The sequence below is a fragment of the Martes martes genome, assembly GCF_963455335.1.
Source record: "Martes martes genome assembly, chromosome: 2".
NCBI lineage: Eukaryota > Metazoa > Chordata > Mammalia > Carnivora > Mustelidae > Martes > Martes martes.
Window position 1 is genome coordinate 66,163,247 of NC_137889.1, and position 576,716 is coordinate 66,739,962.

The window sequence follows — 576,716 nt, forward strand, 5'->3', positions numbered from 1 at the left end:
ATCACTTTACACTTTTTCCGATCTTTCCTGTGAACTAGCAGATTGATTTTTAAGCTTATCCTGTTGACATTTTTAGTTCCTAGGAAGTAAGACATTTGTTTTTCTCTAAGCTTTGTCCCTGTGGATAACTCTACCCTGATGGCACCCATCTTTTAGGGATTTCAACAATCCCCCAAATAAACCTAAGCCCATCTGCTAAAGGGCCTAAAAAGAGTCAGCAGTGTGATTAAAGGAAATTGAAGCTTTTGGTCTCACCTCTGCCTCTGGATTTTCTTTTTGTTTGGTTTTCTTGAAACTTCAAATTTACCAGGGAACGAATACTGTTTCCTTCGGGTTAATGCATGTGTTCCCAATAATATGAGAAATAGGGGGGGAAGTGTTGAATAGAGAAAGTTATTACCGGAAAATATGGGAGGATTAGCTATAGTGAAGGAGTAAAGACACTTCAGCCTAAATAATTTTTTAAATTAATTTGATTTTATTTCTTTTTTGTGCTCCAAAATTCATTGTTTATGCACCTCACCCAGTGCTCCATGCTCCGTGCCCTCCTTAATACACACCACCAGGCTCACCCAAGCCCTATTCCCCTCCCCTCCAAAACCCTGTTTGTTTCTCAGAGTCCACAGGTTCTCATGGTTTGTCTCCCCCTCTGATTTCCCCCAACTCACTTCTCCTCTCTTCACTCTTATGCAGTAATGTGTGAAGAATCCCATTTTCCATGTGGGAAGACAACTTGACAAAAATTTAGGCACGGATTAGGCTCAGATTTAGGAAATCCTCTACTGGCTCAGCCTGGACTTATTATATGGTCTGGGCCTCAGTTGGTTACTTCACAATATCAAGACGATAATAATATATTCATAGGGTAATTTTGAGAACAAAGAACACCTACCTACAAGGATCTAATACATGGTAAGTACTCAACATTACTATTATTTTATCTTTCCAATATTCCTCTTTGTTCAGAGTCTCTAACCTTTGAGAAGAGGAATGTCTGATATACCCCAGCACAGAAACTTTATCAAAAAGTTCTAATTACCTAAACTCTGATTTGTCAAGTTTTTTTTTTTTTGTTTTGTTTTGTTTTGTTCTTATTTAGTGGTTGTTCTTTCTTTTCTCACAGTTCTCTGATATAGAACAAGGTACAAGATTTCTGTTGTTATTTTTCAAACTAAGTCTTCTTACATGCAAATATTTTAAAGAGAAAATGTTTCCATTATAGAAATAAATCTTAGCCATTCATTTGTGTGTTGGAGTCAAGATAGCACTGCAAGTCCATATTATTAACTACCCCATCTAATCAAACCACACAAAAATGATAGAATATGTGAAAAACAGATTAACATCTCCCTGTACCAGCAACTGAATACCAACTCAGAAAAATAAAGGGCTGAAGTTATAGGCTTGCTGGGCTCTAAGCCCTGAAGCACACAGAGATCACTAAAAGTTGACTCTTGAGGGGTGGAGGAGCTGGAGTAGGGTCATCAAGCCTGTAATGAGAGACTGAAAGGCTTCAGGAGTCACCTGAGGCTATAGGTTGTATAGAGCTGCATACTGTGTTGGAGGAAGAGACACACACATATCCAATAACCTGTACTAGAGCTAACCAAGCATCAGGTAAACAGCTGGATCTGTGATAGCTCCAGGATCATTTATATTTGCTGTCACTGTTAGTCCAAATTCTGTCCCTGTGAAATGGGGGTCAGGGTGGGCAACCAGAAAATAACCAATTAAGTAAGAATGACTAAAGAATGACTAAAGAAAGAGGGAGAAAAAGAAAAAGGAATGATAAATAGAAACAATTCTTACTAAGAAGGGTCTGCATGACACAATATACAGGAATGTATAGAAAGCTAATACCATGTAACAATCCACAAACTCAGTAATAAGGAGGTGGATTAACTAGTAGTAAAAAGTTTTTAATGATTGTAAATGAGATAAAAAGAAAAAATAGTAAACATATTTTTAAAAATACATTATGAAACAAATCATGAATTACGAATAAATGGGGAAAAAGAATAAATTCTTTTTCTTTTATATATTTAGTAGTATATAAAATATATTATTTTATGTATTATTTATATATTTAGTAATATATAGAATATATAAAAGAAATGGTTGTGGAAATTTGCAGTTAAAATATGTTTATTAACATTTCTTAAAAATTCCATGGACAAAATAATACTCTAGAATGGAGGGACAATTAAAAAGAGAATTCCTGGGCTGCCTAGGTGGCTCAGTGGATTGAGCCTCTGCCTTCGGCTCAGGTCATGATCTCAGGGTCGTGGGATCAAATCCCATGTCGGGCTTTCTGCTCTGCAGGGAGCCTGCTTCCTCTTCTCTCTCTGCCTGCCTCTCTGCCTACTTGTGATCTCTCTCTCTGTCAAATAAATAAATAGATAAAATCTTTAAAAAAAAAGAGAGAGAGAGAATTCCTGGGGCACCTGGGTGGCTCAGTGGGTTAAAGCCTCTGCCTTCGGCCCAGGTCATGATCTCAGGATGTTGGGATCAAGCCCCCGCATTGGGCTCTCTGCTCGGCGGGGAGCCTGCTTCCTCCTCTCTCTCTGCCTGCCTCTCTGCCTACTTATGATCTCTGTCTGTCAAATAAATAAATAAAATCTTTAAAAAAGAGAGAGAGAGAGAGAGAATTCCTGCTGTGCCTAGGTGGCTCAGTGGGTTGAGTGCCTTACTTCAACTTGGGTCATGATCTCAAAGTCCTGGGATCAAGCCCCACCTTGGAATCTCTGCTTAGCAGGGAATCTGCTTGTCCCTCTCCCTCTGCCTCTGCCCTTTCCCCGACTTGTACTCTCTCTCTATCTCTATCTCAAGTAATTAAAACCTTTGAAAGAAAGAGAGAGAGAGAGAGAGAGAGAGAGAGAGAAACAAGGAAAGAAAGAGAAAAAGGAATAGAAAGAAAGAAGGATGGAGGGAGGAAGGAATCAAGGGAGGGAGAGAGGGAGGAAGAAAGAAAGAGAAAAAGAAGGAAAAGAAAGAAGGAAAGAAAGAGGAAGAAAGAAAGAAAGACTAAATTGGAATCTAAATCTGAGGAATTCTTTTAGAATACAACCTTGGGAGATTTAAAAAAAAAAAAAAAACAACTGTGTAAGCACAACAGAGAAAGAAACGGACATGAAAGATACAATAAGACATCGATAAATTGAGGTCTCCTAATTTTCCCAAAGTTGAGAATAGAGGAGATGACGGAGAGACAGTATCTATTTAATGTGGCTGAGAATTTTTCCACCTTTGAAGAAAGAGGAAAAATGTACATATAAAACCAAGCTAGAATAATGAAAATAATTACTCCAAAAACACATCCTAGTGAAGTTGAGAAATACCAAGAACAAATAGAGAATCTTATAAGCCTTTGAGAAAAATAAAAATATTACCTATAAAGGAATGACAGATCTAGAACAGTGATCTCATAAGCAAGAATAAAAGGTAGAAGACAGAATAAAATCTTCTAAATACTGAAGGAAAATAACTTCCAATTTCACATTCTAGATTAAGCTGAAATACCACTCAAAGGAGAGAGAAGTGAAGATATTTTCAGATATTCAACACATAACAGAATTTACTACCCATAGGACCTTATTGGAGAAACTATTAATGGGTACAATTTAGCAAGAGTAAAAGTTAATCCAGAAAGAAAAATACCACAAACATTAACAAAATATTTTCGATAAAAATTATTATTTTTTAGGTCAGAATATGTACAAATCTAGAATTCTAAAAGTAAATTCTAGACAATGAAGAGTTAAACTTACTAAATGTTATTTCTCATGCAGGGGAATAGAAGTAATGAAAACTTTAGACTCTGATAGAAAAATGTATCCGAGTATATATGTTAATATTTGTAAAGGCAATAAGCCAGTAATAAAACAAATTGATCAATCTAACAGAAGGCAGATAGGAGAAAAATCAGCAAAGGAAAAGCATAATAAATGGAAAACACAAAATGTTAGAGATAATTCCAAATTCAACAGTCTAAAATGTGAAGTGAGTTGTTAAAAATCACATCATAGCTTTGAATTACTATAATAATTTAAATTCACTAAGTTAAAGATTAAAAATTAAAATTACAAAATATTTACAATGAATACCATAGAAATATTACATATCAAACCCAATAGATAGAGCTAAAGTATTTGTTAGATAGAAATTTTAGACAAATGCAATTATTCTAAAAACAAGAGGTATTAAAAACAAATTAGCTACAGAAGCTATTAAAAGAAAAACAGATTATACGTAAGAAGGCAGAAATAAGGAAATAAAAGAGACAAGGGCAGACAATAATGAAATAAAAAATATATATATAATCACAAAAGTAATAGAATGTTTCTTAAAAAGACTAATAACCTCTAGCAAGGTTGATGTGGACACTTTACATTGCTTTAATTTGTTTAATCCTCACAGGAACCCTATGTGGTAGGTATTACTAAGAGTTGGTACAGATAAACATTAATATAGAAAGGAAAGGAAGAATATGGCCATAAATGCAATAGATATTTTACAAATAGTGACAAATTCTAAAGACAACTTTTTGCCAGTACATTGCAAATTTGTCAATGTCAATTACCAAAAGTAACTTACAAACAAAAAAAAAAAAAACAAACACCCCACCTAATACCTATTTTAAAAAATGACATGGGCAGTCTACAATTTCTCCCTCAAAAAAGCTATTAGTAAGCTGAGGCTATTTTATTTTACTATTTTATGTTATTTTATTGAGTGAGAGAGACAGAGAGAGCACAGCTGGAGGGAAGGGCAGAGGGAGAAGGAAAAGCAGGTTCCCTACTGAGCAGAGAGCCAGATGCCTGTAGGAATCCCAGGACCCCAGCATCATGACCCAAGCCAAAGGTAGATGCCCAAGGAACCGAGCCACCCAGGTGCCCCTTGAGGCAATTTTATAAAATCATTTTATTAATTTAAAATCCTATCTCATATAAAAAGTTTCACATAATAGAATTAGGGGGTGGTTAACAAATTAATGTCAGGAAGCTAATGCAACTTTGAAAATAAGACCTGATGGAGAATTCAAGAAAATCCAAAATTACAAATAGTCACATGCGGTAACATAGATGAAAAATTCCTAAATACAATTTTTATAAATCAAATCCAGCAGTGTTTAATAAGTACCTTATAACCAAGGAGGATTTCTCGTAGGAACTCAAGAATGATTTAACATCAGAAACTAATGCAGGGGTGTCTGGGTTGCTCCGTCAGTTGAATGCCCCATTCTTGATTTCCACTCAGGTGATGATCTCAGGGTCATGAGATTGAGCTCTATGTCATGCTCTGCATTGGCCATGGATCCTGCTTGGGATTCTCTCTCACTCTCCCTCTGCCCCTTCCCCCTCTTGTGTACGTGCATGATCTCTGTCTAAAAAAAGAGGGGGGAAAAAAATAAAAATTAAAATTAAAAAAAAATAAAAAAAGAGGGGGGAAGGAAATACAGCAATGTAATTCACATAGCAACATTAACATGACAAATGAAAAACTACTTAAGGAAAAAAATACATATATAGAGTAAATCTTAAGAAATAAGCTTATTCATCATGAATAAAGTAGTGTGGTCCACTCTCAGTCATCATTCATCATTATTCATCATTGTACTAAAGTTTCTAGCCAAGGAAAGGCTGGCAGAAAAATAAATAAATGCATAAAGACTGGTAAAGAATAAATAAAACAAGGATGCCTGGGTGGCTCAGTCAGTTAAGCATCTGCCCTCAGCTCAGGTCATGATCTCAGGAGTCCTGCATCGGGCTCCTTGCTCAGTTAGGAGTCTTCTCTCTCTCCTTCTGCCTGCCACATCCCCTGCTTGTGCTCTCTCTCTCTCCGGCAAATAAATAAACAAAACCTTAAAAACAACAACAAAAAGAATAAATAAAACAATTATTTGTATAGAGCACATTTATCAATAAAAAGGGATTGTATGATAATTTCTTTTTTTTTAAAGATTTTATTTATTTATTTGACAGACAGAGATCACAAGTAGGCAGAGAGGCAGGCAGAGAGAGAGAGAGAGGAGGAAGCAGGCTCCCCACTGAGCAGAAAGCCCGATGTGGGGCTCAATTCCAGGACCCTGGGATCATGACCTGAGCCGAAGGCAGAGGCTTAACCCACTGAGCCACCCAGGTGCCCATGTATGATAATTTCTAAACAAACATTTAGAGCTCACAATAAGGTTCAGCAAGGTTGTTAGATAGGTTAATATATAAAAAATCAAAAAGTGTGCATGTTTTACTATATTCAATATATAAAGTAAATACAAATAACCAATGAAATGATAGTGATTATAATAGCAACAAAATTATAAGGTGCCTAGGAAAACACCTAACAAAAATATGTAGGCTCGTATTATTTCCTACAGCCACCTTAACAAAGTAACATAAACTACGTGGCTCAAAAGAACAGAAACTCTCAAGGATCTAGAGGTCTGAAATCATGCTATTAGCAGGGCCATACATACTCTCTTTAAACTCTCAAAGGGAGGATTCTTTGCTTCTTCCAGCTTCTGGTCGCCTGGGATGTTCTGTGTGTGCTGCATACCTCCAATCTCTGCCTCCATTTACACATGGTGCTTCCCCTACATATCTGTGTCTTCACATGGCTGTCTTCTTATAAGAACAATCATACTGAATTACTGTCCCACTCTATTCCTTTATGACTTTAACTAATGACATCTGTAATGACCCTATTTCCAGGTAAGATCACATTTTGGGTGCTTTGAAAATAAGAAGTTAAGGGATGTCTGATTGGCTCAGTTGGTTAAGCATCTGACTCTTGATTTCACCCTGGGTCATGATATTTTGGGTTGTGAGCTTGAGCCCCACATTGGGCTCAGTGCTTAGCAGAGGGTCTGCTTAAAGATTTCACTCCCTCTGACCCTCCACCCACCTCAAATAAATAAATGTATCTTTTTAAAAAGGAAAATAAGAAGTTAAGATTAAGGGGGTTAAGATTTCAACAAATATTTGCAGGGGACACAATTCAACTCATAACAATCCCCAAATTCAAACTATTTCTTTAAAGATTTATTTATTTACTTGAGAGATAGAGAGCGATGGGAGGAGCAGAGGAAGAGACAGTATCTTCGAGCACACTCCCCACTGAGCAGGGATCCCAATGTGGGGCTGGATCCCAGGATCCTGAGATCATCACCTGAGCAGAAATCAAGTGTCAACTGCTTAACTGACTGAGCCACTCAGGTGCCCCTCAAGCCATTTTTTAAGGACATAGAAGACCTACATCTAAGACACAAATACAAAGACCATTAGAACTACCTGGCTTCAAATGGACTGTCGATTCTCCTGATTACTTAGCTCAGCAAGTAAAACTGCGTGCCATGGGGAGCAGTGAGAAGAGGATGTAAACTGGGGCTTTTGACAGGATTTAGGCTTATGTTGATGATTTGGGAGAGAGCTTAAGGACCTGAGGGTTTGGTCTGGACTGGATGATGTCAGAAAGTAGAGCTAATTACTTGGGGATTGTGGGTTACTGGAGATCTTAACTTTATCTAAGAGGTATGAGAAACAAAGAAATAATTTTATAACCGGCAAATAAGCGACATTCACAGGTTATCTGGGAAGGGTATGTTAGGTCATCTTTATGGTTTGTATGGTGTCCTTATTTTTGTCTGTGTCATTAGGTAATTGCCTTGTTTTAGTCTTGCTCTATCACAAGCTCAGTGACTTCATGTGATGAGGTTCTGTGACTTATTTGTCACCATCCAGCTGCCACGAGGCAGTCACCAGCTGACAGTTATTTTAAGGGTCTTTCCTCCATCTCACCTGAACTAGTACCATGATTATGAATGAGAATATTATAAAGATGTCAATTCTACTCAAATAATTGATGAAATCACTTTGTAGAGTAAATAGACACAGTAAGGAGGACTGTGGCAAATTGAAAAGTGCATGCTCTTGGCTAAAAGCATTGGCATTTTTCAAAAGGACAAACAATTCATCCTTGGAACTGATTCAGTCTCCATTTTATAATTAAGATGACCACACATTCTAGTTTGCTCAAAACAGTGCTAACTGACACCTATTGTTTCAGCTTCCAATCCAGTTAGCATTTTCCCCAGATTTTTCATTTTTTACTGAAGTATTCATTTTAATAATTACATTAAAAGTAAACCAGAATTAGTTTAGTAAAACTCCCCTGTGCACTTTCAACTTCTGTCATAGTAATCATCTAGCAGTATGTGATGTTTACGAGCAGCCAATAGTCTTATTCAGTATGAAGTTAATTCGGGAAATCAGTCTTCAATGACCCATCTCTCTTTTCCAAACCTTTTTCATAAATAATACAATTTACATCTTCCCTTCAAGGACAAAATGCAGAGTATTCCCTGATAAAGCAAAGTGTGTGCTAACAATAGCAGCAAGAGACAACAACTTCTTTTGGTATGCAGTTACAGTAGAGAAAGGGGTTTTTTTTTTTGGTGGGGGAGGGGGATTGAGTATATTTTTAAATATATATTTATATTTATATATATTTAATATATATTTAATATATATTTTAAGGATGCTCATAAGGGTGGAAGCTGTTACAATTGGTCTTGGAAATAGAAATGTAAATTAAACTCGCTCGATTAGTTTTAGCAATATCCTGGCTTCTAGTAGTATTTTCTCAGCCTTATTGAGGTATAATTGACAAATAGAATTGTAATGTATTTAAAGTGTACAATGTGATGATTTGACATATGCACACATTGTGAAAGGTTTCTTGCAATTGGGCAGGGGATGTATTTGATGCCACCGTGCTGGCTGGTTACGGCGTAGTATGCCAGACAGTTGTGCTCTAGCCCCCATCAGGGTTTCCAAGATGCACTGAATTTCCAGACCTTGAGTTGGTGGAGTCAGGAAGAAATATGGAAAATTATAGGTTAGGTGTATGTGAAATGCATATAGGAAATGGAGACTGAGCAGTCAACAATAAAGAGCAAAGAGTGGCTTTATAATTTATGCTTATTTTGGTAGCATATATTTTCTCCCATTTATTTATTCAGTCATTTATGTATTATTATGGACTCACAGAGTTTTTTTTTAACCTTAGGGTTAAAATTCAATATTATTATTAGAGCTTATTCTAGAATTTAAAATTTTTTATTCTAAAACATTACACTTTGCTTATTTGTAACTTCTCAGAAAGTGAGAAACTTAACTCATTATCTACAATGTATTTACTTCTTTGTTCATGCCTAGTATACCTGTAAAGTAGTTGTTAACCCATATCTTATATGGTAACATTTTGCAACAAATATTTTTTAATAGCCATCAACTCAAGAAATCTTTAATATCCCATTAAAAATTAAGGACTGAGGGGCGCCTGGGTGGCTCAGTCAGTTAGGCATCTGTATTCAGCTCAGGTCATGATTCCAATGTCCTGGGATCAAGTCATGAATCAGGCTTCTTGCTCAGTAGGGCGCCTGCTTCTCCCTCTCCCTCTGCACTCCCCTTGCTTGTGCTCTCTCTCTCACTATCTTTCTCTCACTCTCCCTCTCTCTGTCGGTCAAATAGATGACTCCAAAGACAAAGGAAACAAAAGCAAAAATGAACTTTTGGGGCTTCATCAAGATCAAAAGCTTCTGCACACAAAGGAAACAGTCAACAAAACAAAGAGGCAACCAACGGAATGGGAGAAGATGTTCGCAAATGACAATACAGACAAAGGGCTGATACCCAAGATCTAGAAAGAAGTCCTCAAATTCAACACACACAAAACAGATAATCGCATCAGAAAATGGGTAGAAGACATGAACAGACACTTCTCCAAAGAAGACATACAAATGGCTAATAGACCCATGAAAAAATGTTCATCATCACTAGCCATCAGGGAGATTCAAATCAAAACCACATTGAGATACCACCATATACCAGTTAGAATGGCCAAAATTAACAGTAAACAACATGTGTTGGAGAGGATGTGGAGAAAGGGGAACCCCCTTCCACTGTTGGTGGGAATGCAAGTTGGTGCAACCACTTTGGAAAACAGTGTGGAGATTCCTCAAGAAATTAAAAATAGAGCTACCCTATGGCCCTGCAATTGCACTACTGGGTATTTACCCCAAAGATACAGATGTAGTGAAAAGAAGGGCCATCTGTACCCCAATGTTCATAGCAGCAATAGCCACAGTTGCCAAACTGTGGAAAGAACCAAGATGCCCTTCAAATGACGAAAGGATAAAGAAGATATGGTCCATATAAGCGATGGAGTATTCTGCTTCCATCAGAAAGGATGAATACACAAATTTGTATCAAGATGGACAGGACTGCAAAAGATTATGCTGAGTGAAATAAGTCAAGCAGAGAGAGTCAGCTATCATATGGTTTCACTTACTGGTGGAGCATAAGGAATAATATGGAGGACACTGGGGAGATGAAGTGGAGAAGTGAGTTGGGGGAAATTGGAGGGGGAGACAAACCATGAGAGACTGTGGACTCTGAGAGACAAACTGAGGGTTTTGGAGGGGAGAGGGTGGGGGTTGGGTAAGCCTGGTTGTGAGTACTATGGAGGGCATGTATTGCATGGAACGCTGGGTGTGGTGCATAAACAATAAATTTTGGAACACTGAAAAGAAATAAAATAAAATAAAATGAAAATAATTAGGGATGGAGTTTCTCAAAAAATTTTCCAGTAGTTATTTTAAGAAGACTATGCCCAAAGATGATGACTTAACGTGTACAGACTCAGATGATGCCTTTAACCATAACACCATGAAGTAGAACATTCATTTAGATTCATTACTAAATGGAATTTTGCTTACTTTCAAATCCAAGTTTTCTTTTACATGATCTCCAAGTTAAATTATATCTATTAATGTGTTAACTCTATTAGCAGAAAGAGACTATATACAAAGTATATTATGTTAATATCATCAGATCTTATAAAGGGAAATATCAGGTAACATAATTGCAAAAAATAGTATGATTTTTTATATGTTTCATAGAATTAAACCTTTTTTGGTATTTCGTTCTCTCAAAAGTGAGGCATTTGCTATTTTTTGAAGTGCTTTTGTAAATTAAGTTATAAAGTTCAACATGGAAAATAGAGCTTTGCTTTTGCAGGGATAATATCAATATGCATTTTGTGAAGAACGGGATAATGGTAAAAAAAAAAATGCCCTTACAAAATTAAGAAATATTTGGGGCAGAAGTATTCTTGGAATTGGTTGTAGTACACCCATAATTCAAACTGCAAACACAGAAGCTGCAGTATTCTGAAATAGAAGCTGTAGTTGTGGAATTTCACACACACACACAAATGCACACACACACACTGGTGACCTGAGTTAGAATAACCATATTACAAAGTTTGTGGGATGAAGACAAGATTGAAACTGAAGCCATATTTCAGCATAGCCCTATGTATTTTCTCTCACTGCTGCCCATCATCAATCTGATTTCAGAAATGTTTTGTTTTTAAAGAACCACTTTGTAAATCAACACTTGTGAGTCCTCTAGATTTTCTTCATTTACTTCAAAATTAATATGAAATCTTTACTAAAAATATTCAACAAAGAGGGTTGTCAAAAATGCTATCTTTGAAAGATTTTATTGATTTGCATTCTATCAGAAAACAGGAAGACACTGACATTTACTCATATAAAAGCAAGAGTAACTTAAATGATATATAAGATTTAATTCTGAAATTGTAGAGTTTTGCTTTGGAGTATCTTGACTGGTAGGAACACCATGTTATTGGAGTTCTAAAATTTAATTGAATAAGTTATGCTCTGGGATGCAATGAAACTGACAAAATGCCTATAATTTTATACCATCTAAAATTGATAAAACATTCAAAAAATCATCTTAACATATTTGATACACTTTTTCATGCAAAAATATTAAAGAATGGACTCTAACTGGAGGCTAACTATGAATATCTGTGAAAATATTGGGGGTTGAAATATTTATATATGCTAATACAAAAATTTTATGCTTGAGAATGTTCTCCATTTAGCAGAATTTGCTCTGAGCTCACCAGATACCTTGGCATTTTTAGTGCTCTTTCAATTAAAAATAAGGAGGGGGAGACAAACCGTGAGAGACTGTGGACTCTGAGGAACTGAATGAGGGTTTTGGAAGGGGAGGGAGGTGGGAGGGTGGGTGAGCCTGGTGGTGGGTATTATGGAGGGCAAGTATTGATCGCATGGAGCACTGGGTGTGGTGCATAAACAATGAATTCTGGAACACTGAAAAGAAATTTAAAAAATAAATAAAAATTTAAAAAATTTAAAAAAAAAACTAGTATAATCTACAGAGAAGATTCAATAGAAGGTGTCCATTTTAAATTTGTTAACCATAAAATTCAACTTAGAAGTCTATATCAGGCAGTTTCATGAAATGAGACCATATTTGAGAGAAATACCAGTGGTATTGTATTAAAGAGCTACTGCTAATTCCTAAAAGTATGTGATTTAAAAATGTGAGTTAATACTGGTTGAGGATCCAGTATTGTCCCAACTGACACCATTTTACCTTCAACCTGACTTACTCTTCTTAATTGCTTTGTTTTTCCCTCCACCTTACCTGTTAACTCAGGAAAGGGACCCAGAGGACAAAACATCCAGTGATGGGAACTGAAACTATCCCCTCAAGAAATTACAGCTGCCCTAATGCCAACAAGACCCTGTGTGATTGACCCCAAGACAATGATCAACCTAACCTTTGCTGCTCAGCTGCCTATACCCATCCATCTTTGTTCCCTGTTTTTTTCTGTATAAATTTAGCCATAGTCATAGCACCTTGGAGATAGTTCTTGGGACACTAGTCTTCTGTCCCAGTGTGGGTCTCACTGGATTAAATTCCTTTCTTCTTTCATCACCACTGGTGTTTCTGCCTTTATAGATTTTGTCAGTGGCAAGTGGTCAAACCTGGTCTGTTTGGGACCCCTGGTGCCAGGTGCTCCCATACCCTAAGGCTCTGCTAACAATACCAAGAACAGTTATGCTGCATATCTTCTTTTTAATGTTCAAATAATCAATAAAAGGATGCTTTTGTATATTGCATTAAGGCATGTAGATGTATGCTATTTTTAAGTAAGAATTTTATTTTTGAGAATAGTTTTTAATAGAATTATTTTATAGCTCCAATATAATAAAATTAGAAATTTCGTGGGAAAAAATAATTTTAGTTATTTTTGGTGCCCCTTTTACTCTCACAATTGTCTCAGCTTAGATAAAACATTTTTTCATCAGCCTTTGTGTGACCTGCTACCGTCTATACACTTGCCAGTGTTTGGTGCAGGATCAAAGCGTGAAGTGTTTCACGTCTCAGTGTGTTCAGTTTGATTGGGCAGTCTGGTATAAATCCTCTTCATTCAATGAACATTTCTCAAAAACTTGTGTTAGGTTTAGGGATATGGTATAATCTTTGCTCTCAGGAGCCTTTTTATTTTTTTTTTCTTTTTCTGGTGAGTTAAAAGTTATGCACATGAAACAACTCATTGAGACCAGTATATATCAGTGCAAAATAACATTATCAAGAACAGAAGTAAATGGTGCAGACAAATTCATGCTGGCAGAAGGGCATAAACGCACTAAAGATGACCGTTTTCTAGGAAAGTTCTGAAAAGGTAGCTCTAGGACTGGTTATCTAGATGACTGGCTAAATTTCAAGCAGACAAGGAGCAAATGGGAGAGGTGAACTAATGGAGGAGGCTTTCTTTGGGTGGTCAGCAGACAAGGCAAGAAGGCAGTGTACTGCAAGGAGCTCTGAACATAGGGGTAAAGACCTGAACTTCAGCTGAAGGTCTAGAAAGTCATGAACAAGGATGTATAAGACATCTGAGGGGCGCCTGGGTGGCTCAGTGGGTTAAAGCCTCTGCCTTCGGCTCAGGTCATGATCTCAGGGTCCTGGGATCGAGCCCCACATGGGGCTCTCTGCTCAGCAGGGAGCCTGCTTCCCTTCCTCTCTCTCTGCCTGCCTCTCTCCTTACTTGTGTCTCTGTCTGTCAAATCAATAAATTAAAAAAAAAAAAAGACATCTGAGTAGAAGGCCCATGCATTGCTAGGTGGATTGGAGAATGGGACACTGTTATTGGAGACAATTTAGAGACATATTAAGAAGTCTAGATTCAAAGGGATAAGGTCCTGGACTAGCAAAATGAATGTGAAAGTGAAAAAGAAAGGGGCAAATCCAGGGAATGTCTTGAAGAGAAAGGAACTGGTTAACTATCTTACACAAGAAACATGACTTTTTTAAGAAATCTAATTCTTTGGACTTTAGCTCCAGGAATTTGTATCGGCTAGCCTGGGAGTCAAGATTCAACAACGACTTTCCATTTATAGAACCTGAAATAATATGTCATATTGATACAATCATTGGGTCACAAGATGTGTTCTAGGAGGGCAGCTCACTTAGTATTGGTCATAACAAACACACAAAATAAAATTTCCAACAGGGATTTTTTGTGTGTTCAGTGAAGGTAGTGGTAAATCGTGACTTAAATGTTACCAGGATGCCCCTCAACTGGTTTGCACAAAGTCGGAAGCTCCCAGCATTAGTCAGTCACAGGCAGTTGACAGGCTTGTTAAAATGCAAACAAGGTAATACATGAAGCCATTAGGCTCCATTAACACCTTGAACCAATTTAATTGATCAAATTAGCTAACCTATTCTAAAGTGTGAGGAAAAGAAGGATGCTAGCAAGGACAGCAGGGAGATTTTTTTATGTGGGAGAAGGGAGATCAGAGAAGTCAGAAGGAGGCATCTGTCACACAGGGCACCTATAGTTTGTGATGTTGCCTGGTTCCGGCCTGCATTGTGGATACTTCTTTCTAGAAGAATTATCCTCATTTTTTCTTCTGGGAGGTAAGAAGGAAATGGATAAAGAAGACTGGCCTGGAATCACAAGATCCTATGCCAATCCCGGCTCAGACACTAAATTGCTGTATGCCCTCACTTCACCCTCCACTTAAGAGGGCTTTGGACCATTTAAGTAATGTCTGCTCCAGTGACTCAATTCTATAAAAGAGTTACATTTTTATTTTCACAGGGTTTTTTGTTTGTTTGTTTTGGTTATGGTATTTTTCTTTTAGTATAAGGGAGTGTTATAAATAAACTCACACTTTTATCAAGAATATCACCTATTTAAGATTCTGAAGTACCAATGATGATTCAAAGACATATTTTCAGACTCTTTTACACATTAGCCTGATATCTTGGTTTATGATGAAAATATGTAGGACCTATATTTTCATAAGACAATCTCAGTTTTTCTTAAAGCCATATTTCACATATTACAGAGTCCCAAAATGTCTGTTCCATTAGTCATCTAACTATATGAGGGATTCTACTTCCAGACTAAGCATTATATCATCATTGAAACAGTACTACATATACAAATAGTTTAGTCTTTAATATACATGTCAAAATGCAGAAAGATTAAATTGATAAATCTCAACCTATTCCATCCCTTTCATTTTTGTGGATTATAAGCAACTGTCAAGCTTCTGGAGTTTCATCAAATTATCATCCTTCTATCAAAAAATAAAGTTACTTTTCTGATATCCTTGGCTTTTCTTCCATAGAGAATTACTTATAGGAATACCATTTAAGATATCAAATATGATTTCAATGAGGATGAAGCTACAGTTATAGGCAGGGGAAATGTGGAACTGGGATTGCTTAGGACAAGGTGACATGTTAGGAGATTGCATATCTGGCATTTATGCCTAGGTAGTACATCCAGAATGTTCAATTTGAAAAATACATCTGAACTCTTAAATACCTTTATATTGGTAGAATCTTTATTGACTAGCATTAGTAAGTAATGAGAAATGGAAGAAAGGAAGACTGGAAGGAAAAAAGGAAGGAAGGAAAATATATGGGTCAGGTTCTCAGTTTCAGATGACAGGGCAACAGGAACTATACTTACCAGAAAGATTTATTAAGAGAGATAGACAACTGAACAAATTGTTGGCATTGCAGAAGGAACAGATTGCAAGAGTTTCATGAGTCACTCTTTGTATCACCTCAGTAACAGGCTTGCCCAAATCAGGAAGCTCTGAATCAGGAAGCTACCGTACAGCCACTAACCTTAGAACACCCAGGCCAGCTCACTGCTGTGAGGTAGTCTAGCAAGATAAGTGCTTTGCACTTGCTCGTCACCCTTGCCCAACTCATTGCCAAAGCAAAATTTTGTATGGGGAGGCTGAAAATAGTGTTTTGGCATTATTATTGTTGTTGTTATTACTATTAATTATTATTACTATTAATTACTATTATATTGGAAAAGTGTATTTAACAATGTAAAATACTAGCCAAATGTGTAGGGACTGCTCAAAAAAAAAAAATTTGGAGGAGACGCAAATTAGAGAGTCTAATGTGAAATATGCTTAATAACCCCAAAACTTGAATGTTTCAGTATTAATTCCAGAAAGAGATAGCAATTTTGAAGGGAGGAGGCTTCAGCTAGCACATTTGCTCAACTTCCAGCAAACTTATTTAGAATTTTGGTTCTTCACATTTCATGTTTGTCTTTTCTCTTAGTTGTTTAAAAATCTTTTAGAATGAGAATTTTTGCTTTTTTTTCCCCCCTTTCTTTTAGAGAGAGAGAGACAAAGAGTGAGAAGAGGGATGGTGGGAGGGACAGAGAGAGAGAGACAACCCTAGGCAGGCTCCAGGTCCAGTGCAGGGCCTAGAGTGGGCCCATCCCTGGATCTGAGATTATGACCTGAGCCAAAATCAAGAGTTGGACACCCAACCAACTGAGCCACCCAGGCACCCCAGAAAATAAATTTTTAATTCTTCAATATTGTTCCCATTGGAATAAAATGAATAATTATTTCTGAAATGACAAGTCAGTCCCACACCATTTTACTGTATTTCTTGATTATTTTTAGAGAAAGGTTTGGAGATGGTACAATTCTGTGTCTCCCTCCATTGTTCTGCATGTATTCATTTCTGGTAGCCTATTTCTCCAGCCTGGAAATGAGTGGGCTTCTATGTAAGAAGAATGGCTCCTATCAACATATTACTGAAAATTACTTGACGTGATTTTTATTTGAATAACAAAACCAAAAAAAAAATAAAACCCAAAGTTCTTTAATTATAGGAAAGAAAAAACACATACCTGAGAAATGGAAAAAAAAAAGTTTTTCCCTTTAAATTGATGGTAGATATTTGCAGGATTCTTGATGAATTTATGAGGGATTAACATCACAGTACTGAAAATTAAAAACATGTAGATTATTTGGATACTTTCATAGATAGAAAGTTAAACCAGAATGATGACCATCCAAGTTAAGGCATTTGAAATTTTTCTTGTTCCCTCAAATAACGAGGAATGTAATTTAATCCCTTTAGCAGCAAGGGGGCATATTCTCTTTTTGGATATCAAATAGACTGCATTTCCTAATGCCCTTGAATTTCAGTGGGACCAGGTAACAAGTTGTCTCCGACAGAATGTGAGCAGAGGAGATGTGTTCCAAGTTCAGACTGAAGCGGTTAAGAAGTGGCTATGCTTTCTCCACACTCTCTTTTTGTCTACTGCCTGGATGTGAAGACTGCAGTAGTGGCCTAAAAAGTGGCAAGGCTATTAAGATGGAAGAAGCCTGACTCTCTGGAACACTGCATGGGGCAGAGTCCCTGCTGCCTTAGGCTGGCCGGTGAAGTAAGCAAAAAAGATATTATTACTTTAAGCCAATGGGATTTTTAATATTGCTTTACAAAGCTGTTAACCAATCCTGACTGATACACTTCTTTAACATAGTGTGCTTTGGAAGAAAGTAGTTAATATAAAAGTTTGGTCTACCTACTGTCAAAAGAAATTTCTAGGCCCAAGATGGAGCTGCTCTTGCCTGGGCTGCCAAGTCAGCAACCTGGGACTTAGATAGCTTTTGTGTCCCTGTAAATGCTCCACCAGACCAGAGAAACAGTGTATGTATGCAGTCAGCCAATCCCCAAATGACAAGCCAAGTCTGGGCTCATACTTATTTCCTTATTCCTTTCCAACCCCAACAAGGTTGACAATGTAGCCCCAGCTAATATCTCCTATTTTTCTCTTCTTTGTTCTTTATTCTTTATCCTGGAAAAGCCTCTCGCCTTCCACCCCATTTTGTAGTTCTCTGGAACTGATTCACTTCCTGAAGTGTTAAAGTTTGTGTCACCTGCATTGTCTTCTCTAATCGTTTTTTCACATTGATAGAGTTTCCATCATTCATATTTATGCAAAAGTATGCTGCAAATACCAAAACATTTTTCAAATTTAATATATGATTCTTATTAACAGCATTAATAAGAATATTCATAGTTACAGAGAATTCAAGTATTGCAGTTGTGTGTTTTGGAATGAAAGTTGGGAAAAGGAATGGATAGACAAAGAAGAATTCCCTGAAATCTGGCTTTTCGGAGAGGTAGTCCATGTTGTGGGATCATAGTAGCATGATTATTTTAATAGCTGGACTTATTAAGAAAAATATAGACTCCTAAGAAAGCTAAAACATAAGACAGAGATGACTTAAAAGAGGCAACAAAACTGAATCTTGACTTTTCCCTGTTTCTGGATTTTTTTTCTTAATGCACTTTTATTTAATTTGGTTTAGCTATTTTAAAGATTGTATTACTCTAGTCAGAAGCAGTGTTTTAGAACTCAGCTGGGTCACAGGGACTTTCTCACCATTCCATCCTAATTTGCAGTTTTGCTATAATAAAAGTCCTAAATATATTGCTACTGTCTAGACGTTTTATCTGAAACAAGTGTCCTTTGTAGTCTCAGAGGACTTTTCTATTTTATTTCCAGTAAATCAAAGTCTGTGAAGAGCTTTGGTTCTTATTAAGACATACCCTTCACAGTCCAGTGACTGCCAACAGTGGCAAGCCATTGACAGTTCATTTACATATAAGTGATGACTTCCATCAGGTAGTTGGCTCAAAAACACAATGGACATTTAGAGCATATCCAATATTTCTTGTTCTTTGATGAGCACCAAGTGCCAACTTTTATATAGAAACTGACTATTGAGAAGTGAAGGCTTCTTTTCCCTGACCTTACCCTGTCTTCTGCGGCCCTAGAGTCACTTATTGTCACTGAACTTTAATGCAGGATCACACCTCGAAAAGACGTTCAGTGGCCCTCAGTTTGCTGAAAACCAAGAACAATAGCCAAATGTTGGAAATAGGAGACAAGAATAATCATCACACTGTTAAAGGAAAAATAAACTATTTCCTGTCCCTAATTGTCATAATCATAACTTAATTTTTATATTTTACTTTTATAATGTAATGTTGATATTTTTATATTCATTGCTTTCTCTTATAAATATATTTGCCATTTGAATTAGTGAAACTCATTATGCAACACTCATTAGGAATTCCTGTATTTTATTTTGTAGCTACCTTTCATTATAATTCCATACTTTTACTCCCAAATTTTTTTTTTGAATAGTGGTAGCAGAAATCTAGCTAAAGTTTTATCCCAATAATGTTATAAAAAGGAGAAGGCTGGGGCTCAGTGGGTTAAAGCCTCTGCCTTGGGCTCAGGTCATGATCCCAGGATCCTGAGATGGAGCCCCACATCAGGCTCTCTGCTCAGCAGGGAGCCTGCTTCCTCCTCTCTCTCTCTCTGCCTGACTCTCTGCCTACTTGTGATCTGTCAAATAAATAAATAAAATCTTAAAAAAAAAAAAAAAGGAGCAGGCTGATAATCTGTTATCATACTGGAACTCAACTCATGTGATTTTTTTTCTTTTTTTTTTTTTTTTTTTTTTTTTTAGTGTGCACTTTCCAGTTTTCAATATTGAAAGTTTTGAAAGGAAGAAAAGATTTTTCTTTCAAATGAAACCCTCTGAATTACCAAAAGAAAATATGGATAATTTAATTTCATAAATAAACTAATGTCTACATTTTAGCTCGTCATCACTTTCCACCACCACCCCCCCCTTCAAATGTTTTACTGCAAATATTTTCTGGCTAGAGGATCAGCATGTTTTTTAATCCAGCTTGGTTCTGGTTTTGGTGAGACCATTACTTAATGTGATTCTTGTAACTGGCTTTTCTAAAGATTTTATTATAATAACTTTCATATGGATTCTACAGTAAACTCCCTTGCATGAGGTAGCCTGAGAGAGATTTTAGTCTTAAACCAGAGTCAATTATAGAAGTAATAGAGCAGAGGTAAGAACTGAAAAAATGAAACACACATAGTTCCTGCCTCTATTCATATCTAGTCTCCATGTTAGGTACAGGGTCTGTTCCTTCAACTATCCTTCACTTCTCCAACCCCATTCATAGAAGTAGGGGATGGGAGAGAGAGGGATTGATGGATAGATAAAATTAAACTCAAGAGATGGGGTTGCTGGGTGATGGACATTGGGGAGGGTATGTGCTATGGTGAGTGCTGTGAATTGCTTAAGACTGATGATCCACAGAACTATACCTCTGAAACAAGTAATACATTATTTGTTAATAAAAAAATTAAACTCAAGATTCTTAAGGAACTAGTGTTAGCCACTGTGTTTCAAATCCTTTCTGAACTAAGGCAGGTAATTCAGGAACACTGCAGACTGACATCCAGTTTTTCACTAGAGTGAGGAATGAAAATAGGGAAAAATAATATATGACTACACTAATAAAATCATATCGTTTAAAACACATTTTTAGAAACCTTTTCCAAAAACGTTAAGTGCATTTTTAGAAATAAAAGTCTTGAAGTTTCTTCATGGCATTTATTGGTAATGGAACACAAGAAATTAAAGTCCATTGAAAGGAATACTTGATGCTAGGTGATTTCAACTTCAGTATGATAAAACAGTAGCTTTTAATGAAGAAGATCCAATGAATGGTTCATCCAAAGATATTTAGAAATTATGAACTGATTTGTTGAAATCTTTTCCTTGATGTCCAGAGATGCTTGTCATTTTTTTTCCTGGTGATACACAATTAATCCATGGCCAATGTTAACATAATCTCTTTGGGTAGAAAGGTTCAACTCTTAAGATAATAAAATTGTATTGAAACATTATTCTACTTCTCGTGATAAATGTCTCATTTTCCTTTCTCTTATAGATCTGGATACTAACTTTCCAACAATTCGGATGTCAGCTCTCTTGAGTATTGGATGTCCATTTACTGTAAGACAAATATATAATTACATTAGTAAATTTTTAATTAATATAACAACACGTCATGCTTTTGAAACCATAAAAAATCACAGGAAATAAATTACAGTTGTGCTAGAACATTCAAAGGATTTGACTTGGACACATTTCTTTCAGGTGTATCGCACTACATTATATATCATGCCAAGAGACTCAGCAAGAGTTACTGTGAGACCAAACAGCTGAGAGAAAGGATGGCAGAACCTGGATTCCATCAATATACAGCACGCTTGAAATAAATTAGATGCAACGTATGTTTGACCATAAGAGCAACAGTATTGATTTTTTTTGGCAATACAATAGACTCAGCTCTGATACTGATATTCCAATCAATATAAACCACCACTATTCATATAGATTGCTTATACTAGATTCATCTTTAGGTATAAAACGACTTTCCAAATGAGAAATAAAAGCCATAGATTTACTGTGTCCACCATTATGCACAGCACTAATTTACAGATAGGGCATGTACTTTTGCCTTTTAAGACCTATTGTTGTTATGAAACAAAAACATAATTGAAAAATAGTTTAAGTTATGAAAAGAACAATGCACATTACTTAAAGGAATTTAATGACGATGTGTTGTAAAAGAAGAATCAGGGCATTGTTGCTGTTTTTATGTTTATCTGTATTGCCATTAGACATACAGCAAGGCTTATAATAACAAAACTAAATTATACTACATTCATAGTATTTATAAAATAATTAGTAATTATCATTGCAACTGTGATCATTGACAACTACCAGCTGGTGTTCTAATCTAGTACTCATGCAAGATAAGCATGTTAGTTCTAAAGATCAGATCTTAGGGAAAAATGATTTCCTATTGTGATCTTTTTAAAAACTATATACAATACCAACCATACATTTCATCGGACAGAAGATATTTAAAACATAGGATTTCTCAAAGTAGGTAAAATAGAAAAAAGTGAATATAATGGCCCAAGCTCTTGTTCTTATACATTTTTCAGTCAATTCAGATTTAATATTCAACCTTAGTTTCCTTATTTTTGAAATGGGGATAATATCTATCTTCTCTGGTTGTTGAAAGGATCGAAAAAGATATATGTGTAATCATAATGTATTAATAATGACTCAACAATTATAACAATATACCATACTAACGCAGGGTGTTAATAATAGGGAATGGGGGAAGTGGGTTGTAAGTGAAGGGGGATATGGGAACATGCTCTACTTTCCACCATTATTTCTGAAAACTTAACTCCTCAAAAAAATAAAGTCTATTAGTTTAAAAAAAGATATGTCTGACACTTCTTAAGTATTTAAGATATAGTTGCTGTATTATTATTATTACTATTATTATTTATATCATGATGTTATACAGGCTTTATAAAGGTATTTCACTAATAATCATGTGAGATAATAGAAATATATATATCTGTATATATATACACAGATATATATATTTATCTCCCTAATTTTTGGCACAGAACTTCTTAATTTTCTAAGTGACAAGAGCACCAGGAGCATCTCTTGGTCTAATATTTGGTCTTTGACCCCATCTCTGACACAAAACCCCTGAAACCCTTCTAAGTTCTCAAGTGATAAGAGCACTAGAAGCATCTTTTGTTCTCATGAGGTGACTCTAGATGAGCTCCTGAAGAGAGGTAGTCACCGGAAAGAATAAGCCATGATTAGACACTTGGAACTTTCAGTACCCCCCTCTGAGAGAAGGAAAGAAGAGGAGCTGAAAATGGAGTTAATGATGGATCGTGCTTACTTCAGGAAGCCTCCATAGAAATCCCAATAGTAGGCCATTCTGAAAGATTCTAGGCTGATGATCACATCTATACCAGAGAGTGACTATACTCCAACTCCACAGGGACAGAAGCTCCTACACTCAGAATCCTCCCAGACCTTGTCCCATGTATCTCTTCATCTGGCTGTTTAGCTGTGCTCCTTATCAATCCTTTAATAAACCAGTAAACATAAGTGTCCCACTGAGTCCTGTGAGCTGCTCTAGTACATTAATCAAACCTAAGGAAAGGGTTGTGGGAAACTCCAATTTCTAGCCAAATTGAACATAAGTTGTGGGTCTGGGAGCTTACTACTTGCAATGTGCATCTGAAGTATGGGGCAGGCTCTTGGGATTGACCCCTTAACTGTGGGATATGATGCTCTGTCCAGATAGATGTTGTCAGAATTGAATTAATAGGACATCCAGCAGGTATCCAAGAATTACCTACTGATGTGGGGGAAAGAAAACCTCACGCACTGATGACTAGATAATCTTGGTGATCCGAAGTGGGATTGGGAGCAGAATCCTAAATTATATAATCCATGATTTCACAAATATTTAAGTTAAATAAAGAATCATTTAATTTTAGAAAGAATAAAAATATACGTGATATATTTTTAATCTTTCAAAGTAAGTATTCTTGACCTTCATTTTTGTCATATGGCAGAGAACAATCTTTTTGATCAAAAAAGTCAAATCTTGAATGAATTATTATATATATTTTAGCTGCATTGCTAAGCTGGCAGAGAAGGAAGAAAATGCAGAGGCCAAAACAAAGTAAAATCAGTAAACTTAGTGGATATTTAAGAGCCAAAAACCAGTTTTGTTCTGTTTTGGTTTAGTTTGGTTTGGTTTGGTTCTTTTGGTCTGAGGTTTTCTGCAGAACCCCAGATACCTGAACTTCATTCAACCTTGTGAGGGAAATGGGAACAGGAGATAGAGCACAGGGTCCACCCAAAATGAAGAGTTCAGCAGGATACCACAGTGGAGGGTTTGGGCCACAGAGGGGTATGGTATCAGAGTAGGCAGGATGAGGTTAAGAGAGAGAGAGAGAGAGAGAGAGAGAGGAGGGAAGGGAAGAGAAGGGAAGGGAAAGGAAGGGAAGGGATGGGAGGGGAGGGGAGGGGAGGGGAGGGGGGTGGAGTGGGGAGGGCAGAACAGGGTATGGAAAGAAAAGGAAGTGAAGGGGAGGGGAAGAAAGGGGAAGACAAAGCAGAGCAGGGTAGTGAAAGAAAGTGGAGGGCTAGGCAGAGGGAGAATGGGGAAGGGAAGGAAAGGAGAGGAAGAGAAGGGAAGGGAAGGGAAAGTGAGGGGAGGGGAGGAGAGTGTTGGGGAGGTGAAGGGAAGAAAAAGGAAAAGAACACTTCAAAGAAAAACAGCAAGGAAACTTTCTTATCTCTATGAGACTGGGTAAATAGAGCAGAACCCCAAACCTGGCTCTGGTTTGATGTTCCAGTTCATATCACCTGTGTGTCCAAAAATATTTCAATAAATTTAGAGTTTGTTGGGCTCCAAGAACAAATAAAAACCTCTATGGAAGAAAGCAACTTCAACCAAGGCTTTTAAAATATGTCACAAAAACATATTTATTAAATACCTACATGTTACAATGTTGTTTTAAAAGGAAAAGCAGATTATAAAGTAGTATCTACAATATGATCCCAGGTTTTTAAAAAAAATATATGCAAAGGAAAACACCCATAATATTAAATAGCAGAATATTAATAGCGAGTGGAATTATAACCTAGCTTTAGTTCTTTTATCCATATTCTCAACAGTAGATACTACCTATGTAAAAACAACAATTTTAGAGATTTTTCAAGTTTCTAGATTGGAATATATGGTAGAAAGTCATTTTTACTATAGCTAATGAATAAATAATCAGAAGTTAAATATATTTGTTTATACTTCAATAATGTAAAGAAATTATTTTAAATTGAAAAAGTATCCAAATTAAAAAGCTAATATGCTAAAAATATGCATTTCGTAGGCTGCATTTTTCAGAAAAGAATACTAAAATTTTCTCAAATATTCAAAATATGTTTTGTCCTCTTTTTTTGTTGTTGTTGTTGTTTAACCACCTCCAGATTCTCACACTCACAAGTCTATTCCATTATTTCTCACACAGCCTCTCTGACCTTTTCAAGGTTATGTATTATTCTACACTATTGGCTACTTCTTGTGAATGCTTCAAAATGAATCTTTGTAAAGCAACTTGGAAAGAAATGAATGCGGATTGTGTAAAAAGTAAAATATACATTTAGGTCATTGAGTATCCATGGAGCCCCATTTGCACAGGGTCACACAAAGTGCTAGGAGGTGATGTAGAGGGCACCAGCTAAGACCTTTCTGAGTCTCCATTTCCTAAGCCACAAACAAACCAAAAACAATAAACAAACAAAACTACTCTGCAATCATTATGTTACTCAAAGAGATTTAGTTAGGAAAAACAAACAAACAAACAAACAAAAAGGCAACTACGTTGGTATACCAACTAAGTTGGTATCATGGTCCTGTCCGCCAGAAGATTATTGTAGTCAATATATAGCAAAAATATCATCCTAGATGACAAATAATTAAGGACATATTTAAGTAGTTACATTTGATGCTAGTATATAGCAGGGGTCCAAGTGTGAAACTATATTTTGTGCACCTTGGGATTTCAAACAGGAGTATGTCCAAAAGACTGGCAGAACAAATCCTCTATGGTCAGCTTTGCAAAGAAAGACCAAGAAATCCTCTTGGGGAAAAACTCTTAATAAGAGAGTTAGCTGAGTGTTTTCATCTTGATGGAATAAGACAGTGGCAACTGCCTGGGATGGGTGTATTTACATAATCTGAATTGCCTCTTGCTAAGATGATTTTGCTTTGACTCTCCACTCTCCTGGTCCCTCTCCTGCTCCCACCCCCACTGCATGGGGAGATTCTCATCAATAACTTTTGTGAGAAAGGCTCCAGTGAGAAAATGGCAGAGCTGAAAAACTGGTTTTCTTACACCATGTCCTGGGGTGCTGTGAGCATAAGGCACTCACTAGTGCTGAGAAGGAGGAAACAGTGGTAGAAAGTTCAGGAGAGAAGCTTTCTCCTTCAGCCTGTTGGAATCACTGCAGCATGGTTTATGTAGGTGCTGATGGCAAGGGCAGCAGCAGGACACCTTCAGCAGGCTTCTGGCACTGCAGACTGACCACAGAATGGGGAACGCTGTGTTGCATTCCACCTAGGATGGCATATGTATGAGCAAATGTGAGATATCCTCAAAATAACCACAGTTATGGGGAACGTCTTCAAAGAAACTAGAGGTTGCATAAGAATAGGTAGATAATTCTGTGTGTTAATACTTTTGTACATAGTATTTTGTAGATGGTACCTACATATACATACGTGTGCCTATACATAGTTGGATATTACTTTGAAATAGTAAAGGTTTGCTTCCGACTCTTCACCACTCCTGGCTCTGCCACTACAGGCAATAGTGATGGCTTCCTTGAGGGTGACTGAAAATAAATCACCTCGTTTCTGACACGTATCAATTTTGAAACAAGGAAAAAATTATAAATAGCTACTAAACATTCCATTCTTGAGTTTTTGAACAGTCAGCTTCCTCTTTGTAATCTCTAAGGATGGAAAACATATTAATATAGTTACTATTTACTATTAACATAGTAAATAGCTATTTACTAAGCATATCTATTTAAAACAAGGTGAGTAATTTCGCAACATTCTACACATGCACTGCCTAATAGCAGAAACATCCTAGAACAAAGAGGACAATGACATTTCAAGAAGGAGATTTTAAAGGAAAAAGCAAAAACAATACTTTCAAAAGCAAGGCTTCCACTTAGAAGCCTTTGCTCAAAATATATAGCTTTGGGGAGATCCAAGACACCAGAATGTGAAGAACTTAGCACATGGAACCTTTTCCAACTTACAGAGAACAGGAATGCACTAACAAACAGATGGAAACAACAAAAATTGATGCTCTTGTGTGAAAGGCTCAGACACCCTAACCCCTTGCACCTTGCCCTGGGGAAATCTCAAAGGGAAATCTCAAAGACCAAAATCACATACAGTTTGTGGAAAGATTTAGAGTAAAGGAGTTTTATTGAAGGGGCTGCAATCCTTTTAAAAAAATCAAGTGGCCAATATGGCGCTGTCAACGGGAGCTCTGGGGAGGGTTTAGACAATGGTAGAGCAGCCTTACAGAACTGCAGCCCAATGTGAAAAGCTATGAGATTGCTGAGATTCCCACATGGGCATGGGACTTTTGAGAAGACTGGTTGGCTGAAGGAGGTAGAGGTCAGGATAAGGAGGGAACCGAGTATAAGTACTTCTCTCCTGGAGTTATGGCAGAGACTAAGGCCAGGTAACACTGAATTGATTCCCAAGGTCCAGATGGCAGGAGTTAGACTTCAGAAGGCCAGCAAAGAGAAGAGATCACACTGAGGATGTCTCTCACAAGATGAAAGGAAATGGAGAGCAGCCCTGTTATAAGTGGGGGCTGGCACAGAAGAAGTAAGAATCAAGGACACAATTCGATGGTATATATAAGCAATAAGAGCAACATAAAAACATGAAAGTTAGAGATGTAGCTTATAGAATACTAAGATGAAATCAGTCTGATTACTAACAGGGAAATCTTTTCTATGTGGAAGACTTGAGTATGAAACTCTACTTACTGTGCAATCAGAAAATATGAGTTTCATCAAAATCGGTATCAACTCACTGAATGGGGAGAGGGAAAAGGAGCTGACCTAAGTAACTTGAGAAAACAATGTTTTGACTGGAAACTGAAGGCTAATGACAAAATGCAAATGGATAGATGTAGACGGATACATACAGTAATATTATAACTATGTTTACAAACTTGACTTAGTATTCACACCCCGTTTCCTAGAACTGTCTACTGAGGGATCCTGGAAACCGTAGCAACAATGAACATATCCAGTGCCCAGCTTTTGGTTTCTAAGACTATTCTCCAATAAAAGGAACTAAGAGTTGAGGTGCCTAGGTGACTCAGTTGGTTAAGCATCCGACTCTTGATTTCAGCTCAGGTGATGATCTCACTATTGTGAGATGGAGCCCTGTGTCGGGCTCCGAGCTCGGTGTGGAAACTGCTTAAGATTCTCTTTCTCTCCCTCTGTCCCTCCCTGTTCCCTCTCCACCCCCCACCCCCCCACACCAAAATAAAGGAACCAAGAGTTCTTGGAGAATGGCTATTTCTGGGGCCAGGGCAGGAATGATACAAAATGAGTCTGTAGAATCTTGTAATGCCAGAAAGTAAGGAAGAGCTGAGAAAACGAAAATATGGGGGTATTTCAAAGGGACACAGGAACCAATATGAAAAACCACTTTATGTCTAAAACTGGAACAATTTGAAAAAAAGAACAACAACAAAAGAATGTTTATTAGACTATAACTCGAAGTATAAAAGAAATATACATGAGTACATGTAAATAAATGATTGAATAAATAGATGGGGGAGAAAAAATCTTTGTTACATAACAATTTTTCATAAGTTATGTAGATATCCCTACTTTCCAGAGGAAATGTTTCATTCCCCACCACCCCTCCTTGACTGTGAGCTGGATTTAGTTATGGGATTTCAGAAAATAGATTGCAGAAAGTGGGTGGAATGTACGTAACTAATAGTGACTGAAGAAACCTGGCAAACACTACCTTGGCCAGTTGATCAAGGTTTACATCACCAGGTTAAAAAGTCATATTGGTCCCATGTTCCTGCTAATATGATGTGATGAGAAGGGCACTTCACCTCTGTGATATTCTTTCAAAAACGTATAGCCTCAGCATTTAAAAAACAATAATAATGACAATGAGAATCATAGCTTCCATTTAATGTACAATTATTCTTTTCCAGGCACTGTTTTGAGTGCTTTACTTATATTGCCTCTGTTTATCTTTCAACCAATACCAGATGTTATCACTATTATTATAAGAAATTAAGACTCATAATACTAGCATGTCTTATTGGGCTATGGGTAATTTTTGATCCACATATGAATTGCAGAACCTTTTATAACTCACTGGAAACCATAGCATTATTTAAATCACTTATTTTTTTTAAAGCAGGTCTATGTTACATTTTATTATTGTTTGTCTTTTTTTTAAAAATATTTTATTTATTTGTTTGACAGAGATAGAGAGAGAGATCACAAGTAGGCAGAGAGGCAGGCAGGGCGGGGGGGCGGGGGAAGCAGGCTCCCCACTGAGCAGAGAGCCGGATGTGGGGCTTGATCCCAGGACCCTGAGATCATGACCTGAGCTGAAGGCAGAGGCTTAACCTACTGACCCATCCAGGCACCCTATTGTTTGTCTTTTTTTAAAAGATTTATTTACTTATTTATTTAGTGGGCAGAGGGGGACAGAATCCTAACCAGACTCTGCACTGACCACAAGAGCTGGATATGGGGCTTGATCTCATGATCATGAGATTATGACCTGGGCAGAAACCAGGAGTTGGATGCTTAACCAACTGCACCACCCAGGCACCCCTGTTGCCTGCCTTTTTATGTGTTTGTCCTATATCTTCAAAATATCAGTAATTCAGTTCTTTGTGTCACTGTATTAATCTCCTAAGAGAGGTCTTGTAGACTAACTAGCATTCAGTAATTTTGATAATGCTTATTTTTGTTTTACAAAAATGACATCATATTATGCATATTTTGCTTTCTTCACTAAAGAAAAATTCATGGAAATCTCTCCAACCTAACTAGTATAGCTCTAATTCATTATTTTAAGTTGTGCATAGTATTCTGTAGTAAGAATTTACCAAAACATTGCTTTATGGATTAGTGTTTACTTTATTCCTCAGTTTTCCCAAATAAAAAATGCTTAAAATAAGCATGTTTGTTTATTTAGCCGTGCTTTCATTTCCATGTGATAGATTCACCAAGATATAATGCACTCAAAAGTATAAATATTTTTAAATTTTTTTAAAGATTTTATTTACTTGAAGGAGAGAGAGCATGAAAGGGGAGAGGGTCAGAGGGAGAAGCAGGCCTCGAGTCCTCGAAGCAGAACTCGATCCCAGGACTCCAGGATCATGACCTGAGCTGAAGGCAGTTGCTTAACCAACTGAGCCACCCAGGTACCCTAAATATTTTTAATTTTAATTCCTATTGCCCACATGCTTTCTAAAATGTTACGGAATTCATTTCTACCAGCAACATGTGACATTACTTCTTTGCTCACAACCTAGCCAGCAACAGCAGTTATTGTTTTATTTCACTTTAACTGTGGACAGTCTAAAAGCTGCTAATCCACCTAGTCTCTTCATTTACTAGCGACTTTGAGCAACTTTGCATATATTCAATGGCTGTTGGATTTTTCATGAATTGTTTCTCTACATCTTTTGTCTATTTTGCTCTTAGATTATCTTCTTTTTATGATTTACTTATTAATTTGAGAGAAAGAGTGCGCACACAGGCTTCTCCATACATGTCGGGGGAGGGGCAGATGGAGAGACTCTTGAAGCGAACTCCACACTGAGCACAGAGCCCGACCCAGGGGCTCAATCCCATGATCCATGCGATCACCACCCCAGTCAAAACCAAGAGTTAGCTTCTCAATCTACAGAACCACCCAAGCACCCAAGATTATCCTCTTATGCTCGATTTTAAATAGCTCATCATAATAAACCTCTTCTAAAATGCAATCCCACTCCAAATGAATAGTTTAAATAGATTTGTTTATGGTATTTTTTCATAGAAATTTTTGAAATTAAAAAAAACAAACAAACTTATTTTCCTTCTGCTTTATATTTTTCATTGAATATCTTTCCTGCTCCTAGATTGAATATGTAGTTTTCCAGATTTCCTTGAAGTTTGGTTAATTGACTAATTGATTTATTTAGACTGGTTGTTAAATTTTCTCAAGTATCTCTTTTAGTATCTATTGATAATATCATACAATCTTTTACCTAAAAGTATTTATGTAATCAACTATGGGAATAGAATTCTGAATTCTTAATATGGTGTCATCCTTATAGTTGGAACAGAATGTGTTTGGACTTAGTGTATTATCCTTTAAGAGATGACTGGGACAACTTCCTTTTCTCCAAGTACTCAGTGCTGATAACTACTAAGACAAAGTATGCCAACCACTTCCACCTTCAGAAACATTCTTTGGATCTTTCAGGCCCAATTATAAGAAATCCACTCTCAGTAAGAGCCCTTCAGCCAGGTTCATACAATAGTGGTCAGGACTGTTTCCATTACCTGGATCTCATCCTCTGCCCAGTGGCGACGTGATATAGCTTTGAAGCAAAGACATGAGAGATGAAAATATAAAAGCAATTTTAGAGTTTTCAATTGGAAATTCTTTGTCATATTTTCTCGAGGTGATAGAAAAAGACAAAGTAATAAAAGCCAAAGACTACACAATCTTGTAAAAGACACAAATAACAAATTTCTCTGAACCAGGGTAGAACGTTTTTTCCACAGGAGTCATGGTAGGGAATCAAGGCAAGAACTTAATATTCTAAATAACATGAGATTAGCATAAGGAAGAGTCCTATCTAGAAAACATGTTTTAAAACCTAGAAAAAAATGTGTGCAAATGCATTTTACCCTAGATATTTTCCATAACTTGACCATCATTTGTTTTCCATCTCGTTATCAAAAGGAGTGTCCCCATCCTGAGTGGTCAACACCAGCCACCAGTCTTTAGGAGGTTGCAAGGCTCCTCAGAGTCCCTCCCCTCCTGTCCTGGCTGCAGCAAGTAGAAGGAGGTGGGTTCTTTTATATCAAAACAGCAAAACACCAAAAAAGAAGTTAGGAGAACCCCACTTTTTACTAACCAAGCCACACACAAGCCTTTCTGACATCCTGTAACCATGCCCTTGCACCAAGTAGAAAATAAACTCCAACCAGCCAGCAAAACAAAACAAAACAAAACAAACAAAAAACAAACAAACAAAAAACAAAAGTGGTATGGTATTACTATAATAATAGATGAGAAAATATTCAAAGTGTTTCATTATTCATTTTAGTCTACATTGGGACAATAGCAGAGTGAAGATTCAAATCGCCAAACTGCCTCTGAGAAGAAACAATTACAATAAAATTAAAGTTTCCCAATATCTGTGCACAATGGAAAAGAGCAAAGAAGTTTCAAACCATGTGTGTTATAATCTATTGCACTCTAATTGAAATCCAATTGATCTTAACAGGATTTAGATAAGGACATTTAATGGACAAACTTTTCAAAGCAGGATGGTCAATATCTCACCTAGAAGTAATAAAAATTCTTGTGACATTTTTAGTACAGAGGTAAGAGCATGAACTTTGGGATCAGAAAGACTAAAATTCAAATACTGGCACTTTTAACTTAGCACTTTGTGATCTTAAGAAAGATGAGTTTGCATTTCTTCATCTGTAAAATGGAGATAACAGTACCTACTTCAAAGAAATAGTATAGGAATTTAATAAGAAAATACACACAAACACTTAAGATTTGAATGTATCATAATTTCTTAAATTGTATCTGTTAGTATCCCCTTCTCTTTTTTGTCCTCCTCCACTGAGATGGAGATTAGTTTATCACCATCTGCCCTACTATCTATCTATCTATCTATGTATTTATTTATTGGTTATTTTGTCATTGTTTTTAATAGTGTGCATGTTATGTGAATGCCACTTCCAGACAAACTAGCAACCCTTTTCCGATGGACTACCATACTGTTTCCTCTAACCTCTTCCTATAGACATATTCTGTATTTACTACTGATGTGCCTAAATTCTGATGTGAAAACCATGGAAAATATAATTCTTCCTCCCTTCCTAATTGGTTTTCAACACACAATGCTACCTCTTCCACCCACATACCTCATCCAATTAAATACTGAGGAATATAAATTCTTCATTTTGTTCAGTCTTCTTAGATAAATAAGATAAACCTATCTGGTGTTTCAAGAGGTCTACCAAAACAATCAAATCTTCTTGCCCCTCCACCTCTCCCTTCTAATATGGGCATGACACTGGAAATCTTAAGACTCCATCTGATGGAGTGCTTCAAATTTCCTTCTCCCAGACCTTGAAGATAGGCAATGACACGTTCTGAGTAAGCATATTTACTGACAATAAAATCCCTTTCCATACAGGAACTGTATCTGTGAAAAGGCTTAGAATTGGGTATGTTCACAGAATAAATATGCTCACAGTTATATTTTACCACTAGATGTCACTCTGTCACATCGAAGCAAATGTGGGGCCACTTCCCACTACCAAAATGCACTGCAGTCTAGGCACTTGTCCCTCGCCTGAGAAATAGCTAATTGTAACATTGACTTTGCCGCACTAGAAGCAAATAATAAAAATTAATCTCCAGTGTAAGACCAAGGTGGGCTCTAAGTATCCTCTGATGAGAACACCCTTATCTCCATCAACCACAACCTCATTGTATAAGTCTTCACTTCCAAAGGGCTAAGGCACACCTGCAGTATTTCTGTCTCCAAGAGAATTCAGCTTTCCAAGCTCCATCATGTCAGGGGTTGATGGAACCACTTCTTGTATTCCCTTGTATTGTATTGGTATCACTAGCAACAACTCATATGGGTCTCCAATTTTATAATGAAAACCAAGATTAGTCAATATATCCTTACCATACAAAGCTGCTATGCAAACATGATCCAACTGTCCTCATTCTCTAAGATTCATTCTACTGTTGCTGACAAACCACGGAAACTAATTTTCAGCCTGAGATTCCAACAACTATTCCTCAGTAAGTCCACCCCAGAAAGAATTTTGTGGAACTGAACTGGAAAAACCCCAATTCTAATCCTTCTAGATTCACACTTAGCATTTCTGCTTCCAAAGATGGCCATGCCCAGAGATTTAACATGTTCTACGCATGACCAGTCTTTTTCTCCATTTGTTACTTCTCATGAATTTCTCAAGGTTTTTTTTTTAATTATAGTTAGCCTGAACAAAGACCCCTGAACATAAGAATTTTTTTTTGAAAATAAGAATTTTTAAGTCTTTCAGAAACTAAGTTTCCATTGAGATTTGGTTAAAACTCATGTCCCATCGGAAAGTTAATAAAGTACTTCTTCCTAAATTTAGGAAATTTATATGGTGTTGAATAGATTTGCTTTCAGGAATATCTTGTCTTCTAAACAGGGCATTCTAAACAAAATTGTAATTGGCAAATTTCAGTTTTCTTGATATCCCTTTCCTTTATGCTATCTTTTTATCAGAAAAATAAAAATGGTGAAAGGTATTCTTGTCTCAAGTACAAAGTAATTTTAATGCTGAGCAACAAGTTGGATTTAAAATTCTGAGTTATAGATCCCACAGTGTAACTCAAATATAAGTCAGGCATCGGCATGATTCCACATCTGGCATAATCTAAGGTAATGATGGAGAATTCCATTTTACTCAGTCTCATAATAAAATGCCCCAAATGTAGGTTCTTAAAATTATTTTAAAGTAATCTTTAGACATCTTTTTTGACAGTCAACACTTTTACACATCCATCTGAAACTCCCTTTAAAAATATTCTCTCTTGGGGTGCCTGGGTGGCTCAGTCAGTTGAGTGTTCAACTCTTGGTTTTGGCTCAGGTCATGATCCCAGGTACTGGGATTGAGCCTCACATCAGGCTCTGCACTAAGTGCAGAGTCTGCTTGTTCTGCTCCTTTCCCCTCTGCTCCTACCCCACTCTCACTGACGCATGTATGTGCCCACTCTTTCTTTCTCTCTCTCAAATAAATAAATGAATTATTAAAAACCTACTCTCTCTTTGTTTGTTTCTCTACTCATCAGTGCTCCCCAACACCAATCCTATGAATCTTTTTGGTCACTATCCTCAAAATGTAACTACATATGGCAACTGCTAAAAAATCTATCCTTTGGGGGTGCCTGGGTAGCTCAGTGGGTTAAACATCTGCCTTCGGCTCAGGTCATGATCCCAGGGTCCTGGGATCGAGCCCCACATCGGGCTCTCTGCTCAGCAGGGAGCCTGCTTCCTCCTCTCTCTCTGCCTGACTCTCTGCCTACTTGTGATCACTCTGTCAAATAAATAAATAAAATCTTTTAAAAAAAATCTATCCTTTGTCTCTCTTTTATCCAAACTTCAATAAGTGTCCCCATGGTTATGATCTTTCCCTGTTTCTCTTCTTCTATTCCCATGCTGTTAATGTGTCTATGCTCCTGAAATGCTGTCCGTACCTTACAACTCTACCTTCTTCATGTATGTCTCTGGAAAGGCATTTTTATTCTACTATGTTTGATTTTTTAGACAATAATCAGCCTATTCTCACCCCCTTCAATTCCAGAGAATAAATACTCTAACACTACAACTGCTAATATTTTAATGGTTGTATAGATAAGGAAACACAGGCTTAGAGGGACTAAGTAATTACCCAATTAAGAGGTGGACTGTGAATGAATATTCAAGTCAACATTACTCTAGATTTTCATTTAGACAGGCAGCATTAAATGGTGGTTATGAAGACCAATTCTGGGTCAAAATGTCTGGGCTGGAATCATCAATCAGCAACTTACCTGTGGTCTTGAAAGAACTCTATATGCCTCCTTTTTTACATTTTTTAAAATAGGGATAATGACCAGATTGCTATTTATAGTTGTTGTGATGATTAAATGAGTAAATACATGAGCAAAACACACATAGTAAATGAGTTAAATGAGTAAAAATCATAGTAAATACTAAATTATTATTATTAACCACTATACTGTATTGTTTTTCAAATTCAAAATAAATAAATGTAAATTTGTTAGTCAAAATGATATAAATGACTAGTCTACAACTCGGGTTATAAATAGGGAGAAAACTTGGCTTATTTACCAAAGGAATAATTCACTAACTTGACTCTCCATGTCAGATACTTTAGTAGTTAAACCCACGATCCAAGTTTGAAATATGTAACAGATGCTTAATGATGATAATGATGATGATGATAGCAATAATTGTTAATGTTTATTGAGAATTTTTGGGCACTGGGTGCTTATTTGACACTACGGTAAGTACTTTAATCATCCTTATTCACAAATGTGGAAGTTGAAGTTAACAGTTTGAGTAACTTGTTCAAGATCAAGAAGGTAATATCAAAGTTTGGGCTTCAACCCATTAAAGTCATTACAGAGTTTACAGAGCCTAAAGCTCACAATCAAAATAAAATTGAAGACTACAAAAATTTTCAAATAAATATGTTTCAATTATTTGTAAGTCTAATTGTATTTCTTTGGTTTATTTTTACATTGCATTACATTTGATTTTCCAATCTGAAGTTGTACTGTTGGCTACAGAGTCATATAATCTGTTACTGATAATGAGCTTTGGGTACAAAAAATTATTTAATATAAAATGTTCTCTGAATCTTAGAGTAAAAAGAACCCCAGATGATGTACCTACTAAACCTATAGGCATGGGGAATATGTATAAATTTCAATGAACTTTTACCAAGAACTCTTTAGGTGGCCCCCGTCTAGAATGAAAAAGCCATAACCCAGAAAGGTTAGTAAGTCACGCAGACAGTAAATGGCAGAATGGAGATTTGAATGCAGGTTGGTTTTTCTGATCACAAAGTAATTTCCCTGGAACCGAATAATCTTCCAAAGTAGGTATTGTGGCTTAAATTAGCCAGTTATGATTTCAATTTTTTATAAACAAACCTAACTTTAATAAAATCAATCTGTAATAATACCCTCAAATGCATCTTTTTTCTTGATTTATTCTATTGTCACAGTTCCCTGTTTTGAGAGACAAAATTAGTAAATTTTATAACTACTAGAATTAAGAATTTTTTGTAATTCAGCATCTACTGTATTGGTAGTAAAAAAAATTACACATGTCATCCATCAGATCATATCTGGATAGCATATGAATATTGTGTACCAGTCTAGACAGTTTCATGCCTGAGACTATAATGCAATCTGTGCCTGTAAGATACAATAAGCAGAATAGGTTTATTATGTTTCTTTTTAGAAGGGCTACAAAAACAAAGACCTTGTGTTAAACCTTCAGAAAGAAAATGTTGACTAGACTGATAATGTGAAAACAAATTCAATAATTAAATGTAAGATGTTTTCAAAGATACCCTGGATCTTATTTTGTGTCAGACACTAAGCACTTTTGTGTACTGTGTAATTTATTTCTTATCACAACTCTATGGGATAGGTATCATTATAATCTCAATCTTACACAGGAGGAAACTGAGGCACAGAAATCTTAAGTAAATTTCCCAGTCACGGGTTAGTAAGTCTTATTTCTGTACTTCAAACCCAAGCAGTGGAAGTGAGGTGACTGACTCCAATACACAAGAACAACAGCATCAGTAGTAACAACAATGGCGCCCCTTCAAACAGGGGCGCCTCGGTGGCTCAGTTGGTTAAGTGACTGCTTCGGCTTGGGTCATGATCCCAGGGTCCTGGGATCAAGCTCCAAATTGGGCTTCCTGCTCACTGAGGAGCCTGCTTCTCCCTCTCCCTCTGCTGCTCTGCCTGCTTGTGCTCTCTTGCTCTCTCTGGTCAAATGAATAAAAAAAATAAAAGATTTTAGATGTAGAGCAACTTGAAATAAAAATCTTATTTCTGACATGTCCTTGAAACAAGACTCTGGGTGTTATCTTCTACCAATCAGCTAAACTTTCACAGGATTTAGAAGGAAAAAGAGATACGGAGATTTTTCACCTTTCTTCTAGCAGATTAAAAAAAAAAAAAAAAAGTGGCTTCATTCCACTGCAGTATTCCAAAGACTATTATTTAGATTCCTGAGAAACTAGAAGAATCTGGAACAGCAACAGCAATCCCCCTAATTGCACATCCTGATTTCTGGACCAGCTATTGGGTGTTTCTGAATTCATAACTCCAGCAGCAACTGCCCAGGTGGTAGCTTCCACAGTGGGTCAGGTCTTTGTTGCTCTGAGAGGCAATCTTAGAAATCCAAACTAAAATCCATCCCTTTACTCTCCAAAGGTTTTTGTTAAGTACTTAATTTATTGTATCAAATCCATTTCTTCTTAAAATATCTAGTGTGCTTTTCATTCCCTCTGCTGAGGCTTGACTGACAGAGTAGTCATTGTATACAGCATTCATTGAACTGTATGATTGCTCTCTGGAGCAGTTCTTAGAACTGTGGTGCTATGCCCCTTACACTGTGGTCTTTTCATGCATTCGTGTCCTTCCCCCTCACCCCATCCCCCCTTCCTTCATAACCCTGTCCGTTCACTACTTCTAAATCATTTACAAAAACTCTTTGATAGTCAGACCTAATATATTCTTTGCTTCCAGTTCAGGAATATTAATATCATTTTGAAAGAAAAAGAAAATTCAGAAAATAGAACATTCAAAATCAAATAGATTTTTATTTGTTTTAAGCCACTTAAAACAATGATGTTTCTGGGGTGCCTGGGCGGCACAGTCAGTTTAATGTCTGACTCTTGGTTTTCTGCTCAAGTGGTGATATAGGGGTCATGAGATCCATGTGTCCATGCAGCTCCATGCTAAGTGCAGAGTCTGCTTGGGACTCTCTCACCTTTCCCCCTCTGCCTCCCCACCTCCCTCCCCTCTCACCATCAAATAAATAAATCAATGTTTTTTAAAAACACCATGATGTTTCTGATGAAAGGAATTTTTGTTGTTGTTGTTTACAGGTTTGTTTTCTCTCCTCTGGTATATTTAAACTGGGAAATATGTCCTGGTACCTAGCTCCCATCTCCTGCCACTTTTCATCATTGGTACAACACCCTTTGTTGCTGCAATTGTTACTGCTTCACCCTTGTCCTGAAAATTGTTTCAAAAAAGATTGTAGAGGGACCCCTGGGTGGTTCAGTTAGTTAAGCATCTGCCTTTGGCTCAGGTCATGGTCCCAGAGCCCTGAGATCAATCCTTCAGCTAGGCTTCCTGCTCAGTAGGGAGCTGCTTCTCCTTCTCTCTTGCCTCTCCCTATTGCTCCTGCATGCTCTCTCTCTCCCAAATAAAATCTTAAAAAAAAAAAAAAATTGTAGGTACTGTACTTGATGCTCGGTGTTTGCCACAAATAAAAATGTCTTCAAAACCAGAGATCAAAATCATGCCAAGTCCCTTGCCTCTGCTACAGTTTTATACATAATCATTTGGCAAAACCAGTTTTGAAAGTCTAGTCAGTTTTTTTCTAGGATACTCTTTATTAGCAATAAAGGTTAGCCAAGAGTTTAGCCTAAGAGTAGTCATTAAGAAAGTCTCAAATCCATTCAGTTAAAAAGCTCAATAAATTAATATCAAAAAAGAAATACTGGTACCAGAGCACCTTGCTGAATTTGTACTCAGCTGCACACTAAAATAAATACCATACATATTTATACGTGATGGTTGTTCGGAAGAATATCAGGAGGGTAAACAACATTTGGGAAAACCAACAGCCATTTGTTTCTTTGTACCTGACCAAAAATATGTTCAGCTGGTATTTGTGCTACTACATAGATGGGCGCCTACAACCCATCTGATACTTCTGCTCTCATCCTCCTTCCCTGCAGAGGGGAAGGAGCAGACAGATCAGAAACTATGCCTAAGTCCCAAAATGCCGCAACCAAACCAGAAAAGTATCCTAATGGAAGAGAAAGTCCCTGTTACTGGGAACCGGATTAGCTCCGACTTTTTATTTCTGGTTGGCAAATGCGAAATGTTTTGTAGGAAAATACAAGGACTAAGTAAAATACAATTCCCACTCTCAATTGTTTTAAACCCTAGTTTGAAAGTTAATCAGGTTAGTGCACTTCTGTGGGAAGAACTGGGACTTTTTGAACTCTGATTTCTTTCCAGATCTTTTACAAAAATAGAAATAAAATTTCCATTACTATTTTCTTGCTATTCCATTGTGTTTTTCCTTCATATTGTAATTCATTGATTTTTTTTTCCTCCCAGTTTATGTTTCTTTAAATTCAGATTGGAGGCAGGGAAATTCCTTAGCAAATAGTATTTGATGCCACAAGACTATTTTAATTTAAATTTATTATAAATAATAATTCAATGAAACAAACAAATGTCTATTGCATTTTCAATGATAGGGACAGCAGGGGAATATTTCAGTATTTTGTTTCCAGTGATTTATTACTGAACATTCGCAAACATACTACAAATGTGGAAGAATTATAGAATTGAAGCCAGTTAGAGTCTTCAATTAATATTTTACTATATTTTCTTCACTATGCATCTCTAGTTATCTGCCCTGTTTGGGGATTATGTAATCAGATAATAAGAAGAATCAGCTAAAAAACATTTAGAAAGGGCATAACTGAATAGAAATCTCCCCACCCTTAATAATGTTTTCAACATTTTGACTTTGCTTTTTCCTTTCTAAAATTACTATAAAAATGTGGATAACGTTTGAAGTGAACACTGGGATTATGACTCATATCTCAAATGTTTTCTGCAGGTTTTCTCATGTTTTTCAATAAAGTAGGATTTGTTGAGCAGTAGAGGACAAAGGGTTATCATTGAGTATCAGACTAATATATAAAGCTCCTTACATGCCATCACACTGCCCTCGATTTTTAAATAATGGGATTTTATAAAAAGACTGAATAAAGGACTCTAAAGCGATAAACTGCAGAGAGATACAAGACGCTATTGCCAAAAACAGATAGCACTCAATTAGTTTTTTTAAAGGCATTCTTATCACATCTTCTCCTAATATTAGCTTTCTCAATAAACAATAGCCTGCTGCAATATTGCCAGGGTTGCCCAGCTGAGATGACAATGTGCAATGACAGATGATCAGGACCATCGAATTGTTGATGTTATTCACAAATGGCACTCACTGGCCCTTCGGTTTTTAACATTATTCTATGACTCTAACATGAAACCAGATTAATATTTATGTGGTAAGAGAGATGAGAAATGCATTTTCCTGCAACAAAAAAGGAACTAAAAATATTTTGTGGGTCCATTTTCAGCTACTAACTTTAATCTAATTGAGTTTGAGATGTACATAAAAAGCAACAAACACAAATCTTTCTGCGTTTTAAATAGGCTTTAAATCTTGTATGATATTCAAGAATTTAGTTAAGGTTTTCAGATTGTATTTGCTATAAACAAAGGAAAAAGACAGAGAGGGAGAATATCTCCATAATTTTAGTGTACTAATGTCACCATTCACACTAGGTTATGCCAGTCTCTGTTTTTTAAACATGTTAATTAGTACATTAAACTACTAGTCAAATTAAAGTTTAAAGTATTATATAATCTGTTCTTTTTATCTAGAATATAGAAAATTTCTAGTTTTCAAACTAAAAAAAAAGTTGGTATTTTAAACCATCTAACTAAAAACTACTTTCACGATATTTGGGTATATTGGCCGATTTGACAGTGTTGAATCATTTGACTTTCTGGAAGGAAATTTAAATTTTATTTAGATTCTAGAAGAAAAGTAGGACATGTCAAAATCTTTGTAACATTAAAATATCTGTGATCAAGACAGAAAGCAAGTATTAGCTCATGATAAATAAAAAATTTCTTAACATTATCTGTAATGCCCTGAAAATTGTGTCCCCTTCCTATGTTCCCAATATCTTCTGGAATGATGTTCACAGGGTTTCCAGATGAGTCAACTGCTGTCTAGTTTTCTCCAACCTTAATGAACTGCCTCTTTTTAGAAATTTTAGGATTCCCCCTCCTTCTCTCTAACTTGGTATCATATTCTGTGCCTTGAACACTCATCTATCTTCACCCTTTGATGTCCTTATCCAATTCCCTGTCTTTAAAGATCATAAATTTATTAATGGTGATCAAATTTATATTGCCAGCTTCAGTAGCTCCTTAAACTCCAGATTTGGTAGGAAAGTGGGCTCCAGAATTCACTACATATCAAGGGAAAAGAAATGAACAATTTCAGTGATGTGCTAGACTAATAAGAACAGATTATACACATCTCTTCCCAATTCTGAATTCAGTGTTATCTGATAAGTAGCCTGAAATTGGCCACATTGGGACTATTTCACCATGAAAACCAGCAAATGGTACAAATCCTTACCCCTCCAGAACTAACATAACAGTACACAAGTGCCTGTGATAGTCTGGAAAGGCCCAAGAAAATGAGGGCCAAGAAAATGCTGAGTAATTAAAATGCCCTTTTGTGTGTGTGTCAGGGGCAGGGTGAGGGGGAGATTGTTTTGGTTATTCCTTGAAGATCGTTTTCTAAATCTATTGCTTCATTTTATTTAAAATATCTCTATACACACAAAGTTCCAAATCCTGATCAGCAGCTAGATTTTGTGGTCTTGGGATATTTAACCTATTCATTCAGAAGGAATAACAAGGCTGGAGCAATCTATGAAGATGGAGGAAACAAATTTAATTTCTTTAAGGATGATTTTACTTATAGTTAATATCTAGATTAGGATCCGATGGTACTGCTACCTCTAACTCCCTCCCAGGGCAGATACTTAGATCCAGGAGGGGACACTTAACACAAACTGGCCAATCATTTTTTTTTTCCCCTTCTGGAATTTGTGGGCCAGTTAGTTCTTGACAGCCAAGTTGGAAAACCATATTTATGTATTCCATCTGACATTATTGCTGTGAAGAGCAATGTACTATAGAACAGGGGAAATCACAAAGCAACAGGGAGAATAAGACAAATATGCAAAGAGAAATAGTGCCAAGAGATCTCGTGGTCTCGGAAAGAGACAGCAACTTGCCATTTCAAAACCCATAATCCCATGTAGCATGGCTATTCTCCCTGCAGTTGGGTTTCACGAGCTTCCATTCTATTCTTTAAATAAACACTCTTTTAGCTTAGAAGTTCTTATTAAAACTGCCATTTAAGATTTAGTTGAGAAAAAAAAAAAACAGTTAACATCCAGATATGGTATTACATTGACCTCTTGCAATTACCATTTAAGTGTGTAATAATCATCTCAAAATTCACATGTAAAAGTGAACCCCTGAATTTCATTCGAAGCCACTTTATTCACATTTCATCTTCTTCAGCTCAGTAAATGTCTCCATCTTTTTTTAGTTGTTCAAGCTAAAACCATTATATATTGACTTTTTTCTCTCACATAACTGTATCCAATCCCATAGAACGTCCTGCTGAATATATTCAAAGTCTGAGTACTTCTCATCATCTCCATTATCACCAAGGTCTTCCAAGCCATTACTCTCTCCTGCCTGGATTATTGCAATAGCTCTTAATAGTCCTTGCTTCTGCCTCTCTCAACCTCCAAGTCTATTTTCTACAAAGCCACCAGAGTAAATCATCCCACTCTTCAGACCAACACTACATTAAGCTTCCCATTTCCCTCAGGCTAAAAGCCAAAAAAAAACATATAATGACCCCACCACCCTTTTAGCTCTGTAACCTCACCTCCAACAATTCACCTCCTTATTTATTTCCTTCCAACCATATGTTCTCCCCCCGCTTTCTTGAAATACTCTAGCCACCCTTCTTTTCAGGCTCTTTGCCTTTGCTGTTCCACTTGCTTCTTAGAATTTCTCCTCAATTGTCTGCTCAGCTCAATTCCTCAACACCTTCAGGTGTTTGCTCAAATGTCACCTTATGAATGAGATATTCTTGGCCATTTGATTTAAACTGAAGTACCACCTTCCCCTTGGGGCATCTTAGTCCCTTTCTAGCCCCTTTCAGCCATATAATTTATAAGCATATAACACAGTATATATTTAATTCATTTTGTTTCCTTCTCTCCACTAAAATATAAACTCTCTGCTGGCAGAAATTTTTTACTATTTAGATCACAACTGCATCTCTCTGTGCCTAGAAAGGTGCCTTGCATATAGTAAATGCTCAATAAACCCTTGAATAAATGAATGAGTAAATTCAGATGAGAAATAAAAATACTTGTGGGGGTGAAGTTGGAAGAATAGCTGAATTACACAAACTATTTGCCTCCACTGCCCTAATTCATTGGAATATTGCCAGCTCTTTGTTTTGTTCTATTTAGATTCTGCATCTGTGTAGATTTCGTTTCCAAAATTTGTGGATGTATAGTAATTTAGTCAGGAAAAAAGTTGTTTCCATGGATGCCTGGTAAACTGATTACAATGAAACTGGCACTGAGTTCTATAATATGACACCATGGTATATTATAATTCTAATTTACACTATAAAGTTTTTCTAGTGGCAGAATGAGTACTTTCCCAGGTCTTTTTTTTTTTTTTTAACAGAACTTAGATAAAAAGCCTATGTTGTATCTGGCATCTGATCACTCATAGCAATCTTCTCAGATAAAAACACAATGTCAGTGAGAAGAAAGGAAAAATATCCTGCAGAATAGAAGGGAATAATCCCTTGCAAAACTGTCTCTGGATGCTAATGAACCAACAATAAAGGCCCTATTATAAAATTGTTTTGAGTGATATTATTCACATTAAGTTTCAGTGATGCCAAAGGCAGAATCACCCTGAGGCTTGGATACATCAGTTAGGATGACACATATTTAAGATCATCGATTTTAATAATGGTTGGTGCATCTAGTTTATATCAGAATGAAAAATTGGAAACTTGAGTTTTATTTTTAGTCTTATTTTGACATTATTGATCATATTCTTGAGCAGGAAAATTATATTGAGGCATCAATACCCTAAAATACACACAAACATATATCCTAATGAGTCAATACCAGCATTTAAAGTACGTGGAGTCCCCCTACCCATCTCCAGGCTGAAAGAGTAATATGTGTTTATTTTGAATTTCTCGTGTCCTCATACTCTAAGATTTCGAAGTCTGGTTAGATTGGTAATTGCTTCCATTGCCATATGTAGACACTTTAAATAATGATGTAGGTGATAGGAACTGGAGACAAAAAGCATAGTCAATGTATTTTGACTTGCTCATAAATCTAGGAAATTTAGAAAATCTCTGGTCATTAAGTAATGTTTGAAATCATATGTAGATAATGAATTCCTCTATGGCCCTCCAAGGATAATACAGACTCCAAATAAGACACTAGAATTTTATACTACACGAATGTGATACTGAGATCAGATGGTCAGTGTTTTGGCATATTTGATAAACCACCATGACAAAATTCTGTTTTTTAAATGTACAATTAAAGTTATGTCACAAACTGAGTAGCTGATTTCAGAAATTCTTAAGTGTTCAGCTATAAAACTGAATATTAAATTTGAACAATCAGATCTTTTTGGCCAACTCTATGGAAGGGCTAAACGTCATGGGCTAAATTCCTCCATGATTAATCCTCATTCTTTGTAGAACATTCTGGAATATGTCCTATATTAAAAATTCTTACAAAGTTACAGTTTCTATTAATGTGAAGATCATATAGGACAGATGATGAAAAGTATGTCTTCTAATAAAATCTGAGACCTCAGAAGAACACTTGTGATTAACTTTGCTCAATTTTTTTTTAAATTTTACAGATAAGAAGTTCAAATCCAGAAAAGCAAAGTAATATGGAGCCATATTAGTAGTTATAATTGCATAATGTGACTAAAGGGGATCTGAATATGCTATCCCAAAATATGTCAACCTGGAAAAAGGATGATTTTGAGCTGAAGACAACTCAAAAGCAACAAATGCAAGAAGTCTCTGCTCTCCCCCTTTCTTCCTAAAAACAGGCATGAGTTCTCTTTGGTAAATGTTCTCCTCTCCTCTCCTGTAATAGGAAGAAGAGAATGACTCTCAAATAAATCCAAGTTTTTTCAAGTTTCTCTATGTCTACTGTAATTCAAAGTGCAATCATCAACCACATCTACTATTGCATTACTTGAGCACTTAGAAGCACACTTGACACACACTAAATTCTCAATAAATATATTTGAATAAATAAATGATTGACAGAACTGGATTCCTCTCATTCCTTTTGCTTATCCTCTAATTCATTTTCTAAGGGACACAGTGATCTTCTCAGTTCTCTGAAATTATCATGTCATTCTCCTTTTTAAAACCCTTATTGGCTTTCCATTACTTTTTGAAAAAAAAATTAATAAGCCTTAAAAGGTCCTGCATGAATGGATTGGTTAATGCTCTATCTTGTACAAAACAAGATGAGAAATGTGAGTCTGTGCACTTGTAATTTATTACCACCATATAGGATTTGCACTATGATGTCAACCCCAACATTGAATAATTGGGGAACAGTTGAGTGTGCCATACTTCAGTGGATGCAAGAAGAGAGAATATTGGGGGAAAGGTGATCCCAGATGACACAGAGTTTTTAAAATAAAATTTGGGGTTATAAATATTTTCAGATGCAAAAGGAATCTATAAGTCCATATACTTATCACATAGATCTAACAATTATAAATATTTTATTTTGCATTCCTTTTTTTATAGCTAAAAGTATTTTAGGGGAAATGTTAAACTTTATGTCACTTCATTTCACACTTTTAATGGGTACCTTAACAATATGCACACTTGCTTGTAAACTATAATGTCACTATCATATCTAACCAAAAAAAAAAGTTGAGTTCCTTGGCATTATCTGATTTAAAAGTCATATTAAAAAATTCACAGTTTTTCAAAAAATGTCCTTTTTTGCATATGAATTACTAGAACCAGGATCCAAACAAGATCCCTACATTGCTTTTGGTTATGTCTCCCAAATCTCTTAATGGGAAGCAGTCCTCTTTCCCAACTTTTAAAATCTTATCCTATTGACTTGAAGACTTGTTGTCTTATAGAATCTCCTGTATTCTAGATGTTTCAGTTTGATTCAATTGTCATCTCATTTAATTTGTTACCACAAAATTTTCTATAAATTGAAAGTTATCCAAAAAATTTGAATAAGTTCAGATTTAATGTCCTCCTGTAATTCTTCCCACCAAAAACAATGAAATGATGCTATGTATTTCACATAACATTACAGAAGAGGCACATAATATCTAATTATCTCCCTCTTAGTGATACTAAAATAAACATCAGTTCAAGTGGTGACAGACTGACCCCTCCATTACAATATTACCAATCACACTTTTACCCCGTAGCTTCATTCTTTGCTGATCTTCGTCTAAATTAGTTTTTAAGGGTTTGCAAAATGATAATTTTCTAATTCTATCAATTCTTCCATAATTATTTGTTGGACTATCTCTGTAAAAACAACAACAACAAACTTTCCCTTGTCAACTAAGATCATTTGTTTACCCTAAAATATGGCTCATATAGAAAGCAGAAGTATTCCTGTCTTCCCTTAACTGACAATAGCTGCTGGTCCAGGGCCTAGTCTGTGTATGTGTGTGTATGTTTCTGCAGCTTCGTTGAGATATTTCATGTACTATAAATTCACAATACACAGTTCAATGGTTTTCGTTTACAGAGTTGTGCACTCATCATCAAAATCAAATTTCAGAACATTTTCAAAACTCTTAAAAAACGCCTGCTCATGCAGTCAGTTCCTATTATCCCCACTCCCTAGTCTTAAGGAACCACTAAGCTGTCCCTATCGACTTGGCTGTTCTGGCTATTTCACATAAATGGAATCATGTAATGTGTCACTCTTTGTGACTAGTGTCTTTCACTTAGCATAACATTTTCAAGGTTTATTTATATTGGGCCATGTATCAGCAATTCATTCTTTTTATTGCTGAATAATATTCTATTGGATTGATAAAACATTTTTTGTTTATCCATTGGGTTCTATTATCAATAATATTGCTAAGAACATCTGTATATGAGTTTTTATATGGTACGAGTTTTTATATGGTAACAAACTTAATTTCTTTAAGGATGATTTTACTTATAATTACTATCTAGATTGGGATCCGATGGTACTGCTACCTTTATATGGTAAGCCCATATAAAAATCTATCTATCTTGGATAGATATCTAAAAGTGGAATTGCTGGGTCATATTGAAATTCCATGTTTATCTTTTTGAGTAACTGTCAGCCTGTTCTCCAAAGTGGCTGTATAATTTTACATCCCCTCCAGCAATATATGAGTGTTTTGATTTCTCTGTCTTTTCAACAACACTCATTATTGTCTGTCTTTTTATTTTAGCCATCCTAGTGGGTATGGAGAAGATTTTAATTATGCTTTTGATTTTCACTTTCCTAATTACTAGAATTGCTGAGGATATTGAATATGCTTACTCACTAATTGTGTATCTTCTTTGGAGAAAATTTTATTCAATTCTTTGCCTATGTTTTATTTTGCTACAATTCCAGGGGATTACAATTCACAGTTACAACGTTATTTAACCTTAGTTACTACTAACAATCTTATCTGTATCTACATTCACACTGGGGGTTAGTGCTTCAGCATATGAATTTGGAAGGAACACAGTTCAATCCATAGCAATCATGCTGTCTTGATTGCATTTAAGTTTTCAAATCATGAATTCTCCAGTTCCAGCAAGAGCTCCATTGTTTTTCTATTTGTTTCATTATTTCCTCTCTAACCTGTTGTTTTGTTTTGTTTTTTTCCCTTCTGTTTCTAGATTCTCAGAGTGGAAAGGTAGATTGTTGATTTGAGATCTGTCTTCTTTTTAATATAGAGCATTTGAAGCTATACAGTTCCCTCTTAATACCACTTTAGTTGTACATCAGTTTCAGTAGGTTGTTTTCATTTTCAGTCATCTCAAAGCATTTTCTAAAATTTCACTTGTGATTTCTTCTTTGATACATTGGTTGTTTAGGAGGGTGTTGTTTATTTTCCACACACTGTGAATTTCCCAAATTTTCTCAACATTGATTTCTAATTTAATTACATTGTGGTCAAAGAACATATTTTGTATGATTTTAATATTTATAAATTTATTGAGTCTTATTTTATGGCCTAGCACTTTATCTATCCTGGAGAATGTTCTCATTGCCCCTGAGAAGAATGAGTGCTGTTAAGAGTTTTGTTCTACAGATGTCTGTAAAGTCTAGTCGGTTTTCAGCCTTAAGTTTTCCATTTCCATGTTGATCTGCCTAGTTGTTCTATCCATTATACAAAGTGGAGAATTGAAGTCTCCAATTATTATTGCTAAATCATCTATTTCTCCCTTCAGTTCTGACACTTTTTGCTTCATGAAGTTTGGGGCTCTGTTAGCAGGTGAATTCATGTTATAGATATTTGGCCGATGTTCTTGACAACATCATATTAGCTATCAGCTTGTTTTGCTAACTTAAAAGCAATGATTATATTAATATTTCCTGTTGAGGGGTGCCTGGGTTGTACAGTTGGTTAAGCATACAACTCTTGGCTTCAGATCAGGTCACGATCTCAGGATTTTGAGATTGGGCCCCATGTCTGGCTCCATGCTCAGCTTACAGTCTGCTTGAGATTTTCTCTCCCATTCCCTGCACCCTTCCTGCTCGTGCTCTCTCTCTAAAATAAATAAATATGTGAAAATATATATATACTTCCTGCTGATCCTGATAACTGCTTTATTCCCAATTAATAAAAATTAGAGGGATTTTATCATATGTGTAAACTTCCTATACCCCAATACAATATTTTCCATTAGGAAATGTGTAAAATAAGCCAATTTCTGACATATATGATGCTATAGCTCAAATCAACCTTTCTCTTACAAAACAGATTCTTTAAAATAATACAGTTGACTTGTAAATATAAAACACCACCATGATATACATTTTTTAAGGATTATGCTGTGAAATGAATAAAGGTTATCAAATCTAAATATTAAAATGGCAAAAACCATGCAAAAATTAAATGCAGTCAAGAAGTGATCACAAATGAGGGATGGATCAGCTTTAAGAGAAGTTCATGACTGATAACTGATGCATAAGCCCTAGAACACTTTGCAAGTATGTTCTATTAAGACACTGGAATTGAGGAGAAGGGGAGAGGGGAAATAGAAAACTCAGGTCCCATGCAACCCGGAGATTCTATGACCCCTTATAAAAATAATGAAAATGCATACGGGGCAAATATCAATAGGGAGATATAAACAAGATCGAAAGGCTGAAAACAAAGCTACAGCTACTAAAAGGTAATTTGTTAGTTCCTGTCATCTATAACCAATATCCACAGCTGTGCACAGAAGACGGGAGACAAGCTTTGACTCGCATAAGGTGAAGAGCTGGAATTATCTCCATATAATGTACTATATATATTATCTCCATATATAGTTCAACCTCAGTGAAAATCTGTCCATGGGGAAAATGGGGAAAAGGAAAAGACATAAAAATGTGTCTGATATAACCTGGATCCTAGGCAGAAGAAAAAAAAAAAACCTTCATTGAGAATTTATAACTACAGTTCTTTTCTCATGGGTTTAGGATTATAATTTATGCTAACTATATGGTTCCAGAAACTCCAAACTCAGAAATGAATTTGTAGTTGTTCCATGATAAGGGTGTCCCAGAAATCTGGAAAGAAGCCATGGCAAATCTTTCTAAGGGATTTATAAACTCATAATCCAAAATTTACATAATGCCCCAGGAAATATGCAGCCATCAGAGAATGCAGAACACCACATTGCTGATTTTGACTCCCCAAAAGTTCAAATTTTACAAATATATGTGATATAATGGAAGTTAATTATAGTTTAAAGAACTAAGATTGAGCTGAAAAGATAAACAAATAATAAATACTATTAAAATATCAAGTGATGTGGAAAAGAGCTAAGTGGATTGCTAGAGATGAAGAATATAATAATTTCAATTATAAACTTCCTTGTTGGTTACATTGCAAAAGTAGACATTGTTGAAGAAGAACAAGTAAACTAGAAGAAATTGAGAAACATAACAAAACTTTATGAAAGATAAGTTATGAGATGTGAAGAAAAGAATGAGAAGTACCAATGTAAACTTAAAGGAGCTTTAAAAGGAAAGTGTATAACAGAAAAGATGAAATGTTCTTAAGAACAGTGTGTGATAATTTTTAAGAATATAACAAAATATAGAAATTTAAGATTCTGGCATCCAAGCAAGACAAATAATTTTTCTACATTGAAATACCTCTTAGTGAAGTTGTAAGAAATCAAAGACCAGGGAAAGACTTTAAAAAAATGAGAAGACAACATACTTACATAAAAATGAATGGCAATATAAATGGCAGCAGGGAATGGCTGAGATACTGAGAGAAAGTCAGTATAGACCAAGAATAAAATATAGGGCTTAGCTATCTATCATCCATGACCAAAATAGAAATAAAAATAATTTCAGATAAATAAAAATGAGAATATTTACCATCAACATAGGTTCTAAAGGACATTCTAAAGGATATATTTCTGGAGAAAGAAGATTGCCAGAAGGAAGTCGGAGATGCAAGAAGGGTTGATGAACAAGAGAAACTGGGAAAAACAAAAAATCTAAACAAATAATAGTGTATAAAACAACAAACAGGTGAAAATAAAAATACTGAATAATAGTTTCCAAATCAGGACATTCAATTTCCATTACATTCTCCCTTCTTATTGTATTGTTCTTGGCATGCCCAATGTTATTTTTATTCAAATTGATTTTAATATAACCTTTTTTTGTTATTCTTCTCTTTGTAAACTTATGGATAATTTAACATAATCTTAATGGGTATCTTACTGCATTTATTTTGATGGGTACATTGAGGGCTTATTTAATTTGTTCTTATCTTAAATGTTTAGAAATTTTTCTTCCATTGTTTCTTTCATAATATTATACCTTCATTTTTTCCCATCTTTTTGAAATTCTAAAATTTCGATTTTGACTGATCCTCTAATTTTACATTTTGTCCCCATATTTATTTTTTCTTATTTTTGTGTACTTCATCCTTTTCTTTTGAAAGAGATTATCTTGCAATAGTTCTTGTTGTTGTTTAATGTTTATTATATTATTGGTTTCCAAACAATGTTTTTGTTCTTTGTTGTTCTTGGTTTCATTTATGTACTTCCTCAAGTTTGTTCAGTCACTTCTTCTGGGCCCTTAACTACTTATTTTATGAAATGCTCTGGTGGCTCATCTCTCTTTCCTAGAACAAACAGATATCTTGGCATCTCTTGCACTGAGGTCTCAGGTTCCATGACCTCCAGGGTGCCTGCCAAGGTGGGAGTCCCTGCAGATTGGATGTCCAGGTCCCATTCAACTAAATCCAGTCCCATTACTTGCAAACTAGCCTGAAGCTCATTGCATCTGGCTTCCACAGATGTATGTAGCAAATACATTACAGCATCTAAAGGATGAATTTGAAATATCTAAATAGTTTTGTATATATAAACTCCTCATCTTGAGAAAGGATTAATTTGAATATTTTTACCTAGTTATTCATTAAGTCATGTCAAAGAAAGGGACTTAAATCTCTCTTCTAGAGAATTTGCAATTACATTAACTTGAGGTCCATATCACCGTTTCCAGACAAGATTTTTTTTGTTTTTTGCCTACAATTTAACAGACACAGAAAATCTTAGAAATAAATCCCACCAAATAAAACCTAGCTAAGAGAACGAAAAGAGCACATGTCCACAAATAGATATCTAAAGCTGCCCCAGTGAAATTTAAGAATATAATTAGAGGCCAATTCAAATGGGAAAGATGTCACAAAGCAAAACATATAAACATATCTATAGCTAACATTTGTTTTGATCACACGTTCCTCTGGGAAACACATGGCAACCAGGAAGAAAATCCTATTTTCACTGCCAGCAGCTAAAGGACTAACCTGCCTTGGAATCCAAAGTATTAGGGGTGTTGTATGTGTTTTAAAACTCAGCAAGTGCCACTTTACAGGAATGGTAGAGATTCACTTTTGCAGTAATGATAACTATTTCTATTATAGAAATATCATTTGCTGAATATAGCTTTCAGGCAAAAAGACCAGTATGTGAGTTAATAGACTTCAGGTTCTAATTAAGTGCTGCTCTTTGGAAAATGGTTTACATATGTGTACCCTGGATTTAATGTTTTATTTAAGCATAGCTTGTTTTGTATAACAAAGGATGGAAAATATAAAAGTATAAACTGAAAGGTATCTCAAGGGGTTATACATTGCTTCTCTTTAACCACTGGAGAATTGTACAACACACCTGTCATGGGGTTGTCTGTTCTTTGCCAAAGAGTGAGGGTGAATCTTAAATTATTCCAAGTAGCTCATACGATTTCCTACAACCATTTCTATCAGGAGACAGAAAAGTATTTTGGGAACAATAAAGTGCTATGCAAATGCAAGTTTTTATAATTAGTATTAAGACCTGTTCTCTATTCCCAGAAGGGAAAAATGACTAGACATTTTGCATCTTATAAAAATTCCTGCAATCCTGAAAACACTAATATATTATTCTTCAGCTTTTTCTATACAAATAAAACTCACATTTTACTTTTCCCTAATTAGCCTTACTTCACAGTCTGATTTCATTCTCCCTGTTGGACAATTGCCAAACTTGCCATGCCAGAAATATAAAACAAGTAGTAAACTAGCAGAAACTGGGGATATTTTTGTTATATTTTTTATATTTTCAAGAGATAAAGGTCAACATCTAAATTGGGTCAATCATATCTAATATTTGCATTTTAAGTTTTTACAACTTCTAATTATAAATATTTTTAACATGAAAAATGAAAGAATACTATAAGGAATGCCTACATCACCAGGTGGTCAACTTGATTCAATAATTACTAGTTTTTCTTATGGTTAATTATCTTTCAAACACTCACATGTGCACACACACAATTACCCAATTGTTTTAAAGTAAGTTACAGATACTACATACTATTAATAATACAATTATGTCACCAAAAAACCCCAAAATTTCATGCAAAGTCTGGTCCATGATCAAATTGCAATAGTTGTCCTGCAAATACCTTACCCACAATCTATATTTTATAGTTAATTAGTTTCTGGTTTAGCTCCCTAATTTTTTATTCATTTCAGTACAGTTGATACACAATGTTACATTAGTTTCAGGTGTACAGCTAAGTGATTCCACAAGTTTATATATTACGTTATGCTCACCACAAGCGTAGCTACCATCTGTCACCACACAACTCTATTACTATACCATTGACAATATATATAATATATAATTTATAATATATAATAATGTATAATGTTTAACATATAACATATATATTATAATGTGAAAAGAAGCATTCTGTATGCAATTCTACACATTCTTTTGTTCATTTAAATTGTATTCTTGTGATGTCTGCATATCAGTGTATACTGGTCATCTTCATTTCTCTAACCTCGTGGGGTTACTGTGACTGTTGCTTACTATATGCAAAGTGCTTAGAACAATGCTTATAAAATAGCAAGCTCTCCATAAATGATAACTGCTGTCCTTTTAGAGAGATTATATAAGAATCCCGGAATTAGTGGAGAAAAACACCGTGTTGTTTTAAGGGAAAAGTGTATATAAACATACACACATATATGTAAACTTATTCTAAGATACTTGTTAATGTAATGAAATATGACTGCAGAGATTGGACTATCAAAAAGCAATAGCAACACCTTTGTTGTTTATCATCTTTAACTTCAGAGACTGAAAACCTTTACTACTCAACTCTCTGGCCTCCACTGCAGCTAGTGATGTCAGGAAACATTAGTATGGTCAGTGAGAGCAGATGAGCATCCCAGAGCTTCTAATCCTGTAATGAAGCAAAGTGCCACTGGGAAACTTTCAGAAATAAGGTTTTTTGTTTGTGTTTATTTGTTCGTTTTGCTTCTTCCTTCATCTTTCTGCCTACAACTCAACTCTGTAGTCTCATGGTACATGAGCTATCTTAAGACCTTAAGACAGGAAGCTTGAAGACAAAGTCTCACAAGTTAAAGATGGAAGAATGGAAAATAGAAAAAAAGAAGAAATGAACAAAGAACAAAACCTGAGTCCCCCATGGCACTGCAGAGTTGCTGTCTAACTCTATATTGTCTACAGATTTCATGTTATAAGAGACAAATTTATATGTTTTGGAAGCTGCTTTTTGTCTAGTTTCTGCTTTTTTCCAGCCAAATGCATTCTTTTTTTTTTTTAAGATTTTATTTATTTATTTGACAGAAAGAGATCAGTAGGCAGAGAGGCAAGCAGAGAGAGAGGAGGAAGAGGTCACAAGCAGGCAGAGAAGCAGGCAGAGAGAGAGGAGGAAGCAGGCAGAGACCCCGATGCGGGTCTCAATCCCAGGACCCTGGGATCATGACCTGAGCCGAAGGCAGAGGCTTTAACCCACTGAGACACCCAGGTGCCCCAGCCAAATGCATTCTTAATGGATACAGACAGAAATCAAAATGAAAATCTTAAAAGAATTTTTTCAGAAAACATAATGTTCTTATTTTAAATTCCATTTTTGATCATTTGTAGTTGAGAATATCAAAGAACACTCAGAAAAAGAACGAGGCAAAACACTAATACTACTGCCAGCCTTTCTGTATATTAAAATACATTTGAAATAAAAATAACTAAATTAGGGACACCTGAGTGACTCGGTTAAACATCTGACTCTTGATTTTAGCTCAGATCATGATCTCGCAGTGTTGGAATTGAGTCTGTGTCAGACCCTGTGCTCAGTGCAGAGTCTGCTTCAGGTTCTTTCACCCTCTCCCTTTGCCCCTCCTCTGCTCTCATGCTCTCTCTCTCTCGAAAATGAATAAATAAAATCTTTTTAAAAATAACAATTAGTGTATCATTGGGTGACATATAAAGGATACATCAATGGAAGAGTATTGAAAGTAATAAATATCTAAAAGTATAATGCATGATAAATTAGGCATGGCCAAATGAAGAAGAAGGAAAGGTGCATCCAATAATTTTTAAAAAGTCATCAATTAGAAAATAATGAGATTTTCCCACAAATCTTCTCACGTACAGCTTTACAGATTAATTCTTGTGGTATACCACGTTTACAGAGAGAAACCAGCCTGCCCTGTTCTGTGCTATTGCCATAAACTTCGATCTAGCAATTTTAACATATGTTGGGAAGTGTTGACTGGTTTGCCTTTTAACACCACCTCCTAAAATACCACCTGTGGGTTCCATAAATGAACAATAAATAATTGAATGCCTACCTACTTAGGTGTTTCTGGTTACGTTAAATTTATATGACTAAGACACACCCACCCTTAGAAACCTTGCAACCGATAGAGATATGATAACATAACCCTCAAAAAAAAAAAAACTACAAGTAGAATATGATAAATATGTTGTGGTGGATGCAAACAAAATATTCTGTGAATGTACAGTATTCAAATGAAACCAAGAAAGGCAGAGGGAAATGTTTGTTTTTGTCAAATATGTGGATGGATATAATTTTAAAACTCATATATGTGATACAGAATAGTTTTTGTCTTTTGCCAGGTGATGGGCTACTTTGAGATCTAACCCCTACCACTGCTATACACATAGACCAAAATTTTGCACACAATTTCAGGAGATTTAGGGATTCCTTTGAAGTTTGACCATGAGCAGTTAAGTAAGAACCCTTGATCCAGATATTTGTAGCTAAGATTTTATCACCATTTGCATAATAAGTTATCTGGTTGTGTCCTCAGATAAACTAGCAAACATCATATAGAAATATTTTTAATAGGACAGAAGCAATGCTGCAGATCTATGATACAATAAATGTTATGTATTAAATACAGGTTTTAAACATCATATTTCAATGGTTAGGTAAGCATTTTGCTCACAAAACAGGTTAATAGAGCATGATACTTTTACAGTGATAAAATTATTTCTAAATGATTACTTTTCAGCACTGCTAATGAAAATGACAACTTTTTCAACGATTACATCATGAAAACACAGCATAATTTAAAGGTTACTTTTGTAAGGGTTGATAGTTTCCAGGAAATTAAAACATTGTGTCCATGTGATTTTGATTGAACATTAATTATATTTTAATGCAAAATTATAAATGTTGAATTAGATCATGTGGAAATGGACTTAAAAGACTTCTGTGGAAGAGGGAGGTTGCTGCATTAACATAATTTGTGATTTTTCATGATGACTATAGAGATAATTTGGGCTGAATAATCATCTGTTTGTTGTTGCTGTGACTGCTGACAGATACACGTATGAGAGCACAGAAAGAACAGCAATATATCTTTGGAAATTCAGGACTCAGTGAATGTCGTTAAGGCACAAACCAATATTTAGGTCCATGGGTCCCTCTTCTCTCAACAAATTTCCTTTTTCTATATTACCTAGCAGGAAAAGACCATTCTTACTGTGGGTTCTATGAGAACAGTTATTCCTCAGGATCCTCCACCTATACCTTTGCAGCAATTCAAGGCAGAAGAAGCAGAAAGAGAGGTCTCCAGGTGCAAAATATATAAGGGAGTTTATGGTCAGATGTGTTCAATTGAAAGTACAGTGCGTCTCAGAAATTCACATTTGCAGGTTCTATACATCCTTTGGGTAGATGTCTGTTGGTTCTGAAAACGCTTCCTTAAACATATATCCAATATTAAACTCTGGGCTGTCACATACTCCTTCCTCTATGAGGGCAAGGGAGGAGAGTCTTGGCTTACAGAGCAGTGAGCCACCACCCAGCGGTAGTTCCTCAAGTTCAAGTTCCTCAAGTTTTTTCTAAATGCCAATGGGCATTTAGATACCATACATGAAAATTAGAAACTAACAGTCCTTTAATCAAAACTTGGAACTATGTGACTATAACATATTTCTCAGCTACTTATTAGGATCTTTCTCTATTCGGAGCATCCCATGTCACACAATTTAAAATAATTATGCCTCTATCTGTATGGTGACTCACAACTACAAGGCATTTTCACAAACATGGTTTTCTGTAAACTTCTTAACTTTTGAGTAGTTCTCTCCATTTTATAATGAGGAAAGCTAGGTTTTCCAATGACAAATACCTAGTAACTGGCCAAGCTAGGACGTTTATCAAGGTCTTTCAACTCTCTTCGCGCACTATTTCCATTTCAACACGGTTACTTGCGTTTTGTGATACATAAAATGTACTGCTGTTTTCATTTTTCATTATGAAATAATTTATCATAATTCTCAGAGGACTTTTTTATTTGAAAATTCATAAAAAATATATCTAGTATAAGCATTTTTAAGTGAATGGAATATTTTGATTACTTTATGCATTTTATTTCTTGAGACCGAATTTAGTTGGTGTTTAGTTCTCCTTAAGAGATATATTTATAGATCAAAACTACCTTTCCAGACTGCTGGTTTCTTTCCAAACAAAATTTCTTTTTACTTTCTTTCCTCTGGCACAAGCTTCTGCATGTAACAGCAGGAATACAAATTATGTCCAAAGCACTTACGTAGTTGGCAGAAGTATTTTCTCTTCTGCTATAAATTTATCAAACATTTTTCAAAACAGTAAATCCCTGAAAACAAGGGCTGAATTCCAAATAGGATCATCACAGTTATGCCATTTACAATGTTTTAGTTAAGAGAATCTTCAATTATCTATTGTAAAATCCTAAGTTTGAGAGCAATAACAATTTGCTGTGGATCTGAACTGGCAGACTAATTTTCAGCTTCAGCAACTCTATTTTTTTCTTGAAACTTTAGGCCAATTTTTCACTATGGGAAATGCATTGCTAATTAGTGATTGGTTCCTGCATGGGTCTTTTTACACAATGTAAGAATATGCATGGCATTGCAGACAGTAGCATCATCATCAAATCGGGAGTATAATGGGACAGATGGAGGAGAAAGAAAAAGCTTTCGGGAGTCAGAAGACAAAATTGAGTGCGTACGACATCATTTATAATGTCCTTATGTGTGCAAATTCAATTAGAGGTAAAATATTGATTAGGTAGTTGATGTCACAGATAATACATTATGGAAAAGTAATTAAACATTTTCAATTTTTTCATTTTTTAAATAGTCACAACACTAGAGAAGAATTCAAGATGAATTAGTTAGGAAGTAAATGGTGCTGATATGAAAAATGAGTCAAATATGGACAAACAGCCAAATGAGTATTTTTTAACTGCAAAGTATTCAGCAAGCATTTGTTAGCTGCCTAATATTTCTCAGGCATTTTGTCAAGCAAAATAGATACAATGATGAACACGGAATAAGACATAGTTCCTTCCCACAAAGAACTTTCACCTCTTCACAGCAGTGAACAGACTAGTTCTTTGAAACACTTTGCACCATTGCTCAAATTCACCCGGGATTTATCTGGACTTATGGAGATATAACTGGGTATGCTAAGGCAACTCCAGCTGCCACATCTCTACTGACCAACCAACACACAAACTTGTTAGGATAGTAGCACAGATGACCACCATCAAAGCAAGGATTTTTTTTAGGACCTTTCCAGACTCCACATATTTGGTCTTTGTCCTGTATTTCTAAGCTGTGCTTGAAACTATTAACCAGATGGAACCTTAGAGAAGAGTTTCTGGGCTCTTGACTGCTTATCGAATGAAAAGAACTCAAATATAAGTTTGGATAATCTTAAATACTGCAATACTTAAATACCCAAAGCACTGAAATACAAAGGAGGTGGAGATGTTATAGGAAGTTCCCATTTATGAACATAGAGGTGGAAGAAAATATAAGAAATGCATATAGAGAAGTGTGTTTATTTCTTAGGGTACAAAATGAAGTCTAGCAGTTGGGGGAATCTCAAGGAAAAAATCGAATCAGATATGGAATAAAAATCAGTACAATTAGCAACCATAGATGGGAAAGTGTTTGGAGAATATAAAAAGAAATAAAAGAATACAGTCTCCAAGGATAAGGAGAAAGAATGGCACAGAAAATATGTACACAAACATAGAGCTTTTCATAGCAGATTTTTATGGAAAAGGATGAATTAACCAGTTAACAACAATGTGTTCTTCTGTAGAAAAAGCAGAGAAATTTATTTAACACAAAGATATGAACATAAATCTATACTTCATGTAGAAGAAAAATCTGAATAACCCAACAAATTGAAATTCTTTGCTAATGTTTCCTATTATGAAGAAGCAATAATTCAGGAAACATATAAATACAATCTACCTTGAGACAGGAAAGTATGTTTTGGGATAAAAGGACACATCACTCCCTTAGGGGTTTCTGTCCAGAAGACCTATGTGTTCAGAAGTGAAGGAACATTAGGCTATATAAGTAAAGAGAGGAGAAGAGGGGAGTAGGAGACTTCTAAGCAGCCAAAAAAAATAGGAAGATTGCATAAAATCACATTTCCCAATACAGTGCCTGACACATTTATTGATCAGTGAATGAATCAAAAAGGAACTTTCTGGGCCCTCATTCTACAGTCACTTAACTTTTATTTTAAACACTTTCCTAGCTTTGCCATCTGTTTTCTTAGCCCACAAGAGATTAAGAGATGGAGATAAGTAACCTGATAGAAATAAGAAATGGCTGACCTCCAGACACTGAAGGAAAAAATAGGAAATAGGGAAAAGAGACACTTGAATTGAAATCTGAAAGATGGGTAGGATTATCTAGTGAAGAAGGAAAGGAAAAGCATCCACAGTAGAGAGAAGAATATGTACTGAGATTCTATGGTGAAAAAGAGTATGGGAAGAGCAAGAGATTTAAAAAGACCAGGATGGATAGAGCAATGAGAACATCTGAGAACATAATGTACAATGAGGTTGGCAAAGGAGGGAGGGAGGTTACAGGCCATATTAAGACTTTTAGTCTCCATTCTAAGAGCAAGTTGAAGAAAAAAAAAAAAAAAAAAAAAAGAATGGCCTTAAGCAGAAGCAGAATCTGTAACATAATCAGATCACAGTAATCACACATATACAAACTGAATTATGTTCAAAGTGTTTGGTTTATGAATGCCTGGAATTATGGAAGTTATTACATTTTCAGTGTTTTCCATTAAAATGACTGTGATTTAAAAATTGATGTTTCTATGGCAGATTTTAATTACCTAGGAAGTCAGACTGCAGATAAACGTTAATTCTCAACAAAACCAGGATAAGCAGGTATTTTTCTATTTAAAATCTGACCAACTCATTGTGACATATGGAGTAAAAAAGAAAATGAATAATGAATGTGTGCAATAGATGATTATTATGTTTAAAGTATGACAAGTAGAATGGATACAAAGTAATTGATGAATAATAAATGCTGATAAGAGGCATGAGACATGTCCTCCTGAAACTCTAAGAACCTCCCCTATGCCATCCCTACTTAAATAAACAACAGAACTGCATCTCTTACCTTTGAATGTACTTGTTTCCTATCATATAAGAAATTCCCATTAGGGGCACCTGGGTGGCTCAGTGGGTTAAAAGCATCTGCCTTCGGCTCAGGTCATGATCCCGGGGTCCTGGGATAGAGCCCCACTTTGGGCTCCCTGCTCAGCAGGGAACGTGCTTCTCCCTCTCCATTCCCGCCGCCTCCCGCCCCCCCGCCCGCCCACTGCTCATGGACTCCTCTCTCACAAATAAATAAATACAATCTTAAGAAAAAAAAAAAGAATTCCCATTAGAAACCACAGCATTTTAAGAAATGACTTTAACAGTCATTCAAATCCTATTCTTTTGTGCTATAACAACAGGAAGGGAGTCTTAAAGAGCTAAGAAATTTGTATAAACTTAAGGTTCCATTAAGTTCCAAATACATTTTGATTACTATCCTCAGTATGCTTGTATTTGTCCGTGTGTGTGCATATAACATTGAATATTAGTTTGTAAAAAATAAAAAATTATCCTTTGAGGCTTTTCTACATTTTAATTTTATTTTTTAAGATAATACCATAGTAGAAAAATGCAACTGTTGTTACTTAAGAGCAGACTGTGCCTCAACTGATGTTCTCAGGCTGACCAGGAAGTATGTAATGTGAAAAAACAGCAAAGTGGTCTAAAAGGTTTTTGTTGTTGTTGTTTCTTTGTTTTCTTTTTATGCTGTTTTAGAAAAACCTCACTTTGCTCAACCTAGCTAGTCAACACTTTGGTCTGATACATGCACGCAACACAACCTTTGACAAAATCACTTTCTATGTTGCTTTTATTTTCCAAATGAGGCAGTTATATAAAGTGATCAACAACATTTCACAACCCTCCTGAAATGACAAAAATACTGCTCCATGCCATTCTGGGATACAAGGATGTGCTCCCATACCAACAGAGGCCCTGAGCCAATCCCAGGGCCCTTGGAAACTGTCCAGTTGGGTGACAAGCCAGGTCAGAAAATTCTTACCAAGATCCACAAAAGGTCCATCAAGATGGGGCCTCAGAGGACATTACAAATGACTCTAGGATGAGTCCAAGGAGTCGTGTGTGAATTGAAGTACTGAAAGGCCTCACAGGGGTCAGACTGTTGCCCATGCCAGTCATCCCACAGCCCAGAAATTCGTGGTCTACACCAGAACGAGTCCACTCAGACATTCTGGCACAGCCTACGGCTGCACACTGAGTCATAGGATGTGGCAAATAGTCTAGCAATTATCATTCTGGCATCTCACAAAGCAAAACTCATGGGTTGCTTTTGTTCTATTTTGTGAAGGCCAAGCTGACAAACAACAAAACAAAAGATGGCAGGAAACTTTTAAAAAGTTTCTTCACCAAATCCCTCTTTGAAGTCAATTAGAAATTTGTGTGGTGGCATCCAGTTTAACTATTTTTTTTTTTTTAATAAATAAAGGAAAGGGTAGTGTGTTAAAAGGCTTGTGAGCAGTCTAAGTTTGCTTAATGATCTGCGATCCTGAAAATGTTCCCTTCCTTCCCTGAAGACTTTCCTCCCCCATTTGTGAAGACCCTCCACCCCTTTTCTAAAGGAGAGGTAACATGCAGAGGGGACATGCACCTCCCCTGCTGGTCAGCCCTATTCACAATGCATCCTGTAGCACACCTAGGCACTCCATCAGGACCAGCTCAACTGCCTTAAGGCACCAGAATGCTCACATTTGCCCCCTAGCAGTTCTTGAAATCACAATGTTAACCATCACAGTTTATAGTACTATATTTATATAGCATGAAATGTGGTCCTAAATTATTAAAATAAGCTTTCCCTCCTGTGGAGAAATTGTTCTGCAAATACAGAGCTGACTAGATGATAGAGATAATATTTTCGGACATATTTTTCAGATATACTATTTCCATGTTATATTTCATAGCATATGATATATATCATAATGTGTGAAAATTGAATTTACCTATGTAATATTTTCATTTTTTAATTAATAAACACCTGGTTGATGACAAAAAATTTGTACTTTTATATACTGGAATTCCAGACCGAGAAGATTAGCAGTAGCATTCATATTATCATACATTTTTTTTTCTTTAGTAGGAAAATTGCTCAGGTATCTCTGCCTTAATAAGACCTATTTTCAATGAGACTAAGGCTAAAATTAGCAAAAATCAGACTTCTATCTTTATCTGGTAATGTCTGGTGAAGGTGAAATTTTGTGGCTTTAATTAACTCTCTTAAGGAAGCTATCTTACCTGCCAGTAGCCTCTGTAGACCAAGGACCTATTCCCAGGCCCTCGATATGGCAGTCTTTACTGATTTCACCTCACTAGACTTAGATTTCTATATTGGAACTGTGTGTAATATCCTGATGAACAAATGAGCAAAACTCTCCTTTATTATTGTTTTAGAGTATGGGGAAAAAAGAATTAATGAAAACTTAATTAATTATCTCTATATTGTTCAAAAAGCTAAAAGGTATCCTCCCCATTACCATGGATATGGGCATCCTGTTTATAATAATGATCTTTTCAAAGAAATTGAAGCTCATTAAAATCACCAATTACACAGTAGCACTTCTATTGCAATGTCCCATTAAATTTATAAAATTTATGTACCCTCAATATTTTGCTTTCAATAGTCTTTTGTAGCTTTTTTTTCCTACAATATGTTTTTCAACTGTCATTTTTAAATGATTAATATTTTAGTGTATTTTTAAACAAGATACAGATTCTATTCATTACAGTTCTGTTGGAGAAAACATAATTGTTTAACAGTTTAAAATATGTTTTTATTTTTACACATATTGTGTTCATGGAAAATAGGTTAAAATCTGTCAGTAAAAAAAAAAGTCAGTTGTAGCTAACATTTTTTTGAGTGCTCAGTGTGTGTCAAGCCTTCTTTTAGGTGATCTGTATGTACTAACTAATCTGTATTTTGGGATTAGATTTGTTTGGCAGCCTTAACAGAGGCTGAAATAAGTAATATTATTTTGACTAGGTAGAAAAATAAAATTTATTGATTAAATGTTCCACCCAGAGTAAGAGAATAAAAAGGAAAGGAATTACTGAGATGTTTTTCTACTAGGTTAGAATACTTCTAGTTCACCTAAGACACATTTTATTAAGGTAATTCTATTTTTAATTTTTTTTTTTTAGAAAACCTCTGTACAGTTTTCCACAGTGGCTGTACCAGTTTGCCTTCCCACCAAGGGCAAGAGGGGAAGGGATGGAGGATGGGTGAAATAGGTGATGGGGATTCGGGAGTGCCCTTGTCATGATGAGCACCAGGTGTTGTACAGAGGTGTTGAATGGCTATATTGTTCACCTGAAACTAACTGGAATTAAAATTTTCTAAAAATCCACTTTATGAAGTTAAAAAAGTAGTGATGTTTACTCGGAAGTCCAGTAAGGAAAGCCGTCAACAATTACCAGGTATTTTTTTTTCAAGCACTATGCTACTTTTTTTTTTTTTGTATAATACTTTTGCATTATTCAATCCACAGTTTTTTAAATTTTTATCTTATGGATAAGGAAACTGGTGCTGAGGGAAGTAAATAATATTTCCCAAGATACACAACTAAGAGTGACAGAGGTGAGACTGACCTTAAATTATTCTACTCTGCTACTCCAGAACCCACAGTCTTAACTAACTAAATTATCTGTTTTTATTATTATATCCAATAATATAAACAACATAGACTTCCTTTATAGATAACTTCATATATATTTTTATATTTATATATATCACATATATATCTTAATACATATAATACTTAGAATATATATAACACACATATATATACATATATGTGTGTGTGTGTGTGTGTGTATATATATAATTTTTTTCTGTCTCTCACTCTGCAACAAATCTTGGGAAATAGAATATGGACACAATGAAGGTGACCACAGTGGATATCATAGTCTAGAAGTCATGTCTTTGGGTTCTATGGCAAAAAGGAAAATGTGAGCCTAGGTCACCCCAGGCCTAAAAAATTCCTCAAGGCTTAAAAATAACAAGACAGAATTTTCCTTCACTAGAGCATTTAAATTATGTTTTTATGTTTTGAGCATGGAAAATCCAACTAGATACCTAGATCCCTCTCAAAGGAACCGAACTCATATTTGCATTCTGTCATCTTCTTGGAGTCAAGGTACAGTGGCTAAACTTAAAGCTATATATTGATTTCCTTTAGCATCGCTTGTAAGTAGTAGTAGTATCTCTATAATACAGACCTGCAATTCTAATCCTTCATCCAGAAGTATTTCTCAAGTACCTGCCACAGTGTGCAAGTACTATGGATCCAAACATTAGTGAGGAACGGTTCCCACCTCATGTCGCTCAAAGTAGAATTTGGGAGACACATATGTACAGATCTAAATTATGATGTATTGTGTTAGGTGTTTTCAAAATGTCTGAAAAAGGGCTATGGGAACTTGGGGGATGGAGTGATTGTAGAAATTTTAATGTTTCATACCCTAGTGCCAATGGATTTAGTTAATGCATGTGAAAGCAATTTCCAAACAAGAAAGCAAGGCTTTTCTGTGCAAGGGAAAGCAATTTCCAAACAAGAAAGCAAGGCTTTTATGTGCAAGGGAACCAGTGCTGAGGCAGGTCCAGGGAGAGTTAAAAGGGTCAGGGTGCCAAGGAGGTAGGAGACCAGCAGGTAATAGGGTGGAGAGAAATGTATCTTGGCCAAACTGTGAAAGAGCTTAAATTTTGTTCACCAAGCCAGTGGTCTCTAAAATCTTCTATTGTGCACCTCTATTATAGTACAAATCCCTGAAGATATGCATATTTACCTATGTAATGATGAGCTTACTTATGTTATTGTAAGGTACACTTTAAATAAGTACAAATGCCAGAAGATATAAAAAATAAAATCAAAAGGAAATGAAATTTTTTTCTCTCACCCTAACAGCTCGTTCTTTGTCTATGCACCTCAATTTAGAAAGACTCCTTTAGAGAACGAACATTCAGGAGAGACTTAGAAACAGGGGAATGATACTATCATGATACCATCATCAGCTTTGCATTTTGGGGAGACCAACTCACGGAGAAATGTGAAAAATGGACTGACAAAGATCAGGGGCCGCCTACAGGGATGGTGCCAGAGAGCTGGTGGGAACCTGAGTTGAACTGTGGCACAGCAAAGGGTGTGACTAATTAGCCCCCCTGCGCAAAGAGGGGAAGATGGGGGTTGGGAGTGCCAGGACCATGCTGAGGGTCTAGCAATCTATCTGCCAGGGCTACTCAGAACCATTTACACAGTTCCTCAGGGAATTCTTCTTCCACATGCTTTTTGACCTGACCTTGTTAAGGAAAAATAAAGAAATAGAAAAAATAAAGGGAAGTGTATAAACAAAATTTTAAAAATTCTCTCTGGATATGGGGAGCCTGGGTGGGGCTGTTGATTAAGGGGTTGGCTCTTGATTTTAGCTCAGGTTGTGATCTTAGGGATGAGACAGAGCCCACCTTGAACTCTACATTCAGTGCAGAGTCTGCTTGAGACCCTCTCTCCCTCTCCCTCTGCCCCTCCACCGCCTCGCTAAAATAAATAAATAAGTAAATTTAAAAAAAAATTCTATCTGGATAGTGAATAGGGGAGTGCTCATTATATTAGTTTCTGTATTTCTGTATGTTTTTGAATACTTTTAAATAAAAATACAACTTATTTACATGCTTACATTTTTAAATCAACTTCATTAAGTAAAAGAATTTTGATTTCTATGATTATTAAACATTAAATTCTCCTCAGAGAAATGAAGCTTTTTTATTAAATTCAGTGAAATGTTGACATGTGAGAATTTCTTACCTTAAAATGACTAAACATTTCATATATCCACAGATAGGTGCAAAATTGCCATCAACTCCCCTCTTCTGTTACAAAATTAATGAGTGTTCAGTAAAGCCATAACAAAGAATTTTCCTCTAGGCATATTATAAAAACATTTCTAGTTCTAGTATGAAGGCAAAAAAATCTTGACTGAAATCCAGTGATTTAAAATATGCACATTTTTGAAGATGATGAATGCCACATAAAGTAATTCTTTTGATTTTTCTTATATTTAAAATCTCTGTCCTACCTTATCAAGTCCTATCTTATAATGAATGTTTTCCTGAGGGAGGACTGAGGAACAATTAATGATTAAATTCAGAGTATTCTCACTTCTTCCTACTACATAAGGATATGGAGCTCCAACAAATTCTGAGTATCACTAAAGGATTCAATTGATACCACTATACTTTCTTCACAAAGGATGATTTTGTTCAAAACTGATACCTCAAATTATTTGAGGAATAAGGGTTTTGCTTTCCAATGATAGTTTCTAGGTTATATAATAATGCTGGGATCTGAATCTTAGCCTCTGATTCATGGTACTTTCATTTTAGTCTCAATATAAGAGAATAATAGTGTTGAAAAATGAGATACAAGTCTGTGAAGTGCATAGAGTCATACATTCATGAATTACATAATAATAGAGTACCCATGAGTATTTTCTATATATTTTCCACATTGTATAGATACTTCTTAATTATGTAATGAACGTTTGTCACTAATCTTTATAAGTGAAAAAATAACAGTTGAAAAATATTAACTGAGGACTTCTTCTACCCATCAGTAGTCTTTTTTTTTTTTCATTTGACAGGGAGAGGTTCAGTGAGAGAGGGAACACAAGCAGTGGGAGAGGGAAAGGGAGAAGCAGGCTTCCCGAGGAGCAGGGAGCCCAATTCAGGGCTCGATCCCAGGACCCCAGGATCATGACCTGAGCGGAAGGCAGATGCTTAACCGACTAAGCCACCCAGGTAACCCCCATCAATAGTCTTATCGAGGAATTTCCCTCTCACATTTATAGAAGAACAGCCTGAGATTTCAAACGTAAAATTTAATAAAATAAATTAAAAATGGTAACGGATTCTCACAAGAAAGTAAGTCACATAGGGGGAAAAATGCAACTATCAGCATTATTAAAGCAAGAAAAACCTTCAGGCTGGTAGATTCAGGGAGAAAATTATATGCATAAGATCTAATAAAATATATTTTATAACATGGATTCAACTATATGTATGCTTTCTTTCATATTTCTTATTTTTCCACTTATATTTCATACTATTTATATCTGGTTGAAAATAAACTCATTTTATACAACTTCTAAAACTGCCAATTATGTTGGAAAAAGAAATGGATACTTCGATTAAAAAGCCATCATGCCACATTTTCATCATACTTTAAAATGCATGCAGAAAAGGATAGCCTTGAACACTTGAAGTTTTGAGGTTACCTAGAAAAATTATACTGCAGTCATTGGTTTGTGAAGAAAGCTCAATCACCCTATCTTGCTCATCATTCTTTGTAATTGATGATACTGCTATATGAAAAGGAGGCTACCATAAACTGACTAGAATCTTGGACATGATTCCTTAAACCTTAGTTTTCTGCTCTGCAAAATGAAAAAAAACTCCTTATCTGTCTATCTATCTACTATCTATTTATTACCTGCCTCAGTAATATTGAAGTGATCAGAGTCAGCAGTGTGTTTTATAATGTTCTCTGTGAATCACAGGACAACTGCAAATATCCACAAAGACAGCAGGAGCATGAGGTCTGTCCTTGCCAGAATATGGAATGGCTGTTACCCTGCTTTATGGCTCCTGATTTGTTTTTAAACAGCTGAAGATCTTTTTTACATTTCCCAACTTAATCGCAAAGTTCATCCGACATCTATTGACCTATTGCAACCAGGCCAGGAACAAGAGGGGTCAGGAAAGGGACTGGTGCTAGCAGGTTCCATTCTGGAATGTATAAGGCCATAACAAAAATAGTAGCAAATCATGCAAGGGTAGCTTCTCACAAACTCTTCTATCAGGATTCAGAGAGCTGAGTAGTAAGATTGCTGGCCTAGGTAAGAACCTACTAATAATATTAGTTTAGAAGCCTCCTAGTCAGATGATTGGCCAGGTCTTACCCATAAACAATCGGTTAGCTCTAGCACCAGACAGATATTTCCTCATCTAGGGATGAAAAAATAGGAAACATGATCACTCTCTCTGTCTCTGTCTACCAATAAATACTGCAAAACTAAAATCCTGAATTCCTGGAGGAAAATATACTCCTGATAAATTATCTACTGCTGTGTTCAAAATAAAATTCTTGGATATTTTGGTATATGGTATCTATAAAGTAGGAGCTGAGTCTTCACTGGTTTAAATTGGAGGTTATTCAGTATCTTATACGTGCCAGATGTTTTGATAAGGTAGTGATTCTCAATTTCTTGTATGCATTAGAATCACCTGGAAGGTCTGAATAAAACAAGTGATGCCTGGGCCCCATTCCAGACTGTACTATTCAGTGCTGCCCAAGTGATTCTAACGAGCAGCCAGAGCTAACCACTTGGCTAGAAGTGTAGGCTAGGACTGTGAACATAGGGACAAGGTTCCAGCTGTCATGGAACCATAGTTCTGGAGGTCAGAGTTGTGTCATAAACAGAGAAGTAATATAATATTAGATAGTGATAAAATCCATGATGAAAACAAAGCAACTCACACCTGAGAGAGACTGGAGGGCATGAAGACGGACATTTTTAATTGGGTGGTTAGGGAGACTTTCTTAAAGAGGTGACATCTGAATGGAGACTTAATTATTAAGAAAAACCAGGCAAATAACATTGGGGACATGGGGAGATGGAGAGGAGAAGGGAGTTGAGGGAAATTGGAAGGGGAGGTGAACCATGAGAGACTATGGACTCTGAAAAACAACCTGAGGGTTTTGAAGGGGCGGGGGGGTGGGTGGTCGGGGGAGTCAGGTGGTGGGTATTAAGGAGGGCATGTATTGCATGGAGCACTGGGTGTGGTGCAAAAACAATGAATACTGTTATGCTGAAAAGAAATTTAAAAAAAGACAAAAGAAAAAAGAAAAAAAAAGAAAAACCAGGCTTGCAAAGATCTGGGGACAGAGCTTCACAGGAGGAGGAAACAGGTAGTGTAAAGCCTTAAAGTGGTATGAATTTGAGGAGCTGGACAAAAGCAAGGAGGCTGGTGAGCCTGGGATGAGTGGTATGATAGATATGAGAGAAGCCAGCCAGGGACAGATCAGAAAAGCCTCTTAGGCCTTGATAAGCGCCCTGGATTCTTTTTTAATTTACAGAGAAGGCACAGGAGATTTTAGGCAGGTGAATAGTATGATCTGATTTAAACAATTATAGATCATTTTGACTTTGTGTGAAAAATCCACTGTTGGGTGGGCAAGAGGAAGATTATTAAGAGACTTTCAGTGGTCCAGACTAGAAAGAACGTAACTTGAACAAGAATGAAGGAAGTGGAGAGAGAGCAAGGAGCGTTCTGAAACACTGCAAAGATCCTGGTAAGTGATGAAGATGGGATGTGATGAGGTTCACTACGCAATTCTCTCCATAACCGTATATGTAAAAAATTTCTGGAATAAAAAGTTGTCTAAATGTATATGATAACTGAGGGATTGCTGTATGCTTTTGCAGGAAAAGATTTTGACCTAGGTGTTTCATTATGTATCCTAGTTTTATGACAGGGACAGAAAGACTTTCACAGGTTATTTGAGGACTTAAAGAATTTTCAAATTATTTCAGACAGATTTTAGCAGATGGAAAGAGTAATCAAAACTAAACTCAAGACTGGAAAAGTTGTATATTATAGGTTTTTCCTTATTGAGTTCTGAGCCCAAAGTCAACGGTCCTTTTGGATAACATATTGTCAGAACACTCACGGAGCCTGATCTGACTTTTTCCCCAGCAGTGTTCCTGGTTTGCTGCTTCCCGTCTTAGGAAATATGCTTCTGATGCCACATCCTTTAAAATGCAATTTAGTTGGAATTTCTCATCAGGTTGATGATTGCTAAGATTGTCTAGGTTTCTCCCTAAAAGGTAGAGCTACACTCCCTGCATAACTAAGAGCTCCTCTCCCTGCACCTGGCATTCATCGTGCCAACTCAGGATCTGCTGCAATGCCTATATATCTGTGGGACTCTGCACCAGCCACCTCCTTGTCTGGGCACTTCAGTTCTACTGGAACTTGTCCTACCTGATGATATTTCTGGGCGCTGCTGATTCTGTTACCTTCAGTCCACTGGAATTTAATTTAAAAATCTTCTAATGTAACTAAATTAGAAACATAATTCATCATACATCACAATGGATACTTTTGATGGGTGTGTCACAGATTGGTACATAAAACCTGTTAGGCTCAACATCCACAATCTAAAACTTAAACTTACACAGTTGAGTCATCCCATCTCTGCTCTAGGAGAGAGACACACTTTACAGTCTCCTTTCTGGTGACCCCTCTTTTAGGCCAGACATGTTCAGATGCCAAATGCTAAGAAAGCATTCCCTATTTCCTTTTTTACTTTGCTTTTTATTGAAGGTACATGGAAGTTTGTGGAAATAGATACTTTAAGACTGTGGAAGTATATCAATAGTAATTTGGGTTCATGGGGTAAATGAGGGTCATCACCTATAGACACTTGAGCTTTGCATAGGCAATGAGGAGTTCTTGTAGCTTCTAAAGCTTCACCAAATGGCTAAACTATTTACACAGTTGGGTACTCTGCTGTATTACTAATTTTTTTCCTTGAACATAAGCAGAGGAGCATAAAGAAACAGACTGGCCATTTTCTTTATAGAGAATTGTGACTGATGTTCTCCTGCCTCTTTTAGATTATGCTGAATGACTCAGATCACTCAATTATTCAATCAAGAAAGCTTAGTACACTGTCTCATAGCTAACTACATCTTTCCATTGCTTTCTTCATTATCCTTTTCCATTCAGATATATGAGTATTCCTGGCTTAACTATGATAAAAAAGTCAACATATATAGATATGTTTAACCTTATTACCATGCGCAGTTAGTAAAATGTCTTCTAAGTCATTATACAATTAATAAAAATACACAAAAATTGACAGTATTTTTAATTATTTCTAAATGCATTTTCTACATTTTCCACAATGAGAAGGCATGATTTTTATAACCCGAAAAACTGATTTTAAAAGTCCTGTATGTATAATTTATATATACCCTATTATTAAAATTACAGTAGTCACCCCTAATCAGCAGGTTCATTTTGTGCAGTTTCAGTTAACTGTGATCTGGAAGCAGATGATCCCACTGATGTATCAGAGAAAGTCAAAAGTAGCTTAACACTATGTCACAATGTCTACATCATTCACCTCACCTCATCTCATCAGTTACACATTTTCACATCTCACACCACACAAGGCATAGAGTACAGTAAGTTATTTTGAGAGCAACAGAAACAGACCACATTCACATTGCTTTTATTATAGTATATTGTTACTCTATTTTGTTATTAGTTACTATTAATTTTATTTTTTAAATTTTATTGTTAATTTTAGTTATTAATTTTATTGTTAATATTGTTAATTAATATTGTTAATATTGTTAAACCTACTATGTCTAACTTATTAATTAAACTTCATCACAGATACATATGTAAGAAAAAAACATAATATATATAGGGGTTAGTACTATCTGCAGTTTCAGGCATCCACTGGGGATCTTGGAATGTATTCCCCATGGATAAAGGGGGACTAAGTATATTTTTTAAAAAAGAAAAACAGAAAATATAGTCAAAAATTTATAACAGTTATCTCTTGGTGGCATATTTTATAGGTGATCTTAAGGATTTAATAAATATTTGTTGAGTAAAAGAGTAACTTGTCCTCTTTATCCTTTCTAATTTTAAACAGTTTCTGGTAATGAACAAATATTGCATTCTTCTTTAAAAAAAATCAATAAAATGTAACTTTGTCTTTGGCATTGGCCCATAAGAACTAATTTTGTCCCCTCATCAAAAAATATTTTTTTTCTATCACCGAGATTTAACACTGCCAATAAAAATATTATATCTATTCACAATATATAAGGATTGCCATCCAAATAATTGTGCATTGGCCTTGTTTGTATTTATCTGTATCTTTATTTATTTGAGAGGGGGAGAGCACACATGATGGGGGAGGCTGGGTAGGGGAAGAGGGAGAGAAAATTCCAAGCAGACTCTGTGCTTCAGAGCACAGAGCCCAATATAGGGCTTGATCCCAGACTCTGAGATCAAGATCTGAGCCACACAAGAGCTGGACACTGAACAGCATCCTTACCCTACCCTGGTGCCCCTTGGCTTTGTTTTTAAGCTACTATGTGAATCTTTTATTCTTTTTTTTTTCCTTTGGTTGTATGTTTAATATCCTACATCACTTTAAGTGTTTTGCCACCAAGGACTAAAGAGTCAGGAATCATGAGCTGGGTTCATGTCAAAACTCTATCACTTCCTAGTTGTACATTTTAGGTAAATTATCTCTCTAAATTATTGTTCTTAGGCATGTGGTCCATTGGATTTCCATGAGAATTAAATGATATTGCTTACATAAATTTAGGTAAATCATTTAGCACAGTGCTTTGCATATAGGAAACATTCAGTACATGTGAAATATAATTATTTTTCTTTTTACCTTCTAAAAATATAGTGTAGAGAGTACAGATGTTGATTTGTTTTGAAGAATTCTGATTAATCTCAGAATTCTTAAGTTTGATTAACCTCAAACTTAAAGCCAGAGACCGAAATCACAAATACCATGTTATTCTTCAACAGTGAATGTGGATGAACACATTTGAGAATACTCTGTCATGTGGCAGACTGTTTCACTACTGACATATGTAGGTTATATGTTAAATAAGCACTTTTTTAAAGACAGAAATAGTTCTCTTAATTTCTGCCCATACCTATGACAATGTACAGAGATGTATTTGCAAATAACTAGGTACCAGCATCTACCATAAAATTCCTCTCCTACCCATCTCCTCCACACTTTTCCCTCTTCCGTCTTTAAATTTTACTCTTAAAATCTCTTATAATTGTCCATTAGACAGACTGTAAGGAGGAGGTTAGTATATGTAATCATGAAAAGCACAAATGTTTTATGATGCCAAAACATGATGTACTTTGCATATCTTTTAGTTCAGAGGTCCTAAGAGTCCACATACATATTGGCTAGAAAGAAATCCACTCAGTGTTCAGCCTGTTATGAAGATTCTTCATTGTTACAGGTTCCTAGTACATAGTACCATAGCATGCACTTCAGAATATTCATTGAATGAACAAATAAATGAAGTTTTGAGGCTTTCCTTTAAATAAGGTAAGTTGGTATCATTCTTTTTTTTTTTTTTTTGCATAGACATCTGTCCAACTTACTCTGAAAAAAAGGAAGCAGACCAGACTATCAAAAAATGGACAGTACATAATTGTTATGTGAATGTTTAAAGGCATATATGTGGTACTCATGGTCACTGAGTCCTTCCCATGCATGAATAAAGGAAGTACAGCTAAAAGTGTTGAAAGACCTCTATTATTTACAACATACCACAATGATTGTTTTTTTAAATAAAATTATAAGTGTTTTGTATAAGTAGATGTCAGTGTATTTATTAAATAACTCCAGTATGCAGGTGTTTGCATATCAAATGAAGCCTTGGAGCCTCTACATTTTTTGAAATTCATCACTCACTACTTTCCCACAATATGCAGTTATAAGCTAAATAAATTGTATTCATCAGTTGATTTTAAATCTAAATCATCTATATCTATGTAGAAATATCTGCTTCAAATTTTAAAGACTTTAAGAAGGAAAGACAACAATAGTTTCAGTACATGATTTACATACTTGTTTAAACTAATATTAACATTAAAGCATTTAAAATGTTCCAGGGTAAGCTTATTTAATGGGTTAATTTATTCTAATATTATATAATCAAAACAGGGTTCAGGCAAACTATATTTGAACTGAGATTAACATAATGACATACCTTTAATAGAAAGTCTTATCAGCTCCCTACAATTATCAAATGTTCTAATTTAACTGACAGTCAAACAATACAGAGGACAATTATAAAAATTCCAAAGTATTGTTGGAAAACATTTTTAACTCATTATACTTCAGTCTTGGGGGGAAAAGTCATTACCCTATCCTAGGCATATGAAATAATTTTCAGCTTAGACAAAGTTTACATCTAATAACGATCAGTTTCTGTTTCATGTGAGATTTCATGATGAAGTACTATTTCCTACTATTTAATATGTGTAGTTGGAAAAGGAAAGGAACAGAGCTAAAAATAGTCATGCACAACAAGATGACAGGCCAAAACTGCATGGTCAGAGCCTTTCAGAAAGATTGGAGCCCAACGTGTCCACAGGCAACAAGAGCTTTTGCAGTGCCAGGTTTCCCTACCCCCAGGCCTTTGTCTCACCTCCTTTCTGAAGACAGACAGAGCAGAAAGGGGAATGAGGGATATTGCTTTCAGTTTTTGCTTTAGAAAATATTCAAAGGACAAAACTAGCAGCCAGTTTTCAAGCTTGAGGAAAACAGGGAGAAAATTAAAGACTAGTACAAAGACAGTTGTGTTAATACTTACTTTGTCTAAAAAAAGTACTTTTCATAAAAAGCCAGGATGATCTGTGGAGCATGTGTATGTGGTGCGGGAGGGTGGACAGCAATGGGCCTGATGAGACTCTGAACCTGAATCATCATCACAGTTATAATTAAGGTCATGACCTTGAACAAGCCACTTAGCCTCTGTGCTCTCTGCTCAGTTCAAATGATTCTTTTCCAATACCTTCTAACTGGCTCCCTGTAAAAATGAAAGAGGAATTGGCAAAATGACATGTAATGTCCCTTCCGGGGCTTAAATATTCTAGTTATAAGTGGTTTTACAAAATACTGGAAGAAAATATGCCAAAATAATTATGACTCTCAGTCGTGTTTTCCTTTTCCACAATTTTGCAAGTTATCTGTAATTCACCTTTATATTAATTCATACATAAAAATATCAATGTCTAGGGCACTATGGTTGATCACTAATGTAATGGAGTGATGCTTACTCCTTAGTAAAAACAAGTGCACTATTGTAGATTATTTTGGAAGGGCCAGTTAAGCATACTATCAGTGCTTTATTTGAGGGCACTCTTTTCCGGAGAGCATGGAATAACTTAAAAGACATCCTGACAGTTCTCTCAAGATATCCCATGTCTCTGTTTCAGGGCTTATGCTCCTCTCTTGCAAAACCCTTACTATGTCCAACCTCTCGAGACTGCTTAGCAGAGCAAGTGGGAACACATAAGCACTTGTTTTACATCTCTCATCACTTCATATCTTCTACTGTAGTTAATTATGTATTGGTATCACTTCCCAAGCCTAAATCATAAACACAGGACAAAGGCTGTTTTATTTACTTTTGAATTCTCCTCATGTCTATCACACAGTACTGAACACAAGGCACTCAAAAAAGATTTGTGGAGTGACTGAACATGCTCTTACTACCTTGGATTTTTGCCTCCATTATGGTTAAATTATATTTTATTTATTAATAAAAATTTTAAATATTAACTGTGCCACACTATAGTATAGACATATCATGTTAATCTTTTAAGGAATCTGGAAATAAAGAAGTTTTAATATACTGATGGGAAAAAAGTATTCACCTTTAACATGAAAAACAAGAGCTTAAATGCTACTGTAATAGTTTATATATGATTCATGTAACAAAAAGTTAATGCATAAACGCCTACTATGTGCTAAGCATTCTCGTGTGGGAATAGGATAATTATAGAGTATGTTCTCAAAACCTTATGAACTATCAGAGGAAGAGATATTTCAAATAGGTATTATATTTTCACACCTGAAATGTAGTTTTAAATGCAAAACCAATTTAAATGGTTTTGTAAAATAAAATTAGAAAATGGTTTCATTCATTTCTCCATTATTTCAAATGCTGTATTTTTATTTTTATATGATAAGTATTCTTTTCACTATAGTTCAATACAGCAAAATAAAAAAAATTAAAGATAAATTTATCAGTGAAAAACAATGTAAACAGAGACCAATTTTTTAATTTTTTTAAAATTTTTAATGTATTATGTTAGTCACCAAAAAATACATCATTAGTTTTTGATGCAGTGTTCTAAGATTCATTGTTTATGTATAACACCCAGTGCTCCATGCAATAAGTGCCCTCCTTAATACCCGCCACCAGGCTCACCCATCCCCCACCTCTTTCCCTTTAAAAACCTCAGTTTGTTTCTCAGACACCACAGTCTTTCATGGTTCATCTCCCCTTCCGATTCCCCCCATTCACTTTTCCTTTCCTTCTCCTAATGTCCTTTATGTTATTCCTTATGTTCCACAAATAAGTGAAACCATATGGTAATTGACTCTCTCTACTTGACTTATTTCACTCAGCATAATCTCCTCCAGTTCCATCCATGTTGATGCAAAAGTTGGGTATTCATCCTTTCTGATGGCTGAGTAATATTCCATTGTGTATATGAACCACATCATCTTTATCCATTCATCTGTTGAAGGGCATCTCAGCTCTTTCCACAGTTTGGCTATTGTGGAGATGGCTGCTATGAACACTGGGGTACATATGGCCCTTCTTTTTACTATATCTGTATCTTTGGGGTAAATAACCAGTAGTGCAATTGCTGGGTCATAGGGTAGCTCTATTTTTAATTTGTTTTTAATTTAAAAAATTTTAATTTTTAAATTATTAGAAAGCCTTAGGAAGTTGCGAAGATAGTATGGAGGTCTCATAAAGACTATAGCTTACATATGGAAATTCAAAATGAAATTTTCCAAGTCCCTAACAATTTTTTTATTATTATTAAAACAAGAAATGTAGAGTAAAACTTGTAAAACGTACAGAAAAATTAGAAAAATCAGGCATATTAGAATAGTTAAAGTCTACTGGATTAACACAATATAAGATTAAACTTTGCATATTCTTATATTCAATTGATGCAACCATGTGAATATACACATCATTCCATTATAAAAATGTATTTTTATTTACCTATAAGTAAATACCCAGTAACATAATTTTAATGGTTATATAGAACTCCATTTTATTCATGCACCACAGTATATTTAACCATTTCCCTATTACTGGGACTTTACATTGTTTCAACATGTGCAGTAATTACAAGATTGTAATTACTATCATACATACATCTATACACATGATTTCTTTAAGATAAATTATTATACACCTGAATTCTGAAAAAATGATAATTTAATATTTTCTTGATGATTCAAAATAATCACATTTATGACAGTATATAGTAAGGTAGCAAGTACTTGCTTTAGGTTTAGAATGTCTGAGCTGAAATGCTGGTGGCATTCTCCAGTAGCTGAATGATTTAAGGCAAACTTATTTAGCCTTTCTAAGAAATGTTTCCTGTGTAAAATGAGTTTAATAATAACAACCATTAAATAGATTATGAAGATGAAATGAGAAAATTACATAAAACGTATAGTTCTTAGTCTTATTTAAACAGTACAAAATGGGGACACCTGGGTGGTTCAGTCAGCTAAGTGTCTAACTCTTGGTTTTGGCTCAGGTAGTGATTTTAGGGTCGTAAAATTGAGCCCCACAACACGCTCTCTGCTCAGCATGAAGTCTGCTTGAGATTTTCCCCCTCCCTCTCCCCCTACCTCTCCCCACCCCATGTTCTATCTTTCTAAGATAAATGACTAAGTCTTTAAAAGAAATGAAGAGTACGAAATAAATAAATGTGTTACATTAAATGTAATTTTACCATCATAACAATCAGTACCACAAACTGCTAAGCTCTTCAACCCATTTACCCCTCACTCAACAAACTAAAATTATAATTAGTTTTCAGCTTTCAGATATAATATATAGATTTCTTTTATAAATTACATATAACAAGAGCTGAGTGTCTGCATATATATGTGTGTGTATACACACACACAAATACATATAATTATTTATATATTTATTTTTAGCACACAGGATCTTACCAAGTATGAAACCTCTCTTAGGGAATATTTTGGAACTTTGAGGATGTGGTATTGGTTATCATAATTATTGGGAGGAGATAAAATGACTTGTATTGGGTAGGAACACAGGATACATTACTCCCTTCAACAAATAACCCAGTATGTACAACCAAAAAATGTCCAATGCCCTGCACAAATTTTAAATATTCTCCTATAACCTTATATAAGAAAATCACATTTATTTTTTACTGGTTTTATTGAGAAATAATTGACATGTATCACATATAAGTTCAAGGCATACAGCATGAGGGACTGATTTACATATACTGTGAAATGATTACCATAATAGGTTTAGCTAACATCCATCTTCTGATATAAACACAGTAAAAGATAGAAGAAAAGGAAAACAATTTCCTCCTTGTAATGAGAACTCTAAGGATTTACTCTCTTAACAAATTTCCTATATATCACGTACCTGTATTAGCTATAGTCATCATGTTGTACCTTACATCCCCAGTAGTTATTTATCTTCTAATTGGAAGCTTGTGCCTTTTGATCACCTTCTTCCAACTCCCCCTTCCCCCACCCCTTGCCTCTGGTGACAAGAAGTCAGATCTCTTTTTCCTTGACTTTTGTTGTTTTAGATTCCACATACAAGTGAGGTCATACAGTATTTCTTTTTCTCTGTATGTTTTTCTTTTAACATAATGTTTCAAGATCCATCAAGGTTCATCCAAGTTGTCACAAACAGTAGAACTTGCTTTTTACAGATACACACACATATATATATATGTACACACACACACATATACGTATATACATATATATATGTGTGTATATATCTCCTAACTTCTTTACCCATTTGTCCATCCATAGACGCTTGGGTTGTTTGTATGTGGAGTAATTCTATGTTAAATTTTTTGAGGAAACTCCATACTATTTTCCATAGTGGCTGTACCAGTTTGCATTCCCACCAACAGTGCATAAGGGTTTTCTTTTCCTTTTCTCCACAACGTCACCAATACTTACTTTTTTGTCTCTTTGATAATAGCCAACCTGTCAAGTATAATTTGATATCTCATTGTGGTTTCTCATTTGCATTTTTGATGATTAGTGAGCATCTTTTGATGTTGAGCATCTTTTCACGTGCCTATTGGCCAGCTGTATGTCTTTTTTGGAAAAATGTCTATTCAAGTCTTCTGTCTAGTTTTTAATCAGGTTATTTATTTTGTTTTTCATATAAAGTTGTGTAAATTTTTTATATATTTTGGATATTAACCCTAATCAGACATAATTTGCAAATATCTTCTGCTATTAAGCAGGTTTCCTTTCATCTTGCTGATGGCTTCCTTTGCTGTGAAAAAGTTTTTTAGTTTGATGTAATCCCATTTGTTTATTTTAGCTTTTGTTGCCTTGCCTAAAGAGACTGGTCCAAAAAAATATTGCTAAACCAACGTCAATGAGCTTACTTCCTATATTTCCTTTGTTCTTCCTTTTTTTTTTTTTTTTAGTTTTTATTTAAATTCCAGTTAGTTAATATTGTACATTATTTTATTTTTTCAGGTATACAATGTAGTGATTCAGCACTTCCATATAACACCCAGTGCTCATCACAAGTGTACTCCTTAATCCCCATCACCTATTTAACTTAGCCTCCCATGCACCTCCCCTCTGGCTATTTTCTTTTAGGAGTTTTATGGCTTCAGGTTCCACATTCAAGTTTTCAATTCATTTTGATTTAATTTTTGTATTTGGTGTAAGATAGTGTCCAGTTTCATTCTTTTACATGTAGCTGTCCAGTTTTCCCAACATAGTTTATTGAAGTGACTGTCTTTTCTCCATTGTATATTCTTGCCATTATTGTCATAGGTTAATTGACCATTAATGCATCGGTTTATTTCTGAACCCTCTATTCTATTCCATTGATGTATGCATCTGTTTTCATGCCAGAACCATTCCATTTTGATTAAGATAGATTTGTAGTGCTGTTTGAAATTCAGGAGTGTTTTGCCTTGAGCTTTGTTTTTCTTTCTCAACATTGCTTTGTCTATTTGGGGTCTTTTGTAGTTCCATACAAATTTTGGTATTCTCTGCTCTAGTGCTGTAAAAATTGCACTGGTATTTGACGGAGGTTGCATTGAATCTGAAGATTTCTTTGGGTAGTATGAACATTTTATCACTATTAATTCTTCCAATCCATAAGCATTGAATATCTTTCTATTTATTTATGTTGTCTTTGATTTCTTTCATCAACAATTTGGAGTTTTCTGAGTGCAGGTCTTTCACCTCCTTGGTTAAATTTACTCCTACGTATTTTATTCTTTTGGATGCAGTTATAAATGGAATTGTTTTCTTAATTTCCTTCTCTGGTAGTTTATTATTAGTGTATAGAAATGCAACTGATTTTTAACTTTATTTTTTAAAATATTTTATTTATTTATTTGACAGATATCACAAGTACGTAGAGAGGTAGGCAGAGATAGAGAGAGGGGGAAGCAAGCTTCCTGCTGAGCAGAGAGTCTGATGCAGGGCTAGATCCCAGGACCTTGAGATCATGACCTGAGTCAAAGGCAGAGATTCAACCCACCGAGCCACCCAGGTGCTTCTGATTTTTAACTTAAAATAAGTTAAAATATATTTCCTATGTTAACATTGTGTCTTGCAACTTTAGTGCATTCATTTATTAATCAAATAGTTTTCTGGTGGAGTCTTTACATTTTCTATATATCATAACATCATCTGCAAATAGTGAGTTTTACTTCTTCTTTTCCAATTTGGGTCCCTTAAATTTCTTTTTCTTGTCTACTTGCTCTGGCAAGGACTTCTAATATTGTGCTGAATATAAATGGCAAGTGTAGGCATCTGTGTGAAGTTCCTGATCTCAGGGGAAAAGCTTTAAGCTTTTTACTATCGAATATTATGTTACCTATGAGTCTGTCCTGTATGACCTTCTTATGTTATTTTCCTTCTTTACATGCTATGACAGTTTTTATCTTACATGTGTTTTGAATTTTGCAAAATGCTTATTCTGCATCTATTGAGACAATATGATTTTCACTTCTTGTTTTTTTTAAAGATTTTATTAATTTATTCATCAGAGAAAGAGAGAGAGAGAGAGAGACTGCACAAGCAGGGGGCATGGCAAGCAGAGGGAGAAGCAGGCTCTTCACTGAGCAAGGAGCCTGACACAGGACTCGATCTCTGGACACTGGAGTCACAACCCGAGCCGAAGGTAGATGCTTAACAGACTGAGCCACCCATTGTTTTGTTAATGTAGTGTATCACATTGATTGATCTGTGGAAGTTGAACCATCCCTGTATCCCTAGAATAAATCCCACTTGAGCATGGTGAATGATCCATTTAATCTATTGTTTAATTTGGTTTGCTAATATTTCACTGAGGATTTTTTCATCTGTTTTCTTCAGGGATATTGGTCTGTAATTTTTTTCTTTATTCTTCTCTCTCTCTCTCATCTCCCCTCTCCTTTTTGTGGTGTCTTTGTTTAGTTTTGTTATCAGGTTAATGCTGGCCTCATAAAATGAGTTTGGAAATATTCCTCTTCAATAATTTGAGGGTAGTTACTAACTTTTCTTTAAATGTTTGGAATAATTCATCTATGAAGCCATCTGGTCCTGGTCTTTTGTTTTTATGAGCTTTTACATTACTGATTTAATTGAATTACTTGTAATCAGTCTATTCAGATTTTCTATTTGTGATTCAGTCTTACAAAGTTGTGTCTTTCTAAGAATTTATCCATTTCTTCCAGGTTTTCTATTTTTGTTTTGTTTTGCTTTGAATTTTTAAGCTGAAGTTTTAATTGAATTATACACCACTATTACCATATTACAGAATCTAAATATGACTATATGTTTACCATTACCACTGAGATTTACCCTACCATTTTATGATTTTTTATGTTAATTATCATTCTTTTACTTCCACTCAAAGAATTCCCTTTAGCATTTCTTACAAGTCCGGTTTGGTGGTAATGAACTCCCTCAGGTTTTGCTTCTTTGGGAAAGTCTTTATCCCTCTTTTGTTTCTGAAGTACTGCTTTATCAAGTATAGAGTTCTTGATTGACAGATATTTTTCTTTCAATATTTTGAATCATTCCATTCTCTCTCAGCCTAAAAAGTTTCTGTTAAGAAACCTACAAATAATCTTGTGAGGAGAAGGGCAAGAAACTTCTTTTGTGCAAATTCTCTCTTTTCTCTGTTGTTCTTAACCCTTTTTAATTTTGTCTTTGACTTATGACAATTTAATTATTGTCTTAGTGTGTACTCCTCTTGAGGTTCAACCTATATGGCATCTAATGAAGGTCTAACAAAGCTGAGATCTATTATTCTGGGAGAAATTCTCATGAACGAGAATATGGTTTCTCTCGTGTCTGAAGTAAGAGTAAATGGGCATTGAGTGAGTCTCTCTCCTGTGAGCTTTAATATATTCCTTTTGTTATATCAATTTTGACTATCTAGAGACACTTTTATGCAAACTTTCAAATTCTTTATTGAATTTTGAAGTTGAATTTATTACCTAAAACACTCTTTAACATATAAGAAGTTACTCTAATCTGTAATTTTACATATTACTTATATATTTAAAATAGGTATTACCTAAAATAATCATTAACATATGAGGAGAGATTAAAGCGTGTGTGTATAATGTAGTTATAAACTATGTTAATAAGATCTGAACAGTGTAAGGGCATATAATTCCAAATGATTATTTTGTTATACCTGGCATTGTATAGTATGTCACCAATTTATCAAACTTTATAAAACCACTGTCTTAAAGAGTCTTGTGTTAGGTTGTAACACAAGGAGTATTTTTAAAAGGGGGAGGGAATTTCTTTTTCTTTTTAATTTAAACTCAATTAGTCAATACCTCATTAGTTTCAGATGTAGAATTCAATAATGCATCAGTTGCATATAACACCCAGTGCTCATGACATCATGTGCCCTCCTCAATGCCCATCAACCAGTTATCCCATCCCTCCACCTTTCCGCTCTAGCAACCTTCAGTTTATTTACTATAGTTAAGAGTCTTTCATGGTTTTTCTCCCTCTCTGATGACTTTCCATTCAGTAAAGGTGGAGCGGGGGGACTACCTAGAACAAAGTTAGTTCCCACAACTTTCCACAACATGGAGGTCACATGCTCTTCCCATTGACTATAGCACTATCTTCTCCTCTTTATTTAGTAACTGTAATCCATGCTGTAAGAACAACTCATATGTCATCTTCTTTATAAAATCATCTTTCATACTGCCAGATGTAGTCATTTCCTTTTCTTAGGCTCACAATTATACTTAATTGCTTGTATCAATTAGCAAGAAATCTTGAATTTTTTCTTTATGTGCTTATTTACTGGGAATAACATTTCTTCATACTCTTAAGAAAAGCTTAAGAGTTCTACAGCTATAGTAATAAATTAAAACTACAACTTACTTTTTAAGCCTCTTTAACCAATCAATTATAATTGTGATAAATAATGCCCAGAACAAGTTTTAAACCTGTTTAATCAACCAGTGGTAGCTCAATTCCGGAAACATACTTCTGAAAACCAACCAACAGGTGAAAGATCTTACTTTTGAAAGCTAATTAATGAACAAAAGTCTCTCTATTAACACATTTGAAGGCTAGTCAATCAACAGCTTGTTTTTTCCTGAGGAACCATACCCTAAATCTTATGTCATTTCACTTCCACTGCTAAAAGCCACTAATCACTAACTTGCATGTTATGTAACAGATTATCCCAAATTAAAAGCCTAAAACAGTATTTTTCTCACATAGTTTCTGAGACTCAGGAATTGGAATGGATTTTCTAGGTGGGTTAGGCCACGATCTCTCATGGGGTTGCCATCCTCTGAAAGACTCATGTAGAGACTCCTCTTACATGTTTCATTACTCATACAGACCTCAACTCTTTTTTTTTTTTTTAATAGACCTCAACTCTTTACTGGTTGTAGGCAGATACCTTCAACTTATTAGCACAAAGACCTCTCAACAGTTCTTTGAGTTCTTTGTGTGTGTGTGTGTGTTGTATTTTCTCATTTTTAAAAAAAATTCTTGTTTATTTTCAGCATTCCAAGATTCATTGTTTATGCACCATACCTAGTGCTCCTTGCAATACATGCCCTCCTTAATACCCACCACCAGGATAACACATCCCCCCACAACACTCCCTTCCCAAACCCTCAGTTTGTTTCTCAGAGTCCATAGTCTCTCATGCTTTGTCTCCCCCTCTGATTTACCTCATTTCACTATTCCTTTCCTTCTAATGTCCTCATGTTATTCCTTATGCTCCACAAGTAAGTGAAACCATATGATAATTGACTTGACTTACTTCAACAGTTCTGCTGAGACCTCTATCACATGACTTACCTCTATCCACTTGACTTACTTCAACAGTTCTGCTGAGACCTCTATCACATGGCAGCTGGTTTTCCTCAGAGAAGTTTATCTAAGAGGGAGCAAGGCTGGAGCCACAAAATCTTCCACAAAAGCTTCTGTGACCTAGCCTCAGAGGTAAAACACTGTAATTTTGCTTGTATTCTGTTGATAACAAAGACCAACCCTGATACAGTATGTATATTTCCACAAAAGCATGGATCATTGGGTCCATCTTGGGGGCTAGCTACCTCTCTTCCCCAAAACCCTCATTATAGCAATAGTCTGCTTTGCCCAGAATGACTGTTTAACCAGCATAACTCTCCTTTACTTAGATGGACAACAAACTGAGCTTGCAGTTTTTATTTCAGATATTGAGTGTTGCTGTCATCCTTTGTCATTTTTGAGGTGTTCTCCCAAGACTTTTTTTTTTCTTTTGGAAGATTTTTATTTGGTAGCTATTTGTTTGTCCCATAGACCAATTAAAATGCTCACTGAGACTGACTGAGCCAAAACTCTGATAGTGCTTTGGATTTGCTAGAGTGTGAACACTTCTAGGGGAGGGATTAGGCTTAAGTTATTTTTCAAGCTGTATTGTCAAGAACATAGTTGATACTCAGTTAATGCTTGTTGAATAAATAGATGCAGAATTCAGATATAGAAACATAATCCTAAAATTTTCATTTTAAAAGGTTGAGAAGTATTGAGTGGTAGATTATTGTAAATATGCAACTCACATTTCCTTTAGCTTATAGATCAGATGCCACATCTTAATTTCTTTCTCAAATGCTTCCAACCTGCTTGATGAAACTGGATGGATGAGAGATATATCTCTGATTTGTCAATGAAGTCCAAGAAAAAATGGAATTCACATAGAATACATTCATTCCATTAAATGAGCAAGACCTAATACATCATTCTAAAGTATTTGTAATAACTTGCCCACAGTTGAAGAACTTTCACCAGATACAATATAGCATTCATTTTTATCTTTCTGTGAATAATTTCTGTAAGTATATTAAATGATGAAAGTTTTAACAAATGGAGCCATCATCTAAAAATAAAATACTATTTTATTTTTCCACCAGCAATTACCCTTATGAAAGTAGAGTCACATAATTTGCTCTTAACAAAGAAAAACAAAGGGACACTAAATAACATAATGTGGAGATGCTGGCAGTTTAGAGTTGGTAAAAAGGGAGATCAATGGGTATATACCCAGACAACTTTTTAAGCCCAACTGAATATAATATATAGATTTTAGTGATATTATTCTCCTCAAGCAAGCAGGTAATCCATAGGTTAATCAAGGCATTGAACTAACCAGAGTACATTTAAACTTATCCAAACCATAATAGACCATTTCCTCCACTTGCACATATATAAGTCATATAAAGTATATGAAGCTTGCTTAAAATCAGGATTTATTTGAGTTTTTCATTTTTCAATAATTAATCTTATAGAATATCCCTAAAGAACAGGTTCAAAAATTAGTGTCTATATCCCAAATAAGTTAAGGATAATCAGGAATAATCAAGATACCAAATTTAAGAAGGCAAAATAAATTCTACCCATATCAATAATTAAAGGAAATATGGCCCCCCAAAAAGGAAAAATTAATGATGGACAGAAATACAAATACTGATATGTGTATTTTAAAGATTATTTATTTGAGGGGGAGAGAGAAAGTGGGGTGGGGGGGACAGAGGGAGAGAATCTTCAAGGAGACTCCCTGCTGAGAGTGGAGCCCTACACAGGGCTTGATCCGAGGACCCATGAGATCATGACCTGAGCCAAAACCAAGAGCTGGATGCTTAACTGACTAAGCCATCCAGGTGCCCCCAACACGTGTATTTTAAAAGCAGAACATGTAGAAGCTGGATTATATTCACAATAAATTAGATATATTGGATTATCATATCTTCTGAGTTCCATCACTTAAAAGAAAGGAGAAAATTTGGGAAATGTTTAGAGAGAAGTGTCAGAAGACATTAAGGATTAGAAAGAGGACTTCTGAGGGTTAATATTTTTAAAAGCCTATTATTGAAATAGATTCTTATTAATCTATACATAGCCTTAACTTTGTGGATAGTGAAAAAGTTACAACTGCAATGAAGAATGTGTAAGAAAAGAGTCTTATGTTGCAGAGTAGAAAGTTCTGAGAGAGATAATCTTAAAAAAAAATCAGACCTGACTGTCAAGGACAATTATGTAATTGTCAGAGTCTTTAAAGATGGCATTATCATTTGGTTAATGTACATCAGATCTTGCCTGAAGGCAGTGGAATAAACTGAATAGCATAAAAGATATCTTGTAATTTTATAATGGGTAACAAAACAGTGATTAGAACAGGAAATCAGTTCCAGTATTAATTACATAACTTAAATAACCATATGTTATAAGAGTAAGAAAAATTTACTATATGAAGGGCTGGAAATGATACATGGAAAAGAAGTAGTAGAACTAGAGGTCTTTGCTCATTATTCAGGATCTGAACTAATTAGAAACCTTATATTAATATAATAATATGGTTCCAGTTAAGAATGCACCATTGGATTGAGAAAGTAATTTAATCATTCATTTGTATTCTCTAAATGATTTTCTTGAAAGATAATGGCTAACCTACTCCTTTCAAGGTATTCCCATTAGAATTCCAGGAGTTCCTTAATATAATCTACAGCTTCCAGGTTGAAAATCCACCAAAGTCACAAAAACTTAATGAAGGTGAGAAACAAGTTCAGTGTATCTGTGACAGTCTTTAAGACCAGGGAACTGAAGGACAGACAACTCCTAAGAAAAGGTAACAAAAGATACAAGCCGTCTAAAAGGCTTGTTAAACTTATTTTCTGAAAATAAGTTTGTCAAAACATATGTTCCTAGAGGAAAATGTAAAGCTTTTTTTTTTTTTTTACTTCATTGATCTAAAATTATAAAATTATGATTCAGAAGAAATACTTGGTATATATTAACCAATTTGAATACATGACTTGTGCTTCATTCCAGTGAGATTCAAACCACTGTAATATGAATTATGGGGTGTAAAAACATGGATATAATGAATATTTTTAGAATATGTATGGTCCTAATACTACGTAATTTGTTAGCAACTCATGTCATTTATAGAGCATTCAGTAATTCTATTAACTACTCCTCAGTTCTTGCTGATGATACTTCTCTAAATCTACAGAGTGAAATCAATAAACAGGAGTGCTTACATTGTGGAGTATTATTAATGTTGGGACACGTAATAAATTCTCAGAGCTATCTTCCCTAAAATGTTTCTAGTGGGGCAGATACTGAGTTTCAGAAAGCACTCCTGTAATAGACTAATCTTTCTCAAGGCAAATGCTGCAAAATATTTTGTCTATCAATTTAATAACAACTGTAATTCACAAAGATGCAAGACCTTGGTCACTTACGAAAAAGAGAAAAGATAAGCATAAAACCTCAGAAGATGGAATCTTTAACTTACAACAGTGCCTCTTGCATATTTCCTTTATGTTTGTTTTATTTGTACCAAGTGTTCACAAATGGGCTATAAACAATGAACACAAATCTTTTAGAATGATATGGGTCACACTGTGGTAAATGTTCAGGTGGAAAATAGCAAAGAGTAGATAGATCGCAACCAGGGTCTTGATTCATCTTATAGAGCCTAAAACTCTCAATTATCTTTTTCATAATTTTCCTTCTCTTTCCCTCCTCTTCTTCCTCTATGCTTCCTATCAGAAAACAGCACTTAAGTATATGCCATTATATGCACTAACCCCATGAGACTACAGTAAATCTGTGGCTTTCTTTAGATAAGTTCTAAACTGCTGGTTTTAAAACTTAAAGAGAAATCATTTCTCAAAAATATTACCAAAATACAAATTTCACTATCTTGGTTCTTTAAATTTATGTTTTCAAGTTTACTTTTATAGCTTCATTGAAGTATAAATGAAAACTGCACATATTTAAAGTGTACAATTTGATGAATTTTGGCATAGACTTACTTACATGAAAACATCAGCACAGTGACAATAATAAACTTTTCTATCACCCCAAAATTTCATAACCCACATTTCACTTCCGCTCCCCCCATCTCAGGTATACATAGATTTGCTTCTGTCATAAGATTTAGCTTGCATTTTCTAGACTTTTATATAAATGGAATCATACTCTTGACCTCTTTTTTTTTTTTGTCTGATTTCTTTCATTCAGCATATTCTTTTGAGATTCAGCCATGTTGTTAACTGTTTCAATACTGTCAATACTTTGTTCTTTTATATTGCTGAGTAAGAAGTATTCTGCAAGGGTATATCACAATTTGTTTATGATTTCACCTGTAGATAGGCATTTGGGTTGTTTCTAGTTTGAATCTTTTATTTAAAAATGGATCTATGAATATTCACAGACAAGTCTTTATATGGATTTATACTTTCTTTTGCCTTGGTTAAATATCTAGGAGTGGTATGGTGGGATCATAAAAGAGATATATATTTAATTTTTTAAGAAAATATCTAACTGGGTGTGGCGCATAAACAATAAATTCTGGTACACTGAATAGAAATTTAAAAAATTAAAAATTAAAAGAATTCCATTGTTACAAAGTTACTTTGACAAATTTCCTCCTTTCTCTCACTATATCTCATTTCTCTCTGTATATGTGAGGTATACCTGGAACTTGGTACATTTGTGTTTAGGTGTGTATAGTGATTTGTTGCTCTTTTTCTTCATATTTTTCTGTATCGATTTATTTCAAATTATGGAATTTGTATCATTTCAGTAAACTATAAATTCATTATTATTTAAAAAAAAGAAAATATCAAACTATTTTGCAAAACGTTTCGACCATTTTACATTTGCACTGGCAGAATATTAGTGTTAAAGTTGCCACCCATCCCTGTCAGCACTTGGTGTGTTGAGTTTTTAATTTTAGCCATTATAGTAAGTGCTTATTCCATTGTGTTTAATTTACATTCCCCTAATGAGTATTAATGATGCAATCTTATCTGGACTTGTTTGCCATTCATATAAATTATTTTCTCTTGTGTTTATTTCTTAAATAATTCTTGTGTTTATTTCTAAAATCTTACTTACAGTAAAATTCACTCTACATTCATTCATTCATTCTACAGTTCATTTCAACTAATTTTTAGAGTCATATAACCACTATCATGATCAAGAAACAGAATAATTCCATCACTCTATGAAGTCCCTCATGCTGCCTTTTTATAACCAAACCCTCCTACATCTATAAGCCCTGCTTATAGCTTGTAGGACTGATCTGTCCTTATAGTTTTGCTTTTTCCAAAATGTCATTTAAATAGAATCTATATATAACCTACAAATTAGCTTCTTTCACTTAACATGACACATCTGAAATTCATGTTGTTGTGTGTGTCAAAAGTTCAATCCATTTTATAGCTGGAAATACTTCACTGTGTACATGTAACAAATTTTGTTTATCTACTCACCAGTTGAAGAATATTTATGTTGTTTCCAGCTTTTGGCAATTAACCCTTTATTTTACTAGAGATTTTATTTATCTATTTGACAGACAGAGATCACAAGTAGGCAGAGAAGCAGGTGGAGAGACCAGGAGAGGCAGGTTCCCTGCTGAGCAGAGAGCCTGATGCGGGCTGATCCCACGACCCTGGGATCATGACCTGAGCTGAAGGCAGAGGCTTTAACTCGCTGAGCCACCCAGGCACCCCCCAGCTTTTGGCAATTAGAACTAAAGCAACTATATACACTTATAAGTTTTTGGTCAACAAACAATTTCATTTCTCTTGGGTAATTACTCGGAGTAAGGTGGCTGGGTCTACGGTTAGAGTAACTTAACTTTATAAGAAAGCACCAAAATATTTAGAAATTGATTGCATCATTTTGCATTTCCACCAGTAATGAATGAGTTTTTAGTTGCTCTACATCCTTGCCAGACTTGGTGTTGTCATATTTTCAAATTTTATTTTAGTCTTTCTAATAGGTGAATATTCCCATTGTAGCTTTAATTTATATTTCCCTAATGACTAATGATGTTGATCCTCTTTTCATGTGCTTATTCACCATCTGTTTACCTTCTTAGTCTATTTGGTTTTGCCAAAATACAAAGTTAACTCATAGAAGGAGAGTCTTTTGAACAAATAGCACTAGCACATCTGGATATCAACATACTAAATTAAAAAAACAAAAACAAAAACAATACAAAAACCAAGTACAAAAAACAAAAACAAAACAAAAAGGCAAGTAAAAAGAATAACTCAGGATAGATTTTATACTGATATATAAAACCTAAAAGTATAAAATTTCTAGAAGAAAACCTTGTGACTAGAAGTCTGACCAATATATCTTGGCTATCACAATAAAAACATAAAGAATACAAGGGTATTTCCCTGATGCTGAGTGATGTTGAGCACTTTTTCATGTGTCTCTTGGCCATTTGGATGTCTTTTTTGTAGAAATGTCTGTTCATGTCTTCTGCCCATTTCTTGATTGGATTATTTGTTCTTTGGGTGTTGAGTGTGATAAGTTCTTTATAGATTTTGGATGCTAGCCCTTTATCTGATATGTCATTTGCAAATATCTTTTCTCATTCTATTTTTTTTTTTATTTTGTTGACTGTTTCCTTTGCTGCACAACAGCTTTCTATCAGGAAAATACAAACCAAAACCACAGTGAGATATCACCACACACCAGTTAATTTTAGCCAGTCGGAAATGATAGGTGTTGGTGAGGATGCAGAGAAAGGGAACCCTCCTGCACTGTTGGTGGGAATGCAGGCTAGTGCAGCCACTCTGGAAAACAGCATGGAGGTTCCTCAAAAAGGAACTTTCAAAAAGTTGAAAATAGAGCTGTCCTACAACCTAGCAATCGACTACTGGGTATACCCTAAAGATATAAATGTAGTGATCTGAAGGGGCATGTGCACCTCAATGTTCATGGCAGCAATGTCCACAATAGCCAAACTATGGAAAGAATCTAGATGTCCATCAATAGATGAATGGATAAAGAAGGTGTGGTATATATATACAATGGAATACTATGAAGCTATCAAAAAAATAACACAAATCTTGCCATTTGCAATGATGTGGATAGAATTAGAGGGTATTATGCTAAGTAAAAAAGTCAATCAGAGAAAGACAATTATTATATGGTCTCTCATATATGAGGAATTTGAGAGGCAGAGCAGGGGTGGGGGGAAGGGAGGGAAAAATCAAACAAGATGGGACTGGGGAGGGAGACAAACCATAAGAGACTCTTAATCTCAGGAAACAAACTGAAGGTTGCTGGAGGGGGGTGGGAGGGATAGGGTGGTTCAGTGATGGACACTGGGGAGCGTATATGCTATGGTGAGTGCTGTGAACTGTGTAAGACTGATGATTCATTGACCTGTACCCCTGAAACAAATAATACATTATATATTAATAAATTTTAAAATATGAGGGTAAACTAGACTTCATCAAAATTAAAAACCTCTCTTCAAAAGGCATTATAAAAAGAGAGAAAAAACAAGACACAAACTAGGAGAAAGTATTTTCAAAGAATATATGTTAAAGGATTTCTATTCAGAATATCTAACAGACTTTTTAACACTGACAAATAAAAAATATATATTAAAAAACGGTCAAGATTTGAACAGATACTTCACCAGCAATGACATACAATGACAAATACATGAAAACATCATCTACTAGAAAAATGTAAATGAAAACCACAATGGAATACCAATACATATCTATTAGAAAGACTAAAATTAGAAAAACTGATTAAACCAAGTACTTATGTAGCTGTGGAGTGAATGCAGCTCTCAGATCTCTGCTGATGGGCAATATGAAATAACTGAACTACTTTGGAAAACAGGTTAGTTAAGACAAATGCAAGCATTTGTCTAGACACAGACCTGTGCAGGAATGTTCATGGGAACTTTCCTTATATTACCATGTTTTTGAAAGTAACACAAATGTCCATAATCAGGTGAATGAAAAAACACAGTATGTTTCCACTATTCTCAAGGAGGCACCAAAGTGTAAAATAACCACTTTTTAAGTTGCAGGCATAATACTTAACAACTGAAATGAATATTCTATAGGGCCTATGTATTACCCTATAGTATCTAAGTGACAAATGAGAGTTCTAAAAAGGATCATTTCTTCTTTTTTTTTAAGTTTTTTTAATTAACATATAATGTATTATTTGTTTCAGAGGTGCAGGTCTGTGATTCATCAGTCTTACACAATTCACAGCACTCACCATAGCATATACCCTCCCCAATGTCCATAACCCAGCCACCCTATCCCTCCCACCCCCAACCCCTCCAGCAACCCTTAGTCTGTTTCCTAAGATTAAGGGCCATTTCTTCTATATTATAAAAAGAAATAATAAGATTCAGCATCTTACCTATATATCTGTATCCTTCTTCCCCATTTACTATGGGTCTCAGCCAAGTTGACCTAAGTCGTATATTATTATGCACGTGGGCACCTTGAGGAGGATAGAGCGTAAATAACATTTCAATTGCATTGTACTTCTTGATGAGTTCAGAATATTTCTCATGGTCTGTAAAAAAAAAGGAATATTAAAAAATTTTTAAATTTTAGACATTTTTGTCTAATATGTTTCTTGTAAGTGAAGTAATTTAAAACTATTTACTAATTCAAATGCTAATGGCTATGTTGATAGTGTGGGGGGTTTTTTAGCCCAAGGTACTTCATCAACAATCTTACTTTCCAGATAATTCCTAGCAAAAATTAAGGAGTAAGGATTTTACAAATATCATCTTCAAACACTGTAAGTTTAAAGAAGTATAGTTAATAGGTACAGTAAAAAGTAGGGTAGCCAATGAATAGCACCCATATTATACATAACATGACCATATATATTTTTTAACTGCCATTAAACAATGAAATCAGATTAATCTGACAAAAATGTTGACTAAACATAGAGTTCCCCAAAGCGGAATGACTGAATTAATATTTCTAGGTTATGATCTGTAGGAAAATATAATGGTATGTATACAAATACTTATATACCACTCAATATATACAAGGAATTTTTCCAAGGGCTTTTAAACAGTAATTGTTAATTTTCATAGAACATCTATAAGGCATATCCTATTATTACTTCCATTTTATATAAAGAATTTGAGGCCCAGAGAAATTAAAGAACTTGCCTAAATCTTGAAGTCTATAAATGATGCAATTAGGCTTTGGATTATCTAAGAAAACTCTGATTTGTTAAAAAAAAAATTGTCAACCAAACATAAAGTGCATTAACTAGTAAATGAAGAAACTAGAATTCAAAAGTGATTTGAACTGCAGAATGAAAAATCTTTGGTTATGGACCCTGGGCCTCCACTTTGCAACTTCAGTTTTTGGTTGATAAGCAATTGTCCAAAATTTAATAAGACAATCTCCTGAGCAAAGAATTCAAAGAGACTCTACCTAGAAACTTTTCAAAGAAAAAAGAAATACTGATGTAAATCTTCATTTATAACCCTGTTACATTTTTGTTCTTTCCTTCCTGATTTCCTTCCTTTCTTCTTATATTCCTTTATTTTGTTAAATAGTATATTTTGGGTACAGTAAGTATAAAGCAGTATGACATAATGCTTAAATGATTAAGAAAGGAGATTTGTTGGTGGGCTGTGTGCCAGGTATCAATCTATTACCTCACTCCTCATCCACCTTTTACCGTCCTGCTTGTAAGACTAGAACACTTCTTCGCCATAAGGCACAATTTTAAGCATCTTCCATAGAAAACCACAAAGTGAACTAGACGATGAAAGGGCTCTTCCTCTTTTTGGGTAGTTCTCTCTGTTAGCTCTCACAGTGCACAGTACCCAGCAGGGTAGGGCAATTTCTGGGGGTGTCTCCTGGAACCACCCCCCACCACACTCACACTGGGAGCTTCCCACCAAGTTTATGGTGCAGCACTTTCCACACTGTGACACCTCCCTATGGATAGTTCCCCAAGAACCCCAGAAAGTGACTTTCTTATGAGTTCCTCTAGCCTGCTATCTCAGTGAACTTCTCTGCTATTCACTGGGCCAGAGCTATGCCCTCTCCAAGATGTGCTTCCATGGAGGGGGGGGTGGGGTGGGGGTAGAAGGTCTTCTTTAAAATTTGTTCTTTCCAGGACACCTGGGTGGCTCAGTCAGTTAAGTGTCTGCCCTCAGCTCAGGTCATGATCCCAGGGTCCTGCGATCAAGTTCTACATCAGGCTCCCTGCTCAGTGAAGAGCCTGCTACTCCCTCTGCCTACTCTGCCTGCCACTCTCCCGCCTGAGCGCTTGCTTGCTCTCTCTCTCTCTCTCTCTCTCTGACAAATAAATATATAAATAAAAATCTTTAAAAAAATGTTTTTTATTCTTTTCCTTGTGTGCTCTGCCTCAGACCTAGGAGTACCTGCCACTACCTATACGTGTACTTCTCAATTTTTTAGAGTTATTTTTACCCCTTACTAGTAGATCATAATTAATAATTCTTTACATTAAATTCTTCCTGCTCAAGTTACTGTGTAGTTTCTATTTCCTAATTGGACCCCAGCTGATATAGACAGACCTGGGCCTTAATGTTCAAATCACCATTAACAAGGTGTAAAATATTAGACAAATCAGTTTATCTTCAGGTGATAATATTTGTCTCATAAAATTGTTGCTAGGATAATCCTAACATTTAGGTGATATAAGATATATAAAGCATTTATATGGCATCATATCTTTATGTACTAGATGAATGTGTTATCAATTTTCATCTAGTACTATTTCAATAATAACAGAAATGATGAGAGAGTCAGAAAATAATAAATAATATGTACTGTGTCTTTCAGTTATACACATATTAGGGACTTTTCTGCCTCCTTTTAAAAGGGAGAGTTCAAAATTCCTCTGTGGAGCACCTATTTTATATGCGTGCTATCTGTGTCAACACCCACAAACATCATCTGTCAAGAGCATAGAGGAAGCTGGAACTATTATAAAGCAGTGCTGAAGAGTGAACATGCTCTATTTTTTTTGTTCAGTCGTACTTCTTCCAGAAGTTGAGAGGGGAGCTCCTCAGGCAGGGTGTGACCTCCCGAGTTGTAAAGGAGGCTAGGATACAGCATTGTATCATGAGAAATCACACGGCAAATAAAATACAATGCTGAAGTTTTTCATGATGGACAAGATAAGGAAACCAGGTAGATCAGAGTTTCTTTCTTTGAAATCATAAAGAAAATTAAAGTAAGAAAAACTAGCAATAATTGCAGCTATTTAGCGTGAAAAGATAGAATTACACTTGAGGTTTCTCCCCTCCCCAACATTTGTATCTTTCTAACCCCTTTAGTTTCAAAAAGGATGTTTAGTAATGTTATTTGATAGGATTATGCTTACTAGTTTCAATACTGTATTATGCATAAAAACAAATGTTTCCAATTTCAGGCAAAATAAATGTCTTAAACTAAAATCTCTATGGCAGTGAACGTAGAACTGCCACTTTTTCTTACTGGTATATCCTGATTAATACTAAGCAGAAACACATGAAGTCGGTGGAATGTTGCCCTTGCTAGGATAGTAAGACATGGTGCTAATTCTAACAGCAGACTCACATTGAAGGTTTCTAGCTCAGAGTCCTGCTAATGTCACCATTTGCCATCAGGTAACACAAATGGAGGCGTGGATCTTATACAAACAAGGCATTATGATTTTTGAATAATTGTACCTTCCTTCATAATATTGAAGATGATTACAGATAAACACTTCAAATTTTAGAAAACATATAGCTTATAAAACATGTTCTCTTTCTATTTTATTACATATGTCATCCCAAGATAAAAATAGGAATTTAACTTCTGTTGCTGATATTGATAATTTTTGTTATTTATGGAGCAACTTCCTTTCACTGCCATATTGGATTCAGATGTAGTAATACTTTTCTCAGAACTCACAATAAGAGTTCTTATTCACCTCTTCCTCCCCAAGCTGTATGTGCAGTAAAAATCTGAAGATCTTCCATGTATGTATCCTAGGTCTGGTTCTGTGGCAAAAGCCCACACGAAATTTCTCTATTGCTCCCAGGTCACCAAGTAGTTAACTGTCTTCATTAGAGATAGCAGTGGTTTATAGTGGTTATAGTGGTTCATACAGAGATAGCAGAGGCTGTGGAGCTGAACTGCCTGGGTATGAATCTGGATCTGCCATTTATGAGCTGTGTGACCTGAAGCAAGTTATCTAACCTCATTCCAGTTCAGTATCATAATAAAACTGTCCACATTATAGTGTTGTTATGAAGACTACAAGGGTTAATGTAAGTAAAGTTTTTAGAAGAGTATCTAGTCTTTAGAAGAACACCCAGTCAATAGCCAGTATTATTTAAGCATTAGTTATTACTATTATTATGATGACCTTCATTTAAAAGATGCTGGTACAGCCTCTATCCTATTTAGATAATGATAGCAGTTCCTGTCTCTTCCTCCATCTTGCTTGCTTGTGGGTGGATGGAAGAAAGGTCAGTTGTCTTGAAGCCTTTGCCTTTTCGGATCACTCCTACATTATTCTGGATGCTCTATGGGTCAGTGGTTCCCACTGGATGGTGATCAGAAGTTTTTGTTAATTGGTCATTTGTGGGCTACTAATTGGTGTTATGGTGTTCTTCCTTGTCATTATTATTAACAACATTTTGTTGGATCTAAGATTTACAGATATTGAAGGCCCCATCAATTTACATAGCCTAAGAAATATAAAGGACTAGAAATTTAACTATGGCATACCATTGATTATAAGACATAGGTTAATTTCGGCAACACTAAAATATGAAAGTATGCATCTAGAGTTAACAAAATGTGGCAAAATCAAGCAACCTAGCTACTTACTTTAGAACTCCACTTAGGTAACAAATAAGCATCTCAAAGTTCTATATGCCAAAACATGTCCTGTGCCAGGGTTTTTTGTCTCAGTAAATAACATTTATCTCTTTTTTTCCTTTCATGTAGATAAAAGTGTTTTCTTTTTAAGTATATAGCTTAATGTGTTTAGCAAATGTTAATATAAAGCAAATATCAAGATATAGAGCATTGTCATCACCCCAGAAAGATTCCTGATACCATTTCTAGTTAACCTCCCACCCCTTCAAAGGCAACTGTCATTCTCCCATCTATCTTTATAGTTTTATTCTTTTTTTAAATTCAATTAGCCAACACATACCACATTATTAGTTTCAGAGGTAGTGTTCAACAATTCATCAGTTGGATATAACACCCAGTGATCATCTCATCATGTGCCTTCCTTAAAGCCCATCACCCAGTTACTGCATCCCCTCACACACCATCCTTTTAGCAACCCTCAGTTTGTTTCCCATAGTTAAGAGTCTTTCATGCTTTGTCTTCCTCTCTGATTTCTTCCCATTCAGTTTTCCCTCCCTTTCGTTATGGTCCTCTTTACTGTTTCTCATATTCCACATATGAGTAAAACCATATGATAATTGTCTTTCTTTGATTGACTTATTTCACTTAGCATAATACCCTCCAGTTCCATCCACATCAATGTAAAGTGTAAGTATTCATCATTTCTGATGGCTGAGTAATATTCCATTGTATGTATATATACCACATCTTCTTTATCCATTCATCTGTCAATGGACATCTGGGCTCCTTCCACAGTTTGGCTATTGTGGAACTAGCGTCCATCTAATGATAGACTCTAGAAAAAAATTATCACCTATACTGACACAAACAACTTAGTCTCCTAAATAGTCTTCTTGCCCTTCCAGTCTTATCTCTAAACAGCAGCCATAATAATATTTTTAAAATGTATTTTTATACATTTTCTTATTCAATGGTTTCCTGATGCTCTTAAAATAATGTCAGCTCTTTACTGTGTCCTAAAAGATTCTGAACATTCTGGCTCTGCCACTTCCTCCACCTCTAACAACCTTGGCTTTCTTTCAGTTTCATAAATACACCTTGCTTCCTCCTGTTTCAGAACCTCTGCACAAGATGTTCTACCTGCCTGGCATGTTCCCCTCTCCTTCCCTCCATTACCTCAGCAATTTCTATACCTCCTTCATGTCTCTCCCAAGAGTCTCCTGTGACCATCACCAAACTAGATCAATATAAGATCCCAGAGTTATTGTTCTCTGCATGTTTTTTCCATTATGCTTACTGAAGTTCGTAATTACATCATTTGTATTATTATTTGATTAAAATAAGACTTTTAGCTCGAGACAGGCAAGGTCCATGACTGTTTGCTGACCCACTCACTGTATCTCCTATCACTAGGAGTGTCTCACACTTACAAAGGATCAATAAAAGTTTTCTAAATTAAATAAATAAAACAATAACTGATAGTATTTTGAGGGAGCTTAGTATGTGGATGGTGGCATACTAATAAACAAGTTATATGCATTCGCTAATTTCATCCTAAAAGCACATATATTTAAATTGCTTACAATCCTGTGAGTTTCATATCATCATACTTATATCACATCTTCAGTTACTGAGGCAGAGGGAGGGTGCAGAGCATTTTCATGGCCTCTCAGCTAGTTAATAGTGAAGCCAGGATCTACTCTTCATTGTCTCACTTCAAAGCCTACCCTTTTAATGGGGATGCCAGACTGCTTTACACACAGGGTTCTTGGTATCATGAGGCTGTTAGTGGCTTCATGAGTTGCTAGTCACCTGGTGGCCTCTCCCCTTGAAGTTTTCTTCTCATCTTTCCAACTCTTAAGCTGTCCTAGCATAGTCTGCTCATCAGCACTATGACTTCTCTCTCAGAACCAATAGTTCATAGCTCTTTCCAGGCAGTTTTCTAATGTTCTTCTCACAAGAACTTGCTTTGTAGAGGCTACTGATGATCTCTCAGGTCAACGCTGTATTCATCAACTAATTAAAACCCTTTTAGTTTGCTAAGGATGTAAACTAGCATACAATCCCAGTGTGACCTCCATAGCCTCCTCCAGTATTCTCCTGCCTCTCAAATAAGTGAGGTTCCTTATGTTAAATATTTATACTGGACGGTGAATTTTCAGAGAACTCCAAGATGCTCCTCCCTTCCTCTCCCAAACAGGGCACTGTGTTATTGAGAGCTCACTGCTTCCCTCTTGCAGAGCTTGAATCTGAATAGTTAAGGTGGTTGTGCCCAGATTTGTACACAGTAATTTAGTAAAGTATTTAGTAAGATATAAATGGGATCTTACTAATTGAATTTATTTGTGTTTGGCAAATATTCTGGTTTCATGGTTATTTTAACATTAATTCATGGTCTTAAAAACATCATGTATTCATGATAGGAAACACTGGAAATACAAAAAAGCGTAGGGAATAATTAATTATTACTTTCAGTATTTGCCAGCTCTAATCCTATGGGCATAGTTTTTATTCTCTCACAACCCCAAAGACACCACAATAGAGCATAAGTAGTTAGTAGGATGCTTAGTGGCAGATCACTCCTAGATCAAATAAATATTAAAATATTTCTATTAAAAATAATAAGCTTAGCAGACTTTAAAAAATAAAATATTAAATTTTAAATTGGTAAAAGGCAAACTATTTAAGTAATCTGAAGAGAAACCAAAGCATAGCCCAAATATCCATTAAGTGATGAATGGATAAAGAGGTTGTGGTATGTACACACACACACACACACACACAATGGACTTTTACTCAACCATCAAAAAGAATGAAACCTTGCCATTTGCAATGACATGGATAGAACTAGAGGGTATTATCCTAAGTGTACTAAGTCAATCAGAGAAAGACAACTACCATGTGATTTCAGTCATACGTAAAATTTAAGAAACAAAACAGGTGAACATAGGGGAAGGGAAGGAAAAATAAAATAAGATGAAATACTGAAAAAGTCAAACCATTACAGACTCTTTTTTTTTTCCAAAGATTTTATTTATTTACTTGACAGACAGAGATCACAAGTAGGCAGAGAGGCAGACAGAGAGAGAGGAGGGAGCAGGCCCCCCGCCGAGCAGAGAGCCCGATGTGCTCGATCCCAGAACCCTGGGATCATGACCCGAGCTGAAGGCAGAGGCTTTAACCCACTGAGCCACCCAGGTGCCCCTACAGACTGTTAACTATAGGAAATAGAGGGTTGCTGAAGGGAAGATGGCTGGGGGAGGGGGCATTAAGGAGGACTTCTGAAGTAATGAGCACAGGGTGTTATATGCATCTGATGAATCACTAAATTCTACCTCTGAAAGTAATAATATAGTATATGTTAATATTTTTTTAAATATTTTATTTATTCATTTGACAGAGAGAGAGCACAAGTAGGCAGAGCGGCAGGCAGAGAGAGAGAGAAGCAGGCTCTCTGCTGAGCAGGAAGCCTGATGCGGGGCTCAATTCCTGGACCCTGGGATCATGACCTGAGCTGAAAGCAGCCATTTAACTAACTGAGCCACCCAGGTGCTCTATGTTAATATTTTTTTAAGAAGTAAGAATGATAAAAAGAAAGACCATCTATTATCATAATTTTCTCTTTCTGGAATTATTATTAAAGGATATTTTAGCACTAAAAATGCAAAAGCAACACAATCTCAGATGAAACAACAGTATTTACACTGAATGATGAGAACCTTGAGCTTCTAGGATTTTTGAAGGTGTCAATTTTTTCCTAATGGGCCTGTCCTCAATACAAATCCCAGTACAGACTCAATACTTAAATAGGACATGTGTGTAAATTGTTAGTTCAAGACCAGTCTTAAGTGTATCAGGGAGAGTTAGGGAGCTAACAAAGCTTCACTAGTGACCCTCAGTTATTAAACCAGATGGCAGACCTGGGTATTGGAGTCAATTATTAACATGTATTTACAAGTATGGGTAGAAATAGCTTATCCTTTACCTTTGCCCAGTAGCTACACTACTATGTAACTCAATTTATTACCAAGGTAAAAATATACTTTAAATCCTTCCTTCAAACACAAAGTTCATAAGCTAAAAGCAATGGTGATAGTGGAGGTTTTCTTCCATTGTGAACATTACGCTCTCATTAAAATGCTAATTTAGGATGCCTGGGTGGCTCAGTGGGTTAAAGCCTCTGCCTTCGGCTCAGGTCATGATCCCAGGGTCCTGGGATCGAGCCCCGCATTGGGCTCACTGCTCAGCAGGGAGCCTGCTTCCTCCTCTCTCTCTGCCTGCCTCTCTGCCTACTTGTGATCTCTGTCTGTCAAATAAATCAATAAATCTTAAAATGCTAATTTATCTCTCACGTGCCACTGACAAATTATGGGAAGCTTCAGTATGGGGTTATCAAATAAGAGTTTAAACTAGTGGTGGAATCACCTACAACCCACTGTAAGTGACCAACTGCTAAACGTTGTACATTTAATATTCTGTCACTGCCACAGCACTTCTGTTGCTTTCATTTTCTTTGACTTGAAATAAAAGAATGTCATACTTTTCTGCCATGCCATTTTTATCTAAGCTTTTCTATTTATTAGTAAATCTAAGAGAAGGATACCAACTTATCAGTGGAAAAATTGTCTTGAACAGGGAAATGAATCTAAAGTATCCCCATTCTTAAATTAATGAAACTTTTCTAAATTTAACTTCCTTTAAGAAAGACAAGATCTTAATGATTGTTAATGAAGGAGCAAAACATTAAGATTCAAAACCAAAGGGCAAAATGGTTTAAGGCAGTTACACAATATGCCACTGGATGATATAACCAGTAAATATAAATGCAAAGGCAGTTGATTTTTCATATCATAGTTAAATACTTGGCATGTATCAATTAAAAATGTGTTAAAGTCTAGGCAAATATTAATTTAAAAATTGCTAAAATATAACAAGTATTACTTTTAAATCTTTTTAAATTTACTTTTAAATCTCCTCTGTTCATGAAAACAGGTGTATATTGTCAATTTGCCAGAATGTTCTTTACTATATAATTTAAAGGTTAAATATAAGAAAACTGTGTCCTTGATATATATATCTTTATGAATCCAATAAAATTTCTACTATAGAATAGAAAATTAGGGAATTGCAGCCATTGGATTACTCAATAATTAAAGTAGAATTATTTCAAAAGGTTCACTTCCACAGCGGAACATAGAAAGTTCCTAAGGAAATATCCTAACATTTTAATTTTATTTCCATTGTATTTTTACGTTTTAGACTTAAAAGCAAATTCAATATATTTTCAAATATTTGATAAAGAAAGCTAAAAGACTTTCTTCTTTTTCTGTCTTCATGAAATTTAGATTGAAAACACAGATCCTATTAGCATACATAAATTATATAGCTACATAAAACAATACACAACTTCAGTTAATAATTCCAATAGAAATATAAGACTTCCTTATGAGGGACATTTTATTTCTTCTAAAACTCTATGTAAAAAAAAAAAAAAAAGGTATGTTAAAACCTAAAATAAATTGCTAAAGAAAAGCTCAATGATAAATTTGTGCTTAAAAAAAAAAAAGCATTGTTGTTATTAAACAACAAAGAGTAAGGTAACTTCACATCTAAAAACCTGAAAAAAATAATAACATACAAAAACAATAGCATATTTAAATACTAATACCTAAGGAGGAACAAACATTTTTTTAAAGATTTATTTATTTATTTATTTGAGAAAGAGAGAGGGAGACAGATTATGAGCAGGTGGAGGGGCAGAGGGACAAGCAGACTCCCTGCTGAGCAGGGAGCCCTATGCATGGCTCAATCTGAGACCCTGAGATCCTGACCTGTGCTGAAGTCAAATGCTTAACCAACTGAGCCACCCAGGTTCCCCAAGGAGGAGTAAAGATTTAAGTTGGGATTGGTATAGATCAAGTAAAATGTAAATTATTTTAATAGATGTTGAAAAGGTACTTAATACAACTAAAAAATAATGCTCTTCATAAAAACATCTAGTAAATTTGGAAGAAAATACTTAAAACAAGCATTAGCAGTACATAATAACAAAATTAATGAAAAAACAAAAATGTCCATCATTATCATTATTATCTAATGTCTTGAAAGTTCTAGCCAATGCAGAAGAAAAAGATATCATAAAGTCACATCCTAAATGACAGATGCATAATAGTGAAAAGTATCATTATTTTCAGGGGGGCAATTACATAGTCATAAAACTCAACAAGATCAGGTAAAATCTATTATAATCTTCAGAAAATATGGCTATAGGTTATAAAATAAACATACAATAATTAATAGTCATAAGAAAAACTTGCTAGGATACATAATAGACAAAGGATATGATTCAACAGTTTTTAAAAATGACAAAACAGCTGGAAAAAAAAACCATGTGTGTGTCCTTGTGGGTGACTGTCTATATACTAGAAGTCATGCAAACATTGTCTCTATATGATTGGGGTATTCTTGTTAATTTTAAGTATTCCATTCTAAAAATATGCCTTTAGGGCACCTGGGAGGCTCAGTGGGTTAAGCCGCTGCCTTCGGCTCAGGTCATCATCCCAGGGTCCTGGGATCCAGCCCTGCATCGGGCTCTCTGCTCAGCAGGGAGCCTGCTTCCGCTCTCTCTCTGCCTGCCTCTCTGCCTACTTGTGATCTCTCTCTCTCAAATAAATAAAAATCTTTTAAAAAAATTAAAATAGCCTTTAATTTTTCTCTGAAGGTTTGACTCTCAGGATGACCAGATTAAATCCATTAACATTACTCTATTCTGACAAAAGACAAATACTCCTCTCACTTTAATCTGAATACTCTTACTCTGAAAGAACACAATAGCACAAAAAACTCTTAAAACTTAAGAGCACAGTAGCAGTTTTTATTGAACTCATCATACACAATTCAAAATATTTCTTTTCACTTTCTTGAGAAGAATATTTTAATAAAAAATTTAACTCCTGGGGCACCTGGGTGGCTCAGTGGGTTAAAGCCTCTGCCTTTGGCTCAGGCCATGATCCCGGGGTCCTGGGATCGAGACCCGCATCAGGCTCTCTGCTCAGCGGGGAGCCTGCTTCCTCCTCTCTCTCTGCCTGCCTCTCTGCCTACGTGTAATCTCTGTCTGTCAAATAAATAAATAATCTTAAAAAAAAAATTAACTCCTAAGTTGGAAGCATAGAAACGCCAAATAAGTATGTCACCTTAAATTGTTAAATTAAAAAATTAATTAATAATTAACTAAATTAAATATTAATTACCCAGCCCTCTTCTTCTTTCTTTTTTAAAAGATTTATTTGAGAGAGCATGCATGTGTGTGTGCATGTGCAGAGGGGAGGAGCAAAGGGAGAGGGAGAGAATCTCCAGCAGACTCCCTACTGAGCAGGGAACCTGATTTGGAGCTCAATCTCACCATCCTGAGATCATGACCTGAGTCAAAATCAAGAGTTGGACACTTAATCAACTGAGCTACCTAGGCATCCCAAAGAATCACGGTCTTCCATGACATTTTGAGGGAGTGACAAGACTTATCTGTGTAGATGAACATAGGAGAAGCAGAAAAAGTAACAGAGATACCCAGTTAAATTCCACACCTAGAATGATGCAGAGGTGGGACCAAAGGAAGAAAGATTAATGTCTGTCTTACGTGCACAGTTCATTCATCCCATCCCAATGCCCCTTGGGTCATAATCACTGATAGCATCAAGTCAAGATCCAAAAATCTTATCAGCTCAAAAGTCCCAAGTCTTATCATCAAAACCATCTAAATTTGGTATGGGTGATACTCAGTATAATCCATCTTGGGAATAATTCCTCTCTATGTATAGACCTCTGAAATTTAAGAACAAATTGTCTGCCCATAAACTACGATGGTAAAGCAAGCACAAGGTAACAGCTAAGACATTTCCATTCTAAAGAGAGAAAATGGGAAGATAAAAACAGGTATTTTTGAAATCCAGCTGGATAAATTCCATTAGATTTCAAGGGCTGGGAATAATCCTCTGTGGTTTTCACCTCTGCCCTCTGAATCATCTTTCCTTTTTCATGAAGAGTACCATGGATTTGTAGCTGAGTAGTTTTATCAGTCTGTTCCTTGCCTATAAACTTCTGGGCATCCAGTAGCCTTCTTTCATTTCATACTATCTCTGTCCTTTTTGGTCCAAAGTGACCAGGTTCCGCTGGTATAAAGTTCTCAAGAATCTTGCCATTCTCCCATGTATATTACAGAGATTCACCCCATTAGACAATAGGCTTCTCCACAAATCTTCCCTGGAAAATCTCACCCTGATTTGTGACTTCTGCCTATACCCAACAGAGTTTCTATGAATCACACATTTGTTTTTCTCTTCAAAGTACCCTTTGGTACTGAATTATGCTTTATATCTTTCTGAGGTATTAGCAAAAGGTTGCCCAACCACACTCTTAGCTTTTCCTTTAGAGCATGTTTTCCTGATAGTGAACATCTTAGTTTCAACATCTTTCACAATTTGAACGACTTGAGAATTTCCCAAATCACCTATTTTTGGTTCCTTTCTGTTTAACAGTTTTCTTTCAAATTATCCCCTTGCATTTTACCATAAGCTGCAAAAACTAACCAGGTTGCGCTTTGAATTCTTTGCTTGGAAATCTCCTCAGCTGAATGTTCAAGTCATAGCATACAAACTCTACTCTCTACATAACTTTAGGACATAATTCCACTGAGTTTTTTGCCACTATATAACAAGGATCTCCTTTCCCTTAATTTCTAATAATGTGTTCCTTATTTCCTTTTGAGTCCTCAGTTAGCAGTATTTTTAAGTTCTATATTTCCACCCATAGTCTGTGATTCAGATATACTCTCAGGTGATGTAGATTTTCTCTACCATGCTCCTCACTTTCTTCTGAGTCCTTATTAGCAGAAACAATAACCTCCATAGTTCTATTATCTGTCTATTCAAGGCAATCTAGATTTTCATTATCAGAGTCTTCAATATTCTCTAGCCTCCATCAACTTCACAATTCCACATTTTTAGAAAGTCTTTATCAGTCAGTGTTCAACTAGAGAGGCAGAACTAGGAGGAGAGATACATTAAGAGATGTGTTGCTTATACACTTGTGGTGACTGCGTAGACAAGTCCTAAATCCACAGAGCAGGATATTGACAAGGGAAGGCTGGAATTCGTGGGCATGGTGGAAGACACTATACACAGGTACAGTTTCTTCTTCAGGGAGGTCTCAGCTGTGTTTTAAAGGCCTGCCAACTGATTGTATCGGGCCTGCCCAGATTACCTAGGATAATCTCCCTTACTTAGAGTCAACAAATTATGTACTTCAATCATATCTACAAAGTACCTTTGTAGCAATACTTACATTAGTGTTTGATTGAACAAGTGGTAACTATAGCCTAGTCAAGCTTGCACATCAAAAAGACAATCATGGCACACTTAATGAACTTAAGGATATAAAAGTAGCCTTTTGCAACCCAAATCACTTCCAACAGGTGGTAATAGATGGCTTCAGTTTTTCCAAAACAAAAGTCAACAAAGAAAGAAAAAAAAAAAACTTAAAAGGTCTGAGAGAAGGTGTAATCCAAGAGTTTTAAATGAAGGCAAGTATAAAGATAACAGAAACATTCTCAGGAAATACGGCCCCCACAACCTCTTCCTGGAATAAAACAAAACAATAAAATACCACATTTTATTAAAATAGAGCCAAATAAAATTGAATCAAAACAAAGAACTAAAGAATGAAGAAGCTCATGGTAAAACATTAAGGAAGGGAAGAAGGGAGAGAAATACTGTATGTAGAACCACAGGCTAACCAATTGTAGGACTTACAGAAAATGTGTATTTGTTAGAAACATTGAAAATATTTTAAAAAATTATAAGAAACATTTTTAAGATTGGGAGATGTTTGAGATAAGTAAAAGGAAACTTAATTTTCTCATTTTATTGGTAGGATGTCAATAGATGGTTTTGCTAAATTAGGAAATACCTTAAGTATTTAAATTTGTTAAATTATTCTTTAAAGGACCAAAACCAATGCAGAATTATCTCTGATAAAGCTAAACTCCCAAAGGATAACATACATGTATTTTACCCAGACACACTATTGCCTCTAACAATTTAGAAGTTTGGTTACCAATGAAAAGGGGAAAGACCACACATCTATATATTTAACTGTCTTTCCCCATTCTCCAAATTAATTAAAGGCATTTGGAAAGAAACTCTCATGAGATACTTTTCCTGTAGATACTTAAATAGCACACTTTTTCTATCATTTAGACATATCATTTTATTCTGTTTTCTAGATCAGAGTAAACATTTATCAATCAGGTTATCTAATAAATTGTATTTAGAAGAAAAACTCTACGATGTTTAGATATTTTTTCTGACATTTGAAATAGGAAAGGCAGCAAAATTCCAGTGTTTTGTTCATCTTGTTTCTTGGAAATATAAGACAACTTGAGTTATTTCCCCTTGGGTTTTTCCAAAAGAGCAAAATTAATTGCTTGAATAAAGATAAGCATATTACATAATTTATAAATGTGTATGCAATTCACTGTCCTGTATTTAATTTCTTTCGTAGGATAACAAGCTTAAAGGATAGAGTAAATTAGAGACCTGCTATCTTTCTATTTTAATGGGGCTTTAAAGAAGACTTTGTAAAAAAAAATATGAAAACTAAAGAAAAACAGATTAGATCAAATGGATTGGCAGAAATAATAAACAGATTGTTTTTAGTGGTCCATGGCAAATTGACAAGACATATTAGTTAAATTGATAACAAGTATGAGCCTAACATACTGTATTATCTTGAAGAAAAGGGGAAAAAGTTAATGTAACATAGTTCAGAAAATGCACTGGAATAATCTTCAGAATAATACAAAGTAAAGAAGAAAAGATAGATGAATTTGACTACATTAAAATTAAGAACTACGGTTTATCAAAAGACCACTTTTCCCCTTAACATCCACTCCCTTTTGGGTTGGAAATACCCTTTGTAAGTAACACTAAGTATACTAATGTGGTTCATCATACACTGCAATTAGATCACATTCACAATGTTCATTTCTTTTTTTTTTTTTTTTTTTTTTTTTAAAGATTTTATTTATTTATTTGACAGAGATCACAAGTAGGCAGAGAGGCAGGCAGAGAGAGAGAGAGGGGAGCAGGCTCCCTGCTGAGCAGAGAGCCCGATGCGGGACTCGATCCCAGGATCCTGAGATCATGACCTGAGCCGAAGGCAGCGGCTTAACCCACTGAGCCACCCAGGCGCCCCACAATGTTCATTTCTTACCTTTAACCTTAAAGTACAGTCAAGAGACAGTTTGTTGAGAACTATGAATAATAAAACCTGGAAACAGACCTTCAGGAGCACTTTTTTCCTACTCTTCAATGAAGTTTTCTTCTTAGCTCAAAAATTAGTATTAATTAGATATAAGTGACTGAGACAATAGTGGCTGAAAATTCACCACGGCTGTCAAGGTAGGGTAAAATCCGCATTCCTGAAAAAGCTCATGTAGCTATGTGTATGTTTGTGTTTAAATATGTGTATTCAAATAAATCTCTGAGTCTTAGACTTCTCAACAGAGGATCTAGAGTATGTAATAGTTATTTCTAATATACATTATCAAACTTTTTAGTTGATATATATTTGATACTCCAGGTATCCAATTTCAAGATCAGAACTGAAAACAGTATTTTAAACCAGGCATCTGGTGGTTAAAAATATGATCCTAATAAAAGAAAGCAATAAGATAAAATATATAGCCTTACTCTTGGGCCAAAATGATAAATTACAGGGACCGAATTTAATAGTCCTGCTAAATGCTATCTATGCTTAAGGTAATTGTTACCATCATTGGGTAGTCACACAAGATGTTTTTCTGAGTTCAGCATTTTTATCATACTACTATTCTCTGCATCCCTTTCATAACAGGCTAACAGTGGTATCTCTGATGATTTATCCTAAAATTTTGGAGTTTGATTCAGATTTTTATTTTTTATTTTTTTAAAGATTTTATTTATTTATTTGACAGAGAAAAATCACAAGTAGGAAGAGAGGCAGGCAGAGAGAGAGGGGGAAGCAGGCTCCCTGCTGAGCAGAGAGCCCAGCGTGGGGCTCGACCCCAGGACCCTGGGATCATGACGAAAGCAGAGGCTTTAACCCACTGAGCCACCCAGGCGCCCGATTCAGATTTTTAAAGGAAGGTTTATGTTTCAAGCATCATCAACATGTTTTACAATGTTGGGAACAGTAACAAAGTATCTTTTCTTTCTGAGCAATACAACTGCCCATCATTTAGGTTGTCACATAATCTGTGACTGATCTGGATTTAAAAAAATGTTTTTCCTCTAAATGGACCCATGAAAAGATGCTCAACATCACTAATCATCAGGGAAATGCAAATCAAAACTACAATGAGATATCATCTCACACCTGTCAGAATGGCTAAAATCAAGGACACAAGAAACAACAAATGTTGGCAAGGACGTGGAGAAAAAGAAACCATTGTGCACTGTTAGTGGGAATGCAAACTGATACAGCTACTGTGGAAAACAGTATAGAAGTTCCTCAAAAAATTAAAAATAGAGCTACCATATGATCCAGTAATTCCACTACCAGGCATTTACCTAAAGAATACAAAGACACTAATTCGAAAAGATACATGCACCTCTATGTTTATTGCAGCATTATTTATAATAGCCAAGATATGGAAGCAGCCCAACTGTCCATCAATAGAGGAGTGGATAAAGAAGATGTGAGACAGATATATATATATATCATGGATGGATCTAGAGGGTCTATTTCACTTAGCAAGTGAAATAAGTAAGCCAGAGAAAGGCAAATACCTTATGACTTCACTCATATGTGGAACTGAGAAACAAAACAAAGAGAAAAGAGACAAATAGAAAAACAGATTCTTAAATATAGAGAACTGATTGATGGTTACTAGAGGAGAGGTGGTTGGGAGGGATAGGTGAAATAGGTGAAAGGGATTAAGACTACACTTATCATGATGAGCAATGAGTAATATATAAAGTTGTTGAATTACTTTGTTATAAAAACGAACAAAAAAGAATCATACATATTTTTTTAAAAAGATTAAATGAAATAATCCTTGTGAAACACTTAAAATACCACCTGCTACCTATGTAGTAAGCACTCAAAAATGTTAGTTTTAGTACCATGTTCTCATATCTATGTTTATCTGGAAAATAGATTTGAAATTACTTTTTTCTTGAATTTCTTCCAATATAAAAAACAAGCCTAAGGGTCTCTAATTTCCAAAAAGCATAGTACTTCCTTGTAAATAAAAGCATGCAAAAAGTACCCCCACCAAAAAAAAAAAAAAAAAAAAAAAGACAGAAAGAAAAAGTTCCCCCATACTCCTATGAGATTTAGATCATTGTTGCAAACTAAAGAGTATTTTCTATTTATTCCTCAGGAGTCTTGGCATGTATGCATTTTCACCAAAAATCTTTGGATATTATCACATCTTTCAGAGAAACCACCAAGAACTAAAAACAAATGTGATAAATATTGTATTCTGACATGTAATATTTTGGATGTAATTATCATATCACTGACTTAACATACTAAAAATACAGTTCAATGATTTTTTTTCTTTTATTATTTGTCATAAGAAATTTGGAATGAGCCATTTACATTCTCTTATTTGGTGAGTCTTAAAATCCCTGAGATGTATTTATAAGAAAACTGTCTTTAGAAAGGAATTCATTCTTGGGGCGCCTGGGTGGCTCAGTGGGTTAAGCTGCTGCCTTCGGCTCGGGTCATGATCTCAGGGTCCTGGGATCAAGCCCCACATCGGGCTCCTTGCTCAGTGGGGAGCCTGCTTCCTCCTCTCTCTCTGCCTGCCTCTCTGCCTGCTTGTGCTCTCTGTCTCTCTCTCTGTCAAATAAATAATAAATAAAATCTTTAAAAAAATAATAATAAAAAAATAAAAAAAAATTTAAAAAAAAGAAAGGAATTCATTCTTGTGCAATGAAACAGAATGGATTCTTTGTGTCAAGCTGATTGGCCCATGAAATAATTACCTTTCTAATATGCTCTGTTCAAAAGAACTAGCTGGCTCAAATATGAATAATACTTAAACTTCTGAATAATAATAGAGATCTGTATCGATGATAGATTTGTTTTTTGCAAAGTTTTTAAGATGCAAAGTGTCATTAATATTGGACAGTAAATTGTACAGGAATGGAGAAAAATTTTTGTAATTTTTATAGCAAACTGAAACATGGAAATTTTACATAGTACCAAGACCTTAATTTTAATAATCTCCGGAACTGGTTGGAGGAAATAATGAGTCGAACACTTACTTATCTAGTTATAAATTTCATGTTAAAAATTCAAATGAAAGACATCATACATTCTTCCAAATTGTACATATAAATATATTTCTATGAACCATACATTTTAGTAGAATATTTCACAGAGAAATTCGGGGAAAATATAGTGTTTTAAATTTCCTTAAAATAAAGTCAGGCTAATCAGTAAAATCTTCATAGAATTATAATTAGAAAGCACAAAGATGGTTTATATTTTACATTTATTAGAGTGAAATTTGAATGTGGCCAAGAAAGTTAATGCCCCAAAGCAAAACATTAATACATAATGTTAAGATAGCAGAAATCTGGGGTGCCTGGGTGGCTCAGTGAATTAAGCATCTGACTCTTGGTTATGGCTCAGGCCATGAGCTCAGGGTCATGAGATCCAGCCCCACATCAGGCTCTGCACTAAAGCGCTGAGTTGGCTTGGGATTCTCTTTCTCCCTCTCCCCACCCCCATCCCTTCCCTCACTCACACTTGCTGTCTCTCTCTCAAATAAATAAATAAATAAATAAAATCTTTATAAATAAATATAAAATAGAAAACTAAAATTGCTCATTTTTAATGTGACAAAAAATAATATGGTGGATGGTGGAAGAATTAACCACATCAGCTAGGTTTATAAAATAATACTTTTACAAAGACTGAAAGCACAATAATATTTATAGGAATAAAAGCATCAAACAGCAATAAGGTAAAATCCAAAATGTCTAGCATGCAATAAAAATTTAAAATTACCAGACATGCAAGAAAAAGAATAGTACAAACTATACTGAGGGGAGAAAGTTAATTGATCTAACAGACACAGAAATAACACAGACTATAGAATCAATAGACATTAAAATGATTCTTATAACCATATTCCATATGTTTAAGAAGTTAAAAGAAAGATTAAACATGCAAAGTAGCAAATGAATGATATAATAAGAACTAGAATCAAATATCTACAGATGAAAACTACAATGTCTAAAATGAAAATATACTTGATGGGAATAGTAGCAGATTATGCATTCTATAAGAACAGTATTTAAAATTGAAAACCTAGTTACAGAAACTATGTAAAATGGAATAGGGAAAGAATGAAAAATATACACAGAGAATCAGCTAGCTGTGGGACCAACTTTAAGCAGTCTAATATATGCATAACTCAAGTCCCCTAAGGAGAAGAGCCCAATAGGGAGAGAGAACAGAGTATTTGAAGACATAAGAGCCAGCTTTCTAAATTTAATGAATACTGTAAATTCACAGGTCTCAGAAGCTCAATGAACCCACAGTATAAGAAACATGAAGGAAATTATAGCAACATGTGCACATCAAATGGATGTGGAGAAAGGGGAACCTCTTATACTGCTGGTGGGAATGCAAATTGATGTGGTCCCTGTGGAAAAGAGTATGGAGGATCCTCAAAAAGTTAAAAATACAATTACCTTATGACCCAGCAATTGCACTACTAGGTATTTACCAAAGGATACAAAAATACTGATTTGAAGGGACAGATGCACTCCGATGTTAACAGCACCATTATCAACAATAGCAAAATCATGGAAAGAGCCTAAATATCCATCCACTGATGAATGGATAAAGAAGATGGGATATATATAGATAGATATCCATATATATATAGATACGGATATCTATCTATCTGTATAGAGAGAGAGAGAGAAAGAGAGAAATCTCACATGTATAATGGAATATTACTCAGCCATCAAAAAGAATGAAATCTTGCCACTTGCAACAACATGGACGGAACTAGAGTGTATTAGGTTAAGCAGAATAAGTCAGTCAGAGAAAGACAACTACTTTACGGTTTCACTTATCTGTGGAATTTAAGAAACAAAAGTATGAATAGGGGAAGGTAAGGAAAAAACAAAAAGTATGAATCAGGGAAGGTAAGAAAAAATAAAATAAGATAAAAACAGAGAGGGAGGCAAACCATAAGAGACTCTTAACTACAGAGAACAAACTGAGGCGTGCTGGAGGGGAGATGGGGTAACAGGTGATGGGCATTAAGGAGGGCACTTGTAATGAGCAATGGGTGTTATATGTAAATGATGAACCACTAAAGTCTACTCCTGAACCAATACTACACTGTATGTTAACTTGAATTTAAATAAAAACCTGGAAGAAAAAAAATGTTCTAAAATTAGGTTATGCTGACAGTTGCACAGCTCTATAGATATGCTAGAAACCACTGAATTGTACACTTTAAAAAGATGAACTTTAACAAGGGAAACAAAAGGAAAAATTAACATCAAGATTAAAAGCTTTTGAATAACAAAGAAAATAGTCAACAAAACTGAAAGTTAACCTACAGAACAGGAACAGATATTTGCAAATGACATATCAGATAAGGGGCTAATACCCAAGATCTGTAAAGAATTTATCAATCTCAACACCCAAAAAACAAATAATCCATTCAAGAAATGGGCAGAAGACATGAACAGACATTTCTCCAAAGAAGACAAACAAATGGCCAAGACACCATGAGAAAATGCTCTACATCACTTGGCTTCAGGGAAATACAAATTAAAACCTCAAGGGGATACCATACCAGTCAGTTTGGCTAAAATTAACAAGTCAGAAACAACAAATGTTGACAAGGATGCAGAGAAAGGGGAACCCTCTTACACTTTTGGTAGGAATGCAAGCTGGTATAGCCAACCACTCTGGAAAACAGTATGGAGGTTCCTCAAGATGCTAAAAATAGAGCTACTCCATGACCCAGAAACTGCACTACTAGTTATTTACCCTAAAGATACAAATGTAGTGATCTGAAGGGGCACCTGCACCCAAGTGTTTAGAGCAGTGATGTCCACAATAGCCAAACTATGGAAGGAGCTGAGAGGTCCATAGACAGAAGAATGGATAAAGAAGATGCACACACACACACACACACACACACACACTCTTGAATATTACTCAGTCATCAGAAAGCATGAAATCTTAACTATTACATCAACATGGCTGGAACTGTAGTGTATTATGCTGAGTGAAATAAGTCAATCAGAGAAAGACAATTATCATATGGTTTCATTCATATGAGGAATATAAGAAACAACACAGAGGATCATAGGGGAAGGGAGGGGAAAATGGAATGGGAAGAAATCAGAAAAGGAAACAAACCATGAGAGACTTTTAACTATGGGAAAGAAACTGAGGGTTGCTGGAGGGGAGGTCAGTGGAGGGATGGGGTACCTGCGTGATCGGCATTAAGGAGGGCACATGATGGGATGAGCCCTGTGTGTATATGCAACTGGAGAATTGCTGAACTCTACATCTAAAACCAATGATGTCCTATATGTTGATTAATTGAATTTAAATAAAAAAAATTAAAAAGATGAACTTTATGGTATGTAAATTACATCCCAATAAAGCCATTCCTTAATTTTATGTATGTGTGTATGTATAAGAGAATTATGAAATTACTCAAATATTTAGACTAAGAAATGCATGGTCCTGTTGTCCTAGAGTCCTCTTCACAGCCATCTTCAAGTTACAATGCCGAGTTGATAAGAAAATAGAGACCGCACCCATCTTCCTCTACTTTGTATGTTTAATGCCAAATTCAGATTTGGATTTGATAAATATTTGTTGAATGTCTCAATGAGTAAATGATTATAGTTTTATTAAAGCTATGAGTTTAAAAAAAAAAGTAAAGAAGCGGAATAATAGTTAACGTTTCCTATGAGCCAACAGCACCCTAGGAATTGCCATACAGGAGATCTCATCAATCACAAAGATCTTATATTTTTGTGGCTGTTTTGTTGTTATTTCTATTTAAAGATTTTTAAAAGGCTCAGTAGGGTCAAATTTACAGAATGTAACGCAACTCTAAATGAGGTAGCTCTGGTTGCAAACTCAGATTTGTCTGATTCTAATTTTTTCTCTGTGCCGCAATAAAAAGAATACCAATCAGTTTTCTTCCCCTTAGAATTGATACAATTCTTCCCTATCTCACTTGGTTATAACTGGTTACCACAAAACACTGAGAAGCTTTCTCTGCTCTTGGATTGCATTATAATTAGGACTTTCTAGAAAAGAAGTACAGCATCGAATGGATATACACTGGCCTTGAAAAGCTCTTCTGTGATTATCTTCTCCAGCCTGCTGTTAGTTACTCTGGTCACTATTGTTAAAAGAAAAAAGGCAGGATGATATAAATGTGCCCTGCAATAGAAAGGCTAAACTGAACAGTGTGCTGCTCTCTTCACATATGTTATTTCCAGAACAGACTTTAGCAAAGGCTCATTCACCTCAACATCATTGATTTTTTAAGTTTATAACAAATCTGAAGAAACCAAAAACAAGGCCATGGAAAACATTACCTGTTTTTTGCTATTAGCTTGATAAAAGAAAAACAAAACAAAACAAAACATGTATCAGAGTTTGGCTGGCTGAAGGAAAAAAAATACAAAAGTGTTATCAAAATTGTGTAACAGAAATTTATGGAAAAAGAGTACCATGATGCTAATACTGTTTTTTTAGAAATTGAGCTAGGAATAAATTTTCAAATTCTACCTTTTTCTATAACTTTAACGTTTCCTATTGTAATCATGCTTCTCTTTAATAACTAAGAGAAATTCTTGCATGTATGTTAAGAGGAAGAATGAAAAATCAGAAATTCATTTTGACTTGGCACTTTATTTCCCTTTCCTTATAAATCCAAGTTAAGTTAGTTGGTTCAGGAAATGTAAATTAAGTGATCTCACATGCACATCAGCATGGGCCATCCCAGGGAGAGGAAGGGAAGGAGTACAAAGATGAACATAACATAAAGAAATGTAAAATAGCATAGAGGACTGATGTTACACAAACAACTAATACAAAATTCAAATGTTGTAAGTACCACAGAAGACTAAAAATCTCATTGGGAAAACAAAAATGGAGTATTGGAAAATGTTTAATTTTGTGCTTGAAAGTGCTTAACTGTTCAGGCATTGTGGTTAATCACTTAAATTATCCTGGCCATCTGAGAAATAATGTGATTTCATAAGACTAAAATAAAACCAACAAAGAATGTAAAAGAAACTTCCCTAAGCAGTAAACAGTTTATTATGTTTAGTAAGTAAATTTGAATACATAAACAAAATAAATTCAGGAAAAGAGATGACAAAACCTCTTATCTAAAATTTATTAACATATATATCCAATGAGTAAATTTAGGGGCCAAGATTAATGAAAGGCAATGGGAAATCAATGAAAATATTGAGAGCATTTAAATACTAGAGTATAAAATTATTCTCTAATTTTAGTGTCTTTTGGCTTTTCTTAAATGCCAATCTTTTAAAATTAAGTAACCCTGCTGTGTGGTAAATTTTAATTTGTTAATTTCTAGTTTGCAAGAGAGAAAAATAATTTAGAAGGTAATTTTCTTACAGAAATGTTAGAAAAGAGAAATTAAAATTATTTTATCCAATGTTCTTACAGACAAATTAGTTTGATGTCAAACATTTTGAAAGCTAATTCATAATTTAATGTTTTTGGTGCAAATTCTTTTCTACAAGTGGCTGGGAATAGAGAAATTTAGTAACTGATTTATAGGTTTCAAATAATCAAATTCAACCTATAAAAACTGGTTTCCATGGTCCTCCACAAAGTACTAGGTTTGGGATTATGCTTTACCACAGATTAAATAGTTTATTGTTTGGGTGCCCTAAACAGCCATCCAGTCAAGTAAATGGCTAACATAAGTCATGATAATAAAGCTGGATAGAGGGTTTCTGTTATTGTTACTTCACTTCCAGCACCACTAGATTATAGTGCAGTGGGAGTGTGAATCCCTGCCTGATGTCTTGAAAATATTTTTATATGTTTCATAGAGCAGCTCTGGCTATACTGAAACAAAAGATCTAAATAGTTCAAGAAATTAAACTCCCTATTCTAATGACTATCATATGATCAAATATTCAAGATTAATGTAAAACAACTGTTCATTCTCTTCCTTCAATGGGATAAAACAGACCCAGAATGAAAGCAAAGAATGCTCTGTGTTGAGATTATTTATCATACCATATCCCCTTAAAGTCTGATAGAGCATTCTCAGTCATTTACTTCCATCAGGCCAATGCCTGGCACTTAGTAGGTACTCAGTAAATGCTGGGTGTTGGATTAACTGAAAAGAAAACTATGAAGAAGTACTCATAAAATCAAATTAATGTCTTCCCATTTTCTCTCCTAATTTCACAATTTAATTTTAACTTAGTTTCAAGGTTTTAGAAATGACTGCACACACACAAAGCATTTTTTTATCTGTATAAAATGTCTACTTTAGATTACCAAATAAATGTTTGAATTACCCCATGTAATATAATTGTATTTCCTCAGGTTAAAAAGATCTCCGGGATTGGGGTGCCTGGTGGCTCAGTGGGTTAAAGCCTCTGCCTTCGGCTCAGGTCATGGTCCCAGGGTCTGGGATCAAGCCCCATCTGGCTCTCTACTCAGCGGGGAGCCTGCTTCCTCCTCTCTGTCTGCCTGCCTCTCTGCCTACTTGTGATCTCTGCCTGTCAAATAAATAAATAAAATCTTAAAAAAAAAAAAAAGATCTCTGGGATCAAAGATAACATTTTTTGGTACCAGATAGCATGTCATCTAAGAGGATCAATAGCAATATAATAAAAGAAGGAAGAAAGTGGAAAATAGAAGGAAGGAAGGAAGAAGGGAAGTAAGATCAAATGATGGAGTGTAAAAATTAAACTAGCGGATACAGAAAGCTGTAATGCATTTTATTTTATTTATTATTATTATTTTAGAGAAAGAGAGAGAGAGCACATGAGCCAAGTCAGGTGAGAGGGAGAAGCAAGCTCCCCACTGAGCAGGGATCATGATTCCTGGGCTCAATCCCAGGACATGATATCACGACCTGAGCTGAAGGCAGACACTTAACCAACTGAGCCACTCAGGAGTCCCTGTAAAGCATTTAATACTCACCATTGCCAAATAGGCCAAAATATACTGATAGTCATCAGAAAATCTTTATTTCATTAAAAAATAATCAAATATGATTTTCAAAATTCCTGCTACACCCCTCGGCGTACTACCATTATACTACTTTGAAAATTAACTCTGTTTAAAAAAAAAAAAAAAAGATCAATGTCAAAATATGTTAATAAAGTAGTGCTTCACTCCAAACAGGTAAAGGTTTACATGGAATGCTACTGTTGATGATAAGGTAACATCTAATGAGCACTTTTACTATGTTATGACATCAAGAATTGTATCTCCTTGGGGCGCCTGGGTAGCTCAGTGGGTTAAGCCGCTGCCTTCGGCTCAGGTCATGATCCCAGGGTCCTGAGATCAAGTCCCGCATCAGGGTCTCTGCTCAGTGGGGAGCCTGCTTTTCCCCCTCTCTCTCTGCCTGCCTCTCCGCCTACGTGTGATCTCTGTCTGTCAAATAAATAAATAAAATCTTTTTTTAAAAATTGTATCTCCTTTATAAGGAAAAAAAAAAGAAAAAATTGTTTATGAACATGTCTTTTTTTTTTCCATTTTACATCAGCCTAGGTTAGAAAATGCCAAGAAAAAGAAACATGAAGAAAATATAACACCTTTGATTTCATTTCCAATTTTGTAATTGATTGGAAAAAAAGAAGAAAGATTCTAGTGTGGCAAGCTTCTTATAAATGGCAATATGAAATCAATAAAACTGAAGGGACAACTTACACATATCCATCTTGAGGCTATCCTTGGCCTTGTGGATCATTTTTAAGAGAGGAAATTTCCATTAAAAGGACTGAATTTTAGGGGTGCCTGTGTGACACAGTTGGTTAAGCATCTGCCCTAGGCTCAGGTCATGATCCCAGAGTCCTGGGATCAAGCATGCAGCAGCATCTGGCTCCTTGCTCAGTGGGGGGCCTACTTCTTATTCTCTGTCCCCCTCCACTCCTGCTCTGTCTCTTGCTTTCTCTCTGTCAAATAAATAATTTTTTAAAAGGTCTTAAAAAAAAAAAAAAGGAAAAGAAAGACTGAATTTTATCAAAACTTAGATTCATCCCAATGGAAATGTCTTATATCATCCTATAAGGCTGCTTATTACATTGTCAAAGAAAAAAAGTGATGAATGACTAAATACTGATGATATACTGGAGAAACCACATGCCCAGAATAAAAATGGTCAAATGGCTGTGGTGTGGATGAAGATAAATATGAGTTCCCTTAGAAATACTTGGAGAAACTCAAATCTAAACTCAAATTTATTCCTTCCTAAGGGAAGGAATAGAAGCTTGAGAACTGTTGAGAAGCATGCTTGTATCCCTCAAGAACCTTCTTTTTAAAGTATTAGAAAATGAGAAAGATCCCACACTGTAAAAATCAGTTGCTTTTACAGACTTTATCTATTAATATATACTTTGTACCTCTCTAGATAAATTGTGCCTAAGAGATATGTAATATTTATTAAGTCATCTATGAATTCTTTGGAGATCTTGTTAATGTTCTGTTACATGTGTTACCCACATGCACATCATGATTAGTAGGGCTGGGATGGAGCTTGAGATTCTGCATTTCTAACAACAGCTAAAGTGACACCAGCATAGCTGAGATCAGTGAATATTGAGTGAAAATGTTCTCACAGGCTGCCTAGCTAATGCAGGGGAAGGGTCTTTTTCAGGAATAGACCGTAATCAGAATAATGACACTTCTTCTGAAAGAAAATAACTCAGCCAAAATAATGACAAACAACAGTACAGAATGACAGGCCAGTCTGTTGTCTCACTGCCCATGTGTTTAATTGACTACTCTAAAGACAGGGGAAAGAAAAGAAGGAACATTAGAGGGATAGATGAAAAACTACTCATCTCTTTCCATCTCCAAAACAGCACCTACCACCTACAGGCAGTACACTGAAGTTAATTTTCAATAAAACAACAGAACTGTTTCCTACTGTTTGAATTTCTTTTATTTTCTTGTTTATCTTCCATGTGTCTTTTTCTCCATTTTCCACTAAAACTCATTAGTTATCATGGAAACAATGACTCTGGTGTGCATGAGGAATAGAGACAAGTATTTTCAAGTGAGGCAAAGTGCCACAAATTACATTCAATTCTTAGAGCTGGGTTTATACCACAGTTGGACAGCAGCAAAATTAAATCAGAAATTAGACTGCTGAATTATTCTGGACTCAACTCTAGAAGGCAGACTGCTAGTCTCTGCAGGAGAACATATGAATTTGAGCTGCAGAGAATGATTGGGCAATGTACGACACACTGGGACAAAATGGATTTGTAGGAGGAAGGGATAAATAAAAGTTCTCCATCTCTTTTCTACAAATTTCAAAATATCCCTTTGGTGTCAGGAGTTGGAAATGCCACATTTAAAAACCTGCTAATAAGAACTTAGAAAAATAGCATGAGAACAATCATTTAGAGAACAGCATTTGGTTAAGGAAAATAATAAAGACATTCACATTACATAAAAATTCTATTTATGTATGCAGGCAAGGTAAAGACTACTAAACTGGAGGTGTCCAATGAAAATCTGAACCTGACTCATTAAGTCATGAAGACAAATGAAAATTTAAAAAAGCACTTTAAAATTAATTGCCATAAACAACAGGAATACACCTTACCCCTGCTATTAGCCATAATTGGGTTTTGGAAGGAAACAGAAGCTGAATGCAATATAGGTAATTAAAGAACAAGCTTTTGTTAACACTAGCAATCATGGGGTTGTGATTTTACAGACTTGGAACCTATTAGGGTGCCCTGAAACTAGTCTATTTTTAAATAGGTGTGTATTTCTCCTTCTTAGAACACTAAAGTATAATCCTAGCTAACAGACAGGCCATTTTCTATTCGAACTATTTACTACCCATTTAGGGCAAAGATGAGCATTTTTAGAATCCAAAATTACCATGGAAACCATATTCTTAATCCCTGAGGGCTGGGGAACAATTGGTTATGAAATCATGATGGCTAAATTACAAGTCCCTAAATAGTGCATTATTGTAACTACTATCTAAATACTAAGCATATGGGTTTTTATTTTGTTTCCCTTTAAAATGAACTCATTTTTTATAAGATGGCTATAACATATTAATTAGGTAACTTAAAGTAAATATGGCATTTCAAAATATGATGGCTGAGAATCAAAATTAAAATCATAATTAATATAAAAGAATGATTGCAATTGTCATGCCAGATGTTCAGCATTTTGGGAGAAATAACGTAGACTTAGCTTTAAAAAAAAAAAAAAAGTTCATAAGTAAAACATGACAATAACACTAGTAGACCCAAGAAGTATGAACCTTTTTGAAAAGTTCCTAACTATGCTACTTCGAAAGAAAATTTGAGTCTCAAAAGAGTAGCTCTTCAGATAAGAAATTAGAATACACTGCACATTTCTTTCTACATTGGGCACAAAAGTAGAATTATAAAGCCTTGTGGTATTCATCTTTTTGCTCTTTTATTATATATGTAATAGTGCTATTCAGCTAATTATAATGAACTGTTGGTCTCAGACTTTCATCACCTACCATCCCACAGAAAAGACACTTAACCCCACGTTAACATTCTGCTCTGTCTCATATTCTTAATCAGGGGCTGTTTAATTGTTAAATCAGCCTTATTCTGAGATTATAATCTAATTCTACTAAATGGATTCTAGACAAGGTCCTCATGAATAAACCTCAGTCTTCATCTAAAAGCTTTCTAGACTAGATGCCCAGCCCCTAGATTCTCTCTTGCCAAATTTGTCTGATTTCCCTGATTATTGCCTGCTATCATATCCTAAGACAGTATACCTTGCTTACCTATGGCAAACCACTGGGTTTTTCTCATACAAACTTTACTTACCTAATTGTACTTCCAATGATTGTTTTTGTTGGAACCTTTTGAGATTGCTTTGCCTGACTTGGGAGATCTACATTGTCTGTAGGTTTCAGTTCTACATGACCAGAGCTACTTAACAGAACTGCCTGAGATGATGCAAATGGTCTATTATCTGTGCTATTATCTATTATGGTAGCCATTAGCATCATGTAGCTATTGTGTACTTGAAATGCAGTTAGTGTGACTAAGGTACTGAATTTTTAGTTTTTTTAAATTTTTAACTAACTGGTTACCATTTTGGATATGTCAGGTCCAAGTCCTCCCCCAACTTCTTAGTAGTTGACAAGTAAACTTCATAATATAATGTTAAATAGGAATTGTTATGAAGTCTAGATGTAGGGTGTAATATAGATACAGATAGAAGAAAACCATGACATTATTATTTTGTTTTTGTCCTTCCCCCATTTCATAATATCTGTGATACTAACCAGCCTATGTAAGTACCCAAACCATTAATATGACAATTAACAACATATTAAAGATGACATTTAAGAAAAAGGAGAAAAGATATTTGAATGCTAATTTTTATGCACTTTTCTATATTCCATTTGATATAAATAAGAATAACATTCAATGAAGAAATAGTTTCACATGTGATTTTTTTATTTTATTTTTTAAGATTTTACTTATTTATTTGAGAGAGAATGAGGGAGAGAGAGAGAGAGCACAAGCCAGGGTGGAGTGGGAGGGACAGAGGGAGATGGAGAAACAGACTCCCAGCTGAGCTGGGTGCCCAATGCAGGGCTCCATCCCAGGACCCCGGGATCACGACCTGACCTGAAGGCAGATGCTTAACTGACTAAGCCATCCAGATGCCCTACATTTGATTTTTCAATCAATTACCTAACAAAAGGTGTGAAATAAGTAGTTTGACAAGCACAGTTTATAAAGGTAATAAACAAGCTTTTAATTGGTCTTCAAGCTCCATATAAACTCTTGTGACATAGTCACTAAAAATATGGTGTTTCTGTATATAATGGGATCCTATTAAGAGCCAAAGGGCAAAATTGGAAAATAAGATTCACAAATGAGTAGAAACAAGAAGCTGATGTACTGCATTCTAAGTCTAGAAAGCTACAAGCTGTTGAGGCTTGCTCAGAGATGTATGCTGTGGAACCAGCTCTAATTCTCCTCAATGCTCACTTCATGTTACAACTGCCAGCACCACAGGGAAAAAGAAGGTGCTTTGAGGGAAGGCTACTGAAGGAAAAATTTTCCCTCTCTTTACCTCCTTGTGGGAACCTCCCCAAAGTTAAATGAGAAAGATTCTGAAGAACTGGTTGTAAATAATGGAGGTCCCTTCAAGAAGGGGAAACTGGCTTTTTGATTCCTAGTTGGCCACCTATTAGGCACTATTTTTTTTGTTATTGTTGCCATTTCTGCTAGTTTATTTTTTATTATTACATTCAGTTAGCCAACATACAGTACATTATTAGTTTTTGATGTAGTGTTCAACAATTCATCAGTTTCATATAAAACCCAGGGCTCATCAGAAATACACCAGTTCAATACATACACCAGTTCAATCAGAAGCATGCCCAACCTGCCTCTATACTACTGGAGCAAAGGTAAGAACAATGAGGAAAGATGAAAAGCTACTAGGTAGAGAACTGCCAAGGGCAAAAGAAAGGCTGCCTTCTTATATCCTCAGTTTACTTGAGATCAAGACACACAGACAGATTCAGGAAATGAGGGGGCAGGATGGATATGTTACCTGGTTTCGTCCCAAACCTTCAAACTAATCATGACCATGGAGTTGAGCATTAGAGGAATATATTAAGACACTAACAATTGAGAGATATTCAGAAAGTATAGTCTAGCCTAGGAAAGGGCCATCAATGCCTATGTGGACTACTTGGGTGTGAGCCCTTCTGTATTGAGTCCTTTTGAAGCTCTCACCATAGATAATGAGTCTATATACAGTAAGTTAGAACAGCAGACACACAGACCAAACCTGACACAGGCAAACAAATAAGGATATCACTGTTTTCCCTAGCCAGACTCCTGCCCAACATGAGGATTGTAACTACCCAGAAAAATGAATGGAGAAGTGAGAATACATTGCAAGCCACTGGAGCCATTATCAAAACTCTCTGCAAGAAAAGCAAGGTCTTAGTTTCTGTGATTGAAAGTATAAAATTAGTCAGTCAGTGTCTTACCAAACCAGAATGAGGTGGTTTATGAACTGGAAGTGACAGAAACATTACTGTATTATACTGAGACATAATTAATATAAAGAGATTTCCAGCATAGAAAGGGATGCAAGTGGTTGATATCAGAGAGCTGGAGGCTCTTATTAATATAAGATTATTTCAGTCTACTCCCAAATAAGAGTGTATTAATCACTAGAGCTAAATCAGAAACATACATAGAGGTATGGGTGTGTGTGTGTGTGTCTGTATCAAGAAACTATGTGCCCAAACACCAAAACAAGTAAAAAAAAAAAAAAAAAATTCCCAGAAAAGTATGTAGGGTCATTTGGGGAAAATGCAGCCATGTAGCACATATGTCATGAAGCTCAGAAGAAAAGAAGAGAGAGAATGAGATGAAATTAATAAATTTTCCAAAAGTTATGAAAAAAATCAAACCAGAAATTCAGGAAGCACCAGGAAACCCACACAATAAAAATTCAAAGAAAATCATAGCTAACCATAGATAATGAATTTTCTAAAGGACAAAACCAAGATGTAAAAAATAAAAAAATAAAAAAATAAAAACACACACACAGAAAATGAATATTGACTGTATAAAAATGTTAAATGAGGATTTTAGAATTTAAAAAATTGCCACTCTAGACCACAAGACAGATCAGAAGTGTTCTAACACATTACACTCTGAGAAGTGTTGAAAGAGTCAATTGACATTAAACATTAACAAGATAATATTCATGTTTTAATCTCTAAAATAACAAGAGAGAAAATGGAAAACACAGTATAACTAACAAAGGACAGAGAATAAAACTGAAAAAAAGTAAAAACAATCACAAATGATTCAAGATAGAGATAAAAATGAATGTAGAACAAGTGGAACAGACAGAAGATGAGTAATGAGAAGGGAGATTAAGATACAAACATATGGCAAGATATATGAAATAGAAATAGCATAAATCATGCAGCTAACCAAGATTGCCAGACTGGATAAAAACAAAACCAAATTTCAAACCATGTCCAAAAGCCACCTTGTAAATATCAAGACATGCAAAGCTTAAAAGAAAATACATGGAAAGAGATATGACTTTCAGCAATAAACAAAAATAAAAGGTACATCTGTAAATACTGTAATTACAATAATTTTTTTAATAATTTGTATATTGTAATTACAATAATATGAAACAAAATAAATTTTAGGCAAGGAGCATGACAGAGATATGGTGAAAAAATTCATAATGATAAAAAGTATCAATCCATAGTATGGTACACTTCAAAATTTATTTGCTATTACTAAGATATATAAAGTAAAAATATTGACAAAACCCAAAGAGAAACAGACAAATCCATAACCATAAGATTAAAAATAAGATTAAAAAATATCTACCTCAATAATCAATAGAATATTTATAAAAAACATTGGTAAGACTATGGAAGATCTAAAAAACACAATTAACATAATTAACAAATTTGGTCTAAAATACACATTCTTTTAAAATTTTGCATAGCACATTTACCAAAAGTGACCATTCTAGGCCATAAGGCAAATATCAACACATGTTAAAGTGATAAAATAATTCAAAGGATATTTTCTGACCACAGTGAAATTAAGCTAGAAATCAATATTTTTTTTTAAAAATATAACCAGTAAATCCACAAATGTTTGGGAATTAAACAATGTACTTCCAAAAGACCCATCAGTAAAACAGGTAAATGAACTATTGACAGATAGATCTCAATAGAAATTGGAATGTTAGAGAGGGAGGAGCAAGATGGAGGAGGAGTAGGATACCTAAATTTTATCTGGTCCAAGGAATTCAGCTAGATAATTATCAAACCATTCTGAACACCTACAGACTCAACAAGAGATTGAAGGGAAGAATAGCAACAATTCTTTTCTTTTTTAAAGCTTTTTTTTTTTAAAGATTTTATTTATTTGACAGAGATCACAAGTAGGCAGAGAGGCAGGCAGAGAGAGAGAGGAAGGGAAGCAGGCTCCCTGCTGAGCAGAGAGCCCGGCACGGGGCTTGATCCCAGGACCCTGAGATCATGACCTGAACCAAAAGCAGAGGCTTTAACCCACTGAGCCACCTAGGCGCCCCAATAGCAGCAATTCTATGAAGAGAAAAGTGACCACTTTCTGGAAGGTAAGACACGCAAAGAAGTGAATTCAAGGCAATATACAGAAAGATAGACTGAGGGGGTTGGGAGCCCCCATCAGTTGGCTGTCAGCAAATGAGAGAGAAGCAGAGCACAAAATCAGAACTTTTAAAAGTCTGCTCTGTGGAGGGACATTGCTCCAGTGGCTAAGTGGGGGAGAATGGAATCCTTACTGGGTCAGTATGGTCTCTGGACCCTGGAGGGTCAGAAAGATTAGGGGTGCCTGCCCTTGCAGTGTGGTGTAATTCTGCCTCGGGCAGAATTTGAGATAAAGGACATTTGAGACTCACTACAATAGGCCCCTCCCCCAGAAGATAAGCAAGAACATCCAGCCAAGACCAAGGTTACAGATCAATAAGAACTGCAAATCATCAGTGCTAGGTGAATACAGCACATAGAATTCATGGCTTTTTCCCCATGATTTTTTAGTCTTTTGAAATTACATTTTTTAAGTTTTCTTTCTTTTCTTTTTCTATTTTTCTTTTGAATTTTTCCTTATTCCTATTTTAACCAACATCTTATCAATAACTATATATATATATTCATATATATATATATACTCATATATTCATATATGTATATATATGAATACACCAAATACACCCAAAATACACCCAAAATCAAGTGTATGGCTCTGTTCTATTCAGCCTAATCATATTTTTTTTTCCCTTTCTTCTCACCCTGGTTTTGGGTCTCTTCTGATGTGGTTAGTGAATATTTTTCTGGGGTCATTGTTACCCTTTTAGCATTTTGTTCTCTCATTCATCTATTCTTCTCTGGACAAATGACAAGGCAGAAAAATTCATCTCAAAACAAAAACAACAACAACAAACCAAGAGGCAGTATTGACTGCTAGGGACCTAATCAAAACAGACATTAGTAAGATGTCAGAATTAGAGTTCTGAATGATGATTATAAAGATACCAGCTGGGCTTGAATAAGGCATAGAAGATACCAGAGAATCCCTTTCTGGAGAAATAAAAGAACTAAAATCTAACCATGTTGAAATTTAAAAAAAGATATTAATGAGGTACAATAAAAAATGGAGGCTCTTAGAATAAATGAGGCAGAAGAGAGAATTAGCTATACAGAAGACCAAATGATGGAGAATAAAGAAGCTGAGAAAAAGAGAGACAAACTACTACTGGACCACAAGGAGAGAATTCGAGAGATAAGTGATATCAGAAGATGAAACAATATTAGAATAATCAGGATCCCAGAAGAAGAAAAAAGAGAGAGAGGGGTAGATGGTATTTTGGAGCAAAATATAGCAGATAATTTCCCTAATTTGGCAAAGAGAAACAAGCATCAAAATCCAGGAGGCACAGAGAATGCCCTCAAAATCAATAAAAATGGGTCCATACCCCATCACCTAATAGTAAAACTTACAAGTCTCAGTGACAAAGAGAAAATCCTGAAAGCACCTTGGGACAAGAGGTCTGTAACCTACAATGGTAGAAATATTAGATGGGCAGCAGACCTATCCACAGAGAGCTGGCAGGCCAAAGGACTGGCATGATATATTCAGAGCACAAAATGAGAAAAATATGCAACCAAGAATACTATATCCAGCTAGGCTGTCACTGAAAATAGAAGGAGAGAGGGGCACCTAGGTGGCTCAGTGGGTTAAAGCCTCTGCCTCTGACTCAGGTCATGATCCCGGGGTCCTGGGATCGAGCCCCACATCCGGCTCTCTGCTCAGCAGGGAGCCTGCTTCCCCTTTTCTCTCTCTGCCTGCCTCTGCCTACTTGTGATCTCTATCAGTCAAATAAATAAATAAAATCTTAAAAGAAAAAAAAAAGAAAATAGAAGGAGAGGTAAAAAGCTTCCAGGACAAACAAAAACTAAAAGAATTTGCAAATACCAAACCAGCTAAACAGGAAATATTGAAAGTGGTCCTCTAAGCAAAGAGAGAACCTAAGTATAACAGACCAGAAAGGAACAGAGATATTATACAGTCACAGCCACCTTACAGGCAATACAATGGCACTAAATTTATATCCTTCAATAGTTACCTGAATGTAAATGGGCTAAATGCCCCAATCAAAAGACACAAGGTATCTGAATGGATAAAAAAGCAGGACCCATCAATATGCTGTAAGCAAGAAACTTATGTTAGACCCAAAGACACCTCCAGATTTAAAGTGAGGGGGTGGAAAACAATTTACTATGCTAATGGACATCAAAAGAAAGCTGAGGTGGCAATCCTTACATCAGATAAATTAGATTTTAAGCCAAAAACTATAAGAAATGAGGAAGGACACTATATCATACTTAAAAGTTCTGTCCTACAAGAAGATCTAAAAGTTTTAAATATCTATGCCCCTAACATGAGAGCAGCCAACTACATAAACCAATTAATAACAAAATCAAAGAAACACATCGACAATAATACAATAATAGTAGGGGGACTTTAACCCCCCCTCTCTGAAATATACAGATAATCTAAGCAAAAGATCAACAAGGAAATAAAGGCTTTAATTGACACACTGGACCAGATGGACATTTTAGATATATTCAAAACACTCCAATCCAAAGCAACAAAATACACATTCTTCTCTAAATACACATTCTTCTCTATTCTCCAGAATAGATCACATCCTAGATCACAAATCAGGTCTCAAATGGTACCAAAAGAATGGGATCATTCCCTGCATATTTTCAGACCACAATGCTTTGAATATAGAACTCAACCACAAGAGGAAATTTGGAAAGAACTCAAAATACATGGAGGCTTCAGAGGATCCTACTAAAGAATGAATGGGTCAACCAGGATATTAAAATTCATGGAAACAAATGAAAATGAAAATACAACTGTTCAAAATCTTTGGGATACAGCATAGGTGGTCCTGAAAGGAAAGGATATACCAATACATGCCTTTCTCAAGAAACAAGAAAGGTCTCAAATACACAACCTAACTCTACACTTAAAGGACCTGGAGAAAGAACAGCAAAGAAAGCTTAAACACAGCAGGAGAAGAGAAACAATAAAGGTCAGAGCAGAAATCAATGAAATAGAAATCCAAAGAACAATAGAACAGATCAATGAAACTAGGAGCTGGTTCTTTGAAAGAACTAATAAGATTGATAAACCCCTGGCCAGACTTATCAAAAGGAAAAGAGAAAGGACCCAAATTAATAAAATCATGAATGAAAGAGGAGAGATCACAACCAACACCAAAAAAAAATACAAACAATTATAAGAACATATTATGAGCAACTATATGCAAGCAAATTTGACAATCTGGAAGAAATGGATGGATTCCTAGAGACAAATAAGCTATCAAAACTGAACCAGGAAGAAATGGAAAACCTGAACAGACCCATTACCAGTAAGGAGATTAAAAAGTCTTCAAAAATCCCCCAACAAACAAAAGCCCTGAGCCAGATGGCTCCCGGGGGAATTCTACCAAACTTTTAAAGAAGAATTAATATCTATTCTCCTGAAATTTTTCCAAAAAATAGAAATGGAAGGAAAACTTCCAAACTCATTTTATGAAGCCAGCATGACCTTCATCCCTAAAGCAGAAAAAGACGCCATCAAAAAGAATTACAGACCAATATCCCTGATGAACATGGATGCAAAAATTCTCACCAAAATACTAGCGAATAGGATCCAACAATACATTAAAGTGATTATTCATCATGACCAAGTGGGATTTATTCCTGGGCTGCAAGGTTGGTTCAACACCCACAAATCAATGTGATACAATACATTAATAAAAGAAAGAACAAGATCCATATAATACTCTCAATACTAGAGTATTCATGAAAGAAACTGAGGAAGACACAAAGAAATGGAAAAACGTTCCATGTACATGGATTAGAAGAACAAATATTGTGAAAATGTCTATGTTACCTAGAACAATCTACACATTTAATGCAATCCCTATCAAAATACCATTAACTTTTTTCAAAGAAATGGAACAAATCCTAAAATTTATATGGGATCAGAAAAGACCCTGAATAACCAGAGGAATGTTGAAAAAGAAATCCAAAGATGGAGGCATCACAATCCCATACTTCAAGTTCTATTACAAAGCTGTAATCATCATGACAGTATGGTACTGGCACAAAAACAGACACATAGATCATCGGAACAGAATAGAGAGCCCAGAAATGGGCCCTCAACTCTATGGTCAACTAATCTTCGACAAAGCAGGAAAGAATGTCCAATGGAAAAAAGACAGTCTCTTCAACAAATGGTGTTGGGAAAATTGGACAGCCACATGCAGAAGAATGAAACTAGACCATTTCCTTATACCACACACAAAAATAGACTCAAAATGGATGAAAGACCTCAATGTGAGACAGGAATCCATCAAAATCCTTGAGGAGAACACAGGCAGCAACCTCTTTGACCTTAGCCACAGTAACTTCTTCCAAGAAACATCACCAAAGGCAAGGGAAGCAAGGCCAAAAAATGAACTATTGGAACTTCATCAAGATCAAAAGCTTTTATACGCAAAGGAAACAGTCAACAAAACCAAAAGACAACTGACAGAATGGGAGAAGATATTTGTAAATGACATATCAGACAAATATCCAAAATCTATAAAGAACTTACCAAACTCAACACCCAAAGAACAAATAATCCAATCAAGAAATGTGCAGAAGACATGAACAAACATTTCTCCAAAGAAGACGTCCAAATGGCCAAAAGACACATGAAAAAGTGCTCCACATCACTCGGCATCAGGGAAATACAAATCAAAACCACAGTGAGATACCACCTCACACCAGTCAGAATGTCTAAAATTAACCAGTCAGGAAATGACAGGTGTTGGCAAGGATACAGAGAAAGGGGAACCCTTTTACAATATTGGTGGGAGTACAAGCTGGTGTAGCCATTCTGGAAAACTGTGGAGTTTCCTCAAAAATTTGAAAAGAGCTACCGTACGACCCAGCAATTGCCCTACAGGGTATTTACACTAAAGATATAAATGTAGTGATGCGAAGGAGCATGTGCACCCCAATATTTATAGCATCAATGTCCACAATAGCCAAACTATGGAAAGAGCCTAGATGTTTATCAACAGATGAATGGATAAAGAAGATGTGGTATATATATATATATTTACACATACATATACAATGGAATATTGTGCAGTCATCAAAAAATGAAATCTTGACATTTGCAATGACATGGATGGAACTAGAGGGTATTACGCTAAGCAAAATAAGTCAATCAGAGGAAGACAATTATCATATGATCTCACTTATATGAGGAATTTGAGAAAGAAGACAGAGGACCATAGGGGACGGGAGGGAAAAATTAAACAGGAGGAAACCAGAGAGGGAGACAAACCATAAGAGACTCTTAATATGGAGCACCTGGGTGGCTCAGTGGGTAAAGCCTCTGCCTTCAGCTCAGATCATGATCTCCATGTCCTGGGATCAAGACCCCCATCAGGCTCTCTGTTCAACGGGGAGCCTACTTCCCCCCACCCCCCGCCTGCCTCTCTGCCTACCTGTGATCTCTGTCTGTTAAATAAATTTAAAAAGAGACAGAGAGAGAGAGAGAGAGAGACTCTTAATCTAAGGAAACAAACTGAGGAATGTTGGAGTGGAGGGAGATGGGAGGGAGGGGGTAACTGTGTGATGGACATTGGGGAAGGTATGTGCTATGGTGAGTGCTATGAATTCTGTAAGACTGATGAATCACAGACCTGTGATTCAATACATTATACGTTAATAAAAAAAAAGAATTAGAATATCTTTTGAATTGAACAATAATGAAAATACAGCATATCAAATGATACACAAATAGTAAAAAGAAAATATTTGCAAGGTATGTAACAAAGGGCTAGTCTATAGAAGTTATACTTAGAGTTCTAATGAATCAATAAAAGACAATTTAAAAATAGGAAAGAGTAAAAAAATTACCAAGATATTAACTGAAGAACTACAAGTGGTTAATGAATATTTGAATACTCAACTTCATTTACAGAAAAGCACACATTGAAACAACTGAAATACAGTTTTGCTCATCAGCTTTTCAAAAAAGTAAACCAGTTGATAATATTGAATAAACTGGAATTAAAACCTAGGCCACCACAAACATTGCTTCCGTGAATCAATCCTTTGAGGTAGCTGTGAACAATGTCATATGCACATTTCTATCCTACCAGCTAGGACACAGTATCACCTTTGCTGTTTCTTTGCCAGCTCCCTCCTACTAGATGGCCAGCCCCCTGAGTGAAAGAATTGTGTGGTATGTATCATACAACCTGAGAGCAATCCTTCCTTGGCTCATAACGGGTATAATAACAACAGGGGCACTTGGGTGGTACAGTCAGTTAAGCTCAGATCAAGATCTCAGGGTTGTGAGACCAAGCCCCACAGTGAGCACAGAGTCTGCTTGAGATTCTCTCTCCCTCTGCCTCTGCTCCTCTCTTCATTAGTGCTCTCTCTCTCACTCAAATAAATAAAAAAATCTTAAATAAAATAACAACAATAACAATGTTCAATTAATTAGTGTTTAGTTTACACTAACAAAAGTACAATAATGTGATTAAAGGAGATGCCTGTTTTGTTTATTTCTGTTTGGGTTGAAATGATATATTCAATTCTATGCATTACACTTTTTGTGGCATTTTTAACAAGAGGAACATGACCAAAGGAGAGCTTCACAGAATATTGTAGACTGATATTGAAAAAGAGCCAGGGATGCTTACCTTCATGCAGAGTAAAAACACAGAGCACCATATTAGCTATCTACACATGTTAACAAGAGTACCAGAGGGAAGGATAGATAGGTAAGAGACTTGACCCTGTAACTCCATAAGGTTGAATTATGAGAAAAAGACATGAGCTTCAGAGAGAGAGAACAAAATGACATATTATTTAATAATTAGTGATGTTTGAAAATGAAAACATTTTCACAGGAATATTGTGCTCTCACAAGCTATGTGGTCAGACAACCACCTTTCAGGAATGTTGACTAAGAGAGTAAATGTCCACAAAAATTTCTTCCAACATTGATATCCTATGACCTTAAATTTGGGAGAATATCTAAATAAGAGTATTGAGAACCACATTATTAGAATAGGAGAAAAAGCATGATAATAATCCTTAATTCATTTGCATATTCATACTAACAAAAATACATACTAAGCATATTCTATGTGCTGGGCACTGCTTTAAATTTTAGGGATGCATTAGTGAACAAAACAGAGAAAGATCACTGTTGTAGGATATAGACAATAAGTAACATGATAAATAAGTATATTAGTATGTTTTTCAGTTAGGATCTCAGATAGGAACTAGACGACATTCTTAGTAAAAAGTTTAATAAAAAAGACTTTAAAAATGTAAGGTCAAGGTTTAAGGAAACCAACAATGGATAATACATAATCCCAGGGCTAACAACTTCAGGGAGGGGTTATATCAGTAGGACTGAGGAAACAAATAAAGGTCAGAGTTATCAAAACTCATAAAGGGCCATATGACAGGAGTTACAGATTTCAGTAAAGCAAAGCTGTCAATGGATAGAGACACAGCAGGAAGGGATGTGGGGACATAAATACCCCAGCCTCATGGCCCTTTGGCCATCTGACCTAGTGCTTCTACCTCCTGTTGATTACACACAACTGAAATCCAAAGGACCAGAAGGCTGTTGAGGCAGTTCATACATTTCATCATCCCAGGGCACAGAGCAGGATGGAGAATGGCTCTTGTGGAGGCTGAGAAAAATCAAGGCCATCTCACCTCAGGTTTAGCCTTAGCATAAGTACAGCCATCTTAGCTCTGGAAGCCATCTCAGACCCCTGTGCCCAAGGGCTGAACTTTCCCACACCCTGCTTTAGTAAGCGCCACCCTGCTTTGGTTCCAGAGACCCCCACCCTGCTTTGGTTCCAGGAATCCCCACCCTGTTTAGTAACAGGAACCCATAAATACCCTTAACTAAGCTTGGGGTCCAAGTCCCTACTCCACTGCATCGGGTATACTTGGGCCCAAGCTTAAGCTTGTCGAATAAACCCTCGTGTGATTGCATCGGTGTTGGCTCCTTGGTGGTCTCTCGGACGCGAAAACTCAGGCATAACAGCTCTGAGGGAGCAAATGAAAAATAGCCAGTATGGCAAGATAGAAGAAAGCAAGTATGGAAAGTCGTAATAAGAATTACAGAGTAGGGAAAGGAGGATAAGGGGTACAGAGATCAGGAGAGGGTGTTGCCTAGTAAAGTGGTCAGAGTAGACAGAATTGAGAAGGTATCGTTTGAACGAAGACTTGAAGGAGATAGGGAAGTTAGCCAAGCAAATAGAAGGTGTTCCAGGAAGAAGAAATGGTTGGTGCATGGCTGCTCTGTTCAAGAAAAACAAGGCAGCCAGTGTGAAGGGAGTGAGGAGGAAAATAGTAAGAGATGGAGACAGAGTATTTGGTGCGAGGGAGAGATAAACCATGGTTTTGATGGCTTTTGAAAGGGTTTTGGTCTTTACTGAGCAGAGTCCGGAAACTAATGAAGAGTTTTGGCCAGAGTAAAGACATAACCTGACAAATTTTTCACAATTCATTCTGATTGCTGTGCTGGAAACAGACTGTGACAGGGAGAGGAAGTATGCAAAGATGGTACTGCAGTTATCCAAGTGAGATGAAGCGTGGACTAGGCTCTGGTACCAGAGATCAGTAGTAGTCACATATAATTGAAGGTACAGCCAAAAGAATTTTCTGACAATTTAGATGTGATCGTGAGAGAAAGAGGAGTCAAGGATGTCCCCCCAAATTCAGAGCTTTAGAGCAAGGAGAAGATGCAATTATCGTTAATAAAGATGGGAAGAATGTAGGTAAGGCCAATTTGAACTAGAAGATGAGTTTATTTTGGATATACTACATGTAGAGAATCCATTACAATATCTCTGAGTGGAGATATTGACTAGGTGGATACATAAACAAGCCTAGAATTGGGAGAAGGGTCAGGACTAGATATAGAAGTTTGGGAGTGGTTAGCACACATGTGATATTTAAAGCCATGAAATGAAAGAGATCACAAAGACAGTTAAGTATAAACAGAGGATGGAAGAGGACTAAGGACTGAGGCTTGGGGAGTTGCAACAGTAATGTGGTAGGGAGAAGATAGCAAATCAGCAAAGGAGACTGGTAAGAAAAAAATAGAGAGAGGAGGGAAACCAAGAGATGTTTTTGAACAACCACAACAGTAAGTCTATCAAGGAGAAGGGAGTGACCAGCTCCTGGAAACGTTGCTGGTAGACCAAGTAAGATGATAACTGGATTTAGCAAAATGGAGGTTTTGATTGGCTTTGACAAGAACAGTTTGGGTGGAGGAATGGGAGAAGTTATATGTGAAAGCCTGACAACGGATTAAAAAGAGAATAAGGGGAGAGGAATCAAAGATAGTAAGTATAAATAACTCAAGAAATTTTGCTGCAAAAGTAGGAACCGACAAAGAAAGAATGTTTTTTTATTTGTTTGGGTTTTGTTTGTTTGTTTGTATACTGATGGAAAATACCCAGTAAAAAGAGGAAGACTGGTGATTCAGAGAGAGATATGAGAATTACTGGAGCAACGTCATGAAGAAAATGAGATGGGGCTGGATATGGGGCACAACTGAATGGAGCAACTTCAGACTGGAACATGAAGCAAGCTGTGCATCTATGAGAGTAAGAGGAGGGCAGGGTAACAGATGGAAGTAACAGAGGCATAGACATTTCTTACGAGGAATGATGCATTAGCCTATTTGCTTGACATTAAAAAAAAAAAATTCCAAATCAGTCCGTTTCCTTACTTAAGCTCCCCAGTATGGCAGGAGGCACACAGGTTCTCTACTAAGAGTGAGGATTTATATTACAATGTGAAATTAGATTAATTTATGAGTAAACTGACTTTATCACGAAGTCAGAAAGTGATCAAAACATTACTAACTCTTTTTTTTTATTTTAAGATTTTATTTATTTATTTGACAGAGAGAGATCACAAGTAGACAGAGAGGCAGGCAGTGGGGTGGGGAAGCAGGCTCCCTGCTGAGCAGAGAGCCCGATGCGGGACTCGATCCCAGGACCCTGAGATCATGACCTGAGCCGAAGGCAGCAGCTTAACCCACTGAGCCACCCAGGTGCCCCAAAACATTACTAACTCTTAAGTGACCAGCGGTAAAACTACGCAGTGTGAATTTCAGCGTAGTCATTCTGAGTCCACTCAAAGGCAGGAAGAGTGTGGGGACTACAAGTGGGTATCACTGCATTCTTTCTAACCTGAAAAAAGAATAAACTGCTAATTGTCTTGAAAGGTCCGAAAAGTCAGATTCCAGGTATCTTCTGCTAGACTAGATTAAGTCTAAGCTGCACAAAGAGAAATTTCCTTTTTTTTTTTTTTTTTTTTTTTGCTTTAAATCAGTTACAAGAAACCTTATAAGCCAGAGAGGGGAAAAAAGCAAACTGAGGGTGAGCCTTCCTGCCCAGCAGACACTCTGATGGGTCTGAGCGGGTCCGTCTCATATCAGTGGTACTGAGTCCTACTGCTCTTTAATTATATTCCTATTAGTATAATAACAGTGACCTTTCACTTGAATAGCCTTTTACAATTTAAAAGGCCTTTTACTACATTAAATAAAATTTAAGTTGAGAGGAGACTCACAGTAGAGGAAAGACAGAAACCTGGCCTTTGGGAAGACAGCTGGCTTCATCGAAGCTTCTATGCCATCAGAACTGCCCTATCCACTTCCTTTCAATTAGTCACATTCCAATGACAAGAATTACAGGGGAAAATAAACAGTAATACATTGTACCCCTATCAAAAGACATTGTTTTTGTGAAATATGCCTATGTTCATAAAGTGGAAAAAAGGGTCTGAATGTCCTTCCTGGTATCTTTGATAAATCAATTGATGAAGTTCACTTGGTGCGTACCTTAGACCACTATTTTTTGGATTAGATTATTTTCTGCTGAGGCTTTTTATTCATGTCTCAACCAAACCTGAGCCAAAACTGACCTTTAGGCATTTTCTGATGAACTGGAAGACTGTTATCTCCCCGGGGCCTATTAACAAGAGCTGACTGGCACATGAATAAGAGAGCCTATAAAGAATAAATCCCTCTCTGCTGAGAAGGAAGAAATGCGAATAACCAGGAGGTGGATATTTACTGAGTACCATACACTGTGCTGGGAACTTAGGATATATAAAGAAGCGAAATGGACATAAGTGTGAGCAGCATGGTCAAATGACACAGACCTCTGAAAGCAAAATCTTTTATAAGAAGGATTTATGGTCTGCAAACAAAAGTGGGATGTCAGAAACATTACAATCCCCTATCTTATTCTGACTCTTTTGGCTCTTAAGAAAACAAAGAGCCGATACCTGAAAAGCCTACCAGAGAACTGACATCTTTAGCGAGGGAGCCACATTTATATGACAGCCAGGGTTGGATGGCTGGGGACCAGCGGGTCCAAGGGCACAGTGGAATAATTTAGGCCATCAGAAAGTGAGAGGAGATGGATCAGGGAAAGGGAAGTAAAACATTACCAGAATGAGACCTTATGCTTTGGATGTTGATAGATGAAAAGACGGATTTATTCATTTACTTAACATTTTAGCAAATATTAAGTATCCATAGGTTCTAAGCCTTGGGGATCTTTAAGGTGAAGCCTTAAAGAAGCAGGTCCGTCTCTTCACTGAAGAGTAGAAGTTGCGTGGTTAGTAGCATAGACTCTGGAGCCCAGCTGCATGAGTTTTAATCCTGGCTACAAGAACTATTAGCTGTCTGACCTTGAGCGAGTTACTTGACACTTCTAAGCTTTGACTGTCTTATCCGTAAAATATAATACACCTTCCTAATAAGCTTGAAGACTGTGTGAGTTAGTCTATGTGAAGCATTTAGGACATCTGCTAGAACATAAGAAGTACCATACACAAGAAACAACCACAACAAAAATGGTAAACTTGATAATTCCAGATAGCAGAGATCCTATGGAAGGATTAAAGAGAGACAAAGTTAGCCATGCAGAAAGCTATGGGCCCCTTACTGAGATATCAAAGAATGGAGGGCTCTGGTATCTCATTGCCTGGGCTCAGGTCCTGACCCTGCACCTTCAAATGTGTGACCAGAGGCATATTTCTTAAGCTGTATGTCTCCATTTATTAATCTTTAAAATGAGAAAAATGATAACACTTATCTCTTGGGGTTGTTTTGGGAATTAGACAAGTAAATACCTGTAAGTAACTTAGAAAAGTACCAAGAATGGAATTAGTGTACAGTAAGTATTGGCCATGATTATTATGATTTTAGATAAACGGAGAAGCATGAGAAAGCCTGACACACATTCACAGCACAGAGAGGAGGCCACTGTGACTGGAGGTTAGGGAGTAAGAGATTCAGCAGCCTTTGAGGAGAGATGGGCAGCAGCCCTCGTGGCCAGAAAACTCTGGATACCGGCAGGTGCAAGACCATATATACTCAACTTGCTGGATGTAGACCCTGAGGACTCCTGCATTCTGACAGTCTACATCTATTTTCCAGCCTGGAACCAGAGTTGGTGGACCTCTCTACAGAGCATTATGATACACGGGCCAAAAACCCTGAAGCCTAAGTACCAGCTCACAAGAATGTCATGATACATAATTAGCAAGAAGGACAGTCTTCTCGTTAAGGTACAAAATACAAAGTTCTGGCTCAGACAATACAGCATGTTTGGTACCTCTTGAGTTTTGTAGCTTTAGACCACCAGGAGACACACTCATGTGCAATTTCATAGAGAATACAGCAGCAAGGAATGGCATAAAAGAGCCTGAGCCTTCCTCAAGGAAGTTAAGAATGAAAGAAGACAAATGCTCATATATGTGAGGGTCTATTAAGTCCTTCTAGGGCTTTCCAGGAAAATACTGGGTAAGATTTCTTGAAAGTATGGAACTCCTTGGAATCAGTTCAGGTTACAATTAGGGGAAATTTGTGTATAACAATATGATTTCATTTGTACTTACAGGTTAATGATGACTAGGAATATTTGGAACATATATGCCTGTTTATTTTTTCCAGGTACAATGTAACCTCCTAGAGTGCAGGGACTCTGTCCCCTAACTCCTAATAAAAAAACCTAATAAAACTCCTAATAAAAAAGTTTATATATATTTGTTGATGATGATCAAGGTGAGTCTTAGTTTCAACAGAATCAGGTGAGGCAAGAATTAGAAGTGAAGAATAATGCAGTTTCACTTTGCCTCAAAATATGGACAAGTGTTGCTGGAGAGAAACTATCACAGCAAGAATAGAAAACTCTCTAGAGTACAACAGGAGTAATTAATATTTGAATGATTCAGTGTCGATTACTGGTCACACTGACACTATTAGCTGAAGTATGAGGTAGAAATGTCACACGATGAACTGTACTTTTTCTAAGTGTTCATCCCAAATGGTATGGTATATAGAGGAAAAAGCACTCTCCAGGGGTACATGCCATGCTTCAGGTCTTGATGCTGCCACATGGCCTAAATTATGGCATTTCAGGCATGTCACTTAAATTTTTAAATAATAATGATGAATATAATTATAAGCTTCTATCATCTGGGAGAATTTGCTATATGCTAGTCACTGTTCTAAATGGCTTAACACCTACCTATCAAAGTCATTTGATCTTACTAGCAACTCTGAGAGACATTCATTACTTCCATTTAAGGAAGAAGATCCTGGGAAACAGATGGGTAAAGTAACATTCACAGGTCACACTGATGTTAAGTGGTGGAGCCAAGTGATGACTATAGGGAGTCCCTGCTTCTTTTTCTTCTTTTCCTTTCCTAAAGCAATGAGGTGAAAATGAGCATGGTAGGCATTCACACCAGGCAGGGGGAGCCACAGTGCTCAGGCCTATCATGGGGTGATGGAGTGAAAACTCTGGGCAGAACCAGGATCATGTCCTCACAGGGAAACCTGATGCAGGAAGGCAGCCACGTGCAGGGAGCCCCAGATAATGCCCATGAGATTGTGCCAAAAGCTGATCTCAAATAGCGCTTAAATCTTCTGGAAAAATTGCAACCGATGAAACAAGATGATACCCACATACAGAAACATTAGATAATGTATAAAGTACAAACACCAATAGAGCTGCAATTAAAGGCCACTTTTAGATATTAAAGGATGATCTTTCTATGATTATTAAAACGGAGAAGTGTTTTGTTCAACCCTCATAAGCATTGTTAATATGCCATTGGTGGATGACCTTTAATCACTGTGATTTAAAAAGTGATCTTAATGGCTGTCTGGATGGCTCAGTCGGTTAATCATCTGCCTTGGGCTGAGGTCATGATCCAGGAGTCCTGGGATAGAGTCCCATTTTAGGCTCCCTGCTTAGCAGTGAGCCTGTTTCTCCCTCTGACCCTCCCTTCCTCAAGTGCTCTCTGTCTGTCTCTCATTCTTTCTCTCTCAAATAAATAAATAAAATCTTTAAATAAATAATTAAGTAAATAGAAACAGTGTTCTTAAGGGCCATCTGGGTGGTTCAGTTGGTTAAGCGTTTGCCTTCGGATCAGGTCATGATCCCAGAGCCCCTCTGCCATTCTCCCTGCTCTATCTCTTTATCTCTGTCAAATCTATAAATAAAATCATTAAAAATAAAAATAAAAAGTGTTCTTGGAAGATACATAGATGAAGGGGCATCTGGGTGGCTCAGTTATTAAGCCTCTGCCTTTGGCTCAGGTCATGATCTCAGAGTCCTGGGATCGAGCTTCACATTGGGCTCCCTAGTCGGTGGGAAGTCTGCTTCTCCCTCTCCCACTCCTCCTACTTGTGTTCTCTCTCGCTGTGTCTCTCTCTGTCAAATAAGTAAATAAAATCTTTTTTTAAAAAGATACATCCATAAAGATTTTTTAAAGATTTTTTTCCTTGGTACTTAATTCTTTTATTTATTTATTTTCCTGATGGGAGTGGATTTTATAACTGCAGCATAAGCAATGTGAGGTCTTTAAAGTAAGCTCTCAATGGTGAGGTGATTTTCTGAAGAGGGCTGAAGCATCCTAAACTCCCAGAGGTCCGGGCTGAGGTGTAAGGTGTATGGGGTTAGTCACAGTGCTGGAGATTCCTGTAGGTATTGTTGCATGGTTAGGTAGGGCCAGAGGCTTAAGTGGGCTTTTTTGGTGGACTTTGTTTCTTGGTATACAGTGGCAGTCCCTTTTTACTCTTTCCTGATTCTGCAGAGGGAGAAACTATAGGAGCAAATCCTTGAAACACTCATGCTTCTAGAAACACAGTCTTTAGCAGGGTGGACTGTCCTTGCCACAGCAGAAGTGAGGTGGCTGTGATGGGAACACAGGAGGCAGGCCAGATACTTGATTCATTTAACATATAAGATTCTCTGTAAGAGATTATCAGTATTGCTATAATGTTAATTACTTCAATGCCTGTATTGACGTGTGAAATATACATGGTTACCATGCAATCTTTATCTACTATGAAGAAAGGCATTCAGAAATGCCAGAACAAGTAATTTGCCTCACAAATATTTACCCATAACCCAGGACCAAAAGAAATATCCCGGTTGTAAAACAGGCATTAAAGAAATGAGGGTTATGCTAAAATGAGCAAACTAATTTCAAGATGATAGAAGTTCTGTCTACAAGACTTTTAACTTCTCAAAAATACATTTGGGATAGACTAAGAAGTGGAAACAACAAAATTCTGAAATCTCTCAATTCATTTTCATATAAGTGGCATTTCCAGTCAAGAACATAAATGACTACATTATGAGAAGTTGTTAACACAATCTTTCCAGATACATCATGGCCATAATAAACAAAGTTTATACTACTATTTCTGAGGTTGTGCCTTAATATATAGTCTACATAGATTATCTTAGAGAGCATAAAGAGAAAGGTGACAACATTCTCCATAGGTTCTGAAAAGAGGCAGCTGTGACCCAAAAGGGCTCCATTCTATGGTTTACTTTGTGGTGTTTTATGAACTATGTGAAGGCTAGACAAAAACAGAGGAGGCAGAGTAAGTAGTCTAACGGAGTTTCCAAGAAGAGAAAAGGCAATGGGAATCACTTTGTCTCAAAAGGTAACATCAGCTGATAATGAATGTGGAAACCTGAAAACGTGGGTAGTATTTTTCTATAGGACAGTGAGAAGGTGGTACTTTGGATGGCATGAATGGCTATGTTAAAACAGAGCAGTAATTTGATATATTTTTACTAAAATATAAATCAAACAAATTCTAATGATTTATAATGAATGGCTCAAGATTTCATCCAGCTAAAAGACTTGGATGATCTAACCCTCTCCAAATACATTTGGAATGGAGATTTAATTGGATGTTCTATTTAGAGTCTGTGCTATTGAAAAAGGCTTTTATCAACATCAAATGGGCATAGTAACATAATTCAACAAGCAAGCAAGTAATGGAATGAAATTAAACAAAGGAAAACATACACCCACAAAGGTGAACTAAGCGTTGGAGGGCTTCAACTACATTTTTTTTTTTAATGCTGAATTAAACACAAAATGTCCAACATAGTCTTCCCAGCAAGTACATTATTTGTTGGAAGCCAGAATGCTGCTTCAATGCATTCTGATTCCTTATTTTGTTACATAATAATATGCTTAAAAAGCAACACATTGTGAGCTTGGGAGCTGTTAGGCATTTATTTACCATGGTGGGTTAATCTCATTCAGTGAGGTATAGAAACTCAATAATGAGTGCTACAGTATATAAGCTAATTGCTAGGATAAAACCAAATGAATAATTACTTAACTCCAGAATGAGGCCTGCGGGAATTTTTCTTTAATAAAGGTTTAATTCACCAGTGATAATGAATGCAATCTCACATACTACTGAATAACACCATTAGCATAATGGCTGCGATACAAAAACTATAATTAGAACTAAACAGAAACGTTAATTACAACCACCAAGGTACTGAATGAAATACTGTTGTTTAAGAAATTGACCTGCTTTGCTGTCATGCTTTATGGGTTCAAGGATATCTCTGTAATTAAATATATATATAAATAAATATATATGTGCATATATATAACCATCAAATAGAGTTTTTTTTAAATCATCCTACTGGAATCCTTTTAAGTGTAATAAACACATTAATGAGAAATTGTCTAGAATTTGAAGTACAAGCTAAACATAAAAATGATTAAAACCTTTGTTTTTTACCTTGATTAAATGCAAACATCAATATTTGTGTTAAAAAAAAATCCAATATGAGAGAGAGTAGGAGTCTCCAATTTTGCATTTTACTGGTGTTAGCTCTATAAATGTTAGAAAAGCAGTTGTTAAAAATGTACAGATTAATAAAATGTGAAATATTACTATAATAAGTTAGAAAAATAAGTTGCATAATCAATGAAAAAAGTCAAAGTACTAAACTAATGGTTCTAAATAGCTGTGATTCTTAATATGTATATAACATTCAAGTGCACATATAATAAAGGATTTCTGTATCTAGATAGATATATGTTTTTAAGTATTTTGAAATGAAATATATTCTTGTCTCCATTAAACATCAAAAACAGTAACAATAACCATAACAACCTTTTATTATTATATAAATGGGAATGCTTAGAAATACTATGGGAAATGCTTAGAAATACTATCAAAAAGAGAAGTCTATGTCTCAAATACATTTTATTGCCTCCTCTGAGATATTAATTTTTCATAATCTTTATTTTTAAGATAGAACTTCAAAAGAAAATAAAAATATAATAGGAACCAAATCAGTGAGACTGGAAAAATGTATCCCTGGCTACTCTATTCCTTTCCCCCATTACTCACTTTTAACAGAATGAATGAATCTCTCACTATTTCCCTATCAATCCCTTCCCTCCATTACAGTGCATTTTCCAATAGTCCAACACAATTTTTGAGGTCATACTTGTAGCATCTCCAGTAATGCAACTGGAAAGTGCTTCTCTTCTCACTATCATCCAACCCATAAAAACTCCATTCTTTAATGAAATATTATCTGGTAATAATTCATACAACAGATGTATTTATCCTTACAATTTTCTGAGGCCTGGATGATTGCTCACCACAGGTGGATTCCTAACCATAGCATTCACCCTGACAATAGTCCATGAGGGAATAGAAGCGAGAAAGTATTAGCTGAGATGTATCCTTTCCCCACACTGTTTCATATCCTCTTATATTAATAAACTGTATGAGTAGAACCAATGGTTTTTGCAAGTTTCTCTTTTGCCAACTACCATCCTGTGGAAATGTGTCTAAAACAATTAATCCTGGTTGGCCAGCTTTGACTTTTAAACTCCGGACTCATGTTGGGGATTCTAATAAGTGACCATAACTCCTGAGTAAGTCTTTGACCAAAGAAAGCTTCTCTTATACCAGGTAATGTCATCTTCTTGCACACTTTTGGATGGGTTATAGAATGTAGGGTAGAAAGGGAGGAAAAGACCATGATATAGCAAATTAGATGAGTCAAATAAACTCTGGCCCCAACAGGATGAGTGATCGCCCTCATTACTTAGATATTTATCTAAATACCTGATGGGTTGTTCCAACATAATGATTTACAAACCACTCCCTGCTTGGTTTTGGTCTGTACACATCTTCTTCCTCCTATTCCCTACCTCAGTTAATAGTAACACTACACTATCAGCTACTAATACTATCAACCACCCAAACAGGAAATCCAGAAATTTTTCTTTACATTGTTAAATACAATTAAGTAACAACCTTAATCAACCTTTGTCATGCTTAATAACTCTCTCATTTTTTTCCCTTTAAGAAGGGAAGGGTAAAGAAGAGAATAATAGTTTTCTTCCAAAAAACTTGAGTGAGTTTTAATTTACCTTGAATTAAAAGAACTCTTTTTAGATCCATGAAAACCCAACATTAGGATTTTAAAAATAAGCATGATATTATCATTTTTAGAAAATGTGTCACCAACTGATGATCACAAATGTGGATTAAGTTCTAACAGTCCATCCAAGCATGCATAGAAATGCTCGTTATCACATTTTAACTCCCCAAAACATACATGTTGAAATTCCCTCTAAATGTTTACAGTAAGAGAGATCTCAGGTTTCTTGCAATAACCAAGCCTACAATTTGCCTGTCTTTCTAAAGGAAGAGAAAGAAGAGGATCCTAATGCTTCCAGCAATCAGTACTTTTACCCTTGGGTGATCTCTGCAGTTTGAGAATGCATGCACAGTCTGAAAACATTCACCTTGCTATGGACCTTGAACCATTCTGCAAATACATAAAAAAATAAATTAAGTTAATTCAAGTGCTGTTGCTGCTGCTAACACCATCCTTCAAGAGGAGGAAAAAAAAAAAAAGGTGGGTGCGGGTAAGGAGTAGGACTATAGAGAAGGAAATTCGGAAATGGCACAAAAATCTACATTCTGCCTAGAGCTTACTGACATATAAATTTCTTAAAAGGAGAATCATAATCAAACACAAACCATCTGTTTTGTTGTATAAAAATCAGCAACCATGGTTCCAGCATGTGGCTCTATCCAGATACAATGCTTTTCTTCTTTTTTAATTTCTTGCATTTTCCACTTCATAATATATAAAAACTTCTGTCCAAACAGAGCCTGATACTACACCCACAATAAGATTCAGCCTCCTCTGTATTTTTAATTAACTTGGGCCCAGCAGTCGTTTTTAACAGCTAACATTTTCTGTGAGTTACAGTGTGCACACTGCTGAGACATAAATGCAAAGTAATCACTCTAATAAGTAGATATAAACATTGACAATAATTGCAACAAGTCTCCGCAACAAATAAGTGGATAGGAAGAAAAATAACCAGTGGTAAGCCAGGAAATAGGTTTCAATACAACTGCATGAGTACAAATGTCATTCAAAGCTCTGGTCTTTTGTTGCATTTAGTCATTTCAATACCCCAAAGTCACTAATGAACTTGTAATTTCAATGCCAAAAAATGAGTACCCGGGTTAAGAAATAAAAACAAAAACCAAGACTTCATTTTTTATGTTTGCGCCAAAGATACCAACAGAGAACTTGAGGCACTTGGGTGACTACATCACTTCTATAACACAGAGAAATTACAACACCTTGGTCCAGAACAGAACAGGGCAAGTCTTCAGCACTCCTTCTGCGAAGAATAGGCTGTAAGGTGGGAGGAAGCTGGGCAGATGGGAAGAGCAGAGAAAATGCCAAAGGAGCAAGATGAGGTTGGAGAAGCAGGCAGTGATTAGGGTGTGGAAAGTCTGATAGGGAAGGATAAGAGGAACAGGTATTATGCTAAGCACAATGAAAACATGAGAGGATTTTAAGCAAGGTAGCACCGGGACCTTACTTATGTGTCTAAAAGTTTACGGTGACAGCAGAATGGGCCAAGAGTAAACCAAGAAAACCACCTATGGGCTATCACAGTAGATGTTTGGTCTTCAGGAAAGACTGTAGATAGGAATAAGCAGAAAGAACAAGTAGATAGAGGACAGGTATTAGAAGAGAAAATAAAGGAAAAGAATAGACAAAGAATGAAAGCAGTTTGGGACTTGGGCATAGGAGAGAATAAGGATGCCATTCACAAAGACAAGGAATACAGGGACTAGGGAAAGAAAGTTCACACAGAACTGAAGCCAACAATTTTCAGGTGTCTGATCTATACCAAGCACTGTCTACTACATACCATAGATATTGCCATTGCCTTTTAATTAATAGCTTGTAATCTGCTATAACACAGAGAGACAATATATTGTGGTCATTGGAAAAGAATAGCTAACACATAAAATGTATTACGTGTGCACTAAGCACTAATATAAGTGCTTTTATTCATATAAATCCCATACAAATTCACTTTACAGGTGAGTAAACTGGGGCCCAGAGAAGTAAAGTAGCAAGACCACAGTCATTTATCACCAGCTGATAAATGTTAGAGCCAGGATTCAAACTGAGGCAATTTGCTTCCAAAATCTATGCCCTTAAATTTTTAATCCACACAGCTTTCAAAACATAGGCTCATATAGGTTTGTGTACACACACACACACACACACACATACACACACTGAAAGTTCTATGGTAAAGGTATAATAGAATAAAAATTGATGTCAACTCTAAGCATCTGGAAATGCAGAAAAGCTACTCCAAGGAGGGCAGTGCACCACAAGCCCTGATGGCTAGCTAAGTTTTTTTGTTTTTGTTTTTTATACAGAAAGGAAGAGCAGCGTGTGGTGTTAGGTATGTAAATGATTAAGATAAAGGCACCTTAGCTAGAGGATCCAAAGAAATCTTGAGAAATTACTTCCCTCAGATATAATTTTGTCTAGATCAAGATTTGCCTAAAAACAATTGACACTGAAAGTGAATGTCTATTCTAAGTTGGTAGAGAAGTTTGTCTAACAGTGGTGAGATTTTGATAGCTCATTACTTACATGATCCGTGAGCAGTGAGTGTTCTACTACCTCGAAGGAGGAGAAGATATTTAGCTGCATGAGATTAAGCAAATAGAACAGAAATGCAGTTTCCCTCTACAGGCTTTTGTACAGAGAAGTGGAAATACCTTTAAAGAATGGCCAGCAAGAGTTTTCTAAAAGGATAGTCACACGGGGAGGATAGAGGAACTGTGTGTGTGTGTTGGGGGGAGGGGGATGACCACATCTTTTTGTCAAAGGTTATTTAGTTTGTTCCAATCCCTTCGTGATTGGTGATTGTGAGTAATGCTATAATGAACATGAGGGTGCAGGTATCTCTTTGATATGCTAATTTCATTTCCTTCAGATACGGAAGGAGTGGGATTGCTGGATAATATAATAGTTCTATTTTTAATTTTTTGAGGGAGCTCCATACTGTCTTCCATGTGGCTATAACAACTTACACTCCCACCAACAGCGTGTGTAGAGAAAAGGGTTCCCTTTTCTCTACATCCTCACCAACTTTTACTATCACTTGGTTTTCTGATAATACCCATCCCAACAGGTATGAGGTGATATTTCCTTGTGGTTTTGACTTATATTTCCCTGATAGTGATGTTGAACACTTTTCACGTGCCCATTGACCACTTCTATGTCTTCTTAAAAAAAAAAAAAAAAAAGCCTATTCAGGCCAATTAAATCAGGGTTTTGTTTTCTTGCTATTGAGTTGAGTTCCTTACATATTTTGGACATTAACCCCTTTCTTAGACATATAGTTGGCAAATACTTTTTGCCATTCCATAGACTGTTTCTTCACATTATTGACTCTTTACTTTGCTATGCAGAATTTGCTTGTTTGTTTTTTGATACACTTCCTTTGTCCAATTTTGCTTTTGTTGCCTGTGCTTTAGGGGTCATGTCCAATAAATCACTGCCCAGACTGATATCAAGAAATTATTTCCTTCTGTTATCTTCTAGTAGTTTTATAGCTTCAAGTCTTATATTTAAGTCTCTAATCCATTTGGGATCGATTTTTGTATATGATGTGAGGTGAGTTCAATTTCATCCTTCTGCATGTAGATATCCAGTTTTTCCAACATCATTTATTAAAAAGACTATCTTTTCTCCCATTGTGTGCTTTTAGCACCTTTGCTGAAGATACATGGACTGTAAATGTGTGGATTTGTTTCTGGGCACTCTCTTCTGTACATCCCATTCTCCAGTGAATCTTTCAGAGAATGGAATGCCAAGGGAGTAAATGAGTGATGATGGCTACTACCTCCTAGGCTGTGTGCTGAGCTTCCTGGAAGGAGATGGAGGAACCTCAAGGAGGGCCTGGGCCTCAGAAGGATGAACAACAAAGAAACCCTGGATCTTTATGCTCAGGAACACCCAGCAAAACTAATCCTTCATTTCCTTCCCAGAAGGCAAGAGATTAGGGCAAAAATGTCACATTTCCCTGAACGCTTATCAAGGTAAAAAATAATGCTAAAATTTTATTTTACCTTTAAAAAGAAAACTACCCCCCAAAAATCTCTATTTTACTATCATTTGCAAGTTTGTTTGTATATTTTAATTTATAACTTTTCTTTTGATTTTCTTCTTTTTGGTTCACAAGTTGTTCTGTTATTTCCATGTAATACTGAATGGCTTTTGTTCTACTATCACCAAATGGAGGCCAATTACCCAAAGTTTAATATCACAGATGCAATAAAACAGCACATTCTAAAGACAATTCCAGGCATATCCTTGGGAAACTTCCCAAAAGAAGTTAGAACTAGCCCACTATCTCATCCCCACTCCATATCTACCATGTTTAAACAGAACACTATTTAAATAGACTATGAGGGATGTGAAGTAGAATATCAGTCATAGTGAGTCACTAGTCTAGGGTAATTTGTTTTTCCTCTCCTCTCTCCACAAGGGAAGGGAGGCATATGCTCCTTCCACCCAAAGCCAAATGATGAACCATAAAAACTGGGCGAAGTTGCAAGAAAGAGACAACATCATCCTATCTCTGATTATGTAGCAAAATTGCTCAGTGCTCAGTGACTATTGGATCATAGAAAAAGGAATTGGGTAAGTAGCAGGAAAAGAGGCAAGAGGCAATGGTGGGAACTGCCACTGTCCATTTCCACATATTTGGTGTGGCAAGGATTTCACATTTCTGGCAGATCACATTTACCACAGAATGTAGCCATACTGGGTCTGCTTTGCAGGGATTTCAAATTGGAAGCCTACCTCCTGGAAATGGGGATCTTAGCAGCCAGAGCCTCTGAGCTGTACCACAGGGTAAGGCAGAAATGAAGACGAGGCCATTCTGTAATCAGTGCCCCATCAAGAAACTGAAACAGGATGACCTCACTGGGTGCTGTGAAGGCCACACACATCTCATAAGAGAACTGGTAATGAGAAGACAATTAAGTAAAAAATATCTTCATGCATGCCTTTTATTTAGTCCTCCCACTAGTTCACCCCACCCCCTACTGTGTGCTCCAACTCTGGTGGGTCCAGAAGAGAAAGAGAAGGGGCCACACCTAGCAGCATGAAGGAATGCGCAGGCCATCCTCTTGCTCACCCAGGTTTCCAGCCAACACCTGTCCGCCCATGTTGGAAAGAGACAGTATATGGGGAAGAAACAAAACTAGAGGTGCCTAGATGGTTCAGTCAGGTAAGTCTCTGACCCTTGATTTTGGCTCAGGTCATGATCTCAGGTTTGTGAGATCAACCCCACCTTGGCTCTGCACTGGGTGTTGAGCCTGCTTAAGAGACTCTCTCTGCCTTTCCCTCTGCCCCTCCCCCCACCTCATGCCTGTACACACGCACACACACGTGGCGTGAGAGCACTTCCTCTCTCAAAAAAAAAAAAAAAACCTATAAATTTTCACTGGAATAAATGGTAGTGGATTCTTTTTATATGTGAGAGAACAAGAAGACTATAGATCTGCTTGAGAAATTATTAAGAGATAGAAAGAAGGCATACTTGAAGGTGATAAAGGAAGAAATAAAAATAGATGTTTCCCCACAAACTGTTCAATAACTGGTATTTATCAGCATGGTTGGATATTTAGAGAGGAACTGTTACAAGTTATATCTGGCTAGAAATAAAGTTGAAGACATGATTGATCCCCTTCAAATGAGCAGAGAAAAACACATATTCAATTCTCTCAAAGTTCCTAAAGCACAAACTCAATTTCTGGCTCCTGGGAAGCAGAGTAGGGCAAGCAAAGAATGTTATACAGAGAACAGAACATGTTAGGTTCAAATGTTTATCTGACCATCATAACTGTCAGTTAAATACGCACACATGTATATAGATACCTCCTACTCTTTTTTTGGAAACAAAACAGGACAATTGCCACAGTTTTACTTAGCTCCTTTAATTTTCTCCAAAAAACAATACTTTTTCATCAAAATATTAGGAAAGAAATAATTTGCCTTAGTAAAGGAGAATGCAAACATAGTAACACTAATTTGGAAAGATACTGAACCTATATTTATTGGCTAATCAAACATATTGTAAAACCAGAAAGACACAGCAGTATTTAAAATCTAGCCAATTACCCTTTGGAGGCAGAGGACTAACAGCTTACCTCAGCAAAGCAAAAATTGCTACCAGAGATTTTTTTTTTTAATAGAAATGGTCCTTATTTATTGCCAAAGTAACAGCTGTATACCCCATAGGCAAGAAATGAAGGCTCTTAAAGGCATGATTTTTAAAAAATCCAAACTTTATATTACAGTAATATGATGCTAATTAAAGTGGTGTCTTGAAAATAAATTCAAGATGTCTACTTCATAATCCACAGTAATGAAGAAAGGAAATGTAGATTGGCCAAAATAGTGGACAGAGAGTCAGTTGTATTTACTTTGGGATATAATCTTTATTTGAATATTCTAGCCAAGGGAATAAAAAACATTGCCTCAGAAATTGCCTGAAGACTATGCAAGTTCTGTCTGACCCTTCCTTGCTCAACAACTTCTTGTAACTCAGTCCATTCTGAGAACACACTGCTCTTTCCCAGCTGACCAAAAGCAACAGACAGCCTAAGCTTAGGAGACCTGGCAAACCCTCTCTGGGGAAAAGTAGTTTAAATGTACAGCCAATTAATAAGCTTCTATTTTGTCCAAATCCAATTTGGTTAAGAAATTTTGTTTCAGTGACCTTTCTTTTGGTATTTCAGAGGTAAAGAATCCAAGATAACAGTAAAGAATGATTAAATGAGAAAGGTCTCAACTATCAATAAAGAGAGATATCCCTGCAGAGTGAATGCTTTACATTTGGCCCTTGTAGAAGTCTGCATGATTATGTATGACTTAAGCCAGCAAAGTGCCAAATGACTTGCAGGTGTAAGTTGGTATCTTTTAGGTAATATACATATTCTCTCTAAGAAGGAAAGAATATAATCTTCTGTTAGATGTAGTAAATTGAAACTTAAGATAACTGAGAAAAAGTTAAAAGAACATTTAAGAGTGGTAGATGACCGAATCAGAGACAGCTGAAAGCATTTTCAGATACAAATACACCTTAAATGAACTTTTAGAAACCATACAAACTTGAAAAGGTATGAAAAGAATAAGGCAGAAAGTATCTTGTCCTTTTTGTTTTAAGGATGGGTCCTAGGAACCACAGAAATGTTAACATAAATCTCAAGAGAAAAACTGAGGACAGGTTTTTAGACAGATGGCTTGTATATATTTAGGAAAAAGAGGCTGAAATCAAGAGTCCAACTAGGATCAGTAAGAAAATTCAAATCCAGTCAATGGTCATTCCTTTTTTGATACCATTTCTCTATCAAAAGAGTAGAAGAATACTCCAGACATAAAAGAACCTGATTTCATTAAAATACTCAATAAAAGTCACATGATATCATTGAATATAATGTAGAAAGATACTAAACAATGAAATGATATCAACTTGGAGCGCTATGCTATCCTATGACACTGGGGTCTTTCCTTTGGCAATGTTTTTTCTCAGTAACTTCAAAGACATGGAAGTCATGGTCACCACTTTTAAAAGTCAAAAATCTACTTAGATTTATTAACATGAAACACTTTCTGTTCTTTCAGTTGCATCCTTTGTGCTTCTGCACAAACTGTAACTTTTGCAATGACTTTCCCCTGCCCTTCCTGGTTTGTTCAGCAGAACAGCTCGTATATTTTCATCAAATCTGTTTGACTTCAAATTATATCCTCTAGGATGCCTTCCCCCAAAAGCTGCTGAAATATTTTCCCATGCCTGAGTGACTGAACTCATCATTTTGTGTGGTAAACTAGTTCTTTACTTGATGTTTAGCCATCTAGATTGTGACTATCCTACAGAAAAGACATTATTCATCCTGGTATCCTCAGTGTCTGAAACGTAACAGATATTCAATACTTGATGAATAAAACCAACTTGCATGATTCTAGAAAAAGTTAATGAAGATGGTGAGAATCTTCTATCTGAAATTGCTGATGAAACCACAACTACCCAGTTGTTAGTAAAGAAAATTCCTGGTAACACAAAAGGCATTTACCTGTTCATTGTTTCAGATTCCTACTGAAATGACACAGAGATTGTAAAAATTAATCAGTTAATTAATTAAAATAGAAGGAAATCTGGTCAACATGAGAGGAGAACACCAACATGACTTTTTAAAGTAAATTATACAAAAAATAGTATGATGGGATCACATTGAAAATAGAAAATAAGAAGTGGTTCCCAGGGGCACCTGGGTGGCTCAATAGGTTAAGTGCCTGCCTTTAGCTCAGGTCATGATCCTGGAGTCCTGGGATCCAGCCCCAGCATTAGGCTCCCTGTTCAGCAGGGAGTCTGTTTCTTCCCCTGCCCCTCCCCCTCTTATGCTCTCTCTCACTCACTCGCTCACTCTCTCTCAAATAAATAAAATCTTTTTTAAAAAAGTGATTCCCAAACACTCTTGCTGAGATGTTCCAAATCAGGATGAAGGAAGAAAATCTATGCAGAAACCCACTGATACCATTTAACTTTGAAGAGTAAATACTGAGTTCATGGACAGTGCAGGGTCCATATGGAGTACCCTTTTCATTTCCTGTCTGCCACTAGGAAGTCAGTGGCTCTGGGGGGTAGTATTTGGGCTACAATGTCAGCAGGTAAGTGGAGCAATAGCAGTATAATAAGTAAGGTGACCTGGGTATGAAGCTGAGCCAAAAGAAGACACATCATCCAAAAGCCAGTTCCCAACATAGCAGGTTGGGTTTTTTTGTTTTTTGTTTTTTGTTTTTTAAAAAAGAAAAGATTTCTCTATAAGGAAGTTCCCCTGTTAGTTATAGGGGTAAATCCTTATAATAAAGTTATAGAATTTCCCACAACTTTAGTTCCTTTCCACTTCACCTTAGGCTGCTAGATCACTGGTTACAGAAACTTAGTCCAACAGTCTAAATTTTCAAGATATGATAAAGGATTTTTTACAGCTCAGTTTAGACAATAAGAACACATCAAACCATTGATGGGCAATTACTAACACTGAATAGACTTCCCTTATTCAATGAATATTTTTAAAAAGATTTTTATTTATTTGAGAGAAAGAGCAAGAGAGAGAGAGAGAGAGAGAGAGAGAAAGCACAAGGCAGGTGAGGGGTAGAGAAAGAAGCAGACTCCACACTGAGAAGGGAGCCTGATAGGGGCTGGATCCTGGGATTGTAGGATCAAGACCTGAGCCCAAGGCAGACACTTAACAGACTGGGCCACCCAGGTACCCACCAATGAATATTTTTTAAAAGCATGTAAATATATAAAGATATATAGATACAGATATAGAGAGATATAGAGAGACCAAAATAACTTACTGTTGAAAACAAAAGCAAAGTTTGTAAATGTATCAAATTTGTAATCATAATAAACTTCAAGGGAAATATGGATTCTGAAACTAGAGATAAAAAATAAAATGGTAAAGCAATAAACTGAAAAAAGAGCCCACAAGATAAGGGAAATTGAAAAAAAATGCAATTGCAGAATTGAAATATGCATCAGGAGCAATGAAAAGTAAAATTGGCACTACAGTAAATTTGAATTCATTATGTAGGGAACAAAAAGAAGAAATTTTCCAAGCAAGCAAAAAGACTAAAAAATCAGTATCCAATAGACATATTTTTGTTTCTAAGAAGATACCAGAGAAATTCTGAACAAAAATAAAAATTTAAAATTAAATTAAAAATAATTTTTCTGAAATGCCTGAATCTGCATATCTAAAGGGCTTATTAAAAAACAAGAAAATTAATGCAGGAAAAAAATACATGACTATATGGCAATGGGATTTTAAATTTCAAAGACTCCCTAACTACTTCGGTTGAAGTAGTTTGAGGAGAGAGGGAAATCAAGGTGGCTTTAGAATTTTCCACCAAATATTAAATGCTAAAATGAAATGTTGTCTACAGAGTTTTTAGAGAAAATAACTGTAACCGAAGATTTTGATGTGCACCTATAATGTAGATCACATGTAAATGAAAAAGAAAGATTCCCTAATGGGCACCTGCATGGCTCAGTCGGTTAAGTGTCTGCCTTCAGCTCAGGTCATGATCCTGGGGTCCTGAGATCCAGCCCCATTCAAGCCCTGAGTTGGGCCCCTGCTCAGTGGAGAGCCTGCTTCTCCCTCTCCCATTCTCCCTGCCTGTGATCTCTCTCTCTGTCAAATAAATAAATGAAACCAGAAAGAAAGAAAGAAAGAAAGAAAGAAAGAAAGAAAGAAAGAAAGAAAGAAAGAGAGAAAGAAAAAGAAATATACCTTAAAAGCTAGAGCTCAGAATCTAGAATAGTGGGTATTTTTTTCTATAAATATTATTGAAGACTACTGCCAGCCAACCAAGAAGTGAACAGGAAAAAAAAAATAAAAAACTGAAATGACCAACAAAATATCAAAATATAACAAAGAATCTGTATCAGACCAGAAACACTGAGGAATTACAAAATATCATATAGACTTCAGGGAACTGAGGGGCATGTTTATTCCAAAACACTAACACTTTCTAAAAAATATACTATTTAAATTAAAAGATAAACTTTGCGTTGGGAAATAGTTACATCTGGAATTTTTGACAATAAGAACTGTGGTGTATAAAGAACACTTCCAAAGTATTAAGAAAAAGACAGCCACATCAATTAAGCAAATTAGCAAATGACCCAAATGGATCATTAACAAAAGAATTTCAAATGGAGTGTAAGCTTATGAGAAAAGATTCACTTTTACCAGCAACTGCATAAGACAACTAAAAACAACACTATGAAATAATTTTTCATCTATCAGATTAATGAAAAAGTACATTACCCCAAGATGGCCAGGATGAGAAGAAATGAACGTTCTCCTATAAAACTGGCAGTCATATATGAAGTATTAATCTTTTTAAGAGACACCTGACAGTCTGACTCAAAAGCCTAAAAACAATTTACTCTGTAATTCAGCATTTCCACATTAAAAATTACCAATCAAAATGAATGCACAATTGAATATAAGAATGACATAGGAAAATTATTATCTACTTATCCAACAAGCATTTATGGGTTACCTATCATACTACTCCATATGGGGACCAATAGTAATAAACATGGCAGCTCAGGTCCCTAATCTCATGGAGTTTACTTTATAATGGGGAAAAAGGGGACAATAAGTACATCACTGAATTTTTTTAAATATATTAACCTTAAAGGTACATAGGAAAAAAACAAATTTCTGAAGTCATAGAATACCAATGATTTACATATAATTTTAAAATAATCTTTCTTTGACACATCTATTGAGATAATATTTCCCAAAGATATACCATACTTAAAAAAGGGGAATTCTACAGTCACATTGTACTGGCAAAGACTCTTGGGGATTCCCAATATATATTACCAAACTGAAGGTTCTAAAGAGTTTTGAAAGTACAATATTGGTTTTATTTTCAAGTTTTCCAGAACTTGTATTTTTTAAAATGTAGCTGTAAAGGTTTTTAGCAGATCATATAAAAATACATTTGAAATACTATCATAAAGAATAGTATAAAAAAGCACATATAAATCCTCCAAAATCACCCTATTCTGAGGTAACCACCATATGCATTGTGCAATCGATCTTCCTTTCTTTCATATCTCCATGTCTATGTAATCATACAGTCAAAATACAACCCTCAACTTTATGGTCAACTAATCTTCGCCGAATCAGGAAAGAATATCCAATGGAAAAAAGACAGTCTCTTTAATAAGTGGTGCTGGGAAAATTGGACAGCCACCTGCAGAAGAATAAAACTGGATCATTCTCTTACACCGTATGCAAAGATAAATTCAAAATGGATGAAAGACCTCAAGACAGGAATCCATCAAAATCCTTGAAGAGAATACAGGCAGTAACCTCTTTGAGATCAGCCACAGCAACTTCTTTCAAGGCACATCTCCAAAGACAAGGGAGACAAAAGCAAAAATGAACTTCTGGGATTTCATAAAGATAAAAAGTTTCTTCATAGCAAAGGAAACAGTCAACAAAACAATGAGGCAACCTATGGAATGGGAGAAGATATTCGCAAATGACATTACAGATAAAGGTATCCAAGACCTGGTATCTAAGATCTATAAGGAATTTCTCAAACTCAATACCCAAAAAACAAATAATCAAGTCAAAAATGGGCAGAAGACATGAACAGACACTTCTCCAAAGAAGACATGCAAATGGCTAACTGACACATGAAAAAATGTTCACTATCACTAGCCATCAGGGCAATACAAATCAAAACCCCAATGAGATACCACCTTACACCAATTAGAACGGCAAAAATTAACAAAACAGGAAACAATAAATATTAGCAAGGATGTGGAGAAAGGAGAACCCTCTTACACTGTTGGTGGGAATGCAAGCTGGTATAGCCACTCTGGAAAAACAGTATGGAGATTCCTCAAGATATTAAAAACAAAGCTACCCTGTGACCCTATAATTATACTAGTCGGTACTTAACCCAAAGATACAAATGTAGTGAAAAGAAGGGGCACAGCATCCCAATGTTCACAGCAGCAATGTCCACAATAGCCAAACTGTGGAAGAGCCAAGATACCCTTCAACAGATGAATGGATAAAGAAGATGTGGTCCACATGTACAATGGAATATTATTCAGCCATCAGAAAGGATGAATAGCCACCATTTGCATCAACAAGGATGGAACTGGAGGGGATTACGCTAAGGGAAATAAGTCAAGCAGAGAAAGGCAATTATCATAGGGTTTCACTCATATGTGGAATGTAAGGAATACCATGGAGGACTATAGGGAAAGAGAGGGAAAACTGAAGGTGGAGAAATCAGAGAGGGAGAGGAACCATGAGAGACTAAGGACTCTGGGGGAAAAAAACTGAGGGTTTCAGAGGGGAGGATATTGGGGGGATAGGGTGGCTAGGTCATGGGTATTAAGGAGGATATGTGTTGTGATGTACACTGGGTGTTATATGCAACTAATGAATCATTGAACACTACATCAAAAACTAATGTACTCTACAGTGGCTAACTGAACAAAATTTAAAATAAAATAAAATAAAATATGGTCTTAGATATATACCAAATATAGATTGATAGATAGATAGAGATAGAAATAGATCTATATCTATCAAGATTGCTCTAAAATGCTGTCCTTATTGTGGAATTTCTCTTACCCCTACATCTTCCATCCTGAAAATCAATATTAAGAATCTAGTTGTTTCTATATTCATATAATTATGTACAATTTTTTTAATGTAGTAAGATGTTAGATGGGATTGACTCTGGACTCTAAGAGTGTGTGGAAGCCCTAAGCAGAAGATGCAGAATAACCAATGTCAAAACATTCTAAAGATTCTGAAGAGAGGCCCTGGACACATTTCTATATGACTTACTCAGAAGAGGTACAAAATTGGGCCTGTGAATCTTACTTATCCCTCCACTTGAGCCTACATATGAGTATTTATTTATATAAATATACATTGATTTAACAGAGCGTGAGACTTCATTTCCTCTTCCTGATAGAAGAGGGGATGTTATCTTCCCACTTACTAAGCCAAGTGCAGGAATGGGAAGTGGGGAAGGCAGCAACAAAATCCTTGGGAAGATGACAGCAGGCTTGCCTAAGACTTAGCCATGTTATTTTCTGATTTAGTTCTTTTTTTTTTTAAGATTTTATTTATTTATTTGAGAGAGAGAGTGAGAGAATTAGAGAGTATGAGAGGAGAAAGGTCAGCAGGAGAAGCAGACTCCCTGCCAAGCAGGGAGCCCGATGTGGGACTCGATCCTGGGACTCCAGGATCATGACCTGAGCTGAAGGCATTTCCTCAACCAACTCAGCCAGCCAGGCACCCTCTGACTGAATTTTTATTGATCTAAGGAAACACATCAACCCAACCAGTACTACATCTCCATTACAAAAGAGTTCTCTGAGAATATGCTAGAGTGCTAAAAGAGTTTGGTAGAATATATCATAAAAACAGAAGGTGCTGGAATTCTTCTGACATCAGAAAGAGGAGGGAAAATTGCAACAGGAGTAAAGTATATTTCCATGGATGTAGGGCAAAAGAGTAAGTTTTCCACAAGCCAAGTGATAACATAAATGCAATTAGGTTAAGGCTGCCTTGAAAGGGTCCCTTGTTCAGGTCACCGAAAATATATGTTCTTTGCAAAGGAGCTAAAAAAAAATTATGAAAAGATAGACCAAAGTGCATTACTCAAATTAGGATAAGGCCAAATACTTAAAAATATATACAATAAAATTATTAAATACTAAAAATGCCACAGCACCAGGGTACCTGGGTGACTCAGTCAGCTGAGGATCCGACTCTTGATTTAGGCTCAGGTCATGATCTCTGGGTCCTGAGATCAAGCCCCATATCACTGGGCGTGGAGCCTGCTTAAGAGTCTCTCTCTCTCCCCATCTCTCTGCTCCCTCCCCATCCAGCACACACACTCTCTTGATCTCTCTCTAAAAATAAATACATAAAAAAATAAGTAAAGTCACTTTAAAAAAACCCACAACTCCAGAATAGACAAATGCATTCCTATGAGAAGAAGCTGGCAGCAGTAAGACATAAGTCATAACAGACAACATACAGAAGCCAAGAAAGAACTCCAAACAGCATCAGCTTCTGCCTGATTGCCACTCATCTCTCCTCCCTCCACTGACACTGGAAGAATAAGCTGCAGCAAGAAAGTGAGGAAAAGACAGAATAGTGAACACATAGATGATACTGTGTCATGACTGACCACTGCCCCTTTCGTCTTCCTCACAGCTTGTCTTGCACAAGCAAAGATCCAGCCTGAATTAGGGGAAAGGGATAAGATTTGAATTGGTACAGAGACTGAAGTTTTGATATTGTTAGGTTGGATTTTTAATCTGGAAAAAAAAAAAAAGACTGGAAAGTCAAGAGATTTGAGATCAAGATACATTCCAGGGACAAAGAAGGGATACCTGACAAAGTCTGTTTGATCATTAGTAAAGAAAAGTGAAAGTTATTTCCTTATTGCATTCTCTCAGACTATCACACTTAATAAATATATTAAAAAAATAAATAAATAAATATATAAAAACATTTATATATTTATATGTATATATGTATTTATATAAATCTTGTGTGCGTCATTATATCATTATTAAATTTATAAAATGTATTAATTTTTATATGTTATATGTTTCGTCACATCTTCCTCTTATTATTTAATAATGCACTCTGGAAAGCCTCCCAAATTTAGTTCTAATTCATTCATAATGGTTACTTTTGAGTCCTTGGTAGTGATGTACCCACTTTTTCATCATTCCCATACTATAGACTTACATTTCTATATATTTTTTCCTGCTCTAAAAACCCTTGAAATATGCTTCCTTATTTTATACCAGCTTTGATTTTTATGAGATTATTTTCCAGGAGTCTTCTTGCTAGGAAAATACATGCATATTATATTCTAATATATTGGCAAAATGAATTCCATGAAGAATTAAACAAAATTTCCACGAGCAATATATAAGACTGCCATACTCTTGGAATCTCCACTAACAGATATTACCACTCTTTTTAATTTTTAACAACTTAATAGATGAAAAGAGCCATTTTGGTGTTTTATTTTATTTTATTTATTTAATTTTTAGTGGGGTTGACCATGTTTATTGGTCATGTGAAGTTGCTCTTCTGGCAAATTCCTTATAATACCATTTGCTTATTTTTCTACTCAGCTATTTGTCCTTTTTCTTATCAATAAAAAGACTCTATGTATTGCATAGAGTTTAAATATTTATATCCAAAGTATTACAAGTATTACTTACAAAGCAATTATATCTTAACTATACATTATTTTTTCACTCTCTTAAAATAATCTTTTTAATTTTGGAATAATTTTAGATTTATAGAAAAGTTACAAAAATAATACTGAATGCCCCTCACCTAGTTTTGGTTTCCTGTGGTACCATCTTCTGAGATCATGGTATATTTGTCAAATCTAAGAAACCAATATTGGTATATTACCAATAACTAAATTTTACATTTTATTTGAATTTCATATCTCTCCATTAATGTCCTCCTCCTGTTCCAGGATCTAATCCAGGATATCACATTGCATTTGCTTTTTGAAATCCTTAGTTCTATCTTCTGATTTGTGAGTTTCTCAATCTTTTTCTTGTTTTTCATGACCTTGACTGTTTAATGAGTATTGGTTAAACAGTTTACAGGATAACTCTTAATTTGGATCTTTTTTCTCATGATTAAACTGAGATAATGGGTTTCTGGAAACAGTACCATGGAGGTGCTCTTCTCTTCACATGGTATCATGCAGCACCTGGTACCATGTGACATTGCTGGTGACAGAAACTCCATCACTTGGGTACCATGGTGTTTGCCAGGTTTCTCTACTATGAAGTTCCATTTTTCTCCTTCCGTACTCTATTCTTTGGAAGCAAGCCATTAAAATCAGATATTTTTTATAATGAAAACATACTTTTCACTTAAACTTCTGGGTTTCCTACCTAACCATTTCATCATAGCTCATGGAATAAAGCTCAGCCTCCACAACATAACCTGTAAGTCTGTGGTGGATGACCCTAGCTGTCTGCCTCAGCCTCATTCACATGCTTATTCCATTCTTTTTTCCTCCCCCTCACCTCTGGTTTCACTGAGATAAATCCCATTCTTTCCTCAGATACCAACTTATATATCACTTTTTTCACAATGTTATTTCATGAAATCTCTAGTTTGAGTCTGGTGATGCATTTCTGTGCTCCCATGGCACACTATCCTCCCCTGTAATGGACTTTATTGTTGTGTGCTATAATCTTCTATATCCTGCAATAGATTATATATCACAATAGAACAGTAAGAGTGTCTTTCTTCTTTCCTTTATGTGTCCAGGGTCTAGAATTGTGTCTGATACATAATGTGTATTTGATAAATGCTTGATGAATAAATAAATAAGTTCTGTTTCAGAATACCATGGTCTCAGCTATAGTAGTCTTCAAAAGTATGTGTTCATTGCTCTTAATTTTCATTCATTCATTTAGCCAATATTTATGACACGCGTTCTTTGTGTCAAATACATGCTAAGTGCCAGAGAATAAGACAGACTATGACCTCTGCTCTTATGATGTTACAAATGTGTATTGCATGAAATCATAAAACTTTTTTAAAAACTAAGGCCATTTCCAAAAATCAGTCATGGGCTACACTTTGTGATTGTCAACACCGACAACTGTCAACAACTCTTTAGTTTCTGGGAGAACATGAGCTCTACTCAACAGAAACCGTAAATTAAACCATTTTATTCCAGTTGACCAACTGCCCCTAGAAAGAACACATAAATAGTTTATGAGGGTTGGAAAGGTTGGATTGGACTGGGGAGTAAAAATGTGGAAGGAGGAGGAGGGTAAATGTTTTAGAAATTGGGAGATTTCTGCAGTATTTGCAGCAATATCATGCAAAACCCTGATCTGCAAGTTTTATTTCAAGCTAAGGAATTTGGTAATAGAAATGGCAGTGGCATTTTTACACCTTTCATTATAGGTATTTATTTGGCTAAACCTGAGAGAATTAACAAATATAAATTTTGATGGAGAGCTTTTGACCTTTCATATTAGGTTTAGTTTATTTCTTTTTTAAGTTGTTTGAGTATTTTCATTTGATTCTCTGTTGTCAGTTGAATTATTCTACTAAGTCAGAGGTAAAGCTTACAATTATGAAATCCAAGCATACTTGTGACTTATGACCCAACCACCTCACATTACTGCTGACTGGGTGAACCACGGACCTTCTAAAATATTAATTGTATAATTTCCGCTGAGGCCCTTGCTATTTCTCATAAATATGTTTCCAAAAAAATGAAGTCACTACAGTCATCCAGTGTTCTGAATAACTCTGTCTCATAAAGCTGAACTGAAGTGCTTTTAATAAAGATACCCTTAGCTTCCTACAATATGATTGCTGGGATTGCTACGTGAATATAGCCAAGATGGATTTTTTAAAAAAATTTTATTTGACAGAGAGAGAGAGATCACAAGTAGGCAGAGAGGCAGGCAGAGAGAGAGGTGGAAGCAGGCTTCCCACTGAGCAGAGAGCCCGATGTGGGGCTCGATCCCAGGACCCTGAGATCATGACCTGAGCTGAAGGCATAGGCTCAACCCACTGAGCCACCCAAGTACCCCAGGCTAGAGGGATTTAATCTAAGTTTAAAATAGCTTGTTTAGGTTTTTATTTCCTAGCCTTTAAAATGCCTCCAGTTCTTCTGTTATATAAATAATGCAGCCATGTCCTGGATGCCATTCTCAAGTACAGAGCTAATGTACAGTAATGAACTACGTGTATGCCAAACCCACTCTAGCTAACCCCAATCCCACTCTAGCTAACCCATAGACCATAAGCCTAAAGTTAGTAGAAAAGGTAAATCTGGTCTCTTTATTCCAGAGGGAATCTTTGAAAGATTTACAATTTCCCATATTATATTTTGCATCTAAAGGTATGGAATAATTTAAAACTTGGACAACATACTAGGTGAGGAGAGGAAGTTGATTATTTCTTAGTATAATGAGCCAATTCATGAAGGTGAATAAGAGTTCTGCAGTTAGTGCACTGCTCTTATTTATAGTCCCCAAGTTATACTTATGTTTTTGTCAATATAGCTTTAAGAACTACTACTCACACCCTTAACACAAATATGCAAAACAAATATTCCCTCCTAAAGAATAAGGGTGAAATGAAAAGAAAGAAAAGAGGGGTCACATTTATCCATTTAGTTGTAAGAAATAATGCAAGCTTTCCAAATGGAAGTACTGGAATAATTAAACTAATTTTCCAAAATTATTCTAGTGTATTCAATTATGGATTTTAATTATTTTAGAGAAGCAACTTGCAGTGTTAATGAACAAGACAGTAGTAAAAATCATGGTGGAGTTAGGCTTCATGTTTCTGCATTCTATAAGCTTTATTAGATAATGTTAATCAAATATTTGATGAATACTAAGAGCCTTTTGGGATAGTAAAATGAATATTACCATCATGACTCTGAGAGCTAGGTTGAAGTAAAATCACAGTCAGTTAAGGTAAGTGGATTTCACTGCCAAAGGGAACATTGGTTGAAAAGAGGTCTCTAGAGAACTGTTCGGTATTAAATAGAAATAATACTAAAATAAAAATTAAAGCTTTCTGGGTTTATCATGCAAACTACAGGAAACCAAAAATAATAAGATAATGTTGCTCTTCAATCTTCAACTCATAATAGATAAGATGATTCAGTAGAGCATACAAGAATAGAATAGAATCCTTATCATTTCATTTTCTATATCATATTTGGTTTAGGTGTCACCCAAATACATCTTATACTTTGTATGGCATCTTAAAAAAGAAAAAGAGAAAAGAATAAGGGATTAAAAATAACAACAAATGAAACCAATGTTTATTGAACTACATGCATCACAACTACCTAGGAGTGATAGTTGAAAATTCAAATTCCTAGAAGTCACTCAAAACTAATGAATTTATTGCTAGAACTAAAGACAGAGATTTTCTCTTTAAATAATCTATGCAAGTTGATTCTTAATCACTTTAAGGTTTAAGATCTGCTGAATTAGACTGTTGGGTGAAAAGACAAGTTAAATGTCTATTTTGATTTCCCCCTTTTCCTCCAATCTTGACAATCTTTATAAAGTATATGAATTTTACCACCCTTAATAAATATCACATACTGAAATACTTTGCTTATTTGAAGTTAAAAAAATCTTCTGGAAACTTGTATTAGAGAACTATTGCTATGAAACAAACAGCATAGAATGTGAGGGACATAAAATGATAAGCTTTTATTTACCTCTCATCCTTATAAGTGTCAATGATGGATGTTCAGTTGGCTCAGATGAATCAGCTGGAAGTCCCCTGAACTAAGTGAGGCTCATCCAGGCAGCTATAAGCTGAAGGTTGGTTTTAGTCTGTTTCATATCTCTTATCATCCTTGGACCAGAAGGCTAGTTGGGCTATATCATTCTCATAGCAATGACATAGGCACAAGAAGACTAACCACCCAAGCGCATGTCAAGTGTGCTCATGTCACATTCACTAACATCCAATTGGCTAAAGCAAGTCACATGGCTGAGCCCAAAGCCAATTGGTAATAACGCACATTCCACCCACCATGAGGCTTAAGCTAGTCATGGCCAAATCCAATATCAAGAGTGTAGGTAAGTATACAACTACCATGGAGGTTGTAGGAACAATTTACCTTAATAAAATTTGATCTCTCCTAACCTACTGCTAACTGGGTAGATGAGGGACACCAGGAAAGGGGTTTTCTACTACTATCATCTGTCTCAAATGTCACTACTAAATTTATTCCTTTTTTTTTTTTTTAATTTACTCCTTTGAGTTAAGTCTCTATGATATGTACAAATCTTCTGGTATAACTCAAGTTTTCCAGAAAGGTGGCAATAAATTTTGAACAAAGAAATAAATTTTTATGTCTTTTTTTTTAAAATAAAAGAACATTTAGGGTAATGCCTCAGGAGCATATTCACAAGTTATATGGGTCAGATATAAAGTAGAAACCAGGAAAACAGAAAGGAAGGAAAGGAAGTCAGAGATACCATGAAAAGAAGAATCAAGAGAACACAAGTGATTGGATGGTGTGAAACAAGTGGAAAGAATAACAATAGGTTTTAGGTTCCAGGGGGTATGGAAATGGAAATGATCCATAGAGTACTGGAAACATGAGAAGAGAGCTCAGCCAAGAAGTCAGACAAGAGAGGAAGAGGAAGGAAGGGAGAGGGGGATGGAGGGAGAGTGGGGAGGGGGAGAGAGAGAGAGAGAGAGAGAGGTGCAAGTCTTAAACATAGAAATGACAGTGAAACTTGAGAAAGTTAATGAGGTCACCTAAGGAAAGCACTGTGGAAAAGTATAGGAAGTAATTAAAGAAACAGTCTTGGAGAATTCCTACATTTAGGGGAAAATTAGGAAAGAAAACAGAGAATATCTGAATTAAGCTTCCTTGTCCAGGACACATCAACCATACAGTAAATAATGGATCTCATCATGTGATCTAGAGAAGCTAGCAGAGAGATGATATTAAAACCCTATTTGTGATTTCTTGTCAAACAGTGCAAGAGACCATTTACCAGGCATCACTGTTCTTTTGCTAGGTAGAAATCACCTTCCTCAATCCAGTAAAAATAAATAAGAGCAATTTGATGTTATCTATAACATACAGAAAGTATTATGCAAACTTGTGATTAGTTTTCTACTAGTATTTGGTGACCGTTTGTCGTTTTGGAAAATTGGAAAATATATTCTAATTCCTTTGCACGCAAAGATAATGACATTTGCTTTTCTTTGAGTCAGACCATACAACTGAATAGTGCTTTCTTAAAAATGTGCCATTTAATATATGCGTCAGGATTTTAAAACACTGTCATATTTGATACTTGTTAAACAATTTTAAGTAGACATGGTTAAGACATTCCCATCAAATGGTGATGGTATGGTAACAATGGTTAACATCTGTGAAGCATTTAACTACTTATGTAAATGCCACGTAGTGCCAAAGTGCTTTCTGTAAATTAAGTAGTTTAATCCACCCAACAACCTTATGAGGTGGATACCTTTATCATCTTCTTTGGCACATCAGAAAAGCAGAGCAAAGGGTGTTTGAGGAATGCACAGGCTCTCATAAATGGCAAATGCAGAACTTCAACCCACACAATCTGGCTCCAGGGCTCAGCTGACAACACATCCCTCATTACCCAGAAGATTCACAGTTTTTCCTGTTGTCCCAATTTAATTAATAATAGCATGCCATTTAATTCTCAAGGTATCCCATTTGGATTGATAAATTATATGGTTAGCCTACCTACAGCCCAAATCCTCATCAACTACACAGTGCTGCCTCTCTGGCAGAAAGCTGGCAGTGCTGAGGAAGAAAAAAGAAAAATGAAGAAAATGCTGCTCAAAGCAGTAGGCAGATTAGTTAAATCTCAAGAGGCTAGAGAATATATCAGGTTTCTTTTCCATAAGGAAAATGTATAGAATATAATTTGAATATTCCAGGTGTCACCAACCTAATGGCATAAATAGTTTCATTCACTTTAGTGCACAAATCCTAATTGTTCTTAACCCCATCTATGATTTCCACAGACTCCCTCAGTTAAATATATCACATGCCTATAGGTACAATGTATTCACGCTCTTCCAGCTTGCTTCCTCTTTGGAAGTCTGATGTCCATCAGCTACTTAGCAAGGGACATCTCTCCTATATCATATCCCCCCAAAAACACCACTTTCTCAAGTGTCCCAACCTTTCTTGTTGCTATACTGAACATTGCAACTCTGCTAATCTAGCAAATACATGGCTGCAGGGTCTCAAGCTTCCCTTTGCTCTGTGAGGAAGCAGGGCCAAGGGCAGAAAGACTCACTAACCCAGTCTGGGCTCTTGCTTCTCTTTACATGGGCCTATAAGAGTTGGTTCTGAAACCAAGTGTCACCAGGTTAACCATGAAAAATTTTTTTCATTATGCACATTTTGCATAACCCCTCCTTACACAAGGCCTCAAATCAACCTATTAGTCGGAAAGCAAGAGGTGCCAGGGAATAATCTGTCATCTTAGCTGTCCTCCTTCCCATCTTCCTTAGTACCTACCTACTAAAAAGATGAGGAAGAGAAGAATGAGGCAGAGAACAAGAAATGGAAGGAAGGAGGGAAGGAAGGTAGGAAGGAAGAAAGGAAGGAAAGAAAAAAAAAAGAAAAGAAAAAAATCCTTTCCCTCATCTTTCCACCATGAAAATAACTACCTCACAATGCTCACAATTTCCATAAAGAATAATTCCGTTTCTATCTCAGAGACAGAAAGAAAAATTATCCTGCTTTTGTAATTGTTTAATTCTGTTTAAATATATGAATCTTATAACCTCCTTCAGAAAGAGTCAGAGGTTTTAGGTCAAAATGCATTCATATGTCATTGAGTTGCAGAGTCTCCAAGTCAGTTGACCCTTTAGACAGTGATTTCACTAAAGTCTTTAAAAATAGCTATTATTTAAATATCTTTAACAACAACATAAAAGGCTTCACTGGATTAACTGGGTGTGACTCAAACAAACACTGAATTTCAGTACCTCTCTTTTCCAATTTGGGAGATTAGGGTAATACTTGAATCCATCAATCCGGTTATATTGGCCCTTTGGACTCATACTTGCACCCTCCTCTGCCACTCCAGTCCAACTGATTGGAGCACTTGCTCTACTCCCCAGGCTGGAGGGACTAGGAGAGTCAGAGGGATGCCAGGTTTCCCTGGGTTCCTCTGGGCTGAAAAAGAGATTGGAGGCTAGGGTAGAGAGTCCTGGGACACGGATCAGAATACCACCCTTACTCTGAGAGATAGGACCATAAGTGATAAGACCTTTTGAAACAAAGGACTTCCTATTCCAGAGAGCAAATACTAGTCTCATTTCACTGAAAGTCTTCCAGGGGTTAGGGAGGGAAGTGAGCCAAGAGCTTCTGACATTAGATGCTAAGGGAGCCTTTACTGTTAAGATCACCAGGGAGCAGTCAGGGTTCTTCGAGTTCTTTCTGGTGCCTTGCCAACTATTGACAATTTGCCAGCCAGTCCTTGCCAAATTATAGGGCAGACAGCTGCTCCCCTCAACACTATCCAGACTCTTACAACCTCAGGTAACCAGCACTTAGCCCTGGCCACCAAGACTGACATGTATGCAAAGGAAAATAACTTTACACTCCAGGAACCCAAGAGCCAGACAGAAGAAAAAGAAACAGACACCCAGAATAGATGGCTCCTAATAGAATTGCTGATGTAAACAGAAAACTACTTAAGTAAAATAAGCAAATGCAAGTATAATTAAAAGTTAAAAAAAAAAGACTTTCTATAACAACAACAACAACAAAAACCAATTCTCTACTTTAATAATTCCATTTATAAATTGAAAAAGAGTATAATCACTACTAAAACCTGACTTAGTAGCCTAGAAGATAATGGATGAAATAAATTCAAGACTTAGCAAGGAGGGGTGGGGAAGAACTCAGTATCTCCAGAGAAAAGATAAACAACATGTCAACAGACCCAAGAGGTAAAATATGCAAATAGAGGTTTTATAAGAAAAAAGGAGGGAGAGGAGAGGGAAAGGTAATCAATCAAGTCATAGTAAAAAATTTTCCTTGAATTAATCTAGATTTGACTCTACAGGTTGAAAAGGCTTATCAAGTTCCAGAATTCCAATTAGGACTGTAAGGAGAAAAAAAAGATAAAAACAGGTATACCCTGGTAAAATTCCTAAACTCCAGAGATAAAGAAACAAACACACAAAAATCTTATGTGATTACAGACTGAAAATGCAATTACTTAAAAAAGCAAAAGAATCAGGCAGGCATTGGACTTCTCATCAACATAGAAAAGTTTTAAAAACTACCACAAAACCTGCTAACTGCCAAAAGAAAGGAATGTAATTCAATACATTTATACATAGAGGATGGTTCAGATGTAAGAAAAAACTATAATTTGAAAGTGCAAGAATTTTGATACCACATTCCTCATGTATCCCACCTGAGGATAATAACCAACAAAAAATTAATTAGAAGAAAAACCACAAGACAGAAGAAGATGAAGAGAAGAGAATGGTGAGAAATAACCCTGAATATCTACATTACTATTGATAAATGAATGGCTATTAAATCAAAATGGACAATAAGAGACTGAGATTATGCATAAAATAAGTACTAAATAAGAATCCTGGAAAAAAGAATATTAATACTGTTGGGGAAAATCAAATAATCTGGAAGTAAAAATACTTATGTATCTCTGCAAAGCAAAAGAGTTGGGCTAAGACAGCAGAGTAAAAGCATTCCAGACTGAAAAGAGTGGATAGAAATAGTACACTGTTCATACACAGTTGAAGACAAATATAGGTTGGATTATGATTAAATAGAAAAGAGTCATTAAAATTGATTGAATGAAACATTGAAGTAAAAGTTTTCATGAGGAGATAAAAAGAAAAAATGACTTGACTGAACTGCAAATAATACTGAAACAGAAAAAAGAAACATTGAAGATATATAATAAACATGATCTAGTTGAATGAAAATACAAAATCTAGTTATATGTAATTTATTTTAAAAAATGGAATTTAAAAAGTGATAGAGAAATACTGAAAATAAAATTTTGGACAAAGAGATACCAAGCAAACAAAAAGAAAAATCTGGAGTGGCAATACTAATTCTCGAGATGGTGACACTTAAGGTTAAACCCACTAAACAGAATAAATGGGGACAGAATGGAATAGGAAAGGGCAAGATACAATTATCATAAGTGTCTATGGATCAGACAATATGGCAGCTAAAGATAAGGCAAGCTCCATTAGAATTATAGAATAATTAATTGAAAACAAAGGGCAGAATCAGACCTATACTTTCAGAAACTATACACTTTCAGAACCAGGTGGATCCAACAGACAAAAATAAGTGCCAAAGGCATAAAAAAATTGTATATTAAAAAATTTAAACAACTTGGATATAAATTTTGCCCTATTTCCAAAAAAACCTTTTATATTTTACAAAAATTTTATATTTTTATATTCCAAAAAATATTTTATATTCCAAAAAATATTTTTATATTCCAAAATTTTTTTATATTTTATATATCTTCTGAATATAATCCAATTACATTGGAAATTAAAAATATAAAGATGAATTAAAATACTTAATGATTTGAAAATTAATAATAAATTCTTTTTTTTAATAAACATATAAAGTATTTTTTATAAAGTCAATCAGATTTTTTTTTTAAGATTTCATTTATTTATTTGACAGTCAGAAATCACAAGTAGGCAGAGAAGCAGGCAGAGAGAGAGAGAGAGGAGGAAGCAGGCTCCCCGCTGAGCAGAGAGCCCGACATGGGGCTCGATCCCAAGACCCTGGGATCAACCCCGAGCCGAAGGCAGAGGCTTTAACCCGCTGAGCCACCCAGGCGCCCCAATAAACATATAAAGTATTTTTATGCCCAGGGGTACAGGTCTGTGAATCGCCAGGTTTACACATTTCACAGCACTCATCATAGCACACCCTCCCCAATGTCCATTTCCCCACCACCCTCTCCCGTCCCCTCTCCCCCCAGCAACCCTCAGTCTGTTTTTTGAGATTGAGTCTTTTATGGTTTGTCTCCCCCCCCAATCCCATCTTTTCATTTTTTCTTTTCCTACCTCCCCCCAACCCCCCTGCATTGCATCTCCATTTCCTCATATCAAAGAGATCATATGATAGTTGTCTTTCTCCGATTGACTTATTTCGCTAAGCATAATATGCTCTAGTTCCATCGATGTCGTCGCAAAAGGCAAGATTTCATGTCTTTTGATGGCTGCATAGTATTCCATTGTGTATCTATACCACATTTTCTTTATCCATTCATCTGTTGATGGACATCTAGGCTCTTTCCACAGTTTGGCTATTATGGACATTGCTGCTATAAACATTCGGGTGCACGTGCCCCTTCAGAGCACCATGTTTGTATCTTTAGGATATATACCCAGTAGTGCAATTGCTGGGTCATAGGGTAGCGCTATTTGCAGTTTTTTGAGGAACCTCCACACTGTTTTCCACAGTGGTTGCACCAGCTTGCATTCCCACCCGCAGTGTAGGAGGGTTCCCCTCTCTCCGCATCCTCGCCAGCATCTGTCATTTCTTGACTTGTTCATTTTAGCCATTCTGACTGGTGTGAGGTGGTATCTCATTGTGGTTTTGATTTGTATTTCCCTGATGCCGAGTGATGTGGAGCATTTTTGCATGTGTCTGTTGGCCATCTGGATGTCTTCTTTGCAGAAATGTCTGTTCATGTCCTCTGCCCATTTCTTGACTGGAATATTTGTTCTTTGGGTATTGAGTTTGATAAGCTCTTTATAGATTTTGGATACTAGCCCTTTATCTGATATGTCGTTTGCAAATATCTTCTCCCATTCTGTCAGTTGTCTTTTGGTTTTGTTAACTGTTTCCTTTGCTGTGCAAAAGCTTTTGATCTTGAGGAAATCCCAATAGTTCATTTTTGCCCTTGCTTCTGTTGCCTTTGGCGATGTTCCTAGGAAGAAGTTGCTGCGGTTGAGGTCAAAGAGGTTGCTGCCTGCATTCTCCTCAAGGATTTTGATAGATTCCTTTCTCATATTGAGGTCCTTTATCCATTTTGAGTCTATTTTCCTGTGTGGTGTAAGGAAATAGTCCAATTTCATTTTTCTGCATGTGGCTGTCCAATTTTCCAGCACCATTTGTTGAAGCGGCTGTCTTTTTTCCATTGGATATTCTTTCCTGCTTTGTCGAAGATTAGTTGACCATAGAGTTGAGGGTCTATTTCTGGGCTCTCTATTCTGTTCCATTGGTCTATATGTCTGTTTTTGTGCCAGAACCACACTGTCTTGATGACGACACCTTTGTAATAGAGCTTGAAATCTGGAATTGTGATGCCACTGACTTTGGCTTTCTTTTTCAATATTCCTTTGGCTATTCGAGGTCTTCTCTGGTTCCATATAAATTTTAGGATTATTTGTTCTATTTCTTTAAAAAAAATGGATGGGATTTTGATAGGGATTGCAATAAATGTGTAGATTGCTTTAGGTAGAATAGACATTTTCACAATATTTGTTCTTCCAATCCATGAGCATGGAATATTTTTCCATTTCTTTGTGTCTTCCTCAATTTCCTTCATGAGTGCTTTATAGTTTTCTGAATATAGATTCTTTGCCTCTTTGGTTAGATTTATCCTAGGTATCTTATGGTTTTGGGTGCGATTGTAAATGGGACTGACTCTTCAATTTCTCTTTCTTCTGTCTTGTTGTTAGTGTAAAGAAATGTGACTGATTTCTGTGCGTTGACTTTATATCCTGACACTTTACAGAATTCCTGTATAAGTTCTAGCAGTTTTGGAGTGGAGCCTTTTGGGTTTTCCACATATAGTATCATATCATCTGCAAAGAGGGATAGTTTGACTTCTTCTTTGCCAATCTGGATGCCTTTAATTTCTTTTTGTTGTCTGATTGCTGAGGCTAGGACTTCTAGTACTATGTTGAACAGCAGTGGTGATAACGGACATCCCTGCGGTGTTCCTGACCTTAGCGGAAAAGCTTTCAGTTTTTCTCCACTGAAAATGATATTTGCGGTGGGTTTTTCATAGATGGCTTTGATAATATTGAGGTATGTGCCTTCTATCCCTACACTTTGAAGAGTTTTAATCAGGAAGGGATGCTGCACTTGTCAAATGCTTTTCCAGCATCTATTGAGAGTATCATATGGTTCTTACTCTTTCTTTTATTAATGTATTGTATCACATTGATGGATTTGCAGATGTTGAACCAACCTTGCAGCCCTGGAATAAATCCCACTTGGTCGTGGTGAATAATCCTTTTAATGTACTGTTGGATCCTATTGGCCAGTAGTTTGGTGAGAATTTTCGCATCTGTGTTCATCAAGGATATTGGTCTGTAATTCTCTTTTTTGGTGGGATCCTTGTCTGGTTTTGGGATCAAGTTGATGCTGGCCTCATAGAATGAGTTTGGAAGTTTTCCTTCCATTTCAATTTTTTGGAACAGTTTCAGGAGAATAGGAATTAATTCTTCTTTAAATGTTTGGTAGAATTCCCCTGGGAAGCCGTCTGGCCCTGGACTTTTGTTTGTTTGGAGATTTTTGATGACTGTTTCAATCTCCTTACTCGTTATGGGTCTGTTCAGGTTTTCTATTTCTTCCTGGTTCAGTTGTGGTAGTTTATATGTCCCTAGAAATGTATCCATTTCTTCCAGATTGTCAAATTTGTTGGCGTACAGTTGCTCGTAGTATGTTCTTATAATTGTTTATATTTCTTTGGTGTTGGTTGTGATCTCTCCTCTTTCATTCATGATTTTATTTATTTTTTTTATTTTTTTTTAATTTTATTTTATTATTTTATTTTTATTTATTTATTTTATTTTGCGTCCTTTCTCTTTTCTTTTTGATAAGTCTGGCCAGGGGTTTGTCAATCATATTAATTCTTTCAAAGAACCAGCTCCTAGTTTCGTTGATTTGTTCTATTGTTTTTTTAGTTTCTATTTCATTGATTTCTGCTCTGATCTTTATGACTTCTCTTCTCCTGCTGGGTTTAGGCTTTCTTTGTTGTTCTCTCTCCAGCTCCCTTAGGTGTAGGGTTAGGTTGTGTATTTGAGACCTTTCTTGTTTCTTGAGAAAGGCTTGTACCACTATATATTTTCCTCTCAGGACTGCCTTTGCTGTGTCCCACAGATTTTGAACCATTGTGTTTTCATTATCATTTGTTTCCATGAATTTTTTCAATTCTTCTTTAATTTCCTGGTTGACCCATTCATTTTTTAGAAGGATGCTATTTAGTCTCCATGTATTTGCGTTCTTTCCAAATTTCCTCTTGTGATTGAGTTCTAGCTTCGGAGCATTGTGGTCTGAAAATATGCAGGGAATGATCTCAATCTTTTGGTACCGACTGAGACCTGATTTATGACCCAGGATGTGGTCTATTCTGGAGAATGTTCCACGTGCACTAGAGAAGAATGTATATTCTGTTGCTTTGGGATGGAATGTTCTAAAGATATCTGTGATGTCCATCTGGTCCAGTGTGTCATTTAAGGCCTTTATTTCCTTATTGATCTTTTGCTTAGATGATCTGTCCATTTCAGTGAGGGGAGTGTTAAAGTCCCCTACTATTATTGTATTACTGTTGATGTATTTCTTTGATTTTGTTATTAATTGGTTTATATAGTTGGCTGCTCCCATGTTAGGGGCATAGATATTTAAGATTGTTAGGTCTTCTTGTTGGACAGACCCTTTGAGTATGATATAGTGTCCTTCCTCATCTCTTATTATAGTCTTTGGCTTAAAATCTAATTGATCTGATATAAGGATTGCCACCCCAGCTTTCTTCTGATGTCCATTAGCATGGTACATTGTTTTCCACCCCCTCACTTTAAATCTGGAGGTGTCTTCGGGTCTAAAATGAGTTTCTTGTAGGCAGCATATGGATGGGTTTTGTTTTTTTATCCATTCTGATACCCTGTGTCTTTTGATTGGGGCATTTAGCCCATTAACATTCAGGGTAACTATTGAGAGATATGAATTGAGTGCCATTGTATTGCCTGTAAGGTGACTGTTACTGTATATTGTCTCTGTTTCTTTCTGATCTAATACTTTTAGGGTCTCTCTTTGCTTAGAGGACCCCTTTCAATATTTCCTGTAAAACTGGTTTGGTGTTTGCAAATTCTTTCAGCTTTTGTTTGTCCTGGAAACTCTTTATCTCTCCTTCTATTTTCAATGATAGCCTAGCTGGATATAGTATTCTTGGCTGCATGTTTTTCTCATTTAGTGCTCTGAATATATCATGCCAGTTCTTTCTGGCCTGCCAGGTCTCTGTGGATAGGTCCGCTGCCAATCTAATGTTTTTACCCTTGTATGTTACAGACTTCTTTTCCCGGGCTGCTTTCAGGATTTTCTCTTTGTCACTAAGACTTGTAAATTTTACTATCAGGTGACAAGGTGTTGACCTATGTTTATTGATTTTGAGGGGTGTTCTTAGCATCTCCTGGATTTTGATGTTTGTTCCCTTTGCCATAGTAGGGAAATTCTCTCCAATAATTGTCTCCAATATACCTTCTGCTCCCCTCTCTCTTTCTTCTTTTTCTGGAATCCCAATTATTCTAATGTTGTGTCGTCTTATGCTGACGCTTATCTCTCGAATTCTCTCCTCGTGGTCCAGTATTTGTTTGTCTCTCTTTTGCTCAGCTTCTTTATTCTCTGTCATTTGGGCTTCTATGTCACTAATTCTTTCTTCTGCCTCATTTATCCTAGCAGTGAGAGCTTCCATTTTTGATTGCACCTCATTAATAGCTTTTTTGATTTCAACTTGGTTAGATTTTAGTTCTTTTATTTCTCCAGAAAGGGCTTTTATCTCTCCAGAGAGGGTTTCTCTAATATCTTCTATGCCTTTTTCGAGCCCAGCTAGAACCTTGAGAAGCGTCATTCTGAATTCTAGATCTGTCATGTTACCAATGTCCATATTGATTAGGTCCCCAGCCTTTGGTACTGCCTCTTGTTCTTTTTTTTGAGGTGAGTTTTTCTGCCTTGTCATTTTGTCCAGGTAAGATTTGCTTTCACCTCCTGTGGAATTCCGCTGTTCTTGGTGAGGGAAGTTCATTTGGCTGGGTTTCTTGTTGATCTTCTGGGGGAGGGGCCTGTTGTAGTGATTCTCAAGTGTCTTTGCCGCAGGCAGAATTGCACTGCCCTTGCCAGGGGTCAGGCTAAGTAATCCGCTTGAGTTTGCTTTTGGGAGCTTTTGTTCCCTGAGCGCTTTCCATAGAGTTCCGGAGGATGGGAATGGAGATGGCGGCCTCCCAATCTCCGGCCGGAGGAGCCGAGAGCTTGGGGTTCCACTCCTCAGTGCGCCCTCAGAGAAAAGCGCCCAACTGCCCCGCCTCCCTGGCCTGCGGTCCCGCCTTGAGGAAAGCAGTCAATTGCTGGAACCTGGAGAAAAGCGCCCGGTCGCTTCAGTCTCCGTGGCCTCCGGCCGCGCTCCGAGCCCACCCAGCCTGCAACCGGCACAAGGTAACCCCGGGCTGAGAGCTCACTCCTCGGCTTTGTCGCTGTAGCCGGCTTCCCCGCTCTAATACCTGCGAGCTCTGCGACACTCAGACACTCCCGGTCCTTCTGTGACCCCGCGGGACCTGGGGTTATGCTGACCCTGCCTGGGTTTCCCCCCGGTTTAGCCTCTGGAGTGATGTCTCCCAGTGGAGCAGACTTTTAAAAGTCCCAATCTTGTGCTTCCTTGCTCCGCCGCTTGCCGGGAGCCGGCCCCTCGCCCTGCGGTCTATCTTCCCATCGCTTTGGACTCACTTCTCCGCAGTTCCTACCTTTCAGAAAGTGATCGATTTTCTGTTTCTAGAATCGTTGCTCTTCTTCTCTTCGATTTCCCGTTGGATTTGTAGGTGTTCACAATGGTTAGATAAGCTATCTAGCTGATATCCTGCTACCTGATGTCGTCTCAGCCTGCTACTTCTCTGCCATCTTGACTCCTCTCCCCTCATGTATCTTAATAATAAATTCTAAAGTAATTTTTGAATCAATCCAGTTATTCCATTCCTGAAGTATATATGCTAAAGAAATAAATGTGTATGCTTGTATCTAAGATATGAACAATCTAAGATATGTGCATATCTAAGAAATATGTACATGTTTATAACAGTTTGCATATAATCACCTTAAGCAGGAGATAAACCCAACTGGCATCTATAAAAGAACGAATAAACAAATCATGACATATTCATACAATGGAATTCCAAACAACAACAGAAAAGAATGAACTATAGTTACACAGGACATAGAAGACTCCTGTAGATATTAAAAGCGAAGAAAGTCAAACACAATGATGGATATGTTCCATTTATACAGACATAAAACTTGTCTCTGGTGATGCAAATCAATCCAGTGGTTATCTCTTAGAATGGTTATATTGATATGAATGGGCAAAAGAGAACTTTCTGGGGTCATGTAAATGTTCTATATGTTTATATAGATAGGTGGTTCCACAGGTACATGATATATAAAATTAATCTAGAATTATACTTCAGATTTGTGCACTTTAGAGTGTATGAGTTACACCTGGTTAAAGAAATATTTAAAATAAAGAGATGGAAATATCCCAATGCCTACAAAAAATTTAAAGGGAGAACTTCAAACAAAAAAAATTGGGACAAGATCAAATTTATAACTTTATATTCCTTCATTGTTAAGAGAAAATAACTACAAATAAAGGAATTTAATCCTGATCTTTGAATGTTTTAGAATTATAAATAAGTAAAAGAAAATTATTAGAAGTAAAAGTTGATAATGAAAAAAATAAACAAGTAAAAGTATAAATCCAAACTTTGGTGGTTTGCAATGACTAACAATACAGAAACCCTTGCAAGCTTTCAAAGTAAAGGGGCAGCAAAAATATGAGGTAACCATTCGAGAGAAAAGAGACATAAACATTTCTAGTAAAAATATTAAAAGAAATTATAGGATAACATTAAAAACAATTTGACTGCAATATCCTTGTAAATCTAAAGAAATCAATATTTTCCTAAAACTAATATAAATCACCACTATTAGCCCCCAAGAAAAGGAAATTTTGAATAAAGCAATTAAAGTAGATTAAAATTGTGATTAATGATCTGTTAAAGAGGCACCTGGACCAAGTATTCCATATCTTAGCTTTACCTAACATTTAAAGAACAAATATTTGAAATATTTTAATTAAACTTTCTTGAACCATAGAACATGATAGAAAAAAAATCTCCATTTAATAAAGCCAACAAGATATTAACCTCAAAACTTGATGAAGCTATTCTAAAATATCTACAGTTTAGTTATTTTTTAATTAAAATAGCTGAAATAGTTTAAATAAAATATTATCAAATAGAGCCAGCAGGATCCCACCATTAAAAAGTATGATTATTCTAGAAAAGTAACTATAATATCATATGCTCTATCAATAAAATATGTTGAATTAAAATATTAAAACAAAAAATGTAATCAATAGATGTTGAATCAGAAATAGACTGAATCAAGCAGTCATTCCTAACAAAAACTTTAATATGATAGGCACATAAATCAATACAATAGCCTAAAAGTTCTTTCATTAGATCTAAGTATATATAGGTATTTAATATATAGAAAAGTATTTTCATTTAGTAGCCAACAGATAATTAACTTAGTAAATGATGTTTATACAAGTGGATACCCATTTGGAAGAAAGTTTGACACATACTCAAATCATATCTAAATGTTAATTCCAGATAATTAAATGTATGTAAAATATGAAAATTTTAGAAGAAAATTTTAGTAGGTTTTATGTGTGGCTTAAAGTTTAAAATACTTTATTAACCAAGAAAGGTAAACCAAAAGTATAAAAATACACATTGATTAGAGGGGGGCACCTGGCTAGCTTAATTAGTACAACATGTGACTTTTGATCTCAGGGTCATGAGTTTGAGCCCCATGTTGGGTGTAGAGATAGAAATATAAAGTTTTTGTATTGCAAAAATATAACTTAAACAAAGCTCAGAATTAATTGACTGGAAAATGATTGCAAAATATATGGTAAGTGAAAATTTTATATATACAATAGAGTAAAAAGCACATTAAAATCAGACAAAGAGAAACAACCAAAATGGATTAAAAACCACGAGTATGTATATCAGAGAAGAGTACCCAAATATGAAGAGCAATTAAATATCATAGAAAAATGTAAATTAAACTAAGTTTAAATCATTTCCCCCTCACCAAATTGACAAGTACACTTGCCACCAGGAATTGGGATAAAAAGGATATACTCAAACTTTGCTGGTGTAAATCTAAATTGTTACAGACTTTCTTGAAATGCATTCTGTAAAATCAACCAAAACTTAAAATATTTATATTCTTTGATCCAACAAGTTCACTTTTGGGAATCAAAAACACCAACACAGAAAGATGTTTGTAATGGTTCCAAGCTATAAACAAAGTAAATTCTCATCAACACGGGAATGACTGCATAAACTGGTGTGCATCCATATCATAAAATATGATAAAGACATTAAAAAGAGATAGAGGATACTCATGAAAGAAATTGAGGAAGACACACAGAAATGGAAAAACGTTCCATGCTCATGAATTGGAAGAACAAGTATTGTGAAAATGTCTATGCTACCTAAAGCAATCTATACATTTAATGCAATCCCGATCAAAATACCATCAAATTTTTTCAAAGTAATGGAACAAATAATCCTAAAATTTATATGGAACCAGTAAAGACCCCGAATAGCCAGAGGAATGTTGAAAAAGAAAACCAAAGCTGGAGACATCACAATTCCATACTTTAAGCTCTATTACAAAGCTGTAATCATCAGATAGTATGGTGTTGGTACAAAAACAGATACACAGATGAGTGAAACAGAATATGGAGCCCAGAAATGGACCTTCAACTCTATGGTCAACTAACCTTCAACAAAGCAGGAAAGAATGTCCAATGGAAAAAAGACAGTCTCTTCAACAAATGGTGCTGGGAAAATTGGACAGCCACATACAGAAGAATAGAACTGGACCATTTCCTTACACCACACACAAAAATAGACTCAAAATGGATAAAAGACCCCAACGTGAGACAGTAATCCATCAAAATCCTTGAGGAGAACACAGGCAGCAACCTCTTCGACCTCAGCCACAGCAACATCTTCTGAGAAACATCACCAAAGGCAAGGGAAGCAAAGGCAAAAATGAACTATTGGGGCTTCATCAAGATCAAAAGCTTTTGCACAGCAAAGGAAACAGTCAACAAAACCAAAAGACAACTGACAGAATGGGAGAAGATATTTGCAAATGACATATCAGATAAAGGGCTAGTATCCAAAATCTATAAAGAACTTACCAAACTCAACACCCAAAGAACAAATAATCCAATCAAGAAATGGGCAGAAGACATGAACAGGCACTTCTCCAAAGAAGAAATCCAAATGGCCAACAGACACATGAAAAAGTGCTCCACATCACGTGGCATCAAGGAAATACAAATCAAAATCACAGTGAGATACCAGCTCACACCTGTCAAAATGGCTAATATTAACCAGCCAAGAAACATCAGGTGTTGGTGAGGATGGGGAGAGAGGGGAACCCTCCTGCACTGTTGGTGGGAATGCAAGCTGGTGCAGCCATTCTGAAAAACTGTAAGGTGGTTCCTCAAAAAGTAGAAAATAGAGCTACTGTATGACCCAGCAATTGCACTACAGGGTGTTTACACTAAAGATACAAATGTAGTGATGTGAGGGGGCACATGCACCCCAATATCTATAGCAACAATGTCCACAATAGTCAAACTATGGAAAGAGCCTAGATGTCCATCAACAGATGAATGGATAAAGAAGATGTGGTATGTATATACAATGGAATATTATGCAGCCATCAAAAAATGAAATCTTGCCATTTGCAATGACATTCATGAACTAGAGGGTATTATGTTAGGTGAAATAAGTCAATCAGAGAAAGACAATTATCTGTGATCTCACTGATATGAGGAATTTGAGAAATAAGACAGGATCACAGGGGAAGGGAGGGAAAAATGAAGCAGGATGAAACCAGAGAGGAAGACAAACCATAAGAGACTCTGAATCTTGGGAAACAAACTGAGGGTTGCTGGAGGGGAGGGGAGTAAGAGGGATGGTGTGGTTGGATGATGGACATTAGGGAGGGTATGTGCTATGGTGAGTGCTGTGAATTGTGTAAGACTGATGAATCACAGACCTGTACCCCTGAAACAAATAATACATTATACGTCAATTAAAAATTAATTAATTGGGGTGCCTGGGTGGCTCAGTGGGTTAAAGCCTCTGCCTTTGGCTCAGGTCATGATCCCAGGGTCCTGAGATCGGGCTCTCTGCTCAGCGGGGAGCCTGCTTCCTCCTCCCTCTCTGCCTGCCTCTCTGCCTACTTGTGATCTCCATCTGTCAAATAAATAAATCTTTAAAAAAAATTTTAATTAATTAATTAATTTTTAAAAAAGAGACAGAGGGTTCTCATGATGTATTGCTAGTGAAAAAAGACTGAGAAATGCATATAATATGATTCTAGTCTGTAAAATGAATAGTATCCATAAACATATATCTTCATATCCATATATAAGCAAGACGAGCAATGAAGAAACTTCCTAAATTCCACAAGAATATATTATATCAAAAAAATTTTCTTCACTCTGAAGAAATTCAAAGAGCTATACCAATGTGAAAAAGTGACTCCTCCTCAAATACTCTGCAGCTTGTTTCTATTACACCGATGAAAATAGAATCCACACAAAATGAAAGCTATTTCTCTGTAATGAGAGATGAATCCAAGTTTAATTCATAAATAATTAAATAATACTCTGATGACAAAATGTTCTAATGACTTTAACAGTTTGATATTGTTTTTGACATTTTACACATTTGTAAACATTAGAACTCGGAAATTCTATGAAAATACATTTTTATGGTAATGTCTTAAATATATAAACTGTGAATATGAAGAATTAAAATTCAGAACAAGAAAATAAACATTCAGGCATATTTTTGTTTACTTTTTTGTTATTTCTCTTTTTAAAGATTTTATTTATTTATTTGAGAAAGAGAGAGGATGAGAGAACAAGGGGTGTCAGAGGGAAAAGCAGACTCCCCAATGAGCAGGGAGCCTGATGTGGGACTCTGATCTCAGGACCCTGAGGATCATGACCTGAGCTGAAGGTACACACTTAATGAACTGAGCCATTCAGGTGCCCCACTTTTTTCTTATTTTGATACATTTTGTTTACTGATGACCGATAAATCCATTTTAGGGAAATCAGTTACTAGAATTTACAAATAACCAATTTTTTTTAAGAACTTCTCAGAAAAAGTAATTACACATAAGTTAGGTTGCAGGACATTTACAGAGCAGCAAAGCAAGAACTCTACTTCCATACCAAAGTTCTTTCCTATATGAACTATGAATTACGATCTCAACAAGAACTAAATTATAATAGAGATACCAAACTGAGAAGGGAATCACCAGATTCCCTAAGCTTACTGTAAATAGATCATGATTATCACTCCCATTAAGTAGGAAGCCCTATACTAAGCATGAGTTGGCCACAGAAACCAAAGTAGGTTTAATAGTTGAGCCCTTTCTCCAGAACAGAAAGAAAGGAGGCAAAGTGACTAAAATTTATGAACATGTAGATGTGTTGCTTTACATATAATATATATTATTCTATTATTAGAGACTGAATGTATGCCCCCAATTTCTTATGTTGAAGCCCTAGACCCCAGTGTTCTAGTATTAGAACGTGGGGCCTTTGGGAGGTAATTAGGTTTAGATGAGATCATGAGGGTAGAGCTTCCATGACAGAATTAGTGCCCTTATAAGAGGCACCAGAGATCACTCTTATTGCCATGTGAGGATACAGTGAGAAGACAGCCATCTTAAAGCCAGGAAGAGGGTCCTCATGAAGAATTGAATCTGTTAGCACTTTGATCTTGGGCTTCCCAGCCTCTAGGATCATGATAAAATAAATGTCTGTTGTTTAAGCCACCCAGTCTATGGTATATACTTATGGCAGCCTAAACTGATTAGGACATGAGATATATTGGGGAAATAAATCTGTATTTTTAATTTCAATACATTTGTCTTCAGAAATGGCTACAAATAATAATTTCTTGGACATAAGCTGGTAGCCACCAGGTTTTAAAATTCATTACATGCAGCATCAACAAAACTAGGCTTCACAAAGGAGACTGCATAGTAGTTATCATTCTTATTTTTATTTTAACAATAAGAATAATGCTCCCTTTTAATATTTAAACATTTGCTCTGATTAAACAGTCCATTTCTGCTGACTCGTAACAGACACTGGCCTGGTACTGTTTATTAACTTTCCTATGAACATATTGTTTATAGCAGGTGTCTGATTAACATAACTGGTCACTGAAGGCTCATTGTTGGCCACAGAAGAGAGTAGCTTTGCCTGGCAGCAGAACCAGCTCCTTTATCACCTCATGTATTTGAATCCTAATCAGATTTAATCCCCTCCTAACTTTCCCTTCTGTGGAGTGACTCATACTTGGCTGACTACGCAAGTGTGTCCTAAGTTCACCAGATCATTGCAAAAACCAATTTGCGTATGTCTCAATAAATATGGCCTTGGGATACATTAAATGATTTCACCTTACAAACCATAAAAACAACAAACAAACTAAATAAATACAATAGCGACAAGATGTCCTTTTGGAGCCTGGTAAACTAAGCTGATGCTAGTATGACATCAAACCATCGTACATTTCTACAAAGTGACACATTTGCAATAGATCTACAAGAGATGTCCCATTCTTCAAATCATATCCCCCAAGCCAAACAGGATAATCATGAATAAGAAATTATTACCTGGGCAAGCCTGTATGATCTCCACATTCTGGCCTTCTGAGAGGAGCAGACTTTTTCTGAAGGGTAACATTCCTGCTTGGTCCCAAGACATGAGATAAGATAAGGCGACCAAATAGTCTTACTTTGTATCATCTCTAGAACTTTATAGGCAGATGATACTTTTTTTCATTTTTTCCTACTCTATTAACTTTAGAGGAAAGCAGGAAAGATTTTCCTTTCATATCTCTTCCTTTAGTACTGGCATGAATTCCTTCATTCTGATTTGGCTGATGACATCTCTCCCCTTCTTTCTGTCTAACTACGAGGGTCTACACTATGAACTGGGTCATAGCAGTGAACAAGAAAGATAAGATCTCTGTCATATTGAAAATCAACAGGCAGATAGAGGAAATACACAGTTAACAAATATATGCTTAAATATAAATACATTAAATATGTCAAAAATAAATACCAAAGAAATGGAGGAGAATAGAAGGTTATGAACACTGTAAATATAGTAATGTTAATGAATTGAATGTCCCCATGAGCTGCAGATTTATCAAAGGAGGAGAAGAGCCAGAAAGATGTCAGAGGTGGCCAGAGACTTGAAAAACAGATGTTGGGGGCTTACAGTTACTGGGAATGCCAAAATCCAGTTATAACCAAGAAAGTAAGTCACTATAGGAATATGACCATTAGAAATGAAGATTAAAGGAAATATAAGCCTGGGTTGTACATGAAGCGGCTATGTGTAAGCACCTCCAGAACGCAGACAACTGGATGTAAACATAACAAAAGTCCCCAAGTTACTATAAATGCCTCAGTCCTGCAAATGGTACAGTTAGGGATCCCATTATGATCTGCAGAATAACAAGTTTGGAATATGGTAGTTGGTCATTGGCCTCTTTCTCTCTCACTTCAACGAAGAACATCATGGAGAACATGTATTAGGAGTGTTTCTAACACTGATTGGTTCTAAGCAGTTACAGAAAACAAAAATATGGCACGAGTGAGAGATTTGCAATAGTTACACGAGCAGTCATCTCATCCCTGAAAAGCAGCGCTACTATTTACACTACAATAATCAGAATTGTTTCTCAAGGGCAGAGTAAGTAGATTAACACTGACCTACTAGAAATTAGCCAGCTCATATGGGCCATTAATACAAGACAGGGGTTCTGATTCCATTTCTGGCTACAACCACCCAGGGGGTAGTTCACCTGCAGGGCACACACAAGGGCTGCCCTCTGGTGAGGCTCCCAGCAGCCGAGCCACAGCTCCATCCTTTCTCACTCAACAAAATCTTTAGAATTCCAGGGAGTTAGAGTGGTATGACATGGATTATTTTTAATCCACTCAAATTTCTTTCTCATTTTAAAAATTGGGGTACATTAACTTTCTTAGAATCAAATTATTTGGAACTCACTTTACAACTTATTTAAATGCCTGAATATGTTATGAGACCTTGGTTAAGAGCTATTAGTTTAAGTAATTGTTTAATGTTAAAGGAAAATCTCAATCCTAGAAAATACACACCATAAATTGTAGGTGTAAAGTCAATTTTGTCTTCTCTGATTAGTACTCTGAATTAAACTCCATAAAGAATAAAGTGAATGAGAAATTTCTGATACCTGCTTTTTGGAGCAATTAGTGCTGATGGGAGTTACTAACTAGAACACATACACTCTGCAAATGTATTTATATATGTATACTTGTTTTTACCTCAAAAGATGGCAAATGTATATAAGGACACAAATAAAAATCAAGTCCACTATATCTAAACCACTAAGGATCATCAGCTGAAAGGATGTTTGGTTGCTCATCATGCCAAAATAATATAAAATCATTGGTATGTAAAAAAGCATTGGAAGGAACATTTCCAAAGACTAGAAACCCAACATCTTTATAGTAGAAACATGATGTATTTATGTTTAAATGTCTGAAAAACTATGCCCTAAAAGAAGCACACTCTATAAACAACCTCCTGTATAAAAGATCCACATGACTCAGAAAAAAAAGTGCATCTACAAAACAGTATAACCTATGGATTTCAATGTGGAAACAGTCACAGAATTTTCATTTGTGGAAACTAAAATACTAAAATGAAACTAATGAGCTTATCATGACTCTAGCTCTAGACTTTAGGGAAACTAACCTTTACATTAGCAATTGGCTTCCATGATGCCAAATTGGCAGTCCCTCCCCCCTCCCCCCCAAAATGTGGTTTTACAGATCTGAATAATTAACCTACATTTATTTCAGTTCCATTGATAATTTATATAGAGCATGACGGAGACTTTATTCACATCCTGGGAACATCATGGTGCCTTATTGAGCACAGCATAATTTTTTTTAAGTTCTCATTTAAATTCCAGTTAACATACAGTGTAATGTTAGTTTCAAGTGTACAATATGGTGATTCAACACTATTTTTTTTTTTAAAGTCTCGAATCAGAAATTCTAGAAAATGTGCATTCCTGAAGGTGACTTAAAAAGTGGACTGGGTAAGAGCTGCAAAACTCCTTTAACTGTTAAGAGCTGAAAATTACTTTAATTCCTTTGGAAGTTTCACTTTACTGGGGGAATTAATGGGACTCTGGATCAAGTGGAATGCCAGAAAAAAACAAAGCTCTTTAATGCTTTGATTATGACATTGAAATAATTATACTATATCATAAAAAATTTTCATTTCATAAGAATTTCTGAAATATTTTATGTTAATGTTTCATTTATCAGAAATTTGCCAGCAAAGTTGTTCTCAATAGGGAGTTCATGTTCCTGATATTATAGTAATTTAATCATAAAAAACAAAGACTTGCTAGTGGATCTCTGCATGTTAACAGTATCGGGTATATAATCCTAATAAACAGTGATCTAACAAAAGGAGCCTAAAGCCTTGCCCTCTAATAGACTTATGAAAGTAATTATACCTTTATTGAAGTTACACTACTCTCAAACTCCTGCTGTTCCCACTGTTTCTTGAAGATGGTTATTTTCTACTTAACAAAAACAGACAGGCTTTAGAAGAATAGCTAGCGTTAAGTAATATTACAAAATTTAATCAGATTCTCTATGTAGCTTATATAACAGTGGTACAACTATTTCAACCCACACAATAAGAGACTCAAAGGTTTTAAGAAAAAAATCCCAGAATGGCTAATAAGAGTAACTTACTAATTGGAATAACAACTCACATGACTGCAGGAAGACAGGAAAAAGGGGGAAGTCTTTCAACTGGCCCTGATCATTCCCAGGGCCTATCATTAGCATAGGCTTTCCCAGGCTTTGCACAGCCATAGCTGGAGGAAAGAAGGCATTAACAGAGTTCAATAATGAAAGATGAGACAAAATGTCAGGAACCATCTTTAAAAAGAGAGAGGGAGAAAGCAGGAAAAATTGTAGGAGCAGCTGCTTGGGTTAGGTAGCTGAAGCAAGGTGATGATGAACAGATCTTTCAGGGTTGCTCTTTGCCCCTAGGGTTCAGTCTCTAGTTTATACAGGGGTATTCAAGCTCCAGGGGAAAATGTTTAAACAGCTCCTACTGACACAAAACTGATTTATATCCAAAACCTAATTTGCATTATGTACTTGAAAACATCCATTTCCAATAGGCAGATAATAGGAGACTTAAGGATTCAAAACAAGAATTCTACAATGAAAAGCCACCACTGTCAACTAAATCTCAATGAATGATCTGGCATCTTTTAGTTAGATGTTTTAGCAATATCGCCCCCTCTCCAGTTACCCACCAGCAGACACAGATTTGTCCTATTCACTGTTAACCAACTGACCTAAAAATTCTAGTTTGTTTTGTACACAACCTCTCTTTTATGTATGAAACCTCTGCCTTTCTTTTATGATCCAGTTAACTCATCCTACAATTATTGACTCATCTTCAACATTCTCTATAACCTTCTCTGATTTCCAAACTTAAAACATAGTATTTGTATCAGCTTAGGGTTCCATACTATTGCTCTATAAATATTTATAGCACTATATTTATCTAGTTATATGTGTGCATGTCCCTCCAATTATTATATGGATTTTGAGATCTTTGAACTACAATGTATTTCACAGCACATATAAAGTGCTCAAAATGTATTTGTTGAATATTTTTGCAACAACAATTTTATCAAAAAAGATTCTAGATTGCCACAACCAAGGAAGGCATCCATTTAGTATGCTCTAATGCATTTCTTTTCATTTTATGACTTATTCCTAAAATCATCAATCAGGAAAGAGAATGTGTTTTTACCTTCCACACAGCTGAAAGCATCAGCGAATATCTACTAAAATACCAGGGAGGGTAATTGGCTTCCTGCTATTCAAGGGCTATGGAAACCACTTATAAAACCTTTATATCTTTGTCACACATGGGAAGAGTCTATAGATTCATAGGAGCTTTGCAGTAGAGCCATCAGAGCAGGTAGGACAAACATCAAACACTTCTAAAGTGATCCAATATTCTGGATCCTGTTAAAGATCTTCATGGCAAATCAATTCAGGGACTATTTTCACTAGTGAGTGGGGGTGATAGTAGAAGAAACATTCTCATTATATAGCCATTAGGGTAGGTGCCAAGCTTTCCTAACACAGACCACACACCTGAATCATACTTACTGTGTCATTTCAGATAATCTGATTTTGTGCTAAGAATTCTACTCATTTACTTGGCTCCATATTTTTTGAGCATTCTGTCCTTCTCCAGTGAACAAAGGTAGGCCAGTAGGTCATAGGCTTTACTGAACTAGATCATGGCAAGAGCATGAAGACCTGAACCAATATCAATATGTCTAATATGAAGATTATTACCTTCCCCCAATAACCAGACACCAACCAGGCAGGAAGCTAAATTCATATGAAGAGGTAAGAAAAACTCCACACCCATTGCCATTGACAGTAGATGTAACACACTTGATAAGAAATAAATGGAGAGAAGCTGCAGCTCTGCTAGCCTGAATTCAATCTCAGTTGGTGCAGCCACAGGCAAGCCATAAATTTAATAGGCAGATTTGGAAATGAGAAAGCATTAGAATGGCTTGATAACTATTACACACATCTCAAGCCTCCTGGAAAACAATAGGAATGAACAGGAAAGACCCAAGAGTACCAGTGGAAGGTAAAATGTGAGGCAGATATAAAATATGAGCACATCTGAACCCTGACTGTGTTCCCAACCCACACACAGACCCATAGGCAAAGGGTGGAAACATTAAGGTCTCAAGGCATTTGAATAAACACTCTATCCAATCATAGGATGATAACTAAATCATACAGAATCAGAGAGAATCTTTTGAAAAGCTACTTTTAAAAAATTAAAACAATAACTGAGCAGAGAAATGAATAGCCAAACACCTGGCAGGGGAATACAGATCAAATTCCAGATATTAAGTCCAGACAAGTTACTAAGTAAATAAACCCTTGGAGTGGGGAAGCCAGTATCCATAGTTATGTCTTTCTTTTATGATCCAGTTAACTCATCCTACAATTATTGACTCATCTTCAACATTCTCTACAACCTTCTCTGATTTCCAAACTTAAAACATAATATTTGTATCAGCTTGGGTTCCATACTATTGCTGTATAAATATTTACAGCACTGTATTTATCTAGTTATATGTGTGCATTTCCCTCCAACTATTATATGGATTCTGAGATCTTTGAACTACAATGTAGATATTCTCTGATGCTTTCAGCTGTGTGGAAGGTAAAAACACATTCTCTTTCCTGATTGATGATTTTAGGAATAAGTCATAAAATGAAAAGAAATGCATTAGAGCATACTAAATGGATGCCTTCCTTGGTTGTGGCAATCTAGAATCTTTTTTGATAAAATTGTTGTTGCAAAAATATTCAACAAATACATTTTGAGCATTTTATATGTGCTGTGAAACATGATACCCAAAATGTCTAGTATTCAACAAAAATAACAACAGAAATATCCAAATAAGTAGTAAGGTGTAACCCACACTCAGGGAAAAAAGCAGCCAACAAGAACTCACTCTGAGTGGACTTAGATATAAGATTTATCAAAGACCTCAAAGATGTCATAAATATACTCAAATAATTGAAATAAATTATATTTAAAGAATTAAATGAAAATATGACAGTCAAAAATGGGGCATTATCAAGAGAAACAGAATCTAAAAAAGTAACTCCATGGATTCTAGAGTTGAAAAATATAACAAAATGGGGTTCCTGGGTGGCTCAGTCGGTTAAACGCCTGTCTTCGGTTCAGGTCATGATCCCAGGGTCCTGGGATAGGACCCCACATCCGGCTCCACGCTTGGTGGGAAACCTGCTTCTCCCTCTCCCACTTCTCCCGCTTGTGTTCCCTCTCTCACTGTGCCTCTCTCTGCCAAATAAATAAAATCTTTAAAAAGAGGAAAAGAAAAATATAACAAAATGAGAAATTTACAAAATGAGTTAGCAACAGATTTGAGAAAGTTGAAAGGAAAAAGTAAACTTAAAGATAGATCAGTAGATATTGTCCACTTTGAAGAACAAAAATTGAAAAAATGGTAAACACCAGCCTCAGAGACCTCTGGGACACATTAAATGTATTCATTCAAGTGTAAAAAGAGTCCTAGAAGGAAAGGAGAGGAAAATCTATAGAGAAAAAAAATGGCTGAAAAATTAACAAATTTTACGAAAAACCTTAGTCTACAGATCAAAGAAGTTCAATGAACCCCAAGTAGGATAAACACAAAGTGATCTATGATACAAACCCATATCTGTGGTATTTTGTTATGCCAGTCCCAGCAATCGAATACACCAAGAAATGCCTATGTCAAAAGGTGATACTGCAGAGCAGGGAGATACTCCATGTGTTTGCTATTCACTAGATAAATGCCCTCTATCTTTATTTAGCCACAGTCTCAGAAAAAAAAGAATGAAAAGACTGATTGAAATTCAATTTTCTAGAGGATAGAAATAAAAATTAACCTGTTAAGGAAAAATAGTGAATTCCTGGAATGAGATTTGTACCAGCAACATAAGTATATAGTGTGATGAAATTTCTATTTAAAAAAAAAAGATATATTTTTTTTTAAAAAAAAAAAGATATTCTCCCCAAATGTTAATGATGGCACTAGGAGATCTATATAAGACCTGACTACCTAGTCTAGCTGACCCTTAGTCACTAGCTTCTTGGCATTCTGGAATATAAAATTGCCAGTATTTTTCATTTCATCTCTTGTTTTTAATGTATGTTTTCAAAATGTTTTATAATAAATATGTGCTAAATTTTTTAGAAGCTATTTAAGATAAGGTTGTTGTAGCGTGTTACAATACTTCTGCATTTTTTTTTTACTTCTGCAATTTTTTACCACCAGAATTTCCTGGTGTCTCATATTTCTTTACGCTAGAATTTTCTATCTCTATAAATCCTCCTTAATCACCTTCCTACATAATTTAAAATTTTATTGATAGAGTGTCTGTTCATATGAAAAAAATTTTGAGGGAAAATCATTATATGTTTCCCATTTAATAAATTGTTTTCTTTGAAAACGGGGAAAAAATGCAGTGTTGTCTGTTTATGGTGGACAAAGCTGTGTCCCAAGGAGCAGGAGGCACAGGATTCAATTACAGTTTGCCACTAACTAGTCAGGGAGCCTAAACACAGTTTCTTCAGATGTATAAAATATGTAAGGTTAAATAACATACAAGTATCTTCTATGTTTCTGATTTTAAGATTTTTGTCTAGTGCTCCATAGTGAAAAGAGACTTCTTCAATGTTGTTTTCTGTTCATTTCAACTGCAGAAAATAAACTATAAGTTCTATTTAAATACTGGGAAAATACTGGAAAACTTTCAAAGTTTGAATTTCTAAAACATTAGGCAGATACAAGAATAGATGGTATAGAACCACAGTGTATTATTTTCCTTACTTTCAGATATGCCATTCTTTAGTTATTTGTTTCATTGGTTGAGACTTAAATGAGTATCAAACAATAGCATGTTTGCATAGTCTTCAGCTTTTAAGATCAGCACATACATGTAGCCTAAAGTTGCTTCATTTCCCCAAAGGAAGAATTTCAGACAAAAATCATGTCCTCAGTCACAAAATTTTTGTTACCATAGTGATGAGAAAAAAGAATGGGGGGGGGGAGCTAAAAATACCTGAACAAATACAGACAGCTTTAGGAATCTGACCTACTTGGTGTCATACACTGAAAAAGTTAATCAATTGAATTAACTACATATGCGTTAGGTGAAATAGTCTACTGGTTAAAAAATGCGTAGGTTGCACATCTGGAGCTATTATCCATAATCAAAGAAGTCAGTATGAATGAAGATGACTGACAATCTAAAATGCATAAGACCAGATTCTTTTAAAAATGGAATATATACCCGAAGCAAGTAGAAAACCATTAATTGAGCTTCATTTCCCATAAATTTTCTGTTTTTCTTCCATTAGTTAGGATATTTCCATTTCAAATGAAAGCTTCTTATGCACCAAAAGAATTTTTTTAACTGGATAGAGTAACATAATTGGACATATATTTAAAATTATGATAGAGTGGCTCCTTTACATAAAAGAAAGCTCCCCAATTTTAGGCATTATAATAAAAACAATATGTTTTTAAACTAAGTTTTCTTCTGAAAATTCTAGTTTTAACAAGAAATTTAATAAACTCGGTCATTTGCAGAAAGCCTACTTCATTGCAAGGCATTAGGCTAGCCTGTGAAAGATCAATAAAAGGCAGTACTTGCTGTCAAGAGCATTTTAATCATCTGTCCGATTATGTTTTCATAACACAGACTTTTAAAGTATCTCTACATAGTAAGATGGGAACAACACTTAGCCTGACTTGAAGAAACCAGGAATAAAGTTCCAACTCTACTAATGAGTTTAGAAAAGTCTTGTTCTAAGTCTCAGTCCTCTCATCTGTAAAATGACCATAAGGGAGTATCTCACGACCTCTAGCACACAGGTCCTTAAGATAATCAAAAGAGAGGGTGGAAACCAACAGAGAACATTCAATAAATAAGCTCTATAAAATGAACTAGTATTCAAAATAGTTAAACATTTAAACATTTTCAAAATAAAAAATTATAAAAATAACTAAATATACTTAAGAATTACTTAAGAACAATAATAGCAATCTTTACTGAGCACTTATATTGGGATACATATTTTAAATATATTATTTCATTTAAACTTCACAACAGTCCAATGACTTAGATAGTATTATCATCCTTTTATGGTTGAGAAAAATAAGGCACAGCAGAGATAAATTATCTAAAGACATACAGCTAGGGTGGTGAAGCCAGGAATTAAACCCAGCAAAGCTAATTCCAGACCTATGCTCTCAATATGTCTTTATGATGTACTCCAAAATAATCAGTAGAGGGAAATATCTCTATGAAACTATTAATTTGTAAAAAGTTAGATTTTAAATTATTAACACTAATCAGTATAAGTTTCTGAAATGTTTAATTAATGTTATTTTGTTGTTTAACTTTTTCATTATTACTATAAAGAAAAATGAAAGCAATTTAAAGGTACAACAGTAACTCATAGAATCTCTGTATGACAGATTATTATTCAGTTCTTAATAATGTTGTGGTATGATATGGCTGAGAATCTTGTTAGAATGAATAAGCAAAAAAAGCGCAGATTTTCAAACACGTAGAAAATCTCAATTTTCATAAAAATAATGTCATGTACAGAAAAAAAACTGGAAAGATAGACATCAAATGTTTACAATTGCGGCTTCTTAGACGTTTTTCATATTTCTAGGCTCCCAAATTTTCTATAATAAACATTCAAGGTTTTTGTCATCAGGAAAAAAATGACTTAACCAATATAGTCATGTTTAGTAAAGCTCAAAGTGATTTTGGTGCTTCTTTCAGTCAATGAACAAATAGTTATTGAGAGTCTAGAAAACTGTTGTAGGTACTAAGGATACAGCAGTGCCAAAGCAAAGTCCACAGGTAATAGATTAGATAAATTTAAACTAAGAACTAAGAAAGAGAACTTCAACCTATAAGGAAACTTCAGCCTTATCACTCTGACCTTAATCATATCTTTCTACTGGCATGTGAGCCCTTTTCTTGTATTTATTTATTTATTTGAGAGAGCATAAGCAGAGGGGGAGGAAAAGGACAGAGTAAGAGGGAGAAGCAGGGTTCTCACCAAGCAGGGAGCCCCACGTGGGGCTCGATCTTGATCCCAGGACCCTGGGAACATAACCTGAGCGGAAGGCAGATGCTTAAATTATCGAGGTTCCTCCCTTTTGTTGTATTTAGAAGGGGTCCTGAAGTGTTTTATCTTCTTTTCTCAATTAAATTGTAGATACATCATCCATCATCTTTAGACCTAACAGCAAGCTATAGCATTAGTATGGTCACAGAAACATTGAGAAGAACCTTAAGGAATTAAGGTAATTTGATGAGACTTCCCCCCATCTTGGTGCCTAGTCTTTAGAGAAGGGAAGGGTGTTGTTCTATTTAAATTATTAAATATTCTCAAACAATACTATCCTTTCACCTACTTACTGTTCAGAAAAGAAATGATTTTCTAACTGTAAGATTCTATTTTATTGAAATAGTTTATAATGTTTAAACATTTAAACAATTACGTTCTTCAGTACCCAATCTAACTATCCAGGAGAAAGCTTTTTAAAATATAGTAGCTTAAAATAAACTGAGTTAGATGTAATTTTTTTATATCAAAAAATATATTAGAATCTTAAAAACTTAAAACCGGGGCACCTAGGTGGCTCAGTGGGTTAAACCTCTGCCTTTGGGTCCTGGGATTGAGCCCCGAATCGGGCTCTCTGCTCAGCAGGGAGCCTGTTTCCCTTCCTCTCTCTCTGCCTGCTTCTCTGCCTACTTGTGATCTCGGTCTGTCAAATAAATAAATAAAATCCTAAAAAAAAAACAAAAACAAAAAAAAAAAAAACCTTAAAACCATCTCCTCCACCCCTCTTAAAAAAAAAAAAAAAAAAAAGGCAGTATTGTATTAACTTCTTCTGACCTGTCCTTTAAATCTCTTCTTTCATATACATTAAAATAAGATTTTAAAATTTTAGGAAATGGATTTAAGGATAAGCTTAATGGAAAAAGAAAATGGAACAAAAATGGAACAATTTAAATTATATTTAATTAAATTAAAGGAGGAAGGAAAAAACAAGGGAACAAAGAAAGAGGGAAAGGGAACAGCAAAGAAAGGGAAAAGAAGACAAGAAATGGGAAAACCACTCACCTCTATGGACCAGGTCCCAAACCTCATCAATTTGCTGCTGGGTTGGGAAATGACCACAGTCATTGAAGAACTTGAGGAGCTCACTTCTTTCTAATCCTTGCCAATCTTCCCTCTTAGCAAACATTGTTTCATAGACTAAAAGAAAGAGACAAAAGAAAATATTTTTCTTATAAATAAAATGTCAATAACAAACTACCAGAAAGCTTCATCTATATTCAAAGAAGCTTTCCCTCCAGTTTTATTTGTATGTCTAGTGATTAGACTAGCTCTGTGTCAGCCTCCTGGGGAAGGTTAGAAGGAAATGGGACATGCTCCTCCCTCCCACATCCCCTACTAGTCAGATTTAGATCTGTTTCCCCAAAGAGAACACTGGCAGCCGCTGGCCTGGTTTACATAAAAACTGCCCATGGACCATGCATACATCAAGGCTCAAGCTACATACAACACAAGACATAGCTTTAATGTCAGGGCTTCTGGGGGCCTGACTTCTACTGACCCATCTCAGTGCTCAGTGCTCATTTTTATTCAGTTCCCCTAATTTTTTCATCTCTTTTTGGCTTCTATCTACACTCTAGCCACTTTTATCAGTGACCGTCCTTTGGACTGCTTATTCTTCTTCTGATTTTGTCCCTAAATGGAATGATGTTTCCTTTTGCTCCCTGACTTCCTGTATTTCTGCTTCCTAATTTAAGGTGACTGGACTTGAGTGACCACAGAAAGTGATCTTTCCACTCCTGGCTCAAGGTTTCCACAGAAAACCACTCAGCAGGGCCATCCTTTACCTATGTCCGTACTTGACAGTAACAGGGCTTAGATAATTAGCAAGAAAATGGATGCAAACATTTTATAAGTGTAGTTCTCCATAAACTTTTTAGTTTTTCTTTTCAAAAAGGTAATACTGAGTCTCTGCTCTTAAGTATGATGGATTGCCCCCATGAAGGTGATTGTCAATCAGCATTTACAGGATGACAAAGTCTGCCTCAGTACAGGCTTAGCTCTGAAGTATGGGCTCCAAATGACAAAGGGCAATAGAGTGGTTTCTAACAGGAGTCAGTGTATGATCCTGACACTCAGCCACATGGACTTTCAATTTTCTGTTTATTCACTTATTCATTCAGTTGAAGTGGACAGTTGTGAGACATTAATAAAGTCAAGAAATATTGAGTGATTGCCTAAATATAAGCCACTATTCCAGATCTGGAAACAAAGCAGCAAAATAAATTTATATTTAGAATATCTATGGCTTTTCTCTCTTTTCAAATAAGCAATCTAGAGCATTTGCTGTTGGTACCCCATCCATACTGCCTTGTCCCTTACAATTCTACACTTGCTACCTTGACTTTCACTCATCAGCATCCCATTTCATCGCCTCAGGGCTCCCTCTGGCTGCAGGACTCCATTCTGCCCACCTGTGCAGCAAGCCAGAGTGCCAGAAAATTAAAGCCCCCAGTGCAGTGGTCCTTAACCCCAGACCTCCCTCAACTAGGAGTTGATGGATAAAGACCCAGCACTTAAGAAAAGTTGTCTACATTGGAGAAGTGTCTATTTGTATACAAATGGCTATCAGACACATGAAAAAATGTTCATCATCACTAGCCATTAGGGAGATTCAAATTAAAACCACATTGAGATACCACCTTACACCAGTTAGAATGGCCAAAATTAGCAAGACAGGAAACAACAGGTGTTGGAGAGGATGTGGAGAAAGGGGAACCCTCTTACACTGTTGGTGGGAATGCAAGTTGGTGCAGCCACTTTGGAGAACAGTGTGGAGATTCCTCAAGAAATTAAAAATAGAGCTACCCTATGGCCCTGCAATTGCACTACTGGGTATTTACCCCAAAGATACAGATGCAGTGAAAAGAAGGGCCATCTGTACCCCAATGTTTATAGCAGCAATGGCCACGGTCGCCAAACTGTGGAAAGAACCAAGATGCCCTTCAATGGACGAATGGATAAGGAAGATGTGGTCCATATACACTATGGAGTATTATGTCTCCATCAGAAAGGATGAATACCCAACTTTTGTAGCAACATGGACGGGACTGGAAGAGATTATGCTGAGTGAAATAAGTCAAGCAGAGAGAGTCAATTATCATATGGTTTCACTTACTTGTGGATCATAAGGAATAACATGGAGGACATTGGGAGATGGAGAGGAGAAGGGAGTTGAGGGAAATTGGAAGGGGAGCTGAACCATGAGAGACTATGGACTCTGAAAAACAACCTGAAGGTTTTGAAGGGGTGGGGGTTGGGAGGTTGGGGGAGCCAGGTGGTGGGTATTAAGCAGGGCACATATTGCATGGAGCACTGGGTGTGGTGCAAAAACAATGAATACTGTAACGCTGAAAAGAAAAAAAAAAAAGTTGTCTACACTGTTCCTTAGAGGGATTGAACTCCAGTTGATGGTAATCGGTCTGATAATGCATTCTTTTTTTACTTCCATCCCTTCCCTATCTTAACTTCATTCCATTAACAATATTTCCTGAGATCTACTTGCATATTAGTTGTACTTAAATTCTTGTCTCAGGGTCTGATTCTGGAGAAATCCAAACTAGCACACAAAGAAAGTCACTTTTTATTTTCTGGTTAAGGAAATATATTTCTCCTTGAAAAAGTAGATTTACCTTTATTAGTTTTTCATTTAATCAGTTTTAGATACTTCTCACTAGATCAAACTAACACACATATTAATATTATGGCCATGTAACTGTATTAATAGACAATAATGCACTTAACCTATATACTATGCTTGAAAAGCAAATGTTCTGCCACACACTAGCAGAATTAATATTCCAGACAGGTTTAATCAGGGTCAATATAAAGCTTAAATCATGAAAATTAAATGAAATTTTCTGGTCATTTAAAGATTCTTAAAAATGTGTATAGAGATAGGTATCTGCCAAATATCACCCAATCAGTAATCCACATATGGAAGGAATAGAGAGTTTTCTGAGGAATATAAAGGCAAATAAGAACTTGCAAATTCTGTGGACTCTAGAGTTACTTTAACCCTTAGCGCAATTCCATGATGTGTATAAAATCTCTCTGACTTCTTTCCTTAACCTCTAGCCACAGAAAAGGAGTCATTCTAACTCAAAGGATTCTGATTATCTGTAAATATCTTTTGGCATATAATTTTAGCATAAGTAATAAACTTAATGAAAACTATCGACAAATATTTCTGAGCCCTTTGATAAGCCAGGCATTCGTTAATAGTGGTTATTCATTAATGAAGGTTAATAGATACAGTCCCTGTCTTCATGGAACTTATAGTCTGCTGTGAAATACACATTTCATGATTAGATGAAACTCTCCCAAAAATGTAGCACTTTTACATTATAAAGCAGAAAGATGCTGATTTCAATTAAATAAATTTACTTGCATAATTTTGTTGTTTTTTATTATTTTTAAAGACAATTTTAAGAGTAGTTTTATTTTTTAAGGTTTTATGTATTTATCTATTTGTCAGAGAGAGAGGGAGAGAGAAAGAGAGAAGAGAGCATGAGCAAGCACAAACAGGAGGAGCAATAGGCAGAGGGAGAAGCAGGCTCCCTACCAAGCAAGGAGCCCTATCCAGGACTCAATCCCAGGATTGAGCAAAAGGCAGACGCTTAACTGACTGAGCCACCCAGCCATCCCTATGAGTGGTTTGAAATTCACATCAAAATTAAGAAGGTGCAGAGATTTCTCACATACCCACTACAACCACATAAGCATAGTCTTCTTTCATTATCAACATCACTCACAGTTATACATTTGTTACTAAGGATTACACAACATAGTCACTAAGTTCCACAGTTTATTTCAGAGTTCACTGTTGGTGTTGCACATTCTATGGGTTTAGACAAATATATCATGACACGTATTCATCATTACAGTATTGTATAGAATAGTTTTACTGCCTTAAAAATCCTCTATATTCTATCAATTCATCCCTCCCCCTAACTTGCCCCCAGGTAAATATAAATTTTTTAATTTTCTCCACAGTTTTGTATTTTCTAGAATGTCATATGGTTGGAAGCCTATAGTGTATAGGCTTTTCAGATTGGCTTTTTCACTTAGTAATATGCATTTAAGACTCCTCTGTCTTTTCATAGCTTGATAGCTCATTTATTCTTAGCTCTAAATATACTCCCTTGTTCACATGTACCACAGTTTATTGATCTGTTCATCTACTGAAGGACATCTTGGTTGTTACTAAGCTTTGGCAATTATGAAAAACCCATGTGTATACCCATGTGTACGTTTTGTGTGGATATAAGTTTTTGATGCCTGTGGGTAAATACCAAGGAGCATGATTGCTGTTTCATATGGTAACAGTATGATTAGTTTTATAAGAAACCACTACAATGTTTTCAAAAAGGGTTCTATCATTGGCATTCTCATTAATAATGAACGATCGTTCCTGTTGCTCCACATCCTTACCAGGATATGATATTGACAATGTTCTGGATTTTGGCCATTCTAATAGGTGTGTAGTGTATCTCACTGTGTTAATTTGCATTTACCTAATAACATATGATATGGAACATCCTTCCAAGTGCTTATCATCTGTATATCTTCTTTGGCGAGGTCTTTGGCCCATTTTTTATTCAAGTTGTTTGTTTTATTATTCCTAAATTGTTCTTCGTATATGTTCAATAATAGCAGTCCTTATAAATGCATCTTTTGCAAATATTTTTCCCAGCCTGTGGATTGTAATCTCATTCTATAAACATCCTCTTTTGCAAAGTAGAAGTTTTTAATTATAATGTAATCCAGATCTTCCATTATTTCTTTAATGGATCATGTCTTTAGTGTTGTATCTAAAAAGGCACTGTATCAAATATCATCTATGTTTTCTCCTATGTTACCTTATAGAATTTTTATTTTTTTGCACTTAGGTCTATGATCCATTTTGGTTAATTTTTGTGAAGGATGTAAGGTCTGTCTTTAGTTTTTTTTTTTTTTTTTGCATATGGATAGTTAGTTGTCCCAGCACCATTTTTGAAAAGACTATCTTTCTGTTATTGTATTTTTTTTGCTCCTTTTTTAAAGACCACTTGGCTATATTTTAGGGTCCTGTTTCTAGGTTCTCTATTCTGTTCCACTGATATATTTGTCTATTCTTCACCAATACCACACTGTTTTAATAACTGTAGCTTTAGAGTAAGTCTTGAAGCTATGTATCATCAGTCCTTCAACTTTGTTCTCCTTCAATATTGTGTTGGCTAGTCTTGTCTTTTGCCTCTCCATATAAACTTCAGAATTAGTTTGTCAAAATCTACAAAGTAACTTAATAGGATTTTGAATGGGACTGCACTGAATCTACACATCAAATTAAGAAGAACTGACTTCCTGACAATATTGAGTCTTCCTACCCATGAACATGGAATATCTAGCCATTTATTTAGTTCTTTGATTTTGTTTATCAGAGTTTTATAGTTTTCTTCATAGAGACCTTGTACATATTTTGTTACATTTAAACCTAAATATTTCATTCTGGGGGTATTAATGTAAATGCTGTTGTTTAATTTCAAGTCCACTTGTTCATTGTTGGAATTTAAAAGAAAAAAACAACTAACTTTGGGATATTAATCTCGTATCCTGCAATGTTGCTGTAATCACATCTCAGTTCCAGAAGATCTTTTAATCAATTCTTTAAGATTTTCCACACATATCAATCATGTGAATAAAGATAGTTTTATTTCTTCCTTCCCAATCTGTATGTCTTCTATGTCCTTTTTTTTTTTTTTTTTTTTTTTTGTCTTATTGCATTATCAAGGACTTTAGTATGGTGTGGAAAGGAGTGGTGAGAGGAGACATCCTTGTACCTGATCTTAATGGGAAAGTTTAAAATTACTTACCATCAAGTATGATATTAGGTGTAGGGTTGTTGTGGATAGTCTATTAAGTTGAGAAAGTTCTTCCCTATTCCTGGTTTACTGAGATTTTATATTACAAATGGATATTGGATTTTGTCAAATGTTTTTCTGTATCTATTGATATGACCATGTAATTTTTCATTTTTAGCCTGTTGATATGATGGATTACATTAACTGATTTTCAAATACTTAGCCAGTCTTGCATACCTGGGATAAATTCCATTTGGTGGTGGTATATAATACTTTTTATACTTTTTTGGATTTGATTTGCTACTATTTTATTGAGGATTTTGCATCTATATTCAGAGGAATTCTGTTCTGTAGTTTTCTTATAAGGTCTTTGCCTATTTTTGGTGTTAGGTTTATACTGGCCACATAGGATGAGTTAGGAAGTATTCCCTCTGCTTCTAACCACTGAAAAAGATTATAGGGAATTGGGGCACCTGGGTGTCTAAGTCAGTTAAGTGTCCAACTCTTGAATTTGGTTGAGATCATGATATCAGGGTCGAGAGATAGAGCCCCATGTCAGGCTCTACAATGGGCATGGAGCCTGAGAAGTTTCTCTCTCTGCCCCTCCCCTCCTGCTCACATGTTTTCTCTCTCTCCCTCTCAAAACATAAATAAAATTTTAAGTGTTTAGTAGAATTCACCGGTGAAGCCATCTGGGCCTGGTGCTTTCTGTTTGGAAGGTTATTAATTACCAACTCAATTTATTTAATAGACATAGGCCTATTCAGATTGTCTCTTTCTTCTTGTTTGAGTTTTAGCAGATTGTGTCTTTCAAGGAATTGGTCCACTTTATTTAGGATATCAATTTTGTAAATTAAAGTTGTTCATAGTATTCCTTTATTTTCCTTTTAGTGTCCAAAGTATGCATGGAAATATCCTCTTTTTCTAATATTAATAATGTGTGTCCTTGTTCTTTTCTTCTTAGGCAGGTTTGTTTGTTTTTTTCTCCCATCACTTTAGGTTTAGGTTTTTTGTTTTTTGTTGGGTTTGTTCTTTTTTTTCCTCTCCCACCAGTTTAAATATTTCACTCCCTTCTTGTTTGTATGGTTTCTAATAGATTGCATGTAATTTTTATCTTTCTTCCGCTATAGGCTAGGTGCTTTTTACATCCGGTTTCTTTCAGGATTTTTTATCTTTGATTTGCTGTAGTTTGAAGATGATAATGCCTATACCAAAATAACTGTAATTTTTGGAATTTATTCTGCTTGGTGTTCTCTAAGATTCTTGAATCTGTGGCTTGGTGTCCAAGAATAATTTGGGGAAATTCTCAGTCATTATTTTTAAATATCTGTTCTGTTATTTTCTCTTTTTCTTCTCCTTCTAGTATTCCCATTATCCTTATGTTACTCTTTCTGTAATTGTCCTATAGCTCCTGGGTATTTTGTTCAGGTTTTCTTCTTTTTTTCTTTTTAGTCTTTGCTCTCTTGCTTTTTCAGTTTTCAAGGATTCTACTGATTTATCCTCTAGCTCAGGGAGTTTTTCCTCAGCCATGTCTAATCTACTAATAAGATCATCAAAGGCATTCCTCATCTCTATTACAGTGTTATCTCTAGCATTTTTTTTTTTTTTTTGGTTCTTTCTTAGGATTTCCATCTCTCTGCTTACATCACCCACTTGTTTTTGCATGCTGTCTACTTTATCCATTAGAGCCTGTAGTGTGTTAATCATAGTTGCTTTAAATCTCTGATCTGATAATTCCAACATCGCTGCCATTTCTGGTTCTGATGCTTTGTCTATTCAAACTGTGCTTTTTTGCTTTTTTGTATAGCTTTAATTTTTTCTTGATAGCCAGACGTGATGTATCAAGTAAAAGGAACTGTTGCAAATAGACCTTTAGTAATGTGGTAGTAAGGCATGGAAGGAAGTGTTCTACAGACCTATGATTAGGTTGCAGTCTCTTAATGACCCTGTGTCTCTGGACTGTAAATTATACAAGTGTTTCTCGTTTTTTTTCTCTCCCCCTATAGGTGGGACAGGATGGCCAAAGTGGACTGAAATTGGGTATTTCTCTTCACCACATCAGTTAAGTTCAGAAAATAACCCAGCAGGCTAGGCTCCGGTTAACTAACTTCCCCTGAATGTAGACCTTCTTAAAAAAAGTGTGCTCGGGGCACCTGGGTGGCTCAGTGGGTTAAGCCTCTGCCTTCAGTTCAGGTCGTGATCTCAGGGTCCTGGGATTGAGCCCCACATCGGGCTCTCTGTTCGGCAGGGAGCCTGCTTCCCCCACTCTCTCTCTGCCTGCCTCTCTGCCTACTTGTGGTCTTTCTCTCTCTCTCCGTCAAATAAATAAATAAAATCTTTAAAAAAAAAAAAAAGAAAAGAAAATTGTGCTCTAGCAAATTTCAAAATAGTTCCCTTTTTCTTACATTTACTGTGGGAATCTGGTCAAGCTTCTAGAGGTAATTATAATGATACTGTGGGGGTCTTATGACTGAGTCCTTCTGAAGTTTTTAACTCTCAGAATTGTTCACATTGAGCTTCCAGCTATTTGCCAACGATGGTTCAATTTTCCTACCTGGCACTCGTTCTTACATCAAATTCTTTTTTTTTTTAATTTTAATTCCAGTGTAATTAACATACAATGTTACATTTGTTTCAGATGTACAATATAGTGATTCAATAATTCTCTACATTACTCAGTGCTCATCATAGATAAGTGTACTCTTGATCCTCTTCACCCATTTCACACATCCCCCTACCACTTTCCCTCCGGTAACCACCAATTTGTTCTCTAAAGAGTCTGGTCTTGGTTTTTCTCTTTTCTCTTTATTCATTTGTTTATTAAATTCCACACGTGAGTAAAATCATATGGTATTTGTCTTTCTCTGACTTATTTTACTTGGCATTTACTCTAGATCCAACCATGTTGTTACAAATAGCAAGATGCAATTCCTTTTTTTTACGGCTGAGTAATGTTCCATAGTGTATATATACCACTTCTTCTTTATCCATTCATTTATCAGTGGTCACTTGCACTTGCATTGCTTCTATAATTTGGCTATTGTACATAATGCTACAATAAATATATGGATGCATATATCATCTTGAATTAGTGTTTTTGTATTCTTTGGGTAAATACACAGTGGTGTGATTTACTGGATTGTAGGGTATTTCTATTTTTAGGTTTCTGAGGAACCTCCATGCTATTTTCCACAGTGGCTGCACCAGTTTGCATTCCCACCAATAGTGCATAAACGTTCCTTTTTCTCCACATCCTTGCCAACACTTGTTTCCTCCCACATTCATTTCTACTTATGAGTCTCTGCTCTGGGAAACTGCAACTCACTGTATGTCAGTCTCTTTAATCTTGGTGGCAGTGTTTTGATCCGTGTCTTCTCTTCTCTTATAGACCCATGAAAAGAGTAAATTTTTTAGTCTATTCAGCTTTTTCCCTTGTTGTTAAGATGGAGTGGAGATGTATAAGCTCCTTACATGTAGAACCAAAAACAAGAAGTCCTCATTTATTATTTTTTTAATCAAGACACTGGTTATAATGTCCATCCTAATCCTAAGCAATGTAAATTCATTAAATATAATAGGAATGAGGCTCTCTGAAAGCTAAGATATATATTAGGGAAAGCATTCTGTGGACAAAATATCAACACTAACAAGTAACACATAATAGATATCTATTTAGTCTACTTGGTGTCCATTAGCTATTCTTATGTTAGCAATACGTAGTTTTCCTTTGGGGAGCTATTCTTCCCCCAGTGGATAGAGCTTCTGTGCAACTCTCAAGCAAAGGACTCTGCCCTCCCATGGAAGAGTACTGGACTCATGATTCAAATTAAACCAATCAGGTGCTCTTTCCTTGGAATTTGAACTTAAAGCATAGAAACAAAAAAGTCTTAAAAGTGATAATAGCTTATCTATCTCCCAAAGTCAAAAAGAAATTTTTCCTTACGTTTTGCTCTCTAAATCTCTGAAGTAGCTCTGTTTTTTGTGTGTTTTCTTTGTTTGTTTTGTTTTAAGATTTTATTTATTTATTTGAGAGAGAGAGAGAGAGAGAGCATGAGCAAGGGGAAGGAGCAGAGGAAAATGAGAAGCAGACTCCCCGCTGAGCAGAGAGACCCACTTGGGGCTCAATCCCAGGACCCTGGGATCATGACCTGGGCAGAAGACAGACACTTATCCAACTGAACCACACAGGAGCCCTGAAAAAAGTTCTGTGTTGAGTTCTGTATGAAATCTGACTCTTAAGTTACATTTCCTGTATTTTTCTTTTAAATTTCCTTTTTGCTTTGGTTAACTAGACTGGGTTTTCTGTTGCTTATAAACACAGGATCCTAATAAGTTAAATGGAACATACATCACTTTAAAATGCAAATAGCCTCCAGATATTGTATGGAAGTACTGACTCAAAATATTGTAGACCTGAAACTAATACTACATTGCATGTTAACTAAGTGGAATTTAAATAAAACTTTTTAAAAATATTTTAAAAAAATAAAATGCAGATAGATTTCAGGATTATAAAATAGTTTTACCTTCAGTGTCTATGGATAATTACATGTAAATTATATATAAAATTCCAATGGTTAAATGAATTCCAAATTTAAAATCAAACCAGGAATGACTGTATCACTTACACTTTTTTCTGTCCATCCATTCCTCTAGCTCTGCAAAGTTTATAATTTGTCTTGTCCTCCAAAGACCAAGTCGATATTTAACACGATGGATCTGTCTACGATACATCTTTATAACTGCTCTCAAATTTGGTCCATGAGACAAAGCCTATAAAACAGCAATATAGACAGTAAAGCCCCATATTTACATATTTCTTCTATATATATTTAATCTGATTTTGCCCTTTTCATTTCATCTATTTCACCCAGTTTCTTAAATTTTGGATGTATTTATTAATGTTTATTGTGTAGGTTGCCTAAAACACATGCACTATAAAATACTATAATCTTGAAGCTCAGAGAGCCTCAATATGAAAAACTTTGTCATCAGATACCCATGGTTCCCATAGCATAGAATTTTCAAAGATGGCTACCTTCATGGAAGCTTCCTAGGCTGGGCATCCTGATTTCTATAATATGTAACCCACTTGGCCAGGAAAAAAAAAAAAGAAGTTTTATTAAGGCATTATTCTGCAATGGTGATTCTTGCCTAGGCTGTTCACTAGGGGTGCTCAAATCCATATTTACTTTCTTTCTTTTGAAAATTTTATATTACTATCTTTAACTTAAATTTTCCTGGACTTTTCAGGTTTTTCATGTTGATTTCTAAAACTCTTTAATCCTTTTCAGCGAAGGTATAAACTTTGCTTTATAAGTTTGCCTTTTAACTGTGACTATATATTTATATAAATACATTTTCCACATTCTATTGCAATAGGCTTTAAAAATTAAATTGTAAAAATTAATTTATTTCAGGTTTTTTTTCTAAATAGTTCTATTTTATTTATCAATTCAATTATTTTTACATTTTACATTTACTAGCTCATTAATTTCTCTACTTATCTTTATGAATTCCTTTTTAAAGAATTATTTTCCTATTCTTGACTTTTTGAATTGAAGACTTAATTCATCCATTTTCATTTTTTTAAGAATGTATTTAAGTCCGTGAATTTTTTCTCTAATAATTACAAAAATAATATTAGAATTTAAAAGACTTATAAATTAGTAATTATAATTTTTAATCCATGTTGACTTAAAGGGTAAATGTACCATACTTACCACACATCAATGTTTAAAAATTTTTCTAGTATGCACTTTTAGTCTGCCTTATGGTTGATATGGTCATGTCTTATTTCAAAAAAGTAATGAATGGATTGCTTGTTTGGAGAATTTCACTACCTTATGACACTTAGTTGGGCTTAATTTCTTAGATAGCTTAGATAGCTAGAGTCCTCTGTTTTCATATTTATTTGCCACTTGTGCTTCTTCTACAGTAAAGTACTAGTTCATGTCTTCTACCTATTTCTTTTATTGTTATGATAGTGTGTTTCTTATTAGTTTATAAGAGATTTTTACATGTTGAGTTTTTTTAACACTGGGGCAGTATCAAGTGTTATCCACAGTTCAACTTTTTAACTTTTAAAAAATGATGTTAGACATATAAGTAGATAACTTGCCCATATATATGAACTGAAGTCTAACCTTGTCTAAACACTTGCATATGACATTATCAAAAAGGGTCTTTATACAAAAACCGTATTAAAAACAAAGCAGGATTCCTGTCTCACGTTGAGGTCTTTTATCCATTTTGAGTTTATCTTTGTGTACGGTGTAAGAGAATGGTCAAGTTTCATTCTTCTACATATAGCTGTCCAGTTTTCCCAGCACCATTTATTGAAGAGACTGTCTTTTTTCCACTGGATATTTTTTCCTGTTTTGTCAAAGATTATTTGATCATAGAGTTGAGGGTCCATATCTGGGCTCTCTACTCTGTTCCACTGGTCCATGTGTCTGTTTTTATGCCAGTACCATGCTGTCTTGGTGATCACAGCTTTGTAGTAAAGCTTGAAATCAGGTAACGTGATGCCACCAGTTTTATTTTTGTTTTTCAACATTTCCTTAGCAACTCGGGGTCTCTTCTGATTCCATACAAATTTTAGTATTATTTGCTCCAGCTCTTTGAAAAATACTGGTGGAATTTTGATCGGAATGGCATTAAAAGTATAGATTGCTCTGGGCAGTATAGACATTTTAACGATGTTTATTCTTCCCATCCAAGAGCATGGAATGGTCTTCCATCTTTTTGTGTCTTCTTCAATTTCTTTTAGGAGTGTTCTGTAGTTCCTCGAGTACAGATCTTTAACCTCTTTGGTTAGGTTTATTCCGAGGTATCTTATGGTTTTTGGTGCTATAGTAAATGGAATCGATTCTCTAATTTGCCTTTCTGTATTTTCATTGTTAGTGTATAAGAAAGCCACTGATTTCTGGACATTGACTTTGTATCCTGCTACATTACTGAATTGCTGTATGAGTTCTAGTAGTTTGGGGGTGGAGTCTTTCGGGTTTTCCATATAAAGAATCATGTCATCTGCGAAGAGAGAGAGTTTGACTTCTTCCTTGCCAATTTGGATACCTTTTATTTCTCTTTGTTGTCTGATTGCTGTTGCTAGGACTTCTAATACTATGTTGAACAAGAGTGGTGAGAGTGGGCATCCTTGTCGTGTTCCTGATCTCAATGGGAAGGCTGCAAGCTTTTTCCCATTGAGGATGATATTTACTGTGGGTTTTTCATAGATAGATTTGATGAAGTTCAGGAATGTTCCCTCTATCCCTATACTTTGAAGCGTTTTAATCAGGAACGGATGCTGGATTTTGTCAAAAGCTTTTTCTGCATCAATTGAGAGGATCATGTGGTTCTTCTCTCTTCTCTTATTGATTTGTTCTATCACATTGATTGATTTGCGAATGTTGAACCATCCTTGTAACCCAGGGATGAATCCCACCTGGTCATGGTGGATAATCTTTTTAATGTGCTGTTGGATCCTGTTTGCTAGGATCTTGTTGAGAATCTTAGCAAAAGACCTCAACGTGAGACAGGAATCCATCAGAATCCTCGAGGAGAACATAGGGAGTAACCTCTTTGATATCAGCCACAGCAACTTCTTTCAAGATATGTCTCCAAAGGCAAAGGAAACAAAGGCAAAGATGAACTTTTGGGACTTCATCAAGATCAAAAGCTTCTGCATAGCAAAAGAAACAGTCATCAAAACAAAGAGGCAACCCACGGAATGGGAGAAGATATTTGCAAATGACAGTACAGATAAAAGGTTGATATCCAAGATCTATAAAGAACTCCTCAAACTCAACACACACAAAACAGATAATCATATTAAAAAATGGGCAGAAGATATGAACAGACACTTCTCCAATGAAGACATACAAATGGCTACCAGACACATGAAAAAATGTTCATCATCACTAGCCATCAGGGAGATTCAAATCAAAACCACATTGAGATACCACCTTACCACCAGTTAGAATGGCCAAAATTAGCAAGACAGGAAACAACGTGTGTTGGAGAGGATGTGGAGAAAGGGGAACCCTCTTACACTGTTGGTGGGAATGCAAGCTGGTGCAGCCACTTTGGAGGACAGTGTGGAGATTCCTCAGGAAATTAAAAATAGAGCTTCCCTATGACCCTGCAATTGCACTGCTGGGTATTTACCCCAAAGATACAGATGCAGTGAAAAGAAGGGCCATCTGTACCCCAATGTTTATAGCAGCAATGGCCACAGTCGCCAAACTGTGGAAAGAACCAAGATGCCCTTCAACGGATGAATGGATAAGGAAGATGTGGTCCATATACACTATGGAGTATTATGCCTCCATCAGAAAGGACGAATACCCAACTTTTGTAGCAACATGGACAGGACTGGAAGAGATTATGCTGAGTGAAATAAGTCAAACAGAGAAAGTCAAGTATCATATGGTTTCACTTATTGGTGGAGCATAACAAATAATATAGAGGACAAGGGTAGAGGGAGAGGAGAAGGGAGTTGAGGGAAAGTGGAAGGGGAGGTGAACCATGAGAGACTATGGACTCTGAAAAACAACCTGAGGGTTTTGAAGGGGTGGGGTGGGAGGGTGGGGGAACCAGGTGGTGGGTATTAGGGAGGGCACAGATTGCATGGAGCACTGGGTGTGGTGAAAAAACAATGAATACTGTTACGCTGAAAATAAATAAAAAATTTAATTAAAAAAAAAAACAAAGCAGGAAAAGGTTTTTAAATTTAAAACAGGTTTTTAAACCTAGTTTAGCCTTTTAAACCTAAACTAAAACCCAATGAAATAAGGATTGAATATTCTGAATTGTTATCTTACACACACATACATAAACACACTTACAAGTATATAAGCCACACATAATGTTAAATGTGATTTTTGTATTCACTTCCCCACGCACTAAAGAATTAGTGAAGCCCTTAGCCACACACGTGTGTAAAGAAAATGTCTTTCTCCTAGGTTGGATCCTACTCTCTTCAGGCCTCTTTTCTGTGTCAGCTGCCACTCACTTTGATCTTGGTCAGAATGATTATAACATACCTGAAGCACATGCTTAATTTTTCTATCTCTAATTGCTTAGTATAAAGACTGTGAGTACACATTCTTGGTCAATGGTATCACTGAATCTTGTCTTCCTCTCATGTATCTCTGCAAAATTTAAGTAGCAACTTCTAGTTGCCACACAATTGGTGCTCCTTTATATCAATACAGCTCAGGCTCTCCGAATCATCTCTCCGATGTGACCACATACCAATTGGCTCTACATCAGAAGGGAGTTTTAATCTAATCTTGGCTTTTGGCAGGACACTCCAATGTCTATGTTGAGCCTGGCCTAAGAAAAGATTCCACTATTTTGCAATGATCATTGAATACTATTGTTACCAGAATGGTCTAATGTTTTAAAGTGTCTAGAACTAGGCAGACTTAGGTTTGATACTCAAAATTCAGCTATGCCATTGGATGGATCTCTAACTTTAGACAAGTTTTGTTAACTCTCTATGCCTTACTTTTCATAGCTAGTAAAGATAATTATATAACTTAGAGGAATGGTATCACTTCAAATCTTCATCACCAACTCCTCTGGGTTCTCAAAGTGGCATCAAAATTCACCTATGTTTTTCTGGGCATCTCTCTTTTTGTCATTTGCATTCAAACTCACCTTCTAAATGCTCACTCTCAGCAAATGACCTTGTCACCCACTTCACCAAGGGAAAAACATTAGATTATTGTTATCTCAATTTCCTATCATCAATCTAAACACTCAGCAACATCCTCTGGTCCTACAACAGAGAAATATGTCTCTTTTACCTAAGGCTAATCCTGTCAGGTGTCTTATAAACACAACCCCCTCCAATATTCTTAGCCTTCTAATATGGAATATCCTCACCTCTCTTATATCATCAAACTTCCCCTCTTATTGGTTTTTGCAATAAACATTTAAATGTACTTAATTATTTTCCATTGTAAACTATTTTTCGCTATACCTCATAGTGTCTCTTAGATGTTTTTACTTCCTTGCTTTCCACATCACTCCAATGAAATTTGTAAAGTTCATCCATGAACTAACTGTTGTAAAGACAGAAAATTCTGTCTAGACCTTTATTCCTAGCAGTATTGGAGATTAGTGACTCCACCTTCTTAATACAATATTCCCCGGGCTCCAGTCAGTATCACTAATAATGATCTCAAATATACAGATCTCAAATATGCAGAGTACCGGAAGCTATCCTTGGTCAGGGAGCTGAACCAAAATATTTAGAAAAAAATTTTCAAATGTCACATCCTCTCATCCAAATAAGCTATTATACATCCTCCATCATGTTGAAAATTACTTATTTTAATTTACATACTTTATGTAATTTAGCTAATTAATTAGGAGCCTATTATGTAACAGGGTATTCTACACTTTGTGAATAGATTAATGAATACAGAAGGCAAAATTCTTGTCTCAGGGAGTTACATTGTAATGGAAGAAACAGTAATCCAATAAACAAATATCTATGTGCTAGTTGGCAGTAAGTGGTTTGAAGTCTTTTAAATAGAACAAGGAGTGACCAGACTGGATGTTACCTCTTTACAAGGCAGTGTGGAGCAGATTTTTGATAATTAACAATGAGCACAGACCTGAATGAAGGGAGCCATGCAGCCACCTAGGTAAAGAACTTTCTCAGAAATAACATGAGAATCACTGCTAAATGGGGTTACTTTAATGAGTGGGAAGGTTTTATTGTCTTCCTCAAGTGTGTTAAGGTAGAAAAGAATTCAAAAACTACTGAAGAAGTCTAAATGTTTCCTTATGGCCCAATCTTCCTTCTGAGTTTTGGACCCAAACAGTCAACTGCCTCCCAGACATCTCAAAGATTTCCCACAGGTAATTCAAAGCCAGTGTTGGAAACTGGACTCTAATTCTTTTTCTTTCCTTCCCTCTCCTACCTGCTCTTCTTCTTAAATTCTGTATTTCACAACCATCCACCAGGATGCCCAAGACAAGAAGCACAAAAATTGAGGAATTGTTCTTGACTCCTCTCTCTCCCTTATCTTCAAATCCACTCAAACCCAGTGTCCTTTCTCTTCCATCTCTCCAGCCCTAACTCAAATCTCTATTATCACACACCAAATTACTGAAAAAGCATACTCGTTGTCCACCTTCTAATCTGTCATCCTCATCCCCCAATTCACTGCCCAGAGTCAGTAATCTTTCTAAAAGGCAAATCAATTAATGTCACTGATTGGCTTTAAAATCATCCATTCCCATATACTAAGTAAAAGCAAACTCCTTAGCATGATTTTTAAGAACATGCTTAATCAGGACATCTGGGTGGCTCAATTGGTTAAGCGTCTGCCTTCAGCTCAGGTCATGATGCCAGGGTGTTGGGACCCAGCTCCACATGGGGCTCCCTACTTAGCAGAGAGTCTGCTTCTCCCTCTTCCTCTGCAGTTCCCCCTGCTTGCACACTCTTGCTCTCTCTCTCTCGCTCTCTCTTTTCTGTCAAAAAAAAAAAAAAATCTTAAAAAAAAAAAAGAAAAAGAACAACAACATGCTTAATCTGACTGCTATCTCAGCTTCCTCTACTGCCAATATCCTCCCAAACAGTTCTTGGCCCCTCAATGTTCTAGCTCACCTACGGTCATTGATTGTCTTTTACTGTTCCTACAACTCTCTCAGCCTATCAGTCTTCCTGACAAAATATAACTACCCCTCATTTTCTGGATCTCAATGTATTGGCACTATCCAACCCCCTCACCAGACACAATCTTTTGGATTAAATGTCTTCCTAAGTTCTCTAATAGTACCTAAGACTTCTTTTAATTATCTGCATGTCTCTCTAGACTATATGCTCTATGAGATCACACACCAGACAAGAAACTGGATCCAATACATAGTAACTGTTATAAAAAAAAAAAAATAACTTTTCTGTTCAGTGTCACCTGTGCCATGGGGACCGAGATTGGGCTCCAGGATTTTCTTATTTTATGTGTGTGTGTTTTGAGATAATGGGAGGAAATCCATACTTTATCAAATTTTCAAAGTGTTCTGTGACCTCCAAAAGGTTAAAGACCACTGGCTTATGCATAGTCTATTGCTATGGTAATCTTAATACTCGGATTTTTTAGAACTATTCCAAGTTTATTTATTCAACAAATATTTATTCAAAGATGATTGATTTTCAACACTTTCTTGTTGCAACCATGAGCTCTTCAAATGCCCTAGAATTTCAGTATTTTGGGCAAATAGCAAATGAATATATTAATTTAAGACTGAAATTTAAAATTTTTAATTATAAATATTCAAAGAAAAATACTGAAATTATGTAAAAGCTCAGAGGAATCACAATGAGAAAAAAATACTATTTTTGTACGTTAACTGTTTGGTTTTTTTTTTTTTTATATCACTATTACTTATTCCCAAATACATGCAAACAAACAGCACAGAGTTTTTAAAAGGAAAAGGACACTTCGAATGGTGGAAATAAATAACACTGACAGTCAAATGCAATGACATTTGTGGTACCCATATGACTGATGTGATAGTTCAGTGGCGCTTCATTATTTCTAAATAAACCCAAACTGGAGTATTTCACAGGAAATTATGGAAATTGTATGGTCTCTTGAGGTAATTCAAAGAGACTTTCTAGTAGACACTGTCCACAACTACCAGCTCTGAAGTGGCAGCCAAACAATATGACCATGGAAGTTTTCTAGCAGAGGGATTGCCATGGCGCTGACAATTACCCAGTGATTTGCTGTGCAGCTGCTAGAGCAGAAAGTCTATCAAGAATTCCCCAAAAAACAATCCTGCACATAGGCACAGTCCTGGAACCTGACAATGTATGCATTACAAGCCTCCTGCACTAGCTGTTCAATGGCAGACAAAACAACATTAACCATACAAACAAAGCAGCCATTCAACATAAAAAGCACCATACCTGGGGCGCCTGGGTGGCTCAGGGTTAAAGCCTCTGCCTTCCGCTCAGGTCATAATCTCAGGGTCCTGGGATCAAGCCCCACATCCGGCTCTCTGCTCAGCAGGGAGCCTGCTTCCCCCTCTTTCTCTACCTGCCCCTCTGCCTACTTGTGATCTGTCAAATAAATAAATAAAATCTTTAAAAAAAAAAAAAAAAGCACCATACCAGTGATAGAATAAAAAAGCAAAGCAACGATCATAACAAATTTTATAACCAAATCAAAGTCAATAATCTAGTTTATATTGGTCCCAACTCTGAACATGCTTCCCATTCTTTTCATTTAAAATTCTACCTCTACATAGAAATTCAACATTTCCTTGTCAGTATCTCCTTTTCACCATGATTTTGGGCCCATTCTTGGTCTCTAAGTTTACTAGGCTTGTTTTTCTCCCAGAGGTGATTGATGACTCTACAATTCTCTTCATTAGCGGAAAATGATATAATTAAATTAAATCATAATATAAATGCACACTCATACATATATCATATACATGTGATACATAATATATATTATATGATATATATTCTGTATCATATACTTAAATACATACATCCACATTATTTCTCTTTATATATAAAAGAGAATCATTAGAGTACCCTGATAAATTTCTATAACTATATTTTGTTGAATTAATTCATCCATTCAGTAGATATTTGTTGAATACTTACCATGTACCAAGCACTATTCTAGCCTTTTGAACACAGTAGCAAACAAAACAGAAACCATGTAAACGTGAAGAAATAACTAAGTAAAAAGAAAAAAAGCAGAAAAAAGTGCAAATAGTTAAAATAATAGGACCGTATATTGTGTGTCAAAAAGCAATGTGGTGTGAAAAATTTGAAGATAACAAGCATGTACTCCCAAATAGGTCACTTATTGGTATTGCTTATGACAGACATGTAAATAAAAGATCATAATATAGATAACATGAGCACAATAATGACCAAAAGAATAGAGAAATCATTTCTGCTTGATGGACCAGGGACAATGTCTTAGCACATATAATTTTAAAAAGATCTTGAAAGATGAGTTGGAGTTTATCCAAAGATTAGGGAGGAAGAGTATTCTAGCTTAAGAGAATAGCATTAAAACATAAAATATAATAGGAAAAAATAAAGAATTTGGGCTTTGTTAGAGCACAGGGCATTAGTGAGAAAGTATCAAGGGATGAAGATGGACAGTGGGCAAGTGCCAGACCAGGGAGGTCATGTGTACTATGTTAGAGAATTCATACTTTCTCCTATAAGCAATATAGGGCCATTAAAAGAGTATAAGAAATGGAATAAGGCAATCAGTGAAATTTTCTTAACTGCATATATAACAGATTAGGGGGTAGGCAGCAAGGAGAATAATTAGGAGACAAGTGTAGTTCTCCACGTGAAGGCTGATAAATAGAACCTCTGGCAAGAAACAAAGAGAGGAAGAGCAACACAGAAATGTTATGGTGACAATCAACTGAATAAGAAAGTGAGGAATTTGAAAAAGTCTAAGAAAACTCCAGGTGTAATTTGGACAATGAGTGGTGGAATAATTAATCAATATAGGTAGTGCGGAGGGGTGGTCCAAGATGTTGGCATAGGAAGATCCTGATCTTACCTCTTCCTACAAACGCACCAAACCTATAGCTACATGTGGACAATTTCCTCTGAAAAAGAAAACTAGCAGAACTGTTCCTCACAACAAAGGATAAAAAGACCATATAGAGATGGGTAGGAAAACCAACAGGGCTTACATTCAAAGGAGACAAAGGCTGTAGGGAACTGAGGTTCTCCTTTTAAAAGGCTTGGCTATAGTCTCACTAATCCCAGGACCCAGCACAAAAGTAAGTTTGAAAAGCACCTGGACTACATGTGAAGGGAATTCATTTGCTAGTCTTAAGACAAGGGGCAGGGGACAGCTGGGACTCTCTTCAGAGATGGACACACTAGCAAATGCCATTTCTGCACTCTCGCCAACCTGGCTAGCACAGCAGGTATGTGCAGATTTAGTGCTAACCTGTTGCCTTGCTAAGGCTGGCAGGGGTGAACAGTGGTGACACTGGCTGGGGCCCATGTGTGTGAGCAGTCACAACATTCTCCCAGTCCCTTGCTAAAGCCTGTGACCTGGCTGGGGCCAGCAAGTGCAAGTGATCATGACATTCTCCCACTCTCTTGCTAAAGCTAACAGGCACACACTAACAAAATGTTCTCCTACTACATCTCTAAGGCCACAGGCATATGCAAATAAAAAATTTTCCCACAGCCTTGCTGAAGCCAGTGAGTGTGCCCTGCCCCCTACACTCTTCACGTGCCTTGCTAAAGTCAGAGGGTATGCACAATCCACACAGATGATGCCTGTTGGTTGCCTGGCCCTAGTGGTCAAGAGGGTGCACGTTCTTAGGCTGCACAGTACTTCCATTGGAAAGAGCTCTTGGCAAACTACCTCCCACAGAACCATAGTCAGCATATTGAAATACACCCCCAGTTTTCCTGTAAAAATGGGACTCTGTGACTTACTCATCACAGAGCTTCAGTCTAAAGGATAGGCTTCAGGTTTGCAACACCCATCTAGAGTCTACAGAAGCACTCTCAGGGAATGTAAGCTGGGTGACATCAGCCTTGCACACTTCTCTGGCCTCACTATTCTTCAACAATAATTCCCAGCAAAGAAGATTATATATTTATTCACCTGGAGCCCCAAATTTTGCAACTATCACTCAGAGGAATCTTCTAGATTTTCTGATCTGGAGGTCAGTAGGATTTACAGTTGTAGCCCCATAGGACTGTATAATTGAATATTTTTAAAGCTACTGTCTGGGGGTCTGGCTTCCAGTCAGCCTGAAACCTGGTACTAAATGAGGTCCCTCTCATTGGGACACTGGCAGGACTTGGCACACCTCAGTAACAGGGACCTATCAAAAATTAATCAGGCTGCTTACACAATCACAAAGGTTCAAGAAACAACTAAGGGCTAAAGCAAGGTTGAATGAGAAGTTTTATCACCTACACAAGGCTAAAGGTAACTGTTTCACTCAATACACAGAAACAAACAGAGAGTCAAGTAAAATGAGGAAACAGATGAATATGTTCCAAATAAAAGCACAAAATAAAACCTCATAAAAAGACCTAAATGAAACAGTTAAGGCATGGTCCCTCTATACCCATTTTATTGAGAGTTTTATCATAAGTGAACATTGAATTTCATCAAATTCTTCTACATCTACTGAAATAATCATATGATTTTTACCTTCATTTTGTTAATGTGGTGCTTCCTGTTTACTGATTTATGGATGTTGAAACATTCTTGCATCCCTGGAATAAAGTTCACTTTGTCATGGTATATGATCACCTTAATGTACTATTGAATTCAGTTTCCTAATATTTTGTTGAGGATTATGGTATCTGTGTTCCTCAGGGACACTGGCCTGTGATTCTTTTCTTTTTTTTTTCCTTCTCTTCTCTCTTTTTTTCTTTTCTTTTCCTCTTTCTTTCTTTCTTTCTTTCTTTTGGTGAAGTCCTTCTATGACTTTGGTTATCAGTATCAGGGTAGTACTGGCCTCATAAAATGAGTTTAGAAGTGTTCATTCTTTCAATTTTTTGGAAGCACTTGAGAAACACTATTACTGTATATTTAATACCTATACTTCTCAAACTCTTACCAAAAAATGGAAAGAATGAACACTTCCAAACTCATTTTATGAGGCCAGTACTACCCTGATACCAAAGTCAGAGAAGGAGAAAGAAGGAAGGAAGGAAGGAAGGAAGGAAGGAAGGAAGGAGGAAGGAAGGGGGGAAGGGGGAGAAGGGAAGAGAGAAGAGGAGAGGAGAGGAGAGGAGAGGAGAGGAGAGGAGAGGAGAGGGAAAGAAAAGAGAAAGAAAAAAAGGAAAGGAAAGAAAAGAAAAAAAGGAAAGAAAATATATCACAGGCCAGAGTCCCCGATGAACACAGATACCATAATCCTCAACAAAGTATTAGGAACCTGAATTCAACAGTACATTAAGATGTTCATATACCATGATCAAGTGAACTTTATTCCAGGGATGCAAGAATGTTCAAACATCCATAAATCAATCAACATGATGCACCACATTAAGAAAATAAAGGTAAAGATCACATGATCATTTCAGTAGATGTAGAAGAAGAATTTGATAAAATTCAACATTCACTTATGATAAAAACTCTCAATAAAATGGGTATAGAGGGACCATAACTCAACTAATAAAAAGGCCATATATAATATACTTAGAGCTAACATCATACTCAGTAATGAAAAGTCAAAACCTTTTCCTCTAAGATCAGGAACAAAACAAAGATGCCCACTCTCACCACTTTTATTCAACATTGTACTGGAAGTCCTAGACACAGTAATTAGGTGGGGGGAGGAAATAAAAGGCTCTTAGATTGGAAAAGAAGAAATAAAATCATCACTATTTTCAGATGACATGATACTATATATAAAAAAACAGACTCCACCAAAATACTATTAGATTTAATAAATGAATTCAGTAAAGTTGTAGGCTATAGAATAAAAGTGGTCCCAGAACTACTGGGTTAAGCACACACTGAGCCTTTTGTTCAGATTCTCTGGTTTGACCAAATCTGAAACTGTCAGCAGAGTAGAAAATTCGTAACATTTTCTCTATGAAAAGAATTTAGTCAGAACTTTATCATAGATACATTGACCAGATTATTATTCAAAACTTGATTAATTTATATCTACATAAGAAAATTTGTGCACATTATATTTAACACATGCTTTACCTTGATCATTATTCTCTGCAATCTTTTGCGTTCAAGCCATCCTCTGACATAGGCTTGCATGATGGTGATCATTCTAACTACTCTTTTGTTATTTATGAGTTTGGTCCTTTCCCGGAACACTTGGAAAATTTCTATGTGTGGTCCAATCCTTTTAACTTTATTGTCCAGTTTGCCACTTTTACTTAGAATAGACTTTAGCCTAAAAATAAAATATAAAAGTTTCATATTATAGTTAATAAGAAAATAATCACTTGTGAAAAGTCTTAAATTCATTTTAATCATAAATGTATTAAAATAGGAAATGTATTATAATTTGTACATAGATTTCAATACATCACCTGGACATGTCAATAGGACTCTCCAAAGAAGTTTGAATATGCCAGAATCAATATAACATATATAAAATGAAACTTGTGAAGAAAGGAAATCCAAAAGGAAGCAAATTTGTCAAAGCTTATCTGTGACTATTCAGAAGTCAGATATAATATTTAAGGAACAAAATATTTTCATATGACAAAGCAGGTTAGTCAAAATAACTTTCCTATCTCAGAAGCTATTTTAAACTGAAAACTACATCAAAATAATTTGACACTGGTACTCTGCTTACCAATCATCTGAAAAATGATCTTAACAAAGGCTCTCAATTGAAATGCATGGTGATATGTTGTTAAGGTCATGGACTACAGGATCACAGGAGCAGGCAACTATAATGGAAACCATGACAAGCCCTGACATACTGATATGGATGGCCCTTGAAGTGATGATAAATATGTGAGAATACTACAGACTTTCTACTACAGACAGACAGACTGCAATCTTGGTAATATTGTGTCTGCTTTTTTCATTTATACATGTTTTATTTTTTAACATGGTAGTCAGTTTTTTCTAAGCCATCCAAAGGTCAAAGGCTAGTTTCCTTGCAACTTTTAGCATATAAAACATTCTTTTTTTCTTCTTAATTTCTTTTGTTTCTGTAAGTTTCACAGCTGAAATTCCAAGGAGATGCCCAGATCTATTCAAACACCAGAACTGGGTGTTGCCCTAAAAAAGTGACTGTATATAGATCTCTGGATCCTAGGCCCAACTTTCTTGATTCTCAGAGTGAGAATCATGGCTCTATTTCTGCATTTTTCCCCCTCTGAGTTTACTCTGATGTCTGAAGTAAGCTGGTTCTCAAGGAGTCCTGTTCTACTTTGTACAAACGACATTATTTTTCTTTCCTTGGTGACTGAAATATTGGGAGTCTGATTTTGATTATTTCACCAGCCACCTATTCTCTGTTTGGTGGTAGATGGTGGATGACAGAGAATCGCATCTCAGTCTTTTTCATTTGTCTTTATTGTGAGTCTTGAAGCTTATGATATGCCTTGTATTACATGTTGTTTGAACTCCAGTAAAGCCAAAAATACTTGAGACAATTTTGTTCCCACTGGAATGAAGACCAGCTCCATACCAAGAGACTTTCATAACAAGTATTCCTTAGAGAACTTTTTCCTACTCCCAAGTAACCACAACTGAGGAGAGAAATTTGCTCAGGCACAGAAAACTGTGGTCCACATTTATTTTTAACCTATAGCTAAAGATGTAGAACTAAGGCTATTCATTCTCTTTGAGCTTGTGTGTATAAATGAAAAAAAGTCCTTACTCTCCTTGCAAAGGAAAAGTTAACTTTGTATAATGTTCTTGTAACTGTAGCTCTTTTCTATCTATGACTGGTTCTTTCTCTCATCCTCTCTCCTGAGAAAACTTTTTTAGATTGAGTCAAAACTATGTAATTTTGTATTCTGGAGAAATATTCTATTTAGACAAAGCTGCCAGAAAAGGCAAAGAAAATGATGGAAGGGGCGCCTGGGTGGCTCAGTGGGTTAAGCCACTGCCTTCAGCTCAGTTCATGGTCTCAGGGTCCTGGGATCGAGTCCCACATCGGGCTCCTTGCTCAGCGGGGAGCCTGCTTCCTCCTCTCTCTCTGCCTGTCTCTCTGCCTGCTTGTGCTCTCTCTCTCTCTGTCAAATAAATAAATAAATAAAATCTTTTTAAAAAATGATGGAAAACATTCAGTTTGTTTAAATTAAAATTGATTTTGAATAGCTTAGAAGAGAGCTCTGCCTTCTAAGAGGATTCTTGTTTGGTTAATATATCAATTTTTATGAATGGGTCTTGATGTATGAAATAAACTGGCAATGAATATAAAATGTTCATGATTACTTCTGGCTGTCCGGAGTTTCAAGACCTATAGTGAAATATAACAAATTTTGAGTTCCTGACTTTTTTCTCCCTTCTCTCAGAAGAATAAGAGAACTGTTGTAGAAATACCCAAGTCAGCCAAGTTTATACCTTAAGTTCCATGTTCTAACAAGAAGAGAGAAACAAATCTTAAAGAGCTATGTATAACTGTAAAGTGATGTGTGATGTAATTATTGAAGCACGAGAGCTCTGCTTGTCTCTTAAGTTGCCTTGAATGTAACAGAGTCCTTAGCCAAAGTATGTGAAAAGTGAAAGAGGGGTGTGTGTGTGTGTGTGTGTGTGTGAGAGAGAGAGAGAGAGAGAGAGAAAGAGAATTGAAATTGGTTATTTTGGTTAAAACCTATAGTTAATATGAGTAATTAGAACTGTATTAAGTAAAAGAATAATGAAGAAATGCAAACATGTTTATAAAATGATGGATGTGTATTGTCTGTTTTTTTAATCAACTTAAAAAGAAAAAAGTTTTATCTTAAGCCTCAGACATATGGACTCTGATCAATAGTATCTCTCTAAATAATTAGAATGCTAAGAATAACAGAAAGGGAAATTTGAGATTGAAGAATACTTTATAGAAGGCTTGATGTAAAGTGAATTATATTTACAAATAATGGATTTGAAAAAAAGCTTTAAAATATATCAAATTTTGATCAAGTCAAGTCAATTTTGATGAGCTTAATCATAAAATAGAGAAATGTTCATCAGTCTTTGACTACAAAATGTTATTTAAGTGGTATGCAAAAAAAGTAAGATTAGAATTTGATTTACTTTCTGTTAAACTGACAGACTGAGTTTTGAATCCACAGTCTGCTCTTAATTTAACAAAGGGAAAATCATTTAGTGCCTTCAATATAGCTGTCCCGGACAATAGAAGTTACCTATGTGACAAAAATATTCCCTTTATCATAATTATCTTTTTTTTCTTTCTAGTTTTCTTCTTGTGAAATCTGGTATTCCTAATATTTAATGTTACTGAGGCTGTGTTATATTTCTTTGTACTCTAAAGGCACCTATGACTTTTGCTTATACTTTGGCTCCTCTAACAATTCTTTCCATATTGTTTTCTCCAAGTTCAAACCCCAAACTTAAAAACAAACTATTATGACATGTTTTAAACTATTTTTTGGGTGTTCTAGATGTCTGTAAGACCACATCAAAGACTTTCTTCTTCACTATATAAAAGGAGGGATGCTAAAAATGGTGAAGTATGTCTAACATAGTTATAGAAATGAACCAAAGATGATTCCTGCACATTGGCCCCTATGTTGTTTACTTCTTACATCAGGCTAGCACTTGAAAGCCTGTTGGCTCCAAACCTAAAATTCTTAGACATCCAGTTGTTTCAAATATCTCCCAAAAAAGTATAGTTTCAGCCATTTAGAGTCTACCTGCTTTGCATATCACACAAAACAGCAACCAACATCTGCTAGCCATAGATAAGATAAACCTTAGGGCTATAAAAGACCCCAACCAACTACAGATCAGAACTCTCTGACCCAGAGACTCCCCATCTTGCTGCTGAGTGACCTACCCAGATATGTAACCCTTCTCTTTGACTTCCCTTTCCTGTGGGAGTTCCCTTACCCTTTTTCCCTCCTGGGTGGTAGTTCTATGTCATTATCTCTGGAAGGTTTTCTGCTATGAGAGACATCCTCTCTCATGCAAACCAGTCCATATGATGCCCAAATATAGCTTGCTATGTGCTAATACCACCTCATAGGCATACCTTTTCCTTGATTAGCCCCAAGATTCTTGAACTCACTACAATTATCCATAGTTTTATTTAAGTGAGTACTATTTTGAGACCTGTCCTATTTATCAAAGTTCAAAATATGAAAAGAGGTAACATTTAAAAAAAAAAAGTTCCGCCACCTTAAATTAAATATATGGCAACCCAAACATTTATTAATATAAATGTATCAGAAGCACCCTGTGCTAAGTTGCTTGCATTGATGGTCAATTAATGCTTCCTTATATCCCTATCTTCACAATGTGATTTTTACAGCCCCACGCATCAAGAGGTAGAATCTTTTTACCCACCTATGAATGTGGGTTGGCCTTGTGAATTGCTTTGGCCAAAAGAACCCAATGGAAGTGATGTTCTAGTTTTCAGCATGTGCTTGGCAAGCCTTGAACAGTTTCATTCTCTGAACCCTACATCTACTGAAGAACAAACCAGCAAGCCTCTTAAGGATGAGAGACCACACGGAGAATAGACAAGTTGTACCCATTCAAGTGAACCTGGGTAGCATCATCTGAGTCTAGACTAGATTATCAGAATTGCCTCATGAAAAATAGTATTTGTTGTTTTAAGCCACTAAGTCTTATGATATTATTATAACAATAGATAACACATATTTATGATACACATATTTATGTTTTTACCCAAAAGTTAATGCAATAATTATCAAATTCATTTTTATTCTTTTAAAGATTGTATTTATTTATTTAACACAGAGAGAAGGAGGGGGAGAGAGCAAACACAAGTCAGGAGAGCGGCAGGCAGAGGGAGAAGCAGGCTTCCTGCTGAGTGGGGAGCCCAATGAGGGGCTCTATCCCAGGATCCTGAGATGATGACCTGAACTGAAGGCAGCCACTTAACTGACTGAGCCACCCAGATGCCCCTCAAATTGATTTTTAAGGAGATGTATTTCAGAGATAAATTATCTCCATCAAGTAGTAATACTCATGATGAACATTTTATGGATAAATTTTTTAAAAACTTAAAGTTTATCAGTGCCCTCACTGTAAATAATATTTTTATTATTCTTATTTCAAGGTGATCAATGACTAAATCCTTACGGAATTAATATGTATGTCCTCAATAAAAGATTCCATTCCTCTCCACTCTGATATTGTTGGTTGTTACATAAAATATATACTAAGTATACCTCTTTTAGTCATATCTTCAACAGGTGGCTTCTGCCTTTCTCTCATACTTGCCCAAAGACCCTAATACAAATTGTAGCTCAAAAATTATGTCTTCTGAAAGAAATATCAAAAGAGTGATAGTCTTATAAAAATGCATTTTCCTAACAATTTCTAGTAGAAAGAAAAGACTTATGATTACAGGCTTCTCAATTTAAAGTGGTATCATAAATATGAACCTACAGCGTGGCTCTTTTCATCTATAAACAGACAATTTTGGGGAGTAGCCTACTTAATCCAAGATGAACCTTCAGCAGCTACCACCCTGATTAGTCAGCAGCCATCAACAATGAGGTGAACCACTCCATTAGCAAAGAGTACAACTTACCAAAACCTCAGATGATGGTTAGCAATTTTTAAGCATTAAGTTATTTTTAAATAAAGGTATGCATTTTTTTTTTTTAGACATAATGCTATGGTATACTTAATAGACAACACTATAGTGTAAATAAAAGTTTTATATGCACTGGGAAATCAATCAAAATCATTTGACTCACTTCATTGAAATATTCAATTTTGGTATTCACTGTACTGTGGTGGTCTTGAGTTGAACCTACCAACATCTCCAAAATATGCCTGTACATGTGTTTGTTTATCATAGGATAAAAGAAGCTTTTCTTTTCCTGACAGGTAATACGTGTGCAGTGGCTTATGATTGTGGGGAAGATGAGTTTCAAGTTTGCATCTCAACCTTGTTTTGTGGATTTAACGTAATTCCTAAGGGTCCTAAGATTTTTGGAATGGTAAGTGAATATCGTCTTCAACTTAAACTTACCAGTTACATTCAGCCCTAACGAGAGTGTCAGTCTGTGCTTTGAAGTTTTGAAGCCAGACGTTGACTTCTCCTCTCTAGCTATGAAAGTCTGAGATGACATGTTTTTCCTGTATAAGGCTATTCCATATACAATGAAAATCTATTGTTCATTGCAGCCGCCTTCAAGAATTTTCTTAGCTGGACCTTCTGGATAATGCTGCAGCTTCTCCAACAGCATGTGCTACTTTATCATGCACTTTTCTGTTACGGAGATGGCTTCTTTCCTTAAGCCTCATGAACTAGCTTCCAACTTTTCTTCTAGAGCTTCTTCACCTCTCTCAGTCTTCACAGAACTGAGGAAACTTAGGACTTTCCCTGGCTGGATTACGCTTTGGCTTAATGGAACGTTGTGGCTGATCTTCTATCCAGACCACTCTAACTCTCTTCATATCAGCAATAGGACTGTTTCACTTCCTTATCATCATGTGTTCACTGGAGTAGCACTTTTACTTTCCTTCAAGAACATTTCCTTTGCTCTCATAACTTGGCTGTTTGGCACAAGAGGCCTACCTTTCAGCTTATCTGGGCTTCTGACATGCCTTCCTCACTAAGCTTAATCATTTCTGGCTTTTGGCTTGAAGTGAGGAACGTGTAACCCTTCCTTTCACTTGAACACTTAGAGGCCATTGCAGGATTATTAATGCACCCAACTTCAATTCTATTGTGACCCAGGGAATACAGAGGCCTGAGGAGAGGAGACAGATGGGGGAATAGCCAGTTGGTGGAGCAGTCAGAACATACACATTTATGCATTATGCTTGTCATCCTTTATGGGTATGGTTTGTGGTGTCCCAAAACAATTACAATATTAACAAAAATCACTGATTACAGAACCATAACAAATATAATAATGATGAAAAAGTTTGAAGTGTTGTGAAAATTACCCAAATATGACACAGACACACAAAATGAGCAAATGCTGTTAGAAAAATGTTGCCACTGGTCTTGTTCAACACAGGGTTGCCACAAACCTTCATTTTGAAGAAAAAAAAAAACAAACTACTATCTGTAAAGTGAAATAAAGTGAAACACAGCAAAATAAAGTATGTCTGTAATTCTCTCTAGACTAATTTCTGAAAGAAACAGAATTTAGAAAAGCTGTATGTATGAAAATATCGATCATAATTTCCTTTATAATGGGAGAAATCCAGAAACAAATACCTAAGTAAATTGTGTTATATGCAATCAATAAATTATGAGGTCAAAAAAGTGATTTTTATGAAGATTATGTAATAACTTAAGAAAATGCTTACAATTCCAAAAAATGATATTAAGAGAATGAAGACATTAAATTACATGCATTATATGATTGCAACATTATTTTTAAGTGACATATATTAAGTAAGTCCAGAAAGAAACCTGCCAAAATATTATTAGTGACTGTATTAATGCAGTGGTTCTGAATCAAGGGTGGCATCTAAGAAATATTTTCAAGGAACTCCTACTTAGGGCCTGTCCTCATAGATTCTGATTCATCTCCTCCAATAAAACACAAATCCATGGTTAAAAACAAGGTTGTAAAGAAAACTTTAGGTTTAAAGAAAAATGATTACAGTTGGCCACTGAATAACATGGGTTTGAACCGTGCAGGTCCACTTATACATGGATTTTTTAATGATACTGTACAGTACTGTATTTGTATTTTTCTTATGATTTTCTTAATATTTTCTTTTCTCCAGGTGAGTTTATTCTAAGAATATGGTATATAATAGATATATAAAATATGTGTCAGTTGACTTTTTATTATCAGTAAGGCTTCTGATCAACACTGAACTATTAGTAGTTAAGTTCTGAGGGAGTTAAGTTATATGCAAATTTTTTATTGTGTGAGAGGTTGACATGCCTAACCCCCATGTTGTCCAACAGTCAACTGTATTTGTTTCTTATTTTCTGTTTCGTTCAGATTTTCTGAAATAGACTGATGTGCACTGTCAACATAAAAGAAACATATAATAACTAAATCTAATAATGGCAATAGTACCTGCAATTTTTAATTAAACATTTGATTCAGATATACTTTCTTTTTTAATCATCAAAATAATTTTATTGGATAAATGTTAGTATCCTGATTTTATACATTGATGCAAAAGAAATTAGGTTACTGCCAAAGATCATGAAGCTATAATTAGCAGTCAGAATTCAAAGCCCTTCTTGCCTTGTATGTGATAAAACCAAAAGAGAACAAAATCGTCATGACTTCAGAAAGGCTGGCCTTGGAAATCCCCAATCCCCAATTGGTTAGGATGATTTCGGTGACCGGCTTTAGATTTTTCTTCTTTTGTGTGTTTCAGCAGTACTGAAAAGATACAGCCATATCACATATATGGAGATGGGGGAAGTGCATTGTGACTGTCAAATATATGGAGGTCAAGTAACCTCTGATGAAAGAATCAATAGGAACTATCTTTTGCTTACCTTCTAAGTATAATTTAAAAATTCACTTTCTTTCACAATGTCTTAACACAATCCTGATAGGGAGAGAATTCTCATTTTTAAAGATTCTTAGCCACTAAAGAGTCTCTATAAAACTCTTAGAGAAAATCTCTATGAAGATAAAAATGTGAGTCATTAGACGCTGGATATAAAGCCAGTTTTCAGCACTGAAGAGACCACCTGCTTGGTCCTCAGGCCACCACCTCCCACTAAAGTCACCCAAAGAAAGCTTGAGAGAAAGACCAGGGCTGACTGCATAACTGAATTTTACTTTTTCACTTGAAGTTTGACAAATCTATGATCAAGGTATGAAATCAAATAGTTTTCAGTGAGGGAAGAAATCATTAAGCAAGATTACATGTGAGAAAAGATACAGTAAGTTAATTAGTAAGTTAATCATGTCTGAATATTAGACACTGAGCTTGGCAAACATTTGAACAGGGAATTTCCTTTCAACTGCTAATGCTTATAGGGTAATATATATTAAACACCAAATCAGTTTTAGAGTTTGGTTCAGAAATTGCTACTAATTAGTTTTGGCTGATATTGAAGTATTTTGTATGCTCCATTTATAAAAGCACTGCTTCCCCATCTGTTCATAGGTTGAAAGTGATTAAAGGATACTTATTTTGGCTGTTGTAAAAGCCACTTTTTAAGCTGCAAATATGTGACAAAACCAGTTAAGGTTGCCAAGTTCAGAAATATATTAAGAGAGATTTGTGATGCTTCCCTCCCCCAATTCCTCTTCCAACCTGCATTATCGAAAAGTAAATATCACTGTTCTCCTGATTAGACTAGCATGCCTCTTTGTCTAAATGCTTTGCAATTTCGTTATAATTTTCACAATTTACCCTGATTTGGATCCTCTGCTACCAAGCTGTGTTGGGGGCTTTCGTTTCCTGTATGTGCAGCCTTGAAGTAGAAACATGTGATGTCCTCATGCTTTGAATGCCAGATTTGAAAGCAATGTGGGTAATGAGTGAAATAAGTTTGCAGCCTACTTTAATCCCCGACATAAGTTCTGTTCAGATTGAAAATAATGCATTAAGTTCAGCACGGAGTTTGTTTGTTTGTTTTTTTAAAGAAAGGAAAAAAAAAGTAAGATTTTTAAGGACAGAGATGGGCTACATTTCCATGAATAATATAATCTTAATGTTATTTAATACTCCATTCCCAAATCTTCCCAAGGGGTTAGTACTTCATGCTAACAAAACCTGTACACTTCGAAAATCAGAGTGGGGCTCCCAAGACTTTTGAAAATAAGATGCAATGTCCTGAAGTAGAGGATAATACCACCTTAATTCAGGCAAAAAGTTTAGTTTCAACATGAGCGAAATGCATTTCCTTCTGTTATTTATACACTCCTTTTGAATCTTGATCATTCCTTATGATGTCAGCCTGCCTGATCCCCCCAAAACCAAGTGGCCTCCTATTTTTGGCTGCTCCCAGTTCCACAGCAACCTCTTTAACTAGATCATATTAAAGCGTGGAGGTTGATATTTTACTGAAAGCTTCTATGGCTATTTGCTTTAAACAGTTTACTACCTGAAGTTCTCTAACTAGTACCTATCCAGAAACGCAAGTGATATAAGGGACTGGGAGGATTTCCTCTCCCTGTCCCCATCACACCTATTTTCCCCTAAAAGAAATCTCCCAGCCTATTATATCATCTCCATAGAAAGATGGGTTTTGTTATTACTGTTATTATTTTGTTATTACTACAATTTATCAATAGTTTTTCCTCAAAACAATTTAGAAATATCTAAATTCCAAGTGCAGTTCAAAAAACACAATTATTATCTCCCTCACATATAAACACTTTGGAGGAGCACTATTTATTTTGAACTAAAATGACATTGTCATTTTACATAGTAGAATAACAAAAGTAGAAAGGAAATGCTATTTTTGTTCAAATTGAATTGATTCTGATTTTATGGTCAAGGTAATCGGTGGTGCACTTTCAGGGAATTCTCTTTAATAGAAACATTTAAAATTCGTTTTTACTATGCCTACATGTTTTATCTGTTCAACACTGAAAGAAGTTACCCTGAAGATGCCTGAAATGGCTAGGATGTTCATTGCAAATGTTTAAGAGGAACAGATTTTTCTGTGGCACAGTGACCAGTGTTGTCCATTTTTCATGACCGTGTCTACAAAATAGGGAACATGGGTTTGTCTACCCTTCCTCCCAATTCAGTAATTTGCTTATTCCTCTCAGGGAGGCCCTTGACTCCTCATCTAAACTTTAGTCAGTCATGGAGGAGAGCTGGCTCTACCCACTGCCATCTGTCTCCTTCACCTATGCTCATAAAGGGAGGCAATGAAGGCTGGTGCCTGTTCACAGATTCCTTGTCCCTGGAAGAGAATTCAGGTGACTCTAAAAACATTTTCTGAGATTATTCTCAATATTTCAGTACCAACATGTATGTTTTAGGGAGTGTCATGGCCAGGAACTCATACAGACACACAAAGTGTGATGGTCGGACAGTGGTAGCTCAAATTCTATGAAAAAAGTGGACAGTCCTCAGAGCAACCTGGAAGAGAGAAAGGAAGGACTTTATAGCCCCCTCTCCCCATGCTTCTGCCTCTATTCTCCCCCAGTGAGTTCTTCCATGGAAAAGTAACTGAAAATCTGATTTTCCCTGCTGAAGACATTTGTTCATCTTCATTTTACTTGTGGGCAGGATTACTGTGATTTACAGATGAAGATTTATGTGTGTTTCTCCTCCCAGGATTCTGCTTGTTGCTCCTCAGACATTTTCATTCTGGTTCTAAAGGGATCTTTCCCTTTAATCAAGCCCAGCCATTCTTTTTCCCAGGTACAGATTCTATGTAGTCAGTTTCTTCCTCACTCACTGCTGCATCCCTCAGCAGACACCAATGGAATTATTAATATTCCATGCATGTGAAAGGCGAAGTAAACTCAAGACTTTATTCTAGAGTTTCAGCCATCTCTATTCCAGAGAAGAAAGCAGAAGTCCCAGTTCAGCCTGTAGCTTGAGCTAGCATGATCCAACTCTGTTTTACCAGAGAACCCAGCTATCAGAACTATTTTGCTTCATATCTTCTTTGGCCTGCCCATTGGTGTGGTGTTTTTCCATCTAGTTGGGCAAGATTGAAAAAAAACAGATGCTGCTAACCTAATGATCTTTGGTGACTCTCACTGATGCTGGATTCTGGACAAGTTCAGAGACCTAGGCTGCCAATAGTCCAGCACCAGCCTTGCTCCTGCTTGGGTGTACAGCTTTCCTGAGAAGAACCCTTACACAGAAGTATTAGTAATATAAGGAAGAGACCAAAGCTCCACAATTAACAACTAAGAGAAAGTTTCAAAATTCTTGGCAAGTCATAAGCAAGGGACCAATAGCTCCTGAAGGTTCAGTCAAGTAGACATTCTAAAAGCCAGGGAAATAGTCATAAGGCAGGAAAGTCAGGGTAGGTAGAGAATCAGCAAAAAGGACAAACCAAGCACCACCAAATGATATCAGGGAAAAGAAATGGAGAATTGAGGCAATTATCTGACCTAGACTTAGCTACCTTTATCCTCTTCTGACACTACTAAGGAACAATCCTGAGGAAGGCAGGCCTGGAATACTGAACATGCAGTTAAATGATAATACTTGACTTCGAGGTGTGTGAGTTTGGAGATGGTAGCATTTCCCAGGACATGCAGTTCTCTGGTAGCTGTTTTGTTTTTTTTTTTAAGATTTTATTTATTTATTTGACAGACAAGAGATCACAAGTAGGCAGGCAGGCAGAGAGAGAGGAGAAAGCAGTCTCCCTGCTGAGCAGAGAGCCCGATGTGGGACTCGATCCCAGGACCCTGGGATCATGACCTGAGCCGAAAGCAGAGGCTTTAACCCACTGAGCCACCCAGGTTCCCCTCTGGTAGCTGTTTTTCCAGATTTCTTCTCAACACAAGTATATGGAACTGGAGCACCATGAAGGTGATTCACCATAGCTCTCTCTATAAACTCAATAACCCTAGCAGAAAGCAACTATGTCATCCTTGGCATCAACCGAGCTGGGAGTCAAGGGGAACCTAGACATAGTCAAATATGCCTCTTAGCTTGCTACTCCAAAATGTGGTCTGAGGGCCAGTGGCATCACATCACTTGGTATTTACTGGAACTGCAGTATCTCAGACTGTACTGATTCTATGTTGCTCAGGAAGAATGACCCTCAAACTGAAAAGGATAGAACAGGTACTCACAGGAGAAAACTGAAGCTCAAACCAAGGAAAGATCTCACAAACAAAACTGAAGCTGCTCTTAGTTAGTTAAATTTTCTGTGCTCAGGAAAGTAATTTCCCAGATTCATCTGTTCATCTGCTGTCTTTGAGAAACTGGACAATGAATGTGATATGAGAATTCTGGAGAATGGTAAATATCTTCACTTTCAAAGAGGAAAAAGCCAAAAAAATTACAAAGTATGGACAAGTAAGTATGGACCATGTTTTATCAGTTATCAACTAGTTGGTAGGTAATTAAAGTAGTAAAGGTGCCAAGAGCCAGCATGTGCATAAAAACAATGTCAAGCCACCTTGAATTTATTTCCTTTATTTAATTTTAGTTTTATTATTATTGTTTTGTTTTTACTAGTTTGATATACCAGGGAATGACTTGTGATGTCTCTAAATGTGAGGAAGGCAATTTTCAAGGTTCTTATAAAAACTTGTAAATCAGGTAGAGAACTAGAAAGCTGATTGGGTGGTTTTAGATGATAGGGTGAATAGTATAATTTCTAGCTAAGATAGGGAATAAAGGAGAGAAAATTTGGAGAGGGAAATACAGAATTATTTCAGTTTTAAGAGATGGCTATGGGATATTCTAGTAAAGATACCAATAAGCAGTAGAAAATTTGAAATAGAAGCTACAAATGGCTAGAAAGGGAAGAAAATTCATTAGAAGACAGAGAAAAGATAAAAAAATGTAATTCATGCATTGAACAAATATTTGTTCATTCATTCAGTGTAAGATGCTCTTCTAGCAGTGAGAATACACTAGAGTAAATAAAACAGAAAATCCCCTGCCCACATTGGGCTTATATTCTAATGGGAAAGACAAACAGTAATCACAGTAAACAATGTAACTACACAGTATGTTAGAAGGCAATATGTGTTATAAATAAAAAAATAAATAAATCAGGGAAGGGAGGGAGTGCTGCAAGGGGTGGAGGATATAATTTTAAATGCATATCGTGGTAGGTGTGGGATTCTTGAAAAGGTAATATGTGAACGAATTATCTTAGGTAAACGTGACAAGCAGCTAAATCCAATGTTGGAATGTCATAGCTTTACTGGCAAAGCTCTGCAATTGGTTAATATATATGGTTGTACAAATAATTCCTTTCAGACCTATGAAAATGGTTATGTATCTATCACTGCAATTGCCACATTACTTTATCATTATCTCTGGGTCTATCACCCCTCTATACTCTGAATTCCCCAAGAGTGACAACTTTTTTGTTTGTTTGTTTGGCAATATGTAGTGAAGAAAAGAGGGGTAGGGAAAGAGAAGAAAGGAGGGACGAAAGAACAAAATGGAGATACATTCAAATATTTGGAGTCTTAGGGTTTGCTTGTTTAGGGTTTTGTTTTGTGTTTGTTTGTTTGTTTGTTTTCAGAATTTAAATCAATGTGAGTATTGCCCTTAAGAAACTGCCCACCAAAACTGACATAATGCGCTTGATGCATTGATCCACAGTGTTGACAGTTTGGTCCCACTCTAGATTCCATAGATAGAACTACATCTGAAATACTGTGTTTTTTCCTAAGCAACATACTGTGAAAGGGATACTTTTGAGTATGGTGGGTACTTGTTCCTTTCCTCTGTTTTAGACCACCTTCTCTTTGTAGAACTGGACTTCTTCCACTTGTGTGAATCCTACATGATTTATCCAGGGCTGATCATATCATCCATGTTGGAAGGTCAGCCAGAATAATCCAGGGTGGGGGCGGGGGTCGCTGTATAATAAGAGACCTTTCCTTTTGGTAAAAGCAGGAAGTAAGTCCATTGCAAATAGCTGGAAGTCAACCATTTTTCTTAACATATGGAGAAAAAAGTCCTTAATAAGAGGTATTAAAGCCAAGCAGGAGAAAGCAGAGATTTTAAATAAATGAAAACAGAGTACATCTTAAAGACATTACATTTGGCCTTTCAACAGCATGGGGGTTAGAGGCACTGACCCCTTGTGCAATAAAAAAACTGCATATAACTTTTGATTCCTGAAAAACTTAACTACTAAGAGCCTACTGTTGACTGAAAGCCTTACTGATCACATCCACAGTCAATTAACACATATTTTATTTTATATGTATATATATATACATATATATACTATATATATACATATATAGTATATGTGTATATATGTATATATACATATATAGTGTATATGTATATATACTATATATAGTATATATATACACACATATATATATTTTTTCTTAGTAACATTTTTTCTAGCTTAGTTCATTGTAAGAGTATAGTATATCATGTATAGTATATCATATATATATGATATACTATACTCTTACAATGAACTAAGCTAGAAAAAATGTTACTAAGAAAATCATAAAGAAGAGAAAATAATTTATAGTACTTTCATAGTACTATACTATAAAAAAATTCTCATGTAAGTAGACTCTTGCAGTCCAAACCCATGATATTCAAGGGCCAACTGTACTTGAGTCTGTCGAACCAACTGAGCCTGAGATGTTAAACAGATACAAAGAACAGATGCCCACCATACCCTACTCTTTTGGAATCTCTCCATTTATGTTAGCATACAGGTTCAAGTATCATTTTGCTTAAACTAAGTTAAATTACCATTCTAATGAAGATTTGTAAAACCATTTTATAAATATAAACTGAAGGGCTTAATCTAAAAAGAGAAGGTGGATAACTAGGGTGGTGGCTTCAAGAAGACAAAATCAGGACCAATGGATTACCAGCTCAAGGGATATAGGGGATGAGCTTCACACAGAGAAGTGCCCGAAAATCAGAGCAGTCCTTAGAATTAAATGGGATGCCACTTGAACAGAAGCATTATGAATCTCTGGAGTTTTCAAGTAAAGGCTATGTAGGTACCATGTTATAAAGATGAACCCCATTGCTCTATGAATTAAAGATCTGTCAACTGTTCTGTTCTATACTTACAAATCAGTCCATTATTTTTAAAAACAATTATGTGCTTTAGAAATTCAACAAAAGAAAAATTTATCACTGAGTTCATATGAATCTTCAAGGGATTAACAGCTCACCACAGAAAGACATCAAAAGAAAGTATGTGTCTTATTCATGGAATACAATAGGTTATCTGAAAGAAAAAGAAGATACTTGCTATATGGTTAGAGGTACTAAACAAATTCAGGTAGACCTCAAAGAAGACTGTTTATATAAAGAAAATCTCACAGAAAATAAAAGTATAATGTCATCATAATAGTACAATAGATTACAATTGATACAGCTCCTGGCTCACAATTTTCACTTAGATTCTGAGAATGGACTCTGTATATACTGATGCATTATTTTCCTTTACCTAATAATACAAACTGCATTTGATACTTTACATTAAAAATACCATATAAAAATAAGAGAAAATAGGGATGCCTGGATGGCTCAATCAGTTGAGCATCTGCCTGCAGCTCAGGTCATGATATCAGGGTCCTGGGATGGAGCCCCACATGGGGCTCCCTGCTCAGCAGAGAGCCAGCTTCTCCCTCTCCATCTGCCAACTCCCTTTGCTTGTTCTTGCTCTCTATCTCTCAAATAAGTAAATAAAATCCTTTTTTTAGAGAAAATAGGTTAAGCATCAAGAAGTTAATGAGTTGTTGTTTTTTTTTAAATGATGGTAGGGAAAGACAAGATCTTACTTACTTCATAGCAAAATACCATTCGATCTTTACCTTTATTGAGTTAAATATATATATATATACATAATTCATGTACAAATTACATTTTTGAACTAAAAATTAATAACTATACCTATTTGTCTTAATTCTTTCTAATTTAGGAATCTTATATTAGGTATGTTACTTTAAAAAAACAATAAAATCCACAAAAATATTCCTTTGTCAGTTCTAACTGAACTGACAATTCTAACTGAATTTGCTTGACTTTCTTTGAAATGATTAACTCAACCTTCCCTTAATAATGGTTTCAGGTTTTCGCAACCATAGTTTAATCTTATGGATTTCTACTGATCTTCTAAAACTTAAGAGAGTTTCTATAATCTCAAAATTTATTATTTAAGTTGAAATAATAAAGAAATAGAAACTATTCAGGATTCAAACAATTTTATAAATGTTCACCTATGAATATTATATTCTATAAATATTGGGCAAGGGTGTCTATGAAATCAATACTTACAGTAGAATTAGAAAATCAAGGCAATAAGATCATCTCTTTCTCATAAAAATACACAAATACATATATTTAAGAACCCAAAAATAAAATCAAGTAGCCACTTTTTGGCAACTACAACCTACTAAATTCAACCTAAATGTACTAGATTTGAGGATTACAGTTCCTTGTTTAATAATAACACTAATGAAAAGTCTTATGTACATCTGTACACATATTTGTATAGGCAAATGTACCATGCCATCTTTTCTTCTACTAAATTTTGAGATCTTCACAGTTGAAAAAGCAGGGAGGTAAGACCAAAAAACAATAAAAATAAAAATAAAAATAAAGAAAGAAAGAAAAAAAACTTGGAAGTTTGTCTTTTAGGCATATGATCATTGAAGATTAGGACAGAAATGATCATGACTCCGCCTTAGGAACCATCATTTATCTATGAGGCAACAAGTTCCATTCCTCTGAGAACAGGAGCAGGTGCACAAATCTACCATGACTCCAAATCCAGTGCAGCAGCAGTAGTTTTAGTTAGCTTAACTTCCTTGCCCCACCTTTTAACAGACAAGGGAGTGTCTCCTTAAAAAATACTGCTGAGTAGGTGCATAAACCAGTCCTATATGCCAAATGTAGAGGGTTCCTGCAAAGATTGTGGGTATCTGTGAATGGATTCCGTCATTTTTTTTTAATATAACTAAGAAGAGAAGGGGAAAGAACAAACTCTCTTGTACTTACTGTAGCCTGACAGTGGTAATATATGGGTGACATATTCTTACCCTTGAAATGCAAAAGTACTTTAGAAATTGGCCAGTACCTTATTGAAGTTGACTGATGACTGATGGAAGGTTACATAATACACTCTGCTTCATGCAGACTGTAAGGAAACCTCTAGCTGAAAATATATGGGAAATTCTTCTCTAACAAGAAAGTTCCTTCCAGCCAAGCTGATAGGGTCCCAACATTTGCATTTTAAAAAGTTACATGGAATTTCTATGATAGAAATGGTGCAAGATTTCAAATAAACAAGAAAATATTAACAATGTTTCACTTAGATATTTGCAATGAAATTGTCTGTGTGTGATGTACTTACAGCTTTATATAGTTCACCATTTTGCTTTGTTTTCACATTGTTTCCCTCTCCATGGGATTTTATTCTAGTGATCACTAGAGCCCTCTAAGATTTGCTAACTCATGAAGTAAGGTTTCAGTCTACTTAAGTAATCATCAGAAAGGTTGTTAACAATTAATAGACAAATGGCATAAAGCAGCATGATTGGTAAGAATACTGAGAATTAACGGTTGGATCCTAGTTAACAGTCCTGTTTGTTGATTTTGTTGTTGTTGTTTTTACTTTTGTGTCCTTGAAAAGGTCACTTGATCTTTTTGAATCTCAATTTTCTAAAGTAGAAATTAAAAGGATTGAATCAAAAGACCTCTAAACTTCTCTTCAGCCATTATTTGCTAAAATGCTTAAGATATCCTGCAAAAATTAGTTGGATATCCCTGCAAAACTTTGCCATAGCTCTTTATGCCGGCAACAGATGGTAGACCATACAGGAAAATGTTTAGCATTCAGATTAGCTGGCTGGCTCCCGTAAAATAACTATAATAAACACTCATTTTCAGACTGTACAGCTTTTTAATCATTGAAAGGGCTGGACTAGATTGTAATTTAGTGACACCTGTGAGGAAAAAAGACCTCCCAATCAAGTTAACCAGGTAAGGAATATTAATAGGAAAAAGACAGATCAGCTGGTTTTAACACCATTAAATAGTTATAAAAAAACAGCCTTCTTTCTTTAAACCAAGTCTTTTTGTGGAAAGGTTTTTGATAACAAATTCAATCTTTAATAGACATGGATCATCCAATTTTCTATTTATTCTTCTGTCAGTTTTGTATGTTATCTTTTTTCAAAGAATTTGTCCACTTCATCTTAGTTGTTGCATGTGGCAGGCATGAAGTTATTCACATCTCCTTTATTTTTAATACCAGACTTTGTGTTGTATCTCTTCTTTTTCCTGATCAGTTTTATTATGACCTTACTAATTTTATTAATCTCTTCAAAGAACCAATTTTTGGCTTTGTTAATTTGCCATATTGTTTCTCTGGTATTTCATAGCTTTCTTATCTCTATAATGAATGTTACATGTACACTGAGAAAGAATGTATATTCTACTGTTGTTGGCCATAGTCGTCTATAAATGTCAATTAGGTCAAGTAAACTTGGTGGCTTGTTCAAATCTGCAATATCACTCTTTATTCTTTTTACTAATTTTCCTATTACTAAAAGAGGTATGGGAAATTTTTCCAGCCGTAATTATGGGGTTGTCATCCATTTTGCTCTTTAATCCTGTCAAGTTTTGCTTTATTTATGTTGACTCTCTATTTGTAAGGTATACACATTTAGGATTATCAGTTAATTCTGATTAATTGGCCCTTTTACAATTAGGAAATTTCTGCCCTCTTTGATGCTGAAAAAGTCCTCAAAGTCTGCCTTGATGTTAATATGGCCACTCTAGCATTCTTCTGCTAGCTTTTTTTCATTGTTTATCTTTGATTATCCTTTTACTTCCAATTAATTCATCTTTTACAAAGAACAGAGAGTTAGGTCTTGCTTTTTTACCCAGCCTGATGAGCTCTTGTTTTTAAGTATACTGTTTATTCTTTATATTTACTATAAATGTTGCTACAGTTGGGCTAAAGTCTACCATTTTTTATTTCTTGTTTATTCACTCAATATGTTCCACTTTCCTGTCTCCTTTTGGGTTAACTGAACAGTTTTTGGTATTCTATTTTAGTTTATGTACTTTTAGGTTTGCCTTTTTGTATTTGTGGTTACTCAGGAAACTGTAATATGCATTCTTAACTTACCACACTCTATTTAGGATTAATACTGCTACACATAAAATTGTAACTTGCAAGAGAATAACTCTATTTCTTTTATTGTCACATATATTTGCATCTCCCTAGCTTATAAGTAACATAATAATGTTATAATTTTGCCTTAAATGGTCAATTTTAAAGAATTTTTTAAAAATATATTCTTTTGTACTGATCAGTACATATTTTCTATTTTCAATCTTCTTTATTTCTTCTAGTAGATTGAAATTCTCATCAGGTATCATTTCCTTTCAGCATGAAGAACTTTCTTTAACATTTATGAAGCGCAGATCAGTTGGCAATAAATTCTCATTTCTTTAACTGAAAATTGTTTTTTTTATCCTCAATGCTGTGAGATAGTTTCATTAGATACAGAATTGTCAGTTGATAATTTTTTTATTTCAGCCCTTTAAAGATATAATTTTACTACCTTCTGTCCTCCATCATTTCTGATGCAAAGACATCCATCATTCTGAGAATTGTAACCCTCTGAATAATGTGTATTTCCCCGTCTGGTTATTTCCAAAGTTTTTTCTTTGCCTTTGATTCTCAACTCTGACTAGGTTCTGCCTACATGGGGTTTTTCTTGTATTTATCTTGCTTAGATATGATGATCTTAGATATGTAATGTTTTTCATTAAATTTAGGAAAATTTCAGCTGTTGTATCTTCAACTATTTTTTCTGCCTCTTTTCTATTTCTCTTATCCTTTTGAGACTCCAATTCATATATGGTAGTCCACTTGATATTAAATGATAGGTCAGTCAGGCCTTGTTCATTTTTATTCTAATTATGGTTTACTGTGCCTCAGACATGTCTCTGTAGATCTACAAGTTTACTGACCTTTTCTTTCTTTCCCAATATGTGTTCAACCCATCCAATGACATTTTCATATCAGATACTGTATTTCTCAGTTCCTGAATTTTTATTTGATTATTTTTTATAGTTTCTATTTCTAAACTGTCATTCTCTGTTATTATGAACTTTTCCTCTAGGTCCTTAAACATTTATAATAGCTGCTTTAAAGCTCTTACCTGATAATTCAAATGTCTGGGATACCTTTTTCTTTGATGTGAGCCAGATTTTCCTGTTTCTTCATGTCTAATATTTTATTTATTATATATAAACATTGTACATTGTAGAGATTCTGGATTCTGTTTTTGTTCTCAGAGGAATGTCAATTTTTTTTTTTTAAATTCTAGGTGGTGGTTGAGTTCCTTGTTTATCATTTTTAACTTGTGAAGGCTTGTTTTCATGCTTTTATTAGGGCAAATCAATTTGTTTTGTCCTTAGTACTAAGGTGAATCTCTTACTCCTATGAATAATCACCACTCCTTAGGTGTTGGCCTTCTAAGACTTCCATGGAAAGACTGAGGTGTTCATTAAGTCCCCATCACTTGGTAGGACTTAAACTCCAATTTCTGCCTCCTTGCATGATGAATAGCAATCTGCCTAGGCTTTAAGTGCCATAGATAACAAAGATTTTATTGTGTTCACTCTGTCCTTAGCACCTAAAATAGCAGGTGCTTGATATTCATTATTGACTGAGTAAACTATCAGTACTAAAATAATATTTGGTGGATTAATGAATGGATGTATTACCAGTGAATAAGAAAACACAAGTATGAAACCTGTCCTTCTAAGAAACTTTGGGGTTACCCTTCCACAATCCCTTCTCTCCATCTCACTGTATAATCTATCTCACAAAATCAATAGTTTTTCATAAAAGTTTGTCAACAAATTTGCTACATGTAGTAGCACGGCAATCTAAAGAATCCCTCACAGATTCATTGAAAGGCATGTTTTTAGCGTAGTGAATTGTAGTATCCTGTTTCTAACACAAAAAACAGCTGAAGCATTATATTACAGTATTGTTACACTACTTTTCCCAGCTACTACATAGTAAGTTCCAGCCTGGTCTACTGAATGATCATTAATATACTCAAAAAAAATTTTTTTCTCCTTGCCTTAGTCAGAGTAAATGGAAATACTGAAAATGATATGGTAAAATCTTGAGCTTTCAACCATGTGCATTTCTTTAAACCTAGATACTTAAGTCAAGATAAAACCCAAAATAAGCACATTAATTTATACTTTTCTGCTATCATATAAAAGATACACCTGGGGAAAAAAAAGATATACCCAGGTCCTGGCTTTGGTCCTGGCTTTGGTTTGATAGGCTGTTGCTCCTTCTTCTTTAAGATTTTCTAGAACAAAAGAAAGAAGAATCAACTTAAGTAGGAAAACAACTTCACTGTGTATAAAATTTTAATTTCATTAAGGTTCTGTTATCAAAGGGAGAAAGAACTATTCCATTTTAATATATATTACAAACCTAAACACTGATGTAAATTGGTTAATTGTACCATGAACAGAAACATCCAAATGGAGTCAGGAATGTCAAGGGCCCTAAGATGTCAGGAGCCAGGAGACCACTGGAGAAATGCATGACCACACTTGAACAGAACATGAATTTTAGGTTGTGCCAACCACAAATGGCTACATTCTGTTGCAGTCCTTAGAATGAGGCTCACATCACAGAAATGCAACTTCGCATTTCTGGTATAGTAACCTATACCAGTATAGGTTAGTATACCAGCTATACTATAGGTTACTATACCAGGTATAGTAACCTAAACCTGGTATAGTAACCTATCCTAAATAGACCAACATTAATTATTTTTACCCACACCAGTCAGAGTTCTTGCAAAACAAATTATATAAGCCTGCAGTTTTGCCTTTATATGCTCTGTCATTTTCCTCCCACCTTAGAACATATTTTAGTTTCCTCCTGAGTCTGTGTCTCCTGGGTTGGAATTCCTGAAGACCCCAAATAAACTTTTGGTTTGCTCTGCAGTCTAAGTACTTGACTGCTTGACAATACTCAGAGGTGTATGACCATTGAACCCCCTCCAGCACCTTTTGGCACTTCCAGTGAGCAATAGACATACAAATCTATTATAGAAGAGAATTTATTTATTTGCTTATGTGTCCTCTGTCTTATAAAAAAGATTCAAGGTGCCTTATGAAAAATACAGTACATATGAAAAAGAAAAAACAAGAAAATCAGGTTAAAGGTAAAATATGGATAGAAAAATATTGTCAAGTATTTTCTGATACTACTTGATGTGGCACACAGATTTGGCTCCCAAATCCATAGTAACAAAATGTTATGGACAGAATTGTGTTCCCCCACAATTCATATATTGAAGCCCTAATCCCCAATATAACTACATTTGGAAGTAAGGTCTTGAGGTTAAATGAGGTCATAAGGGTGAAGTCCTAATCCAATAGAACTTGTGGTCTTATAAGAAGAGGAAGAGATGCCAGGACACATGTGCACAGAGAAAAGGCCAGGCCATGTGAGGACAACCAAGAAGCAGCCATGTATAAAACAAGGACAGAGGACTCAAGATAAACCAACTCTGCCAGAATCTTGATCTTAGATTTCCAGGCTCCAGAATTGTGAAAAACCTAATTTCTGTTCTACAAGCTACCCAATCTGTGGTATTTGATTATGGCAGGACTGGCAAACTAATACACAAAGTAACAAAGAAAACACAGTAGTTCTAACATTCATAATGTCTATAAGACAAGCAAACTTGTGAAAATTTCTTCCAGGAGTCCCTCAAAAGAAGCCCAGTATAATGTGATGGTCAGCTTCAACAGCATCTATTCAACAATTACATCAGAGTGTTTAATGTGGATTTTTTTTTTTAAACAATCTTTCAATATCAGTCAACAGTAAAAAGAACTCAGGAAGATAATTCAGAATAACTGGTGATTCCCTCTCTGGTCAATCAGCATGATCCAAAGGTTAAACTGATACCTAGAGGCATTGATGAATTGCATATCTACTTTATAACCCTCAATGACAATGATTTTGCACAAAATGGGTTTTGAAAATAATGGTCTCAGATAAGAGGAATTTGAGGTAATCTTGATAAATGAGTAAAAGGTTAATGGATTTTGGATTATTGGTTTTGTCTTCTTTCTCCCACTCTATAAGAAGTCAGGAAAAGCAAACATCTTGGTTATTGTTATATGGTATGCTCATGATACCACAAGGAAAATGCTTATTTTAGTTTAGCTTTTTAAGTTTCAAATATGTGTTTAACCACTATTTGACAAGGGAAGCAAAAGAAGTCTCTTATATTAAATCTCAAAATACATAAAGAATAAATTTAAGATGAAATGTGGAAGACAGTGTGTCTGTACTACAAAAACAGTATTAGGACATAAGAATAATGGTTTTTAAATATTTTAAAGAAATTATAACTCTCTCTTTTAAAGTTAAATTCATTCTGTCTCATACTGCTCTCTCAAATACAATCTAACTTGTATATGTTAATTTGTATTTTATGCCATTCATTTTTTAAGATTGAAGATTAACTTTCCTTCTATAATTATGTTAGAATGCCACAATAATCTTGAGAATTAGTTTGTAACATCTCTCAACTACTTGTTACTTTTAGAATTCCCTAGTGATGTTTTCATTTTCAAAATAAACAATCATCCTCAAGAATAATACTGTACTTTAAAAAATTTATGTGCAACATGTAGGTGATAATAAAACATGAAACAGGACCTATATATTTTAATATATATTAAATATATATACATATACATATATACACACACACATATATATATATGTGTGTGTACATATATATATATATCAAGATGTTCCAAGACATGCATTCATGGCTACAAAAATACTAATGACTACAAAATTAACTTTAACCAATATATTCCATACTTTAGCACAAAACAGTGTGCTTGGCCTGGAACACACTGTCCATATGTGATACTACTATTTATGCTTGCCAACTTAATATTTTTTTAACTGTTTCCTTCTTGGCCAAACTAACTGAAATGGCATGTTCTCCATAATGAAGGGTGTCAAATGTGAAGGCTGCTAGGTAAAATATTCTCAGACAAACATTCCTGAGGATTCTCATTACTAAGATATTCTCTGATTTTTTTCCAGTTACTCTCTTGCAACTTGATTGAATTCACAACCTCCATTGTGTCCTCTCATCATATCTAACAGAATTAGAAACTGGTTTTTTGTTTTGGATTTTTCTGGGGGGGAGAGGGGAGAGTGGTCTCTTTTTTGCGAAATTAGCAACAGTCCTTTTATTTAAGAAGTTCTGTGGGATTTTTTATAAGTCTTAGTTTTCTACATATTAATATATTAAATTTAAAGTCCATTTTGCCTTAATGTTTCAACTCAATTCTCTCTCAAAATCTTTTCTCTTTTCACAGGTACTACCTGCTTCTTTAAACTACTTGAAGCTCTTAGTCACTTGATGACAATGCGTCTGGAATGACACATTCTAAATACTTGATGTAAAATGTAAATTATTTATTAAGCCCTCAGATCAAAATTTCAAAATTGTGTAACAACCTGTGTGTTATCTATTCCAAACTACTTTTCAGACTCCTTTGCCCCACATATTTTCTCAAATCCCACAATTTAACTGGTACCAAGCTTACTTCTAATAATTTACACAATATTATTACACTTTCAGCTTCTTTTTAGAAGTAGCTGTCTAATCCTTCAATTATCATCTTCTTTCCACATTTCACCTTGATTTTTTTCCTTTTAACAATGCTATTAATTTCTCTCACAGTATAATAATTAAATTCTTGATTAACCACAGATGAAATATGGAAGAAAGCCTTTCACTTTGGATATTAACTCTAAGAAATATTTCTACATTACTTGTATCAGTGTGGAATTCTAAAAAATGTTTGCTATGAAAAGGTAATCTATAATTGGCATATTACACCCCCAATACCTACCCCAAATATGGTTAAAGGCTATTTACTGAGTAGCAAAGAATTTTCATAGTTTTTTTTTGTTGTTTTTTTTTTTAAAGATTTTATTTATTTATTTGTCAGAGAGAGTGAGCACAGGCAAACAGAGAGGCAGGCAGAGGCAGAGGGAGAAGCAGGCTCCCCGCTGAGCAAGGAGCCCGATGTGGGACTCGATCCCAGGACGCTGGGATCATGACCTGAGCCGAAGGCAGCCGCTTAACCAACTGAGCCACCCAGGCGTCCCTCATAGTTTTTTTTTTTAAGATTTTATTTATTTATTTGAGAGAGAGAGAGAGCCTGAGAAGTAGGATGGTCAGAGGGAGAAGCAGACTCCCTGCCGAACAGGGAGCCTGATGCGGGACTCAATCCCAGGACTCCAGGATCATGACCTGAGCCGAAGGCAGTCGCTTAACCAACTGAACCACCCAGGCATCCAGAATTTTCATAGTTTTAAACAGCTTTGTGACCCTACTAGAAGTATATATAAACACATCATTAAAGGTAAAATGAAAGGTTTGTTTAAAAGTAGGTAACCGTTTTCCAGAGTGGTTGCACCAGCTTGCATTCCCACCAGCAGTGTAGGAGGGTTCCCCTCTCTCCGCATCCTCGCCAGCATCTGTCAACAGTGTGGAGGTTCCTCAAAAAACTGAAAATAGAGCTACCCTATGACCCAGCAATTGCACTACTGGGTATATATACTAAAGATACAAACGTGGTACTCCGAAGGGGCACGTGCACCCAAATGTTTATAGCAGCAATGTCCACAATAGCCAAACTGTGGAAAGAGCCTAGATGTCCATCAACAGATGAATGGATAAAATAGATGTGGTATATATACACAATGGAATACTATGCAGCCATCAAAAGACATGAAATCTTGCCTTTTGCGACGACGTGGATGGAACTAGAGGGTATCATGCTTAGCGAAATAAGTCAATCGGAGAAAGACAACTATCATATGATCTCTTTGATATGAGGAAGTGGAGATGCAAGGCGGGGCGGGGGTTGGGGGGAGGTAGGAAAAGAAAAAATGAAAAGATGGGATTGGGAGGGAGACAAACCATAAAAGACTCAATCTCAAGAAACAGACTGAGGGTTGCTGGGAGGAGGGGGGACGGGAGAGGGTGGTGGGGAAATGGACATTGGGGAGGGTATGTGCTATGATGAGTGCTGTGAAATGTGTAAACCTGGCGATTCACAGACCTGTACCCCTGAGGATAAAAATACATTATATGTTTATTAAAATAAAAAAATTATTAAAAAAAAAAAAAGAAAAGAAACCTGAAAAAAAAAAAAGTAGGTAACCGTGAAGAGAAAATCATTGATGGCATATACTTATAAAATTACACTTACACATTAAAACATGTGAAATAAACTGAAAATCTTTTTCTGCCAGGCTTGACTATTAACACTTGTATTTCCCCAGCAGAAGTCAGTCATGTCACTAGCACCTTCTGTGAAATAGTAGTGAGCCTTCTTCCTTACAGTGCTCCTGCTTCTTGTATAAAAAGTAGTTTAAAGAGAAAAATGTCCATACCCTTGCACCCATTCAGAACCAGAAGGCACCAAACGCATCATTCTTGGATTTTTCACAAGTCAATATCTTTACATTATTAAATTTTAGAGCTTTCCCAAACACATACAAACCACAAGAGGGTTTTCAAGCCATAGAACCATCTGTAGAAAGTTATGATAGCCCAGGAAACACACACAGATTCCCAAAAATCTTCTCACGGAGCCAGGAGCCTCCATTTTGGAAGATGTTTTTAAATGTAGTATTTTCTTCACATTTCATAAAAGAAAATGGAGGGATCCCAAAGATAATGCTGGCCACTCTGTAGTGGACATGGCTTCAAAAAGCTACTCAACTTTCAGATTAGGGAATACTGAAGAAGGTTACCCAGCAAAACACAGGTCATTTATTTACCAGTCACTAGACAAAGTTTCTTAAACCTCTAAGAGAAATTAAAACCATAAGAATTATTCTTTTAGGGGCGCATGGGTGGCTCAGTGGGTAAAGCCTCTGCCTTCAGCTCAGTTCATGATCCCAGAGTCCTGGGATTGAGCCCCGCATCAAGCTCTCTGCTCACAGGGAGCCTGCTTCCCCCTCTCTCTCTGCCTGCCTCTCTGCCTACTTGTGATCTCTCTCTCTCTCTCTCAAATAAATAAATAAAAATCTTTAAAAAAAAAAAAAGAATTATTCTTTTGTTTGTAGGAATCTAAGTATAACAGAGTAGATAACAAAAAGACTGATGAGAAGGAGGGAGCTAGATGGAGTAGTTTACATCCTAATACAAGTCCCTCTGAGGGTTGAAATCTATTTATTGAAGATAAAATAGGACCTCTGTTTCTAAGAATATGTTTATAATAACAAATCGCAGCATAATACTATAATAAATTCTAAAAACAAAAAATAAGATATTTTAAATGCATAGTTGAACTCACGGGAAATTAGCAAAATTCCTTTCTGGTCAAAAATAACAAGAAATGTTGAATTTACTGTTGTATTACATCTGGAGCCTATATTTACCTTGAGGATAGCATAGCAATTCCTGACAATCTAGAGCCTGGTTTTAATGAGTTACATTACAACTGCAGGACTGCAGTTGGAAGTCATATACTAGAGCCAGAGAATGAAAGAATGTCAGAGTTGAAGAAACTCCTCAAAAAACCTTAGAGTATAAACCAGGATAAAAAGATTTCCCTATAGAGAGAAAAAAATAGAAAGATAAAGAAATACTATGAGACCACCTGTCTGTCACGACCTTGGCCCTGGGTGATCTTGGGCTCCAGAACACCCCCATCCCTCAAAAAAATGAAAGGCAAAAGTTTAGAATGAAGTGGTCTCAGGTTGGTAGAGCTCCAAAGCAGCAGGTAAAAGCAAACATTAATCATTTTTAAAAGAAAACAATTTAAACACAGGTTTCAAAGGATTCTTACAATAAAATATCAAGAAAATGAGCTCAAAATCAGAAAGGTCATTAAACATAAGAAAAAAAGCAATCAAGGAGTCAGAAGGAAAAACAAACTGCATATTCAGACTCAAAAGACTCAAAGACTGCAAAACTATAAAGCTATATGGAACATAAAATAAGAATGAGCTTTTATTTCTACATGTATAGAAAAATAGATTAAAAGGAACCAAAATTTATCAAAATTGACAAAGCTGATTTGGGAAATAACAAGTAAACATTCTAAAAATGAAAAATATAACAACTAAAATTGGTAACAATAAAAAGTGAAGTAATAATCTAAGAGAAATCAGGGGATAAAAGATGACCTGGGATGCAGCAATGAGAGACAGAGATGGCAAGTATAAAAAAGAAAAAAGGCAAAGAATGAAATTGAGTGAAAGAAGGGAAGACAAAAAGCATTTAAAGAGATAATGGCAGAGTTTTTTTTTTTCAGAATGCTGAAAAACATTGATTTTCGTATTTAGGAAGCCTAACAAGCAGAATAAATGAAAACAAAACCACACTTAAATATCACACAATAAAATAGCAGAGCAATAACAAAAAGTAATCCTTAGAAGCAGACAGAGACAGAGGAAGATTACTTATAAAGGAAAGATAACGGGGTGCCTGGGTGGCTCAGTGGGTTAAAGCCTTTGCCTTTGGCTCAGGTCATGATCCCAGAGTCCTGGGATCAAGCCCCACATTGGGCTCTCTGCTCAGCAGGGAGCCTACTTCCCTTCCTCTCTCTCTGCCTGACTCTTTGCCTGCTTGTGATCTCTGTCAAATAAATAAATAAAATCTTTAAAAAAACAAAAACAAAAACAAAGGAAAGACAACTGAAAAAACATCTGAGTTTTCAAAAACAACTGCAACAGCCAGAAAATAGGAATGATAACATCAAAATGCTGAGAATGTACGGTTGAGGAAGAAAAAATAAATATACTATAAGTTGAAGTTTTCCGTACACTGACCCATACTAAATGTATGTCTAAAGGATGTAGTTCAAGAAGGAAAATCATCCTATAGGTCTGAAATGTTAGATACAATGACAATAAAAAAAGAAAGGGGTGGAGCATGTAGATAAACCTAAACAATTAGTACAAAACAAAATAATTGTGTGTAATTTATGAGGTTAAAAAAAGAGAGAGAGAGAGGAAAAGTACTGGGGGAGATGGCAGCATAGGAAGACCCTAAGTTCACCGCATCCCACATTTAGGTAGGTATCATCCACATCCAAGTCAATAAACTGGAGAGTGATCGAAGAGAGGCAGAACAAACTCCAAAACTAAATATAGAGAAGAAATTTCATCTGGAAGTTAATCAGAAAGGCAGGGGGAGGCTGCCCATGGGAGGGAGGGAACTTAATGCATGAGAGGGCAGGAACCTTGGGACGACTAATCCCCATGTTTGATTTTGAAAGCCAGATGGGTTGAATTCCATGAGTTTGTAAAACTAGTGGGACATGTAGCCTGGAACTTTAAAGGTCTCCTGAATCAGCAGTGGCCAAGTGGGAAGGGAGAGTGATAGCTGGGTTGCTACCCTTAAAAAGACAGCTGCCTACATAGAGAAGCAACATGAAAACAGCAGTTTATACAACACCAGAGGCAAATGGGAGACAGATCTGTTCATACCGCTTTTGGAGTGTGTTGAGGGACTTCTCTAAAAATGAGGGAGCTGGCAGATGCCATTTTCCTCCACCACCCTCCAGTGTAAACACAGAGCCACCTACAGGAGGCAGGGCCACATACATACACACTTGCTACTTAAAGACCTGCTATCAGTGTGCCTCCCCCATGAGATCTCATGAAGACTCCCACATTCCAAGCCTGCTAGCATCAGCTCCCTGGGCTTAGCACAAGTTTTGTTAAAGCTGTGCATCCCACCCAGCTGCCCCAGGGCACAGCTGCCTCAGTGAGCCCTGCTGAGACACCCTGAAGAGCCCAGCCAGGCAAACCCCCAGCTACTGTAGTGTGCCAGGCCCAGCTATACCCAGCCAAGGTCATGTGCCATGCATCCCTGGCCACAGCACACAGCAGCCACACTATTCCGGGGAATCTGGCATATTTTGCTAACACCACTGTCCTGTTCCCAAGTTCACTGGTGGGCACACTGCCTCAGAGCTGGCCTCCCCGAGTCCTACTAACACCACAGAGAGCAAGTAGAGCCACAATAGGCAGTCAGTGCAAACAACTATGCTGAAAGCAAAAGTGAATCAGATACAATTGCAGCCATCAGCAACAGACAGGATATTCTCCTGGAGTGTCAAGTTCTGGTGAATAGGAGACACTGCATTGCAGGGGACTACAGGACTTCTTTTCCATAAAGTCACTACTTTCAAGAACAGAAGACATAGCTGACTTTCTCAATACACAGAAACAGAGAGGCAGACAAAATGAGACAGAAAAATTTATCCCAAATGAAAGAACAGGACAAAACACAGCTAGAGATCTAAGCAAAACAGATAAAAGTAACATGCCTGAGAGAATTTAAAGCAATGATCATAAGGATACTCACTGGACTTGAGAAAAGAGTGGAAGACGTGAGTGAGACCCTTAACACCAAGTTAAGGAATAATGTAGCAGAGATACAGAGCTGAATAAATGAAATGAGAAACGTACTTGAAAGGATAAATAGCAGGATCAAAGAAGCAGAGGAATGAATTAGTGACACAGGAGATAGAATAATGGAAAGTAATCAAGCTGAACCAAAAAACAGAAGAAAGAATTACACAAAATAAGAATAGTCTTAGGGGACTCAATGACTCCATCAAATATAGTAAGATTCATATTACAGGAGTCCCAAAAGAAGAAAGACAAAAGGGAATAGAAAATTTATTTCAAGAAATAATAACTGAAAACTTCCCTAATCTGGGAAGGAAAAGGATACCCAGTTCCAAGAGGCAAAGAGAACTCCCATCAAAATCAACAAAAGCAGGTCTACGTCAAAACATATTGTAATTAAGTTAGCAAAACATAGTGATAAAAAATTTTTAAACAGCAAGACAAAAGAAGTCAGTAAATCACAAGAGAAAACCCATAAGGCTAATAGGAAATTTCTCAACAGAAACTTGGCAAGCCAGAAAGGAGTGGCATGATATATTCAACAAGCTGAATGCGGAAAAAGTCTGCAGCCAAGAAATACTCTATCTGGCAAGGCGATCATTCAGAATAGAAAAAGAGATAAAGAGCTTCCCAGACAAACAAACACTAAAGGAGTTCATGACCTCTAAACCAGCCCTGCAAGAAATACTAAAGGAGACTCTTTGAGTGAAAAGAACAGACCAAAAGTGACACTATAAAAGTAGGAAACACAAAAGCAGTAAAAATGAATATTTCTATTTAAAAAAAATGAGTCAAGGAGCTCACCAAAAAAAGAATATAAAATATAATAACATATACCTAAGATGTGGGAAGGAGGAGAGAAAAGAATGGGTTCAAACTTAAGCAACCATCAACTTAATAGAGACTGCTATATGCAGAAGATATTAAATACAAACCCAATGGTAAACATGTATCAAAAACCATTAATAAACATGCAAGGAATAAGAAAGAAATCCAAATATATCACTAAAGAAAATCAGCAAAACATGAAAGATAATAAGACAAGAAAGGATCAGAAAACATCTTCAGAAACAACCACAACACAAGTAATAAAATGGCAATAAATATAGACCTATCAATAATGACTCTGAACGTAAATGAACTAAATGCTCCAATCTAAAGACACAGGGTAGCAGAATGGATAAAAAACAAGTTCCATCAATATATTGCCTACATGAGACTCATTTTAGACCCAAAGACACCTGCAGATTGAAAGTGAGGGGTTCGAAAAATATCTATCATGCAAATGGATGTCAAAAGAAAATTGGAGCAGCAATTGTTACATCAGATAACACAGACTTTAAAACAAAGACTGTAACAAGAGACAAAGAACGACACTACATAATAATAAAGAACCCAAAAGATGTAACAATTATAACTATTTATAACACAGGAGCACCCAAAAATATAACACATTTAGTAACAAAAATAAGGGAAGTAATCAGTAATAATACAATCATACTCAGGGACTTGAACACCCTGCTTACATCAGTGAACAGATCATCTAAACAGAAAATCAACAAGGAAACAATAACTTTGAATGACATACCAGAGTACGTTAATTTTACAGATATATACATCAGCCCATCCCAGGCACCTGGGTGGCTCAGTCAGTTAAGTGTTGCCTTTGGCTCAGGTCATGATCTTGGTCCTGGGACTGAGCCACATGTCAAGCTCCCTGCTCAGTGGTGAATCTGCTTCTCCCTTTCCCTCTACCTGTCACTCCCCCTGCTTGCACTCTCTCTGTCAAATAAATAAATTAAATCTTAAAAAAAAAAATTCCATCCTAAAACAGCAGAATACACATTCTTTTCAAGTGCACATGGAATATTCTCCCATAAAACCAGCATCATCAAATACAAGAAGATCAAAGTCATACCATGCATGTTTTCTAACCACAATGCTATGAAAGTAGAAGATAAGCACAAGAAAAAAATCTGGAAATATCAAAAATACATGGAGGTTTAAATAATATGCTGTTAAATAATCAGAGGGTGAATCAAGAAATCAAAGAAGAAATTAAAAAGTACATGTAAACAAACGAAAATGAAAAACACAATAGTCCAAACCCTCGGGAATGCAGCAAAAGCTCTTCTGAGAAGGAACTATAATAATACAGGTCTACCTCAAGAAACTAGAAAAATCTCAAATAAACAACTTGACCTTATGCTAAGGAAGTAGAAAAAGAACAACAAAAAAAAACCTAAAACCACCAAAAGGAAGGAAATAATATAGATTAGAGCAGAAATAGCGGCGCCTGGGTGGCTCAATCATTTAAGCATCTGACTCTTGATTTTGGCTCAGTTCATTATCTCAGGATCATGAGACTGAGTCCTGCACCAGGCTCCACACTGAGCATGGAGCCTTCTTAAGATACTCTCCCTCCCTCTCCTCCTGCCACACCTCCCCAAAACAAACAAACAAAATGTAACGTTCGGTGAAACCAGGAGCTGATCCTGTGAAAAAGCCATCAATAAAAATGATAAACCTCTTGCCAAATGTATAAAAAAAAAAAGGAGAAAAGACTCAAAAAAATAAAATCACAAACGAGAGAGGAGAAATAATAACCAATACCACAGAAATACAAATAACTTTAAGAGAATATTATGAAAAATTATATGGCAATAAAGTAGACAACCTAAAAGAAATGGATAAATTCCTAGAAACATATGAACTACCAAAACTGAAACAGGCAGAAATAAAAAATTTGAATAGACTGATAAACAGCATGAAATTGAATCAGAAATCAAAAAATTGCCAGCAAACAGAATTCCAGGACTAGATGGCTTCACAGGGGAATTCTATCAAACATTTAAAGAAGAGATAATATCTAGTCCTCTCAAATATTCCAAAAAAATAGAAAAGAAAGGAAAACTTCCAAATTCATTCTATGAGGCCAGGATTATCCTAATACCAAAACAGGATAAAGACACCACTAAAAAAAGAGAAATACTGGCCAATATCCCTGTTGAATATAGATATAAAAATCCTCAATAAAATACTAGCAAACTGAATGCAACAATACATTTTTTTAAATCATTCACCATAATCAAGTAGGATTTACTCCTACTTGACAGGTAGAGGGTTTCAAAAATGGTTCAATATTTGCAAATCAATCAACATGATACATTTCATCAATAAGAGAAGGATAAGAACCATATGAACATCTCAATAGAGAAAAAAAGGATTTGACAAAGGTCAATATCCATTCATGATAAAAAGCCTCAACAAAGTAGGTTTAGAAAGAACATACCTCACAGGCCATACATGAAAAATCCACAGCTAACATCAAATTCAATGAGGAAAAACTGAGAGCTTTTCCCCCTAAGATCAGGAAGAAAATAAGGATGTCCACTCTTACCACTTCTTCAACATAGTAATGGTAATGGAATCAGAGCCACAGCAATCAGACAACAAAAAGAAATAAAAGGCATCCAAATCAGTAAGAAAGAAGTAAAACTTACACTATTTGCAGATGACATGATACTATATATAGAAAACCCGAGAGACTCCATCAAAAAACTGATAGAACTGTTACATTAATTCAGTAAAGTCACAAGATACAAAATCAATGTACAGAAATCTGTTGCATTTCTATACACCAATAATGAAATAGCAGAAAAGGGAATTAAGAAAACAATCCCATTTGCAATTGCACCAAAAATAGTAAGATACCTAGGAATAAACCTAACCAAAGAGGTGAAAGACCTATACTCTGGAAACTATAAAACACTGATAAAAGAAATTGAAGATGACACAGAAATGGAAAGACTTTCCATGCTAATGGATTAGAAGAACAAATATTATTAAAATGTCTATACTACCCAAAGCCACATTTAATGCAACCCCTATCAAAATACCAATAGCATTTTTCACAGAACTAGAACAAATTTATAATTCATATGGAACCACAAAAGATCCTGACCTTGAAAAAGAAAAGCAAAGCTGGAAACATCACAGTTTCAGACTTCAAGTTATATTATGAGCCTATACAATCAAAACAGTAGGGGCGCCTGAGTGGTTCAGTCAGTTAAGCATCTGCCTTCAACTCAGATCATCATTTCAGGTTCCTAGGATCAAGCTCCAGATGGGGCTGCATGCTCAGCAGAGAGTCTACTTCTCCTTACTCTCCTCTGTGTTCTCTCTCTCTCTCAAATAAATAAATAAAATTTGAAAAACAAAACAAACAAAAAACCAGTATGATACTGACACAAAAATAAACACATAAACCAATGTAACAGAATAGGAAACACAGGGATAAATTCATAACCATATGCTCAATTAATGTTCAACAAAGCAGGAAAGATTATCCAATGGGAAAAGGATAGTCTCTTCAACAAATGGTATTGGGAAAACTGGACAGCAACATGTACAAGAAAGAAACAGGACCACTCCTTTAAACCACACACAAAAATAAATTCAAAATGGTTGAAAGCCCCAAATGTGAAAAAGGAAACCATCAAAATCGTAGAAGAGAACATAGGCAGTGAACTCTTTGACATCGGCCATAACAACTTTTTCTAGATATGTCTCCTAATTTAAAAGAAACAAAAGCAAAAATAAACTACTGGGATTACACCAAAATAAAACCTTCTGCACTGCGAAGGAAACAATCAACAACACTAAAAGGCAACTCACAGAATGAGAATGATATTTCCAAATAAAGGGTCAGTAACCAAAATATACATAGAACTTAAAAATCTCAACACCCAAAAAACATAATCCAATTAAAAATGAGCAGAAGAAATGAACATTTCTCCAAAGCAGACATACAGATGGCCAACAGACACATGAAAAGATGTTCATCACCACTTATGATCAGGGACATGCAGATAAAAACTACAGGGAGATATCACCTCACAGCTGTCACAATGGCTAAAATGAACTACACACAAAAAAACAGGCGTCGGCAAGGATGTGGAGAAAAAGGAACACTCATGCACTATAGGTGGGAATGCAAACTGGTGCAGTCGCTGTGGAAAACAGTATGAAGTTTCCTCAAAAAGTTAAAAATAGAATTATCCTATGATGCAGTAATTGTACTACTGGGAATTTACCCAAAGAATACAAAAACACCAATTCAGAGGGACACATGCACCTCTATGTTTATAGCAGCAGTATTTACAACAGCCAAGATATGGAAGCAGCCCAAGTATCCATCAACTGATGAATGGATAAAGAAGAGGTGGTATATCTATAATGGGAAATTATTTGGCCATAAAAAAAATGAAATCTTCAGTGACATGGATGAAGCTAGAGAGTATTATGCTAAGTGAAATAAGTCAGTCAGAAAAAGACAAAATGGATCCAGGGAGGGAGAGAAACCATAAAAGACTCTTAAACTCAGGAAACAAACTGAGGGTTGCTGCAGGGGTAGGTAGGGATAAGGTGGCTGAGTGACGGACATTGAGGAGTGTATGTGCTATGGTGCGTGCTGTGAATTGTGTAATACTGATGAATCACAGACCTGTACCCCTGGGGCAAATAATACATTATATGTTAATAAATAAAAAAAGACAAATACCATATGATTTCACTCATATGTGGAATTTAAAAAAAAAATTTAAAAATGAGCAAAGGGAAAAAAAGAGAGAGAGGGACAAACAAAGAAAAAGATTCTTGGGGTGTCTGGGTGGCTCAGTTGGTTAAGCGACTACCTTCAACTCAGGTCATGATCCCGGAGTCCCAGAACTGAGTCCCACATCAGGCTCCCTGCTCTGCAGGGAGTCTGCTTCTCCCTCTGACCTTCCTCCCTCTCATGCTCTCTTTCACTCTCTCTCTCTCTCAAATAAATAAAATCTAAAAAAAAAAAAAAAGAAAGAAAGAAAGAAAGAAACGGATTCTTAACTATAGAAACACACTAATGGTTACCATTACCTCCAAGGGAGGTAGGGGGTGGAGGAAATAGGTGATGGGGATTAAGGAGTGCACTTGTCCGTGATGAGTTCCAGGTGATGTATGGAATTGTTGAATCACTATATTGTACACCTGACACTAATATTACACTGTATGTTAACTGTACTGGAATTAAAATAAAAACTTAAAAAAAAAAGCGACAACTACACTTTGGTAGTTAAGGCAATCTAAGATTTCTGTATGAGATGGGAAGAGGGTAAAGATACTTTAAGTTAAATTTGTATATTAAAATCTATAGGTTAACCACTTGTAAAGGTAAAAACAAGAATAAAAATGTCAAACTAGTATAAGGAAAACTAGTACAATGCAAAACTAGTTCTAGGAAAAATGTAACAAGAAGGAAAACATGTCAATCAATTTCCAAAAAAGACAACAAAGGGGTGGGAAAAAAGAGAAAAATGGAAAGAATAAAGAGCACAAAATAAAAAGGGTAGAATTGCATCTAAATACATTTTTTAAATTACAATAGTATGACATTTACAAAGAAGAAATAATGGTGGCCTACAAATATGTGAAAAATTCTCAGGCTTATCTGTCATTAGGAAAAAGCAGATTAAAATCACAAAGGAATATTTCATGCCTGCCAAATTGGCAAAGGTTAAAATTTTGACATATAAGTGTTGCCAAGTGTATGAAGCAATGAGGACTCTCATAAGCTGCTGTTGAGAGAACAGTGTTTGCTAGTGCCTGGTAAAACTAAACATACGCCCATTGGCCACCACAGACATTCAATGAGAGGCGATCAGTTATGCATGTAGTCAATAATCAGTTATTGAGCTCCCACTGCCAAAGACACATAGTTCTATCAAGTTCTGTAAGTGTTTGCTTTAGTATTATTCTTTAAGATACATAGACATAGATAGATAAGTATAATGTGCTTTTGTGTATAATTGACATATAAAACAATAGATAATTTTTAAATAATATGGTAGAAAAATTCCTTGAGCTTATGATGAACATCTTTCCCCTTGAGAAAGAAAGGAATGAAAAGACCTTGGGAACCCATAGTTTTTTCATACCACTTCCTAGGACATGGTATGGTTCCAAATATCTCCTGTGGTTTGCGTGTATTCTTAGAAACTCTAAAATTTAAGAATGCTGAAGAACAGAATAGCTGCTGCTAGGTATGAGGTGTTTGATTCTGAAGCCTAAACTGTATGAATCTGTAAATGCATGTGACTGGTTTTTTTTTTGGTAAGCTAGAATTAAAAGGACAAATTGAGGAAATGAGTTTCCATTTTACCATCGGGGGATTCTAATATGCTTGTGTTCATCCTAATGTTGAAGTTGATGCTGAAATAGATAGAAGGTTCTTATTTGATTTGAAATATGTTTCCCCTTAGGATTTAAACTAACCTTCCACGTTAATCTATTACTAAGCAACTCAGTTACAAATTGAAGTGTTTTAAATTTTTGAATTCAATCCTTTTCATTTGTATATTTGTTTGAGATTTATTGGAATGTGAAACCACTGTAAACCTGAGTTTGGTCATCATCATGAGATTTAGTAATCTATGGTAGATCTGGAACTGTTCACAGAACAAGTAAGTTCTTATAACCAGTAATTAGAACCTATTATGTGCCTTATGTACATTTTCTTCAATCTTCACCAAGACTCAGCAAAATAGATAATTTAATTCCCTTTTGCTAAGTTGAGAATTTACTATCTTCACCTTGATTACACAAGTAGGAAATGCCTTGGATTCAGACTCAATATACTACTCTCTTCAAAAGATGAAACTGGTGACACAAGCAGATTTTTAATCACCGCAGTCAGAATATAGCACTGGAGTTTGTTAGGTTTTTAATTGATTGACACTCAGCAATTTTGTTTTCCACTTTTATTTCTTTTAGTAAAGAAAACATGATTTTGTAGGGAGTCAATAGGTCTTATTCAGAATAGGGTGGTTTTTCTTTTTTTTAAGATTTTATTTATTTATTTTAGAGAGAGGGAGAACTAGAGAAAAAAGAGAGAGAGAACACATAGAGGGAGAGGGAGAGAGAGAAGCAGACTCCCCGTTGAGCAGGGAGCTCAATGCGGGGCTGGATCCCAGGACCCTGAGATCATGACCTGAGCTGAAAGCAGATGCTTAACTGACTGAGCCACCCAAGCACCCCCATAATGGGATTTAGAACTGCAATCAAATGCATAGAGGTCAGAGGTCCCAGCCCCTTAACTACAACTTGATTACCACTCCTTATTTGCAGGACTTTTATAGGAAATTATATAAAACAGTCCTTCTAAAACTTTAATGTGCTCATAAATCACAAAGATCTAATTCCTAGAGACTCAGGATACACTTGGACAGATATATCAGCTTATTGAAACTGTCCAGATTAATCCACTTGGGTGAAAGCTCTAATTATCAAAATATCTGGCATATTTTCCCAGACCAATTTTGACATTCAGTGTAGTTCTATTTCATTATTTGAGAATGTGTTTCTAATATTTCTGATTGGTTATAATTTCACTCCTCAACTTTCACAAGAAAATACACCCGTCCCACCACGTGACTTTAAGTTTAGCACAGCATAGCTCCACTTCAAGTATTTGTCAAGAAAAAAAAAATTACTCTATATACACTGTCACGACTTACCAAAGCTCACTTAGAAGGCAGAATATCATGGAGAATGATCTAAAGCAGTGTTTCTAAAACAATAATATGCTTATAAATCACTATTGATTCTGATTCAACAGATCTGGGGTGGGGTCCTGAGATTCTACATTTGTAACAAATTCCTAGATGATAACAATGCTATTGAGCAATGGAGTGGGAAGGACCAAAGTGATATCCCCCCACTCCTCAAGATACCCTAAAATCTACCTCTGATTTAAACTAGTCCTGCAGAGAACTGGATACCATGTTACCTAGTAACCTAGGTTACCTGGAGGGTCTTCTAATGAGTGTTCAAGGAGGTTAGAAAAAAGAAAAAGAGAAACCAGAAGAGAACTGACTGACAAAATTAAAATGATTCCAGAAAAGAGGAATGAGGGTACAGTCCATTACAGAACAAAAAATCAACAATTGTACAACTCCTTTTGGTCAACACGGAAAATATAATAATAATTACAGTAAGATTGATGCAATATATTTAATTCATTTTTTTTCTTTTCCCTCTCCCTAATAATATCATGGCTATGTTTTTTACTGCCTTGGGAACTTGGATTTCTTTTGTGTTCCTTTTAGAGAAAATTTCAAACAACCTGTTATTCATTTATTTTGCAAATATTTTCTGAACGTCTACCTTATGACAGGTACTACTCCAGGCAATGGGGTTGCATCAGTGACCTTAAAATTCCTCAGCCTTGTGGAGCCTACATTTTAGAGAGGAAGGCCAGGAGTAATCCAATAAAGAGATACACAATATACCATCAGGTCAGAATACCTTGTAGGATTAAAATAAAGTAGGGATGCTCTTTTAGGTGGGGGTCAGCAAAGGACTCTTACAGGAGGTTGCATCTATCAGCAAGATAAAATCACATCTGCCTAATTCTGCCATTAGGAATCATACAAACATGGGCATTCCAAAATTTAATTCCAGGATATCTTGCACCAAGAATCAAAAACAATGAATATATGATCATGATATTTTCCTTAACAATATGTGTAGATGTTTTCATGTAAGTGTGTATATTGTCCCTTTATCTTTCCTATCTACCTTTTACTATGACTACAGATCTATGATTCTTTATCTCAGACTCAAAAATCCAAAAAGCTTTAAAAACTAGCAAATTTTTCAGAACTCATATAGAAGAAAATTCAACTGACATTTGGTAGTAAAACCAACCTGAACCAACTTAAAAAGGCCTAGATAGTGGCCTCTCTCTCTCTCACTTAATGAAAACATTCATATGCTGTATTGCAAACTATTAGTATGTTTTCATTACAGATTTCACTGCAGATCCACTTATCTTCTTACCTTTCTAAAGTTTGAAATTTTCTAAAATTACTAAGTATATCTGGCCCCAAGAGTTTTGAATAAATAATTATAGATCTGTGCAATTACTACAAGGTCCAACTATTAACTACTGTTTCTGCATGTGCTACTTTACCTTTGAGTAGCCCTGTATTTGTTATTCGAAATCATTCCATCTCATTACCTGAAGCCTGAAGAGACAACTTTGCACCTAATCCACCTGTTGCTTAATGAATACACTTGACTTTCAAACCTTTCTTCACTAATCATTTAAAAAAGTAAGTTACACCAAATCTGACTCAATGTCAATACTAGCCACTGCAATATCCAAGCCTGGATACCAGCACTTTGTACGTCTACTCATACTTTCTATGTCTACTTACTATTACTACTGAAGTTTTCATTCATATTCAACATCCATGTCTGGTGCATTTTGTTTGATGAAAACAAGCTAATTAGTGTTGAACCTTCCCTAGTTCATAAATTTATTCCTAAGAACATTAAAAGGAAGTCAAGTGAGACATGTTCAGTAACAGATGTTTGCCTTTTTTGGCTGCCTTTTTACAGTTTGTTCTCTTTCATTACTTTTTAAGAAATTTAGTTAATGTTCCTTTTACAAGAGAACAAGTGTACCTAGCTTCCCAGCAGGTGGGGGTTCAGGGGGATTCCCCAGGGCAGGCACAGTCTGTTCATTACCATAACCTAATATCTGCCTAAATGCTCTCTGCAGTCAACTTTCATTCCTTCATCCAGGTTCTGGTAACAATCACACTCCAGCTTAAAAAACAATGCATATGTTGACTGGAAATTGTAGAACTAGAACTACTGTGAGCACTATTTCCAACATACATGGGTCTATCTCTCAAATACCTCTCTCCCCATGGGGATATCTCAGAATAAAGAATCAATATGATTGAGAATTTGGTTGAATCTTTTGGCTTCAACAATAAAGAAAGATTGTGAAATGGTTTCCAAAAGTAAAAATCCAACAGTTCTTTATAATAAATGAGAGCTATAGATTAAGGTTTTTCTCTGTAAAAGTAAATTGATCCAAAAGTACAAATTTAAAGTTATCCCATTTATTTATCCAACCCTCCACTTTTGAATATTATTTAGTCTGTGTTGGTCTGTGATATGGTTTAAGCACTAGTACACTGGAAATCTAAGTAACATTGCAATCCAAAGCTTGCACTCACCAAGAGTGTTTTCTTTTAAAACTTTGTGAAAATCGTTAAATATAAATTTTGACCAATTTATTGTGACTATTCCTCTTGACCTATTCATTGCTAAAGGAATTTTGCATAGAGCATTTCCTTTATTTTCCCCAATAACTATCATAACTAGGAGAACAGTAGGAATTTTTATCTATAAGGAAAGAGTCAATAAAATAAAATAAATAATGGCTACAAAAATATACTTCAGGCCAAGATAAAACTGCTGAAAAGCACCATAACTATAAAATATGGGCTTTTAATGGAAACTATGTAAATTTAAAATCTGTGTGTGTATAGAAATTTATATAGAGAATTATATATGAATTTATATATATATGTGTATATATATACACACACACACATATATATAAATGTAAATACCCACTTCATTCAAAGAATCCAAAGTAAAATTCACTTCATTCTATCATAAAGATTAAAAACTTTAGAAATTAATGATTGCCAGGGGCCAAGAGGAGGAAGGAATGGGGAGACTGCCAATGGGTATGGGGTTTCTTTTGGGGGCTGGTGAAAATATTCTGAAATAGGTAGTGGTGATGGTTGCACAACTTTGTGAATATACTAAAAACCACCGAATTGTATACACTGAAATACTGAATCCTATGACTTATATCTCAATAATGCTTTTATTTTAAAAAAGATTAAAAACTTTAATATTTCATAGGGAAAGGAATATGAATCTCAAAATTAAAATATGGAAGTTGAAGATAACATACATTATGCATTACTACTCCTTATAGTTAGACCAAAACAAACAAACAAAAAAGTACATAGATAAGAGTAAACTACTGGAATGTTATTCAAAATGTTAAAAAAAAAAATCATAGTCACCTAGCTGTTAACTCAGTGCCTAATTTAATCTCAAACCTACTGCAGGATTTTCAAAAAGTAACTTTATTTCTACCCAAAATTATAAAAAAAGAATTAGGAAATCAGTTGAACAAATAGAAAATTTAAACTTAGTAGTTTTAGATGATCTGTGCTAATTCTTACAAATATTAGACAATTAAATCAGATGACCTTTTTTTAATCAAATGCAGCCCACCAGGGAGAAAATCATAAGTATGAAAATAATTAAAACACCTCCACAGTGTTTTGCGGAAGGGAAGGAGAAGCTCAGAGAGAAGAAATTGAGATGGGGGAAAAGAAATAAGTAAATAATCTTTACATACTAAAACGTAACTTTTTTAATTCTATAATAAAATCTTTCAATTGAATGTCCACAATCTTCTGACACTACAATTTGGTAAAGAATTACAAAAAAAGGGGTGGCCTGGGTGGCTCAGTCAGTTAAGTGTCTGCCTTATGGTAGGAAGCCTGCTTCTCCCTCTCCCTCTGCCTGCTGCTCCCCTTGCTTGAGCTCTCTGTGTCCTCTAAATAAAGAAAATCTTTAAAAAAAAAAAAAAAGATATCTAAATTTCCAAGTTAAAAGAAGAGTATCTCCTGGGTCACCTGGGTGGCTCAGTGGGTTAAAGCCGCTGCCTTCAGCTCAGGTCATGATCCCAGCATCCTGGGATCCGGCACTGCATCAGGCTCTCTGCTCAGCAGGGAGCCTGCTTCCTCCCTTCTCTCTCTGCCTGCCTCTCTGCCTACTTGTGATCTGTCTGTCAAATAAATAAATAAAATCTTTAAAAAAAAAAAAAAAAGAAGAGTATCTCCTTAGATTCTTTAATAAAAATGGCTCAAGAAATTCTCCAGAGAAAAGTAATTAGAATGTTCTTGTTAAAATGTAGCCAATTCATTCTATGGTCAAAATTAAGCTTATATGGATTAAAAGCAATACCATTTCAAAAATTTGGCAGCAGAGTAAGAGGATCCTAGGCTCATCTCATCCCATGAACACAAATATCAAATCATCCTAAATATCCCAGAAATCAGACTGAAGACTAAAAAGAACAAACTACACAACTAAAGGGAAAAAAGAGGTCATGTTGAAGAAGATAGGAAAGGCAGAGATGTGGTTTAAGGGAGAAAAAGCTCATGGCTATTGCAAAGGGAAGGGAGCTGTGGTCGTGAAGAAGGGTGATAGAGAGAGGAGCACACAGTGGAACACACAAGGAGACTGTTTCCCCAAAGCTATTGGCTTGAAACATGAAAGGGACTGAATTTTATGAGTTCTTGCAACCAGTGGGGCTTACAGCCTAGAGTTTTAAAGGTCAGCCAACTTGGCTGGGACAAAGTCAAGAGGCCACTGTGCTGCTCCTGGAGAGAATGCAGGCAAACAACCTGGGGGCAGACTACATGGAAGCAGCTGTTTGAAAAACATCTGGGGTACACAGGGAATAGTTATTTGCTCTTCTAGGAGCACTTCCCTGAGAGGCAGCATTCAAAGAGATGCCTCTCTGGGAATAAAAGAGCTGGTCAGTGCCATTTCCCTCCCCTGCTCCTTAGCATAAACACAGAGCCACCTGAGGGAAGCACTCAGCACAGACACTAGCTGCCTACTATGTTTACACCAAGGTACCTCCTCAGCACTCAGGCAGGACTGCCCTTCTGAGTCAAGCTTGCCTCAGTCCCAGTAAGGTGGGTGCTTCCCCTAAAAGACCAGTGCAGGCCCCTGCCCACACCATGTCTCCTGATCAGAGAGTTCTGCTGGGCCTCAGTTCTGGTGGAGTTGATGTCAGGTCTCACTTCACAAGCAGACCAGAACACACTTAGTTAAAACTTGCCATATTCAGGCCAGGGATCAAACACTGCCCCCTGCAGGCATGGAGAGCCTCTGCAGACAACTGGCTTGAAGGAGAGAGCAGCCAAAAACCAACAGCAGAGTGCACACAGAGCACACTGGAAACACTCCCGGAAGAACCAGGCCCTGGATGCTATATGACCTCTTCTTCATAAGGCCAGTACTTTTAAGAGCAGGAGACCTAACTGGCTTTTTTAATACAGAGAAGGCAGAGACTTAGACAAAATGCCAAGACAGAGGAATGTATTGCAGTTGAAAGAACAAGATAAAGCCACAGCCAGGAACCCAAGTGAAACAGATATAAGTAACATGCCTGGTTAAGAATTTAAAGAACAATCATAAGGAGGCTCACTGAGCTTGAGAAAAGAAGATATCAGTGAAACCCTTACCACAGCGACAAAAGAGTGAAAAAAGAACCAACCAGAGAAGAGGAACACAATAAATGAGTTTGGAAACAGGCTTGATGCAATGAACTGACTAGAAGAAACAAAGAAATGAATTAGTGACCTAGAAGACAAATAATGGAAAATAATAAAGCTGAACAAAAGAGAGAAAGAATTAGGCAACATGAGAACAGATTTAGGGAACTCAGTGACATCATCAAACAGTAACACTCAAATTATAGGGGTCCCAACAGAAGAAGTGAGAGAAAAGGGGGCAGAAAATTTGTTTCAAGAAATAATGAATAAGTTCTAGAATATAGGTGAGGTTCGGTGGGGTGAGGTCCGGAGCCAATGACCAAGAAAGAATTCTTGAGACATCTTTGGTGCAAAACGGTGGTTTATTAAAGCACAGGGACAGGACCCGTGGGCAGGAACAGCTGCTGCTCTGGGGTTGTGAGGGGTGGCAGGTTATGTACCATGGAGTTGGGGCAGGTAAGGAAAAGGGAGGTTTCAATAGAACTTTCATATGCTAAAGAGGACCTACAAAAGATACCAGATATCAGAGGCCTTGCCATTGCCAAGGTCGTTTGCTCTCTAGCAAGGTACTAACATTAAGATGGGTGGGAGATTCCTAAAGAATGTCACATATGTCCCACCCAGGAGGGGCGGGGGGGGGGGGGGGGGAGATTGGAGGGTGTCAGCTTTTGCTTTGTCCTCAGCCAGCCTTCTGTTCCCTCATCAATAATAGCAGAGAACATTCTTAATCTGGAAAAGGGAACAGACATCCAGCTCCAGGAAGCACAAAGAATTCCCATCAATAAAAGCAAGCCAACATCAAGACATATTGTAATTAATCTTGCAAAATATAGTGATAAAGAAAAATATCTTAAAGCAGCAAGACAAACAAAATCCTTAACTTACAAGGGAAAAGCCATAAGGCTAGCAGGAGATTTTTCAACAAAAGCTTGGCAAGCCAGAAGGGAGTGGCATGATATATTCAAAGTGTTGAATGGGAAAAAACTGCAGCCAAGAATACTCTATTTTCATTCAGAATAGAAGGAGAGATAAAGAGTTTCCAAGACAAACAAAAACTAAAGGTGTTCATGACCACTAAATCAACCTTGTAAGAAATTTTAAAGGGCATTCTTTGAGGGCAAAGGAGGGACCAAAAGTGACAAAAACAAGAAAGGATCAGCGAAGATCTCCAGAAACATTGGCAAGTAATAAAATGACAATACATATCTACCAATAATTACTCTGAATATATATGGACAAAATGCTCCAATCAAAAGACATGGGGTGTCAGAATGCATAAGAAAACAAGACCTATCTATACGCTGCCTACAAAAGACTCATTTTAGACCTAAAGACACCTGCAGATTGAAAGTGAGGGGGTGGAGAAACATTTATCACACAAATGGGTGTCAAAAGAAAGTCAGAATAGCAATACTTAGGGGCACCTGGGTGGCTCAGTGGGTTAAAGCCTCTGCCTTCAAGCTCAGGTCATGATCTCAGGGTCCTGGGATCAAGCCCCACATGGGGCTCTCTGCTCAGCAGGGAGCCTGCTTCCCTTCCTCTGTCTCCTTACTTGTGATCTCTGTCTGTCAAATAAATAATTAAAAAAAAAAAAAAAAAAAAAAAAGAATAGCAATACTTATACTGGAAAAACTAGACTTTTCTATTCTTGTATTGTTTTTAATCCTGCACTAGTACAAGGGTAGTACTGGCCTCACAGAATGATTTTGAATGTGTTCCCTCTCTTCCACTATTTGTACAGATTTTGATAAAGATTATCATTAATTATTTTTTTAAATGTCTGGTAGAATTCACCAATGAAACTATGTAGTCTTTGGCTTTTCTGTGGTGGGAGATTTTTAATTCCTAACTCAACTTTCATTCTTGTTATTTGTCTAAGAAAATTTCCTATTTCTTCAATTCAAGATTCATGATTCAATCATGGTAACTTGTGCGTTTTTAGGAATTATCTGGATTTTTTCCCCTAAGTTTTCTGATTTGTTAGCATATAATTGTTTATAGTAATCTGTTATCAACCTATGTATTTCTGGGGTTATCTGTTTGTTTTCTCTTCCATTTTTCATTTTGGTTTTTGAGTCTTTGCTTTTTTTAATTAAATTTTTTTCTTAATTAAAAAGCACTTCACATTCTTAGTTAAAGCACTGCATTTCTGTTTATTTGGAAAAACTGGTTATTATTTTTAATGTTATGTTACTGTTTATTCTGGTCTCTTATTTATTTCTGAGTTTTCTTTGTTATTTCCTTCCTCTGCTAAATTTCAGCTAAGTTTCTTCTTTTTCTAGTTCCATGTGGTGTAATGTTTATTTGAACTTTTGTTCTTATTACAAGCATTTATAGCATAAATTTCACTCTAACATCTACTTTGCTGCATCTCATAGGTTTTGGAATATTGTGCTTTCTTTTTCTTCTGTTTGGAGACATATTTTAATTTGCCGTTTGATTTCTTTTTTTTTTTTTAAAGAATGTAGGTCAACTGGAACTTTTTAAAGATTATTTATTTATTTATTTGACAGAGAGAGATCACAAGTAGGCAGAGAGAGAGGGGGAAACCGAGCAGAGAGAGCCTGATGTGGGACTCGATCCTATTACCCTGAGACCATGATGTGAGCTGAAGGCAGAGGCTTAACCCACTGAGCCACCCAGGCACCCCAAGCCATTTGATTTCTTTTTTTTTTTTTTTTTTTTTTATTTATTTGACAGACAGATCACAAGTAGGCAGAGAGGCAGGCAGAGAGAGAGGAGGAAGCAGGCTCCCCGCGGAGCAGAGAGCCCGATGCGGGGCTCGATCCCAGGACGCTGGGATCATGACCTGAGCCGAAGGCAGCGGCTTTAACCCACTGAGCCACCCAGGCGCCCCGCCATTTGATTTCTTATTTGGCCCATTAGTTGTGCTGTAGTGTGTTATTCAATATTTACATATTCAATATTTAATATTCACATTGTAGATTTTCTAGCTTTGTTTTTATTACTGATCTTTAGTTTTGTACCACTGTGGTTGGAAAATAGACTTAGTATGATTTCTATCTTCTTAAATTTGTAATATTTGTTATGCCTCTTTTTATGTGATTTAACCAGGGGATTCTTCTGTACTTGAAGAAAATGTATATCCTATTTTTCATGGATGGAATTATATATATATATATATATATTTTATATATATATAATTATATATATATTAAATATATATATTATATATATAATATATTTTTTAGAACCATATATTCTGAAGTATGACTCAAGTAAAATATGTTTCTGTCAAAAAAAATAACTGAGGGTACTCATTTAAAATAAAGAATATCGAGGGGTGACTGGGTGGCTCAGTAGGTTAGGCCTCTGCCTTCAGCTCAGGTCATGACACCAGGGTCCTTGGGCTCTCTGCTCAGCAGGGGGCCTTCATCACCCCCCCCCCCGCCTGCCTCTCTGCCTACTTGTGATCTCTGTCAAATAAATAAATAAAATATTTTTAAAAAAATATCAAGGAGACCTGGGGAAAGATAGGTAAAATGGGTGATGGGAATTAGTACACTTATCATGAGCACTGAGTAATAATGTGGAAAATTGTTGAATCACCATATTGTACACCTGAAACTAATATAATACTGTATGTTAACTATATTGAAATTGAAATTTTAAAACTTAATAAAAATAAAAATGAAAAAAACAAAATAATTATGTGAAGAATGTTATATGTGAAATTTCTTCTTCATTTCTAAAAAATATGTTTCTATAAAACTAATGAATTTTTTTTATGAGACGAAACTATAAGTATGTTAAAAAAAATATATAACCAGGGGCGCCTGGATGGCTCAGTGGGTTAAGCCGCTGCCTTCGGCTCAGGTCATGATCTCAGGGTCCTGGGATCGAGTCCCGCATCGGGCTCTCTGCTCGGCAGGGAGCCTGCTTCCCTCTCTCCCTCTCTCTCTGCCTGCCTCTCTGTCTACTGTGATCTCTCTCTGTCAAATAAATAAATAAAATCTTTAAAAAAAAAAAAAATATATATATATATATATATATATATATATATATAACCAGCAAGTTGTTTTCTTCTCTCTTATGGAGGATGTGTTCCCCTAGAGAAGAGGGGGTGGGCGGCATGGAGGGGAATGACACCAAATGCCCGAAGGACTGACTCACAGTTTATTCTCTGAAACACAAAACAGTTTATAATGCAACTAATTATTAAACTGAATTCTATTTGCTTGTGTCCCTTACTTCCAAGTGTCAAGGTTAGGCAAAATTTTTGTAACCAGGGTTAGGAAGATAAAGTGACTGACAGTCTTCTGACAAGGCACTTGATGATAACAGGGACTTGCTTACCTCTTCATTTTCATTTCTTAGCACTAAACACTGTGCTTTTGCCACCATGAATTTCTTTCAATTCCTGAAATGCACCCTGCTCTCCCACCTCAGACAACCACAACTGCTCTTTCCCCTCTCTTCTGCTACCCTGAGCCCTATCACCATCACCAGGATGCATGGGCACACTCTTGGCATTCCCTCACTTGTCACTTCATCCTCATTCTAGGGTATCAGCAAATGACATATGTCCCCTCAGGGAGAGTACTGCAACATAATTAATAACCACTCACTGAGGAGAGGGTTGCCTTACTAACAACTAGTGAATAAAAGTTATTTCACTTATACAAATTTCTGTCAATATTTGTTTTTATCTTAGCTATTTTTAAGAGCACTACTGATAAATACATTAAATTTTTCCTTCTCAGAATTTTGATAAATACCAAGACTGTTTTCCACAACTACAGTCCTCCAGGTTGTAGGTTTCAAGATTGCTTCATATTACTATAAAGTTAGCAAACCTTTTTTTTTTTTTAATTTTTAAGGAATTTATTTATTTGAGAGAAAAAGAGAGCTCATGTGTGTGCACATGCAGGAGAGGGATGGCAGGGGTGGCGGGGCAGAGAAAGAAAATCTCAAGCAGATTCCCCGCCAAGCCAGAAGCCGATGGAGGGCTGATCCCAGGACCCATGAGATTATGACCTGAGCTGAAATAAATAGTCAGACATTTATCAGACTGAGCCACCCAAGCCCCCCAAGTTAGCAAACCTTCTAAAGAATAATTATAAAATGAAACTGTGGCAAGAAAGATAGAGATGGTGGTCTTTTCCATATTATTGCTACATAATATTAAATTTTTATGTTACACAGGCATTACATTTTCAGGTGTTCACTTATCTTGAATAAATATTATCTTCCAAGACAATTAAGGCTATAAATATCTCAGTACTTCAGAGATCATAAAAAGTAGCATTAGTAACCTTTTCTTCAAGATGCAGTTTCTTTAACTTCATTTAAAGATGTTTTAGGGAGCCATATGCTATTGCTTAAAGTACCTATAAATCTAACATAATTCTAATACAATAAATTGCAGTTGCAGAAATGAAATATTAAAACTAAAGACATATAACATTATTAAATTATTATTTAATTAGAACTGAAAACATGTAAGAATTCAAAATACTTTAAAAAGAAAACAAAACTTCCAGGCTTAAAAGGGATGGTGTTTTTTTAGCCAAAAGAGAGTATATCCCCAGTCACTTTCTTATTTGAGTGAATCAAAATTTTGAGAAGAGTAGCTATGCTGTAGAGAGTGTTTTGAAAGCAGAATGTACAAAATTTTTCTCTCCTCCTACAAAATCAAAGACAGGGTTTTCTATGCCCTCTCTCCACTCCTCTTTTACCAAGGCAGGCTTTGACACTCTCAATTTCCTAATTATTTTTTGGACTGACTGAATAAACTTCAGATCAAGACTACATATCACTTCACACCCTTTAGTATGGCTGCTATCAAGAAAGCGTATAATATAATGGGTGCTGATGAAAATATGGAGACATTGGAATACTTGTGCATCAATATTGGGAATACAAAATGGTACAGCCATTGTGGCAAACAATATGGATAACTCCTTAAAATATTAAACATAGGAGTACAATATGGTCCAGCAATTCCACTTCTGGATATATACCAAAAGAGAAGTGAAAGCAGGGACTCAAACAATACTTGTAAACCCATATTTATAGTAGCATTATTCAAATTTCCAAAAATGTAGAAGCAATTCAAGTGTCCACCAACAAATGAATGGGTAAACAATATATGGTACAAGTATTCCCTGCTTTTTGAAAGTTTGCATTCTGCCACTTCCCTTGTAAAAAATATCTACATCAGTACCTCTTTTTGCTAACCCAAAGTAATCCAAAGAGGATTTTTGCTTTTATGAAAAAAAGATGAAAAGTGAAAATAGCACTCAGCATTCGTTTTTCAGCAAGCCATTATAAAGGCAAAAAGACCCAAGCAGTGAGAGTGGCCTTGCCAAGCTCCCCTGGGAACTACACTCAGCAAGAATCTCAGCATCAAGCAGCCATAGCTTTGAACTGTGTCTGTGAGCATCTGCGCTTTATCTTGAAGTATGTTGTTCTTCTATTAGCAAGATGTGTCTTAAAATATCAGAAAAGCCTAGAAGAAGTTATTTTTTTGAATCTGGGAACACTCAAAAATTTTACATATAAATCAATGGTAATTATTTCTTCAACTTATGTAATTTCAGCTTACAAAAAAAGTTTCATAGGAATGCTCTACTTTTAGACGGCAGGGGAACCTGTATGTAAATACAACAGAATACAACAGAATATTACTCAATCTTTTTAAAAAGGAAGGAAACTATGACACATGCTATCACATGAATGAACCTTAAAGACATTATGCTATGTAAGATAAGCCAGTCACAAAAGGACACATCAAAAGACAAGAGACAATAAGTAGACAAGAGACAAGAGACAGTAAGTAGAATGTTTGTTGCCAGGAAATGAGGGGAAGGAATTAGTGAATTGGAAGGAATTAGTGAATCAGGGAATTAGTGTTTGATGGGTAGAGAGTTTTAGTTCAGAAAGTTGAAAAAGTTCTGGAGATGAATGGCAGTGATGGTCACAAAGCGGTGGGAGTATACTCAATGCCACCAAACGAGACACTTAAAAATGGTTAAAAAAAATTTTAAAGATTTTATTTATTTATTTGACAGAGATCACAAGCAGGCAGAAAGGCAGGCAGAGAGATAGGAAGCAGCAGGCTCCCTGCCGAGCAGAGAGCCGGATGCAGGGCTCAATCCCAGGACCCTGGGATCAAGGCCGTGAGCTGAAGCCAGAGGCTTTAACCCACTGAGTCACCCAGGCACCCCAAAAATGGTTAAAATTTTATGTATGTACATTCTACCACAATAAAAAATTTGGGGAAATAGATTACTTAGAACTTGATGATTATTTTAAAGGATAAAGGTGATTATTTTAAAGGATAAAAGAGCAATTCTTAGTAAAAAAAACTTTAAAAAATAAAAAAGCCATTTAGGCTTTCAGTGGTGGAACTGATAATGCAGTAAGCTTCAGGAAAGAAATCTGAAGGTTTGAATCTTACTCCCTCTTACCCATTCACACCGCCCCCCATACAGTTGGTTTGCAAGGATAAGATACAAGCCTCTAACTGGACTGATGTAAAAGACCTATTCTTGCCCACCCAGTCTCCACTCCAGCCCACTTCAAACTGTTTAGACAAGTGCACATACACAAAGCATTATCTTTTATGTCAAAGCCATAGTTAATAGGCTCATATGTTCCTAATTTCCTACTCAGCAATGAATAAATACTCCCAGTTTTACGTTCGGATATCTCCACAATCAAATGTACTCTTGCTAGATATATTCTCCAAAGAAATACATTTAAATGTATAAATGTAGTTTGTCACACAGTTAAGAGCAGTCTTTACAGTGTTAGTATAAAACAGGGTAGAGCTGAAAGGTTTAGAAGCAGTTCATTTTTTTTTTACCTTTATTAGGAAAGAATAAAAACAGCCTTCCATAGGTATTGCTTTCGTTAAAGATATTGTATTATTTTTCTTAATGATATTCATATAATGTCCTTGTCTAAAACAGTGTTTAGCTTTAGTAAATTCACTCACAAATTTAGCAACATCAGTTAAATTTGACATGATTCAAACGTTTTGGTTTATAGGAAAAAATATAAAAGCTCAACTTTTTTTTTTTTAATTTTGATAAAGAACGGTTCAGTAGACAGGAAAAATAATTTCTCAATATATTGCAGTTGACTAATAGTGTCCTAGATTGAATTATGTCACCTCAAAATGCATATATTGAAACCTTAACCCCCGATTTACTGTATTTGGAGATAGGGTCTTTAAAAAAGTTGTTGGGTTAAATGAGGTCATAAGGAGAAGACCCTTATCCAATATGACAGTGTCTTTCTAAGAAGAGACAGACAACAGGACATATACAGGAAAGACCATGTGAGAACACCGCAGGGAGGCAGCTGTCTACAAGCCAACAAGAGAGAGGCCCCAGGAGAAATCAGCCCAGCTGGCACCTTGATCTTGGACTTCCAACCTTCAGGATGTTGAGAAATACATTTCTGTTGTTTAAGCCACTTGGTCTGTGGTATTTTGTTATGGCTGCTCCAGCACACTAGTACAAATGACAAGTCAAGAAGAAAAGTAAGTAGTGATATGAAAAGAGAGAAAAAGTCAGAGAAAGGATGAGACAGGCACATTCATGCCCAGAACAGACACACAGATGTGTCCCTGATATATAAATATATAGAAATATATAGAAATATATATTTATATATCAATAAATATAAATATATTTTTATATATTTATATATATTTATATATCAATAAATATAAATATATTTATATGTTTATATATAAATATATTTATTAATATAGTAAATAAGTATATTTCTATTATATATATAATATGTGTGTGTGTATATATATATATACACACATACATATATATATAGGCACATGAATTTCCTTTACTATTTACACTTGCCCTGATGAATACTAAAGCCCAGATTCCATTTTCAAGTCCCAGAGTCCCACGTTTCAGTTTAGAGAGACCTCATTCAGAAAACCATCAATGTGTGGTCATGAAATTGTCCTTGGATTTTTTTAGTCCTCTAATTGTCATGCACTCCTAAAAGATGTCTTCATGCTCCATTGGCCTCCATTCTATTTACTTGACAGTCTAGGTACTATTACAAAAATAGTTACTATCACATTTTGAGCAAACCATTGTGATGATCACTTTGGCTATTAGTACTCTTCACATAAAATTTAATACACATATTTAGGAGTTTTATGAGTTACAATGGTCCGTATGGTGCAAGAGTAACCCAAGACATGATAACCAAATGAAAAGCACTTCTTCAGGAAAAAAGATGAATTTCAGTGGAGAATCATTTTAGGACTGAAATAGGTCCATAGGAAAATCTCATATATCAAAATTAACCCAGTAACCTACCAGAAAAAAAAAATGGTAATTCAACTCTATGTCCAGTCACAAATACTTACAGGACAGTAATCCCGAAACACTGATGATGACCCATACAAACTAGGCCAGCTTGGGGGAGGAGTCAAACGGGAAGACTTTGTTGGCAGGATTCCTTTCCAATCGGAGAATGTTTTGTCTGTTAGAAATATCAATGTAGGTTAAAACAATATTTATCCAAGAAAAGTATACACTGATCATACTGCTTAGTGTTACACAGAGGAAAGTGAATCATCTTTATGGCCCCACTATTCTGTATTAAAATCGCATCAAGTCATCTAATCAGGGAGAAGGAGAAGCCATCCCACTGCACAGAGAGGCCTCGGTTAATTGGCTTCCTCATACAGTGAAGCTCTTGTGTTTTTATTGCAAACAGTGTGCCCATCAGAAAACTAATAGGCTCATTCTTTCGACTCTCTTCTCTTCAAGAACATTGACTTCCTTTTTTAGAGGAGGCTTAAAGCAAAATCATATTTGTGAGTAGCACTTACAAAAATCAAAGGGAAGCTCCTTTCCCCGTTACATCGGTATTTTAAAAGAAAATTCAGAATTATGATGAAGGCACACGTTTTGAAATTGCAAAGTAAGTGAAATTATTAAAAGCGCTTAAGAAAATAGGTTGAAAGAGCAAAGGTCAGCCAACATAACCCTCATATATCTCCAGTCTCGTGGCAGTTGTTACATGGGATTTCCGCAGAGAATTTTTTTTTTTTAAAGATGAGGAAATTTTAGATTATTTATTTCTCAGAAACATTAATCATTTAAAAGAAGTAAAAATTTGGTTCAATCTTGCCATCCAGAATGAATCAAACTGTTTTCACATTTCCAATTTTCTAATACTTATTTATATACATATATTCTTTCCTGAAACTTTCAATTTAATAGAGTCATCTATGGACTGGTTAATTTCATATAAATTTAGAGAAAACTCAAAAGTAATAAGTTTTCATTGCTTCAGTTTATTTACAGGATCATAAGGTAAGTGTCCTATAGGGAGGCAGAGTAGGAAAATAAAAGCATAAAAAATGTAATGTTATCTCAGAGACATCCTAATTAATACCATGCACACATCCTACTCCATTCTAATTTTGTATGTATAAAATTTCTCCCATTTCAGTCAAAAAGAATCTTTGTCCTCTATCAAAAAGACAAAGTCTCTAGAAGAAGAAACATAATAAATCATATGTTTTAGTCACAACTCAATATGAATAAATAAAATTCTTTAGCAGAAGCAAATGCCAATAATGGAAAGATTATAAAGGATCTGAAAGTATTAGTATCTGGAAAGAGGCTAGTATACATTATACTATAACAGGGGACTTTTTTATTTTTTTATTTTTTTATTAAGATATAATGTATTATTAGCCCCTGGAGTACAGGTCTGTGAATTGCCAGGTTTACACACTTCACAGCACTCACCATAGCACATACATTCCCAAATGTCCATAACCCAACCACCTTCTCCCTACCCCTCTCCCCACAGCAACCCTCAGTTTGTTTTGTGAGATTAAGAGTCTCTTATGGTTTGTCTCCCTCCTGATCCCATCTTGTTTCATTTATTCCTTTCCAACCCCCAAATCCCCTACATTGCCTCTCAACTTCCTTATATCAGGGAGATCATATGATAATTGTCTTTCTCTGATTGACTTATTTTGCTCAGCATAATACCCTCTAGTTCCATCCATGTCATCACAAATGGCAAGATTTCATTTCTTTTGATGGCTGCATATTATTCCATTGTATATATATACCACATCTTCTTTATCCATTCATCTGTTGATGGACATCTAGGTTCTTTCCATAGTTTAGCTATTGTGGACATTGCTGCTATAAACATTCGGGTGCACGTGCCCCTTCGGATCACTACGTTTGTATCTTTAGGGTAAATACCCAGTAGTGCAATTGCTGGGTCATAGGGTAGCTCTATTTTCAACTTTTTGAGGAACCTCCATGCTGTTTTCCAGAGTGGCTGCACCAGCTTGCATTCCCACCAACAGTGTAGGAGGGTTCCCCTTTCTCTGCATCCTAACCAGCATCTGTCATTTCCTGACTTGTTAATTTTAGCCATTCTGACTGGTGTGAGGTGGTATCTCATTGTGGTTTTGATTTGTACTTCCCTGATGCCGAGTGATGTGGAACACTTTTTCATGTGTCAGTTGGCCATCTGGATGTCTTCTTTGCAGAAATATCTGTTCATGTCCTCTGCCCATTTCTTGATTGGATTATTTGTTCTTTAGGTGTTGAGTTTGATAAGTTCTTTACAGATTTTGGATACTAGCCTTTTATCTGATATGTCATTTGCAAATATCTTCTCCCATTCTGTCAGTTGTCTTTTGGTTTTGTTAACTATTTTCTTTGCTGTGCAAAAGCTTTTGATCTTGAAGTCCCAATAGTTCATTTTTGCCCTTGCTTCCCTTGCCTTTGACGATATTTCTAGGAAAAAGTTGCTGCGGCTGAGGTTGAAGAGGATGCTGCCTGTGTTCTCCTCAAGGATTTTGATGGATTCCTTTCTCACATTGAGGTCCTTCATCCATTTTGAGTCTATTTTTGTGTGTGGTGTAAGGAAATATTTCAGTTTCATTTTTCTGCATGTGGCTGTCCAATTTTCTAACAGGGGACTTTTATAAACCCGGAGGGATATAAAAGGATAGCACAGGGTTATTAGAGATGTATAAGCCCTCACATTTCTTATGAAGCTTTCTGAGTAATTTGAAGCATTCCTCAAATCACTAGCATTATCTCTGGCCCACCTACTTCCCTTAACGAACTTCTACAATAAGTGTTCTCACATTTTAGATAATTGGGCGTCTCTTCCCAATCTCCTTTTTAAATTTATAAACCCTTCTATAATAAAGACAATATCTTGGTTGGAATTGCTCTGTGCTTCTGGTTCATCAGCAATGCAATTAAGATAAACACCGGTGAACAAGAATTAGCCTCCGGAGGTGAGATCTTACAGGCAAAGGGAGCCTTCCTGATCACTGAACAGCCCAAGCCCAAAATGAAACTAAATGCTATACAAATTATTTTTCCAAGACAGTCCAGAGCATTTCAGATATTTTATATGGTTTACTCACAAAACAGACTCATGCAGTTGAGAAGGTCATGCATTATTTTCTCCAGTATATAGGTATCACACTAGAAAATATAGCTATAACTTTTCCACTTCAAGAAGCCGTAAACCCTCCACTAAAATCCTCAAGGTAATCATTCACAAATTGATGTATGCTAATGACTCCTCCTCAGAAGCCAGGCACAGAAGGTGACATGCAACAGATTCCAGCTTATTCCACAGTCAGTCAAAAGTTATAAAATGATAGTTTGAAGACCACAGTCATACATCAGACTAAATGTTCACAAGCCCCCACGGAGCCAACAATCTTCACAGATATTGCCACAGAGGACAGAGATTCTGAATGCTGAGGTGGGAGTGAGCAAGAGTATACTGATAGGTAGAAAAATAAGAAATCTTTTTGGTAATCCCAGTTTAACAGCCAGTAGGATAGAAGAAAATATTCTGATATTAAACAAACCTGGAGAAAATGTAATATCAAAATTTGGAAAGAAACCAAAAAGTTTCCGTCAGATTAACAAGGAATCAGTAACTGAACCAGAGCTGATTTGGAGCCTAAAAATTTTGTTAAATAACTATTCATACTGATGTCCTCCTGCCTTTGCATTTCCTCAATACTTACTTAGACTCTCTGTGAATAATATTATATATTTAGTTCAAGTTATTTTGTTGTCTCCTGCATATTTTATTTTCCTTTCTAAACTTAAAAGTCTTTTACTTGCTTTGTGTTTCCTGTAAAACTGAATATAGCGCTGTGTCCCAAGCATAAGTTTAATATATGCTCCTGGAGGGGCGCCTGGGTGACTCAGTGGGTTAAAGCCTCTGCCTTCGGCTCAGGTCATGATCCCAGGGTCCTGGGATCGAGCCCTGCATCGGGCTCTCTGCTCCGTGGAGAGCCTGCTTTCTCCTCTCTCTCTGCCTGCCTCTCTGCCTACTTGTGATCTCTGTCTGTCAAGTAAATAAATAAAATCCTAAAATATATATATATATATATATATATATATATATATATATATATATGCTTCTGGACTTCTTTGGCATGACTGAAAGGCCAATCAACAAAACTGTTAAGAGTGAAAACCCCATACAATGTAACTGATATAAATATCTGAAGGAATGGGAAAAACTTTAAAACAGGTTTTTAAATTTCTGTTTTTTTCAGCACCAAATATTTTCCACCAGATTATCTTCCCTCACTTTCTAGCACCATCTTGATGTTTATAATGGTAATAGTTTTTAAATACATTTCAGTTCGGGGTGGTTTCCTATTTTATTTCCCATTTTTATTTAAATTTATATAGTTAACGATGAGCCAATTATTTGCACAGGTGAGAGAAACTTCTAAAATCTAATAAGCATAATTATTTTAGAAACTAAAATTACTCAAATGACTCACAGAAAACTGATAAGATCCTATACTCCAATGATATTGCCAAGAGCAGGAAAAAAGAAAGAAAGAGGCAAGAAGGAAGGGAAAAATCCCTAGCTAGCTAAAACATTTACCACTTCTGTAATCTTTGCAGTGACAAACATTTCTTTTGGGTGGCAAATGGATACATTTGTCCAAGTCACCTGAATATCAGCAGAAGACCCAAAGACAGTAGAAGTCCAAACTTTTCAAATACACTGTTTCAGCCAACCATGAAGGAAGAAATAAGACATAGTTTATAATAATAGTATGTAATGTAATAAGAGAAATAGTTCATAAGAAATAGTCTAGGCAGCTGCCTCCAACAGAGGTGAAGTCCAAAGAAAGTGAGAATTATCTTTAAGAGGACATGACAGAGCCCAAGACACTAGTGGGTTCAAGTGGTCTTGTGTCCCTAGAGCCTTTTTTTATGCCAAGCTTGTTCTGTTTCCCTTTTATCAATTCCCTTGTATCAATTAATTCTTTGAGTTAATTGCACATGCAGTTTTAATCTGTGGGTAATTACAAACAATTAATAGTTAGGAGACAGAATTAGCAGTTCTTAGTTTGATTATCTATATAATTAAAAGGGGTGGTAAACTAGAGTTGACAAATAGCATCTTAATCACTTGAATAATCAAATCCCAGAAGCTTGCTTGGGCAGCTGAATTCCATCTGTTATATCAGTTCAAATTTTAGAATCAATGACAGAAATGTCCATTTAAATCAATCATATTGCTAATTTATAGCCAAAAATGAACAATATGTATTCTCAAATTGCTTAAACTATTTACTTTCTTTCATTTGCTTAAAGGAGCTGTTTCCACAGAATTCAATAAAAATAAAGACTCAATAGACTAACTTAACGTGTATCTACTGAATACCAGTTAATATTCATGGTTCCCAAATGTTGTATTATAAAACATCTAAGAAATATGGGTAAACTCTTTTTGTAGTAGATTCTACTGTGTGCTGAAAGACAGCAAGGAAGACATACCTATAATCCTTTTTTGGTTTCTGATGGGATCAGTTTGTTTATAGATATAGAGCAAATACTAAGAAGGAGGATAAACTTAAAGTGAGTCAGAAAAATATAGGAGAACTTCATTCTTTTTAGGATATAATATCATACAGAATAGTGGCATCACTGCAACATATGTTTCTGAATTGCTAAGTATTTGGAAAAGTTTGGCAAATACGTTCATGCTACAAGTGGATTTTAAAAATGTTTAAAAAGAATCATTTCTGGTTCAATATGTCTTTGTGACTTTTGGCTGTGAAGCAGCCCCTTTTTTAGTCCTGCTAAAACACTATAATAATAAAGGAAAAGAAAAAAATCTCAAGGTCACAAATTATTAAGTCTAACCATTTACCAATTTGCAGATGAGAAAAAAAGATTTCTTTAATTAAGATGACATAAGTGAATTGCGGAAAGCAATTAGTGACCTTTATATAATGATAAAATTCCTAACCCATTTGAAAGATGTTGGAAAAAGGTTTAATATCACTCAAGAAAAAGATAAATAAAAAAGGACAAAACCCTTTTCTCTCTAATGTGAGTGTTGCTTTTGAAGAACACTTCCCCTTCCATTTCCTTACCTACCAGGTTCCAATTGGACACCCCAACTCTCAGGAAACAACTAGGAGAGGGAGCAATCCTGACTATAGCACCAGGATCCAACAAAGTCCTATTGTAAAGGAAGAGCTCTGCACAGAGGGTGGGACTGAAAGGACATGATAGCAATGCATAATGGGGATTGTAATTTTCATGCACTGAACAGCTGAAAATAATAAAGAATGAAGGTGTGGAAGAGGAAAGGCCCCACCTCGGGAGAGCCAGACTGTTCCAAATGGACAACATCAGGTGACTGAGAATTAGGCAGAAAAGTGGACATTGATACCTACTCATCAACTATTGAACTAGGAAAGACAACTGACACATCCAAGTGAACATGGAGCAGAGTAGAGAAAAATCCGTATGTTCTCTCTGTTTGTAATCACTCACTGTGCACTGAGCTATTTCTCTTCATTCAGGGCAGACTAAACATACTGGGGCCTACATTGATCATGGGAATGGTAGTTAACATTTATCGAGGACCAAGACTGCTAAATACTTTACATGAATTACCTGACCTAATCTGCACAATAACCCTAGTTTAACAGAGGAGAAAGCAAATTAAGTCACTTGCCCAAGTTTAGACAGCTAGTTAAGCAGTTGTGTAAACCCAGATCATTCTGATATGAATGAAGCCCAAGTGACAGAGATATAAGGGGAAATGTCCCAGTGGAAGATTAAAAGATACTCATATCCCTCCCAATCCTTGAAACCTATAAATGTTAGTTTACATGGCAAGAAGGATTTTGTAGATATAATTAAATTAAGAATCCTGGGGGGTGCCTGGGTGGTTCAGTTAAGCATCAAAGACTCTTGATTTCAGCTCAGGTCATGATCTCGGAGTCATGAGATCAAGCCCTGCATTGCACTCCACTCTGGGTGTGGAGCCCACTTAGGATTCTTTCTTCTTCTCCCTCTGTCCCACCTCAACCTCCATCCCCCCACCCCCGCCGACTTGCATGCACACTCTCTCTTGGAAGGAAGGAAGGAAGGAAAAGAAAGAAAGAAAGAGAGAGAGAGAAAGAAAGAAAAAGGAAGGAGGGAAGGAAGGAAGCAAGGGGAAAGAAAGAAAAAGAAAAGAAAGAAAGAATCCTGAGGGGGGAAGATTATCTGGGATATCCTGATGGCCCTTATGTGTACTTACAAGGGTCCTCACTTGCCTACAGAAGGGGAGAAGGAAATGTTATGACAGAAGCAAGAGACTGAAGTGATTTGGGAAACAGGTCGTGAGCTAAGGTATGCAAATAGCTTTCAGAACCCGTAAAGGCATAGAAAGTTCTGGGGAACATCTCCACTTAGTCCAGTGAAAGTGATTTGATTTCAAGTTTTTGGCCTCTAGATCTGTAAGAGAATGCACTTGTGTTGTTTTAATCTACCAAGTGTGTAGAGTAAATTGTTAGAGCAGCCCTGGGAAATTAATACAGTCCACAATTCTAGTAAAAGAGTTTAAGTCAAAAATATTCTAGTAGGCCCAGAAGAAAATTTTAGAATAGTACTGGCATTCCATTGTACTACAGCAAGCTAAACTCTTTAAAATAGAAGCCAAAAGCAGTACAGGGAGAAAACAAACTAAGACTTTAAACAATAATAATATTTGTAAGATAAATAAAAATGGAAATGAGACATTTTTTAAAAGGAAAGAAATACAAGGAAACCTAAAATGTAATGACAGAATTAAAATGTACTTCACACTTAGTAGGAGTGTAAGAGACAGTACAGAGTATCAAATGACTGGTATTTAGCATAGTGTTCCTAGAATACAGAAGTATCTAAAGATGAAAATTATGGAAGCTTATAAATTAAAGAGGACAAAAAATAAATATCCATCAAAGAAACCATATACATTACTGAGGTTGAAATCAGAATAATCAGAAATAGAAAAAGCATACACTACTGAATAATAATTTCCTGAGCTGAAAAAAAAGATAGGAATCTTTGAGTGTTGTATTGTGTATTAGGAGAAAGTAATTAAAAGTAATTAAAAGAGATTTGTATGCAAGTACATTCTGCAAAATTGCAGGAATAAAGAAAATTTAAACTACTAGAAAAATTCAGACACATTTACAAAGAAAAAGCTTCTCAAAGGCGTGAAAAACACAGGTTGTGATCTAATGTCGACTGTGGAACAACAAAAGAATCAATAAATAATAGAACATCACAAACAGAATTTTCAGGAAAAAGAAAGGTTGTGAAACAGAAATTTTATAATCAAACTGTCTTTGATTTATAAAGGCTAGGGAAAAAAAATGATTCTCAAATATACAATTGTCCTGAAAGTCTGCTGAGAAAAGTCCTGTTTTTGTTTAAATAAAAGACATCTATCTGAAGACCAAGACATGAATCATAATTAAGGTTAAAAGAGTTTAGGAATCATGGGCCAAGAGTACCGGCAGTTCTTCCCATAATCAATGCAGCCATTTCTAGTGGGACCTTGTGTAGTCAACGTGGATTCACAGCTCAGACTTACAGCTTGGTCCCACCAGTCCTAACCTCATAGTTTCTGTTTTATTCTACTTCCCTATGAATGAAACAATTTATATCTTAGTGTATAAACATGAACTCACTCACAGTTCAAATGAAATGTTCTTTCAATGGAATCTTGTTCTAGGATTATCAAAAACAGTAACCAATGACCAGCGTTGGTTGGTCAGCACTTACAATGGCTAAGGGTCTGGAATATGTACCCAGAGACTCAGTAAACAAGACAAGAACAACTAAGAACAATATAATCACTATTTTCATTTCCATAGGATGTAAATAATGACTATTCTACCTTTTAAAACTCCAAATAGAATCACCTAAGTCATGACAACACCCCTCAGGAAGTGCCTCTTTCTATCCAAAGAACAACCTCTGAATATTCCTCTGGCACTCTGTTGTTTAAGGGGAAAAATATACTTGGAAATAGACTGTAAGAAATACACACCAGAATTTCACTGAGAGTATCTCTTGGTGGTAGAATAATCAAGGATTATCTTTTTTTATGTGATAGTGTTCTGTATTTTCCACATTTTCTGCAATTAATTATAACTAATTGCAACTTCAGAGAGAACACATTTAAAATAAAAGTATATAATTTTTGGTAAAAATAGGCAAAAATTATGTTAAAAAAATAAAGCTATGAGCAAAAGCAAAGTCTAGCAAAATCACCACAGAACTTTAGGGACATTTACCTCTAAGGAGACATTTTACTTCTTTTTTCCTAACAAGGACATTTTGTACTTGTAAATTTGTCCTCAATGGCCACAACATCTGGGGAGCGGGGAGGAGATGCAATATCTTTAAACAGTCAAAACACATAATCCCCTCCCAGGAAGAGAAGCGGTCTGCTGTGTTGTAGTAGCTTTGAGAAAGTCTGGTCTTAGGCTGAGAAAATACTTTTTGTTTGTTTGTTTGTTTTTGTTTTTACGTTTTGTTTTAATTTCTATTGTGCTATGTTAGTCACCTTAAAATACATCATAATTTTTGATGCAGTGTTCCAAGATTCATTGTTTATGTACAACACCCAGTGTTCCATGCAATCCGTGCTTTCCTTAATACCCACCATCAGGCTCACCCATCCCCCCACAACCCTCTCCTCTAAAACCCTGTCTGTTTCTTAGAGTCCACAGTCTTGCATGGTTTATCTCCCCCTCTGACTTCTCCCCCTTCACGTTTCCTTTCCTTCTCCTAATGTCCTCCATGTTATTCCTTATGTTCCACAAGTAAGTGGAACCATATGATAATTGACTTTCTCTGCTTGCCTTATTTCACTCAGCATAATCTCCTCCAGTCCCATCCATGTTGATGCAAAAGTTAAGAAAATACTCTTGATTAACTAAAGCAGAAGCACAGGCAGTAGGTGTGTCACAGATTTACTTCTGCAATACAAGGGCAGCTATCTGAACACATGGTGTGAAAATGCCTCTTGAAGACAGCTCACCTGTCATTTTTGCCAAGAAGCACTATGACAAATACAATGCATCTGGCCACTGACTGCACACTCCAGGCGGGCAGAAGTTAGGTCCTGTGTGCAAAAGGAAGCAACAAATAACTAGCCATATGTTTCTCTCATATAATTTTATTTTTTTTTTAAATTAATTCTTCCAGGTTTACTATGCACTGTTGTTTGGACAATATGGATCTTACTGATTTTAGTCAAGGGTTTGGTGCCAAACATACATGAGTTAGACATGAGGGGGTATGCACACCAAACCTACTTGGCTCAGACTGCCCAGTTTCCACATGGAAACAATCTGACACAGTCAAATCTTACATTGTAACAGTTTAAATGCCAAAGGAACAAAAAAGAACTAGGTTGTTGGCTAAGAGGTGAACCAACTCCTTTACTTGTTTCTGAAGCAAGTTGATAATCCCAATGTTAGAAATCTGGAACCTAAAATGACTGTTAAATTGAGGGGATGACTCCCCATGATGCCTTCACATATATGCATCAATCAAAAAAAAATCCACATCCCACTCCCTTCTGGGTAAAGGAGGTTGACTTGAATATTTAGCTTTCTAGAAATTCTTTCAAAAAATTCTAGAAATGAAGATATAGTTGTTTTGTAATATAAAAGGATGATTACATTTTAAAAAATAAAACTATCTACAAAATATTTTGTCACAAATCTTTGGTATTTTGTTTATTCACAGGTTATGCATGAGCTAGAATAATTGTGCAAATTGTGGAATGAGCTTGCCTTTTTAGAAAATAAAAACAAGAATCTAATCCCATAAAAAAGATTGTTAATTTTTAGTTATTTCTACCTATCTTTGATGATTGGCTTGTCAGAAAATTGAAGTTCATTAATGTATCATTATCTTTACTAAAATTCATTAAAACAATACAGTCAAGGCAGGAGAAAAGATTCTGGTGGCAAAAACAAAGAGATAATTATATAACAGCATTTTAGCTCTGTTTATGTCAGTATTTTCATTCTAAATGTTTCACTCTATTCTTTTCTACTCTCCTAGTCATGGCTATGAGAAAGTTGGTCTGTCACCTTGAGAGGTATAGAACATGTATGGCTGCTGGAAACTTAACTAAGTTATAGGCAGAGTATTATAGAAAATTAAGTACAATGAGATTCACAAAGCCTAAGTCAATAAAGATAAAGCAAGTATCACACATAAATATAACAAATATTAGTTAAATAAACTAAAAAAATGAACTTTTTATTATTCTGATTAAAAAGTACAATTATTGGGCTTAAGAATTAGCCATTTCTATTCATCCTTTACAGTCTTTTCAATCATCATCAGAAATGAGGCAAAGATATAACATAAATCAACATTTCTACTTGTTAGATATATAAGTAATAGTCTAAGTTCTGGGTGAATGATGAAGATTCTGGATTTTAAAGTGTTAAGTATTATCTATAAAGCTCAGTAACCATGTGGACCCTGTTTCCATTATCACTAATAAATGAAAATTGACTGTACTAATAAAATATTTCACAGATGCTCTGTCTTCTTACTCCTACACAGCAACAGATCAAGTTCAACAAAATTTGGTTTTTTGAGAAACATAATATGTATCATTTTAACAGCAACTTTAAGAATAAATGAGAACAAAATAAAGTTTATTCTTAATTTACCTTATTGGTTTTACCTTACTGGTTTTTTTACTTGCCTTAACCTGAAAAAGTATTGAAGTCCACTCATTTGCCTATGCCATGGTTTCCATTTGTGATGTTAAGTTAATTTTGTGTCAAAATGTCTAAAACACAGTGGCCAGATATTTGGTCAAACATATCTGGATATTGCTGTAAAGGTTTTTTAGATGAGATTAATATTGATATCTCCTTTGAATAAAGCAGATTGCTCTTCATAACATGGGTGGGCCTTATTCAATCAGTTGCAGGCCTTAAGAAAAAGACTGACCTTCCTGCCCAAAAAGAGAATTCTGCCAGCAGACAACCTCCAGACCCAAATTTTGGACTTGTTAACCTCTACAATTGCATATGCTAATTCCTTAAAATAAATCTTTTCATATACAGAGTCAAGAGGAGAAAGAGATTTAAGGGATCACATATGAAGAATGAGAGAGAGGGTATATATCACATATCTATCTTTCTATCTAACTATACCTCTATCTATCAAAATGTCTATCTAAATATATAGATAAATAAGTAGATGTAAAGATCTAAGTATATTTATATCAAAAGATAGAGAAAGTTTGGGGGGAACCTATTGGTTCTGTTTCTCTGAAGAACCCTGACTACTATCCCCTATAAGACATCCTAACCAGTCTCCATCATCCCAAAGTATATTCAACTTTCAAGGCCAAATTTTCAAGGCCCATCATCTTTTCTCTCCACTCAAAAAAGCATATTGGAATTCAAAGAAATGTGACTGGCATGATTACAAAGATAAGCCTCAATCTATTATAATTACTGAAAATTTAATTAATTTTAAAAGTTTTTGTCTTTTCAGCATTAGGAAAAATATGCCTTGCAGCTACCTCACTGATATGATATAACAGTGTGAGTGGTCATGAAGCCCGAGGCCACTCATCTCCACCACTGGGACAGAACACAACTCATTGTTTTTTCTGCTTGTGGGTTACCTTTTTCTGTGACTTAATTCAGCCACAAGTCCATAAATTCTTTACAGGACATGGTAATATCTAAAATTTATTTGTAGTCCTATACACCAAATACACAGCATTCTGTATGGTCAGTTTTCAAAAAGTTAAAAAAAAAAATTTAATCAAGATCACTTTGCCTTCAAAATTCAGATGATACCTTCACTTCCATTATGGTTACTTATACCAAAATGTCTTTATCTCTGTAAAAGACAAAAGCAAAAATTATATAACAACTCCCATCTCCACTTGAATGAAGCCTCTATCAAAATATGAAAAATATAGAATATGAATAATTACTAGATACTAAGTGATATTAAGTTATTTTACTTTTTAGATGAGGTAATGATATTTTGGTTGTTCTTTAAAAAGAGATTCCTTATATTTTATAATAAAACTGAAAAATATTTAATGGAAAGATATCAAGGAATTTGCTTTAAATAGCCCAAGTTGGGAAGAGAACTGAGTGGGTACATGGATGAAATAATACTGGCCATGAATTTATAATTATTGAAGCTGGGTGATGGGTGCTCGTGGTTTATTATCCTACTCTCTTTATTTTTGTATATATTTAGATTTTCCATAATAAAATGCTTTTTTATCTGTTTATTCCAAAATGCATAAACTTTGCCAATGCCAAGAAAAGTTTGAATTAAATAGCTAATCATCAGGAAAAAAAGAGCAGACCACAGAGCAAAACATGAATAACAATACTTTTCTATCTGGCAAGATCTAGTTTGAAAAAGGAAGAATAGAACTGCAAAATAAGGTGCAAGAAAGCTCAGCTAAGCAAAATCCCCACCAAGTCCTCACATGGTGGCTTTGTTGAAGTTATTGTAAAATCCTAGGCTGGAACCTTCCTCAGGGAGAGCAGAGCATCAAAAATTTGTTTATTTCCTGTCTTCCCTGATAGAATATAAGTATTACAAGGTCAATAACTTGTCATGCTCACCAATGTCTCTCCAGCAAGAAGCAAAGCACATACAGTAGGTGCTCAATAGATATCCATTAATTATTCCTGTATATAAAATATGTTCTCCCCTGGCTACTACCACAAGACCATAAACTATTAATTATAGATATTAAACCATCAGAATAAATATTCATCTCAGAGATTCAAGCTTTAATTATATATGCATCTTTCTGAAAATTATTTATCAGTAACTTACATCTACTTAACATGTTAAGATGAGCTTCTACATACACCATCTCATTTTAGCTTCATCCAAAAAGAGATAGATAAAACAGGGATTACCTCCCCCATTTTAGAAAAGAAAAAATTGAGGCTCAGAATATACTGATCTGCTGAGACTCCAATCCTGGCTTTTTACTCATGATCCTTCACTCTTTCAACTGGAGAACCATCTGTATGTTCTTTAAGAATATCTCTAATTAATCAAGCATTTTCACTCATTATTATTAATTCTAGGAGAGAAAACATCCTGAAGTTGAGCCCAGAGTCAAAGGATGAGAGGCAGAAAATCAAACCTATTATGTGGGCTTTTAGATATGATATTAGGGAATATCATTTCAAATATTAAAATATATGTAGAGTCCACTATTCACTTTACATATAGAGAGCCAAACACACACACACAAAAAAAAATCTTTTCCACTCTAGCAATGAGAACAAGACAGATAGTCTATAAAACAATAATTTTGAGCCACTAGAAGAGCTGAGGTCACAAGGCAACCTAATGAACAGGTTGGCAAGTTCTTCTAAGAAAAGACAGAATACAATTCACCCTGGACAGACCATGAGAAGAAGAGATGACCATCACAGAAGCATGCAAGAAAAAAATAGCTGAAATTTTTTATAAACCTTTAAAGGTCAAATGCACACTCAATTACTAGTACAGAATTCTTAGAAGCCCAAATGGGGCATCTGCATCCACACTTTAACTCTTTTCTAAAAGCTCCCAGTGAGTCTGATGGTAAGGCAAGAGATCTGAAAGAGACCTCCTCTGTGACATAGGTGTGTGGGTCTAGCCTTAGTTTACAGGTGGAGCAGAAGAAACTAGAGAAGGCTGTCTCCAAAAGAGACATTGCATGAGGACAACGGGTGGCTGGCTGCAGTAGGAGGAAAGCCAGGAAAGTCAACTAAGTTTATGAAGCCATTAAAATCCTGATAGCAAAACAAGACAAGGATTTTATAAGAAATAAAAATAGACCAATGTCCTTGAGAAATATAGATGCAAAAAACCTTAATAAAATATTAGCAAATCAAATCCATCAAAATTGAAAAGCATAATATATCATGATCAATTAAGTGTAGCCCAAGAATATAAAATTGGTTTCATATATGAAAATTATTAGTATAATTCATTCACTACAGTAAAACACTGAGAGAAAAATCAATAATCATTAAAGTATACATACAAAAAACATTTTACAAAATTCAACACACATTTATGATTTTAAAAAAAATTTTTACCACAAATTAAGAAAAAGGGAAATTTCCTAATCCTGATAAAGGGAACCTACAAAGAAATATAGCTAATGTCATACATGATGGTGAGATATTGGTGCCGTCTGCCTTAGATTTGAAACAAGATAGGATGCCTAATCACTGCTTCTATTTAACATTGTGCTAGAGTTTCTAACTAGTGCAATAAAACAAGACAGTGATAAGTCATACAACTTGGAAAGAAAAAAGTAAAGCTATCTTTATTCATAATGACATCACTGTGTATGTAGAAAATTCTAGAGAATTGAAAAGAAAACCAGCAGAACTAATGAGTGAATTTAACAATGTTGCAGTGTACAAAATCAATTAAAAATCAGTTGTATTCCATATAGTAGAAAATTACAAAAATCAGTTAAGAATAAATTTAACAAATAACATGTAAAACCTTACATAAATATAAAATATATATTTTACAAATATAAAATATTGCTGAGAAGGACTTACATAAATGAAGAGATATATTATGCTGATAGATTGAACACTTAGCATTAAGATTGTTGTTTTATATCCCTCAAGTGATGTATAGCTTCAAAACAAAGCCAATTATAATCACTTTTTCTGGAAATTAACAGGATAACTTTAAAAAAGTTTGTTTGGAAAAGCAAAGAAACAAGAATAGTTAAAACAGTTTTGAAAATAAACAAAACTGAAGGATGTATACCACATATTTTCAAGACTTACTATAAAGTTACAGGATAAGATTATGTGGTATTGGCAAAAAACATATAAATAGATTAATGAAATAGAGTAGAGACCTAAAATAGACACACAAAAATACAGAGATTTTTGACAAAGGTACTAAAGCAATTCAATGGAAAAAGAAAAATATCTTCAACAAATGGTACTACCTTGAGCCATATACAAAAATTAATTTTGAAATGGATCATAGGTTGAAACATAAAACGTAAAACAACAAAGCCACCAGGAAAAAAGTATAGAAAAGCTCCACAAAATTGGGACTAGCAATGATTTTTTTTTAAGAAGACACAAAGCACAAGTCACAAAGAGAAAATGAAAAATAGGACTTCATCAAAAATAAAACCTACTCATAAGAAAAGGCAAAAAGAAAAAAAAAAGGCAAGTTATACACTATGAGTAAATATTCACAACACATGACAAGGACCTAATTCCAGAATATGTAGACTCTTACAACTCAGTAACAAAAAAACAAATCACTCTATTTTTAAAATGGGCAAAAGACACAGACACATTATAAAAGATATACAAATGAAAAATATGCATGTGAGAAAATGCTTAGCATCCATCTTTAGTCATCAGGCAGAGGAATGCAAATTGAAACCTCAAAGAGCTATCCCCACTGAAATGGCTTAAATGAAAAAGACTGACAACAAATGTTGGAGAATGGGGGGCAACCAGAACACTAATACACAACTGATGAGAATTTAAAACGGTTATCACCACTTTGTAAAACCCATTTTCCTTCTTAAATAGTTAAACACACATCTATTCTGTAACCCAGCAATTCTGCATCCAGATATTAATCCAAGAAAAATGAAAACATAGGCCCACACAAATACTTGCACCAAATGTTACTGGAAGCTTTATTCATAATAGCTAAAAACTGGAAACAATTCAGATGTCCATAAACAGGAGAATGGATAGCTACACTGTGGTATTATCAAACAATAGCAATAAAAAGAATGAACTATTTTCTCTCTCTCTCCTAAACTTATCTAAGAAAAAAAAAAAAAAGGTGGGAGGTGACACCTGGGTGGCTCAGTCCATTAAGTGCCAATTCTTGATTTCAGCTCAGGTCATGATCTCAGGGTTGTGAAATCCAGCCCAGCTATAGGCTCCATGCCTAGCATGGAGCCTGCTGAAGATTTTCTCTCCCTTCTCCTTCTGCCCCTCCCCCCCTAAAAAAAGAATGAACTGATACATGCAACAACATGGATTCATTTCAAAAACATGCTAAACAAAAAATGTCAGACAAGAAAATATACATGCTATATGATTCGATTTATATGAAATTCCCAAATTGGCAAAAACTAAACTATGACAATAGAGATCAGGCCAGTGCTTACTTTAGAGGCAGAGAGTAGAGTAGGGGTAGACTGATTAGGAACAGTCTGACAGAAACTTTGTGGAGTGATAGAAATGCTGTGTCTTGATATCTATTCCTTAAAAGTTAATGAATGGTATCTTTGAGATATGAGCATTTCACTAAATGTAAGTTATATTTCAATAAAAAATAAAGATAAATTAAATATCCTATGTGCCTTCTATTAGCATCTTCACATAAGCAATTTATATTACTCATATTATGGTATCAAATCAAATTTAAGTTATAATCCTAAAAGGTTAAGAGCTCCTCCCAAATGCTTTGAAAGTACTTTATCTTCAGAATAAATCAGTCACAAAACAAACCATTTCAAACTCTAAGTGGCTGAGTAGTTTTTCTGGGAATAAGTTCTTGTTATTTTGCTAGCAAATGCACCAAATTTTAAATACTATTTTTTAAGTATTACATTTTCTGTTAAGGAGAATTAGCACTCTTGTATGTATTTTAAATTGGCATGGAAGACTTTTTTTAACTTCAGTATTTCTGAAGTTAAATATTTCTGAATATTCTACAATTCAAGTTATTAATATTCTATTCTAAAAGTAGTAATCAAAGTTGAGCACTTCACAGTTAATCTTCTACCTAGTCTTGTCTGATTCTTGTATTTACCATGATTAGTAGATAAAAGAGTAATTTTCGTCCTCATTATAAATAAGACAAAACATAGGTTTTTTCTTCTTTTACTGTTATTCCTGATCTTGCTTGAAATTCTTGTTTAACTATTTTCTTCTTCTATTCCTTAAATTCTAACCATATTTTCTAACTCTATCATCTCCCTTAAATGCTTTGCGCTTAATTGAGATCCCCACTTTTCCTAAATAAATTATTCTTTTTATCCAATTCTTTTTTCATTTTGAGGCCTAATCTTTCAATACAAAGGCAATTTTAATGATGCCAAAAGTACATTAAAAGATTTTTAGCAACTAGACATCTTTGATGTATCCTTCAGAAAATATTTGTTCTCACTTTCATTGATAATTAAAAATCTAACTCTGACAAAACAATAGAAAAATTAATAGAAAAATTTAATAGAAAATTAAAGAGTCATGAGTGAATGAACATAATTTTATTTAACCATTTTACTTATTATTTTCTCTACTTCAATTTATTAATTCTAATGAAAATTGTTTTTAAAGACCTGTGGTATTAGAATCACACATAATCCTATCTATTTTTAATTATGTATTATTTCAGAAACACTAAAAATTGAAAAATATAAATACCATTTTAAAAATTCATGCTGTACAGATTAATTGTGGAAAACCACTTCCATTCACATACAATTTAAAGAAAATTATTAGGGGACAATTAAGATCATGAAAAACATAAGAATTCTTTTTAAAAGTCTACGTGTTTTCCCAATTTTATAAGGGGGAGATTCCTGTGGGAGATATTCCCACAGAGGAATTTTTTGTTTTGTTTTGTTTTGTTTTGTTTTTAAAGATTTTATTCATTTATTTGACAGACAGAGGTCACAAGTAGGCAGAGAGGCAGGCACAGAGAGAGCCGGGGGAGGAAGCAGGCTCCCCGCTGAGCAGAGAGCCCGATGCGGGGCTCGATCCCAGGACCCTGAAATCATGACCCGAGCCAAAGGCAGAGGCTTAACCCACTGAGCCACCCAGGCGCCCCTCCCACAGAGGAATTTAAGACAAAAATTAGAAACCCAGGAAAAGAAGACTTCGTAACATTGAATTATACTCATTTTCATGCATTAGCCTTCCATTTTTTAAGTCAGATAAGCTTATAAAATTTACTTTAGCTCACATGGTCATGAATTATTAAGTCTGATTTTTAAAACTTTTGCCAGAGAAACTACCTTATTGTAAAAAAGGAATTGTAAATCTGGTTGGAAAATCAATCAAAAAAATAGTCAAATTAAGGAATAAGATCAGGCTTTCTGTAGTCTAAAATTAAATTCTCAGTGTGTATATTCAAGAAGAAATACTCCAAACAGTGAGGAGAAAGAAAGAGAAAATTAAAAAGCAAGCAAACAAACAAAAACTACCTTCAGGAAATGCTCTCACAGAGGTCTACTTTATAGGACTGATGGTACAAGCAATTAATATGACAATTAATAAATGGCACTTTGAAGAACTGCTAAACCCCAGTAAACCTTTAAGTCAAACCACCTTGGCTTTTATTTGTTTTTAAGCAACAGAATTATAGTTTGCCATCATAGTTTCACTACCTCATGTTTAAAAGATTCATATGTATGAAATGCTTAGAAGAAACATCCCTTATATACACTGTATTTCCCAGTGAACATAGCTTAGCACAAACTGATAAAAATGAAGGGTCATAAAATAGAAAATTCATTTTCATACTCATTGGTGTGTAATTGAATAGATTCTTTGAATAGTTGCTATAAATTAATTCCAACTTAAAAGCAATGAAATATTTTACCTTTTGCAAAGCAGTCAGGAATGACAAAACTATTCTTTTCCCCCTTTAGCAAAGAAGGGATATTCTGTGATTTCAACAGTTATTGCCTTCATCTATCTAAACTATAAACCCATCTCACGGACTGCACAGGAAAATTTGGAGCTCCTTCAAAGCTCAATCATCCAAATACAACAGAGATTCTCATTGGTTTAAAGTATATCTTAGAACACTAGGATATTGTTCCAGGATATTAAATTTGAAAAATGACTGACTTTGGTTTCCTTATGAGTTAGGACACAGTAATGAATAGTTCTCCTCAGAGTTAGGATAGAGTCAAAAATATATTTGGGACACAAATAGGTCTACTGGTCCATAAAATTTGTATCAGCTTTGGCCATATGTATTAGAGAGAAAAACCACATCAGTTATTTTTCTTAATTAGGAGTAATAACTGTGCTACCTACCAGAACTCACACACAACATAGTATCTACCACAGAGAGGTTTATGTTCTAAGACATACATTCAGTAAGAGTAGCCTACAGATCAGTGCTTACTTTTTTTTTTTAACTTATCTTTTTTATACTTCCTTTTTTAATCAGAAGTGTTATTTACCACCATTACACTCACTCAAGTAAGCAATACTTAATAAACCTTAGGAATAATAATATAGTGTGGTTTTTTTCAGGGCTAAATACATTGTTACACCTAGTATTTCAGTCCAATACATGGTTTTATTGTCTACAACCCCAGCGGGTATTTATCTCATATTTACTAGGTGCAACTAAACACTGAATGCTTACTATGTGCCCTGCATGTGTTAAGTGTTGAGAGTACAAGACGAACAAGACACAGGCTTTTAGAAACACAAATTCTAATAGGGAAAACTAAATAAAGACAACTCACTACCACCTTGCAGTAAGTGTTTACTAGATGTACGTTGTGGAGGCTCAGTCCGAGACAAAGCAATTCCACCTGCGGAGCCCCGAGCGAGATAACTTCACAGGTGATGATGGGACACTTGCACTCAATACTAAAGGATGATGAGTAGCTCTAGCAGGAGGTGGAAGTGTTTCTGTCTCACAAATGGGACAACAATAAAAATGACAAGTTAGGGCTCTGAGTCCTACATTCCCAGGGTATTCAAAGGGCATTCTTATCCCAAGATACAGAGTATTTGAGACTTAGTACAACTGTTTAGCCATACTGGAGGGTGTAAGAGAACTTAGCCAAAAGTTTCCCATGATATCCAGAGAGGCTGAGAAGGCAGGACAAGACTGGTGGTCAGGAGCTCCGTAAGAAACAACTGTTGGCAGTGGGGGGCGGGACCTGAGGGGATCAGTCAGGTGAGCTCCGGATTGTTGGTTTCTGCTCAGATCATGATGTCAGGGTCAGAGGATCAAACTCCATGTCAGGCTCTGTGCTCAGTGCAGAATCTGCTTGAGATTCTCTCTCCCTTTCCCTCTACTTCCCCTCTGCCCCTTCCTTCAACACACACCCTCTTTCTCTCTCTCTCTCTGTCTCTCTCAAATAATTAAAAAAAAAAAAAAGAAAAAAAAAAAAGAAACCTAACTGATGGTTTAACAATGTGACCTTTTAAAAATGAAACAAGATGGGATGGGGAGGGAGACAAAAGAGACTCTTAATCTCACAAAACAAATTGAGGGTTGCCAGGGGGAGGGGGTTAGGAAGTGGGTGGTTGGGTTATGGACATTGAGAAGGGTATATGCTATGGTGAGTGCTGGGAAATGTGTAAGCCTGATGATTCACAGACCTGTACCCCTGGAGCTAATAATACATTATATGTTAATTTTTTTAAGTAATTAAAAAAATAATATCATATTCATGTTAATTCCCTGGTTTAGCTCATTTAACATTGCTTATGTAAGATGCTACCATTAGAGAAACCTGGGTGAAGGGTAGGGGAACTCTGCATACTATTTTCAGCTATTTGGAAGTTTAAATTATTTTAAATAAAAAAGTCTTAACATAAAAAAAATGTGACCTTTTCCTTGATGCTATATCTAGAAACTCCAAATAAATCTCTCCAATGGATTATTAACTTTAGATACCTATTTTAAACCCTGGGTTTACTCTACCTTCCTACATTTATATTTCCTAGCATAATTTTACAATAATTGATGAAATGTTCAGGACTTATCCTTCATATTTAATGGCCTCTCTGGTAGTAAAATGTTCTAGATGCACAACTCAGTAACCAGCCAACTCAGCATGCACAAGACTGCCTCTAATTTAGCACTGAGAGTCACAAATCCTGGGAAATCCAGAGCGAGCTGGGCCAGTTGATCACTCTAAGACTTCCCACTCCCAAGGCTCTAATAGAATAGGTACACAGCATTGCTTTATGTAGTGAATTTTTTCTTTTAAAAATCTACTATTTTAAAATGTAACATACATAAAGAAAACCACAGAAATTGTTACATGTACAGTTTTTAACAAACAGTGGACCACTTGGTACCAGAAACAAGATATATGCCACCACCTCAGAACCCTTCCTTCTCAAAGTGTCTTTCCTCCCCCGAGAGTTAATTCCTTTCCTGAATTTTCTTCTAAATGTTCCTTTGTCTTTTTAAAATAAATTTTCCAATGGTATTAAGCTGTAAAACTTAGCTCTACCTTTTTATTTGAACTTTATCTACCAAAATGTTTTCCTGTTCTGCTCTTAGTGCTTAGCATTATATTTAGAAAACTCATCTACTACATGCTACATGTAGACATAGGTTGTCCAATTTCTTGCTGTATACTTTTCCTTTGGATGCATTTAGCATAACTTATTCATCATTGTACTGGTGGCGACATTTTAATTGTCCCCAGTTTCAGGTTATTACTGAAATGAAAATTACCAGTTTTTTCATTTGTTTGGTGACTCAGTATAGTATTTAAGAAATCCTTTCCTACTCCAATATCCTGGAGTAGTTCTCTATACTTCCCAAGAAAAAAACTCACATTTCTTAACTTTTTATTGAAATACAACTCATAAAGAAAACTGAACATGAGAATTCAGCTTAATAAATTTTTCCCAAAGTTCTTATGAATGATGATGAGATTTCTAGCAAGTTGAAATGCTTCTGATGTTCCTTCCCCTTTAGTCACGTAAGATGATGTGAAATAATTGTTCAATTTTGCCTTTTTCTATGAGGATAATTAATTTTTCTAGTACAATGTATTGGAAAGTCCTTTTTATTTCCACTCATATCCACTGCTTCCTCTTTAGTAGGTCAGATATACATGTGAGGTATAGATCCGCTGGCAAACTCACTGCCCCAGTCTGGCCTGGTGGTCACTTTCCACAGTCCATGCAAAAGGAAGATCTCACTCCAGGCCTTCTGCCAGCACTGGCACCCTGACGCCCTCTGCTCATCTATCCTCTTCCGATGTGGACACCAGGCCTTCCAGACCTCCCACCACACAGGAGCACACCCACTGCCCATGCACACCCGTGTGCCTGTGTGTCTGCCCCTGAATGAGGCTTAGATGCAACCCAGGCTGCTTCTGCTTGACCATCTCTGACCCAGGTACACAGTGAACTTCTCTGCCTTACAGCAGGCGGCAACTACATCTTCTCCAGTGTAGGGTCAGGAGGCGCCTTCAAAGGATTTCCATCCCAAGATGATCTCCCTCAGCCTTAGGATATACTGTACAATTCCCTTACATCTATTTTATCATAGCTTAATAACTCTTTATATCAAATGTCCCTTGTTTAAATCACTGTGTACTCCATGTCTCCTGATTGGGCCTAGACTAAAGTAAATCCTTTACATTTTTGAAATATAAACTTCTAACATCTTCTGAAATATGAAATCAGACTTTTTTATTCTTTGAATGCTTGATAGAAATTGCCAGTGAAGCCATCTGCCCTGGCTTTTTCTTTTTGTAGAAAGATTTTTCACAAAGAATTACTTTTTTAAAAAATATTTTATGTATTTATTTAGAGAGACAGCATGAGGCTGGTCAGGAGCAGAGAGAATCTCAAGCACACTCTGTGCTGAGTGTGGAGCCCAAGGCGGGTGAAGGGGGGGCTTGATCTCACAACCCTGAGATCATGACCTGACTGGAAATCAAGAGTTAGATACTTTACCTACTAAGTCACCCAGGCCTCCCTACTTTCTTTAATGATTTTCAAAGTCTAGGTTTATACTCTTACTGAGTCAGTTAGGGTGGTTTATGTTTTTCCTATATTTTCCCTATTTTTTTTTATTGTGTCTACATTCTCAATATTCCTGTCATAACATCTTCCCTCTCTTCTTCTACATCTATGATATCTATAGCAATATTACTTTTTATTATTTTTAAGATATAATTTATTTTAAAGAAAGAGGGCATGGGGGAGGGACAGCAGGAGAGGGAGAAAGAGAGAAAGAGAAATCTCAGGCAGACTCCACACTGAGTACAGGAGCCCAATGCTGGGCTCAATACCAAGACCCTAAGATCATGACCTAAGCCAAAATCAAGAGTCAGATGCTTAACCAACTGAGCCACCCAGGTGTCCCTCACCTTTTATATTCTTAACATTGGTAAAAGGGTTGAAATATATATATACTATACCAACACAGATCAAAAAAAGCTGACAAACCTTTTACTTCAACTTTATATGTTCTGTTTTAAGTGTATCTCATATATAACACAGAGCTGACTTTTCTTCCTACACTCTAAAATTCTTTGGCTTTTGGGATGCCTGAGTGACTCAGTCAGTTAAGCATCTACCTTCAGCTCAGGTCATGATCCCAGGGCCCTAGTTGGAGCTCTACATCAGGATCCTTGCTCAGCAGTGAACCTGCTCCTCCCTCCACCTCTGTCCCTTCGCCTGCTTGTGGGTGCTCTCTCTCCCTCTTCTGTCAAAATAAATAAATAAATAAAATCTTTAATAAAATACTTTGATTTTTAACTGGAGTATCTCTTTTCATTTATTTTCAATGTGCAATACTTTTTTGTCACATTCCTTTTTTCCCTCTTCTTCCCTGATTTGTGCTAAGTACTTATTATTACACTATTTTTAACCCTCCATCACTTTGAACATTATACACTTTTAAAATGATATTCTACATATTAAAAATGCATACTTAACAAAAGCTTTATCCTTTTCTTAAACAAAATTTGCTAGAATGCTTTAACTTTTATGTTAAAGATAATAGAATATAATCACTAATATTTTAATTATATTTTCTAGCTCTACTATACATTATTATTGCTATTGCATATCATAAGCTTATTTTCTTATAGATATTTATGACTTTTTAAATCTATATTTTCCCACCACCCAGGTGGCTCAGTCAGTTAAGCATCTGCCTTTGGTTTAGGTCATGATCCCAGGGTCCTGGGATCTAGCCTCATGTCAGTGGCCTTGCTCAGCAGGGAGCCTGCTTCTTCTTCTGCCTTTACCCTTCTCCACTTATGTTCTCTCTCACTAGCTTGCGCTATCTCAAACAAATAAAACAAAATCTTTAAAAAATAAATAAATAAATCTGTATTTTTTCCTTGAATTTCAGTTTTCCCTTTTCAGACCATTTTTCTTGTCCTTACACACATCTTTAGTATTTCTTTCGAGAGATTCAGTTGGTCATAAACACCCTGTTTTTGTTTATTTAATTAGATCCTTATTGAACCTCTTTTTAAAAAAGATTTTATTTATTTATTTGAGAGAGAGAGTGTGTGTGTGTGTGTGCACAGAGAGAGTGGGAGAAGCAGACTCTCTACTGAGCAGGGACCCTGAACCAGGACTCCATCTCAGGACTGCAAGATCATGACACTCGATGCCAGAATCCTAAGATAATGACCTGAGCTGAAGACAGATGCTTAACTCACTGAGTCACCCAGGCACCCCTCCATTTAACCTCTTGAAAGATATTTACTATGCCTATAGACTTTTAGACTCACAGGTATGGCTGTAAGCACATCGAGGTTATTATTCTACTCTCTTCAGGCTTTCATTGTCACTGTTGAGTAATCAGTTATCTTACTGCTTTTGCTGTGGAAATAATTGGTTTCTCTCTTTTCCTTTTCTCTTTTTTTCTTTCTGACTGGCTTTTTAAAACAATTTCTTCTTGTTTGGTTTCCTTTATCTTCGGTATGGTTTCAAAGTGTATATTTCCTTTTATCCATCCAATTTAGGGTTTATTAAGCTTCTTAAATCTGACGATTGGTGTCTTCCAACAGTTCTGGAATAATTTCAGCCACTATCTCCCTTTAGCTGTTGCCTTTGCCATATTCCTAAGAGGGGATATGCACTCCTTCTTGGACCCTGAACATGTTTTTTGTAAACAGGTTTTGTGAACAGGTTTTTGTGTAAAAATCTCCAGCAGAGACAGATTCTAAGTCTTGACACTGTCCTCCTTATCTCCATGCTTGTTTTTCCCAACTGTGCAGCAACAACAATGCCTTCATGGCATAAACAGGTTTGGCATTCCAATATTCTGCTTCCCACTCTAGTTTTAGATGGTCAAAGAAAAACTGGCCTGGAACATTTCCCACTGTCTTTTTAGTTCTTCGATGACTTTTTAATATAGTTTTTAAAACAAAATTCAGCTAACATATTTTATTATTTCAAAAGGGGCAATTTATCCAAATAATATTTCTTCCTCCCATTACTGAAATAAGTGCCTCATCAGAATTGTCAAATTATTAAAATCAAAGTTTAATAGATTACATTTATCCACAAACTAAAAAGAGGGGCCATTCCAATGTCCACATTTCCTTGGCTACATGGTAACATATTTTACAGTCTTATATACATATTTATCTGCCCATGAGTAGATAACTAACTAAGTAACATTGGACTATATTTACATCTATGATATTAATCACTGGCAGGTCTTCAAACACCTTTTTCTCAATTTAGAAATGACACAAATGTAAACATGGTATTAAAATAAGGAAATCAATATGTCTCAATGGTTCAATATAACTGTCATAAAATACACAATATTCGTGTTTTTTAAGAATATTTTAGAGTTGTTTCATGACAACCTTGTTTATCTGTTAAAAAATAGTGTTAGAACCATAAGCTAATCTATTATCTACCAAAAGATACTACCCACTATGCTCTACATTGAGTTGTGTCCCCCAAAAAGATATGTTGAATTCTAAACCCCTGTATCTCAGAATATGACTGTTTTTTGGAAACAAAGGTCATTGGAGATATAATTAGTTAGATTAAGATGAGGTCATATTGAAGTAGAGTGGGCCCTTAATCCAGTATGACTCATATACTTAAAAGAAAAGGAGAAACACAGAGACATACAGAAGACATCAATATAAAATCAGAGACAAAGACGTACTATGCTGCCACAGGACAAGTAGCACCTAGGGATCTCACAAACTGGAGAATAAAAGAAAGACTTCAGAGGAAGCATGACCCTGCCAATACCTTGGTTTCAGATTTCTGGCCTCCAGAACTATGAGACAATCAATTACTGTTGGTTTAAGTCGTTTGGTTGGGGTAACTTGGTACAGCAACACTAACAAACTAATGAACTCTATAAAAATGTCATTGTACATTTAACATTTTATCAGTAACTTCTGAGGAAGTTATTAGACTATCATTTAACATAAAAGTACAGTAATAATATATTTTGTGTTAAAGATTAATGTATGGATTATAATTCTCTCAGGGAGGCTTCCTTGCTGGCATTTGCTTGAGTTCCTCAAAATATTATCATACCTTCTGGTTTACAAATTGCGGAGTAAAAATACAATCTTGGCCCCTTCTACTCTTAGAAATAGTCCAAAGCCAATAATAAAAATTAAATATAAAAAAACAAATTCCTTTGATGAAATCAGATGCCATCTAAAACCCAGAAGCACATTATGAGAGAAGCTCCAAATATAGACGAAAATTACATGAAAGTGCAAGAGGAAATTAAAGACACCATGGTTGCCGATCTCAGGTAATGCAGAGAATAGTTCTCCAATATAAGTAGCCACATCTTGGGGAGCAAATCCCTTTAGGGGGAAAAATGAAAATAAGGTGTTTATGCTGACAGCAGAAGTGCCCTGAACCATATTTTCAGGACATTAAGACTTTCAAGTCTTAAGAAGTTGGTAAGGTGGGACTGACAGAATGAGAAAATACATAGATGAAGTAGATTTTCAGTACTCAACCTCCAGTTGAAATGGGGGTAAGGAAAGAAATTCAGCAATGTGAGCTGTCCTTCAGAGTACAAATAAAATAGCTGGGGAGAAGCAAAGGCTAAAAGAACTCATGCACACCACAGATCCGTATCATTAAAGGTATTTTCCATTAACCTAGAACACTGCTCTGGCCACTCCTATCTGCAACTTCCTACAAATGGCTGCTCCAGGAAGAATGCACCCCACTCAAAGTGAGTCACCATCATTGTCATCATCATCATCTATCATCATCATCATCTAGCATAAAATATATATAAAAATATCATCATCATCTAGCATAAAATATATATTAAAAATACTGCAGAAACAAATAAAATGGAAAAGGTATTTTTAAAAATAACACACGAATACCATGAGAAAAGTGTTGCCAGAGGGGAAAAAAAGGTGAATAATATTGCCACAACTAAATCGCTTCTCGGCCTTTTGGCTAAGATCAAGTGTATTGCCACAACTAAGATAAACATTTTGACTGAATGTACTGCCTAAGAAAGGTTTTGGAGGAAAAAAGATAATTACTTCTATTTAAAGAATACTCGAAAAAGGGATATAAAAGCTGAAGAAAGATTTGGAGACACAACAGAGATCATTGCTTGAGTTGATGGAGCCCAAGAAGAAATAAAGGGAAAAAATTAAATCATTTGGAGAAATGAAGACAGAGTATGGAGCACTGAAAATAGGACTGATAAAAGTGAGCATGAAATATAAAAAAGAAAGTTTAAAAGGATTATAAGAAAAATGATAGACATAGGAAACAGGCAAAAGAAGAAAGGAAACAAAGTAATAGAATAAAAATATATTAAAAACATACTGAAGGACATACTTTATATCAGGGAAAAAATTGTCACAGCATAATGCTCACCAAAACATAGCTCAGAAATATTATAAGAATTCAGAAATAAAAAAATCCTTTGAATATCCAGACAAAAAGAACAATATATCTATAAAAAGCAAAGCCACAAGCTAGAAGCCAGTAGAGAAATGTCTATAAAAAATGAGCATGACATAAGAATTTCATCCTAGCCTAGATGACACAATCAATAAGTAACTAATCAAAATTTTGAGAAGGAAAAGAAGTTAGTTGGTAAATGACCTACATAGCTGATTTCCACATCTTTTATAGCCAAAGGGAATAAGTCTCATTTGAAATTAGTAAAACACTTTGTACAAAAATAGGTATATTTAAAGTATGAATACCATTTTACTTCACCGTGCATACTCTTTTTTTAAGTTTTTATTTAAATTCTTATACAGTTAACATACAGTGTAATATTAATTATCAGTGTACAATATAGTAATTCCACACTTCCATACAATACCCAGTGTTCATCGTAACAAGTGTCCTCCTTAATCCTCATCATCTATTTAAGCCATCTCCCCACCAACCTCCACTCTGGTAACCATCAGTTTGTTTCTATAGTTAAGGGTCTGTTTCTTGATTTTGCCTCTCTTTGTCTTTTTTTTTTTTCTCCTTCGCTCATTTCTTTTGTTTCTTAAATTCCACACATGAGTGAAATCATTATCATGTTTACCTATATACTAAGAAAAAGATATATCTGATAAAATTGGGTGGTGGATAAAGGAGACAAGAAGAAAGAATAAACAGATATATATACATTCCATTACTGTTCATGGGAAGGAGTCATAGTTATATATAATGAAAATACGTCTTCTATGTTTGAAATACTAACTGCTATGGGAATTGACTTCCTGACACAAACAGCTAAAAAAAATAGACACAAGACTTATTATAAATAGATGGTAATTAGAAGCATGTGATACTCTTCTAAGACTAGACAGATGAGTGGAACAGAATAAAACACAGCAAGAGACCTGTGCATATGTAGACATTTAGATTATGAAAGAGGTGGGCCAGAGTACCACTGAGTAAAAAGAAGCTTTTCAATAAATATGTCTAGGACAACTGAGTGTCACTATGGCAGGGGAGGGTGGGGAGCATGGGGAAGGAATGAAACTGGACCCTTCTCTCACACCTTGCACAAAAATACACTTCAAGAAGCTTACAACCTAAATATAGACATAAAAACTATGATAATTTAGAAGACATTAATGGACATTAATTTAATGAACTTTAGGTAGTAACAGTTTTACACTGAAGTTTACAAACAAGATACAAAAGGAAATAGTAATAAAGGAAACACTGATAAATTCAATTTCTATTTGTCATGGCACCATAAAAGAGAATATGAAGATAAACCATGACAAATAGAAATTGAATTTATCAATTTATTTATCAATTTTTTTCAACACATGCAACTGACAAAGATGCAGTTTATGAAATTAAATGAGAAATTTTTAAAACTCAATAAGAAAAAGGCAATAACTCAAAAGAAAAATGGAAAAAAGTTAATTAAACAAGATTTTTTAAAAGGAAATCCAAATAGCCAAGAAGCATATGAAAGAGTGTTCAATCTAATCAATATCAGAGAAAGGAAAATTTTTAAGAAAAAATTTTAAATATTCATTTATTTATTTGAGAGAGAGAGAGAGTGCATGCCCACACAGGTTGGGGGGGGGCAAATGGAAAGGAAAGGAGGAGGGCAGAATCCCTGCTGAGCATGGAGCCTCCACATGGGCTTGATCCCAAGACCCTGAGACCACAACCTGAACTGAAACCAAGAATCAGACCCTTAACCAACTTCACCACAGGTGCCCCAGTATTTAAAAATTTTTAAATATGTGGGGCAGCTGGGTGGTACACTCAGTTAGGCATCCAACTCTTCATTTCAGCTCAGGTCATGATCTCTAGGTCATGGGACAGAGCCCCCAGTTGGACTCCATGCCCAGCACGGGGTCTGAATGAGATTCTCTGCCCCTCTCCTTGCCCCTCCTGCTTGTGCACCTTCTTTCTCTATCTCTGTTTCTCCTTACAATAAATAAATAAATCTTTTTTAAAAAATGTTTTTAAACACTGAATCCCAACTGATTGGCACAAATTTTACAATTTTAACAATTTCAAATGCTGAAGAGGACGTACAACAATAAGATTGTTCATTCCTGGCAAGTGTGAACATGAATTAGTACCGGCCTTGGAATACAGGCATTATAGAGAAGTTTAAGGTATATATAACCCGTGAACCAGAAAATCTCTCCTTGGTATACACCCTAGAGAACCCTTTGCAGATGTACAACAGGAGACATACACAGTAGTACCAATACATCCCTAAAGTGAAAACAACTCAAATGTTCTTCAAGGTAGACTAAATATCAGATGACATAGTCCTAAAATGGTATACTATACATTAGTGAAAATGAACAAACTGCAGTAGTCTGTAACAGCATGGGAAATTTTTGCAAACAGTGCTGAGCAAAACAGACAGGGCATATGAAATATATACAGTACAAATTAATTTATATAAATGTTTTAAATGGATGCAAAGAATTATCAGTCTGGGTGGTAAAACTAGAGAGAAAAGCATGAAAATTGTTATCACAAAACCAAAGCTGGTGGTTAACACTGAGGGGTGAGTAAGTGTTCCAATTAGGAAGAGACCAGTGGGGGTGGGGGTAACTAAATCTATAAAATAGAATATTGTCAGCAATATTCTGTTTCACATTTCACATTTATAACTATAAAATGTAGATATAACTACAGATAGAGATAAAATGATATTTCACATTTATAACTGTATCTATAAAATAGAATATTGCTGACAATATAAAACAGAATATTGCTGACAATATTCTATTTTATGACCTGTGTAGTGCTCACACAGGGTTAACTTTATAATTATCCACCACATCATATGAGATTTTCATTTATTCATTGGTTTCTCTCAGTCTATCATAGTGGTTTTTATTTGCAATATATTGTTATGCTCTCTTGAGTATGGGAACACTTGCTGGGTTAGAGCATGTCCTCAGGTGTGCAGACTGCACTCATTCACCAGATGCTCCCTGACCTACAAACACAAATGGGACAGAGGGCATCTGCAGTCACTAGGCTGGAACATGGGAGTGGTTGGTCAAGACTCCATCCTGGAGGTGAAGGACAGGTAGGGAAAGAGGAGGTGGGACCACTTGTGAACTAAGATTTCAAGCTTCCCAGGCTTATTCTATTATCCTCTCAGACTCACTTACAAAACCACAAATTTAAAGGTAAGTTCCTAAGAAGTTCAAGAAGGCAACCACAGAGCATTAATCCCCAGAGCTGATTCTGTTCTGAGGGTGGAGTTCTGTGTGACAGTGGGGTCACATGCCCATGAAACCAACCCCTCACCATACATGTATGTTTTCTGCACATCTCTGCATATGTGTTGTATTGTGTATGTGTATGTGTACGTGTGAACGGAGGAAAGAAGAGATTATGCTTCTATTTGTTACTGCAAGTTCCTGAGCTGTGGGTGAGGTCTGAGCAGAAGGGAAATGAGAAGATCTGAAGTGATTATGCCATTAACTTTTTAAACTATCAGACTGAAGCTTATTTACCAAAATGTTCACACATATGAATGTAGACTTGCATGTGTAAAGGATGTTTTATAAATTAAATATTAAATATTTATAATTATAAGATCATGGGCAATTAATTCCACAGCATGCTAAGCAATTTAACATAATTGTCCTCAGCTATAATCTTGATGCCAAGAACCTCCTACTCTGATTCTAGTTTCTCTCTTTCCACTCACTTTAACTGAAAAAATGTAATGTTTGGTGGGACAGTTTATAAGATCTAAAAGAAGTGGATATAAATAGATTATGTCATCTAATGTATGACAATTCAGATTTCCAAAGGGAAATGGGATGGAAGGAAACCAAGTAGGTGTTCTACCTTTGTTACCCTCATTTAATTCTTTCACAATAATACTGAAAGGCACATACAAGTATCTCATTTCTACAAAAGAACACTGAGGTTGGAAAGGATAAATATCCTTACCAAGATCATTCATCTAGTAAGTAGATATATATAGTCTGATTAGACTACTAACTTGTGTGACCTATCTTTGCTACTTTTTTTCTTCTTTTTTTTAAGCATTTATTGTCCATTTACTATGTGCCAAGCATGAGAGATTGATGTCCACTAGAACCCAAAATCCATAAGGCTGTGTTCTTAGTGCAGTAATGGGTGGCTATGTGCACTTGAAATGTGACCAGTATGAACTGACCTGTGCTGTATTTTAAATCATACACCAGATTTCAAAGATGGTAAGAAAATAAAAAGAATATAAAATATACTAATAACCTTTCAAATTGATTACATATAAATGATAAATTTTATATATATTAGGTTAAAGTAAAGATGTTTAAAATTTATTTCATCTGTCTCTCTTACTGAATGTGGCTACTGGAAAATTCAAATTACAAGTATGTCTCACATTTTATTTCTATTGTACATCATTGGTCTAAAGATGCCCTTTCAATCTTGCTTCAAGATATACAAATGAATTACCTACTTGTGATCATTAAATGTTATATTTCATGATTATTTTAAATAAGAAATATCTGTAATCCACTATGTATCTTCCTGTCACCATCAATATTTATAGACAATATATTTAATCTCTTGAAATTTCAGAAATTAGCTTAACTGAAATTAACCTTTTCTAACCTAACTGAAATTTTCCTTTTCCTGATAGAGCATACAATAAACAGAGAGAGATACCTGGATTCAAGACACAAGCATTCTTGTAAGAGAATGAAAAAGAGCTTTTTCATATTCCTTAAGCATCTCTTAGAGATTTGCTGAACACTTAATATCATAGTATGCATTTCTCCCAGCATGAAAATTTTTTATTATTTAGAATTGGGCACATTAAAAATACTTTTTAGATTTTCCTAAAGAAGATGAGGCAAGGTACATTTTCAGGCAGTAAAACACATGTATTTTTATGAAATGTCTATTAAGGTGAACAGTGGGGAATAATGTAAGAAAGCTATCTTTCCTAATATATTGTTACATACCGAAACAGCAATACAAGCTAATTTATAATTTATAATTTATAATTCAACATAAAGGCTAACTCTCTAAAACGTACATGATGTAGTAACATTATTGATAAACTTGTAAGACTGGTTGAAAATGTACTTCTAAAAATACATATAATAGTGAGAAACACCATATTTAGGTTATATGGGAAAAACTCAAAATCACACAAACTCAAAATCACAAAAACTCAAAAATCACACAAATTTACACTACCCTTTAGTTCATAACGTTGTATGTACTACAAAATACTCATAAGGCCACCCTACATTGAATTACTCTGTTTTATCATGAAATATAGTCTTAAAATATCTAATGTTAGGGGAACCTGGCTGGCTCACTCAGTGAAGCATGAAACTCTTGATCTCAGGGTCATGAGTTCTAGCACCATGTTGGATGTGGTGTTTACTTAAAAAAAAAAAAAAAAGAAGGGATGCCTGGGTGGCTCAGTTGGTTGGGCAGCTGCCTTCAGCTCAGGTCATGATCCCAGCATCCTGGGATCGAGTTCCACATCGGGCTCCTTGCTCCGTGGGGAGCCTGCTTCTCCCTCTGCCTCTGCCTACCACTCTGTCTGCCTGTGCTCGCTCGCTCGCTCTCTCTAACAAATAAATAAATTAAAAAAAAAAAAGAAAAGAAAAGATATTGAAGAAATCATCCCAATTTTATATGCCATAGATACAAAAGATACAAAATAGTCATAGATACATATAAGACAATATGAACATATATAAAGCAATACAGTAAAATAGAATAAGAACTAGAAATCAGAAACCTAATACTTGTGAGATTTGAGCTCTTTGCAAACTTTTTAATATTTAGTTTCCTCATCTAAACAATGAGAAAGGTTAGATCAACTATGCCTGAATATCCCATGAGAATCAAGGACACAACATGTAAAAAGAAACTTATTACCAATAAGGAATGATACAAATTATATTATTATTTAAGAACAAATTTATTCTAGTGTTTTATTATAAGCATCTATCCTTCAGTTAATGTTTTTAGAAGCCATTGATGCAAAAAATAAAATAAAAATGTTTTAAATATCTTAAGTTCCAGCTTTTTCAAATAATTCTTGGAATCACCTTGGTACAAAATAATAACTGACATTACATCAATAAATGAAAATGTGTATGAGAAGGTACTTGATGATTACAGTAGAACTGGGGAAGATAGGTGACCACAGAATCAAAAAGGTAAGAAACAACAGTCTAAATGTACACAAGGCAAGCATCATCTCCTTCCCTCTATACCTCTATACCTCTATACCTCTATACTTCTATACCTCTATACCTGTTACAATATAGTGGATTCCTGAAAAAAAAATCTATTTAGAACATTCAGAACTTATTAATTTAGGGCAAGAACAAGCACCTTATGAAAGACAGCAAAAAGGGAACCAAGAAGAAAGTCATTGATCCATTTTCTAAGAAAGATTGTATGATAGAAAAACACCAGCTATGGTCAATATAAGAAATATTGGAAAAACACTATTCACGAGAACTCAAGAACACAAATCCCATCTGATGGCCTCAAGGGTCACGTTTTTGAAGTGACCCTTGATCTGTGGAATGATGAAGCTGCATTTAGAAAATTCAAGCTAATTATTGAAGATGTTCAGGGCAAAAACTACCTGACTGATTTCCATGGCAAGGATCTTACCCATGACAAAATGTGCTCCATGGTCAGAAAATGGCAGACCATGACTGAAGTTCATGTTGATGTCAAGACAATTGATTTTGTTTCATCTATTTCATGTTGGTTTTACCAAAAACAAACAAACTAACTAATTAACAATGAGATTCAGAAGACCTCTTAAACTCAGCACCACCGGGACCTCCAAATTCAGAAAAAGATGATGAAAATCCATGATCTTAGAGGAGTAGACAATTGACTTGAAAGAAATGGTCAATAAACTGATTCCAGACAGCATCAGAAAAGACAGAGAGAAGACTGTTCAGTCTATTTTTCCACTCCAGGATGTCAGAAAAGTAAAAATGCTCAAGAAGCCCAAGTTTGAATTGGGAAAGCTCATGGAGCCTTACAGTGAAGGCAGTAGTTCTGGAAAAACTACTGGGGATGAGAATAGTGCTAAAGTTGAATGAGCTGATAGATATGAGCCACCAGTCCAAGAATCTGTTTAAAATTCAGACATTTAATGGTGACCAAAAAAATTTTATTTGTGATGTTAAAAAAAAAAAGAATTTATTATTTTTAAACATCTATTTTCCACTTCTACAATGAGTTGAAAATGCCTCTCTACTCCTCTTCCTTCCTAACTTCAGCTGGCTTCACATAGTGTGAGAAGGTAGGAACAAAGAATATAGCTTTTCCTTCCCTGATAAACTGAGTGCTGTGGTCTGAATTGTGTTCGCCCCAGATTCATATATGGAAGTCCTTACCCCCAAGGTGATAGTATTTGGAGATGGTGCCTTTGGCAATTCGGTTTAGATGAGGTCACAAGGGTGGGGACCTCATGATGAGAACAGTGTCCCCATTAAGTTCAACCAGAGAGCTCTCTTTCTGTGTGCTCTCAGAAAAGTCCATATGACAAAACAGACAGAAGGTGGCTGTCTGCAAGACATCAGAACCCGAACATGCAGACACTTGATCTCAGCTTTCAGCCTCCAGAACTGTGAGAAAATATTTCTGCTGTTTTAGCCACCCAGTCTATGGAATTTTGTTACAGTAACCCAAGCTAACTAGTACCTGAATAACCTCTGATGGAGTAGGCAGGTGAAGAAGCTCTGGAGAGTTTGATGCACTGGTACATGGGTGAGAATTCCCTTATAATTGTTGAGAGAAAATGAAACTGATGCTTATGTCCAATTAATGAAAGAAAACTATTATATTAGACTTAGCTAGAAAAAAATTTAAGTATTGCCATTAAGTTTTAAAAAGATGCAAAGGAACAAAATTGGAAGGAAATAAAGTTGTTAAGCATGTCTGTGAGAGGGTAGTGGCATTAATGGACAAGATTTTTCTTCTTCTTCTTTTTTTTTTTTTCCAAATTGTTCTTTAATACAGTGCTATGTATTTTTATAATAGAAAAAAAAATGAAAACTAACGTTTAGCCAGTGATTACAACACAATATGAGTCTAATGGCAAGGGTTTTGTTTATTTTAAGCTATCTCTACAGGGAAACAAAAGCTATTTATAAAACATATTTTGAGTTCACAAATGTCTACCTTTCTCTTGGCTCTCTTTTTAAAAGGGAAGTGCTGTCCTGCTAAAACTCATTCCTTGTATTGAGAGAAGATTCTGTCACAGTAACTGAGAATAATAATACCATATGTAAAATATTTAGAAAATGTTCATTGTGGGACACATGGGTGGCTCAGTCAGTTAAGTGTCTGCATTCGGTTCACTTCATGATCACAGAGTCCTTGGATCGAGTCCCACGTCAGGCTCTTTGCTTCCCCTCTCCCTCTGCCACTCCCCTTGCTTATGTGCTTACTCTCTCTCTCTCTCTCTCTCTCTGACAAATAAATAAATAAAATCTTTTAAATAATGTTCATAGTAATGAGTAAATGCTGAATGAAAATCAAATAATAAATATTAGGATCTCAAAGAAAATGTTCACTCAGAGCTGACCAACATGAAGAGCAGGAAAATACAATGATTAATAGAAATTCAGGAAATAGAAAAGCTAAGAGTTGTTTCTTAAAAAAAAAAAAAAATTAAGTAGTAGAGAGAGAAAACCTAAATAATTGATATAGAAAATTAAAAAGGGGACATCAGTATAAATGTTGTTATGGACAACTTTATGACAATACTTTTGACAATTTAGACATATTTCTGTAAACATAACTTACAAAATTTGACAAAAGAGGAAAATAGTTTCATCAATCTTAATTTTATTAAAGACATTTAATCTGTGATTTTAAAATTCCATATAAAGAAATCTTCAGGCCAGATTACATCAATACAGATATTCCTCCAACATTTAAGAAAAAAAAAAAATGCCACAATTTTACAAACTCTTCCAGACAAATTAACAAAGAGGGAATGACTTCCAAGTTATTGTATAATATCATTACCTCACTGCCAAATTCTGACAAGAACATTATAAACAAGGAAAATCCATGTAAATTTAAAAATGCTCAACACAATATCAACCAATTAAGTTCAAGTTAGGTTTGTTCCAACGTTGAAGAATTGTTTAACATCTGAAAATCGATGAGCATAATTCATTACACTAAGAGAAAAAAGGTGAGAAATCATATAATCATCTTAAGAAATAAAAATAAAATCATTTGATAAAATTCAATATTGACTCATGATAAAACCTCTTAGCTAAGCTACAGAACTTTTAAAAATAATATAGAGAGGTTTTAACAAGTACTATACATTATACTTCAGGCTAATATATACAATAATTCCTTCTGAGATAGGAATTGAGAAAAGAAAGCTGCTCACCATTTCTGTGTTACATTGTGCAGGAGGGGGTTAACAAAAGCAATAAGGTAAAACAAATAGAAAAGGTCTAAAATAAGAAGAAAAGAACAAAAAACTGCCATCATTCAAGGACAACATGATGGTGTATTTAGAAAATCTAAAGGATCAACAGATAAACAAGATAAACTACTAGAAGTTATACTAATTTATAATGTCCACAAGATGTAAGGAACATGTAAGAAAGATCACAGTATTTCTATATTGTAGAAAATGGAGTAGGCGCTGAAATAAAATTTAAAATAGGACCAAACACATCAAATGCATAGAAATAAATCTAAAAAAGATGCAGAAAACTATAAAATATTATTGACTTTAAAAAGGCATATGGGGAGGGGCACCTGGGTGGCTCAGTGGGTTGGGGCCTCTGCCTTCGGCTCGGGTCATGATCCCAGGGTCCTGGGATCGAGCCCTGCATCGGGCTCTCTGCTCAGCAGGGAGCCTGCTTCCTCCTCTCTCTGCCTGCCTCTTCATCTGCTTGTGATCTCTCTTTGTCAAATAAATAAATAAAATCCAAAAAAAAAAAAAAGGCATATGGGGAGAAGCAAGATTGCAGAGACCAAAATATCATCAGGTGCCAGGAGTTCAGCTAGTTATCAAACCATTCTGAACACCTACAAATTCAACAAGAGGCAGAAGAGAAGAATAGCAGCAATTCTACGAACAGAAAATTGACCATTTTCCAGAAGGTAGAATGTGCAGGGGAGTGAATCCGAAGCCATGGGAAGATAGATCACAGCAGGAGGGGCCAGCTTCCAGCAAGTTAGAGAGCAGCGGAGCACAAAATCAGAACTTTTAGAAGTCTGCTCCACTGAGGAATGTTGCTCCAGATGCTAAGCAGAGGGTGGAGCCCTCGCAGGGACAGTGTGGTCTCAGGACCCACAGGGTTACAGAAAGACCAGGGATGCCTGAGTGTGGCAGAGCTCTAGCGGGAAGCCAACTAGACAGATGGAGACGAGGAGTGTGCTATCGGCTCGGGGTTACCTAAAACCATAATCCAAGGCACAGTTGGGCTATGGCTCTTCCAGCAGGGACCTCACAGTGGCATATCTGAAGAGACCCCCTTCTTCCTCCTCTAGGAGGAGCAGTACAGGCACGTGCTACAGGAATCTGCTGGGGTTTGGAGACTCCAAATGGGGCTGTGCACCAGAAATAAAAATGTTAGGTCAATAGCTGGTTGAGCACAGAGTGTGGCCAGAGACCAGGGAGACGGGAGTCATTGACTGCTTTTCTCTGGGGGCGCATTGAAGAGTGGGGCCCTGGGCTCTCGGCTCCTATGAGAGGCCAGAGATTGGGAGGCCACCATTTTCATTCCTGTCCTTCAAAGCTGTATGGAAAGTGTTCAGGGAACAAAAGCTACTAAGAGCAAACCTGAGCAGATTACCCAGCGGTGTAATTCCACCTCCAATAAAGATATTTGAGATTCACTGCAACAGGCCCCTCCTCCAGAAGATCAGCAAGAACATTTAGCCAAGACCAAGTTCACAAATCAATGAGAACTATGGAACTCCAGAGCTAGGGGAAAGCAACATATAGCATTCACGGCTTTTTCCCATGATCTCTTAGTCTTTCAAGGTTAATTTTTTTTATTTTAATTTTTTCTTATTCTATTTTTTTAATTTTTCCTCCTTCCAACTTTAACGTTCTTTAACTATTTTATGTTATCAATACCTTTTTAAAAATCTTTTTAAATTTTCATTGTTATAGTCATATTTTATCCCCTCATTGTATTTAACCTTATTTTTTGTAAACATATTGGTTTTTTTTTCTTTAAAATTTTGGGATACAATTTCTTCTAATAGATCAAACTATACCCTAAATATAGCACATGGCTTTGCTCTAGTCTCCAGCCCGATCACATTCTTTCCTCTTTTTTTTCTCCTTTTCAACCAACTTATCTAATCAATTCCTTCTTTACAATCTTTTTTAATTTTCATCTTTATATTCATATTCCATCCCTTCATCATGTTTACCCTTATTTTTGTATATATATACTTAAGTTTTTCTTTCCTTAAAATTTTGGGAGGTAGTTTCTTCTAACAGACCAAAATACACCCAAAATCAAGTGTGTGGCTCTGTTCTATTCATCAGTCTAATATATATATATATATACACACACACATACATACATACATATATGTGTATATGTATATACATACATATACATACATTCACATATATACACATATACATAATATACATACACATACGTGTGTGTGTGTGTGTGTGTGTGTGTGTATTTTCCCCCCTTTTTACTCCCCTCAGTTTTGGGTCTCTTCTGATTTAGTTAGCGTATATTTTTCTGGGGTTTTTACTCTTTTAGTATTTTCTTCTCTCATTCATCTATTCTTATCTGGATAAAATGACAAGGTGGAAAAACTCACCACAAAAAAAAAAGAACAAGCAGCAGTACCAAAAGCTACGGACCTAATCAATACGGACATTAGGAAGATGTCAGAACTAGAATTCAAAATGCCAATTATCAAGGTGCTAGCTGGGCTCAAAAAAGCATTGAAGATATTAGAGAATCCCTTTCTGGAGAAATAAAATCCCTTTCTGGAGAAATAAAAGAACTAAAATGTAATCGTGTTGAAATTAAAAAAGCTACTAATGAGGTGCAATAAAAAATGGAGACTCTTAGTGCTAGGATAAATGAGGCAGAAGAGAGAATTAGTGATAAAGAAGACCAAATGGTGGAGAATAAAGAAGCTGAGAAAAAGAGAGACAAACAATTACTGGACCACAAGGGGAGAATTTGAGAGATAAGTGATACCAGATGACGAAAAAATATTAGAATAATTGGGATCCCAGAAGAAGTAAAAAGAGAGAGGGGGGCAGAATGTATATTGGAGCAAATTATAGGAAAGAATTTCCCCAATTTGGCAAAGGGAACAAGCATCAAAATCCAGGAGGCACAGAGAACCCCCCCTCAAAATTAAAAAAAAAAAAAAAAAGGTCCACACCCCATCACCTAATAGTAAAACTTACAAGTCTCAGTGACAAGGAGAAAATCCTAAAAGCAGCTCAGAACAAGAGGTCTGTAATATACAATGGTAGGAATATTAGCTGGGTAGCAGAGCTATCCACAGAGACCTGGCAGGCCAGAAAGGACTGGCATGATATATTCAGAGCACTAAATGAGAAAAATATGCCACCAAGAATACTATATCCAGCTAGGCTGTCATTGAATATAGAAGGAGAGATAAAAAGCTTCCAGGACAAAAACTAAAAGAATTTGCAAACACCAAACCAGCCCTACAGAAAATATTGAAAGGGGTCCTCTAAGCAAAGAGAGAGTCTAAAAGTAACAGACCAGAAAGGAACAGAGACAATATACAGTAACAGTCACCTTGCAGGCAATACAATAGCATTAAATTCGTAACTTCCAATAGTTACCCTGAATGTAAATGGACTAAATGTCCAAATCAAAAGACACAGGATATCAGAACAGATAAAAAAACAAGACCCATGGATATGCTGTCTACAAGAAACTCATTTAGACACAAAGACACACCCAGATTTTAAATGAGGGGGGGGGGAAACAATTTACCATGCTAACAGACATCAAAAGAAAGCTGGGATGGCATTCCCTATGTCAGATAAATAAAATTTTAAGACTATAATAAGAGATGAGGAAGGACACTATATCATACTTAAAGGGTCAGTCCAACAACAAAGTCTAACGATTATAAATATCTACGCCCCTAACATGGGAGAAGCCAATTACATAAAACAATTAATAACAAAATCAAAGAAACATAGGGACGCCTGGGTGGCTCAGTTGGTTAAGCAGCTGCCTTCGGCTCAGGTCATGATCCCAGCGTCCTGGGATCGAGTCCCACATCAGGCTCCTTGCTCCGCGGGGAGCCTGCTTCTCCCTCTGCCTCTGCCTACCACTCTGTCTGCCTGTGCTTGCTCGCTCTCTCTCTAACAAATAAATAAAAAAAAAAAAAAATTAAAAAAAAAAAAATCAAAGAAACATATCAACAATAATACAATAATAGTAGGAGACTTTAGCTGCCCCCCCCCCGCCTTACTGAAATGGACAGATCATCTAAGGAACAGATCAACAAGGAAATAAAGGCTTTAAATGACACATTGGACCAGATGGACATCACAGATATATTTAGAACATTCCATCTCAAAACAACAGAATACACATTCTTCTCTAGTGCACATGGAACATTCCTCAGAATAGATCACATCCTGGGTCACAAATCAGGACTCAACCAGTCAAAAGACTGGGATCATTCCCTGCATATTTTCAGACCACAATGCTCTGAAACTAGAACTCAATCACAGGAGGAAAGTTGGAAAGAACTCAAATACATGGAGGCTAATGAATGAATGGGTCAACCAGGAAATTAAAGAAGAATTGAAAAAAAAAAAGCATAGAAACAAATGAAAATGAAAACACAACTGTTCAAAATCTTTGGGTCACAGCAAAGGTGGTCCTGAGAGGAAAGTATATAGCAATACAAGCCTTTCTCAAGAAACAAGAAAAGTCTCAAGTACACAACCAAACCCTACACCTAAAGGAGATGGAGAAAGAACAGCAAAGAAAGCCTATAGCCAGCAGGAGAAGAGAAATAATAAAGATTAAAGTATAAGTCAATGAAATAGTAGAACAAATCAATGAAACTAGGAGCTTGTTCTTGGAAAAAATTAATAAGATTGATAAACCCCTGGCCACACTTAACAAAAAGGAAAGAGAAAGGACCCAAATTAATATAATCCTGAATGAAAGAGGTGAGATCACAACCAACACCAAAGAAATACAATTATAAGAACAGATTATGAGCAACTATACACCAGCAAATTTGACATTCTTGAGGAAATGCATGCATCCCTAGGGACAAGTAAACTACCAAAACTGAACTAGAGAGAAATAGAAAACCTGAACAGACCCCAAACTAGTAAGTATATGTAAGCAGTCTTCAAAAATCTCCAAACAAACCAGAGCCCAGGGCCAGATGGCTTCCAAGGGGAATTCTACCAAACATTTAAAGAAGAATTAATGCCTATTCACCTGAAATTGTTCCAAAAAATGGAAATGGAAGGAAAACTTCCAAACTCATTTTATGAAGCCAGCATTACCTTGATCCTTAAACCAGTAAAAAACCCCATCAAAAAGAATTACAGACCAATATGCTTGATGAACACAGATGCAAAAATTCTCACCAAAATACTAGCCAATAAGATCCAACAAATTCAAAGGATTATTCACCATGACCAAGTAGGATTCATTCCTAGGCTGCAAGGTTGGTTCAACATCTGCAAATCAATCAATGTGATATAATACATTAACAAAGAAAAGAACAAGAACCATATGATACTTTCAAGAGATGCTGAAAAAGCATTTGACAAAGTGCAGCATACTTTCTTGATCAAAACTCTTCCCAGTGTAGGCATGGAGGGTACATACCTCAATATCATCAAAGCCATCTATGAAAAACACACATAGGTATCATTCTTAATGGGGAAAAATTGAGAGCTTTTCCTCTAAGTTCAGGAACACGGCATGGATGTCTACTCTCACCACTGCTATACAACATAGTAACAGAAGTCCTAGCCTTAGCAATCAGACAACAAAAAGAAATAAAAGGCATCTGAATCGGCAAAGAAGAAGTCAAACTCTCATTCTTTGCAGATGATATGATACTTTATGTGGAAAATGCAGAAGATTCCACTCCAAATCTGCTAGAACGCATACAGGAATTCAGTAAAATGTCAGGATATAAAATCAATGCACAGAAATCAGTTGCATTTCTATACACCAACAGTAAGATAGAAGAAAGAGAAAGTAAGGAGTCAATCCCATTTACAATGGCACCAAAAACCATAAGATACCTAGGAATAAACCTAACCAAAGAGGCAAAGAATCTATACTCAGAAAAACTATAAAGTACTCATGAAAGAAATTGAGGAAGACACAAAGAAATGGAAAAACATTCCATGCTCATGGATTGGAAGAACAAATATCGTGAAAATGTCTATGCTATCGAAAGCAATCTACAAATATAATGCAATCCCAGTAAAATACCATCAATTTTTTTCAAAGGAATGGAACATATAGTCCTAAGATTTATATGGAATCAGAAAAGGTCCCAAATAGCCAGAGGAAATGTTGAAAAAGAAAACCAAAGTTGGTGGCATCACAATTCCAGATTCTAAGCTCTATTACAAAGCTGTTATCATCAAGACAGTATGGTACTGGCACAAAAACAGACACATAGATCAATGGAACAGAATAGAGAGTCCAGAAATGGACCCTCAAGTCTGTGGTCAACTAATCTTTGACAAAGCAGAAAAGAATGTCCACTGGGGGGGGGGGGGGGGAACAGTCTCTTCAACAAATGGTGTTGGGAAAATCGCACATGCAAAAGAGTGAAACTGGACCGTTTCCTTACACCACATACGAAAACAGACTCAAAATGGATGAAAGATCTCAATGTGATATGGGAATCCATCAAAATCCTTGAGGAGAACACAGGCAGCAACATCTTCAACCTCAGTCCCAGGAACTTCTTCCCAGAAACATCACCAAAGGCAAGGGAAGCAAGGGCAAAAATGAACTATTGGGACTTCATCAAGATCAAAAGCTTTTGCACAGCAAAGGAAACAGTCAACAAAACCAAAAGACAACTGACAGAATGGCAGAAGATATTCACAAATGACATATCAGATAAAAGGCTAGTATCCAAAATCTATAAAGAATTTATCAAACTCATCACCGAAAGAACAAATATTCCAATCAAGAAATGGGCAGAAGACATGAACAGACATTTCTGCAAAGAAGACATCCAAATGGCCAACAGATACATGAAAAAGTGCTCAACATCACTCAGCGTCAGGGAAATACAAATCAAAACCTCAGCAAGATACCACCTCACCACCAGTTAGAATGGCTAAAATTAACCAGTCAGGAAACAACAGATGTTGTCGAGGATGTGGAGAACGGGGAACCCTCCTACCCTGTTGGTGGGAATGCAAGCTGATGCAGCTACTCTTGAAAACAGTATGGAGGTTCCTCAAAAAGTTGAAAATAGTGCTACCCTATGACCCAGCAATCATAGCACTGGGTATTTACCCTAAAGATAAAAATTTAGTGATCCAAAGGGGCACGTACAGCCCAATGTTTACAGCAGTAATGTCAATAATTACCAAACTATGGAAAGAACCTTGATGTCCATCAACAGATGAATGGCTAAAGAAGGTGTGGTATATATATACAATGGAATACTTTGCAGCCATCAAAAAAACCAAAATCTTGCCATTTGCAACAACGTGGACAGAACTAGAGGGTATTAAGCTAAGCAAAATAAGTCAACCAGAGAAAGACAATTATCATATGACCTCTCTGATATGAGGAATTTGAGATGCAGGGTTGGGGGTCAGGAGGAGTAGGGAGGGGAAAAATGAAACAAGATGGGATCGGGAGGAAGACAAACCATAAGAGACTCAATCTCATGAAATAAATTGAGAGTTTCTGGGGACAGGAGGGGTAGGGGAAGGGTGGCTGGGTTATGGACATTGGGGAGGGTATATGCTATGGTGAGTGCTGTGAGATGTGTTAAGCCTGATGATTCACAGACCTGTACCCCTGGGGCAAATAATACATTATATATTAAGAAAAAAAAGACCTATATAAAATGATATATTATCTGTATTTCATTCTGAAAAATTTTAAGTTTCTTTCAATTCTTTATCTACCTGGAGGTAGGTAAATCTAAACAAACATCATCTTTATTAAGTAGTAACAATTATGGCATGGTTTGTGAGATTAAAGTGAAAAAAAAAGACAAAATTGAAATAATGGATAATGATAGTAAGAAATTCAAAATAGAAAAAGAACAAACCTGCAAGTACTTCAAAGTCACTTTTTTGTCCCAAAGAAGGTAACATTTGTGTTAAATTTTACTATATTTAAATCAATATTATTTATCAAAGTCACCTTAAAGAAAGTTAAAAGGCTAGCCACAGTATAACTAATAAAGAATTAGTATCAAAAATTTAATAGAACTCCTCCAAATCTAGCAATCTATGGTGGAAGCAAAGGGATAGGATTTGGGAAGGGCATCGATTGCCATCGATATTATAAAAAAAATAAAAAATAAAAGAGGGCAATCCATAAACAAGCAATGATAATGCATCATGACAAAAAGGAATTCTATTAATCTAATTCTGGATTCCTGAGGACTAATAAATACGTGTGTGTGTGTGTGTGTGTGTGTGTGTGTGTATGATTGATAGGAAAAGGGAGAGAAGTGTTACCAATGTTCTGTTGTTTGTTTTAACTAAGAAAGTTCTAAGCTACCAAGAATAGATATGAGTCCTAAAAACAAACTAAATACTATTAAATAATTACGGAATCAGACTTTCTTATATTTTCTGGTTTTAGTATTTTTATGCTTTTCTGCCATTCAGCCAGGTTTTTAACCTTATCTTTTAATATTTAACTAGCATTTTTAAGTGTTCTGTACCCAGAAGTCTTTCTCTGCATAGTTGTTCACCATTTTATCAGAAACACACACACACAAACACACACAGATCACTTCTTACATGCCAAGAATGATTCTGGATTCAAAAGATTTACTAGTGAAAAATCAGTCAAAACTATCTGCCTTCATGGCGCTGACGTTCTAGCAGGAGTAGGCAGACAAAATCAGGTAAGTAAAAGAAGCAACATGTCAGGAGACCTCAAGTGTTAGAGATCAAAGTAAGGCAGGAGAGGTAAACCAGGCTGGCAGGTGTGGCTCCTGCTATAATAAGTTGGCAGTGAATGGTCTCACTGATAAGAAGGCATTTGGACAAAAACTCAAAAGTGGTCAAGGAGTGATGCTTGTGACATCAAAGGGAAGGAGCTTTCCAGACAAAGAGAACAACACCTACAAGGTTCCTGCATTGGACACATTAGATTTGAAGTGCCTATTTAAAAAATCAAATAGAAATGCTGATTAAGCATTGAATGTGAGCTGGAGGTCAGGAGAACCACCAGGCTGGAGATATGTTTGGAGTCATCACCATATAAATGATACTTAAAGCCAAAGACTGGATGAAATTACCAAGGGAATGAGTATATCTGGGGAAGAAATTCAAAAATTTTCACCCAGGTTCTATAAGCTCTGAGGGCCCTGAGACTCTTAGTGGGAGCTAAAAATATTGTTGGAGTTTAAAAGTTGATCTGGTTGGAGATAGTGATCTCCAAAGTCAGGTTTTGGAAATGTTTCAAAGGTATAACTATCGGAGAATATATGTAGTATGATGGAAGGCAAAATCATTGGATGAAAAGAGCTCAAGGAATGGAGAAGCCAACGAATCAGAGAGCTTATTTACTTGGACACCGAAATCACAGTTCTTATAAAACAAGCATTAGAGAAAGTCACAAGGATCCAGGGGCTAAATTCTTTAAGAAATGAGAGAATGGATACAAATCAATAGATTACTATAAGAGGAAGAGATAATGGATGTTATCCTTTGATGACATAGGATTCAAAGCTGGGTATGTTAGAGAAAAGAAAGGAAGAACGGTCTGGAAACAGTGTGAGGAATAAGGAGGTCATTTCCCCATCTCCAGGCCCATATGGTTGAGGCATGGGAGAGGAGCTCATCACCACTTGAGAGAGCAGCAGAGGAAGAAAATGTCCTCAGGGCTGGAGACTGATCACAGATTTCTGTAAGACCAAGAGGTGAAGTGAACACTTAGCAGAGGGTAAAGATTTAGGAGTTTTGCTGGTTACTGGCTATGAGTTCAGGGAGAAGAGTAAACATGTTTCAAGAGCAAAAAGGGTAAGGGATAAGGTCACCAAAAAAGGCATACAAAGTTAGAAAGAGAGTTCCTTGGTCAATGATTTTGGAGAGAGATTATAGTATCTGAGAAGCAGCCATAGAGGAAAAGAAAATTTTCTAACTTTTCATTCCTCTCATTGAATGCAATTCCATTCTTTCCTCAAAGGTTACATATGATGAAATTAAAACCCAGGGAACTGAAGGGATTCACACCAAGCCACAAAACTGAGTTGGATCTCATGTAGAGCAAGGTAAGCCTTTTGGACACATTTCCGTTTTTCCCAGAACTTTATATTGAAAAATCCCATTAAAGAGTTCCTACCATGGGCCTATTCCCATCATAAAAATGGAGAAACTGCTTTGAAACTACTGGTGAAAGGGGTGCCTGAGGAATAGCAGTTTCAGTGTGACTTACCAAATTTATTGAAATAGCAGAGTAAACAGGCAGGTACAAAGTCTAGAACAGGATTCCAACAATGACAATGACAAAAATAGTTGAATACAGGAAATGCCACAGTAAACCTCACTTCCTGAGTTCTGTGCATGATAGTGTAAGTTAGTGTGGTAAAGAGGTGTGTCTTGTGCTTCCAGTAATACATCCTTTAGGATAGGGTGAAAGCAAGGTCACTGAACACCACGTTCAAGTCTATAATGTTTTATTATTTACATCTAAGGAATTGTAGCTAATAGCAAAAGCTCAATTTTATTAAGCACCAGGATGTATGTTACACACTTTATAAGTATAATCTAAAAACTTTGAGGTTGGTACTGTGATTATTCCTCCATTTAATCAATGAGGAAACTGAGTCCTGGAGTGATTAGGTAACTTGGATGAGGTTTTCCAGGTAGAAACTGGCAGAGCCAGAATTCTAACCTCATTAGGGTGAGTAGAGTAACTTCAGTGTCTGCACTACTGTGCTATGTAGGAGACCCCTTATCTGCACTTTCACCTTCTGTGGTTTCAGTTATCTACAGTCAACCAAGATCTGGAAGCAAATAATCCTCCTTCCAGAAGCCTTACGCTATAACATGATGCCTACATCATTTACCTCATTTCCTTGCATCAGAAGGCATTTTATCTCTCACATCACCAGAGGAGAAAGATGAGTAGAGTACAATAAGATATTTTGGGACAGAGAGACCACAGTCACGTAATTTGTATTACAGTACAGTGTTATAATTGTTCTGTTATCATTAGTTATTAATCTCTTATTGTGCCTAGTGTATAAATGAAACTTTACCATAGGTACATATGTATACAAAAACACATAATATATATAGGGTTTGGTACTGTCTGCAGTTTTAAGCATCCACTGGGGGTCTTGGAACATCTTAACCTGCAGATAAAGGGGGACTATTATACCACTTTAAAAGTCAAGGCTTCAAGTAGTATATTTATATGTAACATAATTATTATATATCATATATAATAATATAAATAGGTCAAATGAATAGAAATCATGACTTTGTCTTAACTCCCATGTCCTAATTTCCTTTCCTTTTTCCTTTAATAAAAATTATTTATTTATTCTAAAAAAGAATTTGGCAATTTCAATTTAAGAGCCCAGTAAATTACCAAACACCCCTGAGAAAACCACAAGAGCTGCATTCTCTCACAATTTAAGCTACATTCTCTTATTAAATAGACCTCAGTGACTGTTTCAGACATTCAGTGAAGTTGTAGCTTACTAAACAGTGTTAACAATAGTGTGGAGAAAAAGCTTTGTGAGATAAATTTGTAGACATAAGCTGTAAATTGAACTAAAATATTAATATGAATTCTAAAAAGTATTCAGGAAGTATTCATTATTTTTCACCCAAGACACAAAGCCAGGACAACACCTAGGTTATTCAAAAAGAAAATCAACATTTTTCATATTTTTCTATGTTTTGCAACTTACATAAAGTAAGTTGCTGGCCACAAGGCTTCAAATATTTCTGTTCTCATTTAAAAAAATGTTGCTATTATAAAAGAGTGGTTTGGCTGAAAACAAAGCAAAATAAAACAATACTTCATATACAACAAAGCAATGATGAAATTCCCATTCTTACTTGATTAAAAGTACATTCCACTTCAAGTAAAAAAGGAACAGTTACCCTATAGCATTTGGAAATAATATTTTTATTGAAATTTTTTACTTTCAGCATATCCAACCTTCCAACTCCCCATGAAGTTATTTGAGTATTGAAAGACTTATATCATAAAACTAATAATCTGCCCAACAATTTGGTTTTAAAGCATATAAGCTAAATGCAGAACATTTTACTTATTTTTATGGTATCTCTGCAATCTATGCATAATCTGTGCAAATTAGAATTATAAAAAAAAAAACTGTCTGTTGGCATTCTTTTGCATGTTTATATTCAATGTTATTTTTGTATTTTACGTACCCAAAATCAGTTTTCTTTTAGCAGTTATCTTTTTTTTTTTCTACTATGTACAAACAGATACACAGATACATAGAAATATATTCCATTTGGGTGACTTCTTTTAATTTGTCCTCATCCATTCATTCATTCAACAAATGCTTGTTAATGCCTAATATGTGCTTTGTCACTGTAGTAAGTACAAGGAGTCTTTAGCTTCTATGAAGCTATGGCTCCATTAGTAAATATTTCAGATATTTCAAGAGAACATTTTTGCATGGACAGAACCTTTACAAACCCCAGAACACGTCCTTTAGGTGACTGTCCCATTCTGCTGGCCTTCCACACACAATTTCACAATAATCTGCAGCTAGTAACTGAGATGCTCTCAACAAATGTTTTAGAAAGATTTTCTGTCTTTTCTTTAGCATTAAACAAACACTGGTCAAGCCCCTGTATGGTAAGCTCCATGTATATGGAAAAAGACTTAAATTTCTACATTCAGAGTGAAGTCATGAAATTTACTGGACCCTTTAATGAGCTAATAAGAGGCAGTTCTGTGAGGGTGCTTCTAAATAAATGTGATTTATCTGAGTTCGATGGTATTTGAAAAGACAGGCTTTTTATCAATGCTTAGTATGATTCTGAATAAACTCTAAATGTCACAGAACTTTCACTTATGAGGTCATTAAGGGCTGCAAACCTCAGCTCTTGGGCTGCAAACCACAGCTCTTGGGGTTATCAGATTTCAAGATTATTATCTATTAAAACTATTTCACCCATTAGATCTTATGCTTTATGAGAATTTTTGGGAGCATTTACTTTTTCATATATATATTCAATTCTAGACTCAATTGAGACTCACCCATTATTTATACTACCTGGGGCCTCAAACTATCTGATCTTTTTTAATTCTTAAAAGAATTTAAGTCATGAATCAATTCAATATTCAAAAATTTTAAACATTTTCATGTGTTCGAGATTCTGACATTATATTCACAATATTAAAAGTTTTGGTGAATATTGCTTGGATTAATGAAAGTGTGTTATTTGAGCCTCCATCTGATGCTTGAATTCTTTTTATAATAGCCCAGAGAAACACGGGTAAAATTGTAGTTAGATAAAGGAAATTTTATGCGAGTGCCTTAAGAACTCAAGAAGGAGTTTGTTCTGCAAATTTTCAATTTTTTTTTTTTCCAAATCAAAGTCCCACTCTACAAGAAGAGTTTTCTCTTAATGACAGCCTGAAGCTCAAGAACATGAGTAACAAGTTAAAAAGAGGAAAACTACAAAATAGTTTCTTTGAATCAATAGCCCCTAGGTCTTCAAGTAACTCACCAAATTCCAAAGAGTTTCTCAATCACACTTAAGGGACTTTAAAGAATTATCTATATTTTCTTTTGAAGAATTATGAATTTTTTAAACAACAATAAATCAAATATAGAGAGACTTTTAAAATTATAAGATTTTATCCTTATAATTTCTTAAAACCTTTAATAGTCACACACATTAAAAACATCCAATCTCTCAAGTTCAAATAAAAGAACTGAAAATTAGTTATTAGTAGTTGTTTCTGAAATCTCTTTATCTTTTGACACAATACTGAAAGGAAATACTAGCTGTTTGACACTGCATTTTAAATGAATGCAAAAATAATGAAAATCACTGTGTTGCTATTAATACTTATGCAATGAGACTCACCATATTCTTTCAGAAGCCCCATGGAAGAGGAGGTCATGGATTGTAAGGGCAAGCCAAGGTTGATGATGTGGGTGGCAAATGGTGAGACCAACAATCTGTTTCCAAAATATAAAGTTAGAGCTTTGAGTGATTTATTGTCCCTAATTTGTAATATAGACTTTCTAGACTAATGTTGTAAGGATTAGATGCTAATCTAACAGAGAGAAAACCACTTGTCTCCTATCATAGGAGACTAAGCATGTACCCTCAGTGCTCTGCAGAGTAAGAGGCATGCAGTAAGCCCTCTATAAACATTATTGAAAATATATATTTATATATCATTATATTACATGATAAATATATAATATTTATTAAATGAAGACAAAATAAAACCAAATTTTACTGGCTCTGAGCATGGATAACAAATAGGAACATTGGCTTTCTAAATGAAAACAAAATCATAAAAATGAACAAGCATCATATCTATTTCTTCTCTGTTTTGCAAAATTTTAAGTAACATGTTTTCCTATCTTGACTTGGCGAGCTTCAACCAAATCAGCTGAATCAAAAACTATGCACCACATAGAAATTTTAGAAAATGTACATAAGAAAAAGGAAGAAAATAAGAATTATCCCTAATTCACCACCTTAATATTTTGGTCATAATTGTAAACCCTTAAATGCTTCCTAGGAGCTGGGTACTATTCTAAGCCCTGTCTATGCCTTACTACCTTTAATCCTCACAACAAGACTCTGGATTTTACTATTATTACACCCATTTTATAAATGAAGGCACTAAGCAAAGGTTAGGTAGTATATAGTTCAAATTATCCCAGCTAGAAAGGAGTGGAGACAGGATCTGAATATAGGCAGTAGGCCCTCAAGAACTAAACTACTTATTACTATTTTATACTAACTCCATTTGTCATAATTAACATGTGTAATATATTTCATACCTTCTCTATATTTATGTGCACATAAAATGTACCTGAACTTTTTAGCTTATTTTTTGCAGTTAATATCATAAATATCTTTATTTGTAAATGTACAAAGATGTACATTGTCATTTTGACCCATTACAAAGCATTCCACTGTATAGATTTAACATACTAACGGTTTATTTACCAGTCTTCTTTTGCTAGATGTCTGGGTTACTTCACTTTTTTGGTATTTATAAACAAGGATGAAAATCTATGAATATTCATGTCTGTGAACCTGTCCAATTATTTCTTATTATAAATGCCTAGAAATGGAATTGCTAATTCAAATGTTATATAAATGTTATAGAAATATTTAGGATTTTAAAACATTTTGCCCATCAAAAACTAGAGTCTATGAGGGAAAAGTCTGTGGCTGTTCTGTTTGGAGTTTTAAACAGGCGTAGAGTAGACACTCTATAAATAGTAAATAATGACTGATTTATAGGATCCATTAGTCTAGCTGTTACTCATGTTGTCACACCCATGCAGTTGGCTGAAGAACTGAGATATGGCTAGTATGACAAAATCATATTGTCAAGGGAAAATATGAAAGGCTTGAGTATATAGTCAGCTTTGCAAAACTCCATTTCAAATTCTAGAATTTACTTGTATGTCACCAAGAATGGGGCCATGATACACTGATCAATTACAGTTTTCTTTGCTCTCTTCCATCTTGTCCATGGTTAAATATTTAAGTCTCCAAATTAGGACTATTAATTGCATTGTTCAATGATTCCTATTAATGAAAGATTTTAACAGAAGTAGACCACAGTTCATCCACTTAAGAAAAATATTTTACAAACATTCAGGCATTCAGGTAAAACGGCAGGGTCATTTTAACATAAATGTGAAATGAGATGAGAGATTCTATCAGTATTTTATAATCTCCTCATTTTATTATTAAATTATCAGAATAGCCTAAAAACAAATTGTCATGTAACACATAAGAAACTCCCAATGATCACAAAACTAGGGGAAGAAGTCCAGGCTCATTTGCTTGGATTACAGAACGCATTTACAGAAATGCAGTTGTCATGGCTTCAAATGCACCAAATCTTACATACTAAAATAAATAGCTCTAATAAATAGGTGCATAGTAAATTAACTTCCTTGATGGAAAATTAACATTCAGAATGTGCTCACATTTATCATTATTGTCATAAAAAAGTATGTTAATGTATGGGAATCTTTGAAGTTAGAATTCAAAGGTACACTGAAGAACTTCACGTCTTTAAACTTAAATCTGGAAATGCAGAACTAGTTGATTTTGTTTTCCCTCCACAAATCAAACATAGAGAATCTTGCAGAAAGGAAATCATACACTTATAAGATTATATTTCTTCATGTATTATCCAAAGAAATTTCTTTCATTGAGCTAATATTTTTTATGGTCTACCTAAAAATATTATATGTCACCTTAGATATTAGAAATTTCCCAAGCATCTTCAGGAGAATTGTAAGCAGTTTATAAACAGCTTCCCTTACAGGGGTCTATTTGTCTTGAACAGAAATCTTCCAAAAGTCTCACAAAGAGTTGAGAAATTCATGCTAATTAGTGCTAGGGACTGTCTCTGCGTTGTCAACAATCCCTTACCGGATTTCTGACTGATTCTGCTTTCCTTTCTGTTGCTTATATCCTCATTGCTAAGTTTCCTTTATCATTAGTATGTGGTGAACTAGATTGCAATAAAAATTTCACTCTAATGACATCTTATTGGCCTAGCTAACCACAGGTTTTCTAACACCCTGAGTCGCCATGTCCCAGAACACTGATTTGTCTTCCCTTCTGCATTCCCACCCCACTTCCAACACTAATGAAATGAAGCTAACCGCTAAGGTAGGAAACAAGTTACTGCCATAAGCTCACTATAAATAAAGACAAAGCAACCCTGGTGGATTGAAGTTCAGGCTTTATGTGCCCCAGGCTGTCACTGGAAGTACATGTACTTGCTCTTAATTTCGAAGGGTGTTGCTCTTCCTCATTAAGGAGGACATGTTTTCATTAAAAATGGGATGTTAGGGTGTCAAGCGACCTTTATCTTCCACCAGTTGCAGAAGAAACAATTCTTCGAGAAATACTCAACTCTCCTGAGAAAGACATACTGAAAGATATTCTACCTGATCGAATTTATCATTGAGGAGTGCTCCACATGTCCTTAAGTCATTATTATTCTTTCCTGAATTTTTGGCCCCATCTCAATACATTGAAAATGGTAGGTTTTCAGATTAGTTCAGTTAACGTTTCCAGCTACTAATGGCTTACTTGAAATTCTAAACTATTTGGTTAAATTGGTCTGTTAACTGTTCTTTTAGCAGTTAACCACTCTGCTAGACAAACCTGGGTCTTGGCTTAAGTAAAGGCCAAAAGTAAATTTTTAAAAACTAGTAAATTCCCAATACAAGCATTTCTTTTCTATGCAATTAAAATCTTCCCCTACCAAACCCTCAGTCTTAGAACTGTACATATATTCCATTCTCCCAAATTTGAATATCATATTATATTTAAGCCAAGGAAGTGGTTACTTGTGATCATGAATCATTTACTATTAAGCACAGTTTGCCAGTTAAATGTTGGAAGGTCCATGATACTCTTAAAAACCAAGGCAATAATTTCTCAATTTTTTATTATTTACAACTATGCCAATTACCCCAAATTTCTGACAAGGTTACATTGTGAAGTAATGTAAAACAACCCACTGAAAAATACATTTTAACAGAGCAGTATTTACTTTCTACAAGTATATTGTTCCTACAAAATGTGTTCAAGGGCCTTTAAAGGTTCTGTAGCTCTAGGGTTAACAGTTATATACACAACTATAAAGTTATTTTGAAGATGATGTCATTGAGTGGAATAATTCAGAAAAGTAACTGCCCCATCTCCACACACCTTTGGAAAGCAGAAGCAATGCTCAAAATGCCTGTCCTGAAACTCTGCTCTATAGGATCAGCCTCACCTTCTGTTGGAAAAAGACTAACTTTAAATTATTAAATTAAAAAAGAAAAATTATAACTTAAATCTACTCCATAATTGCTGCAGATATGTTATTAAAATTCTAAACTTATGTACTATTATCATAAAATATGGCATTTTTCTCAAGAAAGCCACAAATTGGATTTGAGCTTATGCACTGTAAAACCCAGATGGTCTGCTTAACTACTCAGACATCCCCCAGTTCAAAAGTTAATTGAACTGAAAACTAAAATTTTGATAATTGATATGCTTTGAGGGACTCAAGCAGAAGGATAAATTAGCCTCATGCATGGGGTGTTAATAGACTTGAGAAACCACGACAATTGGTCAGGAAACATTGGCACTGTAGAATAAAACTATACATTTTCTATAGGATATAGCCAATTACACATTACCTGGACTTCCCATGGTGCTGATGCTTGTCTTTCTCCATTTTTTTACCCACTGATTCGATATTTGTCACTATTTTACCCAGCTTAACTTGTTCTGGAATTTTTTAAAAAAAAGTTTTAATTGTATACTATTTGTTTTCAAGTTCTAAGTGCATTTTTTGAATTAAATTGCAAATCACAGATTTTTTAATAACAAGAGAAACAACATTTTTCAAACAAATTACTAACACAAAGTTACTCTAAAAACACATCTGAGTGTTTTTTCTCACCCTATGCTCCTCAGATGTTTTGCAATTACTAAAATTTAGCACTGAAGGTATAGAGTAAATGAACTGCATATATCAGAAAGGAGATAGCTCCCTAAGAAATGTCTGCAATAGCACAGCGCACACCGATGAATACCAACAGTCTCATTTATATACATCAGCATTATTATCATCATTATCATCATAAGGCTTAGCTTTTATAGGAGAGTCTGCTATCTTAAAATAATTTAGCAATCATTAGTTAATGTAAATAGGAACACTCATCAACTTGTTGAGTAAGACTGAAGTCCAGAAAAGGCAAACTTCTGCTTAAAAAAAAAAAAAAAAGTAGTTCTTAAGAGTCTAAAGAGAAATTTACATAAATATCTTTAAGTACCTATTACCTTCTATTTTGCACAGATAATAGGTCTAACAGAGTTTAAAACATCAGAACAAAATATTAAGTTGATATCTATGAAGCACTTTCTCGCTACCAGCTCAGGTATGTTAAAGATGTATTCATGACACAGGGAACTTATGAAATGAAACTCTCTGCTTTGGAAATATTTGCAAACTGCTTGGTGTGTTAATGCTAACAAACAGAAGAGCACAGTTGACCACATTACATCAATTTAGATTTAAAATATATAATACAGAATATAAAAATTTTGAAGAAATAGAAAACAGAATGTTAAAATCTAAGGACTATTTATAATATACCAGGAGGGTTGTTTAGCATTCCCTGCAAATCACCTCACACTACAGCCTCAGAACTAGTTTTGGCATTTTTGTTTGTTTTCGGTGAACCATAGTGGTTACTTTTTTACATGGGAGGAAAGTAGCCTACCCAAACTCTGGTAAGTTAAAAGGTGCTGAGCCAGAGCTCCAACCTGTATCCCTAAGACCGAAAAGTTCCTCCATCACTATTGCCCAACAGCTTAGGAGGCTAAGGTGCCTAATCAGGGAAAGAGGGTGATTTCTGATTTGCTTAGTACTTTGGAGGATGGCTAGGGAGCTCTCAAAAGACACACTTTATATAAAGACACGTGGCAGACTGAGAAACATACTAAGATGAAAAAGCAGAGAAGGAATTTATAAGTTTGAATCTTAAAAATATTTGTCATATGCTGTGTGCTAATTGCTATACATGGGTTACCAGATTTTATTCTTACAAGTACACCATAAATTAGGTTCTGTTATTCTCCCCATTTTACAGATGAGAAGACTGAAGCAGAGAAGCAGAGATTAACTTCCCCAAGGTTACATAGCTAGCAAGAGGTAGAGTTAATATGCAAACCCAGGCAGGCAGTCTTTGGAGCTGCATTATTAATCACCGTGATATTCAATATGCATTTTATTTTATTTAATTCAGGAATATCTACTTAGTGAAAACTGTGCTAACTCCTAGAGAGGGGAGATGTAGGATACACCAATTAATAAGACTTGCCTGCCATTCTCAATGGACAGGATGACTAACAGCAAAAATCACTACAGAAAAGCAAAGGAGAAAAAGGGTTAAGAAGGAAATGTCATAAGATGTGTGATCCAGAGATCTAAGGAGTGAATTTTACAGTGATGCTAAAGAATGTTTTTGTTGCTATAATAATTAATAAAGCAAAAGATATGGCATTTTTGTTGTTTTTTAAAGATTATTATTATTATTTTTAGTAATCTCTACACACAATATGGGGCTTGAACTCACAACCCTGAGATCAAGTGTTGTATGCTCTATCAACCCAGCCACATATGCACCCCTATATGCCTATTTTGAAAAAAATCTGTTAAAAACTCTAGCCATGATCCATTTAAATGCTAAATTAAAAGCCCCCTATGGTAACATTTAACTAAATCATGTTAGGACTGCATCCAAAGTAAAACAAACAAACAAACAAAAAAAAAGTATAGTTGTATCCCTTAAAGAAAAGAGAGATTTCTAGAAAGGCACTTAAAGCATATAAAGAATTCAACGCTACTTCTAATTAGTTTACTAAACCTTTGGATGGGGAACCAGACTATTGTGTGACTTTGGGCAAATTATATCATCTCAGAGTTCATAACTATTCTCTTTACGTAAAATCTTGTCTCTAAACCAATTATACCAAACTCTAGAAACCAGTTCTGGAATCTAAATTATAAATCACCTCTAGTTAGAATAATTGGTAAATAAGAGACAAACAGGAAGACTGGGAAAAGAAAATGCAGGTAAAACAATAAATGTGGGTTTGTTTGGTTTTTACACTTTACACACATTAATTTATTTAATCTTCTCAATAAAACTGTAAGGTAGGCACTACCATTATTTTCATTTTAAAGAGGAATCCGAGGTACAGACAGGTCAAGTAATTCATCTAAGCTTACCTGGTTGGTAAGCAACAGAGTTTTGAATCCAGGTAATCTGTCCTCAGAGTCCACACAATTAACTCCTTCACTACATTGTCCTCCCTGGACAAGCTTAGCAAAATTAAGCAAAATCAATATGGGGCTTTTGTAATGAAATCCAACATACAGAACATAAGGCATTAGAATTGTCAACCAAAGGACTCTGGTCCTTTACACTATTTACCACACTTTGCTCAGTTTTCAGCTGGAACTGACCACTCCTTCAACTGGAATCAATCAACCATTCAATTTCCTTCACTTCTGACTCTTTCACCTGTCTCCTTTGTGGACTCATTTTGCTTTGACCACCCCCAGCTACTGTGTATGCACCACGGCTCTTCCCTTGGCTGTCTTCTGACGCTTTATTTGAATGATCTGGTCCATGCCCATGGTTAAATTTATCATCTAAATATAGATGCCTCAAATATCTATGTATCTTGCCCAGACCACTCTCAAATGCCAAATTTGAATAACAAACAATCTTTATACACTATACACATGTCCCAAAGACAACCCAATTAACATTTCTCTCTCACAATTAATGACACTACCATCCATCCATCTACCTGGAAGTTACTTAAACTCATTCCCCCCTCAACCTTCATACAATCAGTCATTAAATCCCTTCTTTCTCTTCCCACACACTGCCTCAGAGCAGACCTTTATCATCTGTCCTCTGAACACTAATAGCCTCTTCCCTTGGATTCCTGCCTCCAACCATGATACCCTCCAATCCATCCTCTGTACTTTCCATAAGTAATTTTTGATTTTCAAATTATGGGACTTTAAATTATCATTGTCATTATTTTTAAATTTAATCTCACTGCAATCAGAGAATATGATGTATAATTTCAAATTCTTTGAAGTTTCCTGATAGTGTGTAGTCAATTTTCATAATGCTCCATATCTGTCTGAAAATGTATATTGTCTCATTGTTGTTCTATATTGATTTAATAATTAAACTTCTTAATGTAGTTGTTTACATAAAATTTTATAACCTTACTAATATGTATATGCACACACATATATGTCTGTACATGTATATATGTGTATATATAATTTATTTTTTTTGCTTTACCATTAGAAAGTAAGCTACAAACAGTATGACTTTTCACCTTTAAATATTTCATCACATAGCTCCTAAGAACAAATACATCTCCTACACATTCACTATACTATATGTATGAATACACTCTGAATTTCTAAAATTACTATAAAATGTAATATATCTAATTAAAATGTTATATTAATTAAATGTTTAAATAATATTTTCATATATTGAAAAAAATAAAATACAGTATTGAAATTAATCTCATCTGTTTCTCTGCACCTTTTTTAATGTGGCCACCAGAAAACTTTAAATTACACCTATGGTTTGCATTGTCTTTCAACAGGACAGCACTGACTAGAACATTCCTCCTACCCTTTTTCATCTTTTTTGACATTCTTGAAGGCAATCTGAATTCTTCCCACCATTTATGACTAAATTAAAATTAAATATTTTTGACAGGAATAGTACAGAAGTGGCCCTACTACATCACATCAAAAGGTGTTACTAGGGGCACCTGGGTGGCTCAGATGGTTTAGCATCTGCCTTTGGCTCAGAACATAATCTTCAGGTCCTGGGACTGAGCTCCACATACTGCTCCCAACTCACGGGGGAGTCTGCATCTCCCTCTCCCTCTCCTTCTACCCCAGCTGTGCTCTCTCCCTCTCTCTCTCAAATGAATAAATAAAAAGTCTTTAAAAATTTTTTAAAGGTGTTATTAAATTTAATCATTTGATTAAGGTGGCCACTGTCAAATATTTCCATTATAAATGCACATTTTCTTCTTTGTAATTACTAAATAATTTCTGGCTGATACTTTGGCTGTTCCCCAACCATCTTTCATAAAAACATGGTTCAGCACTCACTAATAACTCTTGCCTAAGTCAGTTATTACAGCAGTAATTGCAAAATAATGTGTTTTTTAAATAATTCTGTGTTTTCTTCTCTATTTATAAACTAGCATTAATCTGTAAAAGAGAGATTTTCTTCTTTTTCTTTCTCCTTCTTTTTGGGACACATTAATTCTATTTTTATTCAGTGTGTTATAATCTACTCCCATCATTATTCTTTTTGATGCTCATAATGTCAAAATCAGCCAGTCAGTTCCTGTACAATTTGACATATCTCCATTAGTCTTTGAACATTCCTTCCTTTCTGCCACAGTAAGAGTTCTAGGCTCACTTTGTCCTTTCCTTGTCCCAGACCTGGAGTCAGGCCTCCAAGAAGCAGTGGTCATGATCTCTTCCATAAGGTCATGATCTCTTCCCCTTCTCTAGTGTTTCTTTATTAGAAAACTCTGATTAGATTTGTATTAAGGTCTCAAAATACACTCTAGAGCTCTTAATCTTTCATAGTGTCCATCTCTTTGTTCTTCCTTTTGTAAATTTCTTAGGGTACCCTTTCTAGTTTACTAATTCTATCTTCAGCTCTATTAAATCTGTATTTAAAAACATATTAAACTTATTTAAGTCAGTATATATTTATTTCTAGAAGTTAACTGCTTTATCAAATCTTCTTGAACATTTTTATTTTCTCTAGCTCATTCATATTTTTATACTTTTTAAACATATTAAGCCTACTTATTTTTTATTCTATTCTATCAGACAATTTTATTATCTATGGTCTTTTTAAGTCCAATTGCATTCTGAGAGAACTGGAGGGCTAAGTTTATCACTGAGAGTGACTATTTCTTCATGCATTTAAAATTTTTTTGAATTGTAAACTCATATTCTATAGGAATGGGAATTATTTGCAACCTGGGAGTAAGATCCATCCTCAAGAAATGATTTGTTTTTCCTCCAGGCTGCTGAGAGAAACTTCAATTTATAATAATGTTAAACTAATCTCTCACTTAGGGATTTCTGAAATACTGGTAATATGGATTTTGATTCAGTCCCAGGTGAGCTTATTTGTGGTTACAAATCATAAGGGGAAATTTCTTGATTTTTTCCCTCCCTCAGAGCCACGGCTGAGATTGTCCTCTTTCTCTGTCATTTCCTTCTTACAAAGCAAGGCTTTTTATTTTCCTGGTTTAGTCTTTCATTAACAGCACCACCTTTTGAGGAGTCTCAGATTTGAGGAAATCTCTGACCTGACTTCCCATCTTGCAAATGCTATAGCTATTTTCTGCGTGCCTTCCTTGCCCATGCAAGGTCCAATGGTAGCCATGAAACATGCAGAAACTACCAGGAACAGAAGCTGGACTCTGCCCTAAGTTTAGATTTGTTCTTTTTTTTTTTTTTTTTTTTTTCATTTTGGATTCTCAAGTGTTCGATTTTAAAAATGTGTCTAATGAAGGAATGCCTGATATATTTTCCTCCATTTTGCTAGCCATTCATATTTCAAGACTCAGCTCCTCGGTCTATCTTAACATTGAAACAATTTGCAACAGTTATTGTTTACTTGGTCCACCTTCTCATTATTAGTCTGTAAACTTTGTTAATGATGTGAACTGAATTTATCCCCTTGAATCCTTGGCACTTCAATATTGAACACATTCATCAAACATTTGTTGTATGAATCAATAAATAAAATATTGAACATCTTATTCAATTACATAAAATTTTAATTCTGCTAATTTCTGTTTGTCAATGTAAAGGATTAATTTCTTTCAACTTTCTTCTCAGATATGGTAGACACTATGTACATTATCCTTCAACTGTCCTCATTTCTCCCCTAAATTTCATAAAGAATCCCTATTTCTTCCTCTTCCACAAAAACGAACAAGCAAGCCTAGAAGCTCTAATTCAGGTGGCTAAAAGCAGCCAATCTTAAATACTTAAGCTAGACCAATAGAAGTTACTAGGAACTAGTTTTTTGTTTTTGGGGTTTTTTTTAGAATTTAGAGCTTTAATAATTCAGAAACTGGATACTGTACAAGGGAATGTATTCCCCTAGTGTTTCCTGGTAGAGACTAGACAGAAACTTCCCAGAAAACCTTAAGAAATTTTATATCATGAAAATAGTTGGGCTAGAAGAATGTTAAGGTATCTTCAACACAGAGACTTAATAACACTAAGAAAGTGCTTCACACAGGTTATTTCCAGATTCTATTCATTCAAAAAATGAGATTTTGGATTTTGTAAATTGAGTGATTATAAAATATTTTTCTCACCTTTCTCTTTTTTAAGATCCGCTATTTAAATTATATTCAATTTTATATGAACTATAATAAAACTTAAAACTTAATGTTGCAAATTTATAGACAGATTCATTAGTCAAGAATGACAGATTGCAATTTACTGACATTTCACATTCTAGTGTGTGGGCTGAGTGGATGTCATATGATTTTCTACTGTTGGAATTTCTAGCACATGTGTGTTATATAGAATGCCAATTCCTCCCTAGATTGTGAACTCTTTCGTGGTCTCTTGAGGACAGGGGTTGTGTTTTTATCCAACATCCACTTATTCAATCATTAATTCAACAAATATTTACCAAATGCCTCTAATGTGACAGGCAATCAGCTAGGCACCAGGGATGCAAGACATAATGTGAGGATTATGAAGGCTATGTCCTAGGGAATTCAATTAACTGAATAATTAATTATACAAATAATTGAGTAATCCAAATGCAGTGTTATAAAAACTTACTTCCATTATCTCATACATTTAAGAGAAGGAATTATGAGGCTATTGGTGGACAGTTAAAAGGGAAGATGGAAGTAGAAGCAAGACTTCACTGATTTGAAATAAAGTTATTAGAGATAATAAGTGTAGATTCTCCCTTTGAAAAAATGCAGTTTGAAAGGGAGGAGAGAGGTGAAATGACCATCACAGAGACATAAGTTTGAGAAAGAATGTTTAGGTGTCAATATATTTTTAAGATGGAGAGACTCTAGGATGCTTATATATTATTGGAAAGGACAAGGTAGAGACATAAAACAAAGAAATAATATGTAAGAGATGAGATAAGTTCCTGGCAGGAAGGGAAGGGATGAGATAGAATTTAGCCATAATCTAGAGAAAATAGGTATTTTCTTCTAAATGAAGGTGGATAAGACTTTAGGTTGTTATGAATAAGTTTCTAGAGGGTTCACCATCAAGACCTTTATTTTCTACATGAAGTAGAAGGCGAAGTCATTTACTGGGAGAGGGGTATAGAAGTACAGAAGGGGTCTTCAGGAGAATGGCAACAATTTGAAATAAACAGTAAGTGGGATGGGTAAACAAACTGCCCAAGGTCAAATAAAAGGTTTTAACTTTGATTACCTCTCATGCAGTCATCATCATAGCTATCACTTAAAAACAAAACAAAACCTTCTCCTTGTTTTATAGGAAAATGTTAAAACTGACTATCTATACATATGGTTTGCACTTCCTCACTCCACTTACCCTCTGGTCCATTCCCAATACGGTTTGTATGATCACCATATCAAGGACACAATGACTTCTGTGCTATCATGCCCACTGGATAAATCTGTCTTCATTTTTACTGGGCCTTCAGCAGTACACAATGGCAGTGGTGACTCTCCTATGAAGAGATTATGTGATGCTTTCTTCTGGTTTTGCTCCTATGAAAACCAGGCTGCTCATGTTCAATCTCCTTTTCTGACTTGTCCTCTTTTATCAAACCTCTGGAGAATGGAGTGCGGTGGGCCTCTATCATAAGCCCTTTTATGTCAATATAACTTGTCCCTTAGGAGACTTCATCCAGCTCCTTGGACGAATTACGTCCGCACACCAATGACCAAAATATTATTCTCTATACCACACCCGTCCTCAAAATTTCACTCATGTATATATCTGTCTTACATGTAAACTTGCATTAAGTATCTCAAATATTTTTAACAAAGCTTTTGATTTTCTCCCCCAAACTGTTCCTCCTTTTATTTCCCATGTCTATAAATGATATTGTCTTACAAATCAGAAACCCATTCAAATCAGAAACTCATTACATATCACTAAGATGTATCCTCAATTTGCCCATTTCTCTCCAATTCCATTAATACCACAACAATTGTCACTCTAATGCTGCATTAAAAACCAAACCAAAAATCAGTGGATTACAAGTTTAGAGTTCTCTGGCTCACAGTAACTCGACTTGGCCAGAGCAGCTCTGAGTCAGCTGGCTAAGACTGGCCAGGCTGAAGAGTGCATCTACCTGGGGCACAGTCTTTTCATGGCAGACTGAGTATAAGAGACAAGTTAAACCACTAATGTATTTAAAGGTATTGCTTGCATCACAACTTCTTACCTTCTGTTGGCTAAAGCAAGCAGAGGGCCAGTCTCACAATCAGTGGGTCAGGGAAGCATCCTCCAATCCAAGGTGGAAGAGGAAGAGAATGCATATGTGTTGAATAATAACCCTATCTAAGCCAACATTATATTTTGCCTGGACTGAAAAATAGTAGTTAATCTATCTCCCTCTAGCCTCTATTACTTCATTTTACACATAGAGGTCAACATATCTTGTTAAAATGTAAATCTGATCATAACACTTGCCTTAAAACCATTCAATCACTTTCCACCACTCTTAAACCAAAAACCAGTTCTTCGCCATGACCTATGGACTGTACATCATCCAATTTCTCATAATCTCTCTCACATGCTTTCACACCACTATTCTTATTTTCTCTGCCATTACTCTACATCCACAGTGGTTTCCCTTCAAGACTTTCAATAAGTCAATTCCTGTCCCCTCTCAAGGCTTTTTCACTGCCTGGATTTCTCTTCCTATTACTACCAGTAATGAGCTGCAGCTGGCTTCTACCAGCTTTCAGTGGTCAATTGTTAAATTTTTAGAAACTTTTGCAATCCAGATGTTAAACCCTTGGTAGCCTGAAATTAGCTACAGCAGCAATATTTAAACCATGAAAGTCAGGACATGTTATGTTGTTGTTTTTTTTTTCTTTTCCCCAGAGCACCAGTTACCAGCATACCACTTGTCCTCTCCTTGAGATCAGAGATCAAATATGAGTTCCTCAGAAACACCTTCATGACATTTGTATCTAAATGTGTCCCCACAGTCTATTATATCACTCTCTTTCCTTCATTGTGATCTTTTTGTTTTGTGATTATCTTATCTGTTTGTATGCTTTTGGCCAGTCCTCCCCCAGCTGAATGTAAGCTCCATTTTCACAACTATACCATCAGTGTCAAGAAGAGTGGCTGGCATATAATAGATGCTCATTCAGTATTTACTGAATGAATGAATGAATGAATGAACTTTTTTCCTGTACATTATGAGCTATTTATGATTGGAGACATTTTTATTCCCTTTCTAACTCACACATAGCTTGTAAGTCAGAACCTCAATAATATTAATTGTATAGGGGCGCCTGGGTGGCTTCGTCAGTTAAGTGTCTGCCTTCAGCTCAGATCATGATTTTGGGGTTCTGGGATCAAGCTCCCGTGTTGGGACCCCTGCTCAGCAGGGAGTCTACTTGTTCCTCTCTTTCGGACCTATGCCATTCGTGCTCTCTCAACCACTGTCTCTCAAATAAATAAATAAAATATTTTAAAAAATATTAACTGAATAAATGAAGTAATTTATCAATGCATTTACTAGGTACAGATACAAAGAATTTTTAGTCAGAAAGGGAAATATGCTAGACGAGTTGTCTGAATACTTCAGATTTCACTATATATTTTTGTACTCCACCATCCTGTAGGTATTACTATCCTCAACATAATACCATTCAACTAACAAATGGTAATTGACCATCTCCTTCAGCCACGTGCCTGAGACCATGATGGTTATAAGAAAAGGGGAAAATGTCATCACCACTTTCTAAAAGTGTGTATTTTATTAATCCCACAGTAAAGATATCCATTCATTAATTGAACAAATACCTCAAGTGCCTAGCCTAGCATGTGTTAGGTACTCAATAAATGCTGAGTGAACAAATAAAATTGAGCCAGGAACCAAGAGCAGATTGAATTAAATGCAAAAGAATATAAAATTCTCTATGATGTCAGAAGAATACTGGAAATTAGTACATGTTTTGTCAGTAAAATGTAACTCCACTATGAGACCTCAGTGTGTAAAACAATAGTACAAATGTACTAAAACAACAAATAGATAACTATTTTCAGAAATCTAAAAGTACAATGTAATAATAATAATGAAAAAGAAGACAAAGATTACACAACTCCAATAAAGTTTAGGACAATTTACTCAAATATAATCAATTCAATATCTACCAGGTATAAATTATTATGTTAACTGATACGATATTTCAGGAATCTGAATCTCATCCTTTAGGTGGGTATGCTGCGTTATTTTTAAGGGATCACAGAGAGAAGTAGTTAAGAGGACAGAGAGACCTGAGGGGAAACAAATTTGAACTTTATCATCAGTATGACCCTCAGGAAGTTATATCATGTCTCTGAATTCACCTTCCTCATTTATAAAAATGTAAATGATGATAATAGGTTACCATGAGGATTGGGTAAATAATACATACAAAGTACTTCAGCATGATGCCTGGTATATAGTAAATGTTCAATAAAATTAGTGGTTGTAATGTTACTATAACATGACATTGATTATAATCCATACAGGAGATGAGGCACACATAGACATATAACATGTTATAAAGTGGAGGCTACCTGTGCCATAAAATAAAGTGCTACCAAAATACTATACCAAGTATGTAAACTTTTTTTGTTTGAAAACAAAACACAAAGTAATATTACGCTAATTTTTTAAAAATTAAAAATTTTAAAAAAGTTTTATGCCTAAAACTTTTCTATCAAGCATTCATTTCTCTCTTACCCAGTCATAAAATACAATAGTACTCATTAAGCCTTTGGCAAATTAGGTAGCATACACTCTTCCCCCAAAAGCAAAGTAACTCCAGATATCCCCCAGTGAAATAGCTGAATCTCTATCAAGTAAACATCATAGCCAAAGGCTTAACAAAATCACCCAAAAGAAATGTGTTTCTATTGATCTTTTTGGGTCACCCTCTCCTACAAAAAATAAAACAAATGGCTAAAAAAAAAAAAAAAAAAATATATATATATATATATATATATATATATATATATACATACACACAAACAGCAACAAAAACCAAAGAGGTGGCTCCACTGAAAAGACTTGCAAATCTGAGCCTTTGCTTGGGCTTACTGGGCTCTGGTCCACCTGACGTTTTGAAAAAGACTGGTGTATACTTCTCATCAGCCCATCTTGATCTTTCCCTTAAACAGAATTAAAACAGGTGTCAGGAGATAATTCTCCATGAATATTTTTCTGTTTGTGCACTGTCAGGGCTTTCTGAGCAACAGATTCTGGCACCTGGGTTAAAGGATACTTGAATGGCAAACAAGCTGGGGAAGTTAAAGATAGAGGCTCAGGAGAGATGAAGAGGCACCTCCCCTGGAGCCCTTTATTTACATTCCAAAGATAATAGATACAAGGAGCTTCACCTCACCTCCTTCTCAAAGAATGGATTTAGTTAACATTGATAAAGCACTTGCTATTTTCTTGTTCTCTTGGGCTGGGGGGGTGGAGGGGGAACCCACCCCACCTCTCCAGGGAAGGAAAGGCAAATGTCCCCCCCAAATAAGCCCTAAGATTCATAATCTCTAGAGTTCCTGTTCTGTAGTACTAACTCCAATGTACATGAGGCCTGGGGAAACTGAGGTAAGATGTTCTCCGAGTAATTAAAAGTCTGTCTCTGATCCAGAAATCTCACATTGTTTCATATCAAGAAAGATGTGGATGGATGGACATACGGAGGGACAGACAGGCAGATAGGTAGATAAAGATATAAAACTTAACATGAGCAGGGTTGACACCTTTCCTTCACAGATAACCCACATTAAGGGAATTAAGAAACACACTGGAAGATGGGTGAGTATTCTATCCAGCTCTCTCAGGTCAGCACCCCTCATACCTGTTCCCCATGCTCCCTCCTCGTGTTCCAACAAAGTCCATCACTGGGTATTGACTTAGGAAACCTTAACATTATTCTCTTTTAGCTTACAGCTGGGCACACACCAAACTCTTTACTACTAACCATTCTGTTGCACTATCTCTCAAGAGTTTTTGAAAACTTATTAAAAACTCACTCCTTCAGGAAATGTATCATACCAGAGAGTATGAGATACTTAGAGGGAGAAGCACAGAGGAACAGTGAGCCAAGAGCCTGAGGCAGCTGCTCCACCACTGGCCTGGGGTAAGCCACTTAGCCTCTCAGAGCCACAGTTTCCTCATTTTCAAAATTAGGGAATGATACACCTGAACATTATAAATTAAATTCTAATGCATCAAATAAGTTGTAAACTATCTGCACAGAAAGCACCAAGTTTATAAGCACTCAGAAAATAGGGATCTGTTGCTGCTGTCATTAATGTTTATATGGGCTCTTTTGCTTTTCACAGAGACAAAACATCAATTCCCCAGCACTTGCCTTATTTAACAGGACTCCTCTACCACTAAGGACATCGTCGCCAGGGAGAAACTATCTCTCCTTCCCATTGTGTCTAACCTAGAGGATATAGGAGGCTTTGCTAATAATCCCAAATCCCGCTGAACAGGTTTCCAAAAAGTGAGGCATAAAAATTCACAAACTGAGCCTCAGAAGCAAGTAAATAGCTAAGGACACTCTAACATAGGCCCTGAATTCAATTTTGAGGACTCACAGATCCTATTTGACCCTACCTAGAACACTGTCTGAAGAAGTCTGGAAAGGGAGCAATCATCAGGAGTAGGGGACAGATATAAAGACAAACCAATGTAAAGCTAAAGAAATTCATGTTAGGAAGAAAAATACAAGCATTCATGGAGAAGCCTAAAATACCACAGCCCTTAATCATAACCATTTAGTAACCTTGACAGGGCAAGGATATTCATTTATAATCTTACCCCTCACAGCAGATATTCCTGGGGTGAGAGGGGTGTAATTACCAGGGCAGGGCTGCTAAACATAGAAGGTGGTAACTTTGAGGCATTAGGGAGTGTTTCCAAATGGAGATTGCATTATTTATTAATTTTTGTAGCATTAATCATGTTGCATCTTGCAGTGGTGTTGTCATTTCTCTTGCATGCACACACTGAATTACTGAGCAGTGCTGTGCAATGTGTCTCACACGCTCTGGCACTTCCATTTCATACTTCACAGTTTTAGTGTCACTTTGAGGTTTGAAATGTTTCACAGTTATTTGCTATATGTGGGTGCCAAAAAAAAAAAAAAAAAGTCAGCCTATATCGCTGAAAAAGATACTGCAAGAATAGAAAATAGTTAGAGTCAGATGGGAATGTTTGTCCCATTAACATTCAGAACTTTATCAAGAATCAATTTACTTTTTATCAAAATCTAATTTATGCTTTACAGATGCATGGGTGCCTACAATTATTTTGCTCACCACATACACTTCTTACAAAGTTGAATATAAACTTTTATTGATATAGATAAGATTCTATAATTAGAAAGAAATTGAAAACACCACACATCTTTTCTAGCCTACAACTTGCCCATATGCTCTAACATAACAAACCCCAAATCCTCAATCCAGTCACCTGATCTAATCCAGTATAAATATTGAGTGAATGTCTATGTATATATCTTGACACATGTTTCCGTGTGAAAGTCACTCTATTTAAACAGAGGTAGAATGACTTATATCTGCCATAAATATAAATGCGTGAAGACTGATCATATACTGAACAACACATGGATTGGCATCTACAAATAATGACAGGTATTTTCCTACCAATTTTTGTAACGCACCAACACACCTGATGGCTTCCTATTTCTGTACTCCTGACGACTCCCTTACTCAACACATACCCACAGCACCTTGGCATATGCCCACGCAAATACCACATGTATATTTTTAATAACATAATCTGTCTAGTTGTCAACCACAAAATTAAATAAACAAATAAATAACAAACATGTTAAGACACACACAAAAAAAGGAAGAATTTTCACACAAGAGAAGTGTTTAGAATAAGCACTTGGAACAAATCAAGCCCTGAGTAAAAATGTGTCCTCTTCTTCTCCTTGTCTTTCCAACTGCACAAGACGCCTCCTCCAGTTTAAATGTCTGGTTTGTTTCATTACAAATAGAATCTGAGAGCCTGGTAAGCATGAGAAGGAAGCAAAAAGAGAAATAAGCAAATACAGATGGAATCTCAAGTAATGACACATTTAGGCTTGCTCTGAACACAGTTTAAAAGATTTTGTCCCCTCATAGGAAGAGGGAGGTGATGGCTACAGCGTGGCTATCTGAAAGATGAAGATTCATTGCTAGGAAGTAAGAGAGTAACTTTTCCATATAGCCCTTAACAGAGAAACAAAAGATAACTAACAACACTGAAATGTTGCCAGCCCTGCAAAAAGTCCAAAGGGTCTATTCTAGTTCCCAAAATTCCAACAGGAATGCAGACTAACCCTGAAACTGGGTATTCAGAAACAGAGCCAATCTCCACAAAATGGACAACACGCCCAAGAATAGCTGATCACCATAGAACACTAGCATGATCTGCTTTGTGTGCTCAACTTAACCTAAACTCTAACTTGCAAGGCCACACTAAACAGGCAGAATTGTCTGTATTTATTATATTTTACATCTACAACTTTTTCTCTAAATGCATGCACAATTAAATGCATAAGAGCAACAAAACTGAAAAAATACAACTTCTTAATTATAAGCTAAAAGGCTACTATAAAACAATAATGTGATGCCGTGTGAAAGGTTTTGATTGTTTACCTCTGTTAACTACCTATAATGGATATTCTGACCCTGGATTTATTAGTGCCCCAAAATATTGTCATTGTATCGAACAGCCTCATGATATTAACAAAAACGTTCTCACAATGAATCAATTGCAATTCATGTTAAAACTAACACTTCCCGGGGCGCCTGGGTGGCTCAGTGGGTTAAAGCCTCTGCCTTCGGCTCAGGTCATGATCCCAGGGTCCTGGGATCGAGCCCCACATCGGGCTCTCTGTTCAGCAGGGAGCCTGCTTCCTCCTCTCTCTGGCTGCCTCTCTGGTTACTTGTGATCTCTGTCTGTTCAAATAAATAAAACCTTTAAAATAAATAAATAAATAAAAAATAAAAAAAAACTAACACTTCCCAGTGGCATGTTTAGAACTAGGTGGGCAGAGGAAGTGGAAGAAATGGATCACAAAATACATGCCCGAACTTTGTAACTATCACAGCTCCCTGAAAAAGATAGACAAGTATTAGTTTAGACAGTAGGCCAATGCCTCTCACTGTGGTCTCTAAAGAGACTGATAGGGCCTTTAGTCAATTACGTTTTGTTTCACACTTTAGTTATAAACATGCTGCTTTCCGTGTATCAGACTTTCTGTCAGATGCTGTGGGGTTAAAAAAATGACAAAATATATGGTCTGAGCCATCATCAGAACTAGAGAACAAGAATATACAGAATAAGAAGTAATTTTAACAATATTTAGAAAGTAATAATTCAGAGTATTCTTGAGTATGCCAAGGGGAAAATGACTACTGTTAACGGGAAAATCAGACTAATGCTTAACTACTGATTAGCTGAGGCAGTTCTGATTAAAATGTTAGAATATGAGAGACAGAATTCATAAAATCCTAACATTCTCCAGAACCCTCTATTTCACAACTCCATATACCACTCATTAGGCTTAGAATACCTTTATCATGTATAAGCACAACAAAGGTATCTTCTCCCAGATGAATGGTATTTGTGAGGAACATGCAAAATTGAGTGTATAAGTCTCCAATTTTCCAATATTTTTTGCACATTACTATTTTTTGAGCAGGGGTTCCAATATATGTAAAGTTGTTTATCTATAAATTACATTTGTATCCAACTTTATTGACATGTACTTATAAAACAAAAATAGACATTTTAGTTAGAAGATAGAGCAAAATACAAACAGAAGCTTCTTCCTATACAATCAGATATCATCTTGCTCAACACTTGGAGTAAGCACTCCCTATTATAACAGCAATGGATTAGAGTAGGGGTTGGCAAATCAGCCCATCACCTATTTCTATAAATAAAGTTTTATTGGAACACAGCCACTCTCACCTGTTTACCTATTGTCATGGTCACTTACATGCTACAAAACCAGAGATCAGTAATTGTGACAGGTGCAATATGGTCCATGAAGCCAAAGATTTGTACTATCTGAACTTTTATAGAAAAACTTTGACCCCCGCCCCGAGATCAGGATTAATTTCAAAGTACCAAAGAAGGGAGAGTTCTGCAGATAGAGCATCTGAAACGGAGGGAAAGAAAAAGACCCAAGTGACAAATCTTGCTAGAGATGCCAACCAAGATGCAAAACAGGCACAGGAGAGAAATCCCTGCCAGAATAAAATGATCAGGGTAAGACTGACCACAGGATCACAGAGCATGAAAACAGGATCCAAATACTGATAAAAATAAAACACAAATCAAAGTTATTAGAGGAATAGTTTAGTTTTCAAGACTGATATTTCTTACAATACCTCAATCAGAAGGTAGGCATCTCTATCTTACCCCAACTTTAGTTGGCATACCTTTTATATCTATGTCAGCACTTGCCACAAATTTCAGATTAGGGATCAACCAAATATTTAAGATATCAATGGTCAAAAATTATGGTTTAACATGAAGAATGAATAGCACAGATTCAAATTCAATCTCTCTCACACACACACTCATATACACACACACACTCATTTGCACACATTTAATTCTAGTATTGGCATCCTTTAGCAAATGTCATAATATTCCTTTGGCTGTGGTGGGGGGGGTCCTCTTAAATATGCTAATAAACATAATTATTAGAATATGGACAGTTGAAGCTTTCAAGGCCTCAGTAATCTCCCTTCTTTTCTGAAGTTTTCTTAAAGTCAGAGCCAAAGATCCTAGCATTTATTTATTCTGTAATAGTAGTTTTGACTTTCCCAACTAGAAAAGACAGAAACGAAAAAGTAAAGATATCTGATAGGTTAGTAGGCTTCATGTCACTGAGCATGAGCCTATAGTAATACATCCAATAATTATTAATTGATTCCTGAGAGGTTATCTGTAAAATGTGTTGCTCCATGTTAAATGTGATTCCCTCATCACTTTTATTACAAAACTGAATACCCTTTTAAAAAAGACATTTCAAGATGGGGCACCTGGTTGACTCACTCAGTTAAGCGTCCAACTCTCCATTTCGGCTCAGGTCATGACATCATGGTCATGGGATCAAGCCCAATGTTGGGCTTCACTCTCAGCATGGAGTCTGCTTGTCCCTCTCCCTCTGCTCCTCCCCCTGCTCGCTCTCTCTCTGTTTCAAATAAATAAATATATAAAATCTTTTAAAAAAATGTTTCAAGATGAAGTAGAAAGAACACTGGACTAGAAGTCTTAGAAATTTGGTTCTGGTCACCGTCGGTGTGACAAACAAGCTTTACTGACTTGAATCAATAAAGTCACTGAATCTCTTTTGTTTCTCTTTCAGCATAATAGTGGGTTAGAGCAGCTGACAATACCTTACTTAGCTCTAAAAGACTGTGACAAGATCACATTGAAAGATACAGCAAATCTTTTAAAACAACGTTATTCAAGTCAGATGTTATAAAATGGCAGTTGGAAGATCAAATCCTGATGCAGACATACCTGGTGGCGGTGGGGGGTGGGGGGGAACACAATATAATATTCAAGATGTTGAATCAAAATGTGCCTGGATGGGTGTGCTTTCTCTAGCTTGCCATAGACTCCATTCCTCCCATTGATCATACTGGCTATTTCACAGTCACCCGCTGATCTTAGAAGGGCATTTAAGTTTGTAAGCCATAATTTAAAGGAATTATAATTCTGTTGTCATTGCAATACCTGGGGTGATTTTTCTGCACATGAAAAACAGAACTACTACTGTTACCAAACAGAACTTTAGAACATGTACTGAGAAGGTACTACCTTCTATCAATGTCCTTGAATTCTTTTTCCTTCAGAACACAATGTAGTGCAGTGACAAAAACACTGTATTTTAGATACAAAAAAACTTGGGTACTGCTCTTTTCTTTATCACTAATAAGACCTTTGACCTTGGGTGGTAATTCACTGGGGCTCTCTGGACCTCTGCTTTCTTATTCGTAAAATGGAGATGGGGTGGTTAGACTAAATTGCATCTGATGTACATTTTATCTCTGTAATTCTGCAATTCTATGAACAGTCAATTTCATTGTTTTGAACTTATTTCCTAGAACTTTGGGGAAGCTACAGGCCTTTAGAAATAAACAGATTTATCTAGGCTAAAGGGAGGAAAAGATGCAGGAACACTTTCATCTGATAAAATCAAAATGCAGCAATAGATGAACAAAAAGAGTAGTCATTTCCTGCAATGTACACGGCAGTAAATAAAATAATGGAAAAGCCCTTACTAAAACACAGAGCCAACATAGACTGAAAAGTCTTTAACAGTAATGCAAAACCAGTCTAATGGTAATAATATTAGGCTATGAATTAAAAACACTGTGTTGTAGTCCTTGCTGTGCCATTTAGCTGTGACTTCAGCTTCTTATTTAAACACATTGAGTCTCGAATTCCTAATTTGCTAAAAAGAGAGAATAATAATGCTTTGCAACTACAAATATATGTGCAAAGAATTTATACATATTGCAAAAGACACATACTGTTTGTAAGATAATTATCTCAAGTTCCTAAGGGTTAGAAGAGGCAATCCACCATGGGTCCTAAGCACCCCTGAATACTGTATTGGGTGCCAAGAATGCCAGATTCTAGCAGTTCTTTGCCCTTAATCCAGACTCAGGGTTGTGTTTGCAGCAAGCCAACCTTGAGGAAGTAATGCCTTTCCTAGGACAAAGAGCATGGTTTCTATAAGGCCATAGATTCCCCTAAGCTCACATCTCTCGACTGTAACACAAACCCACCACATGAACAGCATCCACCTGAGAGCCCTCCACATGGCCGCCATGGGACTTGGGGGCCACAGGAAGTGCTACGGACAGGAAGCGCAGCCTGAGTGCTGTACCATGAGTAACAAAGTCCTTGTCTCTGAAAGGCCTGTCTCCTTTCAGATTCTGTCTCCTGCCTATCCATGAAGCTGTGGCAGGCTAACTTTTTAGCTTGTAAATAGGGGAAATCTCAGACCTTTCAGAGACTCTGAAGATGCTTCATAAATTCATGATTGCTAGATGAATGCAAATTAGGACACTTTGTATACATTTCATTCCCTTTTCTTAGTAGAAATCTAAGATGAGTTTATTGCCTATTCTTAGGAGAATAGAGAGTGCTATATTTTAATGTAGAAGAGACTTTGTGTGGTGTTTGTGATCTTCCTTCTTCTTGGTTCTCACAACCTATCATCTCTTAGGTAACTCACTGTGCTACCATCAACATCCCATCCTGGCAACCACTCAACATTACCGATGACAATTGCCAGCACCTCACCTCTTTCTTCTTTCCTCAGTCAGAATTTTTCCTGCACTCAAAGCTCAGATCTTATAGCCTCACTAAGGGTCTGATCCTGAGCTAATCCTAGAACTACCACACTAATTATAAAGTAAGTTATTGTAAGGTTATCTAGCACCAATACCCAAAATATATTCTCTTTGCAGAAACTTTACAAATGATAGTTCTGTGCCTTAACTGCACTTGAAATTGTTACAGAAAATAGGGATAGCTGAAAAGACCTTAAAATTGCTTAGGATTGTAGAAAGGAACTTAGAGATTTAAGTGCCACCTCCACTATATTTTGTCAGAATGTAAATATAATTGCAGGTGCTTAGAAAAAAAAAAAGACAAGTATACCAATAAAAATCTTACATGCTGAATGCCAGGAAAGCAATAACACTTCTATTATAAGCCATTTTATGTGATAATTGCCTTTTGAGAAATAGGGATAGGGATATTATCACTAACAAAAAGGCTTTAAAGAAATGCAAATTCCTGATTAGGATCATTTTCAAGTGAGGTAAACAGCTATTTGTAAATGATTATTTCTTTGTTTTCTCACCAGCTCTTACCTCTCCCCACATTTTATACCATTACTTGTTTTAGGTAAAATATTTCAAACACCTTGACATACTTTCTCACCTTGCATTAGGAGTCATATTTTTCCAGTGCCTAGGTCTACGTGAAAGGACAGAGGATGGCTCACCAAACCATGATACACTGTTTGTCCTCAAATGGATTTGGCAGTCTTTCTGCTGTTTATCTACATAGACTTACCAATGGTATTAAACCACCAGACAGAACAGGAATCTGACTCATTTGCAACCAGTCACGAGGCTTGAGGCTGTAAAGCTGACTAGTTTTGTGACTCGTCCCAGAAGCAGAAACCAAGGTGAAATAGAGGATGGAATCTGGCCCCACTCCTAATTAAGACACTTCTGCTAAAAACCCTATTTCCCAGTACATTTGATGCCAACAACATTTGTCACAGTTGCTCCCGAGCAGTTTATTAAGTAGTTAACGTTTTATTAACTCTTAAAACCCACATAATACACGAAACTCTAAAACTAGATGACACACTTGGGCACCAATGTATCTTGGCATCAACATAGCTCAAAGACATTTACGTAAAACTAGAACATTAGTTTTCAAATAACCACCAGGTAAACGTATCATACTAAGCTTTAGATTCCCTACCAAGTGTGATATTTGAAAATGATCTGTTGGCTGAGGGGAATTAAAGGAAGGGAAGGAATACAGTCAACTCATTCATATTTCCAAGAAAATTTTCTTTTTGCAACAGTGTTTTGTAATTACAACCATCGGCTCTTCCACATCAATGTATATGTTCTTTTCCTATATGAGTCCCTCACTGAGCCACATGTCTAGTATTTTATCATTTATGTTTTCACACAGATATCTTCTTTGGTCCTCACAGCAATCTAGTCAGTGGTCATTTTTATCACTGCCATTTAACAGAATAGGAAACTGAGGCTCCAATGTGTGAAACAATTTGGCCAGGATCATGTAGCAAGAGAATCAGACCTTGTTTTTTTTAAATTTTCTTCTGGTTCTCAGATTCGTTCCCCAAGCACATGCAGATTAGACTTCCATTACCATCCATATACAGACCAGCATTCTGGACTACTTTCGGGGCATAGAAGCACAACTGTGAGGTCTTTTTGTCTTACCTGCTCCCACCACAGAAGCTGCTCCTTGAAGCAGTGCAAATATTTCCTCATGCACAGGATGTTTATATCAGGGCTATGAACATAGGAACAAATCTAGGAAATTCCCTAGAATTTCTATGATCTGTGAATTTCTAAAATCTGTGAAATTTTAGAAATAGAATTTTAGAAATTTAAATTTCTAAATTTTGGAAATAGAATTTCTAAAATCTGTGAAATTCCCTCTAGGTTTAAGAGAATAAACTTTAGAGGCCAACACAGAAAGAGTGCAACCTCTAGTTACAGTGAAAAATCAAGACTTGAAAAACATTCCTTTGTCAAGGGAAAGAGAGACCCAAATCTATAGATCTGAACAATTAAAATTTCTGTAGAGAATAGAGGTGCCTTGGTGGCTCAGTCAGTTAAGCTCCAACTCTTGATTTCAGCTCAGATCACGATCTCAGGGTTGTGAGATCTAGCCACGTGTAAGGATCCACACTGGGCATGGAGCCTGCTTAAGATTCTCCCTCTCCCTCTGCCCCTCCCAACCCTCTTGAAGATGTAAGTGTCAAAAATAGGAAAATGAAATAAAATTTCTGTAGGAAATAAGTGATTAGAAAAGGTATACACTCATTTGATTTTAGTGCTGATGTCATAAAACATTTTCTAAATGTAATTATGTCTATAAGTAAATAAAATCAGCTGTAAAAGGCAGATTTCAGCAAACCGGGGTTTCAGCCATTAGGACTTTTTTTCTCTAAACAAGACAAAGGTGCTATGTACAAATTAAAATCAGACTTCACTTAAAAGTCAGGCAAAGAAACGCCTGATAGTTCTAGCACTGGGTCCTAGAATTACAAACATTAAAGTGTCATTGCTAGGTTCTAACTACTCACATAACAATTCTACTTAAGAAACTGTCTAGGAATATCAAGAACACCTTTATAGCCATTTTGGGTAGCACCTTAATGTGGGCCCTGCGAAGTAATCATGCCCTCACCTCTTTTACAGAGACAGCCAATCCTTCCCATATTTTTGCTGCTCCTCCCACTCAAGGAATCCATCTGTGCTTTCATTAATGAATGTGGTATTATTAAAAAGAGTTTTCTGGGTAGATTTAAAAACAGTCACCATTTTCACAAAAAGAAAAAAAAAAAAAAAAGCAATTGCCAAAGCTCATCCCAAAGCTAATACCCTAACCTTTAAAATATCTGTTTAACACTAGCTGGCTTTTCATTTTTATGAGCAAAAATAGATTCATTTCCTGGGATTTCTTGAGCTCTCCAATACATTGCACAATACCCCCTCACCCCCTCAGCTGTCATTTCTCTTTCTGGTGAAATTTCAAAAATGCATCAGGTCTCTGTGGCTTTGGTAAGACAGGAAGGTGAATGCAGCAACAGTACTGGAATATTTCACTCCTGACAGACAGTCAGGGCTGAATTACCTCATGGTCACTGCCCAGCATTCTCTGTCTTCATCTACAGGATGCCTCTGTGAGGACCTATGAAAAACGTTGCTGCCCCTTGGGAACCTCTTTGGAAGAATGAGGAAAGCCTTCAATTGCTACAGGACATAAATGAAAATGGCATCATTTTCACTATTACCTAAGATGAATTCAGGCACTTTAAATGTCACCCATCTTTTGAAAGATCATAGTTCTGCATGAAATCAGAAGAGCCCTCCAAAGCAGCAAGGATTAGATCCATTTTATGAGGCAAACTGAGATATACAGAAAAGTGAGTTACTCACGGTACACAATAAATTAGGAGATGTAGCACTACTTCCACATTCCCAAAGCACTTGGGAGACCCTCATTCCTCCCCAAGAACCCTGAATTGCTACTAATGCCACTGAGAAAGAGGATGTATGACTGCGCGCGTGAATAGAAAAAGTGCAAACTTTAGAGTCAGAATACTGGTTCTGCCATTTGCTATCCATGACAGCAGCTTGGGCATGTCTCCCTCTGAGCCTGTTTTCTTATCTACAGAATGCAACTAAATGACATGCCTATCTTGCAAGACTTTGGATGGTGCATGGCTTAATAGTGTCTAGTAAGTAGTAGATGCCCAATATGTGCTATTGTTTAGCTCCATTTTCCTCTCCTCCATTAACTGGTTTCCAATAGAAGAATAGTGGAAACATTTTCAGTTTCTTAAAACCAAAAATCAGCTTGTTGAGATAGAGATTTCCAAACTTTCACTGAGAAGTAAAAAAGCAAAGGTCATTTATTTATAGTGCTATGACCACATATCTCAGTCTGTTTTTAAATGCTACTTAAAGACCATGCTCTTAGAGGTTGAGTTTGGCGGGAAACCAAGAACTTAAGTAGAAACTGCCATCAACTTAATCACATTGAAGGACTTTTGAGCACCTATTAAATATGTGATGATAACACGTTACATGTCTTCATGAATGTCTCTTACAGTGACTGCATGAAACACTTCTTAGATCCATGCTAAGTATAGTCAGAGTACTCACTGAACCTCTGGAATAGTTAAAAAAAAAAATAAAGTGTTTCTAAAATAATGTTTTGATTCATGAAGTGCAATGGGATCAAAACCAGATGGATTTGGCAGCAGATTTGTTCCCCTGGTTCTCAGGCTGTTTCAGAGCAGTGCCAGCTCAGAGAGGAGATGATCAATGTCACACATTCTACACTTCAGGCACTAATAGATCCTTGGCTCCAGGATTCCCAGTGTTCAGAGCGAATGCCAGAACACACATGCTGTGACAGAATCATTTTGGAAGCATCCATGCAAACCAGAGAAATGAATAACTGCCTTGGGCACTGAAGAGCTCAGGCAACAGCTGTTTCACACCGGACAGTGATTAGGATCGATCTCTTTATTCTGTACAGTGACTGTCACACTTCACAAACACACACACTATACACATTGGGTCTTCCTAAGGTGTAACACAGGGATCAGCACCTTGCAACATGAGTATACACTCAATAGTACATGGAAGAGCTGGAAAAAGACACCAGGCTTGCCTAAAGCTGGTTAATAATTTATAGACACACTCACACTCACAATCACACCCATCACTCCATTATCTGACACACAGGTATAGACCATCTCTCAGGTTCTAAATGAGCCCATCATTCTGCTGTCGGGGCACTGAGGATATAAATGCAAACAAGATAGATAAGCTAACTGTCCACTAAAGGCTTACTTTCTAGCAGGGAATATACAGATCAGTACACAGGCAAACCAATCTGATCAGAGATATTCTTGGAGCTATAGTTTGGAGGAGTACCTAACATCCCTCTAAAATGATAATAAGAACAATGTCTACTCATCCTGGAAGACTGCTGATATCTTGTGACGCTACTACCCAAGTTCCTCTTACAGAGTCTGCTTAGTCAATACCTCTGCAGTAGGAAAGTGATAAAGAAAGATTTTTTATTTTAAAACTGGATGGCCTGAAAAATAACTTATCCTGGTATATTCTGGTACAAATTAACTAACTAAGTCAAGGGATAAATACATGGCCTTATCAGAAGAAATGGAAAGAAGTTTATAAAGCTCTTCAGTGGTCAAGGCTTGTTAGTAATCACTGTAACTAGCAAAATAAACAATATTAACTAAATAATAGGATTATCTTCTGCTGAACTTCTGCTAAAACCAAAGATAAAATTCCAGTAGCTAAAAAATGTATTATTATAACTGCAAGAATATTTTTGCTCAACCTCCCTCACAAAAAGATGACTTATTTGGGGTTATCCATCCCATGAAGGCCCAGTCCCCCACATCACTCTCTTGTCTGCCATTTTTACTAAGAGGTTGGGCCTAAATGGCCATAATGGTACCTTATCACGGACACTTCTGTCCTGACTGTGGCTTTGGGATCACCTAACCCAACCTAGACCTATCATACCTCTCTCCCAGAAATATGAGCTTTAAGAAAATGAGTTACATGTGTGGTGCAGGGTCAAAAGTTCATGTGGACTTTGGCCTGAGGCAACCATGTTTGTCTGTGAGAAGGAGAAGAGATTTATCTGTGAGGAAAAGCAGAGGAAAGCAGTCCCGCTGGGAGAAGGAGGAGGAGAGCAAGTGTTTCTCGACAGACTGAAAGCGCACCTCAGTTCTTGCTGGACTCTCAGTTCTCAAGAGTCCCAGCTGTAGAGCGAGGTCTGAGACTTGAAATACATTCCCATTACTTGAGTTAGTCTGAGGGGGTCTTTGTCATGTGCACCCCACAAATGTATAAGAACAAAAGCTGTTGCTAATTAAAATTTGACTGAGAATGACCTACTTTCACCTCCATGCTGATAGTCAACTTTTTCTCTGAATTCATTCAGAAACACTTATTGAGCATCTGTTAGGATGTATGGGTTATAAAATCTGAAACTACTGTCTACCCTCAAGGAGCCATTGTGTCCCTGTTCACACCCTGGTCCTCCTTACTACCAAGCACAGCCTCTTGGTGAGCTCCACTTGAAGCATCTGACTCTTCAATTATCAACTTCTATTTTTTCAGGTTATTCCCCATTGCCAACAATTTTTGGCTCCTACCAGGATCTGTTATTCACCGATGCTTCTATCCTCTCATTCTCCCTTGCCACCTTCATTACCTTAGCCAGCTGAAATCCCAAAGCCCATTCCTATGCTCACTATCTCTCACAGACCCTCAACTTCATTGCTCCTCCCACATTTTGTCATCTTCATCTGAGAAAACACAAAACCCTACTTGAATCAGTCTCTACCCATTCTGTGGTATTTGTACCCAGCATGACCAATGTGAAAGGAGAAAACAAAAAACACGATTGGCCTCATACCACATTCATGAACAAGAACTCCAGGGGGCCTAATGTATCCAGTAATCACAGCACAACTCCTTAGTCCATTCACTCTTCCCTCTCTATTTCACATTTTCTACTCTCACCTCAAACCTTCAGCACTTCTGTTGACCTTACTGTCAGCTGGTATCTTTGCTTCCAATTTCACTGAGAAAACAAAAGCAATAAAAAGACACCAAACTCCCCTCCTAACAGCATCTGTACCTGTAACACCCACTGCCCTTTCCTTATTGCAGGTGAAAACATCCATGATCCAATGTAAGGCAAACCCTTCTACTTGACCAACAGCTCTCCTCCACTCTCACCTTCCCAAGGACACTGCCTCAAGGATTCTCCCCCTTCTTTTATTATAATCTTTCCATTTCCTCTTGAATATTCTCATTAGGATTATCTCTCTCATCTTAAAACAAACAATACCACTATCCCTTGATCTCACCTCCCCCCACAAGCACCCAGCTTCTGTGGTCTCCTTTATAGTATTACTTCTTGAAGTAGTTCTTATGCTTGTCTCACTTCTCTCTTCCCTTTTTTTTTAAAGATTTTATTTATTTATTTGACAGAGAGAGAGTGAGAGAGCACAAGCAGGGGAGCAGCAGAGGGAGAGGGAGAAGCAGATTCTCTGCCTAGCAGGGAGCCCAATGTGGGGCTCCATCCCAGGACCCTGGGATCACAACCTGAGAAGGCAGAAGCTCAACCAATTGAGCTACCCAGGGGCCCCTTTCCATTCTCTTTTGAGTTGACCACTCTTCTAAAATGGGTATTGATGTCACCACTGACCTTCACATTCACCTGGCTAATCCAATGTCAATTTTCAGTCCTCATCTTACTTGACATATAAGCAGAATTTGACACAATCAATCACTCCCTTCTTGAAACATTCTCTTCACTCAGTTTTCAGCACATCTCAGTCTCCTTTTTGGGGTTTGCTTGTTTTTTTCCTTCCTCACCTCCTGCTCCTTTCTTACTCATCTTTGCTAGTTTCTTCTCGTTTCCCTAATGTCTAAATACTCCAGGGCTTTGTTCTTGGGCTTCTTAACTCACTCCTAGGACCATATCATTTGGCTTGGGGCCTTAAATGCTGTCTATAACCTGAGGTATCCCAAAGTGATATCTGAACCTATTTCTACGCCATGAACTCCAAACCCAGCTACCAACTTTCTACTCAATTTCTCTACCTAGATGTCTAATAGACATCTCAGACTTTATATGACTAAAGTTGAATTTCTGGTCATAAGAGTCAAATCTGTTCCTCCCATCAACTTCCCCACCTTGGTAAATGGCAACTCTACCCTCAGGAACTTGGGACAAAAGCATTTAGGTTTCAACTTTGTTTTGAAGTAGAACCTTCAACAGCATTTGCTGATGAACTAGTCATCTCTGACTCTTCTCTCTCTCCAGTAACATCCAATAACCAACTCAGCAAATCCTGTTGAAGAATTTACCTTCAAAACAAACCTAAAGCCTCAAGTCACCATCTCACTATTTCTATTTAATGACAATAGCTTCTGATTTTCCTGCTTAACTTTGGCTCTCCACTGGTAGTGAATTCAGATATTTTAGGGACTTAAACTGATAAAACTTGTGGAGACATACCAAAGAAAGTAGCTGTAAAAGCATAAATACAAAATGAGGTGTGAATGTGAATATTTATAATTAGAGAAGGTTGTCACCATAAATAACAAGTTCTTAAAAGCAGACAAGTAATCACAACATTACAAAATCCAGACAAATAACAGTATTTTTGTTAACTACCAGAAATACCTCTGTAGTACTTTTTGCCTTCTTTTTTTGGCTCTGTACTCTTTGATTACATCTTCATACAACAAAAATTTCATATTTTCCATAATAAGAACAGAAAGATAATTCAGTCTTTCTTCTATCATGATTGATCAAACGTCTTAAAAATATTCATAGTTAGGGGGCTCCTGGGTAGCTCTGTCGGTTAAGCATCTGACTCTTTCTTTTTTTAAGATTTTGTTTATTTATGTGACAGAGAGAGAGAAAGAGAGAGCATGCAGTCACAAGCAGGGAGAGGCAGAGGCAAAGGGAGAAGGAGACTCCCTGCTGAGCAGGAAGCCAGATGTGGGACTCCATCCCAGGACCCTGAAATCATGTAGTGAGCCAAAGGTAGATGCTTAACCAACTGAGCCACCCAGCCACCCCTAAGCATCTGACTCTTGATCTCAGCTCAGGTCTTGATCTCAGGGTCATAAGTTTAAGCCCCAATCTGAGTATGGATCCTACTCAAAAGAAAAAAAAAATCATAGTTGAGATGCATAAAATATATAATTTTACCTCTGTTATCCTATAGGCCCTGGAGACACACTGAAGGATTTTAGAAAAAAAGAGAGTGTAGGATTTGCATTTCATAAAAATCACTCTAAGTTTGTTTAATGATTGAGTCCAGATTTAGACCAGAAGTAGGAAGACAAGTTAGGGGAACATGTTAATAATGTAGCCTCAAAATGACGAAAGTCTGTCTCTTACTGAAAATGGGGTTACTGCCTTAATAGTATTCTTCAGCTTGTGTGAAAGTCACTGAAAAAAAAAAAAAAAAAACCTCCACTTCAAAATTAGTAAAAAGAGAAGTCAATTAAGTTAGCCTCTACTTATTTCTTTTATATAAAAACATATCAATCTCAGAAAGGTATTGTCGCAGAAAAACAACCAAGATCTTAACTTCTTAATAAGAAGTTTCAGACTCAAATGTTTACAATAAACTTTACTTGATTTTACTAATTAGCAAGTGATCAGATCTGTGCCCGAAGGACAAAGTAATACACATGTTAGTGGTTAGCATTGACTAACTTCCACACAGTAGGACAGAAATAATTATGGGTCCCTTGGCTTACATATAAATCACTAAGAGGAAGGAAGTGTTCCATGGCTTACATTTTTTTTAATGTCCCAAAGGGCCCAACATTGCTAGGAGGAAATTACATGCCACCCATTAAAAGATTTAATTACCCTAATACCCAGTTTATAGCTGCTTCTTTTCCAAACCCTCCAAAATGTATATAAGCCTCAGACTACAAGCAAATATTGCCAGTGGTAACACGGTGGTCTTTGATAATAAGAAATATATCACTGGGAGCACGCATATATTTATGTTTTCCCTTAGTTCAGAAATACAAGAGAGATGAGGGTATGACTAGACAGAAAGGCTCATGGCTTTGATTTGAAAGAGGACCAGGCCTGCCTCACCCCGCCCCCTTCTCACTCTGACTGGAAGAGCCAAGCTGGGCTTTGTCCTTTCAGTGTCTCCAGCCTGTCAGCAAGGAACAAACAAATATACTCTCCTCAGTACTACAGGTTTAGAGAGCAGGGGAGGAAGGGCTGCTGCTGGCAAGTTCTGCCTATGGCTAGGAGGGTGAGTGTAATTCTGGAAGAGTATTAACAAGCCACAGGGCTACTTATCCAGAGCCATATTCTCTCATCAGCTTTCTCTGTACCAAAATGAATATTTTAATATCCATTTTCCCAATACCTGTGTCTTCTCAATTCAATCAGCTCTAAATTCAGGAGGGGGAAAAAAGCAGTATTACTCATAACCCTGGTCTCCCCTTCCCCTGAAGAAAACCCTGCAATATCTTATTTTTTTTTTAAGAGAGAGAGAAAGGCAAAGTAATTGTGCTAAACTGAAAGCTTCATGAGGACAGGGATCACAGTACACATTATCTGATTATCTGATTATTAATGAGGAGCATAATAAAACTTCCAAATAAACATGAATGAGGAAATGAAAACTGAAACAACTGGCCTATTGATCACACTTCGGCACTCATTATAACAAAAAAAAATCATTTTTTTACATGATGTCTAGAATTGAAACTTACTTTTGGAAGGACAACTGTATTAGTTTTATATGACTCTTGAAACAAATTACCGAAAACCTGGTGGCTTAAAACAACAGAAATGTATCCTCTCACAGTTTTGGAGGCCGGAAGTCCAAAATCAAGGTGTCAACAGAACTCCCCTCCTTCAAGGTCTCTACAGGCAAATCCAGTCCTTGCCTGTCCCAGCTTCTGGGAGCTGCCAGCAACCCTGGGCCTGTGGACACATCATTCCAATCCTGCCTCCATGTCTCCTTTTCTGTGTGTCCATAATCTCCCTCTGGCTTTCTCTTATAAAAGATACTTGTGTGGCACTTAGGGCCCACTGGGATAATCTGGGATAATCTCTTTAGTTCAAGATCCTTCACCTAATCACATCTACAGAGATCCTTTTTTCCAAATAGGGGAGAACATTTATAGGTTTTAGGAATTAGGATGTGATATCTTTATCTATGATTCAGCTTGTTACACACACCTTAAGTGTATTTTTTCCTACAATAACCAGATAAAGAAGGTGTTTCCATGAGACTACCAGTGAAAACCAACAGAAAACCAAATTACCTTAAAGAAATAGAGGAAACTGAGGAGTGTGAAAACTGAGACTTCAATCTATGGAGTTGAACTACCACATTCTAAACCACTAAACTATACCACCTTCTCCAAGGGGGCAAGTTCATCAATTCACATAAACTGGAAGATCCAGGGAAAGTCTGTCCCAAGCAAAGCTTGGGTCAGAGGCGTAAACAGTATCATTAGGTCTTGTTCATCTGCATCATTCAGCTCACTCTTCCACGTTGACTCTATTTCAGAATTCAGTTCTGTGTTCTCCAAGCTCACATCATCCTTGCTGGTTTAAACCCAATCACTCTGCCCATCACTGTGATCAGGAGAATAAGCTCATCCCTCCCTTTGGCTAGGCCTGAATCACATGCCAAGACTGGGACTTGGAGAGGTGGGCGGTGAGGGGTTGGGGGAGTGGTGTGACAGTGACAGCCCTTTCCAAACTACACAAACTCAAAGTGGGAGGGAGTATTTCTCCAAAGTCAAATCTGAGCACTGTTACCAGAGGTAAGGTTGAAGGATGCTGAGAAGCCAAAAGCAACAAAGGTCCACTGAAAGTTTTCACTGCAAATAGGAAACCATTTCTAGGAGGCAGCTACTCTCATTTTAGATCCTCAGAGAAGTTCATATTATTTACTTGTACAAAAAGCTTGGGGCACCTGGGTGGCTCAGTGGGTTAAGGTCTCTGCCTTCAGCTCGGGTCATGATCCCGGGGTCCTGGGATCGAGCCCTGCATCGGGCTCTCTGCTTAGCGGGGAGCCTGCTTCCCCCTCTCTCTCTGCCTGCTGCTCTGCCTACTTGTGATCTCTCTCTGTCAAATAAATAAATGAAATCTTAAAAAAAAAAAAAAAGCTTATGTACAAATGACTAGGAAGAACCCTAGCCCACTGTAAAATAGTTCACTAGCCTCAGTTCTTCTCTGTTTGTGTTCCTTGTCAAAAGCAAAACATGGAACAAATATACTTAATCATAAAACCGCTACAAGTCAGTACTCTATCCTAAGATTTCTGTTATTCCCTAAATGATCCTCTGGACTAATAAAATAATAGAATGCAGATGGTAAAAAGAATGTCTTTTAATTGTCTCTAAATCCTTTATAATGTTTAATAATTTTTATATTTAAGACACTATTACTTTATTAAAAGCTAATGAACTTTATGACTATTTCAATATAGTAAACCATGTTATTACAGAAGCTATGAGTCTCCTGTCTTAGAGTCCCTGCCCTGCATCTTTCTATTTCAGAATTTACCAGGTCAGCATAAAAAAAGAAAAAGTGTAAGGAAGAACTGTGTTCAAGACATTTGTCACTCAGATACATAATTTGCTAATCTTAATTCTGTTTAACTTTTTTTTTCCAAGAGCATAGGTAAGCAAAAGAAAATTACTGGCAAGAAATGGGAGGAAACATACCAATCTAACCAGAAAGAAATGAAAAGAAGCAGAGAAGCAGTTGCAAAATTCTGTGATTATCCCAAATTTATTCCCTCATTTAGAAATTTCTCAAGTGGAGTCTGTTTTTATACATAGAGGAAGATTAGTATGCTTCAAGTTCTAAAGCTCCAAAAACCATATTATTTTGTAATATCAAATTCAATATAATTTACCACCTCATTAAAAAAATATCTTTAGCTTCCATGCTTCTTTTTATTCTTTTTTCTTTAGCTTCCATGTTTCTTATAAATTGTTACGGAACTTGGTCTTAAATTCATCCAAATAATTTTGTGGGAATGAGTAAAAAAATAATTTTAATGTATTTGTTAATATCATATGTACACTTAAAAATCACTAAAATATAAAATAGAAGATTTTATATCCATTGTTGATCACAAAAACAGTTTGGTAAGTTTTCACCACTGGGTTAAAAATAAATAAAAAAACATAACACAAAGTCATTTTTCCTGAGAGATTTCTCCAGTGCTTTCTAGCTATGTAGTTATTTTAAAGCATCATTAAAATTCACTATGCCTTCATTTTATATTTAAAGGAAGATTTGTGTTTGGAGACCAAAGAATACATATACATGTGCAAACACACACACACACACACACACACGTACGTCTACTCTTTTTTAAACTGGTTAAGGAACAATGCAATATTGACCCTAAATATATTTGCTGGACATGATTATCAGGAAATCTCACTGGGTTTAATTAAAATGTTTTTAAATTTAAATGACTCAAAATTATACCTAAGTAATTTTTGTTCCTAAGGGAATACATAAAGAGATGAATACTATATATTATGCAGTAACTATAATATAATATTTAATATATATTCCAGAAACAGATTTTTATGTTTGATTTCTAATTATCAAGATCCATAAATTTTTGGCAGCTTGACAAAAGAAACTGGTTAAGCAGTACTGTGGACATCTATATACTCAAAGAAGAAATCATTTAATAATTTTTTCTGATTTTGCTCTATTAAGAAAAACATGGACATGTATTATAGGTAAGCAGAACATATTTACTAAAAATATCTGGCATTATAATTATTACAGTGTATTTTTAAAGTTGATATCCTTGGATCAAATTCAAGGAATGTTTGGCCTATTCTCATATAGATGTTTAGCTTATGGAAGATAATGCAATGATTTGTCAGGGCAGCATGAGCAAGAGGTACATATATCATACACACAGGACTCACTTTTCTTTCTAATCTCACAAACTTTAATCAAGTTCTGGAATTAATACCACTGATATCTTAGATCATGCTTCCATTCACACTGAAATGAATATTGGGAATATGTTTAAAAAATAGATCCAAGTTACAGACTTAATATATACTTTTTGAGATAAGAACTTTGAGAAATGAATTCCTATTTTAATTCAAATATAAACTCTAAGATCAGTACTTCACAGCTATCTGGTGGGACACATGCAAAAGCTCCCAGTAAAATGTCTCTGACTCCAACAAAGCCTATAATAGGATTTTCAGGACGACTGCAGTCCTCCTCATACTATTCATAAACCCTGACTTTTTTCTCACATCCCCTACCCCAAGATCCTCGGTCTCCTGATTACAAACCACCAAAGAAAATAATCCCCAAAAGGAGACTACCATTAGGACAAGTTACTCACCTTCTTTTTTTTTTTTTTTTTTTTTTAGTTACTCACCTTCTATAAAAGACCCTTAGAACTAGACTTCTCACTCTCTTTGCTGCCTTAATTTCCACAGACCTACACTCTTTCATCCTTCCTTAAATCACCTCCCCAAATTCTTCACTGAACCCTAAGAAACCCCAGATCTTTCATCAACTAAAGTGATATTCTAGCTATGTTCTATGTTCTCATTCTAACCACCCTTAGTTTCCTAAGGGCACAACTTCTTCAACAGCTCTCTCAAGGGGTAACTATGCTTCTCTTCTTACCTCCCATACTCTAGGGCTAGAGATAAATTCAAATTCTTCCTTTATCCTTACTGACACTTCTCAACTATTTCTCTTTTGTGTTATTTAAAAAGAAAAGGAGGGGGTATATTTTTCACAACAAATTATCATTTCATAATCCAAGCACTCCCACACCCAGATTATAATTATTTCACCCTTCTCCTCACTCCTCAAAACCCAATACTTTTCATCCCAACTTCAAGTAAAGATCTCACTTCTAATTTCACTAGGAAAAAAAAAAAATAGTAGTAATCTTGCCATCTGATCTACCAATAATCATCCTGTGTCTATGTCCATGGCCCTGTCTTCCTTCTAGGACAATGGGTGAGCTTTCCTTGTTGTCTAAGGGATTCCTCCTGCTTGACTGAAATATGAGTAACACGGGGTGCCTGCATGACTCTAACACAGTTGATTAAGCATCTAACTCTTGGTTTCAGCTCAGGATATGATCTCAGGGTCGTGAGATTGAGCCCCACATTGGGTTCCACGCTCACCTGGAAGTCAGCTTGAGATTCTCCTTCTATCTCTGCCCCTCCCCCTATTCACATGCATGCAAAGGCATGCTCTTTCTCTCTAAAATAAATTAATAAATCCTTAAAAAAATTTTTTTAAAAGGAAATATGAGTAACATCTCACACACTCCTGACTCCCCCCGAGCTGTTTATTTCCACTTCCTTTGCTGGGTACTCCTCTTTTTGTCCTCTAAATGTTGGAAACTTCCAGGACTTAGTCCTTGGATTTTTTCTTTCCACCTACATTTATTTCTTACATGATCTTATCAAAGTCAATGATTGTAAATAAAATTGTTATCTATTCTGTTCAATATGGTAGCCACTTACCAACCATAGCTTTGAGTGGAGGCCGAGAAAAATTAAGGCCATCCCACCTCAGGTTTAGCCTTAGCATAAGTACAGCCATCCTAGCTCCAGCAGTCATCTCAGACCCCTGTGTCCAAGGGCTGAACTTTCCCCTACTTTACTTTAGTTACAAGGACCCCCACCCTGCTTTGGTTGCAGAAATTCCCACCCTGCTTTAGTAACAGGAATCCCCACCCTGCTTTAGTAACAGGAACCCATAAATACCCCTGCCTTAACTAAGCTCGGGGTCCAAGTCCCTACTCCGCTGTGTCAGGTATACTTGGGCCCAAGGTTAAGCTTGTCAAATAACCCTCGTGTGATTGCATCGGTGTTGGCTCCTTGGTGGTCTCTCGGATGTGAAAACTTGGGCATAATACTTTGAGCACTGGACATGTGGCTAGTCCAATTTCTAAAATATACACTGGATTTGAGGGACTTAGTATGAAAAAACTAAAATACTAATAATTTTATATTGGCTATTTTCTATATATTAGATTAAATAAATCTACTATTAAAATTAATTTTCCGGGGCACTTGAAAGGCTTGCAGCCAGTTAAATGTCTGCCTTCAGCTCAGGTCATGAGTTCTGGGTCCTGGGATCGAGCCCCACATGGGCTCCCTGCTCAGCAATGAGCCTGCTTCTCCTCTTCTCCATCTCTCTGCCCCTCCCCACCACTTGTTTTCTCTCTCTCTCTCTCTCTCAAATAAATAAAATCTTTTTAAATATTTAAATTAATTTTCCTGTTTCTTTTTAAAAATTTACTTATTTATTTATTTAAGTAATCTCTATACTCAATAACGGGTTTGAACTCACAAACCCAAGATCAAGAATCACTTGCTCTTTTGACTGAGACAACCAGGTGCCCATTGCCTATTTCTTATTATCTTTTTAACATGGCCACTAGAAAATTCTCAGTCACATTTGTGGTTCATATTATATTTCTATTAGACAATGTTGATCTGTACCTGAATGACTCCAATCTTTCTTTCCTTTGAGCCCACACTTACATTACATACTACCTATTTGACACTTTCATTTGTATGTATGATTGCCACATTAAACATGTGTCCAAATCTCAACTCTAGGTTTCTGTCCATTGAAAACTGCCTGTTCCTCTCCTCCTTGTCTCAGAAAATGGCAATTCCTATCTTCCAGTTCATCAGGTCTAAAGTCTAAGAATCATCTTTCCTTGACTCTTTCTCTCCCTCACACTCCACACCCAGTCTTTCAGCAAGTACTGACAACTCACCATCAAAATACTTTTAAGAGTATTTTAAGGAAAAAAGAAAGTGAGAAAGAAAGGACTAATCTAAGAATTTTTTTTTGAGTTGACCATCACTACCAGAAACTGTTTGGGACATTCTGAGAAGCTTCATAGAGTGTCACTGAGACTCTTTTGCCCAGGGAAAGAAAGGAAGAAATTTATTCATTTGTTCTTATCCTCCCTTTCTGGTTGTTCATGTATCAGTGCTGAGCCCATTCCTATTGGTGTCCCAAGCCAGGAAGGCATCAGGGAACCCTGGAGAAGGAAGCAGCCTCTATATCTGAAGCTGGAATAAGAAGTACATTTGGGAGAATTTCAAGTGGTATATGAAATGTGTTTGCCACAACTCTCAGAGCAAACCATGAGCATCTCTTCCCAACTCATGTGATAAGTGATGTAACACCAGTAGCTTGAAATTGGCTACTTTAGAGTATTTACACCACGGAAACTGGCAAAGCTATAAATCAGGCTTCCTCCCTCTTGTCCATAGTTATTAAGCATCTGCTGGCACAGCACTGACTACAGGTTCTGTTTTTCAGACAGCTACAGTTTACCCCTCTCTTGCTCCATCTCAGAACTGTAGCCACATTAGTTCTTTTTGCACTTCTTTGAAATCACTTCTGTGCTTCCCTCCTTTGGGCCAATGCAAATGGTTTTCCCATGGCCTAGAACTCCAAGCAGGCAATACTTCTTGACTGAGTAATTCTTCCACATCTTTCATAGCTTACAAATGTCATTTCCTTGGGAAAGCCTTTGCTGACCCCAGTCCAGGTCTCATTCATTTGTTATCTATTCTCAACTGCATATAAGTGATTATTTAATTTATACCTGTTCCTCCAGCTACACTACAAGTTCCATGAGGGAGCAAATCACCACCACTTTTCTCACTTTTTGCATTCCCCATACTGACTTTGTATGTATCCTGAATATCTCAACAAAAAAATTTCAATCAACCATTATTAAAAGCACTTTTACCATTCTCCTATAAGTGGAACTGTAATTGTCTTAAGAGTATTGGAAAAGAGTCTTCATAATTGAAAATATGGGAACCACATCGAGAGGAGAACACTAGACATTTTTTGGATGGGCATCACTTCCAGCCATAACCCACTGAGCTAAACCCCAGTCACATAGCTCTACCTAACTGCCAAGTGCCTAGGAAGAAATGATATAGTAATAAGTTTGATAAACTAGAACGTCTTTGCCACAGTCAGCCCTATCAGACATCAAATATCTATCCATTCTTATTTCCTGACAAATCACACTCTTCCTCTCCCCAAAGGAGAGCCTAAAGTTCAACCAAAGTACTACATCCAGCTCAGAGCCCAGAATCTCTGGCTGTTTGCAGTCTACCTCATCAGGTGCAGGTGTGGCTCCTTCTGGTCAGATAAAAACGTGTACCAAACATAAAAATTATTTCCACCTTTCCCCACAAGAACACAATATCCAGTAGTCGGAAGCCAGTAGTAGGGTAGGTAGATGCTAACCTTGGGAAAAACTCTATTAGTGAAAGGAAAAAAGAGAATCACCATACCGAATAAGTTATAGAATCTGCTGGGGAGGCACTGAGAAGCCCCTTACCCTGGAAGTGGGAAAGTTCTTTGAGTATACAATGATTCTGTTCTGAGAGTAAACTCCCTTATTCATTTTTTTTTAGTGGCCCTGGACCTGCTCTGGGAAGTTTTTTTTTCCCTGTTTGTTGGCCATATCTTGCTATTATCCTCTTTGGAACTGTACAGCTTTTGTGGGTCACTTCCAAATAAAGCCACCTTATTTTACTTTTAAATATTCAATTAAATCAAGGTTCATGGTTTCTTTGGCAATAAAGTTGCCTAAAATATTTGGTAGATTTTTAAATCTATTTTCTTTTAATTAATTCTTCATGCCAATAACCACATTCAATTTTTTTTTTAAGCATAGCTTTAAAATTTCTTTTGTATCTTCACTTCCTCACCCCTTACCTTAGTCCTTCAACTTAATGGTAAGTGCCTGAAGGTGATCAGAGATAATGTCCTGGGTTAGGAAGGACATACCCTTAATCTGATCTTTGCTGCAATGATAAGTCTTGGGCATTTGCTCAAAACCAAGGACCCAGATACCTGGTATGACTATGCCCTTTCTCTTCTGCTTGCAAACCAGCCAATATATTTGTTAGTTCATCTCTTTTTTTATAATAACTTCCCAAAGGCAGCCAAAGACCAAATCTAGATAACTCTACTTCTCAAATATCTCTAAAATCTTTCCCCTCAGTTCTGTCGCCAGGGGTGCTACCTTAATTCAAGTCATCCTTTCTCATCTAAGTTTGTCCCCTCATTGGTAGACTCTGTGCCTCCAAAATTCATCACACCTCATCTCTGCTCCCAGAAATGTTCTAAAATGCCAATGTGATCACTACAACCTCTTATTAAAACATTTGAAGGGTTCCCATTGCTTTTAGGCTAAAATTAAAAGTTCTCCAATATCTGGTCTTATCTCTAATTACTCTTCAATCCTCATTTCAGTTATGTAAAATCATTTTAGCTCCCACAAATATACCACTATCACTTTCTCAGATATCCATTATCACGTAGAGGTTAGACTATCTGACTAGATAAAATATTTTTCTTTCTTCAGTAAACTTATTCATCCTCCAAAATGTACCAAAGACTTTAAATCTCCCAGGAATACATCTCTGAATTAGGTATTCTTCCTACTGATTTCAAAGCAGTAAAGCTTGTTTTTATTACAGTATGGGCCACACTATATTATAATTGTCTGTTTATCCTTCTTCATCCAACCACATATAAATTACATATGTCAAGTTTGAAATTCTTGAGGACAAGTAGCATATCTTTCGTCTCTATACATCTTACACTGTAAGTAAATGTTGGTTGAACAAACACATGACCCCCATAATTATGGCAGGATAGTGACCCCCAATATCAATCTTTAATCTTCACCTATCTTTCTCTTCCAGCTTCCTGATGACTGTCTCCATATGCATGTCTACTTAGCAGATCTAAGACTGAATTCATTGATTTTCCCATCCCCTTCTCCAACTGCTTAAAATCCAGTTGTCCCTCTGAATTCTGATCTCAACTTAATGATGTCTATCTACCCAGTTTTCCAGTCTAGCCACCTCAAAATCTTTCTTTAGGAATTCTTTGGTCAAGTGATTTGGTGATAGCCAGGTTAAAAACAACAGAGTTCTTTCCTGCAGCATTTCACAGAGCTTTCAATATGTTAATGCTTAACATGAATCTCAACCAGTAAATGTATTTTCTTAAACTCATCTCACCAGAGAGCCCTTTTGCTGAGCAGAATCCCTCAGAACTAGTGTTCAGAAGACTATACTTTGAGAAATGCTGTTGTAAACCCCTTTCTACCTTCTTTCTTGCCCTCATCTTGAAATCACCTATGGCTTTCTCTTATATATGGGTTCAAATCCTTGGCCTGTTAATTATATTCTCTTCTAGCCTTGCTCGCCTTCCTAACCTCACTTCTTATCACATCTCTCCTTTCCCAAAATGCATCACAATCTGTCTTCCTTCAGAGCTTTAATATTTTTCTTCCATGGCTCAAAATGGCCTCTTCTTTTCCCACCCTGCATTTAACAAACTTCTCCTTAAACCCCTTCCTAATGAGAGCTCCTTTTTTTTCTTTTTAAAGATTTTATTTATTCATTTGAGACAGAGAGATACAGAGTGAGAGCACGAGCGGGGGGAGAGACAGGAAGAGAGGGAGAAGCAGACTCCCCCACGAGCTGGGAGCCCAACGCAGGGCTCAATCTCAGGACCCAGAGATCATGACACAGAGATGTTTAACCATCTGAGCCACCCAGAGAGCCCCTAATGAGATCACTCCTGACAAACTTTAATTCTGGCACTAGGTTAATTACTCTTCAATATCTCCATAATGCTTTGTACTTATCTCTAGTACAGCAATTGTCACAACTGGATGTTGAAAAAGAAAAGCAAAGCTGGCAGCATTACAATGACAGACTTCAAGCTCTATTACAAAGCTGTAATCGTCAAGACAGTATGGTACTGACACAAAAACAGATACAGAGATCAGTGGAATAGAATAGAGAGCCCAGAAATGGACCCTCAACTCTATGGTCAACTAATCTTCAACAAAACAGGAAAGACTGTCCAATGGAAAAAAGACAGTTTCTTCAACAAAATCTGACAGCCACATACAGAAGAATGAAACTGGACCATTTCCTTATACCACACACAAAAATAGACTCAAAATGGATGAAAGACCTCAATATGAGACAGGAATCCATCAAAATCCTTGAGGAGAGCACAGGCAGCTAGCTACCTCTATGACCTCAGTCACAGGATCTTCTTCCTAGAAATATCGCCAAAGGCAAGGGAAACGAGGCCAAAAATTAACTACTGGGACTTCATCAAGATCAAATGCTTTTGCACAGCAAAGGAAACAGTCAACAACACCAAAAGACAACCGACAGAACAGGAGAAAATATTTGCAAATGACATATCAGATAAAGGGCTAGTATCCAAATATCTATGAAGAACTAACCAAACTCAACTCCCAAAGAACAAATAGTCCAATCAAGAAATGGGCAGAAGACATGAACAGACATTTCTGCAAAGGAGACATCCAAATGGCCAACAGACACATGAAAAAGTGTTCAACATCACTCAGCATAAGGGAAATACAAATCAAAACCACAGTGAGATACCACTTCACACCAGTCAAAATGGCTAAAATTAACCAGTCAGGAAATGACAGGCATTGGTGAGGATGTAGAGAAAGGGGAACCCTCCCGTACTGTTGGTAGGAATACAAGCTAGTGCAGCCACTTTGGAAAACAGTATGGAGATTCCTCAAAAAGTTGAAAATAGACATACCCTATGACCCAGCAATTGCACTACAAGGTATTTACCCTAAAGATACAAATGTAGTGATCTGAAGGGGCATGTGCACCCCAATGTTTATAGCAACAATGCCCACAATAGCCAAACTATGGAAAGAGCCTAGATGTCCATCAACAGATGAATGGATAAAGAAGATATGATATATATATATAGATAGATAGATAGATAGATAGATAGATATATACAGCCATCAAAAAACCCAAAATCTTGCTATTTGCAACAATGTGGATGGAACTAGAGGGTATTATGCTAAATGAAATAAGTCAATCAGACAAAGACAAGTACCATATGAGCTCACGGATAGAGGAGTTTAAGAAACAAAACAGGATCACAGGGAAGGGAGGGAAAACATAAACCATAAGAGATTTAATTTTAGGAAACAAACAGGGTTGCTGGAGTGGAAGGGGGGGTGGGAGGGATGGGGTGGCTGGGGGATGGATACTGGTGAGTGCTATGAATTGTGTAAGACTGATGATTCACAGACCTGTACCCTTGAAACAAATAATACATTATATATTAATATAAATAAATGAATGAATGAATGAATAGATAAATAAATAAAAAATTACCCAGGCATTCATCTCCACCATTACTTTATGAGCCCTTTAATCTTTGTTTATCCAACTTCTAACATAGTGCCTGCCACAGAGCAGGCACTCATTGAATGAAAAAAAAATTCAAATGAAAGAATAACATAACAAGCAATAACAAGAGAGGAAAAGTGGAGGTGAAGTTATGAAGGCTTAAACAGAAATGTGTCATGAGAAGTCATTTATTCCAGCCATTAGTCTCCGGAAAACGGTATCACTTTGCTCAAATAGACTTCTGGGTTCCATCTTACCAAGTTCCTGATAAAAAGTAAATCTTAACTACAATTTGTCTTATAGGAATTCTATAGCTCCCAAAAATCTTTTGGGGGGAACACATTCACAGATAGTTTGCCTACCCTATTTATCCTACTCAACAATAGAATTCAAAGCCATAAACCTCTCACTGTCTTATTAACTGTGAACTACAGTCTGAGGTCTTATATTAGAAGAACTATCACTCTGTTGGAAGACGTGGCTAAGCAACTTTGTCCCCATAAATTCCTTGTTCCCATTAGTGTACTCTCCTCTCAATTTCTGGTGGCCCCAGAGCTTAGTAACTCTTTTAATCATGCCTCCCCACCTTCCACTGCTAAGATTTAAAGTGTGGGCTTTTGTTTCAGCAAGGAAATTTCATTAAAAGCATACCAGAAGCAAACGGTTTTGCCAGTTGGCTTACTGAACTTCTTTGTTACACCAAAAACTTACCTTTCGTGATTAGATCCATACAGTCCTTGAATTTTTCCTTTACACTAAAAATGTCTGGCTCCTTGAAAGTTCGTTGTGAGGGCTCCTTAAAATGTTCACTTTTGAACAGGTGTTTGGGAAAACAAATACTTTTGTGTGCTGTCCGAAATTCTTGGACCACATCAAGTGTTTCCTTTTTTTTAATCTCCAAAGGTATGAATTTGCCAGACTTGGGGTTTTGATGTTTATTTTTAAAAACATTTATAGAAGTACCTTGAACTTTATTCTGTGAGTAAAACAAAAGTAAATTTAATAAAATTTAATTTTAATATTAATTATATAATAAAAGTATATAATACATTTTATTAATAAGTTAATAAAATTCTATCTACCAAACGCATTTTATAAAGTATCTTACTATATAAGATATTTACTATAAAGCACATGACAGTAATCAGGTAAAGCAGGTGTTATCCTTTATAGTTCTCCAAAAGCCTTAACAAGAATGAGGGTTATATTCCACTTCAAAAGAAAAAAAAATGTAAATTCTCCAATAGTAATTTTCTCCTCCCATGTGATATTTTCAAATGCAGCTTTAAAGTTTTCAAATAGTAAGCATACAAGAATTTAATAATTTTCAAGCATCTTTCAAGAATTTTTGAATCTCCATAAAATGCTAACACTCTCAAACCTCTTCTCTGTTGAATATAAGAAATTACAGCTCATACATGGAGGTAGTTTCTCAATAAAAGTATATTAATAATCAGGTATGTATTTTAGATCCTTTCAATCACTTAATTCCTTCTTAATTTTGACTAGCTTGAGCAAAAGAAAAATAATACAGTCCCAGGTCTCTGATAGGTAATTATCCAAACAATCATAATTTTTCTATTCTAGACATTCTCTTGCCCCATAGGTAGAGCTATAGTTCCCTGCCCTCATCACTCCCCTCCAAAAAAAAGTTGCCAACTCAAGACACCAATAAGGAGGTTTTAATATGCTAGTACTGTTTTACCAAGCAACCAAAGATGGATAAGTATACTCTTATGACTGGATAAAACTCTTTAAAAAGTCAAGGTTCTAAAGTACAACTTAAGAACTGTTTAGACTGTGAAGTTTTCATTCCATGTGTCTACTAGTGAAATCAATATAATTTAAAATTATTTTTAATTGATTAGGGGAAAAACTTAGTTAAGCAGTATTAACAATGTTCATTATAAATTAAAATGTTCATTAAAATGTTCATTATATATATATATATATATATATATATATATATATATATATAAAACAATGTTCATTATAAATTAAAACCAGCTTCAGCCTAGAGGACCATTCAAATGAAATATATGTGACAATTACAACATTCCCACACACACCGTAAGCATTGAAAGTATTTGAAATCGTTATCCAAGATACAGGTTTTTTTTTTTAAATGTATTCAGGGACACCTGGGTGGCTCAGCTGGTTAAGCAATAGCCTTCGGCTTAGGTCATGATCCTGGAGTCCCAGAATCAAGTCCTGCATCAGGCTCCCTGCTTAATGGGGAGTCTGCTTCTCCCTCTGACCCTCTCTCTCCCTTCTCATTCTCTCTCTGTCTCATTCTCTCTCTCTCAAATAAATAAATAAAATCTTTAAAAAACATATGCATTGGGGCGCTCAGCGGGGAGTACGCTTCTCCCTCTGACCCTAAACTTCCTGTGCTTATGCTCTTTCTCTTTCTTTCTCAAATAAACAAATAAGATCCTAAAAAAAAAAATAAATAAATAAGAGTATTCAAAAGGGGAGAGTATAGTGTGGCACACACAAAGCCATCTTAAGATCACCTTCCCTCACCTGTCTCCCAAAGACCCATTTGTCACAATAGCTGCTGCTCCCCAAAATTTCCCACCTCCTTTGGAGATGCTTACTACTAAAATTTCATCCTGTGCTGACTCTCTTATCTCTTTGCAGACCCAGTACCTCACACTCCTTCTGATCTTCCAAATCTATGCCATTCAGCAAATATTTATTGAGCCAGCCACAAAGTTTTTTGCTGGAGATGCAACAACCAAATAAGAGTCACTGTCCTCAAGGAATGATCAGATGGTAAACGGCTCTAATGCATGGTGATATGGAAGAAGAAACAAGGAAGCATGTCATGCTGGGGGCACACACCTCATGGCATATTTCCTAGTTTAGTTTTATCTAATAGTGTTTAAAATGGATATTTATTTGAGATATGTAATTCAAATATTTCTGTTATAATTCATCAAAAGAAAAAATGAAAAATTGGATTAGGATTAAATGTGCAAATATACATGTAATTAAATAATCTTTATAGCTATAAAAATATTATTTTTAAATGCAATTTAAAATTGATTTTTATAGCTAGTAAAGATTTCATTTTTCTCTTCTATTCAGAATCTACTAGGGTTCATGCAACCATTTGGAACAATCATATATATATATACAATCATATATATATATACAAAAATATATATACAAAATACAAAAACAGTTATTAGTTTCCTGGAAAATAAGTTAGATTAAAAGCATTAACCTCATTTATTTTCTCATAATGTTGGGCAATGAGAGTTTTTGCTTCTTGAAAAAAATCTTGCTTGATCTCGAATACAGGACCTAAAACAAAAACACAAATATTTTATTTTTTTAATGTAATTAATGTACTTTCTTAATCGCAAATGGCAAAACTGTGAGATTAAAATTTGGGCAGTGATGATTCTTGCAGAACATTATAAATGGTTAAGTGTTCCAAGTGGAAGTTAACAGTGGATGCAAAAGATGTAATGCTCTTTCAATGTAACAGTTTACGTTAAAAAACATTAGCATACAATGGTGATAGTGATAAGGTAGATTATCCTAATTAAAGTCTAAGGGAACCAATTAAAGTACACAAAATTCAAATCCCCGTCAGCTTTTAAAGTTCTTTAAATACTACTGTACAGAAGACATAACATGACTTGGACACAAAAACTATTAACCAATCTAAGTGTGTCCTCTATACCTGATGATTAATTCATATGGCTGTACATTCCTTTACAAATATTTACCTTACAACTAGTTAAAATTATAATTGCAAAATAAACTCAGTAGGTTTATTAGGTAGGAATAGCATTGAAATAAAAATATACAGCTATAAATGGGTAACATTATAATAACTCTTATCTCATTTATATTTTCTTAAGATTCTTATTCTTTTTATTTAGAGTTACATATAGAATTCTATAGCATAGACTATATCATTCTTGGTCTTGTCTAAGCTTTTCTCCTAATATATTTCCTTCATTAGTAGCTGATTCTGACATTTATAACTGTTTCTTGGCTTCCTCTCCTTAACCCGAACTCAGTAAAATTTAAATATATTACCAAATTATTGATTCTAATTGGTTTTTCAATATAGCCAGTGTGCTCCCATTCCTATAACTATACCTTCTTTAGTATTCTTAAGATCTCTCTTCTTCTCCCACTCATATTTTAAGCAATTAAAAAATTCATCTTGGGCACCTGGGTGGTTCACTCAGTTAAGCGTCTGCCTTCAGCTCAGTTCTTCCATCTCAGGGTCCTAGGATCAGGTTCAGCGTTGGGCTCAGCAGGGAGTCTGCTCATTCCTCTCCCTAGGCCCCTCTGTTCCCCTGCTCAAGCTTTCTCTCTCTCCCTCCCTCTCTCTCTCTCACCTTCAAGTAAATAAAATCTAAAAATTAATTAATTAAAATTTCATCTTCATGTAAATCAAAATCATAATGAGATACTGTCTTAGTCCATTCGGGCTACCATAGCAAAACACCACAGGCTGGGTGACTTACAAAAAACAAACATTTATTGCTCACAATTCTGAGGCACGAGGTGCAAGATCAAGGTGCCAACATGGTCAGTTGAGGGTCCTCTTCTAGGTCCCAGACATCTATCCTCACAAGGTGGAAGGGACTAGGAAGCTCTCTGGGGCCCCTTTTATAAGAGCCCTAATCCCCTAATTGAGTGATCCATTCTCATGACCTAATCACCTCCCAAAGGCCCTACCTCCTACTACCATCACCTTTGGGGTTGGAATTTCAACATTCCAATTTTGGAGAGACCGGAACACTCAGATCATGGCAGATACCACCACATACCCACCAGAATGGCTAATATTAAAAAGACTGATAACAGCCCAAATTGGGGATGCTGTGGAGGTACTGGAACAGTCATGTGTCTTTGGTAGAAATGCAAGATAAGATAGTCAGCTTGGAAACATTATAGCAATTTCTTATAAAACTTAATATACACCTAACCTGGGACCTAGCAATCCCACTCCTAGGTATTTATCAAAGAGAATGAAACGTATTTTTGCAAAAGCAGTGTACAAGAATGCTCATAGAAGCTTTATTCATAATAGCTCTAAACTCGAAACAGCTCAGATGTACATCAACAAGAGAACAGTAAACACACTGTGGTATATTCACAAATGAAATACCACTCAGCAATAAAAAAGAAGCAAGCTACTGCCATACATAACATGGATGAATTTAAAAATCATTATGCAAAGTAAGCATCCTTACACACACACAAACACAGAATATTTTATAGTTCCACTTAATATGAAGTCCTGGTGCAAACACAGCTAATATACAGGAGATAGAAAGGAACAGTGATTTTTCTGGTCAGGGATGGCATGGACTGAGAAGGGACAGGAAAGAAATTTCTGGGGTAACAGTAATGTCCTATATTTTGATGCACAGTGGATCAATCACACAGGCATATGTAATTATTATAAGTCAGTGAATATGTACTAAAGATTTTGGCATTTTATCATACATTTTATATCAATAGAAGGAAAAATATAAACAATGAGTTCTGAGTAATAATATGCATGTTGATGGAAGAATATGAAAGAAACAAATACAGAAAATATTCATGATAAAAACTGAGTGGTAGGTCTATGGGTGTTAATTTAAAATTCTTTCAAGCTTGCTGTATGTTTGAAATTTTCAAAACAAAATATTGGGGACAAGTTCTCCCTCATTCATTCACAAAATTTCCCCTGGCTTTTCTCCACATAGACTCAGGGGCCACAGGCAGCTGTTACTCTGGGAGCAATGTCATCCTGAGGACTGAAGCCTGGGGGAGACCCTCCCAATAAAGGAGGGAGACAACTGGACTCTTTTGCCAACCCCCCCCCCCAAAAGTGCTGGGTTAGGAGAAAAAGCATCTCCTAAGGTGTCTCATCACTGGGCAGTGGAATTGCTGCTCTGCAATCATTCTAGAAAGAAGAACATCTTTTCTTGCTTCCTATCTTCTTCCCTCTTTCCACTCTCACCTATGGAAAGTATGTAAGTCATCGACAAGCTCAAATCTCCCTGTCCGCCCACATTTGCCTCTGTAACTCCCCACATTAAGAGATATCTACATATTTCTAAGGATATAGATTGGTGGATTTTTTTTCCTCTATTAAAAGTTCTTGTCAAGACTTCAAGCACGTGCTTCAAGAAGTATACATGCTCCTTGTACAGATTTGAGCACAAAGTCACACGTCAATCATAAAATGGTTCATATAAATGTCACCACTCAAAGCCATATGATGCACGGTCCTCACATGGAAGAGACAGGTGTTCAGGAATGAAAACTGTCTTGTCAACTTTCAACTAAAATCTAAGTCTACTTTGAGGGGCCTCTAACCAGACCATGTGCTCCCCAGAAGAAAAGCAGTAACATATTCCGGGCTGTGATGTTACGTCTTCTCTGTTTCTTCCTCTCGTGACATCTTTTCTCTTTTAATTCCCTTCTTCTGACTACCTCCCCTATAATTACTTATAATTATAGTATTGCTATGAGTCATACACATGACAAACAATATAACTTATTCATATATGAAATGATGAAGTCACTGGTTTGGGGTGAAAATGTAGCTTTATAAAAACTATCATGTCTTCATTCCAAATGAAGATCATTTATAGGCAAAGCTTTTGTACGCAGAGGGCCCTTCTGAAGCCAGCCATGCTGGAAGCCCTCCCAGGAGCTGGTCCTGAGTTACTTCCTGCCTTTTTTCTACATATCTACTGTTATTCCTGATGCCATGTACTACTCCTTGTGAGTTCTGGAGGCTCTTCTGAGGTTTGCCTGGTCACGCTAGTGAAATATTTGCCTTTCATTGCCACTTCCTGCTATGGACTGAAGACAGGTATTCCCCCAAAATTCATATGCCCAGTATGATGCCCAGTATGATGCCCAGTATGATGGTATTAGGAGGAGGGTTATGAGTGTGGAGTCCTCACGACTGAGATTAGAGCTCTTTGAAGGAGCCTCCAGAGAGCTAGGTAGTCCCTTCCATCCTGTGAGCCTTCAGTGAGAAGACATCCGTCAGTGAGGAAGCAGGTCTCACCAGACACCAAATGACTGGCACCATTATCTTGCACTTCCCGGTCTCCAGAATTGGAGAAACAAATTCCTGGGGCTTATAAACCACTCAGATTATGACATTTTGTTGCAGCAGCCCAAACGGACTACAACACTTTCATCTCAAGCTGTCAATCCTGAGCCCTTACTGTAATCTAATGTTCTGATAAAGCTGTTCTGATTTTTTCCCTTCTTAATTGGCTTTAGACAGAAGAGTTAAATTCCCAAGGCAGCATCTTACTTCTCTCTGGGCTCTTTGATGCCCAGTGTGTCTGATTTCCCCCATCACCAAGAGCCACCTGTCATCTGGGAACTGTGGAGGAGCCAGTGTACACTCTGGCAATGCTAATGGCCCTCTTGGAGCCAGTAAGTAGATTGACTCATCAAGGGACTGTCAGACTGAACCCACACAGTCAGGCTGTGAAGTTCTTGAACAGGACAAGGCCTGGGACTGTTCTTAAAGGGGCAGAGAAAGGCAGCCACCACCCGAAGAGAGGGATTTCTCACAGATCTTAAAATGGCTCCGGCTGAAGGCATATTGACACACTGACTCCAAGTTGGCATTTAAGCCTGAACCCTCATTGGCATTTAAGATGCTGAGGCAGCTGTTCAGACTTTCTCCAGTAACTGAAAATTAGCCTTTGAACCAAAAAGTTAACTTCTCAGGGTAGCACAAGAGAATTCATATCTCAGTACCTTAGGAAAGGCAAATGGCTGGTGCCAGTTTCTCCCAGAAAAGAAAAGAAAAAAAAAAAAAAAAAAAAAGAAAGAAAGAAAAGGCAAAACTAGTGTGTGTTATTTTTTAAATTGAATTGACTATATATTCAACAAAGGAGTCTAAAATTATGAGAAATTAACTTTGATGTTAAGAATCCATCTAATTAATATTCTTAGAAGTTTCTGTTTCTTTGTTCATCATATGTTAAGTATACAAGCATGCAGCTTTTATACACTGAAGTACACATTGGAACTTCAATTATTAAGAGGAAGCTGTCAAGGTCTGCTCCTTCTCTTAAAAAAAAAATCTATAATTAAGGCTTTGTTTATTTGCAAATATGTATCCATAGCACAGAGAATGACTTTTAAGAGCTCTCATTCCTGAGTCACACTATTTTGCTCTTGAATTACAATTTGCTCATGAATCTTATTTTATTGTCTTCAGCTTTCATTTTCTCATTTGTAAAATGAGGGTGATAATAATAGGAGATCTTGAACGAGGTTGTGATGATTCAGTTGGACTTGGTTACAAAGCACTTAGCACAGTACCTGGCACATAATAAGTTTTCAGAAAATGTGAGCAATTATTACTGTAGTTATTGTATTATTACTATCATTGAGCTAAACTTTTCTCTAACCATGTTTATATTATTAGTTTCATTAGTCAATCCTCATTTCTTCAGTAGCACAAAGATAAATTTCAACTTTCTAAACTTGTTTGAATAAATCTGGTCTTATTACAGGTCTTTTTATCTAAAACTAATTATTTGCAAATAATAAAATTTCATTAAACTTTGGATTCTCCAAGTTACTAATCCCCCCAAAGCAATAAAAAAATCATTATAAACAATAACAAGTATTTTATGATAAAGTCCATGAAAAGACTGAAATACTAATACTACTTACATAAAACATAAGCACAAATATTAACATTTCCATGGGGAAAAATAATGAATTTCTAATGCCAAATGATTTCACTAGGCTAAAATGTTTTCTTATTTATTTTATATATTTTTTAAAGATTTTTATTGATTTATTTGACAGAGAGAGACAGACAGCAGGAGAGAGAAAGAGAGAACATAAGCAGGGGTGGTGGGATAAAGAGAAGCAAGCTTCCCATTGAGCAGGTAGCCTGATGCAGGGCTTAATCCCAAGACCCTGGGATCATGACCTGTGCCAAACGCAGATGCTTAACTACCGAGCCACCCAGACACCACTATTTTATATTAAAAAAAAAAAAAAAAAAAAAACTCAGTCTTTGTATATCATCAGTTTAATAGTATTATGATTGGTAGTTCATAAAACTTCAGATTTCCCTAAATGCTTTAGAGGATCTGCATAATTGTTCTAGTAAATCTCTAAAGTGAAGATCCCAGAAGACCTAATTATGGAAGCTGTAACAGGGAACAAGCCATTGGCCATCTCTTGACTGTATCATTGAGGAAATCTTTTCTCCTTAGAAAGACCGAGGGGCTTGCAAACATGTGTTTTTTTATAACCATAACAAAAATAACTGGCCTTACTAAGAGGCTTTCTAAACTTCCTACAAACTTGTTGCATTCTCCAGAGACTTCACAAAAATTTACTAAGGAGATATCCTGAACAAAGATATATGGCTACATGGCTAAGGACTTCCTTGCCTATACAGTCAAAGCAAGTGCCTGTATGTTTGATTTCACAGATGTTAGAAAAGCCTTACCTCAAATTCAATGAGATTTAGTTTAGCATATGTTCATTAAGCAACTAGTAAGTCCCAGATGCTAAATGTGCTTAATTTGGTGCTAATCTAGTGCTAAATGTGCTGAAATACATAAGATACTAGGTATGCCCACCTTCTAGGTACTCAGAGCCTAATGCCAGAAAAAAAAAAAAAGTCAATATATGCCGTGACATTCAATATGATCCATACACTGTGACAGAGGCCAGCATAAGTCACCAACAGCCCCTACTGCCAGCTCACGAATATATGAATTCCTCTTTTAAGATATAAGACTTTGCATTGTATTATTAGAGACAAGGTTTAAAACAGAAATATCCCAAGAGAAATAAAACAGTGAATCAAATCCAGACTAAGGCAGTGATTTTAAAATTGCGCTTCATCAATTTCATGTGCCTTCAGGGCTCTTCCTTCTTCCATTCAGAGAAGCTCAGACCTTACCTGTTTTGCATACTTGAGCTCTTCCTAAGTTTTCATTTTGTAGTAAATATTCCTTGGCTAAAAGTAACAAACACACAGCAAATGAGTAAAAAACAAACTAACAAAGGATTGACTATTACTGTGTGTGCTGAAAGATCTCCTTCTCAAAGCAGGTTCAGAGGAAGGGCAGGGTTAGGTTAGGAGAGGGGAGATGCTTAGGCAAGGAGCAAGAGAGGGAAGCTGGAACAAAGATGGTTTAATTCATACCAGGGCAAAGAATTGTAGCAACTAGGAAATGGAAAGGAAACCCTTGGAAGAAGAACCTCAAAGAAAATAGTTTATATTCAACTTCATTACATATAAGGGAGGGAAATATAATGTTTAATTTATTTTCAAAAAGAGTTCAAAAACTAAGTGAAACCCAAATTCCAAGTGGCATATTACTATCATCTCCTAAAACCTACTTTTGACAATCATTTCTACAACACATTCTGCATTAAGACCCAACTCTTCACTTCCAATGGAACAGCATTCTGTTGCCTCTCACACACTTTTCCTCACTCCCCCACTTTCTTTATTCCTTCTTTAGCAAAATGGCTTATTGTCTTTGTAGTAGTAAGTGATTAATAGGTTGCCTACCTACCTCAGGGAGATTTTACAGTGTACCTCCCCTCTAAAAAACAAATTTTTTAAATCTCTCTGTTAGTGTCTCTCAGAGTGGGATTCGGTTGTTAAGGAGATACAGGTGAATTCCCAGCTCTCAGGATCAAGCCTTCAAATATAATTTAAGTAATTATGGGCATGACCGAAAGGCAAAATGGAACTAGAGAACATTTTTCCTTTCTGCCCTTTCCATCTAACAAAGTGCTGTATTATCCAAATACAGAATTACAGTAATCCACATGGCGCTCTATTTGTAGCCTAGAACAGAAGCCCACGAGCCTGAACCAAGAGCCAAGAGGAAATTGCTTAACCAGAAAATCTTGGTAATCCCAACCCTCTATTCAGCACTCTATGTTTCTCAATCAGGCTATCTAAGCCTAAATTTAAGATTACCTGAAGTGTTGCCAAGTCTAGATCAGCTCTAAAAGAAATACAATGCGAGGCACATATGTAATTTAAATTTTCTAGTAGTCACATTTTTAAAAGTGAAAAGAGATGAAATTAATTCTAATAACATACAGTAATTGTTATAGATTTTATTTAAACAATATCCAAATATTATCATTTCAACATTAATCAATATTAAAAATTAATGAGACGCTTTACATTCTTTTTTGTTCTGTCTTCAAAATCTCGTATGTATTTTGCATTTACATACCTCCAATTCAGATGCTGGCCTTTAATCAAAAATACTTGATCTATATTTAGATTTTATGAAGTACCAACTTGCAAAAATATATTCACATGTCCCAAACACGGTTAAACATTTTCCAATGACTGAATTACCACCTTTTTGTATTGAAATTAAAATGAGTTAGAATTAAATATTCAGTTCCTTGGTTTCTGGTCCCACTTCAAACACTGAATCGCCATATGTGGCTAGTAGACACCATATTGGACAGCCCACTAAATTAAAAATTGCTATAGATCTCTCAAAAGTTGGTTATATTTATCGGGCTCTCTGCTCAGCAGGGAGCCTGCTTCCTCCTCTCTCTCTCTCTGCCTCCCTCTCTGCCTACTTGTGATCTCTCTCAAAAAAATAAATAAAATCTTTTAAAAAGTTGGTTATATTTAAATGAAGGGAATGAGATGAACTCTTACAAGGTACAGCAATAACTTTAGTGCTCCAAGGATTAATAACCAGAAGTTTCCTCAAAGCTGTTAGAGCCTCACGCACTATGCACTGAGTTGTTTTGGAAGTGTGGTACTCACATTCTGCTTCATCAGGCATAGCCTCTGTAGCAACCGTGATGGGCAATTAGGGTGATCTTCTTTTTGAAAGCTGGGCTCCAAGTCCCTAAACACAATTACAGTAAATAATGCACTGATAATAAATACTTATTTTTAGCTATTTCCTTCACCACTCATAAAAAAAAACTGGATGAATTATTAACACTTGTTATACATCACTCCTCTGCTCTAAAATCTTCCATGCCTTCCCCTCGAAAAGACAGTGATAACAACAGCTAGCATTGGGTGGGGCTCTGTGGTTTACCAAGTTGCTTGTATACATATTACCTTACTGGTTCAGAACAACCTGACAGGAACTATTGTCCGACTTTTGACAGATGTGGAAACTGGAGCTTAGAGATGTGAAACAGCTTGTCAACATAAGCTGCTATTTTGTGGCACAGACAGAACTCCAATCCCTGTATTTAGACCCAGGGCCTATGCAGGCCCCTCTGATTTCTCACTATTTTCTATATAATATTCAATTAATACCTGGCATATACCTTATACACCCTTTCCTTGGGCTTAGGCACTTGAGCTTAGGTTGAAGTTAGTCTTCTACCCAGAATGCCCTGTTCTCACACATTTTTTTAAAATATATGTCCTAACCATCCTTACAGCATAGGTTCAAATCCTACCTCCTTCATGACCACCCCAGCCTCTAGGGGTCTGTTCTTGTAAACACAGTAGTCATGTTGTCCATCTTTCTCACTTGAAACTTATATACTTCTGTGTAAGGAACCAAAAACAAAACAAAACAAAAAAAAAAACAAAAAACAAAAAACAAAAAAACAGAGTGATAGATATAAATAGAAGTCCTATATTCCCAACTAAACTCCAAGTGCCTTGAAAACCAAACTATACTTCATACCAGGGGCTCCTCAACTCCTCAACCCTGGATGTCTATTAGAATTGCCTGTGTGGGAGGTGATCAAAAAGATACCAGTTTAGAGTGGGATCTAGGCATCTGCATTTTTTAAGTTTCCCAGATGGTTAGCTGGAAGAGCAAACCCCTGCCTTTTGCCATGACCTTCATGGTTTCCAGTTCAGTGCATCCCATTCTGGCGGTGTTCAAAGAGTTGATTCATGTGTTTTTTGAGCTGAGCCCTTCCTCCTACATTTGAAATTATCATTACTTCCAAAAGATTATCCAAAATGCATCAAATGTTGCCCCTATAGACAAGGAATCAGTTACACCAGTAACTGAGTACTACTGTGTGCTCACATTGCTTTATAATTAGAAATAGCAATATTAAATGTTTTACAGAGTCCCATGGAGCCTCTTGTTCTAAAACTCTAGCTAAAAGGTGAAAGCCTTTAAATAATTTGTTAATTAATTAACAATTAATTTGGTTAAATAATTTGGAGATTATGAGTAAATTCACAAGCCATGGAGTACCTGAGTAGCTCAGTCATTAAGCATCTGCTTTCGGTTCAGGTCATGATCCCAGAGTCCTGGGATCAAGCCCCACATCGGGCTCCCCGCACAGCAGAGAGCCTGCTTCTCCCTCTCAGCCCCCACCCTCGTGTTCTCTCTCTCTCAAAAAATAAATAAAATCTTTAAAAATAAAATCCATAAACCATCATGGGTCTATGGAAGTCATGACTCTACAGCCACATGTTCTTAGATAAAAGGCTCTGACACTTTTCCTCAGCATCTACCCAGAGGGGGGAACATATTAGAATTACAGTTTTAAAATAACAAATCTGGAACATCCAAAAACAGTTAATTCTCAGACTGTCAGCATTATACCATTACAAGAGCACAGACCACATACCTCATCTGCCTGGTTGTACAAATGAACTGGGACAAATTAAAATACTGCACCTCCCTTAGCAATTAACAATCAGAACTCCTCTTCTGGTCTGGCTTAATTACTGTCTTCTTTTCATTTAAATATAAGAAGAAAATAAAGGTGTTTTCTGCTCTGTCATTTTCTTGTTCTAATCGCCATAGAAATGGACTCTTCTCTGGGGCATTTGGCTCCCCCACCTTAATTCAGGTTGCCAGGAGTGTCAGCCTGCATTAAATTGGCTGGCAAGCAAGACATCCCACAGCCCTTTTAATGCACAAGCCTAGCCAAGCATCCTAAGGGGTGCTGGCATGGTGATGCCCCCGCAAACCCAAGGTGATAGGGGATGCTGATATAGGAGCTGGGGGTGGAAGCAGCCCTGGAGGGTGGAATTAAAGATAGATAGCACACTGACATGGAATATCGGCAGATAGGGTCCCTCACCACTTTACATCCCCGGCAGACAGTTAGGAAATGCTGAGTCCCTCCTGATATGTTGGTCAATTAATAAATACAAATCTAGTATCTGGGTTGTACAAGGGGTATACCATCTATTTTGGAAGAAAAGACAATCACATAAGTCAAAATTTTAAATAAAATGCAAACAACTATATACCAGATGTCATAAAAAAGTCTGTGAGCTAGGGCTGGCTCAGTTGATAGAGCATCTGCCTTTGGACCTTGGGATCATGAGTTTGAGCCTCACACTGGGTGTAGAGATCATTTAAATTGGGGGGGAGGGGGAAGTTCATGAGTTTTATAAGTAAGTGTTATAAACCCATGAGTGCCATGAGTTCAAACGAAGATGGGATCCTTGGAGGCTGAGAAAGTGACCAAAGAAGGGAGACTGAATGAAATGGAAGGTTAGGTGTAGGGATAACAGTGCCATTTTGATTAACTGGTTCAGTACAGGCATCAACCAGCTAGAAGTGGATGCTGGCCAGCACACCTGTGTGGTACTGAATATCAGTCCTTAGTTGGTCAGATTGGCTGATTGAAGAGGAAAAGAGAAGCAAATGCAAGGTGAGAACAGAACGTACATGGTTTGGGGGACAGCAAGCAATGGCTCTGATTTAAGCACAGGGTTGGACTCTAGGCTGCTGAAATGGGCAACAAACCATTGAAATATTTTGAAGCAGGCACTGACATAAGTAGTATTCTGGAATGTGACTTCCATAAGAAAGGACTTTGTTTTCTTCCCTGCTGTAGTCCCAGTGCCTTTAAGAGGACCTGGCGTTAAGAAGGATTTCAAAACCTGTTTGTGGAATGAGTAATTATGGCAACAGCATGCTGGACAGGGATGGCCTACCTTCTCAGGTCTTTTCAGTCATATCTGTGAAAATATCCTTCCACCCTTTCTCCTCCAGTAAGTGCAACTCAAGCCTCTCCTATTGGGTCACAGGAAGGCTAAGGGTTTCTAATTCTATTTCCATGTGGATAAAAAGCAAACAAAAGTGGAAACGGTATTTCCCTTCTTTATCTCCTTAGCTTGTCCTTCCAAAGCAGATGACTGATAAGACTTTGTCATGGTACCCTGTATAATTAAGGATCCTGGTAACAAAAAACTGCCCTATGGCATTCAGCAGGACTTGAGGAAACATGTCATGATCCAAGGATCTAAATAGGCAGTTTCAACAGTTGATAGAGGGTGCATAAGAGCAACCTGATCTTCAATCACATGTTACTCCCTTCTCATTTCTCCATGTTAGAAATTGCACCTATATCCATCCAGTTGCCCAAGTCATAAAACATTGACTCCTTCTACATTTTACTTATCACATCCAATCCATCAAGTCTTCTAAATTTTAACTTCAAAATATATCTCCTTCTCCTCAACTTCCCTGTCCCAGCCACAATCATTTTGTTCTTGGAATGCTGAAACGGTCTCCTAACTGCTATCTTAATTCCCACTCTTATCCTATTCCAATTCCTTCTCCACACAGCAGGAGTTGTCTTCTTAAATGTATATCAGAGTATATCATTTCCTTTCCATGACTTCCAAATGTATTTAGAATAAAACCTAGCTCTTTGCTTTGGGCTTTTCTCTCTCTTGCAACTGAGTAAATATGGATGAAAAACATAGGACTAATACCCCACAGCTCCACCAGGAACTGAGCCAATGGACTTGCTTTCACTTTTCTTAGCCTTTACTTTCTTCATTTGCAAGATAAAACTATTGGGCAAGAAGACCTCAAAGGCCCTGTTACTTCCTAAAATCTATTTTTACATTGCTTTTGTAATGTATATAATTCTAACTGGCTCCAAATTTCAAAAACTGCATGGTTAAGAGTTCCCATCTCCACCCTGTCCCTCTCCACTTTTCTCTGTTCTCTGGAACTTGGGAGCAGAATATCCAAGAAAGTGGCCTAGGCCTGACCTCTTTCCATCATGTCCCTGTTTGCAACTCTCCCAGTGTACCTCTCAACCCTCGGCCATGACAGTTGCCCTCTCACTTTTTGTCCTGTCACTTGTCTTCTCATAAGTGTGAACCTTCCTCCACTTTTTCTCTTTCAAGTCAACAAGGACCTTCAGGTCATTTCCCAGATTTGCTTCCTGACTTCCCTCTGTCGAGACTCCTTGTTCCTCTGACCAGACACCAGATATCCTGGCACCAAACAACAGGAAGGAGAAAACAGAAAGAAGTACAGAACGGAGCAAATCCTCACTAGGTCCAATGTAACAGAGCCAATACTAGGCATCTATAATGGATAAAAAAGTATACCAGACAATAGGACAATAAAAAACTTACAAGAGTAGAAAATCATGAACCAAATTAGTCAGATGGCCATAAAATGAGTTGGAAAGAAGATACTTTATGAACGCATGATCATTAATATCAGCTAAGTTGGGATCCTGGGGAACGTGTGTTAACAGTGGCAAGCACACTCCTTTCCCGGCACGGAAACCTCCCTCTGGTTCTCTAATTAACTTGGGTGAATACACTTCTCAGAGCCAGGATGTGGGAAGGAAAAAGACATAATTAAACATTAGGATATTGCTCCAGCTGACACAAACATCAGAGTCTCAGAGCACTGTGGAGAGAGCAAAGCTGGATTTCAGTCCTGATTCTGCCATTGCCCAAGTGTGTGATCTGGGCCAAACCACTTAACCTCACTGAATTCCACCACCTTTCTGAACTCCTGTCTATAAGTTAAGGACTTAAAATAGACACACAATTTTTAAAAGAGGAGCTTCAACCTATGTTTAAAGGAACTCTTTCTCAGAAGTCAATGAGGACAACAGATGAAAGCCTTGCTGTTCTGAATGAAGAAGGTTTCTGAGCTTCTCCCAGTATGGCTGCCACTGCACCAACTCCAACCCCAACACTACCAGATCAGAAATACCCAGTCGATGACTTCACAGGGGCCTTCTGGATATAAGTTTCAACTTCATAAAACATATGCTATGCTCTATTTCCTTGTGTGCTTGCATGGACACTGACACTAATGAAGAGATCCCAAATATTCCTAGTTTTACATAAAATAGTTAAATTTTTAAGTCACAAAAGAAAGCTATTAATTCCATCTCAATTCTGAAGTCATGAGAAAGGAGATGCTAAACTGGGAAGACTTCGCACATGATACTTTAAAATACTCTTTAGTTAAAACATACACATTCTTTCTCATTTGACCTCAATGTGTACAACTGGACCTTCTGAGCCATATTCAATAAGCTATAGAGTCTTTCTGAGATCTTACGTTCGGGTTTTGATACACAGGTATATAAAACAGGATCTGGCAATACATGAACATGTACACTGAAGGCCACTGAGAATCAAATCTTACCAACTCTGGCATTGGCAAGATAAGACTATCATTCCATAGTGCTTAGCCAGAGTAACTTGAGAGGAAAGGAAAGCCAGCGATGTCAGATAGAGCATATCTCAATAAAGAGATCAACTACTAGAGTGAACGGAAATACCAACATTTAGTCCCCGTACTTTCCAAAATTATAAGCACAAAAATAACACATACAAAATAAATAACTTTTACAAATCAAAGAAAAAAACGGACAATCTATTATAAAACTAGGCAAATGATTGCAATAGACACTTAGCAAAGGGGATTTTCAAATAAGAAATCAGCATGAGAAAAGATGCTCAAAACTCGTCAGTCATTAAGGAAATACAGAGTAAAACCACAAGTACCACACCCCCAAATGAATGGCTTTAACAAAATCCTAAGTGTTGGCAAGGATATGGAGCTACTAAAATATTCATTTACTGCCTGTGGGGAGTGTAAATTGATAACCTTTGGAAAACTATTTGGCAGTGTCTTCAAAACCTAAATCTGTATCTAGGTATGGCTCGGCCCTCCCACGCCCACCAGAAACACTTTACACTGTGTACTGAAAGCCATGAAAGAGAATGATCACTGCAGCATTATTCTGTAACAGGTGAAAGCTGGAAGCAACTCAACTGTCCACAGACAGTAGAATAGATAAATCACAACAGAGTCATACAATTGAATGTCTCAGCAGTGAGAACGAACTGCTGTACACACAGACATAACTGATTCTCACACACATAATCTTGAGAGAAAGCATAAAAGAGGACATACTGTATGCTCCCATGAATATAAAGTTGAAAAACAGGCAAAACATTAATGGTAACCGAAAACAGAATAATGGTGACCTTTGGTGAAACGGTATAGTGTCTGATGGGGCACAAAGAAAGCCTCTAGGGTACTGGTAACGTTTATTTATCGGATGGTAGTTACATAGGCGGGTTTACTTTATGAATGTTCCTTGAGCTGTGCACTTAGAAATTGTGCATGTTTCTGATTACATGTTATACATCAATTTAAATGTATTTAACAATACATTCTAAGGGTTTTTTAAGATTTTATTTATTCATTTCAGAAAAGAGAGAGCACGCGAATGGGGTGTGGGGATAGAGGGAGAGGGAGAAGCACTCCCACTGACCAAGGAGCCCGAGGCAGGGCTCGATGCCAGGACCAAGAAATCACAACCCGAGCTGAAGGCAGCCATTTAACTGATTGAGACACCCAGGTGCTCCAAATTTTAAGTTTTAATTATTAGTTTTTCAAAATAACCTACTAAAACTCTGAAAACACTACTCTCATCATTATGATAGTTTTATTTTTCCCCTTCTCTTTCTCAAAAGAAAAATAAAGCATAGAGCTTTGCTAAAAGTCAACAATAGCTCTGCTAGTCTAAGCCCGACTAGGAAAGGAACTAGTTTTTTTTTTTTTTCTTTCATTTGTGTCTTCCATAAGACCAAGCACATGGCTAGCCAAGCAAAAAGAACCTCATAAAAACCGGTTGATTTGAATTCCTGCAAGAAGTCCTCAATCATTATAATCTGCTTAGTTTTCAAAATTATTAATATCAACTCAGAAATTTCACTACTACTAAATTTTCCATGTAATGTGTCATGTTATTTTGCAATGTGGCTAATGGACTTTTTTTTTTTAATAGAGTTGATGGTGTCTAGTGGGTCATACTAACCTTAATAAATGATCAACAAAGAAACACATATGATGATGTGCATTTACACAGGGAAATTTCATGGTGCTCCGACCAAATATGGTAGGGGAGGCTGGCCAAAGTCCCGCAGGCTGGCCATTAGGAAAGGCTTTCTCAAAAAAGTAGTATTTGTGAATTGATGGCTAAAGTGTGAAATAGGAGTTTCTTAGGCAAGGGGTGGGGGAGTGCCTTCATACTTTATCATTTTTACTGCTTCCTGCAGCTGCGGAAAGTAGTTAGGATTTCATTTCACTGCCTGGAGAAACTGAGGTTCAGAGAAGTTTGACCAACTTTTCCACGTTTCCCAGCTAGGATGGGGATTAAGGAGTGCCCTTGTTGTGATGAGGACTGGGTGATGTATGGAATTGTTTAATTTTATGCACCTAGTTACCTTGTTAGAAAGATCCCAATTATCCAAATGAGAAAAGGAGCTAATTGCTTTGGCCCAGATTGTGCAGTAATCATACACACAAACACACATGCACACAAGCAAACTAGTTTCCAAAAAGCCTGCACTATTCCACATTTTTCTTGCCTCAAATTTCCATTCAGTCTTTCAGTTCAACCTCAAGACAATGACAAAAAGGGGTGGAGGAGGAGGTAATATGGAAAGTATGGCTTTTCTTAAATGTTAAAAATACTGGAAGTTACATCTTATAAATTTTATTTTGGTGAAATTTGAGTTGGAAACATATCAGATACGATACATGCGTCCAGGAACAACAATAAAAAAAAGGTCAGAGTGGCTTATTTCTTAAGTACTCTATTGTATCAGAAATGCTTTCAAAATATCTTAGGAAGATTCACATGTCAATAAATGCAGTTATGCCTTCAATAATAATTGTGGCATGTTGTGACTCTGTTTTCTTATGATTTTCACAAATTAAAACTGTGTTATAAAAGTACATTCTCTCAGCTATTAATCACACATGCCTTAAATAGAAGATATTAACATTTTATAAATAACAATAAAGAGTGAAAACCGGATTTAAAAAGCAGCTCCTGCTGAGATGTTTGGGACATTATATAAACAGTTAAAGACAACAATGAAAACACCATAAAGTTAATTACTACAAATTAAATAAAATAAATTAAAGGCCAAAACTGTTAAACTCTTTAAATGGAAATTGGCTGTGCTCAGAAATACTACTTGATATGAGATGTTACCCTAGAAATTTGAGCAAAATCCTGAAATACTGTAAATCCTGGCATCTACTTTCAGATTTCTTCTTTCTCGATTACCTTGTAAAATTACTTATGGGGTATGAAATGGTTTTGGAGTTTATTTTAAAACTGGAAACAACCTTAGGAGTTGCCTTCTTGTTAGCCCATCATTTTATTGGAAAGGACACAGCAGTCTGGGGATGTACAACTTAACGCTGGGTTTGTCGATGAACTGGAACCAGAATTCGGGACTCCTGACTCCTCCTAAAGCACAATTTTCCCTAACAAAACTCCTTCCAGGAAACAGTATACTTTGATGAAATCTTTCATGCCTTTACTTTCTACCTCCTCTTTGAATCAGTCCCTTTTTTTCCTACCTTGTTCTAATGGAGACAATATAACATGGTAGTGAAGAGCAAAGATCTTAGGCTCCAGCAGGCCTGGATTAAAGCCAAGGGCTTTGTCACTTCCTAGTCATTGACCTTGGACCTCAGCGGACCAATTCATCCCAGTTTGCCAAGTACTTTCCTGTTTTAAAAATGAAGGTCCTGAGTCCTGACAGCCACCTCCATCCCAGATAAATGAGGTTAGCTACTTACTTAATTCTATAAGCTTGGGCTCTTTTATCTGTAAAATAATGGATAATAATCATTCTTATGCTTCATAGTGCTGCTGGAAGATCAAATGAATGAATAAATATATGAAAACATTCAGCATAGCTCCTAAACCTGGCCCATGGAAGCCCTCATTTCCATATCTGTCACTTCTACTTCTGCCTCTCCATGTTAGAGATGTAGATCTGAAAATCTTTAAGACACAGATAATATGTAAAGCCAAGAGACAGAATGAGTTTTCTGAGAAACAGGACAAAAAGTTAATTTGTGGAGAGTGGGACTAGCACAGAAATAAAGAGTCCAGTAAGAAGGAAGGAGAGTGTCTCAAGGCCATATTGGTCAACATTATCAGACCAGAAATGAAGGAATTTCAGGGTCATGGCATGCATGGGAAAGCTTAGTAATTAATTCTACTCTTGAGTCTACAAATATATGCAGATTCTATAAAGGACTTTTTTTAATTTTTTATTTCTTTTCAGCGTAACAGTATTCATTGTTTTTTCACCACACCCAGTGCTCCATGCAATCCGTGCCCTCCCTAATAACCCAGGATTTTTTTTTTAAAGAAAGAAAGAGGAAGTGAAGATAAGGGATAGAGGTATAATACTTTATCTATTATATGGGATAACTTTAGAAACATGAAGAATCCATCATTTAACATGTAATTATTAAAATGTTATATGTCCAGGGTGCTTGGCTGGCTTAGTTGGTTGAGCATCTGCCTTTGGCTCAGGTCATGATCCCAGGGTCCTGGGATGGAGTCCTTCATGGGTCCTTGCTCAGCAGGAAACCTGCTTCTTCCTCCCCCTATGCCCCTCCCCTATCACTGTTCTCTATCTCAAATGAATAATAAAATCTTTAAAAAAAAATAAACTGGGGGCACCTGGGTGCCTCGGTCAGTTAGGCATCTTCTTTCAGCTGGGATTATTGGTCCCAGGGTCTTGGGATGGAGCCCCGCATCAGGCTCCCTGCTCAGTGGGAGGCCTGCTTCTCCCTCTCCCTCTGCCTGCCACTCCCCCTGCTTGTGCTCGCTCTATCAAATAAATAAATTAAAATATTTTTTAAAAATAAAAATAAATAAACTGAACAAGCATTAGTAACATGGGACTAAATGAACTAAGAAAATGATTATAGTTTTGTGACTCTTGTTTAAAACATTGCCAGTTCTCTAATGTTTGGTCTTGCCGATTAAAAAAACTTTCTCTTAAGGAAACTATGACTCTGGAAATGTAATAAAGTATGCATTTGTAAAACAAAAACAACAACAAAAAGAAACATGAAGAATCATCAAAAGAGACAAAAAATAGCTATAATTACCACATCACTGATACATACAGTACCATATCTAGCATTTATATCTCACTAGGGGAAAAAATCTCTAAGAGGAATAACACATAGAACAATAAATGCCAAGACCCTTATCCTTTCTCACCAATATCTGGTTGAAGGCTTTTCCCTAAGGTATGAGACAGGCAAAAATAAAGTAGGGATCTTCAGGAACCAGAAATAGAAAATAAATGCACAGTGGTAATGGGATGGAAGCTGAAGGTGCTGTCCTAACTCCTGGATGCAGGCAGAGGCTACATGGAGTTCAGCTGCAGTGGGATACCCAGATCTCTGCACAATTCCCATGTCAGGTACAGGATCAGGGCCAGGCCCTGCCAAAAAAAAAAAAAAAAGCCACCAGATAAGAGCAGGCAGAAAACAAAACTTCCAAACCATTATTCAGAGTATGGTCTTATCAAAAGCTCTATAACTGGTGAGGAAGAAGATACACATGTAGAACTACTAGGACCTAGCCAAACCAGCCACTGGCTCAGAGACAGGATTTGAAATATCATCAGTATTACAAGGGCAGAAGTTCCAAGGAACCAATATAAGACACGGTTCTGGAATGGAAAACAGTGTCAGCGACGATATTGTGAATCAGAATGTGGTGGGTATAGAAGTAAATAAAATATAAAAATATAAGAAAACTTCTCCTCCACATAACCTTGAAAATTTTTATAAAATAACTTAAAAATTATAGAACACATGTCCAAAACTAACACTAGGAAAGATAGTCAATAAAATCAACAACTAGAATAGTAAGTCACTCTATAGGAAAGGAAAATGATAAAAGAATATGAAAAAGAATTTAAAATAAGTAGGTTAAGACTCCACCAAAAGGGGCACCTGGGTGGCTCAGTTGGTTAAGCATCTGTCTTTGGCTCAGGGCATGATCTCAGGGTCCTAGGATTGAGACCATTCTGGCTCCCTGCTCAGCGGGGAGTCTACTTCTCCCTCTGCCCTTCCCCCTGCCCATGTGTGTGATTTCTCTCTCTCAAATAAATAAATAAAATCTTAAAAAAAAAAGACTCTACCAAAAGACAGAGAAGGAAATAATGTTCTTTTTAAAAAATATATGGAAATATGAAACAAAGCTGTCAGAAATAAAGACAAAAAAATCAGATCCCTTGGAATAAAATATATTCTTTCAAAAAATTTTATAAGGTCAGCATACAGAATAAAATCTAGACTAGATACAGTATAAGGGAATCAGTGACTTAAAAGATAATACTGAGGAATTTCCCAGAAGATAACAAAAAAATATATATAAATAAAAAGATGAAGTAACAAAACATATATAACATAGATTGAAAGATCCCAACATGTGTATAAAAGAAGTTCCAGCTTAAAAAAAAAAGAAAGAAATGGAGAAAAAGCAATGTTTGAAGTGCCAGTATTGAAAAATGACATGAATCTTGAGATTGAAACTACACTCTGGATGCCAAGCGAGAAAAATAAAAATAAATCCACATCTAGACACATCCTAGCAAGCAACAGGAATGAAGAGGAAAGACTCATCTGTGCTCATTGTCTCTGACTTCTGTCTTCCCATTCTTTTTTGAACCCACTCTCATCAGGCTTTTGCCCTCCCTACTTCATCTAAACCGCTTCTAATGGACTCTGCGATGTGCCAGCCAGAGCCTCACAAAGAACTTACTCCCCAGCTGTTGGAAATGCTCCAGGAGAGAGCTCTCAATTAGGACCCTTCCTCAGATTGCACTGGCTAAGGTATCACCTTGTCCGAAACCAGGCCCCTTTCCAGGACAGCCCACTTTCAATGACTAGTCAACGAGAGGTTTGTGCAGGTCCAGACACCTCACCCCATCGCAACATTAGAGCTCCCCATGGGGTTTGTTGCAACCTTCACTAGAAGGCATCACAGACTGATTTCCCCAAATTCCTGCTTCCCTCCCTCCCCTTCCACAGATGGCAATTCCAAAAGCACTTCCTAACAAACCTCTTGCTTATCTCCACCTCAGAGTCTGTCTCCTGAAAAACACAACCTGCCATTCCTTCTATCAAGGTCACTGATGACCTTCATGCTGTTAAATTCAATTGCCGATTCCTAGTCCTTATCTTGGTTCACCTATTAACTGCATTTTATACATTTCATCACCGACTCGTTTCGTTTTTTGTTTTTTTTTTAAGATTTTATTTATTTATTTGACAGCGAGAGAGAGTATAAGCAGGGGGATCTGAAGGCAGAGGGAGAAGCAGACTTCCCGCTGAGCAGGAAACCCCATGCAGGGCTTGATCCCAAGACCCCGGGATCATGACCTGAGCCAAAGGCAGACACTTAAACAACTGAGCCACTGAGGCATCCTATCATTGGCTCATTCTTGAGATATTGTCTGCATTTGGGTCCTAGGACCCCCCACTGTCGTAGACCTTCTCTTACCTCCTCCTTAGTGTCTTTTGCTAGCTCCTCTTCATCTTACTAACCTCAAAATAGCAAAATGTCCCAAGGCTTAGAATTGGAATCTCTTTTCTTTTCCACCACATATATTTACTTTGTTATTTCATCCAGTCTTGTGGCTTTAAGTACTATCTTTGTGTTTATGATTCACAAATACATATTTTCAGCCTGGTCCTCTCTCCTTGGCTATTTCATATGTCCATCTAAGTGTCGTGAAAGCATCTCAAATTTTACATGTTGAAACTGAGTTCCTAATTATCTTCTGATCATTTTCCCAACCTCTGTAAATGACATTCCACTCTTCCAGTTATCAGAGCTGAACAACCATTCCTGACTCCGTTGTTTTTTTTTTTTTTGTACATCCCACATCCTATCCATTAGCTAATCTTAAGCCAGCAATACCTCTAAAATATATTCAGAATCTGAGAGCTTCATGCCACCTTCACTGTTAACATTCTAGTCCAAACCATCAACATTTCTCACCTAGATTATTAAAGTAACCTCTAACTGGTCTCATTCTGCTCCCTACCCCTATCCTTCAATCTATTCTCAAACTAGTGACCAGAGCTATCCCACTAAAACCTAAGTCAGATCATGCCATCCATTCAAACCCACTGATGGCTCATACAGCCCTATAGTATCACTTATGTCACTGACCTAATTTTTACCCCAGCCCTTTGTTCACTCTCCTGGGGCTACAATGCTTTCCTGGTTGCTCTAGCCAGGCCAGGCTTGCCCCCAACCTCAAAATATTTGCATTTGCTATTTGCTATGCCTGAAATATTCTTCCCTCAGATCTCCACATGGTACCACTCCCTCACTTCTTGTAGGTGTATACTCAAATGTACCCTCTAAGTAAGGATTTCACCAGCCACCTATATACAGTTGGGATCCCACCTCCCACAACACTCCCTAGCCCGCTCCTTGATTTACTTCCTCCTTAGCACTAATACTATTTAGCAAACCATGTGTTTTCCTTATAGTATGACAGAAATTGCTAGCTGATTCCCAAATGTGTTTTCTCTTCCTCCTAGGCCCACAACTGAACTACTTTTACCAGGCACCCTTGAAGTTAAATGTGAACAAGTGACTGCATCCTAACCATGAGAATATGGGCCAAAGTGGTGAGTGCCACCTCCAAGCCTAATCCTTAAAAACCTACCATATGATCCTCCATGCTCTTTTCCCTCTCTGGCTGCTAGAACATTGGTGACCACAGGACAGCATCAGAACTAATTGTTAAAGATGACAGAGTCACAAAGTAGAAGAAGCCTGTACCTTGGGAGATCCCTAAGTAGGAACATCCATAAGAGACAGTGTGAAAAATAAAAAGTAAAATCTCAAAGCATTAAGCCAGTGATAATCAGGGGTTTAATTTATTACAGTGGCTGGATTTACCTTAGCTAATACATTGACTGGTTAGACTGTAAGATCTATGAGTGCAGGGATTTTTTACTAGTTTGTATACTGATGAATACCCAGTGCCTCGAGCACTCACTGTCAATCAATAAATAGTTGAAGGATAATGAATAAATGAATAAAAAACCCATAAATTCTCACAGAGAAAAAATAGGCTATATAGAAAAGGATGACAACTTTGGCAAAACTTCTCATCGGCAACAATAATTGACAGAAGACAGTATCTTAGAACATCGGAGGAAAAATAACAAGAAACATAAAATTCAGAATCAATCTAAACTTCATATAAAAGTGAGAACAAAATAAGGACTTTCAAAAATACTAAGTCTAAGAAATTTTCACACACACACACACACACACACACACCCCAAAAATGAGTGGTTAATGGACATACTATAGGAAGAAGAAAGTGAACCCAAAAGCAATGAATAAAATGCATTTGATAATGTTTATAAATTTAAATAACTATTACCTACAAAAACTTATCAGTAGTTAATATGGATTTTTTTTATGTGGAACTAAAATTTTAAATATAATAACCAAGAAGGGAGTAGGGAAGATCAGAAGGGAACAGTTTTCAAAGGCTTAAAATTTCAGGGCCTTTGTTCTGCTTAAGAAGAGAATAAACAGGGGCGCCTGGGTGGCTCAGTAGGTTAAAGCCTCTGCCTTTGGCTCAGGTCATGATCCCAGGGTCCTGAGATGGAGCCCCGCATTGCATTGCATTGGCTCTCTGCTCAGCAGGGAGCCTGCTTCCTCCTCTCTTTCTGCCTGCCTCTCTGCCTACTTGTGATCTCTGTCTGTCAAATAAATGAATAAAATCTTTAAAAAAAAAAAAAAGGAAGAGAATAAATACACTGAATAATGTTTTAAGAAAAAATTACAGACAAGTATTTCCACTAACATGTCAAGGATAATTTCTAATAGAATGGCAATACAAATGCATAGCTCTGAAACTACCACAGGAACCTTGTAATAATTACTGAAAGCTCCATCAAGCCAAAAGAAGGCAAGAGAAGAAGAAAAAAACAAAGGAAAAAACGGAAGTTAAACGGAAACCTAAAATGAGATGGTAAAATAAATATAAATTCTTAGTAAGTGCCATAAATACAGATTATAACCATCTCTTAACATAAAAAGATTACAGAATAAGGTCATACAAATAAAATTCAACTAAAGTGTTGGTTATAAAAGATTGACTTAAAACCAAAGAACACATAAAGACTGGAAATTTATGAAAAAATATTTATCCATAAATAATAATTTAAAAAAAGCTGTTGTCATACTAGTACCACCAAGCAAAAACAGATATTAGGTCAAAATTATTAATAGGAATGAAGAGGTACACTAAGTCATGGTTAAGGAAGCAGTGCTTCAAGAAGCTAGGATGATCATGAATTTATATAAACCTAACAAAATAGCTCCAAACTTTCAATCAATAGAATTACAAGGAAAAAATGTTAAAACAACTGGACAGGGAGATTTTAACATACCACTATTAGAAACATGGATGAAGTACATACAAAAAACTAAGGACGTATATTTAACATTAGATGCTTGATGTAATATATATTTTTAGAATCCTCCACAAATAAAAAATAGACATTTTTTCAAGTACATATAAAGCATTTAAATTTTTTCCTTATACTAAATCCCATGAAATGTCCCAATAAATGTTAAAAATCTGAATAATACAATTGTTACAAATCAATAGTAAAGATAGTTTTTAAAAGTGTACTCCTGAATAACTAATTGGTTAAAGAGTAGATCAAAATGGAAATTATAAGATATTTAGAACAGGGAGTAAATGGAAACACAACAAATTAAACCTGTGGAATGCAGGCATAATATCCAGAAGTAAATTTATTTTCTTAAATGAGTTTATTAAGTGAAATAAGTATTTAAAATCATTATTCAACTTTAACACATATAAAGCAAAAATTATTAAATTCAAAGAAAGTAGAAGAAAGAAATTAATAGAGACATTGGTAAAAATGAATATAACAAAAAACAACTACAGAAAATCAAACAGTAGAAACTGTCAACAAAACAAAACAAAAACAATCCTTTGTGAATATTGACAAGATATACAAGCCTCTATGTACCACAAAGAGAAAGACAAAGAGAGAGGTATGGAGGGAGAGAAGGAGAAGAGGAGGAGGAGGACACACAGAAGGGAGGGAGGGTCGGAGGGAGGACAGACGGACAAATTAGCAATATTATGAACAAAAGGAAAAGGTGAAGAGGATGGCAAGAAAAGTCTAGATTTGTTAAGGTGCTGGAGGAACCAAGGAGGCCCAGGTAAGGCAGGAAAGTGAGGAAGGCTCAAACATCCCAGAGCAGCATGAAGGCACTGAATCCTATATGAAAGAAGAAATCACAGAAAATAAGGGAAAAAGACCACAGAAAAGAGCATGAAACACACTAAAGGAAGAAACAAGTGAAGAGCGGCATAAGGTAACCATATGCTAGCTCTTCAAGTATTTTCCTTTCTAAGTGAAAAACTAGCATTACATAGAATAAAATTGATTTAGAAAATGACTTTATTAAGAACTATTTATACAAGATTATAATAATACAGCAGAAAGCTGAGAGTGAACTTAATTGTTCTTTTATACATCTGAGTAGCTCATTAACAGAAATCAAGGTATTCATTAAGAAAGTACAGCTGATCTTCCTCCATAGAAAATTCCCAAATCCAACTACCCACTAAGAGTCTTGTTTCTGATTTCATGTGTTAGGGAACACCTTTTAGGTATGAAACATTGATCATTTTGTTTCATTTTTATTAAGTAAAATTAATATATAAACCACCAATGAACTCAGTGTGTTGTATTTATTTTTTTTCAAATATTTTATTTATTTATTTGACAGAGAGAGATCACAAGTAGGCAGAGAGGCAGACAGAGAGAGGAGGAAGCAGGCTTCCCGCTGAGCACAGAGCTCCATGTGGGGCTCGATCCCAGGACCCTGAGATCATGACCTGAGCTGAAGGCAGAGGTTTAACCCACCGAGCCACCCAGGTGCCCCGTGTGTTGTATTTATATATTTTATTTACACATATGTATGTATGTATATTTGACATTCCTGAGATAAATCAAAATAGTAGGTTAGGCAAAATTGTGAAGCCAGTCAAAAAAAATCAAAATCAGTGTTTGCCTAGATATTCTTCCAGAAATGTTCTTCCCCCTTGGAGATATTTTTCCCTGCACAATGCTCTAGAGCTATGCCCAAAGGCTTTTATATTTTAACAGGGGGAAAAACATCAAGCATTGATCACTTACCTTTAAGGAATGTATATAAGAAAATATCAGATATTAGCAGATGGAGGACTTTGTTAAATCTTTGTAAAACAAGATTTCCTAGTATCCCTAAAATCACAAAATATAGAACCATTACTATTCTGTCAATTCCCTGGACCTATACCTATGTCAATTCCTATGCCTGTAATATATAGGCCAGGATGTGAAAATGAGTAAGAGTGTTTAGAGTACACTCGTCAGTTCTAATACACTAATTCAGTTCTAATACACTAATTCAACTAATTCAGTTCTAATACACTAATTCCTTCACACATGGCCTTATTGCTCAATATCAAAAAAAAAAAAATCAAAAATCTCTCTCAATCATGGATCTAGAGTAGTCCCCCCACCCTCATCCACGGAGGACACTTCTAAGTCCCCCAGTGGATGCCTGAAACAGTAGATAGTACCAAAGCCTAGAATCCTGTGGTTTTAATATATAAATATATTTATGATAAAGTTTAACTATAAATTAGGCACAATAAGAGATTAAACAACAACAATAATAAAATAGAATAATTATAACAATATGCTGTAGTAAAATTAAAGTAAATGTGATCTCTTCAAAATATCTTATAATACTGTACTTGTCATTTTCTTGTTATGATGTGGGATGATATAATGTCTACGTGATGAGATGAAGTGAGATGAATGATGCAGGCACTGTGCTATATCATTAGGTATTACTGACCTTCTGACAATAAGCCAGAAGGAGGAACATCTGCTTCCAGATCACAGTTGACCACCGTAAGTGTAAGCGAAACCATAAAAACCAAAACCAGGGTAAAAGGAGACTACCAGGGACACCTGGGTGGCTCAGTCTGTTGGGCATCTGACTCTTAGTTTCAGCTCAGGTCATGATCCCAGGAGTCATGGAATCGAGCCCCACATGGGGCTCCAGCTCAGCACAGAATCTGCTTAAGATTCCCTTCCTCTAAATACAAATCAAAACAACAATGAGATACCACCTCACACCAGTCAGAATGGCTAAAATAAACCAGTCAGGAAATGACCAGTGTTGGCAAGGATACGGAGAAAGGGCACCCTCCTACACTGCTGGTGGGAATGCAAGCTGGTGCAGCCACTTTGGAAAACAGTATGGAGGTTCCTCAAAAAGTTGAAAATAGAGCTACCCTACAACCCAGCAATCACACTACTTGGTATTTACCCTAAAGATACAAATGTAGTGATCTGAAAGGGCACATGCACCCAAATGTTTATAGCAGCAATGTCCACAATAGCCAAACTATGGAAAGAACCTAGACGTCCATCAACAGATGAATGGATAAAGAAGATATGGTATATATATATACATATATACATATATGTATATATATATAATGTGGTATATATATAATACACACACACACACACACACACACACACACACACACACAGAGGAATACTATGCAGTCATCAAAAAAACTAAATCTGGCCATTTGCAATGACATGGATGGAACTAGAGGGTATTATGCTAAGCAAGATAAGTCAATCAGAGAAAGACAATTATCATATGATCTCTCTGATATGAGGCATCTCAGAGGCAGGGTGGGGTTTGTGGGGCAAGGGAGGGAAAAATGAAACAAAATGAGATCAGGAGGGAGACAAACCATAAGAGACTCTTAATCTCAGGAAATAAACTGAAGATTGCTAGAAGAGGGGGGAGGGATGGGGTGGATGGGTGATGGACACTGGGGAGGGTATATGCTATGGTGAGTGCTGTGAATTGTGTAAGACTGATGATTCACAGACCTGTACCCTTGAAACACATAATACATTATATGTTAATTAAAAAAAGATTCCCTCTCCCACCCTCTCCACCCTACCTCCTGTTCACACATGCACACACAGTCACTCTCTCAAAAATAAATAAAATCTTTTAAAAAAAGATTACCATATTCATGCTCCTCTTTTGATCAAAGTGTCAGTGCTTATAAAATAATATGGTAATAAATAACCCAAAGCCATAAGTCCAACACTAAGTCCCAATGTTATCATTTACACAAGGCAAGCAAGTTTCCCATTTCCTATTCCCACCACAAGGACCCTGTGCTTTCCTCTTTCCTCAGTTTTGTTCATTCTGCTCTTGCCACCTGATATCAACTTCCCCATTTTCCAAAGAGCAAACAGTCCTGATCTTCCTTAGAGGGACATTTCAAAGTCCTCCTTCTGCACAAAGTTTTCTCCTGTCCTCCACATTGGAAATCTTCTTTGTCTCCTAAGAATCCCACAGCCCTTACACTACCTCTCATTTATGACACTTCTCCTTTTAAATCTTGTGTTATGGTTATTTGTGTGCAAATGTTATTTCCTCTATTACACTAAAAAGTCTTAAGGATAATATTTCTGTCTGAATTATCATTAATATCCCACACAGATCCCTCATAGATCCTAAGAAAATTCTCTAAATTTGTAAAACAATTGATTGTAGCAATTAATTACGTATTTTTTTAATAATGCAAAAAGCCAGTTCCCCAGAAATACATGTACCAAAACTAGGTTTAGCTGCTAACTTCTTGAATGATATAACCTATTCTCTGGGACCTTGATTTCCCAAACATATAGCATTAATTAATAATGGAAAAAGTTCTTAACTTAAAAAATTTATGAAAAAAGTTACCTGCTATGTAAAGTGAAAATTAAGTGCCTTAGAAATATAGGGGATGTGGGGCACCTGGGTGGCCCAGTAGGTTTAAGCCTCCGCCTTCGACTCAGGTCATGATCTCAGGGTCCTGGAATCGAGCCCCACATCGGGCTCTCTGCTCAGCAGGGAGCCTGCTTCCCTTCTTCTCTCTCGGCCTGCCTCTCTGCCTACTTGTGATCTCTGTTTGTCAAAGAAATAAATAAAATCTTAAAAAAAAGAGAGAGAAAGACATCTTCTGTGGGGTAGGACTAAATGCTAATTGAAAAGGACATTCTCACTTCATTAAGATGTGAGCACTGAGGACAAAGGCTGCAGTATTTCCGTATTATAAAGGCATTTTGATCCTGCAGGTTCTGCTCATTGGCCCTCTCTACAAAGCAATCAGTGCTGCTTGTAGGAAAATTATACTTAATTGCCTTGTTATTTAATAAGTTTTAGGTATAGTTTCACATGTGGGAGTAGAAAAAATAATTTCTAGCTCAAATTAATTTATTAAAAGCCTATTCAGTTGTAATTCAATGATAAGGTTCTCCACAGATCTTACAACCTCTAACAGACAAATCCCAAAATACTTTATTTAAATCACCTTTCCTAATTACTCTTACTAGGAGATCCCAGAGATGATAATCTCTGGCCTATGCAGCAATTTTCAGTAGCAGCTTTAGTAAAAATGTTAGATTTAAATACACATAAACATGGAGTGCCGCTCACATACACATGCACACACTCACAGACACACAAACACACATTATCATGCCCATGTTCTGGTAACACCACCTGAAGTAAAATCACAAAGGCTTTGAGTCTTCAATGAGTGAAGCTTAAATGTAAGTAAATTTTATTTAATACTGGCCTTTATCCTAAAAATATAACGGCTTCCTCTTTACCCAGAGTCCATCACCTTCACTGTTGTTATCAGAAAGCAGTAAAATGGGTAACACAGTATGCGGCCAGTGTACCATACAGCAGGTTTTCACAACATCAGAAAGAACAAACATGTGCAGTCATTGCAGAGTATTTTATTTTTGCATGTTGAGTTTAGAATGCATATGAAAATATATGGAAGAGGTAGGATGTTAAAAGGCTCCAAAAGGAGGAAAAGAGGCTTAGAGCAGCACAAGAGCCAACGTGCTCCTTCCTTAAACTAGAACACCACAGAGAATCTCACAGAAGTTTGTAAAATAAGGGCAATTGGTGTGTGAAGCCCCCAGAGCACCGTCTTCACTATGCCAACTCTTTAAATCATGACTTTACTGAAGAGGCACAACAATGTTCTGCACTTAGTACTAATCATATCAATTTCTTAGATAAAGACACTGGGGCTTAGAGAGGTCCAGTAACTTCTTCAAAGCCAAAGACCTATAGGAGACAGAGGCAGGATTCAATACGGGATCCCTCTGACTCAAAAACTCAAGCTCTGAACCATTGGGCTTACTGCCTCTGGTTATGAAAGGAATGAAGAGAAACTCCCACAGAAAGATGGAATGCCTGAAGAATCTGGAACTCATTTCTTCAATCGAGAAGATTCTCTGCAATGAGGAAAAGAAGGTAAGAGCAGAAAGTATTTGGTCGTATCAGTGGTAGAGTTAAGCAACATGCCCTATTTGTCAGGGAAAGGATGCATTTTCCTCAAAAAAAAAAAAAAAATCCAAATTTATCCAAAGGGGACGTTAAATGAGGATGCTGCTGTGCAGAAAGAGGCACCACAGACATCATAGATGGATAAAAGCTTTACATCCTACAAGTGGTGTTTTAACAAAAATAACAAGTCCTAAGCTACATATCTCCTGCCAGCTATAGTTTAAATTATTTACCTAAAATTTTATATTTAATTTTTTACTACAGTAACCTTAGCTCAAACTCAACAGAGGCATTGCTTTAACATTCATTTCAAATGAGTATTACAGAAAGCAAAAAAGAACAGAGGAAAAGGGTCATGGAGTAAAATTTCAATTGACCACCAACCTAGAAAATGATAAAAATGAAGGCAGTTGATAGCTACTAAACATAGGGACATGTTTTCCTCTGCCTAAGCACTACATAACCACTTTAAACATATGAAGTACCCCCAAGAATATTACTCCAAGAAATTTAAATTTGTGACTAAAGCTTATGAATCTTACGTGATGGCAAATACTGGGATCAGGGAAACCAAGAAAAGAAAGACAAAGTCTTTCTGGAAAAGTGTTCTCCTTACATTAAGTGTTTGTAAGGAGCAATAAAGAATAAAAATGACTTTGTTATGAAGTAGGATACTGATACTGACCAAGGTAAGACAGTGTGAGAGCTACAAAAGAAGAATCAAAGATGAAGTACTTTTGGAAATAAGAAGAAAAAAGATAAAGAAAAAGAAAAAAAAAGATAAAGAGCTCTGTGTTAACTCAGTTTTTAAAATTTCTATGATTTGCTAAAAAAAAAAAAAAAAATCACAGTGAGGTGCTTGGGTGGCTCAGTCAGTTAAGCATCTGCCTTTGGATCAAAGGGGTCCTGGAATCAAGCTCCATGGCAGGCTCCCTGAGGGAGCCTTCTCCCTGAGAAGCAGGTTCCCTCTGCTGCTCCCTGTTTGTGCTCATGCACACTCTCTCTGTCTCTCTCTCTCTGTCAAGTAAATAAATAAAATCTTAAAAAAAAAAAAAAATCACAGAACATTTACTACATTTACTACTTTTCCACCACTACTCCATAACTGGCAGATTTATTATGAAGGTATCTTAGCTTACCAAAAATAGTTAATGAAAATAGGAAATTCAGTGAGTCCCCATACATATAGGACTTGGTTCTCAGGTTTGCAAGTCAAAAAACTCACTACATATTACTTTCTGATTTTTACATTTAATATCACTACTGCTGTTCTTTCCACATTAACGGAAAAATGCTACAAAAGAAAGGATTAATATAGACCCCAATAGTAGTAATGACATTTTTTGTTACTTTACCCAGAGCTAATTAAAACATTTTTACCTGACGATATTGTTAACAAAAAAAGTATTAGGTTCAAAATAATATGTAAGGAATGGCCACATTTTGTAAAAAAATGAAAATAAATTTGATGTGATTTCATGATCTTTTTTCTTTTTGTTCATTTTTATTTTCTAATTTTCCTAAAAAATGCATTACTCATATTTTTTAAAAGAGGGAATAGGAAGAAGTAAAAGCTAATGAGATGATTTTCATTAGCCAAAATAATCTATCACCAAAATGGCAATTTATCCATTTCTTATAGTAACTCTCATGAAGATCTTCACAGGAACAGATGTTGCCCAGACATTACTATCAAAGTATTAAACTGGATGACACCTTGCCTGAAAAACCTTGGCACAGACAGATTTTTGTGGTTTTGTTGAAATTCTTATTCTGTAACTCTTGATTTTTCAAAGATCCAAGATTATCTTTTATTCATTTCAAAATACCTCTAATATATTTTTTCTTTCATTATAGTTAATTATATCTTAGTATGGTTTGCTCCTGGTGTCATATTCAGCTTCTGTCATTTCAAAATTACATTAGCTGAGTCACTTCTAGAAGAGATGGCTATAAATAGCAAATTCCATCCATGCATGGTGCTAACATCAGTTTTAAAGGGTGATATTACCTGAACTTGACCCAGTTTCAAGAGTGCATCTTGTTTGAGGGCCTGTGGTCTTTTCTCCACTGATTATGTTGGTTACAGTAAAAATTTTAGTATTGTACTGCGTGCTTTGGCTCTGAATATTTAATGGTCTGCTGAGCTGTGTGTGCTATCATCATTGCTGATCATTAGTCTCTGTCATTAAGATGACAAGTTAAACTGGCTTTTGAAGAATTGCAATCTCTATGAGTAAATATTCTTTTGAAAAATAAGAGAATGAATGGTAGCATAGGAGGGACAAGGGATACATTTAACAAAAAGGTAGATAGCATAAAATAGTTTTTTATAAATGTATATGTACTAAGGGGATATGTTTTATAGTTTAGAGTACTTACTACTTTTAATTTACATACCTGGCCTAATTTTAGTTACATGGGCCAAAAGAACTCTGTATAAAATGAGTGGGACTACTACTCAATGTCTCAAGGAAAGTAACTCACAGCCATGTTTTAGGAAATTTTATCACCTCTCTAAATTCCTAGAAAGAGAACTCAACAGGAGATGAGGTTCTTTTCGCACATCTTGCTTTTATTAAACTTTTATTTCACACACAAAAAAATGTGAAGAGGTGAGTAGATTAAACTGTTAGTAATCATGCCTTCAGCAGAGACATAATTTCACAATCACTATTAACCTTTTATAATTTGAAGACAGGATTAACTGCAACACCAGGAGGCAGAGTGACCTTGCCCGCTCCACAATCTCTGTGATAACACAACCAGAGTTAGAAATTGAAAAGTTTATTCACTAGATAAGTCATTTACAATGAGTCATCTGATTTTCTAGCCTATCTTTGCATTGTTACAGGCATAATAAATTATACCAATAACAACCACAGCCAACAAGAAAAAAAAAATTAAGTAGAGATAGAATGTCAAATGTCATTGCATTACTTAAAAATTTCTAGACAAGTGCATTTTAAAGTTAAAATAAAATCCTATTTAGGATCAATTGTCTGAACAGCCCACACACCCTCTCTTACTTGAACATCTGCTGCCAAGAGTTCTAACATGCAGAATCTAGCCTGTGACATTTCTGTCTATAATGGGATTTTCCCAATATTTTCCCCACCTCTATCAGGGTAAGGTTACTCAGCAACCAAAAAGAGAGATCAAGGGTCATTAAGGAAACTACTCATAAGATTTGGCAACTGAATCATGTATTTACTGAAGGCTTAAGTTATATAAATTCTCTGTGGTATTACTTGGCACTAAGAGTTATGAACAAAACAGCTGACAAGCTTGAGCCTTTGGGCAGTTTATATAACTTGCTCACCAGGACAACTGAATTCTTTGCAGCATCTGAGACTAAATTTACAAAAATATTTATGGATAGTTTAAACTATTTAGGGTATTACATTTAGATCACATACTTTAGAAGGAATATTAAAATCTCAACAGATCTTAAAGAGTGAAATATCCAATTTTCCATAATAAAGGCTCCACTGTCATTTGCACTTAACAATTTATACATATAAGAAATTTTCATTACCGTAAGTATCCCTACTGTATTAGAACTTACCTAAACTATAGATTTTTCTCAATAAATATCCATACTTGCCAAGTTTTCATTTTTGGTCTTTTCTCTCATTGTGAACAGCTTTTAGTGGAATTTATTTATACCTATAAATTCAAATACCTCTTATGGACTGATATCACCTGAGTTCTATAACCATATATTTAACTGCCTGTTGGACATAGGCCCCAAGGGGGTCTATCCAGAATCACAAACTCAAATGACCAGATAAAGGCCATTATCTTTTATATCCAAAATGTGTCCTTCTCCATATCCTTACAAATAAAACTACCAACCATTCAGACCCAGCATTTTAATGGGGCATGATGGACTGGCCAGAACCCTGAAAGTGCAAAGTGAGATCAGAAACCTACTGTGTAAAACACTGAGCTCAAAAATGTGTGGTGCTCTTAAAAAAAATTTTTTTTAAGTGTGCTGTTCAATAGCTAAAAGAGATTAAAAGTAAAAGGATAGAAAGGCTAGACTTTTCTACACTTACCAAAAGAAGCTGGAGTGGCTATGTTAATATTAGACAAACTAGATTTCAGAGCAAAGAATATTTCAAGGAATAAAGAACATTGCTTCATAAAGATAAATAGTATTTGACAATCCTAAAGGTTTATGAACCTACTGACAGAACTTCAAACTATACAAAGTAAAAAACTGACAGAACTGCAGAAAGAAATAAATCTACAATTATAGTTGGAGACTTCAATATCCTTCTTTCAATAATTGATAGACCAAATAGAAAATGAGTAAGGTCAAAGGAGATTTAAATAACACTATCTAGAGAATAGCAAATGAGACGTAAAGTAAGCAAAATGAAAACACAATAGAATTCAACAAGAGAAAACAACAAAAACAAAATCAATAACTGCAATAGCTAATTCTTTGAGAAATCAGTAAGATTGATAAACTTCTATCCAGACTTATAGGAAAAAGAAAGTGAAGACAGAAATTACAAGTATCAGTAGTGAAAGAAGTAACATCAACATAATTCTACAGAAAGTAAAATAATAATAAAGCATATTAGCAACAATTTTATGCCCATAAATTCAACAACATAGATAAAATGGTATCCTTGAAAGAACGAGCTACCAAACTCACAGATAACCTGAATAGCTCTATATCTATTTTTAAAATTGAATGTGTAGTTAAAACTTTTCCATAAAGAAAACCCCATGCCCAGATGGCTTCATTGGTGAATTCTACCAAATTTTTGAGACCTATCAGTTCCATACAAGCTCTTCCAGAAAATTGAAAAAGGAAAAAATACTTCCCAACTCCTTCAATTGAGTAATCATTAAGACAAATCAGACAGATACAAGAAAAACAAAGTAAAACATACAGATATATACACACATCTCATAAAATATGCAAAATGCAGATATACATAAAATACATATAAAAAATACACATAAAAATATACATAAAAAATCCCCCACAAAATATTAGTAAAATGTAGCTAATAAAATATACAAAGGATAATACATCTTAACAAAATGAAGTTTATCCCAGTAATATAGGAATATTTATCAAATATCAATAAATGTACTTCATATTACAAGTGAAAAGAGAAAAACCATATGACCATTTCAAAAGATTCAGAAAATATTTTTTTACAAAACCCAACATCCATTCTTTAATCATCATCATCACCACCATCATCATTATCATTTGTAGCAGGCTATGAACAGAAGTATAGAATGAATAGGAATTTCCTTGAACTGATAAAGAGCACCTAGGAAAAATCTACAGGTAACATCATACATAATGGCAGAAGACTGAACAACATTCCCCCAAGAGCAGGAAAAAGGCAAGGATGCCTGCTCTTATCACTGTTCTATAGCATTGTACTACAAGTTCTAATCAATATTATAAGGCAAAGAAAATAAAATGAAAGTCATCCAGACTGGAAAGGAAGACAAATTAGCATTGCTTGTCCAATGCTCTTGCTACTGTACATCTAATTTTATGATTTATATTTTCTTTCATTTTTTTGGTTAAGTTTATTCCTAGATATCTTATTATTTTTGGTGTGATTGTAAATGAGATTGTTTGCTTAATTTCTCTTTTTGCTAGTTCATTATTAGTGTATACAAATGCAATAGGTTTCTGTATATTAATTTTGTGCCCTACAACTTTCCTGAATTCATTTATTAGTTCTAGTAGTTTTTTGGTGGTATCTTTGGGTTTTCTATATATAGTATCATATCATCTGCTAATAGTAAAACTTTTATCTCTTCCTTAGCAATGTGGATGCTTTTCATTTATTTTTCTTGTCTGATTGGTGTGGCTAGGACTTCCAGCATTATATTGCATAAACATAGACCCTAAGTCCTTTCTTCATATATTATAAATAGCAAAAAATAAAGTTCCACAATTAAATTAAAATTAGAATGAGAACATTTATCAGTGATTATGTAATTCCTATGAAAAATACTATTTTGTGGGGTCAGATGACCCCAGGGAACTTCTGTTAGATACACTGAATATCACTGTGTGCCAAGAATGTTCATGGTAACCATTTTAAAATCTGTTGTTTTTAAAAATGTCTTATTTAGGGGCACCTGGGTGGCTCAGTGGGTTAAAGCCTCTGCCTTCAGCTCAGGTCATGATCTCAGGGTCCTGGGATCGAGCCCCGCATCTGGCTCTCTGCTCTGCGAGGGGCCTGCTTCCTCCTCTCTCTGTCTGCCTCTCTGCCTACTTGTGATCTCTGTCAAATAAATAAATAAAATCTTTTTTAAAAAAATGTCTTATTTAATTTTCTCCTTAGAATTAGTATTTAAATATCTGTCCCTGTCAAAGACAACGCTTTATCACAGAATGGAAGTAGAATGAAGGCAAAAGACGAAAGAAAAAGACTGCATTAAAATAGTTGTGTCATACTTAAATATTATACTGTCTCTTAAAGAGTCCTCTTATTAATAAAGCCAAAGAATTTATTCACTTTCAGTGTGAAAGTTATCTCTTCAAAATTGTCCATAGTTGAGTATAATTTCTTTCTCATTCTATATGGGAGATAAGACAGATTAATAATGTTCTTTCATCTTTCATTATTTATATACTTGTTGGTTGGTTACTTAGTTCAAGCTTCCTCTTTATAATAATGCTTTGAAATGTGTTATATTAAGATCTATTTATCATTTTATGCATTTACACTGTAGGTCTTACATTGTGTGTGTATATGCACATGTGTATAATTTCTAACAATGTAGTTATACATTCATTCATAAACAGACCTCTGATGAGTAAGAAAATACAAATTCTTGAGTTTAATAATGAATTGTTATAACACACTTTTATGACCTTCATTAAAAATCAGCTGAGGGATTTGTAAAATTCTAATGGGGGTAGCATTGGAGGAATTTTACTTTAAAAGGAAATAATCACATTTTCTTTTAGCAGGAGGATCCTATTTCCCATTTCATTCAGTCCAATCTCTGTTTGAACCTGTTGTTCCAGTTCTGTCCAGTTGCACATTTGTCCTGGTAAAAGTGTCCTGGTTTGGCTGATCAACTACATGGTTACCCTGTCTTTTAGAGATTACTATGAGACTTAAGAAATGTTCAAATCTTTTGATCTAATAATCCCTCAAGAAATATATTCAAAAAAGTAATCACAGATGCAGAGATAAACATTTGCATATAAACATGTCCATTATGGGATTATTCATGGTCACAAAAATATAAATAAAGGACAACAACTGAAGAACTGGTATATAAGAAAAGGTTCATAAATAAATGGAATACATTCTAAAAATAAGAAAGTTCAAAATATAATTTAAATAGGGGTGACTGGGTGGCTCAGTTGGTTAAGCAGCTGCCTTCTGCTCAGGTCATGATCCCAGGGTCCTGGAATCGAACCTTGCATCAGACTCCCTGCTCAATGGGAGGCCTGCTTCTCCTTCTCCGACTCCCACCGCTTGTGTTCCCTCTCTCCTTGTGTCTCTCTCTGTCAAATAAATAAATAAAATCTAAAAAAAAAAAAATCTCTTAAAATATATATATTTAAATATATATTTTTTGTATTTTATATATATGTAAAATGAAACAAACTGAGGGTTGCTGGGAGGTGGGGGGTAGGGATAGGGTGGCTGGGTTATGGACACTGGGGAGGGTATGTGCTATGATGAGTGCTGTGAAATGTGTAAGCCTGATGATTCACAGACCTGTACCCCTGGGGCAAATAACACATTATATGTTAATAATATATATATAGTTATATATAAAATATAAATATAATATATAATATAAATATATAATAATATATATTTATATACAATATATAATTTTAACAGAAAAAATAAAGTAAAAAGTATTTATAATATAATCCTTTCTCTACTACAAAAATTTCATACATACATACACATACCATTTATAAAAGTAGAAATATCCAAAATGATGAATGGTTATCTCTGAGTAATGATTATGAATCATATTTTTCCAAAATTTTACTATATTTTTAAATTTTTCTTTAATGATAATTTTATAATCAGAAAAAATAAACATTACTATGATAGCAGGAAAGAGAGAGAATCAGAATGATGAAAGATCCACCAGGTTGGAGTTTTGGCAGCGGAGAGACCAATTTCAGTAAGCAAACGAAGCATAAAGCAAGAATCATTTTTAAAAACAACACGGTAACATTTGTTACTAACATAGATCATTTTCTGTGCTGTCATTCTTTCAAGCATTACTAATCCCAACAGTAATTCAAACAGAAAAAAGTGTCTAAAACCAACATAGTATATAGTCTTACTTAAACTTATAACAACCCAATGTTACCTTGAGTATTACACTGTAGGCACTTTAAAAAGAAACATTTTTTTAAATGGAATATACTTAGAGGACAGCAATTAAGATCAATTTTTTTTAGACTTGAATGTCTTATGAAAAACATGTAAGGACACTGGGAATGCTTATCCTAAGAAAGAAAAATTTAAGCAAATACAGGTTTTGTGTCATCTAGTGAGGAAAATGGCTAACGGTTAGAGCTAACTAAGGATGAAATGGGATCTTTCCTCAAGCAGTAAGTTTCCCCTTCCTACCCACTTGGGGCCTATTACCCATTCATTAAATACATGTAAGATCACAGGCAAAAGAACCTACTTGACAACTGATCTGGAATATACTGTTGTTTGTAAAGATACTTTTCTTAATCTTCTGTTAGAAAAACTAAACGTCAGATGGGTATTTAGACTAAATGTTCTCTAATGACCCCTCCAAATTAGTATGACATGGCTTTAGGTGTCCTAAGACCAATTTCAGTGTGGGAGCAGGGGGTGCCCTCACATACAACAGCAAGCAATTCTTGAACACCAGAAGGATGTCCAAGAATTCAACTCAATTCTGACACTACCTATGCTGGTGAAACCACCAGATCACACAGGTTAAGGATTCAGTCCCACAAGACTGCCCCTACAACTCTCACTTTAGATGCCAGTTGTAAGCCCCTGGCTGTTTATTTGTGCTTCCAACCCATCAACTACATATTGGAAGTTCCAACAATCTCCTCCTTAGGTTCAATTATTTGTTATAAGGGCTCACAGAACCCAGGGAAACACTTACTTATGTTTACCAGTTTTTTAAAGGATATATAAAAAATACCTATCAATAGCCAAAAGAAGAAATACTTAGGGAAAGATCTCAAAGGAGCTTCTGTCCTCATGGAGCTTGGGGCATGGCTTGGTGGCACACAGAAACATTCTGGTTCCCCAAGCATGGAAGCTCTCAAGAAAAAAAAAAGGCTAAAAAGCTATTTAATTTTATGAAGGTTTCATAACATAGTCATAATTGCCTAAGTCTTTGGTCCTTGGCTGATTGAGTCTCCAGTCTGTCTCCCCTCCTCAGTGGTCAGGCAGTCAGACTGAAGTTCCATGCCTCTACTCACTGATTGGTCCTTCTAGCAATTAGCCCTTGCCCTTGGGTGGGGTCCAAAAGTCACTTTCATTAATAACAAGATACTCATTTCACTTTTATGATTCTGAAGCATATTCAGGAATTGTAGATGAAGACCAAATATGTCTGAGAAATATATTTTGATCATCTGCATGACCAAAGTGAAAGATTCAAAATTAAGTAACCATTGCCAAAAGAGTCACTTAAAATAGTCAAAAGGACACTGAAGAGGTTGGGCCTATGCACATCTCTTGCTTCCATCTGTCTCCAGTTTCATTTCTCCAACACCATGAACTTTTGACTTTTGTCAGTTATAACTCCACCACTTCCTAGAACACATCCTTCTACTCTGGACTAAAATAGATAATGCTGTATCAGTAGCTAAGTAGCCAATTGTGTTATTAGGCAGCCAGTTTAAACTCTGCCAGCACCAATCATAATTCTTCCAAAACAAATTATATAAACCTATGATTTTTGCCTTCATAAGCCTGCACTCCACTCGTAATTCAGAGCACACTTTTAATTTCAGTTGACTGTGTCTCTCAGATTGTGATCCCTAGGACCCCAATTAAATGTTTTTGGTTGCTTTATAGCTTCTTCTTCTTCTTAGTCAACACCATATACGTATTTTTTATAAATCATTACATTGCAATATGATGTTAATATTCCTGAGATGTGATCTACATTACTCACATTTAGTTATAGAAAACTGTTACAACACAGCTGATGTTCCATCATTTACTAGTCAGTTAGCGATTATTTTCACCACTTCATTATTCATTAGCACTCCCACTATAAGCGGAGGGGGTGGAGAGAAGTTCAATCAAATGAGGTGACTCTTGTGCATGTTAGAAGTTAAAATGAAAGACTTCATGTAAGAGATTAATATTACTGGACAAAGTGGTAAATGAGCATTATGAGTATGCTTCCTTAACGACTTTATCCCTATTATATATCTCTCTTTGCATGAGATGTTTTCCATTTGTTAACTAAGCATACCATTAAGGACACAGAATATAATTGTCATCTTAGCTTCCCTAAAATGCCAAATCTGCAACAACAATGACATGATAATGCTATGTTCATCTAGCTAACTCAGAGTTCTGATTTTATCACAATTGAATATACATTTTTCAAATGATTGATCTTTTATCCTACTCTATCATGACTTTTTAAAAAAGATTTATTTATTTATTTATTTATTTATTTGAGAGAGAGGGAGTACTTAAGCATGAGCAGGGGAAGAGGCAGAGAGGGAGAGAATCCCAAGTAGACTCCTCATTGAGCACAAGCTAGACTTGGGGCTCCATCCCACCACACCGAGATCATGACCTGAACTGAAACAAAGAGTTGGATGCTTAACCAACTGAGCCACCTAGGCACCCTGCCTATTATAACTTCCAAGGAAAACATCATTCACTAAGAGAGTGGGCCATAAATATTGCTAGGCTTCATTATTATAGATTTCTGGGTACATTTTTCATTCAGAAAGTTTATTTACAGAAAACAGACTACATTGACCAGGTGAGGATTTGCTTCTAATAACTACTGTGGTTAAAAAAAATAATCACATAAAATATACCATCTTAACCTTTTTAAATGTATAGTTCAGTAGGGTTAAATATACTCACATTGTTGCAAAACAGATCTCCAGAACTTTCTCATCTTGCAGAACTGAAACTCTATACACATTAAACAATATCCCCTTTCCCTTTCTGCCCTGTCCCTGGTAACCACCATTCTACTTTGGTTTTAAGAATTTACTTTTTGTATATATTTTTCCAAAGTGTATTTCTTTTTTTTTTAAAGATATTATTTATTTGACAAAGAGAGACAGCGAGAGAGGGAACACAAGCAGGGGGAGTGGGAGAAAGAGAAGAAGGCTTCCCCGCCAGTAGGGAGCCTGACATGGAGCTCAATTCCAAGACCCTAGGATCATGACCCGAGCTGAAGACAGATGCTTAATGACTGAGACACAAAGGTGCCCCCCAAAGTATATTTCTTTTTTTTTTTTTAAGATTTTATTTACTTATTTGACAGAGAAATAGAAAGAAAGAGCACAAGTTGGCAGAGTGGCAGGCAGAAGGAGAGGGAGAAGCAGGCTCTCCACAAAGCAGGGAGCCCAATGCAGGGCTCCATCTCAGGACCCTGGGATCATGACCTGAGCCGAAGGCAGCCGCTTAACAGACTGAGCCACCCAGGCGCCCCAAGTGTATTTCTTATGTTTGTGAAAACAAGGAGAAAAGGTACACTAACGTTTCAACTCACATCTTTCAAAAAAAATCACAGTCACTATTCAAATATTAGGTTTCTCTAAGTGTCATAGTATATATTGTTTTAATGCTACTGTAAATTCAAAAACAATTTGAAAAGTAATGGGCATTTTTTTTTCTTATCATACCTACAAAGTGACTGTTACCAAAAAAAATACAAAAGGCATTTAAGCAGTTTTTCTCCATAGTTCTGTTCAAACACAGCAAGAGTATAATTAGCTGGACAAGCTGCCTAAGTCTGTAGTATACATCACCTCCACAACTTACAAACCTGCAGCAGTAAAAAGCTTTGCAGTAAATTAAAATCTCCAGTTCCTTAAAAAAAAATTACATTCAAAAAGATGAAGTAAACAGCAATTTCTCTTTCCCAAGAGTGAAGTATATATATAAAGGTGAGGTTAAAAAAATATTTTTCAATTTTTTTAATTTAGCAAGTTAAGATGCTGCAATAATGATGAGACATTCATTTTTTCCCACCATCAAGTAATTGTTTCCACATTATTGGAGAGTTTATGGGTCTGACTACCTCACTGCCATTTAATGATCCTAAAAAAAAGGCCCACATTTTTCTTGGATTCCTTTTGCTAAAAATAAAAAAGATTAAAAAAAAATAGAATCCAAGAAGTTACTTTGTCAATGCAGCAACTCAAGTATTTGATTTTGGATTATTCCTCCTTTTTTGTGAACATTTAAAAGACAAATTGTTTTCTTTCATTCTACCCTAAATTCAAAGTTTCTAAGATAGATCTCTTGATTATATCATGTTCTTGACTCTTGACATGATTAAACACAAAATCTTCTCTAAAGTAACTGACTGCTGCTTCTCCAAAAACAAACGCTTCAAGATATGACCCAGAAAGCATATTTCTCAGACTGAGTAAGGAAGTAATGCCTAAAATTTTCAAGATCTACAGAGAAGAAGATAGTAATAACCTAGCAAGTCATGCATAAAAGCTCAAAAGAACCTTAAATCTGCTGGTAAAAAAAATAAGAAAATCGATCCCTAAAACTATTCACACCAACCACAGAAAGTGAGATAATACCATCATCTCTTCATTTCTGATCTTATGATGTTCTTTTCAGGAGTTCTATTTGTCAGCACAGGTCACAGACTCACTATGTGTTTTACAGGTCTTTTAACCAAATTAATGATTCTAAAAGCATATTTTCTAGTTCATTGCAGATACATCTCTAAATTATACTTGGCTCACAAGTTGTAAAAAGCAGCATATTATATAGCTATAAGTTCCTCCCACTCAACCTATTTTAAGGTCTGATATCAGCCAAGGTAAAGCTAATAATGCTCATCACAAAAAACTATCATAGCTTTCAATACCTATTTAAAAATATTCATTAATTCAAAGGTTAAGAGCCCTAAGTAAAAGGTATTGGGCTAGATGTTATAGGTGACACAAAACTGGAAAACCATCAGTAAGTTTTCAGTCTACCCAGGAAGACAGGTATAAAGAAAGTAACAATGACATTTTGGGTGACAAAACCTATTATTCAAATTAGGACTTTTAAGAGTGAGAGAAGAGAGATGCTTCTAAAAACTAAGCCAGGGTAACAGACATAAACAAGTCTGCCGTGGGAATGAATAGTCATCCTAATTATGGATTCAGTATTTTGCAGTTTAAATATTTTCAGAAACGTTATTTTATATTTTTTGCCTAGAAACAAAGCTATGAAATAAATAACACAATACTATCTCCACTTTTAAATGAGAAAACGAAGGCTCAGAGAAAGTAAATGACTTAATCTAAGTTTATGCAGCTAATAAATGATGGGTCCAAGGCCTGTGCTGGTATTTTCTAATTCTACATCTAATGTCTTTCCGCTATAACACACTGCTTCATCAATAGCTAAAACTACAAGATACGTAGACAAATTCTATAAATGACAACCTGAGGGATGCACTGTTCTTCTGATTATAATACCAATATAGAATTATAGGGAGATAACATGTATCAGTTTGACAGTATTTTCACTATCGTGGTAAAAATTATGTGGATAAATGAGGAAAGATTAATCAAAGGAAACTATATGACACAAAGTTGACCTACCCCCCCAAAAAAAGTAAGAGCTAAAGCAGTTTTAAGTAAAACCAGAGTCTAAAGAGGGATATCCTCATCACTGTTGTTATTCAAAATTGTCTTGTAACTTATAATGGATAAATATTGCATAAGAAGAGATAAAACCATCTCCTTTTGCTAATAAGACTGTATAATAACAGTGACTATGACCAGAATTTTAAAAATTGGTAAGATGGTTAGATTCAAGATAAATATTTTAAAACTCAGTGATACTTGTGTCTTCCAGCAATAAGTTTCCCCTCCTATCAATCCCAAGCTCTTCAGGACAACTTCTGTTCCATATAGACGTCTGTCCAGTCATACCAGATTTTCACAGTTTTGAACAGAATACATAACACCCTACTCTGAAGTGTCTGGTTTGGATTATTTCTCCAAATTCCAGAGCTACCAACAGAACAATGATTTATCCTGTAACAATGACCAAAAGGACTTATTAACCTATTCCCTTTCAGGAAAAAAGACTGCCTCTAAGACAAAATTCTACTTAGTCTTAAAGCCCCTGGCAGCATAGTCCTGGACATTTTAAAAAATTGCAAATTTCTTTCCAGTCTTAAGAAATGCATAACTACTGACATCCAGTATCAGAATACTCAATGCAGACAAAGAAAAACATATCCATGATTAAAGGACACACATGTGGGTTTTTTTTTAGAAATTGTCCAGCTCAATATTAGCTCCCTAACAACCTGATATAACATGTTTCATATGCCTCTTTCAGTCATTACAATTTCTTTTTTTTTTAAGATTTTATTTATTTATTTGAGATAGAGCGAGTCAGTGAGAGAACAGAGGCTGGGGAGAGGCAGAGGGAGAGAGAGAAGCAGGCTCCCCACTAACCAGAGAGCTGATGCGGGGCTCGATCCCAGAACGCTGAGATCACGACTTGAGCTGAAGGCAGATGCTTAACCAATTGAGCCACCCAGGCACCCCTAAAATCTCTCTATTTTTAACACGACAGAAGTTTCTACAAAATTCAAAAACTAATTGATTTATCAATGAGATTTCTATGTCATCTTTTAAAGAACAATGGTAACATTAAAAGACTTTTCATGTCATGGCCGCGTTGAGATTTATTCTCTGAGACCTTGCATCATTGTGTCTGTAATAGGTATTTGTGACTCTCCTTCTAAGCTTGATGAAGTAACCAACCATATGGCAAAGAACTACAAGAGCCTCCAGGAACTGCATGTGACTTCTAGGATCTGAGTTAACTTCAGCTAACAGCCAGGAAAAAGCTGGGCCCCTCAGTTATACAATCACGAGGAAACGGATTCTGGCAACAACCTGAATGAGCATGGAAGTGGATTCTTCCCCAGTCAAGTCTCCAGCTGAGGAAGTAGCCAGGCCAATACAGTGAATAAAGTCTTGTGAGACCCTGAAGCATAGAACATATTCAAGCCATGCCAAGAATCCTGGCCCATTCAAATTGTGAGATAATAAATGTATGTGTTGTTTTAAGCCACTTAATTTGTGATAATCTGTTACACAGCAACAGGAAACTAACTTATCTTCCAATGTCTTTCATCTTAAGAGTAAAATCCCAAGTCATTTTCACAATTTCACCACTTGCTACCCACTCTGACTTCATCTTCTTCCATTTCACCATTGCAAACTTTGCTCTAACTACAGTGGCCTCTTTGCTTGTCCAAACAGAATAGACTTGCCATGTTTTCTATTTGACAGACTGGCTCAGGGTCTTCAATGTTCTGCCTGGAATGCTCTTCCCAGATACCTACTTAGCTCACAACTCACCTTCTTCAGGAACCTATGCAAAAATTACTTCATTGGAGACACCTTCTCCTGAAAAAAAAAAAACAAAAACAAAAACCACGAACTTCTAATCCTCCCCAATATGCACTGCTAGCATATGATTGCTTTATTCTCTCCACAACACTCTCATATCACCACCTGCCAGGCATTTTTATTCATTTGTCAGCTTACTGTATTTCTCCCTGTACCAGAAGGTAAAGTCCAAGGGGACAGAGATTTTTTTGTTGTTGTTAACTGTTGTTAATCTATATGTGTGGAACCTATATTGAATAAATAAATAAGTTGGTAGATAAGTTAATGAATGAATTAAAGCAAATGTATTATTAAAGAAATTAGAGAGAAGTTAATAGACATGAGGGATAAACAAAATGACTTAACAGAGAGATAAATTTAATCTAACAAATGGAATAGAAAAAAGCATTCTGAACTATAATAAAGGATAATTTCCTAATTCATCATGATCCAGGTGAGAAAAATAATATAATATTTTTTCTAATCATGGGAATTAGACTAACTCCATACTTCTCCACAGCAACTTCCAGAAGACAATGGAACAATGACCAAAATGTTCTGAGAGAAAGAGAATATGACTTTAATATTTTATACTCATTCAAATTTTCTTTTGAGATTCAGGCAACTGACTTTATTAAGCACACAAAATCATAAGAAATATAATTTCTACAAGAGCTTTATGAAAACTGAAGTCCTACCTGAAATAAGGGATTCAGAAATGGAAAAGCAAGAATGATTAAAATAAGTGTTGGTGGGCACAGAATCAATTTAAATAAATCTACTTAAACAACTACAGTAATTTGTTAGAGAATATAATTTGAATGTTTTAAACTTTGACAAAGAGAAATAATATTACTGACAAAGCTGGAAGATTGGTGGAGAAGTCCCAAGAGAAAGTAAAAGAATATTCTTCCTTCATAATTCACATCAGGAAGAAAAGTTTATATTTTCTCAAAAACTGAAGCATGAAATTTTTTAAATGACACAAACAACGAATTTATACTTTGTAACAATTTACTAGCAAACTTAGACCTTTCAGGATTTTTTTTTTTTTTTTTTTTTGGCAAATCTTTCCTATAGTCACAAAGTAAATATTTAGGCGTTGTGGGTTGCACACAATCTCTGTTGGGTTCTTAATTCTTTCTTTTGTAACTTTTTTCTTTTTTTTTTATTTTAATAAACATATAATGTATTTTTATCCCCAGGGGTACAGGTCTGTGAATCGCCAGGTCTACACACTTCACAGCACTCATCATAGCACATGCCCTCCTCAATATCCATATCCCCACCACCCTCTCCCGTCCCCCCACCCCCAGCAACCCTCAGTCTGTTTTTTGAGATTGAGTCTTTTATGGTTTGTCTCCCTCCCAATCCCATATTTTCATTTTTAATTTTCCTACCTCCCCCCAGCCCTCCCACATTGCATCTCCACTTCCTCATATCAAAGAGATCATATGATAGTTGTCTTTCTCTGATTGACTGATTTCACTAAGCATAATACCCTCTAGTTCCATCGATGTCGTCGCAAAAGGCAAGATTTCATTTCCTTTGATGGCTGCATAGTATTCCATTGTATATTTATAGAACACATCTTCTTTATCCATTCATCTGTTGATGGACATCTAGGTTCTTTCCACAGTTTGGCTATTGTGGACATTGCTGCTATAAACATTCGGGTGCACGTGCCCCTTCGGGGCACCACGTTTGTATCTTTAGGATATATACCCAGTAGTGCAATTGCTGGGTCATAGGGTAGCTCTATTTTCAGTTTTTTGAGGAACCTCCACACTGTTTTCCACAGTGGTTGCACCAGCTTGCATTCTCACCAGCAGTGTAGGAGGGTTCCCCTCTCTCCGCATCCTCACCAGCATCTGTCATTTCTTGACTTGTTCATTTTAGCCATTCTGACTGGTGTGAGGTGGTATCTCATTGTGGTTTTGATTTGTATTTCCCTGATGCCGAGTGATGTGGAGCATTTTTGCATGTGTCTGTTGGCCATCTGGATGTCTTCTTTGCAGAAATGTCTGTTCATGTCCTCTGCCCATTTCTTGATTGGATTATTTGTTCTTTGGGTGTTGAGTTTGCTAAGCTCTTTATAGATTTTGGATACTAGCCCTTTATCTGATATGTCGTTTGCAAATAACTTCTCCCATTCTGTCAGTTGTCTTTTGGATTTGTTAACTGTTTATTTTGCTGTGCAAAAGCTTTTGATCTTGATGAAATCCCAGTAGTTCATTTTTGCTCTTGCTTCTGTTGCCTTAGGCGATGTTCCTAGGAAGAAGTTGCTGCGGTTGAGGTCAAAGAGGTTGCTGCCTGCATTCTCCTCAAGAATTTTGATGGATTCCTTTCTGACATTGAGGTCCTTCATCCATTTTGAGTCTATTTTCGTGTGTGGTGTAAGGAAATAGTCCAATTTCATTTTTCTGCATGTGGCTGTCCAATTTTCCCAACACCATTTCTTGAGGAGGCTGTCTTTTTTCCATTGGATATTCCTTCCTGCTTTGTCGAAGATTAGTTGACCCATGGAGTTGAGGGTCTATTTCTGGGCTCTCTATTCTGTTCCATTGATCTATATGTCTGTTTTTGTGCCAGTACCATACTATCTTGATGATGACAGCTTTGTAATAGAGCTTGAAGTCTGGAATTGTGATGTCACTGACTTTGGCTTTCTTTTTCAATATTCCTTTGGCTATTCGAGGTCTTTTCTGGTTCCATATAAATTTTAGGATTTGTTCTATTTCTTTAAAAAAAAGTGGATGGGATTTTGATAGGGATTGCATTAAATGTGTAGATTGCTTTAGGTAGAATAGACATTTTCACAATATTTGTTCTTCCAATCCATGAGCATGGAACATTTTTCCATTTCTTTGTGTCTTCCTCAATTTCTTTCATGAGTACTTTATAGTTTTCTGAGTATAGATTCTTTGCCTCTTTGGTTAGATTTATTTCTAGGTATCTTATGGTTTTAGGTGCGATTGTAAATGGGACTGACTCCTCAATTTCTCTTTCTTCTGCCTTGTTGTTAGTGTAAAGAAATGCAACTGATTTCTGTGCATTGACTTTATATCCTGACACTTTACAGAATTCCTGTATAAGTTCTAGCAGTTTTGGAGTGGAGCCTTTTGGGTTTTCCACATATAGTATCATATCATCTGCAAAGAGTGATAGTTTGACTTCTTCTTTGCCAATCTGGATGCCTTTAATTTCTTTTTGTTGTCTGATTGCTGAGGCTAGGACTTCTAGTACTATGTTGAACAGCAGTGGTGATAACGGACATCCCTGCAGTGTTCCTGACCTTAGCGAAAAAGCTTTCAGTTTTTCTCCATTGAAAATGATATTTGCGGTGGGTTTTTCATAGATGGCTTTGATAATATTGAGGTATGTGCCTTCTATCCCTACACTTTGAAGAGTTTTAATCAGGAAGGGATGCTGCACTTGTCAAATGCTTTTCCAGCATCTATTGAGAGTATCATATGGTTCTTATTCTTTCTTTTATTAATGTATTGTATCACATTGATGGATTTGTGGATGTTGAACCAACCTTGCAGCCCTGGAATAAAACCCACTTGGTCGTGGTGAATAATCCTTTTAATGTACTGTTGGATCCTACTGGCCAGTAGTTTGGTGAGAATTTTTGCATCTGTGTTCATCAAGGACATTGGTCTGTAATTCTCTTTTTTGGTGGGATCCTTGTCTGGTTTTGGGATCAAGGTGATGCTGGCCTCATAAAATGAGTTTAGAAGTTTTCCTTTCCTTTCTATTTTTTGGAACAGTTTCAGGAGAATAGGAATTAATTCTTCTTTAAATGTTTGGTAGAATTCCCCTGGGAAGCCGTCTGGTCCTGGACTTTTGTTTGTTTGGAGATTTTTGATGACTGTTTCAATCTCCTTACTGGTTATGGGTCTGTTCAGGTTATCTATTTCTTCCTGGTTCAGTTGTGGTAGTTTATATGTCTCTAGAAATGTATCCATTTCTTCCAGATTGTCAAATTTGTTGGCGTAGAGTTGCTCATGGTATGTTCTTATAATTGTTTGTATTTCTTTGGTGTTGGTTGTGATCTCTCCTCTTTAATTCATGATTTTATTTATTTGCGTCCTTTCTCTTTTCTTTTTGATAAGGCTGGCCAGTGGTATGTCAATCTTAGAACCAGCTCCTAGTTTCGTTGATTTGTTCTGTTGTTTTATCAGTTTCTATTTCATTGATTTCTGCTCTGATCTTTATGACTTCTCTTCTCCTGCTGGGTTTAGGCTTTCTTTGTTGTTCTCTCTCCAGCTCCTTTAGGTGTAGGGTTAGGTTGTGTATTTGAGACCTTTCTTGTTTCTTGAGAAAGGCTTGTACCGCTATATATTTTCCTCTCAGGACTGCCTTTGTTGTGTCCCACAGATTTTGAACCGTTGTGTTTTCATTATCATTTGTTTCCATGAATTTTTTCAATTCTTCTTTAATTTCCTGGTTGACCCATTCATTTTTTAGAAGGATGCTATTTAGTCTCCATGTATTTGCGTTCTTTCCAAATTTCCTCTTGTGATTGAGTTCTAGCTTCAGAGCATTGTGGTCTGAAAATATGCAGGGAATGATCTCAATCTTTTGGTACCGATTGAGACCTGATTTATGACCCAGGATGTGGTCTATTCTGGAGAATGTTCCATGTGCACTAGAGAAGAATGTATATTCTGTTGCTTTGGGATGGAATGTTCTGAAGATATCTGTGATGTCCATCTGGTCCAGTGTGTCATTTAAGGCCTTTATTTCCTTGTTGATCTTTTGCTTAGATGATCTGTCCATTTCAGTGAGGGGAATGTTAAAGTCCCCTGCTATTATTGTATTACTGTCGATGTATTTCTTTGATTTTGTTATTAATTGGTTTATATAGTTGGCTGCTCCCATGTTAGGGGCATAGACATTTAAGATTGTTAGGTCTTCTTGTTGGATAGACCCTTTGAGTATGATATAGTGTCCTTCCTCATCTCTTATTATAGTCCTTAGCTTAAAATCTAATTGATCTGAGATAAGGATTGCCACCCCAGCTTTCTTCTGATGTCCATTAGCATGGTACATTGTTTTCCACCCCCTCACTTTCAATCTGGAGGTGTCTTCGGGTCTAAAATGAGTTTCTTGTAGGCAGCATATTGAGGGGTTTTTTAATCCATTCTGATACCCTGTGTCTTTTGATTGGGGCATTGAGCCCATTAACATTCAGGATAACTATTGAGAGATATGTATTTAGTGCCATTGTATTGCCTGTAAGGTGACTGTTCCTGTATATTGTCTCTGTTTCTTTCTGATCTACTCCTTTTAGGGTCTCTCTTTGCTTAGAGGACCCCTTTCAGTATTTCCTGTAGAGCTGGTTTGGTGTTTGCAAATTCTTTCAGCTTTTTTTGTCCTGGAAGCTCTTTATCTCTCCTTCTATTTTCAATGATAGCCTAGCCGGATATAGTATTCTTGGCTGCATGTTTTTCTTGTTAGTGCTCTGAATATATCATGCCAGTTCTTTCTGGCCTGCCAGGTCTCTGTGGATAGGTCCGCTGCCAATCTAATGTTTTTACCCTTGTATGTTACAGACTTCTCTTCCCGGGCTGCTTTCAGGAATTTCTCTTTGTCGCTAAGACTTGTAAATTTTACTATCAGGTGACGAGGTGTGGACCTATTTTTATTGATTTTTGAGGGGGGTTCTTAGCATCTCCTGGATTTTGATGTTTGTTCCCTTTGCCATAGTAGGGAAATTCTCTCCAATAATTCTCTCCAATATACCTTCTGCTCCCCTCTCTCTTTCTTCTTCTTCTGGAATCCCAATTATTCTAATGTTGTGTCGTCTTATGGTGTCGTTTATCTCTTGAATTCTCTCCTCGTGGTCCAGTATTTGTTTGTCTCTCTTTTGCTCAGCTTCTTTAATCTCTGTCATTTGGTCTTCTACGTCACTAATTCTTTCTTCTGCCTCATTCATCCTAGCAGTGAGAGCTTCCATTTTTTATTGCACCTCATTAATAGCTTTTTTTATTTCAACTTGGTTAGATTTTAGTTCTTTTATTTCTCCAGAAAGGGCTTTTATCTCTCCAGAGAGGGTTTCTCTAATATCTTCTATGCCTTTTTCGAGCCCAGCTAGAACCTTGAGAATTGTCATTCTGAACTCTAGATCTGTCATGTTACCAATGTCCATATTGATTAGGTCCCCAGCCTTTGGTACTGTCTCTTGTTCTTTTTTCTGTGGTGAGTTTTTCCACCTTGTCATTTTGTCCAGATAAGATTTGCTTTCTCCTCCTCTAGAATTCTGCTGTTCTTGGTGAGTGAAGTTGGTCTTGGCTGGGTTTCTTGTTGATCTTCTGGGGGAGGGGCCTGTTGTAGTGATTCTCAAGTGTCTTTGCCGCAGGCGGAATTGCACTGCCCTTGCTAGGGGCCAGGCTAAGTAATCTGCTCAGGTTTGCTTTCGGGAATTTTTGTTCCCTGAGCGCTTTCCGTAGAGTTCCGGAGGATGGGAATGAAGATGGCGGCCTCCCAATCTCCGGCCGGAGGAACCAAGAGCTTGGGGTCCCACTCCTCAGTGCACCCTCAGAGAAAAGCGCCCAACTGCCCCGCATCCCTGGCCCGCAGTCACCCCTGGAGGAAAGCAGTCAATTGCTGGCACTTGGAGAAAAGCGCCCAGTCGCTTCCGTCTCCGTGGCCTCAGGCTGTGCTCCGAGCCCACCCAGCCTGCGACCGGTACAAGGTAACCCCAGGCTCACTCCTTGGCTTTGTCGCTGTAGCCGGCTTCCCCACTCTAAAACCTGCGAGCTCTGCAGCACTCAGACACTCCCAGTCCTTCTGTGACCCCGCGGGACCTGGGGTTATGCTGACCCCACCTGGGCTTCCCCCCCGGTTTAGCCTCTGGAGCGATGTCCCTCTGTGGAGCAGACTTTTAAAAGTCCTGATGTTGTGCTCCGTTGCTCCACCGCTTGCTAGGAGCCGGCCCCTCCCCCCGTAGTCTGTCTTCCCGTCGCTTTGGATTCACTTCTCCGCAGGTCCTACCTTTCAGAAAGTGATCGATTTTCTGTTTCTGGATTTGTTGCTCTTCTTCTCTTCAATTTCCCATTGGATTTGTAGGTGTTCACAATGGTTATAGATAAGCTACCTAGCTGATCTCCTGCTACCCAATGTCGTCTCAGCCTGCTACTTCTCCGCCATCTTGACTCCTCCCCCCTTGTAACTTTTTAAAGATGTAAAGACCAACATTAGCCCCCATGCTGTACAAAAACAGGCCTTGGGTTGAATTTGACCTAGATGCTGTATTTTGTTGGCTTCTAGGTAAATAACATTAAGCCAAAATTCTGTTCTTTCATTTTCACTCTGGGATCTTTTGATTCTGTTAAATGTAAGTAAAACTATTGTGGTATTTTGTATTTAAAACTATATGATAATTTATAGGACTTCACTTTTGGTCAGGATGTACCCAGCAGATATAATTCACAATGTTTGACATCTAATCAAAAGTTATCATGCATGCAAAAATAGGCCAATATGACCCATAATGAGGGAAAATCAACCTGGAAATTACACAGATGATAAAATTTGTAGACAAGAACATTAGAATAGCTATAACAGCTGTATTCCATATGTTCAAACAGCTAGAGGAAAGACTGAGCATGTAATGCAAAAACCTAGAAGATGTTTAAGACTCAAATACAATTTCTAGAAATGAAAACTACAATGTCTATGATAAAAAAAGAAATACACTGAATGGGATTAACAGAGATAAACACTGCAAGAGGAAAGATTAGTAAATTTGAAAGTACATCAATAGAAGTCATCCAAACTGAAACATATAAAGAAAAAAGTCTGGGGACACCTGGGTGGTTCAGTCAGTTAAGCATCTGCCTTTGGCTCATATCATGGTTTCAGGGTCCTGGATAAATATAAAAGACTTAATCATTATTTAAATCTCTTTAAAAGAATTGTTTAAAGTAAAAATATTAACAATGGATCGTGGCATATATAACATTAAATAGGTGATGGGGATTAAGGAGTGCACTTGTTGGGATAAGCACTACGTATTGTATGGAAGTGCTGAATCATTATATTGTAGACCTGAAATCAATATTACACTGTATGTTAACTAACTGGAATTTAAATAAAAACTTTAAAAAATAATAATAAGTAAAATATATAAAAATAGCACAAAGGCCAGGAGAAAAGTGGAAGCAAACTCACAAGTTACCGATATTACTCATGAGGTAATATAGTATTATTATTTTAAGGTAAAATTGTGTTAAGTTAAAGATATATACTATAAATCTAAACCAATTACTAGGATAACAAACAAAAAGTTATAGCTGATAAGCCAATAAAGGAGGTAGAAGGGAATAAAAAATAGAATCCAAAACTCAGCAGAAACAAAGGAAAAAGAGAAAAAAAAGGAAAAAATAAAAAATAAATAGCAAGATGGTAGCTTTAAACCCAAACATACCAATAATAACATTAAATGTAAATGGCATAAATATTCCCGATTTAAAAAAATTTAAAATGAGCGTTTCTCATTAGGTAAAAAAGGAGGAATCAAGCATATGCTGCCTATAAGAAACCCACTCTAAATATTAAGAGAAATAAATTAAAAGGAAAAGAATGGAAAAGATATGTCATGCTAACTAATGAAAATAATACTGATGTAGTTAGGGCACTTGGGTGGCTCAGTGGTTAAGCACCCGCCTTGGGCTCAGGTCATGATCCCAGGGTCCTGGAATCAAGCTCTGCATCGGGTTCCCTGCTTGGCAGGAAGCTTCTCCCTCCCCACTCCCACAGCTTGTGTTCCCTCTCTCACTGTCTCTCTCTCTGTCAAATAAATAAATCTTTTTTAAAAATACTGATGTAGTTATATTAGTATCAGTATTTTGTAGCAAAAATATCACCAGAGATAAAGTGATTTCATACTGATAAAGAAGTCAATTAATCAAGAGGACATACCAATCTTTAACATTTATGTACCTAATAACAGAGCTCTAAAATACATTAAGCAAAAAATGACAGCACTAGAATGAGAAATCAATAAAACTGAAATTATACTCAGATTCCAAACCCTTGCCTAAGTAACTAAGAGAATAAATTGGCAGAAAATCAGTAAGCATACACAACACTTCTACAATACTATCGAGCAACTTAATCTAATTGACATTTATAAAACATTCCACCCAACAACAGATAAATACACATTCTATTCAAGTAGAGCACATTTGGGAGAATAAAATCAATCTCAATAAGTTTAAAAGAATACAAATTGTATAAAGTATGTTTTTTGACAACAGCACTAAGTTGGAAAACAGTAACAGAAATATAGCAGGAAAACCTCTAAACATCTGGAAACTAAGTGACACTCTTCTAAATAATTCAAACGTCAAAGAAGAAATCAAAAGAGAAATTAAAAACATTCTGAACTGAATAAAAATTACAACCAACATACTAAAATTTATGGGATTCAGTCAAAGCAGAGTCTACAAAGAAACATAATACTAAATGTCTGTATTAGATAAAAAGAAAGTTTTCAAAACAATGACCTTAGCTTCCACCGTAGTAACACACACAAACACACACAAAGAGAAAGAGAGAGAGAGAGAGAGATTAATGAATTAAAACCATAGTAAGCAAGAGAAAATAACAATAAAGATCAGAGTAAAAATCAATGATATCAAAAACAGGGGAAAAATGGAGAAAAATCAGTGAAATCGAAGCTAGTTCTTTGAGATCAATAAAATTGATAAATTTATAGTTAGATCAACCAAAAAAATAGATGAAATCCAATTTACCAATATCAGCATTGAGGATGATGACATCACTAGAGTTTCTACAGAAATTAAAATAAGAGAATATTAACAACTTTATGCCAATAAATTAAATAATTTAGATGAAATGGACAAATTCTTTAAAAGACAAACTACCAAAAACCCACAGAGAATATCATTCTCAATGGGGAAAAGCTGACAGCCTTCCCTTTGAGATCAGGAACACAACAAGGATGCCCACTCTCACCACTGCTGTTCAACATAGTATCAGAAGTCCTAGCAACAGCAACCAGAAAACAAAAAGAAATAAAAGTATTTAAATTGATAAAGAATTTAAAGTCACTCTCTCTCTTTGCAGATGACATGATACTTTATATGGAAAGCCCAAAAGACTCCACCCCCAAACTACCAGAACTCATACAGCAATTCAGGAATGTGGCAGGATACAAAATCAATGTACAGAAATCAGTTGCTTTCTTATACACTAACAACGAACATACAGAAAGGGAAATTAGAGAATCAATTCCATTTACTATAGCACCAAGAACCATAAGATACCTAGGAATAAACCTAACCAATGAGGTAAAGGATCTGTACTTGAGAAACTACAGAGCACTCATGAAAGAAATTGAAGACACAGAGAGATGGAAAAGCATTCCGTGCTCATGGATCAAAAGAATAAACACTTAAAATGTCTGTACTGCCTAGAGCAATCTATACTTTCAGTGCCATCCTGATCAAAATTCCACCAGCATTTTTCAAAGTGCTGGAACTAAAAATCCTAAAATTTGTATAGAACCACAAGAGACCCCGAATTACTAAGGAAATGTTGAAAAAGAAAAACAAATCTGGGGGCATCATGTTGCCTGATTTCAAGCTTTACTACAAAGCTGTGATCACCAAGACAGCATGGTACTGGCACAAAAAGAAACACATAGACCAGTGGAACAGAGTAGAAAGCCCAGATATGAACCCACAACTCTGTGGTCAATTAATCTTCAACAAAGCAGGAAAAATTACCCAGTGGAAAAAAGACAGTCGCTTCAATAAATGGCTGGGAAAACTGGGCAGTTATATATAGAAGAATGAAACTTGACCATTCTCTTACACCATACACAAAGATAAACTCGAAATGGAAAAAGACCTCAGAGTGAGACAGAAATCTATCAAAATCCTAGAGGAGAACATAGGCAGTAACCTCTTCGACATCAGCCACAGCAACTTCTGTCAAGACGTGTCTCCAAAGGCAAAGGAAACAAAAATGAAAATGAACTTTTGGAACTTCATCAACATCAGAAGTTTCTGCCCAGCAAAGGAAACAGTCAACAAAACAAAAAGGTACCCCACGGAGTGGGAGAAGATACTTGCAAATGACACTACGGACAAAGGGCTGATATCCAAGATCTACAAAGAACTCCTCCAACTCAAACTCAAAAGACAGATAATCACGTCAAAAAATGGGCAGAAGACATGAACAGACACTTCTCCAAAGAAGACATACAAATGGCTAACAGACACATGAAGAAATGTTCATCATCATTAGCCATCAGGGAGATTCAAATCAAAACCACATTGAGATATCACCTTACACCAGTTAGAATGGCCAAAATTAACAAGACAGTAAACAACAGGTTTTGCAGAGGATGTATAGAAAGGGGAACCCTCTTACACTGTTGGTGGGAATGCAAGTTGGTATAGCCACTTTGGAAAACAGTGTGGAGATTCCTTAAGAAATTAAAAATAGAGCTACCCTATGACCCTGCAATTGCACTACTGGGTATTTACCCCGAAGACACAGACGTAGTGAAAAGGAGGGCGATCTGTACCCCAATGTTCATAGTAGCAATGTCCACAATTGCCAAACTGGAAGGAGCCAAGATGCCCTTCAACAAACGAATGGGTAAAGAAGATACGGTCCACATATACAAGGGAATATTATGCCTCCATCAGAAAGGATGAATACCCAACTTTTGTATCAACACGGATGGGAGTAGGGGAGATTATGCTGAGTGAAATAAGTCAAACAGAGAGAGTCAATTATCATGTGTTTTCACTTACTTGTGGAGCATAAGAAATAACACGGAGGACATTGGGTGAAGGAGAGGAGAAGTGAGGTGGAGGAAATCAGACGGGGAGAGGAACCATGAGAGACTGTGGACTCTGAGAAACAAACTGAGGGTTTTGGAGGAGGGGGGGTGGTAGTAAAGCTTGAAATCAGGCTTGTTTTTTTTTTCTTTTTTTTTTTTTTTTTTTGGTAGGAAGTTGGAATGTTAGCGGTTGAAAGCAAAGTCTTTAGAGTCAGAAAGACCTAGCTTCAAATCCCATTTCCACATTTGACTAGCCTGTACAATTTTGGACTGGTTACCTACTCTCTTAAATATTAATTTCTTCATTTTTATAGTAGGAATAATATAACCTAACCCAACCATATCTTAGATTAATTGTGGAAATTTAAAAAATCACAAAGTAGGCAAATATAAATGCATAGTTCCTTCCCAAGGTCCACCACCATTCAAAGATACACTTTATATTTGGAAGGAAGGTGAATGATTCTTTGAATTTAATTAAAGAGTGCTGTCAAAATTATTTAAGTATAACCTCTACTACGGATCAGGTACTGTAAAAGGATAAACTCAAATGAAATGTGTTCTCTGATGCAAGAAACCCTGAAGTGTTAGTGAGATGAATAACTCACATGATATAACTTGTGGAGGTAATTAGACAATGACAATCCAGGCTCTAAATTTAAAAAGACTAAGGAAAAGTCACTGTATAATTAAGAATGAAATTATCCCTATAACATAAGTTGAAATTGTAATATAATATCAAAAATGACGGTGAAACAGCACAACTCAGCAACTATAAATTCCACTCTGAGATAAACCAGGGGTCAAGCCATATGTCAAGGAAAAACACAGACTCATATACACACACCATATACTTCCCTCTAGTATCAATTAAATAGATGCTAAATCTAGCTCTTAAATTTATATTTACATTTATACTAATAACATTTGATGATTTGAAGTAAGAGTCATCCAATTTTAATGGCTTTTCTCTTTTAAATTTATCATCTCAATATTAACATAAATATTATGAATTTATACTCCTTAATATTCTCTTTTTTTTCTTAGATCATTGACTTCATTTTAGAGAGAGCAATGGTTATTTTAGATAATCAAACTTTCAGTAATTAAAAAGCAAGGCAATATAAAGTGGGAATAATTTTATTCAGGCACCAAAATTTCCAATAAAAGGATTAATAATGAGATTTATGCTTCATCTTTCATTACACATCAATAGATTTTATAGGTAACATTATTTACTAAATTTTACTACTATCCTTTTTTGTTTTTCTCCATCTTTCTTTCATTGATTCTATCCCTTTTACCTAGAAAATTTTTAATATGCATTCTGCAGTCATGCTATTAAATGTCTGAGAATTCAAAAAGGTTCATTCCACATCAGCAACATAACCATACTTCATACGATGTCCTTATTTTACACCATGGGGATGTTGAAACAAAGAGCCTATAATAGAAGAAGCAGCAAAACTCCAAAATCCCATTCAATTACTTGGAAATTGTCACTACTGCAAACAGTACACATTTAAACTATCACAGTGGAATCCTAAACCTTAAACTCAACATAGAGATTAAATATCAGTAGAAAAATAAATATGGGTTGAGAACTAAAGTTGTTTTTTCTTCCACAACATGAGGAGAGTATATATACAACTGACATTAAGAACAGGCTAACCAGACACTAAACAGATGCAAACAGAATGCCAAGCAAAACTGAGCTTTCTGCCAAAGGTTTTCCCCAAGAGGTGAATAACATTTTCCATAAGTCTATGGAAACTGCAGAATTGGTTTGGTAATGAAGTACTCTTAGCCACTTTTAATGTATGCTTTAACATATCTGTTCTCTACTGAGTAGTATAGGTTATATTAATTTCATCAGAGGGAAACCCATATTTATTATTCAATGAAAAGATAACAGTATTTTAATTTACTTGAGAAACTTTTACCATATGTGAAAACGAAAACATGAATTTTTAAACTTATTTTTGATGGTGTGAGACTATACAATTAAAGTGTAATGCTGCAAGATCAAAATTAAATATAAAATTTTCAGGCAGGAGCACTTTGTATTATGTGTTGCTAATTGCCAAGTACTATATTAAAAAGCCGTATTATAATTTTCATAAAAACTACATGTTTGGGTCACTTCATTTTTGGAAGGTTAGATAGCCATATGAAGGAAGTTAATTTTTTAAAGATATTTTCTCTCCAATTGTTCACAGGTGCATCATAGGTGATTTTCAAACAACAGAAAAATGTAACATATCAATAATATCTATTTTTGTCTTTGATCAATCATCTGTTATCTTATTCTGTTATTACTGGTTTCAATATGTTTATAAACAGAAGCCAAATGTGGCTACTGTGCTTACTGTTTTTATTTTACTCAAGTATTTCCAGAGATAAGAAAAGCAAACAATCCAACCAAGTCAAGAAATATTCAGAAATCCTGCAAAATTGTTGTGGGTCAGGCAGTAATGCACCTGACTGGTCTCCAAAGTGTTCAAAGAAACAAAAGCTTTCAGAAGTTTTCAACCATGGCATAAAAACAGACTCTACACTAGGCCCCGTGCATTTCAGCACTGGAACAACGTCACATGTCACAGGCTATCCTACAAAGATACATACATTGTCTGTATCCTTGACCGGGCACCTGTGACTTTGGAAAATTAAATTTCATATTCATTATTTATGAGGTCAGCACAAATACCGTGATGGAATTTCAGCCTAATTAGGAAGTGTTAAGAAAGGTTTGGACCTCCAAACTAGTTCACATAAATGCTCCACTGGTATAAAAAGTAGACAGCTACCTTCTGACTAAGGACAAGTCATGAATCCACATTATTTATACTCAAGATTCCCTATGACCCTGCAATTGCACTGCTGGGTATTTACCCCAAAGATACAGATGTAGTGAAAAGAAGGGCCATCTGTACCCCAATGTTTATAGCAGCAATGGCCACGGTCGCCAAACTGTGGAAAGAACCAAGATGCCCTTCAACGGATGAATGGATAAAGAAGATGTGGTCCATATACACTATGGAGTATTATGCCTCCATCAGAAAGGACGAATACCCAACTTTTGTAGCAACATGGACAGGACTGGAAGAGATTATGCTGAGTGAAATAAGTCAAACAGAGAAAGTCAAGTATCATATGGTTTCACTTATTGGTGGAGCATAACAAATAACATGGAGGACAAGGGGAGATGGAGAGGAGAAGGGAGTTGAGGGAAATTGGAAGGGGAGGTGAACCATGAGAGACTATGGACTCTGAAAAACAACCTGAGGGTTTTGAAGGGGCAGGGGTGGGAGGGTGGGGGAACCAGGTGGTAGGTATTAGGGAGGGCACAAATTGCATGGAGCACTGGGTGTGGTGAAAAAACAATGAATACTGTTACGCTGAAAATAAATAAAAAATTTAATTAAAAAAAATAAATAAAATTTAAAAAAGGATTGTTTGATAACTATTCCATTAAAAAAAAAAAGAGCATCTAAAGAAACCCAAATTTGCTTTTCTGTTGCAGTTTTGAGTTTTAAGTGTTCAGGACTACCTCCAAATTTCTTCCAAAGGAAGCAGGAGGCAGAAGACCAGATATTTTCCTTTTTTACTCTGCCTTGTGGTACCCTCCTTCCCCATCATCTGTCAGTTCTCTTACTTTACTCCTCCTCATGCCTCTCTGCTCTAAGAACACCAGCTTCTAAACCATTCCCTCTATTCTTTCCTGGTTCCCTATCTATAAAATGAGGCAAAACTAAAGATTATTTTAAGTAAAACTCATTTAAAACATATATTGTTTTCATATGGATGCTGTATGTTGGTTTTTAGTTGTTTCTACTTTTGCCAGAACACAAATTTGTCACAAAATTTTCACATTTTGTTATATAACTTCATCATGCTTTCATGTTAGTAGGTCATTCATGTTGAATCAGTTATTCAACTTTTTTATTGGATCTGTCCAGTATTCAGTCCATGACAGAATTTACAACGTATAAAGGGGAGGTAGGGGACCAGAAGATATTTAAACCTTTCATCGCCCTTAAAATTCTTTAAAAACAAACCAAAAAAGCAAAAAGCATAAATATTTAAATAACATATCCTTCAAAATGAATGTTACTATTGAGGTAAGAAGGCAGCCAGAGTACAAACATTTTCCTTTCTCCCTTTCAAATCACACTGAAACAAATCTAAAAATGCGGAAAAGGCAATATAATAGCAAAAGGTGAATGAGGTAGGAAAGTGGAGCAAACAGTAAGTTCTGAGCGGTCTACAATGTTTCATGGATTTAAAGAAGACAGGATGCAGATGGGATTACTGGGGTAACGATATGTGTAGACAAAGTTGGAGATAGCAGGTGAGGGCTGTACAGAAGGTAGGTCTGTCTTGCCTGAGAGGACCCTGAAAGGTTCTAGCAACATAACCTGGAGGCATGGAAGGCAAAAATAGGTTGTACAGTAGTATTGAGGGTATTTGAATGAAGAGCTAACTATTGAACAGCTGGCTAAGTCCCTCCTACTTTCGCTTTCAAACAAGTGGCAGAAATACCATACAATACAGCCTATTCCTAAAGAATTTAGAGGGATTTTTTTTTTCTTGAAAGCCTTACACTCCAAAGGAAAGCACCAGAACTGTCCATTATACAGTGCATAACTTAAATTCAAGCCTATCTACCAGTCAACATTCCTACTCAAAAGTTTATACTCAGGCAGACATAGAGGTACACAAGGCAAAGGAAAGCCACATCAGTGAGTTATGTTAATAAAACTTCCCAATTAACAAGTAAGAATGACCAACCATGCATCACCAGACATTCAAAGAAAATCAACAGCACAAGAGAAATATTGCAGCCATATAATAAAATAAGACTTCTATGGGAGAAAAAGAGGTAATTAGAGAATAAGATTTTAATGGAAATTAAAAATATAATTACTGAAATGCAACCTGTGTCAACTATACTCAAAAATTTTTTAAAAGTATAACTACTGAAATTAAAATTCAATGAAAGAACTACAAGATAAAGTCAAGAAAACATGGAGTAAAAGGAAAAATAATAAATTAAAAGGTTAAGATATATACAGATGTAGATATTCAAACTTCATTGTACTTTAAAAAACAATATACAAGATATAATTTTTTGTAACTACAAAACCTCCCAAGAGATAAGAAACTCATATTCAAGAGAATATAAACATATTTTCCTTGATAGTTACATCCCAATAAACCCAGCATACATTAAAAATATCCCAAGTTGAAAATGCCTTTAATACATCTAACCTACCAAATATTGTATCTCAGCCTCGTCTATCTTAAACATGCTCAGAACACTTACATTAGCCTACAATTGGGCAAAATCATCTAACACACATCCTATTTAATATAAAGTATTGACTATCTCATGTAATTTATTCAATACTGTACTGAAAGTAAGAAACAGAACAGTTGCGTGTGTACAGAATGGTTGTAAGTATGTATTAATTATTTACCCTAGTGATCATGTGGCTGACCGGGAGCTGCCACTGCACAGCACCATGGGAGAGTATAATACCGCATATCACTAGTCTGGGAAAAGACCAAAATTCAAAATCCCAAGTATGGTTTCTAGAGACTATGTATCACCTTTCAATCATCATGAAGTCAAAAAAAAATTGTAAGTTGAACCATCAAAAGTCAGGAAACATCTATATTCAATACAAGCAAGATACAATGGTTGGAAAAAATGGAGTACTCAGAAGATAAATGAAAACTCTAAAAAAGAACTAAAGGGAAATTCTAACACTGAAAATTTTTAAAAATACTTTGGATGGGCTTAACTTCTGGATTACACACTGCAGAAGAAAGAGTACTAAACTTGAGGAGAGGTCAGAAGTGATAAAGTTTACACTGGGCATAAAGAACATATGGATAACACTTAATTATTTTAAACATCACTTTTCACACTCAAAATTACATTGATTTGGATTTGATGATAAATCATTGTTACCCTAACTATTACATATGAAGTGGAAGCTTCTGACCTTCCAGATTTGATTTTGCCCAACTGCTATGAATGAAATCAGTCATTACTTTATAGATAATAGTGTGTAATTAAGATAAAAACTCAGAAGTGGTAGGGGTGTCTGGACTCTAGTATAGCTGTCAGCTTCCCATTGGTGTGACTAGCCCAGAATATAAGTTAGCTTGCTTTTCTAAACACATATGCTATTTCATAAGAAGAATAAGCCCAGTAATTCCAAAATAGGTATTTCAAAAGTTTGACAAGTTAGAGCAAGCTATAAAAAAAAAAAAGAAACACCCGTTTAAACTAAAATATTTTTCAAGCCTACCAAAGACATAACTACATTGCATTATCCCTGCTACATAGCAAAACACAAAGAAAAAAATACACTTACTTGTGGAACATAAGGAATAACACGGACATTGGGATATGGAGAGGAGAACTGAGATAGGGGAAATCAGAGAGCGAGACAAACCATGAGAGACCATGGACTCTGAGAAACAAACTGAGGGTTTTGGAGGGGAGGGGGAGGGGGGGTTGGATAAGCCTGGTGGTGGGTATTATGGAGGGCACATATTGCATGGAGCACTGGGTGTGGTGCATAAACAATGAATTTTGGAACACTGATAAAAAATTTAATTTAATTTAACAACAATTACAAAATTAAATTGGAAAAAAAATACATTTCTGAAAGAAATATCTCTTGCAAAGAGTTACTAAGTTGTTCTCCTGAATAATTCTGATATCTCTGTTTTGCCTTTGACAATAATTATTCTGATAACCCTGATTATTTCCTGAAGTTTGAAATAAAAAATAGTTTAAAAAATAAATAAATAAATAAATAAATAAAAATAGTTTAATTAAATCGCCCTCCTCTAGTTAATGGAAGTTTAATGAACAATGTTTAATTGAATTAAACATTTGTTCATTCATACATTAAGCAATTATTTAATAAATAAAATATAATAAGCACCATATACATTTTATGGCATCTTTCTAATACAGTTTGTCTGTTTTTAAGGGTCTTTATTCTCTTTCCCCAAATATTAAGATATATATTACACAAAACATAACACAAATTCCAAGCAAAAATACAAAGCCATTCCTCTAAGGTATCCAGTAACATTAACTTAAAGGCCTGTATTATAGAAAATGATTTGGGCCACAATATTTCAAAGTTCAAAGTTTGTCTTTGTTATTGTCCTACTTGTCTTTGTTCACTCATCTCCTAGCTCCTGGGACTCACCTTCCCAATCCCAATATTCCATGCCCTCGTGTTGCCCTTGAGAAGTCAAGTGAGCCCATTTTAATGTCCTCTGTTCAAGCTTGCCTTACACTGAAGAACAGCAGGGATTAAATTACTTCCTTTTTCTCTCTTTCTGACTCCCATCAAAACTTCCATTAACTAGAGAAAAGCAACTTAATTAAACTAATCCACATTGAATTATGAATGGTTGATTAATAGACTACTCAACCCTCCCCAGGATATTTTTATTTAAAAAAAAAAAGAGAGAGAGAGAGAGAGACTGAAATCCAAGTAAATCTGTCATAGATAGAATTTGGAACAGTTCAAAAGTAAAGGGAAATATATAGGTTTCTTCCAGGGAGATATGTTTTGATAGAAGGGCCTTCTGAGGGTTCCTTAAATTATCCCTGTTGGTGGCCACCTAACTCAGCCTCAGTTCCTGACTGGGAGAATAAAGCATTGACTGAAATGCCCTTTTCCAGTTTTATAAGTGAGCAGCAAAGTACTCTCAAAGGAAGACATTTGACTTTGAAACAGACTTCAGAAGTTGAAGTATGGTTTATTACTCCTCCGGGTGAACTGAGAAATATAAATGCTTCTTTTAACTTGGAGTCAAATTCCCAAGAGCCATCCTTAAACACCAACTATCACTGTGACAAAGGTCAAATCCTCTGTCATGTGAAAATGACCCTACAGATACTCTTTTTAGATTAATCCTATGTTTTTTTAACTTTTAATTGGAGGATGAGAGTGAACACCAGAAATATATGATATAACCACATATTATGGAGACACAAATGAGAATATAATGGCAGAGGAGCCTCAACAAACTTCAGGGTAAAGTTCAGCCTCTCACCTCATCTATCCTAACTTCTAGATCATCTACACACACACAGACACACACACACACACACACACATACACACACTCAAGTGATGGTAAAAATTACCATTTCCCAAATAGTATTTACAGAATATCCTCTTAAAATTTAGCTAAATATCACCTAAACAATTTGGAATAACACTGATAATAAAAATGCTAACATATTTTTATTGCTGACAAAATAGGTTAGAAGTGATTACACCTCCCTTTTGCTTTGTTTGACAGTGTATTTTTTTTCTGCTTTATCCAAGGTATAAAATACAGAGAAGAAACTTCTTTTTTCCCTCCAGTTTGATCTATGTAAATTGAAGCTGATCCTCCACTCTAGCTAATTATAAATTTTGCCCTCCTCTACAACAAGGTGACAACACAGACCGCTGTGGTGATGATAAAGGTCTTCAGCATTTTACTTTGTTGTAACAGTTGTAAAAATCAACAACTTGACCTTCATTATGAATCAGCTGCATTAATATCTCTGGGTTCAAGATCCTTTCTGCAGAAATATCAGGCTATACCTACACCTATTCCTTGGTGAACTTTTTCACCACATAAAAATATTATATTTTGTCTTAATTTTCAAAATTCACACAGTTGGCTGGATAAAAAACTACCACCCGAGAATGAGATAGTTACAGTAACCATACTCCAAATAAGAAAATTTTAACTGATATTTTTTTTCCTTTTAGCTCAAAAAGTAAATTCCTCCAAGGAAACTTTCTACACCAAACCCTGTGCACCATTAATTTAAGATTTGCCTTCTGAAAGCTTCCTATCCAATTGAATAGAGTGTTCCAGGGCAAGATAGGATATTTAACAAATGTATCTAATTTGACCTGTTTTTTTAAGACATGAACCCATAAAGAAGGGGAAGAACAGGAGAGAAAACAATAGCAGCTAAGTTTTAGAAGGCAGAAACAGGTCCACGAGCAGTAATTAAATTACCAGACCCAAGAAAACTCAATCTTAAGTGGCAGTGTGAGAAGCAAGAATTAACTAGTTATGCAAGAGATTCCCCAAAATGCTCAGCAACTGGTAGCACCAGTTTCTCTAGAACTGAGAGCAAAGTAGGGCAGGCAGGTGGAAATCTAAAATAAGTAGGATTGGACCAAAGCAATTTGAAAACTGGTTAGATACTCCACTTTTCTGAGTAATGCCCCTCACCACTGCCCACTTCCACCTCCACCACTCCCACTGAAGCCTGGAAGGTCTTTAAATTGAGGAAATCCCAAGCAACTGAGGACATGGGAAACTTACTGAAAACAAGATTAAGTAACTGTGCATATAGGATACAAGGTGCTAAGACATCTTCCTTCACCCCCACAGCCCTTTCCTAGAGCCAAATGACTGACAGCTAGAACTTTTCCCTCCAGAAAGAAGATCAATGTCTCTAGGGAGTTTGACTAACCCAACCAATGACCCACTCCTGTCTCCCACAGTAAAATTTAAATGTGACATTACTAAAATACTTGGAGCTTCCAAGAAGATTTTCAGTCCCCTATTTAGGGAAGACAGACCAAAAGAAACATCTTCCTTAAGAAGTAATTTATGGGGCCCCTGGGTGGCTCAGTGGGTTAAGCCTCTGCCTTCTGCTCAGGTCATGGTCTCAGGGTCCTGGGATCAAGCCCCTCATCAGGCTCTCTGCTCGGTGGGGAGCCTGCTTCTCCCCCTCTCTCTGCCTGCCTCTCTGCCTACTTGTGATCTCTCTCTGTCAAATAAATGAATAAAATATTAAAAAAAAAAAAGAAGTAACTTATAGGACACAGAGGCTATTCGGGGGAGGGGAGGACTTTTTTAAAAAATCAGAACAAGAAGCCAAAATATCTCATCCATGATATAAGAGACCAAAATGTCACGAATAAACATGAAAGAACCATAAAAAGAACTATTAGAAACTAAAAAGTATGATTTAAAAATCAGTATAAGGGTTAGAAGATAAAATTGGAGTGATTTCCTAGGAAGTAGATCAAAAAGATAAAAAGATGTGAAAAAGGGAGAGAGAGGAGAAAGATACAAAAGGTAAGAGACCAGTTTAGGAGGTCAAATGACTATAAAGCAGGATTTCTAGGAAAACAAAATAGAGGAGAGAAAATCACCAACAAAGTAATTTAAGAATTTTTTATCTCTCCAACCAGACCAATTGAAGTTTGAGAAAGAATTGAATTGGGTGCTCTTTAATACAGTTTCTCCACATTTAATTTTAAGTAGAAAACAAATCTAGATCTAAGCCAAATATCAAATGTCTAAGCCAAATAGAACAGTTTTCACTTAAATTATTAGAATCTTATTAAATTATTAGAATCTTATTTGACTCATCTTTATACTGAGCTGGAACAAACTGACCCATCTCTCAATAATGAATACCTTTAAAGAACTCTCATTGGTTAGTCCTCAATAATGTTTTTCTCTCCCTAGAAAAACAAAGAACCCAGCAGGTGGCAAAATTATTATCCTGGAGTCTTTAGCACAGATTGTCTCTTACATTTTCTCACAACTTGACAAAGTACGAAATCTACTCTGACCCATTTAGAACCCCAAATCTTCATTACAAATATCCCCAAAACTGGGAATGTGCAATTCATTAGGAACATGCAGGGATCCAGGGCTTCATGAAACAGTGGTCTAAATTGTTTGAGGCAGTTGAAGAGAATCCTCTGAATTCCTTCACATTTTTAAAAATAAAAAGGAGACTCTCTAGATAAGCTTAAGATACAGAAAATCAGCCTGGGTCCTAGGTTCTTTAATGCTCATCAGAATAAAACCTTTTGCACACTACCCAAACTTCTCAAATACAGAGAATTATGTTTAAAAACTGTAAGACATTCCAAGAGGAAATATTGAAAAGCAAATTTCCATCAGATATTGATCACGTAATTTCACTCCAAAATAATCTATGTTGATATTTCCATTATAAATCATAGTAGAAGCTTAAGCTTTAAGCTCCTCCCCTTAAAAACATATAATTGGCTATGCTGTACTGGAAATGGCTCTAGAAAACAATGATCTTTTATCACCAGAACTGTATTCACAACCTGTTCCAAAAGAACCACCCAGTCTCTGTATCAAGCTAATTGCCTTAGGTCGATAGGGTGAATTACTAAAGATGGACAAAGTGATGTTTTTATACTTTATCACTTCAAAGTGTAAGCATAACATTTTTTTAGTATGCTTTCAAAACTCCAGGACAGGTTTTTTGTTTTTTGTTTTTTGTTTTTTTTTCATAGCAAATCACAAATACCAACTAGCGGTCTGCAATAGTTACTCTGGTTATTCTAACAATCACTATTCACCTCTGTTCCACGTCACTTAGGAAGAGCTGAGAACAATTATTCTGAATAATTTCTCTGATCTATCTCTTTAGTCTATCATTAGCATTTGATCCAATGGACAAAGAACATCAATAGTCAAAAAAATGTATAATGCTCACACAGATCATATATATTACCACTTTAAAATCTAAATCACAGGGTGCCTGGGTGGCTCAGTGGGTTAAGGCCTCTACCTTCAGCTCGGGTCATGATCCCAGAGTCCTGGGATCGAGCCCCGCATTGGGCTCTCTGCTCAGCAGGGAGCATGCTTCCTCCTCTCTGCCTGCCTCTCGCCTACTTGTAATCTCTGTCTATCAAATAAATAAATAAAATCTTAAAAAATAAAAAATAAAAATAAAAATAAAACCTAAATCACATTATTACAAATAAAATCTAGGATTTTTCTCATGTCTCATTCCATACAAATCTTTCTAGAGATTAAATATGTCTATGTCCAAGTACACGCTAAAAATCTATATGTAAACAAATGGATTATTTAGTGATGGAACTGAACTTTAAAGGAAAGCAACAAAAACAACAGTGTCCAATTTAAAAATTGCATAATTTTATTTTCTCAAAGGAGTGCTGGTTTCTGTCGACAACAGTTGTAACAGCTCAGCATGAGCACTAAATGTATTTAATTTGGCAAAATTCTTCAACTTTTAAGTGAAAATTTGTAAGTACCCCAAATAAGCAAATCCACTCACAAGGTTACATGGGGATACAGTTTATAATTGAATAGGCATGAAGATGCAATACTACCTAAAATCAGACATTGGCTAAAGGCTTTAATTATTTTCATACACAATGTGGTATATTAGTAACCTCCACTTAAAATTTTTTCCTTCTGAGGCCATTTGGTTTCCTTTCCATAAGGCACAAAACTCTGAGAGCTAATGGACAACGTTTTTCTATCTTATAAAACAGAAAACACTGTTGACAATATAGCTCAACATCTCTAAGCAAAAAACTCTATCAATATAATTTTGTCAAATCCTTAAAAAGTGTATTTCTTCAGATTGAAAAAAAAGTACCTTGCAGAGTAATTTAAAAGCCTCTAAAAAATAATAATAATAATAATAAATAATACTACTTACCCTAATTGATACTGCTTAGCTACTTACCTTTTGCCTTAGAGTCAATGAAACGTATAGAAACAAACACTGCCCCAGTGATAATTATCTCAGTTGCCTGATAGTACCTAATCCCTATAATCTTCCTTTATTCTTCTTTCAATCTGTAACTATCCAACTTTAAAATTTTTGTTTAAAATTTTTAAAACCAATTCCAAATAAGTCATGAACAATTGAGATAGTTTTCTAGATCCTGACAACTCTGTGGTTATTTCCTACTTCTCCTCTATGTCTGCCTTCATTAGACACCCAAAGAATTCTAGAATCAGAATATTTCCCTGTGATGTACTAGAGAATAATTGGCTGTTACTATAGAACTATACTATATATCAAGGTGAGCCCTTCTGTTCCAGACAAGAATACAGGATAATTTCCTCAGTGAAGAATACCAAATCTGACCACAGAAAAGAGTAAAACGCCTCAAAGAAGGAAGAATCTACCTTCAACAGGTGAGATTTAAAAGAATCAATAAAAGTTAACTGAAGAATGAACACTCCTTGTTTTTCATTTCTTAAAATATTTATCATGTGACAGTATAAAATTACAGTTGTCCATGATGATTAAAATTTCAGTATTTATAAACCCCAAATATTAAATTACATCAAAAAATTTGATCATTCTCAATGTTTTATTAAAATGCAACACCAAATGCAAAACTATCAGATGTTACACAGTTGCCAGGTCTATAATATGGAAATAACACTGCAGCTATCTCTGATTAGTTTAAACTTATAAGAGTTATCTCAACTTGACTGTGCGCAATAGGAAATGGTTTAAATACTGTGGTTTGCATCATATTTTAACACACACCCTGATGGATTCTTGAGGGGCATTTTTCTCTCCTTCCTGAATCATGAACATCAAACAGGGGTCCTCAATCAGGGGCGATTTTTACTCCCAGGATAGGAGAATATTTTGCAATGGTTGGAGACATTGTTGGTTATCACAACCAGGTGTAATGCTACCGACATCTAGATAGCTAAATGCACAGAAAAACTCCCCTGCTCCCATAATTATCCAGCCCCAAATGACTATTCTGTGGAGGCTGAGGAACCTAGCTACAAGGACTAACACTCAAAAGCTCCTGTTAGGTGTTATGCCTCAGGTTGCAATAAGGAAGGAGAAAGGAGAACTCGGGCTGACACATAACTCTATGGTCAGGTTAACCCTGGAATTTATTCTACATTTTGGCACTCAAAGACCATTTAACAGTACTCATTCTAGTCACATGCTTCCATTCAGTCAAGAATCTTCTTTATGCCTTTCCAGACCAATGCTATAAGATTCTTCTGCATAATAAAATTAAGTATAATTTTTAATAAAAGCCCTCACAGGGGGGTTAGGTGAGCCTGGTGGTGGGTATTAAGAAGGGCACGTATTGCATGGAGCACTGGGTGTGGTGCATAAACAAGGAATCTTGGAACACTGGAAAAATTAAATAAATAAATAAATAATAAAAGTCCTCACAGTTATGACTGTCTCTAACAAAAGCTCAAAGAGAAGCTCAAATAGAACACATCTTACCAATCACTAGTTCTTCAACGCCCTCCCTTTAAACCATTTAACTTTTACTCTCCAAATGAAGTTGATTGCTCATCTATAATTTTCATGTTTTTATTAGAGTTCTGACAGTTCTTAGAAACTTCAGCATTGATCACAAAGAAAGATGCTCTAAAATGCAAATCAAATGTCCTCACTATATTAAAAACTGAATAGTGTCACAACAGAAATAACAGAAGTTGATGTCCTCTGATCAGATGCTTTCTATAAAATATGAAATAATAGACAAACTTTAAGCTATGCCTCAAATTTATATGCTTCCAAGCTACTCAAATATAAAACAAGCACTAACAAATGGGCAACCTTGTCCATTGCAAGGCTAATAAATCAAAATCACCAAGGTAAGTTAACTGCATTTCCAGTGGATGCAGATTTATCATCAGAGACCTGATAATCATGCATCCACTAGAAAAAGCAATGTGTTTTCCATGACCTTGGTCATAATTCACCACCAACACTGACTTGTAACTTTTCACTATTATGTCACACTGGGCACACTCTAAAAAAGATTTCAGGATTCGGGGACTTCTGAATGAAGAACATGCATGTGTTCATCTGATTTCCTTTTTACATTAGAACTCAGTATAAAAACTATAAACATCTGATACCTGAAAAATAGAACACTGGATAAGAAAACTGCAAAAAAGAAGGACTTAAATGTCTTGGAATTTTTCTGAAAATGAAAGGTTGGCTAGTAGTTTGAGTTAGTCCAAATGCAGAAGCCCCAAACTTTCACTTTTTTGGCAATTAGTATAGCTCTTATATCTGGCAATTTCTTTTAGTTGAATTCCCCATATCAAACTGGTAATAAAACAAGCAAGAATGTCATCAAGGTTGAACTAAAGTCAGAGAAGCTTTCAAGCATTCCATTCTATAAGTAGTTTTATTTTGATCTCAACAAGTGAAGAAAGGCCTGGCTGCCTCAAATGTTTTCATGACAGGGAAAGTGGTTAGGACATACTGATATTTTTCTAGGCTTTTCAGAGATTAATCAAAAGTATAGCAAATTGCTTCAAGAACGTAAGATGGAGGAAACAGGGAATAAGTTGTTCCAACATTGGGCAACAGTCAAGGTAATATATTTACCCATCTTATGCCGTGGCTTCCAAGCATAGGATGAGAGAGAATAGAAATGATGAGATTTTTTAAAATATTTTAATAGGTTTTTTTTTGTTTCATTTTGTTTGCTTTTTGTCTTAGGACAACAGACCAAGTATCCAGAGGATAAAATAAAGATGCACACTATTTGAAGTGTGAACTTAAAACTGAAAGCCTAAATTGGAACCCTGATTGGAATTCTTGCTGGAAGCATAAATTTACGCTAGCTTGTAATCACTCACAGCCACTGGTTTTTGCTGTTGTTTGTTGTTTTGTTTTAATTTTGGTTTTGATTTTAAGCTGTAAAATACAGATTATAAAATCTACCTTTCAGAAGGATTATATGGGCCAATATATGTAAACAGTCTGAAACATGTAAGAAAGTATACAGCATTATTAACTCTCTACAAAGTTAATTATAGATCTGTATGTCAGAAGACAAAAAGCAAAGACAGAAGGTAGCCAGGATCCAGCATACTGCATCCCACACACCTTGCTGGCCCTGAGTTCTGATGAGACCCCAGAGAGCAACCACTATGAAGCTTTTCTGACTGCTGGGTGGGAAATGAGTCTATTGGAAAACTCAAGATTCTAACACTTGTAGTTAATATGCCAGATGTAACAATCTAGTTAAGGTGATTTTATCACTGCCTATTAGTATTCTCATTTTACAGCAGCAGGAACTAAAGATCAAAGAAATTTAAGAACTTGGCAAGGTTACAGGCACCAAATTAGAGCCATGGAACCTAGAGATATACTGAAAACAAAAGCAAGTCCAAGAGTAAGCATCAATGGGCATATAGTGTGTTTTATCCATGAGTCCTGAATACTGGCTTCCCATTAAGAGATTGCAAGGTGGGGCTAACCATTCTTCTAGAACCTTCCCTTTAGCACCTTATCTTCCCTCACTGGATCAGTATCTGATTCTAAGCAGAAGTTTGGGAGAAGACCAAATTTTTAGCAAGGAAGCAAAGATGAACAGCAGAATTAGGTTCCAAGAGAGTCGAGCTTGAGTAAGTGGAATGGCCAAAGCAAGTATATAACACCGAAACAATATCTGAAATTGGTTTTGTTTTTGTTTTTTTCCATACTATCTGAGAGTGGAAAGAATTAAAACTGAAGAAGCCAATTTTCACATCATTAGGAAGAGCAACCTCAGGCAAAATCCAGAAATCAGGAACTAAACACACTCTGGTATGAATTAGAAAACCAGAAGCAAAAGCAAAAGTGAAAAGGTCCAGTTTGCCCTAAACAGGGGGATTCAGACACACTGATGGGTGGAGAGGAGTCAATACCCTGGAGGTCAACTCTCAACCAGTGGGTAATGGAAGCCCATGGTTTCTGCTCCAATCTCCTGTTCTTAAGGTAGACAATTCTGAGAAGCACTCTACACCTTTCTCAGAGGTTCAGATGGAAGAGTGCCCCCACTATCTATAGCAGCAACCTTAATAACACATCCTTATATTGTCGCTTTATTTTTTCTCTTTCTCTGCCCCACTGTCTCTACTCTCATTTACAATGTCTCAAATAAGGTAAGAAATTACAATCTAGATACCCCCTGAGACCATAATTTCTGCTGGTAAGGAAAGTTTTTATTAAAAAGACCATAACTCCTACCTTGCGAAACAGCCCCATTCCTTGGTATGATAGATCTATAAGGTCTGCAGAAAGTTAGTAAAAAGGGAAAGAAAACCCCACCATCATCCACCCTGTCCAAGAGGAAGGAACTCTGTTCTGGGTGACTCAAGATCACTGTAAATGACATCAGTGCCCAAGCCTAATATGGTTAGTATATATACTCTACTTGGCATTGCATTGACTAGCAGATGAAACAGAGGGAATCACTGCGGCTTTTTTTGTAATCCTGAAATTTGTGTATTACTGCAACAAATAGAATTTGGGGTTCTATCACAATAACAGGATTTTTCCTAGACTGGAAAGCCCTTCTCAAAATTGGCAAGCCCTTGGATAAGAAATTCTCTGGGGACAAACATTAGGGAGAATAACAAAATAGAGACACTAGAGTGAAAGGAAGAAAACAGATACAGAGCTCTATGGATCTGATGACCAAGTTCTGTCCTCGGGATCACTGCAAATGCCATCAAGAGTCCAGGCCTAATACCTCCCAGTTTGCAGAACGTTAAAGTGAAGAAAATGTACAGGGATAAGAGTCATATCAGAAGGCTTCCTCTGCCTCACTTTGGCCTTCTGCTGAGTGGTGGTAGATGCTCTCCTCTTGGCATAATAGGCACCCCTAAATGCTGTTCAACAGCAATAGCAGACTTGGCAGATAGGACAGGAGACAGATAGACTTTGTCAGGTCAAGGAGAACTCTACCTCCTTAAAATCGTACAACCAAAGGATTCTCTCACAGTCTGAACTCTGGCATCTGGGATTCTGCAAGAAAATATTGGCATGGCATCTATAATCTCCTAAGTATACCTGCTGTGAACATATTCTGTATATATCTTTATAAATTTTTTCAAGTGCAGTATTTATTATCTAATTTTTAAGCATTTTAAACTAAACTTACCAAATGCCTTATGACATTTATGATAATTTATAAAGATATATATGGTAAAAGATCAAAAATGAGAGGAAATCAGGGTAGAGGGTAAAATAGAAGACAAGAAGACAAAACAAATGTAATAGATAAACCACGAGCTAGCCTAATATTTTTAAGGAAGAAATGGAATACAAACAAAATTAGAGACAAGTAATAATAATATAAACATTTACGGAATGTTTATAAATGCCTCTGTTCTAAGCACTTTTCACATATATTGCCTCATTTCATCTTTACCACAACCCCATGAGGAAGGAACCATTTTTTCCCCATTTTATAGTTGGAGAGGCAGGAGAAATAAAGTAATTTGCCTGAGGTTACACAGCTTGTAAACAATGAAGCTAGGATTTAAGTCCAGACACTGTGGCCCTACATCCATACTCTCATCTATTAACATGCTGTCTACTGACCCAGAAAGAGAAAGAATCAAAAACGCAAAGAGTTTGAATAAAAAGGTATAAGAGACTACTTTGAACAATACCATGCTAAAAATCTGAACACCTGGGGATATTCTTATAAGAAAATGCACACTACTAAAATTGGCCACATAAAGGAGAGAAAAAAAATCTAAAACCATGGGGAAATGATGAGGAAATTGTCACAGACCTAGATTCAAAAAAATTGCCAGGCCAGTGCTTTCTCACATTAATTATTTCACCTTTTCAAAGAAGATACAATTAAGATATTTCAAAAATTCCATGGAACAGATGGGGAAAAAAAGAAAGAAAAAAGGTATGTAAATGTATTTTCTGAGTCATGAGAAAACTGGGGGAGAAGGGGAGAGACACCTAGGTGGCTCTGTCAGTTAAGCCTCTGCCTTTGGCTCAGGTCACAATCCCAGGGTCCTGGAATCAAGTCCTGAATTGGGCTCCCTGTTCAACAGGGAGTCTGCTTCTCCCTCTTCCTCTACCCCTTCCCCCGGTGCATGCTTTTTTTTCCCTCTCTCTCTCTTTCAAATAAATAAATAAAATCTTTAAAAAAAAAAAAACCTTGATATTAAACCTGACAAAAAGATGACAAAGGAAGAAAACAATGGGTCAGTTTTGCTCAGAAATACAAACATAGGCCTCTTCCGTAAAATACTAAAATTCATATCCAGCAACTTACTACAAATAACATCAAAACATGTAGTCTTTATACTAAGAGTGCAAAAAAGGTTCAACAGTAGGCTATCTATCAATAAAAATCATTACAGTGCAAGACTAAATAAGAACAATTGAGTCATTCCAATAGATCCTGAAAAATGCATTTGAAAAGAAAAACTGACATCCACAAGGATATACTGTTTAAAGCTTTTATTAAAGATAGAAATTCCTTCAACATGATCAAAACATTTTCAAATAAACACAAAAACAAATATCCTTAATGATGAAGCACTAGACTCATTCTCATAAAAGATGAAAGAGATCAAATCTTCTCTTACTCTACTGTAAACATATAAAATGGAAAAGAACAGAAAATCTAGATATATTTACATGTAGTGGGGAACTAAGTGTAAGATAAAAGGATAATTTCAATAAGTGGGAAAGCATGAATTATAAAACAAATATAATTGTGAGAATTACCCTCTAATTAGGGGGGAAAAAAAGTACTACCTCACACCTTAATACACAAAAATAAATTCCAGAACCAATAGTTTTATGTGTTGAATCCAATAGTATATTTTAAAAACTACAATACTGGGGTGTCTTTCTGGCTCACTCAGTGAAACATGCAACTCGATCTCTGGGTTGTGGGTCTGGGCCCCATGTTGAGTGTAGAAATTACTTAAAAATAAAATCTTGGAAAAAATGTTCAAATAATAAAAACTACAATATTTTTATTTTGAGACTGTTCTTTCTAAGCATGAACTGGAACTGAAAAATCATGAAGGAAAATATTTAAAGATTTACATGTAAAGGCACCTGGGTGGCTCAGTAGGTTAAGCACCTAACAGTTGATTTCAGCTCAGATCATGATTACGGGTTGTAAGATCCATCCCTGTGTCATGCTCCACAATGGGCATGGAGCCTGCTTAAAATTCTCTCTCTCTCTTCCCCTGCTCCTCCCTACTCCTTCTCTCTCTCTCTGGAAGAAAAAAAAAAAAAACACCTTTTTTACATTTAAAAATTAAAATTTCTGTTTGAGAAAATACACAATAAACAAAATTTTTAAAAAACAAATATAAATTATTGGGGAAAATATTTGTAGTACACATGACAAAGGGTTAATATCTTCAACCAGTAGAGTACCTTAACTCTATTTAAAAAGATGACACTACAGATTAAAAATTAAAAGACATAAAGAGACAACTGATGCAAGAAAAGAAAATGACCAATAACCATAAGAAAAGATATTTGATCTCAATATTGATCAAAAGATAATGATTAAAACAATAAACTGATAATCACCTATCTGCAAAAAATCAATATGATTGGTGTGGCACAAGATGCCAAAGGAGTAGAAAACCCAAATTCCGTCTGGCCCCAGGAATTCAGCTGGATAGCTATCAAAACATTCTGAACAGCTACAAACTCAACAGGAGATCAAAGAAAAGAATAGCAGCAAGTCTATGAACAGAGAACCCACTACTTTCTGGAAGTTCTCTTCTGATTTGTTTAGTGTGTATTTTTCTGGGGTCGTTGTTACCCTGTTAGCATTTTGTTCTTTCATTCATCTATTCTTCTCTGGAAGAAATGACAAAATGGAAAAACTAACCTCAAAAAAAAAAAAAAAAAAGAGGGAGTACCGACTGTCAGACTTTAGTAAGATGTCAGAAGTAGAGTTCAGAATGACAATTATAAACAAACTAGCTAGGGTTGAGAAAAGCATAGAAGATACTAGAGAATTCCTTTCTATAGAAATAAAATCTAACCAAGTCAAAATCAAAAAGGCTATTAATGAGGTGTAATCAAAAATGGAGGCCTTAACTGCTAGGATAAATGAGGTAGAAGAGAAAATTAGTGATACAGAAGACCAAATGATGGAGAATAAAGAAGCTGAGAAAAGAAGAGATAAATAACTACTGGATCATGAGGGGAGAATTCGAGTGATTAAGTGATACCATAAGATGAAATAATATTAGAGTACTTGGGATACCAGAAGAAGAAAGAGAGAGGGGGTGAGAGGGGGACTGGAGCAAATTAGAGTGGAGAACTTCCCTAATTTGGGGATGGAAACAGGCATCAAAATCCAGGAGGCACAGAGAAACCCCTCAAAAATCAATGAAAATAGGTCAATACACCATCATCTAATAGTAAAACTTACAAATCTCAAGAAACAATGAGAAAATCCTGAAAGCAGTTCAGGACAAGAGGTCTATAACCTACAACAGTAGAAACATAAGACTGGCAAAACACCCAGGGACCTGGCATGGCAGGCCAGAAAGGCCTGGCATGATATATTCAGGGCACTAAATGAGAAAAATATGCAGCCAAGAATAGTATATCCAGCTAGGCTGTCATTGAAATTAGAAGGAAAGATAAAAACTTCCAGGGCTGGCAAAAACTAAAAGAATTTGTGATCACCAACCCAGCCCTACAAGAAATATTCAAAGAGGTCCTCTAAGCAAAGAGAGAGCTGAAAGTAATACAGACCAGAAAGGAACAGAGACAACATACAGTTATACAGTAACACTCACCTTACAGGCAATACAATGGCCCTAAATTCGTATCTTTCAATAGTTACTCTGAATGTATATGGGTTAAATGCCCCAATCAAAAGATACAGGGTATCTTGTAACTGGATAAAAAAGCAAGACCTATCAATATGCTCTCTGCAAGAGATTCATTATATACCCAAAGACACCTCCAGATTGAAAGTGAGTGGGCAGAAAACGATGTTTCATGCTAATGGACATGAAGAGAAAACTGTAGTAGCAATCCTTATAACTAACAGACGAATTAGATTTTAAACTAAAGACTGTAGTAAGAGATGATAAAGGACACTATACCATAATTAAAGGGTCTATCCAACAAGAATATTTAAAAATTGTAAATATTTATGCCTGTAACATGGGAACAGCCAATTATATAAGCCAATTAATAACAAAATTAAAGAAACACAGTAATATTAACACAAGAATCATAGAGGACTGTAACACCCTACTCACTGCAATGGACAGATCATCTAAGCAGAAGATCAAAAGGAAACAAGGGCTTTGAATGACATACTGGACCAGATGGACTTCACAGATATGTTCAGGACATTCCATCCTACAGTAACTAAATATAAACTCTTCTCGAGTGCATTTGGAACATTCTCCAGAATAGATCACCTCCTGGGTCACAAATCAGGTCTCAACGGGTACCAAAAGATGGGGATCATTCCCTGCATATTTTTGGACCACAATGCTTTGAAACTCCAACTCAATCAAAAGAGGTAAGTTAGAAAGAACTCAGATACATAGAGACTAAAGAGCATCCTACTAAAGAATGAATGGGTCAACTGGGAAATTAAAGAAGAATTTTTAAAAATCATGGAAATAAATGAAAACACAGCTGTTCAAAAACACAGCAAAGGTGGTCCTAAGAGGAAAGTATATAGCAATACAAGCCTTTGTCAAGAAACAAGAAAAGTCTCAAACACACAACAGAACCCTCCACCTAAAGGAGCTGGAGAAAGAACAGCAAATAAAACCTAAACCCAGCAGGAAAAGAGAAATAATAAAGATCAGAGCAGAAATCAATGAAATAGAAACCAAAAGAACAGAACAGATCAAAGAAACTAGGAGTGGTTCTTTGAAAGAATTAATAAGATTGATAAACTTCTGGCCAAACTTACCAAAAAGAAAAGAGAAAGGACCCAGATTAATAAAATCATGACTGAAAGAGGAGCGATCACATCCAGCACCAAAGAAATACAAACAATTATAAGAACATACTATAAGCAACTATATGCCAGCAAATTTGACAATCTGGAAGAAATGGATTAATTCCTAGAGACATATAAACCACCAAAACTGAACCAGGAAGAAACAGAAAACCTGAACAGACCCATAACCAATAAGGAGATTGAAGCAGTCATCAAAAATCTCCGAACAAACCAGAGCCCAGGGACAGCTGGCTTCCGAGGGGAAATCTACCAAACACTTAAAGAAGAGTTAATACCTATTCTGCTAAAAATGTTCTAAAAATAGAAATGGAAGGAAAACTTCCAAACTCATTTTATGAGGTCAGCATTACCTTTATCCCAAAGACCCCATCAAAAAGGAGTATTACAGACCAACATCCCTCATTAACATGGATGTAACAGAACACATTAATAAAGGAAAAGACAAGAACCATGTGATCCTCTCAATAAATGCAGAAAAAGCATCTGACAAAATACATCATTCTTTCTTGATTAAAAGTCTTCACAGAGTAGAGATAGAGGGTATACACCTCAATATCATAAAAGCCATCCATGTAAAACCCACAGCAAGTATCATTCTCAATGGGGAAAAACAGAGCATGCCAGGTCTGTCCACTATCACCACTGCTACTCAACATAGTACTAGAAGTCCTAGCCTCAGCAATCAGACAACAAAAAGAAAGAAAAGGCATCCGAATCAGCAAAGAAGAAGTCAAACTCTCACTCTTTGCAGATAATACAGTACCTTATGTGAAAAACCCACTGCTAAAACTCACACAGGAATTCAGTAAAGTGTCAGGATATAAAATCAATGCACAGAAATCAGTTGTATTTCTATACACAAACAACAAGACAGAAGAAAGAGAAAGTAAGGAGTTGATCCCATTTACAATGGCACCCAAAACCATAAGATACCTAGGAAAAAACCTAACTAAAGAGGCAAAGCATCTGTACTCAGAAAACAATAGAATACTCTTAAAAGAACTTGAGGAAGACGCTTGAAAAACGTTCCATGTTCATGGATTAGAAGAACAGATATTGTGAAAATGTCTATGCTACCTAGAGCAATCTAAACATTTAATGCAATCCCTATCAAAATACCATCAACTTTTTTCACAGAACTGGAACAAATTATTCTAAAATTAGTATGGAACCAGAAAAGACACAAATAGCCAAAGGAATGTGAAAAAGGAAAAGCAAACCTGGTGGCATCACAATTCCAGACTTCAAGCTCTATTACAAAGCTGTAATCATTAAGACAGTATAGTACTGACACGAAAACAGACACATAGATCAATGAAACAGAATACAGAGCCCAGAAATGGATCCTCAACTTTGGTCAACTAATCTTCGACAAAGCAGGAAAGAATGTCCAATGGAAAAAAGACACTCTCTTTAACAAATGGTGTTGGGAAAACTGGACAACCGCATGCAGAAGAATGAAATTGGACCATTTCCTTACACCACACACAAAAATAGACTCAAAATGGATGAAAGACCTTGTTGTGAGACAGGAGTCCATCAAAATCCATGAGGAGAATACAAGTAGCAACCTCTTCGACCTCAGCTGCAGCAACTTCTTCCTAGAAACATAGCCAAAGGCAAGGGAAGCAAAGGCAAAAATGAACTACTGGGACTTCATCAAAATCAAATGCTTTTGCACAGCAAAGGAAACAGTCAACTAAAGAAAAAAACAACCAAAATAATGGGAGAAGATATTCACAAACGATGTACCAGATAAAGGGCTAGTATCCAAAATCTATAAAGAACTTATCAAACTCAACCCACAAAAAGCAAATAATCCAATCAAGAAATGGGCAGAAGACATGAACAGACAATTCTGCAAAGACATCCAAATGGTCAACAGACACATGGAAAAGTGCTCAACATCACTTGGCATCAGGGAAATACAAATCAAAACCTCAGTGAGATACTACCTCACACCAGTCAGAACAGCTAAAAATAACAAATCAGGAAACAACAGATGTTGGAGAAAGGGGAACCCTCCTACACTGTTGGTGGGAATGCAAGCTGATGCAGCCACTCTGGAAAACAGTAGGGAGGTTCCTCAAAAAGTTGAAAATAGACTACCCTATGACCCGGCAATTGCATTACTGGGTATTTACCCCAAAGATACAAATGCAATGATCTGATCTCAAGAAAATGGTATACACACACACACACACACACACACACACACGGGAATATTATGCAACAACCACCAAAAAAATGAAATCTTGCCATTTGCAACAATGTAGATGGAACTAGAGGGTATTATGCTAAGAGAAATAAGTCAATCAGAGAAAGACAAGTATCATATGATCTCACTGATAATGTGGATTTTGAGAAATAAGGCAGAGGAACATAGGGGAAGAGAGGAAAAATGAACAAGAAAAAACCCGAGAGGGAGACAAACAGTAAGAGAGTCTTAATTTCAGGAAACAAACTGAGGGTTGCTAGAAGGGAGGGGGTGGGAGGGATGGGGTAGCTGGGTAATGGACACTGGGGAGGGTATATGTGATAGTGAGTGCTGTGAATTGTGTAAGACCGATGAATCACAGACCTGTACTTCTGAAACAACTAATACATTATATGTTAATTTAAAAAAATAAATAGGGGCACCTGAGTGGCTCAGTTGTTAAGTGTCTGTCTTCACCTCAGGTCATGATCCCAGGGTCCTGGAATCAAGACCTGCATCAGGCTCCCTGCTGTGTGGGAAGTCTGTTTCTCCCTCTCCCACTCCCCCTGCTTATGCTCCCTCTCTCACTGTCTCTCTCAGTCAAATAAATAAATAAAACCTTTAAAAAAAATAAATAAAAAGAAATTTAAAAATAAATGGAGAAAAAATTTTTTTTAAATCAGTATGATTGTCAATGCACAGTGTTGGTGAGGAAGATTATAGACTGATAATGGGCATGTAAATTTGCACAACCTTTCTGGAATGAAATCTGGCAATCCATATCAAATTCAAAAATGTGCATGCTTTCAAACATGGCAATACTGCTAGGAATATTTCTAAGGAACTGATCTAACAAGCATTTAGTCAATTATATACAAAACTATTCCTGAAGTATTACTTCAAACAGTGGCTTTTTAAATTTAATTTGTTCCCAGCTTTACTGAGATATTAACATATCACATATGTAAGTTTGAGATGTTCAACATGATAATTAGATACATGTATATATTGCAAAATGATTACCACAATAAGATTATTTAACATCTCCATCTCTATTCCTTTACATAATTATAATTCTGTGTGTGTGTGTGCACGCATAGTGACAACATTTAAGATCTATTCCTTTAAAAATTTTCAAGTATATAATACAGTATTGTTAATTATCATCACCATGTTCTGCCAAACAATGGCATATTTAAAACAATATAAATGTCCCTCAATTTATTGGTCAAATTATAGTGTTTCCACAGTATGAAATGGTACTCATTTGTTTTTAAAAAAAACAAAGTGGATCCAAATTTCGATATTTGTCCATGACATACTTGATTAAAGTAGGCTAAGAAATAATTATTAATAACATAACAATTTTATATGTAACTAAATACATTTTTTTAAAACTCTGAAATGGTGTAACCAAAAAAGAAGAAAAGAGCTTAGAGGAATATAAACCAAGGCTTTTATAAGCATGGTTGTCTACAAATCGTTGGATTATGAATATTTTTTGTTTTCTTCCTTTTGTTTCCATAGTTCCTGATTGTCCTTAATAAATATGTTTTGCCCTTGTAACAATTATTTAAATTTCTTTCAATGAAAAAACCTAGATTAAAATATCAACCCATTTTAATAGACCCATAAACATTAATTATAGAAAACCAATCTGTTTTTATAGCAGAATACTGTTATAGCTGAATTGCTGTTGTAGCAAAATAAACCTGTCTTTCCAGTATTTTTTCATATTTAGGATAATTGATTAGTTACTCCTAAAAATGTAAAATCAAGGGACACAGTTAACACAAAATACTTAACCTAGCCCTTATAATTTTACATATTTTCCAAAGTAAAATATAAGTTTCTTCACACATCAACTTGTTTTTGAAGTCACATGGGTAACTCAACGTTGGTGTCCACCATATGCTATTGATTGGCTGACTCATGTTCTACCAATGTAGAAAAGCGTCATTATCTACTGACACACTAAAATATGAGGGCAAATTAATTATTTACTGGATGAACTATAATTACAGAAAACAAAAATAAACAAGGGGAAAATAATGGATCCTGAAATTGACCACATCAAGAATTTTGTGTAAATGTGGACGACAATAGGTTTTTTGTTCACAGATAATAGCTGAATACCTCTGCAATTAATTTTTAAAGTTTCAAATCATGTTCTGGAATCACTCAATATCAAAACAAATTTGTTATTTTAGTCTCCACACTCACTGAGTCTTTCTCCAAAGAAGCTGCCAAAGCAAGCACCAGCTGGCCTCTTGGGAACAAGATGAGGCTAACTACAGATATTTCTTTTTGAACTCAAAATAGATACTAAAAAGACAGTGTTGAACTAATCAAACCTGTTAATCTAAACTAATCTAATCTAATAAAGGTTTAACATCAAGAGAGCTTGAATTGTACAGTGAATATTTAAAACATTTCCATTTATCTCTTAATGTTCTGGTTTCCCTTAAACATTAATTGTATATAAGGGGCCCAGCAATTTTCTCACTGCCTTCTGCCTGGCTCTCCTCATGTTATCACAGGGGTTCTTGGAAGCATTTGTGAAACCTGGATAAAAAGACACAGTAGGTAGGAAAAGAATAAATGAAACACGATGGGATCGGGAAGGAGACAAACCATAAGAGACTCTTAATGTCACAAAACAAACTGAGGGTGGCCAGGGGGAGGGGGGTAGGGAGACGGTAGTGGGGTTATGGACACTGGGGAGGGTATGTGCTATGGTGAGTGCTGTGAAGTGTGTAAACCTGGCGATTCACAGACCTGTACCCCTGGGGCTAATAATACATTATACGTTTATAAAAAAATTTTTTAAAAATTAAAAATTAAAAAATTAAAAAGACACAGTAGCCTAGCCTATAGTACACAAGCTTCCTTACCTATCTTGCCACGTCCTTACCTATCTGGCTGGACTCTTTCTACAATGAAATTTACAGAGATTCAGTTAATAGAGTGAAAACAGTAAAAGTATATGATTGTTAGAATGCAACGGAGAATATAAATTGGCACAACCACTCCATGGAGCAACACATAGCAACACTCTTTGAAATCTTCATGCCCTTTGAGCCGGTAATTCCCCAGAACTATTTATATTCAACTAGGCTCAGCACAGCATTATTTGAGTCATAATACACCCCATTCTTTTGCCAGATCTTTTCTAACTTTGATCAGGTGCTACTCTCATCCAAAATAAACTCACTCATCCAGAAACAACATTAGATCCATGGTAGACTGAGCACTGCTTCAGCCTAGTGATATCTTATGATCCTTAACCAGGGTCCCAGGGGTTGTTTGGAAATGTGGACAATGTTTGATAGTCCTGGTGGGTGGGGCCAGGGATGCTACATGGCTGCAGTGCCTGGGCTATTTCCACATAATAAAGAATTGTTCTGCCCAAAGTACTAGCAGTAGTAGAAGCTGGTATACTGCCCAGAACCTCTCTTCAAGGCCAAGACCCCAGTGGCTGGGAATATTGTCTGCTTATGGTTCAGTTATGCTACTCAATGAGCATTGCTCAAGGTTACTGCACCTCCCAGGAGGAACCCATAGGTGAAATCTGGCAGATAAAGGCATGAAAAAGGTTTGTTTCCACTCGGGACAGTTCCATAGGGCCTTTCTTTCTCTGTGGCTCCCTGTAGGACTTGCTGAGACCTCAGTTGGCTATCCTACTGCAACTCAGCTTCTCCCTCTGCCCATCCTGCCATCCTACCTTCATCCCAGGAGTACTTTTTGCAAACATCCCAGTAAATCTTGTGCACTCAAGTCTCCCTCAGAGTCTGCCTGCACAAAACCTGATTTATGATAATCCCTACTGAGATACACTGCTTTAGTTCATCTCCTTATTTTCCGGATGAGTAAAGAAGGGTCTAGAAAGGGTAAAAATTGTGTTCAAAGTACAGAAGTGGCTAGTTCAGCACTCACTGCACATATTACATATTAAAAACTGTGAGAAGCTTGAGAAATTGGGAATGAATGGAAAGAGAAGGAAAAGATATGTTAAAATCTTTACTGTGGATGGGACTCCTGGCTGGCTCAGTCAGAAGAGTGTGTGACTCTTGATCTCAGGGTCATGAGTTTGAGCCCCACGTTGGGTGTATAGATTACTTTAAAAAAATAAATAAATAAAAATCAAACAGTAAATCTTGGGGCACCTGGGTGCCTCAGTGGGTTAAGCCTCTGCTTTCAGCTCAGGTCATGATCCCAGGGTCCTGGGATTGAGCCCCGTATCTGGCTCGCTACTCGACAGGGAGCCTGCTTTCCCCTCTCTCTCTGCCTGCCTCTCTGCCTACTTGTGATCTCTCTCTCTGTCAAATAAATAAATAAAATCTTTAAAAAAAAAAAAAAAGAAAATCTTTATTATCGGAAATCTTAAACAAAAATTTTAAAAAGCAATTAGATTTAACTATATGGATGGCCTCAGTTGGTTAAGCATCCAACTCTTGCTTTCAGCTCAGGTGACTGACATCAGGGTCCTGAGATTGATTCCCACATCAGGCTCAGTGCTCAGCAAAGAGTATGCTTGAGATTCTCTCTCTCCCTCTGTCCTGCCCCATCCCCACATGCTCTCTCTAAATAAATAAATAAATCTTTTAAAAAAATACTTTAACTATATGAAGAAATGCTTAATAATGATAGAACCTGGGGATCAATATTACTAATTCACCACAATAACAGAAATTTAAAAAAAAAAAAAAAAACTGCCCAAATATCTCAGTTTGGGAAAAACTCTTTGCTGGTTTCCCTAACTACTATCAGTCTGCCTAAACTATTCATATTTAGTGTGCATCACTCTTATGGAGCCAAAAAATAATAATTAGAAATTTTCCTCTTAAAAAGAAACAGCTGGAAAGATGTGGAGAGTATCCACTGAGGTGAGAATGAAAAAACATGAATGGTAAATCAAATCCCTTTCACAACCAACTCATTCCTCTTTCCTCTGAAAACATAGCTAGGTCTAGACACCCACTATTCACCAAAAAAAAAGTCTTTATTATCCCCAGTGCTCTCTTCTAAGCCATCTGTCAATCTTGAAAGCCATGTCTCTACCATAGCCAATTCCTTCACTCCTATTTTAGCATAATTTTTAAGTATAGCTTAATATTTCACCTTGCAACTTTAATATTTACATTATCTTTGTTCTGTTCTCACTGAAGAGATTTCCCCTACTATTTTCAAGAATCATGAAGACAGAATGACAATACTGCTTAAAGTTCTAGTCATAGCCTAACAATTACCTGCTAACCCCCACAATAAAAGAAAAACAAAACATACAGGTTTTGAAAGATGTTTTTTAATGTAAACTCATAATTGGAATGCAAAACTAAGATGAAAATTACTAAGATTTTTTATTTTTTGAGTAAAAGGAAAAATCTCCATCACACACTTTTTAAATTTTCTCAGAATCAAAATTAGTATTTAAAAAAGCAGGAAATAGGGGCACCTGGATGGCTCAGTTGGTTAAACGTTCAACTCTTGATTTTGGCCCAGGTCATAAATTCAGGGTCATCAGATCGAGCTCCACATGGGGCTCCATATCCTGGAGCCTGCTTAAGATTGTCTCTCTCCCCTTCTGCCTCTCTCCCAACCCCACACGTGTGTGCTCACTCTCTCCCTCAAATAAATAAGTAAATAGGCAGGAAACAAAGCATGCTGAATGAATGGAATTATTACCGAAGCCAATATAACCAAAATAATTTTCCTCAAATCCTCACTTGAAAAGAATTTGATATTTTAGAGCAAAAACTCACAGAAGTCCTTGTGCTTAACTAAGCAACTCCAAAGATTGTGCCAAATATTTAACATTTATTTTAAAACATTTTGAATGGTACTTTTACTACGTACATGTCCCAAAATAATCCTGAAAATGATATTTTTTCTAACATATAATAAAAAACTTCCTGGCTTTCAAAGTCTGAGAGGCAGCATGCATAATATACTAGATTCCTGTTTATTAGCTCATGATATGAAAAGAATTTTGTCCAATAGCTTCAGGGAAAATTACTAACTAGAATTTACTATTAATAATGTTCTCATTGTCTTGGTCATCTACATGAAGTACAAAAGGAAGCAGTTAGACTCACTCTTTAAAGTTGAAAAATGACAGGAGGTATTGCCAGACCCCACTCTCTTACATAAACTCTGGTTTTACATCAAAGAGCACCATGATATTATTTTAGTCATCCTCTGATTCAATGGCCATACTCTCTTCATATTGCAAAGAACAATCATATGTTTAATTAAATCAGGAAAAAGTAATAAGCATTCTACATTTGGGGGTTAACAATAGGGGCCTTCTCCTGTGTTGAACGTGTCCTAGTTTAGAACTCAGTTGACAATTCAAAGGCTAAACCAGAAAAGTCAGGACAGCTTGACTTTTTTGGTTTCCCAGTTGTACAGCTTGCAATCTCTCTATTTCATCGAGGTAGCAGGGCACCATAACAGGAACAGATTGTTCCATCAGCAGAACAAAAACTGAACAGACAGCAGCTTTCTCCAAAACTGTGACTGTTTTCCAAATGTGCATGCTCTAGTTAGGGCTAAGGTTATTTATTCAAATGCTAAGAGAAATTATTGTGGCCACTAGCCTTCTAAGTTGAATTTAGAAACCATTTCTTTTTTCTCCTGCCTAAAAGATGTAGTCACATTCCTAGATCTTTTCCTGGCTGTTAGGTTCTGAACCAAATATCCTCTTGGATCTGTGCAAAATTGCAATCTGATGTTATCACTGTTCAGCTTGGCATCATTCCACAAACACTCATACAGTTAAAAAATAACTTCTTTGATATCCTTATAATTATGATTTAGTTCTTCTCTACTAGATCACTTTTAAGACCAGTTCTAAGATGAAAGCAACAGAAAAAAAACTGGAATCCTTTGGATCATGGAAACAGCTTTCTGATATTCTTTGTTAAAGCTCTATCATATCATCACTTGCTTTCCATTGTCCTTGTGATAAAATCCAAACTACCTAATTTAGCTTACAAGCTCTCCAGCATCTGCCTTCTGTTACTCTTTCAAGGCCTCATTTCCCCTTTGAACTCTAGTCTCAGCTTCAGGAAACTTCTTCCCATTCTGGAGGGTACCATATTCCTTCCTGCCTTGGAATCTGCACACACTCTTCTTTCTACCCTTTTTGACTGCCTACCTACTTCTCTCTATATATGTATGTGTGTATATATATGTTGTATATACATATATATATATATGGAATTTATATATATATTTACAGAATTAATCAATTTCTGAATCAGTGACGCCATCAAGAGACTTGCCTGTCTCAAAACATATCGTCCTAAATATTCTCCTAAAGATGCAAATATAAATTTTTAGAGAATTAACAAAGAATTATTTACATCTAATCAATTTAGTACAGTTAATAATATGGTGTGCTTTGTGAATATGCCAGGCAGAGAACAAAGCTCCAAGGTAAGAAGTAGGACCAAGATAGGGAGCCCCCTTTGAAACTTTGATCATCTGTATTAGCACTATCAAATATGGGACCATAGACTGGTGCTTGTCTGTGAACTTTTTGCTATGGGATAGTGAAGAGATGGCAGCTTGCACTAGAGTGCAAATCAACACATTGCTTCCTTCATTGAGAAAGTCTTGCGGCCAAAAAAAAGCTGAATTAAACAGTGTATTTAGTGACTTTGCATACCACTGATGTACAGCAAAATCTGAAGGTCCTAGAAATAGGAATTAAACAAAATAGAAAGAACCATAAAAGCAAGAATAAACTTACCAAATGAAAGTTTTCCATCTGTCAATTCTATTTAATGTCAGGCTTTAAATTATATCCATAACTGAATTATTCATTTTCTCTTACCTCTAGCACACTAGACTTAGTTATGATACTAACTAGGTAAATGAGGAAAAGTTTCTTATTTCAGAAAACATCAGTAAGACATTATTTTACCACTCCCCCACCCTCTGGTAGCTTTAGCAATACTGAGAATTTTTTATTGTCACAGATGAAACTGGGGGGTGGAGGGGAACTGTTAACATTTAAGTGGATAGAGACCAGGGGTACTGGTAAATGCCCAACAAAGCACAAGACTGTACTTCCCCAAACAAAAAACCATCCAGTCCAAAATGCTACTATTGTTAAAGCTAAGAAACCTTGCATACTAGATGGTCTCTAAAGTCCCCTTCATCTCTCACATTCTCTGATTCTTTATTTTGATGTTCACAAGAACTGTATTCATATTAGTGACCTAATGACAGTGGGCAAAAGTGACTTCTTTATCTAATGTCAATTTCTGCAGTGAAATATATTTAGGCCACAAAGAGAATACATTCAAAAACTGAAACAGTTATAATGCTCAGCAAACTTCCATACTTATTTATTCTAATTGAATAAAAAAAAATAACAAAGGGGAAAACTGCCAGAAACTTCTGCCTAAAATGACTTTATTTTCTCTATCAGCTATTTGTTCAATCCAGCTGTATAAGAAGCTGGAAAACATTCAAGAAACCTAGACTCAGTCAGCACCTCTGTGTCCTGATCTATTACGAAGCCTTAAGCAGGGTTCTATATTCTGGGCTTTAGTTTTTGTTTTTACTAGAAAACAGAGATACTACTTAAAGGCTAAAATCAAGAATGTTTGACACAAAAATAACATGATTGTTGTATTCCTTCAGGTTTTTGTTTAAACTATTCCACAGTTAAAAAAAAATAACTACCATGAAATAAGTTCTACTCTGACATTCTTATGAGCACCCCGCACTCTAACTCTAAATAGAAGGACTATTCCTTTTAGATACATCTTATATTGTATGATAAATTTTACTTTTTTCACTAAGTTAAAACAGGTTTAAAAGAACATATATCTTATTGCATATAAAAATTATTTCCTGATGATTTCTAGTGCCTGCTTACTTACTGATATCATTGTGTCTGTAAGATTCACCAGACGTCAAATTTAGAGCCACTATGCTTTGGTGAAAGACCAAATATTCTCACAAAGGATGTCAGTTGTGCTCCTGGAATTACACCCTTCTATTTGATCTGTTCCAGCTTTCTCAGCTGGCACGTGCATACTTGAAAAGAAAAAAAAAAAAGAAAACCTCAAGTTCCCAGGATGGTCTTTTGTCTTTGGTCCTTTTTTGCAGAGAGAAGTAATCTTGTCTCTGCAGCTTCCACTATAGTTTGTCGAGTGTTTCCAAAAGCACTTATCCCTAAATATTTAGATACTGCTCTTAAGTATTCTCCAAAGTCATTAGATCTTTTATGTTCACAGCCATAAACAACTAGGGTTTGTAAGCCTTATATAAATATTAATGACTACATGTTAAGCATCAAATGCAAAATGGGCAATCAGGATTTTTATTTAAATTTAAAGGTGCAGGACAGAAATGTCAAACCCATAAGCAAAAACTGTAGACCAGACCTCAAAAGGCAGTATGGATAACTGGAATGGTAACAGATAAGTTTCCAAGTGTATTGGAATGAGTAATGAAATCCAAATAAAATAATACTGGCATACTTACAAAACAATAACCTTATTTTGACCTATTAATAGAATGTATTTTATAGCAAAGTCTCTGATGCCCCAGCTCTGCCTATGAGATAGCGTAATTTAAACTCTGTACATTTTGATTTCCTTATCTGTAAAACAGAATTTTAAAAGTACTTACATCATAGAGTTATTGTGAGTATTGAATGAGTCCACATGTTAATGTGTCTGCCCAGTTGCCTGACACAGAGCATCCAGTTGATACACATTAACTATTATTCAGAAAAATGATATAGACATTACTCAAAGATCTAGATCAGGGGTTGACTACAGTCTGACTCACAAGCCAGTCCATTTGGCCACCTGTTTTTGTCAACAGTTTTTTTGGAACACAGCCATGCCCCATTCATTTATATATTGTCTAGGATTGCTTTCACCCTACAACAGCAAAGCTGAGTCCTTGTGACAGAGACTATATGGCCTGCCAAACCTAAAATATTTATTCTTTAGACCTTACTGTGTCTAAGGATCTGTTACCCTGAAAAAAATCACAATGAACATGCTGATAAACATCAAAAAGATGCACACAAGTCCCCTCTGTTTACACATGCCCAAAGCATTTTGGAAGTTCTACCCCTACAGGGTTTTGATTCAAAAGGGGAAGCAGGGATGAAACTGGTGAGAGACAGAGAACAAGGATATCCTACAGATGAAGGCAAAAAGGTTTTCTTCTTCCAATACTGGATTCTTGAGATTGAAAAACACAGTCGTGGCTGTCATCTCTTTTAAGGATTTAAAATTAGATCATTTTGGGGCACCTGGGTGGCTCAGTTGGTTAAGCACCTACCTTCCGTTCAGATCATGATCCCAGAGTCCTGGGATGGAGCCCTGCATTGGGCTCCCTGCTCCACGGAGAGTCTGTTTCTCCCTCTCCCTCTGCCTGCGGCTCTGCCTACTTGTGCCCTTTCTTTACCTCTCTGTCAAATAAAGAAATAAAATATTTTAAATAAATAAATAATTAATTAATTAAAATAAGACCATTTTGAAACTGTTCTTTAGAAACTACAAAGAGTTGAATTTAAGAGCACAAACACTGGAGCTAGGTTTCTTGGGTTCAAATTATGGTTCTACCGTTACCCAGCTGTGTGACTTTAGAAAATTAATTAATCTCTCTGTGGTAAAGATTTAATAAATTACTAAAAGCACCTCCTACTTAACATCCATAGTCCATTCCTAAAATTGATTATTGTATTGCACAAATGCTCACCAGACTGCATTATTTTTAAATGAGAAAATCCCTATGCCCCACCTCACACACCCCACACACTATATACACCTACACAACTACTGTGTCCGGACTGCACAATAACCAGTTATATACAACACTAACCCTTCCTCTGCATGTGCCAGTCCTAGGATTTTCGGCACAATGCTATCACTTTCCTAAAAGAAGGTGTCACCTTCCTAAAAAGAAACTAAAACGGTAAAACTGCTTTATAATTTATAATTATATATTTATATAACATATTTTATAATTTATAATTATATATTTATATAACATATTTATATAATATATAATTATATACATAATTATATAATTATCAAAGTATCATTTTAGAATTTAGATGTTCAAAACATCTTTCTGATCACTAAACATCATTTACAATTTGTTTTTTAAAAAGTTGGCTTTGCACGAAGTAACATCTTCTTTTCCATTTAACTGCTTATCTCAATTGCTCTGCTATTTCACTATTTTCTTCAGTACTCTCTCATTGCACAGTCTTAGGCAAAACACGGCCTCAATACTAAAGGCACTCTGGAAAATTTGTTCGGGACCAGAATCCAGTGACAGGATCGCACTGTGCACTAGGCAGTGAGGCCCCTCCTCCAACCTGCAGCAATACTAGATGCCCAACATTTTAGCTGTGCAAGACATCTGCTCAAAATTCTGATTTTCTATCACTTTGGATTAATTCCAGACTTTTTCAGCACATCTTTTTGTTGAAACTGTGAGTTTTGTAAATATAAATATAATTTTTCCCATATAAACACGGCCTGAAAAGTATACCCACTCTACCAAGTTTAAGTATTAAAAATGAAACCATATGACGCCAAACCACCCCAAACCCTCGCCCAAACCCTCCCGTAACCGGGGTGTGCTCACCCAGGAGTCCTGATGCTCAGCTAAAGAGCGCCTTGTGGCTCCTGGGATTTGGACACCTTCAGTTTCCTGTGAGGAAGCCCGGCGCACAACACGGCCCTCTTCCCGTCGTGCCCTCCGTCCCTCCCCCCACCACAGACCTCCACTCCAGCGGCTGTCTCCCCCTGGTGGTGCGGCGGTGTGGTGGCACGTCCCAGAGCTCACTCAAGACAACACACCCGTGCTGTCTGGAGGCCTTGACAGAGCTCCCGAAAACACCGGACAGTGCCCTCAGGGCATAAATGAGTGAGTCTCCAGGAAGAGGTGTCCCCAAGCATTTGAAAAGAGACACAGCTGCACCTAAAAACCATGATCATTGCCAAGCCCTGGATGTAGCCTTAGTCTATAAGGGAAAGCTGTGTTTCAAGGTGGCCAACCAATCCAGCAGGGGAATCCCAGTCCTGGCACCAGCGCCATTCCGAGTTTTCCCTCCTGCCCCAACTGCTGGAGGAGCAACAGTGCCACAGATAAGGAAGTAACAGTGCCTTGGATAAAGAAGTGAAAGTGCATAAAATACTCCCTTTGTTTGTGTTTGGGGCTCGGACCTTGGGTGATGACTCTCCTCTGAGCCCGCTGGCGGTAAATAAACCTCTGATCCTCCAAGGTCTCCAAGTGCACTTGGTTCTTCCATCAGGATCCAGCCCAGGTTCCATAACATTTGGTTCCCTAACGGGGAAACCCAACCGTGCTGACCCATTGTTGCCACCAGTTTGAGGGCAGCGGGCATGGTGGTGATACAACAAGGGGTCCTAACAGAGAAGGCGTGCCCTGCCTAATCTTCGGCAGTCTCCCACTCCATCGCCTCAACCGCCCCACCCTGCTGTTCCCACCAGACTCAAAGGAGATTTGGCAGCTGAGGACGTGGTGCGGACATCGGATTTCGGTAAGGCCTGGGGCCCCAGGACCCAGTCAGGCCCACCCGTGAGGGTGGAAGGGGAGACCGATCACCTCCCAGAGACCTCTTGGAGGTCTCACATATAAGGACGGGGGGAGGGGGTCCCTCAGGTCAAGAACCCCGCCCCCCAAAAAGGAGGGACAGGAAGGAATTTCCGAAAGGAATTCCACAGTCAGGACCTCCCAGCGGGGGAGGAACTGCAATAACTTCGGTGTGAATGAGTGAATGGCTGGCCTCTTTGTGTTTGTGGCTCCACGGTCCTGAGACAACGGAGTTGGAGTGGGCCCCAACCTGTTTCTGTGGTGACTTCATAGGGTCTATGGCGAGCCCTTCTGGGTGCCAGTCCGGGTTTATATGGACTCCATATGGCTAAGAGCACCCAAGTCTCCTCTGGGAGGGCAGACAGGCAGACATCTGATTGGTCTCTCCTTTGAACAGGCACCCACATTTTGTCTGTCTCTGCACCACTGCACACAGGAACATCACTATGGGAGCAGGGCAGAGTAAACCTATGGTCCTCAGGACCATGATCCAAAATTTCAAGACAGGGTTTTCCGAAGACTAAGGAGTTAAGATGCATCCTGGCAAATTGAAAACACCATGTGAGTTAAAATGGCCCACCTTCAATGTTGGATGGCCTTCGGAAGGGACACTGGATGTCCCAACGGTTCATCGGGTGTGGCAAGTTGTAACAGGAGAGCCAGGACACCCTGACCAGTTTGCATACACTGACTCCTGGCTAGGAATTGCCCAGACCCTTCTCCCTGGGCACAATTTGCTTGCAATAGGCAGGGACAGACCAGAGTCTTAATCGCCTCATCCAAGCAGCCCAAATAAAAAAGACCAACAGAAACTCCAACCTCCACAGATCCTAGCCAGAGAGCCCAGGGATAAACCAATCCTGCCCCTTCCGTACACACCCCTAAGGCCATCTACACCTGGCCTCCCAGTTCCAGACACTCCACCGCCATTAGTCTCCCCAGCACCCCAGGCCCAGAGGATCCACTTTCTCTGGGACCAGCAGCCAGGCTGTGGCCCAGACCAGGCCAAGCACCCTCCAAATGCTGGTGCTTGAAACTGAGATGCGAGAAACTGAGATGCTGGTGTTTGAAACTGAAACTTGAGATTCGAGAAACTGAGAGGCACAATAAAGATGGGTCAGTCCAATCCGGCCATTCTATGATGTATTATCTGCCTTTCTCCACCACTGACCCCCTCAACTGGACACAACACCCCATCCTACAATGAGAAACCACGGGCTATGGTAGACCTCATAAAATCCCTCTCCCAGACTCATCAGCCAACCTTGGAAGATTGCCAACAGTTACTCTGCACCCTATTTAATACAGAGAAAAGGAGGGGGACCTTATAGGCCTTGTAGAAGTAGACTCAGACTGAGGGGGAATGGGCTTTCTTCTCCTTGGCCCCTATGAGCCCACAGTCAGAACAAAAGTAGGGGGCCAACCAGTGACTTTTATGGTTGATACTGGGGCTGAGCACTCTGTTGTCACCTCCCCAGTGTTCCCTTTTAACAAAAGGACTGTGACCATCTTTGGGGCCACCAGGACATAGGCAATACAACCCTTTTCCAGGATCATCAGTGTAAACTTGGGGGCCACAAGGTCCAACATGAATTCCTTTATATACCTGATTGCCCCATCCCCCTCCTGGGCCAAGACATACTCTCTAATCTGGGGCTCAAATAACCTTTGAGCCCACCGGGCCCACCAGCCTCCGAATGAACCCAGGGCAAGAGTAGATGGGGTCCCTGGTACTAGGAATTACCATGCTGAGGGAAGAAGAATGGAGGCTATTCTGCATCCAGACCCAGCCAAGCAGCCTGCCAGAGTTCAGGCTCGCCTTCCACTCAGTATGGGCTGAAGACATCCCACCTGGACTAACCCAGAATCGGGCCCCTATCATTGTTGAACTGATCCCGGGAACCCACCCCAAGAGGCAAAGGCAATACCCCCTTCCACAAAAAGCTAAGATTGCCATCCAAGAACATCTGGCCAAACTTAAAAAAGAAAGTAGGTACCCTAGTCGAATGCCAGTCAGCCTGGAATACCCAACTCTGCCAGTGAAGAAACCAGGAGGGGGATATCGACCAGTCCAAGACCTGCAGGCCATCAACAAGGTGACCATCTCCCTGTACCCAGTGGCCCCAAATCCATACACCCTCCTCAGCCAAGTCCCAGGGTCAGCCAGATGGTTCACTTGCCTAGATTTAAAGGATGCCTTCTTCTGCCTCCACTTAGGTCCTCAGAGCCAGCCACTGTTTGCCTTTGAAAGGACTGAGCCTGATACAGAGCACCAGATGCAACTGACCTGGACATGCCTCCTGCAGGGGTTTAAAAATTCACTAACCCTTTTCGGGGAAGCACTGGCTGCAGACCTCAACAGGTTCCCAAGAAAGCCCGCATGATGCACCCTCCTCCAGTATGTGGATGAGCTCCTCCTCGCCAGTGACACGTAAGAAGACTGCACAAAAAGCACAAAGGCCCTCCTACAGTTCCTGTTAGACTCAGGATTTTGATTCTCATGGAGGAAGACGTATATCTGCCACCAATAGGTCGGATACCTCATTTCCTCCTCACCTAAGGGAAGAGAGAACTAGGGCCAGAGAGAAAAAAAGTCATCATCTCCTTGCCACAGGCCCAGAAAAAAAAAAAAAAAAAGCAGCCTACGAGAATTCCTGGGGGCTGAAGGGTTCTACCACATCTGGATCCCTGGGTTCTCAGCAATAGCAAGATGCCTCTGTGATCTCCTAGGGAGACCAGATCAAAACCCCCTGCCTGGACTGAGAAAGCAGAAGCCGCCTTCACTGAGATAAAGACTGCCCTAGGGTGGGGTCCAGCCCTGGGCCTACCAAATATAGAAAAACCCTTCAATCTCTTTGTACATGAAAAAAGAAAGATAGCACTAGGGGTACTCACCCAGACTGTTGGGCCCTGGCAATGATCTGTTGCATATCTGTCAAAGAAACTGGACTCCATGGCAGCAGGATGGCCACCATGCCTCAGGGCGCTAGCAGCTACAGGGGGAGATAAACTCACCCTGGGGCAAGAAATGAACGTCAAGGTCCCACATGCAGTGGCGACCCTCATGAACACACAGGGGCACCACTTCCTTTCCAGCTCTCGGCTAGCACAATACTAAGGGCTCCTCTGCAAAAATGCATGGGTCACCCTTGAAATAGTAAGGACATTAAACCCAGCAACTTTCTCCCATGGAAGAGGGGGAACCAGACCATGACTGCTCCGAAGTAACTGATGAAGTCTATGCAAGCTCTCCAGATCTACAGGACATAAAGAGTCCAGAGCTCACACTGTTCAGGGATGGCAGCAGTTACCCACAAGGGGGTGCCCAGAAATTGGTTTATGCAGTGACCACAACCACTGAAGTCCTAGAGGCTGAGGCATTACCAGCTGGATGGTCAGCACAATGGGCTGAACTATATGTCTTAGTCTGAGTCCTCACCCTCAGTGAAGGCAAGTCAGTCTACGTTTACACTGATTCTCAGTACGCCTTTGCTACTGTGCATATACATGGGGCCATCTGCAAAGAGAGGGTTCTCCTAACCGCCATAGGAAAAGCTATCAAAAACAAGGAAGAGATACTGAAACTCCTCTAAGCCATCTAGCTTCTAAGTAGCAGTTCTGCACTGTAAGGGACACCAGAAAGGAGATGACCCCATAGCACAGGGAAATTGCCTGGAAGATGAGGCTGCCAAGACCACAGCCAGTAAGGACATGGACAGAACTCCTTCCCTCACCATGGCCCTGACACCCCCAGAAGAAGTCCCTCCACCCAGTTACACTGACAAAGCAAGAAAATGGGCCATGGTGGAGGGGGCCATGCTGACTGAAAAGGGATGGTGGGTGATGCCAGTAGGATGCATCTTCATTCCAACAGCGACAGGAGGGCATCTAGTCAATGAATACCACCAGCTCACCCATCTAAGAAAAGCTGCATTAGAGGCCCTCCTCAAAAAGCCCTACTACATCAGCCAGCTACCAGCACTATGCCAAGCAACCAATGAGCAATGCATAACAGCTGCTAAAAATAATGTTTGGCCTGCACCATGGCCCCTGCTAAGTGTCCAGAGGATGGGAGTAACCCCTTTCAAAGATCTAGAAATAGACTTCACACATATGCAGCCAAGCAGGGTGTTCAGATATCTCCTAATAATTGTATGTATATACTCTGGAAGGGTTGGAGCCTTCCCAACCAGGACAGAGTGAAGCCAGGAAGTAGCCAAGGCTCTCTTATGGAGGATCATGCCCCGGTTTGGCCTGCCATTAACAATCCATAGTGAAAATGGGCCCGCATTTGTATCAGACATTGTACAGGTCTTGACCAAGTTTCTCAACATCACCTGGAAACTCCACACCACCTACCACCCCCAAAGCTCAGGGAAAGTAGGGCAGATGAATCATACTCTCAAGGGAACCTTAGCAAAATTTTGTCAGGAAGCTAACCTCCCATGGCCAGATCTTCTACCCCTGGCCCTCTTGTGTGCCTGTTGCACGCCTGAGAGGCTAGGTTTCTCCCCTTTTGATTTAGTGTATGGATGGCCTCCACTGTGCCTGGGGAGTCTTCCAGGAAGCTTACTTCAGATTGGGGATAAAGAAATAGAAAGACAACTTTAGGCCCTGGGGGCCATCCTAAATAAATTACAAAGGTACACCATTGAGAGGGCCCCAATCTCCTTAGGATCCCAGGTACACTCCTTCTAGGCAGGAGACTCAGTCTGGGTCAAAAAGTGGAAAAGGTACCCCTCAAACCACAACAGACAGGGCCTCACACTGTTGTTCTAACCACCCCTACTGCCCTTAAGCTCTCTAGTTTCACCCCATGGGTCCACCACTCCAGAGTGAACAAAGCCCATCACTTGGACAAGTAGCTTCGCCAGTGGAAAGTCCAGCCAAACCCTGCAGACCCATTCCAGTTTCACCTTCGATGAGACCCCACCAACTAAAGGACACCTGCTCACTGTCGTCCCTAGCTCTTATCAGTGGGATATCCCTAATCCTAGGAGTCTGACTCTACAATGTTGCCCCTTCTGACTGGACTTTCCCCCTGAGACTTGCCATTGTTGTCGTTTATTGGGTGACCCTAGGGTGTATTACTACACTTACTTGTGCACAGATTTTATCTGCTGTTGGGCTAACCGTGATGGCTCCCTCTAAGGTCATGGGCCCCACTTTTACTGGCCCTCTGTTATCTACTCCTAAGCGCATTTCACTATGGTTTTCCTGACCCCAGTCAGTCCTGGTCTTCTGCTACCCGGTGTGTTACTCCTCCTCACAGTAGCGTTTGGTCCTTGTATTTTTAATGCCCTTCCTAGGTTTATCACTGCTCAAATTGCCAAGCTCAGACTCCAGTCACTCCTTACTCACTACCACCCCTTGGAAAATAAAGATGATGCTCTCTAAACTAGATGTTTAAAGGGCCATCAAAGCAGGGAATGATAAGGGAAAGCTGTGTTCAAAGGTAGCCAGCCAATCCAGCAGGGGAATCCCAGTCCCGGCAGTAGGACCATTCTGGGTGTTCCCTCCTGCCCCACCTGCTGGAGGAGCAACAGTGCCACAGATAAGGAAGTAACAGTGCCATGGATAAGGAAGTGAAAGTGCATAAAACACCCCCTTTGTTTGTGCTTGGGGTTCAGAATTTGGGAGATGACTCTCCTCTGAGCCCTCCGGCGTTAAATAAACCTCTGATCCTCCAAGGTCTCCAAGTGCCACTTGGTTTTTCTGTCAGGATCCAGTCCAGGTTCAGTAACAAGTCTACAGAAATTATAGACAGAGATGGTCACCAACTTTCAAAGTAGACTGATTAGCTCCAAAGGTTGCATAGGTCTGTGGCCTCTTACTCTGTGGCCCAGGACCACTAGAAAATGGATGCCAAGAATCTAGGTAACCTGCTAGAAATAGAAACCACAGAGCTGTATGTCCTCGCCATGTCAGAGCTCCAGCTCTGGGTTCCCTCTTTTAGCTACACACTGGAGGGCAGCTTCCTGGCGCTGTCTCCCTAAGGCATGATTGGAATTGCTACCCACTGGCCGCCTTTTAGGAAGAGATGACCAGAGAAGCTGCTGCAGGAACATTCTGGTGCCTTCCAGCTCTGTGATGTTTTGTTCTCTATCTATGGTCAGAAAGAAAGCCAACTCAAAGTAGATTGATTAGTAAATGCTTTATTCCTTGTCTTACTGAGGACCATAGCCCAGGAGACAGTCTTTCAGACTGCTCTCAAGACATGCTCCAAAACTTGTTCACTACAAGGGATTAGAGATAGAAAAAGTGGACTGGATATGTACCGCAAACAGTTGTCTAGATACTTGTGCTTCACAAGATATAATTTGTTACCATTGTAAAAATTAAGGTTTTCTGCAGGAGAACAAATCAAAGGAGAGTTCGTCCAACCCCATGTCCCCTTAGGAATAAAAGAAAAACAAAACAACACAACACAAAACAAAAAAACCACCAGTAAAAACACACTGAGCTTTTGCAGTGAACAAGGACGGGCCATTTAATGGTATGGCACCACCTGGGGGAAGTGGGAACTAGTGCTCAAAAAGTCGTAACTCAGAGATGGCTTTCAAGTGAGGGTTTAAAGGGCAAAATTGGGGGCAGGGGTCTCCTAAGAAGGTGGACACTTAATTAGAGGTCCATGAAGTCATGTTAATAGATATTTAGTTGTTTCTGGTGCTGCTCTGTCTGGTCCCACAGAGGTTTGTTCCATCTCAAAAGACTTGGAATCTGAAAACTATATTTGTCCTTATATTAGAGATTTCATGAGGTGCATCTGGTGCCTGTGTGTTCAGGATCCTGCTGACTAGCTGCCTGGACGTGTTCAAACTAACTACTCATACCTGTGTAAACTAGTGGGATTGCATTTCTTTATGTTCCTTTGAATGATAAGCAAGCATTCCTACCTCCTGAGCCTGGTTCTACCTGTTCCCTGGACAGTCCAGTTGAGCCTGGGGATAATATGACCTCAAGTGTTCATTCTTTCATCTGAACTAATAAGATAGGTTTCATTAGGTCATCTTTTTTTTAATTTAAATTCAATTAATCAACATATGGTGTATTACTAGTTTCAGAGGCAGAGTTCATTGATTCATCAGTTGCACACAGCACCCAGTGCTCATTACATCAGATGCCCTCCTTCATGCCCATCACCCAGTTACCCCATCCCTTTACCCACCTCCCTACTGGCAACCCTCAGTTTGTTTCCTATACTAAAGAGTCTCTTATGGTTTGTGTCCTTCTGTTTCCCTCTTAGTTTTCCCTCCCTTCCCCTATGATCTTCTGTTTTATTTCTTAAATTCCACATATGAGTGATACATGTGATAATTGTCTTTCTCTTATTTTGCATAGCATAATACCCACATCATTGCAAATGCTAAGATTTCATTTTTTTGATGAATGAGTAATATTCCATTGTATATATACACCATATCATCTTTATCCATTTATCTCTCGAAGGACATCTGGGCTCTTTCCATAGTTTGGCTATTGTGCACGTTGCTGCTATAAACATTTCATTAGATCATCTTAATACATTATGTTCCTATCATATCAGATTTTTTAAAATATCACTTAGATGTCTCTGCTTTACTGGTTTTTGTTCTTCCCATTTTTTATTTCTCCTCGAGGTCACTTCATACAATCACAGGAGGCTGACATCAGTCACCTGCTACAGTTTTAGTGGACATGCTTCAGTGACCAACTCCTCAGTGATTGGTGAGTTGGGAGAACAGACACCTTTTCTCATTGCTCTGTGTACCCCAAGTTCCAGTTTTTCAGAGCATACTCTCAGTACCCCCTCATGCATCCCACCTGCTACCTATAAACATCGACACATCTGCTATAGCCTTACTCCACAATAACAAGTTACATATAGCACTAAACCTTCATATGTGTGTGTCAGTCTTCACCAAGGCCATCAGCACAGTACTTTCTCCTAAGAAACAACCCAACAGGGGCCTGGGTGGCTCAGTGGGTTAAAGCCTCTGCCTTTGGCTCAGGTCATGATCTCAAGGTCCTGGGATCGAGCCCCAATTCGGGCTCTCTGCTCAGCGGGGAGCCTGCTTCCCCTCCTCTCTCTCTGCCTGCCTCTCTGCCTACTTGTGATCTCTGTCAAAAAAATAAATAAAATCTTAAAAAAAAAAAAAGAAAAAGAAATAATCTAACAGTTTTGTTTTTTTAAGTGGTTAGGTCTGAACGACTTAATAGGCACTTATATACTAAGGACTTAGTAGCCTCTGAAAAAATAATGAACATTAACTGAAAGAAAATATTATTTCATTCTTAAATTACAACAATTGCTAATGGATTGTGTGAGCCTTTTGGGCACACAAGAGCCTCAAATCTTAGAATCAGGTTGTACATCACACCTTTCCTATTCCATACTGATTTTTACATGGTAATTTTTTTTTTCTCAAAGGAAGCACCAAAAACCCAGTGTTGTACAGATATGACATCACTGGCAGGAATATAGCACTAATATTGAAACTGTGAGCTATTTCAAGCTAAAAATCAAAAACTTCTGATAGATGATAAATATCACTGTGTTTCCTTGGATATTTTAAATGCCACGCAATGACTCTCTGAGTTCCTTCTAGTTCTTCAGTGTATGTCAGCACACGGTTTGAGAACCATGGGTTTAAATTCTGTGTAATGAAGCATAATATCATGACACTGTGAACCAATTTATGGAGCAGGAGAGTATGTGTGCATAAGAGTGTTTGCAACAGTTACATTTATGTTTACATCTTTGGGTACCATGTGATTCCAGGAGCAATTCTTGCAACCTTATAATAAGTTGACACTCTCAAACTAAAATGTCCATCATGCCGCTATGATGCATAAATGTTTTAGATCTAAGATTTTTTATTCCTCCAAGCAGGCACATTTTCTAGGTCCCAGGTTTCATTTTCTAACTCTCTCAGTATAGTTAAGGAGAAGAATATCAAGGAAAGATATTATTAATTACTAGATACAAATTACTCCTTGCATATACCTAGAATGTGGGATTGTTTTGTCATTTGTGCCAATCAATCTGAATTATCAAATTAAAACAATGTTATCATGTCAAAAGCTGATTTTAGAAATTCTATTAAAGTTTATTTTGAAAAGAACCATGAAAGTAGAATAAATATATGAACATATTTACTAATTCTGAGTTATTTACATCCCAGCTGCATATACAATTATGTAAGTTTGAATATCTTATGTATAAAAAGGAAAGATCAAATTTCTTTTAAGCAGTACTTCAGAGGACAACATGCAGTAGTTCTTCATGCTGTGATCATTCAAATGCTCAAAAAAATACATTATTCCTTTTCAGAGACACCAAGTATATTTAAATTAAACATGTCTATATTACGATTGGATCATTTGTGATATATATAAAGCTAAGTCATAAGTAATTCAAAGTGGGTCTAAGTTTCTTGTCTCTGAGTTGATCCAAACAAACACAACTATATTTTAATAAGTAAGACTTTACACAACTGTTCTAAAAAATTTGTATTCCTTGGGGCGCCTGGGTGGCTCCGTGGGTTAAAGCCTCTGCCTTCCACTCAGGTCATGATCCCAGGGTCCTGGGATGGAGCCCCGCATCCGGCTCACTCGCTACTCGGCAGGGAGCCTGCTTTCCCCTCTCTCTCTGCCTGCCTCTCCGCCTACTTGTGATCTTCGTCTGTCAAATAAATAAATAAAATCTTTAGAAAAAAAAAGAATTCCTTTAAAAAATTTGTATTCCTTCTCATTCTTTCAAAAAGTCTTTTGAAGCATTCACTGGTTGATACAACAAACAGATTTTATATTTGTAATTTCACTTCAGTTCAGGCTTGAACATGATTATTTTTCTGTTTACTCTCCAATATTACTCTAGCTCACTGGTACTAACACCTTGAACAAGTAAAAATCCATTATGTAAGTATTAATTTTCTACATATAAAAATGATAGAATTTAATTTTCCAACTATAGGCAGTTATGAAATCTGACATCAGTAGAATCTATATTTTAAGCATTTTATAGAAGGCAGGTAAATGAATGTTTACTAATATGACCCTCTTTGCTGTAACCATCTTTAAGCCCTTCAAGATTTCATTCTGAGCTCTTATTTTTGCCTCCAAACCTACACCAGTCTCACACTAGTCAGGAACTGGAGGCCTTTCAGAGACTGTGCTACAAAAGAATGGCAATGAGTACTCAGCTCAATCCTATTTTATTTCTAACATAAAATCAGAAGTGTGTGGAAGATTCCCCAGGCACATTTCCTTTCTTAAATTAAAAAAAAAAAAAGTACAGAGCAACAACAACAAAAAAAATAAAATTTTAAAATGAACAAACAAACAAAAAACAAACAAGAGGTGTTCTGTCTATAAATGCTCAAGAGGGAAACTTTCTATAAAGTTCCTAGAACCGTGTCTGGCACTATGCAGATAATGGTGGATGGAAGACAAGAGTAAGCTCAGAAAGAAAGTTGTTCGCTATGTGTTCTCCCTCTGACAGCATACTTATACTCCTTTATAAAGCTCACTGTCTGTTTAAATAATTTTTTGGCAGAGGCTAAGGAAGAGCACAAGCATTCAGTTGATACACCTGTATACTTCCACAGAGGCAGTCTCACCATGAATCCAACTTTTTTGTATTGCTCCCAGACCTAGCACCACACTCATAGCATGAGATGAAAAACAGATCCATTTCTCACCCCGTGTCTTCCCACAATCTCTCCACTGCCCCCCCCATCTAGAGTATTCTATTCATTCACCAAAGACCTCCTCGGGGTAAGAGTTTCCCTTTGTATTTCATGGTGACTTCTTTATCTACAGGTTAGAAGTCCTTCATACACCTTCAAGATCAAAGGACACTGGACAAGATTTGCAAAAATACACAGGCCAACTTTCCTGTATGTTAGCAGCTCCATCCTCATCCCCTGAATCCCTACCTCACTGTCCTCTCCTACCCATAGGGTCAGGAGTACTCCCCAGCAAACCTCACCTGGGTATGGGCCTTCTTATGCAGCTCTGATTCCTATCAACTGAGATCAGGAGTAGAAAGTCAACAGTTGACAGTGATTATTTTAGCAAGTCACCTAGATTTGTTTTGTCTTATATAGAGCGCTGTCTTTAGTTGGGGGGTGGTAATAGAAAAGTAACATCCCACTACTTTAGTGGGTAGGCCTAAAATCACGATGTTGTTTGTCTCCTTAGCAAAATACTTTATATCTGAGTCATGATTTACCTGTCCATATCACTATGAGAAGTGCTAATGTCTAATCCAGTGGTTCCCCACGTTTTGGTGTTAAGAGCTCTTTATACTCTTTAAAATTATTTTGTTCCCTTCAGATCATTACATCAACAGATGAATGGATAAAGAAGAGGTGGTGTATACATATAATAGAATACTAGGCAGCCATCAAAAAATGAAATCTTTGCAATGACGTGGATGGAACTAGAAGGTATTATGCTAAGTGAAAAAAGTCAATCATAGAAAGACAACAATCTCACTGATATGAGGAATTTGAGAAACAAGACAGAGGATCATAGAGGAAGGGAGGGAAAAATGAAACAAGACAAAACCAGAGAGGGAGACAAACCATAAGAGACTCTTAAACTCAGGAAATAAACTGAGGGTTGCTGGAGGGGAGAGGGTGGAAGGAATGGGGTAGTGGGTGATGGACCTTGGGGAGGGTATGTGCTACAGTGAGTGCTGTGATTTGTGTACGACTGATGAATCACAGATCTGTACCCCCGAAACAAATAATACATTATATGTTAATTTAAAAAATTATTGTGTACTCCCAAGACTTTAATTTATGTGGCTCATATCTACAATATTTATCATATTGTCAATTAAAACTGAGAACTTTTTAAAACATAATGAAACACAAGCATACATCACATTCGCTACCACAGCAATGACATATCACTGTACACTTATGAAGAAAGTCACTAAGAGTTTTAAGAGTGCTCTCATACCTAAAACTTTGACACATCCCCTAAAATGCACAAAAAGGTTTGGTCATTTTAGAAATCTTCAGGACTAAATATAAACATAAAATCACTTTATATATATCCCCCCTCTCCTAATAAATGTTGAGGAATTATGGAGAAATTATGATGTTTGGAAAATTCTATTAAGAATACAAACATAAGGCTCTTCCCTCATCCCTAGAAGCTTGAAGCCCACCCACAAAAATCTCTCCAAATCCAACTCTTATCACAATTTGTTGGTATTTATCAAGCCAGACAGGATCTCTAAAAATCCCCATCCATATTTCATGATGGATGGTCAGTTCTCTAACAAAGACACTGACATTGTCCCAATTTTAGGCCTTCTCCCAGTATTTTCAGGGCCTGAGGTAAAAGGATATCTGGAGACACTAGTTCCATGGCCCAGTGAACTTCTCTTCCCACTTACAGATTTTTCTTGCAATGTATGGAGCCTCAAGTACATCCATATTCATGCTCCAACCCACAAAACCAACCTTCATCCACACTTCTCTAGACAACCATCTTTTACGGTTACCCTTTGGGCCTAGAGGTGCACAATCAGTAGCATGGTCTGCCTTAGGACACCCAGGCCAAAGAAGACCATACGGGCTCTGGAAGCAGACTTGGGATCATTTGGGCAAGTTGTGCCAGGATAACTCAGATGTAATGTAGAGTGGAGGACACGGGCTCTGGTTAGGCATATGTCCCGGTGCTGCAGCTCCTCACCCTGTGGGAGGGTGAGGAGGAGGACCAGAATAGGAGCCCCCAAATCTTGAGGCCTTGAGCAGGAGCCTGGTTGCCCAACTTTAAGGATTAATTCTGCTAAAGAACAATAGTTCTACTTTTCTCAGTGGGAGTACTGGTTGTAGACATATATTGCATAAGGATTATAAAAATCCTGGAGGAGATCCCAAAATTAATGAAAGCATCCTTAAAGCTCTGTTCACTCTTAAAGACCATATTTTGGTAATTTTATTTCTCAATAAACTAGTGGAAACTAGTTTTTCCCAAAATGTCTTTCAGTTTTTCTGGAGTTCACAAAAATATTGCCTCATATATACCGACAAATACATTTGTCACTGGAATTACCATTCTGTCTCCAACTGGACAATGTCCACTACCCATAAAGCCAGGAAGAGAGGCTCTACTGTTCACATTGTCTGCATTTGGAAATTCAGGGTCCAAGCCAAGGGTGCTGACCACAGAGACTTCTAACACTTCTAACTTTTGGGATCTCAGATTTATTCTGGGATCCTTGTAAAAGACAAGACAATGACATCCTGTCCAAATTTTTGTCACATTTTGTCTCTTGCATACCCAACAGCTCTGTTTATGCCCTGAATTTCAAAAAAGTCTCTCTTGTATAGTTCTGAAAATTTCTGACCCTCTCTTCTCTGACCAAAGAGCTCAAACCCAATGCCACACATTAAAATAGGAGCAGACACCATACTACATGATCCAATCCATTCATTTTAACCCCTCATGTCTCTTACAAAGCAAAACCTGCATTCATGTGAATTGATGTAAACAGATATAAGACTCAAGGAGTGAGGTAAGTAGATGTGTGCCCTACTATGAAGGTATTAAGGAGCACAATTTAAAGCCTGGTTTTGGATAAATTAAACTATTAACATATATAATAACAACAAAATAAAAGCCATGTGTCCAAGTATTTTAGGCTTGAAGAGGTAAGAATGTCCAGATGTGAAGAGACAGCTAACCAAATAGCTCCTGGGGTTTCTTCTTTGTATCCAAACTCTATCACTTCTACTTCTGTTAGTGCTCCTGTCACCATAGATTCCAAGGATATTAACTCTCCCTGAAAATACCTTGGCCCACATGTGGGCAAAACTGCATGTGGACAGAACCTTCAGAAGCACATGCCAAGACGTGACTAGATATGCAAGAGATTTACTGGGGGAAACACTGGTGAGGAAAAATGGAAAGTGTCTTGAAAGAGGCCAGGAGAGCCTCAGATACTAATACAGGTTTGACTGCTGTGAAGGAAAGCAAGAAGGAATAAGGAAATTACTCTACCTCAAACCACCTCCTCATGCCTCCCCATCCCCAGGCATATATTACTAGTGGAGCCTGATCATTTTTTTAAAATTCAGTCTTGTCTCTGTAGATGGTTTCTCTTATATCTATATTCTGACATTTATTTTCTCCTCTGGAACCTTGACTCTTGGTCACTTTGCTGACTCCTGGCTGGGATATAAAGAAAAATCTACAAATCTTTCTCTGCAGCAGGGGAAGAAAAAACATGGGATATTTTGAATACAGGAAAGTAGAATGAGACAGATAAATTTACTTCCAACCACAAAATGACATACAACTTACTAATAACCAATTTAAGTCATTTTTGGATGGATACAAGATTTAGATTATCTAAGACTCTATCTCATTCCCATTTCAAATAATAAAACAACTAATTAGAGAAAATATAATAAAATGTCCTGAGTCTCCTTTACACTAGACTGAATGCTCCATATAGTATGATTACTGATGATTAGTACATTGGAATCAATATGGTAATTTAAACTTAGAATCATTTAATATAATGTGTGTCAAGGTAAGAACAGTAATCAGAAGTGAATCACCAGCTCCGAGTCAGAGAAAACCAAATTATAATGCTGCTTGATTTTTAGCACTTTGACTACAGCCAAAACTTCAACAGTGTCATTTATGGAGAAATGGCAAATAGGTTATAGTGCTTGGTCACTCTGTAACAGTTTGGCATCTTTTGTTATTAGAAAAATCAAATCACCAGAGCACCTGGATGCTCAGTCAGTTGAGTATCCAAATTTTGGTTTAGGCTCAGGTCATGATCCCAGGGTCCTGAGATCAAATCCTACCTCCTCAGTGGGGAGTCTGCTTCCCCTTTCTTTCTCCCTCTCCCTTTAACCCTTCCCACTCTCTCTCTCAAATAAATAAATAAATCTTTAAAAAAAAAAAAGAAAAGAAAAATCAAATCACCTGAGCATTTCATTATGTATAGAATTGTTAAATCACTGTGTCAGATACCTGAAACTAATATAAGATTGCATCAGCTATGCATCAACTATACTTCAATAAAAAAGAAAAAACAAAAAGAAAGATCAAGTCATCTTAGAGAAAACAGCACATAGGTTCTAGAAAAGTCCTGGACATCTTGGATCTACTTCTTTTACATGAACTTGCAGAGCCCTTTTTAAAGAAAATGAATTAAAATTACTATCAAGAGATGGAAAAATGGAAAATTTCTTTTAAGCTGTATAATTCCCCTATTACCATAAGTGAACATCAAAAAAATTATATCTCTCAATAGTGATTATAAAACAAAAATGAAAGAAAGATGAACAAGCCACACCTTTTTAACAGCCAGGAAAACAAACAAACAAACAAACAAAAACACTTCTTCCACCTGATTTTGGATGTAGTAAAGTCACTGTTTTACTATGCAACATAGAAAGAAAATCCAAAGTGAAAACTTTTGGCTCTGTAAAACATGTTGTTTTCTTATATTACTCATATATTGAGGCACATATATATGTTTCATTGGTCTCAATATTGTCATCTTTATTTTTGTGACACTTTTTATACATTGACTTAAACAGTAAGCAATAATAACTATGAAAAGTCTATAAACTAAATCTTTGCGTTTTTTAAAAATAATTTAGTATTTCAATAACAAGTAGATTTTCAGGGCACTTGGGTGGCTCAGTCAGTTAACATTCAACTCTTGATTTCAGGTCAGATCATGATCTCGGGGTTGTGAGATCAAGACCCTCATCAGGCTCCTCACTCATCACAGAGTCTGCTTGAGATGCTCTCTCTCCCTCTCCCTCTCCCTCTGCACCTCCCCCCTTTAAAAAAAAAAAGCAGATTTTCACGAACCATTTAAAACTCTTAAAATATAAAAAATGAGTCTACTTTATACTTACAATTTTTTACCATTGCATCATACAACCAATTTCTCAGGGAAAAAAATTAACTATTTACTTTTCATTTTACTATTTCATTTCACTAAGGTTTATTTTTTCCACTTACAAACTCTTGCATATTATTTTTTCCTCTAATTCTGACTTACTCCATAATCTTAGAGCCACTCTAATATTTGCAGTGACAGGGCTCTTTTGATCAGCATAGGGCTCTTTTGATCAGCATAAGTTCCTGAAAACCTTTCCAGGTAACTCTGAATCTATGAAGCTTAAGAGGAACCAACAGTAGCCTCAAAATATAAAAGTCAGAGGACTCCCAGATTTAAGATAGCAGAACAAAAATACCATTGAGGCTGTTTTCCTCTGAAACTACCTGCAAACAACAAAGAATGAGAAACAGAAATAGATGGGAAATACCACAGTATATTTGACTAAGTGTTGCAGCAAAATTGGACCAATATACAAAAGGATACTGAGAAAAGAAACATAAAATCTATGTGAAAAGACTGAAAGAAAAAGGAAGAAAGAGACATGCCTAAGTAGAAGGTAGACAAAGAGAGCACACTAGAAAAAATTTCCCATGAAACAGGTGAACATCCTGCTAAACCATCTAATATGAATGTTAGAAATTGCCTCTATGAAATAACATTTCAAAGCACATAGAAGGATTCAAGGGAGAAATAAGAAGACAAAAGAAGGGTTTGTTTTTTTTCTTAATAAGCTAAAATAGCTCAGGAAAGAAATGAGAAAGAAAAAATCATCATAGAATTTAAAGCCATGAGATACAAAAACATAAAACATTTTGATTAGAATGGCTTGATAATGGATGTAGGGAAAGTCCAGAAATAAACCCAGATAAATCAGCTGTTTATTAGTCAATAAAGTGGCATATCAAACTAGCAGGAAAAGAGGAATTATATAATAAATGGTGTTGAAAAAAACTGGATAGTCATCTGAAAAAGAATACTGTATCCTTACCTCACTCTATATGCTATAATATATTATAGTAGGTCAACTGTTGAAGCATGAAAGTTAAGTAAAAACCATGCATTTAACAGAAGAAAAAATATTTTTAAAAATATTTTTTCATTTATTTGAGAGACAGAGAGCAAGAGAAGGAGAGAACAAGAAGGGTGAGAAACAGAGAGAGAAGCAATGCAGTACTCAATCCCAGAACCCTGGGATCATGACCTGAGCTGAAGGCAGGTGCTTAAACAACCGAGCCACCCAGGCACCTGGATTAAATAGTAATTTATTGAGCATTTGCCATATACTCTACTACAAAAAATACTCTACTGGGAAATTTTCTTTGCAATGAAAAATAGCATGTATTGCTCTCAGCTTGTAGTCTAAAGAAGAGATAGATGTGAATAAAATAATTACATAATGTATATAATTATATGTATATAATGTATATAATCAATGTAAAATTGCAACTGCGACAGGTCCTAGGTATCAGAGATACGTCTTAACAGAGAGATTTTGATCTAGTCAGGGATGGCAGAAAGAGGTTCTTGAGCATATGAAGATCTGTATGACATATGATAAATAGGCATTAATTAGACAAGGAAGAGAGGGAAACATATCTCATCAGAGGGACAGTTTGTGAAAAGACCCTTTGTGGGAGGTAACGTGGCATAATGAAGGAATTAAAGAAGGAAAGCTTGGCCAGGGTATAGAATGTGTATGAGCTGTTTGTTGCTAGAACATAAGGGGACAGGTGCACATAAGCCACGTAAGACATTTGTCTTTATTGCAGGAATACTAATAATGTTCCTACATTGGGAAGTGGTGTTCCTGGTGTTTATACTGAACAGATCACTAGCTGTTTGGTGAGACTGGATTGGGGAGGCTGGTGAGAGTGGATGGAGGTAGAACACTTAGCAGGTTCCTGTAATCGTCCATATGAGAGACAAAGTGTCATGGCATTCTTTGGCTGCAGTGGAGATAAGAAGGTGTGGACATATTTGAAAAAATTTAAGAGGTTAAGTAGACATGATTTTGTGATGGATTCAGGGAGGGAGAGGAAAGCATTAAAGATGATTCTGAGGTATCTGGCTTTTGCCAAGGATAAATTATGGTAGCATTTAGTGACATAGGGAACATTGGAAATGAAGCCTAGATTTTTGGGAAAGATTATGAGGTAATTTTGGACATGCTGAATTTGAAATGTTTTTAAAAACTTCCAAAAATGAGTGAAATAAGTCAATCAGAGAAAGACAATTATCATATGATCTTCCTGATGTGAGGAAATTTCAGGCAAAGTGAGGGAGTTTGAGGGGTAGGGAAGGAAAAAATGAAACAAGATGGGATTGGGAGGGAGACAAACCATAAGAGACTCTTAATCTCACAAAAACAAACTGAGAGTTGCCAGGGGGGAGGCAGGTATGGAGAGGGTGGTTGGGTTATGGACATCGGGGAGGGTATGTGCTATGGTGAGTGCTGTGAAGTGTGTAAACCTAGCGATTCACAGACCTGTATCCCTGGGGCTAATAATACATTATATGTTAATTTAAAAATAAATAAATTAAAAAAATAAAAACAACTTCCAAAAGAAGGTGGCCAAGGAGTGGTGCTGGTAAATAGGCAGCTGGATAGGCAAGTCTGGAACTCAAAGGACAGGTATGGGCTGGGCATGCAGGAGGCTTGTTAGGCTATGGGAGATAACTAACACCTTAGTTTATTTTTGCCTAGAAAGAGAGTAGAGCGAGGACAGGAGATGGCCTAAAACTGAGACTTGAAGAACTCTAAGACTTAATGGCCAGACAGAAAACAGAAAAAAAAAAAAAAAAAAAGGTTATCAAAGTAGAGGAAAAACCAGGAATGCCCACAGAACTCAGGGAGAGCATGTTGCATGGCAAACAAGACAAACAAAAAAGATCACTGGTTGGAGAAAAATGTTCATATGTGTCCAGTCATATGAATAATATTGATGATCTTACTGAAGGCTGTTTCGTTGAAAGATGAGAACAAATGACCCTGCAATTGCACTACTGGGTATTTACCCCAAAGACACAGATGTAGTGAAAAGAAGGGCCATCTGTGCCCCAATGTTCATAGCAGCAATGGCCACAGTTGCCAAACTGTGGAAAGAACCAAGATGCCCTTCAATGGACAAATGGATAAAGAAGATACGGTCCATATATACTATGGAGTATTATGCCTCCATCAGAAAGGATGAATACCCAACTTTTGTATCGACATGGACAGGATTGGAAGAGATTGTGCTGAGTGAAATAAGTCAAACAGAGAGAGTCAATTATCATATGGTTTCATTTATCTGTGGGGCATAAGGAATAACACGGAGGACACGGGGAGATGGAGAGAAGTGAGTTGGGGGAAATTGGAGGGGGAGACGAACTATGAGAGACTGTGAATTCTGAGAAACAAACTGAGGGTTTTGGAGGGAGGGGGATGGGAAGTTGGGTGAGCCTGGTAGTGGGTATTATGGAGGGTACGTATTGCATGGAGCACTGGGTGTGGTGCATAAACAATGAATTCTGGAACACCGAAAAGAAAAAAATAAATAAATAAAAATTTTCTAAAAAAAGAAAGATGAGAACAAAAACAGATGAGAGGGTTGAAGAATGGGTTCTGGTTGAGGAAGTATGTGAACTCTCTTGAGGAGTTTATGCATGTAGGAGAAGGGAGAGATGGGGCTTCCAATGAAGAGCAGTGAAGGGTGAATGAGGGATTTTTTTTTTCTTTCTATTTTTTAATGGGGAGAGGGTTTGGATATAGTAACATGGAACAGTTTGAGAAATACAAACAAAGTAAGGTATCTGAAATATGAAGGATGGTTTATGTAGTTGTTAAAATGAATACATGAATAAAATGAATATAGCAGATCTGTATATACTAAAAAGAGACAATTCCCAAGATAAATTTTTAAGAAAAACAGTAATATGCAGAACACTATTATAGATACTGCCATTTGTATATGAACTTGTATATGCATACTGTCTGGCTGGGTGGACATTTAGATTGTTTCCAAACCTTTTTCTCTTTTTTTTTTAAAGATTTATTTATTTATTTTGAGCGAGAAAGTGAGAGGGAGAGTGCACACACATGTGCCAGGGAGGAGTAGAGGGATGGGGAAAGGGAGAATCTCCAGCAGATTCCCTGCTGAATGCTGAGCCTGATGTGGGGCTCGATCTTAGGACCCTGAGATCATGACCTGAGCCAAAATCAAGAGTCAAACGCTTAGCAAACTGTGCCACCTAGGTGCCCCTCCAAACCTTTTTCTTAAAACTATATACAATTTTGCAGTGAATACCCTTGTTTACATCTTTGCAAACATAGATGTGCATACTTGTAAGATAGGGTGAGGGTTAGGGCTAGGCTTCTGGGGAATTATTTTTGTTGTGTTAAAAATATAAAGCTTGGGGCGCCTGGGTGGCTCAGTGGGTTAAAGCCTCTGCCTTCAGCTCAGGTCATCATCTCAGGGTCCTGGGATTGAGCCCCGCATCGGGCTCCCTGCTCAGCAGGGAGCCTGCTTCCCCCTCTCTCTGCCTGCCTCTCTGCCTGCTTGCGATCTCTCTCTGTCAAATAAATAAATAAAATCTTAAAAAAAAAAAAAAAGAATTCTCTTTTAAAAAATATAAAGCTTATTTTAAATAGTAATGTTTATGAGTTTTGTATATTATCCTCCTCTGAAACAGTATAAAAATATACTTTCTTGGGTCGCCTCCATAGCTCAGTCAGTCAAGCCTCCGCCTTTTGCTCAGGTCATGATCACAGAGCCCTCCTCCTGCTCATGTGCGCACGCACTCTCTCTTTCTCTCTCTCTCAAAAAAATAATACAAATCTCTGTCTCTCAAATAAATAAATAAATAAATAATCTTTTTCAGAAAACATAATTTAGATGGGACGCCTGGGTGGCTCAGTTGGTTAAGCAGCTGCCTTCGGCTCAGGTCATGATCCCAGCGTCCTGGGATCGAGTCCCACATCGGGCTCCTTGCTCGGCGGGGAGCCTGCTTCTCCCTCTGCCTGCCACTCTGTCTGCTTGTGCTCACTCTCGCTCCTCTCTCTCTCTCTGACAAATAAATAAATAAATAAATCTTTAAAAAAAAAAAAGAAAGAAAGAAAACATAATTTAGGGACGCCTGGGTGGCTCAGTCAATAAGCGTCTGCCTTCAGCTCAGGTCATGATCCCGGGTTCCTGGGATGGAGCCCCGCATAGGGATCCCTCCTCAGCCGGGAGCCTGCTTCTCCCTCTCCTACTCCCCCTGCTTGTGTTCCTTCTCTCGCTGTCTCCCTCTCTCTGTCAAATAAATAAATAAAGTCTTTTAAAAAATAATAATTTATAAATAAATAAATGTTAAATGAATCCTGGAAATCAGTTATACACAATAAAGCCGCAGTCACTATAATTCAGTTCTACTGAATTTGAGAAAGAATGAAATTCACAAAAATAGTGAGATTTTTCTCAATATGAGAAGCAAGGTCCCTGAAAGAGTCAAAGATTTCTTGAATTTTTCAAGGATGAGTAACCAGAAAGAGAATGGGGCCAGTAATTGACAAATGGATATTTGGGGATATCTAGTTAAAATAAGGAAATGAGTTTTAGTTTGTTGAGTTAGATGTTGTGGTGTCATCCACCACAGCTGACACTTTCAGAGATAAATACCCCTGGCTGCTTCTAAGGAACTACTCAAGCTGCAAGCCACTATTTCTAACTGCTCTGATTACAATGTGCCTACCTCTCAGTCCTAATTGCAAGTCCTGGCTAACTCTTCTATAATCCATTCACCATGATTCATTCCCACTCTTTTTCAACCTCATACATTTCACGTTTTACTTACATTCTTTTCTGTTCTTAGAGTCCTAAGGGATCACTCAGAACGTTTCACCTCCACCCCTTACTACCACTCTTAATTCTTCCCACCCGTAGCCACAGCACAGACCAGCATTCAATCTTAATTAGGAAGTCACAGGACAGGCAAGTGGAGATGTCTAGCAGCCTGGCAAGGATATGACATTCACCAGCAGAAAGATTTATTCAGTAACTGAAATTGTGGAAAGGGCTGAGTTTGCCAAAAGTACGGAACAAAGCCAGAGGTCAGACAACTCAACCTTCGGAAATAACTACTTTCAGGGATCAAGTAGAAGATAGATGGCCATTGTCCATAAATTCATTCTCTATGTAGATAGCAAACAAGTCGGTCTCTGGAAAAAAATTCAGTTCGTCAAACCTTTGAGTCCCTACAGTGTAACTGATGAGGACCACCTATATTAAAGAAGATAAGAATAAATCATAGTCATTCAATATTGGGTGTTTTTAAGTTGAGTTCCTTGGGAAACAGACTCTGAGATGGAGATGTATGGAGAAGGTATACTGGGGAATGTTATTTAGAATGGTACCTGTAAAAGAGTCATGGAAACTGAGTTGTGATACATTTCCAGTTGATCCCAGGAGTACCTCTGGAGCTGAGATGACCCTTCAGAGGTGTCCTCAATGGAAGAAGGGGGCTCTGGCCAGTGGACCACGACATTGCTCCATCATGGGATTGGACTGTGGTTGGGATGAGGTGTAACTTTAAAGGTGTAGTTTCATCAGCTGAAGGCAATTCCCAGAGAGAGACTTTTGCTGTGAGTCACCAGCAGTTGACACCCAAGCAGCTGGGAGAATAAATTGTTCAGTCTTTCAGGTGTGGTTCTGAGTAGTGCATCTCAGCATCCACCACAGAGAATATTCCATAGCATCTTTTCTTTTTTTTTTTTTTTTTTTTTTTTTGGTGGGGAACAACTGAATCCCTTTAACAGCAGAGTGGACGTTTTGTTTTTGTTCTTTTAAAGTACTGTTATTGAATATAATTCACATACCATACGATTCATCATTTTAAAGTGTACAATTCAGTGGCTTTTAAGACATTAAGAGAGTTGTGCATCCATTCCCACAGTTGATTTTAGAACGTTTTTATTAACCCCCCCAAAATCCATACTCCTTAGCCATCACCCTTCCAGTACCCCACTGTCTCCCCCATTGCTAGGTAATCACTACTTCCTGCTGCTATAGACTTGCGTATTCTAAACACTTCATGTAAATGGGACCATACAATATTTGGTCCTTTGTGAATGGCTTCCATCACTTAGCATAGTGTTTTCAATGTTAATCTATGTTTTAACATGTATCAGTACTTCAATTCTTATTGTCAAATGATATTCTATTATACAGATATATCACATTTTATTTGTCTATTCATTAGCTGATGGACACTGAGGCTATTTCCACTTTTTGGCTATTATGATTAATGCTGCTAAGAACATTCACGTACAATTATTTCTATGAAATAGAATACAATTATTTCTATGAAAATATTTCTCATAGAAATATATATTTCTCAATATATACCTAGGAATAGAATTTCTGGATTATCTGGTAAATTTATGTTTAAACATTCAAGAAACTGCCAAACTGTTTTCAAAGCAGCTGCACCACATTACATTTCCAGTAACAGTGTGTGAAGGTTCCAACTTCTCCACGTTCTTGCCAACACTTGTTATTATCTCTTTTTATTACATATTGTACATATTTATTACACATTTATTACACACTTATATAATAAGTATTACATATTTATTACACATTTCAGTGGCTAAGTGGATGTGAAGTTGTATCTTATTGTGGTTTTGATTTGCACTTCCCTGATGACTAATGATGTTGAGCATCTTTTCATATGCCATTTGTATATCTTCTTTGGAGACATGTTTAGTCAAATCTTTTCAGTTGTGTTATTTGTCTTTTTGTTATTGAGCTGTAAGCATCTTTTATGTATTTTAGATACAAGTCCTTATCAGAACGGTTTGCAAAAAAATTCTCCCATTCTGTGGATTGCCTCACTTTTTGATGGTGTCCTTTGAAGCACACAGGTTTTTAATTTTGCTCATTCCAGTTGATTTACTTTTTCTTTTGTTGTTTGTGTTTTGGTGTCATATCTAAGGAAACCATTACCTAACTAAAGATCACAAAGATTACAATAGCACCTTTTTAAACAGAGACATAAGCTGATAGAAAGGGAAAGAGTAGCTATTGGGTAAGATGCAGTCTGGATAGAGAAAATCCAAAACTTCACTTGGGAAATTTTACCTCAAGTCAAAGCATTTAAACATTCATTTTATTTTATGGCCACAAGGGCTCATTATTAAGTAACAGAAATACATGTATACTCATGAAACGTTTTAAAAATGGGTCCATAACTAAAGTGCTCAACTATTAAAAGAGGTTGGATAGAAGAAGCAATACATTGGAACTAGAAATTGATAAAGGTTTAAAAACTAGAACTTGAGTTGGATCTTGTCAGGTATATAGGGTCTTGAATATAGAGAGGGGGAAAAAAGCCCTTTCCAAATCAGGTGAATAGCCAAAAAAAAAAAAAAAAAATCACAGAGGAGAGAATGATCATATCAGGTGAGATCAGCCAGACTGGAATAGGAGGTGGAAGAAAATGGATACTACAAAACCTAAAAATGAGTTTGCAACACAGACTATAAGAGCAAAACAAACTTACATATTGTTCAGGCAGACCTCAGAACTAAAATTAATCCATAGGACAAGACAAGGTGACAAGAGTCTCTGGCAATTCTGCAAGAGTCAATGGGAATTGTGTGTGGTTCTGGGAGACCTATAAGGAATATATAAGGAATATACCATAAGGAAGGGAGAGCCTGTACCTAACACTAAATAATACAATCCTCCAAGGTAACAAGAGTAGATCAAAGCAGTATCCTCAGTCCTCAAAGGAAACAATGGTATCATGCAAAATAATTGGCTGGTGTACTGCATGGGAGACAGAAACCCAGTCCAAGGAACAATGCTGTTCGTGCCAGGGATAATTAAGGAAGTCTGGAGGGCTTGTCTAGGTGCCCCAGGTCTGGGGGTCTAGCAGGAAATAGGACTTAACACTTTTTTCAATTTCAGCTTTATTGATGACAGATAAAATTGTAAGATATTTAAAGTTTACATCATGGTTATTTGATACACACAATAAGACTTAATCCTAAACTCCATCCAATGATAGTGCTGAAATTGCTGGTAGACCTATAGGCCACATCAGGTCTGTATAATATGTGGAATAGCCTTCATCCCACTGATGGATACATCTACAGGGGCTGGACAAAAGAGAAACAGGAGAACCACCTTCCAGGCACTAGCAGCACAAAGTGAGAACTATGGTTAGATGGGGCCATATCCTGGAGGATTTTGAAAAGTAAGCCAAGAAGTTCTGACTTGACTCAGGGATAGAGAGTCATTATATGTTTATAAGCCATTATATGTTAATAATCCTAACAGCACTGTGTTATAGTAATAACAATATGATGGGAGCAGCAGCCAACAGGATTAATTTCATAGTTTCATTCCAGTATTTCACATTTTAATTATCTGCTCCTAAGTGTTCTTTAAAGTGAAAATACCCATTCCCTTAGTTATCACACCCGCACATATTCCCCTACCATATTCCGTTTTTTATTCTGTGTTTCTTTAGAAGCACAGTTGCCTACTTAATTAAGATAAAATCACCCAGTTCCCAAATCCAAGAGGGTATTTCTTTTTTTTTATTAACATATCGTGTATTATTTGTTTCAGGGGTACGGGTCTGTGATTCATCAGTCTTACACAATTCAGAGCATTCACCATAGCACATACCCTCCCCAGTGTCCATCACCCAGCCACCCCATTCCTCCCATCCCCCTCCACTCCAGCAATCTTCAGTTTGTTTCCTGAGATTAAGAGTCTCTTATGGTTTGTCTCCCTCTCTGGTTTCATCTTGTTTCATTTTTCGCTCCCTTCCCCTATGATCCTCTGTCTTGTTTCTCAAATTCCTCATATCAGTGAGATCATATGATAATTGTCTTTCTCTGATTGACTTATTTCACTTAGCATAATACCCAAGAGGGTATTTCTTACTTAAATGGGCCAATTACACCAAAACCATAATGACGTCAGAGGATTCATTTGATTCAAGGTCCCAAGAGTTTCAAACTGATCTCTTGCTACATCTGGCTGCCGTTTTGTATGAGATGATGTACTAACAAGCTCAAAAATTTCAAGTTATGTCCATCATCAGCCTAATCTCTAAATATCTGCCACAGCAGATCTACTGACTGCTCAGTGAAAGCACTCCTGCCTCTGACATCAACAATGGTGGTATTTGTGCCTTAGTTAGAATTCTAGATTTCTTTTCCTTCCAATTCTGCTCCTCCCCAAGTTTTCACTATCACCATAAATAATACCATTTTTCACCTGGTAAGCAGGACAAAAATGGGGCAAACATCTCTGACTATTTGTTACCTCTGTCATCTCACAACAAATCCACTATTGAGAACTTGTTGACTCTTTTCTTTTAATATCATAAATCTGACAATTTCTTATTACCACTGTCTCTATTACCCTAGTTGAAGTTCCATCATCTCTCCACTATTCCTGAAATAGCCTGAAACATGACTCCCATGGTAGTAGACACTGCTAGTTGTCTATGCAGCATCCATTCCCCCCACCTCCACGCTTCTTTCTTACCAATGGAGCCCTGATTTTGTTTGGAGACACAGAGTAGGCAGCTCAGTACTAGTCTTCTGAGCTGCTCTCCTTAAAGGTAACCATTTGACCCAGTTCTGGCCAAAGAGAAATAATCAGAATAATCCTGAGTAGAATTTCCAGAAGAGCTTTCAGAAAGGGCAGACTAATAACCACACACTTTCAACCTTTTATTTCCTCTTCCTACCAAGACTGTGATCATGATATCTAAGCATGAAGCAGCCATATTACAACCAAGATATAAAAGCCACATGTTAAGAATGGAGCACAATAAAATGGAAGAAGTCTAGATCCTTGTTGATATCACTGAGCCAGATTTGGACTGACAGTGTACAGTGTTCTTATCCTGTGAATCAAATAAAACCCTGGTTTATCTTAGGCACTGTTTGTAGGGTTCTCTGTTGTTTTCAACTGAATGCATTCATTTTTTTTAATGATGACAAAATAACATTTATTTTTTAAAAATATGTCATACAGAGACTCTTTGATATTATTCTAAAACTACTTAGGATCAAAATAATATTTTATTTTGGGGCACTTGGGGGGCCAAGTGGGTTAAGACACTGCCTTCGGCTCAGGTCATGATCTCAGGGTCCTGGGATCGAGCCCCGCATTGGGCTCTCTGCTCAGCAGGGAGCCTGCATCCCCCTCTCTCTCAGCCTGCCTCTCTGCCTACTTGTGATCTCTGTCTCTGTCAAATAAATAAATAAAATCTTTAAAAACAAAAAAATATATTTTATTTTATTTTATTCTATGATTGATTGATATATTGATTTATAGTGAGGTAAAGTTGGTATATAATGTTTATTGGTTTCAGGTGTACAACATAGTAATTCTACAATTGCATACAATATAGAGTGATCACCGGAGTTAGTCTAGTTACCACTGTCACCATACGGTTGACTTCCTTTAGCTATCCTCTTTTCTAAGTTAAGCATCTAAAGCTATAAATTATTAAATACTTTTGTTTTATTTAAATTCAATTAATTAGCATGTAGTGTATTATTAGTTTCAGAAGTAGCTTTCAGTGATTCATCAGTCTTGTATAACACCCAGTGCTCATTATATCACATGCCCTCCTTAATGTACATCCCCCAGTCACCCCATCCCCCCACCACCTCCCCTTCAGCAAAAACCCCAGTTTTTTCCTATGGTTAAGAGCTGAATGCATTCTTAGTAGATAAATCCTCTTTGGTTAAAGTTTCTAGGTAATAGCCAATATGGGCTTCGCAAAGATTGGCTTTCCAGTAAAGTCAGAAAAAAAACCGAAATTACTTATGTGGCCTAAAAGGCCCTTTATGATTTGTCCCCTGCCTAGCCTTCTAAACTCATCTCCTATCACTCCTCACTTTGGCACACAAGACTTTCTGTCAGTTAAATTATATATAGAAATACCTTGTTTTAGGGATGTCCGGGTGGCTCAGTTGGTTAAGCGGCTGCCTTCAGCTCAGGTCATGGGATCATGACCTGATAACAAGGTTGCTGCCTTCAGCTCCCAGGGTCATGGGATCAAGTTCTGCATTGGCTCCATGCTCAGCAGGGAGACTGCTTCTCCCTCTGCCTGCTATTCCCACTGCTTATGCTTTCTCTAATACTCTCTCTGACAAGCAAATAAATAAAATCTTTAAAAAAAAAAAGAAAGAAATACCTCGTTTTAGTGACTTTCACAGATACTGCAATTTTTTCAAATTGAAGTTTTGTGGTAACTTTGCATTGAGCAAGTCTCTCGGCACCATTTTTCTAATAGCATTCACCCACTTCGCGTCTCTGTGTCACATTTTGGTAATTCTCATAACATTTCCATCTTTTTCATTGTTCTTATGTTTGTTACAGTGATCTGTGAGCAGTGATCTCTGATGTTACTATTGTAGTTGTTTTGGGGCACCATGAACCACACCCTTGTAAGATGGTGAACTTAAGTGATGTTGTTTATGTTCTGACTGCTCTAGCAACCAACAATTCTTCCTCATCTCTCTCCCTCTCCTCAAGCCTCCCTATTTCTTGAGACACAACAATACTGAAATTAGACCAATTCATAACTCTGCAATGACCTCTAAGAATTCAAGTGAAAGGAAGAGTCACACATCTCTCATTTTCAATCAAAAGCTAGAAATGATTAAGCATAGTGAGGAAGGCATATCAAAAGCCAACAACATGTTAGCCAAGTTGTGAGTGCAAAGGAAAAGTTGTTGAAGGAAATTAAAAATGCTACTCCAATGAACACACAAATGACAAGAAAGAAAAACAGTTTTATTGCTGATAGGAAGAAAGTCTGAGTGGTCTGGATAGATCAAACCAGGCACAACATTCTTCTAAGCCAAAGCCTAATCCTGACCAAGGCCCCAACTCTCTTCAATTCTGTGAGCGCTGAAAGAGGTAAGGAAGCTTAAGAAGAAAAGCTGGAAGCTATCAGAGGTTTGTTTGTGGAATTTAAGGGAAGAAGCTGTGTCCATCACATAAAAGTACACGAAGCACCAAGTGCTGATGTAGAAGCTGCAGCAAGTTCTCCGAAAGATCCAGCTAAGATAATTGAAGAAGGTGGCTACAATGAACAACAGATTTTCAATGTAGATGAAATAGCCTTCTACCAGAAAGAAGATGCCATCTAGTACTTTCATAGCTAGAGAAGAGAAATAAATGCCCAACTTCAGAGTTTCAAAAATCAGTCTGAATTTCTTGTTAGGAGCTAATGCAGCTGGTGATTTTAAGTTGAAGCTAATATTCATTTACCATTCCTAGGGCTCTTGAAAATTATGCAAAGAATTATGCAAAATCTACTCTGCTTGTGCTCTATAAATGGAAGAATCATAGATGACAGCACATCCATATACAACATGGTTTACTAAAAATTTTAAGCCCACTGTTGAGACTTTCTGCTCAGAAGTAAAGATTCCTTTAAAAATATGACTGCTTGTTGACAATGCACCAAGAGCTCTAATGGAGATGGACAATGAGATTATGTTGTTTTCATGCCTACTAACACAACATCCATTCTGCAGCCCATGGATCAAGCAGTAATTCTGACTTTCAAATCCTATTAATTAAGAAATACATTTCATAAAGCTATAGCTGCCATTGATAGTGATTCTTCCGATGGATCTGGGCAATATAAATTAAAAACCTCCTGGAAAGGATTCACCATTCTAGATGCCATTATGAACACTTGTGATTCATGGAAAGAGGTCAGAATACCAACATTAACAGTAGTTCAATAGAAGCTGGTCCTGAATCCCCCTGGATGACTTTGAAGAGCTCAAGAACTCAGTAGAAGAAGTAAATGCTGATGTGGTGGGAATAGCAAGAGAACTAGAATTAAAAGTGGAGTCTGAAGGTGGGACTGAATTATTATAGTCTCATGATAAAACTTTAACAGATGAGGATTTGCTTCTTTTGAGTGAGAAAAGAGAGTGGTTCTTGAGATGGAATCTACCCCTGGTGAGGATGCCGTGAAGACTGTTGAAATGACAACAAAAGATTTCAAATATTATACTGATTTAGCGGATAAAGCAGTAGCAGGGTTTGAAAAGATCAACTCCAGTTGTGAAATAAGTTCTCTTGTGAGTAAAATGCTATCAAATAGTATTACATGCTCCAAAGAAATTGTTCATGAGTGGAAGAGTCAGTTGATGTGGCAAAACTGACTATTGTCTTATTTGAAGAAATTGCCACAGTCACCTTAACCTTCAGCAGCCACTACCCTGATCAGCCAGCAGCCATCAACATTGAAGTAAGACCCTTCACCAGTGAAAAGATTATGTATGACTCACTGAAAGCTCAGATGATGGTTAGCATTTTTAGAAATAAAGTATTTTTAATTAAGGTATGTACATTGTTTTTCTAAAACATAATGCTACCACACACTTAATAGACTACAAAATTGTATAAACATATTTATGCACTGAGAAAACAAAAAATTCTTTTGACTTACTTTATTGCAATATTCTAGTACCCAATATCTTAACATATTTAATTGTATGAAATGTAGGACATCTCTGCAGGACTTCATGCATTTAGCCTCCTATCCCAAACTTTCCACCATTTGTTTCAAGATCAGCCTAGATCACTGGAGATTTAATAGTTGGCAGAATTAACATTTGTCCCATACTCCATGTGGACTCTCTGTCCACCAGCAATGAAATGAACAACATGAAACTGCATCTAGAGGTTGATTTACAGTGTCAATAAATTTGTTATCTCCAGGGAACTCCTGACTACAAAATCATTATCTAATTAAATTAAAGGGTGAAAGTACAAAAGCCTTCCTAATTCAGGTCACAATAATCCCAGCAATGAAGAGAACAATGGCAGTCCATTAACTATCTTACAAAGAAAAAAAAAACAAAACAAAAACAAAAACAAAAAAAGCCAAACCTTAGGTCGTTGACTGCTTTAACGAGATAGCCCTAAAGCCCTTAGTATATCTTAATGGGCTTGTAATTTTTGCTCCTTATTGTGGGAAAGATTTTATTTCCAAAACAACCCATTAAAATGTGAAAAATTAAATTTTCACCTGAAAAATTAATTTGAAAACAGTTTTTGTTGCTTATCACAATAGAAGGGACATTTCCTCAGATATGGAAATTCTGAAAGCCCTGTTTTAAAATGTTAATTGAGAAACTTAAAACCTAAATATTTAAGTATGTACATGAACATCAACTTATGCGCTTATAGTCTCTAAGCATGAAGTATATATACAAAAGAGTTTAGTTCATGACTTATATCATAGGATCTTAAAAACACATAATACATTATTCTGTTAAAAATTATAAACACAGTTTCCTTAAGGAAATCTATAGAAGTCTGATAAAGTATTCACAAAGGATAGACAAAATTAAAGTGAATTAATGCATTTGAAGGGAGGACTTTAGGGGTGCCTGGGTGGCTCAGTGGGTTAAAGCCTCTGCCTTCAGCTCAGGTCGTGATCCCAGGGTCCTGGGATCGAGTCCCACATCGGGCTCTCTGCTTGGCAGAGAGCTTGCTTCCCCCTCTCTCTCTCTGCCTGCCTCTCTGCCTACTTGTGATCTCTGTCAAAGAAACAAATAAAATATTTAAAAATAATAATAATAAAGGGAGGACTTTAAATCATAATTTATTTAAAACTTAACACATGGAAAACTAATTCTTTTTAGAAATTTCATTTTAAAGCTTTGATACAACATTCTGATGAAATAAAATAGTACAAAGCCAAGGAGCTTACAGTACCACTATGAACATAACACAAAATTTTACTAGTATACACTGACAAAAGTTAAGAAAAACTTTTTAAATATATACCAGGATGATAACAGTTTACTTGTGAAAGCTGCCAAACAAATTTCTCTATAGTATTAGTTTTCAAAAACCTCTAGAGACATCAAGCAGAGAAAATCTTTTAAAATTAAACACAACACACATCTAAGAATCATTTGTGATGTATCAGTTATGGCCCTTAAAAATAAAAAAGAGAGAGTATAGGATGACTTTGCCAGTTGTGCTAAAAGAATCTGGTAAAATAATCCTAATTATCCTAATAATTTTCATAAGGGTTATCACCAATAGTTACCTGGAACATCTATATTTTCAGGAGAGATTTTCTGAAAAAGAAATGTGAATACATTACATTTCTAGAGTCGAAGAGCTTCTAGCAACCAATTTTGTATATTAGGTTTAACCTATCCATGTTTATATGTGATTTGGAAAGCACACAGACCCGTTCCAAGTGGAATGAAGGATTTTTTTAAATACTTTTGGAAGAGTTTTCTTAACGACAATTTTAATAGCTCAGAAAAGAATAGTTACTGATTCTACTTACCCTCCCCAGGATCATCACAATCATAAGTCATTCACATGGGAAGTACCTAGAACAGTGCCTAGGACAAAAGAGATACTCAACAAATATACTTTCCCCTCCTTGCTCACCCCTACTCTTTCCGTACCACATGGTTTCCCCGTGGTGCTTCTGGAGCCCCAACCAGTGACAGAGCAAGAACAGGGGGAGGTCAAGCACACTAGCCTTTGGCACAAGGAGGTTTGTTTTTATGTGCTTCACATACTGACATCCAGTTAAGAATTTGTTTGAATAAAAGGTCCTAACTGCACTACTAGGAGAAAAAGAAGATCAGCTTTGTCCTTCAGTAGTGAAATTCTGTCCCAAGCTTTCTCTTTCTAGGGTGATCTTATGTTCTCCCATAACTACAAATGTCCTCTAGATAATGATGCCCGGAACACTATCCCAACTCAATGTCCCCAGTACCCAATCCTGTGAATCCTAAATATCTCTTGTTCTACTTCATTCCTACCACCACTGCTTTACTTCATGTCCAGATTATTTCTGTGTATATTAGTGGAATAGAGAATTCTCTTCAGCAGTGATATGTAGACTGTACCGGGAGGCAGAAGTCCAGACATGAGTTGCTGAACACTTAGACTGGAGGGTAGCAATGAGAAGGAAAGGCTGAGTTTGAAAGATACCACACAGGGAGATCCAAAAGATTTGTTGACTGAGGAATTATGAGGGGGGAGAAAGAGAGCAAGAAAACAAGGTCACTCTCAAATTTCTAAATTAAGTAAACTGGAAAATGCCTGCAGAGAATAGATTACAGAAGAAAGTAGAGTCATTAAAGAAGATACAGAAAATTGACTTGAAAATAGAAGAACCAGAATTTTATAGTCCTAAGAATTGAAATAGCAATAATATTGTTAAAAGTATCTATTATATAATTTGTAAGTACATTTATCATCAATAATTTCATTAATCATTATTACTATTGTTGTTCCTACAAAGAAGCACATGGGGAAATGACCAATAACATCAATCATTTGTTGGAGATAGAGATAAGATGGAGACATGAATACATGGATAGAAAGACATGAATACAAAAAAAAAAATATATTCACTGATTTGCCAATGAGGAGACCATCAGTGACCCAAGAGAGGGGAATGGGAATGGAAGCCAGTCTACCAGGAACTGACATGAGTGGGTGATGAGAAATTCAGGCAGTAATAGATTTAAGAAGGGCAGCATAGAAAGGAAGATTGGGAAAGGAAAATATTAGGATAAGATGACTGCTTAAAGGGATTATGAACCATGTAAAGTTTGCAACCCTTTAGAAGAGAAAATAAAAAAGAACCATTCATTTTACAAAGCAAGAAATTTTGCCTCCAGTGTTTCCTTTATAAATAAGTCACAACAGGAGACAGCAGGCTTTTATATCCAAGAAGATATGTAGAGATCTCTGCACTAATGTGACATAGACCATATTCTTAGCTTTTGAAAAGCTGTCTCTGAGTCACTGGCCAAGAGGGCAAGGGCAGGGATATTGCAAAGATATCTACTGCCTTACTAAACAACACAAATAATGTCACAGGTCTGCTACATTTCAAGGTAATATTTTCCTCCATACTTTCAATTTAACATTTTTAACATGTTTTTCAAAAAAATAGATTCTATATGAAGTTACTGGATGATAAAAAAAAATTTAGAATATGACCCATATTTAGTCAAAAGTCAGCCAAACTTTAGTCCCCAAAATGGCCAGATGACTGACAGCATATCTGCCATTCAGCATTCATGAAGTTATCTCCATAAAAAGAATTCACACTCTTAAACTCAGCGGCAGTCAAAATGAAATTATAATAAAGTGTAATAATACCAAACACATGCAGTTTACTGACTGGCCCTCACCATTTCATAAATTGAGGGTACTTGAAACCTGCCCTTTAGTTCTTAATAACAGCCTGCCACGAGCTATTATCTAAAGCAAGTAGGAAGGAATGGGGGAGTGAATTTGTGGTCTGAGGAGGAGATACTGTATATTTGGAAAATTCTATTTAAATAACTCAATTGTAACAAATCCCCTTCTTAGATCCCCATTCTAGGAGACTGAAAAGCAGTAATTAGAATGGGTGGGCTGAGAAAGTCAACTAAACACAGATTGACAGATAGGCCTACCAGAAGAGGCATCCCATGAACTTCATTATTCCAACAAGAATGTCTTTATTTACATAGCAAAGTGGGTATATTGTGTTCAGCAAAGCTTTTCAATAAGCAGAAACATGCTGCTAAAAGAAAAGCCCACCACCACCAAGAACTTCTAATTTAAAGATACAAAAACCAGTGTGACAATTATTTCTGTAATCCCCACAGAAAACAGTGAAATAGCTTTCTTCATGAGCCTTGCAAATCACAACCATAGCAACCTAACATGTGCAGTCCCATATGGGTCCACTGCTTCCCCAAACGAGGCCAAGAACTTGGGAATTCAAACTTTTACATCAAAACTAGAGAAAAACTGGATATTAAATAGTTTTGTATTGAAGTTAAATTTTAATAATTCTAAAAGCAAATCTCAAGTAATAATCAGTATATTCTTGCATTTTGTTATACTGCTTATATGGGTGTAGTTAGATTTTCTGGCCTGTTCTATATCCCACAATGATCAAAGGGACTCACTTTGAGAATGTTCATTGCAAATGTGTGTGTATCTATGTGTGGGTATGTGTGTTTTATCTGAGATTTTTTTCTGATTCTGAATTAAAGAGAATTTTCAAAAGAAAATTTCTCTTGCTATGAACAACCACTGAATAAAGCTAACACTGGCTATGGGAAAGGACTATTTCCAATGGTTTACTAGTTTGCAACACATACCCTGAATAAATAAAAAAGTGCTAATATACTACCAGAAGCCAAAAATGTAGGACTCTGCCTCTTGTAATTAAGACCTTTGATGGATCTTAGTTTTCTCATATATCATATGAACAGACTGAACTACGTAGGTTCAAATCCCGATTCTACCACTTAATTTGTATACTTTTTTTTTAAATTTCTGTACTTTTAAACAAGTTATTTCTCTATGCCTCAGCTTCCTCATCTGTAAAATGAGGGATAATAATAGTGCATACCTAGTACTGGGTATTTACCCCGAAGATACAGATGTAGTAAAAAGAAGGGCCATCTGTACCCCAATGTTCATAGCAGCAATGGCCACAGTTGCCAAATTGTGGAAAGACCCAAGATGCCTTTCAACGGACAAATGGATAAAGAAGATATGGTTCATATATACTATGGAGTATTATGCCTCCATCAGAAAGGATGAATACCCAACTTTTGTATCAACATGGACGGGACTGGAAGAGATTATGCTGAGTGAAATAAGTCAAGCAGAGAGAGTCAGTTATCATATGGTTTCACTTATTTGTGGAGCATAAGGAATAACACAGAGGACACAGGGAGATGGAGAGGAGAAGTGACTTGAGGGAAATCAGAAGGGGAGACAAACCATGGAGACTGTGGACTCTGAGAAACAAACTGAGGGTTTTGGAGGGGAGGGGTTTGGGAGGTTGGCCGAGCCTGGTGGTGGGTATTATGGAGGCACGAATTGCATGGAACACTGGGTGTGGTGCATATACAATGAATCTTGGAACACTGAAAAATAAAATAAAATTTAAATAATAATAATAATAGTGCATACCTCACAGGATGAATTAATATATGAAAACAACTAAAAACAGTACCTGTCTGGTAGTTACTGCTCAATAACTGTTCTCTGTAACGTGTTCTGTGTTGATCAAGAGAACACTATAGAACATGTCCCAGTTCCCAGGCCTGTAATTGCATAAAAAGAGTGCCAATGTGTTGTGTGGCCTTTACTGAAGAATTAAATATTAGGGCCAAAAAGGAAATCATTCTGATGAAATATCACTTTCTAAATATTTAGTGCCAACCAATTGGAAAGACCAAATAAATTAGAATATTTCTCTGGTATTTTGAATCAGTACCTTGTGATCACAATGATACTCTTAAAATAAGCTCAAATGTTATTTCCTTTAGAAAAAAAAGTAGAGCTATATTTGGAGTTTACCTTTCCTCCTTATCACTGCCCTTTTGTGGTTTGTATCTCATTTCTGAGTTTCCATAACAGGAACTACTAGAGTGATTTAAGAGTATAAAATGGGAACATCCTATAAATGATTACTCTAAGAAAACATAAGAATGTCTACAAAGGAGGAGGCCTCTGCATGGCTCAGTCCTTAAGTGTCTGCCTTCGGCTCAAATCATGACCCAAGGGTCCTAAAATCCAGCCCCACATCAGGCTCCCTGCTTGGCAGGAAGCCTGCTTCTCCCTTTCCCACTCTCCCTGCTTGTGTTCCTGCTCTTGCTGTGTGTGTCTCTCTCTGTGTCAAATAAATAAATAAATAAAATCTTAAAAAAAAAAAAAAAAAGAACATCTACAAAGGAATTAGGGTAAAGAATCTAGCAGTTGAGCCTCTTTTAAGGGCCCCAACACTTTTAGGGGGAAAAAAAGAGAAATATTTTTAGGCATTTCAAATTAATCCACACATTCATTCATTGAATAAATATCTTTTGAAAATGCTACACACACACACAAAAAAAAAGAAAGAAAGAAAATGCTACACATTGTTCTAGAAACCACAGGTACATATGTAGATACGCAGTCCCTGCCCTTAAGGAACTTGGAGTTTAGTGGAAAGACAGTCTGGTAAACCAACAATTACAATACAGTATGACAACAGAATTATTAGGAGTATATACAAGATACAATGAGAACATAAAAGAAACAGGACCCAATGTCTGTCTGGAGGTGTCAGACAAAAATTCACAAAGGAAAAAAACAAATGGAAAAGAGATTTTTCCTACCCTGGGAAGGATGAGAGGGCATTCTAGGCTTATGGAATGGCATCTGCCCAAATCCAGAGGATGAAAACACCTGCTTGATGTGCTTCAAAGAGACTGGTGTTGCAAAAGGGTGAAATATGAGTGGAGAGTCAGAGAGCTAGGGGAGAAAAGTGGACCAGCTGATAAGAAACAGAACAGTCATGTCTTGACTACAGAATTCAGTCTATATTCTACAGTCGATACACAAAGAACCAGGACAAAGGGACAAATACTAATTTCAAGTTTGGAAAGGTCACTCTAGCCACAAAACAAAACCTGGAGCAGAGGAAAAGCAGAGTAAGGACCCCAGGCTGGAGATGGTAAGTGCCTAACATAAATCAGTAGTCACAATAAATAGAAATGCCGGTATGCTCAAATACATATTTAGGAGCACAAACTTACAGAATTTGGTAATTGATAGGAAAAAAATGAGAAAGAGGCACAAAACAAGAATAATGCTGAAGTTTCTATCTTGATTAGAACAGATAATCTATAGGGCCCAAAAAAGGAGGTTTGTGACTTCAGATTAGGACACACGAGGTGTCTATGGAATTTGCAGGTGCAGATGTTGGATCTGGAGGTTAGGATAGAGATTTGGATAGGAAGAGGACAGATTGCACAGTTCAAGTGGTGGACATCAATGAATCTGCCCAGCTAGAAGGTAGATGACAGAAGAAAGGACCCAGAAGTCTGTCGTAGGAAAGGTGAGTTAAGTCAGCAGAATTCCAAGGAGAGGGGCCCCTGCATGTCTCATTAGTTTGAGCTCTGCTTTCAGCTCGGGTTGTGATTTCAGGGTCCTCAGATCGGATCGGGCACACATCGGGCTCTCTGCTCGGCAGGGAGCCTGCTTCCCCCCTCGCTCTGCCTGCTTCTCTGCCTACTTGTGATCTCTGTCTGTCAAATAAATAAATAAAAATCTTGAAAAAGAAAAAAAGAATTCCAAGGAAGGACTGGAAGCCATGGACACCACAGAAAGGGGGAGGAACTGGCTGTTGATATGAAATGTTGCTGCCAGGACATGAAAAAGCACAGGAAAAAGAATAGTCTACTGGATTGGATAACTAAGGAGCCATTAATGACTTTAAGGAGAGTGAAGAGGTAGAGAAGCTGGATTGTGTGGGTTGAGGATTAAGTAGGATGTGAGCAAAAAGAGTAGGCAGTCCCAACATTCACACACAAGTGACTTATCTTATGCACATAATAAATACATAGTCACACTTTCAGCCCACTTGTTAAAACCATGCTGGTCTTGCATAGATGTTTATGGTAAGCTACTATCTATGTGATATACCAAGAAGCCCGTTTTCCCCTGCAAAGACCTTTCCATCCATTGATTAATGCCTGAAAATCTGATAGAACACAAATCCTTTCTTTCATACGATAATTAGAAATAAAACTTATAAATTCCTTTAGAAGAGGTAAAACATAGGCAAACTTCAATTTAAACTAAACATCGCCTTTGCTGACCCTTCTCTAAGAGAAGGTTTAGGCAGGGCAAGGAGCCAGGAAAAATCTGAGAGCCCTGAGAGAGAGGAGAGAAAGGAAGACCTGAAGGTACTGAAAACAAATTTTACCTGGTCCAAAATTGCATTTAGTGCTACCCTTGTCTTCCATGGTTTTAGAGGTCACAGTGTCATAAGCAAAAAGACAGTGGTTAGATTCCTAACCACTGAAGGAAGTAGAAGGAGAATTCTTTCTCCTGGTTGCCACAGGAGAGAATTACACTGATTAGTAATTTCACATTGTCTAAATTCTAGATAGCTTTAAATAAAAAGTCTACCCTTATTCTCCAACCCACATACTCATTTTCAGCTTCTACCTAATAATCTTGACACATTTCATTTGGTTTTAAGGGGTTTTTTTTAATATCTCTTTAGCAATAGTTAATTTTTTAATTGCCAAGAAAAGTTTTTAAAATCTATTATGGGTATTATGATATGGAAGTATTAAGTTTGAACATATATACTGACTTTCAGATATTTTTGAAATCTGTCATAAAGCTTTAACTTTTTAAATACTCTGCTACTTTCATGAGCCTTCTAAAAAACCACTCATCGGAGCCATTTAGAAAGAAATATGACATTAAAAGGAGGTAAATTTTCCATGTATTATACTGCTATTTAGTAGTGCTCTCCCATTAACTCTAAATCTGTCTTCCAACCAGTGTGAAGTAGTCATGGTTTATTTGAGCCTGATGGAAAAGGTCTATTAAAACAATAACTTGAAAATAGTCTTCATAGCTAATGTGTCACTCATCGAAGAGATTAGGGCAGGAATTCCACAGAAGGCTGTGGGTCCATCTGTATCAAGGAAATAACAACCAAAAGCACTAAAGATGTCTGACTCCTCATGCACAGTGAAACTCACTCCCAGAGGGTCTCAGAGAACCAGGGGAGACTTGGAAACAGTCCATGGAAGAGAAGTTCTCAGAGCCTGTGTCTGCCACAGGCTGTGAAATGTCCTCATAGACTGACTCTGCATTTAAAAAAAGAAATGTTTGCAGATGGATAAGGAACACAAAAGGAATAGCTTTAAATTCTTTAAAATAATATCCAGCAGAGTTGACTATAATACAGCTTGCTGGCAAACAGATTTAGACATTCCAAAGACCAAATTCGTGTCCCCCAAGTCATAACTGTTACATTAGTTCAAGCCCAGGAAGACACAGATCTAAGAAGACTCTCTCATAGCCTTTGCAATGTTAAGACATTTGGTATTTGAGTCCTTCAATTCCTTTCATCAGTGGTCCTCCTTTTCTGTCGCTGTACACCTACTTTATCCCCAAACTTCTCAGAGGTGAGTTCTATCTTCACTATCTACTTTTTCTCAGTATAAGTATATTCCTCAATTCGCTGCCTCACTACCTCCCTGAAATTGCTCTAATTATAATAACCAGTCACTTTCCAGTTGCTAAAGCCAGACCTATTTCTGTCTTTGCCATTCCTGCTCTTCTGCAATATTTAAGATGCTGGTTGTCTCTTTCATTGCTCTCCAGAACCCCATTTGCTTCTGCTTCTCCTCCTCCCACTCTGCTCATCTTCTCTCCTATCTCACCTCTACCTCTGCTCTTAGCAGTACTCATGTTTACATATTGAGTCCTCTTCTCCCTTCGCACCACCTCCCCTCCCTTTGTAGGGTGTGAGTTTCAAATCTCTGTAGGGTGTGAGTTTCAAATCTTCATCTCCAGCCCCAGTCTCTCTCAAGTTCCTGACACACAGGTCCATCCATCTTTATGTTTCACAGATTCTCCTCACATACTGTAACTAAACCTTATTTTAGTTTTGTCCCACCCCACCCCTCTTTGAAACCTATTTTTTTCTTTACCTCAATTAATGGTGATACTCCAAATGTAAAATCCTTCGGATATTCTGTGCTTCCTCCCACTCTTTTACCAATAACATCCCAATGAGTCACCAAAACTCATTAGTTCTATTACAGAAAAGCTTCACAAATCAAATCTCTGCCTTAGACCAACCATTCCTTGTCTGTCAACAGGATTGATGAAATAACCTTTGAACTGTCTTCTGCCTGCAATGTCCCCCATCCTTCAAGCATTCACATACTTGACCCTAAAAGCAACTGTTGGTCCCGTCACCCCAGAGTATAAAGATCTTCACTGCTACACCTCAGCTGCCTTCAGATGTAGTTCAAGCTCCTCAAAGAAGCATACAAGACCTTCAGTCTGGCCCCACCCTACATCTCCAGTCTTAGCTACTGAAGTTCCTCTCTCAAAGTGTCCACAGGTAGTCACGGAGGCCTTCTCATTTACTCCTCAGAAATCTTAAATTCCTTCACTGAATGACCAACACCTCCTGACTGTACAACTTATTCACTACCTTAGCATAGTGTATCCAATTCTTTACCTCACTGAAACCTCTGGTTCCAACATAACAGCCCCTTCCCAGTATTTTCAATCTATTAGCTTCCTTTTGAGCTAAAGCTTCATCACTATACACCTTCAGTTAGATCCTCAATATTTCCTCACCTCTCTTGCCCTCCTGGTCTTCTTTATTCTACAAAAGCCAACTCTGGATCAATCCAAATATATGAATTCTTTGCTCTTATTCCCTAAGGGTAATCATCTTTATCATCTCTGTTCTCAGAAATAAGTCCATTAAATTTTAGGGAAATAACCTATAATAGCAATAGGTGTCATCCTACTGCATGAGAAATTAATGACACGGATGATACTCAGAATATTCTCTGATGCTGCTATAAGACTTTGAACTTTTCGGTGGGAAAAAAAGCACAGATGATTTTTTTGTCCAGGAGAAACTTTGTCCTAGTTAATGAAAAGTTTGAGCCCAGAATCGGGATTTTAGGTGAATTGGAACATCATCCTCTTTCCAGCCAGTCTATACAGAGGTCTCATTAGATCAAATCCTATTTACCAACCTTTTCGGATGAGTTTCTGACAAATTAATTGATGGAAACGGAGAGTGACTAAATAATAGCAGGAAGTTACATTCTTATTCTTCTTTTGGTTTTCAGGTACAAACATGAAAAACATTATTCTTTGAATACCAAGTTAACTTACAGAAAAAGAGGACTGGCTTTCTTTCTCTTATGTGGGTGGTACTTGTTAAGATCCATTACCAGTTTGACCCAGCACACAATAGATAAACCTGGGTTCCAGGTGAGGATCCTGAGTATTGTCAATGGGCAAGTCTTAGAGCAAAACACAGAAAAGAACTCTTTTCTACTCATAAAAGGGGTTCAGGTTGGAGCCTTACTTGAGGTGAACCAAAGAAAAACAGAATTTCTGTTCAAATAAGAACAGAAAAGGCCAAGGAATGAAGAGGAGGAATAATAAAAAGAAAAAGCGCCCACCACAGAACACTTGAGGGACAAAACAGAAGCATAACTGCTGTAAGGAATAGGAAAAAAATTCTGGCAGGGAGCTCACTTCAACCCAAATTTTAACAGCTGGGATTCAAGAGTCTGAACCAGACAGTAGAAGACCCCATCCCTGAGTCAGATAGGTAGCCTAGAAGAATCAAGTATGGCCTTGGAAACTTCATGAAGCGCTTGTCTCATATTCATTGTTCCAGGCAATCTCTGAACACCTCTGCTCGATCACTATCCCCACAAGTGGCCTTAGCAGTTCCTGGCTATCTGTATTTGTGTGGATTACCATAAGGACCCATTTCCTTGACTCCTCAAGGAATATCAAGGGTATTTTTTCCCCAGAAAATAGTACATGAATGCTGAATTAAGGAATTAATTAAATTAATTAATTTAATTAATTAATTTTATTAATTATTTAATTAATTAAATTATTAATTATTAATTATTTAATTAATAAGGATTAAATAATTAATCCTTAAAACTAAGGAATTTGAATTTTATTTCCTCCTACCAATATCTGTGTTAATGTGTTGGTCAATTTAAAAAAATAGCCTTGTTTTCACACATGATTATTTAGTATAATTTTGAAAGACCCCCAGTCTCCCTTTAGAAGAACTAAGACACAGAGAGAGAGAGAGAGAGGAAAAGGAAAGGGAGGGTAACGGAGGGACCGCCACCATCCCAGAGAGACAGGAAGGAAGTCACTTATTCGAATCATTTTCCTGGCAGCATTAATTTATGATTCTTGGAAACTTTTGGCAGGAAAGTGGGAGGAAGGATTTCAAGAATTCATAGAATCATTTTTAAAAAAGCAAGGGGAGGGGTATGTACAGTACATCTAGTCCAGTTCTGTCATGACATAGATTCAGGCAGTGAAGACAGGGAAAGGGGAAAGAAGATAACATTTACTGAAATCCCAGTATTAGCCAATTATTTCACATATTTGTCATGTCATTCATCCTTTAAAAAAAGTTATGAAGTAATGACATTTCCATTTTACAAAGATGGAAATTAAGGATCAACAAGGTTAAGTACATTTTCTAAGGGCACACAGCTAGTAAATGAAAGAGCCAAGCTTTCAGATTTTTCTGGATCCAAACTGGAAGGTTAAAAGATTGCCTCAGGCAATATAACCAGTTAGGGGAGGGCAGCCAGGTCTCCTGACTTCTCACCTCATAGTCACTGTTATACAGCAATTTCCATTTTTTTTTTTAAGTGAGGACAAATGGCACTACAAATTAAATTCACTCATCATGGTCAGCATTCAGCATGGTGAACATCTGTTGGGTTTTGCCTGCCCACCTTCTTCTGTCCAGCCCCTACTTCATGTCTGCCCCAAATTCACCTTTGTACCGGACCATTCACTGACCCTTGACAATTTCCCTTCTCATTTCCTCCCCTCTCGAAGTATCTGTCCTTTCTCTTATTCCCTGAGGACCAGGTGTCTTCTAAGGAACTGATACATTCATTTAAGGAATATGTTAACTAATAAAGGCTTAATGCTTTAATGTAACCACCCAGCCATCATTCACATGTTAATATCCAGCTACATTGTAGTAGCTCAAGGGATTTAAGTGGAGAGAATTTCAAGCCTCAGGCTAGCCAGTGAAGGGCACTTCAGAGGCTTGGGGGTTTTTTTAATCAGAAATTTCAGAGTTAGGCTAATACCTTCTTCCCCCTACCCTGGTTTCTAAAGTAAAATGCAGTGTCAGTCAATATGTTTTTCTTGAACTACATATAGTGTACTCAGCACTGTGCTATCACTCTGTAGAGATGAAAGGTGAAAATGAAAGATTTCAGCCTCCATTCCTCACTTTAAGCTGCTCACATAATGATATTCATGAACAAACATGTTGCATCCAATAACCTACTAGATAGTGACTCTGATGAACTCCTGAAACCACCTCAGACTCAACATTTCCTCCCTTGTCCAGTAAAAGCTCCTCTGCATATGTGGAAAACTGCACATGTATTTTGGCTCATGAGTGCCATTCTCTCAACAACCTAGACACAGCTACACCTCTGCCCTTTTCTCAGCCAGTCAGTCCTCTGGTCCTGTCACTTCTAGCTCAGCCCTGTCAGCCATCCCACTCTTTCCTTTTCTCATTTGCTGCTGTTGTGGTCATGTCTTCATTCAACTGTCACACTCGACTCCTTGTTTATAGTCTCTTCCCCCTTAACCATCCTACATACACGCTGGTTTAGTTTAATCTTCCTTAAGTGCATCTCTGTCCATTCGTTCCTCTGATGAAACGTTTACAACAGCAAACTTAATTCTGTGGCCTGGCACTTGGAACCCTTCATGATTTGGCCCAGGCCTGTCTTTCCAGGCCTAGCTCCCATTCACGTCCCTTTGATAAGCTGTGACACTATATTCATTGAGCCAATTTCTGTTTCTTACAGGAATTCCTGATGGCATGCTTCAGTCCATCGCCCCTGTGAGCTCTCCTTTCCTCCTCCTCTCTGCTATTTCCCCCACTCCCCACAACTGTATCCATTCCTGAAGGGCCCAGGCTGAATCAGTCAGAAGCCATGGCTCTGTCTTTAAATGCTCACAGGACTTTATATGATTATTTAAAAGGATATACCAATCAACCACTACTCAGTATCATAGTTATTAGCATATATGTCTTATCTTTTTGCTGGCCTGTAAGCTCCTTGAAATGCAAGACTAACTAACATTTAATGCAGATAGAGTCAAAATGCTTTGGTTGTGGAAAGAAGATAGATATTGCTCTCTATCTGGAGAAGTCAGGAATAAAAAGAAAAAAGGGATAGCCTTTGAACTGATTCTTAAAGAATGAGGGAAATTTGAACATGTGAAGACTGGAAAGGTCTGTTCAAGAGAAAGGGCAGTGGGGGTGGGGAGGAATTTTGAAATAAGGCTAAATTATAAATTATGTTTATAAAAAAAGGGGGTTGTCCACTTTGGTTCTGAGCATATGAAAATTTGCTTTGTAGTTCAACAGATAAAGTGCAATCAGGATACTTTTAAGTATAATATTTTAACTTGCATTGTTTTTATTTTCATTATTTTGTTATTTTTATTTTTAGTTATTTTTATTTTTATTATGTTATGTTAGTCACCATATAGTACATCATTAGTTTTTGATGCAGTGTTCCATGATTCATTGTTTGATCCAGTGCTCCATGCAATCCATGCCCTCCTTAATACCCATCACCCGGCTTACCCATCCCTCCACCCATCTTCCCTCTAAAACCCTCAGTTTGTTTCTCAGAGTCCGCAGTCTCCCATGGTTTGTCTCGCACTCCAATTTCTTCCCCTTCAGTTTTCCCTCCCTATTCCTAATATCCTCCATGGTATTCCTAATGTTCCACAAATAAGTGAAACCATATGAGAATTGACTTTCTCTGCTGAACTTATTTCACTTAGCATAATCTCCTCCAGCCCCATCCATGTTGATACAAAGTTGGGTATTCATCCTTTCTGATGGCTGAGTAATATTCCATTGTGTATACAGACCATATCTTCTTTGCTTTTAAACACATAACCTAGACAAACACCTCAGACAAAGCGCTTTGACTAGTGATCTGTAGAAAATGTTGTGCCTTTCACAGTTTTCAAGATTGGCCTGGAGAAGGAAAAGAAGGGAGTGAGAATAGCCAGCACCTCCTGGCAACATTGTCTAGTGACTTGCCAGCTAGACAATCCTTGTCGTCTACTAGAAGAAACAGTGAACAAAGAATGATAAACTCATCATGAGAAGATGCAAAAAGATTTAAGCTGGCCTCAATCTGTATCTGAAGACTCAATTATTAAGCCTGTACAGCAGGTTATTAACTCATGTCTTATAGTGACATATTTTTCTGTGAATTGTCTTTGGTTGCATTATAAACACAAAGAATCTTCATGAAATATTTTTAAAACATCCACCACATTTTAAAAGCATGTATGCTGGGGCACCTGGGTGGCTCAGGCATTGAGCATCTGCCTTCGGCTCAGGTCATGATCTCAGGGTCCTGGGATCGAGTCCCGCATCGGGCTCCCTGCTCGGCGGGGAGCCTGCTTCTCCCACTCCTACTCCCCCTGCTTGTGTTCCCTCTCTCTCTCTCTCTGTCAAATAAATAAATAAAATCTTTTAAAAAAAAAAAAAAGCATGTATGCTGCCTCACTGCATTTGTGTTACTTCTATCATTTCAAATAAAATGAAAGAAGAAAAATGTTCTGTTTGGAAAATTCCATCGAGGAAATTTGATCGTATCTTCCATTAACAAATATTTATTGCATACTTCCTTTGTCTCAGGCACTGAAAATGCAGCAATAAATAAAACAGACACAAATCCCTGCCCTGATAGGGTCTACATTCTAGTATAGAGAGACAAGCAATAAACAAAATCATTAGGTAAGTCATGTAGTTATTGGAAGGTAGGTAGCACTATGGAGAAGAATAAAATGGAGAAAGGGGAATGAATAACAACTCCAGATAGGTTGATGAGGGAAGTCCTCACAGAAAGAGTGACATTGGAAGAAAAAGATTTGGGAGGAAATTAGACATGTGATTATCAAAGGGTGAACATTCTAGACAGAGGGAACAACAATTATAAAAATCTTGACAGGTACAGTTATGAAATGACTAAGTCATCAGGATGTAATATACAGCATGGTGACTATAGTTAATAATACTGTGTTTATCACATTTTTTGAAAGCAGCTAAGAGAGTAGATCTTGGGGCGCCTGGGTGGCTCAGTGGGTTAAAGCCTCTGCCTTCAGCTCAGGTCATGATCCCAGGGTCCTGGGATCGAGCCCCGCATCGGGCTCTCTGCTCAGCGGGGAGCCTGCTTCCTCCTCTCTCTCTGCCTGCCTCTCTGCCTACTTGCGATCTCTGTCTGTCAAATAAATAAATAAAATCTTTAAAAAAAAAAAAAAAAAAAAAAAAAGAGAGTAGATCTTGAAAGTTTCCATCACAAGAAAAAAAATTATAACTATGTATGGGGATGGATGTTACTGGATTTATTGTGGTGACCATTTCATAATATACACAAACATTGCATCATCATGTTGTATACCTGAAACTAACGTTATCTCAATTATATCCCAATTTTCAAAAAGTCCTTAGACAGAAACAGATAATGGAGGAAAGACAAGAAGGTCACCATGACTGTTGCTGCCACTGGAGATTTGAGGCAGTAAGGGCAGCTCCTAATACAATATAGGAATGTACCACAGATAGGGGAATATGCAGTTTAGACTAATGGGATTGGGGATGGAAAAACCAAGGTATAAGGATATGGAGTGAATCTTTCTATAAAATAATAGCCAAAGAGAGGAGTTGGCCTTATGAAGGAGGAGAGTGTTACCTAAACTGGAATTACTGCCTTCCTGCTACAGGAGCCATAGTAATTGGGGAGCAGGTTGACGAGCATAGAGGGCAGCAGCTCAGCAGTACAAGGGCTGAAGGCTTTGACTTCCACCCCTGGAGAGGCCCTCCTGCTCTCCCACACTGATCTCTCCCTTTTGCATGTGAGCTTTGTGGAAATTACACATGTACACACCCCTCTGAGGAAAGGGTTTTATGAGTGTTGGCATTAACATATAATCTGCATGCTTCTTCTCTTAATTGAAACTTCATTTAATTGAATCTTAGTTTAATCTTTCTCAAAAACTTTCAGAAGGACAGAAAGACAGCTTGGGTTGGAAGATTGTTCCATACAGAAGATATTCCGAGAAATGCTAAGAGGAGAGGCGTATTCCAATAAAAGGTAGTATACTTAATCTAGGAACCTGAGGGGTCCTGGGGGGAGACTGTACCTGACCCAAGTGAAATATATTAAAACAGTGTGAACAAAAATCTTGACTTTACAAATGCCCTTACCATAGGTTGCTATCTTGAACAATGTTCTTCTAGTATGTTGATAAATAAACAATAGATCATAAATTTAACTTCCTATCTTAAGTCTAGCATAAGCGTTAAACTCTTATTAAGTATTTTAAGATAGAACAAAGCATGAGTTATTAAATTCCACTTCCAAGTGTTAAAGATAATCTGTCTAAAGCACATTAAAATATATATGCTTGAATGCTCCTTCATTTCTAAAAGTTGGGAAAAAAAAGAAAAGAAAAATTTCGCTTCACTAAAAATAGCCATGCCAAATTGCAAATATGTATGGGGAAGTTGTCACTTAATAATAGCCAGGCAAATGCTTTCAAAATACCTGAAACCAATATAACAATAATTATTATTCACTCGAAAGCTCTGAGCTTAGCACGACTTCTATATTTGTATGAGTGTTAGGTGATCACATTTGATTCTGTCGCATTTCACAGTAAAGCAATGTCATGTATAATGATGTTATCAACCTCAGAAAAACATAACTATTGTAACAGGATATCTTAATCTTGCTAAATTAGTGGTTTGTCACTAATTTGCTACAGCACTAATTTTACCAAAGTACAAACACCTTGTATAGCAATCCACCTGCATTTACCAGGATTAAAATCTAACCCTTTTCTTCAACAACACTGCCACCTTCTGTTTAGTGTGGACTTTACTTTTATTTCTATGCTTTAAAAAGTTGTGAAATTTCCCTTAGATTTGTATATACTTAACCATAAAGAGACTATAAAAAATATCTAATTGGGTCCCCACAATCTATAGATGAGGTAACTGAGGCCCCAAAGTAGTAAGTCTTACAATCATTTCTCCCAAGGTAGAACTCACAAATTATTGATTCTCTCTGGTTCTCTTTGCTTGGACATATCTATTATTAAATCGGAGTAGAGATGTTTTATCAAGAACTTAATAATGGTTTTCTCCAAGCATGGGATTGGCTTATTTATATTACATAAATTTTATACCATGAGCAAACATTATGCTTTCAATTTTAAAAGATTTGTATTTTTTCAGTGTCTGGCCTTAAATAGAAAAGTTATTCTAAGCCAGGAAAGCCGATGCTAACTAAAATCATTTTTTTACTCTTTTACTCTCCTTCACTTCTCAGTTATGAAAACTTTTGTCAAATAAGGCACAATTCCCATGTAATGGAAAGGTTCTAGAAAAACAAGGGAATATACATATATATATATATGAATATACAGGAATAACTAAACAAGAATTGTGTTATGATATTTTATAAGTTGGTAAACCTATAGATATATTTTAAAGTAGGTAATTTTATGTCTAATAAACTTTAGCAGGGTTTTTTTAAGTTTTGTACAAACTTAAATGTCTCATTTAGCTAGGTTGGGTGTAAGTAGGATTAACATTTACAGTATAACCCCACTGAGTGACTCTAGCATATTACTTATTTATTAATATTTTATTAAAGATTTTTTTTTACATCTGTGCTCATAAAAGGATATTGATCAGTTTTCTTTCCTTGTAATGTTGTCTGGTTCTGGTATCAGAGTAACACTGGCCTCATAAACAGAGTGTAGCCTCTACTTCTGTTTTCCAAAACAGTTTTTGCAAGATTTGGAATATTTCCTTCATAGATTTTATAGGATTCACCAATGAAACTATCTGGGTCTGAAGTTTTTCTGAAGCAAGTTTTCTGTTTATGAATTCAAGTTCTTTGATACATTTAGATACATACCTCTTCTGACTTTCTATTCCTTTTTTAGTTCATTTTAGTAATTGGTATCTTTCAAGGATTCAGCCATTGCATCTAAGTTGTCACATCTGTTGGCACAAAATTGCTCATAAGTACCTCTTATCTTCTCAAAGTCTATAAAATCTGTAGTAATATCCTCTTTTTCAATCTTGTTATTGGTGATTTATCTCACTTTTTTATAGTCCGGCCAGAGGTTTATTGACTGTATTGGTCTTTTCAAAAAACTAGACTTCAGTTTTATTGATTTTATCTAATGGTTGTCTGATTTTTACTTTATTAATCTCTTCTCTTTTATTACTTTCTACTTACTTTTGATTATTCTTTTTCAAGCTTCTGATGGTGGAAGTAGAAATCGCTGAATTTAAATCTCTTTAAATATTAGTGTTTAAAGGTAAATGTATGTCTAAGTCCTGTTTTAGCTGTATTTCACAAATTTTGATACGCTGTATTTTCATTAACATTTCAGTTCTATTTGCTGATTTCCCTTGCTTTTTCTTCTTGGACCCATGTGACTTTTAGAGTCTATCCTTTAATTTCCAAATATTTTAGGATTCTTAAGATTATTTTGTTATTGATAACTTATTTAATTCATTTGTCATCATAGAACAAACTGCATAATTTTAATCCCTTAAAAGTAGTTGAGAATTGAGACCCCTAAGTGGCTCAGTCATTAAGTGTCTGCCTTCAGCTCAGGTCATGATCCCAGGGTCCTAGGCTTGAGTGTCACTTGGGCTCCCAGCTCAATGGAGAGCCTCCTTCTCCCTCCCACTCCCACTGCTGGTATTCACTCTCTTACTGTCTCTCTCTCTCTCTCTCTCTCTGTCAAATAAATAAATAAAATCTTAAAAAAAATAGTTGAGAATTATCTTATAGTCCAGCATATGGTCTCTTAGAGAGTGTTTCATGTGCACTTGAAAAGAATGCACGTTCTCTCACTGTTTAAAGTATTCTGTTAATGACACTCAGATCAAGTTGGTTTACTTATTTTTTATATCAACCAACTGAAAACTCAAGGATACTTTTACTTTTACAAGGATTTACTTTTTAGATTTTGTTTTCATAATTTTTAGATCACTGGACTCACCCTGGAATATTACCATATCAGAGCTGAATATCATTGCCTAAGCAATAAATCGGTTTGAAAGCTAGAGACTACATGATTTCCCAATGTCCCTTATTATTCTGAAATTTTACGATTAAGCTTAACACTAGAAAATGTAGATTAGATATCTTTATTGAATGACACTGGAAATTTGTTATAAAATATAAGATTAACAAAACTAAAAGGTAAAACTAAGAATTATTTATAATTTTATTTATTTATAACTAATTATTTATACTTTTATAAGAAGTATTTATAATTTTAGTCATAACTATAATTAAAGTAGAATAAAATTGAACTTGTATAGTGGTCAATGCATTTAGCCTTATGGGCTTCATTCTAATTAACCTAAGTTCTATTTTAAAAAAATTAAAGAGCCTTTGCCCCTAAACCAATGGATTATTATGTGGCTTTGCTTTATTTTCCTAAAGCTTACTGATCTTTAATTTCCTTATTTATGCCATAGTTTCTTGCATAGTGTATGCCATAAAAATCTAAACTGTAAATAGAATTAGAAGTTAGTGGGCATCTCTGAGATAATACAGAAACTGATCTGGGTATCCCACTGGAAAAATACCTTCATTTCAAGATCGCAGCTTTATTTAGCTATTCTACTAACTTACTCCCTATTCTACAGTCACCAATCATGGCAGGAAGGCCTAAAGTAGCAAATACTCATGCTCCTTTTCTTACATTCAAAACCAGGACCTTCGAGACTCTTTTGATAGTCCAAAAGGCTATAGCTAAGTTACTTTTCCATCTCATCCTTCCTCACCAGCCCACACAGACTGCACCTGCTAGAATACTGAAACTATCATTAAAAAGTTGAAATCATTAGCTGAAAAACATAGAGGAAGGGAAGAATAGCACAAAGGAGTCAAAGTAAAACAGCATCATGTCATCAAAAGATTATGAACTTTGGACATGAATCAAAGAATCACACCTGGTTTTGAATTCTAGGTCTTTCATTCAGGAATTGTGTGACATTAGGCAGTATTTAAGGCAACTTTCTCATTGAAAATGAGCATACTAAATGTTTCACACATATAGCACACTGCATGGCACACAGTAGGTGATTAATAGATTCCCTGCTAACTAACCTCCAGTCCACCAGTCCAATCCTCCAACTGGATATCACTTGTTGATGTTTAAGGACATCTCTGTCATATAATTTATCTTCTAAATTATGAAAAATATCAGAAAGAGTAGCTATATTTCCCAAACAGACTTAACCAATTCGTTTTGACCACCTCAAAGTACCTAAAACTACTCAAAAAAGGTTTTTGTACTATTACCTGAATTTTACAATGCATGGTCCTAAGTCCTATAGTTTCCATTGCTCTTTCAGTAAGTAGTCACTGCAATTTAGACTTATGATGATGTTACAGGTGACAGTAGTCAGTAAATATTTCTTTTTTTTTTAATTTTATTTATTTGAGAGAGAGAATGAGAGAGAGAGCATAAGAAGGGGGAGGGTCAGAGGGAGAAGCAGACTCCCTGCCGAGCAGGGAGCCCGATGTGGGACTCGATCCAGGGACTCCAGGATCATGACCTGAGCTGAAGGCAGCTGCTTAACCAACAGAGCCACTCAGGTGCCCAGTAAATATTTCTTAAAGTGAAGAAGGTAAGTGTGTCTAACAGTAGTAAGAATTGGAAAGTATTTATGTCTAAACTTTAATTGCATTATGAGCAAATTATTTGCACACTAGTGAATCATGACCGAATTGAGGCATAAGAATATTCCAGATATTCTTCCTACTTGTCTGACTTTATTTCTGAAGGAAGTTCCTCATTGTTTAATAGATCAAGCATTCTGCTGGAAAGTTTTTGCCTCCTAATATATAACGATGGACACATTTTGACAATTGACTGCAGATCAACCGAAATTTTTACCGGCTCTTAACAACTATTCAAAGGGGGGGAAACACACATGCGCGGTAAAGATCCATAAGACAATATGTAGCAGCTTTTGCCATCCATTATGTCACAGGCGAGGGAGTGGGGAGGGAGAGAACTTGCCTCCAAACCTCCAAGATTTCTCATTACAGAAATAATCACTCTTTGTTGGGAATTAATAGAAATAGTTTGGGGTAATTAGGACTTACCATATAATGATATAGAGAAATTACCAACTTTTAAAATATTAGAATACAGTAAAATATGCTTAACACCAAAACTCTGCTGAACATAGTTTAATTTTTTATCAGGATATTGAAGAGCTTCAGATCTTCTGCTTCTAGGTCATTGTTATGAAAGCAGTAATCATTAGATTATACATAAAGGAGGGATTAAAGATTCTATAGTAACTCAATTTGTTAATCATGGTATCTGCCATGCCAGCAGCCCCTTCAAATGGAAAATCCCTGTCTCCACAGACTCTGCACAGTGGCAGCCCAAGGAAGCTGTGTTTCTTTTTTTTTTAATTTAAATTTTGTTAGTTAACATATAGTGCTGTATTGGTTTCTGGAGTAGAATACAGTGATTCATCACTCATATACAACACCCAGTACTCATTAAAACAAGTGCACTTCTTAATACCCATCACCAATCTAGCCCATCCCCCACCCACCATCCTCCATCAACCCTCAGTTTGTTCTCCATCATTAAGAGTAACTAATGGCTTGTTTTGCTCTCTCTCTTTTTTTCTTTTTCCCCTCCCTATATGTCCTTCTGTTATTTTTATTAAATTTATTTATTATTTATTTTTATTTTTATTTATTTTTATTAAATTCCACATATGAGTGAGATCACATGATATTTGTCTTTCTCTGACTGATTTATTTCACTTAGCGTGATACACTCTAGCTCCATCCAACGTTGTTGTAAATGGCAAGATGTCATTCTTTTTGATGAATGAGATTATACACACACACACACACACACACACACACCCCACATCTTCTTTATCTATGCATCAGTCAACAGTTATTTAGGGTTCCTCCATAGTTTGACTATTGTTGATAATCAGAGTGCTGTATCCATCAGGGTGCATGTACCCCTTTGAATCTGTATTGTCGTATCCTTTGGGTAAATACCTAGTAGAGCAATTGCTAGACTGTAAGGAAGTTCTGTGTTTAAATTTTTGAGGAACTTCCAAACCTTTCTCCAGAATGGCTGCACCAGTTTGCATTCCCACCAACAGTACAAGAAGGTTCCCCTTTCTCCATATCCTCGCCAGCACCTGTTGTTTTTTCTTGTGCTGTTAATTTTAGCTTTTCTGCCAGGTGTGAGGTGGTATCTCATCATGGTTTTGATTTGTATTTCCCTGATGATGAATGATGTTGAGCATCTTTTCATGGGTCTGTTAGCCATCTGTATGTCTTCTTTGGAAAAGTGTCTATTCATGTTTTCTGCCCATTTCCTCATTGGGATGTTGAGTTTGGCAGGTTTTGTGTTTTTTTTAAATAGATTTTGGATTCTAACCCTTTATCAGATATGTCATTTCAAATATCTTCTTCCTTCTATAGGTTGCCTTTTAGTTTTATTGATTATTTCCTTTGCTATGCAGAAGCTTTTTTTCTTAATGAAGTCCAATAGTTCATTTTTGCTTGTGTTTCCCTTGTCTCTAGTGATGATTCTAATAAGAATATGCTATGGTTGAGGTTGAAGAGGTTGCTACCTATGTTCTACTCTAGGACTTTGATGGATTCCTGTCTCACATTTAGGACTTTCATCCATTTATTTTTGTGTATGGCATAAGAAAGTGGTCCAGTTTCATTCTTCTACTTGTTGCTGTCCAGTTTTCTCAACACCATTTGTTGAAGAGCTTATCTTTTTTCTATTGGATATTCTTTCCTGCTTTGTTGAAAATCAGTTGACCATAGAGTTGAGGGTCCATTTCTGGGCTCTCTATTCTGTTCCAATGATCTATGTGTCTGTTGTTGTGTTAATACTATACCGTCTTGATGGCCACAGTTGTAATATAATTTGAAATCCAGAAGTGTGATGCCTCCAGTTTTATTTTCCTTTTTCAGAATTGCTTTGGGTATTCAGGATTTTTTGTGGTTCCATATAAATTTTAGGATTGTTTGTTCCAGCTCCGTTAAAATTACTGGTGGAGTTTTGATAGGGATTGCATTAAATGTATAGATTGCTTTGAGTGGTATAGACATTTTAGTAATGTTTGTTCTTCCAGTCCATGAGCATAGAATGCTTTTCCATTTCTTTGTGTCCTCTTCAATTTCTTTCATAAGTGTTCTATAGTCTTCAGAGTACAGATCTTTTACTTCTTTAGTTAGATTTATTCCTAGGTATCTTTTTTTTTGGTGTAATTACAAATGGAATTGATTCTTTGATTTCTTTTTCTCTTGCTTCATTATTGGTGTATAGAAATGCAACAGATTTCTGCACATTGATTTTATATTTTGCAACTTTGCCAGATTCATGTAGGAGTTGTGGCAATTTTTTGGTGGAGTCTTCAAATTTTCTATATAGAGTATCATGTCATCTGTAAGTAGTGAAAGCTTGACTTCTTCCTAAGGCAGCTATGTTTCAAAGTTAGGACAACACCTGCTCATTGAACAAAAGTGATCATTTATTTGATCCATAAGAAGCCAATCCACAGTCTAGCCAGCAATCTATAATGTGTTTTGACATGAAAAAATCAGCCTCTATCTTAGGGAATTTAAACTTGTGAAAAAATATGTATTATAGCTGTCAGAGAAAGCCAGTGAAGATTCATGGAAAAATAGAAGGTGTAGGAAACTGACAGCCCAATTTATGAGTAAACCAAAATCATGAGTAAGCATAAGGTAGAGAAAAGATATACAGAGAATTGAGGGTGAAGAAGGTAGTCAAGAGAGTGAACAGAATTGAGCAGAAATATGAAAAATAACTGAGTCTCATTAATAGTGGAGTCCTTGATTCAAAATCCATAGATTCCTGTTGTCCATATCCTTGGAACTGCCTGGGATTCTGAGCTGGGATCTAGTTCTGATTTCCTTTTGATTTTTTGTTTTTTTAAGGGACCAAGGTAAAACATATTTCTGCTGGGGAATAAGACCTTTTAAAAGTAGATCTCTATCCATAGGAAACAAAAGGAGACTGTGCTGAACTCATGTGCCCTGCTCTGGAGGACACCTATACTCTGTTCTGGGCTTTGGGCTCAGTAGCCAGACCCAGGTAAACCTGGAAGAAAGATGAGCCCACAGACACATAGTGCCATCAGAGACAATGACACCCTGTAAGAAGGCCCTTTTCTGTATCATCTCCACACTGCAAGGCAAGGCAGGTGCACCTAACCAAAAGTTGATTCTCATATTTTGCTTGTATCCTAACCTCATCCAAAATTACCTGATACAAATTGGTTTTCAAATCTTTTCAACCAAATCAGTATGCAAAAGTAAAAAGATTAAACTGTGTACTGCCTCCCTGACATTCTTAATTGCCTTGAATAATCCTCTGATGGTAATTTATCTGTTGAGGGTAGCTATTGATCTTTGTTTCATAGAAGATTAGTATAATAATAGTAATAACATTTGTTTTAGTACTGTTTTGCAGGATTTCATTTTAAGTAACATGTAGACTCTCTGTGAAGGGCAAATTGGATCCACAAATATAGAATGTATACTGAGAATCAAGGTTAAACTCTCCATGTAGACCAAAGCCAACTCCACAAAGGGAGGAATGCCAGGTACTATTATTAAAACTATTTTGAAAAATTCAGGTACCTTTATTGGTCTTAGATTCCCAGAAAAAAAAAAAGAAATAAAACTTGCATCAAGTTTCATACATAGTTGTATGTTAAGTTCACAAATCCCTTATTCCAGCATATAAAATAAAAAATGGAGAAATCTAATGAAATTGGATACAGGTGTAATACCTGGATTATCAAATTTGAGAAATAAATAAGATAAACAAAATACAGCACAAATGTCAAGAGATGAGAGAGAAGTTGAAGAAAGAACAATGGAGAGAAGAAATTCTAGAGGTTAAAATTAATGGTCCAAAATCTATATAAAATTACATTTTAGGGGCACCTGGGTGGCTCAGTGGGTTAAGCCTCTGCCTTTGGCTCGGGTCGTGATCCCAGGGTCCTGGGATCGAGCCCTACATCGGGCTCTCTGCTCGGTGGGGAGCCTGCTTTCTCCTCTCTCTGCCTGCTTCTCTGCCTACTTGCAGTCTCTGTCTGTCAAATAAATAAATAAATAAATAAATCTTTTTAAAAAAAAAATTACATTTTAGACTCCACAGGGAAAACTGGGTAGTTAGACCTAGAGAAAAGACAGGGTGAACAAAGGAGAAGACTAGTGTTTCATTCTTCTTTAGCCTCTCGGCCTTCTTTAGGAATAAGGCAGTAAAAGTTTGCGTTGTTTAGCCCAGTGTTATAATAGATCTGGCTATAAAGAGAAAGCAAAGGGACTTTTATAGTCAATGTTGAAAATGAAAAGATGTTAGTCAGGAAACCCTAACTACATTTTTGTTAAATTATGTTAAGGCACTTATATATATACTGTATATCTAAGAATCCTTGACCTATATTATACTCTCTTCTAATTTTCACAGATGGCGGTTCCCATGTGGCTTTGGTTTTTCCCGGACTATCCTATTTCCCCAAGATTTGTGATCTTTTGCCCTCCATATAAATAACAATTAAAATCATCTTGAGTTTATATGTAGCTAGTTATGACTAATTCAGATTCTGACTCTAGGTGGTCTTAACCACTCTCCCTTCACAGTGGAGTCCAAGGTTATTCAGTAGGGAGATGTCACTGATAGGCCTTGCCAACCCTACCTCATGACCATTATTACTGCCAGATCTCAAAATGTAGTGCCCATGTAAGCAACATTATTGATGGCTGTTAGACACAATAATATAGCACTGCCATTAGGATTGAATAGGCTTTAATGGAACATAACCACCACCCACTTTATTGTTATTATGGGGAAATGCATTCTATACCCTAGTCAATGAGCCAACATTTTAACTTCTGAAAGGTGCAAGCTGGGAACTGCCTGCATATGGCCATATATGTGTAATATGTAAGAAAGACCAAGATTTTCCCAGGGAATATATGCAGAGCTTTTCAAAAACTTAAAGGGGAAAAACATTAACATGTTTAGCTTCTTAACACATTTGTTTTGAGAAATCAAAGATTTCACTACAATAAGAGAAACACTGTCTTTATACATTGCCTTAAGGTGAGTCCAAAATAAAAAGTGCCAACTGTTCATGTCATTTTAAATGTTAAAAGTTTTTGTCATCTATTATAAAGTTTAAATGACAGGGTAAATAAATTTTTTTAATGGCAACAGAGAAAAAAACTGAATTCACTTTTTGGGAACCTATTAAATTAAAGCGATTTTTAGCACACTCTGCATTCTCCTTGCTTCAAAGAGAAATAATAATTCAGAGACCAGCCCTTTTTTATTCCTCTGAGAGGCATAAAGAACAATGACTGAAATGACTTTGAGAGGAGAAAAAGAACTGACAGCCAGCAGGGAGAATGGATACTGCTGTGAAAAAAAGGAGCTGGAAGGAAAAAATATATCTTCAGTAAAGGAGTCAAAGTCTAGTGGAAAATGGAGAAACAAGCACAAAAGAATGGATGGGTCAGGGGAAATCAGAAATACTACAAAAGTTTTGCATTCAAAACATAAAATATAATGGGTACAATATTGGCCAGAAATAGTCTCAAAAAAAGAAAAAACCCACCAAAACTTACATTACTTCTAGTACCTATAAAATATGTTCGTATCATGAAATTCTGTTTTATTAGTATACCAATTATTTCCAAATCTAGAATCATGGCTAAATAAATTGTCACATTTGTTGTATTTATCACTTATTCGTTACTGAATCCTCTATGTTGCATTTCATTAAGGTAAAGTAATTAAATGGTAAACAAAGTCTGGACTTCTTTAAGAAAGCATACTTGCTTCCTTTTTCCATTGCACTGCAAGAATAATTTCATGAGGGGTGCCTGGGTAGCTCAGCCGATTAAGCATCTGCCTTTGGCTCAGGTCATGATCCCAGAGTCCTGGGATTGAGCCCCACATTGGGCTCCCTGCTCAGTGGGAAGTCTGCTTCTCCCTCTCCACACCTCCTGCTTGTGTTCTCTCCCTCACTGCCTCTCTCTCTGTGTCAAAAGAAGAAGAAGAAGAAGAAGAAGAAGAAGAAGAAGAAGAAGAAGAAGAAGAAGAATTTCATGAACAAATCATCAAACCTTATGAGTTTCTTTTTTAAGCTTCTTCAATATTACAGCTGATGTCAAAAGAAAAATTTGTAAGTTAATTAGCTGCCCTCATCTGAAACATGTTTCTCCTTTTTTATGAAGTAAACTGAGAACTACAAATATCAAGTACAAGTTTTGTAAAATACAATCTTAACAAGCCCCACTATATGTACTAACAGGAATCCCTAAACTCAGCCCAATAATACAGTTAACCTTTCACTAATTTTAAAGAAAGTGTATCTTCACTGGAATGACTTCTCTCTTTCCTAAGAATCTTACAAAGCAGGTAGCTGTTTGTAGCATTAAACACATCATACTATATAAATCCAGAGAAGCATCATTCACCTTGAAGCCCATATCAATGGTGCCCTCTGGAGTTGTGCAGGGTATAGACTATTAGTACATGAGAGTTCTAGCAACATTTATATTTATCATAGTCAATTTTCTTAGAAGCTTATATCATGAATCTCAATTTCAAAAAATAACATCAATAACAATTTACTACTTATTATCAAAACTGATTCTCAGTCCTTATTATACATTTCCCAGTAAGATGTAAAAATAAAAAAACACCATCTTTCCCTCAAACACATGTAGTTTAAATCTCAAATCTGCCACTCATTACTTATGAGATTTTATACAAGTTATCTAGCCCCTAGGCTTTACTCAAGTGTAATGGGATTAGCCAACTCTCACGGGATTATTATAGACTTTGAATATAAAAACATAAGTCAACTTCCTTACACAGAATAGATGACAATAAATATTAGTTGTTATCATGCCACCAACATACTAAATCTGACATGTTTTGATAATAAAATATTCCAAAAGTTAAGGGGTTAAAGATTTACATAAACACATAGAATTTAAAATTATGCCCCTGGTTAGATAATTATCATAAGTAGTATGTATGGCATTACTTTTTTTTACATAAGTTAGAGTTGTGTCATGAAGAGATTGGTACATTTTCATAATCACAGAAATAATTCTCTGTAACACATATAAATTTAAATGAAAGGACATTAGTAAATATAACAATAGTTATTAAAAGATTATGTTCAATCACAAAAAAATACAACCCTGGGCTCAGATGCCTTTACAAGGGAGAGGTAAGTTACACCAAACATTCATTGAATAGATATTCTAATTTTATGCATATTGTTTCACTAACTGAAGATGGGAGTGATAGTGCTGGTACTTAACTCATTTAATGAAGCTAACAGTAACTTTGATACAAAAATCAAGATATTTTTTAAAGCTAGAATTACAGAATAATATCACTTATTAGCATGGATACAAAATCCTAAACAAAATATCAACCCAAATCTAGCAGTGTATTAAAAAAAATTGTCATGCAAGGATGACAATGCAATGCAAGGATGATTAAATGTGATAAAAATTTATGTAATTAACAATTAGATTAAAAGAGAAGTTATGTGGGGGCACTTGCCTGGCTTAGTTGGAAGAGCATGAAACTCTTGATCTTGGGGTCATACATTTGAATCCCACATTGGGCATGGAGCCTACTCAAAAAGAGCAAAAAAATAAATACAAAAAATTTTTAAAAAGAGAAGGCGTGCGATCATCTCAATAGGTAGAGAAGGAAGAAGTATCAGATAACATTCATCCTACCCATGATTTTTTTTTTTAAGATTTTATTTACTTATTTGACGCAGAGAGAGAGATCACAAGCAGGCAGAGATAAAGGGGGAAGCAGGCTCCCCGCCGAGCAGAGAGCCGGATGCGGGGCTCAATCCCAGGACTCCGATACCATGACCCGAGCTGAAGGCAGAGGCTTTAACCCACTGAGCCACCCAGGCGCCCCAATTTTTTAAAAAATTAAAAATTAAAAAACCAACTTCAGCAAAATAGTGCTATTAAAAAAAACAAAACCACAACTACACTAACCAAAAAAGGATATATACCAAAAACTCGGAATGACCATTACACTCACTAATGGGAAGCTGAAGCTTTCCCTTTAAAGTCAAATATGGGACAGTGATATTTCTATCACTGGCTCTACTTAGCCATGTTCTGGAAGTTCTCATCAATCATTAAAAGAAAATAAAACAAATATTTAAGGACTTGGAAAGGAGTAAGCGTAGGTGTCATTATTTTACAGATAATATGGTTTTCAGCCTAGAAAACTCCAAAAGAATCAATAGAGAAATTATAATAAGAAAGTTCAGCAGAATTGTGAGGTGAAAAAAAGAACTATATATAATCTATAGCATCCCACATACCAGAAACAGTTAGAAAACAATTTTTAAAAGACCCCATCTACAACAACAAAAACTGCAAAATACGTAGGAATAATTTTTTTTTTAATTGGGCAGCATTTATATGGCGAAAATTTCCAAAACCCTATTGAAAGGTAGGAAAAGATGGCAAAAATAAAAGAAGAAATATGTGATGTTCATGGATAGAAAGAATCAAACTATAAAGATTTCGTCTTGCTCAAACTCATACATAAATTAATGTAATTCCAATAGAAATGCCAATAGAGATTTCTGTACAACTTGAAAAACTGATCCAAAATTTAGAAAGGCAATGGAACAATAAGACTGAGGCAATTTGGAAACAAAGAACAAGCTGGGGTAACTTGACAGAGCCATAAGTAATCAACACTCATTACAAAACTCTAATAGTTAAGAAAATGGGTTCTTGACAAATAAGCCCAATAGAAAATAAATAAATTGGGCTACCATTTACAAAGGTTTTTTTTTTTGTAGTTTAAAAGATCAAAACAATTGAAAAACCAAAATGTAAAACATTTATAAGAAGGGGCAATAATGTTTATGTCTGCAGGGTAGAAAATGATTTCTGAAACAAGATGCCAACATAAAAACAAAGAAAAGCACTTATACTACAACTACACTTTAAAAATAAAACTTGCACACAGCAAAAGACAACTTAAAAAGAAAAGACAAACTGCAGACCAGGAGAAGATACTTACAACAAAAATAACTACCAATGGATGGTATCCAGAATTTACCAAGAACTCTGGAAAATAAGAAGGAAAAAAAAAGCGCCATAGAAAACTAGCAAAGGATATAAAGAGGCAGGCTTCTCAAAGAAGAAGAAATATGAAAGGCTAAGGAAGAAATGAAAAGATGCTCATCCTAACCACTAATCTGGAAAATGTAAATTAAAAGGACAGTGTGGGCAGTTCCTGGGTGGCAGAGTCTGTCGAGCCTCTGATTCTTGGTTTTGGCTTAGGTCGTGCTCTCAGGGTCAAAGAACTTTCATGAACTACCAATGGGGGTAGTTACAAATTGTATTTGTATTTGTAGTTACAAATTGGTATGCCCTTTGAGAAAAATTTGACCATATCTAAAAGGATTGAAGATGAGCATACATTTCTGTTTCTGCAGTTCCACTCCTAGGTTTATATCCTAAAGAAACTCTTACAAATAGCTGAAGATACTTGTACGCAATATTCTTTATACTGCTACCTATGATAACAAAATAGTGAAAATAACCCATATGCCTACCAGTGGAAGAATGGACCTTAAAAAGTTTGTGTCATTAAACTAGAATAATATTTTTGCCATATTAGTCTGTGTGGGGTTTTTTTGTATGTTTACATTCCTTCCATTTTTTTTTTTAAACAAGCAGGGAGAGGGTAAATAAAGTAGTTATATTTGAAAAAGGAAATGCTTCTGGTTATTTCAAATCTATGAACCATGCCAAAAAATTGCTGGAAGAAATCATTACACAATAAATTCACAAACACCTTGCAGGCATCAGAATATATGATCTGTAAGAAAGAGGTCTCATCAGACTCACCTAATTTTGTAAAAAGGCAGAATAATAGATCTGGTGGGTCAAGAGGAAGTGATAAATGCAATGTCCCAACTTCAGCAAGAATTCTTATCTTGTACCATATGGAGTTCTCATCAAAGAAGGGGGAAGAGAGAAAATTTATATAGAAAGTGGGAATAGCATACTCTAGAGCTAGACTCCATTCAACAGAATAAAATCACACAGCACACAAGAAGATGGATAATTTTTCTTCCTTAAAGACCATTGTCAACCTTTGGGAGCAAAACTAGAGGCAATCCTAAGTTCACATGCCTCTTGGTTTCAGAGGTAAAATAAAGAGCATAGAGGTCTATCAAGAGGGAGTGAGAAAAGTTCTTTCAGATGGAGATGTATTTATTAAATTAAGAAAGTGGTCAAGACCAATCTAATGTTTTAGGAGAAGATATGAAAAAAGTACATTTCAGGAAGAGAAATTAATATTCTATGTATAAAATATGAAAAATAACTGAAGTGCTAACTAGGAAGCACAGTTCATAGTACTTCACATAAAAACAACTTTGGCAAGGAAAGTGGTGATTTTCCATCAAGCAATTAATTTGATGAGAGACACAGGATAGAAAGGGAGGGACCGGCTTCTCCACAGCTGTGTCCTCATGCTGTCTGATGAGGCAAATCCATGCTGCTGACCAATCGTGTGGGTGACCAACCAGATGGCCTCACATCCTGGGATTGATCAGTTGAGAGTAGAAATCAATTTAGAAGTCAGCTTGGTCATCACATTGACTTATGAACATCAATATGTCACTGAGATCTAAAAATCAATTCTAATAAGGGGATATAGACATAGGAGCCCTGCCCTGAGGGTGAGTCCAGTTAGTCTCCACTTTTGTTCCATAGTGTGTCCACTTCTGTCTCCACTACTTCAAGGATATGCAAAGGTATAAAATGGGCAAGGAGATTCTTCAAAATCAGCAAGTATACCAATGAGAAAAATTATTTTAAAATTCATATTATCAGAGAATTTTAGCTAGTCATTTCACATTTATGCCTTCATCCTTACTCAGAATGTTGTTCTCAGTTGTTCTTCATCTTAGTAAAAAAGAAAATAAGGATTTAGATTATAACATGAGATATGTAGGTCATGATTAAAAACAACTTTCTGACGGAGACCAGCTGATAAACTTTAGAAAGGGTCTGTAGGAGAAGTTGTAGAATTTCCTTTTAAGGAGGTATTCTTCAATAGTGTGTATTCTATTCTGCCTTGGAAAATACTGACAAGATTTCTCTCAGTCTTCAAATAAGAGTCTTCCTAGAGACCCATGAAAAATTACTAAAAATTATTTGAGGAAATATTTCAAGAGAAAAAAGTTACTATAAAATAAGTACTTGGCAGAGTAAGCTCTGCATTGTGCAATGAAGGTGTTTTACCTTGAATTATACGCCCACATTCTATAAGAAAGATCAGCATTAATGCTTTCAAAACAACTAATGCTTTATAGAAAAAATATATAATTTCAGAAACCATCTGCCCACAAGTCCTATTTTCTTTGTTACTTCCTTGTTTTCTTAACTACTTTGTTAATATTTGCATAGAAGCAGGACCCTTCTCTCATGAAAGCACAGATATTTAATCGATGTTTATAATATTACACAATTGTTGAAATTACACTGAACAAAAACACATATGTAGTTCTGAGGAGTTCGCACGCTGGAAGCGTGAGCATTCCCAGAATAAGTAATATCTGTGTATTCAACGCTGTTTAATTGCTGGTGTTTCTGTATTTTCTAGTGTCTGTTTTTTATCTGATGAATGGACTCAACTTTTTCCCTCCTAGGGTGGAGGGGCAAAGAGGAGAAAAAGGAGAGGGATGTGTGTGTGTGTGCACAGGGAGCAGTGGTGCCTCTCTCTGTGTGATCCAACCCTTCCCCTTTTAAAAGAACCAGGGCAAGTCACCACTGCACATAGACATTTGAATTGCTATGGAGAGACTGAGATTGGGTTGGGCACTGAGCATCCTGATGCCATAGACTTAAAAATATACAAGAGCAGGAAAATGCTCTGAGTAAAAGATTTCATCTATCTTTGTAACCTTGAAGAATTAAAAAAAAAAAAAAAAAAAAAAAAAAAAAAAACCCAAGAAGACTAAATGTCATCTTTAAGCAGAACAGAAAATAGTGACACCACCAAGGAAGCTCTAACAGGCTTCTTCCCCTTTCCCCCCTGCCTAAGGCTGAGTCTTTGTTATAGCAGGAGCCCATGCAGGGTACAGGACTCAGGAAAAAAGAGCCTGTATCACTTAGATTTTGTCAGTTGCAAACAGCAGAAACTGATTCTATCTAGCTTAAGGGGGAAAGAATGTTTTACCATAATAAGAGGTTGCTCATAGATCTAAAGAAAAAGCAGGGAGCCTAAAAAGGTTTTTTGAGAAAAAGCTAGAATCCTGGCAGCTCTAGGAATTTAGTTAAACAGACAGCTCCTTTTCGACCACCATAATCACACCACTATGATGAGGAATGTGTTGTCCTATTCACTTGTCTGTATGCCACTCACACAAAATTCAAATCAAGGAGAAAGGATCTGACCATGAGTTTGGGCTCACCCCTCAGTCAGGAGTTGAAATGGATACCTTGCCTGACAGTCTCACTGAAACTGCATTCAACAGGGAAGGGGCCATCCCCCAAAGAAAAACTAAGCTTCTATTAGAAGAAGTAGGAATGAATGATAGACAGACAAAATCAACAAAAGTATGGGCACCAACCAGCCAGAGCAGGTGGGTGGCTGACCGGAGAAGGAGGGCTAAAGGCATGTGCACAGGCGTGGAGTCGATGACAACGCCAAAAAGGCCACAGATTTCCAGAGACAACAGGTTTACTGGATCCCTCTTGCATGACTCTCAGCAACCTAGAACCTTATTTGGCATGCAAGAATTTGCTTGTCTATCATTATGCTTTCACCCATTTATATTTCGGCTGTATCTCCTCCTGCAAAAAACCTCATTTCAGTGATGGATTAATAGGGACTTCTTCATCTTACACTCTCCTTCCCATGAAAACATGCAGACCATTTTAAATATTATATTCTCATTAATTCCTCATTCGTTCATTCAGCAATAGCTGTTTTAGCCAGAAAGTGCCACCTAGAGTGCCATATTGAGTCTTCACCATCAGCAACCATGTCCTTGAGACATAACTCTAGTAGCTGAATAAGCTATTGATACAAACCTGCACACAAAACTGTTTCTAAAGACTCCTCAAAGTTAAACGTGGTCAGGAAGAACATATTAGATTTGGAGGCACGTCATCAGCTGCCAAGTGTTACATCAAAACAAGATTTCCAAGGCATTCAAAACAAGAAAACACCTGACATTTTTGAAAATGACAACTCTAGAGATTAATGCATGTGTTTATGACATTTTCAAATGTTCCCCAAATTAAATGTCATTATAATAGGTCCATTATTAAGTCATTGTTTATACATAAGTATGGATGTCAGCACTGCACATACAGTTTCTTGGTTATAAACGGCACCTCCCTCAAACAGAACACCCCAGTTCTATTTTTGCTGGCTCCTGTTCCACGTAGGAAGTGAAGAGATGCTTGTCCATACACACCTATCCAGGTACTTACACGTTCACCTACATAACACCCTGCGTGTTGTTACACTTGACACAGAGACTTTGTGCATGGAGCATATTTATAAATGATTCACTGAGTAATAAAATCCCCTTTACCCTTTCTGAGCTTAAAGAGCATTAAGCAGTCAAAGAAAAAAAAGAAGAAGAAAAACACGCAGGGATTTGGCAAAAAGCTAAAAATAACAAGGAAAATTTTGAAGAGAAAATTATAAAAGTATGGTTCAAAGAGAAGAAAATTTTCCCAACAGCAGAGGAAAGACACATTCCTTCCTTCAGTTTCCAAATGCGAATTAAGTAGGCAGGCAAACATGACGAACGGTGCTTCAGCTTCCAGCAGCTAAGAATGGAGTGAAACCTGGACAAGCTGCCAGCTAGAAAGTCTACTGTGGCGTAGAGAAATAGATATTCCTAATGAAACATTAGTACTTTCAAATATTTGTAATAACCCCAGGAGGCCAATACGTGGTTAATATGGAGAACCTGGATTTAATGAAAAGATAAATAGGATTTCTTATCTAGCCCTCAAATACTCTCATTGCATATAAAGCACATCAAATTCAAGTTACTTGTTTTTTAAGTATAACCTGCCACACTGGTTGTTAAGTTTAATCACAGAAAATCTTTAGCATAAATGCTCTAAATCCACATTCTAATGTATCCAGACATTCAGAATCACGGTTGTTTCAAAACTGTGTCAAAAAGATATCAGCTATTTCTAATATGCAAGAGCTTCTAAAGCACTATATTTCCCCACCCCCAGCCCTTGGTCCACTGCCACCATGAAAAAAAAATTCCTGGAATATCAGGGCAATCGTGGGAAGAATGTCAGGGCTTGTCCCTCCCTTGCTGGGAGGTGATGCTATTGATTACCTGTAAGAACAGGAGGCCTAGTGGTTGCTACAGTCAGAGTATAATTTAGCCCTAATTGAGGAGAGAGCTCTGTGAAACCAAAATGGGTGACATGTCTGCTTTAACTCATAATAAGTACCTGTTAATGGATCAAATAACCTTTATTGCGGTTAATTTATTCCTGAACATTTTTTCTGGGGAAAGTTGATCTTTTGCTTTATAACACTAGGTTGAGTTGGTCAAATCCAATTAAAAATGGCTTCCAAATATAGGAATTGGCTTTGACTGATATGCAGAAATATATTTATTTTTTTACACAGATCCACGATTTCCTGTTTTGCCTTTTTTTCCTTTTATTGTGATAATATACACAACATAAAATTTGTCACTTTAATCATTTTTAAGTATATAATCCAGTGGCATTAATTATAATATACAATGTTTTACAATCATCACCATATCTATTTCCACAGCTTTTTCTTTCTTTTTTTAAGGTTTATTTATTTATTTGAGAGAGAGAGAGAGAGAGAATGAGAGCACAAGGACGGGCAAAGGGAGAGGAAGAGAGAGAATCCCAAGCAGACTCCATGCTGAACACGGAGCCCTCCATGGGGCTTGATCTCACAACTGTGAGATCATGACCTGAGCTGAAAACAAGATTCAGATGCTCAATTGACTGAGCCCCCAAATGCCCCCAAAACTTTCTCATCACCCCCCAAAAATCTATACCCATTAAGCAATCAGTCCCCATTTCCCCTTTACCCCAGCCCTCTAATCGACTTTCTGTCTATGAATTTGCCTACTCTAGATATTTTACCTAAGTTGAATCACGCAATATTTGTCCTTTTGTATCTGGCTTATTCCATTTCGCATAATGTTTTTAAGGTTCATCCGTGTTGTATCATGTATTAGAATTTCATACTTTTTTTACAGTTGAATAATATTTCTTTGTATGAATATACCACATTTTGTTTATCCTTTCATCTCCTGATGGATATTTGAGTTATTTCCACTTTGGCGATTGTAAATAATGCTACAGTAAACACTGGCCTGCAACTATCTGTTTGAGTGCCTGATTTCATTTCCTTTGGGTTTATACCTAGAACTGGAATTGCTGGGTCATATGATATTTCTATTTACCTTTCAGAGGAACCACCGAACTATTTTCCACAGAGGCTGCACCATTTTATATCCCTACAAGAATATTTTTTTCCTTTTTTCAAGCAACTTTTTCTTAAGCCTCAAAATAGGGAAAAAGAAAAGATAGAAATAAGGAACTAGCCTGTCCCTCAAGGAGCCAGCCTGCAGAACCGTTCATCCTGTCATGCTGTCCTGCAGACTTTTATAAATGGACTGTAAAATAGCCCTTATTTTAACACTTGGTTTTATTTTTACTTTTTTCTATAACACAGTACTGTGTAATTAAGTACCTATTTCTCCTTTTGGTTCACCGGCCCATATTATTTCTATTTTCCATGCTAAGGCTGTAGGAAAGCATTATTTTAGTTGAATGGAAGGAAGCATGTCCAAGGCCTATTATTCAGTTACCCTATACATATGCTGGGAGTTGTTCTCTGGTCCCCTAAACACCAAGATCCTTCCACCTCACCAGCCTGCAGTTACACTTTCAGTCTTTTCCTCCCTTAACAAGTTTCCCCATGTCATTTCCCTGAGCAATTGCAGGCTACTCTTCCTGCTTCTGGCAGATTGATTGTCTCATTTAGTGGGGTGGTTTTGGTTTGCAAATAGAAAGAATTTCTTCCGCATTAATCTTTTGTCTTTAAATTTTAGGAATAACTCCACTAAATATACAATTTAATAATTACTAAGAATGTGAACTGCACACGACTGCAACCAAGAGAACCACAGATGGCATTTTTGAAAACTGCACTCTATACATCTTTTTGGTCTGTTATGTGTCCCAAGCAGAGAGGTTTCAACTGATTGATATGGGAAAGTTCTCAGAAAGCAAGAACCCCACCAGAGGGTACATTCTCCATGTGCAAGCAAAAGTAGACCTTCTCATATTGCTAGTTAAGCAGCAGATAGGAACCACAAAACGTTATTGAGTGGCTAGCAGTGAGGTACTCTCCTTGGGTGCAAAACTTAATGGGTGCCAAAATCTCAGTAATCAAGATAAATAATATTTTAATGCAATATTTAAAAAATAAAATGTAATGCAAAAGTGTCCATGATGAACAACATTAAAATTCTAAATAAAGATAGGATTAGTAGTACTCATTTTTTCTTTTGCCTCTGGCTCTATATGGTCTGGCACAACACTAGTGGCTAAAAAGTTTTTATTATGAGTATGACAAAAGAAAGCAGCATCACTATAATATTTCTATGCATCATTATTCTACTCCCTTAAATTTCTCTCTCATAGAAAACACCCACACAGAGCTCTGGACAAAATTGTGAACCAAGTAAAATTTATCCTCAATGGCTTCCATCTCCTTCTTTTTCCTCTTTACCCACCCATAGATTCCCAGTAGATCTCATGCTGTCCCCCAACTTCTGAGGGTCTCCCACTTGGGCATATTAGCTACACCTACCGTCCCACAGAATAGTCCAAACACCGCACCTCTTCTAGCTTTTGTGTAGTCCAAAAGCAAAAAGAATCTACCCCAAAGGAAAATAAAGATTGATATCAAAAAAGGCCAGGATTCTTCAGAGAGAAATTAATATTAAATAGAATCACACAATTTTAGAATGAGATCACAGGGATCCACTATATGAGTTCCTTTTATTTTACTAATAAAGTAACAAGCTCAAAGAGGTTAGCAATAGCTTGTGCACTGAATTAGAGTCTCTACTCTAATAGCAAAGACTAGAACCCAGGTCTACTCACCTACAAAATTGACAGAGCTCACTCTTTACTCTGTGTTTTTGACATCTGTAGCTGCACATGAAAAAAAAATCAGAAATCCCTGAGACATGAAACTACTCAATTTCTTTCTGAGAGTTTATTGTGCAGTCACCATCATTAATGACTTCAGATATTTATCCACGGATTATTTTGTGTCTAGGATACTGTGCTGAAAACTGGAAGTCTTGGTAGAGGAGGTAAAACTTCAAATAATCATTCCATAACTGAAAGAACTTACAGAGAAAAGAAAATGGGCAAACACTAACGGGGAGATTGAGCAAAATAAGCAATAGGTATGTTTTCTAATAATTTTTTAAAAAGAGCCAACATTTAAGTGGGTTACAAAACGTGATGTTAGAAACCTTTCCCAAATATTTTAGTAATCTGATTATCTTCAAGGTTTGGCCCAGGAGTGCAGATGGATTTGCTAACAAGAATATCCATCGTACCAAAAGTCATCACAGCTTCAGACTTCTTTCTCTACTAAACAGTTTCTTATTATTCTCTAATACAATATATAAAATATGTTTACATATATCAATGTCAAATAAAAAGCAAACACCAACCTTGGCTAGAAAATGTATTTCACTTCACTTCCATACAATAAATGATTTGGGGAGTGTGGAGAGGGGGGAACTGAGTAGACCCAATCCTATATGGCAAAAAATATATCAAACACAGTTTTTGAATTGGAAGATGGGGAGTAGGCATGGTTCTTATCTTTCTGAGATTCTTTTCTGAAAATGAATACTCTAAATCAAGAATTTTAATTGGCCTTTCTTTTGTCCTATAATACTGGTGATTTTTTTTTCTTCATTCAAATGGTTGTCTATTTTCTAAAAGTTATCAAAAGCCAAAAGATTCTACTTTTTTTAACCATCAGAAGTTTCTGATCCATTTTTTGATCTTTAAAACATTTAAAAGTAAATAATACTTTTTATATTATTGCCTCAAATTTTCCTTCTAGATTTAATATGATAATAATTATTGAAGCTATCTCAAGTGGTATATAATAAACTAATACACTGACAAGATCTGTGAAGAAATGTGAAGAAATCTGAGCCAACAAATGATGCATGTATTGAAATTCACCTCCCCATCTCTAATCACCCCCACCCATTCCCACCAAAAATTGTTATGGCTTTCTCTTCCCACTCCATGGTTTCATTACATTTTCAAAATTCCCAGAATGTCTACGTTTCTATCCAGAATTTAGCTAATGAATACAAAGCAATTATCATGTCTTTGGACACTTTGTTTTACAATTTTATGCAGCACATATTTCCTAGCTGCTACTCCGGCTCCAATCTAGTAGTTTCCTTGATAGTAATTTTACCCGTGCTTCCCCAAGTGCCCATCTAACATTATTAAAGCTTATCCATGGCCAGTTTCTATATTCTTTACTAGAAAGATGACAACACCATGTGAATACGACATAACATGACCATTGGTTGCTAAATTGACGTTTCAGGAAACAAGGGGAGAATATCACATACCAGCTTCAAAACGTCAGATTAAGCTTAGAAGTACAGTTTATCATTCAACTTGACTTTCAAATATTTGACTTTGCACTTGGTGGGCAGGCACTTCTAATCAATATTATTGATTAACACTAGGCGGGTGGTGAGGTGGAACTAAATGTATTATCGTTACACACAGAACAGTGCTTCAAAACAATGAAGTGCCTGAGTTATTAATGCAAAATTGGTTCACATTTCACTACTCACTTAAAGCAAAAATGTTAAAAGATGGCTCAGTGATTGTTTCCCACAGTAAATATTCTCTAAACTGCACAGAACAGATGAACAGAACTAATGAACAGAAATTGTGAGGCCAGTTCAAGCATACGTCAAGGGGACTAAAAGCATTATATAAAATTAAAATAAAAGCAAGTTTTTATACTATGGCTGACACACTGATTAGTTCTTCTTCAAGCAAAATGTTCCTGAAAGTTTCTTTCCAGATACTTTACAAATTAAATATTGGAGTACTTAAGTGGTCTTTTCTGATAACATTGTTACATGCTAAAATGAAGCTTAAGTATATCAAATAAAACATGAAAATGCTTGGACATAAGAGATTTTCGTTTTTCAGTTTTTAAGGGAACTATATTGTGAATATGTATATTTGTCTCCAATCTGATCAAAGCTGAAGAAATGTTGAATGAAGTGAAAGTAATAATCTTGGAATTATGATTATCATGCTTGAGTTTATGAAAGCCAAAATAGCCACTGAAATATTTATCTTAGATTTTAAGGATTTATTAATTGTATTCTTTTGTACTCTTCTGCTTACTTCCAAAGAGAAGAAAATTTTCCCAACAGCAGAGGAAAGACACATTCCTTCCTTCAGTCTCCAAATGCGAATTAAGTAGGCAGGCAAACATGACGAACGGTGCTTCAGCTTCCAGCAGCTGAGAATGAAGTGAAACCTGGACAAGCTGCCAGCTAGAAAGTCTACTTTCTCTTCTACTCTTCTACTTACTTGTACTCTTCTACTTGCTTCCCAAAAAATAATTGATGTAGACAAAAGCCTACACAGCAAATTTCACAGGGTCATGTAAAATAAGCAGAGGTATACGGCTGTGCCATATTTAGAGTTAAGTTTACTGTACTCCTGGGAAATTTACCAGTGATAACCCACCTCCTAAGCCACATCAAATCCAGGAACTGCCATCTGCAAGTTTGCCTGCACCTTAGATGAGGATCTGGCAGAAGACCTCTCATCACTAGAGATGTTTTGTCCTAGATAAAGACTGACCCTCTCTCAGGATCTGAATACAAGATGTATATAAAGTGTTGGTAACAGTTAGGGCAAAACCCAAGAGACAACATTAAACCAAGACCAGATGTCAGTAAGAATTCAGTGATTGCTTTTAAGGTCAAGTAAAATGACTCTATTTAGCTGCATCACCCACCCCACATAACAGATAATCTCATCACCTTTACCTAGAACATCCTGGAAAATTTTTTCTCATGCCTGTGGCTGATTCAGTCCTCCTCACTACAACTACTTACATGCTGCTGTTCCAGACTGGAACTCCCTTCACCAAACTCCCTTTCATCAAACACCCTTAACCTAAGGCCATTATGTATAACATATATTTTTGAAGGCTAAGGATAATGGAGGGTAAAGTTGTACTTTAAACTTTATCTTAATAACCTATTTCTCTAGCAATTCATTGGACATTCCTTGCCCACAGGTAATTTCACTGGCGGTTTCCCTAGGTAAGCCCTGTCTTTTCTCTATCCTTCTAAGGAAGCTTTCTCTCCAGGCTCACGTATAAATGAGTGCAAGGCAGGTAAAGTAAGTAACAAAAGGAAAGCAAATATAGTAATAGTTTTTATTTTCACAAAGAAAAAAATTTTATACATAGAGCTTTGTCAGTTTTTCATTTCCCAAAATTCTATCTCATTCTTCTTTTTTTAAATAGTCTCCATGCCCAAGGTGGAGTCCCCAAATTTTTATCACCATTTTTAAAGCTACTGTTAAGAAAACTTACTTTCAGGGGACACCTGGGTGGCTCAGTGGGTTAAAGCCTCTGCCTTCAGCTCAGGTCATGATCCCAGGGTCCTGGGATCGAGCTCCACATCAGGCTCTCTGCTCAGCGGGGAGCCTGCTTCTCCCTCCCTTTCTGCCTGCCTCTCTGCCTACTTGTGATCTCTGTCTGTCAAATAAATAAATAAAATCTTTTTTAAAAAAAAAGGAAAGAAAGAAAACTTACTTTTATATGTGTGTATGTGTGTGTTGGTGATGTGAAATGGTAACTGATTTTGGCCTCGTCTCCTAGCATGGGATGGTGAGCATGAGAACAAACGAGGGAGTGCCTCCCTTTCCAAAGGGGACAACTTGTCTCCAGCTCCAACCTCTTTGCCAAATCAAATGCCAGCCCAGGGCTTCTAGATTTTCAGGCTTTTCAAGAGAAAGCAAAAATCCAGTGTGCAGAAATTTTCCTAATTTTTAAAATTCTGAATACTAATCCTTAATACTAATTTGAGCTATACAAAATCCATTATGCAGTGCCAGATTCAGCCACAGGAAGAACCTGTCATTCATCTCACAACCTAGGGTTTCTCTCCACCATTTGAGCTGCCATTGAACAACTCTAAAATTACTATTTTAAAATACTGAAGCAACACAATTTGAACTAGTTTAGGAAAGGAGAATTTGCTTAACATATCTTATGGGCTTCAGGCTGAGGAATGTGGTTAGGTCTTAGGAATATTTGGCCCAGGAATTCAAATTCTATCAGAGGCCGTAGTGGCCACTTTTCTCTGTAAAGGTGCTCCGTCTCTCTGTCTCTCTGCCCCTCTCTCTGTTTCTGCCTCTCTCTGTCTCTCTCCCACTCTTCAGTTGATTTTACTCATGTTTTCTGCCTACACGGCCACAGCCATGGACAACTCCCCAGCTTTTCATTTTAAGTCTCCTAAAAAGAGATAACCACCACTTTCTCAATTTCCAAAATTTCCAGGTAAGGGCTCTTGTCCAGCTTGGGTTAAGTTAGCAACCCTGAACCAATCAAATGTGACCAAAGTGTGGTCTCATTACTGGTGATATATAAGGAGAAGAGGCGGAAATGGTAGAGAATATTGGACAGAAAAAAAAAAAAAGAAAATTGTTGTCACTATGCAAACATACATTGCAAACATACTCCTACACTCATAAACCTTTAGATAACAGTGCAAAGGAGCCCATAATTAAATGCTCAGATGTGTGATACAAGCAACTTATGCTACAGGACTTAAAAAAGATTTAATGTATCTTGGAGTTAGTAGAGGAAAAACTTTCTGAAGGAGGAATGATATGAGCTATCCTCAGAAGTGTACACAAGCTTTTGTTTGCAGGGAGCCAATGACTCAAAATGCTGAACAGTCATAAAGGGATACATACATTCAAATGAGTTCAACTGAACTTTGTTAGGGACCTGTGCTATATAAGTTCCTTATTCAAGGAACCAAGGCCCAAAGATGATCATGAAGGGTTAGGGAGTAGTGCGATCATTCTGACTGCATCGTACTTGGTTGAACAGCGTGCTTAAAGAATATTAATAGATTTTTGTTAATATTGAGGGAGTCCCTCGTTGCATCTTATAGAATATTACACTCAACAAAATCTGCCAAGAATATAAATTTGAGAAAATTTAATAAATCAGGAACACTTCAAAACATTAAATTAATAGCTTGCATGAGTATAATAAAATTTAATAGGAATCAATATGAAATAATGCACCAAGGACCAAAATAAAAACTGGTTTGAGACTCATAATGTCAGACCTGGAAAAATAGCAATTGTGTAGGGGGAAAAAAAATTATGCCCTTTTGTTAATTGCAACAATGCTATAAGCCAACCTTCTGACAACGCACTAACATATCAGATGCAATCTTTAGTAGAATTAATACAATTATTGTGTCTAGAACAAGAATGTCAACAGTGCTTCTGTTGGATCTTATTACATCTAGATCATTCTGTTCAACTATGGATTCTGCATTTAAGGGACATATTGACAAACACGTCTAAGGAAGGGGATCGGAAAGTGGAATGGTCTAGAAACTGTATCATACAGAATAACCAAAGGGATCTGGGGGAAGGAGGGAACAAACAAGGAAATAGTTTCATAAGAATAAGAACATAGACTAATCCTGAGGGTGTCTAGCAAGTGGAACTATACCAATGAATGAAAGGTCAGTAAAAGAAGTCAGAATAAAGAAACCAGTAAAAATTACTTCTTTCCCACAAAAGATGGATTGTTTTTTAGAATAGTGAAATAGACAAATATTTGCCAAGACCTGTGGACCATATTCTTGCAGAGGGGAGGAGTTTGGGTTCAATGACCTAACAGTCTTTTCCAGCATTCCATATTCCATTAGCTTGTTTTTCTTTACAAATTTATATATTAAAGTATGTGGGGGGAACTCCTTTGGCCATGTTGAATAAAGGAACCAGCCTAGGTCCTTCACCTTCATCACATTTAGAATTTAAAAACTAGTATCAGTGTGGACAAAATGTTTAGCAAATTTATTGTATTAAAAAAAATTAAATTTATCCAGAAAATAGCTGTAATAAATGTAATGTTATCAACTACTTGGTAGGAGTGGACTTGGGTAGGAATGAACTTAGGGGAGCCAAATGTAACATTTTCTTCCTGAAGATCAAAATCATATCAGAGTCTACAACCCATTTCAAAACAAAATGAGCACTCCTACACGCTCTCCTATGAAACTTCCATATGCTGCTGGTGAGAGACTCTTTCAGTAGAAACCAGATTTGAGTACCAGCTATGTTGCTTACAAGTTGTGTTAACTTGGACAAGTCATTAGCCTATTTAAAGCCCAACTTTTCATCTCTAAAATAAAGCTATCAATGGAGTAATACTTCCCACATACCTTTTGGAGAATGCATACAAACCAAACTAGATAACATAGATGAATACATTTATAAGTTATAAATATTAGCTATTATATATAGAGGAAAAACAGCATATATTCAATTAAATTTTTCTGCAGCTGGGATTTCATGCACAGGAACATTTTTAATGTTCCATAAAATCCCTGCTTCTACTCTCAGGGCTGTCTGGTTTTACTATATGGAGTTACATTTTTAAGATATAACAATTTCCTAATTACAGTTGTTTCCTATATCATAAGATTAACTGTTACACTTGAGCACTGAGTTTAGCAGCTGGTTCAACTTTAATGCTTTTTACTCAGACCACACACTGCGGAGTAACATTCTTTCATTTTATTCCACTGTCTTACATGAATTTTATATTTCTTAATTGTCCTTTACAATTTTTTTGTCTTAAAAAAAAAAAACGGAGTGAAATGAAACATCCTGGGAGCAGGGGCCACCACACCACTTCAACTTTTCCCAATGAACCACTCAACAATTTTAGAAAGGATAAAATTTTATAAAAGATAATAACATTGCTCAATGCCAAAGCTGGGATTTTAATCTAAATTATTTATAAAGCAGAAAGAAAGGATTAGATGTTGCTGAAACAGAAAGATTTTGCACTTGCAGCTATTTTAAATGGTTTTACATGCACAGTATGTTTTTAAAAGTTTACTGATCCCACATTTAGTAATAAACTCCAAGGGATGTCTGGCAGAAATTCCCTGCCAGAACAGTTTACATCAACCATCTGTGTCTGCAAGAAGCTTCCAGATATTCTGCCACCTGATTCACTGTCCCAACTCTTCTCACTTCTATTCACAGGCTTCTTTTCATTTTCATCGTATACTATATCTGCCCTGAGAGGAAGAAAATATTACCAAAACAATACAGTGTTACATATTCTGAAACCAAAATAAGATTGAAGAGCTTTTAACAACCAATTCAGTTTGTAATGGATTGATGATTCTCTAGCTCTTCAGAATGAGGACACATCAGCACCAGAGAATGTTTATAGGAGAAGTCTTTAGAGATTGTTTGGTCCACTTCTTTCCTTTAACAGATAAGGAAACTGAGGCCCAGAAAGTCAGAGGCTTGCCAGAGGCCCCACAAAATGATGTTATTGCACAGGGAAAGAACTGTAGTGCAGCTGACTACTGTAGGTGCCCTTGTCAGCACATCACTCCAATTCGGGGATCCTCCGTGATTAGTGACTTCCCTTATCCCAGCACAAAGCAACCTCTCAGTCACCACATGGCTTGGAAGAGTAGACCTACCTGCTAAGAAGGAGGACACTTTCCCAATAGGGCAAGTCTGGCTGCCCTCAAAGACCTCTTTTCACCAACCCCAGGGCCCTGTCTCCCCTCACTCATTTTCGAAACTTTTTATTGAGGTATAATTGACATATTAACCACAGGTATATAACATAATGATTCAATATTTGTGTATATTGTGAAATGATTACCACAATAAGTTTAATTAACATTCATCACCTTACATATTTACAATCTTTTTCTTACAATGAGAATTTTTAAGATTTACTCTCTTAGCAATTTTCAAATATACAATACAGTATGAACTATAGTCACCATGCTACATATTACATCTCCAGGACTTGACAGAGCAGTAGAAAGAATACTTTGGAGTCAAGACACCAGGGACTCAAGTCTCACTTCTGCTACCCTTGGGTATTTGTTACCCTGTCTCTCCATTTCCTACTCTGTAGTATGGGCTTAGTATACCCAGCTCTCATGGTCCTGTGAGATTTTAATGATCCATTTTTTTAATACCTTTTTTTTGCTATTTTTTTCAACTTTATTGAGATATAATTGACATATAACATTGTATAGGTATACAACAGGACTTGATAAATGTATATATTGAAAAATGACCACAATAAATTAAGTCAACATCTATCACATCACATAGTTATGATTTTTTTTTCTTATGAGAATTTTTAAGATCTGCTCTCTTACTAACTAATATATGATACAATATTGTCGACTTTAGTCACAGTGCTATACATTTCATCCCCAGAATTTTAATTTAGTGTTTTGGGATGTCTTATATGTAGGTATTTACATTTCTTACAGTAGCTTTAATGGAACCACAAGATTGAAATGGACATTAAGGAAATGGACAGTTAAGAAATTGAAATGGACACTTAAGAAAGTGTCTGATTCATCTCTAAAAGAGAGTTCTAAAAATCTACCAAGTCTCTCAGTCCTCACAGAGACAATTCTGCAATTTCACATTGTCTTCTCACTACTTACTACTCTCTAATCCATCGAAATACAGGTCTGCTATGTCCAAATTTCAGTTTGGAAAAATAATGACCCATTGCAACACTGCTTTCAGTGATCATGATCTCCATGTAAGAGAAACAGAATAAGTCCCTACATTCACTAATGTATCTCATCTGTTCACTACACAGATATTTGCCAGGGTACTCAATTATTTCAGGCTCTTGGAAAGCCTAAGTTACTGCAGATTGTTCAAGTCCATCCAGGACTATGCATATAAGGTGAGTCTATAACTTCTCTATGTAATATACATTGAAGTCTGAAATTTTTTCACTGTAAATATCTGAGTACCCATGAGAAGAGAAAAGACGGTAATTACTAAGGAAAGTAACTTTTATCTCAACCTGCCTTTACTCAAAATAAATTTCACCCTATCACTATCCATTTTAAAACTTAAGTATTCCATCTTAAAGTACATGGGTGCCTACAGGTTTAAGAGGACCTGTGTGACAAGAGAAATCTGGGTTTGGAAACAATCAGTTAGTATCTGCTTCACACAGAAGGTATATTAAGCATAGTTTAACATACTTCTAACATTCTGCTGTCTTGAACTTTACAGGTCCCTGGATTTATTGATTAAGACTTAGCCACTCTGAAAAATGTGGCAATGGTTGTTACAATTCCAAATTAAATTAATGCAAACACAGTAAAGAGAATTTGGAAAGAGCTAGTTAGCTAATGAATAATTTCATAAAGTGTCAAAAGCAACTGACAAGAAAATAGTAATATTAATTAGTACCAACTGGCTTCTCAAAAAATATCTAGCAGCCCCTCTCAGGAAATGTGATTAATGGGTCATAGTCCACCGATTCATGTGGCATTTGGAGTAAGTCCTGCAGCTCTCAACATTCTGGACTGCAAAGAGCCCTCAGATGGAGCAATGATCTCACTGAGCATAAATTGTGCCAGGCCTTGGGTAACTCTTCATCTTGTACTCCCTGGAGAGATACTGACTCCCAAAAAACTGCAAGATGTAACACATTAATGTCTCAGGAGGTGGGGGTGGGGTCACACTTGGGTATTCTGTGTTGAGATGTTAATATACAAGAGTTGAAATGTTTACAAGAAGATAATCAAGACTTTCAGAGCAAGTTAATTATCTTTTTTAAAAATAACTTCTTTAATTGTGAAAGTAATGATCGTTTATTGCATAGAACTTAGTGATGATAGGAAGGCACAAAGAAAAGAAATTAAATCCACCAATAATCCCCTCCATCCTGAAATAACTAGTGTGACAATTGTTTGTGAATTTTGCAATGTGAATGAACCAGGACCATGACGGGAAAGGGGTAACTTTGAGCCAGATGTGCAATGATGTTCAGGGCAAGAAGAAAGGGGTTTAAAAAAATTTTTGTTTTAAGAAAGCAAAACTTTGGGGCACCTAGGTGGCTCCGTGGGTTAAAGCCTCTGCCTTCGGATCAGGGCATGATCCCAGGGTCTTGGAATCAAGCCCCGCATCAGGCTCTCTGCTCAGCGGGGAGCCTGCTTCCTCCTCTCTCTCTGCCTGCCTCTCCTGCCTACTTGTGATCTCTCTCAAATAAATAAATAAAATCTTAAAAAAAAAAAAAAGAAAACAAAACTTTAAGGGTTATTTTGAAAAAAGCTATATAGAACACTGCAAGAGATTTCCACACCCTAACTGTCACACTCAAACAGCTCAGGGACAGAGACTAAAACATTCACTTTGTATCCTTAACACTTAACACACCTAAAAAGAAGGAAGAAAGAAAGTCTTTGCTGTTCCTCACCCTGGAGGACTTGCCTGAAACAGAATGCCTGTCTGGGATTTTTCCAGCTAAGATTCATATTCTACACCAGTTTTGCTTTCTCAATCCAGAACATCTTAATACATAGCATGCCTGTCCTTAGAGCAGTCTCACTGCCACCTTGCCCTGTCTTCAGATGATATCTCTCTCTTTGAGGTTTTTCCCCAGAGCCCTTCCTGCTGTTGAATGCTGCATACATCACATACTCTCTATTTTGAGTCAGAAAATCACAAATATACTCCAAACTTGGGAGATATTTGTTCAACCATTTTCTCACGTATCATAGCAAACAGAGAAATAGATAATTGTGGTTGAGTTCAGTTCAGGGCAGCAAATACTGATTATGTACCATGTGCCAGCAACCATCCTAGTATGAGTATATAAAAAGAAATACATTCTCCCAAACTATGGAGAGAGCCCAAATATCCATCAGCTGATGAATGAATAAAGATGTGGTGTACATATATGTATATATGTATATACATGCACATACATACATACACAATGGAATATTACTCAGCTATTGAAAAGAATGAAATCTTGCCATTTGCAACAATGTGGGTGGAGCTAGAGTGTATTATGCCAAGTGAAATAAGTCAGTCTGAGAAAGTCAAACACCATATGATCTCACTCATATGTGGAATTTAAGAAATAAAACAGATGAACATATGGGAAGAGAAGAAAGAAAAAAAAGAGAGAGGGAAACAAACAAACAAACCTATTATTAAGAGACTCTTAACAATAGACAACAAACTAAGGGTTGATGGAGGGAGGTGGCTTGGGGATGGGCTAGGTGGGCGATGGGCATTAAGGAGGGCACTCGTTGTGGTAAGCATTGGGTGTTGTAGGTAAGTGATCAATCACTGAATTCTATTCCTGAAATCAATATTGCACCATATGTTAATGAACTAAAATTTAAATAAAAAATTAATTGAAATAAATGCATTCTACCTTGAAAATTTCACAGTCTGAAGAGGGGAGGTGGGCACAGAAATTGTTTTTGTATAAGTGTGTATTAAGTACAAGTGTTGGGTTGCGTCAGTGGCTCAGCTGGTTAAGCAACTGCCTTTGGCTCACTCCATGATCCTGGAGTCCCAGGATCGAATCCCACATAGCACTCCCTGCTCAGCAGGGAGTCTGCTTCTCCCTCTCACACTTGCCTCTCTCGTGCTCTCTCTCTCTCTCTCTCATTCTCTCCCTCTCAAATAAATAAATAAAATCTTTTTTAAAAAAAGTACAAGTGTTTCTGGTACATGGAGGACAGAAAGAGGGTATTGTATTAACTTCTTTCAGTTAACTTTCTCTTCCTTATAAAACTTCCTCCGTAGTTCCTTTGGTTTTGGACTTCTTGGTTTGAAATTATTTTTAATTCATTAAGTACTTACTGTATATTGTGGGCATTGTGTTGTTTATAGACATTCCCTCAACTCTCAACAACCTTGTGTAATAAACATTACTTCCACATTTTAAAGACGAAGAAACTGAAATTCGGAGATTAGGTAACTTGTCCCAAAGCATAGAATTAGTTAAATGGCAAAGTTAATATTTAAAAAGCAGTCTGTCTCCAAAATTCATTGTCTTTCCATGTAAGTATGATGCTCTCATATAAATATAGTAGATTAGAATGGCCATTATATTTTATTTTAATTTTTAAAGATTTTATTTATCTATTTGACAGGCAGAGATTACAAGCAGGCAGAGAGGCAGACAGAGGGTAGGGGGGAAGCAGGCTCCCTGCCGAGCAGAGAGGATCATGACCTGGGCCGAAGGCAGAGGCTTCAACCCACTGAGCCACCCAGGTGCCCCCACCTCTATTTTAAAAGGTGGTAAATTTGAATCCAGACGCAATTTGGTTTCTGTCTCTTAGGATTAAGTTCAAATTAAATAAAATTTTTATGTGACTAGGACAATAATGTTACAACTACCATGATTTTGATTTGATTGAGTGTTCTCATGTTATGAAAAAATTTTATGTGCGCTATACAACATTGGAAAATAGAGACAAGCTATTAAAATTAAAATGCCATGTTCCTATGCCAAGAGACTGCTACTCTTAACCTTTCAGGTACATCCATGTTCTCTGTGAGAATATGTGTCTCAAAATTTGTTTTGAATACTCGGATTTTAAAAATTGTGTTTCTTCACTATTAAATAAAATCTATTAATCATATTTTGTGTCTGTGTTAATGAGGAAGTAACCCTTACAAAGAGTATCAGAGAGGGAGCTGATGAGCATAGGAGAAAGAGACTTGAACTTCTAAAGAGATATAAAATCATTTGAGAGTGAATTGCTCTTTTACAGATAGCTTCATGACCATCCACGGATTCTGTTTAGCAACACAGCTGGAGATTGCCAGTCCAGACAGGTTGCCAGTCCAGACAGGTTAGAGAAGAATGTCCAAATTTCTGCTCAGCCAAAATGGGAATGTTTTCTAAACACTACAGAACATGAAGAAGCATGGAGAAGTCTGAAGTAGAAAAGGAAACCGTTCATTCTATAGTTCCATTTTTAAATGGCAATAAGGTTGACCCCTTCCTTTTTGCCTGCCCTTCTTTAAGCACCTTACGTGTATTAATGCATTTTATACTCATTTAAACCCTATGAGATCAATACTAGTACATCTTCTTTCACAATGAGAAAAATGAGGCACAGAAAAGCTAAGTGACTTGCCCAAGTTCACTCTGCTAGTTAATAAAGGAGTCAGGAATCAAGTTCTAGCAGTCTGGCCCTAGAGCCTAATATCTAGCACTTACTCCATTTTACTTCTTCTATCAGATTCTCTGAAGGTCAAACAGAGGAATGGGAAGAAGAAAATTCCTGTAGGAAAATATCTCAGACAAGGTAAGAAATCATAGTTCTCCAAATTAAGTGGACAACTTTGAAGTACAAAGCTCATAATAATGTGCTAGAGAACTTGCCTGACAGAGAACAAACGAGGAGGTGGTTTTAAGTAATCTCACAAATACATCATCTTTGTAAGACTATAACTCTGGAATATAGCCCTGACTTCTCCATAGTACAAATAGGCAAATAGCTGGTCCAAAATGAACCTTCCTCATTCAAATAATATCAATAGATCCACCACTGGATCTATACTAAAGTTACAGCTTTTAAAAAAAAGAGGGGGTGGGGGGCACCAGGGTTGCTCAGAGGGTTAAGCCTCTGCCTTCAGTTCAGGTCATGGTCTCAGGGTCCTGGGATTGAGCCCCACAAAGGGCTCTCTGCTCAGCAGGGGGCCTGCTTTCCCCCCCACCCCCCGCCACCCCCTGCCTCTCTGCCTACTTGTGATCTCTCTCTCTGTGTCAGATAAATAAATAAAATCTTAAAAAAAAAAAAGTATGGCTGGGGGACAAATCACACACAAAGCTCAACTGCCAGATAAATATGGCCAAGGAGCAAATGAATACTGTGACCAAAACACCCTATGGCATAAAAAAAAAAAAAAAAAAAAAAAAAAAAAAAGCCTAAAGAAGTAATAAAGAGTTTTATACAATAAGAATTCAAAGCAAAGATACAAGAGTTTAGAAAAGTTGTCAAGATACCAGAAAAAAAAGATGAGAATGTCTTGGCAAATCTTAAGAAAGAAGTAAAAGAAGAAAACAAACCACCATGGAAATGAAGAAATTTTTTAAGACAATAAGACACTGCTGGAAATACAGTAGGGGACACAGAAGACAGGAATGAGAAAAATGGGGGGGGGGATGCCAAAGAGGGGAAAAAAAGAATTGAAAGAATATGGCTCATATTAAAGACAAAGGAGATCCACCATCAGTGTTTGGTGCCTGCCTCTAAATAACAGAAATGAATTTTTTTTTAAGTTTTAAGTAAAAAAACAATGACATAATCAAAAGAGATTTAAATCTAAAAACTGAAAGATACACTCCGCCTAGGAAAAAATAACATACAAATCTTAACACTCAAAATATCCAAGTAAAATGAAAGGACTTCAAATAAAGAATTCTTTATGCATTGAGGCAAGAAAGAACAAGATATGTATAGGTAAAAATTCAGGCTCAACTTAGGCTTCTCCTCAGCAACATTCAACACAAATACATGATTGTGAAATACCTGCAATATCCTCAAGAAAGAAAATGCAACCCAAGGAATTAATCAAAGTCAAATAGGCCTCAAATAAAAAGATAACAGAAAACTTCCTGAGTTTCTCCCTGAGTCCTTCTGAACAATGCTATTACAGAACAAACTGCAACCAACTGATAGATGAATACAGCATTTCCAGGGGCACCTGGATAGCTCACTCTGTTAATCATCTGCCTTTGCTTCAGGTCAAGATCTTGGGGTCCTGGTATCAAGCCCCACACAAGGCTCCCTGTTTAGCAGGGAATCTGCTTCTCCCTCTGCCCCTCCACCTGACTTGTGTTCTCTCAGTCTCTCAAATAAATACATAAAATATTAAAAACATTTTTTTCAATAAAAAGAACTGATAGTGGAAGATTGACTGTAGCCATAAGGGTAAGACTAAGTTAAGTCTTGGTATTATGATGGTGAAAGCCAAAATAAGTTATTTCAAGTGAATTAGTCAAGTAGCATATAGTTCACTTAAACACTTAGAAAAAGAACGTGAACAACTAAAATGGTTGGGTTAAAGTAGTCAGAGGTGGTATGCTTGGGTGGTGCAGTCGGTTGAGCATCTGCCTTTGGCTCGGGTCATGATCCCAGGATCCTGGGATCAAGTCCCAAATTAGGCTTCTTGCTCAGTGGGGAGCCTGCTTATCTCTCTGCCTGCAGCTTTTTCTTCTGCCTGCAGCTTCCCCTACTTGTGCTCTCTCTCTGTCTCTCTTTGACAAATAAATAAATAAAACCTTTTAAAAAAGTAGAGAAAATGGAAATCCACTCATTTTTTTTCATTGCTTATAGTACAGAGTGAAGATACTTCCTAAAGAAATAGATTATTAAGATTATTTAATAAAGTTTGGGGGCACCTGGGTGGCTCATTTGGTTAAGCTGCTGCCTTCAGCTCAGTTCATGGTCCTTGAATCAAGCCCCACATTGGGCTCCCTGCTCAGTGGAGAGCCTGCTTCTCCTTCTCCCTCTGCCTGTTGCTCTGCCTACTTGTGCTCTCTCTCTCTCTCTCTAATAAATAAATTTTAAAAAAGAGTATTTAATAAAGTTTTAATTTTAAAAGTAGCAAGCTTTCTTTTCAAAGCAAAACTTTCTCTTTTTTTTATAAAGATTTTATTTATTTGACAGACAGAGATCACAAGTAGGCAGAGAGGCAGGCAGAGAGAGAGAGAGGGAAGCAGGCTCCCCGCTCAGCAGAGATCTCCATGTGGGGCTCAATCCCAGGACCCTGGGATCATGACCTGAGCTGAAGGCAGAGGCTTAACCCATTGAGCCACCCAGGCACCCCAACAAAACTTTCAAATTATCAAAAGAAACACTTAGAAAGCAAAGGCAGACCATATCTGAGTATTGAATATTTTAAGCTATAGAAACTGAGTGAAACATAAAGCAAGAAACAGAACTTACGAATACATTGGATAAGGAAACTCACTTATTTTTAAAAAACAGGGATGAAAAAGCCTGATGGGGCTCAAAAATATGCTGAGAGATAAGAGAAACAATTTGAAGGTGATTCAAAAAGGCTGGGAGTAAAATAATGAATAAAAATATGCCAGGGAAATGTAAACATAAAGAAAGAAGGGGTCATGATTTTAATAGTCAGACACAGTTGGATTCAAGGTTAATACTTAACCAATACAAGAGGCTATTTTGTCATAATAAAAGACAAAATCACAAGTAATATCTCCAATAATGAGTACCTATGCACCTCATAACCAATCATCAACTTACATTAAGCAAAATTATGAGGCACTATAAGAAAAAATAGGTTAATGGTAACAGATTTTAATTCATGTCTCCCAAACAAAGAGAAGTAAGAATTTAGAAAAATAAAGCATGCCTGATAAGATAGGTATATTTGTTATATTAAAAAAAAAAACACTCCATGCCTTGAAAAGAGATAATAAAATCAGTTTTCAGATATCCATGGGACAATCACGTTAAAACAAAATGAAACACAATGTTCCTATAGTAGGCCACAGAATGTAAGTGAATAAATTCCAAGTGGAAAAAAGTATAAATAGTATTCTCTGATCATATGATATTAAACTGAAATGAGGACAAAACAATGTACTCCTGTCATATGAAGAGAACAGAAAATGAAATAGAATACTATGTCCAAAATCAAACCTAATATACAAAAATTAACAAATTGGCATTTGAAAAGAGTGGGTGAAAATGAATTACTTAATAAGTAATTAATAATGATAGCCATCTAGAAAATAAATAAAAGAGGAGCCTGTGGTGTCAACTACCAGCTATCCCTCAATATCCATTCTTCTTTCTGACTACAAACAGTTTATACAAAAGGAAATGTTGAACACTTAAACACATGAAAAGCTGCTCAGTCTTCCTATAAAAGAAATACAAATTAAAGCTACTAAGAGGTATAATTTTCCACCTATTAGACTGACAAAAATCAAAAATTTTGATATATTCTTTATGAAAGATGTTGAGGAATAAGTAGTTACATATTGTTAAGTGTAAATTAATAGAACTTATACTGAGGGCAGTTTAAGGATATTTATCAGAAGTACAAGTGCACACTTTGACTCAGAAATACCCTTTCCAGAAATTTCTTCTTCATGTGAACAATTGCTAAAAGATGCATATACAAGGATAGTCATTGTTGTGTTATTTGGAAAGACTTGAAAAGCCCTAAAGTTTCATTGGTTAGAACTGGTTAAATAAGTACAGTATATTTATATACTGGAATCATATATATATACATATACATATCATATATATATATAAAAAGAGCTCTCTACATCCTGATAGGGAATGAAAAGAAAGGCATTGTTGGGTGAAGGAGTGCAGAAAAACATGTGCATTATAATTCTTCTTGTATTTGAAAAAGCAAAGAATATGTATGTGTATATAAATTATATAATTGTTTCTATAATGAATATTTTTTGAAGTATACACAAAAACTCATAACATAGTTTGCCTCCAGGGAGAAGAATCTGGCTAGAAGAGAAGTAAGGGAGAATTACTCTTACAATTCACACCACTGTGCATGTTTTTAACATTTCAAATATTCATATATTACCTAGTCAAATTAATTAATTAGGTTTGAATGAAATAGAAGAAAAAAAAATTCTCACACAATGAAAAAGATTAAAAATATATAGTTTATAATCTCCATTTGCATGTATCATCTAGGCTAACATAATGAATATTTGAAAAGATATTTAGACTCTCAATGTAAGGCAACATCCCAGATAAAGAGTTGAAAGATTTAAATTAGATAGCTCTACAAAATGAATTGTTGCAAAAGACCAAATGATAAAATAATTTATTAATAATTGAAATTTAAAATAAAGGGATGATGTTCATTTCATTATATAAAAGCAATAATTACAGAAGTTCCCGAATAGTCTCAATGTTCTTTCATTTAAAGAAAATCAGGAAATTCCATGAAAGCAGATTCTGTATTTTATTTCTGGCCATTCCCCCAGAGCCTGCGACTGGAGCTGACACAGCATAGGGGCACAACAAATATTTACAGAAAAAATCAAAGATTTAAATGGAATTATAACTTAAAAAAATAGGAAAAAGTAGTATTATAATGTATCATTGAAATTCGTTGTACATCCTTTAGACCTTAGTATTAATCCAAATTTCTGCTGTTCTGATTTTCATGATATCTAGGGTCTCACTGACTTTTCACCTGGCACATTTACTGTACTGTTAGCTCTGGAGAACAGACTGTAAGGTTTACAATTTCTTGGGCAAATTTTCATGTTGTGGCACTTGCTCTCTTTTCACACACACACACACACACACACACACACACACTCTTCTCAATTTTACTGTTGTCAGGCTGCTCACTTCTCATACCAGCTGCTCCTCCCACCTGCTCCCCCAAAACATAATGTAAAGCCTCCATCTGATGCACAGAAGGGACACCAGCTAAGATAAGGGTAAATTTCTGAGTATGGTTCTATTCTCGATTGAGGCAGAGGGTGTTAAAAGACCTCAGAAGTTAGGTAGCAGGCAGATAATATGATTTCAGTTCAGACACAAAAATAGAAACACTCTGACATCAATCAGAAAGTAGAGGAAACTGTAATCTCTGGGCAGGACTTTTCCTTTTTGGCTCAAGTTCAAAATCCCAAATCCCTTCCTTAGAATGAAGGCATTTAATGATGAAGACTTGAGTTTTTTCTGAGAAAGCCATGAGATTCCTGATAAGAATTCTTCCCTTAATTTCCAGTGTTTCCAAGTAGTGAGGAGGTTTAATAAGGACATTTTAGGCACATGTCTCATCACATAAAATTGACTCAGAGAATTTGGGCACTCTGAGGTCCTTAGAGAATACGATATAAATGTAGATTTTTTTTCTAGCGAAACTTTCAAAACTTGCCCACAGTAGATTTGTCAAGCGTCAAACTGGAATATGGAACTGAAAAAGTAATTTAATGTATTTTTAAAATTGTGTTTAATTAAGGTGAAGTTAGTGATATAAAATTATGCTAGGATCTGCTGCTTCTTGTTTTTCTTCTGCAGAAGCATAGCTTATTTTTGTTCAATTATATTATTTTTATCTTAATTGGAACTCATCTGCTATGAAAATTTAAAGCAGAAGAGAAGGAAGACCCAGACAAGTCAGTGACAATGACAGGAGCCATTGCTAAGAATTAAAGCAACAGAATTTTGGAGAAACCACATTAAGCAGCTAAAACCAGAGGCAAAAGTTGTGGTGGAGAATCAGATTGGCACAGAGCCAAAAAAATAATCTTCCACCGAGCTGAAGCCTAAGGCCTAGTCAAATAAATATAATAATATGAAAAGAATCCTATTAAAGCACCATGAATATAAGCACGGAGGTGTTTTTCTTGAGCACACCACTACCAAGAGGAGGAAAAAGGGACTTCAATTGTACATCCAAGCCTGGTTCAGAGGAGTTTCATTCATACCTTAACCAACAGATGCTAATTAATGACATTCTCTGTGCAAAACACTATGCCAAGAGCGGTGCTCAGCTCAGTCAGTCGGTGGAGCGTGTGACTCTTGTGTTTGGGTTGTGAGTTCAAGCCCCATGTTAGGCATAGAGACTACTTACTTAAAAAAAAAAAATGTGTCAAGGATAAAAGCACACACACACACACACACACACACACACACACACACACTATGCTGAGGACAGGAGTGAGAAAAACCACATGGTCTCTAATCTCACGGAGCTTACATTATAGCAAGAAGGCAGGAGGAGCAAATCAAATAAATAAGTAACCTGAAGGAAAAGTAGGCAAATAAAATATTGAAGATAATAATACTATAATGGAGGAAACAAGCAGGATGCTGAGTGGTAGATCAGGGAGGGAGAGGACCTATTTCAGAAAAAGTCACCAAGAAAGACTGCCTAATGTGACACTGAACTCAGGCATGAAGGAAGAGAAAGAGCCAGCTATGAGGAAAAAGGAAAAAGAGATTTCTGGACAAAAGTACAAAGATCTAGAGCTAAGAAAAGCTCAGCCTATTCAAAGAACTGCAAGAAAATCCATGTGGCTGCAAACCGATGTTCTTCCTGCAGCTACCACCTCTCTGTCACGGTTTACCTCACAACTCACAGCCAACCTGAAATCATTGCCTGGAGTATCTAAATTATTCCTCCTCTTTCATTCCTCCTTGAGAAAATCTGTCTAAATCATGACCTCGAGCTGCTGATAAATAGGAAGGAAATTTTCTTCCAAAGTTGTTTTTTGTTTTGTTTTAGTATAATGGTACACTTCAAATACTGAAAAACACCAGGAAGTTTTCCAATCAATGCCTCCGCATTTGTATGTGTCTCCACAAAGGCCCACCCACCTAACCCAGAATCACTAGCCCTCGTTCATGAGGTTACCATGACATCCATCTTCATAGAGTGCACGGCTCCCTTACCATCTCCCTGTTTCCCCCATAGGGATCAGTGGGAAAAGGTCTCTTTAGAGAGCCACACAGCTAGGGAGAGTCAGCAGGCACTCTCCACGTGATGAGAGAACAAAATATGCAAGATTAAATTAATCGTGTGGTCTCAAGTTCACTCCTCCCTTGTATTGGTTAGTGGTAATGCTAATATTTATAAAATAAGTTATTTTAGATATGAAAAATGCTTGAATCTTGGTTCACAAACTAGGAATACAAGAAATGTCACATTTCTTTTTTTTCCTTTTCACAGACATAAATAACACTCAATCTCTCTCTCACTAGGTAGTGCAAAATTTAATTTTAGTCATTACAAGTTTCCTTTTTTCTCCTATTCACTGCCACCTCCAATTCAAGGTCACCTAAAGGTCCCTCGGTATCATTTAGAGAGGTCCGAAATGACATTCCCTGAAGGCACTGAAGCCACGTTACCTAAATTTGTATCTTGGTTCTGCCGCTTACTAGCATGTAACATGGGGTAACTTATTTAACCTCTTGACAATTAATGAAGAGTAACGGCAGTAACTACCTCACAGGATTATTGAACAGTTAGATGAGTTAATGTATCCAGAGCTCTTAGGATAATATCTTGCACTTAAGTGGGCAGTAAATATTTATCATCATCATGATCACCATTTTTACATGATGCAAAAGTATCAGAGTTTCTCCAGTAACTTCCAGTCTGGTTATCAGAGATGTCCAGTTTCTCAACCCAAAGGAATGCCTCAAACCCAGTACCATACTGCCTTGATGATTACAGCTTTGTAATAGAGTTTGAAGTCTGGAATTCTGATGCCACCAACTATGGTTTTCTTTTTCAACATTCCTTGGCTATTCGGGGTCTTTTCTGGTTCCATATAAATTTAGGATTGTTTGTCCTATTCCTTTGAAAAAAGTTGATGGTATTTTAATAGGGATTGCATTAAATGTGTGGATTGCTCTAGGCAGCATAGACATTTTCACAATATTTTTTCTTTCAATCCATGAAAATGGAACATTTTTTCCATTTCTTTGTGTCTTCTTCAATTTCTTTCATGAATATTCTATAATTTTCTGAGTACAGATTCTTTGCCTCTTTGGTTGGATTTATTCCTAGGTATCTTATGGTTTTGGGTACGATTGTAAATGGGACTGACTCCTCAATTTCTCTTTCTTCTGTCTTGTTGTTAGTGTAAAGAAATGCGACTGATTTCTGTGCATTGACTTTATATCCTGACACTTTATTGAATTCCTGTGTGAGTTCTAGCAATTTTAGAGTGGAGTCTTTTGGGTTTTCCACATAAAGTATCATATAATCTGCAAAGAGTGAGAGATTGACTTCTTCTTTGCTGATTTGGGTGCCTTTTATTTCTTTTCGCTGTCTGATTGCTGAGGCTAGGATTTCTAGTACCTGTTGAGTAGCAGTGGTGATAGTGGACGTCTCTGTCGTGTTCCTGACCTTAGGGGAAAAACTCTCAGTTTTTCCCCATTGAGAATGATATGTGCTGTGGGTTTTTCATAGATGGCTTTTATGATATTGAGGTATGTACTCTCTATCCCTACACTGCAAAGAGTTTAATCAAGAAAGGATGCTGTACTTTGTCAAATGCTTTTTCAGCATCTATTGAGAGGATCACATATTCTGGTTCTTTCTTTTATTAATGCATTGTATTACACTGATTGATTTGCAGATGTTGAACCATCATTGTAGCCCAGAAATGAATCCTGCTTGGTCATGCTTAATAATCCTTTTAATGTACTATTGGATCCTATTGACTAGTATTTTGGTGAGAATTTTTGCATCTGTGTTCATCAAGGATATCGGTATCTAATTCTCCTTTTTGATGGGGTCTTTGTCTGGTTTGGGGATCAAAGTAATGCTGGCCTCAAAAAATGTGTTTGGAAGTTTTCCTTCCATTTCTATTTTTTTGAACAGTTTTGGGAGAATAGGTATTAATTCTTCTTTAAATGTTTGGTAGAATTCCTCTGGGAAGCCATCTGGCCCTGGGCTCTTATTTGTTGGGAGATTTTTGATGACTGCTTCAATCTCCTTACTGGTTATGGGTCTGTTTAGTTTTTTTTTTTTTTTCTTCCTGGTTCAGTTTTGGTAGTTTATAAGTCTCTAGGAATACATCCATTTCTTCCAGATTGCCAAATTCGGTGGTGTATAGTTGCTCATAATATGTTCTTGTAATTGTTTGTATTTCTTTGGTGTTGGTTGTGATCTCTCCTCTTTCATTCATGATTTTATTAATTTGGGTCCTTTCTCTTTCCTTTTTGATAAGTCTAGCCTGGGGTTTATCAATCTTATTAATTCTTTCAAAGACAAAGCTCCTAGTTTCATTTATTTGTTCTACTGTTCTTGGTTTCCATTTCATCAATTTCTGCTCTGATCTTTATTCTTTCTCTTCTCCTGCTGGGTTTAGGCTTTCTTTGCTATTCTTTCTCCAACTCCTTTAGGTGTAGGGTTAGGTTGTGTACTTGAGACCTTTCTGGTTTTTTGAGAAAGGCTTGTATCGCTATGCACTTTCCTCTCAGGACTGCCTTTGCTGTGTCCCAAAGATTTTGAACAGTTGTGTTTTCATTTTCATGTTTCCATGAATTTTAGTATCCTGGTTGACCTATTCATTCTTTAGTATGGTGTTCTTTAGCTTCCATGTATTTGAGTTCTTTCCAAGTTTCCTCTTATGGTTGAGCTCTAGTTTCAAAGCATTGTGGTCTGAAAATATGCAGGGAGTGATCCCAATCTTTTGGTACTGGTTGAGACCTGATTTGTGACCCAGGATGTGATCTATTCTGGAGAATGTTCCATGTGCTCTAGAGAAGAGTGTCTGTTCTTTTGCTTTGGGTTGGAATGCTCTGAATATATCTCCGATGTCTATCTGGCCCAGGGTGTCATTTAAAGCCTTTCTTTCCTTGTTGATCATTTACTTAGGTGATCTGTCCATTTCAGCGAGGGGGGTGTTAAAATCCCCTACTATTGTTGATGTATTCCTTTGATTTGGGTATTAATTGGCTTATATAATTGGCTGCTCCCATGTTAGGGGCATAGATATTGAAAATTGTTAGATTTTCTTGTTGGGCTGACCCTTTAAGTATGATCTAGTGTCCTTCCTGATCTCTTATTATAGGCTTTGGCTTATAATTAATTTGTCTGGTATAAGGATTGTCACCTCAACTTTCTTTTGATGTCCATTAGCATGGTAAATTGTTTTCCAGCCCCTCACTTTAAACCTGGAGGTGACTTTGGGTCTAAAATGGATTTCTTGCAGACAGCATATTGATGGATCTTGTTTTTTTATCCATTCTGATACCCTGTGTCTTTTGATTGGGTCATTTAGCCCATTTACCTTCAGGTTAACTATTAAGAGATATGAATTTAGTGCCATTAGTATTGCCTATAAGGTAACTGTTACTGTATATTGTCTCCGTTCCTTTCTGGTCTATGTTACTTTTAGGCCCTCTCTTTGCTTAGAGGACCCCTTTCAATATTTCCTGTAGAGCTGGTTTGGTGTTTGCAAATTCTTTTAGTTTTTGTTTGTCCTGGAAGCTTTTTATCTCTCCTTCTATTTTCAATGACAGCCTAGCTGGGTATAGTATTCTCAGTTGCATATTTTTCTCATTTAGTGTTTTGAATATATCATGCCAGTCCTTTCTGTCCTGCCAGGTCTCTGTGGATAGGTGTGCTACCCAACTAATATCCCTACCATTGTATATCACAGACCTCTTATTCTGAGCTGCTTTCAGGATTTTCTCTTTGTCACTGAGACTTGTAAGTTTTACTGTTGGGTTACAGGATGTGGACCTATTTTTATTGATGTTGAGGGGGGTTCTCTGTGCCTCCTGGATTTTGATGCTTGTTCCCTTTGTCAAATTAGGGAAAGTCTCTGCTATAATTTGCTCCAATATGCTTCCTGACCTTCTCTCTCTTTCTTCCTCTTCTGGCATCCTAATTATTGTAATATTGTTTTGTCTTATGGTATCACTTATCTCTCAAATTCTCCCCACATGGTCTGGTAGTTGTTTGTCTCTTTTTTCTCAGCTTCTTTATTCTCCATCATTTGTTCTTCCATATCACTGGTTCTTTCTTCTGCCTCATTTATCCTAGCAGTAAGAGCCTCCATTTTTTATTGCACCTTATTGATTTTTTTTAATTTCAACTTGGTTAGATTTTAGTTCTTTTATTTCTCTAGGAATGGATTCTCTAGTATCCTCTATGTTTTTTTCAAGTCCAGCTAGTATCTTTATAATAATCATTCTGAACTCTAGTTCTGACATCTTTCTAATGTCTGTATTTATTAGGTCCCTAGCAGTTGCTAATGTCTCTTGTTCTTTTTTTCTGAAGTAAGTTTTCTGCTTTTTCATTTTGTCCAGAGAAGAATAGATAAACGAGAGAACAAAATGCTGTAAGGGTAACAACGACCCAGAAAAATATACTCTAAACAAATCAGAAGAGATCCGAAACTGGGAGGGAAAGAAAGGAAAAAATATATATATGATCAGGCTGGTGAATAGAACAGAGCCACACATTAGATTTTGGTCTGTTAGAAGAAACTGCTTCCCAAAATTTTAAAGAAAGAAAAACTTGTGTATATGTCTATATACACAAACACACACACACACACACACACACACACACACACACACAAGTAAGGGTAAATATGATGAAGGGATAGAATATGACTGTAAAGATGAAAATTTAAAAAGATCTTAAAAATGAATTGATAAGAAGTTGGTTGAAAAAAGAAAAAATTAAAAAAAAAGAGAGAGAGAGAGACAATGTGATCAGGCAGGAGACTAGAACAAAGCCATACACTAGATTAAGGGTATATTTTAGTCTGTTAGAAGCAACTGTATCCCAAAATTTTAAAGAAAGAAAAACGTATATGTGTACTAAAAATGAGGTTAAATACAATGAATACAATGAAAGGGATAGAATATAACTATAAAAATGAAAATAAAAAAGACTTTTAAAAAGGTATTGATAAAATAAGATGTTGGTCAAAATAGGAAAGAGGAATAATTCAAAAAAATAGAAAAAGAAAAAATAAAGAAAATTTTTAAAATTTAACTTTGAAAGACTAAAGAATCAGGGAGAAAAAAAGCAATGAATTCTATGTGCTGGATTCCCCTAGCGCTGGAGTTTCACAGTTCTCATTGATCAGAAAACTTAGTCTTGGCTGGATGTTCTTGCTGATCTTCTGGGGGAGGGGCCTGTTGCAGTGATTCTCAAACGTCTTTGCTGGATGTGGAATTGTACCGCGCTTGCCAAGTGCCAGGCTTAGCAACCTGCTTGGGTTTGCTCTTGGTAGCTTTTTGTTCCCTGAAAGCTTTACATACAGCTTTGGAGGAGAGAATGAAAATGCAGCCTCCCGATCTCTGGGTCTGAGGAACTGAGAGCTCAGGGCCCCCCCTCTTCAGTGAGCCCTCAGAGAAGAGTAGTCAATCATGTCTGTCTCACTGGTCTCCAGCCATATTCTGAGCTCACCCAGCCTGTGACTGAGTTTTCTATCTCTGGTGCATTGCCCCATTTGGTGTCTCCAGACCCCCCAGACTCCTGCAGCATGCTCCTGCACCACTCCTCTTGGGGGAGGGGGGGCTCCCAGGATCTGCCACTTGTGGGGTCCCTGCTCAAAGAGTAGTGATCTGTGTCTCAGATCATGGTTTATGGCAACCCCGAGCTAAAAGCCCCCTCCTCAGCTCCATCTTTGCAGCAGCTTTCCCGTCTGACACCTGGGAGCTCTGCCACTCTCAGGCTATGATCCCAAAGATCTTGAAACCACACCGACCCAGCAAGGATTCCACCCCTACTTAACCACTGGAATGATGTTCTTCAGTAGAGCAGACTTCCAAAGTTCTGATTTTGTGCTCTGCTGCTCTACTGCTTGCCAGGAGCCAGCAACTCCCCCTGCAGCCTATCTTCCCATATATTGCCTCAGATTCACTTTTCTGCATGTTCTACCTTCCAGTAAGTGATCGCTTTTCTGTTCATAGAATTACTGCTATTCTTTTCTTCAATCCCCTGTTGAGTTTGTAGGTGTTCAGAATGGGTTGATAACTATCTAGCTGAATTCCTGGGACCAGGCGAAATTTAGATCTCCTACTCCTCTGCCATCTTGCTCCTCCAGATCCAGGCAATGCCTTTTTTTTTTCACTGACTTTCAAAGTCTCCAAAACAAGGATCCTTATTTGATAAGGACAAGAAGCTTTCTTGTCCTTTTCATACCCATACAGAGATGCTAAAGGCAGATGCTCAGTGATATCCGCCTTTACCATATGTAGGCACACTACACTACAGCACATAGCTCTATACTGAGTGGAGGAGGCTCATTTTATGCCCAGTCCTATATAAAGGCAGACAAAGACATAGATGTGAGCCCCACACATACCAAGAGATACTTATCACTGGAAGATGGGAATTTAGACTCATCCATATTTCTTATGGCACCAGTTGGGCCTCACCCTGAATCCTGGAAAGTAATTTAGCTTTAGGACACATTAAGAGGTAGTACAGAGAGTATGTATTTAGTATCACTATTTGCTCTTTTACCTTGGTGAGGTTACTTAACCTCCCCTGAGTCTCAGTTTCCTCATGTATAAAATCAGGACAATGACAGAATCTGTTTCATAGATATGGTGTGCAGATTTAATGAAATCATGTGTATATAGCTTGCAGCAAAGTGCCTAGCACAGAGTGATCATCCAACAAATACTAGTTTCCTTCCTTCCCTTTTCCTTTTCTATAGAGTTCCCCCCACCTTTCTTTCTGACTTGAATGTGTCATTATAAAAACCACTCCTTTGAGTTTAGGTAATATGTGGTCTGGAGAAAGCAATAATTAAGTATAACTGAGTTCCTAAGGAGGGAAAAAGAGTTGGAGTTTTATCCTTTTCCCAAGAGCACATTAACCTGGATTTGGTTTTATTAAATTATTTGTCTACTATTTATCTTATTAGTCAATTTTGTGGAAGTAGCAAGAATTGCCTAGGAAGAACGGGGCTTCAGACTAAAACCTTGGTATATGTAGACAGAAGTGAGGGAAGGAGGAAAGTTCTGTGGTCTCTACCCAAGGGACAAGTATCAGGCCACAATGGAGAGAAAATGACACAGTTTTCTGAACTCAGATTTCTGCCTAGAGTCAGCCCTTATAACTAGCATGGGAAAATGAAATAAAATAAAACAGATTATTAATTGCATAGGCAAGGAAGTATTTCAATCCACTCTGCTCAAATATGTCAATAAGTACTTAGAAGCAATATTTCTTGTCTTATGAGAATTAACTATATTCTCTTTCATTGACAACATCTCTCTAAGACTAGTAAATTCAATTCAATTCAACGAGCATCTATCATGCCCCTATTATGTGCCCTCATGCTACAAGTCCTTGCAGTGACAGGGAATCAATCTTTTGTCCACTAAAAGTCAACTCTGAAAAGCCCACTAAGAGACCAAACAAGGTTCAAGAGTAATGTGCTACTCACATAAGTTTGATGATATTTACACAGAATTCACTCTTTCTGTCTCACTTACAGTTGGCTTCAGGCTGTCATATTGATGAAAGGGAAAATAAGCTCTAATGATTAACACAGTGAGGGGTTTTTGGTTTTGTTTTGGTTTGGGGTTTGGGTTTTTTTGTTTTGTTTTGTTTTGTTTTGTTTTTGTTTTGGGGGGCTTTGGGTTTTATAGTTTTATGCTTTACATTTAAGTCCATGATTCATCTTGAGTTAATTTTTATATAAAGTGTGAGGTTTAGATTGATTTGGGGGTGTTGTTCTTGTTGTTGTTGTCTATGGATGTCCAATTGCTCCAGCACTATTTATTGAAAAGATTGTCACTCTTCCATTGGATTGCTTTTGCTCCTTTGTCAAAAATTAATTGGTCATATTTCTGTGCATCTGTTTCTGGACTCTATTCTGTTTCATTGACTTATATGCATCTATCCCTCTGCTAGTACCACACTGTCTGGCTTACCATCGCTATATTATAAATTTTAACATCTAGAATAGTGTTTCCTCCCACTTAATTCTTCCTTTTCAAAATTGTCTTGGCTATTTCCCTTTCATATAAATTTAGAATAAGCTTGTTTGTGTCTACAAGAAAACTTACTTGGATTTTTTTTTTTTTTTACTTTTTAAAAGATTTTTATTTATTTATTTGACAGAGAGAGAGATCACAAGTAGGCAGAGTGAGAAGGGAAGCAGGCTCCCTGCCGAGAAGGGAGCCCAATGTGGGACTTGATTGCAGGACCCTGAGATCATGACCTGAGCCAAAGACAGAGGTTTAACCCACTAAGCCACCCAGGCGCCCCATTACTTGGATTTTAATAGGAACTGTTAAATCCTAAGAATCAGTTTAGGGAAAACTGACATTTTTACTATGCTGAGTTTTCTAATCCATGCACACAGTATGTCTTCCCAAGTGTTTAGGTCTTCTTTGACTTCTTTCATTAGCATTTTATCATATTCATCATACCAATTCTGTACAGGTGTGTTAGAATTACTACATTTTCTTCAGAACAACTGTAAATGGTCTTGTGCTTTTTTAATTTTAGTTTCTATTTGTTTGTTATCAGTATATAGAAAAGCAGCTGATTTTTTTGTGTGTGCTAATCTTTTATTCTGTGACCTTACTGAATTTGCTTAATTCTAGCAGTTTTGGGTGTAGTTATGTGTGTTTAAGATTGCCTGGGACTTCTAAATAGAAAATCATGTCATCTGCAAATAAAAACAGTTTCACTTCTTCTTTTCCAATATGTATGCTTTTTATTTCTTTTTTCTTATTTTATTTCACTGACAAGGACTTTAGGCACTATGTTAATAAGGATAGTGTGAGCAGACATTCTTAACTTGTTCCTGATCTTAGAGGGAAAGCATTTAGTCTTTCACCAGTAAGTACAATGTTAGCTGTAGAGTTTTTGTTGATGCTCTTTCTAAATTTGAGGAAGTTCTATCATGAATGAGTGCTGAATTTTACCAAATGCTTTTTCTTTACCTTGGTACAGTCATGTGATTTTTCCTTTTTACCCTGTTGATATGGTGTCTTACACTTTCAGATGTTGAGCCAACCTCATATATGTGGAATAAATCCCATTTGGATTATAATTACTTTTATAGATTATTGTATTTGATTTAACAAGTTTCTGTTGAGGATTTTTACACCTAAGTTTATTGGAGTTATTGATTTGTAGTTTTCTTTTGGAGGCATTTGGTTAGTTTATGATGTCAGGGTAAAACTGGAGTCATAAAATTTGTGATTTGGGACATGTTCTCTCCTCTTCTATTTTCTAGGAAATACTGTGTAAAATTTGTTTTACTTCTATGAATATTTGATAAAATTCTCCAATAAAGCCACCTGAGACTGGATATTTATATTTTTATAGTTTTTTTTTAAATAATAAATTCAATTCCTTTAATTATTGTAGATCTGTTTAGGTTATCTAGTTCATCTTGGCTTAGTTTGGGTTGGATTTTGGGTGGATTGTGGGTTTTGACAAATTGGTTCATTTCTTCAAAGTTATTAATTTATGGGTAAACTCATTCATAGGTCTTCCTTACTATCCTTTTAATGGCTGCAGGATCCATGATTACATCCTTGTCCTTAAAGATACTGGTGACTTGTTTCATCTCTGTTTTTATTTTTATCGGTCTTAAAGCAGTTTATCAATTTTAATGACTTTTTTCGAAAGAACCAGCTGTATATTTCATCAATTTTCTCTAATATTTTCCCATTTTGAATTCCACTGACTTCTCCACCTTGATATCTAGTTCCCATCCCTCTGTTTGCTTTGGGTTTATTTTTATCTCATCTTTCTGATTTCTAAAGGTAGGAACTTAGATTATTGATCTGAAATCTTTCCCCTTCTCTAATGTAAGCAATGCATTCTCCCAGTACTGCTTTAGTTAAATCCCACAAATTTTGATATACTGTGCTTTCAGTTTCCTTCAGTTTTATGTATTTTTAAATTTCCTCTGGGATTTCCTCTTTGACCCATAGATTATTTAGAAGTGTGTTGTTTCATTTCTAAGTACTTGGAGATTTTCCTGTTGTGTTTCTGTTAGTGATTTCTAGCTACATTCCATTATGGTCAGCAAGCATACTCTGTGTGATTTCAGTTCTTTAAATTGCTTAATGTTTGTTTTATGACCCAGGATATGGTCTATCTTGGTGAATGTTCCATAGTGCTTGAAACAAATGTGTATTCTGTTTTTGTTGGATGGAGTGTTTTATAAATGCCAATTAGATCCTATTGTTCAATAGTGTTGTTCAGTTCTATACCCTTGAAGATGTCTTGTCTAGTAGTTTTATCACTTGTTAAGAGTGTGGTGTTGTCTTGTGATGTTGCAAGCAATCTGGGTTTTACAAACCCTCCAGGTGATTTTGATGTACACTGAAATTTGAGAACCATTGGCCCAGAGCAGAGTAACTCAAAAAAGTTTGTTGAATTGAATTGGTCATTATTTTATACACTGTAAATTAGAAATTTTTTGTATGAACATTATACTGTTTTCAGTAAGTACAAAAAATTATTCAGTTAGGAAGGTGGGGATATAATGGAACCCCTCACCTTAACTGTTTTCTTCTGTATAATTAAAATAAGCAATCAGTTGCACAACTACCCCCACGGGGACAGGTTTACCACAATCAATGCTGCATATGGTAGAGTACCCAGAAAACTCTGGAATCCTAATTAGAGTCAAGTTTTATATTTAAAGCCAAATTTTAAACTTAAGACACGGCTAATCCTTTAATTCATCATTTCTAAGAGTGGGCAGTTTATTTACATGTGCATTCAATCAATGAGTACTTACTGATCTTCTCTCATGATCCAAGAATAGTACAGGTGCTAAAAACAAAGCAGAGAGTGGTGCCTGGGAAATGGACATTATTTTGTCATTTTAAGACATGGAAAGCAAAACTTGGAAAAGTGAAGTAACTTTCTCCTGGTGAAAGTTAATAAATATCCAAGTCAACAGTCCAGAGTCTTGGGTGAAAACAAGTGGGACAAATTTATAGTTGGGGCTGCTCCCTTGGCAGCTGAGTTCCATCCCAGGGACACTTGTTCACGTTTTTCTTCCACCCTCACTGTCATTCTTTTTTCTTCTGTGGTCCTGGTCAGCCCCTGGGTTAACTCAAAACCTCCCCTGGTATCTGTTCCTCTCTAAATCTCCTTCTTACATCACCAAAATGTTTCTGGAACACTCAATAACCAAAGCTAGATTTTTCCCCTGATGCTTGAAAGTCTACTTTAGGTGTCATATTGAAAATTCATAATGCCAGCCACATCACCATAAGTCCAAATCTATTATTTTACCCTCCTTCTTTTACCAACAATGATGTAGACAGAAACTTAGGTCTCCAAGTCTAAAGGAAACATTTTTAGCACTCCTGATATATTACTGAGCTTCGAAATGTTATTGCTATTGTATTGGTAGGGCTTTATTTGGATTCTAATATGACTTTGGGGGAATGTGAGATCTGTAAAATATATTTATGCAGCTGCAATAAAAGAATTGAGATAGCTGTGAAGGGAATGAAAAGAACAAAACACCAAAAGGAGCTGGGAATTACTGTGGATTTTCTATTTCTGCTATCTGATATGGAACTCATGCAGGAACAATTTCTTAAAGTATACAGATAAAAGTTGAAAAGTGAAAATATAATTTCATTTGGGAATAAAATTGTGGGTAGTGGGTTTTTTCTATTTTAGGCAAATATATATATATATATTTGCCTAATATATATATTTTACATATTTGCCTAATATATAATATATATATTTTATATATTTCATATATATTTTATATATATTTATATATATTTTTTATATATATATTTTTTCCAAGTTCTAGTGTATACACTAGTAGTGGCTATAATTCTAATCAATTATAAAGAAACACACCATAATTCATGTAGGTTGTAATAGGAACTATCAAATAGAATGAGTGTAAACACATGTGAATACTGTTTTCAAAATGTTTCAAAGTGACTCAGTTTTTTTTTTTTTTTAAAGATTTTATTTATTTATTTGACAGACAGATCACAAGTAGGCATAGAGGCAGGCAGAGAGAGAAGGGAGGAAGCAGGCTCCTTGCTGAGCAGAGAGCCCGATGCGGGGCTCGATCCCAGGACCCTGAGATCATGATCTGAGCTGAAAGCAGTGGCTTAACCCACTGAGCCACCCAGGCGCCCCAAAGTGACTCAGTTTGAAGGAAATAAAAACTGAAGAAATATGAAGCCCATGTGGTTTTTTCTCTTCATCTCCAGAACAAAGCCCCAGTAAGCATTAAGTGTAAAGTGACCTGATTTTGAATGTTATTTCAAGCAAAGTTTTTTTTTTTTTTTTTAATTCTCAGATGAACAAATACTCTACAGATAGCATGAAGTCAGCACCACTGTCCAGGCATCCAGAGAGTCTGAGTAAAAGGACAGAAAGCCAGTCCCACTTACCCTAGCAGCTGCCTGGCAATACTGGCCAAGCCTGATGTTGCTGAGAAATTGAGCAAAGTATTTGGCTTCCTATGTGACATTTGGTTTTGAATCTCTATATTATACTTAAAACATATATTTGCACCTTAGAGAAAAAAAGCTACCAAGAGAAATATTAGCCTGACTCCTATCAGCCTAAATTCAAACGCTTATTCAGTGCTGATGGACAGACTAGGGAATACTCTAAATCTGCATTAGGAAAACCATGGCGGTGGGGGGGAGGGGGTGGGGGGGCGGGGCACCTGGGTGGTTCAGTCATTAAGCATCTGTCTTCAGTTCAGGTCATGATACCAGGGTCCTGGGAATTAAGCCTCTCATTTGACTCCCTGCTTGGCACGAAGCCTGCTTCTCCCTCTCTGACTCCCTCTGCTTTTCTTCCCTCTCTCACTGTTTCTCTCCCTATCAAATAAATAAAATCTTTTAAAAAGAAAAAAAAAAGGAAAACCACAGGGGAAAGGCTTGTAAATATTCTTTTTAAAAAACTATAAGGGGGTACCTGGGTGGCTCAGTGGGTTAAAGCCTCTGCCTTTGGCCCAGGTCATGATCCCAGGGTCATGATCCCACGGTCCTGGAATCGAGCCCTGAATTGGGCTCTCTGCTCAGTGGGGAGCCTGCTTCCTCTTCTCTCTCTCTCTCTCTCTGCCTACTTGTGATCTCTGTCTGTCAAATAAATAAATAAATAAATAAACTTTTTTTAAAAACTCTAAGATTTGACCTTTCTCGGGGATTATCAACTTCATGCAGGTATTCGAGTGGACCAAGAGTGATTGATTGACTCAGTTACTACCCCCGCCTCCTGAAGTGTGCATGTTTGTATGTGTGCATCTGCATGTGTGTCTGTATTGATACTTAGGGAGGGGAGGAATCTTGTCACCTTTGATCAAAGAGCAGATATGCTCACAGTCAAATCTTGGTATCTATAACTGGTGTCTGTACTCCCCTCCCCTCACCGATGCACTCAGCTGTGTTTATCTTACAAGGAATCACTTCAATAAGCACACGCATATTCAATCACCATGAAAACAAATACATAAAAGCCAGTGTGATCCAGCAGGTACGTACTGATCACTTCCATGCTATAAGCCTGCACACCCTAGGCATCAGCACCAAAGATTATCAAGTTGAATAGAGCACGAGCTGTAACTTCAGAAACTCACGATGAATGTAAGCCTTAAAATACTTCACCAGCTAAGGAACAGTGAAGGAAATGAGGAGGACTCTTCAGGGGGAGTACACCACCTGAGTCATGGAAGCAAGAGAGTAATAAAGCACAGCATAGTCAGGTGGTTCTGAATTTATCTATGAACAATTAGGAGTCATTGAAGGGCTTTTACTGGTTTTGGTTAGGCAGAAGAATGAGAGCACCCAACGCATATTTTAAAGACAACCCTGGCAGCAGTGTGAGAAAAGGATTTGAGTGGAGAAGTAAACAGAAATCAGAGGGAGACATTAAGAGGTTATTTGTATAGTAAAGACATAATATAAGCAGGAAGCAGAGATGGAAATCAGGTAATTTTTAAGAAGTATAATTTACAAAAGTGAGTCTGAAAGAAATAGAAAATGTAAAGAAAAATTAAGATGGAAGAAATAGAAAACATTTACTCACTACCACCTCCTAGTCACTATACCACACACACACACACACACAAACACACACAAAACCACCACCTATAAGCAAGGAAAGCAGCAGGCAGAGGGAGAAGCAGACTCTCCACTGAGCAGGGAGATTGACCTGGGGCTTTATCCCAGGACCTTGGGACCATGACCATGACCCGAAGGCAGACACTTAACTAACTGAGCCACCCAGGTGCCCCAGTCCACCAAATTTTTAAAGAAAAATAATTCCCATACTACTTAAACTAGTCCAGAATATAGACAGAAAACATTCATGAATACAACATTACAAAAATTCCTAAATCTGATAGAGATAGCACACAAAAAAAAATATAAAACTATATATGAACATTTCAGAATGTCCAAAGTAAATTGCTTCATTAAAATATTAGCAAACAGAATAAATAAATAAGTGTGATTTATTCTGGAAATAAAATGTACATATTTAATTTGATATATTTATTTTTATATATATATTTGTTGTTAGAAAATTGTCAAGGGTCATCTCCAAATATGCTGCAAAGACATTTGATAAAATTCAAGATCCATCTGTTTATGTCTTTTGCCTCTTTTTCTGTTGGGTTATAAGTCTTTTTTATTGATTTGTAGAGTTCATAAAGGAAAAATATTAATTTGTAGGAGTGCTTTATATACTCTACAGGCAATTCTTCTGTGGTAAATGTTTTCCTTCAGTTTGTGGTTTGTCTTTTCATTTTCCTCATGGTTTCTTTCGAAGGAAAGAGGTTTTTTTAATTTGCCCTAATTAAATATATAAATATGTTCCATTTTCTCATTATTTAATCTAAGAATCATTCTCTAAAAATTCTGAAAAAGTTTTTATGCTTCAACATCTGCTCTTAATAAAATTAAGCTTTTAATAAAATGGGAATTCATAGATACTTCCTTAACATAATAAAATATATGGATCCAAAAAAAAAAAAAAAAATATATGGATCCAGTTCCAAAGCCAGTGTCATGCTTAATGAAGAAACATGAGAAGTATCTCATTAAAGGCAAAAATGAGACAAGAATGTCTATTATCACCACCACTATTCAACATTTTTGTGCATAGATTACCCAAAGCAATTTGAGAGGAGAAAGATACATAAAGTATATAAATTGAAAAGGAAAAAGGTTAAATTATTTGTATATGGTTTGTTCATATACCTGGAGAACCTAGAGGAATTCACTAAAAAGTCATTATAAACAACAAGAAAATTCAGCAAAATGACTACAGGAAATATTAATATAAAGAAACCAATAGCTCATTTATCTTTTTAAGTAATCTCTATAACCAACATTGGACGCAAATTCACAACCCTAAGATCAAGAGTCATATGCTAGATCGATGGAGCCAGCCAGGTGTGCTATCAATAGCTCATTTATAAGACCAACAACCAATCAGAAAGTTTAGCCATTT

The 576,716-nt window shown here is 36.3% G+C and overlaps 1 protein-coding gene and 1 pseudogene across 2 annotated transcripts; one reads left to right on the forward strand and one right to left on the reverse strand.

Annotated features, from left to right (window-relative positions):
• Window positions 1–20,970: 20,970 nt before the first annotated feature.
• IQCM (IQ motif containing M) lies at window positions 20,971–376,649 on the reverse strand (the record flags this gene model as incomplete). The annotated part of the gene is made up of 12 exons (XM_080796315.1): window positions 20,971–21,080; window positions 93,422–93,580; window positions 196,196–196,330; window positions 206,661–206,805; window positions 219,747–219,945; window positions 241,545–241,609; window positions 274,327–274,442; window positions 326,297–326,391; window positions 330,622–330,712; window positions 373,197–373,461; window positions 375,718–375,797; window positions 376,646–376,649. The coding sequence occupies 12 exons, from the start codon at window positions 376,647–376,649 to the stop codon at window positions 20,971–20,973; spliced, it is 1,464 nt and encodes a 487-aa protein (XP_080652441.1).
• LOC308338787 (small ribosomal subunit protein eS1-like) lies at window positions 309,349–310,127 on the forward strand (annotated as a pseudogene). Its single transcript has one exon. The product of its transcript is annotated as a small ribosomal subunit protein eS1-like (transcript).
• Window positions 376,650–576,716: the final 200,067 nt, after the last annotated feature.